At 43.7% G+C, this 519,547-nt stretch overlaps 2 protein-coding genes across 13 annotated transcripts; both read right to left on the reverse strand.

Moving 5' to 3' along the window:
• Positions 1 to 15,636: 15,636 nt before the first annotated feature.
• On the reverse strand, positions 15,637 to 99,166 carry TGFBR1 (transforming growth factor beta receptor 1). Of its 4 annotated transcripts, none has more exons than XM_043540349.1 (9): positions 98,706 to 99,166; positions 74,354 to 74,605; positions 71,662 to 71,904; positions 56,753 to 56,983; positions 48,561 to 48,728; positions 35,340 to 35,496; positions 26,277 to 26,401; positions 24,042 to 24,172; positions 15,637 to 20,290 (listed from the first exon to the last, which is right to left on the reverse strand). In XM_043540349.1, exons 1-9 carry the CDS (start codon positions 98,710 to 98,712, stop codon positions 20,165 to 20,167), a joined length of 1,440 nt encoding a protein of 479 aa, XP_043396284.1. In that variant the 5' UTR covers positions 98,713 to 99,166; the 3' UTR covers positions 15,637 to 20,164. The 4 variants fall into 4 exon arrangements, with proteins under 4 accessions (XP_043396284.1, XP_037745781.1, XP_043396285.1 ...); XM_037889853.2 differs by lacking the exon at positions 98,706 to 99,166 and adding an exon at positions 86,696 to 86,960; XM_043540350.1 differs by lacking the exon at positions 98,706 to 99,166 and adding an exon at positions 86,208 to 86,679.
• Positions 99,167 to 134,379: 35,213 nt separating this feature from the next.
• COL15A1 (collagen type XV alpha 1 chain) lies at positions 134,380 to 409,379 on the reverse strand. Of its 9 annotated transcripts, none has more exons than XM_043540351.1 (43): positions 409,295 to 409,379; positions 408,673 to 408,755; positions 304,928 to 305,475; positions 296,448 to 296,522; positions 295,189 to 295,278; positions 286,327 to 286,453; positions 284,301 to 284,416; positions 270,555 to 270,701; positions 269,947 to 269,973; positions 266,581 to 266,643; positions 257,686 to 257,763; positions 249,500 to 249,562; positions 245,260 to 245,379; positions 226,591 to 226,653; positions 223,604 to 223,639; positions 222,957 to 223,091; positions 219,571 to 219,639; positions 212,652 to 212,696; positions 209,044 to 209,088; positions 205,840 to 205,902; positions 203,923 to 203,958; positions 203,747 to 203,830; positions 197,205 to 197,270; positions 194,822 to 194,857; positions 193,484 to 193,546; positions 191,594 to 191,671; positions 191,446 to 191,481; positions 176,736 to 176,789; positions 176,595 to 176,654; positions 172,696 to 172,764; positions 172,242 to 172,283; positions 167,644 to 167,686; positions 163,129 to 163,218; positions 155,019 to 155,068; positions 152,728 to 152,847; positions 149,546 to 149,690; positions 144,381 to 144,445; positions 141,710 to 141,838; positions 141,477 to 141,536; positions 139,925 to 139,984; positions 138,713 to 138,898; positions 136,485 to 136,600; positions 134,380 to 136,098 (listed from the first exon to the last, which is right to left on the reverse strand). In XM_043540351.1, the coding sequence occupies exons 1-43, from the start codon at positions 409,309 to 409,311 to the stop codon at positions 135,882 to 135,884; spliced, it is 3,915 nt and encodes a 1,304-aa protein (XP_043396286.1). In that variant the 5' UTR covers positions 409,312 to 409,379; the 3' UTR covers positions 134,380 to 135,881. The 9 variants fall into 9 exon arrangements, with proteins under 9 accessions (XP_043396286.1, XP_037745787.1, XP_043396287.1 ...); XM_037889859.2 differs by lacking the exon at positions 409,295 to 409,379 and adding an exon at positions 408,862 to 409,239; XM_043540352.1 differs by lacking the exon at positions 409,295 to 409,379 and adding an exon at positions 408,862 to 409,218 and having other exon boundaries at positions 144,381 to 144,442.
• Between the last annotated feature and the right edge of the window lie 110,168 nt (positions 409,380 to 519,547).

Consider the following 519,547-nt stretch of genomic DNA (forward strand, 5'->3'; position numbering starts at 1 on the left):
ATCAGCTAAACAGGTTGAGCTCTTTCAATCGCTCTCTAGAAGGCATTTTTCTCCAACCCTCCGAACATTTGGTGGCTCTTTGCTGCCCCAGCTCCAATTTCTCAACATCTTTTTCAAATGAGGACACCAAAACTGGAGGCAGTATTCCAATGGCAGTCTCACTGATGCTGTGTCACCTCCCTATCCTCCTCACGGCTCTGCTCATACGTCTAATGATGGCTTCAGCCCTGTTCCCCACAGCATCACACTGGAAGCTCACGTTGAACGGCTTCTCCACTATGGCCCCTGAATCCTTTTCAGAGTCACTGCTTTCCTGGTCCCCATTCTGTAGGTGTGGCCGGCCTGCCTGCCTGCCTTATTGCTAGGTATAGGACCCTGCATTTGGCTCTGGTCAAACTTGGTTTCTTTGAATGGGGCCAGCTTGCCAAATGAGCCAGATCGCTCTGTATCACTGCCCTCTCCTCATCAGTAATTACCACTCTGCCAGTATTTTGTCACCCACCACTGATTGTATGTTTTCTCCCAATTCATGGATAAAAATATTTTTAAAAATTAGTCCTTGAGAGCTTCTTCAGACCCTTAGTACCTAGGACCTGCTCCCCACAGCACAGTGAGACAAGGCCGTCCAGCCCTGCTGGTACATAGGGGATAAGAACAGAACAAACACACCTTTAGGAGCGCTGTTGTCCGTAGGCTCTGAACAACATGTGGGGGTCAGCAGCTTAGAAATGCACTAGAGAGCTGTAGTGTAGACAGGTCCCAACTGTGTCTCGGTTTCCCACCCTGTAAAATGGGGAGAACAAACAAAACCTTGATTAGCTCTATTTGATAGTGGGGAAACCGAGGCACCCAGCGTTGAAGAGACTCGCTCATGGTCCCAAAGCCAGGAATAGAAAACGGCAGGTCTTCTGATAGCCAGTCCTGGGACCTCGCCCCTGTTATCCTGGCCTCGCTCCTCTAACTTTAATCACAGCCTCCATGTCTTTTCCTCCATGTCCCTTAACCCCACGTCACTGCAGAAGAAAGATTTTCTGTTAGCCAGCTGGCTCTAATGCAGTGGTTCTCAAACTTTAGCACTGGTGACCACTTTCACAGAGCAAGCCGCTGAGTGTGACCCCTCCTTATAAATTAAAAACACTTTTTTATATATTTAACACCATTATAAATGCTGGAGGCAAAGCGGGGTTGGGGGTGGAGGCTGACAGCTCGCGACCCCCTGAGGGGGCTCGACCCCCAGTTTGAGAACCCCTGCTCTAGTGCATGTGGATGTCCTTCCAAAAGACATGCTCTGGCCCAGTCCCATGTTATGGTTGGCTGAAGGAACCACTTGGTAACATTCTAGGGCCCGAGTTATACAGGAGGTGTGACTAGATACACATAATGGTCCTTTCTGACCTTAACATCTATCAATCTTTACATTTTCTGCTCTAGGAAGATAACTCTGGACCTATTTTCTCTCATTCACTTTCAGTTGGAATAATTTAAATCCAGGCCAAAGGATTTCCTCTTCCATTGTGTCTTCAGCACATTTCAGAGCAAACAGTTACTGTTAGCTCACAGGTTTCCAGTTTCAACCTGTCCCAGGGTGAGATGGCCAGGACAGGGGTTGGAGCTCAACTGCACCTAGCCAGGTTATGCAGCTCCCTAGGGTGAAGGGAATAAGTGTGGGGGTCAGGTGACAAGCAGCAGCATGTGACTAGGACCCAGGCCTGCTGAGAGACAGAAGGGCAGCCTGTGCTCAGCCAGGAGAGAGACCCCAAAGGGAGCAGGTGTGGGAGGGGCTTGGAGAGTCCTTGAAAGGTCAGGGACAAGCCAGGAAGGGCTAGGCTGAGCACTTAGGACAAGGCCCTAGGAGGGAAAGACAGGGCAGTTTAGGTGATGGGGCAGGTAGTCCAGTTGGTTTAGGCTCCCAGGGCCAGACACCCACAGGTGAAGGTGATTGTCGGGGCTTATGTCCTTCTTCTCCAGGGTAGATCTGAGAGTGGAGAAGACCGATGCCGGAAGGGGGAAGTGAGTTAACCCCAAGGTCACCCACTGAGTTTATATCACAAATGTATACTTGGAAGGATCCAAGAGAAGAAACATGGATTTTCCAGTCTCTTCTTTCTAGGAGTCCCCAGGGCCAAGGTAAGACCCCTGCTGCCCCTTCCCATTCTGCTCACCTCCAAGATGTGCTGGAGTTTGTCTGTGCTGGGGGATGCTGTCAGCAGGATCTAGAGCTCGTCATCCATGTTCTATGGGCAGCCCTTGCTCTGAGCCTGCCAGCGGAAGGAGACCATGGGTCAGGTTATGGAACCTGGGGCTACACCTGCCAGGATGACAGCTGGCTCTGCAGTCCTTGCCCAAAGCAGCTCTCTGCAGAGGCCCTGGTGCACACCAGGTTAGGGAACAGCCAAACTGCTAGGGATGGAAGCTGGGCTTCTGGGCGGAATCCAGGACCCAAATCCCAGCCTGCGGAAAGAAAGGACTGCCCACGGAAGGACAACGTAATGTCCCATGGAGGGAAGAGCCTCTCCCCACCATTTCTTAACCTCATGGGCTGTTCTGATGCTCTGCCAACCACACCTCTCAGTAGCTCCAGCTGTCCAAAGGAGCAGGGACCAGAGGCCATCCTGCTGCTGGGACAGAGGTGGAGGTTGATGTTCAACCTGCATATGGGAGTTGTCCTTTCTCATGCCCATGGTGAATATACCACGCAAGGGAAGCTCTCAGGACATGTGATTCCTGCTCTAGAGCCAGGGGCAGCTTCAGCTTGCTGGAAGGAGACTGTGTCTGAGACCTTGCAGTTGTGGGATGAGACAAACTCTGAGATAGGCATGGAAGTTTGGGGAAACGGGGGAGAGGGCAGTGTTGGGCAAGGAGGGCAGGGATTTGGGAAGCAAGATCTGAGGATCAAACACTGTCGAATTGTCAGTTAGGATTATCTCCACTTCAGAGAGGGGGAAAGTGAGGCACCACGTGGAAGTGGGACCAGGCCAAATGGGCCGAGTGTCTGAATAATCGCTAAAGCAAAAATATAAAAGCCATTAAGGGTCAGAAGAACATTCATCAGGGAATTGGAGCATTCAAGGCTGGCCAGAAAATGTGTCGTCTACGGCATAAACCAGTATGCGCTCTGCCACCTCACTGGTTTTGGAGACAAGGGTACGTCTGTTGGAGAGAGGGGTTAGAGGATCTTTCTCTGAGACACACAACTGTCAATAGTTGGGAACACAAACGCCATCTGTAATTTTGCTCACTGGCCCCGCCGCAAACTCCACCCTCCAACCATTGTGAGCCAGGACCAGGAACACCATTCCACTGTCATAGTTACATGGACCTGCGCACCTGCAGACATTGCAGCTGGCACATGCGCTGGTGCTGGCGCTGTGATGTGAGCTGGACCACCCACCCTGCTGGCCCACATATCCAGCATTCTCTCCCTGAGCAATGGGTCCCGCTCCCTGCTCTTCCTCTGTTCCTCCAGGAACCCCGGAGTAGTTTCTCTTCATGGACCATGTCCCTCTCCTCCTTGGCTCTTTTGAAAGCAAGGTGCTCCTTGTTCCTCCTTGCCCCTAAAAGGATTGGCAACAGCGTGATTTGTGGGTAAGATCTGACTTCTCTATTGACCTGGGTCTGGGGCTTGCTCCTTTGGGATTGGAAGAACCTTTTTCTTTTACTTCGGGACAAGGAGGAAAGTGAGAACTGAATTTTGCAAAGAGAAGTCACAGGGTAACCCTACAAGGCCCAAACCGCAATGGTATTGAGCCAAAAGGTGTGGCATGACAAAAATGATTGTATATGGACACTTCCAATGGATTTGTTGTTATTGCTAATGGTGATTTTTGTAGCTATTTTGTTGCTATTATCAAAAACTGTAAAAATGTACAATGTGCTGTGGTAAATTGCCAGCATTACTTTGATGGGTCTTGCTCTTTCTCTTCTTGGGGAGGGTTCAGGACACCGTCTCTCACCCCTGAACTGGGGTATTAATTGCCCCACTAGTGTCCGAGAGGAGGGGAGTGGAGAGGGAGGGACCCAGGCCCTCCCTCTACTCCAGGTCCCAGCCCAGGGGCCCTAGGGATAGCGGTAAACTGCTTGAACTAGCGGTTCCTTCTGTTCCCTGCAAAAGCATCACACAGACAGAGAGAACCCTTTTTTTCTCCCCCACTCCAGCTTTGAAAGTATCTGGTCTCCTCATTGGTCATTTTGATCAGGTGCCAGCGAGGTTATCCTCTTCTTAACTCTTTACAGGTGAAAGGGTTTTTCCTCTGGTCAGGAGGGATTTAAAGGTGTTTACCCTTCCCTTTATATTTATGACATGGCTGTTGTCCTCTCTCATGCCCACAGTCAATACACCATGAAAGGGAAGCTCTCAGGACATGTGATTCCAGTTCCAGACCCAGGGCAGCTTCAGTCTGCTGGAAGGAGACTGTGTATGAGACCTTGCAGTTGGGGGGTGAGACAGGCACAACATGGGCATGGAAGTTTGGGGAATAGGTCAGAGGCTGGGATGTGGCGAGGAGGGCAGGGACTTGGAAAGCAAGAGCAGAGGATCAAACACTTTCTGAATGTGGGTCAGGATTCTCCCCAATTCATAGAGGGGGAAAGTGAGGCACCACATGGGAGAAGGACCTGGCCGATTTGGCTGAGCGTCAGAATAATTGCTACGGCGAAAATATACAAGCTATTAAGTGTCAGAAGAACATTCGTCAGGGAATTTGAGAGTTCAGGGCTGACCAGAAAAGGTGCAGTATGTGGCATAAACCAGTACACGCTCTGCCACCTCACTGGTCTTGGAGACAGGGGTACATCTCTTCAACATGGGTTAGAGGATCTTTCTCTCAGACACAGAACTGTCAATAGTTTGGAACAGAAACTTCATCTGCTCTTTTGCTCACTGGCCCTGCCACAAACTCCACCCTCCAACCATTGTGAGCCAGGACCAGGAACACCATTCCACTCTCATGTCTACATGGACCTGCGCACCTGCAGACATTGCAGCTGGCACATGCGCTGGTGCTGTGACATGAGCTGGATGAACCACCCTGCTGGCCCACATATCCAGCATATTCTCTCTGAACAATTGGTCCTGCCCCCATTCTCTTCATCCAGGAACCCCTGGAGCAGTCTCTCTTTATGGACCGTGTCCCTTTTCTCCTTGGCTCTTTTGAAAGCAAGTTGCTCCTTGTTCCTCCTTGCCCCATCTCCAAAAGCTCCTGCATTGTCGTCCTCCTTCTGGCCCACTGCTGGCCACTTGTAGCACCTGCAGTCCCAGGCAGCAGGCTTGGCCCAGCAGGTGTGGAAGTGTCTTCCAATGGAATGAAAGAGAGGCTACATTCATTGTCTTACCGTGGGAGGAGGGAGAAAATCTCCCACTTTGCTTCTTTGTCTAGTCTGACAGAGCCATGATTTGCAACATTGTGGAATGCCTCTATATCTTTCAGAAATTCTTGTGTACAGTCCATCTCACTTCTGCCCTTGGAAGAGTCACACATGCACACCCTATGCAGGTGTGTTAGTAACACTGATTTTACTTTAAAACAGTAGAAAAGAAATTAAGAGGCTGGATCTGGCTGGTGCAGGGAAGGCTGAAGTCATGTTTTCGGGACGTTTACCAATACTGACTCTGACTTTGTTTCATGTTCCATGAAAATCTTCCAAATATCACCATCCAGGAACGGAAGGAAATCAGCACCAAAATTAATAAACTTTGATTAGAATGCAGCCTTCTGCAGGCAGCAGAGTGGATTCTTACCAACTTTCCTCCCAAATGCAGCAACAGAAAAGCCATGACCACACAGGGCAAAAGAATGCCTGCTGCACAAAGCATCATCTAAAGTCACCTTCCAAGGAGTTAAGGAGAAGCCAGGATAAAAAAGGATTCAAAATTTCACATTGTCACTGCTGGATGGGATCAGAATTTGCTCCTCAAAGTATGCATCTATAGCATTAGATCACGTCCCCAGATAACAATAAGCTCCCCTTGCAAAAATAGGCCTTCAGGCCTGCTAGCCATCAACAGTAGGTTCATGTGGTCATGAGTTAATTCAGTTTAAACTAAATGTCAGGATAAACAGAAACAGACCTGCACCAAGGATCCTTGAGTTCAAAAGAGCTAACTTTTAAAAATTAAGGGAATTAGTTAGGGAAGTGGACTGGACTGAGGAACTCATGGATCTGAATGTGGAGGAGTCTTGGAATTACTTTAAGTCAAAATTGCAGAAGCTATCTGAAGTCTGCATCCCAAGCAAGGGGAATACATTTGTAGGGAAGGATTGAAGACCAAGCTGGATGAGCAAGCATCTCAAACAGGTGATAAAGAGAAAGAAGGCGGCCTAGAAAGAATGGAAGATGGGAGGGATCTGCATGGAAAGCTACCTTTTGGAGGTCAGAAAGTGCAGGGGAAAAGGGAAAACTGCCTAAAGCCAAGAAGAGTTGGTCCTTGCAAAGAGAATTAAAACCAATAGTAAAAGGTTCTATAGCCATGTAAAGAAGAAGAAAATGAAAGAAGTTGGTCAGCACTGAGGATGGGGTGGAGACTAAATATTATCTAGGTATGGCCCAACACCTAAACAAATACTTTGCCTCAGTTTTTAATAAAAAGAAAAGGAGTACTTGTGGCACCTTAGAGACTAACAAATTTATTTGAGCATAAGCTTTCGTGTGCTACGGCTCACTTCATCGGATGCATCCAATGAAGTAAGCTGTAGCTCGCGAAAGCTTATGCTCAAATAAATGTTAGTCTCTAAGGTGCCACAAGTACTCCTTTTCTTTTTGCGGATACAGACCAACATGGCTGCTGCTCTGAAACCTGTCAGTTTTTAATGCAGCTAATGAAGATTTTAGAGTGGTTAATGGCCGTGAGGATATGGCGGTATAAATTACCACATCCAAGGTGGAAGTCAAACTCAAACAGCTTATTGGGACTAAGACCTGATCTGGCCCTCCCGTATGTTCATGTAAAACATTACTGCTGTGTGTAGCCTAGAGATGATGCTTGCTGATATTTATATAGAAATGTAAGTAGGCTCAAAAATCTATTTCCTAAAAACAGGCTTGACAATAGCCAAGCAAGGCTGGGGAAAATGTCAATAAAGTGAAGGGAGACAATTCAGAAGCAAATTGGAGATAATCTGGGATTATGCCCTAATTTATGTTGTAAACATGTGTTGTTCCTAACTGGTTTTTACAAGGTTTGAGATATGGAACTGCAGGCCAGCACTAGAATAAAGCTTTCTACTAAAAAGTTCAAATCCTTTTGCCTATTTCACCTGAAGGGTAGACAAGGGTTGACCCTGGCATTCCCTCTCATTCATTGCTCAGACAGCCAATGAGCTGGGGGAGGCAGAGGGAGGATAAAAATGCTCATGACTACGAAAAGGAACATGGTATCTCCATTTAGTCTTCTTGGCTGGTGGCAGCAGGGATGATGGCGTCTGCCGCTCTATATTTGTGGACTCCAGTATGGAGTTTATGGGCAGAACCACACAAAAAAGGTCTGCTGACCCAGTCTATGGGAGAACTCTTGCAGCTCCTTTACCTGTCTGTCCAAAGAGGAAGCAACCCTCTTTAGCAGGTCCTAATATGCCCTGTAGTCATCCTACAGAGAAGACACCCCAGACATCACCGCCTCATCTGGTGATGTTGAGGAGGCTTACACAGGTGGCTGAGACGTAGCTTCTTGAACCTTCTCCACAGGAGGCTCTGGCAAGCGAGTTTGGTCTTGCGTGATACCAATGTTGGTGCCAGGAACAATGTCCCAAGTCTCTTGCCGAAGGATCTGGAGGGAGCAGGATCTAGAAGGAGGAGGAAATCTCCATGGGTTCTAGTAAGACCATGGGTAGGGCATGGAACCCCAACCTCTACCAGTCCCTCTACCAGAGATTTGAGGTCTCTGGACCAGTGTGGACCTCTGTTGTGTACCAGAAATGCAGCCCTCTCAATGAAGGTGAACAATGCCTTCAGTCCAAAGAGTGAGGGGCATCAGAGCCTACTTCTGGCTCCGAAGGAGAGCCTGTGTCTCCTGACCAGGGAGGTGCCAAAACACTTTGTGCCGAGATCTGGCAGTGTGCCTCTGGAGATGTAGGCACAGGGGAGAGCATGTTGGGTTTTCCTCTTGATGGTACTGGGCAAGGAGATGCTGGATGGACTGGAGTAGACCCAGGTAACCAGGGATGAACAACCCTCAGAAGCTTCTTATCCACTGGTACCGGGTGAGTCGACTCCTGCTCCGCCAGAGAATCTGGTGCCAAAAGTCACAGTAGATCTTGCACTGCAGCGTACGCCTCTGGTATTGTCGGTACCAAGAGGGTCTGCTGCTGCTACTGCGTCAAAAGGGTCGGTATTCTGGAGCGTACTCCAGAGCAGTCAGTCAGTCTCAACAGAATCAGCTATCAGCACTGGGGAGTGCCTCCTCTCCAAGGACACACTACCTTGTTTCCCAGCATGCTTGCTGGTCAATGGTGCCAGGGACCTCTATCTTTTGTAATGAGTCCTTCAAAGCACCTGGCTGATGTTTTTTTTATTGGCACTGGAGAAAGAGGGCAGTGCCAAGACTCGACAATGTCTGGACAAGCATTCCTTATAGATGTAGACGTGCTCGGTACCCACTTCAAGCAGGCAAGCTCCAAGGCAGGTACAGGGCAGCCTCCATGAGATGGTGATGAAGTCTCATCTCTGTCTTTTCTGATTTAGGGCTTCAAATCCCAGCAGATCTAGCACCTGTCCCAGATGTGACCCTTGCTGAGGCACTTTAAACACTGAGAATGAGCGTCACTCACCAGCATGGATGTCCTGCAGCCACTGCAAGGCTTAAAGCTTGGAGACTGAGGCATACCTCAGTAGAGGGTGTCAGTACCCAGAACAAGTGGGAACCAACAGATCCACTAAACTACACTATAAAACTACAAAACCGAATGCAAACTATATAAAGATGAACAATTTCTTTGAAATGGGAGAAAAACACTTGTAAAAGCAAGCCAGCATGCTCTGACTACTGATCATGGGTAAGAAGGAACCAAGGGGGTTGGGGGCAGCTCCACCCTTTATATCATTGTGCAGCAGCACAAGGCAGCAGAGGGCACATGCGCTGCCTGATGGATATCACTAAGGAAAAAATCTCCAACATTGGTGCCGTGGACACACACACACCTGAAGTGGAATGGACACGTACAGTCACTAGAACAACACTCTGCTCAGCCCCCTCAAGACCTCGGCAGGAGCATGCCCAGCACGGACCAAATCTGAAGAGAATTAAGTTAAGTGTTAGCAAATCTCTGATCATGTGCAAACTTCAAAATAGGGGATGCTAGAGCTTTAATGTAAAGGGCACCAGATTTTTTCCCTCGCTTCGTTCTCAGCAATTTCAGCTGAAATTAAAATATAAAAATAAAGCCTGAGGCAGACACATCCAGCATAGAAAACTTCAACCCAAATAGTTGGAGTTTACCAAAGTTATTAAGTCTTATAATGGGAAGTGTTGGGCTGTAATACTGTAATATTACGCCATACAACAACCAATGGTGTAACCCATCTAGAATACTATGTTACCCTCAGTCAAAAAGGATACTTCAGAATGGGAGGGAAGGGGTTCAGAGAAGAGTGATGAGAATGATCAAGTGCCTGGAAAAACTCATGAAGGAAGACTGAGGTCATATACCTTAGAAAGGAGACAAATAGGGACATGATAGAAGTATATAAAAGTCAAGAGAAAGCTGATTGGGAACATCTTTCTTCTATTAAAAGACAGGGACATTCAATTAAAAGGTGGGAAACTCAAAGGGAATACTTTTTCACATAATGTGTGATTAAGCTGTGGAACACATTGCCACAGGAAGCTGAGGTCAAGAAGAAAACATTTACTCAAAACCTGCTCCACTTCAGGTATGCATGCAACTCTCAAACCTCTGGATTGGAGCAGTTTTTGTCAGCCATGTCTGTACGGTCTATGTACCAAAGCTATATAGGGCGGTGTGGGAAAACCGCCTTCAGTTCCGTGTCTATCCAAACTTCCCACAGAGAACAGCCTGACGCAGAAGGGAAGAGTGGGTAGTGCAGCACCCATGGGGGGAGCCACATCTCGAAAAAACAGAGTTAGTGCACTGGGTTAGTAATCTTTTCTTATTATTCCAGTAGTGCATGCTCCACTTCAGGTGACTCCTAAGCAGTATCCCCACATGGAGAAGGCAGCTTCAGAATTGAGTTCAGAACTCAAGACACAACTGCGTTACCTAGTGCTACTTTGGATCTAGTGGCATGGATCAAGGTATAGTGCTTAGAAAATGCATGTATTGAAAACTATGTAGCACCCTTACATTTCTCAGAACTGGAATGTTTTTGAGTAACGCCATGGACATTGCTCGTGACCTGGTAGTATGTGCTATCATCCGGGGGGGGGGGGGGGGAGGGAGGGAAGGAAGGAAGGTTTGAGGACCAGCTTCATTGTAACAAGCAACAATACAACCTTGAGAGCCACCTCACCAGGCTCTGGGTGGAGACCCTGGACCTTTTGGATCTGTCTGTGATGGAAACAAACAGTCTAGATTACTTCCGAAATTGCCTGGTTCTATCTAGATAGAAGGCCAAGCTGCTATATGACCCAGGAGCTGTAGCCAGTTCCTTACTGAGGTCTGAGGACTCCCTAGAATGGTACTGACCAGATTTAATAAGATCTGGAACAGGGAGGTCGGCCCTGGTTGTCAATGAATCCAAGGATGCCCCTACAAACTATTTTCTATAGAGGGGTTAATGTGATTTTCCTGCATTGAGCTGAAGATCCAATTGCAGGAAAAGGGAAAAGTCCATCCAAGTAGATGACAGTACTGCTTTGTACCATGGACTCTTGATCAGCCAGTCATTGAGATACAGGAAAACTATACAACTGAACTGAATGAGATCTCTGGGAAGTTTGTGATTCTGATTGCTTGATAGTTTGCCATCTGGAATTGCAGGGTTGTGGGTAAGCAAGACTTCTGTCCAAACAAGTCCGAGCATTTCTGGTCATGGTCATATGGGGTAGACTTGGATAGCGTTTACCCAGTTTGTTCCTGGCATCCACCTCTAGAGAATTAGGTGAGAGGCGGGAGAAAAAGAATTCAGAGTCATTGGAGGGAACATAGTATTTTTTTTTAATCTGCCTGTTTGGAAGTTAGCAGAACCATAGCAGGTATTGGCCAAACAGTCCTGGGGAGGAGAAAACAGGGGGGTGTCATTTAAAGGTAATGCAACTCTGGATGGTGTTGCTGATTGTAAAATGTCATGCAACTTGTGTTGGAAATCCTTGAGCTTTTCCAGAGGTATTTGAAGAGTATCTGTCACCCATTCTGAGGTCCTGAAATTGCTGGAAATCAGCCATCCAAGACGGTTGACAAGGAATTGAGGGCGGTTTGCTTGTGCAGCCCTATAAAGCCTCAGTGTGCAGCATGAGGCTGTAGAGCAGGGGTGGGCAAACTTTTTGGCCCGAGGACCAGATCGGGATTGCGAAACTGTATGGAGGGCCGGGTAGGGAAGGCTGTGCCTCCCCAAACAGCCTGGCGCCTGGCCCCTGCCCCCTCCCACTTCCGACCCCCTGACTGCCTCATGGCGGGCCATGAACGCTCACAAAATTAACAATTCAGAGATATTCAAATAAACTATTTAATAAAGGTACATTTAGTGGAAATAAACATAAAACCTTACTTATTATAAATATATCATAACACCGTATTACAGTAATTAAACCAAACTTAACCCCTTTCCACGCCCTCTTTGATTAATGTGAACAATGCAGCTGGTCACCCTTTTTTACAATGGCATCGAAGTCCGGTGTCATTCTTATTGTGATAATCCGCAATACTGAGCTGAGATGCTGATCAGTTAACTGGGATCTGTAGCGAGATTTGTTGTAATTCTGCAGGGAAAATGTTTGTTCACACACACAGGTGGAGCCAAACAAAACAAGGATTTTCTGTGCAACCTTGCGGATATTTGGGAACTTTGTTTCACTCAAGGAGGCATAAAACTCATCCAGTTTTTCTGAATTGTACTTCTCCTTCAAGGTCAAATTGCAATGGAGCTCAATGAGCTCCAGTTGTAATTCTTGTGGGGCTTTCTTGTAGTCAAATGACAGTGGGCATGACACCAGCTCCAATGTCTTCTCTATCTTCTCAAAGAGAGAAATCGACGAGACAATTCTCCGTGCAAGTCACTCAAAATTTTGCTGTACTTTTATCTCTGCTGTGGTGACACTCCAACACTGAAATACTTGGAAAAGTGAGAGAACACTTTGTCCTTAATTTGTTTTGAAAACAAGACTAACTTGGCTTTGAAAGCTGTCACACTAGAATACAATTTGTGTACAAACACATTCTTTCCTTGCAGGTTTACATTAAGTTCATTTAAACATGCCAAGACATCCACACCAAAAGCAAAGGTCGCACACCTAGTTTGAATTCTTTAATTCAGGGAAATCATTTTCTTTCCCCTGCATCTCCAGAAAAGTGCGAATTTCATCTCTGAGCTCCCACACTTGCTGCAATACCTTTCCTAGGCTGAGCCAACGGACATTTGTATGATAAAGTAAGTCCTGGTGTTCAGAGTCAGTCTCTTCAAGAAGGGAAATGAATTGCCAATGATTAAGTCCCCTTGCTCTTATGTAGTTCACTATTTTCACTACTGTGCGAACAACATGATCAATGTCCAGGACATTTTTGCAGAGAGCCTCCTGATGTATAATACAATGCAGAAAAATCACCTCTTTATTGGGTTGTCTTCTTTTACTTTGTCCTGAATTCTTTTAAAAAGTCCTACTTTTTCCCTGTTAAATTTGGTGATCCATCTGTGGTTATGTTTGCCAGTTTACTCCAGGGGAGCTTCAGATGTTCAAGGCACCCAAACACCCTCTTGTATAAATCCGATCCCTTAGTTGTGCCTTTCATTGATTCCATTGATAAAAATTCCTCTGTGATTTCAAATGTCAATTCCTCTGACAAAAATCAGTAACTGAGCTGTGCCCTTAATGTCAGTACTGTCATCGAGAGCTAATGAAAACAACGTAAAGCCCTGTGCTTTCTTATTCAACTCAGAAGCCAACTCAGAAGTTCATCAATCACTTCTACACGGCGAGTAACAGTTCTTTGTGACAGACTAATGTTCTCAAATTTGTTTTGGTATTCTGAGCACAGCATGCCAGAAACATCAGTCATGCATTCTTTCAAAAACTCCCCTTCAGCAAAAGGCTTATTTTGTTTAGCAATTTTAAACGCCAGAACGTAACTTGCCTTTGTAGTGGCTTCCTGAATTGCAGACTGTCACACACAAATATTTTGCTGAGTTTTTAAGTTTGTGGCGAGTTGCTCAGCTTTTCTTGCCCTTTCCTTGGTTGTGAAATTGCTGCCATAATTAGGATGTTTCGCTGAAAAATGGTGAGTCAAGTTGTACTCCTTGAACACCGCAATCCTCTCATGACAAATCAGGCACACAGCCTTCGAGTTCACGTTTGTGAAAAAATAGTTTGTATTCCATTCTTTGTTGAAAACCTGACACTCATTGTCCACTTTTTTTTTTTTTTTTTTGCAGCACTCATTTTTGAAAGAGAAAAGAAAATCCTAACTGTTGCCCTTATTTCAAACTGCTGTTTTACAAGATGTCATGCACTGTGAAAAAACTGGGCCCTCTCTCTAGCCTGGATTTGTCAGATGTCCGTGTGCCCCTGGCAATTTTGAGCCACGGCACTCTATCCCAGAATCCATGTGGACAAAAAGAGGCAGGTGTAAACTCACCTGTAACTTTATGCTCCAGCCTCCCCCCAAAAAAGTTCTCACTGTTGTACTTTGAGTTCTGTTTGCATGGTTGTGTTCATTAAAAGTTCGTATATAATAAGGGATTTTACCGCGGTGTGGCGAGAGGACTCATGAGGAGTGGCGCGTGGGGGGCTTCACGAGGTGGTACCAGGGACTCCTACAGGCCCTGCTCGCAGTGTGACACCAAGGTAGCTGTGCCACATGCAGAGGAACCCAGACGGGAGCAGCTGCGGCCCTGGGGGGTTTCCCTCCACTCAAGGCTCTCGAGGGTGGGGCTATAAGAAACAAGGAGGGGATTTGGCACACTGCTGCGTAGGGGTGGTGAGGTCATACCTGAGGAATGTGGCATTTTGCGTGCAGAATCTTCCCTGAAGATGGTGCTGAAAATGACTGCTCATCACCGAGGAGCGCCGGGCGGAGTGCGGCAAGCCCCCTGGTCCCGCTCCATCAGAGCGCCGGGCGAAGAGCAGAAAACCCACGGTCCTGCTCCCCCGGCCGGAGCACCGGGCAAAGAGCAGCAAGCCCTCAGCCCTGCTCCCCCGGCTGGAGCGCGGCAAGCCCCGGATAAAAGCGGCCTGCGGGCTGTAGTTTGCCCACCCCTGATGTACAGGGTGCATGTGTGAGCTGAATGGACACTGCTAATGAAAAAAATCTGTGATCAAAGGCTCAAGAGGTACATGCACAGCTGAAGTTGAGTAGCGTCCCTATCAGTACTCCAAGAAACTAACACTATTCAGGAAAGGGACTGGATATTTATATTGATCAAGAATATTAATTGTTAGAATTATGAAAGTTTAGAAGCAATATTAAACCTTGTGCTTCGGGCATAAGCAAATTTCTAAAGATCAGGATGAGACCTCTGCAGGAAGGAGATTATCCTACATCAACCGACTCCAGGCTATGCCTTCCTCTGAAGTATCTGGTTCATGCCATTGTCAGGATTCTAAACTAGATGATTTGGGTGTGATCCTGTATGACAATCACCATGTTTCCATCCTGACAAGAGAGGTCACTTGAGTTTGGGTGGTAGTTTGAATTTGAGAAAGTGAGAGAAATTTCACAGCTGAGAGGCAGGAATATAAGAGAAGTTCTTAGTTATAAAATCAGGGTGAGAAAAAAATTACAGAGTAGAATGGATTAATATGCTGTGGAGGTGGAGGCCTAGAGGCATACTTAGTTGGCTATCCAGCCTCCTAGTGTTTTGGCATGTATTATGAATAAAATTCTCCCTCCCCCAAGCTTTTCTCCTGTGGTTCCATCTCTCCAATGTGGAATATTTGTTTATAAAATGGGTTTTGTAAAGCAACAATCCATTAGAACATCCTCAATTAAGTATTACAGTTTGGGAACTAGTGTATGTAATACTTATTTGCTTCCCAGGGAAGAAAGTTTAATCCCTATTTGTAGGGCCTGCAGTAAGCCAAGCAGTCCATTTCACTTTTGAGTGTGGTAGACCTTCTACTAGTGAGCGAACAGCCTGGCCAATTTCTTCACTATTTCTTGGACACAGTGGAGAGTGGCAGCCTCCCACTCAGCCACTCATCTGCAGCAGACAGAGAAGCAGGGGGCATACTCTTAACTTTTATCAGTGATATAAGGTACTTACGGTCAGTTATGCTGGTGGAGGTTCAGGAACCCCCTCATTTCGCTTATGCCACAGTGGTTGACACAAACATTTGCAAGCCACCTCTGCCACTATTATACCAGCAGAGACTTGCCCTACAGAAGGGGAATTCTCCACCAATTACCTCCCCATTTTACACCACTTACCAGGCATAAAGTGGCCATAGTAGATCAGAGCATCCTGCTCTCTGTAACTATTGTCTTTTGGAGAAAAAGTGGAAACGTTATGTATATATAAGACGGCTCACTTATCTACTTTGAAAAAAGTAATTTATTTCATTGCTTTAATCTTTCTACCGTAGTGTTAGCACTTAACATAAGCATCACTCTTCTACTTTCCTATTTACAATCCATTGTACTGTATACTCTACCAATACAATACATCATTTTCAGAAATGTAAGGGGAAATGCACAATTTTGTAAGGTTTTAAAAAAAAAATGACAAACTCATCTGTACAGGATTCTCAAGTTTACCACCCAAAATGCAGAATTTATACAAAGCATTATTCTACACAGCTCTGGAAGGGCAGATGCTACATTGACAAAGCAGCAACAAACTTACAGAAATATAATAAAATACAGAAAATAAAGAGTGCGTATTTTGGGCATGAGAAACAATATAGTTAGTACCACTGAAGTTGTAAATTTAGCAATACCCATATTTTCTAGAAACATGTAATTGAAAACTTGGAGAATGTTGTGAAAAATATTAAACATTATATACACAATGAGGTAAATGTACCTTGGTCTTTTAAGAGGTAATTTAAGTTTAAAGCAACCGACATTGAAACTTCTCTTTTACAGGTATGATAATTTCAACCCCCTCGTTATCATTTCAATGGCACAATATAAACAAGGAGCTAACAAAAAGAGAAGATTTCATGGCACTGAAACTCACAATTATTTTGTAAAAAAAATAAAATAAAAAAATAGCCTCTTACTTCACTTGATAGCTTAAAGTCCTCACAGAGTCAATCCCAATGTCATTATCCCTATATACAAAGTCCACATTAGGATTACAAGTGAAAGTAGTTTAATTTGGGGGAGAAAAAGAGTGCGAGTGCTGAACAGACAGCTTCTAAAACGTCCCAGAATTCCAGCTTTCAAGGTTGGAGGGTCCCTGCAGAATTCCAGTATCCCAAAAGGGACTTTCGAGTCTTTTCAGTACCAGTCCGTTTCCAACGATCTTCCTTATGTTTGTCCACAGCGGTCTGGTCACGTCTGTAATCTGAAGTGAGGCTTTAGTGCTACTAAAATGTCAATTTAATAAAATGCATGAACCTTGAAGAAATGTATGTATAGTGTATGTATATTTACAACAAACATTTGCATCAGTATTTCTTATATCAAATTATTTTGGTATACCCTCAAGATGATATAAAATTAGTATTTAGAATGCGAAAATATTTTGGTCCCCCTGGATGTCTCAGAGCAAAACTGGTGATTTACAAGATTAGTTTAAAAAACATTAATGTGTGCCTGTGTGCACATATATGATTTTTACACAGGTAACATAAAAAGCTGCATGTAATATCCAGACACACCCATTCAATAAAGGTGTTCAGATTATATAATGGAAAAACACAAGAACAAAGCTTAAACTATTTGTGATGTCATCTGAACCCAAGGTACACACAGGCTTCTTCACAATTTCTCTGTTGTGCATTTTATGATATTCACATACGTTTGTCCTCAAAATAATCTTCATTAAAATTGGACAATATATCAATCCACCTTTTTGCAAATTTCTACTACAAAGTGTTGAAAAATTCAGAGGACAAATTTAGAAAAAATTGCAGCTTTCAAAAGAAAGCTATGGCTAGTAGGTGGGGAAGACAACATTATCTATATATCTCAGCGTGCAGCTGACTGGAGCAATTTGCCTGCTGCAATCCTGTGTATCTGGCTCTAGTTCTTTTAGCTTGATAGTACTGTATTTTTTATAACACAGAAGTGTGTAATATTTTCTAAAATCATAGCTGTGAAATATATCCATTTCACTGCTATTGTAAAGGTCAGATAAAATATGATTTCACAAAAAATAAACCCTAAAATCACCTATCAAATCCCAAAATACAGATTACAGAATACAAAGTTATGGAGACACCTGGTGGGTACTCCATAGTTAACTATGCATCTAAAATGTGACAAATACCTTTCTCTCTAAAATAGGGAGCCAAATAGTGTGAAATATCACCCAGGGTTAGAAAATTCAGAGGGTGTAAGAACTATGCAAGTTTTTACTTCGTTTCGCCTCAAATTTTTTAATGGGAAGTCTTTGAAATTTGGTTCTGGCTCTAATTTTTCCCATGGTTGTCCTACTTTGTATTGTTGACCAATCACATATCTGCAAAAAACCTGCTAAAGAGGTGGATGCTGAATAAATCAGATGCAATGGATAGTTTGTTTTTTAAATACTGTATTTAGGGTTATTTTTAGCTGTTCAGGTTATAACTGGAAGTTGATGTGCCGTGCACCTAAACTTGATTGATGGAGTCTGAGTGCACACAGACATGACTGATTACGCATACAAACCTCACTGATTATGGCCAAGTTTACACAAATTTGATTGATGGGGCTGAGGACATGCCAGCCTGATTGGTTGGATGGAGCAGGCATATGCAAGCTTCAAATTTGTGTGTGCTCAGATCCAATCAATCGTTCTCCACCAGGAGCTTCACTTTTCTGCCAGATGTTATCCTATAGCAGAATAGGGGGTTTGCGCTCAGTAGCTGATAAAATATTCAGTCAGCAGTTGCACTTCTATCCCTACACTGGAGGTCTACAATCCTCATTTCATTTAAGTTTTACCCCCCCATTAAGCATTACGATATTAAGAAACAAAAAACTAAAACAGTTAGGGTTGCTATACATTGCACAATTCAGAGCAGACATCTCAGAAAGCAAGGCAATTAAACCTGTTACTACAACGAGCATATATTACAGAGCAAGCAACACAACTTTACAGGAAATTCTAACATCCCTTCTCCAAACTACCTTTTCGCCTCATAGCTACTTGTACTGGTGAAAAATTACCTAAGCAGATATATGAAGGTTTAAAGGGGAACAGAGTTAGAATTGCAGTGTGTTGTGTATGATTAAGGTGTGTGAATGTGACTGAGAGATGACTTAGGGGGTGGGGGCGGGGGGGTTTGTGCATATAGCAATCCTTTGTGTGTGCGCACGCGCACGCACATGCATTGGCAAAGTCAACAATAGGCAAACGCCTGCTACCCAAGCAGATATTTGTAACTGTTAAAAACTTAGTTTCAGGACAAAGATTATTCTCCTGATTTCTCCCCCACTCCCCATGTGTTTAACAATTTTAAGAGACACAGGTAGTGATACAATCTGTATCTTAAAAGTTGGTTAAAATCCTGTGAAAAGATATACCTGTTGGAGATTTGACGGTTGAGTAAATCTGTGCATATTTTTTCAGGGTTCTAATGACAACACAAACGATCTTTGCTCTTGTAGCTATAACAAGGGCACCAGACCCTTCTGGTGTGTGTATCCAAAGTCTTGCAGCTCACCACTTTGTGTATGTCACATCCACACAGTATATGCATGTATAATTTGAGAGCAGCTTTTAACTTCCTAATAAAACAAGCCCAAATATAACAGTTAATCATCTCTAATTATAGATAAAGTTAATTCTTGTCTTTGCAAATAATACTGTTCGAGAAGAAAAAGGAAAGACTTTGAGGAACTGAAAAGTAAATCTCTCAAGTAAATGACGTCAAAGAGTAAAACTTCTTTCCTTTTATCTTAAAAACTTTTAGTCCTCGCTAGTTTTCTTAGACAAGAGTATGACAGACATTTTAAGAGTGCCACTTCATTAAAAAAATTCTTCTTAGATATAATAATTAGAACTTATTACATGTGATGCCCAGTTCTAGAACATAACACTGAATTAACTAACTTGCACACCATTTAAATTCTTACAGTGGTTTAAGAATCAGATCTTGGCAAAAAAAGGTATTCCAAGAATGATGCAGCTACATGCCAAATAGAGAGTTAATTAAGCAAAGGAATAATTCCATTTTTGAACTCAGTTTTGAAACCACAAGTACCATAAACTTTGTATGTTCCTATTGATTTGCATTAGAAAGACCCAGAAGTGGCACTTACTGGTATAGTACAATCTATGTTGAAGGCAATGCAATGTTCTGAATAAGTGAAAGCACAGTAACAGTATACAAAATATAGTTGCATAAATTATGTTCCCCACAAGTGAATGAGGTCATTTTTGTAAAACAAGGTAGGTGTCCAACAGATACAAACTTAAGAGCTAGAAAGTTATACTGCAATAATACATTCAAAACCTGAATCAAAGAAAAAATTTGCAGTGGTTCAGGATACTCAGTTGTACCAACCACAAATCAAATCACTTAAGAACCCTCAATGCACTGTATACAATGTAGTGAATAAGCTCCAAAACCTTAAAATGATCTTCATGTCTTCAGCACAGTTAATGAAAAGTTAAGACCGGTAATCAACTTTTAAAATAGAGTTACAGGTTAATAAAAATAAAGCTAGACTATACAATGTTTCGTAAGTGTCCTGGGAAAGAGGTGTTTATAGTGCACAAAAAAGACCCAAACACAACTGTTTACCATGTTCACAGAAATCCCGGGGCTAACAACGAATGTTCCTATAAAGTATCAAAAGGCAGCAATATCCTTCTGTTCCCTCAGTGAGGTAGAGCTATTAACCTTCTGAACATGCCACCCAGGTTCAGACATGGATCTTTAAAGCGCTCGTCAGTAGTAAATCCAGGATTACATTTTTATGCCCTCTTGTTGGCTGAGCTGTGATAATGTTTTCTTAATGCGTAAAGCTGTTAGCCTAGCTGCTCCATTGGCATACCAACATTCACGCATAATTTTGGCCATTACTCGTAACGCCTGTAAAAAACAAACAAACAGAAAAGAAAAAAAAGGTCTATACATTTCTCTATCCCTGAATAATCATCCTTATTGTGCCTTCGACTCTTAGAATTCACATTTCTGAAATTTGTGTCATTGGGGCCACTGTGATATGCAAAAAAAATCTGGTGTGGTGGGAAATCCAGATTCTCATTTTGTTTAAGAAAAAGAAAAAGGTCCCTAAAAAAGGACTGAGGCGAACTGTAATACACTCATTTCAGTGCCCCTATCAGGCTCATACGCAGAATAATAAAATATTTATGAAAAATTAGCTTGCCTGGAAACTGTTCTCTCAAGTTCTGTATTAGCTATGTACTTCTGGTGTTTTGTGCCTCCAGTTGGAAAAAACCTCGTAAGTTACCTAGAACTGTCATGTGAGACTGTATTGTGCTGCATGCTATTGGAAGATTAATTAATACCTTCTTTCAGTTATCAGTTTAGGAGGTCTCCATAACTCAACTCAAGGGGGAAAGTTATTCATGCTCTTTGCTTAACAATGTTCAAGAACTACTGCAGACATTTTATCCTTTCAAAGAAATGTCACCCATTTTTTAAGATCAAAACTGAATAAAATTAACCTTACAAGGGGATGGTAGTTTAAGTTCTATAAAAACAGTAATGTTATAAAGTCAAATACAAATTTGAACCTTAGCCAAGACCTATGACAAAAGAAAATGAGTCTGTAAAGGGTTGAAACTGCAGTACTAAATAAATAAAAAAGCTGGTCCTTGGAGGGAAAGTTAGCAACAATCCTTATTCCCAAGTCGTACAAAAACTCCTGAATCATTGTTCCCGGTGTGTGATTTAAGTCAGAATGCCATGGCACCAAGGTGATGGATGGCCAGAAATACCAAACATAGAAAGATCCCATTCAAGTAAGAAATGATTACTTACCTGTACAGTCACTATGGTTCTTTGAGATGCGTTGCACATACATTCTACTTTATGTGTGCATGAACCCAGTGCACTCAAGCCAGCGACTTTTGGTCAGCAGTATCCGTTGGGGGGAAGCACATGCACCCTGAGTGTCCTCATGCCTCCAACCACAGCCTCCAAGTAATAGCCACAAGCAGTGAGAAAGAACTGAGGGGGTGTCAGGACACTTCTGCCCTTTGTGTCCTCAGTTGAAGGCATGAGGACACTCGGAGCACATGTGCTGTCCCAATGGGTACTGCTGACCAAAAACGTCTCCCACTTGAGTGCACATACCTGAAGTGGAATGCATATACACAACTCCTCTTCAAGAATCCTAGATATTCTAGCTATACAACCAAGATACTCTAGAGGGCATACGGAAGTGGAGAATATGTAGAAATGAAAGGCTTGAAGGGACCTCAAGAAGTCACCAAGTCCAGCTCCCTGTGCTGCAGCAGAACCAAGTAACCCTAGTCCATCCCCGACAGGTGTTTATCCAACCTGTCTTAAAAGCCTCCAAATGTGGGAATTCCACAGCCTGCATTGGAAACTCATTCCAGAGCTTAGCTACCGTTATAGTTGGAAATTTTTTCATAACATCTAACCTAAATCTCCCTTGCCACAGGTCTATTTTCTATGCCAATCTACAAAGGAGGCAAATGTGCTAATGCTCAGTGTCTGTATTACTAGACAGAAAATATCGTAAAGGCATTATATAACTCCATGGTACACCCACACCTTGAGCGCCATCTCAAAACAGATATATTAGAATTGCGAAAGGCAACAAAAATGATCAGGGGTATGGAACAGCTTCCATATGAGGAAAGATTAAGGGAGACTGGGACCGTTCACCTTAGAAAAAAAGAGGAGTAAGGGGAGATACAATAGAGATGTATAAAATCCTGAATGGTGTAGAGGAAGTGAATAACGAAGTTTTATTTATCCTTTCACGTAACACAACTAGGGATCGCGCAACAAAATAAGCAGCAGGTTTAAAACCAACACAAGGAAGTACTTCACACAATGCAGTCAACCTGTGAACTTGTTGCAAGTGGAAGGCCAAAGCAATAATGGATTCAAAAAAGAATTAAATTAAATTCATGGAGGATAGGTCCATCAATAGCCCAGATGGTCAAGAACACAACCCCATACCCTGGGTGTCCCTAAACCTCCGACTGCCAGAAGCTGGGACTGGACGACAGGGGATTGATTACTCAGTAATTGCCTTGTTCTGTTCTTTCTTTGAAGCTAGCATTGACCGTTGTTGGAAGACAGAATACTGGGGCAAGATGGAGCACTAGTCTGACCCAGTATGGTCATTCTTATGTTCTTACTAATAATTTAATAGTTTTGAATTGTAGGAGATAGAGTACTCAAGCTAGAGCTTTAAAATATAGTCTGAAAAATAATCTTTTATACAAGTGATACACTTAGATTACACAGATTTAAGTAGCAGACTTAAGAAAAACATGGTATTGCTTCTAAGCTTTTTACCCCTCCGTGCCAATCTCAGTTTACTCCAATCAGTATAATATTTTGTATAATTTAATTTGTAGTACACCAAATTTAAAATTTGGGGCCACTTTAAATAATTGTTTTAATATCAGACTTCTGCATCAGCACTAACTAAATGTTCAACAGTTGAGTAGGAGACAAGGATGCTTTAAGCTTCCAGGAAGGCATGACATTTTAAATTAATGTCACTCAACACCTTCTGAGATGAACAGGGTTAGCTAAATACCCTCAGACTTTGGGCTTGTCTACACAGGCACACTCAGGAAAATTAAGATGAATTAACTAAATGTGTAAAATTAAAGCACATTGAACTGGAGTAGATAATCTCATTCAGATGTAAACTGTCCTTCATTCACTTTATCCTACCTAAGACCTGGTCTACACTTAAAATTTAGGTCGACATAGCTATGGCACTATTGGGTGTGAAAAACCCTAGCGCAGTACTTCTGCTGACCTAACCCCCAGTGTCATTGCACCTAGGTCGACAGAAGAATGCTTCTATCAACTTAGCTCCTGTCGCTTGAGGAGGCTGTGTTCTACAGCAACAGAGAAACCCCTTTCATTGTGACAGGCTGGATCTGCGCTAGGCCTTAGCTATACCACTATAATCCCCATAGTGTAGACATGGCCTTAGTGTACAGAAGGCTCTAGTGCCTCCCTGCATTTTTGCCACCATGTCACTGGTGTGAATCTGTTTACATTGTGTAACAAAACAGACCCACAGAATGGAAATGCATTATTTCCATTGTATTATATTCAGGTTTTATACCTTGCAGACTGCAAATCAAGTACAATAAGTACAGATTTTTTTCATTCCTTGGTTAATATTCTGGTCACTTGCCAGACATTTATATGATCCTGCAACAGTAGATAAAAACTGTCCTCTGGAACATCTGTTATTCAGTTTGTTGTATTTCATTACTTCTAATTAAAAATATACTTGTTGATCTGCAGTGAGGTTTCCTGGATAATTTTGTGTTTTGTCATTTATAGTCATACATTAATTTCATGGACAAGTAACTTTAGCCACTGTTCATGGGAAGGGCTCTGAGAATTCTTTTGTCAAACTAGCCAGTCTTGGTAAGAGAGTTTTAAATTTTTGCGCATAACCACATCCATTGACCAGCATCATGTAGTAAATTCATAATTATCACAAAGCCACTAAAGTTCTCTCAGAGGCACATACTCATCTCCCCTCAGCAAAAATCAAAGACAAAAAACTGATTTAAATACTTAAAATATAAAAGCTGCAGTTTTCTTGAATTTATTTTAGTTTTTTTGCACATTTAGTAATACTCACCTCACAACTTTGCCATCTGTTTGGAATATTAGGTCTCAGCTTCTGCTCACAAACAACTTTCCTCATTTCTTCAACTGAAGGATCTGAAGGGACTAGGTCATAGTATGGTAACTGGTAGTCTTCATGTATTCCTGTAGTTTTGTTGAAAGTATTTAGCATTTCTTTTTAACACCAGAATTACAGATTTTTTGTTAACTCATTCTCAAGGGGTTGGGGGGTTTTTTGGGGGGGGTTGGGGGGCTGATATTACTAAATACTTATTTTATACAGTTCTTTAAATAAGCAGATTTAAAATCTCTTTACAAAGGAAATAAATATCATCCAATTTTACCAATGAAGTGATTGACCAAGCTCACACAACTTTCAATTTAGTGCTTTGTAACTTTTTAGTAAAATGTTTACAGGCTTGTGGAAATTGTGTCTTCCTGACTTTGAACAGAAATTGGTTGTTTCATCAGCAATGAAACAAATTAAAGATATTCATAAAAGCTTTTAAAAAAACAGCTTAATTTATATCCTATCTTTTCATTCTGTATATTACCACATCTATTTACAAATAAGTGAAACATAAAGCACAAACAACTAATACAGGTTGCAATTTACATGGGACAACATGAACAAAATGCAAATTCCATTGCAAGTACCTTTGCCCATTTTCTTCGTTTCTATTTTAAAGTTTAAAAGTGATTCTTTAAAGAGTATGACTGATGCTGTTCTAGGCTTAAATTGAAAATGTGAATCCCAATACAAGAGCAACTATAACCACCCTCCAATACTGGGAGAGTTTTCCATATTGCACTTTAAATACTTAGGAATAAGCCTTAGTACTGTGTGAGAAAGAGCAGATGTACACTTCCCATTACTGATAGACTCCTAAACTTTAAGACCAGAAGGGACCATCAAAATCATCTAGTCAGACCCTCCTGCACACTGCAGGCCACAGAACCTCACCCACTCCTGCAATGGGCTCATAACCTCTAGCTGAGTTACTGAAGTACTCAAAATTTGATTGGAAGATTTCAAGTTAGAGAATCCACTAGTTCACACTAGCAAGTGACATGTGCCCCATGCTGTAGAGGAAATCAGATTCCCCCTTGCCCCCAGGTCTTGGTCAGTCTGACTTGGAGAAAAATGACAGTTGGACCCTGAGCACATGGACAAGACCCACCAGCCAGCCAGACACCTGGAAGAGTATTCTCTGTAGTAACTCAGAGCTCTCCCCATTTAGGGTCCCATCTGCAGCTGTTGGAGATATCTGGGAACAGCAGATTGCTTAAACTGGCATATGGCCAATCTCATCATACCATCCCCATCATAAACTTATCAAGCTCAGTCTTGAAACAAGTTAGATTTTTTGCACCCCCTACTCCCCATGGGAAACTGTTCTAGAACTCCATTCCTCTGATGGTTAGAAACCCTAGTCTAATTTCAAGCCTAAATTTGTTGATGGCAACTTTATATCCATTTGCTCTTGTGCCAATATTGGCCCGCAACTGAAATAAGCCCTCTCCCTCTCTGGTGTTTATCCCTCTAACGTTTGTATCTAAAGCAATCCTATCTCCCCTCAGCCTTCATTTTATTAGCCAAGCTTAAGTCAAGTCTCCTCTCATATGGCAGGTTTCTCCATTCATCTAATCTTCCTAGTAGCCTCTCTCTGCACCTGTTATAATTTGAATTCATCTTCCTTAAAGATGGGAGACCAGAGCTGCACACAGTGTTCCAGAGGAGATCTCATCAGTGCCTTTTACAACTATAAAAACACTTCTGTCTCTTCCCAAGATGATCTGTGACAGAAAAATTGAGTTTTAAACTAGATATCTGAACACTGACTGCACTGGTAAGGATATGTGCAGGTAGTCCCGCACTTTCAAGGGCGCCAACTTTGCCCTTTTTCTATATGACTTTTGGGACAAATTCTGCTCTGGTATAAGAAGGGGTGACTCTCAATTTCAAGAGGAGTTTCACTTACTTACTCCAGGGCAGGGTTTGGCCATACATTTACAGATCAGCCCTAGTTAAGAAACTTGAGAAGTTCTCACTATTTGACACTAGTTGACTGAAGCAAAAGATAAAATGGTTTTAAAAGCTAAGTATAAACCATGGAAAGTATGCTAAGTTATGTAGTATAACAAAATATGATTGTGGAAAATAGGTATGTAAAGCTGTTCGGATTCTGCAAAACAATCAGTACAAAAACTTATAATTTAATATGCTCAATTTAGGATTGTCACGTACCACCAATTGAACATCGTCGTGCTATTTCCCAGAACACTAATCCCATCGCATAGATGTCAGCTCGCTTGAATGACTCAAAATGTTTCATATTTATGGAATCATCTAGGACCTCAGGAGCCATGTATCTATGAAAAATAAAAGAACCAAAATATCTTTTTCACATAAAATGCATACAGCACTAAGCTTTCAGTATTTCTTCAACTCCAACACATTGAACGAATCGGCTTAACATAAATCAATAAATTAAGAAAATTCTGACGTACTACATTAAGAGTAGAATTTCCAAAGTCACTGCATGTTGGCCTAATTCTGATTACATTAAAGTCAGTGGTAAAACGCTTATTGAATTAGTCAACAGAAGCAATTAGGCCAATTCAGAGTGCTTTTCAATATCCCACCCTTTGTTGCACACCAATCTGCATGGCCTTGGTACAATGAAAAGCAGTTCAGTTACTTCCAGGTGTTTAACTTGTGACCCTTGAGGCTTGTGTCTGTGGTCTTCAACTGTTAAGATTAATTATTTGATTACAAATATGTTCAATATCTTTATTCCAGCAGGTGAAAAGAGGCAAGAAGCAAAGCAGGCTCTGAGCTACTGCCATTATAGGAAGGGGAAAGGATAGCAAGACAGAAAGCTGGAGCCACAGAATCTTCACAAGGGGAGGGCGAGCAAGCAACACAGTGGCTGTAATTTCCAGGAGACACACAGAGACACGAGTAGTGGCAGCAGCAGATGATCTGGGGGAGAAGATAATTAGCTTTGAGGAAGGAGGCAGGTTGAAGGACAAAAGGGAGGAATTTTGCATTTGGGGCATTCCTAAAGAGCATGGGGAAGAAGGGAGAAACATGGGAGTTAGAATGTGTTGCTAGACATGCTGGAGGCAAGAGATGCTAAAACCCTGTGGGCTGTATTGGAGGGAGGTATGGCTGGGGACTGCTAGAGAATGGAAAAAAGTTACTAGCCATACAGTAACTCGTTCTTCGAGATGTTGTGGCCAGCGTGGATCAACTGTAGGTTCACATGTGCCTCAGATGCAAGATCTGATTTTTTTGCATACTGGTGTTCATTGGGGCCACATGAGGGTATACAGAGCAGAATGCAAGGGAAGATCAGGGCCAATCTGAAGCCCATAGTAGCAGAGGACTCTAAAAAGAAGGGATGGAGGTCGGATCATAGGAGCCACACTGATAGGTCAGAGAACCACACTTATAGGTACAGTATATGCCAGTGTCGATCCTCCTCAAGGTGACTTGCAAGTAGCAGTCCCTCAGGATGGCGGGAATGAGGAATATCAGTGCTAATAGTACTGCTATTAGCTAACAGCACTGCTTTCCAATACTTGCCATCTATTCTGGCAGCTAAATCCAACACAATGCTTGACAAAGGGTAATGGGGTACTCCATGTCACCTCCTTAGAGATCTCAAATGGACGTTTTTTAAAGAGGAAGAGGATAATTGCTTGAGTTCTGGTGAAGTGCCTTGATGTGCAGTGGGAGAGGTACACTAGCCAAATAGTAACACCAAGATACACTGAGTTATCCATTTCAATATCCTCTGTGGGGACATTGGCTTAACCTTTAGAACACCCAGCTACGGCTATAAATAGCCAGGACAAGAGCCTGGACGATTTGGCCCTGTCAACATGAAGCAAAGTCCTAAGTGCATTTACTGTACTTTTTCTCCCTGTGCCAAGTGCATCTTTGGAAAGACGACAAGCAGGTTGACTGACTGGTTTAGATAAACAGACCATGTTAGGAATGAACTTTGGACATTATCTCAGCACCACCTTTTCTCTGTGGAACACAGTATGTAGGGTTTGGCCACAAGTGCCTGAAGCTCATTCACTCTCCTGGCTGAAGTAATAGCCATCAACAAGATGGTCTTCAGAGTGAGGTGGTGCAGGAAGCAGCCTGACAGATTCTAAAGGAAACACCAGGAGTCTCAAAAGGTACTAGATCAGTGGTTCTCAAGCTTTTGTACTGGTGACCCCTTTCACATAGCATGCGACCCACCCCTTATAAATTAAAAACCCTTTTTTATATATTTAACACCATTATAAATGCTGGAGGCAAAGCAGGGTTTGGGGTGGAGGCTGACAGCTCACGACCCCCCCACGTAATAACCTCGTGACCCCCGAGGGGTCCCAACCCCCAGTTTGAGAACCCCTGTCCTAGATCAAGGTCCCAGACAAAAGTAGGTTCTTCTGACCAGCGGGTAAGTATATACCATGGAATGAGAAAGGAGAGCACAATGGTACAGGTATCTGACAATGTGAAATTGTACAAGGTACACTGTAACAGAGGTGAATGAGAGGAATGTCTGTTTTAAGTGCAGTAAGTAGTAGAGGATCTGAGGTGACCAGGTCCAGACAATACTAGGCTGCCCATAAAATACAGAATCGCTTCAACTTGGACGAGTAAGTTCTTCTTGAGAATGTTTTCCTTCTCTGAATCAGGATTTTGGGGATTCAACCAACCAACAGTTGGACCATTAGGTCCATCAACTTCGGGCTAGATGAACTATCTGTGAGAACAGATCTAGGAATTCTGGGAGTTGTACCTACATGTAGCAGGTCAAAGTCAAAACTGCCTCAGTCAGCACAAAGCTGCAAAAACGAGTATAGCCATGTCTCCTGATTTTGGAAGTCACCCTAGGGATAAGGGAAACTTGTGGAAAGGCATGCACGCGGCCTTCAGACCACTGCAGAATGAAGGAGCCCAGTAACAACCCTGGGATTACGTAGAAACAAGAGAGTTCTGGCACTTGGACGTTACATCAGTGGCAAACCGGTCTATCACTGTGGTTCCCCAATGTATGATCATCAACTCTATAAGAAACTTCCACAGCAAAACACATTGAAGTGGTGGTTGACTGCTCAGAGAGCCCACCACACTGCTGCTGATACTCAGGAGGTGAAGGGCCATTGGTGTTATACTGCATTGGTGGCATCATGTCCAGAGTTTAAGGACTCTGCAAACAGGAAAAATGAGCATGTGCCTCCCTGCCTGTTTATGTAGTGCATCAAAGGTGTTGTCCATCAGGAGCTGAACTGTGAAGTTTTGAAGCATAGCATGGAAGGTAATGGAGCCTAGCCTGATGACTCTGAGCACTAACACACTGATATCCTACCAGGTCCAAATCCCTTGCATCTGTTACTCCTGAGCACATTCTGCACCAAAAAAAATAAAAATTCTGCATACAATAGTTTAAAATTCTGCAAATTTTATTTGTCAAATAAATGCAGAGGCTCCAGCTCAGCATTGGGGAGCACAGGCCACTGGCTGCACAGAGGTGGGAGATCACTGTATAGCTCCCCCCAGGAAACTGACTCTCAGCAGTAAGGCTGCACCCAACCCTGACACAGCACAAGGACGGGGCTTGCTCCAGAAACACCTGAGGGCCCTGCCCCTCTGTTCCCAGTGCACCAGGTGTGGGCAGGCAGGGCTCAGCAAGGCAAGATCCAAGTGTGCTAAGTGTGTGTGTAGGGGGATCCAGGTGTGGGTTGAGAGGGTTCTGTATGGGGCAATCTGGGTGCAGGTGGCTCAGTGGGGGGAATCCGTGTGTGTGGGGGGATCTGGATACACAGGGGCTTGTTGGGGGGTTCTGGGTGCAACAGTAATGGGACTCTGCAGAGGGGTCCAGGTGAAAGTGGTTCGGGCTCAGAGGGGGAGGTCTGGGTGTGGGCGAGATAGAGCTCGGCAGGGGGATATGGGCATGGAGGGCTCAGTGGGGGGAGGAGGGGGGTCCAGATGCAGCTGGTTGGCACTTGGTGGGATGGGGATCCGGGGGCAGGAGGCTCAGCAGGATAGTCCAGGTGCAGGGATAGTGGGGCTCATCGGGGCGGGGGGGGGGGGTAGGAGGGGAGAGGCTCGCTGGGAGGGTCTGGGTATGAGGGGGTCTGGATACACAAGGGTTGGGAGGATGTGGGAGCAGCTTCCTGTACAGGGATCCCTCCCCCTGCAGCTTAGGAGCGATGGGTGCAGGAAGCGGGGAAGGGAGTTTGCAGAGCTTCCTTCAGCTGAGGGAGAAATCTGGGGTGGGTCGGACCTGGCCCCAGATGTCGTGCAAAGGAAGAGGAAGCCCCATCCTCCCAGCCCAGCCAGGACTAGCAGCTGATCCTGGGACAGGATAGGAGCCACCAACCAGGTCTTCCCCAGTCCCGCCTCCTGCCCCACAGTGATTTACCTCTCTGCCAGCTGCTCTGGACCCCCAAAACATACTGCTGGGGAGAGTCGCATAACCGCTCTTGTGGCTTACCTTTGCTTCCCTGTCAGAAAGTCATTTTTCTGTAGGGAAACAGAAATCTGCAGCAGACAAATTCTGCGCATGCGCAGTGGTGCAGAATTCCCCCAGAAGTAAGAATTTGTAGGTGGCCCAAGTGGGCTCCCCAAAACTGTACCTGAAGCATCCATGATTAAACTCCCTGTTGAGAAAAGGGTAGAGAACGGTACTCTTTCCCCACATTTTCGGGCTCCTTTCACCCACTCAGATTTGCTACATGAGGTGGAATCACCACTACCGTATTCATCTAGTGTTTTGCTGAAGGACAGACCAACCTAAGTCAGAACTGGTGTGGTCAGTAATGAAGCCTAGCAGCTGCAAGTGCATCTGCATGGTCATCACTGGAGCTGTATTTGGTGCACCACTGCTTGCATTGACAGGAATCTGTTTTTGGATTGGTGAGAGCATACCTCCCCAGATTTGATCAGGACTCTATAAGCTCTATTGTCTATGAGGGAATAAGACTTTTTCCCTAGTTCACCAGGAGGCCCCATTAAGAAAATAGGGAGACTGTGTAACTTTAGGTATTCTGCATCCTTTTACTGGGATCTGCCTTTCCTCAGCCAATCATCCAGGTGAGGGCAGATTTGAATGCCTTTTCTGAGCTGTGCTGCTACCACTGCTATACATTTTGTGAAGACTCTTGGTGCCACAGCAAATTTCAACAGCAGCATCTTGTATTATAATGGTTGGGCTACACTGTGAATACTAAGTTCTTCCTGAGAGCTGGGTGGATGGCTATGCAGAAGTACACATCCTGCAAGTCGAGAACCAAGAACGGTTCTTGATCCTGGAAACTTTAAATGAAAAGGAGGCAAGCGTTACCATTCTTAATCTGCGACAACGTAGTCGCTGAGTCTCCTCAGGTCTAGGCTAGAAGGGAGGAAGACACTCCCCAAGTCAATTCTTATTGAGGATAAAAAGAAGAATTGGGAGTAGAAGAGTCTTCCTTTATTCCCACAGTACCTCTTCTATGGTCCCTAGAAGGAGCAATGAAGTCACTTCTGTTTGTAAGTCTCTTGTGAGAAGGGCCCCTAAAGAGCAGCTGGCAGGGAAGGGGGCAGTGAATGGAACTGTATAGGGTAGTGTTGAACAGTGATGTCCAATACCCATTTGTTCATCGTCATAGCTGCCCAAGCCTGGTGTAATGGGACAAGGCAGTTCCTGAAGAGAAGCACAGCCCATAGGTCAACTCCATTGTGGCTCTTAACACAACCAAATTTGCTGAGCCAGAGAGCTCAATTAGTCAAGGAGGCAGATGACTAGCATCCACTCACCTAGTTTTCTTCTGATGCTGGTATTCTGGCAGTCTACCCAGGAGTAAGGAGACGTCCTTTGCTTTTACTGGGGTTTGCATTCGTAAGGTTCTCTGTAAGGAACTGGTACGTCTTCAGGGACTGTAATGTGGCTGTTGAGTCCTTGAGCGAATGGAGAACTTAATCTGTTCTCTGGCTGAAGGGTTTCATTCCCTCAAACAGCAGGTCCTCTATTGTCCTGTATTTTGCATGGCATACCTGGAGCCACGAGGCTCATCAAATAATGATGGCCGTGGGCATCGACCCTGTAGCCATATCAGAAGGGTCCATGGCCACCTGTAGCGACAGTCTCATGATCATCTGCCCCGCACCACTGGTGATTCCATCTAGCAGTACTTTTTGCCCAGGGCCAGGATTAAATAGAGCAGAGTCCTGCACCAGTGTAAATTTCTCTCTGAAGTAGTTTTCTAATTTAGAGAGTAAAATTAAAATAGGTCCCTAATCCTGAATGCCTCTGAAAGTACACATTCAAAGGAATGTTATAAACCACAATAAAATAGCCTTGGTTCAAGAGGGAATGGATGAATAAAACAGTAATAACTATTTCTGAAAGAAGAACAGCAACAATAAGGTATGTGCTGGAAGTTGGGTACTTTCAGTCTGGAGACTTGTGTAACACCAATGGGATACCTGGAATGTATGCCATGTCAGTCTTTTAGTAAAATATAGAATTAACTTTGTGTGGGTCTATGGTTCTCAGGAGTAGGAATTAATCTTGAACTGGATAGGGTTGATAACATGCTACTAAAGTTTTAGGCCTGATAAGGAACAAAGACTTTGTCTACACTAGACAGCTTTTTAGCTAGAATTCAGCATTAGAATAGCCCCAGCATCATTAACAATGAGGGCAACTGCAAAGAATGGAGTACGGTTTAATTGTCCTGTCTACAGTTCTGTTTGCATCATTGTAACCATGTTGGTCCCAAGATACGAAACAGACAAGGAAGGTGAGATAATATTTTATTGGACCAAATTCTGCTGGTGAAAGTGAAAAGCTTTTGAGTTACACTATGTTCTTCTACAGATCTGGGAAAGGTAATCAAGAGTGTCACAGATAAATACACAATGGAACAGAGCATTGCAGCAAAGGTGAATTATGGCTAAAAAGGAGTTTAACTGCACAGATGCAGCCAAAGAGAAATGGAATAAGGTCACTATTAAGCGCACACTTTTTAAATAAAGTAAACCCACTGTTTCCCAATCTGGGAGGTGGGTTCCTAAAGCGGGAGAGAGAGCATGCTGGCCTATACATTTCAAACCTACTCCCTAATCAGAGGCTAGAGACCATTGCCTTTCCCAAGCTCATGGTATTGGGTATAAACTTTTCATATTTCCCTCACAAGGTATCTGTCCAACACCATGTTACAGGCTAGATATCCTACTCTGCACCATTCACATCCTATATTTGGTCAGACAACTATATTACATACTTCATGCTGAAGTCAGGCACCAACTTTCTATTTCCATCCTGCATATACTACCCTATACACCCTTACTGATTCATCTAAAATAACCCATGTATATGACAAACTGAAAGAGTGGATGGAGGTTGTATCATTATACAATAGAATGCTATGTAATTGTAATTCACACAGGATGCCCACTGTTAGCTGGGAATACAATCATACAAGTGTAGGACTGTAAGGGACCTCAATATGTCATCTACTCCAGTGTCCTGCACTCAAAGCAGGACTACATAATCACTAGAAAATTCCTGACAGTTGTTTGCCTAACCTTGTCTTAGAAACCTCCAATGACGGGAGATTCCACAGCTTCCCTAGGCAATTTGTTAGAGCACTTAACTACCCTGACAATTAAGGAAGTTTTTCCTAATGTCCAACCTAAACCTCCCTTGCTGCAATTTAAGCCCATTGCTTCTTATCCTACCCTCAAAGGTTAACAATAACCATTTTTCACCCACCTCCTTGTAATAACCTTTTATGTACTTGAAAACTATCACGTCCCTCTTCAGTCTTTTCTCCAAACTAGACAAACCCAATTTTTTCAACCTTCCCTCATACGTCATGTTTTCAAGATCTTTAACCATTTTTGTTGCTCTCATCTGGACTTTCTCCAATTTGTCCACATCTTTCCTGAAATGTGGTGCCCAGAACTGGACACAATACTCCAACTGAGGCTTTATCAGTGTGGAGTAGAGTGGAAGACTTAGTTCTCATGTCTTGCTTACCACACTCCTGCTAATACAGGGGTAAGCAAACTTTTTAGCCTGAGGGACACATCGGGGTTGAAAACTGCACGGAGGGCCAGGTAGGGAAGACTGACTCCCCAAACAGCGTGGCCTCCGCCTCTTATCCACCCCCTCCCACTTCTCACCCCCCCGACTGCCCCCCTCAGAATCCCCAACCCATCCAACCCGCCCCCTTGTCCCCTGACCGCCCTCTCCCGGGACCCCTCACCCAGTGCAGGACCCCACCCCCTATCCAACCCCCCCCATCCAATCCCCCCTGCTTCCTGTCCCCTATCCACACCCCGGCCCCCCGGGACTCCCATGCCTATCCAACTCCCCCTGCTCCCTGTCCCGAGCGACGCCCCAGAACCTCTGCCCCATCCAACCGCCCCCTGCCCCCTGACTGGTCCCCAAGACTCCCTGCACCTTATCCAACCCCCCTGCTCCCTGCCCCCTTACCGAGCGGCGGGCCAGAGCGCTGTTGGCGCGGTGAGGTGAGGATCTTGGGGGGGGAGGGAGAAGCAGGGGAGGGGCTGGGGGCTAGCTTACCCGGCCGGGAGCTCAAGTGCTGGGCAGGACGGTGCCACGGGCCGGATGTTGCCCACGGGCCGTAGTTTGCCCACCTCTGTGCTAATACATCCCAGAATTATGTTTGCTCTTTTTGGGGGGGGGGGGAGAGAGGGGGGATGCAATAGCGTTACACTGTTGACTCATATTTAGCTTGTGATCCACTAGAACTCCGAGATCCCTTTCTGCAGTACTCCTTCCTAGGCAGTCATTTTCCCATTTTTTGTGTGCGCAATTGATTGTTCCTTCCTAAGTAGAGTACTCTGCCTTTGTCGTTATTGAATTTCATCCTATTTACTTCAGACCATTTCTCGTTTGTCCAGATTTTGAATTTTAATCCTATCCTTCAAAGCACTTGCAACGCCTCCCAGCATAGTATCATCCACAAACCTTATAACTGTATTCTCTATACCATTATCTAAATCATTTATGAAGATATTGAAGAGGTGCTGATCTCCCAATACCCAGTACTATTTGCAAATTTTTGCAGTGCTAGACACTCTGAGACCCAGATTCAGCAAGGCTCTTGTGCATGGAGTAGTTCCATTGACTCCGACAGGAAAGGATGGGAGTGGGGGAAACCCTGCCTGCTGCAGACAATTTTGTAGGCTATTCTTCATACTGCCATTCAGACCCATGACTATCAATCTCTTACACAGAAAGGAGAGGAAGAAGCATTCTGAAGAAAAATAATTTGATAATGATTTTACCTTTTTGTTCCCACTCTGTGGTTTGGGGCAATATCAATTGTGTCTGTAGCTGAATCGTGTCTCACTGCCAATCCTAAATCCGCAATACAACACGTTCCATTCTTTTTTACCAATATATTTTTTGATTTCAAGTCTCTGTGAGCAATGGCTGGTTTTCCTGCAGAGGAAAAAAAATAATTAAAAAAAAGGTAGAAGAGGCAAAAGCCCCCAAACAAATCCCTACTACTAACTAAAGAACGTTTCAGAAATCCTCTACTACATATTCTCACCTGGGTGAGGAGTTCAAGATTCTGAGGTTATGAATCAAAGAATCACATTTGTATCTATAATGTGAAGGTTTGATGTGGAGTTTTAAATGTAGGTTCTTGAAGGAAACAGAAAGATGTGCTCTATTGGTAGAACAGCCACGATCTGCATATGTGAAATTTGTAGATTAGTTAATATGATCACTATATTCTAGGAATTTAGCAGTGATTTGTCTACAGCTGAAGGGAAAAAAATGTACTAGCTAGAGTCACACTCATCTTTGTACAGTTGTGACTACAAAACAATAGTTGACTAAACAGAACAATACATTATATTGAACATCACTTGATGATATTTTGGAAAGACTATTCATATGAATTGAGCAACTAATGTATAACAAAAATGGTGTAATAAGCTAATGTCTTTGATGTAGCAAAATTTTTTGTATACAATTGTGCCTTCTAGGTACTACCACAATATTATATGAGAACAACAGAAATGTTGAGACAGGACTTTCATTCTAAACCCGTGTTTAACTACTTATAACTTTGAGCAAAGATTATATGTTGGAATGACATTACTTATAACTTAGTTTCAAAGCAGAAGTGTGTGTTTACCATGAACCCCACAAACAATTTCAATGTTCATCAAAGCATAATTAATAGATATCTTTTTAAAATGAAAGGAGCTATTGAAGGGATGAACTGTTGTCTACCAATGCCTGTAAGGGCTTGTCTACATGAACATTTAGTTTGTGGTAATCTACCCCAGTCTAGTCTGCCACACACTAAACTGTCTGTATGAACCTTGCTGATGAACAGTTCGTGTGCTTTAATCTACACTGCTCTGAAATGGAAACAGATGAAACCACACTAATGAACTGTTTGTCCATGTGAACCCTGTTGACATGCACTGCTAGTGCATGGCAGAAGCAGACGCCAGCTTGCAGTGAACTAAATTTCAAGCAGACAAGCCCCAACATGCAGTTAAAAGAAATCGATCTGGTTAGATTTATGTCTGCATGATCCTAAGGTACTATACTTGCTCAGTGCTGCAGAGGAAAGCAAAAAGTACCAAGGCTCCCTGCAAGCATGTCCCAGAGGAAGATTGCTTCTAAACCTTCAAATTTTTCCATCAGTTTAAATACCACAGTTAAGGTTATAAACCCATACATGTCCCAAGATAGCGACGACATCCAAATCATTCATTTCTGTGAATGCTGATCACTTATTTTAAAACACTTTACACATTCAAAAAGCATTACAAACATTAAATCAATCAATCTTTACTATATACCCCTTGAGGTTGATACAGTAAGTAATCACATTTTACAAATATGAAAACTGAGGCTGAGGTATAACTTGCTCAAGGCCACCCAGCAATTCAGTGGCACAGCCAAGACCAGACACTGATCACATTCTGGAATACAACATTTTGTTGAAATTCTAGGAAAGCCTTCTACACAAGTAATTTTCATGGGGGAGAGAGAGATTAGGCTGGATTGGCTTTTTTTGGTAAGACAATGATTTGCAACTTCTGTATCTTCAAATCATGATAAACACCAGGACAAATATGTACCTAAAACAATTCCCTTTGGATAGTGCCTATGTTCTTCAGTAGCTTTGCCAAGCTCACAGCAGGACCAATATGCTGCAGGACTATCTTCCCTTATATGAAGCCTCATTATATAAGCCATCGGAGACCATATATTTATAATGGAAGTGTTAATTAGGAGTGAAAAGAAATTGAGACCAGTCTGAAATATAATTTCAGGATTTTGTGTTTTCCTTACAATACAAGACAAACCATGATCTGTGTTCAATAAAATAGGTGAAGAATGTTCTAGCATTTATGAAAAATCCAACTCCTTACCAAATACTGAAAAATCAGCTCCTTTTGCTGCAAAGAATATTCTTTCTCCAGATAAAAAGAAAAAAATGTTTCCAGAATAACTTTATTTTTTCTTGTCTTGTTTTTCTGACAAGTAGGTACTGCAGCTAATCTCTCTCAAAATAAAGAACATTTTTAAGTAAGCTCTTATGTTTTGAGACTTGAGTCACAGGCCTGTAGCATTTTGGTGTGTGTATATTTAAAAAAAATTTGTTATCACAGAATTCCACTCAGATCTATTACATACGGTAGTGACATTTTTGAACACGTTATTGGTTTTAATATATTCCACTCACTGAAGGTTAGCATGCACCCAGTGCACTTGAGCTGGAGACTTTTGGTCAGCAGTGCCCATCGGGGAGGTGCATGAACCCCGAGTGTCCTCATGCCTCTAGTTGAAAGAATACAGGGTAGGGTCACCTCAATAATTCTCCCCATCCAGTTCCTTTGCACTGGAATCTTGGTGGTACTAGACTGAAGTAGTAGCAATGCAGTGTGTGCCATAGAATGTGGGTACACAACACATCTTGAACCACAACTACTTTACAGGTAAGTAACCATTTCTTTGGGTGTTTGTACATATATTCCACTGTAAATGCCTCCCACGAGCAGTATACCTTTGCTGGCGGAAAATCGGAATCTACTTGAACTGTCTTACCAAAGTTTGCATCAGCTCTGGATGCTTCAAGGATGGCATAATGTTGAGCAAACGTGTACCAAAGACTGAGCGGTTGCCTTACAAAAGTCTTTGACTTGATCATTGCTAAGAAAAGCCACAGAAGTAGCTTGAGCCCTAGCAGACTGTACAGTAATCGTTGCTGGTGGTGGCACTGTTGCTAGGTCATAACAAATCCTGATGAAGGCAGTGATCCAGCTGGAAAGTCTTTAGGATGTTACTGCCTGGCTTCTCATTCTCTCTGCATAAGCTACAAAGAGTCTTAGTGAGGATCTCTATCAGTTTTGTCCTGTCTATATAAAAAGAAAATGATCTACAAATGTCCAGTGAGTGTAGCTGTCATCCCTGAAAGTATGTGGTTTTGGAAGAACATTGGTAAATGTATGATCCTGGTTTAGGTGGAATTCAAGACCACTTTTGATAAGAATTTGGGGGTGAGGACTTAATGAGACCTTATTCTTGTACAAACTGTAAATGGGCATGTAACATGAAAATTTCCCACAATATTTGTGAGATCTTACTAAGTAAGTTTATGTACATTGTGGGCCATAGATTACATGTAATTCCATGGGGGAGGGTGATTACAGCTCCTGCAGGAGTAAAGAACAGCAGAGGGTGAGATTAGGCAAATTCATTCACTTTGTAACACCTCCAGAGAAGTACCATCACCTGGACAGGCTCACATATGCTGGCTCAAACTGGATTCTCCAGAGACCAGACAAGGAAAGAACTCTTGGATAAATAGGTTTCAGAGTAGCAGCCGTGTTAGTCTGTATCCGCAAAAAGAAAAGGAGTACTTGTGGCACCTTAGAGAGACTAACAAATTTATTTGAGCATAAGCTTTCATGAGCTACAGCTCACTTCATCGGATGCATGCAGTGGAAAATACAGTGGGGAGATTTTATATACACAGAGAACATGAAACAATGGGTGTTACCATACAGACTGTAACAAGAGTGATTAGGTAAGGTGAACAGGAGAGCGCGGGAGGGGGGACGGGGACCTTTTGTAGTGATAATCAAGGTTGGCCATTTCCAGCAGTTGACAAGAATGTGTGAGGAACGGTAGGGGGAGGGGGGAAATAAACATGGGGAAATAGTTTCACTTTGTGTAATGACTCATCCACTCCCAGTCTTTATTCAAGCCTAAGTTAATTGTATCCAATTTGCAAATGAATTCTAATTCAACAGTTTCTCGCTGGAGTCTGGATTTGAAGTTTTTTTGTTGTAATATCGCAACTTTCATGTCTGTAATCGCGTGACCAGAGAGATTGAAGTGTTCTCCGACTGGTTTATGAATGTTATAATTCTTGACATCTGATTTGTGTCCATTTATTCTTTTACGTAGAGACTGTCCAGTCTGACCAATGTACATGGCAGAGGGGCACTGCTGGCACATGATGGCATATATCCCATTGGTGGATGTGCAGGTGAACGAGCCTCTGATAGTGTGGCTGATGTTATTAGGCCCTGTGATGGTGTCCCCTGAATAGATATGTGGACACAGTTGGCAACGGGCTTTGTTGCAAGGATAGGTTCCTGGGTTAGTGGTTTTGTTGTGTGGTTGCTGGCGAGTATTTGCTTCAGGTTGGGGGGCTGTTTGTAAGCAAGGACTGGCCTGTCTCCCAAGATCTGTGAGAGTGATGGGTCGTCCTTCAGGATAGGTTGTAGATCCTTGATGATGCGTTGGAGAGGTTTTAGTTGGGGGCTGAAGGTGATGGCTAGCGGCGTTCTGTTATTTTCTTTGTTGGGCCTGTCCTGTAGTAGGTGACTTCTGGGTACTCTTCTGGCTCTGTCCATCTGTTTCTTCACTTCAGCAGGTGGGTATTGTAGTTGTAAGAACACTTGATAGAGATCTTGTAGGTGTTTTTCTCTGTCCGAGGGGTTGGAGCAAATGCGGTTGGATCGTAGAGCTTGGCTGTAGACAATGGATCATGTGGTGTGGTCTGTTTGAAAGCTGGAGGCATGTAGGTAGGCATAGCAGTCAGTAGGTTTCCGGTATAGGGTGGTGTTTATGTGACCATTGCTTATTAGCGCCGTAGTGTCCACGAAGTGGATCTCTTGTGTGGAGTGGTCCAGGCTCAGGTTGATGGTGGGATGAAAATTGTCGAAATCATGGTGGAATTCCTCAAGGGCTTCTTTTCCATGGGTCCAGATGATGTTAATGTCATCAATGTAGCGCAAGTAGAGTAGGGGCATTAGGGGACGAGAGCTGAGGAAGCGTTGTTCTCAGTCAGCCATAAAAATGTTGGCATACTGTGGGGCCATGCGGGTACCAATAGCAGTGCCACTGATTTGAAGGTATACATTGTCCCCAAATGTGAAATAGTTATGGGTGAGGACAAAGTCACAAAGTTCAGCCACCAGGTTTGCCGTGACATTATCGGGGATACTGTTCCTGATGGCTTGTAGTCCATCTTTGTGTGGAATGTTGGATGCAGAAGGCTTCTACATCCATAGTGGCTAGGATGGTGTTTTCAGGAAGATCACCGATGGATTGTAGTTTCCTCAGGAAGTCAGTGGTGTCTTGAAGATAGCCGGAAGTCTACATAGCCAGACAATCCTGCTGTCAGGGTGCCAATACCTGAGATGATGGGGCGTCCAGGATTTCCAGGTTTATGGATCTTGGGTAGCAGATAGAATGCCCCTGGTCGGGGTTCTAGGGGTGTGTCTGTGCAGATTTGATCTTGTGCTTTTTCAGGGAGTTTCTTGAGCAAATGCTGTAGTTTCTTTTAGTAACCCTCAGTGGGATCAGAGGGTAATGGCTTGTAGAAAGTGGTGTTAGAGAGCTGCCTAGTAGCCTCTTGTTCATATTCCGACCTATTCATGATGACGACAGCACCTCCTTTGTCAGCCTTTTTGATTATGATGTCAGAGTTGTTTCTGAGGCTGTGGATGGCATTGTGTTCAGCACGGCTGAGGTTATGGGGCAAGTGATGCTGCTTTTCCACAATTTCAGCCCATGTACATTGGCAGAAGCACTCTATGTAGAAGTCCAGTCTGTTGTTTTGACCTTCAGGAGGAGTCCACCCAGAATCCTTCTTTTTGCAGTCTTGGTAGGAAGGTCTCTGTGGGTTAGTATATTGTTCAGAGGTATGTTGGAAATATTCCTTGAGTCAGAGGTGCCGAAAATAGGATTCTAGGTCACACAGAACTGTATCATGTTTGTTGGGGTAGAGGGGCAGAAGGAGAGGCCCCGAGATAGGACAGATAGTAATGTGATATATGCCATCACGTGCCAGCAATGCCCCTCTGCCATGTACATTGGCCAAACCGGACAGTCTGTACGTAAAAGAACACTACAAAAGGTCCCCGTCCCCCCTCCCGCGCTCTCCTGTTCACCTTACCTAATCACTCTTGTTACAGTCTGTATGGTAACACCCATTGTTTCATGTTCTCTGTGTATATAAAATCTCCGCACTGTATTTTCCACTACATTCATCCGATGAAGTGAGCTGTAGCTCACGAAAGCTTATGCTCAAATAAATTAGTCAGTCTCTTAGGTGCCAAAGTACTCCTTTTGGATAAATAGCTTGAGTTTAAACTGACTCAGGGTCTTCCTTCTGATCCAACAAATGGACAAAGTTCTGTCTCAGGAGGAGGGGAAGGAATCCTTGCGAAAAAATTGGAAGGACTGACACTGACCCAAGCCCTCGATGGAGTTGCAGGGGGTGAGGGCGCAGGGATGATCACTAATAAGCTATTTTATCATGTGTATACGGTTGTTGGGTTTTTGTGGGGGTTTTTTGGGGTGGGGGGAGAAAGTTTCTCTGCAAAGCTTTTATGTGGAACAAATGTGTGCTTAGAAAGTGCTGGGTGGTAATTACAGCTGTTCATAGCTTTTGAAGAGAAAACAGAGCGCAGATGCTAGCACACAGTCTGGCTTATGGGGATATCACAGTGTATGCAGGAAACTGAGCAGCTGAGAAAAAGCCCTGGGTCAAGAGGGAGAGTGGCCTGGGTCTCTATTCAAGAGGTGACAGCTGATTAGCTGGGAGCCTAGAGTGGGTGCTGTTGGTGGACCACGGAGGGGAAATACAGGTACACTTGCCCTGAACAGTGACGGGGGGAGAGGAGGTCCTGCTATTGAAGCTTTCAGCTCTCCCACTCTCTCTCCCACTGTTATTACAACTGGGAAAGCTGTCTTATGTGATAAGTAGAAGAGAGAGCACAAGGCTAAGGGCTCAAAGGGTGGTCCCATAAATCCTGCTAATACTAAATTAATGTCCCAGGAAAGAAGAGATTCCTGTTAGTGAGTAAACCCTTATGAGGCCTTTTAAAAATGTTCTTACCATGGGATGGGAGACCATTGAACATGCCTGGAGGGGAGGGTGAATGCAAGAGATGGCTGTCAGGTGAGATTAAAACATAACAAAAACCCTCCAGCCTTATTTTAACACATCTTGGACCTGCACTTTGACTGGAGACTGATGGGTACAAGTAGAACATTTTTTCCACTTAGCCATTAAAGTGGTTCTACTTTTGACTCTTGCTGCTAGTGAGGACATGTGAACACACTCTCCAGTGCAGTTAGCCACTCATCATCCACATTGAGTTGGAGACTGAAGATCAGGTTGCATAATTTAGTCATGATTCAGAGATTGTCCTAGAGCAACAATAAAGTAATTGGAAGTTGTAGTGACAGGGTTAGAAGATCAAAGAATGAGTAATGCCTTGGCCATCCCAGGGCTATTAATCATTCCAGTCAGTTTTGTTTCAACTTTCTGATCACACTAATAATCATACAGTATCTCTAGATCACAGGGAAACAGGAATACATGTGTTACTGGTCCTGGGTTCTGGCTGGCCCTGGAGCAGAAGTGACATTTTGTTTTCTTGGTTGCAAACAGATCTATGTTGGGGACCCCCTATTTGTTGAATATCTGCACTACTTTGTTTTTCAGGACCATTTAGGATTTTCAACTAAGTATCTGCTGAGGTGATCCACCAACATGTTCCGCGCGTCAAGCGACATGAAGCTTTGATAGTGATATTGTTCCAAATGCAGAAGTTCCAAACTTGTACCACCTCTGGGCACAAGGTTTGATCTTGCTCCCTCTTCTTTGTCAAAGGTAACAGTCATCTGTGATCACCTGGACAGTAAGGCTTTTGAGAGATGGAAGAAATACTTTGCAGGCACAAAATACAGCTCTCAGCTCCAAGATGTATACAAGAGCTGATCCTTAGCTGGCCTATAGACCCGGAGTTTGTACCTATCCAGGTCTGCTCTCCAATCCAGCATGGAGGCATGTGAGGGAAATGGAAAGGAGAACAGTACTCCCCTGTATATCCACTACCTTGATGATCAAACTGTAAGCAGCATGTCCAAAAGATGCTTCACTGATACAAACTTCAGCCAGCTTTGCATCCACTACAAGTGACATCTGGCATAAGTGGAGGATGCCATGTTTCCTAGCAATCCCAGCTAAGACCTTACTTTTGTTCCTGGGAAAGCCTGTAGATCGATCCATAGGGTTAGGATGGACTGAAACATTTCCTGAGGGCAAGTAGGCTGTTGCAGTCAGAGTTGTGAATGGCTCCAATGAACTCAATTCTTTGTACAGGGGATTGTATCATTTTTCCTGTTTATTTTAGGCCCAGCTGTGCAAATGGCAACTGTTTGATGGATGCTGTCCATTATTTGTTGGATAGACCAAATGCAAATTAACCAACTGTCCAGACATGGGAATATGTGAGTATGGAGTCGTTTGAAGTGAGCTGCAACCACTGTCCTATACTTTGTAAAAATTCTTGGGCTGATGAGAGGCTAAATGGAAACACTTTATATTGCTAACGGTAGTCCCCTACTAGAAATCTTAAATAGCTATCCACCCAAGCCACAAAGTATGTGAAAGTAGGCATTCTGCAGACTTATATCAGTGTGCCAGTTATTTGGATCTCGGGATGTGATAGAGACAAGGGACATCAGCTTTCTGAATTTTAGCTTGTGAGCACCTCTGTCCCTTCTACTCTTCTGCCTGTGGTACATAACAGTCTAGTCTCATGTACGGCATAATATTTTGGTCTAATTTTGGTTGTTGTGTTTAGCATGAAGGTGCTGGGTGGCCTGTGATATTCAGGAAGAGGTTAGACTAGATGATCTGGTGGTCCCTTCTGGCCTTAAATTCTATGATTACGATCCTGGATGGTGTTCAATTTTCTTGGTTGCAGGGTAGTCCTCAGATCCCTCCCCCCACCACTAGTCCCCTTTTGGGTATGAAAAAAATATTGTGAGTAGAAACCCCTTCCCATGTGCTGTAAAGCAATCTCCTCTACTGCTCTGAGAGCTAGAATACGCTGTACCTCTTAAAGCAGTACCAACTCATGAGAATGGTCCTTGAATAAGAAAGGGGAAGGTGGGTAAGGCAGGGCAAGGACTGATATTGGATTGTGTATCCCAGTACCACAGACTGTCTGGAACCATCAATCAATGGTTATGGAGTTCCAGACACTGAGGTACAACAGGTTCCCCAAAGAAGGGGACAGTCACATTCCGGGGTGCAATCCAGACCAGTGAAGAGTTGCCACCTCTTGGATTTACAAGTGCCTCACAATCCCTGGCCCCTGCGGTTCTCCACCTGGGATTGCCACAGCCAGCAACACGCATGGACTCTAAATACTGGGCAGCCCTGGTCCAATGCTTTGGATCCTGAAACCTGCCTGCAACACCACAGATTTCTCTTGGCTTCCACCAGCCTTGGTTAACAACTGGTATGGTGACTCCACACACTCCTCAGCCCAGTTTTCCCACAAACTGAAAAGTCCAGCCCCGCCCTGGAACAATCAGAGGGCTATTAAAGTTCATTGCTCTTTTAAAGGAGTCAATATTCAACAGTTTGTTACTTGAACTGGAGCTACCAAACAGTTCAGTTTAAACACAGCATTGGATTGGTTTAGATTAAAAACAAAACAAAAGGTAGGATTTTAAGTCCATTCAAGTAGACGGTAACATAGAAATGGTTACCAACAAATAAAAGTGAAAACATGGATCTACATCTAAAACTTTACCTAGCAAGTCTTGGTTCAAGACTTCATTTAAGATGGCCTTTTTCACCCCCAGTCTTCCAGCAGGATGGTGACTGATCTGCTCCTCGATCAGGATCTCTCCCAGAGGCCCAAAGGTGCTGGGGCCTTTATCTTCTTAGGTCAAAGAGATAAAGGGGCAGAAAACCTTAAGTTCATAGTTCAGTGAACCTGTGAAGTGGATTCTTCTGAAGGTTAACCCTCAAAGTAAAGTTTATCCATGAGGAAGGCAACACGGAGTCTGGTGATGAACAAGGCTCCATGCTCTCTTTCTTCCCACACTTGTGTTTACTCAATTGCAAATTGTTCCGTTTCCTGCCATCTCCTCCCACAGCTGTCTTGAGAACCCTATTTACTACTATATGTAATTGATGTAAACACAGTCCTTTGTTTAGGAGAGATCTGTTTAACAACTTTTGCCAAGGGCTGTCTGCTTCTGAACATGTGCTACCACCACAAGGGGGGGACGGGGGGAGGTGGATTCATAACTGCATATACATTTTGCTACATACATTTCCTTATGATATTGACTAGCAAGTTATTAGTTTTCAGAATGATAACTCAAGGCATATTTTGTACAAATATTATTGCAATACTGTGTAGGGTATGAATTCAGAAGTGATTTCAAATCACAGACAGATAGGGAAGATCAAAATGACTAGGGCTCTGCTCTTGATAAAGCAGTCAAATTGGCTGCCTTGATGTTGGTGGAGTCTAATGGGTAAAGCTTATTGATACAGAAGCCTATGACTTTCTTAGTAGAGACTTATCCTGCTTTCAAGGAATCAGCCTGTCTAGGCTGGAAGCTAGGCTGTCAATTATATTGTTGAGGCCTATGCTGCCTCCTTTAGGGGCTGGGGCATACACTCTTAGCCCTGGTCTACACTTGGGGGGGAGAAGGGGGGAAATTGATCTAAGTTACGCAACTTCAGCTAAATGAATAACGTAGTTGAAGTCAACGTACTTAGATCGACTTACTGTGATGTCTTCACTGCAGTGAATTGACTGCTGCCGCTCCCCCGTCGACTCGGCCTGCGCCTCTCGCAGAGCTGGAGTATAGAAGTCGACGGGAGAGCACTCGGGGATCCATTTATTGCGTCTAGACTAGATGCGATAAATTGATCCCCGCTGGATCGATCGCTGCCCACCAATCCAGCAGGTAGTGAAGACATACCCTTAGTAACCCTAATGTTGCTCTCAATTCTTTAAGGAGTGTAAAGCCTCATCAATCTTCTTGCTGAAGAAGCTGCACCCATCAGATGGTGGGCCCCACAGTGGTTTGGACTTCCCTCTGTATGTGTTTCGTGTGGAGACAAAGACCTCTGCACGGTGAAAACTGCCATGGATCTGAAGGTTATAGCTGCTCCATTGAGAGCTGACTGCAGTGATGTCCTGGCTACTAGCAGGCCTTCTGTAACAATAGATTTAAACTCCTCCTCCATACCCTGTTCAGTAAAGCCCAGTTAATAAAGTCATATTTCAATAATAGAGTCCATTAGTTAGTGATTCTCATTTGGAGGCTAGATGCAGAATAAATCTTCCTTCCAAAGGAATCAGTCCTCTTTGGCTCCTAGTCTTTTTGTAATTTGTAATGTCCCTGCTTCAACCTCTTGTTTTCTGCTCCCACCATCACAGTACCTGAAGCAGGGTGACTAAAGGAACTGCTCAACCCTTGAGATGGCATCTGGTAGCAACAGTCCACTTTCTTTGAAGTCTGTACTGGAGAAGCTTGGCATGGTCCAGCAATCCTTCACTGATGGGTAAAACTACTCACTCAGGTCCAGTTGTGTGTAATATAAATCAATAGTCTAAGGTTTCCTTGGGCAACTTCTGCAGGAAAAATATTCTTCTGGTAAGGCTGATGTGGTGCCAGTAGGTGTACCTGGAGCCCTTATATTTGAAGGTTTCAGAGCTATGATTGGCTTTGCCAGTACTGAGGCCGCTGTCTGAGTGGCCTGCATAGGAAAGTCTGATGCCAACATGCAGAGCAAGTCTTTGACTCTCATAATTGCTGGAGGAGTTGACGGTACCCAGTGGTTTCTGTGCTGGGGTCATTTTTACCTGAAGAGTAGATAATACAGTAGGTACTTGCTTCATCAGTACCTATGCCAATAAGCCAATATAGATAGTACTGACAAGCAATGCTGTGGTGGTCTTCAAGTTAGCTTGGTACCAAACAGCTTCTGAGATACTATTTCAGCTGAGGTACAATGGTGGAGTCCCCAATAGGTGCGTGAGGAATCCTTTCTAGGTCTTGAACTACCCTTGAGCTCTGAAGAGCTGGATGTCTTGGGGCCCTTAATGACTGGCCCAAGGACAAAAGACCAGTGCCTCTTCTCCCTCTATCAGAGGTTGAGGGCTTCAGTGAAGGAGCAGCCGAGTAGAAATAGCTGCCAGAAAACTTCTAGAGGCAATGTACTTCACTTATCTGCCCAAGAAAGTCTTGGATTGGAGGTCAAGCATATATTCCTCCCCATGAGTAACCCCTGAGACAGGAGTCTCTCGATTTTGAAGTCTTCTTACAGAAAGACATGAAAACTGCACATTTGTCCATAATATGGTCATCACCTAGGCAGATGAGGCATCTAGTATGCTCATCATTAACAGGCAGAACTCCTTACAAGTCAGACAGTTCTTAAAGCCCAAGGACTTACGCATGACTATTTGGTAACAAGTATCATTCCAGGAACAAAAGTAAAAAAAAAAAAATATCTGAAAGGAGAACAAAGGAAACACTATAAAAGCCAAGGCTAACTACATATTAACCTCACTATTTACACAAGAAAGGCTGCTGATATGCTCACTGTCTTTTGCTTTGAGGCATCACTGGGACTTGCAACCATGTGTTGTGAGAACAAACAGAGGGAAGTAGACAGCTGTCCGAACAGGTACTACTGACCAAAAGCCTCTAGCTCGGGTGCACAGTGTGTACATACACTTACAGTGGAATATATAGACATATAAGCAATCTAAGAAGAACGGGATACTACACAAGGGTCTTTCAGATTTTTTTTTTAAACCCACTCAAAAAGCGTTCTATTAAGCTAATCAATTTTTGTTGCTAACAGAGAATACATGATCTGCAGATTAATTTACCACAATTGTAAGAAATTGTCCACCTTTGCAGATGGATATACCTGCACAGCTGGTGTAAGAGGATATACACATTCAGCTTAATCCCATTGCCAAATATAACTACACGTTTGTATAGAACAATTCAAACGATACCATATCAAGCAGGAGACAAACTCAAATACGGACAAGGTCTTAAATTGCTAGATCTTTCCCATAATTCTCTTGATAATTTGCACTATGGAAATAGGCCTTCAAATGCCCCATTTCCTTTTAGGATCATAAGGTCATATACGAGACCAAACACAAAGTTACCTTGTGTGCCGACAATCTCCATGTGAAGATGTGCAAGTCCACTGGCAGTGGACAAAGCTAGCTTTATCATTCCTTCCACAGTAACGGTATACCTGTTTAGGTAATCAAAGAGTGATCCATGCTCATGATAATCTGACACCAACCAGAGCTGAGTCCATGTACCATTGTCTGCAAAATAAGATATTAGATGTAAATAAAGTTGCCCAGCAAACCAAATGGTTTTTTTTAAATGTACCAACTATAAAGTTGGAGTTACATTTTATAATGAGCTCCATGCAATCAGGTCATTGTGTTTTCTATTTTTATTCCAAAAGTGCCTGAAGGCCTCCTACAAGTGTTGGAGCCCACTGTGCTAGACACTGAACAAACAGCACAGAAGACAGTCTCTAACCCAAACAGTTTACAATCTAAAAGACAAGACAAATATAGGCAAACAAAAAAGAAACTTGCCAGAAGTACAGTACAATTTTTTCCTCTGTTTTTCCCCTTTGTACAACACCCCTTCCCTACCTTGCCAACCTCCCCTGCGCCCAGCTGCTAGTCAAACTTCTTCAGCCCTTGCTCAACCCAGCTGTCCTCCTTCCAGCCGTAAGCAACTGTCAGCCTCATTTTGGGAGACAAATCTCCAAATTATCAAAAACAAGCAAAGATCTGCTTTCTTGGCTGCTTCCTCTGCCTGCAACGAGGGCACGCGTGTACTAGTCTGATTCTCATCTCGGGGAGGCAGGTGGTTCACATGGCCCAAGTCTGCCATTATATACCAATTAGTCTTCTCCTCCCCCCACCCACTCCAGACAGTAACACCAGTGCAAATAACGAGATTCTGGATTCTACTGACCACTCAGTCCATTCTCAAGTTGAGATTTCCATAAGAGGAAAAAAACCCAGAAAAATAAACAGTAAAATATGAGTGGAAGGGAGCTGGCGGGGGGGGGGGGGGGGGGGGGGGGGGAATATAGGCCATTCCATTCTTACAATTAATGTTCCACATTCCTGGGACTTCTCTCCCCTATTCTAGAAGAGGGAAGGGTTTCAAAACAATGAAGGGACAACATGTATTAGTATCAAAGAATTAAGAAATGACATTCCCTTTTCTGAGAAAGCAGAAGCACACAGAAGTTAAAACACAGAACTTGGAATCAAGCAACCTGCTTGTTTTCTTATCACTGCCACTGGCTTGCTGCATGACTGTGGGCTAGACAGTTCTACACGATGGAGCTAATGCACACTCACTTTTCTCAGACTTAAAGATCACATGCACTAGAAACGTGCAAATTTGCCTCAGATTTAAATCAGTGGACACCAAATACCAGGAACCTCAAAAATTAAAAAATAAAAACCGCAGAAGATACTGGGTGGGAATGGAGGGAAGGGAATTCAAAATGTGAAACTTGAAAAATTCCAGTGAAAGACTGAAGATTCCTCTTTTGAACCAGAAAGCAGAGATGTGTCAGTTGCAAGACTTTGTTTTTAAACCAGACAAAGCAATCCTGCCATTGAGTAGGCTTCCCTAATGTATTTAAAACAAAACAAAAAAGCTCTTTGACTAGTGGGAGTTGTTCAGACAACTTTTATCCTTATTGTAAAACAAACCCCTTTCTCTCCTTAAAAAAACCTACCATTCCTCAACATATTCCTATTATGGCAACCATACTCCACACTACCTTTTGAGTATACATTTTTCATGCTAAGGACTCTGTACATGACACAGGAAGGAAAGGCAAGAAAAGGAAGGTCTTTATTCTTTCAGACATGCTAATGAACAGGACCTTGAAAGGATTAAGTTTCCAAAGAACAAAACTGAAATCTCAAGGAAAGGTGGTAAAGTCTACAAGATTCTTAGAATCCTCTGTGAATATTAAGGGAGGCTAGAGGCTTTTGGCTTTCTGTGAGATTTTAAAAGTAGAAAATCTTCAAATAGAGAAAAAAAAGGAGAGAGCTGTATCTGCCTTAAACCACCAATTTCTGCTAGCAGAAAATAGTGAAGTCAGATCTTGCTGTATTCATGCCAGTACCAATGCCAACAAAGCTCTTGGTCTATGGCACCAGGGACAGTTAAAGGTCCAGTCTTAACTGAAAGGTCATATAAATGTTTGGTAGAAAAGAGATTAGAAATAATCAGACACCCTGACCCTTCAAAAGATGGCCAGAAAAGCTTCCACCAGTTCTCTAGCTTTAGTTCTCCACTAAAAACAGAAGACCATACTCTTGGTATGTCTATTATCTCTAAACCACAGGGGGAAAAACTGCTGTAGACAAAAACTTTTGTCCGGTCTTTTACACATCATAAAGAAACAACTACTTCCTGTTGCAGGTTACCTTTAAAAATCTTCAAGCTCTCTTGTCTATGTTAATTCCCTCTTCCTTAGTCTGCTCTTGAGTTGTCTTGATCAGGCACGCAAGTAAACCTCAACACTATATGAAGTGCTGCTGCTTTTTTCTTCACCGGATAAGTATCATATGTGGTTTCTTTGTCTGGTTCAGCAAAGTGAATAGTAATGACTGGTACTGAACCAGTTTCAAGGTAAACATTAGGAATGTGTTGTGTGTACATAGGTCTACTTGACGCTGATTCAAGGGATGTTGGCATGGTTGATGGTGCCCCGAGGGGGGTGTAGAAATTCAAAACTAAGTAATGAACTAATGAGTTAATTTAGGGTCGAAAATGCTTCCCTTTGCTTAATTTAATTCCATTGTTTCCCTAATTAAACTCCGTACACTGCATTAAACACTCCTCTCTCCTTCATGATAAGAAGACAATGTATCTCCCATTTCAATTCTTTTAATCTTTCCTCATAAACTGATCCCTTATATTTGTGTTGGTCTTTACCCAATGCCCCACATTTTAACGTCTTTCTAGTTTGGAGATGCCCAGAAGTGTCTAAGAACAATTTCATCAACGGTGTAAAACTCATGCTGCACTTCAATAGTGTCTTCCATCCAAGGATCTCAGAACATTGCACAAAAATTAGATGAATTTTAGTCTCGATTCCCCTACAAGATAGTATCTTCCTCATTTTACACAAATGGAGAAACTGTGGGACAATCCTGCAGAATTAGAGGGTTCAATGAGAAATAAGGGTGCTCAACATCTTACAATACTGGGCACTTGGTGACTTGCTGAAAGTCACCAACTTTGCAGAAACGGAACAGAACCCAGGTCTCCCAACTCCCAGTTCTAGGTTTGAGTCAGAGGTGCTCACCCTTTGCACAGAGACGAATCACCACTTTCTTGGTCCCTAGCCTTTGCATAGCTGTCCACCCCTACCTCCCACCCCCACACGCACCAACCTAATAAATAATCTCACTTGGGGTTCTTGTTCACCACACTTTTAAAAATCATTAATGTACAACCCAAGATGTTTCAGCACACCACAAGGAAATGCATACCTTAAAAACCCAATCTCCTCAATCTAGCATCAAAAAATGGTAAAATGAAAGGTGCGGAGTAGAAAACTACAATCAGAAAGTTATAAGACTTCACCAGATCCATTTATAGGATTGTCTAATTTGTTGCCTGAAAGTTTTAACATATTTTCACCTCCATACCAAAAAAGGTTGTCGTAAATGAAGCTGAGCATCAATTAACCATTCTTACAGCTGTCAGAGTTCCCATTGTTTACCACGTACATAATTCAGTCCTTTAACCAGTTTTAACCATTGAGACAGTGCTTATATCCAAACCAACACGAATTGGTGCACATGATAGGAAGTAACATATCTGAGCTTCAATAAGGTACAATACCATCTATGACATTTTGAGCTTATATTTTTTTTGTCAGACTGGACACCTCTAAAAGAAATCTTGACTTTTTGTATAGATGTTTTGGTGGAACACCCAGTCTCCATAAGCTTCTTCTGAAATTCTTTCATACCTGAATATGAAATGATTATTTACCCTGTGCAGTAACTGTAGTTCTTACAGGTATGTCCCCTTACAGATTTTCATTCTAGGTGCGCTTGCTTCCCCTGTGCCTTTGATCAGAGATTTCACACAGAACCATCCCTTTGGCCCGTGCATGCGTCTTACTTAGTCTTGTGTGCCACACAGTTACATAGCGCACGCGGCAAGCAGCCCTCAGTTCCTTCTCTATTGCGAAGCTTCATAGCAGAGAACTCTGAAGTGGATTGGAACAAGGTTGGGTAGTGGAGCACCACAGAGGGACACATCTTGCAGAACCACAGTTACTGCACAGGGTGAGTAAATAGAGATTACTTACTATAACTGGAGGTTCTTAGAGATGTGTGGTCCCTATGTAGGTACGCATGGGTACAATGCACCTGTGTCTGGAAATTCTTCCAAGCAGTGTCTGTTGACCTACACATGCACAGGTGTAAGGGATAGTACATGCTCATGCGCCTCTCCAATTCCTCCTCTTACCGCAATGCAATATGGTCCAAAGCAGAGGGGAAGAAGAGTTGGTAGTGGTATACAGATAGGGACCATCCCATCTCAAAGAACCTCCAATAACCTCTATTTCTTTGAGTGTATTCCACATAGGTGACTTGCAAGCAGTGTTCAGTCTGGAGGAGGGTGCGAGAAATAGCTCAGTGGTTTGAGCATTGGCCTGCTAAACCCAGGGCTGTGAGTTCAATCCTTGAGGGGGCCATTTAGGGATCTGGGGCAAAAATTGGGGATTGGTCCTGCTTTGAGCAGGGGGTTGGACTAGATGACCTCCTGAGGTCCCTTCCAACCCTGATATTCTATGATTCTATGGTCCTGTGCTACCATACTCTTTTTATACTAACTAAAATGATATAGAACTACGGCCACAGAAATGGAACAAGCAGCAGTATTGAGAGGGCTGCAGAGATATTCTGGTGAGCGGCTGGCCTTTTGTAATAACTGGCTAGAACTGCTCTGTGTTCTAGTTATAAGACACTCAATAAAGAAGTTCAGCTCCGTATAATCTGTTTGGTTGTACTTTGCAATCAGTGCCTGGTAGTTGGCAATTCTAAATTGTAAAGTAGATGCCAAATATGATTTTCTATTCAACAGGTCGAGGTGCTTCTGATCTTTACCATAGAGCGTAGATTTAGTATGGTGCTGCCTTCCACATTTGTTATCCACCTTGATCACCAAGAAGTTAGGAGAGGGATGAGAAAATAAAAATTTGCGGTTCCAGGACATCAGCCAGGGATGGTGGAGGTGGCATAACAGCTTCATCTAGGCAGGAAGAAGACATGTTGACTGGTGGAGAGACCTTTTCATCAGCCCGAGCTTCCTGTTCCTCAAAAGGTCTCTTCCTGAGGTTCTGGTCTCCTAGATAGGGAGAGTGATGGAGGTTGCCTATGTCTGAGATGGGTAGTGCTTGAGGCGCTAGTGAATTGGTGATAGGTCACCCAAGGGTCTGAGTATGGCCAAGTGGCATGGGTGAAGACATCCATGAGTGCTCAGACCAGCAAGATTGTGGACATCTCTCACAAGTCATTTCAATTTCCTCAGAGATCTCTGGAAAAGAGCTTCTACAGAGATGGAGAGGAGAGTCTTGGACAGATATTTGAGAGACCGAGTCAAGATCTTCAGAGTGGATTCTGATGAAGTGGTGGAGCACCGGAAGAACCTTGAGCTAAAACTGTCAGTACTGGACAGGCATCCAGGGATCTGTAGGTCATTGGTGCCAAAAGAACACTGAAGCTGAGCAATGGTGATTCGAGCTTGGACGCAGATAGGTCTTGGGGAAAAATGAAACTCCTGTGATACTGAAAGTGTGGTTAGTATCATGTTCATGGCTTGAGCCAAAGTAATGGTAGCTGAGGGAGCTGATGGTACCGTGAGTCTCCGATGCTCTGAGTGGAGTCCAGATGGAGCCCATGCGGTCTTCTTCAGTACTGAGTGAGTAGCAATAGAGCTGTTTGTGATGCCTCGGTCGGTACTGGTGGCCTATCAGAGGATGACATTTTGAAGTCTTTAGGCTTAACAGTGCCCTGGGTACCTGAGGAACCATCAGCCTCGTGGGTACCAAGTCAGAGTCCAATGAGTGTTGAAGTAGCTGGAGTCATCAGCAACTCTGACTTCTTTGAGGCAGATTCCTACCTGGAGAACTTGGGACATGGCCTACGGAAGTCTTATGAGAGGAGTCTTGGGTTTTCCTCTTAAATGTCCTCGAGGAGTGCAGCTTAGAGACAGTAGAGGTAGCTGACTTATTTGAAGACCAGTATTTGGGGGGGTACCCTGGCTGGGGTCAGAGGCTGGGTGCAGCAAGCTCTTCATCGTGCGGAACCAAAGTTTGATCTCTGTTTTTTCTGGCTCTAGATTTTCATGCCAGACCAAAAGCACTTTTTGGAAACTTGAAGATCCCTGAAGCGAGAGATACACCAGGAGTGATCACCACATACCAGGATTGCCTCCCGATCCGATAGGCAGAACTGGGCATGCCCTTCCAGTAACAAAGCTCTGAGAAGGGGAGAAATTATTTTAAACTACAGCTAGAACTACTACTTCTTAGTAGTTTATTTTAGAGCTATGGGGGCACAGCTGAGGTAGAACTCAACATGGACAACTGCTAAGACTCGGTCTCAAGTGGAGGCAATTTAGAAGGAACTGAAGGCAGTTAGTAAGCACAGCACTATACAACAGTGCGGAGCATGAGTTTCATGCATGCTATATGAAATCTCCGATCAGAGGCACAAGCTTATTTCGAAAAAAGTAAGGGTGATTAATGGTTAGATTTATTGACCTTGGACCTATTTTTTACATCACAGAAAATATTTGCAAGGTTATATTTTTTTATATATATTTCATCATTAGCAGTACATCACCACAAGAAGGTAGAATGATAAGAAGGTTAATCTATGTAATTAGTCATCAAGGAGGTTCAGACCACCTTGGTCTGAAGCACACTAATATTCTCCTTCTACAATTCCTGCACCCCTCATCCCCCACCACAGGACTTGCATGTGTTCTCGTAGTTAAAACTATTTTAAATTCTCTATTTCTTTTATCCATTAGATGGAAGCTCTCGAAATACTTCTGAATGGTTTGTACTCTTATTATGAGAGGTCCCTCACTTGCAATGGTCTCTTTACCCTTCCAAATTTTATGTGAATAACTTTCAGATACGTTTCACAAACTGAATGCAGGTTCTGAAAAACATATTGATGAACTCTAAGCAAACTTCGTACACTTCAGTTTTCCTTAGAGAAACTAATTTGATAGGACATGTTAGGGACATTTTAGTATTTGATATATTTAGCATCGGGCTTTGGACTACTTTTATGACAACTACCCATGGAAAATGCTACATTGATATTGCCTATCAACACAGGAAAAAAAAAAAAAAAAAAATCTATTCCTAAGAAAAAGATAGGAACTGTTTGACTTGGGTGTTTTTGCAAGTCTGAGAAGTTAAATGTTAAAATCTTCTAGTAATGCTTTAATAAAAATCTAGTAATGCTTTAATAAAATCTAAATCAGATCTGGATCAGGTCTATTCTCAAAATAGACGGCTACCCATCCCTTGAAAGCCAAAATTTCCTTGTCAATTTTTAGGGTGTGACTTTTACTTAAGTTACAGGAGCTGACAGTTTAATTACAGATACAGTCATATGACACTAAACAAAGGAAAGGGACAGCAGAGCTCAATTGGGAGTAGCATACGTCTCCAAATGCAACTGTGGTAGTAAAATTGAATTAAAAAAAGGAGTAAATCTTATTTGGGGGAGTAATTGCTTAACTTGTCACAAGATAAGGAGGAGCGGAGGCTAAACAACTTGCTGGGAGTGCAGTGAATTGTTGACGCAATCCTGGCTGTTGTACAGACGAGTTTTGAATGTAGCAGAAAGTCAGAGCACAGAAATATGCATATTGACCATATGACAAGTAGATTTACAGAAATGGTTCAGTAACTACGCAAAAACTGAGTTGACTAGACAAGACCATTCAATTTAAATATAATGCTTAATGTCTGTGTGCAAGTTATACATAATGTGCTGCCTAGTTTTGCGATCTCAGTTGATTTTTTGTTTTTTTGAGGTAAATTACATGACCAGTCATTAAAAAGTTAAATAAAACAGATTTAATAAAACTCACATGTAATCCTCGATTACACTTGCAGCAACCTTTCCACAGGCATCAAAGAACATGAAATGTCCAGAAAGTGGCATTTGTGTTTTCAATTCCTATGAAGAGTTTGAAATAGGAGTACATACACAATCAATAAAAAGTGAAAAGTTATCAAAAGCTTACTAACCTTTATTGTCTGCCGCTATAAATCCAAGAATATTTTCATGACGTAGCATAACAGTTTGATAAATTTCTGCCTCACGAAACCATGAGCGTTCTTCTCTTGAAGAGAATATCTTCACTGCAACTTCTTCTCCTCTCCATTTCCCTCGCCAGACTTCTCCAAAGCGACCCTTCCCAATGCTTTCTTGAAGAATGATAGTCCTTGCAATTGTTCTTTGAACAAGTAAAGGCAGACCTAAAAAGTAAAAATTTTTAAATTGCGATTAAGCTCATTCAACCATTAATTGAAAAGATTTGTTGCTTATAAAGCAACAGATATATAGTGCTTGCCTTGATTAGTTAAGAGCTAGAGATAAATAACAGTCCTCCTTACCTTACTTCATCCATAATCTAAATTAGGAGTTCGATCCTTTTAAGACCAGACTTCCTAAACATTTTTTTTGTTTAGCAACCTTGAAAATACCAGCAATTACAAGTACCAAATGATTAAATCAAATTCTAGATATGGATTTGTAACAAATAAAATGTGAAATTAGTTTCCTTTGAGTTTAAAGTTTTGAACTACTCATGCATTAATTGCATTCTACATTACATGTAGCCACCCAGGAAGTCACTAGGGCATTCTGCAGTGGTTTTAAAAAAAAAAAAAAAAATATGCAGGGATGTATGAAGAAAAAAAATCAAAAACATACCATTGCATTATTTAAGAGTGATTTTATGAAAAACAAAAAACACCATCTATCAAGCTCTATTTCTAGTCACTCTACCACAAAACAAACAGTAGAAAAAGAAGTCCTGAGAAGAAAAAGAAGTTAGAGACACTGAGAAACTGATTTACAAGCAAAGATAATACAGTGGTTAGAGTGCTAGCCCACTCCAGCACAACTTTCCTGTGTGCCCTTGGACAAGTCACTTAATCTTAGGTTTCACTATATGTAAAATGGGGATAATAGTTCGACACCTCTGAGACAAGGAAGTAATTACTGGTATCCTTGCCAACTTAATTGGTTAGCCCATTTTCAAGCCCTACTAGGTCGTTTTGGTTAGCGGGGGAAATTAATAATTGGTCAGTTGTTTTTTTAAACACACAACCCTGTTTATTTACAAAGAATGCAGGAGGTCTTATATCCCTGAATACAACAGCTAGAGACACTTGCTTCGCTCACAGTTCCAAATCTATTTCCAGCCAGCACTTCACCCAAAAGCTCTCTCCATTTTATTTTTGTTTCTGTCAGGATCATGCTACCAGAGTTTCTCCGGCTGCAAAGCCACGTCTACACAAATGAAGCTGTACTGATGCACCTGTGCCGCTGTAAGATTGCTTGTGTAGCCGCTCTATGCCAACAGGAGAGAGCTCTCCCATTGAAATAAAACCACCTCAAATGAGCAATGGTAGCTATGTCAGCAGAAGCTCTCCAACCAATACAGTGCCATGCACACTACCATTTATGCCAATAAAATTTATGTCACTCAGGTGGTAGCGTAGACATGGCCTAAGGCTTCTTTGGGCACATCTACACTGGCAGAGTTACAGCACCGCTCAGAGCACATAGGGGAAACCGCTGTTGTGTTCACACTGTCAGCTGCCTGCGCAGTAGCATGTTCACACTTGCAGCACTTGTAGTGCTATTCAGAATGGTGCACTCTGGGCAGCTATCCCACAGAGCACCTCTTTCTCTTCTGCTGTTAAGAGCTGTGGAAAGGAGGAGGGAATCACGGGGCATCCTGGGTCATGTCCCAATGCCCTGTGATGCATTGCTTCACATCCCAGCAATCCCTGTGCTTCCATCTGCATTTGGAGCCATCTTTCAACTGTTTCTGTATTGCTTGCCCTGCCTCTTTGGGCTGTAGGAATGGATCCCGAACTGTTGACCAGTCTGCTGCTCGCTCTGACCAACACTTCACGTCACGAGTGGCAGTGGAGTTATTCCTTAAACTACAAAGGCAAGAGGAGTGAGACTTTGATCTCGCCACGTGTAGTAGCTACAACACGATATTGCTTGCAGCATTCATGGAGGTGCTAACCACAGTGGAATGCCACTTTTGGGCTCGGGAAACAAGCACTGAGTGGTGGGATCACATCATCATGCACATCTGGGATGATTAGTAGTGGCTGCAGAACTCCAGAGGAAAGCCACATGGGAAAGTCATGGGACTGCGCGATGAGCTCGCCCCAGCCCTACCGTACAAGAACATGAGAACGAGAGCTTCCCTACCATTGGAGAAGCGGTTGGCGATTGCACTGTGGAGGCTGGCTACTCCAGACTGCTACTGATCGGTTGCTAACCAGTTCGGAGTGGGAAAGTAGACTGTTGGACTCATGTTGATAGAAGTCTGCAGGGCCATTAATTGCATCCTGCGCTGAAAGACTGTGACTCTTGGCAATGTGCATGACATTATGGATGGTTTTGCACAAATGGGCTTCCCTAACTGTGGAGGGGTGATAGATGGCACGCATATTCCAATTTTGGCACCAGACCACCTAGCCACCGAGTATATTAATTGCAAGGGGTATTTCTCAGTGCTTCTCCAGGCACTTGTGGATCACCACGGCCACTTCACGGACATTAACACAGGCTGGTTTGGAAAGGCACACCTTTCGGAACATTGGCCTATTCAGGAAGCTGCAAGCTGGGACTATCTTCCCGTAACAGAAGAGCATTGTAGGGGGAAGTCGAAATGTCCATTGTGATCCTGGGAGACCCTGGCTACCCCTTAATGGCATGGCTTATGAAGCCATACACGGGTCACCTTGACAGCAGCAAGGAGCAGTTCAACAGGCTGAGCAAGTGCAGAATGACTGTTGAGTGTGCTTTTGGCTATTTAAAGGCCAGCTGGTGCTGCCTCTATGGCCAGGTCCAGTGTCCCAATGACAATATTTCTATGCTTATAGCCGAGTGCTGTATGCTCCATAATTGTGAAGGGAAGGGTGAAAGCTTCACTCAGGGCTGGACTGCAGAAGCTTAGCGCCGGGAGGTGGAGTTTGAACAGCTAGAGACCAGGGCTATTAGAAGGGCACAGTGTGGGGCCATAAGGATCAGGGATGCCTTGAGGCAGGAATTTGAAGCTGAAAGCCACTAATATTTGTTAGTGCACTCAGGAGTGCAGTGCTTGTAATGCTAGGTGGAGACTGGTGCACATGATGCAATACGTGGGTTTAACATAATTGTATGTTGCTTTGCAGGACTCATTTTGCTTTCCATTAATAGAACAAAGATTGCTTTCAAACCAACACAATTCTTTTATTAAAAGACAACAGGAGGACAGTCAGTCAAAACAAAAAAAATCAGCAGAGGGGGACGAGGGAAGGGAAGGTCCCAGGAGGAGGAGGGGTCCCAGGACAGCTAAAGATTTGTGTATGTCCAGGGATCATATCCAACCTTCTCCTTTGGAGTACAATGCAGAGGGTACTGTACTTCAGCAGGGCCAAACTGCAGAGGGATGGGTGTTGAGCGCAGTGGGTAGTGCGAGTCTTCAGTGATGGATTGTGATGGGGGAGGAGTGGAATGCCGCAGCTATAGACTGGAGCCAGGAGGTTGATAAGAGCGCGCTGGGAAAGAATTTTGCAACATTGGCTGCAGGGGAGGGCAGATGCAGAGCTGCTCGGTTTGAAGAGCTAGTATTGTCAGGAGCATGTCTGCTTGGCACTCTATAAAGTTTAAGAGTCGCTCCGTGGCTTCATTGTGGCATGTCACGTTCTCCTTTTGGTCCCTCTTCTCGCTGTCCAGCCACTCCTTCAATTCCTATTTCTCAGTGGTAAAGTACATCATATCATCACACAGAAAGTCCTCCTCAGATCTTCTTGGCCGCTTTCTCATTCTGCGCAGCCATTCAGCCACTGATAAAGAGGGAGGCTGGGCTCGCAAGGTCATCTCTGTGAAGTTTAAATGCAACATTTTACAGAAACAGTATTGTCTGCAACACGGAGAACATGGATTCAGTGATTTAAAACTCTCACACCTGTCACTAACTGGCTGGCCCCAGGCAAGCACACATGAACCAGAAGCCCTCCAAAATTGTGAGTAGCAGCAGGGGCACAATAAATCACTCTTCCCAGACCCTGCTGTACACTGGGCATGTGGCTCTTGGGGAAAGCCAGCACTGTAAGGGGGCGGGGGGGGGGGGGCGATAATCATTCCTGTCCCCACACTTTCCACAGTGTGTGGATCACAGGATGTGATCATTATGGAAGATATCTTGTTGCTGAGGGTGAGCAGGGAATCAAGGGAGGGTGTTCTCCACAACTGCAGTTTCTGCTCTGGTCCCTACGTGGCTCATCTGTGTGCAGCAATGGTCCCCCTCTTCCCTGTGACAGCACAGTGGCATGGGAAAGTTACCGTTAATGGGGCAAGAAACAAAGCAGCTCTACCGAAGAACCTGCGGCAGCAGATTGCCCAGTATCTCCATGAGAGTTTCCTAGAGATCTCGGAGGCAGATTCCCGTGGAGTGAGGGAGTCAATCAACAACCTGTTCTGCTGCTCAGAGTAGGCATGCGGTGGGAGATGAGCCTGCTTTCTGCAACCCTCCTTCCCCCCACCAACTCGCTTCAGCAATTCCCAACGTCAAATCCACTTGCCAGGAACCTCCTCCCCTGTTTGCGCTTCACGAACATCCAACAGCTGTGACTGGCTGGCCTCCTCCGGGATAAAACAGCTCCTGGCTGCACGCATCTCAGACCTCTGAATCATCCTCTGCCTTTGGGTCCCCCTTCCCCTCCTCGTCCAAGATTTCCTCCTCCTGGCTCGGTCCACTTTCAACTGGCACATGAGCTACCGAAGTATCCACAGTGGTCTTTGCAGTGGAGGTGGGGTCGCCGCCGAGTACGGCGTCCAGCTCTTTGTAGAATCAGCAGCTCGTGGGCACAGCACTGGAACAGTGGTTTGCCTCCCATGCCTCGTGACAGGCATGCCGCAGCTCCTTCACTTTGACCCTGCACTGCAGTGTGTCCCAGTCATGGCCCCTCTCTATCATGAAATCTGTCCATAGGTATCATAATTCCTACAGCTGGAGCGCAGCTGGGAGTGAATAGCCTCCTCTCCCCAAATGCTGATGAGGTCCAGCGGCTCAAAAGCTCAAAGTGGGGGATCGCCTGACGCGTGTAGCAGGCATGGCCACTTGGAAAGATGCGCTGAGACCACTGCACTACGTCACTGAGCAAACAGGAAGGGGACTTTCAAAATTCCAAAGGAATTTACGGGGTGGGGATGACAGTTGGTGACCTGAGGGCAGTAGAGTTTAAACCGATGACCAGAGAGGCAAGAACAGGCATTGTGGGACACCTCCCAGAGGCCAACTGCAGCGCTGTAATTGACCATGGTGTCTACACTGGCACTGAAGCGCAGTAGCCCCGGTGCAGAAAGTTGTACACCTCTTGTTGGGGTCGGTTTTTTTGTTTTGTTTTTTAACAATGCTACAAGTGCGCAGTTTCTGCGCACTATGTGGCTTGGCAGTGTGTACACCTTGGGAGTTACAGTGCAGAAAGCTGCTTTACTGCGCAGAAACTTGCCAATTTATACAGGGCCTTTGTTTCTTTTATGTGTTTCTTGTGGGTTCTCTCACACACAGCTGCAATCAAATCAATCCTCAGCAAAACCCCTCTGCCCACATAGCTCAGTTTCTGATTGGTCTTGCATGCCCTGTGTTTTGGATAGTGGCTTCTATTGTTTCAGCTATCTATTCCACAAAAGGAGCTTGATTGTCTTCTTACCTTTCTCCTGACTGATAGCTATTATGCCCAACAGCATCAATTAGGGTTAATTCTTCCCTCCCCATCCCTGCATCACACCCACCCCGTGAGTTCCATCCAGCATCTCAATGGAGTCCAAAATGGTGACATCCTGAATGACCCATTTCAGAAACAAATTTTTTTTACACAACTGATACAAGATTAACTATACACATAGCATTTGTCAGGACTTTTCATATCACCTGCCCAAATTGGTTTTACTCTCAGATCTCGAGTTTCTCTCCCTGCCCGATCTGACAAATGTGTTGTTTCTGAGAAATCAGTTAGCTGGGATGGAGACTGGCCATTCCATTTCAAACTTCAGTTTCTACAGCTACAGTCTCAGGTCTGGACACATCTACACTGAAAATCCCTAATCTTGATACCTTCTCAGATAGTCCTTATGAACAACACTGATTAAATCCTGGGACCTGACTCTATCCTACACACCACTTTGTTTGAGTCAGTCAGTACTGTAATAGGGTACCGCCAAGGTTTATTCAACTTTGGTCTCCTATGCTTTCTTCTAGGATCATGGAATGAACCCCTCTTAAAAGTTTCTCCATATGACCTTATTCATAGAATCTTTTTATTGTATCAATGGCTATCCTCCCATTTTTCCCCCCTAACAGAGGTGTTAGCTTTTTCAGTTTTGGTTTGTAAGGTTTCTGTGTAGTCCAGATTTCTTTGTTCCTCTTCAGCAATTCCATACAAGAGGTTTGTGGAGATCTTATGTTTTGGTATGAGCCAGGGGAGTGCTGGGGTCCACTTTGTAGTCATTGACTGGTGTTCTATAAGCCATCACAAGAAATGAGATATGCTGGCCCAAATCCCTTTGATGATGTTCTACAAAGTTAGCCAGCTGAACTCCCAAAGTTCAACTGAACCTTTCCAACACTCCAGCAGATTGTGGGTGTGCCAGAGTGGTACTGTGGATCCCTAAGGAGTGTTACAGCAGATTTGAGAAGCACTCTGAATTCTTCACCATATTTGGGTTCTCAGGTGAGTTGCTCACAGACCAAAAGAGAAACTTTGAATCCATTCACTAGAACTTCTGCTTCTTTTCACAGTCTCTTGGCTCTTTATTGGGTAAGCTTTATTTTGTGAAGTAGTCTATGGCCACCAACAAATATTGATTGCCTGAGACATAGTTGGGCCTCTACCAGTCTACCAACAGCAGTGCATTCCACTGGTGCAGAGAGGCTCTCTCGGTCTTAGGAGGATCCTTCTTTAGAACGCATGAATCTCATCTCCCCACACACAATTTTCTGCATCCTGCCTGCATTTTACCAAATAAAAGCATTCTTAGTTTGGCTACGGTCTTTGCAACCCCAAAAGGTCCAGCAGTTTTAGATGTTGGCAGTGCTGGTATTTTGGTCCCAGGATAGAACTGACCGAAGGGGAGTGAGTTAGTATCTTTTATTGGACCAACTTCTGTTACTGAAAGACACCAGATTTCAAGCTTACCCAGAGCTTTTCTTCAGCAGTTTTAGAGTCATGACAACCTCAGAACTTCCTTCTTCAATGTATTTGGTACAACTAGCTAATACCTGTATCCATCACCCACTGGCTTCTCCCTCCCCCCAAACACCATCTCATCTTTAAGCTCAAAGCTGTCACACTGGACCTGAAAGCTTTCACTGTGGCATTCTGAGGGGATACTATAGTCCACAGTGGCTGCATGTGCCAAATGATTTTCCAATCACATACTATTCCAATATCGGAATTCTCTCTTCGGGAAGCCTTTAATTCGTCTCCTCCTGAGCATACACATCCCTTGAAAAGCCAATTCCTTGCCATACTGCTTGGGGCACCATTTGTAATCAACCAAACAAGACATCAGCATTACCATGCTAGAGTCCAGACCTGTGTGTGACTGAAATCATAGCACTATAGTTTTGCCAAAGAGCCCCTTCATGATTCCTGAATCTGAAAAGCAATTGCAGGGATGTCTGGTCTGTCTGTACCTCTGTGATTGTCTGGAGACTTGGCCTGTTCTGCATAGCCTCAATTTTCTTTGTCAGTGGAAATTCCCCCACTTTACTGATTGTGCGCCCAACGAACTTTTTGAAACAATTTACATCTCTTTGGATTCAGTTTTAGATACAAAGCTGTAGGCTAAATCACAGGTCCTTGGTAAATATATCTGTTTTTGTCAAAAGATTTTAGCTTGCACCAGCATATCATCTAGATATAACAAAACAGGATGAGAGAGGAATGCCATCTAATACCCTCTCAAATGTGGTAGGAGTATTGCTTATGGTGAAACCCACAACTTTATACTGCCACAGGCCTTGTCCTGCTGTGAAAGCAGTTTTTCCCTCCGTCTTTTGGATCCATCTGCACTTGCCAATACATACTTTTAAGATCCAGTGTGGAAAAACAAATTGAACATGCTACAGCATCCAGGGTATCGTTTGTTCATGAGTGGATGGATAAGAATCCTTTAAAGTGACTTCATTTAATTTTCTATTGCCTACTTAATCTGGTGCTATCTTTTTTTTTCTTAACTAGAACTATGAGTGAGGCCCAAGGACTGGGTGAAGGCTCAATTATGCCTTCCTGATATATTTCTTAAGTGGCCTGTAATGCCTCTTCCCTCTTTGCCCCTGATAAAATGATGTGGTTCCATCCACTATCAATCTGGTGCTGGACCAGTGCATTACAGCCTCATTGTTGGACTGGGAGAACAAGTCCTGATTCTTAAGATTTTCTGTTTAAGACTGTTCTGTTGTTCCTCATTTAAACGTGCAGCACTGTGCAAGAACTAATCCAAAAGTAATTCTGAGAGCTCAGTTTTATTCCTTTCCCCTTTATAGTTTTCTTCTATGCCAGCAGTTACTACAGCCACTCGTTCATGTTTTGTAACCATAGCTCCTTCTTCACTATTTGCAGCTTGTCAGAAACCATTCAGCAAGTAGTAGAGGGTCCAGACTTCACAACCACAAGTACTTCAGCTGCTAAGATTTCCTTGAGAATCTGGGTCTCAAAAACAGGTCTTCATTCTATCTTTCCTTTGTTAGAAAGCTACTACACCAGGTAGCTGGTCATAGTTTCTGTCCCTGGAAGCAGGACAATTTGATCACTGCAAACCAATTGGCTACAAATTATTTGCTTCACCTGGATCACATCTGTAAAGGGAATTTTCATAGATTGGATTTTCAAGACTTTTCCTGGCATTTACTAGTCATTAAAATGCATACAGATTATTAGCTCATCCATTATCTTAACTACAGAGGCTTCAAATTTTTAAACCCAATCCCTTTCCCTGTCCTTTCCCCACCCAACATCTTTGGACCCCTGCACATTCCCCAGTCACTGCCTTGGCAGAGACCAATTTGGTGGTGGTTTTGATCTCTTATTTCCTAGGCTTTTGAGTGAGTATGGCCTAATAACTTATTAGGCTAGACCACTATCCCAGTGCATTTCACTGATTCTATTACATACTGATAGCCAAACTCCCATTATTGTTGTTAAACTGCCTAGAACTAAAGATGATCTGTGAGGCTGATCCTTGTACCTCAAAGCTTTGCCCCTTCCTCTTGATATTCCCCCCCATCTTCCAAACTAGGTGAGAAGCTTTCACTGGTGACTATCTGCCCATATTCTATTTACAACAATCTTTTTATGGCCAAAGTATTTCACAGTAACTCCCCTCGCTCATCCCCCCACTCTTACCTAAATGGTCTCCTTTAATTATTGTCAATTTCCCTTGTTTTTCAAACCAAATTTATCACTTTTTTGTAATTGTTCAAAAATGAAATGAACCAAAACTTAGAATCTCCTTTTCAGTCATACGGAGTATAGAGCAGTACTTATAGGCTCCTAGCAATTAGCTTCCATCTTCCTCACTAGTGGCTGCTTCTGCTACACTGACGCAAGGAACAAGATTTGAGTTCCATGGAAAATTCCACAGCTGTGGAATGATTCTGGCCTCCTTTCACTTATCTTTATCTGCAAGTCCAATTCCAGCTGAACATCTATAAGCTGATCCACTGTCCATTTATCCTGGAAGTCCTCATTGCATCTGGATATGACAGGAACACAAGTTTGTGGGTCCTCTGCCAGTTCAGGAGGTGTCACTTTTCCCTCTTCTTTTAGCTCTTTGCTGTGAACTGGCCATTTCCGATTGATGGCTGGCTCCAAACTGCATATCAAGGGTTAGTACTAGATCTGGATAACTCAGCCTCTTTTCTGGAAGAAGTTCTGCAGCACCATCGGAGCTGGCTGCTAGAAACCTCCTTTTTGGTTAGTTCTCCCAGGCACTGGTTTGAGCTATGATGTTGAACTGAGGCAAAAAGCCTCCCAGGGAGTTTTCCCATCAAAGATTGTTTCAATTCAAATAATGGGGATTTTGCACTATTTTACATTGTCTTCTCCTCTCCTGAGACGCGCCCCCCCCCCCGCATCTGTGGCTTACAAATAAGGTAGAAAATGAAGATATCCAGTCTTATTTACCAAAGTCCTCTGGCTGGCCCAATTCCACATCCATGTAGTTGCCTTCCACTGTGATCTATGACACTTATTTCATAGCTCCTTAAGTCTTGGCTGCAGCTCATCTGGTAGTAAGTTCCAAGTTGGCCAAACCTTTCCTGGCCTCCCCCATTTCATGGAAAATCTTTTGGTAATCTCAATCCAATTTTCCATTCCAGACAAGGAGAATTAAAGATGGCTTGGACTTCCCAATCTGACCAGACCCAGTAGCTGTTCCTCCAGAGATTTCATCTCTGCCTGCAAGTTTGTTCTCAGCTCTTTCTGAGAAACTTCCACATAGTACTTTAAACACCTTTGGCAAAGTGTCCAGCCTTTTGTTGTTGTTAAGTTTCCAGTTCGTGTTTAACTTCCTTTTGGCCATCTGATTTCTGCTACCACTGCCATTATTTGTTCCATTTTGGTTCTGCGAGCTGATATCCCTGTTATTTCTGTCCTGGGAAACTGGATTCCAACCTTGCATCAGTGTGACCCCTTTTCAACTGAACGCTTAGCCAGTTTTTGGAATCTTGTACGTTTTCCGTTAGGAGGAGAAATTGATGGAACCAGGTATTTCTTTGTAAAAAAACAAGACTGCATTATCCTGTTTCCCCTAAATACAACAAGAATCAAAGAGAAGGAGACCGCTTCTTTGCTCACAGTTCCAAGCCTCTTCTCTGCCAGCACTTTACCCCCAAAAAGTGCTCTGCTTTGTCAGGGTCTCACTACCAGGGCTTCTCTGCTTCCCCTCCTCCCCCGTACTTCTGTGGTGTTTCTCTGGCACACACAGAGCTGCAATCAAATGAATTCTCAGCAAAACCCCACCACCTAAATAGCTTGATTTCTGACCATTCCTGCATGGCCTCTGTTTTGAGCACTGGCTCCTACTATAAAGAGCTTGATTGTTTCTTACGTTTATCCTGAATGGGGGTGATTATGCCCACCAGCTTCAATGAGGTTTAAACCAACATAACTGTATATTTGAGATTATAAGGCACTCAAATACTGGATAATTGTGGCCATAAATACAGTCAACTGGTCAGATTAAACTAAATGGGCTCAAAGGCATAATAATAAGGGGACAGGATAGTGGCATAAAAAATTATGACCAGTAAAAAGAAAGAAATCTGGGTGGCTCCTGTTACCATTCTCAAACCACAAGAGCACTACAACAAGTTTAAACATTTAAAGGAGCAGAATTCATTACTACAAGATATTACCACTATATGCCAATGGCCTAGTAAAAGTCAAGAGAGGATTACAAAAGTATATGGACAATGAGAACATCCAGTCACGTAAGTTAGGGGATTCTACATATCCTATAAGGGTATCGTCTCATACTTAGGGCATAAACCAATCAGAGTTGGGGGTTATTAGGAAGCTTTCCCTGTTAGGAGACTTGTTTTCCCCTTCCTCACCCATCTGTTATTGGCCATTGCTTATTCAGGATAGTAGACTAGATGCTCTAGTAGTCTGACTCAGCATGGCAATTCTGTGTTCTTATGGATGAAATCAGAGGAGCCATATGCAAAGCTGGGAGCCACTGAGCAGCTCTCTCATGTATATTCTTGTTCCCAGAAGCAAATGGAAGTCTCTCTCCTGGCACCAGTCCCTGGTCTTTCAAGAGTTAAGTATGGCACCAGAAATCCAAGTGAATATTTTCAACATGGAAAAAAGACCCAAAAAGGTAACCGAGGCAGAAGAAAAATTGGGAGGGCTGTTCCAGATCAGTAGACAGTCACTCTATAGGAAGACCAATTAACAGTCAAAATAAAATTGGCCTTCATGGAGTGACTCTCTGCCAATCCAGAGAGAGCTGTGGGGAAGTAGCAAGCAAGAGGAGAACAGAGGGAGGATAGTCCAGTCAAAGAAACTGGAATTATAGAACCGCCAACATATTAAAACATTTTGATACCATGGACCAAGAGACTGGAAAAAAAAAATCTTTATGGTTCTCTCCACAAGTTTTTGATCTTCTGAACAAACAATACCCAACAATTTGGGTATTGTTGTTAAAACAAACAACAATACCCAAACTAATGTAGGGTTTGGGGGTGGTTTTTTTTTTTTTTTTTTTTTTGACAGCCATCTTGACTGAACTAAAGTTTCTAGCCTTGGACATTTATGGGTAAGGTCAAAATGAATGTGTTTTAATATCTTATTTTACACACACAGTCTATTTTCAATTATACCATGACTTGTATTTTAAACTATTTCTTATGAGAATTAAGCATAATTAAAAGATTTAAGTGACCTAGTCCAAGCAATTTTTGTAAAGTTAAAATCTAGATGAGCTAGTAGAATTTGATAGAGATATGCACTATAAACACGATGTGCTGTTTGCCCGTAATTGTAGCCTTGTTCTATGATGTTATCATAAAAATGTCTAGGTTTGATGCTGCAATTAAAAAGTGCTCCCGAAGTCCGTGCTACACTAGGCTGCCCCTGCAGCTCAACCAGTAGTTACACAGGTGAGCATATACAAAAAGATGCTCCTTCATATATGGAGTGGACATAGAAGCAATCTGTAATTTACAGAAACATCTATTTTTGCTCCACTCATCAATTCACCCTCAAACAATACACAGGCACACTTGCAAATCTTAATACATTATTAAACATGGCACCTTCAAAGAGCATGGATATATCAAATCAACTTCTAATCAATTAAAATAATTTTACAGTTAAAGTTGTAGTTCTAGCTTTCAATTAATTTCCATTCTCTGTTGTTTATCCCTGCTAAGATGAAAAAGGATTCTTTACTGCGACTGTCCTTTTTCATTTAGCAGACACCCCTCCAGATACACACACACACTTTAAAAGGAATTCAACACATTGTAAGTATCATTTACATAGGATCACATCTTGGTCTCAATATCTATTTTTTTGAATAAGCACAGTTTTGGAGATAGCATTCATTCATTAACCGCTGCTGGAGTGCCAACAGTGGAATACAGGACTTTGTATAGGAACATAGTGGCTCTTCCCAGCCTCATTTGAAAACAAAAAAGAAATCAGTTATATATGCCATGAAGCATACAACACCCTGTAAACTTTCAAACCATTTAACTTGACAATCAGTACAGTTTTAAATAATTTCAGAACTGCACATTTTAGAAGTTATTTCCACGTGAAGAGCTAACCCTATTTCCTCTTTATCTAGATAAGAAGCCTCAACCCTTACATGAGCATAGCACCTCTGAGGATTAAAGAGTAATTCAGTCTCCATGCTCACCGTCAAACATTGGCCTCCCCTGCTGGAGCTGCCAAAAGGGTGCTGATATGTTTATTTGAACTATATTGAAATAGATCAGACTCTCATTTCATACAGATACTGGATACTAATAATTTTTTTCTACTGACCTGGCTGAACTTTGAACTAGCGATTTTTTTAAAAAAAAAAAAATCTCAGTAGTGGATTAGCACAGAATTTTTATTTTGAAATGTTATCTTGAGAAACACTTCTACACAAGAGTGGTATGTTTGTGTTAAAAGTTCACTGTATTTCTGGTCGATTTATAGAAGGGATTAGTGAAGTTGTTCCTACCAACAAAACAGTTAAAAATATTTAATGCGACAGAAGGCTGAGGTGAGTTCCAAATATCATCAGGTACCTTACTCTTCTAGAAGCACATATGGAAAAAGCAATCCATATCACAAAGACATCACCCCAACAGGATTGCCTATGCGGTTAGTAGAGAGGATAAGACTAAATGAGCATATAGACCACTACTCTCATCCCCTAGTCAGGGGATCTTAGTAGGGATAAACCCATTTTAGCAGGGATTAAACCTTCCTTCAAGTCAGAGCTAAGACATTGATAAGAGTGCTTAGGCAGAAATTCTGCACTATTGCCTTCCATGTCAAACCTATCCTATACATAAAGAGACATTCCCAGGGCTGTCAACACACCACCTTTCACAAGTAGTAAATACTCGAAAATATATTAAGTGGTACTGGAGAGTGTGCTCCTCAGAACATGCTCTCACAGCAACAACTGATCAAACAATCTTTTTAAAATTTAGTTGTGTTACTATTTACACCATCAGAATTCAGAAGTGAAATCTAAGAAAGATGTTCTCTGCCTTGATGTTATTTGATAACGTTTCTGAATGCCGAGTCAAATGAAACACTGATCAGGAGATTCAGACATAATAGTATCACTAACTCATAGTACTATCTAGCTTCTTCCCCTAGCAAAAAGTTAAAAAATATTAACCCTTAAACAAATGAAATGCTAAAACTAATTATGGTAGATTTATTCCAAATTACTCCTATGCAAACCTGTAAAAAAGTGCTCTCTTACTCATTTCTCATGTAGAAATACATAGATCACATTTGAAAGTTTTCAATTGGAGATTTTACTAGAGTTTAAGGATTTAGGTCATATCTACGCTACAGCTGTTAAGCGGCATAGCTACAGGTGGCATCACTATAACGCCATAGTAGAGACACTTCCTATATTAACTGAAGGGGTCCCCCCCCCCCTTTGATATAGTTAACTCACCTCTCCAAGAGGAAGAGCCCAAATCATTTTTCCATCCATCTAGCAGCAGCTGCACTGGGAGTTAGGTCAACTTAACTACAGTGCTCAAGGTGCAAATTTTTTCACAGATGAGAGACATAGCTAGGTTGATCTAGGTTAAGTTTAGACCAGGCCTCAGTCACATGAAGCAAGACTTTCATCAACAGATTTACAAGTATTAGAAATAAATTACCTGACCCAGAGCCAGAAGTAGTCATATCATAAATTAAATCTTTTAAAGTAGTTCCTTCTGATATAAAAGGGCGATCCAATGAGGGATCTTCTTCACTTGGTACACGATGATGAATGACAGTACGATTATGGCAGATATACAGAATCAACATTAATGAAATGCAAACAAAACAGACTGGTCCAGCAATGATAGCTGCCAGTTCCACAGGTCCCAGATTAGAAGATGATTCTCCAGAAGTAGGGCCTAAAAAATGGAGGTAAAAAGAAAGAAAAGTAATGTTACTATTTTGTAATAGCAAATATGTTTTTAACAAAGGGTTCATTTTTTAGTATTTGTAGCAGTATATTGCATCAGATAATGGTCTTTGAAGAATTCTTTTAATGCATTTTATTTCTGTAAACACAGTCTTAACTCAGCTCTTTGAGAGTCATTGGTATATATTATGGAGACTGAAGCTACATACATTAAAGTACAGGGAAGTGAGAAAGATTTATACACATTTGATGCAAGCCATAAAGCATTATGGACGCAAGAGACTTCTTAGCTACTATTCTGTACTTAGTGGTTTATTTCTTGATATAAACCTTCAGGGCATCCATCAGACTTCCTAAATATTATTTTGGTCTGCCCTCAGAATCATAGTTCTGGAACGGACTTCAAGAGGTCATCTAGTCCAGCCACTTGCACTCACGGCAGGACTAAGTAGTATCCAGACCAGTGCTTCTCAAGCTCTCTGATGTGGGGGACCGGCAATTTTTTTTCCCCCCAATGTGCATGCAGACCAGCAGCCGATGGGCCGCGGACCGGCACCGGTCCGCGGACCACCACTTTGAGTAGCACTGATCTAGATCATCCCGGACAGCTCTTAAAAAATCTCCAGTGACGGAGATTCCACAACCTTCCTATGTAAATTATTCTATTCCAGTGTTTAACTAAACCACCCTTTTTGCAATTTAAGCCCATTGCTTCTTGTCCTGTCCTCAGAGGTTAAGGAGAACAATTTTTTTTCCTTCTCCTCCTTTTTAACAATCTTTTATGTACTTGAAAACTTATGTTCCCTCTCAGTCTTTTCCTCTCCAGATTAAAATAACCCAATTTTTTTTCCCCCCAATCTTCCCACATTGGTCATATTTTCTAGACCTTTGATCATTTTTATTGCTTTTCTCTGGTCTTTCTCCAATTTGGCCACATCTTTATTGAAATGGGGCACCCAGAACTGGACATAATACTCCAGTTGAGGCCTAATCAGCACGGAGTAGAGCAGAAGAATCACTTCTCATGTCTTGCTTACAACACTCCTGCTACTACATCCCAGAATGATGTTTGCTTTTTTTGGAACAGCACCACACAGTTGACTCATTTAGTTTGTGATCCGCTATGACCCTCAGATCCTTTCTGCAGTACTCTTTCTTAGGCAGTCATTTCCCATTTTGTGTGTGTGCGCAACTGTTTACTCATTCCTAAGTGGAATACTTTGCATTTGCCCCTATTGAATTTCATCCTATTTATTCAGACAATTTCTCCAGATCATTTTGAATTTTAATCTTATCCTCCAAAGCACTTGCAACCTCTCCCAGCTTGGAATCATCCGCAAACTTTGTAAGTGTACTCTAATTGATGAAGACCCAGAACTGATCCCTGCAGGACCCCACTTGCTATGCCCTTCCAGCTAAATTCTGAAGCACTGATGATTACTCTGGGAATGATTTTCAAACTAGTTAAGCATCCACCTTATAGTAACTCCATCTAGATCAGGGGTCTCAAACACATGGCCTGCGGGGCTATTTCCTGTGGCCCGCCAAGCTCCCCCTCCCCACCTACCTCCGGGCCAGGAGTGGGCAAACTACAGCCCGTGGGGAAGTTGGAATGGGGGCGGGGGCAGGAAGGGGAGGGTTTCAGTAATGCAGCCCTCGGGCCAATGTACTAGTCCTCATGTGGCCCTCGTGGTCATTTGAGTTTGAGACCCCTGATCTAGATTGTATTTCCCTAGTTTATGAGGTCATGCTAGAGCCTTACTAAAGTCAAGATATCTCACATCTACCACTTCCCTCCCCCATCCACAAGGCTTGTTACCCCTGTCAAAGAAAGCTATCAGGTTTGACACCATTTGTTCTTGACAAATCCATGCTGTTACTTATTACCTTCTCTTCAAGGTGTTTGCAAACTGATTGCTCCATTATCTTCCAGGTATTGAAGTTAAGCTGACTGGTCTGTAATTCCCCAGTTGTCCTTATTTCCCTTTTTATAGATAGGCACTAAATTTGCTCCTTTTCAGTCTTCTGGAATCTCTCCCATCTTCCATGACTTTTCAAAGATAAATCGCTAGTGGCTCAGATATCTCAGTCAGCTCCTTGAGTATTCTAGGGTGTATTTCATCAGGTCGTAGTGACTTCAAGGCATCTGACATGTCTAAGTAATTTTTAAGTTGTTCTTTCCCTATTTCAGCCTCTGATCCTACCTCATTTTCATTGGCATTTACTATGTTAGACTTTCAATCACTACTAACCTTTTTGGTGATAACTGAAACAAAGAAGTCATTTAGCACTTCTGCCATTTCCACGTTTTCTGTTCTGGTTTTCCCTCCTTCATGTTTACTTGTACTCAGTTTAGTTTCCTTAACCTTTATAATGAGCTTCATTGATTTTACTTTAAAAATTACTTTAAAATTACTTTAAAAAACAAAAATCTTTACCTGGTGTTGGAATTTGAAGTTCTATTTTATTGCAGTAGTCTGTGACACAGCAGTAAGGCGCAGTAACAACTCCATCCTTTGACGAGAGGGCACAAACAAATGGCCTGTCTCGTGGAATCAGATCAACTTCTGCTATGCACATGCTATTGTGTATGAGTCTGTCTGGAGTCCGTGTTACTGAGGCAAAGCAGAGCCCATCCGTCACACATGTAAAGTTGTCTTTTGTACAGAGATGGCAAAAACACTGTAATGCTGTATTAAAAGGAAAGAGGTTGCAGTAGTCATATTAAGCAATGTTAGAACTATGAAACTGTCAAAAAGTAAGTGGCAGAAACATTTTCCCTGATGCCACTTTTCGAAGCTATGTACTGCATCATAACATAAAATGCAAATATGATGCCTCTTAATAGGCTAACACAATAAGGGAGTGGGAAAGAGGATTATAACAGGAAGCTTGCTTCAACTTTGACTATGTATAGATGAACAATACATACACACACACCCACCAACCACAGATACATTCAGGTCATGGGTGTTGCAAGTCTACTAAAAAATAGAAAGGTGAATTATTTTGAAATTCACTGTAATGTGTACAACAACGTAACACCTGAAGTATTAAGGACCCAATCCTGCTCCTTCTGAAGTCAACATTCAGTTTGTTTCGATGGAAACAAAAGCACATCGTTAGCGTGGAAGATCCACCACACAGTGTTAGCCACATGTCATGCATTAAAGGCACACTGTATTTCCCAACAGTTTATGCGCTCCCCACCCAAGGGGTGAAGTTCTTTAAAGGCCTTATCCAACTCCCATTTAACTCAATGGGATCACTCCTTTTGACTTTAATGGGAGTTAGACTGGGTCCTCGTTGTCAGGCTACAGAAGGAAACTTCCACATCTAGAGTACAGGCACTACAATGGCACAGCTACAGCTATGCTACTGTAGTACCAGTAGTGTAGACAAAAGGCCTTTTCCCACTATGTAATGGTAGATAGTTTGACTGAAGCATGTGTACACACCTGGGGGTTAGGTTGGCATAACTTGGACACTCAGGGCTGTGAAATTTTCAAGAGCCTTCAGAAGGAAGCCTACTATGTTTATGCATGGAAGGGCTACAGAGGAAAAAAGTGCTATTGACCAAAAGACAATCAACTAAAGAAGCTAATTCAATATCAACATCCCACCCCCATCTATTTGTTGAGAGTGTGTGAGAGAGCACAAGTGAGCATGCACACACGCTACAGGTTCAAGTTTGTTCCTCGGATAACATTTCTCTTTTGGTCCTCCCAAGATCTTGCCAAGGAACTCCACCAAATAGAGGTACATGAGGAATTACTATTTCAAAAGTAAAGAAAAGTTTAAGTTCGATGCCATCTGTATAAAGACACAATGAAGGACAAAAGCAAAGGATCTTTGCTTGCAAGCACACCTTTAATGAAACATGCAGTTGTCTTAATTACACCAGTTAGTACAAGTGAAAGCTTAAAACATTCATAGACAAAATCCAAAGGGTAGAAGACACACCAAGTAGTAATGAAGTGCAGGGATAACCAGAGGTGATAAAACAACTAGAAAAAACTTCAGCACTGTGCCTTGAAGTCTCACTTGTCTTCAAATGGTACACTCACAGTACCATTTGTGTAAAATATGAAAAAGAATTAAAGTGTAAATATGAAGTGTAAAATATGAAAAAGAATTAAAATAAGTGCATTAAAAATTACGGGACTGGAGGGATTGTTCATTCAAGAAGATTAGAATAACTAAAGGACCCAATCCTACCCTCTGCCCATGGATCTCATCCCGCCTCCATGGAGGGATGTTGGATGCTTCCATGGCAGTGTTCCCATCTTTCCCTGAACAACAAAGAACTTTTGGTGGTAGGGGAAGATCAAGGGAGAAGTAGATGGAGCAGTGTTCCCTTCTCTCCCTGCCTGCCTCCCCACCAAGCCCTAGAGATTTTAAAGGAATGGTAATACAGAGTGGGCATTACCTTTTCCACCAAACTTCTTCCAACGTAGGGAATCCCACTTTAAAAGGACATGGACAAGGGAGGCCCTATGGTAGGAAAGAGGTGAATTGGAGGATGCCCTGAAATCCATGGGGGTTAGCCCTGCAGCTCAATCTAATGGAAGGCTTACAGTATGGTAAGAATTCTGTTCAGATTGCCTTAGAATTTTCCTCTCCCTTTATCTCTGCTTGTACATTTCACCATAGGATGAGGAGATCTGGCTCTAAATATATACAACTTGGAAAACAAGAAACCGAGAACAAGGTCTAAAAATATAAAAAGGGTGTAAATGCTAAGGAGTTTAAATGATTTGATTTGTTTAGGATAGACCAAGGAGACGCAAGGAACTGTTACTAACCTTTCCATAACTGCGGTTCTTTGAGATGTGTTGCATGCCTCTATTCCTCTGTAGGTATATGTGTGCTTCAGTGCACAGTTGGAGAGTTTTCTCCCCATATAGTGGTATCTATCGGGGCAGCACAAGCACCCTCCACTGCCTCATGCATGCATGCATACATACAATAAAGGGTAGAGCCACTCCTGACCCACCTCAGTTCCTTCCAGAAAGATGCTGATAGAAAGGGGGAAGAAAAGCGAATCATAGAATGGACACGTGAAACACACTTCGAAGAGCAACAGTTACAAAAAGGTTAGTAACAGTTTCTTCTTTTGTGAACGATTGCACATTCTCATTCTACTGTAGGTGACTCACAAGTAATCCAAACTGGAGGTGGGCTTGGAATCTATTAGAACAGGGACTGGAGGAACACTCGTCCAAAACTGGCAAAATCTCTAGACCACAGAGATTGCATACAACGAGGCAAAACATACGACTAATGATCAGGATGCCATTCTGCAAATGTCTAATATGGGAAAGTAATCCAGAAAGGCCACAGAATCTTCTTAGGACCTAGTCAAATGACCCAATGCTCTATCCAGACGCATCATGTTAGCCAACTGATAACATAACCAAATACAACTGGATAGTCAAGATGAGATCCTCTGAGTGAATAATGGACAGCCTTTCATTGTGTGTGCAAAAATGATGAACAGCTGTGTCAAAGACCAAAAGGCTTAATTCCAGTCTAGATTAAAAGAAAGCTTAAAAACATTTAATATGAAACCTCTCCTCACCTTCACTGAGCTTCTTCACAAAGCCTCATTAGTTAATATGAAAACTGGAAGCCTCCTTAGTTAGAAGCCTTGGGTGGAGATGAAGGTAAACTTAGTGTAGAAAACTGTATACAGAGAATCTGACACCAAGCACCCTCAAGTCCCCACTCTTCTGACCGACATGACGGCCACCAAAAACGCCACCTTCACAGAAAAGTGCAATATGGAGCATATCACCAGATGCTCAAAGGGGAATCATCAGCTTGGCTAAGACTAGATTCAAGCTCCATGAGTAGAGACCTATCAAATTCACAGCCATGAAAAACGCATCCCAGACCGTGAAATCTAGTCTCCCCCTATGAAATCTGGTCTTATTGTGTGCTTTTACCCTATACCATACAGGTTTAACAGGGGAGACCAGCATTTCTCAAATTGGGGATCCTGACTCAATTAGGGAATTGCAGGAGGTCACAAGGTTATTTGCGGGGGAGGAGGGGGCATAGTATTTCCACCCTTACTTCTGCGCTGCCTTCAGAGCTGGGCGGCTGGAGAGTAGCTGCTGTTGGCTGGGCACCCAGCTTTGAAGGCAGTGCCCTGCCAGCAGCAGCGCAGAAGGGAGAGTGGTATGGTATAGTATTGCCACCCTTACTTCTGCGCTGCTGCCTTCAGAGCTGGGCAGTTGGAGAGTGGCAGCTGCTGACTGAGGAATAATGGAAGGTAGAGTGATCATTCAGAATTTCAGTTTCTTTAGGAATTTCTTTAACTCACTCAGATCTAAAATAGCCTGAGACCCCCCCTCCCCTTTGTTTTCAGGATCCAGAAGCATCAGTAGTAAAAACCCTTTCCCCTGAGCAACAGAGGGACCTCTTCTATAGCCCCTACAAGAAGTGACTGTATCTCTCGTAACTTGGCATTGTGAAAGATGTCCCTGAAGAGGAACAGAGAAAGAGGCAGGGGGAAATAGAAGGTTGTAACCCACTTCAACGATCTTTAGAACTCCATGCATCCAGTGATATGGGCCCAAGTACAAAGGAAACAGGATAGTGTTTTGGGGGGTGGGGGTGGGGTGGGAAAAGGGGGCAGATAAAAATAATCAAGGAAGGAAAAGATGGTACCTTTCTTAATTTTAACAATTGTACGGTATTATTAAACTGGTACTCTGTCCTTGACTAAACCATCAAAATGCGTGCTTGGAGGATGCAGCCTGCCTCAGTGTACTGGCAGCTGCAGGAGTGAAAGGTGATGGTGGATGTGTTTTGTAACGTGTACTCTTCCCTCCTTGACAGGTCCTGGATTCGAGGTGCAAACTCCAGAAGTGGCTGGATCTGATGTGGATGGAAGGACTTTGCCACCAGAATATAAATTCCCAGGGACTTCAGCATTGCTCTGCATCCTTGAGATATTGCAGATCCTCATCACTCTTTCTGGAAAAGAGAGTGACTGCCTCAAAGGTGAGGTCCTGGATTGTCTGTTGAACCTTTGGGTGAAGACCAGAGGACTGCAACCATGAAGACTGTCGCAGAATAAAAGAAGAGGCCATGCAGCGAGCTGCAAAGTTATAGAATATCAGCGTTGGAAAGGACCTCAGGAGGTCATCTAGTCAAACCCCCTGCTCAAAGGCAGGACCAATCCCCAATTTTTGCCCCAAATCCCTAAATGGCCCCCCTCAAGGATTGAACTCACAACCCTGGGTTTAGCAGGCCAGTGCTCAAACCACTGAGCTATCCCTCCCCCCCTAAAAACTGAGAGGAGAGAAGGCTGAGAAGTCAGTTGCATCTAGATCAGCCTGCAGAGCTGTTCTGGAAATTAACTTGCCCTCCTCCACCATTGCCTGAAATTCTTGTTTTGTCTCATCTAGAAGCTTGTCAAACTTCAAAATTGCATATCACAGGCTAAAACTGGGCAGAGCTTGTTGGTTTGCAATATGAAGCTATTACCCTCCTGTGGAATAAAGCTTCCTTCCAAAGAGTCTAGTTTCTTAGCCTCCTTTTGTTTGTTGGAGTCAATGCAGCTCCCTTTCATTAGCGGCAGATACTACCAGAAAGCACAGAGGGGGATTGTTGGGAGAAAAAGAAGTTTGAACTGCTAAGAGGGGATATAATACCTTCTTTCTGCTCTTTTTGCAGTAGGTGGCAGAGATGATAGAGAGTCTGCCATAAAACCTTAGTAGACTCTAGAATAACCTTGACAGAGCTCTCCTTGATGGAGGCACTAATATTAAAGTGTCCACAAGCCTGTTGGACTTTTCCTGGACTTGCTCTGGACAAGTGTCCAGAGCCAAAGTCATGTGTCACAACAACTTCTGTTGGGCTTTGGGGGTTATTTGGTGGTGGGGAAATAGGCTTTGCCATGACTGCCTCCTCAGAGACGAGGAGGAGGATGCCAACGGCTCTTGGGGATGATCCTATTGCAACACTTTGCAGGATAGTTTGAGAGAAGGGTCCTATCGCTGTGGGTGCCAAGCCCACTACTGAGGGTGAACTGCTTATGGCACTGACATTCTTAACAACCAGCAGAGAAAGTAGGTTGGGAAGGATGTGGGGTGCTCTTGATTGAGAGGGGAACCCCGATAGCTTCCAAAAAGGCCACTGATATGACCCTGGTCCAAATGTGAGCAGACCAAGGGTCTTTGTGGTATGCTCCATGCTGGAACTGAGGCTGAAATCAGGTGGGCAGGCACTGCACACAGGCTGCTGGATGTATCCAGGCTGACACACATGAACACTTCAGAATCCAAAGAATCCACTCCTTCAGACCCTGGATGTGCTATCCTCATCAATACCAGAGAAGCAGGCTCAGATTCTGGAAAAGGGGATACCAGTGAGATCTGTCACTTTCCCCTAGACAGCACCATTTTAATCAGTACGTTAATTGTCAAATCCAGTAGTCCCCCATGGTGCAGAGGTGAAGCTGTGAGTGTTGGTACCTTCAGTGCTGGTGCCAAGCAAGAAATGTGAATTGCAGGGAAAGGCAGTACCAAGAGATATAACCACTCTCTCATAGCCACAAACCCCTCAGGAGCAGAAAACATTGGGAAGTCATTCCGATTTTGTGGGACCAGGACCTTAGGCAACAACAGTGAAGCAACTCCCAAAGTGCCTGGTCTCAACAGGCCTGAACTGGGCTCTGCAGTCAGTGGACTTCCCCATTTTGAGGCTTGTTCTGGGGAGTGCCTCCTTTCTGAGCACAGCTCCAAGTCCTTGGTAGAGCATCCGATCTTCAGGTGACTGCTATTGAGTCGTTAGATGACATGCAGTACCTCTTTGACATGAATGAAATCCATCCGTCCATCCTGAGACAGCCATGGCTGGAAGAGCACTACTGACTGATACAAAGCTGCTCCATACCCAGGCTGAAGGGGGTGGCTCTGATGGAGGAAGGAGCATGATTCCAATAGCCCGTACTTCAGTCTAAGTGCCCTGTTCTTTTTGGATTGGGACTTTAACCTTTTACAGCTAACTGCACCTGTCCGTATTGTGAGGCTCTCCCAAGCATGTAAAGCAGCTGAGGTGCGTGTCACTAACTGGCATTGGCTTGCCACAAGCGTCTGAAGCCTAGAGAATGAGGCATAACTCCAGCACCAACACCAGTATCTGGAGGCAATGTCAAAAACCATTATTTGAAAAAAACAAAACAAAAAAACAACGCTCAGCTAAGCTAAAAACTAACTACTCTACACCAATGGGTACAAACTATAATAACTATAATGAGATAGAGAAGAGACTTGCACAGGCAATAGAAAGGAACCAAGTGGGAGGGTGGGGGTGTTGGAGGCAGCTCCACCCTTTATGCCTGTGTACAGTACGTAAGGCAAGTGATACCCGGTAATGTACCGCTAAGGGAAAAATACTGCTGTCACCCGAAATTGGGCCAGCTAGTAAGCTTAGGGAGGACTAATGACCCACCAGAGTTTGGCAGAAAGCAGCACATTTATTATTCTGATAGCTAAGCTTAAAAGAAGGGGGGAGGAGGGTTCCACACTCTCACTCGCATATTCACACTCCCAGGACAGGCACGACATTGGAGATGTCAGGATCCTTCAAGGTAAGTGTTCCACAGAACAGCAATGGATGGTGTGATGTAAGTAAGTCTTCCCAAGGCATGACGGAATGCAACGCAGCGGACCACTGGCCAGGCAGTCCGAGTGAAGGGCCTTCAAGGGAGGTACAAGCTTATGAGTGCACTCTTGAGGACATGGCCACTTCCCCTTTTAAGGAACTGCTCCTCATGGCCTGCGATTAGAGATGACTTGGTCACATTTGGTTGGTCACACTCCACCTCAGGCAGTGTCCACGCATTGGGTGTGTGATCACTGCCTAATTAGAGTCCCAGACACCTTTTTCTACCTTGGAGCTCCTCTGAAGCAGCCCATTCACCCCACAAGCATTCCAGGAGGGAGGGGAAAAGCCACTTCACAAGTATTCAAAGAGGGAGAGGAGACAAAAGGGGAGGGGGAGAGTGTAACAGACCTTTTGAGCACAGAGATTATACATAGCACAGTCATACAGACACTGCTGCTCCTACTACACTGAGTATGCGAGTGTGACCCCCCCCGCCCCGCTTCTTTTGAGCTTAGCTATTAGAATAATAAATGTGTGGCTTTCTGCCAAACTTTGGTGGGTCATCAGTCCTCCCTAAGCTTACTAGCTGGCCCAATTTCGGGTAACATTAATGGTGGAGAATGCTGGTAGCTTAGTGGAGGATTTGACTCAAGAGTAGGGGTCTCCTGGTGCCCCCGGTAGTCTCTTGGGTGGGTCTGGCTCGAGCCTGCATGAAAAGGTGGTAGGCTAGCAACCCACTGCAGGGAGAAAAGGACGCCACTGTTGTGTAGGGCAAGGGAAAGAATTAGGTGCAAATCCCCTGGTGCCCCCAATAGCTTTTTGAGCAGGTCCGGCTCGAGCCTGTGTAAAAGGTGGTAGGCTAGCAACCCACTGCAGGGAGAAAAGGACGCCGTTACTAAGTATGCCACTGTGAGGCAAGGGAATGAAAAAGGCAAAGCAGCCCGAGCAAGAATAAACCCCCCTCGGGGAGCAGCACCACCGTCCGGGTGCTGGTAGAATGGCTCCAAAAGAAAGGGGCAGAACCCTTGATGCCAGGGGCGGTTCCACCTTGGGAGTACAATTCCTGAACTAGAGCTCATGTTGGATAAATATGTACTTATAAACAGTCCCAATAAGGCGGGACTGGATCATGCAGCTGCCTGGCTGCTGTGGCAAGCAGGCTGGTGACAGCAGGCAGCAAAGAGTCAGCTCACCACTGAAACAGATTCACTCAAGGACCGATGTAATGAGTTGGAGAAAGAAAGGGATGTGCGGAAGGCACAGGCTTTGACTGCTAGCACCCAGGCTTCTTCCCTCTCTGTGGCCGCAGTACAGGCAGCCACAGCAGAGGAGGAGCGGGAGCGGGCAGAAAAAGAGAATGCTGCTCTGAGCCAGGCCACTAGTCTGGATTTTTAGTTCTGCCAGGAATTGAGAACATGAGGGAGAAAAGGAAAGACGGCCACGATGTCTAAAGGAAAGAAGAATGTAGCAAAATTACACTAAGAAAAATTCTTAATTGGAGAAGGAATAAAAGATTATCGAGGGCAATAATTTTTAAGAGGTAAAAGTAGAATAGGGAAGGGAATTAATAAGTTTTATAAATAAAATATGCAAGATGAAAACATGAGGTATGTGCAAATGATGACAGCCAATATGAGCTGCAACAGTGTTTAAGTGGTGAACTCTTTGGGGGAAGTATTGGTCTTTTTTTTTTTTTTTTTTTTTAAATAAAATAGAGCTCCCACAGAAATCAGGGTATTTATAACTTATGAAAAATGACTTACTGAAGGTCATAAAGTGTCTAATTGACAGCCCTAGGTATATCATACACAGAACAACTTTCATAATGTGACCCATTTTATACTCCTTTCTCAGCCAAAACTTCCACAGAAAGAGCATTTCGCCTATAGAATCAGTACAGAATAGAACTAGTTTATTGAGCCACTTATTGTAAATTTTAACAAGTTATAAGAAGTCACTCAGAGGGTTCCAACTAAAGAGGAATAAACATGGTTCTCTTTGCAGTGCCAATGCCCAGAAATGGGTCATCTGACTTCAAAATTAACTACTCACGAGAAAGCATTCACACCAGAGAAAAAACAAGACCTCAGATCACATTTTAACTTGATATCTTACATGTAAAATTATTCTGTTTTCATCTGTATTTTTGTAAACCAGAAGAAAGTTAAACTTTAAAAACAGACACCCTTAGTTCTGTTAAGTTTCTTTGATTGCCTTTATGAAAGAAAGCAATAGCAAGGTGTCTTTAAAAACATTTAAAATTAATTTAAAAATTCAACACACTCATACTCTTCCATCTGCTTCCCCACACTAACACAGGTTTCCCCCCACCATACCCAATAAGCTCTCTAATGGGAGAGATCAGTTTTAGTAACATGAATTTGTATGTTCTGCTATCACATCTTTAAAAAAAAACAATCACCACTTATCTTTACCAGTTTTATTTCAAACAAGAAAATGATAATTCACTTAACCGCTATGTGTGGTTCCTAGATTAGGTCAGCACTGAAAAGAAAAGAGTTGGAAAACAACTTCTTTTACAGGAATATTTCTATTAATGTATGTCAAGACCAAGATGATCTCAACTAAGGCTATGTCTACACTGCACTTTTGTCGTTAATACTTTTGTCCCCAAGAGATGTGAAAAATACCCCCCTGAATGACCAAACTTTTGACAAAAAGCACTGGTGTGGACAGCACTTCAACAGTGGGAGACACTCTCCCGCCGCCGCCCCTCATTCAGGGTGATTTTATTTTGTCGTCAGGAGAGTTCTCTCCAGGTGACAGTGACTACTGCAGCCACACCATTGCAAGGTGCATAATGTAGATATAGTCTAAATGCTGGCCCAAAGTTTGAAAACCAGATTAGTACAAAATAGACACAGGGTTCAATTCTTAAGTTTAGTACTTGTATGGGACTAGAGTGTCATTATGGGGGACCTCCATAAACATTACATCATAGGCAGATTAACTCTGAAAATTGTACCTTCTCTGCAAATGATCAGAAAGCATACATACAAATGTTTTCTATCATCACTATCTTTTCTTGGTCATTCAGCACACATTAATGAAGCCGGTGACTTAGAAAGATCCCATTTTTTATACTACCACTTAATGGCTCAGCTAAAACAGAAGTGCTTAAGTGACTATCAACCTGTATGCCCAGGGAAAGGTTCAGAGCTCAAAGTTGGCTCTCTTTCAGTAAATATTTTCTAGCAGATATATGAATTATTTTCTACATAATACAAACTTGAAACAGGCACAGTTATGAAGATTAAGTTGCTCAAAAGCTGCTGTGTCTGTCCAAGAAAGCCAGAAGCAACAAGGTATTTAACTTCATGCTTTCTTCGTTGCTTCCATGTCACAAAACCTTCATTTTCCTCAAAATAACTTGTCCTCATTGTGCAAGACAACTTTAGGCAGAATGCAAATTACACTGACTATTATTGCTCAAGGTTAAGTTTAAGATGTTACCCATCGTCTGCAGAGAAACCATAAACAATTGGGTAAAACCCAGACTGTAAGGCAGGTCTCAAAGTTACATACCACCGAACACTGATTGCAAAAGAAAAAAAAAGTCTTGAAGCTTTCCAAGTTTCAATTTAAGAAAAAAGTGTTACAAAAGTTACAAAAATGCAAATAATATACTAGAAGTACTGCTTTTTTGCCTAAAAAGTAACTCAGTAAAATAATTAAAAAAATATGCATGTGGATTACACACCCCCACACACACCCCTTTGTGTTCATTATTGTAATTTGCTGGGTTACAGAAAGCAGGTATATGAAGATTATGTAACTAAATATGCAGGTCTATGGATGTTTGTTTTAACATGTAGACTCCTCATTTATTTTTTTTTATTTTTATTTTTTGAGGATACAGACTAACACGGCTACCACTGAAACCTATTATCAATGAGATATTTACTAAATCCGACCACCAAACATATCACTTTTGCTATTTGGAGAATTCAAGGTACAATTTTGCTATTGTCTTTAGTTCCCCAAAATCATAAAACAGTTTCTGCAATATCCTTCACAACACATATGTTGTTCTGACATCAGATCTACAGCAGGAGTCTGCTGGGGGAGAGAGAGAGTGCCCAAAGAGCCAGGTAAACATTTTAGTATGCTGTACTTATTTATAAAATGTGTATTTTGTACCCTGTGGGTACAAAATTAAGGTGCTTAAGTACAAAGCACAGATTTGCAACTTAAACAGCATTAACCTAACCAATCACCCAAGCCAGATCTGATCACATATCTGGTATGCATGAGCACATAATACCAGCGTATTGCAAGCCGATGTCTAACTGAGCTAGAACAAGCCTTACTTCAGGAGACTCAAGAAAAAAAGAAGTGTTTTTACCTTACCTAGCTGGACCATTCAACATGTAGTTCCACATTTGTAAATCACACTGAAATAGTTACATTGTGACAATAAGCCTGCAGCATAATGGATTTTCCGCGTTTCGGTTACAAAGGCGGGACACTTCTGACTAGAGGCGGAAGTTCTCAAGAAAAAGACATGTTATCCAACTAGCCCCAGTCTCTAGATCAGGGTCAAAGGGTCTGCTCCAGCACCCAAACCCCACAGCACTAGTAGGGAACGAGGGCGAATGTTGCCCGCGCCAGGGAAGTTGCCAGCGCGGTCACAGCCGAGCCGGTTCCTACCTGCGGAAAAAGAAAGCCGGGTCCGGCACCCCCGGGCTCGCCAGACCCCATCGGCCGGGAGTGCGGACGCTGGGGGCAGCCAGCTCCTCTGCGCGGCGGCGGGCCAGGGTGACGTGAAGCGCAGAGCGAGCTCGCGGCGCTGCCCCGGGGCGCAGCCAGCGCGTTACGAGGCTGCGGGTGCAGCAGCCGGAAGGGGGCGGCCGCCGGCGCGCGCTGGGTGCCCTCTTCACCCTGCTCCCGGACAGCGGAGGGAGGAGCCGCTGCGCTCCCCTCTCCGCGCCCCGCCCCCCGCGATCGGCCCGGCCCGGCCCGGCAGTTCCTCATCAGCATCACGGGCTCCTCGCGTCTGCTCTGCGCGGACGCGGAGCCGCCGGGCTCGGCCAACAAAGGCAGGCGGGCTGCGGGCTCCGCCCGACCGGCCCCTGCGCCATGTTGTTGAAAGGAGCCGGCGGGGACCCGCGGAGCCGCCGCCCAGCCCCGTTACTCACCCGCCGCCCCCGGGAGCAGCAGCGCCGCGGCCGCCAGCGAGAGGAAGGCCCAGGGCCGCGGCGGGGCCGTTAGCTCCATGGCGCCGCCCGCTCGCGCCGAGGTTCAGCCCCAGGTCGTCTCCGCCGCCGCTTCTCAGACTCGCTCGCCCTTGCGGCCACTATATAATGTAACTGACACACAGGCGCCTCCTGATTGGCCGCCCCGCCTCCCAGCCCCGCCTCCCATGCAGCTGCAGACATTCCGAACAACAACAAGAGTCTGGAGAATACAACCGGCTCGGCGCGAGGCCAAGTGGGAGGGGCGGGGGGGCGCGAGGCAGGGTGAGTGACAGAAGGGAGCGTCTCCCTCCCGCGGGCCAGGCGCGCGGACAAGGGTCCAGCCCGCCTGTCCCGCCGCTGTGGGCCCGGCCGTAGGGCACGCGCGGGGGCTGGGGCGCCTCGTTCTCGGGCGGAGTGTGGACGCGATAGACCCGCGGACCGAGGCAGGGGGCGAAGGCGGGGAGCTCGCTCCGCTTTCAGCGTGAGGCAAAGGAGCCAGAGCCGGGGCTGGTACTGGGCAGTCGAGCGGGGCCGCCGGAGCTAAGTAAGGAGGCGACAGAGATGGAGCAGGGCGGGAGGCTGCCCGGGGAACACGCTGAACAGTGCGGGGCGGGAGATTGTGCACACCCAGCAGATAAAGCTCTCAGCCGTGCTCAAGCACTCTCTAGATAGGACAGCACCCAGGGACGTTTGGTTTCCCCTAACGCGGGAAGAACTGGCATCATAGCAAATCCGATCTACAGAAAGCAAGGAAACTCCTGAATAAGTCCTTGCAGCCATACATATCTCAAAAAGAAAAGGAGTACTTGTGGCACCTTGGAGACTAACCAATTTATTGGAGCATAAGCTTTCGTGAGCTACAGCTCACTTCATCGGATGCTGTAGCTCACTAAAGCTTATGCTCAAATAAATTGGTTAGTCTCTAAGGTGCCACAAGTACTCCTTTTCTTTTTGCAAATACAGAGTAACACGGCTGTTACTCTGAAACCATACATATCTCAGTGAGCATTCTTTTGTAAATCTTAAAGTAGGGGAGCACCAGATAAGGTTACAATTAGGACACACCAAATGCACTTCCACCATTCAACAACAAACAGTGACCAGCTCTCAGGCACTTTTAAATTTATCTTGAAAATACTGCAACATCAAAGAGCTTATCTCCACTACAACCTAAAACTGAGTATTGCCACTGCCTAGGCTATGTCTACACTACAGCCTATGTCAGCATAATGTGTGTGAATAAACCACCCCCTTGAGGAACCTAAGTCACACCGACATAAGTGCTCGTGTGCACAGGGCCATGTTAGCAGAAGAGCCCCTCTTGCAGACATAGCTTCTTTGGTGATTTTTTTATGTTGACGGGAGAGCTCTCTCCTGCTGGCACAGAGCATCACCACCAGATGCAGTACAGCTGCGACACTGCAGTGCTGTATGTATAGACATGGCCTAAAGTTTCGTTCATGCACACACAAAACCCCATAATTTGAGTCAGTGTTCCCTCTAATTTTTCCATGTGCGGAATGAATTTTACTATGTACACCAATACGGAGGTGATGTGTGACACATCACCTTCATATTGGTGCACATAACAAATTTCATGTGGTGGGATGGGGCTGAGGGGGTCGGAGTGTGGGAGCTGGGGCCGAGGGTTAGGGTGCAGGGGAGTAAGGGCTCCGATTGGAGGTGCAGGCTCTGGGGTGGGGCTGGAGATGAAGGGTTTGTGGTGCAGTGGGGCTCCCCAGGGCTACAGTGGGGAGAGAGGACTTCCCCCAGCTCTCTCTCCCTGCAGCAGCACCTGGGCCGCGGCAGGTCCAGGGCCTGCAGAGAGGCATCTCTCCCCACTGCAGCCCTGAGTGCCTGCACAATGCTTAATAGGCATCTGTGTGGCCACAAAGCTTAGAGGGAACTTAGATTTGAGTGTAGTGCTGCTTTTAACTCAAGTTGGCTGACCATCTGTGGTATACGCTGACTCTCCAGTGAGGGCAACATGTCAGCTGCTAATACAGTATGGGTGCAGGCTCTAGCACCACTCCGATGCTGCTAGTCCTCCATTTCCTTCTCCAAACTCCACCCCTGCCTCCAGTTCACCCAGAAAGGACAGACAAGTTCTCCCACAAATCACTGGGGAAGAATTCATACATCCACCTAATTTACTGCAACATAAAGAACTGTGGTATATGCTCCATATACAAGTGAACAGTGCCACCAGCAAGGACACAGCAGCTCAAGTATTATTTCAGTATCGCTGTTTTTGCTCATGCTAGACCAGGGGTTCTCAAACTTCATTGTACCATGACCCGCTTCTGACAACAAGAGTTACTACACGACCCCGGGGGCAGAGGGGAACCAAAGCTTGAGCCTGCCCAACTCCCACAGCCCCAGGCGGGAGGGCCAAAGCCAAAGCCTGAGCCTACCACCCCAGGCAGGGGGACTAAAACCAAAGCCCAAGGCCTTCAGCCCCAGGTAGGAACCTGTAACCTGAGCCCTGCCACCCAGGGCTAAAGCTCTTGGGCTTTGGCCCCAGGCGGTGGGGCTTAGGCTTGAGCTTTGGCTCTGGGTGGTGGGCTCGGGCTTCGGCCCCAGCCCCAGCAAGTCTAATGCCAGCCCTGGTGGACCCCATTAAAAAGGGGTCGTGACCCACTTTGGGGTCCCAACCCACAGTTTGAGAACCACTGCACTAGACTAACTCCAGGTAACTCTGCAGCAGATATACCCTAAATGAACTAGATCACTGGTTTTCAAACTTTTTTCCTGGGGACCCAGTTGAAGAAAATTGTTGATGCTTGCGACCCAACAGAGCTGGGGATGAGGGGTTTGGGGTATGGGAGGGGCTCAGGGCTGGGGCAGAGGGTGGGGGTGAGGGCTGCAGTGTGGGACCAGAAATGAAGGGTTCAGGGTGTGGGAGAGGGCTCTGGGCTGGGGCAGGGGTTGGGATGCAGGAGGGGGTCAGGGCTCTGGACTGGGGGTGCAGGCTCTGTGGTGGGGCCAGGGATGAGGGATTTGGTGCAGGAAGGGGTTCCGGGTTTGGTGGGGGGGACTCATGGCTGGGGCTTGGGATTGGGGCACGGGGTTGGGGTGCAAACTTACCTCCAGCAGCTCCCGCTCAGCAGCGCAGCTGGGGTGCAGAGGCAGGCTTCGTGCCTGTCCTGGCACCGTGGACCACACTGCACCCTGGAAGCAGCCAGCAGCAGGTCCGGCTCCTAGGTGGAGGCGCGCAAGTGGCTCCACGCAATTCTCGCCCGCAGGCACCACCTGCCCCCCCAGTTCTCGGCCAATGGGAGTGCAGAGCCGGTGCTCAGGGCAGGGGCAGCATGTGGAGCCCCATGTCCCCCTTGCCTAGAAGCCAGACCTGCTGCTGGCCGTTTCTGGGGCGCAGCACAGTGTTGGAACAGGTGGGCACTAGCCTGCCTTAGCTGGGCACCACTGCCAACAGGACTTTTAACATCCGGTCGGTGATGCTGAGCAGAGCGACCCAGTGCCTGACATGCCACAACTCAGTACTGGGTCGTGACCCTAACTCTGAGAAACGCTGAACTAGATGACTCATTCAAATCGTTGTTTTGGCATTCTACATTTTCTTACAACCTCTCTGGTAGTAGGAAGCATACAAACATTCTGCACAAAATAATGACTACATTAACAATTTAAGACTATGCAATATTTATTCATTCCTTCTTTCCCCTTCCCCGTCTTTCATAGCAACCATCACCATAGGATATAAACATCTACATTGAATTTTTTTTTTTGCTGAGCAAAATTCTTTGTACTCTTAATATCATTAAAGAGAAAAGTTAGCCAACATCTTTACGATCTGACATAAGTTATAATAAGCCCATTACATTCAAACATGAACTGTACATAATGATCAAATTTGATACTACAAAATACATTCAGTTGTCCAAATATTAGACATATATAAGGAATTGTTTGATCCTCTATTAAAGTAAAATGAAAGACTAATATTAGTAAGAAATGGCAGGGCACAGTTAAGATAGCTTGAATCTTGTGGCTTCTCTTTAATTGCACTTAGCAGCCAGAACTGTAACAAAGTTTTATTATGGAAATTAAGTTAGTAATTTTTACTAACCTTAAGTTGGGGAGACAGTGTTTCCTAATGGATAGAGCACAGGAGAGGGATTCAGGAGACCTGAGTTCTATTCCTGGCTCCATCACTCCCTGCTGGATGACCTTAGCCAAGTCACTTTACCCCTCTGTGCCTGGAGATAATGGTACTGACCTCCATAAAGCATTTTGAGATCTACTGATGAAAAGTGCTACCTAACATCTAGGTATTATTAATACTTTCAAAGCTCTTTGCATTACTCTTCATGCTTCTCCTTTCACCGTCCCGAGATGGTTCTTCTGGAGATAAGAGGTCCACTAAGATTGAAATGGGGGTGCGAGGGGGAATGCAAACTAGAACTTGTTAGAACGGCATCCCTAACTCTGATTCCCCCCGCAGGTGGTCCCAGTTCTATCATGATGTGCTTCCCTGTTTGTGATAACCTCATGACTCTAATTTTTGGTTGATAGCCAAAAAATGAATAAATAAAGTGGAGCAGTAAGATACATCTCACCAACTATGAACATTCCTAAAAAATAAATGCTGCCTGCGGGTGAAGCAATAGTTTTGCCAATCACCACCATTCCCTCCAGAACAGAGGTTCTCAAGCTGGGGGTCGGGACCCCTCAGGGGTTCACAAGGTTATTACATGGGGCGTCGTGAGCTGTCATCCTCCACCCCAAACTCCACTTTGCCTCCAGCATTTATAATGGTGTTAAATTATAATCATATATATGTTTTTAATTTATAAGGGGGGGTTCACACTCAGAGGCTTGCTGTGTGAAAGGGGTCACCAGTACAAAAGTTTGAGAACCACTGTGCCAGAACATTGACCACATGCTCGTCCCTTTCAGGTAATCACTGCCAACAGGAAAGTTTCTCATGCTCTGAAGCCCTTGGTCACCATTAGGGCTAAGGATGTAGAAGGAAAAGATTGACAGTAATGAGGTCTCGACCCTTAATGTGTTTTGCAAAATGGACACTGCAACATTACAGCTTGTTCTTACTGCAAGGTTTAGAATCCATTCAGGATTTTGTCAGGACAACACCCTAGCCTCCCCCACTCTATGGCTACTGCAGCACTCACACCCTTTATTTCTCCATTATCTTCCATCCACCACTATTCCAGCACTCAACAGGTTTTCCCCTTCTACATTACTGTGGCATAAATTTTCTCATTTCTGTTCCTCTTATCCAACTTAGCCATCAATCCAGTGCTCCAATTCCTTCACATCACCACTGGTGTAAGTAGTGGCTTTGCTCATCTACACCAAGGGTTGCAGCAATGCAGCTACACCAATAGCTGTAACTGGGGCAAATCCCCAATCTAAACAAGGCATAAGAATGGTTGGTTGATGGTGCAAGGGCCCTGAGCCTAGTGGGCTCTTCCCATACTACTTGGGACCCACACCAAGGGAGAGGAGTACTATCAGCCAGTTCTCCAATTTCCAGTTAATTGCTATGCCTGGCTACACACACAGGCTCCTCACAATGAATTAACTTGCTCCCCCCATACAACCCAAACAAATTATGTCCATCCTAAACACACCCCTTAAGATTCTGGGCTTCCATTTTTTCCTCAGCTGCCCTGCTCCCTCATTCCCCTTTTGGTAACTGAGGAGAGAAGCTGGGAGTCTCATCTCCCTCAGGTGTAGGTGGGGAGCAGGAAGGAGTCTTCACCATAGCTCTGGGAGAGGGGCAGCATTAAAACCAGAGAGGAGGAGCTTAATGTCTAGCTGGGTAACCCTTCACAGCCCGCACATGACTGACTCTTCTGTGGGTAGGCAGGGCAGGGGAGTCATGCTTGTAAGGGAGAAAAAAAGCTCCTGGCCATGTACAACAGTTCTGGTTATTAGCCTTTCCTCAGAAGGCAGGGATGTGAGGAAAGACTGCCAACCACAGTAGTTCTTTATAGATTAAGAAGTCTTTTTCACAGACCTATAGGATGGCCTGTAAACCTTTAGTCTATGGATAAAACTCATACAGCTAGCAGTCCTGATATTAGAGGTGTTCTTTAAATCACTTGTCTCATTTAGGACTGGTATAATCAACCACCTTATTTTGAAACTTAAAGAATGATGCAAATCTACTTGAATTTTGTTTTTGCCAAAACATGGCATTGAAATACAATACATTTATGCAATTTCTAAAGTTAAATCAAATGAAAACTTTAAGAATGCATAAACTTCTCACCTTCAGAAGGTTACATAGCACTTCTTCACCTGGAGTAATAAATATTGTGCTGTAGCATCTTCATGGAAAAGTTCTCTCTAAGCCACTTCCTCTAAATTTAATCTTTCAGTCTTTCATCCTCTCTTTAGCTTATGCTTGATTCTGAATAATGTGGTGTGATACTGTGCGTTAAGGATGCTATATAGGAATCAATAGTATAGAACTGTAATCACTTCAAGAGCATACTAATCAGGGGTGCTGGAACAATTTGTATAGTGGGGTGCTGAGAGTCATTGAACTAAACGGTAAACTCTATATATGATGGAAACCACTTCAAGCTAGGGGGTGCGGTAGCACCCCTAGTTCCAGCACCTATTATCCTAATTCTAAACAAGTTTAGTATAAATAAACTAATGCTAGTTACAGGATGATGTGATTGGTTTCATCATCTGCTAGTGCAATTAAAACCTGAGGAGAGAGAGAAAACTTACAAGTTTTTTTGGAAGCAAGATCAGTGGCTTGCATTTGGTCCAAATAGGAATCAGAAATGTAAGTCTCAACCTAAAAAAATAATTGAACATACAACATGACTAGTAAAGCAAAATGTCAAAAACAAGATATGCTACACAAGAAAATTGGTCAGCTATTTATGCCAATATTTTGCTATCGGGCTCTGGAAATTATTCTAATAGAAAGAGGAAAGTCCTTTTCCAAGATTCAATGCCAATTGTTTCAGAGACACCATGTAATCAGAGACTCCAGTACTATCTTGTGGTAAATTTCTACTGGCTTCTAGAAGCTTCCCTATTTTTCTCATTCACATGTTAACAGGGAAGATTCATGGTAATTTTGAATTCATTACCATTGAATTTTACTTACCACTAATTTGGTTTCTCCCCAGTCCCTATTATCAATTTTTGACATTGGGTACCTCTTACCAGCAGATAGAGAAGAAAGAATTTGTGACTTCAGTTCCATATAAAAGATTCAATTCTGGTTGAAGAAATTAGCTCAGGAAAAGAGTATAGTGAGGAAGTTCACATGACTTTAAATTACAACCAACTGTGGAAAGAATCAATGTGACAATGTAGGGGGGAAAAAAGATAAGAAAGACCGTTCAGGCTGCCTGGTACTGATGGACTCAGATCAAAGATATTATTTAAAAAATCCTTTTCTGGGTTGCTTTCTTTAAAATACAAACACTCACCATTTTTCTCTCTTGGCTTTAAGAATGTCGGACTAAGGAAACCCAAGATAGCAGGAAATTTAACTAACTCTGGACACTGAAAACTACAAAATAATACCTATGTATAGTAGAGATCAGGGCGTGTGTTGACTCAGAGAACTCTGAAAAGTCAACTTGACTGCAAGATGCAGAATTCGCCTTCCAAAGATAAGGTCTGCACATTTAGCATCAGAGCAAGAGGGCATTAGTATCATGAAACCAAGCACTCTAAATTAAGAAAATCTCAAGTAAAATTTCCCCTGCAACTTTAATTGGCTTTGTTGTACATCCTATTTTATATGATGCATTGATAATTGATTAATGCATAGAAATTGTATTTAACAAGAAATACAGGAAGAGAAAATTTTATTAAAGTTAATGTTTAAAATCAAATTTACACAAGTTAAGAGGGGAGGTACTGTACATCTGGGGTCGGGTTTGGGTTATGGGGGATTGCAAGTATCGATTACAAGGTTCATGAGGTACATACATATCACATAACCAGCATAGATCCCGATTAGGGTGTGGGAGTTTTTAAAGCGTCAGTGTATAAGTGGGCTTGGGTACGCCACCCATGGAATGTATTAAGAGTCCAATTCAGTATTGGTGTAGAGAATAAGTACATGGGTGGGGTATGTTATTGGTTCATCAAGGAAGGAAATGGGTTATTTCCCTGGTCGGCATTCTCAGTTGCTCAACCTGGTACTGTTGGTGTCCTATGATGTGTTCCGTATAAAAGTCTCTGGACCACCTGATGGCGTTGGACACCATGAGCTGTCTCATGAGCCAGGCGTAGTGTTGACCAACTCCACACGCTCTCAGTACCGGCTTGTTGTGGGGGCCCCATGCACCCAGGGTGTGGATCTGCACCTTGTAGCCCTGGGCTCTCAGGGTATCGGCCAGCGGGGTGTACTTCAGCGCCTTCCGTGCTCGGGCCTCGTGAAAGGCCTGTGACCTGTTTTCAAATGGCACTGACACATCTACCATGAGGACCTTCTTCTTTTCTGCGTCGGTCATGATGATGTCGGGTCACAGTCAGCTGTCCCCTACATGTCCAATGTGGCCAAGTTAACAGGAGAAACCAAGTTTCTGAATATATAGTGTTTTGGGTGCTTGATTTTGCCAAATTAATTTTACATTAATGCTCTTTTTTTTTTTGCATTAACTCCATTGCTTTATAAAAGAAAAATCCATAATTATTTGACTTTGCAAAGTTTATGAGCACTACCTGATTTGTCACATTAGTGCCTAAAACTATAGTCAGATCTGAATCATCCAAAGTCTGCTTAATCAAAGCTCTCAGTTACTGGATGGTCAAATATGTCCCAAGGTTGGACTGAAACTCAAGTCCTTCAGAGAACATTGGTCTGAATTTTCTCAGGTCCTTAGTTTAGAACTACTAACTGGGCTGCTCAGATAAGTGTCTCCATCATTTCCCCCAGCAAACTATCAGTTCTTTCATATAGAATGAGCCAGACCTTTCGAGGTTTTCCCTCCTTGCACAGTCCTTTGGCATCTACAGCTAGCAATCTCCTTACTCCAAGCTAATGGATTTGTGAAGCTATTAAGATGCTATAAGTTCCTTAGTCTGCTGCTAAGCAGCTTGCTGTATTTACAACCCACAATGACCCTTGCTCTATAGCTATTAAGCCATTCAAGCTTACAGGCTTCTGTTTCAGCTTTGAGCTTGTAAATTCCTATAACCAAACTACTGTAGAGATTGATACCTGCATGTGCATATACACTGTATCCAAGTGTAATGCTTTATACCACTGAAAGCAGGAATTACAAGTTTTAAAATCAGTATTGGTTGTCATTCTCCTGGTAGTAGCAAGGTGGAAAGCTTTAGCATAGTCAGGGCCCAAGTGTTTTGCTTCCACCATTGTTACTGCCAGCAGTAAATTACAGTTCCAGTTTATTCCAGTGTAGGTACAACATCTACCCGGAGTGGACTCCAAATCATAGGAGTAATCAAAACGGCCAGTTAGCATGTGGAGAAGTAGTGGAGACAGACTAATATGCTGAGCTCAAGGAGGGTTGGAAGTGCTTGGGGTCTGATTCTAGATATCCATTTGTAGGGTTTATGTGGCTACCGTAACCCTGAGATTGCACTAATAGCTCAATTCTGACCATGGCGAAGGGGAACCTTCTTAGAATAAGTGGCTTCTATCCAAGAGGGGACACTTTCTGTCCTATGGAATATAGTTTATAAGCAGTCTGGATTACCATCCAGTCAAAAGCAATCTCAGTACCAGGTTACCAGACTGCCTGGCTCAATACCAGGTCAATGCTGGAAATGCAGTTTTCAAGGCCAGACAGGTAGCTTTCCCACACTCTTCTAATAGCTTCAGATTAGACCTGACTATGATTTTAGAATTTCTGAAGATCCAACAGCAGAGAGTACATCCTACAAGAATTTAAAACATCCTTTTGGGTTCAGTCCTTTCAGCAGCACAGTTCATACGTTCCCCAGTAAGAATAACCAGGCCCACAATCAGAGAACAGAACACCTTTCTTGCATTTGGCAAGCTTATTGAATTTTAAGTTCTCCTTCCATGGCAGCAGGTTTCAATCAATCAAGTGCAGAACACAGGGAGATCTCTGGCTGAAAGGGGGCAGAGCCAGAGTGGCGCATAGGAAAGAGCATGCACAGCCCCTATTACATTAAACCCCTAAATTCTGGACTGGACGTTATCCAGGAGCCTGTATCTGTATCTCCAGCAAGCCATAGTCAGGTTTGGGACTAATATTGCAAGGTCCTGAAGTCTGATTGATGCATCTCAGCTTTTTAGAGCTAGAGCAGAACCAGCAATCAACCCTGATCAACATCAGAGGTTTGTTGTTTTTTTACATTGCGGTGTTTTTTGTTTTGTTTCTGTTTTTTTAAAAGCTTCCTTCAGCCTGTTTTCTAAAGGACTTTAACAACAACATTTTGTACAGCTATATATATATATGGAGGGAAGAAGGATGCATTCACCTACCATCAGCACTGCCTCCTAATGACAGCTAACTAATCCTATAACTTGGAAATTGGCAAAAATATCTAATTCACCACAGCTGTCCTAGCCCTGCTACCCTGCAATCTCTGCACTCAAGACATGCAGCTGTGCTTATTCTTCTACCCACAGAGCGAACATTAACTCTCTCCCAGCCAACCCTAGGACAGGCCCAGATCCTCAAACATATTTAAACTCCCACTGAACTCAATAGGATGTAGGTGCCTAAATACCTTTGAGAATCTGGGCCAAAATCCTTTTCTGAAATTTTTACGTATGTCAACAACTTTTGTTACTACTGTCCATAGGGTTTTGTTAACTTGTCTGCAAACGCTAGCTAGGTTTGGTAGTATTGCTCTTCAGTGGTTCTGTGCTTTCAGAGGTCACAGACTGTTTTTGGGCAATTGCTCATGATGGATTTCTTGTGTGGGGTTCTGGAAAGGTCTGTTGTGTCACCCTTTCCATTTTGTGTGTACATGATACCTCTGTAGGAGAGGGCAAGTTGATCTGAGTTTAGGTGTTGTTGATACTCAGCATGGTTTCTCATTTTCATCCAACCCAAATAGTGAGGTACCTGTGTTTACCCAATACCTAGTCAAGAATGAAATTTAGATAAGTTCAAGCTGATTAAAGTGCTTTTTGGAGAAAATGGGGTGAAGTTAATTGGTAAGGGGAAGGATATTAAAATTGTAATAGGGGTAGTTTGTTCTGCACCAATTTTTAGGGTACCCTACCTTTTCCTCAAGTACATACATTGAGGGGATACACTCAGATCCTTTTCTTCTCCAGTAGCAAAGAGTACCTTTATCCCTAAATTTCATGACAGTAAACCATGCTGTTATTTTTAGATTGGATTGCTGCAATATGTTCTACCTGGTGCATTTCTTGAAGACCCTTCAGAAGCTACAGCTGGCTCAGAGTGAGGCTGCCTACCTGTTACATGTTATTTATCAATGAGAACATATTGCTACAGTATTTCAGCAACACTAGTTTTCTATTTGTTTGGTTCTGGGTGTAATTCAAAATACTGCTTTAGTCTATAAAGCCCTATAGGACTTCAGTCCCAGCTGTTTAACAAATCTATTTTCTGTGATTTACTACAGTAATTAAAAGGTTCTACGGTGCTGAAGTTAACAAGGAGGTAGGCAAATGGAGGAGATTAAACTTGCAGAGGCAAGTTAGTGATAGAATATTTGTGAGGTGGTGTCTCAAATCTAGAATTTGCTTCCAATAGATGGATCCCAAATTTATTAGTTGTTGTGGTGGAGAGCAAGGGTCTCTGTTAGGGACTGTCTTTTCATTCTTCTGTAAAAAGGTATATTCATACATGTTTATTATATAATTTTACCATAAGCATTTGGAATATTTTTTTTAAATCATAGCCCTAGAAAATAAATGAAGAAAGGCTTTTCAAAATGAGTGACAGCTACTATAATACACACATACAAGACATCTAACTTGCATTCTTACTATAAGGACTAGAGTATTTTGAGGCTAGAGTGAAATTGTTCCTACCTGGCATTTCTCCAGTATGGCTGGAACAAAGGGCTGAGTCCTAATTTCCTTAGTGTACAAACATCCTTCAGCAGGCATTGCTTAGTATTGAGTCACTTTGCACACAACATATCCAGGTTGTAACAGCTCAGACCAAGATCAAAATGGAGCAGGATTTGTCTGAGCCAGAATGCTTTGGATGTTGAAAGCATCCTAGCCTACATTTCTGTCTGGTACCAAAAACCAGTGATTACTTTAAAATATGATCTTTTGTGAACAACCAGGGATTCATCCAATGATATTCATCATCAGGAATTCTACCTTGGGGCCGGACTTCATTACAATAAACCAAATCATTCCCAAAGTTCTCAAATCCCTATCCAGGCCTTCCCTACTTAAAGCCCTCTCCCAAAAACCCTCAGAGTCCCCTTCTATAGTCTTATATCCCTACTTGACTCTAGTCATCTCTCTCCCTGAGCAATAACTTCTCTAGGTGATCCTGCTGCTCTTTATAGGGCAATCATCTCCTCAGTATCCAGCTGGTTCTACTAATTAAACCATGCACCCTACGCCAGGTGTGGCAGGCAGGGCTCATTGGACAGTATTGGTTGGCTCCAAGCCTCTAGCCTTGAAAGGGGGCATGCTACGCCATTACACCCACAGATCGGATAAAATCTCATGCATGTATCTGAAAAAGATCCTTTCCCCATAGAATACCCTTTGACACAGAGAATGGTGTTTGAGGGTGGGAGCTAAGAAATAAGGGGCTCTGCTCTCACCCTGTTTTACTGAGTGCATTTACTATTTCTGTACAATTCACAACTTTGATTACTAACCAGGGCTTCAAATCCTTACTCTAGGAGGCAGGCAACTATCATTGCTTCCTTTTTACAAATAATGAAGTGACTAAAAGGTTGCAAAAGGTCATTTCAAGCACAGCTGGGATTAGAATACAGGAATCTAATATGATAGACTCAACTCTCACCCCCACTGCTTTTCAGGCTAGATATGCCAAACCTGTGTGTTTGGTTATATTCTCTATAGCTAGTGTTGACCCCACAAGACCAGCTCCCAGAGCCATGAACAAACCCCCAAGAATCTGGATACTCAACACCCCCCTGCTGTCTCACAAATAGTTTTGTAATTCCGTCAGGAAGCATATGGTATGTGACCTTTAGTGGCTTGTCCACTTAGATTCAAGGGCCAGAAAGGAGCCATCTAGAGCATATCTTTTAGAAAAACAACCACTATTATTAATTTTAAAATTGCCAGTAACAGAGAATGCACCACAACACTTGGTAAATTGTTCTACTGGTTAATTTCCCTCACTGTTAAAAATGTATGTTTTATTTCCAGTCTGAATTTGTCTAGCTTCAACTTCCAGGCACTGGATCACGTTACACCTTTCTCTGATAGATTCAAGAGTCCATTATCAAATATTTGTTCTCCATGTAGGTACTTGTAAACTGTAATCAAGTTGCCCCTTAATCTTTTTTTTTAAAATAAATAGATTGAGCAACTTCAGTCTATCACTAGAAGGCATGCTTTCTAATCCTTTAATTATTCTCAAGGTCTTCTCTGAACTCTCTCCAATTTATGATTATCCTTCTTGAACTGTAGACACCACAACTGGACACAGTATTCCAGCAGCAGTTGCACCAGTGCCAAATAGAGGTAAAATAATCTCTCTATTCCTACACAAAGATTAACAGCCTACTTCCCCGGCAAGTTGTTTATTCAGCTCAAGTAGACAAGATCAGTGCTGTACCTCTGAAGCTTCTGGGTTCAAACTCTGCTGACTGCCCAAGTAGAGGGAAAAACTGTGTGGTCATGTAAATGAGTGGCACTAAGGTTTCAGACGGGCTCTGCAAGAATCTAGTGTCTGACAACATAGAGCTCAGTGTAGGATTGAGGGCTTAGATTATTAAAACTGAAAGATTTTAAAATCCCATGTTCTTGTGCCTATTTATGATTTTTGTTTCCTTCTTTCATTTCTCAGAGCTTGGGCAATGAAAATCTTTGAAGGCAGCTTCACTTTTGTTTGTAGTTAGATTTACTTTCAGGTTCCCAATTCTGCACCATATAGGTTGCAACTACATTTTGGGCAAATTTGACTTGACAATTATACTTTTAACTTTTCTCAGCAGCTCTAGCTCCTTGGATGTAAAAAAAAAAAGGAAATGCATTTGACACAAGCAGCAAATAACACCAAAAATAGTCTCAATATTTTCTCTCATGGTGCTGAAAATATTTTGTCAAACCATTTTCAAATCAGTTCAGCAGGACCCATTGCGGACAACTGTTGTCGGAAACTTGTCCTTTTGCTTGTTTAGATGAAACCTTAGTTTTACTCTGTGTATCACAACAAATAACCCCTCACCCTCCTTGGTATTAATACCCTTTAGCTATTTGTGTATTTTTATCATATCCTCCATTCGTTTAATCATCTCCTGGGAAGTTATACTTGTGTAACTTCCCACCATAAATCAGTCCCTTCACCCCCATCGTAATTTTTGTTGGTGAACTTCCTCCAGTTTGTCAATATTTTTCTGGTAAGATGGGTTGAGATCCTCAAAGGCATTTAGCCTCCAGCTACCACTGAAATCAATTGGAGTTTGCCACCTACATATCTTTGAGTATCTTGGCCATGGTGGCTAAAGTTGAATGTAATATTCCAGGTGCAGTTGCATCATGACTTTATTGCTCAGTGACTTGATAGCTTTTGATACACAGATCAAAATCAATGGCCTTATTGAAAGCCATATCACTCCATGGCTTATGGCTACTGAGTGCAGGTGGGCACTGGGTGAAGGTGGTGCTTGGAAGATTACAGATCCTGAAGTCATTTGTACTGGTCTACTGTAATAATTCTTTATCATGGCAAATCATGAAACATTGGAACTCAAAACATGGGTGTCACCTTTTATATATATATTTTTTTTTTAGTATTTTTATTTTTGAATGTTAACTACTGTTTATGTCAAACTTCTCATCAATCACAAACTTCAGGAAATGTTGACATTTATACTTTGGTTGTGATTTCCTCTCCCAATAAAGTCTGAAAGGATGTTGAAGTCTCCTGCTGCTGCTGATGCCATAAGTATTTCCTGTTCCACACTGAAGAAGTGCAACAACTGACCAGTGAAGTTAGAGACACTGTCAACATAAACCTGGCTCCAGTCTTAAATGTTGCTAAAACAAGATCTTTACATAACCTAAAACCAATAGAAATATGTCCATGAAACTTTGGAACCAAGTCCAATATCAGTGGAAACGAGTATCAAGAGTTCTTCCTGCAACAGTGCTGAAAATGTTTTCATCACATCCATACTAGTGAATAAACGGTTTTCAGCATTAATTCAGTGGGAGCCATTGCTGAAAATGGGTCACTTAAGTCATGTAGAGAGGGTTTAGAAGTAATAGGATGAAATCAAGAAATGGAAAATTTTAACTGACTATAAAAAAAAAATAGAATTAGTCTCCCAAAGGAAGTGGTGGAAATGCCATCATCTGGGACTTTTAAAACCAGATCTGACAAAAGATTTAAAAATGTAGGGGAAACTCCTTCACAGGCAAGGCGATAAAGTGCAAGTGTATGATCGAATATATCTTTTCCATTTGTATAGTTTTCATTTGATTGAGGAACTCTAGTAGTTTTGGCATGAGTTTTGTCATGGATTAGAAGTGATTATGAGACCAAAAACAAAGAGTAGGAATAAATGGTCAATTTTCATTATGGCAAAAGGTTAACGATTGGGTGTCCTCAGGTTCCATTCTAGGGGCACCTTTGTTTAACATTATAGAGTGACAGTAGCCATTCCATATCTAAAGTTGAAGCTAGCTCATTAAAAGTACAACTTTCAATACTCCTCTTACTTCCCCTAAATAAGAAATTGATCTTCCTGAGATGTTGACTACTGCATCTCATCCCAGCGTAGTTTTTTTCTGGGAACTTTGGTAAAGATCAGACAAAGAGTTTTAAATTTATGGTATTTTGCAAATGTAGCTGTAATGTATTTTTTTCAAAATTATTCTAATATGTTTTATTTTTTAATTCCTCAGCTCTCCAAAATGGCTAGAAATAGAAACACCCAAATTGTTTTGTTTGCCTTGCTGAGGAGAAATGCCTTTTAACATTTTGGAGCAGGTTACTGTGAAATGGGAGTAGATAAGATCTAAAAAGTTTGTGGATGTATAAAGAGCAATGTATATAGTTAAAATATTTATAAGTTACAAATACAAAAACTACATTAAAAACATTATGTTTGCAAAGTCAAGCATTCAGGAATTAGGAAATGCCAGAATTAAGGTTGCCTGTGCAGGAAAATTAAAAAGAGATGCTGAGTTAAAGAAGATCAAAGCATTGCCATTCACATACAAGGACGAGATTACGTGACAGTTGAAGTCTGGCACCATAAAACATGTTACAGAGACTACTCAAGATTTTTGACAAAGTCAGCAGATAAGGATAAGCCTATCTGTGCTGAGCAGATGTACAGGAAAGCCTACAAGATTTTCTGAGCCACTATCATCCAACAGAGGCTCATTGTAGACCAGGACGTTTTGTGGATGACAAGATTGATCCAGATTTTCATTGAGCTTGTAAAAAATCATAAGGGTCTTGAGGATCATGCTGCCTGGTATGGCTCATGACTGCGAGTGCCTACCTCAGAGCAGACTGCCAAAAACAGGACAGACGCCTCAAACTAGTGGTATGTTCTATCGCAGCTCCTGGCTTCTAATTTTCCATGGGGGTACTCAACCCCCGCGCAGTACCGGGCCTCATCCCCAATCCACCCCTTCCCTCAAGCCCCAATCCCCGCCCCACCTCTTCCCACCCCACCCCCATCCTCACCCCACTCTGCTCCTTCCCCCAACGCCCTCTCCCCTGAGCGTGCCCCGTCCCCACTCCACCCTCTCCCTCCCAGCACCTCCTGCACTGTTGAAGTTGGAGCCTCCTGAGAGTGGGGGAGGAGTTGATTGGTGGGGGCTGCAGGTGGGCAGGAGGGGAGCTTGGCTATCGGTGGGTGCTAAGCACCTGCTAATTTTTTTCTCCCATGGGTGCTCCAGCCCTGGAGCATCCATGGAATCAGTGCCTACATGTTTTATAATTAGATTTCACAAACCCAGTAATAAATGTGAACTCCTGGATCACTATAACCAGTCTTATCATGGAGTCACAGACAGTCCCCTTAAGGCTTAGGCTGTCCAGTCTATCTTGCCACTTGTCCAAATTGGACTTAGGCCTTGTCTACACTGGCAAGTTTCTGCGCAGTAAAGCAGCTTTCTGCGTTGTATCTCCTGAGGTGTACACACTGCCAAGCCACTTCGTGTGCAGAAACTGCACAGTTGCAGCACTGTAAAAAAAAAACAAAACACTCCAACGAGAGGCGTACAGCTTTTTGTAGCAGACACCCGGGTTGATTACAGCACTGTGATTGGCCTCCAGGAGGTGTCCCACAATGCCTGTTCTTGCCTCTCTGGTCATCGGTTTGAACTCTACTGCCCTGCCCTCAGGTGACCAACCATGAGCCCCACCCTTTAAATTCCCTCAGAATTTTGAAAGACCCCTTCCTGTTTGCTTGGTGCCGCATGCAGTGGTCTCAGCGCATCTTTCCAGGTGACCATGCTCCATGCACCAGGCGATCCCCCGCTTGGAGCAATGCCGAGCTGCTGGACCTCATCAGCATTTGGGGAGGGGAGGCTGTCCAGTCCCAGCTGTGCTCCAGCCATACGAATTATGATACCCATGGACAGATTTCACAATGCATGATAGAAAAGGGCCATGACTGGAACACACTGCATTGCAGGGTCAAAGTGAAGGAGCTGTGGAACACCTCCCACAAGACATGGGAGGCAAACCACTGCTCCGGTGCTGTGCCCATGAGCTGCCGGTTCTACAAAGAGCTGGATGCGATACTTGGCAGCGACCCCACCTCCACTGTGAAGGCGACTGTGGATACTTCGTTGGCTTGCATGCCAGTCGAGAGTGGACCAAGCCAGGAGTAGGAAATCTTGGCGAGGATGTGGAGGGGGAGGGGGACCCAGAGGCAGAGGATGACTCGGAGGTCCGAGATGCATGCAGCCAGGAGCTCTTCTGTACCCCGAAGGAGACTAGCAAGTCACAGCTGTCGGAGACCAAACAGGAGAGGAAGCCCCTCATAAGTGGGTTTGATTTTGGGAATCGCTGAAGCGAGTTGTTGGGGACAGGAGGGTTGCAGAAAGCAGGCTTGTGTCTGTATGATGTGCATACCACTACATGCCTAGTCTGAGCAGCAGAACAGGGTGTAGACTGACTCCCTCACTTCACAGGTATCTGTCTCAGATCTCCACGAAACTCTCATGGAGATACTGGGCAATCCGCTGCCACAGGTTCTTTGGCAGAGCTGCTCTGTTTCTTGCCCCATTAAGGGTAACTTTCCCATGCCACTCTGTTGTCATGGTGAGGGGGAAGGGGACCATTGCTGTACACAGGCAAGTTGCATAAGGCCAGAGCGGAAGCTACAGTCTTGGAGAAGAACCTCGCTTGATTCCCTGCTCACCCACAGCGATGAGATATTTTTCATAATGAACACAGCCTGTGGAAAATGTGGGGACAGGAATGGTAATACAATGATTACTCACCATTTGGGGGGTCTTGTGGCTCATGTGTGCTTGCCTGGGGTCAGCCAGTTCTTGATTGGGTATGTGAATAGGGGCTGTGTTTTAAAATCACTGAATCAGTGGTCTGAGTTGCAAACAATATTGATTCTGTAAAATGTTGCATTTTGGCTTCACATATATGACCTTGGGAGCCCAGCCTCCCTCTTTGTTATCGCCAGCTGAATGGCTGCACAGTATTAGAAAGTGGACACGAAGAACTAAAGAGGACTTTCTGCATGATGTCATGATGCACTCCGCGGCCAAAACCAAGAATTGAAGCAGTGGCAGGACAGCGAGAAGAGAGACCCAACGAAGAACGTGGCACACCTGAATAAAGCCACAGAGCAGGTCTTAAACATTATGGAGCACCAAGTGGACACGCTCCAGGCGCTACTAGCATTCCAAACCGAGCAGCTCTGGGCCCGCGCTCCCCTGCAGCCGCTGTTGCAAAACTCTTTCCCATGAACCCCCCAGACACCGCCAACACACTCTTATAAACCTCCTGGCTCCAGTCTGTACCCGTGGCATTCCACTCCTCCCCCATCACAGTCCAGCACTTTTGACTCCCAATACTCACTGCACTCAACACCCATCCCTCTGCAGTCTGATCCTGCTGAAATACTGTACCCTCTGCACTGTACTCCAAAGGAGAAGGTTGGTTATGATACCTGGACATACACAAATCTTTAACCGTCCCAGGACCCACCTCCTCCTGGGACCCACCCTTCCGCCGTCCCCCATCCCCCTCAGTGCTGATGTGTTTTTTTGTTTGTCTCTCTCCTCCAGTTGTTTTTTAATAAAAGAATTGTTTTGGTTTGAAAGCAACCTTTATTCCATTAATTGAAAGCAAACAGAGCCCTGCAAAGCAACAGGCAATTTTCTTAAACCTTCATAGTGCATTGTCTGCACCAATCACAATCACCTCCTAGCATTACAAGCACTGCACTCCCGAGCATAGCAATAAATATTAGTGGCTTTCAGCTTCAAATTGCTGCCTCAAGGCATCCCTGATCCTTATGGTCCTGCGCTGCACCCCTGTAATAGCCCTGGTCTCTGGCTGTTCAAATGCAGCCTCCCGGTGCTGAGCCTCAGTGGTCCAGCCTTGAGTGAAGCCTTCACCCTTCCCTTCACAAATTTTATGGAGCGTACAGCATTTGGGTATAAGCATAGGAATATTGTCATCCACCAGGTCCAGCCTCCCATACAGGCAGCATCAGCGTGCCTTTAAATGGCCAAAAGCACACTCCACAGTCATTCTGCACTTGCTCCGCCTGTTTTTAAACCGCTCCTTGCTACTGTCAAGGTGCCCTGTGTATGGCTTCAAAAGCCATGTCATTAAGGGGTAGGCAGGGTCTCCCAGGATCACAATGGACATTTTGACTTCCCCTGCAGTGATCTTCTGGTCCGGGAAGAAAGTCCCGGCTTGCAGCTTCCTGAACAGGCCAGTGTTCCGAAAGATGCGTGCGTCATGCACCTTTCCGGACCAGCCTGCATTAATGTCTGTGAAATGCCCACGGTGATCCACAGGCGCCTGGAGAACCATTGAGAAATACCCCTTCTGATTAATGTACTCAGTGGCTAGGTGGTCTGATGTCAGAATTGGATTATGTATGCCATCTATTGCCCCTCCACAGTTAGGGACGCCCATTTGTGCAAAGCCATCCACAATGTCATGCACGTTGCCCAGAGTCATGGTCTTTCGGAGCAGGATGCAATTAATGGCCCTGCACATTTCTGTCAACACAAGTCCAACGGTCGACTTTCCCACTCCAAACTGGTTAGCAACCGATCGGTAGCAGTCTGGAGTAGCCAGCTTCCACAGTGCAATCACCACACGCTTCTCCAGGTGCAGGGTTGGGGCGAGCTCATCACACAGTCCCATGAATGTGACTTTCCTCCTCCAAAAGTTCTACAGACACTGCTCATCATCCCCGTGCATCACGATGTGATGCCACCACTCAGTGCTTGTTTTCCAAGCCCAAAAGCAGCTTTCCACTGTGGTCAGCACCTCCGTGAATGCCACAAGCAATCTCGTATCATAGCTACTACACGTGGCAAGATCAATATCGAACTGCTCCTGCCTTTGTAGTTTAAGGAATAACTCCACTGCCACTCGTGACGTGTTAGTGAGAGTGAGCAGCATATTGGTCAACAGTGCAGGATCCATTCCTGCAGAATGAAGAGGCAGAGCAGAATGCGCAGTACACAAACCATTGAAAGATGGCGCCAAATGTGGACAGAAGCACAGGGATTGCTGGGATGCAAAACAATGCATCACAGGGTCATTGGGACAGGACCCAGGCTGCCCCAACCCTCTCCACTTTCCCACAACTCTTAGCTGCAGAAGAGGAAGAGATGCTCTGTGGGATAGCTGCCCAGAGTGCATTGCTCTGAATACCGCTGCAAGTGCCGCAAGTGTGAACATGCTATTGCACAGGCAGCTGACAATATGAACACAACAGCAATTTCCCTTCAGCGTTCTCTGAGCGGCGCTGGAACTGCCATTGCTGTAACTCTGCCAGTTTAGACATACCCTTAGTGATACACCAAAAATCACAAAATAGTCAAATTGCTTCTAGTCCCAAGAGACCAGTCACTTACCCCAGATCAATTTGTATCTTAAATCTTACACCAAAGACACTGGCTATAGTCAGTTCTGTAATAAACTAACTAAAGGTTTATTAACTAGGAAAAAGAAATAATAGGGAGTTATTTACAGGTGTGACAAAGCTCCAACCTTGTCTCAGTGGGTCCCGAACTTCCAGGCAGATTACACTAGCCTCAGAGGCTCACTGTTACTCTCCACGTAGCCCTGCTCTCTCTAGAGGCAAGAGTCACAGCCTACTGAGCCATTTTCATCATAAGCCAGCAAGGGAGGTGGGAAGAAGCAACCCTCCCTCACACAGTCTCTGTTGTCTCACAGTCTCTGTGATTAATCGGGGAGAGGGGGGTGAGGGAGTCCGGGCCCGCCCTCTACTCCAGGCTCCAGCCCACAGACCCTAATAGTAGCAGCTATTGGTAGCTGACTTTTTGAAACAGGATGAGTACAATTTCCTGGGCCACTTCCCCACAGCAGCCCCCCACCTCCCCATCCAACATCTAGTTCACCCTTACCTCAGGGCCTCTTTCCTTGTAACTGTTAGAGTTTGTACTGCCCAATTTCTCCAAACGTGTCTCCAGCAGCATGGCTTCCCCCTACAGCTCCTGACAAATACCTCTAACTGACTAACTGGGAGGCTTTTAACTAGTTCCAGCCAGCCCTTGATTGGCTTCAGGTGTCCCAATCAACCTAGCTGTCTCCACTGCTTTCTAGAAGGATCTTAATTGGACCCAGGTGTCTTGATTAACCTGGAGCAACTGCCATTTGGTTACCATGGTAACAGGGATTTGTTTAGCCTGGGGCTAACATACCTGTTTCTCACTACTTTCCTATAGCCATCTGGCCTTGCCCCGTCTCACAGTTTAAAGCAAGCAAGCATAAAAACACAAATGAGTTACCATCTATGGTTCCTAAAGATGACAGAGATATAGTAATCTGTCATTTCAAAATGTCTTTCAGGATGGATTCAGGGGTAACCCTTGGGGATCTCTGCCCTGGTTTAAAGAAAAGGAGTACTTGTGGCACCTTAGAGACTAACCAATTTATTTGAGCATAAGCTTTCGTGAGCTACAGCTCACTTCATCCGATGAAAGCATTTCATGCTTTGTGTGTATATAATAAGATCTTCTACACTTTCCACAGTATGCATCCAATGAAGTGAGCTGTAGCTCACGAAAGCTTATGCTCAAATAAATTGGTTAGTCTCTAAGGTGCCATAAGTACTCCTTTTCTTTTTGCGAATACAGACTAACATGGCTGTTACTCTGAAACCTGACATTTTCTTGTGGCCCCCTTTTAATCTTTTACATTTAGCCTTTCAGTTCAGGAGATGAGCTCCCTTGCACATAGCATTGCCAAGGTGTGATAGGGCCATTCCCTAATCCTTTGTATCTTGATGTTCCTTAATGGCCCATTTAATCTCAATAGCCCTTCTTAATGGGGGATGGGACAATTCCAGAGTCTGAGTTTACAAATTCAGACCAAACATTTTCAAAGTTATAAAGCAAAACTTACATATTTCCTTATAGCTTGGAATACAGACATTACAAGTGAGATAAATGCATGCAGCAGCTTACAAGCATTTCATAGAGTCTGAACAATAAGTACATTCTTATAAGACTAATACCTATTATGAATAAAACTGAAATACTGGTGAGCTGGTTTGGTTCCGTGTATAGGTTTGTCAGTTATTAGCTAACGCCTATGGCCTTGGACAGAGTTGGCACTTGGTTTACCAGCATCACCCACTCTGTATAGGCAGACGTTTTCATAATCATCTGGGCACAATTATGGTAGAGACAAATGGAAATTTACACATCACAGCGTTTTTCCAAGACTCATGCCTTACAGCTACAATCAACGTTACTATAGAGAAGCCTGTTTTTAGAAATCCTGAATATTTTTGTGTTACAGAGGTGACAGACTGAAATATCATCTGAAACATGATTTCTCTCAGTTCACCTTTCATACACCACACTGCAAGAATGTTAGTGAGATGGTGTACACTGACACACTGTCAATAATAGAATTCCTTATCAATCAGAGGTATGAACAGATACAGAAACAACTCAGAGTGAAGAGGAGTGAATTCATTCTCAACCACAAGCTGATCTACCACCACATAGATCACCAACAGTAAGTACACCAGCTCCTGATGTGCAGTCATGGAGGATTCTGTACAGTACCACACTGATCATCAAGAGCTCATTGGATGACAGTCCTGGAATGAGTTGCCCCTGGCCACCTTCAATTAATTTAACTGTTGATGCTGCAAAGTCTGTTGTTCCAGTTGAACTTTACAATTTGATGGCCTCGATTACTGGAGCATCAACACTGCTGGCTATGTTGATCTTCCAAATGATGTGAATCTTAAATTCATATCACTTTGCCAAGACATTGTTTACTTTGCATCCAGGGGTCAAAAACAGATACGTAAATCCCCTTGTCTTGGATTGACAATTAGTCATTTAGCAGGATCAGCTCAAGTGGTCTCCATACTAAACAAACTGGGACACTGTGCATCTTGTAATACAGTAATTAGCCATGACGCAGACCTTGCTTAGCTACATCTTATTAAAGGTTCTGATGAGGTTCCACTGGGCTTTGCAAAGAGGCCTCCAACAGCTCTAGTATGGGAAAACATTGCTTTTGGAGAAGAAACCCTATAAAGGCAAGGCACCACCCACCATACAAATGGAACAATGCCACAGAGACACATCACTGAATCAATCCCAACATTAGGCAGAATGCCACTGCCAAGAGCAGTGTGTTCTCTTAAAGCACCTCCTGGTTTTGTGCTAGACCATTACTGTCAGAACAAGAGGCAAGATCCTACGGAATCTGAGTCATGATGCACATGTCCTATTAGAGGCTTACAAGTGCTGAACAAAACTGGAATTAGCGCTGAGAACAGAACTGGCATACATTTTTATCAAGGCTCTCTAAGGTGACTCATGTACATTTCCTAGCTGGAGCGGTTTTCATACATCTCTGCAATGTGATTGTACTCTGGAGAAGTCAGCTATCCATTATTTTCTAATCACTGGGGCACCACAAGAGAGATGTCTACTATCTACACTATTCCAAAACAAAGTATTGATACAAATGATCATCTTGAAATTAAGCATGTCATCTTGGTGGTCATAAAATATGAAGTCTTTGTGCTGAGGAAGAGCAAAGAGAACACAACATTTGCCTTCTGGAGTTCTTACATCACCATGGCACAAATCTTGCCCCTTTTTGTGAGAGTAACCCATGAGACAAGGAATTGCACCTTTCAGCTATCCACTTCATGGCGCCCTGGTTCTTCTCTTACAATCAGGAGAACTATGCCAAGTATCTTCCTTCATGTTGGCTGGAAGTGATGAAACTGCCCATCAGACCTTACACCCCCGAATGTTACACAGAACTTAGTGCTCAAGGACAGTGGGCAGTCCAATGTCAAAATGAATGTGGATTCTCTTCAATTGTATGTGACAAGGCAATTAAACAAACCTGCAATAAAAGATTCAAAAACAAAAGGTGGCTTGATTGGATTGACACAAAATCAGTCACCGATTTATCACTGGATCTTGTCACAACCTGAGAGAGCTGCTCTAACAAGACAGTATGAAGTGTGGCAGGCATGACTCCAAGAAAACACAAGAATCTTGACAGAACTAGAATTCAGAATGATGAGACAGCCATAATGAGCATTTTATGCACTACTGAATGCATGATCAGTCCTTTTGATATGCCTCAAGATGGACAAGTGTGTTTAAATTCAAGTGTTGTTTCCACCAGTGAGATTACAAATGACTTGCTTGCTGCTCAAGAGAAAGGTGAAAATGGCACTAATAGACTAACCAATTTATTTGAGCATGAGCTTTCGTGAGCTAAATTGGTTAGTCTCTAAGGTGCCACAAGTACTCCTTTTCTTTTTGCGAATACAGACTAACACGGCTGTTACTCTGAAACTAATAGACTTCTTGAACGAGGGACTGCTTTCTGCTACTCAGGACATTTTTTCTCCTATCAAAAGCCAGAAACTGAAAACATTCAGTGATCAAGTCAAACCCAAAAGAAAAGCAAAAGTAGCTGGCAAAGATGTGATTCTTTATAACAAGAACAAACTCTTGGCAAGACTTCTTGTATTAGGTCAAAGTAGGTAAATTGATCTCAGGGAAAACTTGTTCTACCGTCTGAGAGCAGTTTCCTACCCTCTTGCTAGTGCTGACAGAGAATGGTGCAATAATCTTTGATGGAATGGCTGTCATCCAAGCACTCCATGATGTTCCTGCAACATTTGTTGAGTTTGCAGACGCCAGTTTAGTGTACATGATTAGGCGTGCAAGATAGTACAAATGTACTCATTTGGATTTTGTCACAGATCAGTATCCTGATGTGAGCATCAAAAAATGTGGAATAGTCATGCCGAGCAGCTGGTGGCTGCCAAACTGTACAAATTTATGGAAAGGACTAGAAAATCTGCAGTCAGTGGAACAAGTTTCTTTCTGATGGTAACAATCAGGAAGCAATTCAAAAATGTGTGTGCACTGTGTGGAGGGATGCAGATTTGCAAGCTGTGGGCAAGGATATCACTCTCTACATAGCCCATGGGTTCAGTACAGTCACAGCTGTTGATTAATTAAGTTGTGACCATGAAGAATGTGACACACATAGATTTCTTCATGTGAAACATGATGTCAAGGACTAACAGAATGTGATCATTAGGAGCCCAGTTGCAGATGTTGCAGTCATAGGCATCAGTCTTAAGTCACAACTGCCAGCCAACTTGCATTTCTTCACTTGTGTTGGGAATCAAAGCCACTTCATGAAGTGGAGAAAGTCACTTCAAATGTAGGCCCAAAGGTCTTATTGGCTCCATACATTCACAAGATGTGATTCTACAAGTGTCTGCTATAGGAAGGGAAAGAAAAAGGCATTTGCTATGGCCTCTGAGAGCAAATAGATCCTTGATGCTTTCACAGACTTTGGGAAAGACTTCATAATTCAAGACTCAACATTCCTTGTGCCTGAGAAATTTGTGTGTCATCTGTATGGCCAGGCTTCATCACAGGATGTCAATGATGCCCAATAGAAGGTGTTCTGCCTAGCATAATCTTGACTGCCTGAACAGAGCATTACACCAACATGTGATGCTCTGCACCAACACAGCAAGTGGGCAAATTACCAGGCTGCTATAATGAGGCCCTTTCTTGCTGACAGGATGAATGCTTCTTTCCCTGTGGGCCAGGGATGGCATTTAGAAAACAAGGAGCTTGCCATCACCTGGATGCAAGAAGTCCAGCATAAGATAGTACGTTGCAGGGAGTGCATTGCAAGCATGTGAAATGTCAAACAGGGAGGTGTCCCTGTCTTACTGCTGGGCTTTCCTGCACAGGCTTTTTTAACTGTCAGAAGTGCGAGAACACTGTCAAAAAAAGCTGCTGAACCTGCCATTCACGATGATGACACATCGGATGAGAAAGCTGTTGTAATTGTCAGACTGGGAAATAAAAATGTATTTTACCTTGGGAATAAGCGCTACAGGGCCAACAGCAATTCCTGTAATTCAAAACCAACACTGGATTTGAATAAGAAAATAAAATCCATACCAAACCAGATAAGCTGTCACTTATAAATAGTTGAGAAAAATGTCATATACTGGGGGATTCCTGTCAAAAGGTTTGTGATGTGTGTGTGTGTTGGTGCTGAGGAATAGATGCTTGTTGTCAAGGAAAATAGTAATATTTTACGTATTTTCATAGAAAAATGCTTCAGATGTATTACATTTATCATTTCACATAGCTAGGCTGGCGTACAAACACTTCTCGAGGGTAAATGGTGACATAGTCCAGCCCACAGTGAAAGATGAGTGTTGCTAAGAAAAACTAAAACATAAGAAAAACATAGATTTTTCTATGGCACTGAGAGCTTCACAAGCATTGGTTAATTTATTTCCACAACACCTCTGCTTCCACAACATTTTTCAGATGGGGGAACTGAAGCACAGAGAAATTAAGATCAAAAGTGTCCACTAATTTAGGGAGCCCACGTTGAGCCAACTAGGACCTGTTTTTTCAAAATACAAAGCAGTATAAAATACTTTATAAGCCCACACCCCCATGGACTAACAGAAATGCAGAGCTAGACGAGCTCAGGAGAAATCATCTAGTGCAGAATTTTTCAGCCTATGGATTGGGACCAAAAATTGGGTTGCCAGAATGTTTCAAAGGGTCGCATGGCAGCTCCTGTCCTATGAGGCTGGCTGGGCTCGCCTCCTTGCTCTAGGCCCTGCAACCTCTGGGGTCCCAGCGCCACTCAGGTTTGGCCCAGCCAGCATGATGACGGGAGTGTGGGTAGGCCTAATCTGAGTGAGTAGCATTGCAACCCAATGAGCCAGGTCACAACTCCACTCACATAAATTTGGTCCAGTCAGCAGCCAAACCTGAGTGGCGCTGCAACCCCAGAGGTTGTAACACTCAGAGCAGAGAACCAAGCCAAGCCCAGCCAGCCCCCCAGCACAGGGGCTGCAGGAGCCACCACTGTGGGGTGCATACCTGGCAAGACACTCCACCCCAACCCAGAGGACAGGATCTGACTGAAACCAACCCAGAGGTCCTCCACCCCCGGACTATTTATTGGGTCACAACAGGCCATAAACATTTATAAATGGGTGCTAAGCCCAAAAAAGTTTGAGAACCACTGCTCTAGTCCGGCTCCGTGTGCTGAAGCAGGACCTAGATTATTCCTGTCAGATACTTGTCTAATCTGATTTTTAAAATCTCCATTGATAGCAAGTCCACAATCTCCCTTAGTAACCTGTTCCAGTATTTAAAGAATTTTTTTTTCTAATATCTAACATAAATCTCCATTTCAGAAGAGTAAGGCCATTATTTCTTGTCTTACCTTCAGTGGACATGAAGAACAATTAAAACTTTTATCAGGTGGGGGAAGCTGGTTTTTTTAAACCTTTCCTCGTAGGTCATTGTGATGGGGTGCATACCTCTGAGGGGCCTGTTAGGGTACCTGGCTGCATCTGGAGGGAGAGCCAGGCTTCAGTGAACAAGAGGCTCATCTCAGCCAGAATAGGCTGGATTATGAATCTAGGAAGTTTGCAGTAGAAAGTGGCTGTAGCGAGAGAATCTACAGTCACTCTCTGGGAGCAGAGCGGAGGGAGAATAAGTCCCGGGGTTCTAGCCCCAGAGAAGCTGTGCGGAAAGGAAGCCTGAGAGGACTAAGTAGGAAGTAGCTCAGGGAAACAGCAGCAAGGGGTAGGACTGTGTAGACCTTGGTTGCTGGTTATAGGGTTCCTGGGCTGGAACCTGGTGTAGCTGGCCAGCCTGGGCTCTCATACTCGCCATGAGGTAGTGACACGGGAGTGTTGGAGATGCTAACCAGACAGCTGGTCTGGAGAGAATTTGTTATCCTGGAAGGGAAGGGATCATACAGACCCTGAGTCCTGGAGAACAAGGGGCCATAGTGTCAGGAAGGGGCTTCCAGACCTGAGTGGGGCTAATCCCCAGACATGGCCACAAGGAGGTGCCCCATAGCGGTCAGTGAACCTCTTGACCATTGTATTTTCTAAATTTATCATTTTTGATGTTCTCCTCTGGAGTCTCTCTGATTTGTCTCCATCTTTCTTAAAGTGTGGTGCCTAAGACTGGGAACAATACTACAGGTGAGACCTCACCAGTGTTGAGTAGAGTAGATCAGTTACCTCCTGTGTCTTTTACACAACCCTCCTGTTAATATAGCCAGAATATTTCCCTCTTTTGCATCTGTAGCACATTGTTGACTCATAATCACTTTGTGATCCACTATATCCCTTCAGTTGCAGTTGTGTGTACTCAGTACTTCTGTAAGTCAGACCCCCACAGTCTCCCAGAAAATGAGGCACCCAGAAAATGAGGAACACATAATTAGTGACCACCTGTGAAAATTCTGATTTTAAGTGATCTGCCCAGTATCACATAGGAAATCTGTGGTGGAGGCAGGGATAGCATCCATTTCACCAAGGTAGCATTCAGCTGCCTTAACCATTAGGTCACGTTTTCTCTTCCTGCAATCCCATTTCAGCCACTATATACCTGCCAGCTTCTACAATGAATGAGGCAGAGATCATACAGACAAATGCCTTCTTTACTACACATGCTGATTCATCCCCAGAGCTGGTGCATCTTACACACTACATAAGGCAGAGGTATTATGGTGTGGTATGTGATTTTGTAATTAAAGACTGCATCATAATGCATGTGCACAGGCAATCTTTATGCTGGCATTTCCTAACTTTCTGAGTGCTTGACTTTGCAACCTAAATGTTCTTTTAATGTAACTTTTTAGTGTGTAATTTCCTAGGTTTTTAAAAAAGCAAACTAAAAAAACAACAACAAATTTCATCATGTGGCATTACATCAGTGGGGTTGTGAGCTTCAGAGCACATACCTCTGCCACATGAGCTAGTGGAGTAAGTGCTAGCAGTAGTAGGTTGTCATCCTTGATGTGGCCCACGCTAGAGAGGAATGAAACACAGTAGTTGCCAGTGGGTTTCACAAGCCATTGCTGACAGCAAAGGAATGGTGTAACTCAGGTATCTTGGGTTCCATTCCAAGCTTTGCAGGGGTTTGTGCTTTGGAGGGCACAGATTCTTCTGCTCTTTTCCCCTGAAGCATGAGTCCTTCTACCCTGTTCCCGCTAACCTGTCCCGATTCCTGCCTGGCCATCAAGAGCCCAGATTTGTTAAGCTTCCTAACATGTTGCAAGGCCCATCTGTCCCCACAGGCATTTGGGGAAGAGATGGGGTGGTTGGGGTTATGGTGAATTTGTGCTAGGATGAATAGTATATGGTTATCATTGTTATATTGGTGTGGGAATATACATTTTAAATGCTGTTAGGATGTCTAAAGTCAGGGATGGGCTCTTATAATGACTCAGTAATAGTTACTACTTGATGAGCCAACCCTTTCTTAGATCTAAGTAAAGACTAGTCTGTACTTTTCGGTGGTTTAGAACTAGCTATTCTAAAGCCCTGTGCCCTCCTCCCAAAACTGAGGAGTTGCCACTATGTGTGGCACTTTGTATATATAATTCAAAGAACAAGAACCCCCCACAATCTTTTCTGGGACCTGCCCTTCTACTTTGGGGCATCCCCTTTAAAAGGGAGTCCCCTCAGTAGCTGCAACCAGGAGAGGCCCTGATAGTGTGACTCTCCGAAGTGGAAGGGTTATTGGGGTCCCACAGCTCATGGGTCATAGGGCATCTGTACAGCTGGTCCTGAATTCTGTGGGAGCACATGAGAACTGCTTAGAACCCAGGAGATCCACAAGGCTTGGGACACAACGGCGGTTTATTTCAGTGTAATGACTGGAGAGAACTCAGCAAGGGAATTTTGTGTCATTTTCCCTCCTCCCACCCACTTTAGTTCCCTCCTATAGGATTTCCTGGGGAGGGGAATGATCTAATCCTTAATTTTTTTCCTTTGGGATGTACAGAATTTCATTGGCTGTCAGAAGACATGTCTGCCTTTAGCTGATTTTCTAATGCTACTTCGATTATATCGTCAGCAGCAGAGTTAAAGGAAAGTTCAATCATTTTCATCCCTAAGTGGGAAACATTTATGATACATTCATGAACTCAGATTTGAGTCTGTTTATAGGCTAAGGTTTTTACAAAAAAAGTAGGTGTTAATTTCAAATGTCTGAGGGCTGTGATGGACCTGCTAAGCAAGGAACTACAACTCCCATCAACCCCCCTTCCCACAGCACTTCCTTTCCCCCTGGCCAGGTAGGGGTAGGGGGTCCTGAATGAGGAAGTCGCTGGCGTGTTTGGAAGCAGTGGTGAGCCAGGAGCTGCAGAGAAGTTGGAGATAGAAATTCCCAGGAATGGTGTGCAGAATCGCATGTGGAACAGGCTGTGACTGCTGGACAACTCCTGAGGAAGCTCGTAGAAGGAAGGTAATTTGGATGGGGAGTGGTCAGCTCTTGTGACCTGCACTGGATGTGCCATGTTTGTCTTTCTTCCACAGGACAGAAGCTACTTTGTCTGTACAAAGTGAAAGCTGGTCTCCATATTGGAAGAGAAGGTTCAAGATCTGGAGCAACAGGTATCAACCCTGCGTTGCATAAGAGAAACTGAAGATTTCCTGGACAGACATCAGGATATGCTTCTACGGACACAACGTTCTGAAGATTCAGAGCAGGCTGCACTGCGGGGGCAGGAGGACGGTGAAGAAATTTGGCAGCATGTGACCTCCAGAAGAAGAAAGGGGAGGGTCCATGTACCAGCAACACAGATACAGGTAAGTAACCATCTTCATGTTCTCTCCACAGGTACTAATGCAGAGAGTGGACTAGATGATACATCTGAGGGAAGGGAACAGAAGGAGACTCCGCTGATTGGAAGGCATGAGATGCACTGTCCTAGGGTTGGGGGTTCCACGACCACCGCTCCCAAGAGAAGGAGGCGGGTGGTGGTGGTCGGGGACTCTCTCCTCAGGGGGACTGAGTCATCTATCTGCTGCCCCGACCGGGAAAACCGAGAAGTCTGCTGCTTGCCAGGAGCTAGGATTCACGATGTGACGGAAAGACTGCCAAGACTCATCAAGCCCTCGGATTGCTACCCCTTCCTGCTTCTTCATGTGGGCACCAATGATACTGCCAAGAATGACCTTGAGCGGATCACTGCGGACTACGTGGCTCTGGGAAGAAGGAGAAAGGAGTTTGAGGCGCAAGTGCTCTTCTCGTCCAACCTCCCCGTGGAAGGAAAAGGCCTGGGTAGAGACCGTCGAATCGTGGAAGTCAACCAATGGCTACGCAGGTGGTGTCGGAGAGAAGGCTTTAGATTCTTTGACCATGGGATGGTGTTCCAAGAAGGAGGAGTGCTAGGCAGAGACGGGCTCCACCTAATGAAGAGACGGAAGAGCATCTTTGCAAGCAGGCTGGCTAACCTAGTGAGGAGGGCTTTAAACTAAGTTCACCGGGGGAAGGAGACCAAAGCCCTGAGGTAAGTGGGGAAGTGGGATACTGGGAGGAAGCACAAGCAGGAGCGCGCAAGAGGGGAGGGCTCCTGCCTCATACTGAGAAAAAGGGACGATCAGCGAGTTATCTCAAGTGCCTATACACAAATGCAAGAAGCCCGGGAAACAAGCAGGGAGAACTGGAAGACTTGGCACAGTCAAGGAATTATGATGTGATTGGAATAACAGAGTCTTGGTGGGATAACTCACATGACTGGAGTACTGTCACGGATGGATATAAACTGTTCAGGAAGGACAGGCAGGGCAGAAAAGGTGGGGGAGTTGCATTGTATGTAAGGGAGCAGTATGACTGCTCAGAGCTCAAGTATGAAACTGCAGAAAAACCTGAGAGTCTCTGGATTAAGTTTAGAAGTGTGAGCAACAAGGGTGATGTCGTGGTGGGAGTCTGCTATAGACCACTGGACCAGGGGGATGAGGTGGACGAGGCTTTCTTCCGGCAACTCATGGAAGTTACTAGATTGCAGGCCCTGGTTCTCATGGGAGACTTCAATCACCCTGATATCTGCTGGGAGAGCAATGCAGCGGTGCACAGACAATCCAGGAAGTTTTTGGAAAGTGTAGGGGGCAATTTCCTGGTGCAAGTGCTGGAGGAACCAACTAGGGGCAGAGTTCTTCTTGACCTGCTGCTCACAAACCGGGAAGAATTAGTAGGGGAAGCAAAAGTGGATGGGAACCTGGGAGGCAGTGACAATGAGGTGGTCGAGTTCAGGATCCTGACACAGGGAAGAAAGGAGAGCACCAGAATACGGACCCTGGACTTCAGAAAAGCAGACTTTGACTCCCTCAGGGAACTGATGGGCAGGATCCCCTAGGAGAATAACATGAGGGGGAAAGGAGTCCAGGAGAGCTAGCTGTATTTTAAAGAATCCTTATTGAGGTTACAGGGACAAACCATCCCGATGTATAGAAAGAATAGTAAATATGGCAGGCGACTAGCTTAGTTTAACAGTGATCTTAAACACAAAAAAGAAGCTTACAAGAAGTGGAAGATTGGACAGATGACCAGGGGGGAGTATAAAAATATTGCTCAGGCATGCAGGAGTGAAATCAGGAAGGCCAAATCACACCTGGAGTTGCAGCTAGCAAGAGATGTTAAGAGTAACAAGAAGAAAGTCAAGGAAAGTGTAGGCCCCTTACTGAATGAGGGAGGCAACCTAGTGACAGAGGATGTGGAAAAAGCTAATGTACTCAATGCTTTTTTTGCCTCTGTCTTCACGAACAAGATCAGCTCCCAGACTACTGCACTGGGCAGCACAGCATGGGGAGGAGGTGACCAGCCCTCTGTGGAGAAAGAAGTGCTTTGGGACTATTTAGAAAAGCTGGACGTGCACAAGTCCATGGGGCCGGATGCGCTGCATCTGAGAGTGCTAAAGGAATTGGCGGATGTGATTGCAGAGCCATTAGCCATTATCTTTGAAAACTCATGGCGATCAGGGGAGGTCCCGGACGGCTGGAAAAAGGCTAATGCAGTGCCCATCTTTAAAAAAGGGAAGAAGGAGGATCCTGGGAACTACAGGCCAGTCAGCCTCACCTCAGTCCCTGGAAAAATCGTGGAGCAGGTCCTCAAGGAATCAATTCTGAAGCACTGAAGAGGAGAAGAAAGTGATCAGGAACAGTCAGTATGGATTCACCAAGGGCAAGTCATGCCTGACTAATCTAATTGCCTTCTATGACGAGATAGCTGGCTCTGTGGATGAGGGGAAAGCGGTGGATGTGTTGTTCCTTGACTTTAGCAAAGCTTTTGACACGGTCTCCCACAGTATTCTTGCCAGCAAGTTAAAGAAGTATGGGCTGGATGAATGGACTCTAAGGTGGATAGAAAGTTGGCTAGATTGTCAGGCTCAATGGGTAGTGATCAATGGCTCCATGTCTAGTTGGCAGCCGGTATCAAGTGGAGTGCCCCAAGGGTCGGTCCTGGGGCCGGTTTTGTTCAATATCTTCATAAATGATCTGGAGGATGGTGTGGATTGCACCCTCAGCAAGTTTGCAGATGATACTAAACTGGGAGGAGAGGTAGATACGCTGGAGGGTAGGGATAGGATACAGAGGGCCCTAGACAAATTAGAGAACTGGGCCAAAAGAAATCTGATGAGGTTCAACAAGGACAAGTGCAGAGTCCTGCACTTAGGACAGAAGAATCCAATGCACCGCTACAGACTAGGGACCGAATGGCTCGGCAGCAGTTCTGCAGAAAAGGACCTAGGGGTTACAGTGGACGAGAAGCTGGATATGAGTCAACAGTGTGCCCTTGTTGCCAAGAAGGCCGATGGCATTTTGGGATGTATAAGTAGGGGCATTGCCAGCAGATCGAGGGATGTGATCGTTCCCCTCTATTCGACATTGGTGAGGCCTCATCTGGAGTACTGTGTCCAGTTTTGGGCCCCACACTACAAGAAGGATGTGGAAAAATTGGAAAGAGTCCGGCGCAGGGCAACAAAAATGATTAGAGGACTGGAACACATGACTTCTGAGAAGAGGCTGAGGGAACTGGGATTGTTTAGTCTATGGAAGAGAAGAATGAGGGGGGAATTTGATAGCTGCTTTCAACTACCTGAAAGGGGGTTCCAAAGAGGATGGATCTAGACTGTTCTCAGTGGTAGCAGATGACAGAACAAGGAGTAATGGTCTCAAGTTGCAGTGGGGGAGGTTTAGGTTGGATATTAGGAAAAACTTTTTCACTAGGAGGGTGGTGAAACACTGGAATGCGTTACCTGGGGAGGTGGTGGAATCTCCTTCCTTAAAAGTTTTTAAGGTCAGGCTTGACAAAGCCCAGTCTGGGATGATTTAGTTGGGGATTGGTCCTGCTTTGAGCAGGGGGTTGGACTAGCTGACCTCCTGAGGTCCCTTCCAACCCTGATATTCTATGATTCTATGACATCACAGCTGGGTGCAGCTCTGTTTGGGACCTCCTGGGCAGGGAGCCAGGGCAGAGAGGCCAATGACAGGCACAAACTGAGCCTGGCTGGAAGCCTGAAAGCTTGACTAGAGACTGGACTGGAGTGGGCACCCCAGGCAGTAGGCCTGAAGAGCCCTGACTCTCAATCGGACTGTTCCAGTGGCCCAAACATTTACCACTGTTACTCACCTTTAACTGTTCAAGCCTCTGTACCTAGGGTATTTTCAATCTTTCCTGCCAGCTCTAGTAAAGTGTCCTTTCCCTTAGCCGTGTGTCTGAGTGGTTACTGGAAACCACCAGGGCTAGTGCCTACAAGGCCTAGCTGCTGAAGCACCTACAGTGCCAGCCTCCAAGTTGCACTACAGCTGGCGGGTGACTAAGGGTTTGGTATATTCTGGCCCTGAGCAACCCTAATAGTTACAGGAGTCATCTATGTTGGGTCCTAAAATACAATTAAGGGCATTGCACTGAGAACTAAAGCAATGATGCACATTCGCATTAACTATGTCTAAATGCTACAATAACTCTACTGAAGTCAGAGTCACGCAGCCAGAAGAAAATATATCCTTGTCACCCAGCCTCTCTGCACTTCTGGCATAAGAAAAAGCATATTGGGTTGCTGGATTGTTTGTTGAAAATCTTTGCAAAAATGTATAAATTTGTAAACCAGGCATCGGTATTGCTAAAAATTAAACTTGTAAAATTTGTATTTGGCTGAAGTGTTGATAGGCTCATGAAGCAGGATGAAAGCCACTTCCTCAGCAAAGTGCATGCCATCCTGAGCAGGGTGACCATGCCGCTTCTTTAGTGCAGTTGTGTACTTCCTCTTCCAGGCACTGTTTGGGCTAGACTTCGTTTGATCAACCAGTGGATTGCTGACACTTCTGTGGGTTTTGTTGATGAGCCTGTGAGAAATCACCTTAAACCTAATTAATTTTTTTCCTCTGGAAGTGTCTATCTCAGCCAAACAAAGAGTGAGAATATGTGCACTTTTAATGCTGTGTTTCTAATCACAGTTATGTAAGGACAATGAGTATTTCCAAGGCCAATGCTGAATACTGCCAAGGCAGAGAAGACTAAGTGGAAAGAGATCATACCTCTTTATGTAAAGCATCAGAATGAGCAGTGGATGCCCTCCACAGTTTAAATTCCAAATAATGGGAGCTTGAATGAATGATTTTCAGTATTTCTAAAACTTTTAAAACTTTCATCCAGCTGTACTTTTAATTGGATATCCAGGTATAAGCCAAAGGATGTACCCTAAATCAGGCAATGGAGTTTAAGGATGGCCCTGACTTCTCCAGATCCCTTGTCCCCTTTGGGCCGATATCCTATGCCCCAGGAGCAGTCTCTGAGCTACTCCAAGTTCAGGGGTTGCAGCTGTGGGTGGCACTTATATTTGGTATGCAAGTTCAGTGGCCAGGGCCAACTGGGTAAGGGTCATTCACAGTATAGCTTTAAGTGTGTGATCATCTCCCTTGCTCTCTCAGGTACAGCAACCCCACAAATTAAGGTGTAATTGCAGTTCGGGTAGGCATGCCCATGCTAGCTTTACTAGTGTTACCCAGGCCTGCTAGATTAATGAAGATCTGGGGGCATGGGCTTGTGTAAGCCCATCTAGGGACCCTGGGAACCATGTTCAAGTTATTACCTCTGCTGAAGTCCATTCCACCACATCTTTTCTAGTACTGTTACCTGCACTTGTTAGATTAAACCTAGTGTGGGTCATGGCGGCAGATTTATATAATTTTTGGTGGTGCCCAGAATGGGTCCAAGTCCTACCCCTGCCCCCCCAACACACACACACACACACCTGCCTTGTAAACTGATATATATTTTTAAAAATAATGTATAAATGGACTGGAAACAGTAAACGTTTAGCCATTTCCCTATATTGCACAATATCACTATCGTAGGAAAAATGTATTTAACTAAGAATATCAACTTTATTAATACTCTTCTGAATACGGAAATAACCAAGCACTCTTGGATCAATAACCCACAAAAGCAAAAAGCTAGGTCTAATTCACTATTGTACTCCAACTACATAAATCTTGTTAGCCAAGATTGATGAAAACTCCCTTTCTTATCTTTTAGATTGCCGCATCTTTCTTTTGTATAACTTTAGTTTGCAAGCTGGGTGTCGAACTCAGGCCGTCACTTGATGAATTACCCTTTTGTTCTTTTTCTCTGGGTAACTTTATTAAGAATTTATCCATTGTTGATTATTATTAAACAAAATTAATGGGGTTGGGCCGAGGGGTTTGGAGTGTGGGAGGAGGCTATGGATAGGGCAGAGGGTTGGGGTGCAGGGGTGAGGGCTCTGGGGTGGGGCTAGGGATGAGGGGTTTGGGGTGTGGGAGGGACTTGGGCAGAGGCTTGGGGTACAGGGGTGAGGGCTGCAGGGTGGGGTCAGGGATGAGGGGTTCACGGTGCAGGAGGGGGCTCAGGGCTGGAGCAGAGGGTTGGGGTGCAGTGGGGTGAGGACTCTGGCTGGGCGGTGCGGGCTCTGGGGTGGGGGTAGGGGTGGAGATGAGGGGTAAGACATTCCTTTCTTCTCCCAGGTTGGAGGGCAGGCAGAACTGGATTATTGCCATGGCTGTTCAGAGCATTATGACTGGGGATGTACACTGATTTAACTGGATTTGTTGTAACTATTATATAAATATTTCAGCTTAGGAACCAAGATGAAAGGAGTCTAAAAGGGTAAATTTTCATTAATGTGCACAGGGAGGTTAATGCGAAACGCTATTATTGGGGACATGGCCAGCCTGAAAGCCATATATTGTAAACAAGTATTTCTGTACCTGTTTATGACTTGCTCATAGTCTGCACATCTCTTATCTTGGACAATGAAAATCAGTTAAGGTTCTTCCAAGTTCTCAATGCTGTAACATTTGGGTTGCGAACACTTGATGGAAATTTGTCCTTGCTGTAAAAACAGTGTTTTCAATGGAACTTAAAAAAATAACAGGGGAAATATTTTTCTGTGGGTCTTAAGAGTTTGTTTTTATAAAACGAATTTTTTAGATAAAGCGGAGTTGTCCCTTTGCTAAGGGCTTGTGCACACCGGGCTTTCACACTGAGATAAACTGTGCCGGCAAAGTCATGGTTAAATGGGCATGGATTGTCTACACTAGTGGCTTGCACAAATGCAGCTATGTTGGTGTAAAATAACCCAGGACAGACAAGTCAGACAGTCTAGCACCCACAGCAATGCACCCCTAAGAACCACTTATAAAGAACAAAGGAAAGAAATTCCAACTCCTAAACAAAGAATGGGGCCAGGGATGCGGGGTTCATGATCTAGGAGGGGGTTCAGGGCTGGGGCAGAGGGGTTAGGGTGCAGGGGGGTAAAGGCTCTGGCTGGGGGTGCGGGCTCTGGGGTGGGGCTGGGGATGAGGGATTTGGGGTGCCAGAGGGGGCTCAGGGCTAGGGCAGAGGGTTGGGGTGTGGGGGTAAGGGCTGTGGGGTGGGGCCAGGGATGAGGGGTTCACGGTGCAGGAGGGGGCTCAGGGCTGGGGTAGAGGGTTGGGGTGCAGGGGGGGGTGAGGGCTCTGGCTGGGGGTGTGGGCTCTGGGGTGGGGCTGGGCCGGGGATGAGGAGTTGAAACTTTGGGGTGCAGCAGGCAGGCTCCCTGGGGCTGGGGCCAGAGAGGAGGACTCCCCCCAGCCCTCGCCCCGCCGGCAGCAGCGAGCTCCAGGGGAGGGCCCCCCTCCTCCCCTTCCCCACCGGCATGACACTCCCCACCCTTAGGCTGCTGCTCAGGAGATCCAGACAGGATAAGCCCCCTCGGAGTCACCTGCCGGGGGTGGGGGGGCTGCCAGGCTGCTGGGCCTCCTCCCTCAGCAGGCGCAGCAGTCAGCCTGCTGCCAGTGGCACTTCCTTAGCTGGAAGCAGCCAGCGGGGGAGCGCAGCGCAGAGCTGCAGGGGGCAGCCGCCAACGGCCCAGGGCGCAGGTGAGGCAGGAACGCTCGGGGGAGGCACACGGGGGTGGCAGGAAGCCCTGGGGGAGACACGCAGGGGCAGGAGGCGGGGTCGGGGGAGAGACCCAGCCCCGAACATTGGTGGAACAGGGCCCCCGGGGTCCTGAATTTGCTGGAGCATGGGCACCACGGGCTCATATAACTCGTCGCCCCTGAGTGTGGGTAGGCATAACTGTGCTACTATCACACCGTAATGTATGGTGTAGATGTACTCTCAATGGTTGGCCCAAATAGATTAATCCTGCAGCTCAGGAAGTACAGGAGAACCTCAGAGGTACGAACACCAGAATTACAAACTGACCAGTCAACCACACACCTCATTTGGAACCGGAAGTACGCAATCAGGCAGCTGCGGAGACAAAAACAAAACGAAAATCTCACAGATACAGTACTGTGTTAAACGTAAACTACTAAAAATATAAAGGGTAAGTTTAAAAACAAGATTTGACAAGGTAAGGAAATAGTTTCTGTGCTTGTTTCATTTAAATTAAGGAGGTTAAAAGCAGCATTTTTCTTCTGCTTAGTAAAGTTTCAAAGCTGTATTATGTCAATGTTTAATTGTAAACTTTTGAAAGAAACACCAAACTGTTTTGTTCAGAGTTACGAACAACCTCCATTCCCTGGGTGTTTGTAACTCTGAGTTACAATATAACTGTAATTATTTCAGCCCACGTGGTAGGGTCTTGTGCTTTTGCTGCTAGAGCTCCAGGAGTCTTTCCCTGTAGGTGGGTTCGTTGCATGCATACCACCTATAGTTATGGTAAAATTTGGATGCTATCATGTAATAAAAGGCTGGATTTTAATGCATACATACAAGGTGGCAGTATTAAGCTTGTATGTGCAATCTTAACGCTGGCATTTTGTGACTTTTGAGTGCTTAATCCTGCAAAATGTGATGGTCGCATCATATACAGATTTTTGGTAGAAAATTTACTAATTTGTTTTTTAAAAAAAAGAGAAATTCCATGATTTTGAATTATTTGGCTTGGCTTTGCTGGGCAGCCCCTTCCTGTGCACTTCAGTGGGTCTGAGAGAGTGAGCTGTGACCCATGCCCATGATGTAAAGGGCACTGTGAATGAGGTCTAAAAGAGGGTGTGTGAGTGTGTGTGTGTATGGGGGGGGGCCTCCTCCCTCACCTGCAAAACAAACATCAGTTCATATCCTGGGTCAAAATTAATGAAATATTAAAATCAATGAAATCCTTCCAAACCTAGTGGCAGCTGTGAACTGCCACTGCTAGAAGTTTGCAATATTGGTGTAGCCGTATTGGTCCCAGGAGATTAAAGACAAGGTGGGCGAGGTAATATCTTTTATTGGACCAACTTCTGTTGGTAAAAGAGACAAGCTTTCGAGCTTCACACAGAGTTCTCCTCCAGTGTAGCTCAAAAGCTCGTCTCTCTCACCAACAGAAGTTGGTCCATTAAAATACACTACCTCGCCCGCCTGCTAGTCATGTTTAGGAGGGAGTTTTAGTTGCCACCTGTAGTAACAAAGGTTCAGATCAGTATTATAGGTGCTTAACTCACACTGAAGTCAATGGGAGTTAAGCATCTAAATACGTTTTGAGGATCTGGGCCAAAGTTTCTTATTGGTTGGGTAACTGGGAAAGGGAGGAACCTTGGAGGAGACAGGGCTGACCTAATGAAACAATTCCCTAGGTGCCTACTCCAAAGCCCATTGAAGTGAATGGGAGTTTGTCTTTTGCCTTCAGTGGGCTTTAGCTGATGCCCTAGGTGAGTGACAATGTTTTGCACATGTGTATGGTTTGCAATAGCATTTGCTTTTCCATGTTTTAAACATATCTTAAGTGATGTTTAAATTTTTTTTTGATCTTTACTGTTTGGTACACTCACGTGACCCCCTCGCTGCCCTTGGCATATCGGCCGTTTGGCTGTGTTAAGTGTGACATCCTAAAAAGGAAGGTTCCTGACAAACCAGGACAGCTGCACACCCTGGCAGTTTTTTCAGGCAGAATCAAATGGACATTAGAAGACTTCTGTTGAACTTTGTCTTGCCCTTGCAAGCTGGTCTAACTTTTCTGTAGGAACTACTTTGAAGTCTCCTGCTGTATATGCAGCTATCAGAAGTATGGAAGAAGGACTGGAACCTAAAAGTATTTGGGCTCTTAGCTGGGCTGGGACCAATGGCAGGCACAAATCAGGTTTGTTGAGCCATAGCAAAATCAACTTGTCACAGTATGAAAACAAAAGCAGGAAGCGAAAAAGCCATGTTGAGGGTCTTGATTAAAAAAAAAAATCCCTCATGCTTAGAAAGTAGTTTCTAGTTCAGAAATCACTGAGTGCTCATGGCCCAGGAAGGTTCTGAAGGCGCTGAGCTAGGGATAGCTTACAGGAAGTTTTGTAAACTGTATTAGAAATGAACAGCTCAATTCTGTATGGAAGTGGAAAGAGGAATGTTAGGAGAGCCACTGTTGGGACAAGACCACTCACATCTCTGTATGGTGCATCCAGGAAAAGTAGTGGTACAGTGGTGCATTACTAGTGATCAACAGTACAACAAGAGACCACATAGTATTTTGCAGCATCCTGAAGGAAAGAACCCTTGAAAAGAAGGAAATGCCTCTTGGTTCCACTCTAATGGGGAGTCTCCCCACTTGATGAATCTGTGACTCTTGAGTTTGAGTCATAGGATCCTTACCATCTAGGGCTTAGATTCTTAGGTCAGGGGATCTACCACTGATTGGAGGGTCTCAGAGCCCTGTGGCTTTCCGGGAAATGTGCTTGTAGTACAGTAAGCCGGGAAGAGCCCTCCTTCAATCTAGAGGGGCAAGGCTTTGAGTAAGTGAGAGGGCTCCTCAATCAGAAAACAACTTCTGTCTGTGATCTTGAGGCCAAAGAAAATACTTCTGTGGATAATGCAGTAAAGGATTTAACCAATCACTCTGATTTTCATATTTCCTTATGTGATACCCTTATTATCTGCTGTCATAATAATTCACCTTAAGGGTATCTCCCCCGAAGATGATTACCTTCTCTGTTAAAAAAATATAAGTTCCAATGTGACTTAACAATGTACGCCTAAAGTGATTAAATAGATTAATTACTATGTGCAGTAATTTAGATATTGATAGCTTTGAAAGTGGGAGTTCAGGCCATGAAATGTCTATCTGTTTCCAGGCATCTTCTTTTTTCCCCTTTAACTGTGGCTTAGATAATCTTTCTTCTCCTTTCTTTATTTTATTGTCCCGCACGATTCTTTTCTTTGGACAGTTAAGTCTGTAATAAACCATGTTAAAATGTCAAATAAACCCTTAAAAATAGTCACCACCACCTTAACTTTTGTGCTATTTGAAGGTAGGTGACACAAATGGACTAAAGAGCTGCAAATCATTGCCACACAAGGACCCTGCTCTCGCATTCAACAGATGATTAAAAATATACCTTTGTGACTCCACAAGGTACTGTTGGTGCAGTCACTCAATCCAGATGAAGGTTACATTTCTGATGTCATTGACCCTGCTTCTGACACATTTGACTTTTGTGAGCCACCCCATTTTGTCACCTCCCTTTATAAAGAGACACATATGAGCATTTTTTTCTAAAATGAATGTGCTCAATTCTCCATTTATAAGGACAAACCAAACCAATGTATCATCTTAAATTTGATTTTATAACAGTTGCAGTGGATTAAATTTGTTTAAAGTAACACCTTTAATTAAACCAGTGCAACTTGTGGCAATCATGTCTCAGTTACCCAATAGCTTATTTTTACTTCTCTGATGCTTTTCTTTGAACTTCTTCCAAGTTGTCAGGGTCTCTTTTTAAAGTGCATTTGCACCCAAAATACAAGGCAGTTCATAAGAACATAAGAACGGCCCTATTGGGTCAGACCAAAGGTCCATCAAGCCCAGTATCCTGTCCTCTGACAGTGGCCAATTCCGCTGTGACCGCTCTGGAGAGCATTTTCAATTCCACTGCACATCAGCCACCGTACACAGGAAACAGCTGGTCCCGTTAAAGCCCCGGGAACTTTTGAATGTTCATTTCCTGTTTGATCAGCGTGGAGAGCTCTCCACTACAGTTGATCATGGAGACTCAAGGCTGCAAATACGCTCCAGCATGGAGTACACAGGAGGTGGTCGATCTTATTGTTGTGTGGGGAGAAGCGTCCGTGCAGGCAGAACTCCGATCCAGCAGCAGAAATGCTGACATTTATGCCAAGATAGCATGGGGTATGGGGGAAAAGGGCTACACCAGGGACATGCAGCAGTGCCATGTGAAAATAAAGGCGCTTCAGCAAGCATACCGGAAGACAAGGAAGGCAAACTGTCATTCTGGTTCTGCCCCACAAACATGCTGCTTTTATGATAACGAGGAGCTGCATGTGATTCTCGGTGATGACCCCGCCACTACCGCAAAACGCTCCATGGATACTTCCTAGGAGGGCCAGGCGACCTCGAGCAACAACAAGGAAGTCATTGTTGATGAGGAAGAGGAGGAGGAGTAGTAGGAGAATGGGAAGCAGGCAAGCAGAGGATCCATTCTCCCCGACAGCCAAGGACTGTTTTTAACCCGGGAGCCCATCCCTTCACTGGCCCAGTTGGCAGCGGAGCGTGATGCTGGGGAAGGCACCTTCAGTGAGTCCACAGTTCCAATCAAACTGTAGGGGTGACATGCTATTACCTTTTATGTTTAATCTGAACAAAAAAGTAGGTGTAGTGGGTATCAGTGGCCACCCAGCTACGCAGAGGGTGCTCTCTGAAAAAGACTGTTTTTATTTGCATGAGGGTGGCCTGGGAATCCTCCATGGGGATCTCTAGGAAGCTTTCATGGAGGTATTCTGCAATCCTTTGCAGAAGGTTTCTGGGAAGGGCTGCCTTATTTCATCCACCATGGTAGGACACTTTCCTGCACCACTCCAGTATTAACTCTGCTGGCATCATTGCAGCACACAGCATTGCAGCATAAGGACCAGGTCTGTACCCAGACCACTTGCAGAATCTGCTCCCTTGCTGCCTCTGTTACCCTCAGGAGAGTGATGTTGCATAGGGTCACCTAGAGGGAAATGGGGGAAGTTTTCAATGCTAGCCTTTAAACTGCAAATAATTCAACAAGTAATCCATCTGTAATCCAATCCAACAAGTAATCCCCATCTGGTGACATCTGGGTCAAACAACCATGCTTTCCCAAACATGCCGTGGTTGTGGTCGGAAGTGATCACCATGTATTGCAAGGAGCACTGGAAAAAATGGGGGTGTGGGGGTGGCGGCTTCCTGTTTGTCTCCCTTCCTCCACGACCCAGTGCTGCTTTTGTAAAAACCAAACTATTTGGGGGGCTTTACACTGGTGCCTGTCCTCAAGCACCATCCAGGTTGCTAGGGGAAAGGGAGCTTTTCTCAAGTTCCAACCTGTGATCCTAAGGATGTCTTCACAAAAGCAGCAGGACAAGACCTCTGGCCCATGCCTCGTGGCCTTACTCACCAGGGCTGGAGCAGCAAACCGACTCTTGTAGTAGCCACAGGTTGTGATTACATTGTGGCTTGCAGTGAAGTGTATTGAGGGGTGTTTTTTATAAAAAAATAAAATAAAAAATAACCCTGCACCAGAAACAATGTATGCACTGTTAATGTTACCCTTGTGCTTTGCATTCCTTGCAGCTGAAACCTGGTCTGTCGGTGCATCCTCCACACCAGGACATTGACATCCCCAAATTAGAAAGTGGAAAAAGATGACTTGGGAGGACATGTTCAGTGAGTTAATGTGCGCCTCTGAGAGTGACAAGATGGAGCTCAGAGCATGGAGGATCACACTGTCCAAGAACCTGGACATGGACAGGAGATCATGCAGGGAACAAGAGCGTGTCATGCAGGAAGAGATGCTGTGGATTATGAAGGAGCAATCAGACATGTTGAGACATCTGGCTGAGGTTCAAGAAAGGGAGCTGGATTCTAGAGTTCCTCTGCAGCCTTTGCTGAACCTGCTGCCATCATCACCCAGTTCTACATCCTCCTCCCCGACATGTCCTATGAGGTGGGAGAAAGCGGGAAGCTCGACATCCCTTGCACTCAACACCAGGGGAGGGTACTAGGACCAGAAGGCGCCCATTCCCATACCTCTGATTGTTATTGCAGTACATCTGTAAGCAAGCTTTCTTTGTTTCTCCCCCCAGAGTGTTATTAGCCCTTTTGCCCCAGGTTATCTTACTTTTCTTTACTGTCTCTGTGTGTTTGTGTGCATAACAAAACTTAATGGATGGAGGAGAAAAGGCTCTTTATTCATTAAACACATGGTGGTTGGTGGAGGTGGCGCTTACAGGGGAGAAAATGCACTGGAGGGAACAGTTTGGTAAGGAACAACACTGTGTCACATTACTCTGACTCATTGCTGAAACTAGTTTTCAAAGCCCCACAAAGACACAGAGCCCCTCGATGTGCTTTTCTTATTACCCTGGTGTATGGCTTCTCAAAACTGGCTGCCAGGTGATCTGCCTTAACACCCCCCCCCCCCCAGAGGAAACTTTTCTCCCTTTGTTTCCCAGATATTATGGAGCACACAGCAGGCAGTAATAACAATGGGGATATTGCTTTCACTGAGGTCTAACCTAGTAAGCAAACAGCACCAGCGACCTTTTAAACATCCATAGGCACATTCCACCACCATTCTGTACTTGCTCAGCCTATGGTTGAACTGGTCCTCACTGCTGACCAAGCTGCCTGTGTGCGGCTTCATGAGCCATGAGAGCAAGGGTAAGGCTGGGTCTCCCAGGATCAGGATTAGCATTTCAACATCACCAATGATTATTTTGCAATCTGGAAAGAAAGTCCCTCTTTGACCCTTTCTGAACGGACCGGAGTTCCTAAAGATGTGTGTGTCATGCATCTTTCCCAACCATCCCATGTTGATGTCAGTGAAACGGCCCCTGTGATCCACCAGTGCTTGCGATACCATTGAGAAGTACCCCTTTTGGTTATGTACTCTTTGGCAAGGTGGTCTGGTGCCAAGATAGGGATTTGCGTTCTATCGCTCCACTGCAGTTAGGGAACCCCATTGCGGCAAAACCATCCACTATGTCCTGAATGTTGCCCAGAGTCACTACCCTTCTTAGCAGAAGTCTGTTAATGGCCTTGCAAACTTGGATCACAACAGATCCCACGGTAGATTTACCCACTCCAAATTGATGCCCCACTGACCGGTAGCAGTCTGACATTGCAAGTGTCCACAGAGCGATCGCCACTCACTTCTCCACTGTCAGAGCAGCTCTCATTTCAGTACTGCTGTGCTTCAGGGCTGGGGAAAGCTCTGCACACAGTTCCTGGAACGTGGCCTTATGCATCTGAAAGTTCTACAGCCACTGCTCGTCCTCCCAGAGCTGCATAATGATGTGGTCCCACCACTCAGTGCTTGTTTCCCAGGCCCAAAAATGGCACTCAACAGTGTCAAGGTGATGCATGACTATCACCAGCAACTGCAAATTGCTCTGCTCTATGTCTTCCAGCAGGGCTGCTTGCGTGGCATCACATGGTTCTGCACGGCAGCTCCTGGCTGCGTAAATACTGCAGGATAAGGTGTGAGGTGTTTGTAATGCTCACAACAACAGTGTATAGCTGAGCGGGGTCCATGCTTATTGTGCTATGGCACCTATGCGGGTAACCCAGGCTTATGAAAAAAGGCGTGAAAAAGGCTTGGTTTGTTTGCCGTTGATTTCAGGGAGGGAGGGAGGTAAGTGCATCATGGGAGACTAATGCCATGTTTCCATAACCACACGCGCCAATGTTTTGGTCCTATAAGGCACTGCAAGCCTAACCCAAAATTCCACTCAGCGAGGTGCACTATGGGATAGCTACCCACAGTGCAGTGCTCCATGCTTCGATGCAAGCCCTGCTAGTGAGGATGCACTCCGCCGACACAATGAGCGGAGTGTGGACGTGCAAGATTGACATTTGGAGGCTCAATGTCGACTTACATAAAGTCGACTTAACTTTGTAGTGTAGACATGGCCTATGTCAGCAGGAGAAGCCAACATAAGTGGTAGTACAGAGAGAAGCCAACATAAGTGGAAGTACAGATGTAGCCTCAGTAAAGTTTTTCTAATTATTAAAGTAGAGTAATACCTGGAGAGAATACAATATGTCCTTATATAAGGATCTCTTATTAAGGTGAGAAACCGCTAATAGAGTGAAATCACTAGCATTGCTCTAGCATCCTGTCGGTGCCACTCACAATCTCACTTTTCAGCAGGAGAGGGACTGCTAGCTGAATACATTGCTAAGGCCCCAGTACTGCAAACAGTCCCTGCAGGCAGATCCTTGCACCCATGTGAAGTCTCACGGACCTCAGTGGGACCCAGCCTGGATTGCCTGGCAGGATCAGGGCACTTGAGGTTCAGCACCTTGCAGGAGCCTCAGCCCCAAGTTTGGGGTTGAAGGTGCCCAGCACTTCACAGGCATGCTCAGCCTTCTGCAGGCATGAAGCCTGTATGAGCATAGTGAATTGTTGTTCAAAACAGAGTTAAGTGTGATAAAAAAGCAGCGTTGCCTCATTAGTACATTATAGCAATGAAATTGACATTTACAGCGAGAAAGCAAACAGGTGACTCAGATAACCCAGGAAAGATGCTTTTGTATTACTTAAAATGGAAAAATAAAACTGGATTTCATATTTTTACATCATATAAAAACCAATGCATTTATAATAATAAAAGCCATATGGATGGAAATCTTCACTGGAATGAAAGTAGCTACTGGAGTATTAAATTACTGATTTGATGGCAAATGAGTCACAAAATCTTCTAAAAAGAATAGCCATTTCCTACCTAGCCTCTAGCTTATACTTACAAAATGATAATGTGGAAGTTCATCTTTTACAGTTATAGTCTGTTAGATGATGGCAATAAGTAGACACCTTAAATTAAAATATACTGTAGGGAAATACAGATAAAACCTACAAATGTTACGGTAATACTGTTTGTGTGAGACATTAATATTTACTGATCATTTCTATAAGTACAGATTAGTTCATATTAACAAGCACAATAGCAGTGAAAAAGCGACAGTCTCACCATGGGGGGGACCAAGGCAGTCACTTTACATATAACTTAATGGGATAACATTGTCTAAAACCTATTTGAAAGAAAACATGACAGGTGTCTGTCACTCAGCAGTGCCTGTTACACTAAGAAACAGCTTCCTCTACGATGCAGTGGAATGAATAAAGTTCAGATGGTTCTTGTGTCTGCATTTGCTGTGCTCAGCTGTGGCGGTAAAACCAATTCGCACTGTCAGGACGTTTTCTGGTAACATTGCTTCGGGCTTCCTGACAATAGTAGCACCAAAGTATGGGTCAGAGTTTGCCTTCACTGTGAGTGAAATTCAGTCCTCCCACAAAGCCCGATGCCAGATTTTACAAAATGGGAGCCTGAAGTCAGGCTGTCAGGCTCATAGCTAGCTTCCACTGAAATGGGGCAGCCAGTTCCGCCAAAACTCCCAGCACTACAGAATTTAGGAGCATAACTTTAGGGTCTCATTTTTTAAAAATAATCCTGATCTGAGTATTCAGGTGGAAAGAGGGACTAAGGGGAGATGAAATTCACCCCCTACAATCTACAGCCAGGGTGGAGGGCTGCTATGGGCTGGAGTAGCAGTAGCAGCCCTTTTGTGTTGGTTGATTGTGGTACCAGAGCCACCAGATCTGAACAAACATGGATTTGTGGGCCTTCCCTTGGTCTTGCTCTCAGATCACACTTGGCCCGTCCCCAAAGTCATCTTCAGCCCCAGCCCCAGCCCCACATAGGCCAACATGGAGACCAGATCCACAGCACACCAGGGATTAACAGGCATGTCTGCATGGTTGCTCAGCCGGCTGACTCCCCATGCAGCCCCTATATGGGGTTTAAGTGGTACCAAAGGCCGTCTGCCAGCCCTCTAAACCAGGCCTGAATTCCACCCTGCTGGAATATTCTGTCTTGAGGTATGCTCTCTTTGGTTTTATTTGTAAATGTGCAATAAAAAAATAGAATATTTACACCATTAAAAATTAAATTTCAGTGTCAATGTTTTATGAAATAAAATTCAAATGTTTTCTACGTGCAACAGATGAATTATTTTCTTCGGATATCGGCTATGAAACTGTTTTCAATGCACAGAACAATAAACTTATTGCTGCAACTGTAAGGCTTTTGCTCCAGCAGTTTCCCAGAGGTCAGTGGTGATGCTTGTCCCATGACTGCCATGTCAGCTGTCCGCCAAGCTTCACAGTAGTTGCGAACTAGCCGGATCCCGTTTGCAGTTGACCCGTGCCATATGATTTTTTGTGGCCTAAACAGTAATGTTTAAAGTTATTTTCCTGAAACAATCCTTTATCTGTACATTAAATCTTATGCCTAAATCTATAACAGCCTGTGTCTCTGCACCCCTGCTGTAAATTCACTTGAAGCAATCAGAGTGTAGAAAGCAAAGCGAGGCCAAAGATATGGATGGGAAGAGAGGAAATTGGGACACCAGAGGTATTCCATTCCCTCTTTTTCTCTCAAGAGGAGAGTGGGAATGGGAGAAGAGGAGAATAGAGGAGAAGGAATGGAAAGGATGAGAGGAGAAGGGGGCAGTTAACCTTTGTCACATTTCTAGCAGCCCAGGGAATTTTGATGCTTACCAGCTAATAAAACTACATTTCATGTAATACAGAAAATACAGTGTGAACTCACCAAGATGGGTCTGTCATGACATTTCTTCCATCAAAGGAGTATATTGGAATCTGGATGTTGAACTGTCCCCCGCTGCCAGTAAACACAGACTCCCAGTTGTTGAAGAGTATTTCTCCCTGTTGAAATTTTAAACACCATCTTTTACCAAGGTTTTTATCATATTATGAAATGCTAGAGGTAGTCTATAAATCCAAAATCTCTTCTACTTCTCAAAATACACATGATTAAGGCTAAGTTTTTCATGGTTACGAACAGGTCATGGGCAGTAAACAAAAATTCACTGAGCCTGTGACTTGTCCGTGACTTTACTACAAATAACCAGGGGCAGGGCTAGGTAGAGGGAAGGAATGGAGTCCCAGAGGGGGGACTGACAGGCTGAGCCCAGACTTCAGTGGCTGCCGCAGGGGGCACAGTCGCAGGGGGCACACAGCCCCTGCTCCAGAGCTCTCCCAGCTGCGGGACAGGGATGTGCAGCCCCCACAGGCTAGGGCACACGGCCCCGTCTGCAGCCCCACCAAGCCCCGGAGGACACAGCTATGGGGTGCATGGTCCCAGCTGCAGCTCCTGACCCTGGCTGTGGTCCCCCAGAGGAAGCAGGGGGCTGGGGCTGCATGGTCCTGGTTCCAGCCAGCACCAGTTGCAGGGATTTGGCACAGTGTCCCTCCTCCTCGTCCTGAAGCCCTAGATGTCATGGAGGTCTGGTAAAGTCACAGAATCCGTGACTGCCGTGACTAAATCATAGCCTTACTCACGATTCCATCAGCATGATCCTTCATGCCAATCTCTACACTTTATTCCTAGGAGACCTCATTTCAAACTACCACCCTTATACTGCTAGCTCTCAGCTCTACCTCTCTGTCCCAGGCCTCTCTCTTTCCTTTCACAATTGTCTCTGCCTGACTCACATTCCAACACTTTTCCTTTATCATCGACACCTCTCCCGTCCTCCTTAGCTCACAATCTCAGAGTAACTTTCGACTCTTCTCTCTCCTTCACCAAATGTAAAGCTTCTTGTTTGAAAGGCCTTGTACACGTTAGTTCCTGCATACCTCCCCTCTCTGCTCTACTCTTTTTGCTACCCTCCTGCCCTGATCTCATGCTGAGTGCACCTGTGTCTGTGTCTGCAGGACAATCATTTTTCTTATAGCTGCAATGACTAAACTAGACAAGTGGAGTTAAAGAGCTGCAACTGTAGCAGGCAAAGTCAGAGGGGGGGATTCATTTCCCTCATCCCTGTGATGGTCCAAAAGGTTATTTGAAAATTCTCACATTCCTAATAAAATCTGACTTCCTCCTGAAGAGAAAGCTGAAAACAATTTTTAATGGTTAATGCAGATTCTGGTAAAACCAAGATTGTGCTAGGGCCATTACAACTGGTTAACTGTAATACAAGCTGATGGTATTTTTGAACTGCCTTTGAGTATTCATTTCTCATCCCAATCACAACAGGATCCATTTGTATTTTGGAGACGTCTCCTCCCAGAGTTCTGAATCGCATGGGGTTTCGGAATGGGACCCTCCAACCTTCCGAGAGCTGGGAGGTCAGGTATCACTCTTGCAAGTCAATTGGGCTGTTAGCTAGTGCTGGGAGCCAGACAGTATTTCAGAGCTGTGCTTTGGTGTGCATGTGTATGTGTAAGATGCCACAAGATGACTCAGATTCTAGAAAAAGGGAGATTCTGCTCAGTTACCATGGTGTAAATCCAATTTAACTATTGCTAAAGAGGTGAATATGGCCCACTATCATTAAAGATGGGACATGTGGTCACCTTAGTCTATTAAGCTCTGCAGGCAGACTAGAAAGCATAGGCTAGCATATGGCCTTGAGAAACAGACTCGCCTTGGGGGTAAGAATTCTAAGGCTGTTTCCAAAACAGGATTATTGAAAGAGAAACATCTAACAAGTTACATACTATACCATTGCCTTGGTATCAGTTCACTGTAAGCCAAACATTCTCATTGCTTTGTTTCTACCGTTAGCCTTATAGTGTTGAACAAGAAACTCTGAAGATGCAGCTGCTTATAGCCTAAGTGTGAGACATTGCATAGCTACGCTTATCATAAGGATACAGATGGGAAAAACGAGGCTTTTTCTTTATAAGACACTTTGACCAAACAGCTCAGAGCCAAGAAGCAAGCAAGAAAAAGTCTGTTACCTCAGTTGGCTTCCAAGATTTTTGGATTGCTGGAGACCACCTTTATACAGCAAATAAAGCATTTATTTTTACCTTAAGATTAACTATTGGTAGATTGTATCTGTCTGATTTTCTCACAACTGTAGACAGATCTTGCAAATGGGATGACAGGAAAGCTCTGTATGTTGACATTAAACCAGCTGCTCGGGCTTGTTGAAAGCATTGATAATCAGCTCGCATGGCACCAGAAAATGGCAAGTTCAAAGCCACCAAATGCAGCTGGAAAATAAGGAAAAACCCACACTGATTTCAGGTTTAAGTTATAGCATCTATTAAGTAATTAATCCGCCTCCTCCCTGATAAGGAAAATGTGCCCTTGAGAAAAGCAGAAAGACAAATAGCTGAGCATAATAGTTAGTACATTACAAAGAAGACTATTTAGATTAACATTTTGCGATGAAGGTATATTTGCTACCATTACATCACACTTCTTAAAGAAGTCATGTTCAGCTTGATGAGCCACAGGCCAGCGCAGACTAGCAATATGTGATCTTCAAAAATAGTTAGACAACCATAAAATCATTTCAAAACCTAAAAACTTCATTTTTAAACAACAGTTAAGATTTGCTAAACACAGTTACTGTCACATTGTTTATAAAACCCAAACACTTACAAGGAAATAAATACAGTTAAGGACAAAGCCAAGCAATGGACACAAAAATTCACTGTAATCAACCACAAAGAAAAGCATTTTTTAATCACAGTATAAGAACCTGAACTCTGATCACATGTTATTCTTTCAGATGCAGTAATTCTGTTATCTTGACTTTATCTAAATATTTAAACAATTTTTATAGAGGAAAGTTTAGATTCTGAAACACCCATTTAACAACTAACATCCACCAATAGTCCTCATGGCAAAAATAGGAATGGCTATGACTAAAATATGTTAAACATATTAATGTTAATAAAAATCAACATTAATGAACTTTAAACATAGCCTGTGCCCTAGATTTTGTTACAGTATAGAAGTGAGTCCATATTCATAGCTCAGAAATCAGGAATGTATTTGCTAGAGGACACGAAGAAAGGTTAGAATAACAAAAATAATTTTTAAAGAAGATATTTAAAATTTTTCATAGCTTCTAAACTAACTAAAAGACGTAATTGAAAATTCTCAGAGTAATTGCTATAAATTCAGAGCGGGTACATTTAAAAATTCAAACAAAGGTTTAATCCCGGCTTTAAGCCCAAATCTCAGGTATGCAGCTGTAATAGTGCCTCTAATGTAATTCTTCTACTTACTGTTGGTTTTCCATGATTAATAGTTGAAACTGGTCTTAGTGCTGGAAGAGACTGAAATCCCTAGTAGTTCAACATACAGAAATAAATCAGAGTTAAAATACAATGCTCAAATCATGGGAAAAAAAACAACTTTCTTACTCCAGCTTCTTGTTGGGAATACTGCAGAATTCTTTTGTAGTGAAATAAGAATTAACCCACATAGAATATGAAGTTATATAACTCTGAGTATAACATCCCCAAACTTTAAATCCAGACACGCGAAGGTCCTGATTTAGAAAGTCACTCAAGCATGTACTTACATGCTGTCTTGAATAGGGATGCTTTCCTGAATGTGGGTCTACAATACTAACACTGATCTGCCTAAGACTGCATCAATGCCAGAAGGCACTTGAATGTACGCACAGCAACAGACAGTGCTGAGTATGAAGATAATATGGTTGGGATGGATTAAAAATGAAAAACAGAGTGAGAGAAGACAGAAAATCCAGCACACTAGAGGAGGTAGACCTCACTAGGCCTCAGCAGCCCTCCCATCCCCCAAACACATGGTTGTGGGAAGCAGAGAGGTAGGTCTAGCCAGCCCCAGGAACAGCAGGTCTTCCCCAGGAGCCGTGGGAGTAGCAGTGGTGGGGCAGAGAGAGCTCCAGCTGAGGACCACTTTTACCGAAAAATTTAACATGACCTGGAAAGTCTGCAGACTGTCTTTTACAATCTGAGCTTGGGACATTTTTCCCCATTTGCTGATTGGCTATTGGCTTCGACTTCCTCCCACCGCTCTTCCTCACAGTCCTTCTCCATTCTCCTTTCCTTCCTCTCCTGGCATGCTCTCTCATTCCATGCTTAGCTTATAATTACACAATCAGCTAACATGAAAGATAAGAGGTGAGTCTATCACCAGCCTAATCACTCTCCTTGCACATTGTATCTCCCTCCTCCTCCCCTTTATTTTTGTCTATTTTACATTGTGGATTCTTTGGGCCAAGGATCACATCTTCCCGAATGTTTGTAAGATGCCCAGCACAATGGAGTGCTGTATAAATAAATAAGGCAGGTTTTAGAATAGGCCTAGGCAAATACCTTGGCCCACATTCACCAGTGACGATGTAACTGGTGGTATAAGTTACATGTGGGGTGTAAATACAAGATTTCCATACCCTTACTCTCAGTAGCCAAGCCACTGATGATGATATGGTCCCAAGGTTCAGGACCTTAGTCTACTTATGTACTCTGTTTCTTTGGAAGAAACCCTGGACTCAATAGGACTTATTTCAGTACTATAAAACAGAGCACTGACTTTTTGTACACTGCTTTGAAGAGGTTGTTTTATCTCTGCAGTGTGGAGAGCCTCATGAAATAACAGAAATATGCTGGCCAATGGCTAGTAAGAACAAATTAGGGAGCTGAACGTAGTGATGTGACAAATGCACAGAGCTGACAGGCCACCCACAGTAGAGAAAAATCCTGTTGAGAGGGAGCCTATCTGCAAAACATTTTCCCCATTTATAATATTTCGATGCAATTTTTCACAAGCCACGAACAGTTTTGCACTTACATAGCCTGAAATTGCCGGAGGTGGAAGGCTGTCAGCTGGGATGGGAATTAATTCCCCAAGCTGGAAGAACACAAAATGAAGAGACAAACAAAAACATATACATGAATGAATTATATTTTTTTAAACTGTGCCAAAGGATAATCTTAGTACCCACACTCTCCCCTTAAAGAATATTTACAACAAAACAATTGAAGGAGAAGAGCTGAAAAGCAGGCTACATGATGCAGCAATACCTGCAATCTTCTCCATCCTCCTCGAACACGGATAAACACCTCGCTACTTTCACTCAGGTAGATTAATGTACCTTCTGCCACTAAATGAACCTTTTGCAACATGCTGTCAATATTTCTGAATGTTGTAACCTGTCAAATAACAATGAAACAGAATCAGAAATTGCAGATAAAATTAAGTCTTTCTTTGAACTGGAAATTAGCAGAAGTAGTCATAGAAATGAAAATAGACTTTCTGGACAGTAAATATTTATAAAGCCTGTATTAGCTCATTTCACCCAATTTTGTTTATGTGGCATCCACTTCTTTTGGCCCTTATCATGAAAGGTGGATCTGGATTGGTAGTTGCCTGTTACATTCATTGACTTCATCAACGATGAAGGAGTTTGGGCTTGGGTGTGAAAATAGGAACTCTGACCCCTTAGCAGGAACATAGTACTTCTTATCTGCTCTCTTGCAGGGAGGGGATTATGGTAGCAGGAGTCTGCCAAATTTGCAGTTCAAACAGAGCCTTGTTTATAGGCAGGGCTATTCTACCAGGGGCGGCAGTATGAAGGATGTCAATCAATCTGTGTTGAGTCTCCTGAACCTCCTCCAGTGGGATCTGGGGAGAACCTGCAATTCTTCTCATGAGATCCAGAAATTGTTTTAAATCGTCTGTGTATGGAGGAGGAGGGACAGGAGGCATCACTGCCTCATCAGGTGAGGAGAAGAGCTATTAGTCTAAAGCAAAGCTTCCTCAACAGCCCTTCTCTCTGGATACTCAAAAGATTCCTCCTGGGGAGGCGACTGACATGGAAAAGCTGAATGAGTAGGAGGGTGTTGCCCCTGACACTTCCTGTGAGTTTAGCTAGAAGCTCTGGAGAATTGTTCCCTATATGCAGCCCATACAACCCAGAATGACCAGTGGGGAGGTCCATATGGGGAGGGATGGGGCACCCATGAATACTCATACCAGGGGGAGCCTGGGGCATCCCGTGTACATCTGTGCCTTGAGGATTCCATTATAAAGGGTGTTGAGAGAGGCAGCTTTGGGCAGGTAATTGAGTGAACCTTGAACCGAAATCTGGGAGTCAGAGGAGCTGCCCTCATTGTCGTCCAGATGGGGGAAGCTGGTGGAATTGAGACTGGGAGTCTGTCCATTCAAGAGGGTACCGGAGCATGTGTCTGTGCCAGGGAATGGTGTGGTACCAGCAAGGTACCAAGCGTCTTTCAGCACCCATCAGTAGAGGTGTCTCTAGTGTGTCTGAAATGACCAAGCCCTTAGAGAATCTGAACTTCTGCAGTACCAGAGGAAGCTGTGCAGTTACCTAATGGGCTTCAAAGCTGGAGGCAGGTGGCACTAAGAATGACCTCAATTTCAAGGGTACTGTCTGGTGCTGTGCAGTTTGGGGAACTACTGGCACTGCAGGAGTTATCAACACTGAAGTTGGTACTGGTCTAGTTGATGCAGAATGCTTAGAGTCTCCAGAGGTGCAATCCTGCTTGGATGGTATGAGTCTGGCTTAGATACTGAACACTGAGGGGTACTGTGAGTAGATACCTGCTACTTTCATAGAACCTATGGTACTGGGAGATCAAGGTACCTCAATATTACACTTTTTAGGATGCGAGGTCTCCAAAGTGGCAGGTCTCAGAGGTGGGCTTCCTAGCACTGACTTCTCTGAGGGATCCAGAGCTCCTCTTTTGAGAAGTCTTACAGCTGTCCCCCACAGACTTCTCCTGAGTGGGCTGCAGAGATTGGTGGGACACTCCTTGTAGATCTAGTGTTGAACCTGAGCAAATCCTAGGAATGTCCTTTAAACAGTGGAGGTAGCTAGAGTGGCTGTCACTAACGGGGACAGACTTCTGGCAAGTTAGGCAGTGCTTAAAACTTGGACATCCACACATAACCCAAGGATGAAAAATAACTTCTTTTGAAGAAAGGAGTAATGTCTCAGGGAGGTGAGGTGGGAAAGATGAAAGGTCTCTCCAAAAGAAATCCGCACAAAACTAACCAAAATAAAACAAAGGATGCTAGATACCTAACTAATTACTAAACTAGAGGAAAATCTTGCTCTCAAGGCAGACTAGCAAAGAATTAAGCACCGCAAGATGCTCCATCTCAGGCTGAGGCCATTGAGAAGGAACGGTGGGTGGTTTGTCTATTGCTGTCCTATATACCCTCGGTTCAGGGCATGAGGACAGCTGGGACGTGACTGAGCATTATCAGAAGTCTCTGATCAGAGGCACAGGGGACACATGCACACCTAAAGTGGAGCACCTACAGGGACAATACTTGAAGCTTTTGTCTTAGAAGCAAAGTCTGTTGAAAATATTGACCGGAATTACTGGGTTTTATTCTACTTGGGTACCTAGTTTCCTTGGAAGAAAGACTGGACTCAGTATTGTTTATTCTAATCACATAACATGTTGTCATTTTGCATACTCCTTCAGAGGTACAGATTTGTATCTCCAACATGCAGCACCTCCACTTATTTAGAATCCTATTCATCCTTTTGAATTATTTGCATAAGATGCTACTAATAAGCCACCAAACTGAGCTTTTTCTGAAAACTTATTATATAGAGAAGGGAAGTGATGCAGTAGTGGCCTTTTAATGGAGTGTTTCCATTGACATTCTGGGAATTGACTCATGCTCTGAAAATGGCAAACTTAAGTTTTCTTCTCTTACCAGGTTCCTGGTTCCTGGTAACCCTGGCTCCCCGGGAGGACCTGGTGGCCCTGGAACTGCAGCTGCTAAAATAAAACAAAAATATACTTCATGTCTCTTTTTTGAGAGAAAGAGCTTGAGAAGGTGAGAGGAAATACTTGATAATGTTGTGTAGGATAAAGGTTTTATTGGCATGAGTTTGTGACAACTATAGTACTCACATGCACCGACGTCCTGAGTGAGTGTGTTCTCACAAGCTACAGAAAATCTATTTGCAATGATTTCGGGACTATTTTTCTTGCATCCTTTCATCTGGGTGGATAGTCATCTAAGTCATCCTTTCTCTGATTGTGTGTTCCTGCAAGCTCTTCTGCACGTGTTTAACTTTAAGCATGCAACTAATATTTAAATCAGTGAGACTACTTCCATGCTTGAAGCTAAGCAGGTTTGTGTTTGCAGACTCAAGGACTCAGTTATCCTCTGTACAATCTGCAAGGGACCATAAAATCCCCTAAAAATAACCTAAAATAACTTTTCTTTACAAAAAAGGTTCACAACTTCAAGGTCACCTATCTCATTACTTTTAATGTTTAGAAGAAACTGGTACCACCTATGGGAGAGCTGGGAATCTCTTTTACAATGATATGAACCTTCATTTCTAATATTGTTGGGTTGTGAGAAGTCTTAAACTTGTCACTACTCCAGAACTGAGATTTGTTACCCTGAGCCTTGGGCCAGTGTATTTTGGAGTGACAATTCCACATGTAGGAGAGAAAGGAGGAAATATTTCTCTGGCAGGTTAATCATATATTAGTGGTTGTTTGAAGTTGCTCAGAGGTTTGGAAGGCTACAAATAATCCCTGCGGGCTGTGTGTCAGTGGTTCCCAGTGGGAGCTCAAGGCAGCTCCATCCACTGAAGCTGAGATGAAGGTGTCTGAACTGGAGAATCCATGATCTAGGATGGTCACAAACCACAGTATTAAAAAGATCCTATAGTCAGAGGTAGGAGCCTCCTTGGAAAGGATAAAACAAGTGAGAGAGGAAGGACAAAGAAAGGTTGAGGGGGACCAAGGGAGAGCATGATAGGGGTGATGTGGGGAGGATAAGTGGTGTAGTGGGGAGCACAATTATGCGGAGGGATGGAATGAGGTGGGAAGGAGTAACTTTTATAGTCAAGGGACAGTTTTCCAGATTAATCTGAGTGTCTGGAAGCCTGGCACTCCCAGGCACTCTGGTGACAATTTCACTTATGTTCTCAGCACTTCCCAGAATGCATACAAAGACCAGCAGCAGCTCCCAGATACCCTGCCCCAGCTTATTTGGAAATCTGTAGCTTGCATTTTTTTTCCAAATGCTGGCAACTCTGCAAACGTATGTAACGTGCACAATGTCGGCACATGGTGTTTACAAGCTGAAGGAGAAACGTCATGCAATAATTTTCTCTGACGATTGTCTCTTTGAGAAGATCTGGTGAGGGTAGGTGGCTGCACTTAATACAATGTCCCACTCCTGTTTGTTCATCCACAGCCCCCAGGAAGGTTTACTGAGTGTCTCTGCTATTACACTGGAGGAAGAACAAAAGAAAAGGCACAGAGGAAAGGGCCCAATCCTGCTTCTGCTGACTTCAGTGGGACAGGGATCAGGCCCACAGTGAAGGAAGAGGGGTATAAGTTAATCAAGAAAAAAAAGTTAAAAATTACAAATATGTATTAAAGTCATTAATGTCTTGTTTCTACTATATTCTTGTATCCATCCAGTCTGAACTAGTTTGTGCTAAATGTAACATCATAAAAACATTTTTAAAAGGTAGTTTAAAAAAACCACCTAAGATTCAGAAAGCCATATCACCAGCGCATTAACATGCTCCAGGGCTTGTTTTATTAGTGTATGGTGGCATGTGATGATGGCGTATTAATGGAAGAACAAAGCATCCCCTGTTGCAGTTTAGTGCCATTAACATTTCCAAAATACGTTTTTCATTAAATCTCATGAAACCTTGGAACCATCTTTACAAACTACAGAGTCATCATTCTGGTGCACTTGTGGGTATCTTTTTAGACCAGCTGTTATGTGCCTGTGGCAGGGGACGGAGGCTTGATTCAAAGCCAGCATTCAGTAGTTCAGACTTTTCTGTCTCCCACACTACAGTATGTGGGGAATTTGACACAGCTAACCAGGAGCCTAACTGAAAGGAGACAAACTCATGGCTGGGCTCCATTCAGATTTACTAAATGGACATACATCAGTTTGCTTAATAAAGCAAAGAAGAGGATGCGTAGGAGGGAGACTGAGGTCAGTGGCAGGACAGTCTAGGGACGGAACACACCGAACAATTGTCTGGAACGTTTTGTTTAGTTTGACTGGGTCTTAAGCAATTTTGAGAAGTGCATGATGTGGAGGACATGGTAGCTGCCTGTAATATTTTATGAATATTGTTTATCTCGGGGTGTTTGATATAGTATTTGCTATCTTACTAAGGGTTAATTCAGACAGGAAAGCAGACAAACACTTCTGATAGCCACCCATCTACAGACAGCTGTATTGCAATTCAGAGAGCCAACTGCTTGGAAGTCTATCCCTGATTCCCTGCTGGGCTGCATAAATTGGCGTGACCAGGTTCAGTAAAAGGTCTGCCTCTGAAGAAGGGGTGAGAGACGAGAGGAAAAGGGGTGAATCCCAGCCCCCAGATGCTGGGTTGTCTGGATAAGTTAGGCCTACATAAGCTTTGGGTAAGAAAGATATGTTTGGAGGCTGGTTGTTGTGTTACTAACCCTTTGCTCTTGTTATGCTGTGTTCCATCTGTTGAGACTAAACAATGCTTGGTGGTTTAAAAGGCTGGTTTGGCTCATATTCACACACTAGTTACAGCTCTGAAAGAGAAGAATGGCATGACTCAAGCCCAGTCAGGCCTGCTGAGGAGTCCTAGTCAGTGAACACAGTACAGGACCCAGTCTGGCAGGATACCACCCCAGAATAGATATAAGCGAGCAGACTGTCCTCTGTACATTCAAAGACACTTTAGAGGGGTCAAAAGTTCAACCAGCCCCGAACCATCACACTTGGTTACAGCAATGCATTCTCAACATTCAGGCAATAAAACCCCTAAGGAAGTACTTCCGCAAGTTTGGAGTTACAGAGCTGCAGTCTTAAGTGGTTTACAAAACTCCTCCCTCATGTGTGAATATATGGGCCACATTTTGTCCCTGTGCTAATCTAGTACACTCAAATTCAACAAAGGTGTGAACACTGAAAATGTTTGGGTTTTGCCTATGTTAAAAAATTCTTACAACTGATTTGCTCAGAAGCTGTAGTGCCTCCATGCTTATGAGCTGGAACTTTAAATTTGGCAGAAGGCATCATCCTGGTATCAGAGATGTACCTTTTCTGGCTCTGTGAAAATTTGCCATATTACAAAGCCTATGAAAGTTTCCAGTAGATGTTTGACAAAAAATTCTCCAAATATTCCATTTCCACTGAGCATGCCCTGCCAGTACCGAACTAGCTGACTATGCTCCTGCCCTGGACTGAGCAGAATTTCCCTGAAGTTCCCCCAGAAAACGTATGTAAGCCTGGCTGCTGGGAGCTGCTATGGAACCAGGCAGTGGAATGGAGAGCAGAGTGACCCTCTCTGCTGTGCTCTCCATGTCACCCTCCCCCTGCTGGAGCTCAGGCAGAGTGGAGGAGAAGGAAGCAGCCTGTCTCAAATGCAGAAGAATGTAAGAGCTTCCATGCTGGGTCAGACCATGACCCAACATCCTGTCTCTGACAGTGGCCTGTACCAGAGCTTCAGGGGGAGTGCACAGAACGGAGCAATTATGGAGTAATCCACTCATGTCTTCCACTCCCATTTTTTGGTAACCAGAGGTTTAGGGTGGCCCTGAGCATGGGGCTGTATCCCTGACCATCTTGGATAATAGCCATTGATGGACCTACCCTGCATGAACCTAACCAGTTCTTTTTTTAACCCAGTTATACCTTGGCCATCACAACATCCCATGGCAAGGAGTTCCACATTAGTTGTGCATTGCGTGAAAAAGTACTTCCCCTTGTTTGTATTAAATCTGCTGGCTATGAATTTCAGTTGGTGACCCCTAGTTTTTGTACGTGTGAAAAGATAAATAACACTTTGCTATTGACGTTTCCATACCATGCATGATTTTATAGACTTCCATCATACCGCCCTTTCGTTGTCTCTTTCCTAAACTGAACAGCCCTCATTTTTTAGTCCCTCCTCAGACTGAAGTTGTTCCATCCCCATGATTACCCTTTGCCTTTCTCTGAACCTTTTCCAGTTCCAGCATATCCTTTTTGAGATGCGGTGACCAGAACTGTACACAATATTCAAGGTATGGGCATACCATGGATTTATATAGTGACATTATGATTTTTTTGTCTTATTTTTTATCCCTTTCCTTATAGTTCCTAAAATGCAGATAGTCTTTTTGACCGCTGCTATGCACAGAGAACGATCCAGGGTGACTCCAAGATCTCTTTCTTGGGTGGTAACAGCTGCTTTAGAACCCATCATTGTATAGGTACAGTTGGGATTATTTTTTCCCAGTGCGCATTACTTTGCACTTTAAATGTTGACATTCCTCTGCCATTTTGCTGCCCAGTCACCCAGGTTTGAGAGATCCCTCTGTACCACCCTGTACAGCTCCTTAGTGACCCCACCATTCACCTCTCTCCATTGTGACAACTGACCATTTATTTCCACCCTTTGTTTCTTATCTCTCAACCAGTTAATGATCCACGAGAGGACCTTCCCTCTTATCTCATGGCTACTTAATTTTCTTAAGAGCCTGTGGTGCAGGACCTTGTCAAAGGCTTTCTGAAAATCCAAGTACACAATACCAAGGGGATCATCCTTATCTACATGCTTGTTGACTCCTGCAGATAATTTTAACAGATTAGGGAGGCAGGGCTTTTCTTTACAAAAACTGTGTTGACTCTTCCCCAACAAGTTGTGTTTATCTGTGTCTGATAATTCTGTTGAACAGCAGATGGGGTTACAGGGACAGGGTAGGCAGATGGGTGGGATGGGGACAGGGTAGGCTGTGGGAGACTGTGGCTAGCTAAGATGGGATGCAGGCACGCACATGCACGTGCGCGCACACACACACACACACACACACACACACACACACACACACACAGAGGAAAAAGCAGGTTCAGAGCTCCCTCACCTGAGCCATATATCGCTGGGGGTCCTGGGGGTCCAGGAGGGCCTGGTGGGCCGGGAGGTCCAACTATTCCATACCCTGGAGATCCAGGTAGGCCAGGTAACCCAGGGGGGCCTCTTGGCCCAACAATCGAATCCCCCTTTGGCCCCTGTCAAGGCAGGAGACTATTGTTTAAACACAAAAATGATACACATGCAGCAGCCTGAGTGAGCAATGACTTAAGAACCCTGATCTCAATAGCGAGATCCTGAAGTTAGCCTCCCAAACTCATATTTGGGTGTAATTTAGTCGGTAGTTCTGATTTTCAGAAATGCCGAGCACTCAGAAGTTCTCACTGAAGACAACAGAAAATGGAAATCTTACTATTTAGGTGCCTAAACTATGGATTTAGAGCCTAATTTTTTGCAACGCTTTCTGAAAATCTTGACCCAGGTGTTTGGATCTGCTCCAAGTGTCTGATTTCCCCCCTAATGCTGTACACTATTCACCATGCACCTGAACCTCCTCTGCACAACTAAGGTCACTCCATGTTTGATATACTTAAAATGGTGTCAAGATGGTCTCATGATGCCTGTGAGAAGGTTTTAGCCCCAAGGATACATGACTCATCCTGAGTGCCTCCCGCATTGCAACAATATCCCAGCCTTCTACCCCATTCCTCACCTTGCCCTCTCCCTTTTTTAAAAAAAAACAGACCCTATCTACCTAGCCTCCCAATTTATGACTGCCAGAATAGGGAACCCTGCAATTTGGCAGGGAGCTTCATGATCCCCATGTATCTTCAGCCCCTCCGATCACACCCTTCAGGCCAGCCTGCATATCTGGAACAGGTCGGGGCCATGTGTCTAAAATGACTGGTCATTGTCTGCTGCAGTTGATGTGTCACCCAGTCTCTGCTGTTCTTCAGGCAAAGCATTTCTCTGCCAGACAACAGACTGGTGCAGAGGGGGCAGTTCCCAGTAGAGTCAAGTGGGATAATTCAGGACTCACTGCAGGCAAGGGTCCTATCCTTGCACTACTTCCCAGTTGCCACAGACCTTCCTTCTTTTCTGGCACAGTCATCACAAATGGAACCTAGCAAACCTCATACATTAGCCAATTAACAGGTGCCATCCACCTGGGGATTAGCTGATTTCCCAGGGATTAGCAAAACTGCTTCTAAAGCTGATTTTTATGGTGATTAACACTGGATAAAAAACTAGACAGATTACAAAGCAGCTGAATTTTATAGGAACTGTTCAGACTGATACACATGGGATTTTTCATTAATGTTTTTGGAGCACTGGATGTTAGTTATGTTAGCAAATGTTAGTTAACTAGATGGTCAACATTTTTCAATATGGACACTATATAATTTCTGTACTGATTATTTTGACCTTTATGAGGATATAGCCAGTAACATCATAGGTATCTTAATTTGTGTTATTGGTATTATGAATCTACTTACTGATGTAGCTAATTCAGGCAACAGAGCAAAATGTTAAATCTGTTTTTCTTGGCAACTTAATTACCACACATGATATTAAAATGTGTATATTTAACATTGTGAATTAATCCTATGTGCAAGTCATACTAATTTCATTTGTCTTTATTTTTAAACTTCTAAAATACACATAGCTATACACATTTAGGCATATGTACAGAAATATAAAATCACACATGGTATAGTGTGATTTTACAACCTAGAACGACAGCTTCCAAACAAAACACTCCCCCAGCCATCTTTCAACGAACAAACAAGTAGATCTTGCAGTGTGTAACGAAGGCTCTCTCTGACCAGCTCCAAAGCTGAAGGACTTCTGCTGGAAATGCTGCCACTGGCAGATTACTACATATTTTTATTTTCTTACCCTTTATTGGTCACTGTGCCCAAAAGAGTCATTGTAAATTCATACAGTGTAATGAAAGGTTTCAGAGTAACAGCCGTGTTAGTCTGTATTTGCAAAAAGAAAAGGAGTACTTGTGGCACCTTAGAGACTAACCAATTTATTTGAGCATAAGCTTTCATGAGCTACAGCTCACTTCATCGGATGCATACTGTGGAAAATACAGAAGATGTTTTTATACACACAGACCATGAAAACATGGGTGTTTATCACTACAAAAGGTTTTCTCTCCCCCCACCCCACTCTCCTACTGGTAATAGCTTATCTAAAGTGATCACTCTCCTTACAATGTGTATGATAAACAAGGTGGGCCATTTCCAGCACAAATTCAGGTTTTCTCCCCTCCCTCCCCCCCAACCTCTCTGGTCACTCAATTTCTGATCTCAAAGTGACTATCCTTCAACAAAAAAACTTTGAAAACAGACTCTGAGAGACTGCTGAATTGGAATTAATTTGCAAATTGGATACAATTAACTTAGGCTTGAATAGAGACTGGGAATGGTTGATTCATTATAAAAAGTAACCTATTTCCCCTTGTTTATTCTCCCCCCGTTCCTCAGACGTTCTTGTTAAACCCTGGATTTGTGCTGGAAATGGCCCACCTTGATTATCATACACATTGTAAGGAGAGTGATCACTTTAGATAAGCTATTACCAACAGGAGAGTGGGTTTGGGGGGAGAGTATGTCTTACATACAGTGCTCCTCTTAATACACCCAGAATATTAACCTTTTCTGTAACTGCATCATATTGTTGACTCATATTCAGCCTGTGATCCACTATAACCCTAAGACCCTTTTCAGCAGTACTACCACCGAGCCAATTATTCCTCATTTTGTAGTTGTGCACTGGATGTTTCCTTCCTAAGTGGAGTACTTTGCACTGTCTTTTTTTAAAATGTCATCTTGTTGAAGTCAGATCAATTCTCCAATTTATCAGGGTCATTTTGAATTCTAATCCTTTCCACCAAAGTGCTTGCAACCCCTTCCAGCTTGGTGTTATCCACAAATTTTATAAACAGACTCTCCACTCCATTATCCAAGTTATTAATGAAAATATTGAATAGTACTGGACTCAGGACGGACTCCTGTGGGATCCCATTAGATAGGCCCTCCCAGGTTGACAGTGGACCATTGATAATTACTCCGAGTACATTCTTTCAACTAGTCGTGCACCCATCTTATAGTAATTTCATGTAGACCACATTTCCCTCGTTTGTTTTTTGTGTTTATTTAGTTCTTACTGGAATGAGAAAATGCCCAAGTACATTTCTATTGCAAGAGAGACCACACCACTTACAACTAGTCCTGGTCTTCCAGGAGGTCCAGCGGGTCCAGGAGGCCCTGACATAAAAAATCCTCCACTTGGTTCACCTTTTTCCCCTTTGAAGCCAGTTTCTCCATTGTCTCCTTTCTCACCCTTAGAAGAGAAAGCATTTAAAAAAATTAAGTTGAAACAGGATTGGAACCGGACATTGATCCCGTAAATTTACACTAAAAATCTCAATACAGGATACAGTGATCTTAAAATCTGCTTTTTGACATCACTCCCTTCCCCAATGACATATAAAAGAAACAAATAATTTATTTCCCTATGCTGCCTGCAAGGGCAGGACTTCTCCCACAGAGAGAGGAGAAAATTAGGTAGGGAAAATTGTGTTTATTGTAGTTCTCCTTCTGCTATCCTCCAAAACAAGATTCCATACTGCAATTATACCTTCATCCACCAGAAAGCTGGAGGCAAAAGTCACAGGAGGTGCAAAAAGCCGGGCTACACCCCCTTTCCTTTGGTCCCTGAAAAAGCAGACTACAGATGTCACAAAAACAGGGCTGATATTTAAAGATGTGTAGGAAAGCAAGGATTACTGTAGACGGGTAGAGAGAAAGTGAAGGAGGTAGGATGGGAGAAGAGATGACACACAAAATATTGGCACGTGATTTTCTCTTGTACTTCTCTTCTCCCATCCTACAGAGAAGATCATCAGTGAGTCCGAGAGAAGGAATGAGAAGAGGAGCCTTGAAATACAGAGTTGTTGTTCTCCCTGGCCTGCTGCATAAGAACCACATCAACAGAAGTTCCAGTCTCTCATTATTTTCTTTCTGTAGTTCTGTAAGATGCTTGTTTTCTCTCTACCCTCCTCTTGGTCTTCCTTATTTCTTCCTTCTGAGAAACAAGATTGTAAATAGAAGCAGCAGAAGACTGAGCAAGAATTACTCAATCCCAGGACAGGTGGCAAAACAGACTCAAGAAGAGGGGTGAGGAGCCTGGTTCTGTATAGCTTTTGTGATTGACAGATTTTCCCTCTTGCTTCCTGGTAAATGGAGTTGTAAAGCTTGCTGTATGGAATCTCGTTCTGTAGATGGGGGGACAAATGCCAAAACAGCACTTTATAGATGAAAGCATCTGTTTAAGGTGGAGATATTATTCTGTTAAATCAAATAAACCACATCCTATCCAAGGGGAAAATTTCTCTCTTTGAGTTGATGCAGGCTACACATTACACCAAAGAAAATATAAATGGTTGAGCAGGAAGAAAATCTGATAAACAATCTTTCAAGGGGTTTGGTTATACCATTACATTACATTTTGATTTAATGTCTTCTGGAGATATCACTATGCAATATTCTGTTTACATTACACTAGAAATCTTATTTTGATATAAGACAGGATATAATAGCTCTAATTCAGTTAGAGCAAAATAAAAGCATTTAAAATTAATATTCCATTCATATTCAATTCCAACACTTAAAGTAATCCATAGTGGGAGGACAGACGACTTCTGAAACAAGGCTGTCTGGGTCAGATGGTTTTCCTTAATTAGCCATTTTGGAGAACAAATAAAGGGAGACAGAACTATTGGCTCCCAACAGATCCTTTATTTTATTAAGTCTGTAAAATGATTTGTACTGGCTCCATCCCCTTTCCTGCAGTCACTGAAAAAGAAGACTTCAAATTTCACAAAAGTAGAGCAGATATTTGAAGGTGTGTAGAAGAGCAAGGGTTACTGCCTATGGGAGGAGAGAAAGGGAAGGAGGTAGGATGGAAGAAGAGACAACACAGAATTATCAGCACTGACTTTTCCTAGTACTTCTCCTATCCCACAGAGAAAACCATCAGCTAGTCTGGGAGAAGGAATAACGGGAAGTCTGTACAAAAACTGATTGTTCATGTATTAAATGTAGCTAAATTTGCTCCAACAGTCTTTTTGAAAGCAAAAGTTCTCTCACTCCATTGTTGGTATGAAAGAGTTTGAGAAATATAGAGGAGATTTAAAGTAGATAATGACAAAGTATGATTCATTTTAATACAATTTGTGAAAAGAAAATACTTAGTAGTAAAACCTAGATAATATTTTGTATGTTAGTAACGTCCTTTGTTTACATTTAGTATATTATATAGTATATGATAACTTGTTTATTCACCTATTAATTTGAATAATTGCATAATACATCAATTTGTAATTTCTGGTATAAATCAATTATTGTGGGTATTCCACCTTATATGTTAATATTTGTCTTATATTTAATGCATGTTAAAATATAGGGTTAAAAGTTCCATTCAGCCTTAAGATACAAATGGGAAGTAATTACCTTCATGCTATTAACAAAGTGGTTGAAATATGGTGAAGGCAGAGGAGGACCTGAAAAATCAAATACATTATTTTAGTGCAAAAATCATCTGTACTTTCCATTTAGATGGGCTAAATTATCCATAATTTCCATTTTAGAAGGCCATTATCTGTATTATTCTAGAAGTTTAAAATATAACTCTTCTACATAATCATCTTGACCTTTTTAATGCGGCAAACATTTGTTTCCTCTCTGTTTTACTGTAGCAAAAGCCAACATATGGTCTGTATGCCAGCATCTTTGATGGGCTGGTGTCAGTGGGATTGTGTTTATGCTCTGGTGATGGTTAGATAACCTGAGGCTACAGAGTCAGTATTTTGTTTTTCATGCTCTCGCTCTGCTGTTTTTGTGTAGGTTTGAGAAATAACTTTTTTTTTTTACAGTGCTCAACAGCAACATGATGGACTTGTCTCAAAGAGATACTTAGAATTCCCTGATGTATTGTAATCAGTTTAAATTAGGGCTAACAGTTTAGAAGATTAATTGAATTCAAACAAATTGCAGGGAAGTGTATTCAATCAAATCCTAATGGAAAATATGGCACCATCTAGTTATTCATTCATACATTAAAATATACCGCACTTCAAAAACGCAGTAAAAGTACCTCTCCGGATCTCTTTTGAGAAAAGGCTTAACAACTACTCGTGTGAGGGAAGCTGGCACCTTGTTTTCCAATGAGGAAGCACTAATGTTCTCTGCTAAACATACACCGAATACAAAATCAATACTCTGCTTGATTTTAACACCCAGGGGACCGACACAAAGTCCACTGAAGTAAATTGAAAGGCTCCCATAGACTTCTGTGGGCTTTGGATCAGGCACGATGAGAGCTATTGGGTTCCACAGCGCATTTGGAATTTCAGTGAGACAAAGTCAAATTCATTCATGTATCAGAGGGGTAGCTGTGTTAGTTTGTATCCACAAAAACAATGAGGAGTCCAGTGGCACCTTAAAGACTAACAGATTTATTTGGGCATAAACTTTCGTGGGTAAAAGACCCACTGTGATATTGCACCCCATAATGCTTTATGGAAATATGCTTATGAATGTATAATGATGTAACTAGAATATGTTTTATGCTACATATGCCATGTAACATATCTCTGCAAAGATTATGATCTATTGAATATATTCATCCTATTTGTATGCATGTGTCATTTTTGTATTCAAAGTTATGAATATTGGCTGTGTACTTGTTTGAGTTTAAGTAGCCTTCATAAAGCATTTGGTCAGCTTCTTGAGAAAGGAATGTGCAAATTAAGTGCCCAGTCAAGAAAGACTTAACTGACAATGGATCTTGGAAGACTCCAATCCACATGAGAAGTCTACCTGAGGATGTTCAAGGTAGCATGTAAACAATAGCTGCCACTTGTAAGGAACTGAGTCGTGCATGGACATGTGACTTGCCCATGTGACTCCAAAACTCCACCTTGTAGCTGGGATTCTACTCGGGGAGGGGTGTCCACCCATAAGAGGAAATCTATTTAAACCCCTGGAAACCCCTCCATTTTGTCTTCAGCTGGCTCAAGAGATATCCTTTGGGGGTAGAGAGGCTATCTGAAAGACACTGGAACAGAGAACAGTAACCACGGGGGTGTGAGTGATTGCTGGACCCAGACTAGAAGGAGGCTAGTCTGTAAAAGAGGCTTATTGGAACATCTCTGAGGGTGAGATTTTATCTGTATTCAGCTTCTTACTGCATTAGGCATAGGCTTGGGTGTTTTATTTTATTTTACTTGGTAATTCACTTTGTTCTGTCTGTTATTACTTGGAACCACTTAAATCCTACTTCTTGTATTTAATAAAATCACTTTTTACTTATTAATTAACCCAGAGTATGTACTAATACCTGGGGGAGGAGGGGGAGCAAACAGCTGTGCATATCTCTCTAACAGTGTTATAGAGGGCGAACAATTTATGAGTTTATCCCGTATAAGCTTTATACAGGGTAAAACTGATTTATTTGGGGTTTGGACCCCATTGGGAGCTGGGCATCTGAGTGTTGGAGACAGGAACACTTCTTAAGCTGTTTTCAGTTAAGCCTGCAGTTGTTGGGGGATGTAATTCAGACCTGGGTCTGGGTTTGCAGCAGACTAGTGGGTTTGGCTCAAACCAGGCAGGGCACGGAAGTCCCAAGCTACCAGGGGAAAAAGACTCAGGGGTAGTCTCAGCACATCAGTTGACAGTTCCCAAGGGGTATTCTGTGATCCAACCCGTCACACCCACTTCTTCAGATGCATGGAGTGAAAACAGAAGTGAAAAACAGAAGTGAAAAAAGAAGTGGGTTTTTTACCCACGAAAGCTTATGGAGAAATAAATCTGTCAGTCTTGTTGTTTTTTGTAAATTCATTCATATCATATAGATGTAGCTTTTGTCCCCTCCAAACATGTATCTGCAAGTATGAAGGCAGCCAGACTGGAATTCACAAACAAAATCTATTGGATTAAGTTAGACAGAAATTTTTTCACAACATTTCTGAGCAAACAAAGCCATGATTCACCGTGCGCTTGTCATGACTGGAGCTCTGAAGATGCTACAGTGGAAGAGCTACAATTGTCTGTGCCATTGCTACAGCTTTGAAAATTCTCTGTGCTGCAACTGAGCTAACTCACAGCACGAGTTCCACCATCATCACTCTTAGCTCTGGTCTACACTATGAGTTTAGGTCAAATTTACCAGCGTTAGGTCGATTTAACCCTGAACCCATCCACACGACCAAGCCGGTTTTGTCGACTTAAAGGGCTCTTAAAATTGATTTCTGTACTCCGCCCCGGTGAGGGGTTTAGTGCTAAAATCAACTACGAATTTGGGGTAGTGTGGATGCAATTTGACGGTATTGGCCTCTGGGAGCTACCCCAGAGTGCTCCATTGTGACAGCTCTGGACAGCACTTTCAATTCAGATGCACTGGCAAGGTAGACATGAAAAGCCCTGGGAACGTTTGAATTTCATTTCCTGTTTGGCCAGCGTGGCGAGCTGATCAGCACAGGTGACCATGGAGTCCCAGAATCGCAAAAGAGCTTCAGCATGGACCGAACAGGAGGTACTGGATCTGATCGCTGTATCGGGAGAAGAATCCATGCAGGCAGAACTCCGTTCCAAAAGACGAAATGCCAATATATTTGCCAAAATCTCCAAGGGCACGATGGACAGAGGCTACAACAGGGACACACAGCAGTGCCGCGTGAAAGTTAAGGAGCTGAGGCAAGCCTACCAAAAAACAAAGGATGCAAATGGTTGCTCCGGGTCAGAGCCCCAGACCTGCCGCTTCTATGATGAGCTGCATGCAATTCTAGGGAGGGCCCCTACCACTACCCCACCACTGTCTGTGGACACCTGCAACGGGAGAGTCACCACTGTCTGTGGACACCTGCAACGGGGATGAGGAAGAGGAGGAGGAGGAGGTTGAAGATAGTGCACAGCAGGCAAGCGGAAATCCCTTCTCCCTAGCAGCCAGGAACATTCATCACCCTGGAGCCAATACCCTCCCAAGGAGGGCTCCTGGACCATGAAGCCGGAGAAGGCACCTCTGGTGAATGTACCTTTGTAAATATAATACAGGGTTTAAAAGCAAGTGTGTTTAATGATTAATTTGCCCTGAAGACTTAGGATTCATTTGCGGCCAGTATAGCTACTGGAAAAGTCTCTTAATGTGTCTGGGGATGGAGCGGAAATCCTCCAGGGACATCTCCATGATGGTCTCCTGAGGTACTCTAAAAGCCTTTGCCACGCGGTAGGGGGAGGCTCGTTCATGCTGAGCTGTTCGCGTTTGGCTGAGAGGGATCTTCCCTGACACTAGCCACGCGGTGGTCGTGAAGCACATGTGCTATTAAAATGTGAATCGCTTGATTCAGTGTGAAATAGTCTTCCTTTTGTTCTCTAAAATGTAACTTTTTAAACACTACTCTCCCTTTTTTTCTCCCGCAGCTGCAAATGTTTCTACGCTCCCCATATCATCTCTGTGCCAGAGGCTAGCGCAGATTAGAAGGCAAAAAAACCCCACATTCACGATGACATGTTCTCAGAGCTCATGCAGTCCTCCTGCACTGAAAGAGCTCAGCAGAATGCGTGGAAGCAAACAATGGCAGAGTCCAGGAAAGCGTTAAATGAATGCGATGAGAAGAGGGAGGAGCATGCTGAGAGGATGCAAGAAGGATGCAAGAACTGACACGCTCCAGTTTGGTCCCCCAACTGGATGCAGTGCTGAGCCTAATGGGGGAGCAAACTGACATGCTCAGGTGTCTGGTGTAGCTGCAGGAAAGGCAGCAGGAGCACAGACCGCCACTGCAGCCCCTGTATAACCGCCTGCCCTCCTTCCCAAGTTCCATATCCTCCTCACCCAGATGCCCAAGAATGCGAGGGGGGGGGGAAGCTACGGGCACCCAGCCACTCCACCCCAATGGATTGCCCTAGCAACAAAAGGCTGGCATTCAATAAGTTTTGAACTGTAGTGTGGCCTTGTCCTTCCCTCCTCCCCTCATCCACCACTCCACCCAGTGCTTCCCTCCTCACCCATCCCACCTGGGCTACCTTGCGAGTTTTCCTCCTATTTGTGGGATGAATTAATAAAGAATGCATAATTTTGAAACAAAGACTTTATTGCCTCTGAAAGCAGTGATCGAAGGGGGGAGGTTGGCTTACCAGGAAGTAGAGTCAACCAAGGGGGCAGGTTTTCATCAAGGAGAAACAAACAGAACTGTCACACCGTAGCCTGGCCAGTCATGAAACTGGTTTTCAAAGCTTCTCTAATGCGCAGGGCGCCCAGCTGTGCTCTTCTAATCCCCCTGGTGTCTGGCTGTGTATAATCGGCCTCCACATGATTTGCCTCAACATTCCACCCAGCCATAAACATCTCCCCCTTACTTTCACAGATATTGTGGAGCACACAGCAAGCAGCAATAACAATGGGAATATTGGTTTCGCTGAGGTCTAACCTAGTCTGTAAACTGTACCAGCGAGCTTTTAAATGTCCAAATGCACATTCTACCACCATTCCGCACTTGCTCAGCCTATAGTTGAACTGCTCCAGGGTGCCTGTGTACGGCTTCATGAGCCATGGCATTAAGGGGTAGGCTGGGTTCCCAAGGATAACTATAGGCATTTCAACATCCCCAATGGTAATTTTCTCGTCTGGGAAGTAAGTTCCTTCCTGCAGCTGTTCAAACAGACCAGAGTTCCTGAAGATGCGAGCGTCATGCACCTTTCTCGGCCATCGCACGTTGATGTCGGTGAAACATCCGTTGTGATCCACCAGTGGTTGCAGCACCATTGAAAAGTACCCCTTGCGGTTTATCTACTGGCTGTCAAGGTGGTCCGGTCCCAAGATAGGGATATGCATTCCGTCTGTCGCCCCACCACAGTTAGGGAACCCCATTGCAGCAAAACCAGTCACTATGACTTGCACATTTTCCAGAGTCACTACCTTTGATAGCAGCAGCTCAGTGATTGTGTTGGCTGCTTGGATCACAGCAGCCCCCACAGTAGATTTACCCATTCCAAATTGATTACCGACTGACTGGTAGCTGTCTGGCGTTGCAAGCTTCCCGAGGGCTATCGCCACTCGCTTCTCAACTGTGAGGGCTGCTCTTATCTTGGTATTCTTATGCTTCAGGGCAGGGGAAAGCAAGTCACAAAGTTCCATGAAAGTGCCGTTACACATGCAAAAGTTTCGCAGCCACTGGGAATCATCCCAGACCTGCAACACTATGCGGTCCCACCAGTCTGTGCTTGTTTCCCGGGCCCAGAATTGGCGTTCCATGGCATGAACCTGCCCCATTACCACAAACTGCCAGGGCCCATGCTTTGAGAGAAGTCTGTGTCCATGTCCTCCTCACTATCGTGATTGCGCTGTTGTCGCCTCCTCGCCTGCTTGTGCAGGTTCTGCACATACTGCTGATAATGCACACAATGCTCACAACAGCAGTGGTGAGCTGAGTGGGCTCCATGCTTGCTGTGGTATGGCGTCTGCAGGAAAGCAGAGTTGCATCGGAAGCGGTGTATGGCTACAGATGCCACGAGAATAGATATTTATACAGAACGACGAGAGGAACTGCGATGTGGATTCATGGCGCCAGGAGAGCAGAGTTGCAGCAGAAGTGGTGGCTGACGACGGTTAGCAGACCTACTGCACCGTCTGCTGACAGCAGTATGGTGTCTGCACGGAAAAAAGGCGCAAAACGATTGTCTGCCATTGCTTTCACGGAGGGAGGGGCGATTAATGACATGTACCCAAAACCACCCGCGACAATGTTTTTACCCCATCAGGCATTGGGAGCTCAACCCAGAATTCCAATGGGCAGCGGAGACTGCGGGAACTGTGGGATAGCTACCTACAGTGCAGCGCTCCGAAAGTCGATGCTAGCCACGATACTGTGGACGCACTCTGCTGACTTAATGTGCTTAGTGGGGACACACACAATTGACTGTATAAAATCGCTTCCTAAAAATTGAATTCTATAAATTCGACCTAATTTCGTAGTGGAGACATACCCTTAAACTCTACCTCATGCACTTCATCTGTCACACCAATATGACCTCTAAGGATGACTTATAGGGAGAGGATACTTAGGCTGATATAATGATCAAGAACAAAAAGTGATGGTAATGTTCTACTAGGGCAACAACAGAATGGGCCACCAACTGTGTGGCGCTTTCCTTTAGCAAAATCTGAAACCCAACAGGGTCAATCAGATTCTCTACGCAGACTAAGTAAATAGACCTCTGTTCTTTAGAGAAAAAAGATGAACTCTGTCTTCAGACTAGAGGAAGTGATATCCTGACCATAATGAAGTAAACCCCCCTTTATCTCCATTGAGAGTCCAAAACCACATCACAAGTGTGTGGAATATGATATCATCATGATTGTCAGTCATCGGCACTTGCAAAACAATAATGAATTTAATAAAATGTGGGTGTGAGAAGCAGTGTGAGCATGGTAGCTCATAAAACAGGATTTTTTCTTAGTTTTCCTTTGAAGTACCCAGTTCCTGCATTTTAAACCTAGCTGGTGTTTGGGGAGCCCCTCCAAAAATACTTTTTAGAAGCATCTGATACAGATCAGCAGAAAGATTAGTGCGAAGGGCAAAAAGTCAAAAGAGAAGTTTAGTATGAAGAGCTGCACTCTGGAAGATAACTGTAAACTTATTTTAAGTCACAAAACTAAAGCTCTGGATTGAAGGCCTGAAATATTGTAAGTACCACACATGAAAATATGTATTAATTGTTATAGTGCTCCTTTTATGTTTCACTATTTCTAATGTCCATCAATACAACTTTGCCATTTTTTGATTTTTTTTCTAACTAGCTAGTAATTAAAACTTGCACAAACAGGAAGAATTTATGAAATACAACAGCAACCTTGGCTGAAAAGGTTCACCTATGAGCCCCAGACGAAGACCACATTGTTTGTACAGTATGTGGCACATAGAACAAAATGACACTCCCTGCCCCAAGAGGCTTACAACAGTCTAACTCACCTAATGTATATGTATTAGCTATGTATATCAAATTCTCCCATAAAAACTAAATCCTCAGTGGGCAACTCCTGTTAGGATGTTTCCAGGCCCCATTAACTGCTATCAGTGTCAATAGTTTCGATAATCAAGACAAATAAACGTTTGTACTGAACACAGATGTCAATTATTATGTGGCACTAGACTTCATCAGAATTGGCTGACAATGCCAGGCGACTAAAAGGACTTGGTGTCCTTCAGAACAGTGTAACACATTGTGACAAGCCAGATAGTTCCAAACATTTATTTGAAGAAAAAAAATCACAAATCAGATGATGTTTCCCATAATATTATAGGGTTTATTGATTTATACCCAAATTCAGCAAGGAATCTAAGTACATGCCTAACTTCAAACAGCTGTGCGACTATGCCAGTGATTAAAGTTAGCAATGTACTTAAGTACTCTGCGGAATCAGGGCCTTAATAAACTGTGATTAATTTAAACACCTGGTTTGGTACAGGAAATAAATACGACTTAAAATGTATTAGACATTTTGTATTTCTTAAAATAAACCCACTTGAAAAGCACATATAGTGCTCTACAATCATATTCATAATACCTGGTAGTCCAGGTGAGCCTCTCTCTCCTTTTTCACCTTTTAAGCCTGGTGGGCCATGCAGTCCCCAGGAGCCTGGCTCGCCTTTTATACCTGCCATAAAAATATTGCCAAAAAATGAAATGCATTCTTAGCAAATGAGAGTTATTGCAAAGTATAATTTTCAAATATGGTGCAACAGATACTGTGTTAGTGATGGACAAACCACAAAAGTTCTGGGAAAGGATTCTAAACACAAGGCTGTTTATTCAAACTTAGAGGCTCTTTCCCCTTGTTACGAGCTTCTCCAGCTTTCCCCATAAATGTTTAATAGCAACTGATGCCTTCTCCCTTCCCATGACATTTCAAAAGGACTGCCATTTCCTCTTTGCCTCAAGAACCTGAAATAACTCCTCTGCAAGGCTGTCTCTGTCTTCAGATCTCTCCCCCGCTTGAGTGACCCGGGCCTGCCTGAAGTAAACCCGAGCCAGAGAGCGCCCAAGCTGAGATACCTTCTTGATGTAGTCTTGATGTAGGATTGGTCCTGCTTTGAGCAGGCAGTTGGACTAGATGACCTCCTGAGGTCCCTTCCAACCCTGATATTCTAGGATTCCATCCTAAGAGTACTGTAGAGAAAGCACTATCAAAGGGTAGAGGTGTATTTCCAGCAGGCTTAATCACTCTGGAACTTGAATTTCTTATCACAGAGCAATAAATTATGACTTCTTTTGAGGCCAACAAAACTATTTATAATTTATTGCCCATGATAAGTGAGTGTGACTAATGGAAAACAACAACAACAATATTCTTTCAGAGAATATAAAGATTTAGCAAGATTTCCTTACCAGGTGGGGCAGGGGAGTGTGTGGGGGAGGGGGAAGACGTGCACCCAAATCAATTTTGAATTTACATCCTCTTTTCCATGTATTTGCTCCCCACCTCCAGTTTCAAGGGCAGTTCTGCTCTGTCAGGTGACTAGGTAAACATGGCACTCTTCTTACTCAATGGATCTGATACCTGTGGGTGACATTCACTCCCACATAATTGGACTTTTCAAGCTTGATTCCCCACTACAGTGCCCCTAGTACAGTCATTTACACCTGAGCAAAGTGGGTGTCAAATAACTCCATTTTCATGTGGTTGCATTTTACAGCTACTTTGCCAGGTGTAAATGGCTAAACAGGTGCAAAGTGCAGAGTTCCTATGCTGAGTGACAGGCAGGAGGTATGGCAGTGAAGTTCACTCGTGAAATCCAGGGATAAGGCATGGGGATACACGGCAGTCCTCTCTATGGCCACTCTTCACAGTTCCAGTTTATGAGCTGGAGTGGCCGTTGAAACCCTACACTCCAGTTGTGTAGTGTATCAGTGCCACTGGATTCATATTAACACAGATCCCATGGCCTCTTTTATAATTTACACACATTGCATCTGTATCTAAGGCTGGTGCAGAAACCACCTCTGTGTTGCTTGGGCCCTGCCTGCATGGCTGCACCAATGCCCTCTTCCCATGCACACCCAGAGTAGTGTTTAATGGGGATTGAGGAATCGTTGCAGGGGCTGGTGAGGAAAATGTATCCCAATGCCTTCCCTTTATGGGAATATTCATCCCCTTGAGACGGTCTGCGGGGAGAGTGGCTCTCAGCCTTTGGGGGTTTATATTATGATTTGGACCAATTTTAATGTCTATTGGACACAATTAATGGACTATTGGCCACAATTGGGCACAATTAATGGCTATTTTTAGTTACACATATGGTGTGCAAGATTTAAAGATCAGATTAGCAATACAAAATGCCATGGGGGACAAGAGTTGAGGCTCTTTTTGGGAGCCGAGATGGAAGGGATGGGAACTGACTCAGTGGAATGTTTAACAGTTCTCCAAGTACAAGGCCCTGCTCTGCTGCCAAGAGGGAGTAGGGCCAGCAATGTGGCTGGAAGGGGCGTAGGCCCAGAGACTAAAGACTGTTGCATGGTTTCCTGTTCATTGCTGGACTCTACAGGTTTGGCATTCCTTCCTCCTCCATTATCCCTGAAATCCCTCTCCACTAAGGGGGAGCAATTAAAGGAATCCACTACCTGTGATGCTTGCAGAGCTTCCTGGCCTAATGTCGCCCTCCCAAGGGCATTTCTGCCGGAGGGTGAGATATGTCCCATTCCCTCCCTGTCAATTTGTCTCCCTTCACCATTGTTTCTCTCCCTGAGGATGTCTACATTGTATAGACACAGCCAAGCTAGCTTTGATTTAGTTAGCTCAAATAATAATAGCCGTGAAGCTGTGGCAGCAACATGTTAGCTGCTCAAGTACATACCTAGGGTCCCACATGAGATTGTATGACCTGGCCCATGCTGCTGTGGATTCACGGCTATTGTTATTCAAGCTAGCTAGATCAAAGTTAGCTAAGGTATGGCTACACCTGCTGCAGTCACACTTCTGTTTGCAGTGTAGACGTACCCTCTGTCACTTTTCTCTCTCTCTGCGCCTTGGAAAATTATCTTCTCTTCAATAGCTCTCACCTCATCCTCCTACAGAGTGAAGGGAAGGGGATAATTTCTTCTGTCTCCTCAGAAAGGTTCAAACACTCTTTCCCTTGCAAGTGAAAGAGGTTTTGGTGGTTTGATCTCTCCTTTTCAAAAATCTCTTCAGGAGTAATTTGCAATGATTCCTGCTCTAAGGAGGGGTTGATCCTGTCTATGATATTTACTTTGGCCCAGATCCACAAAGGGACTTAGGTGTTGCCACACCTAACTTTTAGGTGCTTAGAAAAGTCACAGGAAAAACACTGCAATCCACAAAGCTTGAGGCCATGTCTACACATACATTGCTGCAGCTGCTCCGATACAGCTGTGCTGCTGCAGCGCATCTGGTGAAGACTGTCTATGCCGACAGGAGAGAGAGCAGCATAAGCTATGTCAGCTGGAGAAGTTCTCCCACGGACACAGTGCTGGGCACACTACCACTTATGGCGGTGTAACTTATGGCGTTTAGGGAGGTGGAATATTCACACCCCTGAGCGACATAAGTTTTGCCGACATAGGCAGTAGTGTAGAAATAGCCCGAGCTAGGTGTCTGTGTTCCCAATATACTGAATGGGGAGAGACAGACACTTCAAACAGCGATCCACAAATCCAGCAGGCTAGGTGGGGAGCTGCTTCAGCTAGCCAGTGGGAGATGCTGACCAGAGGGATATGTGCTGAGTCCCTCCCTCTCATGGAGATAGATACACCTTGGTTCAAATGCCCCCTCTGCCTGTGAGTTCTCTAACCACAAGGCTATGAACTATTCTGATATGGGGTTCCTTCAATCTCTCCTATTGAAGTTGTTCCACTTTAATTAAATAATTAAATATTAATTGGCCCAGAGATAGCATTAGAATAACTAGAGCCCAGTGGTGAGGGCACATACCTGAGAGGTGGCAGGTCTCTGTTCAAATCCCTTCTCACCCTCAGGAAGAGGGTGGGACTTGAACTGGGGGTCTCCCACATCCTGGATAAGTACTCTGACCCCTGGGCCAAGGGTTATAAGAAAGGTCCTTTCCCCCTCTCCTCCCACACCCAGCTGTGGGGGAGGAGAAGGAGGAACTCACTTGAGGGGCCTGATCCGGCAGACATGATCAGAGGTTGCCCACATGTGACTTAGGAGACCCAACACCTCTCTTCGTCCAGTATGTGGATCGCTCCCAGGCTTAGGTGGGAGATAGGTGCCTAGAGTGAGACAGCAGTGGGTATGCCCAGAGGCAAAAAACTTAGATGTCGAGTGAGTTCAGGCACCTTCGGGATCTGGTGGCAGCTGAGTGGGAGTTCTATGGCTCAGAGTGGTGCCTAAAATCCGGACTTAGGTACCTAAGTACCTTCATGGATTGCACCGTTGACGACCAAGCAATGGGACTGGAGCTCTGATCATAGGTAGGAGCTTCCCACTCTGACTGGCTGACCCAAGGGAATGTTCTGTGCCGTTCAGAATACACACACAGTCACCTGTGAGAGCAGTGGGACCAGCATTCATCACGCAGGAGTTGGGGCTCTTCTGGACTGGCTGAATTGGGAATCAACCGATCCAGTTTTCTTCCCATAGGAGTAATTTCAGGCTACCCTTCGAGTTTGCTGTTGAGATGTGTTCCCAGAGCACAGGAGCACTGATTGTGTGACTGCATATTCCATACAGTTCTATAGCCGACTATGACAGAGAACACATAACAATGGGACCGCAGCCTCACCCCACATTGCCACATCTGTGTGTCTTATACCTGGCCAAGAGATACCAGCTCTGAGAGAAAGGATAGTTCAGTCCCACGGCTCATTCACTCCTTGGCCTCTATGCTGAACACTGCCAACACAGTGCTAATTTGTACCAACAGTTTTGGTGGGTTTTGGGATGTGGACAGTAGTTTAATAAGAACATGATTGAAACCACCAAATCATTTCTTATAGTGTAGGTCGCCTAATAGCCAAGAGATGTAGTGACCAAAAGTCTCAGCCAACTAGGGTCATATTTGATCCAATACAAGTCTACAAGAAGTAAAAAAACCCAATAGTTTACCATGAATGTTAGCATCTTGGTTTCCAGGAAGAGCAGTGCCAACCTACACATAAAGAAATATATTCAGATTATTATCTATACAAATTAACTTATATTTATACAGCACTTAGCATAAAAGGGCCCTGATTTTGGCTAGAGCTTTTGTGTGTTACCACAGTACATATAATTAATAGCTTAAGCTGTATTAGTCAACTTGCCAATGTCCAAATATTAGCCAGTTAAGACTTACTCAGTATTGTGCGTTCTTCAGCATGCAGCATGCTTTCACAGGGATGTAAAACATGCATTTTTGCAACATCAACCAAATTCTGCTTTCAATTATGCTAGTATAAATCCAGGGTAACTCAATTCAAGTCCCTAGAATTACTCTGGATTTACATCAGTGCAATTGAGAGCAGAATTTGATTTTTAAGATAACAGATTGTGGCTGCAGTGCTTTTCATCAACTATTAACACAAATCAATGGATGTTTATCTGCAGCTTCCACGTGCATAACAAGCACTCAAGAGAAAGGAAAGTGTGATCCAAGCATGAGACGGGGAGCCAGGAATTCCCTAATTTTATTCCTGGCTCTGACCCTAATTCCTGCTGTGGTCTTGAGTGTGTCACAAACTTATTGCCTGACTGTAAAACAGGGACAAAATAACCTACCTCCTAAAGATATTGAGAGGATTAATTAATGTTGGTACAATGCTGTCAATGGATAAAACATTACATAATGCTAATTATAACTATTAATATGAATTGCACCCTATTCACATATTAAACATTCCACCGTGCAGCTGCTGCATGAAAAGATCCAGTCCTGCAACACTCACTGTTAGGAGTGAACTTCAGTGGGTCTGTTTGCATGAGGAATGCTTGCAGGATTCAGTCCATAGATCCTTATGAATACTCACTTATACAGATGTGTAGAGCGGAGTATTTGTATGTACAAACTGGGACAGTTTTATGTCATTCACAAATGCAGGGCAAAGCTATCCTGAATATTAAGATGCACGGAGAGGCACTTAGAACCACACATTTCTTTTATCTGGGCAGTCATTAGTGCAATTAAAATATTTTCAGAGCTCTTGTTACCGTTCACTGATTTTTAACCTCTGTGTGAATGAACTATTCTTGCTCTCTAAGTGGGTTTATGTCATTTTAATGGTTGCACAGAAAATAATTGCAAGGCATTGGTGAGAAAGTTGGCAAATCCATAGAGCAATTCCTAGCAGATCTAGTGACAATAATTTCTTATAATAAAGTTATTCATAAAATGGAGAATTTATAGATGGATTGAAAGGAGATAAGAATAAAATTCCTAAAACAAGTAGTTAAAGCCTCATAGAAACATAAAAACATCTTGTGGTCATTATTCTGTGTCTGAGTTCATAAGTAAAGTTAATATGGAAAGATTTATAAAACCAGTAAATATATTTTTCTTTAAAGGCGGGAGAGAGATTATTTTCTTATTTTATTCTTATTGATACTGATTCTCATTGTATTTATACCAGTATAGATCCGCAGTCTCTCCTCCAAAATCAACATAAGTAAACTGGGGTAAGTGAAATGAGAACTGGACCCACTGTATAGTGTTGAGTTATAATATGATGTACAGTAGCAGATGAATGATGCAGCTCTCCTGCACATCAGGCTGATGGGGGAAGCATAATGGCTCTCTAACAATATGTCTATTCTGCAGTTAAACACCTGTATCAACGGACTCGGGCCTATGTCAGCTGACTCGGGCTTGTAGGGCTTGGACTATGGGTCTGTTTAATTGCAGTGTAGATGTTTGGGCTCAGGCTGGAGCCCAGGCTCTGGAACTCCAGGATGGGGGAGGGTCCCAGAGCCCCAGTGTGAATGTCTACACCTCAATTAAATAGCCCAAGCCCTGTGAGCAGAGTCAGCTGATACAAGTCAGCCACTTGTGTTTAACTGCAGTGTAGAAATACCTTGAGGCACAATCCTTTCCCAAGTCCCACATTGCTCACCTACTCTGCCCAGTGACTATATGCCACAATATGGCCCTTAGGAAAACTCTAGTGTGACTCAGGCCTGTTCACAGTTTATTGCGAGAAGTAATTTCTGTGATTTACTAAATTAAAAGCCCTCTGAGGTCCTCTAAACCTTAGTGCCACATCAGCTCCCCAGACATCCTGCGTGAAATCCCAGCCTCATTGAAGTCGATGGAAGTTTTGCAATTGACTTCAGTGGGTCCAGGATGTCACTCCTTGAGTTTTATGAGGCAATAAACAGTCGGTATGTGTGACCCAGGGAACCCCTCAGTGCCGGCTGGCAGAGGGCACACCATAGTGTAACTCACATAAGGCCTGATACACTAATAGCCCCAACTCACTGTTGTCAATCTGATTCTGAAAGGTGTCTGTAGCGGAGTGGTCACCCCGCTCCCGATTGGAAGGGCTTAAAAACAGCCCTAGGAAAGGGCTGCCCTGGGGAGCAAACCATGAGCAGACTTGAGGCAGCCAATCAGGGCCCGGCTGGGCTGGTATAAGAAAGACTAAGGGAGGAGCTGGGTCAGTCTCACTCCAGCCTTGGAATGGGAAGGACCTACCTGCCTCGGAGCAAAGGGTACCTGGGGCAGAACAGTGCTGGGAAAGGGCAAGAGGAGCTGGGGAGCTTCAGCCTGGCAACTCACCAGGCTGAAGCCTTGTTAAAGGCTTAAGTAGGTACTGGGGCTGCAGAGGGGAAGCCCGGGGATAGGCAGAGGCAGCTGGTCCAACCCCCGTGCCAGTGATGAGTGGCGATGACAGACTGAAGTCTGCCTCAGAGAAAGGGGGCTAGATGACAACTGGCAATAGCCACTGAGGCAAGGTGGGCATAGAGGGTTGGGGGGGGGTCCCCCGGGAGGGGAGACCCAGAGCGTGGGACTGCTGTGGGGCAGAACTCCAAGATAAGAGGACACTGGGGTCCGGGAGGGACACGGGGCCTGAGGCAGGAGAGACACCGGCCAGAAGGGGGCGCTCCGAGGCTGGAACTGAGCTAATTCCTGGACGATCAGCAGAAGGCGCTGCGGCGGTGAGTGCTCGACCTGCTACTATGTCACCTAAAGGTATCATATGCAAACTGGTAACACGCTGGTCATTAATATTACTTCATGGTGTAAGTACGGGCGGAGTGTAAAGAATTATAGATGTGTGATAGAAATATCGTCTTCAAATGTGTTTGGCAAGCAGTGAATAAGCCTAGCCTGTTCTAGACAAAGGAATGTTGTTTCACCTACTTGACTGTTTCTCCAATGTAAACTGAGCAAGGTGAGGACAGAAACAATGGTACTGTATTTACATATAAGGTAAATAGAGCCACCAAACTAGCAAGACGGGGAGATGACCACACAATGGAAAAAATCACAATGGGGGATGGAGGCTGTACCCCAAAGACGACTTCCTGGCCCTTGAAAGAGAGGCAATGGACTTTGGGAAATAAAAGCAGAAATAGAAAGTCATTTTGGCATCCATCATCTGAGGGCAGAGCTCTTGAAAATCGAGAAAGATGGATCCTACAACCAAGTGGACTGAAGTCTCTGGGAACAGATTATACGCGAGAAACCTGCTTAGACAAAGAGTGTAACCTGAAGTTAGTTTTAGTCACTAGGAAGTGTGGTTTGTTTTGTACGTAATCTTTCATGTCTCTCTCTCTCTTACCTGAAATCACTCAAACCTGTGTTCTTTGTTAATAAACTTACTCTTGTTTTATTACAAAACTATCTCAGTGCTGTGTATGAAAGTGAAGTGTGAGTCTTCAGCTAACCTAACCAGCAGATGGGTCTCTGTCGCTTTGCATACAGCAAACTTAACTTCTGGGACTGTCCAGTGAGAGGGACTGGACACTGCAAGGAGACGTCTCTTGGGAACTGGTCTTCACTATTACCTGCAAGGCAAGGCTTAGACTGGCAGAGTCCTGAAAATTTTGCTGGCAAAGCAGACAAGCTGGCGTGTCCAGGAGCTGGCACACAGCTCGGCAACAGCAAAGCTCACTCTTGCTGAGACAGAACAAGTAACACTCTGGCTCACAGTTCTGGGTGACTTGAGCAAGAAGTCACAGCATGTGAATGGAACAATTGGAATGTAAGCCTAAGTAGGGCAAAAGAAGATTTTGTTTGTTTGATGTATGCTCTGCATGTCCTGGCATTCAAAGGGACTAGACAATTTTATTCTGATTGGGGACTGAGAGGTATTGTACAAGAAATAAAAGTACCCCCCGCCCCCTTTAAAAAAACAACACATCTTTCCAAGGACAATTCTTTTTTTTTTTTTTTTTAGTTCCCTTTGGCTCTAATCTTTGTTCAAAAAACAAAAGAACAATGTTACAAAGCTTTAAGCCAAAAGTTTAGAATGTTGTTTATACCTCTCACACATTCTACAAGGCATTCATTGTTAAGCATATAAAATACTCTGTTATCTTAAAAGCTTGGTCCTACTTCATGGTGTACATTGGACATATGACATTACCAAGGCAGATGGCAAAGCAGAAGTATAGACTGAAGAGAGCTAAAACGTGCACAGAGTTATGTTTGTGTCACTTGTTCTCATGGCCATGCACTTACATATATCAATGTAATTTGGTAAAAGCAGGGTCTGTATATAACTTACTGGCATTTTGCAGTGAGGTCTGGGAGAAATTGGGAAAACTGTCTATTCAAAATGTGGAGGAAAATGAATTCAGTAAATGATGATGATGATGATAATACAGCAACTAAATATTCAGATTTAATAGAAGATGACAGGCAAAGGACCTGTCCTCAACACAAAAATCTACTCATCTGAATGGATTTCCTGGGTCATATGTTAAGAACACTCTTGGGTGGTGTAGTTCTGCCAGCAGGTGCTGGCCCATGTGGATGGGGCAAACCCCTTAAATAGAGTGCTTTCAACATCTGTATTTAGGAGATTCTGCCCTATATACACAAGCTGGAAATCTGCCTGCAAACCTGTGTGATCTGAAACAATTTAAAGGTTTCACCTTACATCTGATTTCAAGAGCTGTGCATTACTGCAATGGCAGCAGGGTCCCACAGACCAACAAATAATCCCTCTAGGTACTTACTCCTTTGATGTGAATTATAGCCCCTGGAGGTCCAGGAGGCCCCGGGGGCCCGGGCAAGCCAGGGGGACCCTGGGAAGGCAAAACAAGGGGGAAAAGACATTAGTTAGAACCTTTCAGACTGCAGTGCCAGCTGACAGAAAAAGGGCATGAGCTAATTTGAACATGGAGCCTTGTGCTAACTGGCCGGAAGGGAGGTTGAGCATTTTCTTGCATGTACAAATTTTTATGTGTAAAAAGAAAATGTGGATTCTAAGATTTGACCCACAATATTTCATAGACAGGAGAATTGCCCGAGGCTTTTGCTTTCAGAACAAACAAAACACAGAATTATATAAAAAGAGCTCTATTTGTTCTCCAGAAAACTCTCTTTTTGGATTATCCAAACTGCTGAGACATATACAATTACACTGTTCAAATGCCATTCAGACAATTGGACATTTAAATGCAGAACATCTGTAACATAAATCCTAGCCCTAAGGAGAGAGATTCTGAACCATTCAGTCATGTAGCCTTTTATGTTATTTAAAGTGAATTTTGTAATGTGGTATTACGCTACCATGGGTTTGGCTCTGGCAGCTACAGTTTTACACTTAGAGTGAAAGTTACCTTTGCTACTTGCTTTAGAGTTAGAGTTTTTAGGAACACAAAGACCAAGGGTAGTGACCACACAGACATTTATCAGTACAAAGTTTAGTTTATAAGTAAGTTATGATTACCCAAGAATATAGAAATTCTATACAGACCTATGCACAAGTTACAAATATAGTTATACTTACATTTTTAACAATAATGTTAGGGTTTGATGGGTCTCTCATGCTTGATCATTAGTAGAGGGATAGTTCCTGCGGGAGTCTCCCATAGGGAGTCAATTTTCCCATTTTGGGCATCCCCTTTTTATAATGCGATTCTGTTTATACCTACATTCTGTGTGTGTTCATAAAAGTGTCAACCCTCTTTTCTTTTATTGGTCTGTGTTCCCTGGAAACTTAAGAGACCCCAATTTTCTATAGGCTGTGTAAGTTCCCTTTGTTTTTATTAGCATTGACGCACAATCTGGGTCTAATGGTTTAAGACACGTGTCAGAGACAGATGCGCCTTTACAGTATTTTTATGATCTAATATTAATCTTTTGGGTAATTTTGCACAACATTACCACTTGGTACCACTTTTTCCATAATTTTAGGGCATTGGGTTATTTTTTGGTCATTGGCTTGAGTTATTACTTGTTTCCAAGGTCTAAAATAGATAAGCTAAAGTCTTGCAGGCCTCAACCTACAGGTTTTAGTTTGTCTTACTTATGTCTAATACTTGGTTCCTTTAAATACTGATCTATTTTAGACTTTTATAATCCTACAAATTCATTCTAATTAACATAAAATGAATATATGTAATATCATATATTAATCAATCATAACATTACACAGTAAATGAATAATAAACTAAAATCATTGACTACAATCAGCACACTACACACTCAGGAACTGCACAGTGGGAACAATGGGTTACTGCACTGACATCAATGGATTTATTCTGGACTTACACCACCATAACTGAATGTGGAATCTAGCCCAACCTATAACATTGAATGCTATATCCATGTGGAGGCCCTGTGTCCACACACTGGGTCTGGTCCCTTACGGATAGCTGTCTGCTGCTATAGCTGACTTCTCTTTCCATTCAAATGAACAACACTTTGATTATGTTGGCTAACACATGAGAAATCAAATTATTTAGAACAGTTGCACCTGGTAATGACATCCTCTCATCTGACAGAAATGGAACAAATTCATAGAATTTAAAGCCAGAAGGGACTATTAGGTCATGTAGTCTGATGTCCTATATATCACTGGCTATAGAATTTCACCCAGTAACCCCTGTATTGAGCCCATTAACTTATGTTTAGCTAAAGGATGTTTTCCAGAAAGGCATCCAGTCTCGACAAAGATTTCAAGAGATGGAGAATCCACCACTTCCCTTTGGTAGTTAATCAATCACTCTCACTGTAAGAGATTTGTGCCTAATTTCTAATTTGAATTTGTCTGGCTTCAGCTTCCAGCAACTGGTTCTTTTTTGCCTTTCTTTGCTTGATGAAAAAGCTCTTTGGTATCTGGTATTTTCTTCCCAGGACGGTACACTAATCAAGTCACTTCTTTGTCTTCTTTTTGACAAGCTAAGACATTAACATCATCTATACTCATATCTACTGTGAAGGATTCACATTTGTGCTTTCAACTTGGTGTGGAATATTTTTTAAACAAGCCACTCCAAAAGGGCACTTCATAAATTCAATACAACTCATTTACAGTACAGTCAATTGAAATATAAAAGATTCCACCAGCAGTGTATGAACCAGGATACTATTTCTGATGTGAACGTAATCATATAAGGTTTTTTATACAATATTGGTACTGATTTCTCTAGTAAAGCAACAGTGTAGCTGGTGGTGTACACAAAGCTCAGAGTGGGCAGGGTGGAATACCTGCACCTTGTCTTCCCTAATAGCATAGTACTGAAGCAGCTGCACTGTTGTTGGTCCTAAAGTAATACATGTACCAATATCAATTTTTCTAGCAAAGACACATCCTAAGATGGTACAAGAACTCTGATATGAATTACTATGCCAGATGTTCTATGGAAATGGAAAATGCTATTCTGGAACTTTTACTTAAGCTGAGTAGCACTTGCTGATGGACTACTTGCAAGAGTGCTACCCAGTGTCAATCAGGGTTGCAGAATCAGGACTTTTGTTTACCAAGCTCAAAAGCATTTTTGAATTCAACAACCTGTGACAAAGCTCTGTCCTTGCCTCAGTGGGTCCCGCGTTTCCTGGCGGATTTTGCTAGCCTCAAAGGCTCACTGTGACCCTCCACGTAACCCTTCTCTCTCTAGAGACAAGGGTCACAGTCTACTGAGCCATTTTCATCATAAGCCAGCGAGGGAGGTGAGGAGAAGTTATCCTTCCTTGCACAGTCTGTGTTGTCTCCCAGTCTCAGTGATTAATCAGGGGGCAAAGGGGGCGGGGGGGAGCCCGGGCCCACCCTCTACTCCGGGCTCCAGCCCAGGGACCCTAATAGTATCAGCTATGGTAGCTGACTTTTTAGAAACATGACATGTACAATTCCCTGGGCTACTTCCCCCACAGCAGCCCTCACTTCCTCAAGCTCCACTTCACCCTTACCTCAGGGCCTCCTTCCTTGTGCCTGATATGGTGTGTACTACTCAGCCTCTCCAACAGCGTAACTTCCTCCCACAGCTCCTGACATGCACCCCCACCTGACTGACTGGGAGGCTTTTAACTAGTTTCAGCCAGCCCCTGATTGGCTTCAGGTGTCCCAATCAACCTAGCATTCTCCCTGCCTTCTGGAAAGTTCTTAATTGGCCCCAGGTGTCTTAATCGACCTGGAGCAGCTGCCATTTCACTTATCCTGGTACCGGGGATTTGTTTAGCCTGGAGCTAATATATCTATCTGGCCTTGCCCCGTCACAAACCATAGAATATTTAGCATGCAAGTCCTATAGGGCCCAATCCTGCACACATTTATCTGTGTAGTGTCCCCCCGACAACTTGTGGCAGCAAGCACTACCAGGTAGGAAGTGTTTGAAAGATGAAGCCCAAGATGGGCCTAACTGAGCCACACTTACTTACTATGAGTAGCACTTACGTGAGTATCTCACTGAAGTCAATAGAACTATTCACACAAGTACGTACTACTCAACTGGAGTTAGGATTACAGAAATTAGGGCTGAATTATTGTTTATCAGGAGAAACAGAATGATCATGTTAGCATTTCTAGGTATTGCAAGCTGGTTTTATTCCTAGAATAGATTCATATATATTAGCCTCAACACGGGATTATATTCTTGTTTACAAGAAATTTCAGTACCACTGCAGAACTTACATATAATGTTACACCCCGTTCACCTTTTACACCTTTCAGTCCATTCAATCCTGGGCGGCCCTGAAATGAAGAGAAATGTTTTAGTGTCTGTACAGAAGTAAACTGCTATTTTTATTACATCTGAAAGACCCTAACACGTACAGGTCGTCCAGGAATACCAAGTTCTCCCTTAGGTCCAGAAGGTCCTACTGGTCCCTGGAGAGAAAATAGAAAGAGCGTGATTAGCTGAGAAAAGGAGCAAAATTTAAAACTTTCTATATGGAACATGATAGTGACTCATGTTTTGGTTATTTTGAACGCACATCAATGTGTTTTTAAAAAAGGTTCCCTGTCTGCAGACTAATTCCCTTCAACAACTATTCTGAGAGTACAGATAGACAGTCCTGCATATAAAAACGGAACCCCAAGATTGTGATCTTTGGAGGAAAAGATTCTTTGCTCTTACTGTCAAAGTCTAAATTTCACCCAGATTTTGTGTGTCCAAAGTGTCCAAAGCTGAGCTGCCAAGTATAAAGGGGAACTTATAAGCATCTGTCTATAGAACAGGAACTGTCTCTCTCTGCATGCCTGAATGAATGTGTGATTGGTGTGATTTCTATGCCAACTTTCTGCTAGTTTTGCATTTTTTAAATTATTTTTGAGTGGGGACTTTTTAGGATGATTGAGAAAATGTCTAGACTGACCTCAAATGTGTCCAAAAAACCCATAGACCTCTTGACTGGATATATTTTTCAATCTGTGGACTTTCCAAGTGCAAAACTCCTGGAATGAGGAGAATCTTTATTTACATAAAGGTGACCTAATTGGACCCCGGTGACCATGGCTGCTGATGATTGCTGAACACTGGCCAGGTGATGTCATAATGCCTGACAAAGAAACCCATGCTTCCTCCACACTCCCAGCTGTAGAAGTTGCATATTGCTGGACTCTTAAGTGTCAACTTCCACAAGTAAAAACCTCTAGCCAGCAACAAGTCCATCCACATAAAACAGCAGAACTGAGAAGACCACAGGCTAACCTTTTTCAACCAGGCTGAATGAAACCGCAAGAGTAACCACCACCGTTCTATATATGTAGTAACTTTTGGATTTTCTTTTCTTTTCCAATTTGTATTAGCAGAGGGACACCTCTGCCTTAGCATTCTTGCAACGTTTTTAACTCCAGCAGGTGGCTGGTAGTGAGTGTGTGTTTGAGCGCAAAAGAGTGTGTGTGGATAGAACCCACAGAATCTGAGAATGGTGCTGAGATGGGTCCCCGTCCCCGGTGTGCCACCTGGAACTGAGGTACAGCTGAGACCTCTGTCTCACCAATCTGGGTTCCCTCTTGCACTGTGACATTGTGACAAGCTGCAAAGCCCTCCAAGCTTGCACTCACACCAACATCCACAGGCTGGGGCCACACCCAGCTGTGCTCATAAATGCTCTGGCCAGCCACTTATGAACCCACAATAAAGAAGCTACAACCAAAGTACTCCCAGGTCCCCATCCTAGACCCCAGAACTATACTGTGCTGCCCTGGTCAAAACCCAACCAGTATGAATTTATTATCCAGTCTGCCACTTCTACAAAGGAAAGTGGAGAGCATCAACTCTTGTTCATGAGCTGAGATTTATCCCGTTTGCACTTCAAACAACATTCAATGTTTTAGGTACAATACAAAATAGATTTATTAACCGCAGAAAGATAGCTCTTAAATGACAGCAAACAGATCTAAGTAGGTTACCATAAGAAATAAAACAAAACCATAATCTAAGCTTAATGTACTAGTTAGTATTTGAATCAAGCAGTGTCTCACCCAGTTAGATAGTACAAGCAGGTTAGCTTTTACATACACAGGCAGACTTCTTTCTTTCCTGCCTGGGACCAACACTTCCCACCCAGTTCAGTCTTTTTCCTCCGGTACTTTCAGGTGTTGTTGTTGTAGGGAAAGTAAGGTCCAGTCATGATGTCATTTCCCCCCTTTATATCTTCTTCCCACTTGCTGGAAAGCTCTTTTGCTGTTCCCTGGGTCAAAAAGTTCCCATTGTGTAGTTCTATCTCTGAAAGGTTTCTATTGTACACAGTTCCTGGGGTAATCCTTATGGTTATGTGTATTTCCTTGTAGCAGATAGAGCACTCACTGCTGCAGAGCCTCCTGCTGGTCAGTCTGGGAATTAGCTCTTTCCAGCATCAGAGCGCCTCCTGCTGGCCAGTGTCTCACTTGCCTCAGGCCCCCCGTGTCCCTCCCGGACTCCGGTGCCCTTTACCTTGGGGGCAGTGCCCCCACATGCTGGGTCTCCCTTCCCAAGGGAATCCCCTCCCCCTATGCCCACCTTGCCTCAGTGGCTACTGCCAGTCATCATCTAGCCCCCTTTCTCTGGGGCAGACTGCAGTGTGTAATGGCCATTCATCACTGACGAGGGGGTTGGACCAGCTGCCTCTGCCTATCCCTGGGCTGCACCTCTTCAGTCCCAGTACCTCCTTAGGCCTTTACCAAGGCCTCAGCCTGGGGAGCTGCCAGGCTGGAGCTCCCCAGCTCCTTTAGCCCTCCCCCAGCGCTGCTCTGTTTCAGGTACCCTTTTCTCCCAGGCAGCTAGGTCCATCTCCTTCCAAAGCTAGAGAGAGACTGCCTGCCTTCTGGCCCGGCAGCTCTTTTATAGGCCCAGCCTGGCCCTGATTGGCTGCCTCCCAGCCTTTTCTTATTGGCTCTGAGCCCCAGCTCTCTCCAAGGGCTGGCTTTTAACCCTTTCAGGGCTGGAGCCCTGCTACATTCCTCAATAAGCCATTAACATTGTTTGGCCTTTTTATCGTTGTACCTGAAAGGCTGCTTATGGGTGTTCTCAACCTCACAACATGGTTCAGTAGCACATACGTAGCCAGACTCCATAACTTCACATACAATGATAGCACATACAATCCAGCAAGATATTAATGTCTAGCAGATCAAGACTTTCAGAATGATACCTCACAAGGCATACTTTGTACAAAATATATCATTATTATATGACAGTGGTGAATATGGGGTGCCACAGGTATCTCTAGAGTAGTTCCTCCAATACCCAACAGCCCTACATTAACAATGGTGCTGTCTAAAGATCACACAGGCCTATATATCATGCATTAGGGGTTGTTGCCAAAAATAAAAAATACAATCACCCATTCATCCAGACCACCTTAGTAGTTTTAGACAAATTTTCTAAATTCCTGTTGCCGAGGCCCTCTTCCTTAGCTAATTTAAATGATAATTAGAAATTTGTCCCTGAAAATATCAATTTGTTGTGGGCACGAGCCAGGATTACTCAATATTGACAGGTTTCAGAGTAGCAGCCGTGTTAGTCCGTATCCGCAAAAAGAAAAGGAGTACTTGTGGCACCTTAGAGACAAACAAATTTATTTGAGCGTAAGCTTTCGTGAGTTACAGCTCACCTCATCGGATGCATGAAGCTCACGAAAGCTTATTCTCTAATACATTTGTTAGTCTCTAAGGTGCCACAAGTACTCCTTTTCTTTCTGTCAATATTGACAGTTGCTCCTGGGTCCTGATTTTAAATCATACCAAGAGGTATGTAATAATATAAAGATCCCACATTTTCAGTATTTACAAGTAAAACATTTTATTGTGGAATCTGGATATGTGGCAGCTCTTTCTAGACCTTAGCCACATTGGAAGAGGAACAAGCTAGAACAAAAGGTTTAATTTCTAAGATACATACAAATTTGACTGAGAAAGATGTTAGGAAAACAATCCAGATGAAAAGATGGGAGACAGACTTGGACAAAGAAATTGATCTGGCTAAGAGTGTCTCCATATAGGAAAAGGGATATACATCCTCAATTTGTGTGGCCCATAAGGAATTTTTTTTATAAACTACTGTATAGATGACAACTGACTCCAGTTAAGCGCCATCATATTTTTTGTTATGAGAGAGGTATTCCTATGGAGGGGTTGTAGGGAAAGGGGAAAGATACTTGCACATGTGGTGATTGCACTCAGGAATTAGATGGTTTTGGGAGGAAATTATTAAAGAGATTCATGGTATGACAAAATGCTGGCTTGTTTCCCAGAGATCCCTGACCGGCTTGCTTAATGCTCCAGTAAAGGATCTGCATTTTAAAGAGAACAACAAATTAATTTCTTTTTATTGTTAGCTGCTAGACTTTGTATTGGAAAAATGTGACTCTTCCTCTTATGGAATTGTGGTACAGTCCTTGCAATGGAAAAGCTTTCATATCCAGTACGTACACAAGAGATGCACCAAAAAGAGGATAGATACTTATAAATTTGGTCACCCTTTTTAGCAAACTCAGAGGAGGGCTCCCCAGCCAGTAAGCCAGAATCTTTAGCCAGGTACTGTGAAAAATAACCTGATCCTGAATAAGAAATATATGACATACCATGTTAATGTTTTATTGTAACTTTGCCTTAATACAAGTTTCAAAAGGAGTTATATGTTTAATCTTGAGAAAACTTGTTATTTTCACCTTCATTTAAAATACAAACGACAAATTTAACAAGTTGTGTCATCTTGAATGTTTCTTATAACCTTATATTGGGGGATAAGGAGACAAGCTATTTCCTAACCACCAGTAATTTGGGCAGGCTGCCTTAATTGGCATCAGAGCTGTAGTCCCAAAATTAGCTTCAGTCAGCGAGTGATTTGACACCCCCCATCCTGTATCACATATTTTGTTGGAACATAAATATATAAAATGGCACTGAAATTGACAATGTTCTGTTACTCTGGGGACTGATAGCTAAAAAGACTACTGTCTTCTTAAGTTACATAGAGCGTGTAAGGAATTGTTAGTTTATTTGAGGTGGTTTAACCAATCTCATAATTTGATGATTCTAGAAACCCACTTTATTCTAATTTGATTTGTTTATTTGTATTTTATTTTATGGTTTTGTTTAGTTGTTCAGGCAATAAAACATGTAAAATTAGAAACCTGTGTGGTTTGGATGTTTTTTCCTCAGACATCAGGGTTCAGAACCACCTAGTGGTGGTTTGTAGAACTGCTCTATACTCCTCCGTATCTGGTGCTCAGGTAGGAACATTGTTGCGTTTTGAGGGAAAGTTGACTTCTGTATATTGATCCCTTCTTTCAGTGAGCAATGTAGACTCCAGAATCATTGGGAGTCTGGGGTGATGCATAGTCACTGGTCAACCTGAAGGTTGACCTTTTCCACTCAATAATGTCTATACTGCTTGCACAGAACAGACAGATTCAGACTTGAAGGCTTTCAGCAGCTTTTCTGCATACTGTATGATTTAAGAGTGTCTCCCTTTATTGAACCCCAATGTAAAAATTGACCAAGTCAAACCCAAGAATATTATTTTTCTTTGAGGCAGTAACTCTCAATATTGTCTGGGCAAAACAGTCAGTGCTGTGTACTGTATGTACTGTTAGAATTTTCTATTACAAAAATTCAATGGGTTTTTGATATCATTTCATCCTGATGTCAGTTTTGTAGGATCCAAAAATGCTCCTACAAAATGCTTGATTAGATGGTTGTTTACATTGCAGGAGTGCCCAAAGACTCCAACAGGGATCAGCCCCCACTGCGTTAGGCACTGTACAAACACAATCTGCATCAATGTTCTTGTTTTGCGCCCGACACAGAGGTAGCAAAGGCAGATTTCTTAGAATACATTTTTTTGCCCTGATCCTGCAAACACTTTCCCACATAAGTCATATTACTCACACAAGTGGTCTTATTGATGTCACTAGGGCCAGACCGGGAACTATATTCTGTTTTACTTGCTCAGGGCTAGAGTGTAGCTGGCCCTTAAGTGGCTGCAGTGGGGTAGGAAGGAGTGAGCAGATTCCCCTCATGCAGGTTGTGTAGCCAACCAGAACTGCAGCCCTGGTAGTGGAGAGAGAACAGGAGCTGCTTCTGAGATGCATCCCCCAGAGCAACTTGTCTGAAAGGGGGCTTAGAGCAGGCAGAGCCATGACGGTCTCTCCTATGCCATGCATGCTCCTTCCAGGGCAATGAGTGATTTGGGAAGTATTTGCCTCACTGAGGCAGGCTGCCTCCAGTACTCCCCCTGGGGTGGCATGGCCCCATACCATTCCTTACTGTGTGCTGTGATGAAATGCCACAACGTAGCCCTACAGTTATTTTGCACATTTAAAGCTGTAATGGATAAAGAGTCTGATTCACAGCAACCAGTACTGGTCTCTGATGAAACTGATGGTAAATAATATGACTGACACATCATTCCATTCTATTGCTCATGATTCATAGATTCCAAGGCCAGAAGGGACCATTGGGATCATCTAGTCTGACCTCAGGTAGAACACAGGCCATGGAACTTCCCTGAAAAAGTCCCTGGAAAAATCATGGAGCAGGTCCTCAAGGAATCAAGTCTGAAGCACTTAGAGGAGAAGAAAGTGATCAGGAACAGTCAGCATGGATTCACCAAGGGCAAGTCATGCCTGACTAATCTAATTGCCTTCTATGACAAGATAACTGGCTCTGTGGAGGAGGGGAAAGCAGTGGACGTGTTGTTCCTTGACTTTAGCAAAGCTTTTGACATGGTCTCCCACAGTATTCCTGCCAGCAAGTTAAAGAAGTATGGGCTGGATGAATGGACTCTAAGGTGGATAGAAAGTTGGCTAGATTGTCGGGCTCAACGTGTAGTGATCAATGGATCCATGTCTAGTTGGCAGCCGGTATCAAGGGAGTGCCCCAAGAGTCGGTCCTCGGGCCGGTTTTGTTCATTATCTTCATAAATGATCTGGAGGATGGTGTGGATTGCACCCTCAGCAAGTTTGCAGATGACACTAAACTGGGAGGAGAAGTAGATATGCTGGAGGGTAGGGATAGGATACAGAGGGACCTAGACAAATTAGAGGACTGGGCCAAAAGAAATCTGATGAGGTTCAACAAGGACAAGTGCAGAGTCCTGCACTTAGGACGGAAGAACCCCATGCACTGCTACAGACTAGGGACCGAATGGCTCGGCAGCAGTTCTGCAGAAAAGGACCTACGGGACGAGAAGCTGGATATGAGACAACAGCGTGCCCTTGTTGCCAAGAAGGCCAATGGCATTTTGGGATGTATACGTAGGGGCATTGCCAGTAGGTCGACGGACGTGATCGTTCCCCTCTATTCGACATTGGTGAGGCCTCATCTGGAGTACTGTGTCCAGTTTTGGGCCCCACACTACAAGAAGGATGTGGAAAAATTGGAAAGAGTCCAGCGGAGGGCAACAAAAATGATTAGGGGACTGGAACACATGACTTATGAGGAGAGGCTGAAGAAACTGGGATTGTTCAGTCTGCGGAAGAGAAGAATGAGGGGGGATTTGATAGAGGCTTTCAACTACCTGAAAGGGGGTTCCAAAGAGGATGGATATAGACTGTTCTCAGTGGTAGCTGATGACAGAACAAGGAGTAATGGTCTCAAGTTGCAGTGGGGGAGGTTTAGGTTGGATATTAGGAAAAACTTTTTCACTAGGAGGGTGGTGAAACACTGGAATGCGTTGCCTAGGGAGGTGGTGGAATCTCCTTCCTTAGATATTTTTAAGGTCAGGCTTGACAAAGCCCTGTCTGGGATGATTTAGTTGGGTATTGGTCCTGCTTTGAGCAGGGGGTTGGACTAGATGACCTCCTGAGGTCCCTTCCAACCCTGATATTCTATGATTAAGTCCCCACAGAATATTTTTTAGAAAAAACATCCAATCTTGATTTAAAAGTTGCCAGTGATGGAGAATCCACCACGATCCTTGGTAAAATGGTTCCAATGGTTCAGTCAGGAGCATGGGGTTTAGGGATGAAGGAGGAAGAGAAGCTGAATAACACAAAAAGAAAGAAGAGTTAAAAGAAATTAGACTGAAGATATGAAAACAGAGTAATTGTAACAAATGAGATAAATGAATAATGGAGTGAAAATGGGAGAGCTAGAAAGGGAAGAAATAAGGAAAGCAGGGGACAAAAGCAGTGTTGAGAGGTGACCTGCAAAGTAGTGTTTTTAAGGATGGTAAAGCTGCAGAAATGTTCTGAATGCCTCTAGAGAGAATGAGGTCAGAGAGACACCCAGCACATTATTCTATTGCGCTCCTTAGATCTGCTTCCAAGGCCAGAAATCCTTATTCAAGTCTTCCTCACATCCTGTATCATCTACTGCAATTACTGTTTCCTTGGGCTTCACAAGCCCCTGCTCTCACAGGACAGAAGGCAGCAGCTTCTACCTCCATGACACTAAGTCCAAATTACACCTCTAAGTTCAAATTGTCGATGAGGAACTGCAACGTGCCTTAGCTCAGAATGTGCCTGATAATTAAGAGCCCTTTTGAAAGTGCTTCTCAGTGTTGTGTTGTCTCTGACAGGCTGTCCAATGAAGTCTTGCGACTGCTGCAGCTTCCTACGAGGAGGTGCAGATCAGTTCATTTGGAAAGTGTCCCCTCATTGCCCTGCTGTGTTTGCTATTCAGCCAAGCCCTGCTGCTACTGCTTTAGAGCACAGATCCACTAATAAAGCTGGGGCACTGGAGTAGCTGCCTCAGCTGGAAGAGTTGTGTTCCATTCATAGCTGTGACTGGTGCATATAGCACTGGGATGAAGGCACATTCATTTTACTTTGTATTTTCCCACATTTCTGAGTGGGACAGTGCCCACACAATAGGGCCTCTCTCCTAAGCCCATCAGACCCCAAAGGCTTCCCTAGTTACTATGCAAAGGGCTCTCTGGGGCAAATCAGGCTCTTGGCTCAGTCCAGTAGCAGTGGCAATGGGAGCACTGTCCTATGCCTCTGCCATACAGCAGGGGAATGGGAAGGCATCCCTTTTGGCTGAGGATGCAGACGGCCTTATCAGCACCCCAGAAAACTGGAGATGAGCCTAAGGTGCAGGGTCCGCCGGCTACCCTCAAAGATGCTGGAGGTAAGCAGGGCATATAAGGCCAGTTCTCTGTCCTCATTCCCACTCACCCTAGAAGGCTATTCCGATCCTGGGCGTTCATATAGTGACTTTTTTACCCAGAGACCCCAAAGCACTTCACAAAAGTATCTATAATGTTCTCCATTGTACATGTGGAAAAAGCAAGGAACAGAGAGGTGAAGTGACAGCTCGCAGTCACACAGTGAGTTGGTAGCACAGCTGGGAGTAGAACCTGGGTCTTGTCATTCCTAGTCTGACCTTCTATCCGTGCTGCCTCTCGATGTCAAGTGGTGTAGGCAGCCTGGAGGCCTATTTAGGAGCCAGCAGGGTGCCATGAAAGCTTAGCTTTATAGCTGTATTTGGATGATATTCGCCCTCGGGGGTCCACATATCATCTGATTAATAAGATCTGAAATACTGATATTGTCTGAATAACAGTCTGTTCACCAATCCCTACTCCAAACTAAGAGACTGATCTCCAAATTGATGGACTGTCAACTACCTTCTCCTCTCATTCCAAACTGGCAACCATTTGTCCTTTGCTGTTTTCTAACAGCAATAATGCATATTCATGGAGAGGCCTAACCCATCTATCTGATGATTAATGTGTCAAACTATAGTTTGTGACTCACATATAGTAATTCACTGTGTAAGCAGCCAACTTAAAAAAGAAAAGAATTCACCACAGGATAATTCCTAAGCAAAAATATGATTAACGTTGGAATATTTTCAAGTTGTGTCATCCATCTAGTACCATCACGTATACTTCTCTCCTGCCCAAACATAAGTAAATTAAAAGAGAACTTTTACAATTAGTAATATAGGGGAGTGTTACTGAACAATAACAGCAACTTCAAGAATCTGAAAAGCCCATCAATACTGGCATCCAAATCTGCTATTTAATAATAAAATTGCGACATGTTACAGGGGATTTCAGACTCTTCTTTCACTTCCTGTTTGTAGTCAGATTGTGCCTGAGTGATGTCAGCGGAAGTCTAGGGTAGGAACAGACAGCAGCTGACAGGCAGGTTCTCAGGGATGTGAAAGAACCACAAGATTGCCACCTCAAATGTTCAAAAATCATGGGTCAGGCCCCCCAAAATCATGAGGTTTAAAAATAAATAAATGATGGGCTCCTTTTCTGTCCCTTCTGGTTTTAGAGCCTTTAAAGAACACGTGGATCAAGCTGCATCCATGAGGGCTAGAGATATAAACCATCAAAAATAGGTGAGATTCTCACATAATACCAAGTCTCCAGGTGCTGGGGTTTTAAGTAAAACATCAAATAGTGTGAGACTCTCAATAAGATCATTAGAGTTGGTAACTCCCTCATTATTTCCTGCTTCACGATTCCAGCTCTGGCCCCTCCATGATGAGTATCAGTAACTTGGAGAGGGAGCGGAAGGCAAGTTACCACCACTTGCAGCAGCAAGGGGGTGAAAGAAGCAAGTGAAACAGCCTGTAAGCATGGGGCTTACAGGAAGAGAGGCATTCTGCCATCAATGGCAGGGTAGGGAGGGAAAATTGGACCCTCTGATAGGGAGAGGGTAGGGTTAGCGCTTTGATGTGCTTCTTTCAGGGAGCCAGTTCTCCCTAATCCTCCGTACCACCTTGGGAGGGCCAAGCTATCATTACCAAGGGAGAGCCAACTCCCTGGGGGCATCACCAGTGCAAGGAAGCAGATCAAAGGTGCTAACTTGACCCTCACTCTAGCAGAGGGTTGGTTTTAGTGCATATTTTCTGCTTTTGTTGTCAGCCATGCTGGCCTCGTAAGAATGCCGTCACTCTTGACCTGCTGCTGGAATTTGTACTGGCATCTCAGCCCCCAAGCAGCTGCTACTACTTACTTAGTGCCCTATATCCAAAACTGTTGCTATTCCTCACCCTCCCTGCTGTCCTTCTGGAGCCTTGAAAAGCAGGGAAGCAGTAGGTGGGACAATTCTCTTACATCTGTAACAGGCTTCTTGGGAGCCTGCCCCTCAGCTGATCACACCCCAGGCATCACAAATGATCAACCTTGAAGGCCCACAAAGGTGCCATCTACTTTGAGGACCTCAAGTCATTCTGCTGCAGTTGAGATCAGGTGAGGCTCTTGAGATAAAAGCCCTTTGACTTCAGTTCAGTTGTCAGGTTGGCTGTGCAACTGCACCAGAGTTTAAGGGGCATCTGGAGCCTCTTCTGACGTTCCCTGCACAGCGTACCTACATTGCCAGATCCTGCACAGCCTCCTGCATTGGTGGATGGAGCCTTGACTTCACACTCCCCTCACGATGCTATGGCCAGCAGAGCTGAGCAGGCAGAGACGAAGAAACAGAGGCAGATTCATGACTCTCTGAAGCTCCTACTCCATAGCTGTGCTGCCCCTTCCTCAGGATAGATTGCAAGGTGACAATCTGATCCCTACTGGGGAGGGAAATGGGATTTTTGAGGGATGGGTCATTGACTCTGAAATTTACTTCCCCAGTTGATTTGCCAAAGCCTGATTTTTTTTTTTACTTTCTTGTCATGCTGCATCACTTACTGCTTCAAAGAAGAGTACCAAACTCATAAGAGGGAGGGGGAATGACCATTCTGGGAGGGGGAATTTGGGAGGGTTCATTTTTGAACATAAAAATTGGTCCTATTATCTAATTTTTTAAAATACAAATTTCACGTGGGCCCAGAACCCTGGATAGTCACAAACAAACAACTACATACGTACACAAAATAAACTCCTTGCGTTTCTGGAGTTCCCTCAGAGTGAATTGTGGAAGAAGAGATAATTTGTCACATCTACTGAGGTGAATTAGAAGAGGGTCAGGCTTATCTCTAGACTCCCTTGTTTTTAGTGAGAAGACATAATTATGTCATCCTATCATTTTTAAAGGTCTTATTTTTTAATTCATTTCCTTTTTACTATAGCGTAATTTGTAGGAGATACTTCTGCTATCACCACAAAGAGTCCTTCGGTGATGAAATGCTCAGGCTTCAATCTCACAAACTGCTTGCCTTGCCTTCAGACATTATTACAATCGATATATTTTGCATTAGGATGTTATAAAGCAACGGAGTGGGAATGAGGGAGGAACTGGATGATTCTAGGCATAGAAAGACTGGACCAAATCCTGAGACAGCATAAATGTGTCAAATTCGAATGAAGTGTAGCCATTTAGGCAACTGTCAGTAAGGGCTTGTCTACACTTAACACACTACAGTGGCACAGCTGCAGAGTCAGGTTGCCCCGCTGGCTGAAGAAATCCGTCTCCCTGAAAGGCAGTAGCTAGGTGGATGGAAGAATTCCTCTGTTGACCTAAAACTGTCTACATGGAGAGTCTTAGGTCAGTTTATGTCACTCAGGATGTGGATTTTAGCTGGGTCAACCTAATATTCTAGTGTCAGGCAGGCCTAAGGCATTCTCGTGGTACAACATGCGTACCCTGAGATACTTGAGCACCCTGTGGTGGTGTAAAAGGATCCTGAGTGCTCTTCAGTGGGGGTGGAGAGGCTAGGTCAGAAAAGGGACATGTCCTGTCAGAAAGGCCATGTGTCTAAGTCAAAAGGCAAGATCAGCTCATCCCGCAGCGATTTAAGGGGGCAGGAAGGGAACTTAAGGCAATGATGTAAGTTAGAGTAGCCCTCCCAAGATACATTTGCACCAAAGCAACCAACAGAAGTGTCATGCAACACATCCAACCAGCCCCTCAAAAAAGACTTCAGTAAAACAACAGGTACTGACAAGGTACCCAGAACACCATAATTACTGTGTGTCAAAAATCCCCTTTGCTGAAATTTGCCATCTGGCACAGGGCATCCTTGGCCATACTATATCAAAAGCTGAAGCCAGGAGATAGCCAACCGCTAAAAGGAAGTGGTTTAAACCACTGCATAATATTTCATAGTCTATCAACCCAGCAGGTCACCAGGGAACATGGTAAAAAAAGAAAGCTGATGCAAACAGACACAGCACAAGAAACATCAACTTCGGCACATAACAAATGGCATCAGCAGGAGGGCAAACAAATCATAGGTTCCCAAAAGGATGCGAACCTAACACACAAGCATGCACCAGAGGCAACCAAAGCATTGCCAGTCAATCTGTGCCACCATCATAGGTATGGCATAGCATGATATTTCAGAAATTTCTCTACTGCATTCCTGCCTGCCATCTTTGCAGATGCTCCCAACTTTTCATTAATGTCATTAGTGCTATAGATCCTGTAGCCTTTGTCAATCTGCTAAAAGCAAACTGCCTGCTCTGTCAATTTTTCTAGCCAGCTAGAGTTAAACCACAAATTCACCTGGTGTAATTTGCCTTTGAATCACAGCAGGATCTCACTTTGTCACTCCAGGACACTCACTTTAAATGCTGGAACAAATTTTCCAATGTAGATGCTTGCAGCTGTGCACTTAGAATTGTATGCATATAATTTATGATCACAGATGTGATGTGTATGTATAAAGTGAGTATTTGTGCATGAACTTAGTCAGCTTGGCACCCAACTAGCAAGTAACCATGTAAATACCTGATGCAGATACACCCATTGGGCATTTACATTCATAGTTTAGACATGTGTGCAATCACATGTGCCTAAATTTGAAAATCTGACCTGCTGTATTTTAAACTTACTGTACATCACTTTTACACACAATTTTCAGGATTGCATTTTCCACACTGAGACTATTATAGCTGTAAAAGGAACAGATAAAATGCTCATTAAAACTGTGGGAATTGAAATAAGCAGGGGTCATGTTGTATCATAATTTGGGGACGGAATTAAGAGCTGATATCTTCCTAAAATTCAGACATGCCAGATTCATATGCAAGGTAAAGCCATTGAAATCAGGTTTCAGAGTAGCAGCCGTGTTAGTCTGTATCCGCAAAAAGAACAGGAGGACTTGTTGACCTTGGAGACGAACAAATGGATTGGAGCATAAGCTTTCGTGAGCTACAGCTCATTTCATCGAATGCATGCCTTAAAAAAAAAAAAAATCTGTACGAGTTTTTTCATGAAGTTGATAAATTTCCACTCCATACAGCTAAATTCAGTGCCTTACGTAATGACAGGTTTCAGAGTAGCAGCCGTGTTAGTCTGTATCCGCAAAAAGAAAAGGAGGACTTGTGGCACCTTAGAGATGAACAAATGGATTGGAGCATAAGCTTTCGTGAGCTACAGCTCACTTCATCGGATGCATGCAGTGGAAAGCTTATGCTCCAATAAATGCGTTCGTGTCTAAGGTGCCACAAGTCCTCCTTTTCCACTGAAATCAGCGGAGTTACACAAAGGATGAATTTGGCCCCAAAATGCATGTGGTCAAGAAGGCCACTCCCCTCTTCTAGCCCAGGGAGTTTTTTTAAATCTGACAAAAAACTGGTGCGTTCCAAGGTAAAGGGATTAAAATAATCAAATCTGGAACTCACTGCGACTGATTGTACCAGATTCATCCCCGCTGTGACTTCATTGAATTTGGCCAACTAGTCTTTATCGTTCAACTATTTTCGAGTTATTAAGTTTCAAGCTTTGGGAGCAGCATTCCTTGTAGAGTCAAAACATTTCAAACCTAGGGAGCCTAAAGTAAAGCATCTAAAGCTATATTTAGGTACTTTAATAAATGGCTTCATTTTCATGTCCAGTCTGCAGCTTCCACTGAAGGCAAGGGAGCTGAACATAATTCAGCACCTGTGAAAATCAGGTCAGACTTATATAGATGCCTGAATATGGGTTTAGGTTTCTAGCTTTGGGAACAAGTTTTGAAAAATTTGGCCTCTGTTTTTTAATAATCAAATGATACATATGTGCTATCACTTGTTAAATTCTAAACCAAAACAGGAACAATTTGCAGTACTGTATACCAAAGACAAATACTTCGAAGACATTGCTGTCTGTGGGTCTGAAAATTATGCTTCATCTTTGCTGAATGGTATTGAAAAACTAAAGCTAATTGACTAAGTTGAGGTAATCTCTGTAAAATCAAAAAGTATGAATACATTAAAAAATAGCAAATATCTTACCATAGGCCCTGGTGGTCCCACTGCCCCATGCTCACCCTGTGAGAGAGACATTCATATTAGTGATGAAGAGAAACTCTAATGTCTTGTTGGCCTGGTTAGTAATGGAGTGCAAGTGTCCCAAAAGAACTTGGTAACAGTATTAGCCTACCTTCTGCCCTTGTCGTCCTGTAAGTTCTCTTAGAGATCCATCTGCAGATATGATAACTCCTGGTTCTCCCTTTTCACCCTACAGTTCACATAATCATTTTGTGATGTTTATACAACAGTTCTAAACAAAGCTTTACTTGCACAGACCAGACAGCTTCAAAAGGTCAGTGCAGCAACATTTTTGTTGGTTCAAAGTAGTGACAGGCTGGTGGGAGAGGTGGCAACTACAAAAATGTGACTAGGGTGGATTTTAATTGGGGGGGGGAGATGAGGGTTGTTTCTTTTTTAACCATGGTACAATAAAACAAAAACATCCTGCTCCTAAAAACCCTGAAAGAGAACCAAAATAATACAACAAGCCTTCCCTCAGCTAGTGCCCCTAACTGAAAGTATAACATGAAACCTCAATAGCTCCCTGGCTGTCATCAAAGCAGAGGTCTTTTCTTCTAAACATTTGGAGCATGATGCTGTCCTATTTCCTCTAGCCAATAAACTTTAGTCACCAAGAGCTGGGCTGTGAACCCCTTAGTTTCACTAGTAAGCTGGTACTGCAAGGAGGGCTCCAATTCAATTCAATGGGACCAATCACATGAATAACTGCTCCGCAGTGGGTAGAAGTGGTTCCCAGTGTGGCCCTAGTAGCTGCCATCACCCACCCTACGCAGCCAAGGCATCCTGAACAACCTGGTCCCACAACCTCAAAGTGAAGAAATTTGGCCTCTGGCTTGACACCAACCACTGCCCCGCTCACCACAGTGACTCTGCTGAATAGTCAGCTCAGTGCACTGCCATTCTATTGCATCTTCCCCGAAGCTTTAGAAATGTTTGAGTCATTCATACTTGGGCTCACAAGAAGGCTTGCCTTGATGCATCACTGACCCCATCTCCTGTTCAGTACTATGGACTCAGAGCCGTGAGGAAAGTACCACAGGGACCTCTAAAGGGAGTATTTCCCCAAATATTTATTCAATGGCCCACACTCCCAGGGGTCTTTCAGTTCTGCAGCCTGAGATCAGTAGCCTTAAAAACAGCTGCCATTCTTGGCTCAGGATCATTGGAAGATCAATGACGCTGTGGTCAAACACATGCCAGAAGATCAGCATGCCATCTTTCATTCACTGGCATGTAATTTCACAGTTAAGAGTGCTAGTTTTGCTCCGCTCTGGGAACCTATTTCAGACTTTAATTAAACAGTATCTACACCATCACATTAACTGACAAGAAATCAACAAAACAGTTCTATGAGCTACTTAAGAAAGCAAAGGATCAGAAGAGTGGTCTTTTGCTTTCCTTTTTCTCTTCTCTTCTCTTCTCCAAGGCTGCAGTAGCCCAGTTGTTCCTGACCACCTGCTTCCTGCCCCCATTCCTCTCCCAACAATGCCACAATCCCAAACCTCACAGAACTAGAGTCCTCAAATCCTGCTCATTCTGTGTAGTGGGGTTCTGCTACAGGCAGGGTCCTGTGCGCCCATGGAGGAGGGAGCAAGATTTGTCCTTCTATAATTTACATAGCCTTTTTGCTGTGATTCCTTTTTCCTTCCTACGCCATTGGCATGGATGATCAGTTTACAGAAAAAGGTCACCTCATACCCAAAATGTTTAATGTTTACGCAGAGTCATTCTGACAATTGTGCAAAATGAAATGTAGCGTTTCAGCATCAGAGTCTGTATATTAGTCCCCAAGAGAATTTCAAGGTATTTTGTTTAATAATGCTGATTTCCACTGACATCTCTTTTGAAACTCTAGTACCAACTCATTAATATCCCTGTGGAGAGCAAAATGAAAACCATAAAAGCAACAGAGTAATGCCACCAGACGTAAATGGTTTAACCCATTTCTGAGCATATTCATCTCTCTAGTGCACATGGGATGCTACTCATTCCTTCTTACCTGTTGTCCTTTTGGTCCTTGTAATCCAGTCAGTCCAATGTTACCTTTTGGTCCCCTTGGGCCCTAAAAGGGTAAAAATAAAAGTCTTTTATAACTGGTTTGGATAAGAGCTTTTCAGATATCAGTTGAGAATAAGGAAGCACATTTTGATCAATTTAATTTCTTATAGTTGGAGATCTGAAACTTTGAATCACTCCAGTTTTAATTGTCCCAGGAATCTCCTTTCCCTAGTCTAAGGCCACTGCTATCTGCATCACTTAATTACAGAAACTATTCCCTACAGTTGTTCTGTGGAGAAAGGTTGGCTTGCATTTTGTGTTGCAGATTTCCCTTAAAAGTGCACTGAAAACCCTTTTTACCGTGCAAAAGCTGAATTCCAGTTTCTGTGTTTCTTCTGCATCAGTAAAGAACAAAACTGACAGCTAAAGCAGGATGAGAGTGACATTTAAGTCTTCACAATTATTCTAGTAACAATTAGGGATCTTATACAGCTTGTTACATTAATTTTTAAAAGCTTGTCCATTCATTTTATCCATTTCCATGCAGCCCACAAAACCCAGACCTACCTTTTGCCTAGATTATTCTTCCTATGGACTATGGAGCCTGGGATCCTGTACCCAAACCTACACTTTGAAACCATCAGTCGCTTTTGAAACTTTTGAAAAATTCTTATATTTGAATCCATAAACTAAATAAAATTGGTAGGGAGTTACAATTTGATCACAATAGACAGCCAGCATGACACTAAGGTGCTGGGACTTTGGTATGATATCATTTTGGAGAAGTCCTGTAACATTTAATGAGAAATATTTTTGCAGAGTTCTTTGTATCATCCTATAGAATTTAAACAGGGTATTGTGTCCCTCTTATAGAATGTTATAGGATGGGCCAAAAAAAACTATAGAAAGGATATAATTCTCCATTAAATGCTATAGCTTTGAAGGTAATTTCTTCAATACCCTATTGATTTCATCCCTACTAAATTCTATAGGGCTTTTCTATAGGGACTAAACACTTATCAGACCTAGTTACAGATTTAAAATATGGCGCTAAACTGAATTAAGTCAAATGTTAGGTATAAATATGATACAATTTATGTACCAAAATGGATGATGCATCTTTTGACTTCCATTGAACAAGTGTTTATTTCTACAGTATTTGTAACATTCTGTCTAGTTTTACTCATTTCTGTCTAGTTTTATTCTCCAATTTGACATTTATGAGCTTTGAGAATTTGTCAGGCTTTGTATCAATTTTGTATGATTCCAAATGCTGAAACATTAATGAGCTCATTTCCATATTTAAAACTGACTTAAAACCTTAGAACATAATGCTTACAGGAAATCCTGGTAAACCGGGCCTGCCGTCTGGCCCCTGTAAAACACAAAAAACCCACAAGTACATATTATAGACTTGTAAAGTGGATTGTGCAGTTTCTATGTCTCTACTAGTTTGTGAACATTAACTATTTTTAATGGTATTCACATGCAAAATACTTCATTAAGGTGGTGTTAAATTTGCAGACATGCAGCACTGTCCTATGCTCTCTCCAGAGCATTAGAGATTAATTCTCAAATGTTGGAAAACCCAGGAAATGCAGAGAGTTTAGGTGACATTTCCCTCACAGTACAGCCACATAATATCTTAACTCTGCCCTCTCTGATCTCTGTCCTAAGGACATCATGGTACTTTACTCCTTCTTCAGCCTCTGCTAGCCTGCAGCAAATAGCTCATGGATCTGTGGTGTTGCACAGAGCACAGCAAGGGCCCGTTGCACTGTGAATAGGAGACCTGATTGGGATTTGTGCTGGGCACAGAGGAAATGACAGATTTGTTGAGGGAAGTAAGGTACTGTTATCATCCCAGTTCCTCTTGCCATCCCCAGGGGGTCAAATTTAAGGCTGAATGGCTGTGCTGTGTGTGAAGAGTCATCTGTATTGTCTTCTTAGTCACGGTGAGCTTGGCAGTCTACTACTCCTCCTGTTGGCTCTCCTTCCTTTTTAGGGAAAGGTCTAAAGCCTGGCTGTCCACTACAGGTAGCCATGGAGATTCTTGGGTGGGAAGCCCAAGGTTCTCCTTCTCTCTGCAACCCTGTCAGTGATGCAGTATGGCCCACCAGATTCCCAGCATGCCTCCTCCAGACCTGTAATTGAAATATAACATGATATGCATTATATACACTACCTAGAATGCATTTTTGCTGCACAATATGGAAGATGCAAGTTACACAGTGGTTAGAATCTGCTATTGTGAGAAATGCTAGACGGCACAAAGAGCTACTGCCAAAATTATAGGGGCCACTGGATGGGGTGAGCAGAAAAAGGCTAAGAGACCACAAATGACAGGTTGCAGAGAAAGGGCTAACAAAGTCCGAAACAGAACTTTCCAGAATGTCAGAAAGGATTCAGCCTTAATCTGCTTCACGGGTGGACAGAAGTTTGCCCCTTGCTCCAATTAAAAAAAAATCAACTGTGTTCAAAACAAGAATTAAACATTTACTTTGGTAACAGGAGCTACCAACACATGCAATGAAAATAATAAAAGATACAGTTTGTTCATGTCAGAGAAATTGTTCTAACAAGATACTCTGAGCATCTGGCATTTCTTGCCCCATTTGGGGAGACTTAGCCTCCAAGCCTCTTATACACACTGCCCATGAGGTTTGTAAAGGTGAGCTACTCAAATCCATAAGACAAGTGGGCCAAATTCTACCTTCATATGCATCCATACAGCTCCCACTGAAGTCAACAGAAAATGAATGTGCTGTCTTGACTTCTCCTCTAGACCAGTTTTTTTTAATCAAAAAGCAAAAAACCAAAAAATAACAACAACAAAAACACCAAGCAAAAAACAAACAAAACAAAAACAAAAAACCCACCCCAGCACAGCCTTCTTCCTCAAATGTGTCTTTTGGGACAACTAGTAAGGGGTTCTTAAATGATTCCCAGCCATTATTCACATGAAGCTTAGTTATCAAAGGGGGCGGGACCTGCAGGGAATAGCAATGAGCAAATCCAAAAACGTAACCTTAAATCAAGTCTGCTTTGCTTTGTATAAAAGCAGTGGTGCAAAGAAGCCTGAGCATACTGGTGAATCTAGCCGTTGGAGCTTGGAATCAGTTCAGAGAAGCATCCAGAATTTCAGATGTTTAACTGAACTCTCCTAAACTCCTGGCTGAAAAAAACAAGCCCAAAATCTTGTATCAATAGTTGTCTCATAAGATTTCCATCTCTTTCAGTCACAGCTAGAAATGCCATGAGAACAGCCTCATTTGCAGTAGTTCAGGATTTCTGGTTCCAGCCTCAGGCAGAAATGAACAAAATCTTATCAGAACACTTCAGGACCCTAAAAACAAACTAACAAGCAAACAAAATATCTGGTCCTAGAAATGGATGCAAACTTAGTAGGCTTTTATTTTTTTCTGCACCAATTCTCCTCTTCCAGTTAGGCAGACATCTGTCGTTCAGGGTCAGAGTTTGGCCCATCTCTAATTCTTTTCTTTATAATACATTTTACACAAATGTAGGGAAGTTAATTTACCAACACAGGATCCAGTTCTGTTCTCAGAACATGTCCCTCTACATGTCCCACAGAAGTCAGTAAGGAGTGTGTGTGTGTGCGTATGTCTGAAGAACAGGGAGGTGGGCTTTGCATAGTACTTAAAGAGAAGCACTGAAGTATGAAACAAATCCTTGCATTTAATAAGGCAGAATATACTCACTGAAGGCCCAAGCAGTCCTTTAATTCCCGTAAAATTAGAAATTCCATCCGTATCATTGAGAAGTAGCTAAAAAATAAGGACAAAGAACAGAGTATCTCAAATATTTAATTGGTTCTCTGGGGTAGACACATTTCTAGAAATGCACAGACAGCTTACAACATCCTGTAATAACTGTGGAGATAGAGAATGTAGACCAGGCTATTGGGAACATTCTTTGCTTTTTCCTTTGGTGTCATTCATTTGGAATACCACTACTTCGCATTTTTATTACACCTTACGTGTAACGATCTCAGAGTGCTTTGCAAACATTACAGAGCTGAGTATCTACGTCCCTGTGAGGTAGGAATCCCTACGTTACAGATGAGGAAACAGACACAGAGGGGTTGTGACTTGAGATCATATTTTCTCTATAGGTTGAAGATTAAAATAAGTGCTTTAGACCCCATGCTTCAATGCTGAGTGGGTGTTGGAGTCTGAGGCTATGGCTACACTCGCAGATGTAGAGCGCTGGGAGTTAAACCAGCCCTCGGAGACAGCAGCAGGGAAAGTGCTGCCATGTGTTCACACTGTGAGCTGCAAGCGCAGTGGCGTGGCCACATTGGCAGCTCTTGCAATGCCACAGAGAGAAGTGCATTGTGGTGGCTATCCCAGTGTGCAAGTGGCTGCAGCGTGCTTTTCAAATGTGTGTGTGTGGGGGGTGGAGTGTGACAGGGAGTGTGTTGTGTGTATGTGGGGGGAGACAGTGTGTTTTGGGGGTTAGAGTGTGTCACCATGCTGTCTTGTAAGTTCAGACAGCAGCAGGGGGAAGGGGGAAACCCTTGACATAAGCCCCCACCCCCTGCCTCTCTCTCACACACACACACGCACAAACGCCTGCCTCTGCAACAGGCGCATTCCATACTAATGTTTTGCTTTGTGTCCCGGAGCAGATAAGCATGCCAGCTGTCAGAAACGGAGCTTTGAAAGGGGATATCCACATGCCTGCAGCTGAGTACAATGACCAGAACGGCCACTTGATTTAAAGGGATTATGGGATGTTTCCGGAGGCCAATCACAGTGCAGTAATGCAACACGTCATCCACACTGACGCCTGAGCATTTCAGCCAGGGCGCAGCAAGCTCTATGCTTCTCGTGGAGGTGGATTACCAGGGGTGCTCCAGCCGCGGAGTTCAGGTGCTCTATGTGCCTTGCCAGTGTGGACACCTCAGGAGTTAGGGCGCCCAGGGCTGATTTAATGTGCTTTAACTTGCAAGTGCAGCCAAGCCCTCACTGTGCACATCTCATTGCAGGATTCAGGCTCTAATGACATTTTGTTCCTATTTCATTTTGGTTTCGGACAGCTTCTTTACAGATTTAAATTATTTCCCCCATAGTGTATAATGCAGTCATACATTACAGTACAGCAGGATGGTCACAGCTTGATTTTGTAAACTATCCATATATGCCTTTTACATAGAAGAAACCCTCTAACTCATCCTTATTCAGTTTTTCCTGATTGCTTCATTTCTTTCACTTTCTTCCTGATAGTCCCATTTGCTTTAAAAAACATATCCCTCCTTTGATCTCAAATATGTCTTCACACAGACTTTAACTTGTCCAATTTGTCTTCTGATCTGTATATCATTCTTTCATCTAAGCAAGCAACTCTATCCACTCCAGACTCAGATTGCGTATGTTGTAAAACACATCCTGTGTAATACCAGCACTTGAACTCCAAACCACCATCCCTTGCTATACCGGCTACAGACACAATGTTTTGAAAATTGCTGTTTGCAAGAGGGTGGGTCAGAAAAGGAAAAGCAGAAGAAAAATCTCCTTCAACCATCACATCAGGGGACATTTATAGCCACTGAGCACTAATACATACAATGAATTGAGCACAGTCCAGATTCACTTCCCTCCAGGTGTGGTGCAGCCTCCTAAAGGATGTTGTTCTTTGCTGGATGCTGCTACCTGCCTCCTTTTTCTTCATATGCCACAATATGTGCAAAGATGGGTGCCAAATATTAGGAGCTGAAATTCGTATGTAGGCACCTGGAAACCTATCTGAGGTTCATGTGTCAGCTCTCTGCCCCTGAGGAGAGCAGCATCAGACCCCTGTGCAGCTTGCTGCGGCCTGGCTCCCAGTGTAGCAGAATCACACTGGTTCCACTGTATTCCAGGCTCTGTGTCCCTCCAGACAGGGGGCAAGATGTGTGCTAATTACTTCAATTATAGTAATAAAAGCATTCTGCTGTTGCAATTGTTCTGCCATATCTTCAGTTGGTGGCAGAATTCCAGGAGCCCTGAGGTTACACAATCCTTTTGAATTACTCAGTATTTAACCATTCACTTTGGGGCTGATCTAGAGACTATTGAAGTCAATGGAAAAACTCCCATTGATTTCAACCTGCTTTGGACCAGACAATTTGTGTACAGTGTAAATGATCTGTAGCCTCAAGCCTCAATTAGACTATATGTGTGTCAGGCAAGCACACACATTTTAAGCAATTCTATAGCTATATGAAAATACAGAGTACAGAGATGCCTATCACATAGCAGGCTCCTCGTCTGTCCATTCCACTCCAAGTGTAGCCATTTGCCCTGTTTTTTTGGTTTGTTTGTTTTGCAAGCAACTTTCACAGTGATAAATGCAGCAATGAGACCGCTCGTCATTTCACGTCAGCCTTTTGAAACCATACCCTGGGCCGCGAGTGCTGCCTAAAACATGGGACTTTCTTTTTTTACTAATATGTTGAAGTAACAATAATATTCGTTAGCTTTACTGGTTAATGGATTCTTGGATTTTAAGTACATTATGTGTGGAGCTTTCAACTGCTCATCCCATGGGACATTAAAATGCTAGAGGCAGAATTGCTAAAAGAACATAATGCAAAAATCACTTAAATTTCTTTTCTATTTCCTGGATCAGACTCTCTCCATTCCTTCCTCATTAGTTTTTTGGACATTAAATATGATGGATCAATGACTGAAAAAGAAAGTTTGCTGCTCACTTTCCCCCGCATTGGTTTCTACTGAACTTTACGGTGGGGAAAGGGGGAGGGGGGGAGCAGGGGATTTCAGTAAAGCATCAATTACAGTTTTACACTGAAAAGACAAATGGTATAAATGTTCTACCAAAGGACAAGTGAGACTTACTGGCCCTTCAAAATGACCAAAATATAAAAGTTCCCAGAGCAAAATAGCCTAAATGATTTAATCTGATCACATTTTAGCATTTCATATCAGCAAATTACAACAAACTGGGAGAAAAAAACCCTTTTGTATTGGGCTTTGGATTGAAAATGTGTGGTGAATGTCGGACAGAATTCAGAAGAAAGGAATGTCTGAACAACTGAGACTCTCTTTGGGAGATGATGATGAATTTCTGTTGCAGTAACTCACCTGGGCTCCAATCACAACAATTTGAAGCCCTATTGTGCTGGGCACTACACAAACACACATAGGTCCTTCCCTGAATTGATTGCAATCTAAGGCTCCAATGCTGCAACTTATAGACTGCAGTGACTGAGGTGAATGGCGCTCCTGTATTATCAATTTCAAGACCAGAGCCCAATTTCCTTCATCTATTGTCTACCCAGTAATATCTATCTACTACACAAATAATAAAGTTTCAAATATAGAAAAAGAATGCTATTGTGATGTTGCTCTAGCACGATGGTTTAAATTGCCAAACTGACTGACAGAAAGTGGCACGGTGCTGGCATGTCTGCTTGCATTAGGTCTGCTGTGTGTCCAGTGCTACTGATGCTTCTGGATGTTTTCCTGTGAGGCTGAAATAGCAAAATGTACAGGGATGCTATAACTCTCTAGCTAAGAAAACCTCTATAGAGCAAAGTTAATACGTCTTGTATAAATACACCGGCTATTATCAGATCAAGCCCCACCTGGTCTCTCCCCTACAACATCTTATAGAATCAACCTCCTCCAAATTCACTGTGCTTTCAATGCCTCAAAAAAAAAAAAATAATCAGACAACTAATAGTGGATAGGTTGAGAGCTAAATGTGGACAGTTATCACTTACTTTGTCTATTTATAATAATAGTTTGTTGCAAATGCATAGACAGTTGAATACATTTATTTTTAACCCGCTCTTTCACCTCATATGTCATTTGTCTTCCTAGACTACAAGGTCTCTGGGGCAGAAGCTAGGTTTTTGTATATATGTATCTGAACAGCACTTAGCATAATGCGGCCCCAATTGACCATGGGGCCCCTGGACACTACTGTAATATATAGTGAAGGTATTTGATACAGGAATCTTGGACAATAGAGAGGACACACAATACATTTCCTCGGCAGTAGTTAATCACCATATTAATGTGTGGCAATTGTGAAGTGTGTGGAGAAGCTGCTTGGCCTCCAGCATGCTAACATTGCGCTCTGTGTCAGCTTCAGGGATGCTCGGCACTTCACTCACACATAAGTGCCTTCCACCTGACGATCTCATAAGCCTTTACAAACATTAACAAACTGAACCTCAAAATATCCATCTCAAGTGGGCATGGTTATCAAACAAAGGCAAAAGATGTTAAACGTCTTGCCTAAGAAGGTCACCCAGAAGCACTGTGGCAGAGCTAGGAAGAGACCTTAGATCTCCTGAGTTTCAATCCGAGGCCTATACCACCAGATCATCCTTTTACCTGAAGGCTATTAAAAAGCTGCCAAAAATTAAAGCAGAAACTGGATGAAACACACAGCATTAATTCCTTCATTCACCCAGGGTTTTTGAGCCACTGTCAAGATAACATGTTCATTTTCGTCCTGCAAAGAAGCTACCCAAACTCCTTTGGGGCTTTGGTTGCCATCATTAGGGACCCACTTTCTGCCACAATTATTATCACTGTCAGAACCTCGTTGCTTTAGTCAATATAAAATGTAAAGTCTGAGTTAGCTTTCTGACTTTGTTATTGCCTAGCTCCTATCATGCAGATTCCTCACCTCTGATTACAAGCCTTGGCAGACTGCAGCTAACCACCTGACTTCTCTCAAACAAACAGAATCCTTCAGAGGGTAAGATTACATGGCTCTCCTGAGTGAACAAGGTTCCTGTAGCCATTCATAGCTTCTCCAATTCCCAGTGTCATACCAAATTGACTACACAGACTTTTGTAATAAGTTTGCAATTTGGTTCATCTAAACTTCTAGGCTTCTTTTTTCCTACTAGTATTATCTATAACCTAAAAGCCTGAAATACACTAAGCAAACCCCATTGAAAATGTGTGTGGTGTGAAAGGATGTGCAGCTCTCTGAATCACCTTTCACCAGCATGCTCTTTGACACTTGCTGATACTACTTCAGCACAAGAGCTATTTTTTCGGTTTGTACGGTATACACCTGGTAGAGAGCATGGTGGAGTCTAGGCACTACTGCAGTTTGATTCCAGGCATTGCTGGAGTCACAGGGTGTGCCTATACTGCAATTAAGACACCTGCGGCTGGCCCGTCCCAGCTGACTTAGGCTTGCGGGGCTCGGGCTAAGGGTCTGTCTAATTGCGGTGTAGACATTCAGGCTCTGGTGGGAGCCCAGGCTCCAGGTCCCTGTGAGGTGGAAGGTTCCCTGAGCTCAGGCTGCAGCCCACGCCCTAACAGCTACACCAAAATTAAACAGACCCTTAGCCTGATCCTCACGAGTCCAAGTCAGCTGGCATGGGCCAGCCATCGGTGTCTAAATGCAGTGTAGTGTAGACATGCCCACAGAGGCCCCTTTACTTTATACTTCCTCTATTCTGTATTCCCTAATTAATTTTTCTTCATTTTTATGGCTTCTGCAGAGTCACCTGCACATGCTAAGAGAAGCAAACACTGTTCTGTTAGAGTCTTCACTCATTTTACTGCCCTTTTTCATCTTTTTGTCGTGGCAAGGTCATGGGTGACCAGACGTAGTAATGGGAGCCAGAGTCCACAGTCACAAGACAGAAGTGGAGTCAGCTGGGTCAGGATAGTGGGAAGTCAAAAGAAGGAGCCAAACTGGAGATCAGAACCACGAGTTGGGAACCAGAGTCAGGCCGGGCCAGGATACCAGAGGCTCAGAGGCAGGAACTAAACTGGAGGTCAGGAGCCACAAGTAAGATGCCAGGAGGCAGGCTGCAGGAGGCACACAGTCCAAAGCAGGGTGAAATCCAGTTGTTCAGACAGCTTCCTGTTCCAGCTGCTGGCTTAAGTAGGGCCAGTGGGCCAATCAGCTGCTCTGGCACTCTGCCAATCAGACATTGGGGCAGAGCCTAACAGTGGAGCTAGGTTTCCTGCGTCCCAGGTAATCCATTGTCAGCAGGCTATGAGGTGGAGGGTTGGAGTGTGGCTGTTCCCATAATCCTACAGGCTGGGTTTGAGACACATGGGTCATGACTTAAACCTATGATTGGACAAATGTGTGTATGTGGAGGGGGATTAGGTGTAGACATTCATTGCAGATTTTTCTCTTTCAGGGCTGTATCTATGACCGGAACATCAACACCAATACCAGTTGTTCTTCACTGCCATGTAACTCCAGATACATTTTAAGGACAGTAAAGTTCTTAACACTTTACAAAGACACTTACCTGTGGTACTGCTATGATTGGCCCTGGTGGTCCTGGTGGCCCTGGTGGTCCAACAATACTGGCACCATCCCGTCCTGGTTCACCCTATTTCAATAGTAGTTTAGATGGAAAGGCCATTTATTAAACACCAAATCCCCAGTAAAAATTCAATTAGAAAGAAATTGATCCCACCTTACCTTGGATCCTGTGTCACCCTTGTCCCCTTTTGGACCCTGCATGCAATTTAATAAAGGAGTGTTAACAATTTACAAGGGAAAGTTGTGATAATACTTTCCCTCCCACCACGAGAGAATAATGTTCATGAAGGGCTTGATCCAAAGTGCAATGAAGTGGATGGAAAGACTCTGGTTTGCAATGGGTTTGGATCAGGCCCTAAGTGTATATTGGTTCTGAATGTTTTTAGTAATTTCTACTGCCTTTGATAGTATAAAAGTATGATAGAGGGCTGAGAGAACAGAGAGGAAGGAAACAGAGAGAACTAGTATTTTTCACATATAGCACTGTATTTTTTTCCTAAGAGAATCCAAGCATTAGATTTATTGAAGGGTTCACAGGTGGGTCTCATGCTGATCTATTATGCATTTTTATGACCCTAAAAATTATATTTTAACAGAAAGCTGATGTATTAAAAAGAGTAAACCAAAAACCTTACTTTTTGTTAGAGTTTATAATGCTTTTTCCATTGGTAATAAAAACATAACGCTTTGCAGTTATATGGTACTTGATTTCTATACCTCAGAGTTATTTACAAAGGTGGGTAGCACTTTATAGACAAGGGAGCCAAACCTACAGTTGGTGAAAATCAGCGTGGATTTACACCTACTGGAGTTCCAGCCCAGATAATGTGAGAGACAAAGAGGTTTAAGTGACATGCCCCAGATTAAAGAGTAAACTAGGGTCAGAATCAGATTTCCTGTTTCCCAGCCCTGTCCTCAATCAACAAGATTACATATGCCCCTGACACAAATATGTAAATATTTCACTGAATAATAAATTCTATTGAACTAGGGTGACATTGCTAACTTAAACTAACATAAGCCAGGAAATTTAGAGTTAATTTACTCAGTTGTTCCTACATTTAACACAGAATAACCCCAGTTAATGACACTTTGTACCATGAGCACTGCAACTCTCAACAGTGAACACAAAGTGTCACTCATGACCATGTAGAGAAAAGAAACAAGCACTGCTGTAATGGCTTAAAGTAATCCAGAGTAGGGATGTGCATGAGGTGCAGGGTTTGGGGCAGGTCAGCTCCTCCTTCAACCTCTATAACTTCCCTTCCAATGGCCTACTATCCATCTGGCAATTTCTGCCTCTCTCTAGCTCTCTTGTGCTGGAAAGTTTCCCAAGGATCCGTAAGTCCTCTCCCTGCTGCTAGGCCTGAGCTGGCTGATTGATTTATAATTTGGCTGGTTTAAATTTTTCTTAAAAACAGAAAGCAACCAATCCACATTTTTTAACAACTATGAGCAAATGGTTTCTAACATTTCACTTTCACCTGTTGGGTTACTGAGTTAAACACATATGAACGTTTAAAACCTGCAAGCTTCTATTTTTCTCCTCTTCTAATTTAAAAAATGACACTTTATTTCAGAATGTATGCAAACCAAAAAAGCATTCGTAGGCCGACATCTTTTCTGCCAAGTTTCAATACAGAGTGAATTAATTGCCAGTTTACAATAGAAATGCTTAACAATATTGGTGCTTGCAGATTTCTCTAGAAGCAGGAACTTACCAATACATTTAAAAATGTGTTATACCAAAGAGTCTCCAATTTTTTCATAGTGTGGATCATGTCCTACTATACAGATTGCTTTGTGGACACCACCCTTCCCATTGGTGATACAATTGCCAACTGTTGCAATTACAATTAATTGTTTACATGGTAACGCAACAGCAGGAAAGCATCATGTATATTTTCAAGCTTCTGGTGCAGCTGGATACATGGATGAGAGCCAGCACAATGTGACCAGCCATCTCTCCATGGACCACTAGCATGTGCTCTGGGAGTTACTGGTAGTCCCTGGACTAGTTTGGGAACAACTGTGCTATGTGATCCCACAAAGAAAGAGTATGGTGGTACAACTCACTACATCTCCAGGACGTCCAGCAACACCGGGAAATCCAGGTTTTCCATCTGCACCTTGCTCACCCTATCAAAACAGAAATACATATTCTATTATTAATTTTAAATTCAATGCAGCATCTATGATATTCTATCAGCTTTGTAGAAAGCTGCTCAATTATTCCATTGGAAAAGTTTTAAACATCACACAGTAACCAGTCATTTAAAAAAAAAAATCAATCAGCTAATAAAGCAATTAAGAAAGCAGCAGACATAAATAGAGCTGTACTTTCTGCATTTGTTTCTTCATGTTTGGCCACATTGTTTCAGGGGAGACAAGAATCACCACACATAGCAGACAATATGTGAGATTCCCTCAGTGAAGGAGGTGGCACTGTAGTTTTAAAATGTAGTTTTGCTTTTTTGAAGGAATTTTTACACATTTACAGTATTATGCTCAACAAAACCTCTTAAAAGAAAAACAAAGTTGTAAAGATTCTAAATCTGCCAGATGACCCTGGTTGTGGCTGGGTTCTGGATTCTCTATGCAATAGAAGGACTGAAAGATGATAGTTTATAAAATTTGAAATCTCCATTTTTCTTGGTACAGCACCAATAACCTTAATAGTACTGAAGTTTCTGCTTCATTAAGAACAGTTTCTACCCCTTTATCACCTCACCTTTCCTCTGCCACCAGCAGAGTATATTACTGAAGAACAAATGGGCACTTCATTAACGGTGGGTAAAGTTTTCAAAAGAACTCAAGTGACTTGGGAGCCCACGTTCCATTTTCAAAATGGTGCTTGGGAGGCTAAATCTCATTGAAGGTCAATGGGGCTTAGGTGCCGACACTGTACCAACCAACCCACCCACCTGCCCCATGGCAGCAAGTCTCAGAGCCTAGATCAAGGGGATTGAGTGACGGAGCTAAAAATAGCAGTGTAGACTTTCCTGCTGGGGCTGGAGCTCGAGCTCTGAGCCCCTCCCACCACTCACTGGGTCTCAGAGCTCAACTCCAGCTTGAGCATGAACATCTACACCGCTATTTTTAGCCCCGTAAGGAGAGCCTAGTCAGCTGACTTGGACTCTGAGACTCGCTGCTCTGGGGTTTTGTTTTTGTTTGTTTCTTTGCAGTGCAGATGTACCCTTAGGTACTTCTGAAAATGTTACCCATTTTCTCTTAAGTAGCCACATGAGGTAAACTTCTCTAAAACTGTACAAACTGGTTCAATAACGTTTTAGCAATTCTACAAATGAGAAAAGAGTCTGTAGCCTATTTCCTATCTGTTAGTGAAATTCACTTCATCTCTGGAAAGCCCAAGCAGGTTTTGTATGCGCGAAGTGTGTGAAACACCGGGGGGCAGGGTTGGACGAAAAACCTGCAGAACCTTCCCTATCATTTGTGTGTAACTGCATTTCTGTAATCACAGATCTCAGGGAATCTCCACAGGCTAGCTCCCTTCTCTACCTACTGCACCAGCCTATATGGGGTGAACAGGACTTCCTCCACAGCTTGCGGATGTCTGTAGGCTGTTACCCAGCGTACATGAGGGGTGCTATACAGCTGCACGGTGGTGCTTTATCAATGACTCACCAACCGTAAGGTTGAGACAGAACAGAGGGTCTTGGGGACCTCCTCAACAGGGTGAGTTTCACCCATGTGCAGATGAAATGGGTTAGGACTAAGAGGACTAATAGTTAGGACTAAGAGCTGCTAATTCACTTCTTGTTGGAACAAATGTTCAATAATTTCACCAACTGTTTTTCTTACTCAAGTTTAACTGTGAAAGAAAGACATGATTTTAGTTAACATAATTCACACTGTAAATAGTACAGTATGGCCATGTCTCATTTTTTAACATTATCCATATCTTAACATTTTTTAGGCTATGTTTACACTACAGACCTTATTGCTGCTATAAGGTCTCCCACGTAGCCACTCTATGCCAGTAGGAGAGAGCTCTCCTGCCGGCATAATTAAACCACCCCCAATGAGCGGTGGTAGCTATGTCGGTGGGATAGCCTCTCCTGCCAACATAGTGCTCTCCACACCAGCACTTTTGTCAGTGAAACTTATGTTGGTCAGGGGTGTGTTTTTTCACATCTGTGACCGACAAAAGTTTTGCCAACAAAAGTATTAGTGTAGACAAAGCCAAACATTGTATCACTCCTGAAACCAGCATTTGTTCGGTGTCCTCTAGTTTTTTATTTCTGCTCGTCTTACTGGACACTTGAAAATTCAGTCACTGTAAACAAATGAAAATAAAATAAAAATACCAACCCCCCCCCCCCCACACACACACACAAACACATACTTCTTTCATTCCTAATGGGCAAAATTTTAAGGTTCCAGAACTGTACGTTATTCAGCTCTAAGAGGACAAGTTATCTGCCAAGGTAGTTTTATTATTTATGGACTGAACCGATTGATTCCGATAGCTTATTTTTTAAGTAGCTTTGCAGTCACCTCATTCACAATAGTTATGCCCTTTAGAAATATGCTTTAAAACACTATTTATCACAACCGCATAACATCATTCAGTAATAATTACTGGAGGAAGGGCCATAAAGCAGAACACTTTGTTCAACAATTGTTCACACAAGGAAATGAGTTAGATCCTTGAAGAAATCAAAAGAGCTCAAGACAACTTGCCTACACATCAGTACATTGTCTTTAATTAGCATGCTGGCAAATGTCTTAGTGAAATGTGTTTTTAAGAAATGTATTCTCTGATTGCACAGAAATGACACCTCCATACAGATTGCTGCGAATTCAAAATATGTACAGCAGATGGAATTTATAATAAGCAGCAGCCACTACATTATGTTGTTTTATTAAAATTAAAACAAGCAGGTGTGTTATGATAAAACTGTGATAAAAGTTAAGCAAACAGAGGTTCATATTAGTCATTGCTTTAATCCAGTTTTCCACCACTGTAACTCTGTTGATTACACTGGAGTCATACTGGTGTACTGTACAACTGGAGTAACTCAATAGTGAATCAGACCCAGAATATTTTAAACATCACATATCAGTCAACAGATCACACAGTTTACAGACAACAATAATTCAACTCAGGTACTTCAAAACATCCCTGGGAAATGTGTGTACGTGTATAATTAGAATTCTTTCAATATAATCAACATTTACCATCATTTTAGTACATCAAGAGAATAACTAAGCAGAAAAAACAATGCATTTGTAAATCAAGTTAAATGAGTTCCCCACCTTTAAACCTGCTATACCTGGTGGACCAGTATCCCCTTTTTCTCCCTGAAATGCAGATACATAGGTCATGTTAAATATCAAAATGCAGTACAACTACAGTGATTAAAAAAAACCCCTTGCTTGTTTAGAATTAAATAAAGTGCTCTCTTCAGCTCTGCATTGCTACAGCTTTATGGTGGTGTAACTCCTCTTTCCTTACAGAGAGGATGGAAACACGTTGATTTCAACAAAGTTACACCAGTTTAAAATAGAAATAATCATAGAATATCAGGGTTGGAAGGGACCTCAGGAGGTCATCTAGTCCAAGCCCCTGCTCAAAGCAGGACCAATCCCCAATTTTTGCCCCAGATCCCTAAATGGCCCCCTCAAGGATTAAACTCACAACCCTACATTTAGCAGGCCAATGCTCAACCCACTGAGCTATCCCTCCCCCATTGCATTGATGAATCAAGCCCAAGACATAATGAGTTTGTTTGCTGAAAAGTCTTCCAAAAATATTCTTTTAGGAATGCTTTTACTCATGATAATTAGACTTCACTGGCTTCTGGTGGAAAAAGAAGTTTTTCATAATAATCAACGATCTCATTATCCATAAACACAGATTTTAGATATGTATTTATCAGCTGGAAACAGAACACTAAGGTCACTGTGGTAGATGACCGCACCTGTGCTATGAATTAAAGTCACATCATTGATCTGGGATGGATAGCTCTATCTAAAAATATGATGAGTTATGTTGTACTAAACTTATCACTTAGTTGGACATTAAACTCCATGTGATTTCTAGTTGGATTTCTAGAGCCTTTTGTCACTCAGAGTAGGTGAAAACTGAATTTTGCTTCTGGCTTCACATGGTAGTGAAAATCAGTTTCATCTGTGAAAAGTGGGTGCAAAACCCTACAACTGGCTCAGAATGGTGACATTGTACATCCACTTTATACCCACTTTGCACTGGAGTAAATTACTTCATGAGGTACAAGGCAATGGAAAAATCAGGCCCTTTCATTGTCTGGGCAGGAATCACTCAAGAGCTGCCAACGAAAGGCTTGTTATAAATGGGGGGTAATAGTCAATGTGTTAAAATCCATAAAGTGATTCACAGGATTCTATGCACATCCCATTAGTATCTGAGGCCCAGATCCTCAAAGATATTTAGGTGTCTAGCTCCATGGAAATTAGGCCTCTAAATACCTTTGAGGATCTGGGCCTGAGTGCCTCACAAATAAATGAATTTATCCTAACAACACCCTTGTGAGGCAACCATTATCCCCATTTTACAGATAGGGAGGTGAGGCATAGAGAGATTAAGTAACTTGCCCAAGGCCACGTAGGAAATCTGTGCCAGAGCTGGAAATATCTTGTAAATCCCATGCCAGTTCTTTCACCACAGACCATCCTACCTTGTTTCTGTCACTGTGGTTACAAGGGGTGGGTCTTTTGGAAGACAAAAAGGCAGGTTTTTCTATAAAGCACAGAGTCACTTCCTGGAACTTAGACGCCCACACATTTTGGGAGCTATAACATGTAACCTTGAGCTAACAAAGGACAAAGAGGGATTGCACTGAGCCAAAACACAATGGGATAAAACAATGAATTTCTCCTGCCATACTATAACCAATCCTTCCAACCAAAAACACCTATTATTGCCCATCTAGTGATATTTTTTAGTGATATTATTCTAGCATGTTTGCATTATGATTCCTCTCTCTTAACCAACAAGTGTAGCTTTAAGACATCCTGAACTGGATTTGTGGTGACTGCTAGTCAGGATAAGCAAGGCTGGATGCTCTGACTGAAGAGTTCAGAGGAAATTCTACAAGGGGAACCTCATGTTGTTTCCTAAGTCCTATTCAGACTGATCTTACAGGGTATGAGCATGATCTCTCCCTGAGTATCCCAATTTGCAGAGGTGGTGAGCCCCTGCAGCTTTCTTTGACTTCCATAGGAATTGTGTGTGTGTGCAGCATCTCTGTAATCAGGCTACTTACGCAGGTGCCTAAATATAGACTTAGGTGCCTACCCATAGGCTCTCAAGTTAGAATGTTTTGGCCTTGGTGTTTATTTATTGTGATATTGTACAATATGTACCATATAACTAGGACCCTTGGCTTTCAGTTTTTACTGAAAACTTCCAAAAAATTCCTGGGTTTTGAAAAAATCAGTATTTGGATTTTTCAGCTGCTCAAATTCCCCAGACCCAGCTCCCACCCTCACTGACTCTTTGCTGGCCTCCTCAGCATGCCTGTGCAGAGGAGAACAACTGCCAGTTGGTGGCTATCTCAGCTGCACAGTGGGGGGAGCAAGAATGGCAGGGAGACTGTGGAGACCACCAACTGCTGTAGTGACAGGCCACAAGGAGAGGAAAGCTGTACCCCTGAGCACTGGCCCCTCCTGATCCCAGCCCGTCAGCGTGGCCCCAGGGCATACAGTCTCATCCCCTTCCCTCCACCCTAACTTGCAGGGCACCCCTTTCCACCCATCTCCCTCCCACCCATTGCGAGTGTATCAGGCAACCCGTTCCCCAATAGGCACCTGCTTCCCCAAGATGGCCGCTGTGAGCAGCTGGGCTTAGAAACATGTTACTACTCAGAGAGGAACCCCAGGGCACAGAGCTGGGTCCACTTCACCAGCTGGACAGAGCCCCCTCCTGTCCCTGGGCTAGGAAGAGACCACACCAATCCCCCCATGGGACCAGGGAGTGAGCTGAGAAGTGCTGAGACTCTTTGAAAGAGCTGCTGGGAGTCTACGTGAGCCGGGACTTTTGGAATTCACACTGAAGACCTTATATCAAGTGTAACTGCTCAAGTCAACAGTAAACTGTTTTGTAAAAACGAAGGTTTTTTGCAATGGGGATATAATGGTTTCATAAACAATAAACTCATGTTCCTCTAAGGGCAAGTATACATGTGCAGCGCCGCAGCTGTACCAGAACAGCTGGTGTGGTGAAGACGCTCTGTGCCGATAGGAGACAGCTCTCCCATCGGTATAGCTCTGTGCACACTAGCGCTTACGTTGGGGTAACTAATGTCGCTCAGGGGAGTGGAATATTCACACTCCTGAGTGACATAAATTTTGCCAATATAAGTGGTAGTGTAGACATAGCCTAATTGTTGCTTTCTTTCTGCCCTCCCAACCCCAATACTAAACCTGATATTTACCTGGAAAACCATGATGTTAATTTTTTGCATTGATTTTCACCCATTTTTAAATTCTTGAAATAAAAACTGATAAATTCCTGGAAAATTAATAAATAAATACAATTTGGAAATGAAAGGCCTTACATATAGCATTTAACTACATGTTTAGCAAAGCACGCAGGGCAAAATACTGCTCTCACTACTCTGGTGTAAATGTGGAATAACGCCATTAAAGCAAACCCCAAAATTACATCCTTGCTATTGAAAGAAAAATTTGGCCCATGGTATTTACGACATGTCAATGTTGGTCAGAAAGCACTTTTGTTGTTTGTTTTTTAAAAAGAGAAAGCTTTGGTGCAAAAGAACAAAAGCAAAAGTGACCTGAATTACTCTAGATATGGCAAACCAAAGTCGAAAATGGAAAATACAAAAATACGCTGGCTTTCAAATGTAGTTTGTTATATCAGTTACCTTTGGTCCCATTGGCCCACGCTGTCCAGTCTCCCCAACAGGACCCTACAAAGTATTCTGAGTTTACTGATATATCAATATATAATTTCATATTAATTTTTTCTCAGTAACAAACAAGCTAACAATCACAACCATAGAAAAGTCTTTTAGTAGCAGTTTCAACAGAAAGAATTAAAATGCAAATTTTTTTAACATATTTTGAAGTCTATCTGTTTAATATTTTCTTGAAATAGGCAGAGTATATAGTGATAGTTATATTTAAAGTTGCCCAAGTGTTTCCATTCTAAGGAGTTGCTTATAATTTTTTTCAATCACTTACCTAACTGGCTGAAATTCTGGAGGTATGTTCTCAGCCTGGGAGCAGTATTTTTGAAAAGTTTAAATCAAAATGATGTTGCCATTTTTAAGATTGGGGAGAATAAAAAGAAATATACTTTCCCCATTATAAAACATATCTTTGTGACCCTTTTTTTGAGCAGCCCGGGGCTGGAAGTGGTGTTAGATGGTAAAATGTAAAATTTGGCAGGAAGTGACAGTATTCCTTATCTTGCAGAGGTGACTTTTGGTGTTCTGGTGAAAACTGCTTATGATTTGTCAACATTATAAACATTTAAAAAACCCTACTTTGTGCATATGCACTGAATTTTTGTAATGCAACCACTTAAACTGCCATTGGTTGTTTGTTTTTGCTGTCTTTGAATGCTTAGGGCAGGTCTACTTTTAAAATACCCCAGCAGCAGTGCATCTGCACCCCATTAGTACTTCAGTGAAGACACTACCTACGCCAAGGGGAGGGGTTCTCTTGTCAGTGCAGGTAATCCACCTCCCTGAGAGGCGATAACTAGGTTGAAAGGAGAATTCTCCCATAGACCGAGTGCTGTCTACACCATGGATTAGGTTGGTTTAACTGTGTCACTGAAGGGTGTGCATTTTTCACACCCCTGTTGGATGTAGTTATATGATCTAATTTTCTAGTATAGACCTGGACTAAGATTAGGAAAGTTCCTAGGCAGTTTCTCTTGAGTTAGTGAGGTTGCACTGCCTTCTTCAGTGCGATAAGTATTGGTGCCAAAAGAGTGCAGCCTTCTTCCATTTGAAAGAGGCCTGGTCTACACTAGAAAATTAAGTTGATTTAACTACTTCCAACAGGGGTGTGAAAAATCCACTCCCAGAGCAGCATAGTTAAGCAAACCTAACTCATAGTGTAGAAGGAATAATTCTTCCATCAACCTAGCTACCACCTCGTGGAGAGCTGGATTAGCTATGCTGAGCCCTGGTCTACATTACAGAATTACATCAGTATAACTACATTACTCAGGGGTGTGAATAATCCACCCCCCTGAGTGACATAGTTATACCGACCTAAGTGCTGGTGTGGACAGCTCAGGAGAGCCTTTCCTGATGACATAGCTATCTCCTCTCATGGAGCTGGAGTTATGAAACTGATGGGAGAGCTCTCCCATCGGCATAGAGCATCTTCACCAGAAGCTCTAGAGTGCAAGTGTAGGTGCCGATGCAAGTTTCTAATGTAGACTTGACCTGAGGGAAGAATCCCTCCCGTCAGCGTAGGCAGTGCAGCTGTGATACTGTAGGATTTCAAGTGTAGATAAGCCCATAGAAAGGAGTCCATGAAATAAGGCAGGAGCACTTTTCTCACCGACTGCACATATTATGCATTACAGAGCTTTCCACTGGTGCCTAGCAAATAGATAAACATAGCACAAAGTCTTCGTTGTTTCATTTTCCTTTGTCAAGAATGCACAAAATTAAATACAAAAGAATTCCAAGGTTGCAAAGTGAGACACGCAAAACTCAGGAAATGATCAAGTTAAGGTTGCCAGCACGGCCCTAACTCAGTTCCTGTTCATGTATGCTTTAGAATACAGTCCTGATCCACACTAGATCATCTACTGTCTCAAAAGAAGTTCCTTCTGAATGGAACAGATTAAAATACGGTTATGTTTTCCTTAAACCAGATTTACAGACATATGGTAGGGAGTCAAACCCAAGGAGTTTTTGAGTAACACTTACTTCCAGCTGGTGACTGAGTGACAGTCAAAGCTCACGTTCTTACAAAAGGCTGTGGAACGTACTTGAGGTGGAGTGAAATCTCACAGAGTCACATAGAATTGGGGATAGTATCCTGAGACACTTTGGAGAGAGAGGGTTCTCTGACTTAACATTTATGGATACAGCTGCTTTTGTTAACGTTCTGAATGCAGAGCTGCCCTTGCAGGTATAACCAATGCAGTGCTGTGTTTCTGAGTCTGCAGACAGACTGAAACAATGACTCAGAGGCGTGAACTCCCCTGCCTCTTAATCTCAATGGGGTGTCAGCTCTACAGGCCAATGATGACACTTGGATGTCAACATTAACTGTCCCACTGTTGATCATTTGAGCAGATACAATGGAGAAGGGGTCAGAGTGAAGAAAGTGAAGTTGAATATGATAACAAGGCACTGAACAAATAACAATTAAATATAGGGCTGTCAAGTGATTAAAAACATTGTGATTAATCGCACTGGTAAGCAATAATGGAACACCATTTATTTAAATATTTTCGGATGTTTTCTACATTTTCAAATATAGTGATTTCAATTACAACACAGAAAACAAAGCGTTCAGTGCTCACTTTATATTTATTTTTGATTACAAGTATTTGCACTGTAAAAACATAAAAGAAATTGTATTTTTCAATTCACCTAATACAAGTACTGTAGTGCAATCTGTACTGCAATCTCCTTATCATGAAAGTTGAACTTGCAAATGTAGAATTATGTAAAAAAACTTGCATTCAAAAATAAAACAAGGAAAAATTTTGGAGCCTGCAAGTCCTACTCAGTCCTACTTCTTGTTCAGCCAAACCCTCAGACAAGTTTTACATTGTTTTGTTTTGAGTGCAGTTATGTAACAAAAAAAAAATCTACATTTGTAAGTTGCAATTTCACGACAAAGAGATTGCACTACACGACTTGTATGAGGTGAATTGAAAAATACTATTTCTTTTGTTTATCATTTTTACAGTACAAATATTTGTCATAAAAAATAACATACACTTTCATTTCAATTACAACACAGAATACAATATATATGAAAATGTAGAAAAAACATCCAAAATATTTAATACATTTCAATTGGTATTCTATTGTTTAACAGTATGATTAAAACTGCGATTAATTGCAATTAATTTTTTTGAGATAATTACGTGAGTTAACTGCGATTAATCGACAACCCTAATTAAATATTTAAGTACTACATAAAAGCTATATTCAACCCTTAATATTGGGCGTGGGAGGGAAGAGTAGAGAGCCCTAAAATTATAGCCCAGCCCACGGACTATAATTAAAAACAGAATTCAGCCCTCTTCACTACATATACTTGGCACCACCGCTTTAAACAGAACTACCAATTTCTTAATACAAGGTTGAATTAAAGATTTATATAAACTATACAGCAGATTGTCACTGTTTTATAATTATTGCTATAAATTACACACAAAATGATAATATGAATATTTGTTCAATGTCTCTTTCAGAAATTACAATCCCATCTAAAGAGACTGTGACAGAACAGATGAGGTACAAACAAACCCAATGTACCTCCTAATAGTTTGTTTTAATTAAAATCCTCTTAGAAGCAGACAATCTTTTTTTTAACACAGGCAGAAACCTCTAGGGGTTTTATAGGATGTAAGTAGCTCACGATGGCAAAGCTTTTCTGCAGTATTAGCAAATATCTGAAATCATTTTCATGATTAGAAGGAAGCGGGTGTCTGCTTTATTGACCCAAGGCATGGAAAGCAAATGTGGACAACAGGGAAAGCAAACTTTCAGAGTTTTGTTCAAAATCAATAAAACATGTTATCTGTTGGCTACAGCAGACTAACTAGGAAATAGCACCTGCACCGAAAGCAACTCAGAGTAAAGGTGTCATGTAGGCAATTCAGAAGGGGCACGTTTTGGCTGCTTGCTTATTTCAGCTGTCTGGCTGCGGCTTTTATTTTTGAAATACGATAGTTTTGGCTACTCTTATTGTTTAAAACAGAATATAAAGAGATGATGCACTATCTTAAAATGAAACCTGGGTCAAGTGATGTTTCAGCATCATCAGTGAAGCATCAGATCATTTCAGCCACTGGCTTTTAAAACTGGCCCCTGACACAGGGTTGGCTCCAGCATTCAGCAATCTCTCCAGGCTGGGGGGCCAGGTCCCTTCCCCCAAAGTTATGCTGGCTTCGGACAGAGGGAATGCACAGGAGCAAAGTCTGCAAAGAGGGCAGCTGTGGTGGTGGGAAATGGCAGAAACCTGCCCTCCACCAGGTAGCACAGTGTTAATCGTGGGTGGCACTGCTATAATGAAGGCATGACCAAGGTGGCTGGGAACACATTGATCAGTGCACCCCGACTGAGAGCACTCCAATGGAGTCCCTGATAGATTTTAGAGTTGCTCAGACTGGCAAAAATTCTAGGGAGAGTGATGGAGGAAACAATACCATGCTCCAGCCCTGACTGGCTCAGTAAGGGGCATTTGGTACGTTCCTGCTCTAGGCAGAGTGAATCTGGCTCAAATATGCCAAGAAACCCCAACTGTCTGTGATGTGAACTCTGTGCAGAACTCTACAGCTTACTTCAGAATGGGAAAAAGCCTACATAACCGCTAGGTCCCGTGTTTGTTTTTATTGGTGCAATGCTCATGAAACTGAGCAACTAACACAGCTGTGAAACCAAGCACAGGGAGGGCAGGTATGTGCAGCATTCTCAATCCACTTCAGTCCCCACCTGCAATATCCCCTACTCTTCAAGTCTTCAACTGTTTTTAAGCAGAAACATCCTATTATGCCCAAACATATGATGGCTTTGTGATATAAACAAATGCCCTGATTAATTATTCTATGTGACCTACAACTCAGAATTTATAGCTAGGTCTCTGAAAGTGAAAGGCTAGAACATTAACCCAGTGTGTCATTCCAAGTGGTGTGTTTCACAGGTCTGCCAATCATAGCTGAGGTACCACATATGGTGGTGCACTGAATTGCCCTTTTAAAGACTTACTTTCATTTCACTATGGAAAGCATGTCTGAGTCTGCTCCTGAACATTAGTGAAACAGTGAATTTGTGTCAATTTCATTTAATTGTTCATTTTGAATTCACAGAGTTTACAGAACAGCACAACAGCAAAAAAGTATTAGAAGTCAGGAAAGCAATTTTGGAAAATAAAGGAATCCAGCCTGTGGGGTATGGAAGAGGGAGTAGAAGAGTTTTCACAAACTCCCCGAGTTTGTATCTTGGAGATTATGAACAAGAAGTGGTCACAGTAGGCAGACAGTGACCCTGGATACTGAAGTCTACAATGTCAAAGGCTGCAGAGTAAAAAGGATAAAGGAATATGAGACAGAAGAAGAGGCTTTTAGACAATCAGCACTTGGTCATTCGAGACCTCTGTAAAACAAATTTAAATGGAATAGAGGGGGTAAAAGCTAAATTATAGGAGATACATGGGGAGTTAGAAGAAGAACATAGAAATTGAAATTCCAGACCAGAGCAGTGGTCTGTCTAGTTCAGTATCCTGTTACGGACAGTGGGCCATTCCAGATGTTTCCAAGAAGGTGCAGGAAACACATTAGTGGACAGTTGTGGAATAAACTACCCAGAGGGGAAATCAGTCACAGGTTGGCTTATGCCAGGATACATAAGAGTATCACATTCATTCTAAAAAAGGATTGTATCCTAGCTAATGTAATTAGAGATGTTTTTATTATCTGTATAAATGTCCAATCACTCTGAATCCTGACCATATTTTGACTTCACTCTTGTGGCAGTGAGTTCCACAGGTTGGCTATACATTGTGTAAAATGATTATTTTCTTCTCTGTTTTAAATGTGTTGCCTTTCAACTTCACTGACTGTTCCCTTAACACTGAGTTATGAAACTGGGTATATTTACCTTCTCCTCGTTATTTTGTATACTTCACTGTCATGTATACTCTTATTCATCTCCTCACTAAACTAAGCACTCTCAATCTTTTCAATCTCTCCTCATGCAGAACCTTCTCCCGGCCTCTAATCCTTTTTATTGCCCATCTCTGGACCCCTTTCTTTTGAATACCTCTTTTTTGAGACAGGATGACCAGATCTGATAGGAGTATTCTAAGTGTGGGCACACATAGATTTGAGTAATGGCATTATAATAATCTTCAGTATTATTTCCTCTCTCATTCTCTATACAGCCTAACACTGTTTGTTTGGGGTTTTTTATTTTTTATTTTTATTTTGACAGCTCCTACACTTTGAGCAGACCCTTTCACTGACGTTTACACAATAATTCTTTCTCCTGAAAAGTTTGTTAATTTAAAAATCAAGGTTGCATAACTAGGCAGCTTGAATAGTGGGGCTGGTGGAAAAAAAGGGAGGAAGGAGAAGTGTTTTGGGTTTTTTTAAATGTTTCGGTGAGAAAAAAGTATGTATTAAGGCTAACGGAAAGGAGCAGATAAGGAGATAGTGAAAAAAAACCCCGCACTTTATCCCATAAACTTTTAAAACTGTAACAGATCAGAAAATATATAAACTAATCAACTGTCCCAAAAAATTACATGAAAACTATACAGATTTTCTGGGCAACAACCTTGATAATTTAGTGCAACATAAATCTAGAGCTACTCAATCAAAACCAGTAGAATCACTCCAGATTTCACCTGTGAGAGACAGATCGGGGTCCTCTACTCCACATTTTTCTTAAGACAGAAAGAATAGACTGGCTCTGCATAATTCAGAATAATATAATATGGATGGACTAGTTAAAATCTAAAACCCAAAGTCTTCCAGTCTTCCAGACAGACAGAATATAAAATGGGAGGAGCATATTTCAAATGCTTTTTTTTTTGTTTTGAAAACTAAATAAAAAACCAAGCCAAAAACCTTACATTTGGCCCTCTTGATCCTGGAACTCTGGGTTCACTCAACAAACTGATGCTCCCTGACCCTTCCATGTCCTATCGTGAAAGAGGAAAGAATCATAGAATGTTATATTTTACCCTCACATCCATTTTACATCAGGACTTTCACTTGAATCTTAAAAAGCAAAGGCATTGAAGAAAAAACAAATATACTTTAAATTTTTCTCCAAAACCATTTTTCTGTCAGTTCATTGCTAAGTATTAGAGGTGAGCTATATTCAAATGTGGGAACAGCACAGTGATCCTTTGTGTCAACTGAGAACCTCGCAGAGTGATAGGTTTGTCACTTTATCAACCTTCCGCATTATTTCACACTGAAAAAAACAGGAGAATGGAGTGAAAGCAACTTTCCATTTTCAAGAGTACTTTGTAATACTTTAAATTCTGGTGTAGGATTTGTGTTTTGTCATTTAACTATCTCAAAGCATTATGCTGCTTTGTATAGCTGTGCGTATTGTAATTAATTTTCAAAGCTAAATTGCTTAAACATTTATATCTGTTCTGGCAAAGGAGGCTCTGGAGGCATTTTGCCAAGCAGCCTAATTATGATTCAAGAACTAAAGTTATTTCTTCCTCTCACAATTGAACATTGGGCTCCTGCCTGCAATTACTGTGGATGCAAAAGGCGATTCACATGGCTCACTGAAATGAGCATGAGCTGAGAGAACAGCAATGTCCATACATGGGGAAAGGCTCTCTGAAGCAGAGGGCAGATCTCTATTACGAGGAAATGTGCATTTTCTTTAGATACGTGCCAATTTTACAACAGGGGAGACTGCAACACTTTTTCTCAGTCTGTTTCTACCTCACTTATACTCCACACCATCAGGGCAGAAAAGTAAAGCTGAATGCTGCGGAGCCCTTTTTTCCTTCTTTCCACAAACTGTAAGTCAAAGGGCATCCAATACCAAATGAAATCTCTGTTGAGATGATGAGCTTTGAACTGTTTAGCTGTTTGTTCACTTCCCAAGGTGAATGCACTTGTGCTGCACGTTCCTTCGCCTGGCCTCCATTGCGCTTTAATTGGTCTCCTTGTGGCGATATTTTTCCATCGAAGACCGTGCCTAATGCCTATTTTATATAACACACTGTCATTTTTGACACTCATGTGTTTTTATTAGGTTTACCAGGTACCTTCTGCAATACAGACTGTTCTTTTGGCAAGCACAAGGGCCAGCAAACCCTGTCTCTTTCTTTCCACAGTGCAGCTCAGTTTTGGCACATAATTAATAACAGCTGCTATCAAGTGCTGAAAGCAGTGCTTTGCAGAAGAGACATGCTTAGGGCAATAAACAGATTGCCAACCAAATGCTAGCATTGCCCTAATGAAACTGGCATACCAACTTGAGAACAGGCACAGCATTGTCTTCAGATGGCAGAAGGAGGAATCAAAATGATCATGCAGGATCAGCAAGTCTATTCCTAGATGGGATTTCCAGCTAGACATGGAGAAAGGACAATCATCCTGATCTTCCTGGCTTGTGATTAAACAAATACAGTTCTGCTATTCCAGCTCAGAGCTGGCTGGCCAATTTATGTTGTTGGAACCAGCCCTTCCTACACCTCTGTATGGTGCCAATGCAATGGGGCCCCAATCCTGATTATCGCCTGCAATTCTGGCAACTTCACACCACTCAGACTTAGGGGGAGGAAAAAGGCAAAATTTGGCCCTAATTAGCCAGCTGCAAATTCCCTCTGCACAAGAGACCTCTCAGTTGGGCTAGAGGGGCAAAGCTGGTGTCTATGTCAACTTCCCAGGGGCCATGTGGGGATTGAGACAGAGCACCCTCAAACTTCACCAGCTCTCAAGGGGTCGATGGTCCTAATTCCTAGCTGGAGTTCCTAATTACCTGGCATAAGGCATAGCCCCCTGTAGGGGCTCTGACTTATGTTGGGGTTTGGACCATGGATGGCCATAACTGGATCCTAACTGTCCTCATCCCATCCTGAACCAAGTGGTTCCCTGGTAACAAATACAGTGGTGCTCCTTAAAAACTAATGAATTGCCTGAGATATCTACTGGCCAGATTCTGGTATCTTTATTCTGGTTTAGTAGCGCTTTAGTCCATTAATAGTTCCATTGACTTCAATAGAATTACTTGGGGAGTAAGGTATGAATAAGGGTATCAGAATTTGTCCTTAAATAAGGACATAACCTCCGTATTTAGCATATTCAATGTATTTCCTCGAGTAAGTATAGGGAAGTATAAAGGAACAATGCAAACACTGAGGGAACCACATTTATATATCTCAGATAAAACTGACAAGTTCTAAAGGTCCCCACTCTATCCTGGATAAGATGTTTGCAAATTGTCAGCCAAACATTGTTTATTCCTCGTATAAAGTTAATCTTGGTTACTGGTCTGATGTGTATTATGTCCTATACAGAAAAAAAATTTAGCTAGAGAGCCTTTCTTGAACAGAACAGCCAAATAAACAGGGAGAGAGAGGGTGACCCATACATAGGCATAGATGGAGGTTAAATGCCAACCTTTTAACCTTAGCAAAAATATGGATGTTTAAAACCCTACCACAGCCTGATCCTCTACCCCAAGTCTGCCAGAAAGGGAAGACAGAATTTACCTCAGTGTGTTTCACTCACAGTGCTGAGATTCAGATATTTTTCTGCACTATGAACTGTTTTCAGATAAAGGACTGAACTGAGCCCTAGGTGAGTTCAAATTTTAAAACAGAGGAGGCACTATATGCATAAATAAAAGGTAATGTCTCAATTTTCATTTGTTTGGTTTTGTGAGAAAATGTTCCTATTCAGGATTACACCGCATGAGGTCACTACCAAATTTCTAGATTTTGTGTCTTTTAGGCTTGCATAACTGACCCACCTACACCAAACTTATGGCCTCTAAAATGATAGCATGTGAAAACTGGCATGTTAAAGCAGAACCTGAAGCTCAGGTTTAATGCACAACAGCAGCTGTCATCATATATTTAAGTCTACACTATAAATTATTTACACACTAAAATAAACTACTAAAGTGGTTGTGAAAATTGTGTGATAAGAGCTTTAGCTTATAGCACAACAACAATTCTGATGTTGGTATTAAGATCACTGAATATTTGTATAAAAGTAAGTTAAAGAAAGCAATTACCAATGAACAATAATTACTGCCAAATAGAGGGCTAAGTTCCACTGAGATAAAAAACAGTGAACAACTTATCTGTAGATTGGGAGAAAATAAAGTAAACCTGAAGAGAAACTTTATAGACAGTATTCAGTGTGATCAAATTTGCCTTAAAGATAGTTAGACATGAAAAGCGTTAATGAGTATGCTGTCCTTCCATTGAAACCAATAACTTTGTATATACAATTAACTCTTTTAGTAGAAGAGCACCTCAAATCCAAACCCATAGCCTGGGCCAGGTGGCCCCGGTGGTCCTGGTGGTCCTTGAGGCCCAGGCTTTCCAGGCTGCCCATCAGCACCTCCCTGGCCTTCTGGGCCTGGTGATCCAATATCTCCAGCATCTCCCTAAAGCAAAAGGGCAACAACATATGATTTTACTGAACATTTATAACAAGTAGATATAATTACAGGATTTGTTTGACTGAAAATTATGTTCACTGATTTAATTAGGCTGCAGAATAATAATCTTCTGGACTTCTTCCACCCAAGGATCTCTAAGCACTTTTCAAAAATTATTGAATTAAGATTTGCAACATCCTTGTGATGTAGGTTTTGCCTCATTTTATAAATGGGAAATGGAGACAATGAGAGCTGAAGTCATTTGCCCCAACAAAGCAGGTCAGCAGCCAGAGCTGGGAACAGAACCCAGGTCCCCTGATTCTCAAGCCCTGGGCAAAAAAATATTGAAATATTACAAATATTTTCATTTTGTTAATCTGCTTTATCTTTGCTTTCTTTCAGCTGTTTTCAGGAAACTTTTGATAGGCAGAATACAATGCCAAACTATGGGTGACACACTATACCTGAAGGATGTTGTTATGCTATACTTCAAAATAAACAAAGTTTGATCCCTTTACCTTTGGGCCAACTGCACCAGGAAGACCTTGATCACCCTGTAAAATAAAACCAGTGCCAGTTAATTGAGCAGGATTAAATGATTTAGGCATAGAGAACACAGATATATGTTCTGTTTAATTCAGGTTTCAGTGAATACCTTTGTTGTTGAATTTATTGAGGTCACAATGCTGGTTTATAATAAGCATTAAAGCTGCTGGTTAAAAAAAAACAACCTTCAGTTGAGTAGTTACATCTGCAAATGACTAGCACTTCTAGCGTGGTTTGCAGACAGGAAACAATCTAGTATCTTGATTATTGCAGCAGGTTTTAGAGGTTTGGACCACACAGAATCAAATATCAAGGGTGAAATCCCCACCCCATTGAAGTCAATGGGAACATTCTCACTGAATGCAATGGGAGCAGGATTTGATCCCAATCAAATTGTTAGTATGGCCCAGTCACAGAGTGTTAACACAGCTACAGATGTTTTTATGGTTCCACTGTGGTAATCTAGCAACCTGATTTTCTGATACACACACGATCTGTGACAGATCTCTGTTTGACGAGGGATATAGGAACCTTAATACACAAGCAGAGTTCCTGTATTCGGTGTTCTCTGAATGGCACAGGTCAGACACTGCAAATGTCAGCCTGCCTATGTACTCTACAATGGATTGACATCCATCTGTTCTTCTCCCGTACTCAGCTTTTGCTGAAGCCTCTCTCACACTCCATCTCTTTTCCCTGCCGTTCTCTTCCTATTCAGTTTACAGAACAGGCAGAAACCCAGAGTATGAAAACAGTTAGTGTGAATGGAAAAAATCGCTGAGTTAATAGCAATACATATAATGTCTGGCCAAATACTATAGGCCCTACACAAACAGACAATGGGAATTTTGAACATATGAGCACTCAACCAATAGAGTAAGCACCAATGATAAAACAACAGCAGACAAATAAAGAATGAGTTGTTAGAAAAAGGAATGACAGGAAGCATGTAAAACTACTCTCGACAGATGGGAATGGATTTGGCAGACTTGATGCTGCTGCTGTGCACTGACTGTTCTTTGAGCAACTGTAGCGTGCAGAGAGCTTCATTTATAATTTAATTCTTATCAAATTCATACAGTGAGGAAAATAGGCTCCGAAAGACAAGCCAACTGGCTTTATCCCTCTTTCTGAAGAACGTGCTCTGAATGAAAATGGCATTCTTCCAAGTAACCCCTCTCCCCTCCAGACTTTCACCCGACAATCTGAGATGCAGGTTAATTTAATTTACTGTAACCAGGCATCTTTATTCTTCTCAGGACCCTCCCACAGGAACTGATCTTGCCCTACTGAAGTCAACCGGAACTTTGCCATTGACTACAAAGGACACAAGATCAAGCCAAAGATGCCTGAGCTCTGGAACAAGGAACTTATTTTAACTCTCTCTGGTCCATGTTGGCTTGGTGTGGGGATTACTGGAGTAGCCACACAGAGGGGGCCAGAGCACCCCATGTGTACCACAGTATTGCCAACCCTAAATATTCAAAACTCATGATTCAGCCTCAACAAAATCATGAGACTGGCTTAAATATCCTGAGATTTTTTAAAGAAAATATTGGGGTTCTTTTTCTTTGCCTTCTGTTTTTTGAGCCTTTACGGTGCACTTAGGTCCCATTTTCCAGATTTTCTCTGCAACAATAAGGGACAGAAACTTACTTGATTTTAATGAAAACAGAGATTCTCATGCAATCACTTGACTCCAGGACAGGGGTGGGCAAACTTTTTGGCCTGAGAGCCACACTGGCATTGCGAAACTGTGCGGAGGGCCCAGTAGGGAAGTCTGTGCCTCCCCAAACAGCCTGGCCACCGCCCCCTATCCGCCCCTCCCATTCCCTGCCCCCTGACTGCCCTCCTCAGAATCCCCGACCTATCCAACGCTCCTTGTCCCATGACCACCCCCTCCCGGGACCCCCGCCCCTGACCATCCCCCAGGACCCCACCCCCTATACAACCCCCCCCCCGCCCGCTCCCTGTCCTCTGACTGCCCCGCCCCCTATCCATACCCCCGCCCCCTGACAGCTCCCCTGGGATTCCCACGCCTATCCAATGCCCCCTGTTCCCCGTCCCCTGACTGCCCCCCCCGAACCTCCACCCCATCCAATCGCCCCCTGCTCCCTGTCCCCTGACTGCCCTCCGGGACCTGCTGCCCCTTATCCAACCCCTTCCTGCCCCTTTACCATGCTGCTCAGAGCAGCGGGAGCTTGCAGCCCCACCACCTGGCTGGAGCCAGCCACACTGCCTGCAATGCCCGGCAGGAGTGGCAGGCCAGACCGCTGGCGGCGTGGCGCGCTGAGGCTGCAGGGGAAGGGAGACAGCGGGGAAGGGAGACAGCGGGGAAGGGGCCAGGGGCTAGCCTCCCTGGCCTGGAGCTCAGGGGCCGGGCAGGATGGAACCGCGGGCCAGATGTGGCCCGTGGGCTGTAGTTTGCCCACCTCTGCTCCAGGAGCAGCAGCTTTAAGAAAACACCAAATACTGCAACACTCATGACAAAATTGCAAATGTAGGCAACATTGGCACCGTATAGGTGGTTTAAACCTGCCCTCACATAGGCCAGGGCAGAAGGTGAAGATGAGAATGGACTATAGAATCCACAATTAAGTAGTTCCAGTGATCTAGCGCCCCACAAAAATGCAGTGGAAAATCTGCAGCAGGGAGCTGTGCTGCAGCTATAGGCCACTCTTGGCTGGAGGGGTGGATTTCACCTGCCCCATGTACTTTACTTGCATAAACCCAATTATTACTCTGCCTTTCTGTGGATGAATTACATGGAATTGTTGTACATTATCTATTGAATAAAATAGGACTAGACGCAACAGGACATTATAAGGTTGTTCAAACATCCATTTCAGACGTTTTACCAAGCATTAGGAGCTGGATTCAGTAAACTATTCAGGGCTTCCTGCAGCTCAGAAGTGACAAAGATTTTACGCAGAACTGAGCCCTTAGATTTCAAACTTACTTTTTCTCCTTTCTTTCCAGGAGGGCCAACCATTCCATCAAGTCCAGGATGTCCTTGGGGTCCCTGCAAATGACAGTAGATATAAGTACCTGCCCCAATCACAAAGAAAATACCCTGCCCAAATGAATTTATTTGAACTAATACAACTTAAAAAAATAAACTCTAATATGCCTTAGTCACCTCCTATTCTAGTGATTTGTATTTCTGAGTTTTCATTTATGATGTGTTGGTCTGTATGCAACTGAAGAGTGACACTAATACTTAATGAGAACAAACTTTCATGTAAGGACTGATATTGCTTGCTATTATGGTCCTGATTCTGCTTTTCATGCAATCAGCAAGAGGTTTAAGTGTTTGAGGAGTGCAGGATCCAGTCTTCTGTCTACTTGGAAATGTTGGCATCTCTACTTCACGGGCCAGATCCTGGACTCCAACTCTTACCTCTTTGCACCATAGTGACAGTGCCAACGGGGTGGAGAGCCACCCTAACAGGGCACTTAGGGATTCCCCTGACGTCAGGGAATCGCTGGATGGCACGGAACTGGTAAAAAGCCCATTTACAATTTTTTTTTTTTAATACAGGACATTGGACAGAAAAAAACCCATAAGCAGCATTCCTGAGATGGACCGTGGCTGTGGCCACAGTGGAAGAGGATGGGGCTGAAGCGTGCAACACTCTAGCCATCTCCAGCTGGAGGAGTGACCATTCTAGCCAATATAATTTAGAGCCTCCCTTAGGCCCTTTTCCCTGTTCCCAACCCCCAGTCCTGCAAGGAGCTGTCTGACTGTTCCCACAGACAGGCCCAACACATGTTAAGTGAAACTGGAGGGGGCTCCTGGAGAAAGGAAGAAAGAAGAATGGGGAAGGGAATTTCGGGGCCCTTGTGAATGGGACTGAGACACAGGAAGAACTGTGGGGAGAGGAAAGAAGAAACAAAGAGAACAAAAGAGAACAGGAAAAAAAAGGGGAAACTCAGCCACACTGCCAAATTAAATGTGAAAATGTAATAAGAAAAGCCAAAAAGGAGTTTGAAGAACAGCTAGCCAAAAACTCAAAAGGCAATAACAAAATGTTTTTTAAGTACATCAGAAGCAGGAAGCCTGCTAAACAACCAGTGGGGCCCCTGGACGATCGAGATACAAAAGGAGCACTTAAAGACGATAAAGTCATTGCAGAGAAACTAAATGAATTCTTTACTTCAGTCTTCACGGCTGCAGATGTTAGGGAGATTCCCAAACCTGAGCCATCTTTTGTAGGTGACAAATCTGAGGAATTGTCACAGATTGAAGTGTCACTAGAGGAGGTTTTGGAATTGAGAAACTTAACAGAAACAAGTCCCCAGGACCAGATGGCATTCACCTAAGAGTTCTGAAAGAACTCAAATGTGAAATTGTGGAACTATTAACTATGGTTTGTAACCTGTCCTTTAAATCAGCTACTGTACCCAATGACTGGAAGATAGCTAATGTAATGCCAATATTTAAGAAGGACTCTAGAGGTGATCCAGGCAATTATAGACCGGTAAGTCTAACGTCAGTACCGGGCAAATTAGTTGAAACAATAGTAAAGAATAAAGTTGTCAGACACATAAAAGAACATAAATTGTTGTGCAAAAATCAACATGGTTTCTGTAAAGGGAGATCATGTCTTACTAATCTATTAGAGTTCTTTGAGGGGGTCAACAAACATGAGGACAAGGGGGATCCAGTGGACATAGTGTACTTAGATTTCCAGAAAGCTTTTGACAAGGTCCCTCACCAAAGGCTCTTACCTAAATTAAATTGTCATGGGATAAGAGGGAAGATTCTTTCATGGATTGAGAACTGGTTAAAAGACAGGGAACAAAGGGTAGGAATAAATGGTAAATTTTCAGAATGGAGAGGGGTAACTAGTGGTATTCCCCAAGGGTTAGTCCTAGGACCAATCTTATTCAACTTATTCATAAATGATCTGGAGAAAGGGGTAAACAGTGAGGTGGCAAAGTTTGCAGATGATACTAAACTGCTCAAGATAGTCAAGACCACAGCAGACTGTGAAGAACTTCAAAAAGATCTCACAAAACTAAGTGATTGGGCAACAAAATGGCAAATGAAATGTAATGTGGATAAATGTAAAGTAATGCATGCTGGAAAAAATAACCCCAACTATACATACAATATGATGGGGGCTAATTTAGCTACAACTAATCAGGAGAAAGATCTTGGAGTCATTGTGGATAGTTCTCTGAAGACGTTCACGCAGTGTGCAGCGGCAGTCAAAAAAGTAAACGGGATGTTAGGAATCATTAAAAAAGGGATAGAGAATAAGACGGAGAATATCTTATTGCCCTTATATAAATCCATGGTACGCCCACATCTTGAATATTGCTTACAGATGTGGTCCCCTCATCTCAAAAAAGATATACTGGCATTACAAAAGGTTCAGAGAAAGGCAACTAAAATGATTAGGGGTTTGGAATGGGTCCCATATGAGGAGAGATTAAAGAGACTAGGACTTTTCAGCTTGGAAAAGCGGAGACTAAGGGGGGATATGATAGAGGTATATAAAATCATGAGTGGTGTGGAGAAAGTGAATAAGGAAAAGTTATTTACTTGTTCCCATAATATAAGAACTAGGGGCCACCAAATGAAATAAATGGGTAGCAGGTTTAAAACAAATAAAAAGAAGTTCTTCTTCACACAACACACAGTCAACCTGTGGAACTCCTTCCCTGTGGAGGTTGTGAAGGCTAGGACTATAACAAGGTTTAAAAGAGAACTGGATAAATTCATGGAGGTTTAGTCCATTAATGGCTATTAGCCAGGATGGGTAAGGAATGGTGTCCCTAGTCTCTGTTTGTCAGAGAACAGAGATGGATGGCAGGAGAGAGATCACTTGATCATTACCTGTTAGTTTCACTCCCTCTGGGGCACCTGGCATTGGCCACTGTCGGTAGACAGGATACTGGCCTGGATGGACCTTTGGTCTGACCCAGTACGGCCATTCTTATGTTCTTAAGAGTTTGGTAGCTAAATTCCCCAGAGATTCTGTCTGTAGTGAGCGTGTTCAAGCCCAGGGCTGCAGAAATGAGCAGTAATTTCCCTATAATTCCTCTTTATGGCTGCTGCAGGCCACTGTGGTGCTGGGCAACAGAACTCAGCGCAGGGAGACTGTCTCTCTGGTGCTCGCAATCAGGGTGGCTCTGTCCCCTTCTAGTGGTGGCTGGGCCACATGTAGAGAATGATGAGCCTGCTACAGTCACTGCTGAGGAGCCCCCCAGTTGGGCAGCATTTCAAGCGGCAGCCTGTACAGGGAATTGAGATTGTGATAGAGCACAAAATGTGGCAGGTGGTTTCCAAATGTAACACTGCATCATGGAGGGCGTTGTCAGCAACAAACGAATGAGGCCCTGCACCCCAAATGTTATTACATTTGTCTGGTGCTTTTTAGGATGACCACTACTGGCCTCACATTTACCACCCTTCTCGCCTCACTTTCCATTTTTACCTCCTGGACCCACTATAGTTGATACGGTATACATTTTTAACATTAACAAAATTGGAATGATTTTCATTACGTTTTAGGTCTATTTTATATTATACAGTGAATATTTTGGCTGGGAGGGTTGAATTAGCATTAAAATTGTAATTAATTATTCATGATTATGATTATTACTCATGCAGTGTACAATGATCTAAAGTCTTATCGTCATATGGCTGCAGATGTGCTTTATAGCTTTGGAGTAGCCTCAAGTACGCTATTACTTTACATTTAAATTCTTCTGCATCACTGGTCTTTACAAAATTGCACATGAAAACCATTTTTTCAAGAAATGTAACCACAACAGTGCTGACAAAAGTTGCAATGAGCTATTTCACCTTCATGTATATTTAACAAACAAAACTATGTAATCACATCAACAACAGATGCTATTTAAAGCAGTTAGTAAAAGCGATATTTCCAGTTACAAAAGGCAGTTTTTAATCCAAGCCTTTTCAAGACATGTTTCCAATAAGAGAGCTGTTAAATAACTAAGTCCTTGATTCAGCCAAGTACTTAGGCATAGGCTTAACTTTAAACAGATGAGCAGTCCCACGGGAATCAAGACTACTCACATGTTTATGTTACACAGGTAGGGTTGGTAGGGTTGCCAGGCATCCAGTTTTCAACCAGAAAGCTGGTCGACCCCCCAACCGGGCTGTTAAAAGTCCGGTCGGCAGCGCAGCGGGGGCCTGGGGCTAAGGCAGGCTCCCTGCCTGCCCTACCTCCCTGCGGCACCCAGAAGCAGTAGCCAGATCCCTGCAGCCCCTAGACACATGGGTGGCCAGGGAGGCTCCATGCACAGCCCCTGTCCCGAGGGCTGGCTCCACAGATCCCACTGGCTGGGACTCACAACCAATGGGAGCTGCGGGCACGAGGGCAGTGTGTGGAGCCTCCCTGGCTGCTCATGCATCTAGAGGCTGCAGGGACCTGGCAGCCGCTTCCCAGGAGCTGCGGTAAGCACCGCTAGGATCCTGCACCCTGAACCCCCTCCCCCAGCCCCAGCCGGGAATCGCCTCCTGCACCCAAACTCCCTCCCGGAGCCCACCCCGCCTTCCCCCCGCAACATCCCAACACCCGGCCCCAGCCCCCTCCTGCACCCCAAACCCCTCATCCCCGGCCCCACCCCAGAGCCCGCACCACCAGCTGGAGCCCTCACCCGCCTCCTGCACCCCAACCCCCTGCTCAAGCCCAGTGAAAGTGAGTGAGGATGGGGGGAGAGCCAGCGACAGAGGGAGGGGGGATAAACGAGGGGGGTGTGGGGCCTCGGGGCGGGGGTGTTTGGTTTTCTGCAATTAGAAAGTTGGCAATCCTATAAACACGTGCTTTAGTGCCGTGCTGAATCAGAGCCTAAATCCTGAATTTGCTGAGTGGATGAGGAAGCCACTTATGTTACACATGTAAATTACAGAGGGCCAGGCCTGATTTTCCTCTTACTTACATCAGTGTAACTCTGGAATAGCTACACTGAAACCAGTGGAATGATCTTGGTGTGAAAATCCATTTGCAAGTGGAGAACGAGACCCATGTTCACTTTAACAGCCTGATTTTAGAATCAGGATTTTTAATATTAATTATTTTATCCTAAAAAGGACTGATTCTATCATTGACCCCTAGATTTATACAGCATGTCGAAGAGTCATGAAATCTGCAAAACTTTAGTCAGATCAATTTCTCTAAAAGGCCTTCAAATTCCTTGATTTTGGAAGAAACTAAAGTATATTAAAATAAGGGAGATGAATAGCTTAATCTAAGCTATTCAGCTAAGTATATGCCCACAATTAAGCAGTTTTTACAAATTGTGGAACACACGAACACAGCCATCAGATGACAGTGTAGCATAAATGGAAGGGTTCACAACCTATAGTGCTGGTATAACTGGATCTATATTAGTGACTACACAGAGACCAGTACTGTGAGGAGTTGAGCACCCTGCACTTCAAGGACTTCAGTGGGTGTGGACAGTGCTCATTGCCTCAGATGTTCAGGCATCCTGGGCCATTAATCACAATGGGAGAGTTCCCATTGATTTCAGTGTGATCAAGATGCAGATCCATAGGTCCCAATCCTGACACCCTTACTCATATGAATAGGCTTTACCCTTTTAGTCAGTGGTCACAATGGGACTACTCACAAGGGTAAAGGTTTTACAGGATTGAGACCACAGGCCTTGAAACCTTCAAAGGTTTACGCGTAACTTTACATTGTGACCATCAAAGTCAATGGGACGATTCAGAGTAAAGTTATGCACTTTGAAGGACTGGAGCTATTGCCACATTCTATCTTCACAGCAGCCATAAAGCAGTACTGCGTGTACCATCAATAGTTGGACACTCCTTGCACAGATAGTCGTACTGTCTACTTTTCACATGCAGAAATCCTCTGCAAACTTATTTCATAAGGCAGAGGCACATTTGACTTATTTCTGCTTTGTAATCAATAGATCTCTAAGGCATCATCCAAATGGAAGTGTACATTGTGTATTGTGGCATCTGGTTTTTTTGTATTGTATAGTAAAAGGCAGTTTAAAATTAAAGTTCATGAAATCCGACATTATGCCAAAGGTTAAAAGTTCACTTCTGACGTCTAAATATGTATGTAAAGAATATATATTCCTTCACTTTCTTTTAATCTCCCAGAGTGAATTTGTAACATTTTTCAGTAAGTTTTGGTTATGTTCATTTCCAGGCCATATCTTTGTATCTACTTTTCCTTCTTTAGATGTAAAACAGCAACACTCAAGACACTGAAAATCAATTTTAACACACAAAAGCATTGCAAAGCGCTTTCTAAAGCAAAACTTGCAACAGCAGTACATAAATGCAGCAAATAATGGACTACGGCAACAGATTGTCTTGCAAGATTTTTCAGTGAAATTCCTCAAACTTGCAGTAATACTCATCAGGAAGTCTGACCTGGTTTGGGATGTGATGTTAGACAATATTTTGTTCAGAATATCACAGCTACATGACTTCTGAGCAGCACTGCAACAAGAATTATAATGTTTTGTTTTTTATTGTAGGGCAATATCCTGATTCCCGTCTCTGGCTTCAGAGGTTTCTGACGGATGCAGAACCAATGTGGTTCTGGTGCAGGGGTTGTGAAAAGGAGAGGGAAGGAAACTGGAAGCTAAAGAGCACAACTTTGTGGTGGACTCGAGTGACAACTTCTCACAAATTATGTCAAAGCTATGGTCGAAGCCTGGCTCACAGGAAACAGTTGGGGGAGGGGAGCCTAGTTATGTAGATTCCTCTGATGATACTGCAACAGCTGCCACAGTAGTGAGTTGACTCAGAGAGAGGCCACTTGAAATGGAATTTAACAAGAGGGTCCAGCATGCAAGACATTGCAGAGTGGGTAGTGACTTCTGGTCTCAACAATGTCTTATCTGAAAAAACTTCCACTGATTTCAATGGCTTTGGATGAGGCCCAAAGTATGTACTTAAAACTATCCCTATTCACAAAAGCATGCACTCAAGTGCTTTGCTGAATCTGGCCTTACTGCTGAATCAGTATCTGAGGCTATGTCTACTCTACAAATTACTTCGGTATAACTTATGTCGCTCAGGGGTGTGAATAAGCCACCCTTCCGAGCAACATAAGTTATACCAACGTAAGCTCCAGTGTAGACAGCTCTCCCGCTCAAATAGCTACTGCCTCTTGCGGAGGCAAGAGTTATTAAGCCGACGGGAGAGTTCTATTCTGTCAGCTTAGAGAGTCTTCACAAGAAGTGCTATAGTGGTGCAACTGTGCCGCTGTAAATGATGTAGTGTAGACATAGTCTTAGAATCTCAGGAGGCACTCAGCATCATGCAGGATTGGACTCCCATGATCATGAATTGATATAGACTATGCCTGAATCTGCCCTGTGAGTTTATAAAGAAAACCCCACCATATCTAGTAGGCTTAGATTCTTGCTACAGTGAAGGAATGTGTCAACAACAATGTATCACTTAGTGAGAAAAATGGTTTGGGGATTTGAATGAAGCTCAAAGGTTTTGTACCTCCAGAAATTGCTGAATCATTCTTAAGTGAGGCCAAAACACTTGAAGTACTTTAATTATTTTCCTCTTTCCAAAATTCCTTATTTTCCAAATTATACAATTTTCTTGATAATATTTCATGGACTGTAGCTGCTATCATATTCGATACCATGGCTGAATTTCTTACTGGTCAGAAATGATTTTCTCTCTTTTTGTAGCTGTTCCTCTCCTCTTCTCTCCCTCCCTCTCCTCCTGGTTGACCTTATTATGGAAGACTATCTTAACGAAGTGGGTAATCTTTAAAAAAATCTTTATTTTATTTAAAAAATAAAAAGGAAAACTTTTGTATATAAAAAAAAAAGATTCCTACTGTTTAGATCACAAACTGAGGTTTTTTTAAATTTTAGCAATGCTAAAGAGATCTTAGACTCAAACGGGATCATTATCATTTCAAAATAAATTTATACGTGGAACATCTCACCTTGAGAAAACCACTTGACAGTATTAAAGAAAATATTGACAGGAATCTCTACCATCTCTCTTGGCATATTTTGTTCCGAGAAACAATGCCAAATGAACTTTCATGATGATATCTAACACAAAACTCTTATAGCAAGTGCTTTAATTTCAAGCTCTGGGAAGAATCAATATTTTGAATTCAAGTCAGTGAAGTGGCAGTGACACAACCACATAACTATAAATAACTCCGCTTTGTCTTCTCCATAAAAGCAATTCAAATAAAACTTAAACCAATTTAAAGGACGGTATAGTATGAGAACAAGGAAAAAGTATCTAAGTACTGGATTTAAGTAATAAAATGAAACTTCTTTGCATAGTTACATTCTTAGGCTCCAGTCCTGAGTCTTATGCACAGGCTTAAAATGCTCATAGTGCATATCATTAAGCACGTGCTTACGTCCTTGCAGAGTCAGGGCCTTAGGGCCTGCTACTGTAAACTCTTACTACTTGGTGTAGCACTTATGAATTTCCAAATGGGAACTATTCATGGTAATAGGGCTATGCCCAGTAGTAAGTATTTGAAGAATAGGATCTTTAATGTCCTGTAGCAATGTTGTTAATTCTTACCATTTTTATTGCACGTCTCATGATATTTGGTGTGTTTCTTTAAGCTCCAGCTCCCAGAGTCATGTGCTTAGGTAAGAATCTTAGATTTCTTTAAAAAAGTTTTTTGGCCAGTGTGGTTGCAGAGAAAAGCTTGAGAATGTGACTGAAATAACACATTAAAGTTCAAACACCAGAGTAGATATATTTATATTTTAAATCTCATGACTTTTCAGCCAATTGCATGATTTGGGGGGGGGGGGGGGCGGGGGCTGACTCAATTTTTGAATTGTGGGGGATGGTAGTGATGCTGTAGTATAATCAGCAATCCATTCCATGGCTATCTAATCTGGCCCAAGAGTAAGATAAACTCTGGATGAGATCCTCCCACCCCCCACTCCAGCCCCTTTATTCCAGTTCAAAGAGCCAAAGTGCTGTAAAAGAGGTCCAGAAGGTCTGGACCAGATGGAGTAGGATTTCACCCAGTGCAGACACAGCAGAAACCAGCTGTAAGGCTAGCATACAAGGACCCACTATGAGAAAGCAGCACCCTGGAACCCCCATATTAACCACTGTGATTGGATTATAATATGTTTTGTACAAAGCAAGCCCTGTGAGGCATTATTTTAAAAGTTTTGATCTGCTGAACATTAATATCCTGTTGGAGTGTTATGTACAATCATTATACGTAAGGTTATGAAGTGTTACTGAAATATGTTGTGCAGTTGGGAACACCCACAACCAGCATTTCAAGTACAACAGTGGAGTATCCAGAAAGCTTTAATGGCTCCTCAACACCCATCAAGAAAAGAATCCACTATCCCAGAGACTTTTCAGAGAGAGCACGTAGACTATGGAGACTGCTTGACCAATGGGAACTGCCTGATCCCCACGTCACAGCAAAGATCTTTCCAGCAAGCTTGAAGAAAATATAAAAGAGAGGAAGTGACACCATTACTTCTCCCCTCCCCAATTCAATACCTGGAGGAACGTCGGGAGGACAAAGACTTTGAACTGGGGGAGGGAGGTCTCAGGCTCGAAAAGAGTCCAAGCCTGTGGACCGAGGATCGGTAACCTGCTTGTACCATCCGTCAGGGTGAGGCACTGCTTGATTCAAATCCCGTTGAGTTTGTAGAACTTAGACTGTGAATTTCTTTTATTTCTTAAGTAACCACCTTTGATCTCTATGCTTGATACTTATAATCACTTAAAATCTATCTTTCCGGAGTTAATAAATCTGTTTTATGTTTACCTAAAACAGTATGTTTTGGTTGAAGTGCTTGAGAAATCTCAGCTCAGGTTACAAAGGCTAGAGTGTGTCCTCTCCACATCGAGGGAGAGGCAGACTAGATAATGAACTTACACTGGCCAGGCTTCTGACTAGTGCAAAATGGTACAGTTCTGGGGTGCAAGACTAGGGAGTTGCGGGGGAGGGGAGAATTGGCAGGAGCCTCTCTATTGATTTTTCATGAGTGGCTGGGAGATTATTCATGTGTAACACAGTTAGGTATGCTCCTCCCTGTAGATGGCTGTGTAAGTGCAGTATCTGCCAGAGGATTGTAGCTTGCCAACAGGATCAGTGTGAGAGGCAGCCCAGGTTAGTGGGACAGAAGGCTCAGCGGTCTCACAGTCCAGGTTACACCCCGGAAACAAACTGGGGGCGAAGGGGAGTGTGACGGGGCAGGGCTAAAGGAGGGAGGGACATATTGGGGCATGGCCACAGCATGCAGCACTGGAAGGCTGATGTAATTTAAAGGCCCCCAGGGCTGTTTTAAATTAAACCAGGACCTCTCCAGCCTCTGGAGCAGGTGGGGACTGGGAAGGCACCAAGAGGTTTAAAGTCACCCTAGCCCCAATCCTGTGCTTTCTAAAGACTCCATGAGGCTGAAATCATTGGGACTCCAGGCAGATTTAAGAATCTGCCCATGTAGATCCTCTTGCAGTGTCAGAACCTAGTTCTGCAAATATTACTCAAAGCAAAATGTTGGTAAGCACATAACATAATACTGTTGCTATGGACAACTATGTAAAGCATTTAAAAACCCATTAACAAATGCTACAAACCAACCTGTAGGATAACAGAGGAAAAGGCCAGATATACACATTATTTTGTTTACCAAATACTTAGAATTTGCTTCAAAATGGAAGTCAATTACATCTTGATTGCAACTATTTATTGTGCTAATTAATCAAACATAAGAACATCCATACTGGGTCAGACCAAGAGTCCATCTAGCCCAGTATCCTGTCTTCTGACAGTGGCCAATGCCAGGTGCTTCAGAGGGAATGAATGGAACAGGTAATCGTCAAGTGATCCATCCCCTGTCGCCCAATCCCAGCTTCTGGCAAGCAGAGGTTAGGGACACCAACATTATTCTCAAGGTTCTATTGTGTATGTGAACAAGGCCGTTTCTGAAACATATTGATAAAACAGCTTGGAGGGGAAATACTGCCTTTTGAGCCCACATTTGTAGGACGACCTTATTTGACCCTATTGAAACATCTTATTGCCATGCCAGAACCACTAATTTCCTCATCAGACACCTGTAAATTGTAAAACCAAAGAACATTTCAGTGCAGAAATAAAAGTTACATATAGCACACTATACACCACCTTTAAAATATACATTTTAGCAAACTTTTAAACTCTCTGGGCCTGTCTACACAAGGACACTGAGGAAAATTAATTGAAATAGGGGTTAATTAAAAGTCAATTAGTTAAACTGCTTAAAAGTGGCCTTAATTTGAATTACAGTGTCCTACAGTGAATTAAAATAAACCAAATTAAGTTCATTTTAATTCTGAATTAGAGTATCCACCCAGGAGTTTAATGCAATTTAACTAATCCTCTTTTAATTCACACCTTCAGTTAATTCAGATTAACTCTCCTGAATGTCCCCATGTAGACAAGCTGTGTGCTGTATAACAATAGAATAATTCATGTTTAAGTAAACCTACTGTGCTCTAGTTATCACAGATTTGCATTAGACAAATCAGTACATACACTGTTTATCTTTGGAGCAGAATGAATGCTTTTGGAAAGTTCTGTTACAAAAGTGCTGTAAGGCAGGTGGTTGTGTAAGGATCGGCATACTGTAATATTCATTTGAAAGATAGGTCTATTCCTCATATTATGAGCTGGGTGAAATCTAGTTATGAGTTGAGTTAAAACCCCAATGAGACTGATAACTGAAAGGTAAGTTCACACCTAACATAACTTTAAGCACAAGCCCCACCTAAAACAGAGGGGTGCATGTGGGTAGACAGATCACACAAAAACTGACAACAGACAAGAACAGAGAAAGAGGGAGAGGCAAGAAAGCCAAACAAGAGTCTGTAAGCATTGTGTGACCCTGGACATAGCTAGAGAGTGTGCTTTGGGGTCTGGTGTTGGTTAAAAAGTCTTGGGGGCTGCAAGCTAAGAAACTGCTCCTTTTGTTCTTGGTTACTTCTGCATTTAGAGAGACAGGACTTTGCACATTTCTTGGTAATAAACAAGATTGCATCAAAGAAAAAACAGACTCCATCAATTTCTGTTTCATAGAATATCAGGGTTGGAAGGGACCTGAGGAGGTCGTCTAGTCCAACCCCCTGCTCAAAGCAGGACCAGTCCCCAACTAAATCATCCCAGCCAAGGCTTTGTCAAGCTGGGTCTTAAAAACCTCTAAGGATGGAGATTCCACCACCTCCCTAAGTAACCCATTCCAGTGCTTCATCACCCTCCTAGTGAAATAGTGTTTCCTAACATCCAACCTAAACCTCTCACACTGCAACATGAGACCATTGCTTCTTCTTCTGTCATCTGCCACCACTGAGAACAGCCTAGCTCCATCCTCTTTGGAACCCCCCTTCAGGTAGTTGAAGGCTACTATCAAATCCCCCTCACTCTTCTCTTCTGCAGACTAAATAACCCCAGTTCCCACAGCCTCTCCTTGTAAGTCATGTGCCCCAGCCCCCTAATCATTTTCATTGCCCTCTGCTGCACTCTCTCCAATTTGTCCACATCCCTTCTGTAGTGTGGGGACCAAAACTGGAAGCAATACTCCAGGTGTGGCCTCACCAGTGCCGAATAGAGGGGAATAATCATCACTTCCCTCGATCTGCCGGCAATGCTCCTACTTATACAGCCCAATATGCCATTGGCCTTCTTGGCAACGAGCGCACACTGCTGACTCATATCCAGCTTCTCATTTCCAATTGGAATATCCCCAACGCCCCAAACTTTGACTTGCTGCTCGAGTCAAAAAGGGGTAACACTGGTGTCAGGAGCGGGAACCAGTTTCTAAGAGGAGAGATTGTGACCCGGTATTCCTGCTGAACCAAGATGGAACAAATAATGGAGGCATTTGCAGAATTCAAAACCGGCCAGTGGGATTTAAAACAAGACCTAAAATAGGAGCTGGAGGCTTCACAAAAGAATTTTAAAAAAGACCTGATTTGTTCTTTCTGAATCAAAGCAACATCTGCAGGAGAAAGGGAATTATTAGAAAAACTGTTAAATTTGATTTGTAAAACAAGGGAAATTGGCAATAATGCCAAAATTAAAGGAAATAGTTCAGTTAAATAAAATTGACCACTAAAAGGATTGTTATAAATTTAAGGCAGGGCAAGACAGACTGTTCGAGGTGTCCAGTGAAAGCCTTTTTCCCAGTCTGGGAAATGGGTGATCACCAAATTGAAGGAGCAAAGCTTGATGAAGGCACAAGGATCAGCCCTACAGGTTTTGCTTAGATCTGGGCAGCTACAATAATGGGAGTTTGCCTATTGACTTTCTAATAGGATTGGGCTGAGTATAAGGATAGTTGGCACAGGCTAAAACATAATGGTTATTGGCCTTTTCGAGCATGTCTGGTCTAAGCGAATAGGGGATCCAAAACTGAACCACCTAATTGGTGTTGAATGGAGACAGTGACAGGGCAAGGGCACATGGCCCAAACCTGGGAAACTGCATCTGAAGAATCATAGAACCATAGGGTTAGAAGGGACCACAAGGGTCACCTAGCAGAAGAGTTGTTCTCCTGATCCAACAAAGATACAGGTTGTACTGCATTGGTCCCACAACTGGTGAAAACGACCCATTGAACAGCCATCTTACTGGTTACCAGTAGCAAAAAGCAAAGAGACACCACAGACCATCGGGAAGACATAACTGAGCCTTTGACTAGCCTTTGGGCCTCACCCATAATTCTGGTTAAGAAAAAGGATGGTGACACCAGATTCTGTATAGAAAATTAAATGAAGTCACTTCAAAAGATTCTTATCCATTACCACAAATATATGACACCCTGGGTGCTGTAGCAGATTTAGTATGGTTTTTCACACTAGACCTTAGAAGTGGGTATTGGCAAGCAGAAAAGGGTCCAAGAGACAGGGCGGGAAAAGTGCTGTCACAGCAGGACATGGCTTGTGCAATTTAAAGTGATGGCTTTTGGTTTGTGCAATATACCCAGCCACATTAGAGAGGCTAATGGAAAGGGTATTACACATAGCATTCCCCTCTCGGCCTGTCTGATATATCTAGATGATATCCTGGTGCATGCTAAAACATTTGAGCCAGAACCAAAACATTTACAAATGGTCGGTGATAAACTGAAGGCAGCCAACTTGAAACTGAACCCAAAGAAATCTGAGTTGTTTCAAAAAGGGGTAACATACCTTGGGCTCACAATTAGCAAGGAGGGCATTTCCCCTGACAAAAAGAAAATGGAGGCTGTACAGACCTGGCCTACTCCCTAGACATTTATATATGTGCAGAGTTTTATAGGGCTCAGAAGGTTTATTCGTGGGTTTGCACAGCTTGTAGCATTTTCAGAGTTAAAAAAGGCTCTGGTGACTGCTCCTGTCTTGGCCTAACTTTGTTTCAAAACCTCCTTTTCATATTGGTCACAGATGCTAGCGCTTATGGTCTGGGGACAGTACTGACACAGGAACACAAGGGATTTGAGAGGCTGGCTGCTTATTACAGCAAAAGTCTAAGTTATTTATTGCACCACCCGAAAGGAACTTGTAGCAGTGGTTAAATCTGTAGAACATTTTCGTTGGTATTTGTATGAGAGGAAGTTTGTGGTCAGGACAGACCATGCTTCCCTGCAATGGCTCTTTAGATTCAAGAATCCTAAGGGACAGCTTTCCAGATGCTTGGAGAAACTGCAGTGCTAGGATTTCACAATCACACATAAGTCTGGCGATAAGCATAGTAATGCTGATACTTTGTACAGACAACTCTGTTGGGAGTCTAATTGCAAACCCTGCCCCAAACAGGAGAGCAAAGAATTAGTTGCTCAAGGGAATTGGGGGCGGCTCACTTCCTCTAATTCACACAAGTGCCCATGTTCCTAGTTCATCAACTGGAATGATGAGGATGGGGCTGCAGGAATGGACCCCAGAACAAGTCAAAACTTCCCGAAGAGAGGATCCTGATATCAGGATTGTGTGTGACTGGAAAATCAATTTGCGTATGCAGCCACCGTGGAACACAGTGTTCCCCCGATAACACCACACTAAAGGCTTTTGGGTCACTGTGGGAAAGCTTTGAGTTTAAAGAGGAAATATTGTATAGGAGTGGGGAGAAACCAGCAAGTGATGGATCCAGACACCAGCTGGTTGTACCGGATACATTAAAAAAGAAGTTCTGAGGTTACGTCATGATTTTAAAACTACTGGACATTTTGGGGACTGCAAAAACCTGAGCCAACCTAAAGAAAAATTTCTATTTGGTAAAATTCAGGCAGGATGTGGAAAATTGATAAAGGAAATGTGATGCCTGCATTATAAAGGGGGGTCCCTTTAAAACTGGGACATTCCCTTTTCGGCATTATCTTGTGGGGGGCACCAATGAAGCATGCTGCCATTGATGATCTTGGGACCTTGGCTGAGACAGAGGCTGACAATAAGTATTTGCTGTCGGTTCTGGACTACTTTACAAAATGGCCTGAGGCTAACACACTAAGACATCAAGATGCTGGGACAGTAGGAGAGGTCTTAGTAAATGAATTCTTCACCAGATTTGGGGTTCCAGATGAGTTAAACAAAGATGAAAGGAGAAAATCAGAATCCAAAGTGTTCCAACACATTTGTGAGATTCTAAGGATTGCAGAGCTCCCACCACCACCCCACCCCAATCTGATGGGATGGTGAAAAGGTTCAATAGGACTCTAGGAATTCCTTTGTAGAACAGCGTCAAAGGGACTGAGACCAGCATATCCCATTCCTTTTGATGGCTTATAGGACAGCAGTCAGTGAGACTACAAAGGGTATCCCAGCACTTTTCACATCTGGGCAGGAGACAAGGGGTCCCAGCAAACTTTTTATAGAGAGTCCCTGAAGAGGAACAAAGGGAGTTGAACCATGGACTGTGTAGAAACCCTACAATCCAACACTGAAAATGTTCACACTTTTGCTAAGGGAAATGTGAGGATAGCCTCTGACAACTGTGACAAGGCACCTCCTTCATCCTGCCAGATTTTAGTGCTTACCCCTCTGGTGATGGTGGGCCTGGGGTAATCAGCCCCACTGATGGCAGGGTTTGCCTTCCCCCTTCTGTGCTCCCTTGGTTGTTACTTTAAGGGTAGGCCTGAAGGTTGGCCTAAGGGTTGATCCTCCACCAAACAAGAGGCACTGCAATTTGGTGCACTGAAGATACACGTGCGCCAGAGTCACCCTCACACCACAGAAAGGGCAGGCTTTGGGGATGGGGGTGAACCATTTCTATTTCAATTGTCTTTTATATTATTTAGGTTTGTCCTTAACCAGCTTGAGTTGGCAGCAGCAGCTGCTGTATATGGATACTGGCTATATGAAACAATATGAGAAAGGGTTTACAGGATTGAAATCCTAGGTTTCATAAAATTTCTGGTCAGATCAAGACTCAAACAGACACAGTTCTTTAAACTGTCTTTCCTACCTTCTGCAAACTTGGCAGCCTTTTTTGATTAGGAAACAAAAATACATTAAATGACTTTGGGGACCCCATTTTGTTCATTCTAGCACTTTTCTTTCCCCCTATAGAAAGCAAGGATTTATATTATGTCATTTAAGGCAGATGTATTATTGCCCTTTATTTGGTTGCCTTTTGATACTATTTAAAAGGAGTCACTTAAAACCGTAGTTATTTATTTTAACTCAGAGTGGGATGATCCTCTTATTGTGGCACTTACATTTACAGTAAGTACAATAAATGTTTGCTCCCAAACAGCTTGTTTTTCCTATTTTAGTTTAAACAAGTAGTACAATCAGTTGACGCTATCCTAATCATTCCCCTCATTTATTCACAGGTGGTAGAATGAAGTGTCCAAGTTTCATGTCCTTGGAGCCACCTTCTGAAGGGCTTCAAGGAACAGGTCCTTCAGGACATGAGGAAAGATCTCAAGGAATGAAAGACTTACAATTCATCCTATGACTTAAACAAACAAAATTAATCAGATAAATTGATATTTTAAAAATAATGTATTTAGCTTCAAAGATTTTTGAGAAGATATATGTTCTGAGCTAAGATTCATTAGGGCATTCCAAGCATAATTGTCTTTGCTTGAGAAAAAGAAAGAAAAACAACACTGTAGCTAATCTGGGCACCAATTCTTTGGTGGGGTCAATCTTGCTTCAGCTGAAGTCAACACGAGTGGGATTGGGCCTTTCTAAGGGTTTGTCTTCACTACTGGGGTAAGGTGACCTAAGTTAAACTACTCCAGCTATGTCGACTTACCCCAGTGTCTTCACGGTGCTGAGTCACTGGGAGATGCTCGCCGGTCGACTTCCCTTACTCTTCTCGGAGAGCTGGAGTACCAAGGTTGACCAGAGACCGCTCTGCCATCGATTTAGTGGATCTTCACTAGACCCGCTAAATCGATTCCTGCTGCATCAATTGCGGCAGCATCAATCTCCCCGTAGTGGAGACCAGCCCAAAGTGTCCTTCTACTCTACTCTGAAAAGTGGTTACATTCAGTAATCACTTTCTTGCATGATGTAATCAGAATCATGTCTGCTGACTCCAGGCACTATGTTTTTACTCATGTTAGCCCTGAAAAACCAACGCAACTGGGACAGAGAGAAAGGAGTGGGGGTTTTTTGTTTGTTTTTTTACACAAAGTGCCAGTTACACCTGTGCAAATCCACTGAAAGCACTGGGGTCACAGAGAATAATTTGAAGATAGTGGGATTGCAGTGGGTCAGATTTGGGCCTCAACTTCTGTTGCCAGTGGTGATGTGTGAGAAGGAAAGAACCCACCTTGACTCTCAGATTCCAGACTAAGTTTACAGAGCTAGTAGTTACTGTTTTTCTTGTTAGCTGAGCTTATTTAACATGTACTGACATACAATAAATATACAACCCCATGACACCATTTCTACTATCATCTTTCAAAGTAGGACTGCACTTCAAGTGTTCCTTAGGACTAAAGGGTAAATTTTCATCTCTGGGTGAGCTACAATGAAGGGAGAAAGCCCAAAGAGATGAAAATCCAATGGTAGCTTTAAGTTATAAATTCCCTTTGAATTATGTAACTGCTTCCCAGCTTTATTTTCCTGAAAATGTCAGGGAAAAACAAACAAACAGTCTCATTAAACTTCAGTAAAAGCATCCTTCATTCTTCAGCCTGGTCCACATTCACCTGTATTCTTTGGCTGCTTTGCACGGCTCTGGAATGAAGCAATACAGCTAGCTGTTCCAGAGAATATGGCCATTTGGCTTTTGTGCCTTTTATAAGAATCTGGCAAAAAATTGCAAACTCCATCAAATCCTGGGCTCATCTAGTAGCGCCCATCCTAAAATACCAACAACAGTCAGCATTTTAAGAGTTTGTCTTCACTTTGCTTTAACATGGCTGTGTAGTCGCGGCACCAGCGCTGGGAGAGAGCTCTCCCAGTGCTGTAAAAAAAACCCCACCTCCACGAGGGGGGAGTAGTTCCCAGCGGTGGTGCTGTCTACACTGCCACTTTACAGCGCTGAAACTTGCAGCGCTCGCAGGGTGGGGGTTCACATCCCTGAGCGAGAAAGTTTCAGCGCTGTAAAGTGGCAGTGTAGACAAGGCTTAAGAAACATGCAAGTTCTCTGTGTAGGAAATTATAGCTGAAGTATAGCACTAATGTCTACGCATGAGTGATACTCACTGGAGGGCCTGGCTCACCAGAAGGTCCATCTTTCCCAGGTGATCCAGGGGATCCTGCATTTGAATCAGGTTTTCCTGGTGCTCCGGGTAATCCTGGAGGGCCTGGTGGCCCAGGGAGACCCTTGAGAAATCAGAAATACTGTTAGAAAACATTGTCATTTGTTTTCATCCCTACCCTGGCCAGGTCCATGCAGCATTCTTAAAGAGAACCAGCATTCTTAAATAGAATTCATAAAACTCTATACCACTGAACTTGGGCAAACACTTCCCTTTCTTTTCATTAAGGGTCAATCCTGCTCCCATTGATCCCCCCTCTCTCCCTAGCAGTGTCACAGAAGGTCACTCTTCCCTTGCTCTGGGAGGTATGCCTCCACCATCACCTTTAATCTGCAACAATGGAAGATAGTTAAAAATGAAAATCTACTGTGTTTACTTTGTGTAAGACACTCAGGGATACTCCAGTGATCAACATCGTCTTCATTCCGAAGCAATCAGGATAGATAGAAGCCAAAGGGACTTCTGCTATTAATTTCAGAGGGAGCAGGATTATTACTACTAGTTGTATTACCATAGCACCAAGGAGCCCTAGTCATGGACATGTTAAATCCATTGTGCTAGGCTCTGTACAAACACAACAAACAGGTGATTCCTGCCCCAAAGATGTGGCTCTGATAGCACAATGACATTAAACCGCATAAAATGAATGATCCATGGAAGGAACCAAGTTGTTTTCATATTTAAGAAATATACATTTGAAAATTCCTCTCTCTTAAATAAAAGTTAATCTTTAATGCTTTACCTTGTATTACTGATCCTGTATATTAACGGAAAAAGGTAATGGAGAATTTTGAAAATTACGGGCTTGACCCTGTAAGGTGATGAGCACTTTGGCCTCGATCCAGAAAAACACAATCACATGCTTAACTTTATGCACATGAAGAGTCCCACTGAAGGAACACTTGGCTGAGGATAAGTTTCTCAGCACCTCACAACACTGAGTCCTAGGAGAGCAATTTTGAACTGGACTGAGAGATGGATAGGATGTCAGTGAAGATGCTGCAGGACAGGGGCTATACTATATGACCAAGCTTCCTGGATATGGCATCCTGGACTTCTTGAAGTTTAGAAAAGAGAGATTTAGGAAGATTATAAAACAGAAAATTTCAATACAGATGACAGGCCCATCCCAAAGGTGTAGGGTAGTTTCTCTCTCTGGCTGTCAACAATGATCAATACAATACCTTTGTATTAGGTTTGTTCACCTTTGACCATTTGACTACCAGCTCTTTCTCTTTGTAAGATTCCCCCCACCACACCTTTACTGTGTTTCTGGCTGATTCTCTGGGCATTAAGCCCAGTTAATTGCAACATTATATACAAAGTAATGCTTGGAGATGGGAGTTTTATGGGATTATTGTTGCTGTATTTTGTTATTCAGCATTTCAGCAGGAGCAAGGTAAGGCTGGATTTGGCTGGCTGTTCAGACATGTAGGAAGAAAAAAATAGCTCAGGGTCAAGGAAAACTCCAAACTTTACCTTGGTAGCAAAGTGAAAGTTTGAGTTAAAGCTGATGATTCATCCCTAGGCAGGAGTCCCATTGTGCTATATAAACACACAGCAAAACTGTCTCTGCCCTGAGGAGAAGTTTATAATCTAAACAATTGAGACAAGGTGGAAGGGATACAAAGGGACTGAGAGGTGAAGGGACAGCTGGTCAGAGGAGGAGCCAGGAATACAATGGAAGTCTCCTGATTCTTATTCGAGTGCCTTGTCTGCTAGAGCAGTGCTTTTCAAACTATCTGATGTAGGGGACTGGCAATTTTTTTTTTCCAATGTGCGCGCAGACCGGCCGCCGATGGCTCACGGACCGGCACTGGTCCACGGACCACCACTTTGAGTAGCACTGCGCTAGACCACACTGCATCTTAAGAAATTCACACACACACACACCCCTGCACGTACCAGCACAAGGCTAAAAACCCCTTAATTCACATATAAATCCCTAAAATAGGGCTTAATTGAGACACAGATAGTACACAGGATGAATTCCATCTAATGGCAGTAGTGTCAGAAACATGGGTCCAAAGGAACATTTTAATTATAAATAGGGCATCAGCCTTTGATGAATTCAATACTGGGAAAGTATGATTCATAGATTTTAAGTCATAAGAACGGCCATACTGGGTCAGACCAAAGGTCCATCCAGCCCAGTATCCTGTCTTCCAACAATGGCCAATGACAGGTGCTCCAGAGGGAATGAACAGAACAGGCAATCACCACGTGATCCAAAATCCAGAAGGGACTATTATGATAATCTAGTCTGACCTCCTGCATAGTAATCTCGATATCAAGACCAGTGATGAGCTGCTCACCCCCGCCCCCCAGGACTCCTGCCCCATCCAACCCCCCCGCGTTCCTTGATGCCCCCCAGGACCCTTGCCCCATCTATCCCCCTCCCCTGTCCCCTGATTGCCCCCAGAACCGGGCAGGAGGGTCTCGTGGGCCACCATAGTGGGTGCCCACCCCTAAGAGCCAGAGGCACCTGCCGGGGGGCAAGGTGGGGAGTCCTGGAGGTGCTTACCTGGGGCAGCTCCCAGGAAACATCCGGCAGGTCCCTCTGGTTCCTAGGGGCAGGGGAGCGTAGCTGGGGGGGAGCAGGGAGAGCGACCACTCCCCCACTGATCACATCAAAAGTGGCACCTAAGGCGCCGACTCCCTGGATGCTCCGGGGCTGGAGCACCCATGGGGAAAATTTGGTGGGTGCAGAGCACCCACCGGCAGCTCCCCGCCCCACGCCCGGCCCCAGATCACCTCACCTCCGCTCCGCCTCCTCCCCTGAACGTGGTGCCCCACTCTGCTTCTCCGCCCCCTCCCCCGGCTTCCTGCGAATCAGCTGTTCGGCAGGAAGCCGGGGAGGGCAGAGAAGCAGGCGGTGGCTTCCCGCTCAGGCCAAGGGTGGCGGAGGTGAGCTGGGGCAGGAAGCGGTTCCCCTGCACCCCGCCCCCCCGGATTACCTGCTGCGGCACGGGCGGCCCTCCTCGCGCCCTCCCCCCCAGCTCGCCTCCGGTCCACCTCCACCTCTCTGGGCCTGAGCGGGAAGCCGCCGCCTGCTTCTCAGCCTGCCCCAGCTTCCTGCATGAACAGCTGATTTGCAGGAAGCCTGGGGGGGGTGGGGAGGGCAGAGAAGCACAGCAGGGTGGCACGTTCAGGGGAGGAGGTGGAGCGGAGGTGAGCTGGGGCCGGAGGTGGGGTGGGGAGCTGCCGGTGGGTGCTCTGCGCCCACCAAATTTTCCCCACGGGTGCTCCAGGGCTGGAGCACCCATAGAGTCGGCGCCTAAGGCGCCACTTTTGGCCAGTTAAATTTAGAAGCCCTTTTAGAACCGGTTGTTCCTTGCGGAACAACCGGTTCTAAAAAGGGCTTCTAAATTTAACAACCGGTTCTAGCAAACTGGTGTGAACCAGCTCCAGCTCACCACTGATCAAGACCATAATTTTTGTTTGAGCTACAGCATATCTTTTTAGAAAGATCTCCAGTTTTGATTTAATAAAAGTACAGCACTAATCCTGGCCTTTGCAAAGGTTTGGATACAGGCAGAAGACAGAGAGGACACTCAAGGCTGACAGAAGGAATTAGTGTGAATTAACAGCCCTATATAGTTGTACACCTTATTAACGGAATAGGTGCCCAAAGCTGAAGCAAGCAATGAATAATACCATCCACTCATCTTCACTGGCTTCTAATCATCTCAGAATCAAAAGGGACTTTCTTTAAAACAAACAAACAAAAACCTCTCCATGATTTCTTCTCTCTGTTTCTCCCATCTCATACTCCCAGCTTTTTCTCCCACTCCACCACCAATGACACTCCCGCAATCCGAGCCTCCTCTGTCCCTTCCCCAAATGCTCCACAATCGTGGGAGAGTGCTAGTGACAGCTGAATTTTTAATTGTGCTGCCCCATTTTTCTGCACTTTTTTGCCTCTAACCAAGCTTCCAACTCACTTTTTCTCTTAAAATCTGACTGCAAAGCTTCCTCTACTCTTTGGATCAAATAAACTCTCCTTGCAAAGTTTTTTGTGATGTTTTGTATTAAGGATGCTATCTAAATAAAAACCATGTTTTGCACTGTGTAACCATATGATCATTGATTCATAATTATTCAAATGCTATAATCATTTAAAATACAGATAAAAGATAAAGCTATTTACTGCACAAAATTAGCAAACATTAGTACATACTTACTCTTAAAAGCTCATTGTCTCGGTCAAGGTCACCAGATCCAGATCCTTCAGGTTCTAGTCTACTCTGAAGTCAAGAGAATTCATTTTAAAATGTTGTTTCTAATGAAGAGATGGAAGACTGATATATAAAAATACCATTTGTGCTTCTGTTAATTTCATTATGGCTGGCATCTCAATAGCAGAGGGCTGTCTATGAAATAAAATATATTCTTAAACTCTCATTGATATTTTTTATATCTAAATGCACCACCAGCATTTTAATCAGATGCTTTGGAGGAGTTTCATACCAGTTAACTATATTAGTTATTCAGTTCTGTATTCACCTACAAATACTGTTCTATTCCATTGACAAGGATACCCAGAAGTTGCACCCTTATGTAAGATCATTGGAGAGGAGATGGAATAAATATCTACATTCAGCTTTAAATTTCTAAATATACCTGTCACACTTGGGTATCCCCCAAAATACATCTATAGCGATTAGCTACTAACTTCCTGCAAAGGTCTGTGACTCATAAGGCATAGGATGAGGATTCTGCTGTGGGGATCTGCAGAGGCATTTTTGTAGAGAAACTAAAAACATTAAATTATTTGCATTGCTATTAATTAAAACAATCTATTTGGAAACTGAGTCATGCTATGATTGGTGAAAGGCTGCTTAGTTCCGATTTGTGCATTTTTGGCGGTAAATACAGGAGTCCGAACTCTTTCCTCCAGGCCATTGACATCGAAAGCGCTACTGAAGATTATGCTCAGATTTCCAAGCCCCCATATTTTTAAAGATCAAAATTTTCTGAAAGAATCTTATTTCTTCCCCTAGAGACATTTTCCATGCATGGTCTCATGAAGATGAAGTTTTAGAGTAGTTCAAAAGAAATCTAGTCATCCATTTTTTGAATTATTGGAGAGTGTTTGATGCATAAGAAACCTGAAAAAGCTGAAGCTTTCTTGCTACTTGTACAAACATTAAACATGAATAGGAGTTATTGGCAATTGAAATATCAGTTTCACACATGTAAATAATTTACACTACATTTAACATTATGGGACTATGGCATAATGTCTATTCATTGTACTGAAGTTAGTTACATAGGAGTTTTTTCACTGCTCCTTCACTCTGGAGTTCTACAGCTGTGTCAGGTTTTGACTATGGCTATGTCTACACTACGCTTATGTTGGCATAACCTATGTCACTCAGAGGGGTGGTTTATTTACACCCCGGAGCAACATAAGTTACACAGACATGAGCACCAGTATGTACAGCGCTGTGTCAGTGGGAGAGCTTCTCCCACCATCATAGCTTCTGCCGCTTGCAGACGTGGTTTTATTATGACAACAGGAGAGCTCTCTCCCATCAGCAGAAAGCGTCTTCACCAGTCACACTGCAGCTGTGCTGCTGAGTGCTGTATGTGTAGACAAACTCTTTGTGTCATGGATCTGCAAAGCAGGGGACTACAGATCTTACCAGCTCCCTCCCCACTATACTTCTCCTTCCCCCGGCCAGGTAAAAGTAGCTGGGCATCGTTTGGAATTGGAAGCAGTAGCTGGCCACATGGCTAGTTAGGAGCTGCAAAGAAACTGGATGTAGAGGCCACATGGCAAGTCAGGAATTACAGAGAGACTGAACACAGAGAGAATTGCCCAGAAACCATATGCAGAGCAGTGTGTGGAACAGGCTGGGAGTCAAGGGTGCTAGAACCTTTGTAGAAGTGCGGGGACCAAGGCCAAAGTGCCCCCTTCCTCTGCAGCTGGCTGCTCTGGTGGTGAGCCAGCTGCCCACTCTTCTGGTGCCACAGCAGCCCCTGGTGGGCAAAAGGTGTAACTACAGCACCTCCCTGGCAGAATCTATTATTCTGCTGAGGAAAAAAAATTCTACAGGGGACATGAATTCTTCCCTTGTTTCTTTTGTTAAAAGCGGGGAGGCATGGCCTCTCTGCCAACACAATTGCCGTACTGTGAGTGCCAGACATCACAACTAGGTGCAGATCTATGTGGGTCTTACAGAGGGAGCAGTAGTGGCTGGGCATTGAACCAGTGCAGAGGGACCCCAATAAGAGTAATTAATTGAGCCTGGCCTGGAAACCTGCAGGCTCCTATTTCTCTGAATAGAAACTGGACTGGAGAGGTCACCCAAGCACTAGGCCTGAAGAGCCCTGGTTGTTGCTTGGACTGCCTCGGGGTCCCTAACAATAACAACTATTGCTCACCTTGAACTGTAACCATTTAAGCCTCTGTACCTAGGATATTTGCAACATTCCCTTTTCCTGCCAGCCTTAGTAAACTACCCTTTCACTTAACCATGTGTCTGAGTAGTCACTGGGACCCACCAGGGCTAGCACCTACAAGGCCTGGCTGCTGAAACACCTACAGTGATTGCCTCTAAGTCACGATCCACCCAGCTTGCTACCGGCACCTTAGGAGCTTGGAGTACTTCAGCACTGAGCAGCCTCAATATTTACAAGTGAAACTATGGAAGTGCATATTGAAGTCAGTAGAGAGTTAAGCTTTAATCATTTTTTAAAATAAATTACACATTAATTTTTATATGCTGTGTTGCTGTAGCTGAGTTGTTCCAAGGATATTAGAAAGGCAAGGTGGGTGAGGTTATATCTTTTATTGGACCACTTCTGTTGGTGAGAGAGAAGCTTTCAAGCTTACACAGAACTCCTCTTCAGGTCTGGGAAACATACTGGGAGTAGTATCACACCTAAATACATGGTGGAACAGATTGTTTAGAATAAGTAGTTAACACTTATTTCGAGGAACCATTCAAGGTGAAGTTGCCAGTTAACACTGTTCCACTCATAGGGAGAAAAAGAGGGGGGAAATTGGGGGCTGGGGTTAGTGGGTTATAGATTGTTGTAATAAGCTATAAATCCAGTGTTGCTATTCAGATAATGATTTTTAGTGTCTAGCAAAGTTATGAATTTAAGCTGCTAGGCTTGTCTTTTGAACATAGTATGCAGGTAGGGTGACCAGATAGCAAGTGTGAAAAATCGGAACAGGGAGTAGGCGGTAACAGGCGCTTATATAAGAAAAAGCCCTGAATATTGGGACTATCCCTATAAATCAGGACATCTGGTCATCGTATATACAGGTTTCCTTTGAGGATGAGCATTGAGAGGTCAGATATAGAGTGATCGCTTTGTGAAGCATTAACCCACAAGTGATATGATATTTTTGTCTTATTTTTTTGTTCAAAGTCATGCAAGAGATAATGATTGGTTTCACCCACATAGTTGTTATCGAGGCATTTAGTGCACTAGATGAGGTACACCACCCGTTGTGCTAGGCATATGTAGGACCCATGGGTCTTGAAAGGTGTGTTGTGGGGGGTGTTGATCATCCTAGCAATAGAGATGTCTGCAGGTTTTGCATCTGTTATTCTGGAGCCACTTTGAGTTCATGTGTCCTGGTCTGTGGGAAGCTTGCTTCTGATGATGAGCATGGAGAGGTTGGGTGGCTGTTTGAAGGCCAGAAGAGGGGGGTTGTGGCTGTTCCTTTGGTTTGGACAAAGTGTATGCTGTTGAATGTAAAATCGTTAGGGGTGTGGATGAAATGGAGGAGTTTGGAGACATGTATGAGGTGGATAACTGAGGGTCGTCCATTGTTTTGTAGATATTTGAGGCGGGAAGCAATGCTGTCATTGTCAGGGGTGTTGGTGTATAGGGAGGTGCCATCCATGGTGGCATAGGTGGTGTTCTGAGGGAGGTTGTTAAAGTAGCAGTTTCTGGAGGAAGTTGGTTGTGTCCTGGAGGAAGCGAGCCCTTTGTGTGCTGAGTGGTTTAAGGATGGCATCTAAGAGTCCTGATATTTCTTCAGTAAGAGTGCCGTGGCCAGATATGATGGGTCTCTGCCTGGGTTCCCTTGTTTATGTATCTTGGGAAGCATGTAGAAGGTCCCTGGGGTGGGTTTTGGGGGGGATGAGGTTGTAGAGTTTCTTTTGGAGTTGTTTGGGGAAGGATTTAATGATATCCTTGAATTACTGGGTAAATGGTTGTATGGGGTCTTATTTGAGTCCTTTGCAGTAGGTGGTGTAGTTATCACAGTTGAGAACTACGAAGGCACCCCCTTTCTCTGCTGATTTGATCTGGTGGTTGGATTTCAGTGACTATATAACTGTCCTCTCAGCAGTGGAGAAATTACTATGTTTGTTAAGGATTTCACAGTCCATTTTTTTTCCTGAAGCAATTCACATAATGATCAAGAGTGTGGTCGCAACCGCTGTGGGGTGTCCAGTCAGATTATTCTTTGTTCTCATGACTCTCAGTGGGAACATGGCAATTGTGGGTGGTATCGTCATTGTTGCAAAAGAATTATTTTGGTGGAGTTGGTGGAAGAATTCTTGTGGTTCTCCATATGTTAGGATGGTATCAGGTTCTGCGAGGGGGCAGAAGTTCAGTACCTTAGAGAGTACAGATAATTCACCTTCGGTTATGGGTATTCTTGATAAATTGGTGATGTTGGAATGTTGTATGGTGTCCATTTGGTAGGTCCCGGTGCCATGGTTTCTCCTAAAGGTGGTGTTCTGTGGGTTGGGGAGTGGTTGTTGGTTCCACTTTTTGTTTTTATGAGAGATAATCTGCTTCGATACAGAAATAAAACACTCCAACTGCACAGATCTAGTTGTCACCTACCACCCCACACTGGAACCCATACAAGGTACCATTAAACAATTACAACCCATAGTCATTGGGGACCACATCCTCAAAGAAAGATTTCCTGAATACCCTCTTCTGGCCTTCAAACAACTCTCCAGGCTCAGCAGCAGAAGCAAGCTCCTCATAGACCAGGACACATCAACTCAAAACAGCACCAGACCCTGTCAGAACAGACGCAAAACCTGCAGACATATCTCCACTGCTACAATGACCCACACCTCCACAACACATCTTTCAAGATCCATGGATCCCACACATAACATGTGGTGTACCTCATCCAGTGCACTATATGTCCCAATGACAACTATGTGGGTGAAACCAGACAATCACTATGCTCTTGAATAAGCTCATATACAAAAATGACAAAAGACAAAAATACCATATTACCTGTAGGTGAACACTTCTTACAAAGTGATTACCTCTACATCTGAACTATCAGCCCTCATCCTCAAAGGAAACCTGCACAACATGTTCAAAAGACAAGCCTGGGAGCTTAAATTCATAACTTTGCTAGACACTAAAGATCATGGATTGCACAGACACACTGGAATTATGCCTTATTACAACAATCCATAACCCACTAATCCTGCCCCCCAGTTTTTTTCCCCTTCCTTTCCCCCTAATGACTGAAGAGCAGTTAACTGGCAACTTAATCTTGAATGGTCCCTTGAAATGTGTTAACTACTTATTCTAAACAATCTGTTCCACCATGTATTTATGTAAGGGGACGGTTGCCCCCTTACTAACATTCAGTGGGGGTGTTTTAGTTGCTAGCTCCCAGTATTAAAAAGGGGGAAGGGTCAATGGGGAATCAGGACCCTGAGACTGACAGACCCCAGGAACAATGGGGAGAGGCCAATGCTCCAGGTCAGCCCGAATGACAGGGCGGGCAGGCTAATCAGGGAGTCAGGAGGCCAGGGAGGGCCCGTCCTCTGTGTGAGCTGGATTTGCCTGGGTCAGACAGGGTGGGGCCGAGCTAAGGAGAAAGCAGGGGCCAAGCTGAGCTGGAGAGCAGAGCTGTGCCAGATCCAGAGGGACCAGAAAAGCAGCCCAGAGAGAGCAGCCCCTGTCCTGGGAGCAGAGCTGCAGCCCCAAAGCCAGAGGCACAGCCCAGAGAGAGCAGACTTGCCCTGGGAGCAGAGCTGCAGCAACCAGAGCCAGAGGGGCCAGAAAAGCAGCCCACGAAGCAGGTCAGTGCTGGGAGCAGAGTCACAGAAGCAGCCTGCAGAGCAGCCCTGTCCTGGGAGCAGAGCTGCAGCAACCAGAGCCAGAGGGGCCAAAGAACCAGCCCAGGGAGCTGGAGGCAGAGCAGCAGTAGTGCAGAGACCGAGTGGTGCAGCTGGGGCTGGAGCAGTCCGGAGCTGGGTGCGGTGAGCAGCTGGGGAGAACGAGGGGGCAGCGGGCCCAGCACAGGGAGACGCCTCAGCCAAGGGGCTCTGCAGGCCAGGCTTGGATCGTAACCCCGACAGGGCGGGGGCGACACTGGGAAGAAGGGTCCAACCACTTAGAGCCTGAGAGCGTGTGGCCACCACCAGAGCAAGTGTCCAACCCACAGCATCCCTGCAGCACAGCCAGGGCCTGAGAAGAAGGCCTGGGACTTAAAAGAAGCAGACTGTGAACTGCCCGGACGTTCCAGAGACACTGTTTGTGATGTTCCCTGCCACAGAGCAGGGTGATGTGTTTCCTTTAACCTTTCCCATTTTTCCTTATTCTTTTTAAAATTAATTGTTGATTAAATAACTTGCATTTGCTTTAACTTGTATGTAATGGTCAGTGGGTCAGAGAAGTGCCCCGTGCAGAGAGAGTACCCCGGAGTGGGGACACCCTAGCCCCTGTCCCAGGTGACTATAGCAGGGTTGGGGGTCAAGCTCCCCAGGAATCCTGGGCCCAGCCTTGTTGGGGTTATGAGAACTCTGCCAGACAGCAGAGTGGAAGGGGAGTCCTCAAGGGCAGGGAGGCCACTGGGTAAAGGAAGTGGGAGCGAGGACTCAGATCCTTTCGCTAGCCCACTTCACCGGGGTAGTGCAGAAACCAGGAAAGTTCCCCACAAGAGCGGGACTATTCCCCTGCTTACATTTAGCTGTGACACTGAGTACATTTCCCAGACCTGAAGAAGAGCTCTGTGAGGCCCAAAAGCTTGTCTCTCTCACCAACAAAATTTGTCCAATAAAAGATATTACCTCACCCACCTTGTGTCTCAGATATAAACGTTGATGCTAATATAATGGCAAACTTACTATATAAATACTCAGAAGTCAGGGGTGCAGATTCTGGATCCACTCCAGCCTCTTTGCACTGCACCCCAGCATAAAATGGCCAGAAAGATATTGTAGCAGGCAATATGAGGATCAAGGGTGATCCTCTTGAGATGAAGAGCCTACATAGCACACATAGGGCACCCTGTTTGCTGAGGCCAATCTGGGGGGAAAGGAATGGCCTGGGGCGTCACCATGCCCTAGTGATCCCCAGCAGCATTATCAGTCCCTTGGGGTTGTCATCAGCTGGGGTACATTCACGTAACTCTTGAGCTGCTCTGTCTCATGCCAGAGAAATGAGTTGGTGTGCAGTAGGCCCATGGTCAGGTGAGCACAAAGATGGCTTGGTGTCACTTTTGTGACCACTTCCTGAGTTGCTCTGTGTGCTCCTGACCCACAGCCAGGCTCTGGGCCAGGCAATCCAAAAGTTAAGGTTCTTATAACATATTTTACAAATTATATCGTTAAATACAAATTTTAATACACAATGAGCCCAGTTTTATCTTAACAGACATGATATCTTGTAAACACAGAACTACCATTGACTTCAATGGAAACCACAACTAGCTTTATCTCTGGGTGAAACCAGTTACTGCCAGTGCAATCAAAACCTTGGGCCTCATTCGCTCTTTGGCAGCATGTGCATGACTTTCTGTGAGACCTATAGGAGAGGCATGCGTACAGATGAGAGTGCAATCTGGATCACTCTTTTGCACTTCCTCATTCCTGAGTACTGAAAAAGAGAACTTCACCATCCTAAGAACATATGCTTTTCTATTTAACAGCAAATACAAATGATTGTCAAAACATCCCTGTGTTAGGGCATGGGAGGAAATGAGTAATTCAAATTTTAAAGCTCACGAAAGCTTATGCTCAAATAAATTGGTTCGTCTCTAAGGTGCCACAAATACTCCTTTTCTTTTTTCAAATTTTAAAATGTCTAATACAGGTGTCTTTTGAGAACATCTCATTTATATTTTCTTCTAAGTATTATGGCTCACATCTTTAGAAATGCTTTTGCAAAAGAACAAGCGCACATTTGCCCACTTCCAACTTAGGCATGTAATGGGTATGTGCTGATTGGAATACAGGCCTAAGTCAGTTATGTATTAATGTGTGTTTGCTTTATTGTGTGTACACTTTTTGACCATTTATACACATTGGCTACATGGTTATTTCCCCAGACTGCCCCTCGTTGTTAAGTTTTACCTCACTCTGTGCTAAGGGACAAGACAAGCAGAGCTAAATCTCAGATAGCCTCAGAAACTCACAAATCCTCTGAATGGAGCGGATGGGCCGGGAGGGCCTGGAAGTCCTGGTGGTCCTGGCAGTCCCACACCGGTCTCACCCTAGAAGAAGAACAAATATGAAGCAGTGAATATTTCAGACCACATTTTAGCATGTTTCATGACACTGTGTTAGCTTGGTTTGCCGTAGCTAGCTTCCTTAGACCTAACTGTATTTTTCAAGTTTATAGAAACAAAAACTAACACAAGACTATTGTTTAAATGCTAGAAAGGGATGTGAGATGTATTAATTTGTGAAATAAACTCCCAAGAGAAATGATCATTAGGGTAAAGTAAAACTACTAAGACTGAACAAAGCACTTGGCAGTGTACTCTAGGAAATAACCCTGCATTGGCAGAGAGAGGATGTCATGAAAGGTCTTTTCCATCTCTAGCTTCTCAAACAAATTTACAATTGTATTAGCAGTGCCAATTGTGAGACAGGGGTTTAATTCTTTATCAAAAGTATATTTTAGCATCAATTTCATTCTTTATGCATATCATATGCAAAAAGGGGAGATACCTCCCTTCTCAACATTACTACTCTCCTTCACAGCCTTTCCAAAATTACAGTCTTGTGATTTATCTAATGTACTTTTTCCCACTGCCCACACAGCTAAAGCTCCTGTTCAGGCCCTTAGCATTTCCCCTCCTGACTACTATAACCTGCTCCTCTCTGGCCTTGCTGACACGCACCTCACCCTTCCCTGAGGTCCATTCAAAGTACAGCTCCTAAGATCCTCTTCCTGGCCTGTTATGATCATACCAGAACCTCCATTCCTCCACTGGCTCCCCCTTCTTCACAGCTTCTACTACAAATTGAAAGCCTTTCATAATTTATCTTTCCCTGCTTCTCCACTCTTGCCTTGTATTTCACAGAACTGAGCAGGATTTGGCCCTTGGATTATGAATTCTTTGGGGGGGAGAAGAATGTGTCTTTATCGGTGTTTGAAAAACATCATGTTATAATAACTGAAAATTACACAGTCCAGATTCAAGCAATCAATTTCAATGTTAAGAATACTTGAGGTACAGTTTTTTAGGCCAAATATTAGCTCTCCATTTATGTCAGTTGTAGGAGTCTTACACACCCCTTGTTTGTGACTGCAGGTAATATACACTTGCCTGTCACTGGTGTCTATGTACTATGTGGACTGACACATTGAAAATGCTGAGGTAGATGGAGGAATGTGAAATATTCACTTTGAACCTCATATTCACTCAAACTGTGCTTGGCTTTGAAATTTGTTGCATTCATGAACCCAAACCTACGGTCCCTAAAAGCGCAAGTGCATGGGTTGAGGTTTCCATACGAGTTTGGCCTTGCTATCTACTTGTTACTGCTGATGTGTGTGTATGTGTAAGGGAAGCTGACGGTCTGTCACCCTCTTTCTCCGCTCCTGGGAGGTCCATCTCAACGTCTAATAATAATAAAACCAGAGCCGTCCTTAGGATTTATGCAGTATTATTAAACTGCTGCCCCTATGCCCGACAGCAGCCCGGCCTCACAGCCTGGGGTGGGGTGGGGTCGGGGGAATGGACAAGGCAGAAAAGGATACCGAGCCGCCCAGCCCACCTCACGGCGGCAGAGAGTCACAGTTCCCCGCAGAGACCCCCCATACCCTCTCCCTCACACAGAATGTGCGGCGCAGACATATTCGGCTCTGTGAATATGGCCCCTGCCTAAGGAGACTGCAGCACGTGCTGGGTGTGTGGGAGCCGACCTGCTCTTACCTGCATGATGGGTGAAGCTGCCGCTTGGGAAGGCTAGTTCCCTAGCCCACCTGTTCTCCCTGTGGCCCTGCCCATACTCCACCCCAGCTCTGCTCCTGGCCCCGCCCCCACTCTGCCCAGGCCCCACCCCCTCCCCACTGTCTCCCTCCTCTCTTCTCTCCCCCTCCCTGATCACACCCTTTCAGCCAAATCCCTGAACCCAAATGAAGCAAATGACATTTGAAAAAAACACTCTTCTGCAATTTCTTTCTAAAGAAAATGGAGCGTGTTTTCCACCGCATGCCAGAAGGTACAGACTGGACATGCAGAAGGTACCTAATTAAAAGCACTAAACTTGGGAATAAAAAATGTCAGTCACAGGTTTTTTTGATACACCCTGAAGTTTGTCAGAGATTTATTTGCAAAAACTTTGTAGTAAGGGCAAGTCAGCTGTCCTGCTGAATATAACATTAAATATTAGGGAATACATGATGCAGCTCTTCTCTGTTTTACATTTTCTTAATCAGTATTTCTAAGGTGATTTTATATTTTAAATGTACTCTTAAGCCTTAATAAAAGTAATCATTCCAGATTACTACATATTTAACTCACTGAAACAAAGATATTATTTTAAATTAATCAGTCACAGAGGTTTAGTGTGTTCATAACAATGTTCACTGCTTTTAGAAAAAAAATTATTTTGTGCGATCTCCATAACAATAGACATATTTATGAAATTTCACCAACTTTAAAACATATGTTTCCAAAGATTTTAGGCATAACAAAGGATTTTGTATCTTACTAAAGTAGCTGTAGCTCACGAAAGCTTATGCTCAAATAAATTGGTTAGTCTCTAAGGTGCCACAAGTACTCCTTTTCTTTTTGCGAATACAGACTAACACTGCTACTACTCGGAAACCTCTTGAAACTAGTTCATCAAATAGTCAGAAGTAAAGAAAGGGAAACTTGTTTGTCCAGCTATCTGGCAGGAAAGGGGTGTTGTCCCTTTAAGGGCTGTCTTCAACAGGGAGGTGAAGGGACAAAGGGATGGACAGAAAGGACAGGAAGACTTTGGAAGCAAGTTTTTTGTACTATAGTAATTAAAATGTGTATCCTTCAAACTTTTGAAGGATTTATTTAAAAAACTATATGTCTGAAGATCCAAGCATTTAAGGCTAAAGATGAATACTCAGATTGTGCATCTAAAAATCTATGCAAGTAATTTTATAATCTTCAGCAACACACTAATGAAATATTTTTAAAGCAAATTTTAAACTAAGGTCCTGTAGACTAACATGTTCGGAGTAAATATTACAGTAATGCACGACTGTTTTTGTCAGTAAATTCAGAAACTGACAGTATATACCTGGGGTTGGCAAATGCCTGTTAAATGGCTTCATTACCACTTGAACGGCTCTTTAACAGTTTCAGTGTTGTGCAAATAGGTTGGAAGCTTTTTCCACTTTTAAGTGACTAGATCCCCTACAGAGGAAGACTGACCAGGCTGCAGCAGCTAGCTGTGGGAGCCTGCAGGAAGGGTCCGAACAGGATAGGAAGAGGGAGGTAGGTGGACACTAAGACCCAGGGGTGCCCCAAATTTTCGGGTGCCCTATGCAGCTGCATATGACTGAGGAACGGCCCTGAATAAAAGCTTGCTCTTATCTAGCCTTTTCATCAGTAAATCTCAAAGTGCTTTACAAAGAAGATTAGTATCATTATCCCCCATTTGACAGATGGGAAAATGTAGGCTCAGCGTGGGAAAAGTGACTTTCCAAAGACACCCAGCAGACCAGCGGCCAAGCTGGGAATAGACACCCAGGTCTTCTGAGTCCCAAAATCCAGTGCTCCTGCCTACTAGGCCATACTGCCTTTTGTGAGATAATAAGTGTATGCGTCCACTTCTATGAGTTTTTTGTGGGGGCTATATCATATGTGCCACTGCCCACCCATTCTGACTCTATGGGGCTGCAGGATGTGATCTGCCTTCATATTCTGTAGCAGAAGTAGGAAAAATGCTCCTACTGTCAGCATGTGTTCTTCAAGAAGCAGACACAGCAGTTAGGTGCCCCATAATCTCAGACAGCCAAGCCCTAGCGTTCTGAGCTTTTCTTTAATTATTCTGAATCGTCATCTGGAATTGCATCTCCCTCTGCTCCCATTTCTATTGTGAACTTAGCTATGTTTTTATTAATTAGGAGAATCATATGTCAGGAATCAGAATTTCAACTGCATCACAGTCACAACAAAGCAAAGAGGTTGGCTGTTTTTGACCTGTCACTAAATGCATTTATTCATTTGTTTCTTTGCTTCTATACAGTTTTGTCAAGTGGTTTCTATAGGGATACTCTTCAAATGTTCTTTCCCATATACACCTTTCATTTTTTTTTCCATATTCATATCCATAGTGCCAGTATTTAATTAGTTTGGGGCTATTCTCATTGTTTGCAGCCATGCACTCTTACAGCTCCTGTTTATTTGCTCTGATGCCATATGCTCTTTTTAAACAGAGGTTACAGTATTAGCACGAGCCAATGTTTGTATTTGGTTTTGTGCAGTTTTTACCACTGTACAATCATGAGGGGTGGGCAACTCCCCACCCCCACAAATTCTCAAATTTGGAACATAGTTCTATATAGGAGCCTACTATTTGTAAGCATTTCTGAAGTGCCTCTCACAGCTTTACCTATTCACAGTCCAAAGGTTACAAAACCAATTGATAACCGACCAGCAGGGCAGTCAATTCTCCAACCTGCTCTAGGATGCAACAATTTCTGGCTTCCCGTTCTACAACAATGGCAGCAAAGAGACTTGCCGATAGATCCTGCAGCCTGTACTCACCCTTAAAAGCATACTCAGAAGCTAGGAGATGCTGACCACCTTCCTAGGCTACAGCTAGTCTTAGCAATTTTTGTGTAAACCAGGAAAACAATTTTTTGGCCATTCCTACCCCATAAACATATCGTGGAAAGGAATCAGTCAATCATATCAATTTGGACAGGGCAGGGTTAGTGAGATGGTTTTTTGGTGCAACTTTTAAACTTAAAACTAACTCATTGCATATAACCGGGAGTGGGAACAATCTCCTATCCTTCCAGCCTTTTGCTGCAGGTAGGGTGACTAGCTGCTTACGCTGGAGGCTGTACTTAGCTGCCAACATTAAAAAAAAAAAAAATTAAAATCCAAGGAGCAATTCTCCAGAAAAGGGTCTTAGGGCTTCTGGATGCTTTTCAGTATGTTCCGAGTATTTTTTGCACTTGTAAAACAATGCCTTATGAACATCAGCTAATTAACTAACATCCGCTAACACTTCTGTGAGGTACCACGTGTAAGTATTATCCCTATGCTACGGATGGAAAACAAAGGCAGGAAAGTTAAGTATTTTGACTGAGGCTGTAGAATTAGTCAGGAATAGATGAAGGTGTCCTTTTCTTTCAGATCCGTATTTAGACCACTACCTCTGCAGCTACTAAGATGTTCAGCTCTTATGGACAAAAGCCACAATGGCTACTCAGCAGCAGTCCCAACCAACGCAGTTGCAGTGCTGGATTAGTTTGCCTTTAGTTACGCATTACTCTCACTTGGAGCATACTGTAAACAGCCACAATGTGTGGTGTTTGATCTTAAAACAATCTACTACTGTATTTGTACCATTCTAACTAAAAACAGGTTGACTGGCTTCAGGGTGAGTATCTACATCTGAATATTTGTATTGGGAATCACGGAAAGAACTGAAGATGGAATGTGTGTGATTAAAGCTAGTTTGCTGGAAACTCATGAATCAGCTTTCCAAGCTGAGAAGGATATATAGACTTGAGGTTTTCTAACACAGAATGTAAACGACCATTGTAAACAGGTGAAATTCACCCATCAGCAGAGGGGTTATAGAAGTTCCCCAGTGGAGAACCACAAGAGCTCCTGCAGAGTGGCCATGCAGGGATCTTTGCATGTGGTGCAGCTGGGGCCTGCGCTAGCTCTGCATCAGCAAATATGGATGGCCCATTGTGTCCAGAATTACATGAATTCAATAGCCACAAACCACTGCATAGGAGATGGGTCAGGGTCACAGCCACTGTTCCATCCCAGAAACCAATATGAGGTTGCGGAGTGGCTCCAGAGTTGTTGTGGGACGTTGTGAGGGGAATTCTGTTCACCCCTACCTCCATGTACGCCCTTGCTCAAAGACCATTTTCTCAGGCTTTGTGCAACAGACAGTGGGTGAGGAGGGAGCGATGAATGTCACTCATTGTAACTATGTAATCATTGCCACCTCGTGGGGCCACTGAGGTCACCCATCTTTGTTCTGGTTCAGTGCTTCATAGCATGGTAGGTGCACCGTGACTCAGGGGCATGTGCTGAAGGTGCCTCAGCTGCAAGGCCCTGTGGGCTCTAGCACCTAGTGGGACCCAAAGAGTATTTCACCCAGAGCCTCCAAATACCACACTTCTGCAGGACACCCAGCTACCAGCTCCTCCCCAGCCATACTCCCAACAGTTTGGAGGCTTGCCCTTTCTGCAGCTAGCCTCTGCTCAGCCAGAGCAGGAGAGAAAGAGAAAGAGAGAGAGAGAGAGAGAGAGAGAGCGCGCCGCAGATTTGCCATTCAGCAGATTCATTCCATTGGCTTCTGCTGACCTGTGACTGCTCAGCAGCCAATTCAGCACATGGGAGTATTAAAGTATTTGGCTTTTGCCAACAGAGTTAGATTTAACTTGCAAGTGATAATTTGCCTGTAGGTATTTTGTCAGCTTCCAGCAATAGAAGGTCGAAACAAAAGCCTGAAGCAGAAAAGGTCTCTGCTCCAGCACACCGAGGTGGTCTGGAAGGAGGCGAAGAGGTCTGCATTCACACAGATCCAGTGGCTCCAGCATCCCCGACCTGGAGGGGCTGCAATTCTAGCTCCCAGACTGGAATAATGGCTACAGGGGGCAGAAAGGGGTACCAGGAGCTCTACTCCCTGCTCTGCATTGTCAGGGGTGAATTTCATCTTTCTAAGTGCTCTGGACTCCACCTGAGTTGAGTCTGAATGTATTTCACATCAGGGATTTAGGAAGTTTGACTTGTTTTTGTAACTGTATCATGATTAATGGAATTGGAATCCAGGGACACCATGTTATTGAAGGGCAGGGTTGCCAACTTTCTAATCACACAAAACCGAATACTCTAGCCCCGCCTCTTCCCCAAGGCCAAGCCCCCTGCCCCACGGCCCTGCCCCCCACTCAGTACATTCTCCCTCCCTCGGTGGCTCGCTCTCCCACCCCTTCACTGGGCTGGGGCAGAGGGCTGGGGTGTGGGCTGGGGCTCTGGGCTGGGGCAGAAGGGTTGGGGTTTAGGAGGGGGTGAGGGCTCCATCTGGGGGTGTGTGCTCTGGGCTGGGGCCAGGGATGAGGGGTTTGGGGTGCAGGAAGAGGTTCCAGGCTGAGGCAGAGGGCTTCAGGGTGTGGGAGGGGGCTCTGGGCTGGGGCCAGGGATGAGGGGTTTGCAGTATAGGAGGGGGCTCCAGGTTTGCAGAGGCTTAGGGCTGGGGCAGGGGATCAGGGATCAGGGTTGGGGCACGGGCTTACCTGTGGCGGCTCCTGGTCAGCGGCACAGCAGGGGTGGGGGGCAAAGGCAGGCTTCCTGCCTGTCCTGATTCTGCACTGCATCCTGGAAGTGGCCAGCAGGTCCAGCTCCTAGCCGGAGGCGTGGCAGGCAGCTCTGCAAGCTGCTCTCGCCCGCAGACATTGCCCCCGCAGCTCCCATTGGACGCGGTTCCTGGCCAATGGGAGTGCAGAGCCGATGCTCAGGGTGGGGGCAGTGCGCAGAGCCCCATGGCCCCCCTACCTAGGAGCCGGACCTGCTGGCCGCTTCCGGGGCGCAGCACAGTGCCCGGAAAGGTAGGGACTAGCCTGCCTTAGCTCCACAGCACCGCCAACTGGATTTTTAAATGGCCCCGTCAGCAGTGCTGACCGCAGCCGCCAGGGTCCCTTTTCGACCGGGTGTTCCCGTCAAAAACCGGACAATTGGTCACCCTATTGAAGGACAGTACGAAAACAGGAAAGGTGGGGAGTTAGGCTGGAAGCAATGCAGCCACGTGGACAAAGCAATGCACAGGATTTAATAAAGTTCCACTTGTTCAACTTAACCTGCGTTCAGCTTCACACTTGCTAATGAAACACTGACCAGTTAACATTAATGATTCATTTGTCTAAACTGCTGGCTGAATTTTTCAAGTGGAATGCAGCAATTGATTCACCTGCACTAGCTACCCTCAGCTCAGCAGAGACAGGAGTAGTCACTTCAAAATGTGAACATTGATTTTGTCTACTTTGCAAGGCTAAAATAGGACTGTACTCTAATCTCCTACATAGTTTATCTGGCAGAGTGTAGTCACAGTCACACATACAAGGCCCTTCATTTTTTGTTTAATATTTCTCAGAAATGGATTGGTGTTTATTATGAAAAATTTAAAGTGGGTGAAAATTGGCACAAAATATTAACTTCTGGGTAAATATTGGGGTTAATATTGGAGGATCGGAGGAGAGAGAAAAAGCAACAAAGAGAAAAGTAAGAGTATTGAAAGTAAAAGCAGTTTAATGCCCTGGTTTACTTCATGAATAGTACATTTACAGTACAAACACATACGCGCGCGTGCGTGCGTGTATCTTCTACTACATTAACTTATTTGACAGCCTCATATTTACACTTGGACTAAAGTATGAACATAAACATATCTACCTAATGTAATGCACTGGATTTTCTTAACATAATCAGTATTTTCATGTACTTGAGTATTCCAAAATTCAGGTGAAAATTAGTAACAAAACAGGAATTTTTTTGGTAGAAATCAGTAAAACCTGAAAAGGAAGGGCCTTGCACACATAACACTGCAATTTTTCCAACTGTGTCTTGTTTCTTTTACTAAGAGTTACACATTTATCTTCTCCAACTCTAACATATTCCTGTGAAAGCTTTACTATTTATATAAGCTATATTTATACATCTTCTGGCAAAATCCTTAGGGCTTTATTGTGACTTACCTTTGAATAGAAGCATGGCGGGGGAAAAGGGTGCATAAATTCTTCTTGTGTTTTCTGTATTTTATTTCTTTTCAGAACATATCAAATTAACACAAAAGCAAAAGATGAATGGTAGCTAACCCAATTGGTTCTTAAACACTGATAGGACACGTACCTTTTCTCCTTTAAGGCCGTCCTCTCCCTTCAACCCTGGCAATCCCTGAAGTCCTCTTTCACCCTAAAAAGACATTTTTATTCAATATTTTCTTTCCATTAAAATATCTTTCCTATAAATGATGGATATTTAGAAAACCAAAAAGTGCCCATAGGAAAGTTGCTATAGTCTATTTGGAAGGAAGCTAGAGTGTGAAAAGTTCTCACCTGATTTTTCCCATGTATCTGTGATTGATTAATATATTAGCAGACCTTTTATAAGACAGTAGAGGATTACCTGAACTCTTGGAATAGTTCTCTATTTGTTCTGCATTTCCTCAATGTGATAATAGTAGGGAGATTCCAGGCTGACATTTTGTCTTCACCTGATCTAAATTATCCATTTCCAAAATGGACATTGGAAGGTCACCAGTTTCAATTTCACACCAAGGTAATGGGCAGTAGGGAAGAGGACAGTTGGATATTTTCCTGTGGAAATACTTAAGTAATATACTGCTGTAAGCTGCTATTCGAGGTGCCTCACATCATGCCTCAACATGAGGTGCTGACTGCACTCATCTCCTACTGGAATCATTAGAGCCCCATCCTGCAAGATGCTGAGCACCCTCAATTTCCATTGAGTTCAATGGGTGCTAAGTGTCTCACAGAAACTATGTAGTACCTTGCAGTATTCTAATAGTACCTTGCAGTATTAGGCCTCAAGTTTCCTTTTAACCCTCAGGGTTCTAATAAATGTCAACTCCCAAACCCCAACTAACCCTCCTATCCCACGGTGTATTTCCCCCCAGTACAATATGCAGATTCTGTGTTCTATATAAGGCTTGAGCCTTTGCTCATTGAAGTTTATAACAAAGTTCCCATTGATTTTAAGTGGTGCAGGATAAGGCTATCAAGTGCAATGAATTAGCCAGCTAACCTAAGATTCTGGAACGAAATCCAGAGGAAAATGAAGCTCAGATTTATGTTTATTTGTGACCTTTTTCTCCAAGGAATCTGGACAATGGTGTGTGTTAATCGTATGCACTGTCAGAGTCTAACCATGATAGCACTGTGCTAACTGTAAAGACCCATGAACTAGATGCAGTAAGAATCAAATGTACGCACAGGATTTCATTTTTTTCTTTGTGATTAATACTGATTTCTCAGGTGATTAAATAGTTATGGCAAAATGCTTTTTACGCATTCAGGCCCCAACCCTGAAAACACTTGCACATGGGCTTTCCTGCACTACTGCGAATGGTACATTGATTTCAATGTGATTGATCATAGTAGCATAGTTGAGCGTGTGTGAAAGTATTAGCAGGATAGGGGCCTAACTGCACACAGAAAAAACGGTTTCAGAACATAAGTAAAGCTGCAACAAGATTGCTAAAGGAGGAAATACGACTCTTTATACCACAGAGAACTATAAAAGAAAAACATATCCAAACATGCAGAGTGTTTAAAGTGTTGCTCCCTCAGAAATAAAATTCTTAATTACTTTATATAATTGAAGCATTTTCCACAGAACATTTTGTCATAGCTTTTGTTTAAAAAATGTGTTCTGCTTGCAGTTTAAATGCTAAGAGCAAGAAAGCATAGTGCAAAGCTGAAAAGGTCAGCTTCTTCTGCTGGTACAGCTTTTCTAATGAGAAATCATTTCTCCGAAATATGAATTGACCTTGTGCAATAATAACTAGATTTCTTTGAGCATGGAGTATGAACAGAGATTTGAGGATAGATGAAGCATTTTGCTTGCCTGTTGGGCTGAATAATTAACTCCCTCACCACTGGATTATTTGTATTGACTATTATAAAAATGTGACCCTCCCCTGAGGAGTGTTTACAGAGGGCAGGAACAGAAAGTTTTTAGCATTTGTGTGGGGGATTTCTGGAAGAGGACAGGGGTGCATAAGGTAGATGATATCCCCACCCAGATGGGAGGAAGTAGGGAAAATACAGCACAGAGGGTGGGGAGTGGAAAAATAGAAAAGTCATGTAGGTAGTGTAGCTGGAAGATGCATCATACTAGAGCATTGCAGAGGGCACATGGGTCACAGCAGCTGAGAAGAGAGTTGGGGGACTCTTGACTCTGGGAGAGTGGATAGAATGTGGCAGCTAGGAGAGAAGCCAGAGACCTGGGAGCACGGGAGAAGGTTGACAGAATGATACAGGTGAGAAGCCATTGGGGAACACCTGAGCATGGAAGAAGATCACACCAAACAACAGCAGATGAAAAATGCACTAGGACAATGTAATGTGGGAGTGGGCTGGGTGGGTTTCAGGAGCTGGGAGGCAGGTTTGAGTCAGGGGAGGGAGGAGCAACAGGGCAATTGAAGAGGTGGGAAATGGGCAGAGGAGCAGTGGTGATCAGGAGTATGTGGTAGCTGTGAGCAGGGTGGAGCCAGGGAGTGAGGGCAGGTGGTGTGGGTCAGTTAAGGTGACAGAGTTGAGGACACAGAGGAATGGGGGTGGGGAAGGCAGATGGAAGCTGTGGAGGAGGGATTGTACCAGCTGAGGTTAGGAATAGGAGATGGGGAAGCAGCTGGGAGTTGGGTGAGTGCAGTAGTTTAGGGCGGGTAATCAGATGTTGTTGTCACCTTGCTCTTAACACAGTACATACACTGAAAAGGGTCCAAGTATATCCTCTTCTTGGGGTTTCCTTTGTACTAACTTAAATAGCAGCAAACACAACTTCCTGCCAGAGCTTGGCTTCTCAAAGGGTTGGTCTATGCAGGGCTCCTCTTTTCTTCCTTCTAGTTCCCTCTCCCTTGAGAGAGCTCTTGTATAAACCTGGGTTGAAGCACAAAGTGCCAACCTGGTCTGGCAGCCAGCGTGAATCAGCAGGTGAGCCCTTCATCACTAGCTACACAAGATCCTATAGGCTGACACCCTATTAAGGCCTAGAAGAAAGGGACTGAAGGGAGAAGCAGCTGGGAAACTGAAGGCTGCAATGCATCCCTTTGTTTACATAATGATTACAAACACAGCTTTACAGCCATAAATCATGGTGAAGGAGTTAGTTCAAGCTATTTGCCAACCTTAAACAGTATTCACAAAACAGAAGAAAGATTCCAGGACTTCTGAAATCTATCACTTTAGAAACATGGTAATGTACATGTGAAACAGACCCGTGATCAGTCAAGGCTGGTCACCTGTCTGGTAGGGGTCTGTACCAAATGCCTGTGATGCACTTTGAAACGTTACAGTCTTCTTGCTTTTTATTATAACGTAGTGCAGCAGTTTACCAAAGCTGCCTCCTGAGAACAGGGTTGCAAAACAGCATTGTATAGCTTAAGATCAAACTTAGCTGAGTGTCAGTCTGGCAAAGACATGATAGGTTTCTTTCTCTTCAATGAACTAAAATATGCATGAAAAAGGTACTTACTGGCAAGCCATCTTTACCAGGAATGCCCTAAAAGAAAACACCCATTTTAGAAAGGTACATAGAACATGTATAAAGTAGAAGAAGGGGGATAAAAACAAGTAACTGCATCTTAATGGCCAGCATTTCATGCTGTGACAAAATATCAAAACAGAATTGGGATCTGTATTGTGTTACCACGTACACTATTTTGTATACGTATTTAATTGGGGGCATGTATTTGTGATCAAGGAGAGAGTGAAGTATAACACACTCTGTGTATTCAGAAGCTGCAGCCTACAGGGGATACATAAACCATGCTTCTTGGGAGCTACACAACCTGTCCATCCAACATTTCTCAAAATGCAAGTGCCATCCTTGAGGAGCTTGGCTGATGCCTCAGCAGTTGTGCTGTTTTACACCCTTTGGGCCGGAATCACCATGGTCAGGCACCTTGTAGAACCACTGACACATGTTCAAAGGACTACCATTTTGATGTGGTATGATTAGACACCCACTTTGACTACACAGGGTGCAAGGCAGTAGAGAATCAGCCCTTCACCTGTGTGTGATAAATGAATATTGGTCTCTCTAGATGATTTTTGTGGCTTCAACAGAGATGCAGTACTCACAGGTTCACCGTCTCGCCCAGGTTTTCCTAGGGGCCCAGGGGGTCCTTGAATCCCTGTCTGCATTTCTTCTAGTTCTGACTTTCCTGGTGGTCCTGGTGGCCCTCGTGGCCCTTGCTCTCCTTTTTCGCCTCTCTCACCTTTTTGACCCTAAGAATGTAAAATATACAATAATAGGTTTTATTATTTTCTTTCTATTATTTTAACATATTGCCATTGTATCTACAGGCCTCACACCAGTTTGGGGCCCCATTGTGCTAGGCACTGTACAAACATATATTACAACCAGCTCAGGGTATTAAACCTTGTTCTGACTAATCAAGATGAATTGATCATTCAACTAAAATGGGATGATTGCCTGGGTACAAGTGGTCATGACCTAATTTCACCAGTTACGTGCAGACAGAATATAGTCCCCAACCAGCAACATATACATTTGGTGCTTTAAAAAAGCCAGTTTCCCACACAAAACTGAGTGGGAGGAGAATTTAAACATAAAAATGTTAATAATAATGGGCAGTTATTTAAGAATGCTCTGTTAGGCACCCCAAAAAAATCCAACACCCTTGCCTCACCCCACACACAGTTCAGCGGTCATAAAATAAGGCTTCTTTGGTTAAAAAAAAAATCAACCAGGTAAGTGAAGTGAAGTGAAAGCAGTCATTACCACATATATGGAAAAAAGTAGGAAGCTGATAGTAATGAGTACAAATCAGCAGTTAATAAATACAGACAATTGATAAGGGAGGCTAAAGGCATCAATGACCAGCGGGGTAAAGGACAATATCAAAACAACATCCGAAGCAGTGGGTCTAGCTTCTATTTAAAAAAAAGTCATAGGCATGCTCTATCTCCCTCTTAAAGGTGGAATAAGAGTTTTATTTGTCCTCCCCTAAGCTGGGAGGACATGTACCAAAACAAAACAAACAAAGGCAGAATTCAGTTCCCTAGCTGGGGTTTTCTAGCCCGCAGTCTTCCAAGGTTTTAGCCCCACCATCCAGAAGCAGGAAGCCAATAGCTTCCAATATTTGATTGCCCCCTTTCACGGACAGGAGAACTATTATCTGGCCCCTCTCTGTTCCTGATTGGCTCTAGACTCTGCTTTCATTAGAGGTCAGGTGAGGCTTAAACCAGGACAATTAGTCCCTGTCTTTCTGGCCAATTGGTGGTTAAGGCAATCCAACTGATTCCCAGGTGTCAGGAATCTTTGATGCCCTTTTGATTCCCAAAAGAGAGCCAGAATGGAATTCAAACAAACAAAAACAAACACACAAACCAAATGCTGCAGCTCACACAGAAAAATAAAATGTCCCCCACAAGACAAGATGATCTTTCATATTCCATTTGTATCACCTTCACTCCCCTAATCACACCACACACAAAACAATGAGTTGTATAAAATATAGAATCCTCTCCTAAAGTATATACCCCACAAAGCACGAGAACACCCTCTCACAGAAAATAAAAACTAGTTCTTTACACATATCAGAAACAAACTAAATCCTACCAGTGGTATTCGTTCAAAACCAGATGAATGGTAAAACTGTCAATCATGCAATAGAAAAGGCAGAAGTATTCAATAATTATTTTTGTTCTGTATTTGGAAAAAAGCAGGATGATGTAAGCATATCTTTCTGTTCTCTCAGTAACTAGGGAGGATGTTAAACAACAACTAGTTAAAATTTTAAAAATCTATAAGACCAGATAAGTCATGTCAAAGAGTATTAAAAGAATTGGCCAAGCAACTCTCTGAACCATTAGCATTGACTTTTAACAGATCTTGGAAGACTAAGGATGTACCACAGGACTAGAAAAGAGCTAATGCCATGCCAATATTTTAAAAGGGTAAATGGGAAGACTCAGGAAACTACAGACAGATTAGCCTGACATAAGTCCCGGACAAAATCATGGAAATGCTGATAGGGGATGTAATCAGTAACGGATTAAAAGATGGTAGCAGAATTAATACGAATCAATATGATTTTATGGAAAATAAATCCTTTTGGACAAACTTTACTTTGTTTTTGAATGAGATTACAAGTTTGTTGGTAACTGTAAGTGCATTGATATAAGCTACTTAGATTTCTGTAAGGCTTTTGACTTAGTCCCACATGACCTTCATAAAACCCAATGTAGCCCACATTAAATCAATTAAAAACTGTTTAACTGATAGACTGCAAAACATAATTGTAAATATGGAATTGCCATCCAAGGAAGGCCCTTCTAGTTGGATCCTGCAGGGATCTGTTCTCAGCCCAGTGCTGTTCAATATCTTTCTCACTGCTCTAGAAGAAAATATATCTCACTACTAGTAACAGGTAATTGTTTGCAGGTAACACAAAAAATGGTGGAGTGGTAAATAACAGTGGAGACAGATCAGTTATACAGGCTGACCTGGATGGCTTGGTAAGGTAGGCTTACTGGAACATCATGTGTTCTAAAACAGCCAAATTGAAGGTTATACATCTAGGAACTAAAAACGTAGGTCACTTTTATAGGATGAGGGAGTGTGTCCTGGCAAGGACTTAGGCGGGGATGGTATATAAAAGATGAACATGACCTTCCAGTGTGATCCTGTAGCTAAAAGGGTGAACACAATCCTTGGATCTATAAGCAGGGGAATATCATTAGAAGTAGGGAGATGGCATTACCTTTGTATGCAGCATTAGTGAGACCATTACTGGAATCCTGGGTCCAGTTCTGGTGTTCACACATAAAAAAGGATGTTTAAAAATTGGAAAGAGTAAACAAAGGCTACAAGAATTACCTGCAGTCTGGCAAAGATGCATTACAGTGAGAGGCTTAAGAAGCTTCATCACATTTTTTCAAATCAAGAAAGGATATATATTTTTAAAAGATATTCTAGACATTATGGACTTGCTGCAGAGATTATGTGTGAGGTTCTATGGCTAGTGTTATGCAAGAGGTCAGACACAATTATCCCTTCTGGTCCTAAAGTCTATGAATTAGAAGTTGTATATACCATTTGAGTCATAGGAAGTGAAAGTTTTGGAGGAATTATATTTGTAAGTTCTTAAATAAATTCTAAACCTTATGTAAATCCATGTACCCAGCTTGCATTGCCTATCGTCAAGCTCCTCTTTCACCATTCATTATAATCGGTCACAACAAGCACTAGGACTGACATGAAGAGCATGTAAAAGCATAAAAGGCAATGGTTAAGGCTACATTTATGTCATGGGAGTCATGGAAGTCACAGAATCCATGACCTCCAGAGACCTCTGTGACATTCTCTGCTTCAGCCCCAGGGAGGGCAGGACTCTGGAGCTGGCAGTCAGCGGGGCCCTGGCAGGGTTCCTGCGACAGAGGGCCCCCTACAAGGTTCCAGCAACGGGCGACAGCCTCATGTGGGGGAAGGGGAATGCCTTGGGCAAGCGGCTGGGGGCGTCACAGAGAGGACACGGCGTCTGAGAACTTTTGTTTATTGTCCGTGACCTGTGCGTGACTTTTACTAAAAATAACCATGACAAAATCTTAGCCTTAGCAATGGTAAATGTCCAGTTGAAACACACAACTTCAAGATTAAACTTCCACTCTGCGTGTTTTGCTGGCACCTGAAATCAGCACTGATGTACTGCAATTTCAAATCATGACAGAGCAAAGTAAGAATGAAGCGGAGAACTTAAAGTTGGAGCTACAAAGGTAAGTACAAGGAAAGGAACAATATTAATCTAATGGGTAAGGGTTTGGTAATTAATAAAGCTACTAAGGATATGTGAATATTTGTCAGTATGTTGAAGAGGACTTGCAGGTAACCAGTTACACGGGTTAACTAGAGGATGAAATATCCTTCTGATTCATGGCATTTTAGGCTAAGAGCACCCAATTTGATTTCCAGCTTTACATGATATTTGAAGCAACATAATCGCATACAAATCAAGCAGGCACAAGGCCTTGTGTGAGCACAACAGCTGCCACAGTCCAAGACTGGGTGTAATATGTTCATTCCTCCCCATCATGAGGGATCAGCTCTGCCACACGTAGTCAAGGCCCTGTCTCCTTTGGGGGAGCTAGCATTGGCAGCGGTTTTAGGCTGGAGCGGTCCTTGTGTTCAGGGGATTGTCAGGGCTGTCATTGTTCCTGGCCTTACCTGAGCCACAAAGAGGTGAGAGGAAGGATCCTTGTACTCTATTCCCCCTTATCTTCCTCTGCGGGGTCAGGTGCAATCCAGCCCTGAAAGTTTCTGCCCAAAAAGGGATTCTTTTTGCCAGTTGTTATGACTGATTGATTGTGTGATTATTCCCAATAATTGTGTGATTATTCCCAATGCTTTACAAGGGATTTACAGAGACAAGGTGGGTGAGGTAATATCTTTTATTGGACCAACTTATGTTGGTGAGAGAAAGAAGCTTTGAGTTTACACAGAGCTCTGCTTCAGGGCTGGGAAATTGTTGGGTCAATAAAAGATATTACCTCACCCACCTTGTCTCTATAATATCCTGGGACCAAGAGAACTACAACATAGCATTCAAGGAATTTACAGATATTTCTGGTCCCCAATTTGCCATTAAATTATCTAAAGCATCTCACTATAAACACTATAAGAGAGGCTCAAATTAAATGTATACTCCAAATTAAAAAACATAGTAAGAAGACCAAAAAAGTGCCACAATGGGCTAAACAACAAAGTGAATGGAGTGGGGATAGAGGCAAAAAGGCATCCTTTAAAAATTGGAAGTCAAATCCTACTGAGGAAAATAGAAAGGAGCATAAACATTGGCAAGTCAAGTGTAAAAGTATAATTAGTCAGGTCAAAAAAGAATTTGAAGAGCAACTAGCAAAAGACTCAAAAACTAACAGCAAAAAAATGTGTAAGTACATGGAAAGCAAGAAGCCTGCCAAACAATCACGGACGAACAAAGTGCTAAAGGAGCACTCAAGGACGATAAGGCCGTTGCAGAGAAGTTAAATGAATTCTTTGCATTGGTCTTCACTGAAGAGGATGAAGAAGATTCCTACACCTGACCCATTCTTTTTAGGTGACAAATCTGAAGTGAGCTGTAGCTCACGAAAGCTCATGCTCAAATAAATTGGTTAGTCTCTAAGGTGCCACAAGTACTCCTTTTCTTTTTGCGAATACAGACTAACACGGCTGTTACTCTGAAATCTGAAGAACTGTCCCAGACTGAGGTGTCAATAGAGGAGGTTTCAGAACAAATTGATAAATTAAACAGTAATAAGTTACCAGGATCAGATGGTATTAATCAAAGAGTTCTGAACAAACTCAGATATGAAATTGCAGAGCTCCTAACTGTGCTATGTAACTTATTGTTTAAATCAGCCTCTGTACCAAATGATTGGAAGCACTGTTCCCTCTAAGCTGTGCGCGTGTGTGCACACGCACACAGATTCTAAACCCTGCGCACACGGGGAAACACCGTGCACACATTTGTCTCGCGTCCCGACCCCACATCCGTCAGGACGTCCTTTGACCACTCTAAAAGCGCTCAGGACGGGGTGGCGGCTGAGGGGGGCATGCGAGGGCTCCGGGCCCGTGTTCCACTGGAGGGGCGCGAGGGCTCTGTGCCCATGTCCTGCTTGGGGAGGGGGGCAGTGCGCGAGGGCTCTGTGCCAGTGTCCCTTGGGGGGGGCGTGGGCTGGCGGCATGCAAGGGCTCCATGCCCGTGTCCCACTGGGGCAGGGGGCGGTGACGCGTGAGGGCTCCGTGCCCCTGTCCCGTGGGGGTGGGGGGGTTGCAGAGGACGCAGCTGAGCCCAGATTGCCCCCTGACCTAGGGTGAAAAATATCCTTGTGCCCCTGACCCGGCGAGATCCAACCCTAAGAGCCAGAGGGATCTGCTGGCTCTTATGGTCTCTGCGTGCTGCCGGCGCCTGCAAGCCCTGCTCCGCGGCTCCGGTAGCGCCCATTGGCGCTTTTCCTGGCCAATGGGCACTACGGAGCTTGCACTTGTGGCGAGCACAGCACATGGAGAGCGGAGATCCCCTTCCCCCTGCTGCTGTGACCCTAGGAGCCAGAGACCTCCCAGCAGGGCTGGAGAGTGCGGCCAGGGAAGCGGGCAGGGTGTGATGGTAAGTGACTGGGAGGTGTGTGTGTGGGGGGGGGGGGTGCTGGGCTGTGAGGATGTGGAGGGCACTGGGCAGTGGGGGAGGTTTGTGTGTTTTGGAGTGCTCGGCAGTGGGGGCCTGTTGGAGGGTGCTGGGCAGTGGGAGAGATGTGTGTGTGTCAGGGCGTTGGGCAGTGGGCTCTGTGTGGGGCATTGTTTAGTTGTGGTGGAGGGGCTGTGGGGAAGGGCACTGGGAGGGAGGGAGGGAGGAGAAATCTGTGTGTATTGGGAAACTAGCGAGTGGGGGTGTTCTGTGTGGGATGCTGAGCAGCTGTGGTGGGGCTGTGGCCGGGGGGCGCTGGGCAGGGGTGGTGGTGTGCACAGCACTGTGCATTTGTGTCAAATGTGGGGGGGTTGTGGGCACAGTGGGTTCAGGGGATGCAGGGCAGGGGAGCTGTGTGGCTCTCTTCTCTCCCCGCCCCCGCTCACCCAATATGTCCTGATATTTCACTCTTGCGATCCGGTCACCCTATTTACAGGCGAGTTTTGACATTGTTCGCCCGCCATCTATCAACACAGCCAGATTCTACTAGCTGGCAAGGGGGGGAAGGGAAGGAGGGCAATGAATCATACCCTCCCCGCCAGCATTTCAAACGTGGAACGTTGATCACGTTGGGACGGTCGGGAGGGGGGACCCACACATCTCCTTGTGGTCTGTTCATTTGGCTGTGTACAAACTCAAGTACGTGCGAATAAACCAAAATGCCTGGCAGTAGTTGTTAAGGAACCACAAAGATTTCCCAGAAATGAACAAAGGTAAGTGTTGTTTTCGTGACTGAAATCTTTCAAAGGCATTGGACTTTATACATTTACTCGTGATGTTTTACCATTTTCCAGCATTTTTTTGCCACAGATACATGGACGTGATCGGAGCTATGCACAAACTTCCAGTATCATGATCTGAATGATCTCCCGTTTGCCCTTTTGTCGAGTCATGCTGTTGAAATAGTAGCCATATAATAAAAGTATTAATTTTAAATAAACCAATCTGGTAAAAAATCAGTCCTAAAATGTCACTGTCTAGAGGTCTAAACCATAAAAGAACAGCGACTTCATTTGAATCTGGATGAGACTATAGAGAGTCACACCAAAGTCACATAGTGTAATGCCTGTTAAACTTCATGAAATATTCACATATGATGAGGACAACGGAGTGGTTTGTGTATATTGTCGAGATGCCAGAGATCCGGGAGAATTTTCAACAGGAAGAATGTGGAATGATGTATGGAAGTTGGATTTCTTAAAGCATCATCTGCCAAATAAGCTTCATATAGATGGTGTAACAAGGCTTAGAAACAAAAACCCTTCCTTACGGAGCGGATTGTTTAGCATGATTCTTGAAAGTCCAGTTGAAAAGCAGAAGAGGCAAATTAATCTTGAATGCAAGCGCTGAAACACAGAAGACATCAAGGTACTTATTGACAATGTGTTGTTGGCTATTAAAATGAACAGCTCAGTGCTTTCTGTTCAGGATATTAATGACCATATGGAAAAGTATGTGCGCATACCAGCGAGCTGGAGAAGTAAAAATTATGCTTTTGAATTTCTTGAAATTAGCAACTGCGTTGTCCAAAATGACCTCATGCATGAAATAGCATTGGCAATGTTTCATACTCTAGCTGTTGATGAAAGCACTGATATATCCATTAACAGATACTTGATGCTCTACTTTAAATATAGATCCATAAATTCTGCAGACTATAAAACTTTGTTTGGTGGACTATTACGATTGCAAGAATGTGATGCTGTTTCAATAGTGTTTATAAAAAACACCAACTTGATCTAACGAAAATGATAGATTGAAAATGGTGATGTACACATCTGATGGTGCCTCCGTGATGTTGGGCAAACTCAATGGCATGGCGGCTCAGCTGAAACGTGATAGTCCACACTTAGTCAAGCAACATTGCATTGCACACTGGGAAGACTTGGGGATTTCCGATGCATGGAAAGAGGTCAAGCTGATAAGAGATATCGAAAGCTTAATGAGAACTGCCTTCACGGTGTTCTGTCGGTCATCCAGGAGAAAATGCAAATTTCAGGAAATAGTGGATGCTTCTGAATGCTAGTCAGTGGCTTTCAGGCCACTCAATGAAGTGTGCTGGTTATCTTTGCACTTCGAGCAATTATTTGCAACTATAATTCTCTTATTTTGAGGAAGACAAAGATACTGATCCAGTTTCTAAATACTGACACAAGAAACTGAATACCATGGAATACCGAATAACATTAGAAGTTTTGAACGATGTTTTGTCAGAGCTGGCTTCACTATCCACACTGCTCCAGAAACAGGGCCTTACACCTCTTGAAGCATTTCACCTTGCCCGAGGTAAACTGAACAAGATCAGAAGACAGTACCTTGGAGATTCAGTCTTATGGAGTGACAAAGTTAAGGCTCTCTTAGATATGAGCTCTCAAGAAAATAATGAAATTGATACCAGTTCCATAATAACTTTCATAAACATCTTGTGTGCACATTTGGCAGACAGGTTTCCAGAGGATGAAGTCCAGGAGTGGTCCGCTTTTGATTGTGCAGCAATAGCTAAGTGTGACTTCAATTTTGGAATTCATCAGGTCAAATCCCTATGTTTAAAATATAAAGACTTTCTTGCTGAAGAGATTGTTGTAGTCAGTCAGTACAATGACTTCAAGTTTGCAGTAGCCAAAAGAATCAAAAGCCAATTGGTTTTAAGTTTCCCACATATGGTGACATTTGCTCACCTGAATGAACAGTTTCAGGATCTTGCAAAGTTGATGGATATTGGAGGAACATTCCTAGCATCAAGTGCAGACTGTGAGTGTGGCTTTAGCTTAATGAACACTCTAAAAAACAAACTACATAATCGTTTACAAGTAGATCATTTGGACATGCTGATGTGTATTAAGAGTTACCAGCTGGATGGAGGACGGATAGATCTGGACAGAGTTTATATTGAATGGGCAAATGAAAAAGATCGCAGGGAAAAACAGTAAAGTTAGTTTAGCAGTCTTTGATATTTTGACCAATAAGGAAATTAAAATGCATTTGTAATTACATTTCTTATTCTTGGCTGATAATCATTTATTGATATTTTTTAGGAAAATTTTAAATTTAAAAACACAAACTTTTGTTTTTCTTTTTTTTCTTTTTTTTTTTTTTTACTTATGACGTCTCTATCTGAAAACCCATGTAAATTGACACAAATTGCAAATTAAAACTTTTTAAATGTGTAAGCATTTTACTCGCTTGGGCGCATTTGCCTCATGGCGCACAAATTTGAACTCTGTTTCAAAAATTTGCACAGAAGAAATTTTTTGCACACATGGCCTTTCAAAAATTAGAGGGAACATTGACTGGAAGATAGCCTCAGGAGTCTCTCTTAAAAATTGGCATCACATTAAGCTATCTTGGCAATTATAAACTGGTAAGCCTAACTTCAATACCAGGCAAATTGTTTTAAAACTATAGTAAAGAACAGAATTTGCAGACACATAGATGAACTCAATTTGTTAGGGAAGAGTCAATGCAGCTTTTGTAAAGGAAAATCATAGAATCATAGAATAATAGAATCATAGAATATCAGGGTTGGAAGGGACCCCAGAAGGTCATCTAGTCCAACCCCCTGCTCGAAGCAGGACCAATTCCCAGCTAAATCATCCCATGCCTCACAATGTATTAGAATTGTTTGAGGGGGTCAACAAATAAGTGCACAAAGTCTGATCCAGTGGATATCATTTATTTGGACTTTCAGAAAGCCTTTGACAAGGTTCTTAAGCAAAGTAAGCAGTCATGGGATAAGATGGAAGGTCCTCTCATGGATTAGTAACTAGTTAAAAGATAGGGTAGGAATAAATGGTCAGTTTTCAGAATGAAAAGAGGTAAATAGTGGTGTCCCGCAGGGATCTGCACTGGTGAGGCCATACGCAGAGTATTGTGTCCAGTTTTGGGGCCCCCACTACAGAAAGGATATGGACAAATTGCAGAGAGTCCAGCTGAGGGCAACGAAAACGATTAGGGCTGGGGCACATGACTTATGAGGAGAGACTGAGGGAACTGGGCTTATTTAGTCTGCAGAAGAGAAGAGTGAGCGGGGGATTTGATAGCAGCCTTCAACTACCTGAAAGGGGGGGGGGGGGTCAAAAGAGGATGGAGCAAGGCTGTTCTCAGTGGTGGCAGATGACATAACAAGGAGCAATGGTCTCAAGTTGCAGTGGGGGAGGTCTTAGTTGGATATTAGGAAAAACTATTTCGTGTCAAACCAACCTGATAGCTTTCTTTGACAGGGTAACAAGCCTTGTGGATGGGGTGTACATGTGGTAGATGTGGTATATCTTGACTTTAGTAAGGCTTTTGATACTGTCTTTTCATAAACAAACTAGGGAAATATAACCTAGATGGAGCTACTATAAGGTGGGTGCATAACTGGTTGGAAAATCATTCCAAGAGAGTAGTTATCAGTGGTTCACAGTCATGCTGGAAGGATATAACGAGTGGGGTCCCACAGGGATCGGTTCTGGGTTTGGTTCTGTTCAATATCTTCATCAAGATATTTAGATAATGGCATAGAGAGAGTACACTTATAAAGTTTGTGGACAATACCAAGCTGGGAGGGGTTGCAAGTGCTTTGGAGGATAGGATTAAAATTCAAAATGATCTGGACAAACTGGAGAAATGGTCTGAAGTAAATATGATGAAATTCAATAAGGACAAATTCAAAGTACTCCACTTAGGAAGGAGCAATCAGTTGTCCACATAAAAAATGGGAAATGACTGCCTAGGAAGGAGTACTGCAGAAAGGGATCCGGGGGTCACAGTGGATCACAAGCTAAATATGAGTCAACAGTGTAATGCTGTTGCAAAAAACGTGAACATCATTCTGGGATGTATTAGCAGGAGTATTGTAAGCAAGACACAAGAAGTAATTCTTGCACTCTACTCCACGCTGATTAGGCCTCAACTGGAGTATTGTGTCCAGTTCTGGATGCCACATTTCAGGAAAGATGTGGACAAATTGGAGAAAGTCCAGAGAAGAGCGACAAAAATGATTAAAGGTCTAGAAAACATGACCTATGACGGAAGATTGAAAAAATTGGGTTTGTTTAGTCTGGAGAAGAGAAGACTGAGAGGGGACATGATAACAGTTTTCAAGTACATAAAAGGTTGTTACAAGGAGGAGGGAGAAAAAATGTTCTTGTTAACCTGTGAGGATAGGACAAGAAGCATTGGATTTAAATTGCAGCAAGGACAGTTTAAGTTGGACATTAGGAAAAACTTCCTAACTGTCAAAGTGGTTAAGCACTGGAATAAATTGCCTTGGGAGGTTGTGGAATCTCCATCCTTGGGGATTTTTAAGAGACGGTTGGACAAACACCTGTCAGGGATGGTCTAGATAATACTTAGTTCTGACTTGAGTGCAGGGGACTGGACGAAATGACCTCTCGAGGTCCCTTCCAGTTCTATGATTCTATGAAGCACTGGAATGGGTTACCTAGGGAGGTGGCGGAATCTCCATCCTTAGAGGTTTTTAAGGTCCAGCTTGACAAAGCCCTGGCTGGGATGATTTAGTTGGCGTTGGTCCTGCTTTGAGCAGGGGGTTGACTAGATGACCTCCTGAGGTCTCCTCAAACCCTAATCTTCTATGATTCTATGGTGTGGAGTGGGACCAGTACTGTTCAACATATTCATAAATGATCTCAAAAGAGGGGTAAACAGTGAGGTGGGAAAATTTGCAGACAATACAAAGTTACTCAAGATAGGTAAATCCAAGGGGATCTCACAAAATCCAAGGGGATCTGGGCAACAAAATGGCAGATGAAATTCCATGTTAATAAATACAAATTAATGCACTTTGGAAAACGTAATCCCAACTATACATACAAAATGATGGGGTCTAAATTAGCTGTTACCACTCAAGAAAGATCTTGGAGTGATTGTGGATAGTTCTCTGAAAACATCCGCTCAGTGTGCAGCAGCAGTTTAAAAAACTAACAGAATGTTAGGAACCATTAGGAAAGGGACAGATAATAAGACAGTAAATATATTTCCTCTTTTTAAATCCATGTGTGCCCACACTTTGAATACTATGTTTAGTTCTGGTTGCCACATCACAAAAAAAGATATATTAGAATTGGAAAAGGTACAGAGAAGGGCAACAAAAATGATTAAGGGCATGGAACAGCTCCCACACGAGGAAAGATTAAAAAGACTGACTCTTCAATTTGGAAAAGACACAACTAAGGGGGGATCTGATAGAGGTCTATAAAATCACAAAGGTCATGGAGAAAGTGAATATGGAAGTGTTATTTACTCCTTCACATAACACAAGCACCAGGTGTCATCCAATGAAATTAATAGACAGCAGGTTCAAAACGAACAAAAGAAAGTACTCTGCACACAACACACAGTCAAACTTGTGGAACTCATTGCCAGGGGACATTGTGAAGGCCAAAACTATAACTGGGTTCAAAAAAGATTTAGATAAATTCATGGAGGACAGATCCATTAATGGCTATTAGCCAAAATGGTCAGGGATGCAACCCCAGGCTCTGGGAGTCCCTTGACTCTGATTGCCAGAAGCTGAGAGTGAGGAGCTACATGGGATGGATCTCTCAATAATGGCACTGTTCTGTTCATTCTGTCTGAAGTATGTGGCATTGGCCACTGTTGGAAGACAGGATACTGGGCTAGTTGTACCACTGGTCTGAAGGCTTTTCTTATGTTCTAACACTGTGTGCTTTTTTATCAAAGTACTCAGGGCCATGCCCAGCTGCCATTACTCAGGCAAAACTCCCAATGAATTCTGGGTAAAGACTGTAGGATCAGCCCCTCAAATTTTGAGGGAGGGTGGTATTGTTTATTCAGTTCTAGAGATGAGCCACAGATACAAATTTCAGAACTGAACTGCTCCAAAATTCAAGGAGTTTGGGCTCAACTGCTCTATCCATCTGATAAAGAAGGAGCCCTGGTGCATGTTGTGTAGCATACCAAACAGATTTAAAATTACATAACATGCACCAGGGGCTTTACTTTAAGAATAAAGTAGCCCCCTAGTCTGCAAGGCTGTCTCTACAAGTTAGTTCAAGATGCCTGTTATAAAATGAACAACAAACTCCAGGCTCTCACTTTGAGGATCTATAGTGGTTCTTTTCCTTCTTCATTGCTTCTTTAAACAAAGTAAAAGTAGTCCACATCAAAAGTACAGATTTGCTCTGACTATGGCTCAGTCTGAACTGGAAAGTTTGGATCTAGATCTGAACTGCCCAACAGTTCAAAGAAAAGGAGTACTTGTGGCACCTTAGAGACTAACAAATTTATGTGAGCATAAGCTTAAGCTTAAGCATAAGCTTTCGTGAGCTACAGCTGTAGCTCACGAAAGCTTATGCTTAAGCTTATGCTCACATAAATTTGTTAGTCTCTAAGGTGCCACAAGTACTCCTTTTCTTTTTGCGAATACAGACTAACACGGCTGCTACTCCGAAACCAACAGTTCAAGTGGGTTTGGATATGATGTTGCCATGAGATGCCATACTTGCTTAAGTATACAAATAACTGATCACCATAAACGTTATTAGTAAGCTGGAAAGGATAAAGGCACTAATTCAGGAAAGCATTTAATTATATGCGTAAGTGCTTTCCTGAATCAGAGCCACAATGAGGAGCTACATAGTAAGCCATCTATACTAACCTTTTCTCTGCTCACTCCTTGCAAAACAATAGCACCAGAACCAGCTTCTGCTTTTAGTATTTCCTGGGCTACTGTAGTGGTGTCACTTTCATGTTGATTTCCAGCATTTGTTGAACCTTAAATAAAATAAAATAAGAGAAAACACACTAGAAGACATTTATCAGGGAAGAGAGCAAACATACAGTAAGGCAAAAAGAAAGAAAATAATTGGTATTTGACAAAAATACACAAACAGAAGATGAAACTGGGAAAGAAGAAGAGAAACCCCCAAAACTCAAGGCAAAAATAAAATCTTTCTGTAATAGAGAAGGATGGAGTTAAATAAAAACATTTAGTTATTTCAAAAACTTTGAAAGATGGTCAGGGGAATTTTTTTTTTAAAGTGCAAAAAGAGAGATGATAGCTACAAAAGAGAGGATATACTGTGAGACAGGTGAGATAAGGAGAGTGCATTGGATGATCTTCTTGCTTCAACCCTTTGCCTTCCCACTGCCTAACTTTCAACTGTGCAGATTTAAAAATGAGGGATGTGCCCTGCAAGGTTTGTTTGAGGAGCCGTTGGCTTAAGAGTGAGGTAATTAGTTATGCAGTATCCTCTTTGGCCTTACTCCTATTGCTGACCCCTGCTCTCGTAATGTGTTTGTGTGCTGCAATTTTCTCACTATTGGAGAACTGGGTTCCTCTGTGCTTCGTGCCGTGCTTCGCACTTTGTACCTGGCACTTACTCATTAAATGTTCCATACCTGCACTACATAGGATCAAGTACTCTATACACATTGGGAAAATGGTGCCTCACATTTTAGATTTTGTACCCCTCACAGTTTCTCACTTTTCATCACCATGACCATCCAATGAATGACAGTTAAGTGACCCTGTTGCTAAGACAGTAGGCTGGAGCTCAAGAGGTCTGGGTTCAATTCTTGGCTCTGTCACAGACTTCTTGTTTGACCTTGACCAGGTCACTTCGGGACAGATTTTAAAGGTATTTAGGTGCCTAAAGATGCAGATAGGGACAAAGTTTGATTTTCAAAAGTGCCTAGACAATTAACTCCCACTGAAATCAATGTATGTTTAGGTGTCTAAGCACTTCTGAAAATCCCACTAGGCACTTCTCTGTACCTTTAGGTGCCTAAAGACCTTTGAGAATCTGGTCCTTAATCTCTCTGTGCCTGTTTCTCCACTGTAAACTGGGGATAATACTCCCCTACCTCACAGGGTGTGACAAATATACATTTGCCTGTGTGGTACTCAGACATTACTGTGATGGATAACAGTTCTGTTAAGTATGCAGAATTCATTACCATAAGAGATCACAGAATTAAATACTGGAGCTAAATTTTTAAAAGGGGCTGGATAATTTTAGAGCCAATAACATTTATATTTATACATTCTAAAATGGGGTAATGACACTTCATGATCCCAGGCATCAGCTGATCTAAGCAGAAGTTAGAGAAGTAAAAATCCTTCCTACATATAATACTGCACAGTTGACCAGGTACACAACTGTGAGACACCAGAACTGGTGGGTATGCATGTCTGCTGGCTTGCATTACTGTTCACTGAGATTCATACAGACCAAGAATTTATTTTAATTCTTTGTTTTATCTGTTTTTCCTCTCAAATAAACTACAGTTTATTTAAATGCAGCTATGATTGGGACTCATCTTTGTTGATGGGGGTATGCCTGCTCTTTGTACTTCTAAGAACTATGGATCTTTTTTGCCCAAGGTATGGTTAAATGATCTGTGGGCCCCATATTTAGCAAAAAGGGGCTCAGGAGGGGTTGCAGTCTCTACCTATAACCACTGTTACAATTGACCAGCTTGAAAAATTCAAAGTGCAACTGTTTGGAAAATGTATTTTACCCTGCAGAAGGCTCAACACGTTCAGTACTGAGGAGATGCCCATCATAATAAACAGAGTATATTTCAAGTAGCACCTAAAATGTGCCACATGCTTTCCATACAGAGAAAATATAGGCCCGGCCCTGAAGAGCATAGAAATAAAAAAGGGTAGCATATAGTGCCTTGTTCTTTGATTGTAGGTGGTTCAGTTGTTTCATCTAATATATGATGTCCTGAGAAATCCATTTCTTCTGATTGAGCTGACACCGTTGGAGGTGCTCCTACAGGTTCAGCTGTTCTTTCTTCAGGCTAAAAACAAAATAAATTCCCAAACAATTGCTTAGCAAGGAAGTAAAGCAGCCATATTTGATCATTATTTCTGAGAAAAGTCTCACCATATAAAATGAATCAAAGGTTTGTTCTACTTCAGAGCAGAAACAAACCTGTTATATTTATGAATTGCAACTAGAGTCTTGGTTTTCTTCCAAATAGTACTTTTTTGCGCACTTGTTCCTAATAATGCCTAATTCTTTCGAATGCGTTTTCAGTTACTGCTAAAAGGCAGGTAACAATAAAATTAACATTTACTAACAAGCAGTATTTGCACATGGGTACATTACAATCAAGCTTTTTTCTCTTTAACTGCTGTTCTTTCTTAAATACCTCATTTCTGTTTGGCGGGAACCATCTCACTAATTTATAGCAATATGGTTTTAATATGAATTTCATATAAGATGTATGAAAGTTTCAACTAAGTTCTCCTGAAAGGCTAGGAAACAGATTTGAAATCCAGATCCTCTGTGCTTGGGAAAAGAAATTTGGCACAAGTCTGGAGAGGGCACAGGTGGCACGAAGCCACCATAGTGGCCTCTTGGTCCTGGAACTGGCAAGTGCCAGCCCTATCCACAGAGCTGGCAGTCTGCTCTGCCTTCCGCTGGCTGCCCATGGGGTCAGGTAGATGTAGGAGCTCACCTGCCATACCACATACACAGGGCTTGTCTATACAAACGGTTAATTTGTGGCAAGCTGGGATGTAAATCTACCTTGCCATGCACTAACTGTCTGTGTGGACCCTGCTGAAATGACTAAAATTTCCTTAGTACACTTTAATCTACACACTTTATAATGGGAGTAGACCAAAGGGCATTATAGAACTTTAGCGCATGGCAGCAAGGTCCACGTGGACAGTTTGTGCATGGCATATTAGTGTGAGGTAGAGTTACACCTCAGCTTGCCATGCACTAACTGTTCACAGAGGCTTGAGACAGAGCTGGCTCTGTGCTACCAGAGGGTTGCCTTACTCTGTCCTCCACTGGCCAATTAAGCAAGGTTTAAATGTGATTTGTGTTGCCATAGCAACATGGAGCACATGCAGTGGGCCAAAGAATCTGGCAGCGATGCACACAATGGTAATAAGGAATTTTAACATATTTTGCTACACGTGTAAAAGAATGGAATTATGCCTAGAACATCTTTAGCCTGATATTATCCTTGTGTTTTTATGTGTATACAAGAGGGAAAACCTTTCAAAGAAGTTTGCTGTGTTTCATAATAGAACACTAGAAATAAGGTTTAAGGCCCTTATCCAGGAAAGCATCCCTATTCAAGATAGCATTTAAGCATGTTCTCAGGTCTCATTGAAATCAATGGAAACTAAGCACATGCTTCAAGTTCAGTATGCACTATGATGCTGTCCTCATTTTAAAAAGAAGGACAGTGACAGCACAGAGGGGAGGACTGAATACTAAGCCCTGGGGGCAGGGACTGTTTTTGTTCTATGTTTGTACAGCACCTAGCACATAGGTACTCTAGTCCCCATTGGGCTATCACAATACAAATCACAATTATGATTGGTGGGTGCAGATTCTGCTATTTCCAGATTTGAGTCTTGCTACTGATGGTAAAAAAATAAGACAAAATAAAATTGCTATTGAAGGCATCATGGCTTCACTGCAGTTACTTGTAAAGCTTCAGGAAACATAGGGTATGTCTATACTGCAATTAAAAAACAGTGGCTGGTCTGTGCCAGTTGACTCAGGCTTGTGGGGCTTGGGCTAAGGGGCTGTTTAGGTTTGGGTTGGAGCCTGGGCTCTGGGACCCTGTATGGTGGGAGGGTCCCAGAGCCTGAATGTCTACAGTGCAGTTAAACAGCCCCTTAGCCCAAGTCAGCTGGCATAGCCCAGTCACAGGTGTCTAACTGCAGTGTAGACATACCCATATTTGTTTTAGGAAGTCAATTCTGACTTGCAATTTCTTTCAAAGCTTAAAGAACAAAGGATAACTGAAGTCTTGTTCACTGTGGGCCAGATCCAACTCCCAATGAAGTCGACAGGTGTCTTTCCATTGATTACACTGGATTTCAAACACCTTCGCTCTAACATATTACATAAATTTGTGTTCGCTCCTTATCTCCTCTTTTCCTTTACTTTTGTATACCTTTTTTGTGATATATTCCAACTATTCATTGGAGCCAACAGCTAAAAGTACCCTTAAATATAATCTGTTGATTGGAATTATAATAAACCTAGAGTATTAAGCTTTGCCATGTTTTAACATGCAGTACAGGACTTTGTGTACATAAATCCTTTAATAAGGCTGGATCTTGATGCCTATGCCTCCTGCAAAAGGAGCAGATATTTTTTCCTCTAAATACAGTCTCCAGTGACTTTCCTCTTCTGCTTCTGTATAACCAATACTACACAGAAACAACAGATAGAAAAGGACAATCCCTGGCTTTGTTCAATTATTGGTATCAAATGTTTTACATTAATGTGAAGACAAATTAAGCAGAGGAAAGATTTACATAAAACATTTCCTTTTACTAATGTTAAATAATAGATAACCTTTAATAAAAGGAAAAGAAAGTGATCTTGGTAATTCCATTCCAAAATCTCACTTCCTTCCCAAGAAAGATAATGGGAAAAATACTGAGGGGAAAAAATGGCTACACATGCAAAAGATAATAGAACAGTGAGCAGTAAGCAGCACACTGCATGTTAATAAAAATAAAATCATGCCACATAAATTTGATTACTTGATAGAATTACAGGGATTAGTAGATAAACAGTAAACCAAATATACTCTGATTGGATTTTAGCAAAGCATTTAACAATCACCCATGAAATCTCTCAAAATTAATCCACACAGGAGCACTGTCAAGTAAAAAGAAAACTGGCTGAAGAACTGTATGCAAAAGGTTAATGATAAAGAGCAATATACTGAGCTGGGAGGAGGTGTATGGTGTGGGTCACATGGATCTGTGTGTTAGAATCATATATTCCCTCTGCATACATGCACTCTACCCAAGTACAGGGAAGAGGGATCGCTTTTTCGGGAGGCACACAGATGGAACAGAAGGCAGCCCCTCTGTATGTGTTCTGTGGGGATATGGAGGAAAGGGTAGGAGTGGTTGCAGCAGAGCATGAGCTGCATTCCCTGCAGACCCAATGAATTTCCATGTATAAATCTGGACAGAAGTCCACAGAGGTTGGAGCTGGGTTAACTCCCTCTGTGGCTCCTACTAAGCAGGCAGCCAAAGAGGACAGGCAAAGGCAATAGCAACCTGGCTGCTGCAGCGGGAGAGAAACTACAGGAGCTGTGTGGAAGGGCAGCCATGCTTGGACAGATCCTGTGCCCACGCCTTCTGCCTGGGTCCCTTCAAAGTGGATCTCCAGGATCTCTGTGGTTGGGAGATCTCACTCACAGCAAAGCTCCACAGCCCTACAAAACTCTCCGTCTGGAGGGGTGATTCCCAGGAAACTCCATGAGCGCACAGTTTTCTGTCTCTGGAAACTCACACACGAGTTTCTCTGTGGGAGGAGGTTTTCTGGCCTTTAGAATGTAGAGAAGGAAAAGGCCTGTTAGGTCATCTAGCTCACCTCTCTGCCAGTCCAGAATGGTTTGTTATTGCACATTTAGGACCCAAATCTACAAGGTAATGGGCACCTCAAGTGAGGTGTGCTGAGGACTCTCCTCTCCCAATTAAGTTCAGAAGGCATTGCTCAGCACCTTACAGAAGAGGGTCTAGATGTCAATGTGCCAAGTAATAGGGTTTCCAACACTTCCCTTGGGAGAATGCAACGTAGAAAGAAATACTTCATGACTGTAACAGGGTGTACAGGCCTGGGGCCTTAGGTGCCCATGGAGCATTCAGCCCTCTTCAGTTATCAGACACAGTTATAGACACAGCCTATAAAGGGCTGAGAGAGCTCAGGTGGAGAAGAGAGCTACAGGAAACAAGTGGGGTCCTGTAGCAGGCCCTGAAGTGGGGGGAGGGGTGGAGGGAAGAAAGAAGGTGCCAGGGGAAAGGCTTCTGAGCTCCTGCAGCCTGTGCTGATCAAGGGAATAGCTTTGTTTTGTGTGAATTGAGAGTTTGTGTTTCAATTAATAAACCATGCCCTGAGGCAATGGCCTGAAAGAGACTGAGATGTGGCAATAGGTTTTTCCTGGACTGGTGAGGGAGCTTACAATGATATTCAACCTAAATATTCTGTTTCCTTACTTCATCCCATTATTCTCATTTACACTCCCTGTCAACACTAGCGTTAAGTGCTCCAATCACCCTGACTTCTGCCCATTCATTAGGCTGTATAACTAATTCCCAAGGAAAGTGGTGGATGGTGTATTTGAAATGAGAGTAGACAGGACTCTAGAGAATGTGCTGTCGGGAGAAATCCTGCATTGTCAGGGAGATGGACTAGATGCCCAGCAGGTCTTTTCCAGCTCTAAACTCTAGGATTTATTTAATCCTTGTTCAAAACTATAGTACATTTTCCCCATGAGACAATGGCATTTCTGGAATTTATTTTTTGCCACCTTCAATACTACTTCCTATGGACTAGACTGAAGCTTTACATCCCTGCCCCAGGAAGGAACTGTGACTCAGGGAAGCTGCACCTGGGGAAGAGTAATTTTACTAAGGCATTTTAAAGGATGCAACAGACTCTTCCTTTGCACCAGCCAATTCTCTACCCACTACTGGCACTCTGTCCCACTTCTTGCCCACCTGCATGTGAGCTGGAGGGAGAGAAGAAAGCAATGGCGCAGCATAGCCTGCTCTCCCCCAGTGCACAGAGTGGCAATTCAGGTAAGTGTGTGCACGTGCATGGTACTTATGTCCCCTTGTCACAATCTTGCCCTAAGTCTCTAACTACAATAGCTATGTTGCTATTGTTGTTGTTTTCCTTAAAGAAAACGCCTTTTAGTAGATTATGCATTGTATTCCTGATTAAATAGGACAATCCACTACAGGCTGTCAAGTATTACACATACACATGGCCCAATGTATATTTTATAAGCCCTGAATTGATCATCATCATTTACGTTTCTGTTTATGAGCGTTTTGATTACAAGAAATGAATTGTAAAGTTGGCAAAACACATTTGGAGCATTTGTTTCTACATTTTAAATTCTTATGGCTTTGAATTTAAGAAAAGAGAGTGAATAGTATCAAAACAGGGAAGAGCCAACAAGTTAGGCCCAGCATTAAAGCGTAAATGGAAAGTATCTAGAAAACTAACTGATTATCTAAAATTATATAGTACAAAAATAGAAATGAATCCAATCAAAAAATAATAATCCCTAATATTCCTTCCATTTCCTTCAATCCCATTCTCACATTTGGCAGCATTTAATTATTAGTTTTAGGGACTCCTCTCTCTTCCCCCCATGATTCCCACAGATAAATTCTGCCAATGCTGGTCACTGATTAAGTAAATTATACCAGGGTATCCATAATTAACTCCTTTCAGAGTGGCAGCTCTTCTAGAAATGAGCCATCTCTCTTTCCTGATGATTCCCTATGCTGAAAAACTATGTGCAAGCTGATGAATGGAAATGTACTGAAATATCCCAAACAGTTCAATCTATTGTTACTGCACAGTACAGTAGAATTTAGCAGACTACTAGATTATGCATCCTTGGCACAAATAAGATTCTTCAATCAGCAGCTATATTGTCAGTTATGACCCTGGACTTTTTTCATTCCAGACTAGCCTGGGAATGTACTTTGAACTTCTGATCTTGGAGAGTTTGCTTGGCAATTTATAATAGCATTACATGAATACAAACTTTTTCAGAAGCATCTATCAGTGACTGTATTGATTATTATATTGTTATTAGTCTGTTTATGTCCCTTCTTTAATATTTCTAAAAAAAAAGGCACATTACAAATCCATAGACATTCACACTGGAAAGCATACATATCCAACGAGTCACATTTAGACATTTCACATTTGGCAAAAACCCATAGCTTTTTTTAAAGGCAACATAAAGCTTACAAGTTAGTGATACACTGGTGCTTCCTTTTTGAAATTTAATGACATTATTGTAACACATTTTAAAAAACACTAAGTTATGTATGTTGCCTAAGAAAGAACTTTCACGTGAATTCTTACAGTTTAAGGGAAATGAACATTTATAAGCCCTCCAGGATTATGACTGTTTGGCTCAGAAACCTATGCAACGTAAAACATGGGGTGATTATCTCATACAAAGAGCCTTACTGTAGCTGTAACTAGGACTTCACACAGACTTTCTTTGTTTCAAGCACACTAAAAAAGACAAACCATTACTGAAAAAGTGAATGTAAAATGAATACAGATTGTATAGATGCTTGCTTTTAAGGTTTTAAACAAAATCCTTCTGAAGATTCATTCTCCATGTTTGCTATATTAGCATAATATTTCCATCTGAAGAGAAAGCAGCAGCTTTGCAATTCTAAAAAAATATTTTCTCTTAGCCTCAGTTACCTTTCCAGTGTACAAACCACTTTTAGAACAACAGAAATAAATAACAGAATATCAGTGCATGTGAGTGTTTTATGGAGACAGATTTGTGGAAAAATTGAAAGAGTGGCAAGTAAATTAGAAAAGGAGTACTTGTGGCACCTTAGAGACTAACCAATTTATTTGAGCATAAGCTTTCGTGAGCTACAGCTCACTTCATCGGATGAAGTGAGCTGTAGCTCACGAAAGCTTATGCTCAAGTCCTCCTTTTCTTTTTGCGAATACAGACTAACACGGCTGTTACTCTGAAACAAGTAAATTAGAGATATATTGAAAAGGTTTGCAATGGTTTAGTTGTGCCCATGTGTGTTGCTGTCCCGAAGAGGCCCACAGGAAAGTGAAATAGTTTGCTCCCTCTCCCCCAATTAATACCAACCACAGCTTCATCATTCCTATCATACAGGCCAGTAGTGCTGGAATTGTCACTTCCCTTAGCACTGATTCTTAATTACCAGCTTCTAGTTTATTGCAGGCCAGGCTACAGAGCATTCAAAAAATCACACACTACATTAGAAGATATGACATTCCTGTACTACTCTGACAATGTTAAACCTTGACATGATCTTTCCACAGAGGTTTCCTGTCTAGTGCAGTGGAGGTCTCAGAAGCGTGGTACAAGGGAATAGGTCACGGTTTAGCTGCTTGATAAATTTGTGAACGTGGGCATATACTGGTCCCATGGGTAGTAACTATTTGACTTCTGGTTCCCCTCTTATGATATAAGTTAGAATTACATTGCGAGCACATCTCAAACTGCAACTTTCTACTCAAGGGGAGAATGCAAACTCTTTACCTGTTCCTTAAAAGTATATACAAACTACCTTCCTTTTACTTAGTAAGGACAGTACATCATCTTTGCCTTTTTAACAGGTTATTTTTAGACATGTCACCTGACACATATTGCTACGGGTTACCCAGAAAAAACAACAATAATCTACTGGCAAGAGATGTTTCCATGCCATAGCACTGCAGCATGGAAGTCACTATTCTACCAAAACTCCCCCTGAAGCACAAGTGGTAGCCAAAACCTTCCACTTGGTTTAATGCCAGGCCAAATTACTCCTTTAAAGAAGTAGCACGCATATGATCTGCAAAATGGTGTGTTCTGTGGAAACTTGGAAGTGATAACGGAAAAGTCAAGGTAATACATAGGACAGTCTACAAAAACAGTATAGCTTAGTACTGGAAAAATGTTCTATTTTTCTTACACAAGAAATATCTTTTCTGAACATTCTGGTTCATTCTATACCTAAGCCAGATCCCTGGGTCTCAGGCACTCCTTGTCCTCTTGTGTTGCAGACAAAGAAGGATACCTTTATTCTGTGTTTTCAGGAAGAAATTAAACTGAATCAAAGAAAGAATCACCTTTGCAACTCATGCTTTGTGATACTCTGCATCTCATCAAGCTCCTGATATGGCCAGAGTAACATGGGGGAGTGGGGACCCTCAGGACATTTGACCACCCTTCTTATATTAATTCTTTTTAATGAATTATAGGGTGCCTTAATACGGGCAGGAAATACATTCCTTCTTTCATCAGGTCTCCCAAAGAGTAGAGGGTGGAATAAGGAGCGCTAGGGGTGGAAGGCTATACAGTGTACTGTGAATGAGGTAGGGATACACAGTGAATGATATAAATCCTGCAGATCTATGCCGAATTTTGTCCATGGTCTATATTCAGCTACTACAGTGCAATTCTGGACTAAATCCAGATTTATGCTGGTGTAAATGAGAAAAGATCTGAGCCGTATGTTGACAAGATAGGCAGCATGTAGTAAGTGAACAAGGCAGGAGTCCACTCACTGAACAGTCAAGATAGATTTTAAAAGTACTGAAACAAAACATATTAGGTCAGCTACTTATCACCTGGCATCAAAGTGGGTTATGCAATGTTGTGGAGACACTTAAAAAAAGGGCATGAGGGGAAAATGAGGATAGGATCCTGCAATACTGTCTTGTAAACCTATATGATAAGAAAACTTCAGAGAAAAAAGTCACTAAGTCACACTCTTTCCACATGGGCTGCTCCAGGAGCAGCATAACAATGTGCTAACCTTTGCTTGGGGCAAATTTGTTAGTTCACTATCAAGCCCGAAGGAAGCTGGATTTCCAAGGCCAAATTCTGCCTTTGGTAGGGTACGTCACTCTGATTGGCTTCAGATGGCGCTGCAAATGAGTATCCAATGGCAGCATTTGCACCTCACTACTTAAAGTACTGGTAACGCAGAACGGTAAAGCTGAATAATTGCTGACACTTACTAGGGTTTGAGAAGATGCAATGACTTCTTGTGTCTCAGGAACTCCTTCCTGCTCTTGAATGCTACCAGTGCCACTAGAATCTCCTGATGCCTACACAAAAGCAAATTAGGGTGAGTTTAGAAAATTCCAGAGTCAGAATGTTATGTTCTAGCATGAAATAGCTCTTCAGATTCTTTTGTACTTCACTTTTCACTTGTAGTTATGTGGGGAAAATTAGTTATAGGTATTTCTCAGCAACTTAGCTCCAGTATTATTATGAAGTAACTTATTTCAGTATTTAAAGTGGAGTATGGAGATGAGTATATTAGCAAAATGAATATCACCATTCAAGGACTCAAAGGTGATGGAGATTAAAGATTGGGAAATTCCTTGAAGATTCTGGCTTCCAAGGGGCACAGCACAGAACAAAGAACACCAACAAAGCACTTTCAAGCATTTCAGTGTGTTCCAAAGAAGAGAGACCACCATTTGTTTTTTTAAGGATCCAAGGGTACAGGTCTAGAATATTGGGCTGTAGGGGACCCTGGATCTCTGACACTCACTTTTTGCCACCAATGGAGCTGGATGAAGCAGCATCTCTCTAAACTTGAAAGGCCAGGCCCCATAGGAAGTCCAGTCGGAGCTCCCAAGGCCTACAGCTACCTGACTGGCTCACACCTGCTACTTAAGCTAGGAAGTGAGCTGGGAGGACAGTCCAAGCAACTCTGCAAACTTTCTGCTGCTTCTGCCACGTTTCACTCTACTCTTGCCTGCCTCCTGCAATCTGTATCTAACCCTGTTCCTGAGTCCTGCTTTGCTGCAGACCTGTTCCTCATTCCTAGCTCCCACTTTTCTCCTATTCCATGCCTGATCCCTGCCTCTCTCTGATTTCTGCCCTTTCACTTTGCTCATGACCATTGGCTACCAACCCTAGCTGACCTCCAGCTCTGACTTCTGACTCCAACTCTGGTTTAACCCTTGGGTCTGTCATTTGGTATCTGGCCTTGGCTTCGATTCTCAGCTTCGATTTCTGGTCCTGACTCTGGCTGGACCCCCTAGCTCTCGTATTTGGCAGTTGATTCCAGCTCTGACTTCTGCTTCTGCTCCCTGACCTGGACACCTACTCTGCCCACTAGACCTGACATCTGCTCTCTGACCACTAAGAAAGACTGCCTAGATCCCAGCTCCTGACAGTTTTGTTAAAAAAGTGCTATTGTAATTCAAATCCTTGGCACAGAACCACTGAAAACAGATGGAGAGGTGTGCGTGTGAGTACTCACATATGGGTCATCATCTTCACATTGGTCTTCAGTAGCCCTTGGGTCAGGTTTGATCATTAGTTGTTGAATCGACCCCTACAATAAATAACAAAAGCAGTTCAAGGAAGTGTTCTCTTCAAATGACCTTTATGAAAGCATTGTGGGGAAAAGGACAGACTGGACCCTGTTTATTTTGGAAAATTATCTAAAGCATGAAGTTTGGCTAGGAACACACATGGCCTTAAATATTAACAACCTCCACCACAGAAGCTGGGAAGTTGTTGGAGATCCTCATCAGCTGTAAGGAGCTTGATGGTCCAAAACGTAACCCGAAGGGTCATTAATTAAGCGGGATAGCAATCTCTAAAAAAAAAATGCCCTCTGCTGAGATTATTATTGCTAATAGATGGTGAAAATTTAAAAAAAATTAAGGAATTGTTATTGGTGGTGCAGTTTCCATTGGTATGTATAGAGCGCTTCCAGAGAATTAATTCCCAGTACATTGGCTAGATTACTTAAACCATATTTCAATATCCCATTCAGTTTATAAAATTTGTTATGTAATTTATGAGTTTGTTACTAGGATAATAGTGGATCTGTGTGAGTTGCATTATACGCCTTGTGAAATGTTGAGGAAAAATGGCCGAACTGCCACAGATTTATTCAGATTTCTCTTCAATAACTCATCCTGGCATTTAATCGGTCACTTTAAATCATTCGAATAATACATTTTACGTATATTTTAATATTGTAAATTATAAACAAATCAAATAGCTTGTCTAATTTTACCAACAAAACGTAATCTGGTTTTAAAGCAGTAGCAACCCAGAGATAGCACAGCAATGTGAGTTACTAACAACAGTGGGAAATGGGAAAAGTGTATTTCTTTAGCACATGCAATACTCAAAAACAGCTGAACCATATTTTCCTCAAAAACTTTCCAAACAAATGTCCCTTTGGACTGAAAGCAAGCATGGAAAACTTCCGCTCAAAAGAAATATGCTTGCCAAAATTTATGAGCTGCTGAAAGATGGGTTAAGAAAGAGAACATGCAGTAACGTACATGCTCTAATAGAAAAATCCATTCAAAAGGTATACTTAAGTACTTAATTTGAATATATGAAGACATGAAAAATGTGTGCACAAAGCAAAGGAAACGGTGCAGAAGTCTAACAACTATGTTAAACGCTTCATGGAAACGTGCACAATATTCCTCTGCACTCTAGTTTTGGGTTCAGAAAGAGTATGCAACTGGGCAACTTCTGAGACAGTATTTAAAAAATATATTATGCTCCCTACAAGTACACGCAGTGGTGTGCTATATATTCAAAATACTTAACCTTAACAGTTTACATTACGTTAAAACTACCTTTAAAGAAAATTAGATCGCATTTTCAAACCTGGAGGTTTCAAATTAAGCACCCACACCTCTAAAAATCAGGCCACTCATTTGGGTTCCTAAAGCTAGGCAGCTAAGTTTGGATATGGGGCCCTATTGTACACTTAGAAGCCTGAAGAACTGTTATTTCAGCCCATTTCTACCCTTTGGAAGACAGCAAAGCAAGCACTGGGTTTTGGGTGTCTCCCCTAGAGGGAGGAGTGCAGTCTCTCACAGTGGAGAAGCCTATCTCCCTGCTGCCTCCAGGCTTGCAGCAGTTTGTCTCTCCTCCCCCGCAACCCCTAGGAGAGAGATTTTAACAGGTTTCAGGTAGCCCTTAAGTGGACTCAGGTGTCCCTAATTGACCTGAAGTAACCTCTTCCCAACTTGTAGGGAAAAGGGCCTTTACCATTCTAGGGCTAACATACCTGTTTTCCCAGACCCTCTTGCGGCCGTCTGGCCTGACTTTGTCACAGTACAGAAACATCTGAAAGTTAGCCACCACAACGTACAAATACTCCAGCAGTTATCTGGACAAATGAAGGTGAGGGGGCACAACTGAGACCCAATCCTGTGCCGCACTAAGGGAAAGGAGCTCCAGACGGGTTATAAGAGCAAAAAGGACAATAATAGTACCTCTAGGAGAGCTCTCAGGGTCTGTGGCTACAATGCAGGGCTGGACTGTGTATTTGGGAAAGATGCCACCACTGAGCCATTGCATTGTGTGGATGACCAGGACACCAAGCAGTGACCAGGACACCAAGCATGAGGACTTAACCCTCACTTCTTATCGCCTTGCGGGACAGAAGTAGACCCAGTCCTGGAGACCCCAGAAGTTGACCAAATCACAGTCACAGCATCCACAGGAGGAGAACCAAATTGCAGGGGGAAAGGGAGACACATCTAGTAAGTATTGTAAGATACTTTTATAAAAAAGTTTATGGGAAAGGGGTTTTAAGCAACCTAGTTCCAGGTACCATAAGGGTGCCGCCATATTTGTCTACAGTCACTCTGCCGCCTGAGCTTTTGTTCCCCCACCCTTTGCTCAAAATGGCAGCCGCAATGAAGGATGTACAAGTTCTCCTGCCTTTTGCTCCCCACTCCCCACCTTTGCTAATACACAACCACCAGTATCTTGCGGTCTCCTTTCCTACAAACCTTGGGTCTGCCTAGGGGGGCCAGAGGGTCTCTTGATTCATCTCTCCACTCTTCGTATACTTTGTGAAGAGCAAGGATCTGAGTTGCTAATTGGTAGCCTTACAAGATGCCAGTAAGGGCACAGCAGGTTCTAGGGCTCTCCATGCAGTAATATAAGGCTCTACTTATGAGTCACTCAGGGGAAGCTAGAGAGAGGAAGTTATTTTTGCTGACTCACTCTAATATCCAATCAGCCGAGTCCTGTTACAGTAGCTCCAAGTGCCTCTCGGAGAACAGAGAGCTAGGAGCAGGAACAGAGGGGTCTTGCTGAGAAAAAAACTTCACAAAGATCTGCGATCAGTAGAAACCGTAGGCTGAGCATTATGTATTGCTGCTGTTGTTATATAACAATACATGCAGACTCCAGGGTAGGAGTCTACACACGTCTATACTATGCTGCCTCTGACCTTCCAGCCCACTGTTCCCTCTGTGCTACTGCTCCCATGGTGAGATAGGAGAATACTTAAGGGAAAGCTTTCCAAAGTACTGTTTCTGTTGGCTGCCATTGTGAGCAGTGGGAACACTAGATAAATGGAGGTAATAAGTAATAGTGTTGAGAGAGATGGGAGCAGCAGGAGAGAGTGGTTTGACATGTGTGTTGGTGGGCAGGGAGAGAGAAGATGGAGTCGTTGAAAACTCCCTGCATGCATGTTGATGTTGACAGTGGGCGCTGGAGGGTGGGTGGGGGTAGTGTACTATGCTCTTTTTGGGAATAGCAACAAGGGACAGTGCTGTGTGTATACACAATGCATATGCCAGGATAGGTCAAGCACTCTCCACTAGGCTTTTCAGCTTCTCCCACAGCATGCCTTGCAACAGTAGGGCTAACACAGTGGAGCATCAAAAATACATGCATATGCCCAGGGTACCTCACTACTGAGCAGAAGTTTTGGCTGAATCAGTGATCCAGCAATCTTTTGAGGATGCTTCTAGCATCTGAGGGGTGGGGGGGGGCAGTATTTGTTTGTTAAAGTCCCTAGCCCTTATGGTTTCAAAGGAAACCTTACCAAGGTGAAACAAGTGCAACCAGCGCAGCAATTTGCAGAGGCCTGAAACAATAGCTCAGAGATGCGTGACCTCTCCCATTCCTCTCACTGCCTGATGATGGGCAGTTCAGCTATCCAGTGATTATTTACTCTTTCATTGTGAATCATGTGAGAAAAGAGAGGGAGGATCACACACCTGCACACTTTATCAAGAGCAGCCTCTCATTCTGGTGCCATGACTGGAAGTTGTTTGGCAGATACCACCATTTCCCTCCCCGCATCTGACCTCTGGAACCAAAAGGCCAGGGGAGCAAAGTTGAGCCCTCCCAAAGTGAAGTCAATTCTGCAGAGCCTAGCCACTACCTCCAGCCAAGTCGCCCAGCCTGGGGAGTGGTGGCAGGTCTGCCTCAGTGGAGAGTGTGGGGCCAGGCAGTTTCCTCCTTGGCGCTAAAGGTTGCAGCTCCCACATCTGCTGCAGCCCTTCTGCAGACTCAGGCAGACATCACCGCATCAGTTACACTCAGCTCATGTTTTCAAGCTTTTCTTTGCAATCATGAGGGCCAGAAACAATTGTTCCCATGAGAGCTGAGATTTTGATCTCATCACACATCTCTGGAGCCCTAGACATATGTCTGTTGTGCCCATCATGGATCTGAATCCCTCTGAGGGGTAAACAAGCCTGAGGAGGCCCACAGAGCATAAGGGATCATATTTTGAACATTTGCATCATCTGCCGTGAGTGGTGTCTGATTTCAGCATCTCAAGAGGATGGAAGCTGGCTTGTGCCCAAAGTGAGGGAGAGAACCACCACCTTCTTTTTTCCAGCTTCAGCAAGGTGTGCAACTCAAATGGAACTGCAACATTCAGCGCGAAAAAGAAGTTGAGGACGAAAGGCGTTTTATGGCCCATGCTAACCTGTACTTCCATAGTCAAGTTCACAAATGCAATACCAAAGTAATCAGGATATCTGCTGAAATTCACATAAGACTAAGTTTGTTTCATGTTGTTTTACCATAATTACATGACAAAACAGTGTGCAACTGCGTATTTTTATGGAAAAGATGCCCCCACATGTAACCCATTATAAATTTCTATTGAGCATAGATACAAACTACTGTACTGTGGAAATCACCAACTCAATCTTTGCCTAACCTTTCAAACTCGGGTGCCTAAAGCTAGGGACCTTAAGCAAAGTAGCCTGATTTTGCTGGACTCCCATAGTTCAAACCGACTTAATGGGACTGGTTGCATGAGCCAGGACAGTGAAATTTGGCACTCAGATTTATATAGATATATATTTTTAAAGGTGCATTAGATCTATAGAGATCTCTAGTACAAATTAATGCATTAATGAGATCCCTCCAAAGTCTGATTCAATGCCCATTTGAAGTCAATGCAAAGACTCCCATTGACTTCGATGAGTACTGGATTAAGTCCATGGCGATGATAAGTGGATAAATTACCCTAGATACTAGCACTGGATGATCAGAAGAACAGCTATTATTATTAATAAACTATTATTTGGTCACTAGCTAGTGAAAAAGAATAAATAACGAGAGATAAATGTAGCGCTAGAAGTGCAGGGGCAATGCTTGCTAACCTTAACTAGAGTCGCATGCATGTTTTGAGGGAAGACTATGCTGCCCCTTAAATTGTAATTTTTGTTGTCTGAAGTTGAAATGTTCTGATTCAAAGTACAAGTGCATCTTCCTATTGCTTACCAGATGGAGCTCAAGATCTGCTACTACCAATGGGTTTAGGAAGGTATTTCCTGTTTTTCTGAAGCAAAAACTTCAATGAAAATTGGCACTGTTGCTTAATTAGTTTATTGGGAAAGATATTACTCTCCCAAATTATTATGCACCACTTGAAGTAACTGGAGACGTAAAAAGAAGACAAAACAAAAAACCTGATGTTTTCATTTTGACTGGGTGCCGAGTCAGGCTTTTACATTTTGACAGATTTCAGTTTGGAAGTTGACAGGCTGAGAATTCCAAGCTAGTCCCAGCAGGAAGCTGTTTTTAATCAGGCTGATGAGGCATGGAAACCTCGTGCTAATGTTTAGGTCTATTCCATGTCACTGAACCACAACATAAGGTTCTAGCAGTATATAAACTGTAGACACAGCTTACATCTTGCATTGAAACTATCTCCTGGTGGGCTGGTGGTCATGTAACTTACATGATCAGTCTGTTGCTAATGGTTAGCGGGGAATAAGTGTGTTCAGCAAATCACAGTTAAAAATGCTGTTACAGCATTAAAATGATATACTTAGAAAAAGTGAAACAAACCAATGCTCTAAACCAAACCTAATTACAAAGGGCACAGGAAGCCTCATGGTATATTTACATTGAGCCTTAAGAGATAAGCCTGGAGTTCGATGTTGAATTGTTGGCAAACATCAGATCATGGTCTAGAAAAAGTTGCACTCTTTTATATATTTGCTCCTTACAAACCCCAACTAGCCACCTTTCCTTACCTCTTCCAAAAACTTTCCACTCCCCTAACTTAGGGACCCAATTCCTAGGAGATTCTCCCTTTGGAAATTCAAGCTCATTAGATCCAAAACTCCAAGAAAAACTGCAGTCTTCCTTTGCTTCCAGTCCTGTCACCTGGACTTGCAGAATCCGTGTTGCAAACCCTCTGTGAACCAAATCCTGCAATGGTCATAGACATCTAGAGCTGACCAAAATGATCATGAATACATTAATGTTGTCTCCCGCCACATTTCTAGTCTATTCACACTGTGACTCTCGCATGAAATATACCAAAAGATCTACAGAGTCTCATTCAGTATTCAATCTCTCTCCCTTTATATTGAGTATTGTGTACACACACACACAAACACACACTCATGTGACTCTACACACACACACACACACACACACACACACAGAGTGTAAACAATGTTACATCTGAACATGATAGAATTTGTTTTCCTTTTTTAAAAAATACTAGGAAGTCACATACAAAACCAAAAAGTTATTAAGGTTGTAAAGTCAAAGACTCAGCAATCAAGAGATGTCCAAATTAAGGTTGCCTGGGCAACCCTAATTTTGCCCACTGTGCAAGTGCATTTTGATACAATTTTAACTGATATGATCATATACTAAGTTTTCTACAGGACCCCTGCCTCGATCCAGGCACGTATTGGGTGAGCAACAGCAAATAAGGCGGCTCAATATTTCTTTCTATTTTCATCATTCAGTTTGTGGCTCTGTGCATGGGTGCTGGAACAATTTTTATAGTGGGGGTGCTGAGAGCCATTTAACCAAAACTGTTAGCCCTGTATATAATAGAAACCACTTCAAGAAACCTACTTCCAGCACCTATGGCCCTGTGCCTTAATTACTGCACACCATCCAACCATTGTACCAAATAAGGAATTAATAATTTCCTCAATAGCTTTTCTATAGTTCTTATCATTGTAGCATCTGATCCTCACAAACATTAACAAATTTACCTTCACAGCTCCCTTGTGAAGTGGGAATGTACTACTATTGCTAGTTTACAGAGGGTGAACTGAGCGCATAGACCAAAATTTGCCAACTAATTAGAGTCCACTAATTTTGGTTTTCTCGGTGACTGGGCACCTGACTGAAGACACCTAGGGGCTGATTTTTCAAAGTACTTAGCATTTTTACTTCACTGTCTACAATCACAGTATTGTACAAACATTAATTAATCCTAACAACCCCCTCATTTGAGGAGGAATACATTTTCTTACCCACATTTTACAGATGGGCACACTAAGAAAGAAGGCTGATGTGATTGAACAGCAGAGCCAAAATAAGAATTCCTGGCATCCTGATTCTCAATCTCATGCTTATTCCTTCAGACCACACTGTCTTTGTCAGAGGTACCAACCATCCACAGCTTCTACTGACTTCGTCTGTAGTTGAGTGCACGGCACTGCTGCAAATCAGACCACTGGTGTCTCCATTCGGGCTCTCAAAATGAGGAACACAACTAATGGCCACTTGTGGCAATTTGGGCTTTAGGTACTTGCTCAGTATCCCATAGGAACGCTGTAGCAGAGCCAGAGATAGAAATGAATTCCCCTGTGTGACATTTACCTGCCTTAACCACAAGACCATTTTTTATCTGCCCACATTCCAACTTCTACAGCAAGAGGGCCTGCGGACAACAGTCTCATTCCCTACACAACTCTGATTCACTCCCTGAGCACCATCCACCCTCAGCCCGTTATGATGTAGAAGTCCTATGTAAATGTTAGCATGTAATCACATAATTAAAGACCATTTCGTAATGCAAACACACTAGTGGAGAGAATTAAGATTGCATTGACTTAATTCTAGCATTTCCTATATTTTTAGTGCATGACTTTGCAAACTTAGCTACAAAACACACATGCCTCTTTGACCACCTCATCTGCCATATCCATATCATCCAGGCCTAGTGAGTAATGAAGTCATTTCCAGTTCGTGCCAATAAAATTGTCACTCCAAACCATATCATCATAGCTTTTTCATGTATCTATATGTGTAAATACATGTGTGGTGATATCCATTAAATAAAAGGTAAGCAGCATTTTCTTTCAGAATCAACTCAGTGGAATAACCTTGAAATCAAAATATTACCTTATTTAATAGAAAAAAAGTATGTCTCCTGTGGTGTATGTAGATGTCATTCTGGTTTTTGTGCTTGCTATGGGGCAATGCTGCGAGGGCAATTCAAGACAGAGGAGCTTATAGAATGAAAGGCACACTCTGCTTTCTCTCGTGGAGATGTTGTACTTTCTTTGTTAATTACCCCAAAATAACAGCAGTCTAGACTAAAGTATATGTTTTGCTCCATGTGTATGGAAAATACAGGATATTTCAGATGTGACTTATCTTCATGCTTAGCCATTGCACTCAGAACTTCTTTGAAAGGAAACATCTATCAAAAACATTTAGAATCCATCATACTGTACTTACTGTGAATTTTTTCAATCCTGTTGCTCCTGCATTTCCAACAAATATACCAGAGTTGGATTCAAATTGCAAGGCCTGAGATGACCTCTGAAACTGAACTCTGTTATATTCTTCACAGTCCATGAACAGAACAATGTCATTTCCCTGAACAGTCACTGTAAACCGATTCCATTTATTAGTCATCACTGGAACTTTAAATGAAGCGGCCTCTCGGGAGATGTAGGAACCAGGCTCTGTGTAGTACATGATTATTCTCTGGGTGCCATCATCAACTGGTGATAGTCTCATTCCCAAGTATATAGTTTTCTGAAAGGCATCCGTTATTGCAAATAGTACACCTCCATCATCGCTGTTTGGTTTTACTGTAACTATGATAGCAAAATCACTATAGAAGGTCTGTGGTATTAAAGCGCTTGTCAAACGGCCGATGTTAGCATCTGGTCCAAAACTGTAAGCTGGAAACCCTCCGTAGCCAGTGATAAAGGAGACAGAAAGAGGGAGTGGAACTCCTATCAGCTCTGTCAGATCAAGATGACCCTTTGATCCTCGTTCTGTAGTATGAGACAAAAATATGTTATTTACTCCAGAGTCTATGTTTCATTTAACATTATAAGGCTTAATGAAGTTACAATACGACTAATGTGCTAATATTTGAAACGCCTGTTCAGCAAGGTTCTTGAGCACATGCCTAACTTTAAGCACATAAGAAATCTCATTGACGGTACTACTCACATGTTTAAAGTTAGGCACACGTTTAAGTGAGCTGGGGAACCAGTTCTTCTGCAGGAAGCTCCTACAAAAATGTTCTCCTTTAGCCTTTCATAAACCACGAGTTACATGTACTTGCAGAGAGGAGATAAGAGAATGGATAATTTATTCCTTTGTTTTCTCAAATAAACAAAGATATTCTAACATAGCCATGATGAAGGGAGGAAGCAACAACTTGGCACAAACAATGCAGTGGAGTTTTACAAATTCAGGATAAGGCTACAAGCTGAGCTGGGAGAATTTTTTTGTATGAAACTTTTTTGTAGTGAAAAATGAGAGTTGGCAACATCAAAATGTTTTGTGAATTCATGTCAGTTTTACCAGATTGTTTTGGATAAAAAGCAACCTGGGAAAAAAACAAACAAACCCTGGGATCTTTTATTTTGACATTTTTTAAATGAAACATTTCAGTGTTTATGGTTCAAAATTATATTTTGTTTCAAAGCTTCCTTTTTTTAAAAAGCCCCCTCCTGCACCGCAAATCCCTCATGCCTGGCCCCACACCAGAGCTCGCACCCCCAGATGGAGCCCTCATTCCCTCCCTCACCCTAACCCCATGTCCCAGATGGAGTCCCCTCCCACACTCTGAACCCCTGGGCCACACACTCCAGCCCTGGAGCCCCCTCCTGGATCCCAAACCTCTCATCCCCAGCCCCACCCCAGAGCCCACACCCCCAGCTGGAGCTCTCACCCACTCTAACACCCCAAAGCCCTGCCCCAGCCCAGTGAAAATGAGCGAGTGAGCGAGGGTAGGGGATGGAGTGAGCTGGGGATGGGGCCTTGGACAAGGGGTGGGGCCTAGGGGTGGGGCAGGGGTGTTCCATGTTCTTCAGTCAGAAAGTTGGCAACACTAAAACTTTGCTCAAACACATATTACAAAGATTTCAGTTTTCATTTTACACCACTTTTGTCAGTTCAAGGAATGCTTTCTTCCATGGTTTCTTTGTATAGAAAAACATTCTTCAGTCGTTAAATCTCAGTTTGAAATCAGGGAATTTCCATTCCGTAACATACCCAGAAGTAATGGTGCCTGAAAATATGCCCTGGGAGAAAACTCCTCTTTGGTAGTCAGTTTTACATCTGAGTAAGTATGACCAGCATTGAGCATCTAATCCCATTTTTATTCACATTTTCCAGATTCCTTGTAAGGTATATTCTACCAATACTTCCAAGAACAGAGATTTCCAAATGCCTATCACCTTCTGAGAAATAAAACACTAAAAAATATTATAGCATTTTTAATAACCAGGAATGTCTGGCTAATTCCACATGTGGCTTAATTAGAATCTAAGTCTTGATTATCCTGTTTTATGTATTTGTACATAGCAATAAGATCATACACTCCTCCTCCTTCACCTCCAAAGCCTCCTCTATCCTGAAAAATTTAAGATATCATTGTAGCTAAAACTCTCCATACCTTTGATCAATGCTTATCAGAACCCCCTCCAGAAGTTTTAAACTTCATAGAGGTAGGAGAGACAAAAGTCTTGTGCATGGGTGTTTCTTAACATCCATGCACAATATTAAAATATTTTCTCTTGTCTTGAATGTAACACTCCAATTAATAAATCCTCAGATACTGTTGTCTTTCTAAAACTGTACATGAAAGATGTGTCCCTATCTCTGTTACGACTAACTTGATTCCTTAAATTACTTTAATGATCAAGTATATACTGGCATACTCTATATTCCTGTTGTTTGTGAAACAATATATATTATTTTACAATTTTTAGACCCCAAAATGAACCTTCATTCTACGTAAAAGGATAAATGGACACAAATCAGATATTAGGAATGGCAATATACAAAAACCTGTAGGAGAACACTTCAACCTCCCTGGACACACAATAGCAGATTTAAAGGTAGCCATCCTGCAGCAAAAAAACTTCAGGACCAGACTTCAAAGAGAAACTGCTGAGCTTCAGTTCATTTGCAAATTTGACACCATCAGCTCAGGATTAACAAAGACTGTGAATGGCTAACCAACTACAAAAGCAGTTTCTCCTCCCTTGGTGTTCAAACTTCAGCTGCTAGAAGAAGGCCTCATCCTCCCTGATTGAACTAACCTCATTATCCCTAGCCTGATTCTTGCTTGCATATTTATACCTGCCTCTGGAAATTTCCACTGCATGCATCTGACGAAGTGGGTATTCACCCATGAAAGCTTATGCTCTAATACGTCTGTTAGTCTATAAGGTGCCACAGGACTCTTTGCCGTTTTTACAGATCCAGACTAACACGGCTACCCCTCTGATACTTGACTTCATTTTATATTTGCTAATGTGACAGCCAGGATAATATGTGTCTCAGCCAAAGTGGCTGAGTGCACTCTACCTACATAGCTGCATGCTGCTAGCAAAGGGGAATCTGTAATAACCCAGGAGCTGCAGCAGGTGGTAACAGAGGTAGAGTTCATTTAAACTGATAGTATAGACCAAGTCTATGTTTGTATAACTACGTCACTTGGGGATGTGGAAAATCCACCCCCCGGAGTAACGTAATTATACCAGCCTAACCCCTCCCGTAGACAGTGCTATGTCGACAGGAGGGCTTCTCCCATTGACATAAGTACTGTTGATCAGGGAGGTGGAGTACCTACGCCGACGGGAACAGCTTTCCCATTGGCATAGGTAGCATCTTCACTGAGCACTACAGCGGTACAGCTTCACTGGTGCTGCTGCAGCACTGTAAGTGCAGAGAAGTCCTTAGGGTCATAGAACAGGAAAGGGATCCAGTTTCTTGTCAGACTGAAGGGGGAAAGCAGGGATTCCTGTGTGTTTCTTTCTTTTTTCCTTCTTTACGGTGTAATAATAGTACCTTAAAATGAAAAGGCAGTGTGAAATGGTTAATCGGGCTTCTGTAGTTTAGATTAGTATTTGAACAGGATCATTTAGAAGCAAAAAGGAATGATACGCTAAGTTGAAGTAGTAGATCTTACTTTCACTGAACGTTTTGTATACTCAGAGGAATGAGCTGCATTTCTAAGACCATCTCCTTAACCTGTTTCTGAAGATGATCTACCTCTATTGTCACTTAAAGTATTAATAGTATTTTCAATAATTCCCCATAGACATTCACTTCTGACTAAGTCACTTCATGATTCCGACTACATGTGGGCGTGGAGGACATAACAAACCAGCTGTGATGCTAGCAGACCAGGTGCCAGCTCATGCCAGAGCCCTAGGCCAATTCTCTTGTATTAGTATAGATCAAAGTGATTGTTAAATGTATAAGTGTATTTGGTGTTTAAACTTCATGAAAACTAATGGGATGCTACTTGCATTTTCACTTATCTGTATCCCGTTATAATGTAGTATCAAACATTTACATTGTAAATACTCTGTTATTAAATAACCCATCAAAGGAGGAAGAAGCTTTGTGGAATGAAAATGAAGAACTTCAACAGAAAAGTGCTAATTTGAAAGCAAATAGTCATTGTGTGTCATGATCAGAAGTCTAAGACTCAAAATGCATTCCTCACTCTGACATCAAATGCAAAGCCCACCTGGGTAGTGACCCTATCAGCTTGGTTTTGGTGAGAAGAAGCTATAAGTATGGATTCAAGGAAAGATCCTGTATCTCTGGACTGCTTGGACCCTTACAGGGAAGCTTACCAGATGCAGAATGGAGATCCCCAGAGACAATTTGGGTACCTTGAAAAGATTTGGGAAACCAGCAGCTTATTACATCATTGCCACCATTTGGAATTACAAACTGTGACTCACCTGTGCATATATTTTACTTGCTTTAACCTCTCAATAATTCTCATTTCCTTTTATTAGCTAATAAACCTTTAGTTAGTTTACAAGAGAATTGGCTGCCAGAGTTGTCTTCGGTGCAAAATCCAGAGTACCAATTGATTTGGTGTAAGTGACTGGTCTTTTGGGACTGGAAGCAATCTAAATTTGATGTGATTTTTTATGTAAGTGATCCTTTTATCACAAAGTTCAGTTTGCCTGGGTGGCAAGATAGACTGGAGAGTCTAAGGGGACTGTCTGTGACTCAATTGTAAGAGTGATATAGTGATCCAGGAGTTCACATTTGTTACTGGCTTAGTGAAATCTAATTACAGAACACACCATCAGTTTGGGGTGTCTGCCCTGTTTTCTGACAGTCTGCCTTGAGGTGGGCACTCACAGTTGTGAGCCACTCCAGACAGCGTGACACCAGCCAACACACAGAATAGGCCATCACCTCAGCCAGTCAAAGGCCAGGACCAACCCCACCAAATTCCAAAACTTACTCAAGCGGCAACAACAGTTTACCAAGAGAGAGAGAAGCAAAAAACGGCTACTCACCTTTTTGTAACTGTTGTTCTTCGAGATGTGTTGCTCATTATCTATTCCAGTTAGGTGTGTGCGCGCCCCGCATGCACTGATGTCAGAAACATTTTCCCTAGCAGCTTCCCGTCGGGCTGGCTGTGGAGCCCCCTGGAGTGGCGCCAATATGGTGCTCTATATATGACCCTGCCAGCCCGACCCCCCTTCAGTTCCTTCTTGCCGGCTACTCCAACAGAGGGGAAGGTGGGGGGGGGAATGGAATAGATATGAGCAACACATCTCGAAGAACAACAGTTACAAAAAGGTGAGTAACCGTTTTTTCTTCTTCAAGCGCTTGCTCATATCAATTCCAGTTAGGTGACTCCCAAGCCTTACCTCGGAGGTGGGGTCAAAGTCAAGGAATTGCAGACTAGAGAATTGCCCTGCCGAAGGCCGCGTCGTCATGTGATTGGTGGACGATGGCGTAATGCGACGTGAAGATATGCACCGAAGCCCATGTGGCAGCCCTGCAGATTTCCTGGAGGGGTACGTGTGCCAGGAAGGCTGCTGACAAGGAATGAGCCGTGACAACAGGCGGAGAGACCTTTGCTAAGTCATAACAAGTACGAATACACGCCGTGATCTAGGAGGATATCCGCTGGGAAGAGACCGGCAAACCTTTCATCCGCTCCGCTAGAGCGACCAACAACTGGTTTGTTTTGCGGAACGGCTTTGTTCGGTCTATGTAGAAGGTGAGCGCCCTTCTAACGTCCAGAGAATGCAGCTGCTGCTCACAGAGGGTGGCATGCAGCTTCGGATAGAAAACCGGCAGGAAAATATCCTGGCTGACATGGAAGCGGGACACGACTTTTGGTAGGAAGGCTGGTGAGGCCTAAGCTGCACCTTGCCCTTATGAAAGATGGTATACGGGGGCTCACATCTGAGGGCTAGTAGTTCAGAAACATGTCGTGCTGAAGTGATGGCCACTAGGAAGGCAACCTTCCAGGAGAGGTAGAGGAGCGAGCATGAAGCTAGTGGCTCAAAGGGAGGACCCATGAGACGAGACAGGACTAAATTGAAATCCCAGGCAGGGACAGGGAGCTTCATTGGGGGATGGATCTTTTCTAGTTCTTTTAGGAAACGTCCCACTATAGGGTGTGCAAACACTGAGTGCCCGGACACGCCCTGGTGAAATGCCGAAATAGCCATGAGGTGAACCTTAAGAGAACCGAATGCCAGGAACTGATCTTTCAGGTGCACCAAATAGTCCAGGATGCACGGGATTGAAGCCTGGAGTGGGAGTACCTGCCTTTGGGCCCACCAGATAGAAAACCTTTTCCACTCTGCTTTGTAAGTGGTTCTGGTAGAAGGCTTGCAGCTTTCCAGGAGCACCTGCCTTACCGGGTCCAAACAGGCAAGCTCTGCTTGGTTCAACCATGGATCCTCCAGGCCAGAGGTCCCCAACACGGTGCCCACGGGTGCCATGGTGCCCACTAGGGCATTTTTGTGCGCCCACAGGAAACCCCGCCGCTGAAATGCCTCCGAGAAGCGTTGCCGCCAAGAAGCTTTGCTGTTTCTCGGCAGCATTTCAGCAGCGACACTTCTTGCCATTGCCACTTTTCGGCGGTGGCATTTCGGCAGCAGGGTGCCTGGCGCCCGCCACAGTCTTCTGGGAATAGCAATATACTATTCCCACAAGAAAGGTTGGGGACCACTGCTCCAGGCCATGAGGTGAAGTGACTGGAGGTCCGGGTGGAGGAGGCGACTGTGATTCTGTGAGATGAGGTCGGAAATGAGAGGTAGATGAATCGGTGACTGGATCGATAGTTCCATGAGGGTGGGGTACCAGCACTGGAGAGGCCAAGCTGGGGCCACCAGGATGACGTCCGCCTTGTCCCTGCAAACCTTGAGAAGCACCTTGTGGATGAGAGGAAATGGTGGAAAGGCATATAGTAGTTGACCGGACCATGAGTTCAGGAAGGCGTTCGCAATCGAGCCCAGGCTGTGAGCCCGGAAAGAGCAAAAGGTTGGGCACTTCCTATTGGCCCATGTGGCAAACAGGTCAATTCGGGGAAACCCCCAGCTGTAGAAGATGGCATGGATGATATTCGGCCGAATTGACCATTCCTGTATGAAGAACCGCCTGCTCAAGCTGTCCGGCAGTACGTTCTGAACGCCCGGCAGGTATGAGGCTTGGAGAAGGATGGAGTGGGCTAAACAAAATTCCCATAGGAGGAGAGCTTCCTGGCAGAGGAGACGACCAGGCTCCACCTTGCTTGTTTATGTAAAACATGGCTGTGGTATTGTCAGTCAGTACCGCTACACAGTAGCCCTGCAAGCGGGACAGGAACGCCTGGCACGCGAGGCAGATTGCCCTGAGCTCTTTGATGTTGAAATGCAGAGCCAGTTCCTCTACTTGCCATAGGCCCTGACTTGTCGTGCTCCCCAGTCGAGCGCCAACGCATCCGTTACCAATGTCAGAGTGGGCTGGTGGGGGTGGAACAGTACCCTGGTCCTTACCATGCAGGGGTCCAGCCACCATTGTAGGGAATTGAGAGTATGTCCCAGAATGGTCAGCTCCATGTCCAGAGTGTCGCGACCCAGGCGATACACAGACGCAAGCCACGCCTGCAGGGGCCTGAGCCGCAACCTGGCATGCTGCACCACGTAGGTGCAGGATGCCATGTGACCCAGCAGCTTGAGGCACTGTCTCACCATGGTGGTGGGAAAGTTACAGGCCAGTGATTACATGCGCAAGGGCTAGATGATGGGCCTCTGGGAGGAAAGCTTTCACCTGGTTTGCATCCAGGACTGCCTCAATGAACTCTATTGTTCGTGCTGGGGTGAGAACAGACTTGTTGACTTTCAGAATAATGCCTAAGTGGTTGAACGTGTCCCTGACCAATTGTACCTGTGATTCTACCTGCTGGTGAGACCAGCCTCATATAAGCCAGTCGTCTAGGTATGGGTAAACATGCACATGATGGCGGTGAAGAAAGGCTGCCATGACTGCCATGCTTTTGGTGAAGACACGGGGAGCCATGCACAGGCCGAACGGGAGAGCCATGAACTGATAATGTGCCTTGTCTATTATGAAACAGAGAAAACATCTGCAAGACGGGTTGATTGAAACGTGAAAATAAGCGTCCTTCATATCGAGGGCAGCATACCAGTCTCCTGAATCCAGGGAGGGGATGATCGTGCTCAAGGAGACCGTGCGGAACTTTGAGTTGACGATGTGCTTGTTGAGTTCCCTTTGGTCCAGAATGGGCCTTAGACCCCCCTTTGCCTTGGGAATGAGAAAGTAGCGAGAGTAGAAACCCTTGCCTCTGAGCTCCTGAGGTACCTCTTCCACTGCTCCTAGAGCGAGGAGGGACTGGACCGCCTGGACCAGGAGTTGCTCGTGAGAGGGGTCCCTGAAGAGGGATGGGCAATGGGGGTGGGAGGGCGGAAAGGAGCAGAAGTGAATAGAATAGCCCCACCTCTACCATGCGGAGGACCCACTGGTCTGATGTAATAAGGGACCATGCATAGTAGAAGCAGGATAGACGGTTCAGGAAGGGAGGATAACTGGCCAGGATATGGACTGGTAATCTGTCCTCACACGCATCTTCAAAATGGGCGCTTAGGGCCCGGAGGGGGCTTGGACTGTCCCTGGCCCTGATCAGAGGGAGGACGCGATGGTCTGCACCTGGTGTATCTACTCCTCCTGCAGGAGAAGTCCTGCCTGGGCCTAGCAGGGAAAGACTGCTGCTGGGTTGGCTGGTGCTTAAACGGCTTTCTTTCAGTTGCTGGGGTATGCATGCCTAGAGACTTAATCGGATTCCTTGAATCTTTCAGGCCATGCAGCCTAGAGTTGGTCTGTTCAGCGAAGAGCCCCTGACTGTCAAACAGAAGGTCTTGCATAGTTTGCTGAACTTCCGGCAGGAGACCCGAGGACTGAACCCAGGCATTACACCGCATGGTGATACCAGATGCCAGTGTACACGCCGCTGCGTCCGTGGCATCCAGGGAGCCTTGAAGAGCAGTCTGGGCCACTAGTCTGCCCTCCTCAGCAATGGCTCCCAGCTCCCGCCGAGAATCAGATTGGAGGAGCTCTTTGAACTTTTGAATAGCAGACCAGAAATTATAGCGGTATCTGCTAAGGATCACGAGCTGATTAGCGATCCATAGGGAGAGGCCACCGGCAGAATAAACCTCTCCCCCAAAGAGGTCCAGACGTTTCACATCTCTTGATTTAGGGGCTGACCCTGTCTTTCTTTTTCGTTTACCACATCCACCACCAGGGAACATGGGTGGGGATGGGTAAAAAGGTATTCGTACCCCTTAGTAGGGACAAAGTACTTTCTTTTGGCCCCTTTGACCGAGGGGGGAATGGAGGCCAGAGTTTGCCAGATTGTTTTGGCATTTGACTGAATGGTCTTCATAATGGGCAGCGCCACCCTAGAGAGTCCTTCTAGTGTCAGAATGTCCACCATGGGGTCTTCTTCTTCTACGACCTCCTCCACCTGGAGATTCATGTTTAAGGTCACTTGCCGTAGGAGTTTCTGTAGGGCCCAGTAGTCCACGGGTGGGGGGCCGGATGCAGATGTACCCGCCTCTGCCTCATCAGGAGAAGACAAGGAGGCGGCGACCGGCAGAATTGGGCTCGAGACAGCCCCTTGGTCCACTGGTTCCAGTTCCTCCTGGGCACTGGGGGTTGCCTCCACTGGGGGGGGGGCGCTGGATCCAGGGTTTGTGCGGGGTCCGGAGGAGGACGACTAATGGTTGCCTCAGGAATACGGGACCCAGAACGAGATGGCAGAGGGACACCTGGAATGGCACCCTGGGCTTGGTGGTACACCCAGGGAGTCCAGAACTGCCACTGGGGTGGCCAGTGGGGCACTGAAGCGTACTGTCTGAGACTGCCTGGACCTGATCGGGGTGCCTCCAATGCTCCTGATGCCCTACCCGACCTGGGGGAGGGTGACTGAGAGTAGGATGGCCAAGGAGGGGCAGTACGCTGTGCTGGGAGGGGCGGTTCCGCGTCCCCCAATGGGCAGAATGTGTACCGTGGAGAGTGGCGAGATCCAGACAGTGATCCGCGGTGCCGTTGTGGAGAGCGGTACCAGGAGATCGACCGGCACCGAGATGTTGGACTTTGCCTCGGTGGAGAGCGGCCACGGGAGTGCAACCATGACCAGTGCTGTGCCGGGGAATGGTGCCGCGGTGGAAAGCAGCGCTGCGGTGGAGAGCAGTGCCGTGCCAGGGAGCAGTGCCACAATGGAGAGCGGTGTCGCTAACGGTGTTGCGGAGAGGTGCGGTGCTGTCACAGGGAGAGGTGCCGCTGCGCGGACCAGTGTCGGTTCGAGCGGTGCCGCAGGGTCTCAGACTTTGACCTAGACCTTGAGCGGGACCACGACCTGTCAGCTGATGACCACCTCGAGCAGGAGCGGCTCCGAGGATCGGGGCTGCGAGAGCAGTGCCGCGAGTCGGACTGGCGCGGAGCATGGGTGCAGTGCCGGGACTCAGAGCAGTGCCAGGACTCAGAGCAGTATGGAGATGCTGGTCTGGGGGCAGACAGCCCAAAGATTGCTGGTTTGCCTCTTGACGGTGCCAGGGCTCGATATGGTGTAGGCCTCAAGACCGGAGAGTTGGGCACCATCATCTCAATGAGCCCTCTGGTGGCCTCAAAGGTGTCGGGTGTGCGAAGCAGCGTGACCTCCTCCACCTGCAGCTGCAGGGAGTCCGGCGGTATGGGGCTTCTCATGGAGGCGGACGTTCATGGAGGACGAGGTGTACTGGAAGGTCCCTGCTCCACACCATGGAGGCCACCTCAGGCCTTTGTGGGGGCTTCTCTGTGACCTGCTTTTTACAGATGGCCGGGGAGTGAAAACGGTGCCAGGGAATGCGCTTTTGGGCCCCAGGAGACCGCCGGGCCCTAGAGGGGTGTGCCGAGTCCTTTTTCGGCACTGCAAACAGCACCGCTGGAGGAGCACGCCGCACCGAGGCGCTCTGGGCAGAGTGTTGTGGTGGACAGAAAGCAGACTCCATGAGGAGTTGTTTGAGTCTAATGTCACTCTCCTTTCTAGTGCGAGGTTTAAACGCTTTGCAAATCCTGCCACTTATCTGCCTGATGGGCCTCTCCCAGACACCGACGAAGACAGGAGTCGTGGGGGTCGCCCATGGGCATAGGCTTGCCACAGGAGCTGCAAGGTTTGAAGCCCTGGGACGGCATGCCTCGTAGCCCCATAGGGCACTCGTTGAAGGGGGAAACCCTTCAAGCATTAACGACTATACTTAACACTAAATATAACAGATAACTAAAACTTAACTAACAATAGAGATAAGTAGAGTAGCCACAGAGTAGTGGAGCACTTGCGAACAAGACACCACTGTTCCAACAACCATCACTGGCAGTAAGAAGGAACTGAAGGGGGGTCGGGCCAGCAGGGTCATATATAGAGCACCATATCGGCACCACTCCAGGGGGCTCCACAGCCGGCCCGACGGGTAGCTGCTAGGGAAAAAAAATTTCCAACATCCGTGCACGTGGCATGCATGCACACCTAACTGGAGGTGATATGAGCAAGCAATCGAAGAAGAACTGTTGTGATGAGTCGGCAAGACCACTTTCAAGGAACCAACCACACAATGGTTCTCAGAAAGCCCCCTTTTATTTCATCATGCACACAGGTCTCCCCAGTTCTTGGAGGACTTCCATCAGATGAAAACAGAAGGATCGAAAGCATAGTACTGGTGGTGGAAAAGAAGGGCTGAGGCAGACAGACAACTACCAAAATGCTCTACAAGAGCATGCCAAGGTTGTATTACAGGCAAAGGGTTCCTCCTTCTCCCCCTCCATAGTGGCTCTAAAAGCATGCCTAAAGCATACCATGGTGGTGAAAAGCTTCATCATCCCAAATTGCCTCCAGTCCACAACAGAACCTGAGCACTAATCACTATAAGGAGCCAGCATCCTTTTCCAGTATTTATCCTCTAAGGTGAATATTTTTGAGAAAGACTTTTTCGGCTGCTCAGTCACTCATATCCTAAATCAAGGTTTCTTCACATGTAATTTTTAATGGTTCTGCAGTACATTTTATGGCTTTAGATGGCATGACAGGGAGGTAACACATACCCATTCTCTCTCTCCAACGCTGGCTCAGCCTCATCTTGAATACTGTGTTCAGTTCTGGGTACCTCATTACCAGATAAATATTAACATATTGGATGGTGTTCAGAGAAAAACAAAAAATAGATAGGAAGCAACTGACTTACAAAGAAAGACATTAAGAATGGGGGGGGGGGAATTCTTTACCCTCACAAAAGAGGGTGTCACAAAAAGTTTAAATTCTGCAGATAACAGAAATAAATATACATAAATCACATACTCAAATCCTTACCATTCAGCTCCAAGACATAACCGTACAACTTGAGCCAAAGAAGAGCTCTTTTAGTGGGTAGCAGTTGCAAATCACTTATCTGTTGGGCTAGTCACTGAAGGACATCGTATTCAATCACAGTAATTGATTATCTGGTTTTGTTAACTGCTAATTAAAATATGTGGTGGGGAGAACTCAGAACATGACACGAGGGTTGCCCATTAGCTGTTTTACAAATTTGAAATAAATTAGGGCTGCCAAGCAATTAAAAACATTAATCGCATGATTAATCGCACTGTTAAACAACAACAGAATACCATTTATTTAAATATTTTTGTATGTTTTCTACATTTTCAAATATATTGATTTCAATTACAACACAGAATACAAACTTTACAGTGCTCAGTTTATATTTACTTGTAATTACAAGTATTTGCACTGTAAAAAAGAAACAAAAGAAATAGTTTTCAGAGTAACAGCCGTGTTAGTCTGTATTCGCAAAAAGAAAAGGAGGACTTGTGGCACCTTAGAGACTAACCAATTTATTTGAGCATACGCTTTTGTGAGCTTATCGAAAGCTTATGCTCAAATAAAAAGAAATAGTATTTTTCAATTCCTACAGGGACCAATTTAATACACTACACCCAGCGGGTCTCGCAGCCACGCTGCCCAGCAGGAGCTTGCAGCCCTGCTGCCCAGAGTGCTGATGGCACGGCGAGCTGAGGCTGCGGGAGAGGGGCCGGGCAGGACGGTCCCGTGGGCCGTAGTTTGCCCACCTCTGCTCTACACTTCGTCCCTCTCAGATTTTGGAAGGCACTTCACATTCTTAAACTTGGGTTGAGTGCTGTAGCTATCTTTAGAAATCTCACTTTGGTATCATCTTTGTGTTTTGTCAGATCTGCCGTGAAAGTGTTCTTAAAACGAACAACATGTGCTGGGTCATCATCCAAGACTGCTATAACATGAAATGTATGGCAGGCTGTGGGTAAAACATAATTCTCCCCCATGGAGTTCAGTCACAAATTTAATTAATGCATTAATTTTTTAATGAGCATCATCAGCATGGAAACATATCCTCTGGAATGGTGGCCAAAGCATGAAGGAACACACGAATGTTCAGCATATCTAACACCTAAATACCTTGCAACACCGGCTACAAAACTGCCATGCAAATGCCTGTTCTTACTTTCAGGTGACATTATAAATAAGAAGCAGGCAGCAGTATCTCCCGTAAATGTAAACAAACTTGTTTCTCTTAGCGATTGGCTGAACAAGAAGTAGAACTGAGTGGACTTGTAGGCTCTAAAGTTTTACATTGTTTTGTTTTTGAGTGAAGTTATGTAACAAAAAAAATCTACATTTGTAAGTTGCACTTACATGATAAGATCGCACTACAGTACTTCTCTGAGGTGAAATGAAAAATACTATTTCTTTTGTTTGCTATTTTTACAGTGCAAATATTTGTAATCAAAAATAATAATACAAAGTGGGCACTGTACACTTTGTATTCTGTGTCGTAATTGAAATCAATATGTTTGAAAATGTAGAAAAAATCCAAAAATACTTAAGAAATTTCAATTGGTATTCTATTGTTTAACAGCGCGATTAATCGCGATTCATTTTTTTAAGTGTGAATAATTTTTTTGAGTTAATCACATGAGTTAACTGCAATTAATCTACAGTCCTAAAAGAAATACCCACAGGAAGCCAGTGCATTACTGTACCATTAGGGCCAACTCTATACTACAGGCACTGTAGCAGCAAAGCTCAAAGCTATGCCAGCATCGCCCATAGTATAGACGCAGACTACAGCAACGGAAGGGGTTTTTCCTGTTGCTGCAGGAGCTCAACCTCCCTGAGTGACAGTAGCGATGCTAACAGAAGCAATCTTCTGTAGTCCTAGTTGCGTCTACACAGGGCATTAGGTCGGCATAGCTATGGCACTCGGGTGTGAAAAATCCACAGCCCTGAGCGCTGTAGCTATGTCGACCCAACTTTTAAACCCCTAAGACTAATGACATGAAATTAAGAAATGGATAAAATAAACTGAATCTCAGGAAAATCTTCTTGACAGGACATTTATTAGCCTATAGAATCTTCTCTCAAAAGAGATGATTAAATCCCCACATCTTCAGAATTCAAAATTAAAACTGCACAAAACAATAGTAAATGCACTGTAGGGAATAATCCATGGAAGACGATGCATTTGATAACCAAACAGCCTTTTCAATCTCAAGGTTCTATGATTGTCTGAATCTTCCACCAGCGCCTTTTATTGTACTTATTTATATATATATATATTATACAGTGCCCATTGCTGTAGCAACAGCATGTTAAATTAACATAACCATACCACCTACATATGATAGGGTTTATCCAACCTAATAGCTGTGCAAAAGCTACAGAGCTGTGCCTCACTGCTGCAGACAAGATTAAATTAAAAGCCTTAGTTAAAAGCTTCAGTTAAAAGCCTGGTGGAATAAATGCATCTTGCACTGTACACTGAAGCAGGACTAGCAAATTGGTTCTGGTGAACAGCCAGAGGAAATTTCACAGGAAGAGGCCTCGGCTGAAATGATGCTAGTAACTTTCACCTATCTATTCATATATTTACATTTTCAAAAGGACTTCTTGTCCTTCCTTGTCTGATTAATCACAATGCTATTTTTGTAATACATTTATTATGGATACTGCAGTCACCTTCTTTGTGCTCTATTCTGCCCTAGCATTCCCGATTGTGCTAGGTGCTGTACAAACACATGGAAAGACTCTCCATGTGCCCTGAAGAGCTTACAAAATAATTTAATCAAAACTAATGAGCATTCTCTCTTTTTCAACTTTAGCTTCAACATATATTCTCTTACAGACCCTGGAGCACTCTATGAACTTAGTCTTCACCTGCTTTTCCAATTTTATAAAGACTTGGGGTTTTGCTAGTATTATTTTTACTCTCTCTAATAAACCAGAATGGTTGATTTAACCTCTTCTTGCTTTCTTGAAAACTGGATAATTCTGGTCTGGGTACCAAGCAGAACGAACTTGAATATTTCTAGATAAAAAACTTTATAAGGTGAAGCTAACCTTAGAAGTAAACAATCAGTAATTTAAGAATAAGAGTCCATACATAAACACTACTGTTAGTGGGAGGGGAAACAAAGGCCAGGAAATTTGGTATTAAGGTTAACCTTACGGGAAACCCAAAAAATTAGAGAATATGGAAATTCACATGGACGGTAGGAAGCCTAACTACTTGTTAAGGTCCCAGGGAAGTGAGGATCTGCCTCAAGAGGTAGCAGAAGAGGGGTCATGTGGCCAGCAACAAGTATACGAGGAATTTGGAGTGGGACAAGGAAGAGTCCTTCCATCAATCAGACTAATCTAATCAATTTAAACTTGGTCACCCACTCTCAATAAAGGACCTGCCAAAAAGAATTAGAAATGTTTTCTAGCCATGGTGACAACCCCTTTTTAAAAAAAAGTCTTAATTTGCAAACAGCATGTCAGATGAATTCATTGACAGATCTCTCTAGGAATTAGCTTACATTTTGAGGTCTGCCATGGGCGGCGTGTGACCCCCACCCTCTTTGGGAAGGCTAGCCTACCGACCCTGCCCCTTCCTCCTGAGGCCCTGCCCCCCACCAGAGCCCCAAGCTCCCCTCCTCCCCCACAGCTGGAGGAGCCCCCGCCCACCCGCACCAGTCACCCCAAACCACCAGGCAGCCCAAGCGCCGGCCTGAGGGTCGGGCCGGCCCAAGCCGCCCATTGCCACCGCAGCCCCTGGTCACTAGCGGGCCCGAGCTCCAAGATCCAGGCCACTGGCTGGAGCTGAGCCCCCTTGTGCTTCAGGGGAGAGGGGGAACAAGGACGGGGCCTTGGGGCAGAGCATGGGTGGGGCCACGGCTTGGGTTAGCTTAGCCTCCCCTGGCCTATGATACCTGCCACAGATGAGGTCTGCTTTTGCAAGGAAAAAGGCTACAATTTAGATATCCAGCCCATTTGACACCATCATTTAAGCCCACTGGAGCTGTGCCATTCTGACACCCCTATTTAAAACCAAAGCTTTTAAAATCAGAGTTTAATCAACTCATCTTTGGCCCTGCATACTGAAATGTCTCACCTCCTTACATCTGAAGGCCACATTAGCAGCTAAGAATGACAAAGAGCTCTGTGTAGGAGTTCAAGATTGTGTGTGTCATGGCCGATATGTGCACACTCCAGAATACAGTGATTAACACACACTTTTACTTTTAAGTCAAAGGCTCCCACACAAATACCCAGAACAATGTGTACCAGATTTACTACAACACTTTAAGATCAAAGTTTTATCACAATAAGAATTATTGAGAAAGTATGACCTTCTCCCAGGGAACTCGTTATATAAAGCAGTGTCAGAGAGAGGCATCAAATGGAAAGTCTGCAATTCTAAAAGAGGTGAAAGTAAAGTAAGATAAGCTTTTAGAGCTATACATTTCAAGGGCTTTCCAATCAGTGTTGTGGTGAATATAATAATGGAACTTGGCATCTTGGTACTGCAAAGGGAGAGGAGAATAAAAAATGTAATTTAAAAAGTTTTCATAGAGAAGTTTAAGTATCTGGTGTTGAGAAAAAAGAAAGCAAGAGGGTAAATCAGTGTATGAGCGAGGGGAGTGTAACAGTGAAGCAGCACATAGGCCCATATCCTGCCCCTGTCTTTGTAGATCTAGAGGCCCCATGACACAGCAGAATGACTTCCTGGGATAACCAGGAGCCCACACAGCCCAATTCTGCAGGGACTCCTGGCATGGCAGCGTACAAACAACTCTTTGGTACCATAGTTGGAGGTTCCATCACGACATGATTATCCTCTAGTCCCCCGTCCCCACTGTCCCCCAACCTCAGTTGATGAGGATGTACAAAGGCTTCGCAAGCTACTCCAGCTCTTAGGAGGAATAGTGATAGTGGAGCACCAGGTGACTGAGAACCCACCTTGCTCACATGGAATTTCCCAATGCCTTGCCTATTCAGACAAGATGCTGGAGGCAGAATCTGAGGCATAACTAAATGGAATTAAACACAATTTAAAACGAATGGGATTGCAAGCCTGATATGGTCTCAATTCATTGCAATGTACAAATGTGCATTTAAGTTGGAGTGAACCACCAGTTACTGTTGATCTGTGGATAAAGGGAGTGTGGGATGGAAAGACTGTCAGAGGTTCTATGGTTAATAAGATGACTGAATAAAAATAGTGAAAGTAAAAAATTATAGTGAGATGGTGGTAGCACCTCCTCAAGTTAAGGTTGAGACTAGCTTAATACTTAACAGCTGATTGTTGTTAATTGCTCTCAAACCCATAGTAAGAATTATTTTGTCCCCGTTTTAAAATTCACTTTGCATTATCCTCTAACAAACTGTAGCATGTTTGAGCAGTTGATGTCTTTTCAGGTTTTCCACTATCAACTGGTATAATCTAATAGTTATTAGGGAAATCCATCCAGTCAGACAAGCTTTTGTTCGTTATTTCTCTGATGGGCTGTGGAAATCACACATGTGTCTACACTACATGCTGTAAGGTTGCCTGTGTAGCCGCTTTATGCCAGTGGGAGAGAGCTCTCCTGCCGGCATAATTAAACCGCCCCCAATGGGTGGTGGTAGCATGTCTCCCGCCGTCATAACACTGTCCACACGGACGCTTTTATCAGTGAAATTTATGTTGTCAGGAAGGCATTTTTTCACACCACTAACAAACAAAAGTTTTGATGACAGAAGTGCTAGTGTAGACAAAGACTTAGTCTGACCATCAACAAAGAAGTCACATCCACAAGAACATTTTCACAAAATCTTATAATTTGTAACTAATCATTTTATGCTGCAGACCCCATTTCTCATGCTTCACCGTGCTGTGTTTAGAGCTGTGTAGTCATTAACATATTAATTACCCATATCTGATGTGTCTGGGAGAGAAGCCTGACAGGAACTAATACTGTAGCATTAATGCCTAATTAGTAAGTCATTCAAGATATTAGAACAAAATTGATACTTTTAGTCATTGTATGTAAGCATCTGACAATGGCACACATCGCTGTATTTGCAATAGGAATGTGACAACTACCTGATTGCGATCTGATTTATACACTCCACAAATCCAGCCCCCAAAATTTCATGGGGGACACTAAGCTAGAACAACGGGGGGTTGGATACTTGCGGGAATTATTTGTAGGATGGGAACCAGACCAAGAGGGTAACAGACCAACCTTGTAACAGGGAGTTTGGAACAGGGGAAGACCAAGCTGGTTACAGAATCACTTAGTGACCCTGAAAAAAAATGGAGGAGCAGAGAATCACATGCACATACCTAAGGCATTGACTGGCTAATCATCTTCTAGTGCAGCCAGTCATTCAGCATACAGTGCAAGGCCTCAATTTTGTGCCAGTGTATGTCTGAGTGAAAAAAACATAAGCTTTTGTCCTTAGACAATGTTACTGACCCAGTCATAGTGTAGTTTTTAGAGTGGTGACATTTCTCATGACAACATAATACCTAGATATTCCACAACAGCTATAAGAAGTCAGGCATCCTGATATTTATAAAGCAATCCTCAAAAGAGCTAACGCGCAAGGGGGGCATTTTCAGGATTTCTTTTGAATTCCAAACATGTAGGCCAAGGGCTTCAAAATGGGATCCTGAGATTAGCTTCCTAAATCCATACTTATGCACCTGATTAACTGACCTCATTTTCCTCATTTTCAGCACCCAGCAGTTCCTGTTGATTGGTTATATTCGTATATATTGGTTATATTGGTAATATATATATTATATAACCTCCTCCTTGAGTATTCCTCGTATTGTTTTTTTGCACTCACACACCACCCACTGTTTAGAGGTTCCACCATTGTGTCTGAAATCAGTAGGCAACGGAGCTTCTGCCTTGGCAGCCACATTTGCTACCTCATTTAACCAGGCTCATTTAATCTTGCCCCACTTTTAAAAAAAAAACAAAAACAAACCCTTAAAATTGTTTTTGCAGAGGTGTTTTGAAATCAGCGCTACTGTTGTTTTGTTCACCCCTCTGGTCTCTAATTTTGTTGAGGTCGAGGTGTTCTTTTATAAATGAAGGAGAAATTGTTTTTACTATTTTTGTTCAGTACCCCAAGAGTTTTTTCAGAGGGGAGTGTGCTTTATCAATAAAAGTATTAGTTTGATTGTTCAGCACTATTCACTGTTTGGCCCGGTTAGGCCCTAATTTTCAAAATCTTGTCCTTGTGCCTCATTGAGAATTACAAAGTGTTCGGCCCAGAAGAGGCCACAGGGGCGAGGGAAAATATTCTCCAGAGACTAGTAAAATCGATATTATCCTGAAGGAAATATTTTGGAATGCAAGCTCCCTGTGAATCCCTGAGCCAGGTCACCAAGTTTACTTCCAGAGTATAATGATGTTGAAAACTCATTATCGGTATTGATTTTACAGCAGAAACATTGATCTGGAGTCACATAACCTAGTCTTTTCTTGGTCTCAATAACTACTGAATCAGCAAGTGTCTCAGAGGCAGAATGGTGATTCTCTTTTGTGAGGGTTTTCTCATTTTGCAAACAGGACTACCATCAAATGCTTTTCTGAACATGTTCTGTAAATGGCAGGTTGCCAAGGACAGTGTTGACCTAGTGCTCCAGAACAATGCTATTAACATAATGAAAGTTTTCAGTGACTAGTGTGTCAGTTCGGGGTGTCCTGATCATGCTCTGCACTAACACCACTTTGTTAAAACAACATCTGTGGCCCTCTTGATTGCCATCATCCAGAAAGTGGTCAGCCATTTTCAACATTCCTTTTGCACTATTGTCAAACTCTACAGCTCACAAGTGGAATTAGGCCTCACTGGAAGATCATGAGCAGGTGGAATTGGGTTTTCCAGTTGCTACATTTATGTGATGAAAAAAATATATGGGTTCTTAGAGTATTCTTCTCTGCTTGCAGTGTTGTTGTAGCCATGTTGATCCCAGGATAAGAGAGACAAGATGGGTAAGGTAATTGGACCAAACTTCTGTTGGTGAAAGAGACAAGCTTTGGAGCTACACAGAGCTCTTCTTCACATCTGGGAAAGATCCTACGAGTGTCAGAGTTAAGTACAAGGTGGAACAGATTATTCAGCAAAAGTAGTTAATACAACTACAGCCCATACTTTATGGGGACCACATCCTGAAAAGAAAAAAGAATCTTTCCTGAACCCTCCCAAACTTGCCACACTCATCCGCAGAAGAAAGCTCCCCACAGAGCAGGACACATCCAATTTTAAGCAGCACCAGATGCAAAACCTGTAAACATATCTCCACTGCTACAATGATCAACATGCCCCACAACATACCTTTCAAGATCCATAGGTCCTATTCATGCCTATCACAACATGTGGTGTACCTCATCTAGTGCACTAAATGCCCCAACAACAATTATGTAGGTGAGACCAGATAGACAATTACTATGATCTCAAACGAGCTCACACAGAAAAATAAGACAAAAAACACCGTATCACACCATATTACTTCTCACAAACGGATCACTCCATATCTGACCTCTCAATTCTCAGTTTCAAAGGAAATCTGAACAATACCTTCAAAAGATAAGCTTGGGAGCTTAAATTCATAACTTTGCTAGATACTAAAAATCATGGACTTAATCAAGACACTGGTTTTATGGCTTATTACAACAATATGTAACCCACACACCATCCCCTTTTTTTGTCTTACAACTGAAAGACTGTTAACAGGACACTTCCCCTAGAATGGTCCCTTAGCATATGTGTTAGCTACCTATGCTTAACAATTTGTTTCAGCTGACACACTCTGAGTACTTTTCCCAGAGCTGACAGAGCTCTGTGTAGCTCAAAAGCTTCTCTCTCTCTCACCAACAGAAATTGGTCCAATAAAAGGTTTTACCTCACCCAGCTTGTCTCTCCAGTATTCTTCTCTCTGGATTTGAATACCAATCTGCTAACACACTGCATGTGGCAAAGTCTGGCATTCAGATGCTCAGATATTACAGTGATGAGTAGTGTAGAAATGCCTACACATGACAGAAATTCTTGAGGCCTTTGAAGAGCTATCTTGTAAGGTAAGTTGTATAGATTTCAGCATCACTGTCATGTCTCCAACAATTCATCTATGCTCAGGAAATCCCACACCAAGACACTGGAACCAAAAAAACCCCCAAAAACCTGAACTGTTCAGCTACACTGAGTATGAACAAGTTATATTGTGACTTGTGTCCTCTATTACAAGTACAACACCGCTCTCAGCTCAGAGTCAAATAGCACTAATGCTACCCTCACTGACTGCTCAGAGCAGCCCCACAAGAGATTGGCCCTACATGAGTCACAATCTCTCCCCCATATTCTCCTGGGACAATGCAGCTCTAGAGCACCCCTGAGGCGAGGCTGTGGCACAATCTAGCCTTTAACGTGCTATAGCTCTCTTGAATGCTTTATAGCAAAAACATTTAACAGCTGCAATTTTTTTTTTAGACGCTCTAATACCTCCATTGTTTGCAGCAGGGTTTTAAAATTTGCTGTGGAGAATACCCTCAGACTGGCATAGCGCCTTTGCTTTGTCCCCTGAAATTTGGTTCAGGTTTAGCTGAGTTATGAACTGTTAAATATTGCCATATATCCCTTCTCTTGCTTGAGTTCCTCAAGAAATAACTGAAGACAAATATTCTAAAGAGCTGGGCTCATGCCATCACCACAGCAGCAGCAAATACTGCACTGGGAATGCCTGGGAGCAACTGTGGTGAAGGGAACAACAGGGCCCGATTCCTACCTATGCATACCTCCTAGTCCCAGCAGACAGCCCCAGCTTCCCATTCCGTCCTGGAAGGTCACAAACATGGGGCAGAAGCCCACCACTTCCTGAGGGTGGGGAAAGGGAAATATGGGTCCGGCTGTGTTCCCCCTTTTCACCACATGGACGTGACACCTGAGGCCTGTTTTCCCCCCTCTGGATTAACAGTCTTCTTTTGTTGCTACCTAATATAGTTGGTTCCATAGCTCAAGTGGTAAGCTGCAGTGCTAAAGTTTAGAGTTCAAACCCAGCCCATGATTCAGGATGTGGGTAGAATTAGAGCTGAATACAGGTTCATAGATTCTAAGGCCAGAAGGCACCATTATAATCATCTAGTCTGACCTAGAACTTCCCCAAAAATAATTCCAAGAGCACATCTTTTAGAAAAGCATTGAATCGTCATGATTTAAAAGTTGTCAGTGATGGAGAATCCACCATGACTCTTGGTAAATTGTTCCAGTGGTTAATTACTCTCTCCGTTAAACATTTATGCCTTATTTCCAGTCTGAATCTACCAGAATTTGCTTTTGTTCACACATGATATAGTCTTTAATGACATGATCACATACTATTCCCCCCCCCCCCCCCCGCCCAGGGACGCATATCTCGGTCAACACACAGGAAAGATGCGTATGGATGGGCAACTGTAAATCTGACATTCCCCAACTTTCAAGTGCGTGACTGTACAACCTAAATAATGCAGAGGGTTATTTTGTACATGGAGGCAAGTGAGGCATTTTGTAAGGAATCAGTCAAGATTATACAACTTTCAGTGACTCCATACAAAATGCCTCAATTGTGTCTTTATTCCGTTATTGTCGTAGCTGGTGTCTGATATATGTAATAGACAATACATGTTATCCAAGCCCACAGAAAAATGGATTCATAACATTCTGTAGCTGCAAACCTATGTAGCTGCAAACCTATGTAGCTATTCGGAGTTTAACAGACTTTGGGCCTGATCCTCCAGCCACGGAAGCCAATGGCAAAATTCCAATAGAATTCAGTGGGCGCTAGACCAGGCACTATATAAGCATGGACCAAATAGGGTTGCCAACTTTCTAATCGCACAAAACTGAACACCCTTGCTCCGCCCCCTCCCCAAGGCACTGCCCCGTCCCACCCCTTCTCCGAGGCCCTGTCCCCACTCGCTCCATACCCTCTCCGTCTGTTGCTCGCTCTCTCCCATCCTTACTCACTTTCACTGGGCTGGGGCAGGGAGTTGGGGTGTGGGAGGGGGTCAGGGTTCTGGCTGGGGGTGCAGGCTCTGGTGTGGGGCTGGGGATGAAGAGTTTGGGGTGCAAGAGGGAGCTCAGGGCTGTGGCAGGAGGTTGGGATGCGGGGGGTGAGGGGTCCGGCTGGGGGTGCAGGAGGGGGCAGGGGATTGGGGTGTGGGGGAGTGCAAGCTCCGGGAGGGAGTTTGGGTGCAGGAGGGGACTCCGGGATGGGGCAGGAGGTTAGGGTGCGGGGTCCTGGTGGCACTTACCATGGCTCCCAGGAAGCGGCCGCCAGGTCCCTGAGGCCCCTAGATACATGGGTCGCCAGGGAGGCTCGGCACGCTGCCCTCGTACCTGCAGGCACCACACCCGCAGCTCCCATTGGTCGCAGTTCCTGGCCAATGGGAGCTGCAGAGCCGGCACTCACGGAGGGGGCAGCACACGAAGCCTCCCTGGCCGCCCGTGTGCCATGGGGCTGCAGGGACCTGAGAGCCACTTCTGGGAGCTGCGGGGAGTCAGGGCAAGCAGGAAGCCTGCCTTAGCCCGGGCCCCCACTGCGCTGCTGACCGGAGCTGCCAGGGTCCCTTTTCAACCAGGTGTTCCAGTCGAAAACCGGATGCCTGTCAACCCTAGCACTAAGCTTCAGTGTGACTCAAAACTGATTGTCTGCTCCTGAAAGAAAATGCATGTTCATAGAGTCCTAGAAATGTGGGGCTGGAAGTGACCTTGAGAGGTAATCTAGTCCAGTGCTTCTCAAGCTATCTGATGTGGGGGACCAGTAATTTTTTTTCCAATGTGCGCACAGACTGGCAGCCGATGGCTCGTGGACTGGCACCGGTTCACAGACCACCACTTTGAGTAGCACTGATCTAGTCCATCCCCACATGCTGAGGCAGGATTAAGTATATACCAACAGCAGCAACTGCCATGTTATCCAGCAACTCACATTTTTTTTAATATTAAGTCTTTGTTACAATTTTTAACAACAAATAGCTTATAAACCAAAACTTAGCTATATATAATCACTATGGTCACAAATGCACCCACAACTCAAATACCATAATGGTGAGTGCTACATAAATACCTAGAAAGACCAACAGATAAACACATAATTAATTTACACCATAAGAGTCAAAAACCTACTGTACCAAACAGGAAGGAAAACAGCCCTATTAATTTTAAATTATATAAAGTCCAATTTTATTATACAAACTCATTAGCTTTAGTGATGTATAATCTTGTACAAGCCCTGTAAAAAAATGATTTAGGGGAATTTGAATGGCCTTAAACAAAACATTGGATGGAGTTTCTATTGAAACTGGCCCTAAATCAGTTGCTATCACATTCTTGTGTATGATTTGTCATATACAATAATTACAGTGTTTCCTTTCTTTAAATTTACAGAGACCACAATACACTAAAGCAGAGGCTAATCCCTTTGACTCTATAGAAGGGGTTTTTCTTAATCTTCTGAACATGTGATCTAGATTGCCTGCATAGTTTCAAAATAATGAAAGTACAAGCTGTCAGGCAAAGAACAAAAGAAAGTTTTCATTCCAGATTGTTACTTTAAATGAGTTTCATTTAGCCCATAAATTAATACAGATGTTTTAAGAAAAATAATGAAAACAGTAAGTGAGATTTTGATTTTAGATATAAGTTTTGATATGAAGCTCTGTGAAAATTGTATGGGTTTACTCTGTAAGATGTTTGCATTGAAAATGAAATTTGTGGAATTACAGTAGTTTCATTAAAAGCTGATTTCTGTACAGAATTTTGACGGAGTGACTTACTTTCTGGAATTTATTCCAAGAATACTATAGTCATTGTAGGGAAATTTATCATGAAATTAGCTATAAGAGGTCTGACCAAAAAAACCGAAAAACAAAAATCTTCTTTTACATTCTGCTGGTTCAACATGGTAGATGGGCAATTTCTCCCCTCTGGGATAAGGAGGAGTAAAGAAGCATCAGAGACCCCCCCAGCTCCAAAGCAAAAACAACTCCAGGCACTTATATATGCTAACTGGCGTTTAAAAATAGGGTCAAGTATGTTATCACACACTATTTCTATATACACAAACAAAAAAGAAGCCAGTACTCTAGACAAGCTGTGATGAACACGGACTATTCGGAGGAGCAGGAAATTACGGGACTGATTTTCCAGTGTCACTCCCTGAACCCCCTCCTTTATGCCAACAGTTTTGAAACAACCAAAAAAATCGTTGACTTTAAAAGAAACAAACCTTCTAATTTTACCCAGTGCCATTTTAAACCAAAAAAAACCAAACGAACAAAAAACACAACTTAAACGGGTAACTTGCAGTTTAAACTGAGGAGAAGAAGGGAGAAATGGACAATATGACCTATACCTCTTTTCTAAGGATGCGCAAATCCTGAATCTTTGACTGCCTGTTAGCACAAAAGATGCTGCTATTCGGGCACTGAATCTTCTACATCCCTTGCCTAGTCTTTGGGGTGGGTGGTCAGAGGGAGTTAGAGTGAAGATCCCCTTCCAGAGAAAGATTCCAGGATCACATACCAATTCCTCAGGCTTCTTGCCACAGCTAAGTCAGAACAAAAAGGCTTGCAAGGGCTTCCCTCAGGGCAGTGGTTCCCAAACTGGGGTTTGTGAACCCCTGAGGGTTCGCAAAATGTTACAGGGGTTTCTTGGGAAAAAATTCCCTAATGGCGGACAGAGCCGTCCCAAGGGACCCCAGGCAGCATGGGGCCGGCAGCATGGGGCCAGCAGCCTGGAGCCCCTGGACTTCCAAGAGCTAAGCTGATCAAAGCAAGCATACCTATCACACTGAGGAGATTTAAACTTCAGGACTCCTTATAAGAAATGGAAATGGAGGTGGATATTTTTTGCTGTTTTTAAAATTAAATAGGCTGCTAGTGTTGTTTTTAAATTATTATGAAGAACAAGTTTAAGCTTTGTTAGTTTGCCTGGACTGCTCAAGACTTGAATGCTTGTGTACAAGTTTAAGAAGCTTTGAGTTGGCTTCTTAAATACCTTCATGCTGTTTTACATCTGATATGCCTTGATGAAACATAGGAGCCTTGTCTTATAACTGGCTTATTCAAAGTGATACAAGCTACAAAAGTGAGATCTTGGAAGAGTGTTGCCGTTTTCATAATGTAATAAAAATACTGTAATGATAAATAATAATAATAAATAGTGTGTAATAAGCATGTCATAAAAACAAATTTTATATTTCCAAGATCACCGCTTTTATAATTTATACTCAGAAAAAGGAGACAATCCCTGGAAATATTCATTTTTAGGACGAGGTTCACAAGACTTGACATTTTAGTGAAAGGGGTTCACAGGTTGTTAAAGTTTGGGAACCACTGCTTCAGGGTATGACCATGCTGCAATCTGAGGTATGATTGCACCTCAGGTTGGCATACCCATGCTAGCTTTAATCTAGCTAGTGCAGCTAAAAACAGCGTGAAGGGCCAGCCAACAGGCTAGCAACACATGAGAATAGGATGCCAGTGCTAACCCCCAGAACCTATACATGGTAGGGGTAGAGGATTATGGCGTGCTGGCCTTCTCTGTCAAGACTGGAGAGAAGAGGGGCGATGCCCCTCACACTGGGGAGGGGATAAAGAAGAGAAAATGTAGGTTTGGGGTGCTGGAGAGCAGCTCTATCCAAATAATATTTGGGGCCCAATGTTGGTTCTGGTATGCATCCCTAATTTTTCCTTTTTCTATGTTGTTCAGCTGTCTGGCAGGAGATTACATTTTTAAGGGGAAAAAAAAGTACTGAAAATTAGCCAAACCAAATAAAAAAATAATAATAGCAGGGCTCATTGTACTTCACTTCTATGGCCTGGAAAACAGAGCTGAAGTCTGAGGATACGTGACAGTGGAGGAACTATTCTTTAACCTAGACTCCTAGGGTGAAATCCTGGCCCCAGTGACGCCAATGGGAGTTCTGCCATTGACTTCAGTGGAGCCAGGATTTCACCCATATATAGTCAGCTGTAAATTAACCTTTTTGCATGTCAGGCTGTTAATCCCACAGTTGCAGAACCGAAACTAACGCTGCTTAAATTTACCTCTAATACTTAGTACCTGGGATAGAGGAGATAATACAAGACAAAGTGGTCCAACTCCATTCCAATTAGGTACCCAAACATTTAAGGTTCAGTGATTCTCATGTTCACACCTTCCTCCAACCTGATTCAATGGGCCAGATTCAAAGGGGAGTTTAAAATCATAAAATGTACCTGCTTATCCTCAGCATGTAAATTCCACCAGTTTAGACTCAGATTTAGACCCAGATTCTCTTTAGACTCACATCCTTTTGCAGATGTCTGACTTGCACCCTTTACAACAGCACTGCTGAATTTGACCTTCCGAGTCTAAAGAGTCTAAACATGTACAATACCTGTATTGAGCAACTGGACGAAAGGGATGTAGCAGAAAATGTAACTGGAAAGTACAAGATACTGTAAAGTAAAACAGACCACCTCCTCTGCCAGTGGGATTACTTGCATCAGGAGGAGAAGGAGAATTTGGCCAATGGATTCAAGACTGGTGGCCAAATTCTCCTTCTGACACACCTGTGTAACCCTCTTGATTTCAGAGGAGTGGTTCTGGTGTCAATTCTGAGAGGATAATTTGGCCTCAAGTCCCTGACTAATTATCTAACTGTATTCACGTATGTTGCTGATATTTCACAGAGATAGCTGCTATTATTTCCATTTCTACTAGTGGTAAATGGTGTATAAATTTTGACAATGCCTGCCGGCCCCATGCTCAGTGTGTTATATTCATGTCTGCACTGTGCTATTTGCGGTGATAGTTAGCTTAGACTCAGTCAGAGAAGTCCATTAAGCCCAGAATTCAAGGACACAGCACAAATAAATAAAAAGCAAAATAAGTCTATTTACTTTCTGTGCATGTTGGTTTCTAACGTCTCTGTTTTCACTTTCTTTCCTTTTGAAAGCCGCTCTCCAGTGTGTGTCTGTCTGATATTATATAACAGGATGAATATAACAATTAACTTAAGATCCCCAGGAGACAGTCCCAAATGTGCCTTATTAATTACCAGCATAAAATTTTAATTTGCAACAAAGGAATTTCACATTGCAATGCTGCTAATCCTTACATTTTCAAACTCGTCTATGGAGTTTTAGCTGCACTAGTCTCTATAAGGCGAAAACATGCCCCTTTATTGTTTTGCTCATATCTATATTTGTGTGATAGTCATACAACCTTGTACTGTATGGGAGAGTCATTAACAGATTTCTGATTTCTCCCTATTTTTGGTGGGAAATCATCAGGGAATTGGTGTCTTATCTATTCAAGAAAAAAACTAATACCTCAATTATGACAGCATTTTTTGGTCAGTGCTTCTGCCAGTTACTTGCTAAAGTCAAATACATTTAGACAGCATGAAGAGTTTTGATACTTTTACATGCAGAGTTGTAGGTGTACAGTCTAGTCCCAGCAGATACAGTCTTCTAACATTTTTCTTGCTGTTAAGTACCGACTACTTACAGTGAAAGTCAATATCATGAACTAAAATCTTGACTTTCATTTGCAGCAGTGTGACACTAAAGATAGATACTGCTTTGTTACTGCCAACATCCACTTCCAGCATGCACAAGGAAAGATACTACAATCACATGGCAATTATTTCCAACTGTCTCTGCGTGGTATCATTTCAATTTTAAGATGATTACAGAAGCCCCTGTGATATGCTCTGGCAGTTACTCTCTAAGGATATATAAACACACACTCATATTTTTCTGCCATATGAAGTGTTAAAAAACACAACACTGAAATTTGCTTTGTCGTAGTAGTTTATTATTTTATAGCTAGTATTACCTGTTTTCTTTTGTTTCCCCTGACTTATTTTCTTTCCTGTCTTTAACTCCAGTTCTGAGAGAGCTTTTTCCTTGGAAAAATTAGTTACTGCTTCTCCACCTGGCAAAGTAGATTCAGAAGAAACTCCAGTGGCACCTGAAGATACAGTAGAAGTGATGCTCCCTGCAGGAGCCCTTGTGCTAACTGTAGTCCGACTCCGTGAAACTCCATTTGTTACGTAGCCCTTAGGCACACTTACGTTTAAAGTGATAGTGTTGACAGTTGTGGCTACAGGAGAAGTAGTTGTTTGTGTGGTGCCCCACAGCCGTTGCCACCACCATTGCCCTTCTATAAACCCAGACTGCATTAGGAAAATAATCCAGGCTAGTTTGCTGAACATCTTTCAGTGCTGCAGACAACAAATCAAGCCTCAAACTTCCCTCTCCAATTGCTTGATTGCTGGCTCCAATTTTTACAGCTAGTAAAAGTGAAGAAGAAATGACGTCATCCTAAAAACTGTTGAAAGTTGTTTTACATTGCTGCCAGACTTCATAAGCCACCTTCAAACGTGTTTTGTGATCTTAGGTGTCTAACTTACAGCCTAAATATTTCTTACTAACCATTTGTGTCCTTATGTAATGTAGTTCTGAAGCCAGTTAGTTACCAGACTTCTTTTCTAATGGAAAAGAAGTGCATACGAGCAAGCTTTAGGAGAAGTTTCTCATCTACACCAATCAAAGTACTAGACACCCCCCTTCCCTAAAAAAAAAAAACAAAACCAAACACATACAACAAAAAACCTTGTCTCATAAGCAGCTACAACAAATGAAGAATCTTTTGTTACATAGATCTCCCTGGTGATAGGTTCAGTGCTGTGTTAAAAATTAATCCTTGTGCAATGACTAATACTGTGGTTCTAATTAAACAAACCCAGAGTGGCTTGTGATGTGAACAGAACACAAACTTGTGTATAGTTTTATTCCATTTTTCTGTACTGGGAGTCATATATTTTTAAAATATTGCAAGGAGTTTGCAGCGGCGGGGGGGGAGGGGGAACCACACCATGTTTTTTATGGAGCTCTCATACCAAAGGTCAACGTTTCTGCATATTCATCTTTCTTGTAACATTTTATAGATTAGAGAAAAGCAAGGGAAACCTATGCAGTAACTCCCCAGTTTGACTGCAGCCCTCAACCAGATCCTTGTTTTCCGAAACAATAAGCCTTTAATAAACTCCTGCAAGCCCCAGGATTATGAGCTCCTGAAGAGCGCAACACTTGGACTGAGCAGTGGCAGAAGAGCTGCTGCAATAGGATGAACAAATGTACAAAGGGTGTTCTGGGAAGATCAAAGGGAGGAAGGTCATGGGATGAAGCAGGGGCTTTCTAGATTGCCATGGATCTAAGCAAGCTGGGGTAGAGGGATGACTTCCCCACATGAGCTTCATTAGCATCTGCAGAATCTAAGCATAAAGAAGTAGAAACTCAATTTTCTAATTTGCATGAACATCTAAATAAGAAAGTGACCCAGCTGTAATCATCTCATGGGAGAGAGTTTACCTCTTCCCAGTGCTACTCGTATTTCCTTAGAGCATACATCAAATCCCACCAAGCTCCAAACAGATTTGTCTACAACCCTCAAGTCCTCCACAGTCCAGACCTTCTGTTTATGTCTCCATTGCTCCTGAACGGGTTCCCATTCTGAATTTGTCTACAAATATCCTGTTACGCTCCACAGAATATTTGAGCTAAAATTAATTCTGGAGCCAAAAGCCTGCTCCACTCTCTCTGCACCCCTTAAGCCCACATTAAAATCTGAAATGAGGCTAAAGACTGCAAAGATCCTTGTGCAGTAGAGATTAATTTCAACAATGGGAAAGAATCACAAAAAGCATCACTTCCACACTGAACAAGGAACTTTGTTAGTATAAGGAAAACAGTATTATCCCAAAAGCAACTCTGTTTCTTTTACTACTTCACTATGGTGGAGCTGCCACCTAGAACCTCCCCAGCACCAAGATACCTGGCTTCCTGCTACAGTTTGAAAGAAACAGTACAGACAACATTTCCTGTTGTAACTGACAGAAGCAGAGCTTTCTGGGACATCACGGCACTACTTCAGATGGGCAGTTACACATTAAAAGTATGTTTAGGTATGTGCTCTGGAGAAACAATGTGTGGAATTGCAGAACAGCCTAACTGAAGCACAGTTAATCAAGCTGCAGCATACTGAGACCAGAATTATTAGCTGTTTTCCACATATACATTTAAACGTATTCAACTATGTAGAAGTGGTGTTGGGAAAACACTGCAAGAAAGCATGTAATAACTGCCATGCTGGTAAAACAGAAATGTGAAAGCTGAGCAAATGTCAGAACTCTACTGATGCTAGGGCAGAATTCTGTCTTTGCTAGACATACACGTCTACTGCAGAAGAGCAATGCAAGAGACTTCAGGCCAAATTCTGTCCATAGATGCTCCCATCCAGCTCCCATCAGGCTCATTAGAATCTGCAGAATCTCATTAGAATCTTGGGTACGTATACCCAAGAACTGTACATGGAACTTAGGCATAGTGTATACACATTTTTTAAAAAAACACATCTCTAACCAAAACATTTTTTTTAAACTAAAATATTTATATCAGTATACCCCCTAATGTAGATGCAGTTATACCAGTATAAAGCTTCCCACTGGTCCAGTGTATTCTCCCAAATTTATGTGAATAAGCTACACCAGTGCTTAAACTGTATACCAGTATAATTGTGTCCACATTAGGGGGTTACTTCTCTTTAAGTATACTGGTTTCATATCCATATAGCTAAAGCAGTATAAACACAGTTTGTAAACAAGCCCTAAGCATTTGTTTCCTTCATTATGCCTCCTAATGCTATTCTTGCACTTCAGTTTGGAAAAAGAACATGAGTACTTGTGGCACCTTAGAGACTAACAAATTTATTAGAGCATAAGCTTTCGTGAGCTATAGCTCACTTCATCGGATGCATAGAATGGAACATATAGTAAGATATAGATATAGATATATATACACACACATACAGATAAGTTGGAAGTTACCATACAAACTGTGAGAGGCTAATTAGTTAAGATGAGCTATTATCAGCAGGAGAAAAAAAACTTTTGTAGTGATAATCAAGATGGTCCATTTAGACAGTTGACAAGAAGGTGTGAGGATACTTAGCTTAAGGAAATAGATTCAATATGTGTAATGACCCAGCCACTCCCAGTCTCTATTCAAACCCAAGTTAATGGTATCTAGTTTGCATATTAATTCAAGCTCAGCAGTTTCTCCTTGGAGTCTGTTTTTGAAGCTTTTCTGTTGCAAAATTGCCACCCTTAGATCTTTTACTGAGTGACCAGAGGTTGAAGTGTTCTCCTACCGGTTTTTGAATGTTATGATTCCTGATGTCTGATTTGTGTCCATTTATTCTTTTGCGTAGAGACTGTCCAGTTTGGCCAATGTACATGGCAGAGGAGCATAGCTGGCACATGATGGCATATATCACATCAGTAAATGTGCAGGTGAACGAGCCCCTGATGGCGTGGCTAATATGATTAAGTCCTATGATGGTGTCACTTGAATAAATATGTGGACAGAGTTGGCATCGGGCTTTGTTGCAAGGATAGGTTCCTGGGTTAGTGTTTTTGTTATGTGGTTGCTCGTGAGTATTTGCTTCAGGTTGGGGGGGCTGTCTGTAAGCGAAGACTGGTCTGTCTCCCAAGATCTGTGAGAGAGAGGGATCATTTTTCAGAATAGGTTGTAAATCTTTGATGATGCGCTGGAGAGGTTTTAGTTGGGGGCTGAAGGTGATGGCTAGTGGCGTTCTGTTATTTTCTTTGTTGGGCCTGTCCTGTAGTAGGTGACTTCTGGATAATCTTCTGGCTCTGTCAATCTGTTTTTTCACTTCAGCAGGTGGGTATTGTAGTTTTAAGAATGCTTGATAGAGATAATAGCTCATCTTAACTAATTAGCCTCTCACAGTTTGTATGGTAACTTCCAGCTTATCTGTATATATATATATATCTTACTATGTGTTCCATTCTATGCATCTGATGAAGTGAGCTGCAGCTCACGAAAGCTTATGCTCTAATAAATTTGTTTGTCTCTAAGGTGCCACAAGTACTCCTGTTCTTTTTGCAGATCCAGACTAACATGGCTGCTACTCTGAAACTTCAGTTTGGGGCTCTCTCTTCTAATTTCCTTTACTAGCTATATCCTACCTCAAAAGAAAATGGTTATGTACTTTAAAATAGAATTAAATTTTAAGTTTTGTATAGCAACTCCCCATTGCATACAATAAAATCTACAAAATAAAGTTTCTTCTTTTCCCCATTTTCTTCTTTTCCATCTGGTAAATAAACCTCCCTCCCCATCCCTGCTTCTAAATGGAACTCAGAGGATCAGGGCTCTCTTCCCCACCTTGCTTGAGCTTTATAATCACCTACCATGCCATAAGAGGCTTTGGAAGACAGTTACTACTTATTGTGCTGAAAAAACAGCAGGGAGAATCACATCACTGGTCACAGAAAAATTGTGGTTTATTGTTTTAAAGGTCAGGGTTTCACCCCTCCCCTTCGGTGACAGGAATGAGTTTATTACATGCATGCATAGGGCCAAATTCTGCCTTTAAATATTCAGATGCAACGCTCACTGATTTCTTGGGAGATGCATGTGTTTATCTAAAAGAACAGTTGTTGGCCAAAACAATCCCGAGATGATTTTCTACCAGATTGTAATAGTTTAAAGTAGAGATCTGTCCAAACTGCAAAGTACTGATCTGGAACTGAAATATAAGTGTGTTCCAGTTCTGGGTTCCACTTTGGGTCCATTTAGATTTTGGTCCTACACTACATAAGACTGTCTTTATAAACTGGAAACAACGTGACATCTAACATTTGAACCATACCACTGTTGAACAGATGGGCAAAATAAATACATAATGGGTACAAAAACGACAGTAAATATGTTGACAAACTTCCCTTCATGTGCTCTCTTCCTGTCTAATTCCAGTCTTTGGTTGCAATCTACCTTCTGAGACCCATCTGGAAACAACATGTTGTAAGGCATGTACCTACACATCAATTTACAACTTGTTTCTGGACTCAGACTACTTTGGGTTTGGGGTGGGTAGGCTTCACTTGTTTTCATATTTTTAGTTCCTAAAGTAGGTTCTCTCAGACCTGCTCTCCTCCAGACTAATGAATCCCTTCACTGTTTTATGGCTCTATAGCACATATCTAGAGTCATGGATAGCACCAATAAAACTCTTTGGATATGTGCACATATTCTCACTTGTAAATGTGCAACAGTGAATTTCATCACCTCTGAGAGGCGTTTGAAGTGTTCACTTGTGAGCCCTCACCTAAAAACTAGTACTTAGGGCTGTGAGTTGGTTAAATATCTGATTAAAACCACAGTGAACACCCGATTAAAAATAATATAACCACTGCGCGTGTAATGTCATTGCAGCTGCATGTGTTTTGACGGGAGTGCTCTTTCTTAAAAGACGTAACCTGAGTAAAAAGCATGGGACTTTCCGGATTGGGCGAATTGTTTCAATGGGAAATTTCCTCTAAAAATGTCACCGCTGGGATGCAGGAATGGGAGAGTGATTTCCAAAAAAAGCTGGAGTTTCATCCAAGATCTTTAGCAGATCTTGAGTGTACTGTACACAGGGGGTTTGAACTGCTTTGGAAGCGGCTGTGAATAGAAATTTAAGTTATTATTAAGATGTCTCTACTTATGTGAAGCAAATTAGTGATGCCTTAAACATCAAGCTTTTTTTAGACCACTGTTTATTGGGATTGCACCAGTAACCCAAGAGAAAGGTAGGTGGTCTGGGATGGAGTTGACTGTGTGGAAAAATACAGCCTGAGCCTAACTCTGCCTCAACAACTTCCAGTGACTTCAGTGGGCTTTGGATCAGGTGACCAGTACCTTAACCACACCAGTGTTAATCTTGCTAATACATCCATTCCTAATAATATTGGTGGGCCAAAGGTAGCCCTGGTGTAAGTGGATGCAACTCCATTACCAGGGCTGCATTTGTTTCCCTGTTTTTAACTGCATATAGCTCAATGGTGAATACACACAGCTTTTCTGGAAACTTTTGAGTGGACTCTGGATAGCAGTTTAAAATTAAACTAGGAACAGCAGAACCAATAATATTCAGACATCTGGATTAAAGCATTTGCACTTTCCCACTGTTTAGTATGTGCACAGAAAGAAAATCGGATAAAATCCTGAGTTCAAGCAACCATTTTCCAACTATTATAAAGCACTCCATTGGAGCTGCTTGTAGTGGGGCAGTTACACCATCCCCCCCCCCTCCCCCCGTGAAAGGCTAGGCTGATTAGAGAAGCAGCCACAGCTGGGGCCACACCCCAATCAGGCCACAGCTGGCCCTATAAAAGGGCTGTGAGCCAGGAGCTGAGTCAGTCTTTTGCTAGCTGTAGAGAGAGAGAAGGACTTAGCTGCCTGGGAGAAAATGGTACCTGGAGTGGAGCAGGGCTGGGGAGCTCCAGCCTGGCAGCTCCCCAGGCTGAGACCTAAGTAAAGGCCTGTGCAGGTACTGGGGCAGGGAGGTGCAGCTCAGAGATAGGCAGAGGCAGCTGGTCCAACCTCCTTGCCAATGATGAGTGGCCATGACAAACTGCAGTCTGCCCCAGTGAGTGGGGGCTAGATGATGACTAGCAGTAACCACTGAGGCAAGGTGGGGAGACCCAGAGCAAGGGGATACTGCTGGGGCAGAATCCTGAGGTAAAGGGCACTGGGGTCTGGGAGGGACACAGGTTCCAGTGGCAGGTGAGACAGTGGCCAGGAGGAGGCGCTCTGTATGCTGGAGAGCTAATTCCCAAGACTACCAGCAAGAGGTGCGCACTGGTGAGTCTTTGCCTCGCTACACTGCTCTTCTAAGGGGGGAAAAGATTGTATAAATCGATAGACTTCAGAAACCTGCCCCCCACAGGCAGAGACAGCTGGGCTACTGACAAGGAGACTGTGCAGCAGCTTCCTCCTGCCAATTGTTTCATCTCTTGAAAATGAGCAAAATATGCCTCCAGCATGCTGAGAGAATGACTTTAAAGACCAAATTCTTTTAGCCTGACTCCATGAAACACAATTGCAAAGGCCCAAATTTGGGACATGAGAGAAGAAATATTGCTGGAATTTCTTTCGGGTAAAGGGGAGTAAGATTTGCTCCATGTGATGTGAAGCTAATCACTGCCATGACAGCAGAACAAATGCACTGCTGTTCTCTGTTGGGCTACTACAAGAGGCTAGGTCTGGAGGATGATACATAATGCAACTTGAGCTTTGAAAGCTTTACAACTATTTAAGCACAAATGTTATATAGGGCTGACTGGTTTAGTCAACTCCCCACCTCCTTTTATTTTTTTAAACCAAATGGTTTTTGATGACATGATTATTTGTTTACTCATTTGCTCAATATGAAGATTCTGTTCCAATTTAACTCAATGAGAGGAGAGGGAGGTCCCTGCTGTACATTAAACTGTCCATATAGCATATATTAATAGTCCTGTAACCAAACAAACAGATAATTGTTAAACAGCAACACAGGAAACCAAACATTCTGCACCAAATCTGACAAGAGTATGTCTACACTGGAGCAGGAGACATACCCATGCCAGCTCTAATTGAGCTAGCACACTAAAAAATAGAAGGGCAGCCACGGTGGTGCAAGCAGCAGGAAGAGCTACCCGCCCCAAGTACAATCCCATCCGAGACCATAGGTCTGTACTCTGGCAACTAGCCCTTCTTGCTGCCCATGCTGCTGGGGCTACATTTCTATTTTTAATGTGTTAGTTTAAGCAGAGCTAGCACAAATGTCTGCTTGCGGTGGAAATTCCACCTGTCAGTGAGAGTAGAGACATACCCATCGTCACAGTTCTCAAGCTGAGGAAAGGGCCTGGAGTCCTTGCAGCAGAGAGAAAGGAAAGCTTGGATGAAGTTATGATGTATTAGATCTTCCTTGCATGAAATTATTTTCACACTGCTTTGTATTCATAACTCAGCTTTATTTATTTGTTTTCTCACTCTCTCTTCTCCCCCCGCACCATCTAATGTTCACAATGACAGCCCATGCTTGTATTTCCATTGCCAAATATGCTTCCGAGTAGCTCACTCTTTTGTCTGTCCATGAATGCCTTGCTAATATAGAACACGCCCATAGTTTTCAGCCTGTGCTCTAGTGGAAGGGCTGAAGAGCAGCCTTTCAATGGCTCTTTAGATGCCCACTGAGACAGGCCTAGTTAGATGACAGGAACCACATCCGACAAAGACATTAAAAATAACAAGCTAATGGCTTCAAAAACAGTTGACGTCAGGCTCTTCCTCGCCTTACATCATTACCAAGCAACATTCTTTCCTCCTTTGCCCATTCCCAGCTCACGTAACCAAGACAAATAAGACCCAGTGCTCCCTTTATAAGGGAGCAGGTAAACCATATACTACAATGCATGTGATGCAAATCTTACGCAATCTCCATTATTTCAAAACACAGTAATTCTGTATTCCATGGGATATCATAACTGCTGTACCCCATCACTTCACAAATAAAACTCAGCTGTTACCTTTGATGTGCAGTCAGAAATTTCTTCTTCTTCAACAAAGATGTTTACCTTAGCACAGTGCAAAGGTTTCCCACAGCTCTCTGTAGCTGCAGCCAAAGAGCACAGCCAGGGCCCTCCTTCACTCCCCAAAATGTAAGTAAATCATCTAAAGAGAATCACAAGGGAAATAGCCTGCTTTGAAGTCCACATAGTACTGAATTGGCTAGGTCAGTGGCTCTCAACCTTTCCAGACTACTGTGTCCCTTTCAGGAGTCTTACATATCCCAAGTTTCACCTCACTAAAAACTACTTGCTTACAAAAATACAAAGAAGTGTCACAGCACACTAGTACTGAAAAATCACTCACTTTCTCATTTTTACCATCTAATTATAAAATAAATCAATTGAAATATAAATATTGTTTTTGCATGTCAGTCTATAATATATAGATCAGTATATAAACAATGAAATTTTAGTTTGTACTGATTTCGCTAGTGCTTTTTATGTAGCCTGTTGTAAAACTCAGCAAAACTAGATGAGTTGCTGTACCCCCTGGAAGATCTCTATGTATCCCGGGGGGTACACATACCCCTGGTTGGGAACCACTGAGCTAGGTGAATAAAGTAGAAAGTGATTTCCCTGCTGCTGCAATTTCCAGCAAAAACAGCATCTGCTCCATGTACCCAGTTTGAAACTGCAACCAAGATATTGTTTGAAATAAGAGAAAGAAGCAAGAACCTGTAGTCTTTTCCCCAAAGCCAAAGGAAGATCTAATACACAAGGGACTTCATTTCAGAAGTGCTGCACACCCACAAAATGATACTGCAGGTGTTTGCCTCTTCTGAAAATCAGGTCTAACTTTTTTATAACTGTTTTCTAATTTTTCTTTTTTTTTTTTTTTTTTGCTAATGCCTTTTTCATCATTATTAGCCTACCCTCTGCTGGACAGAAATATATTTCATTTACACAGCAGAATACAGTTACTACCTTCTATAACATATATGATGCACAAAACCATGTTCTCTTTCACTTAGTGTGTTTATGTGCATCATTGGAGGGCTCCATTATTTCCTTACATACATTCAGGCTAGAAAACAGAAAATAAAAATCATTTAACAGATATCTTCATGGAACAGCTTAATTTTCCAGTCCCCTGCCCCCCCCCCCCCCCCCCGCCCAGCCAGTGGAATCATGACTTGTCCTTTTATCAGGTTGATTCCTTTGCCAGCTGTTTACATAGAAGGGCTTCCATATATTTTGTGCACACTGTAGTTAGGATGCTCATTTCAATGTATTAAGCAAGTCGTCTTTTATGGGGCTTCCACTGTATCACTACTGAACTACAAAAATTTATACTTATATATAAAATGTATTACCCACAGAAATCAGGAAATTCAAATATAGCACAGATGCTGAACTAATTTCCTATTAATGTCCTTCCTCCTTTGGGTCTAGAAATAGTGCACTTTTGTAGGTGCTACAGTAGTACACATTTAGAAAGAGATGTGCCTAAGGCTTTACACAAAAAGCATCTTTGCATAAGGTGAAAGATCCAATGGAAAGCTTTGTAGTTCCAAAGACCTGCAAGAAGAGTGGGGTGCAGAGAGGAGAGGAAGGACAGACTCACAGGAATTCTTATCCCAAGTAAAAAACAAACAGCCATTAGAGCATAAGTTACTCTGGAATTAAACATTAAAAAAGTCTTCAAATATATCTGCAATGGTGCAATAGTTGCTGCTTGCACTCCCAAAATAAGTGACTTCGAAACAGTCCCTTACTACAGAAGTCATACCATTATTCTAGGCACCCAAAGCGTAATAGCATCTCAGTACCTTAATCATAGAAATTAAATACATCAACCATTTATAGTTCATTTTGTCAGCATATAGTATTAGCATCAAAGTCTTTTGCTTGCCAGATAGTCAGTTATCTCACTTCCTAGGATGTACTTAATAATTTGGAGAAGTATGCAGTCAGACCGTTTCATGCGGCATAGCATATACTATGTCATTTCATTATGCCAGCAGAACAGTTTGGTCACAGAAGAAAGGAAGAGGCAGTTTTTATTTCCTCTTCTTTGTGAAGAGGTTACAGACAACTGAACGCTTTGGACAATGGAGACCTCTCAGTGTGATGGCACTTTCCATATGCTCTTAAATGACGGTGACCATATTTTCAAAGTAAATCATTAGGACACTTTTGTGATGCATTTTTTAGGGTCACAGAACGATAAGACGAAGGCAGAAGTACCCTTTTTTCTTTTAATGTGTGATGGTGTCACTGTTGCCAGTTTCTTACTCAACAACAACATGTGCATATTCTCAAAATGGAGGATTTTTTCCAGTAATTTATGTTCTGAATGAGTTTATCATGAAACACTGAACAATCATAATTAAAATTCACGTTGAGCAGATGAACAGCTGTTTCTACATTCATTCAGCTTTTCTCTTCACTGTTCATCACACCAAACATTCATTCCACTGGACTTTTTGTTTCTGGTAAACACAGAACAAATTATCTTTAGTATAGCAAGTCATCTTGAACAGATATAAAATTACAAAATAACATTTTGATTAAATGTTTGGAAAACTGGGACATTTCAGGTGTCCTGAAAGAAGTTCCTCAGACACTGGGACATAGTATGGTATAACTGGGAGCTAAGGTCACTATCCTCCTACTGTTTGCATCTTAGCCACACAGCTGATTCCTTTGTTCATTACATTTTAAAAGATTAGGAACAGTAGAGATCTAAGAACTGACAGGGATTTCAATGACCCTCTCTAGGGTGGCCAGGTGCCTGGTTTTCAACCCAAAGGTCTGGTGGAAAGGGGCCCTGACAGTGTCTAGTCAGATCAAATGACTAGACACCCAAAGTCCAGTTACAGTGAGGTGGGGAGGGAAGGGCAAAGAAGCAGGGGAGGTGCCAGGTCATTGCCCACTCCCGCCCCTACTCAGCCGGGGCCACCTCTTACCTTCATCAGGCAGCTGCAGCTCCCAGCCCTGGCTCTGCAAGCAAGCCCCTCCTGATCCAGGCAGCAGGGGTTGCAGGGGGGAAGGGAGGGGGAAAGCAGAGGAGAGGGGAGAAGAGGAGTGGATGGGGCAGGGTCTCGGGGGAAGAGATGGGCGGGGCAGGACCTTGGGGGGGAGAGCAGGGCAGAGGAGGTTAACAACCCTACTTCTCTCCCAGGGGAGATTTTTGTATGCCTGAGCACTCTGTGTTTGGCCTATGTTTGCTATTGATTCTCTGCCCATTGGTACGACATACTCTGTGAACTGCTGCCAGTGCCCTAACAAGAGGCCTGCTCAAATATTTTCTGCCTGTCACATCATGAGTTTATCATTTTAATTACTTTGGCTCTGATTCTTGTCTTTCTAACTGACCTTAGCTTTCAAGCTGATGGTGTCTGCAACCCCTTGGCTTTATCAATTGGCCTTCTGTTTCCTACAAGGACTGGGGGGTTGGGGAAGATCCTTTATTTTTCTCAATTTGCCTGTACTTGGCCAGCCAGTGCAGCTGGACAGTCTGCAGCTGTGCATCCCATGCTGTGTCTGTCCACAGCATGAGCATTATCCAGCTGTGCACCCAGCACAGACAGCAGAAGAAAAGCAGGGTAATTAGGTTAGTAAATCCTCCAAGGACAAAAACTAAAACATACCATTGCAAGTTTAAAGAATGCTTGCTGTGCAAATATCTTGTATCAGAGGGACACATCACATATAAAGAGAAGTTAATTGTATTTAGGTCAATCCCACTTTGAATTAGCATGCAGTTTATACCACAATATATTTTCTATCAACCAGAATTTCTTTCTGAAACTATATAGAAGAATGGCTTTTACTTATGCTCTATGTCTATATAGTAACCAAACTCTGTGCAAATATTCACCCTATATTTTCTTAAGGTGCAATTCCACACACCCCTTCCTTCCCTCTATGTGGACAAAGCCTGAACCCCAGTGAGACCATTTTGGCACTGTTATACAGGCATTGCTAAGAATTCCATGTAAACAACTGCACACACAGTCATTTGCAGTGCATGACAAGTTCTCTTGATCCTACGAAAACTAGGAACGATGCTAGGTGTTCTTGAATACCAGCTACTAGGACTTCATCTGTTAGCAGACTATTTATATATAGCAATCTCTCTCATAACAGGCACCACAGAGAGTGAAGAGACCATAGGGAGTGCACCTCAACTCTCTCTGCCCCATGCACCAGTGTTTCACAGTTTGAGTTTTAAATATTGCGTATTAAATGTTTGCAGCAATTTGCAAACAACAAACTCACAGAATTAAAAAGCACTTTAAAAATGTATCTAATATGAGGAAATTTCAATCTGCACAGGGACATTCCATCAGCTTGAGTTATTAGTTGTTAATCATCTTTTCAGCTCTAACACTCAGAATAGTTTTCGGGGGATGGAAATTAGCACAGGTGAGTTAGTTTGTCCAGTGCTATTGCCCACTTTTTGGCTAGGATTTTTGTTTAAATGAGAAAACAGATTATTAGATGTTCCAGACCTGCCCTGCTGAGGTGCATTGTTTATCATTGGCAACTGAAAGATTGTGTGTAAGCTCCTTGTCAAAATATTGGCAGCACATCACTACTGCCAATTCCCTAGCCTAATGGCTTAAATGTGCTTAGGTCCATGCTGTTACTGCCATGCTATTTCAATACTGAAAAAACACACATTTCACTGATAAACCCATACAGATCTTTAAGGAACCAGCATTGATCCATTAGCTATGCTTGCCTGTAATAAACGTGTTGCTTTCACTGTTTAAATTTTCAATAGATACTGACTGGCAGGACAACAAATTTATGAAAAAAATCACTACAAATACTCTATTAAAATATGGGACTGTTAGATCTTCCACCAAGGCCTGATCCTGGATGCCTCTGAAGCCAATGAAGAGAGTGCAGAATCCAACCTCACATTAAAACCTTATTTCCATTTAACCTTGCTGCTAAAAATCCCTCAGAAATATGTCTCTGAGCAACTAAAGGAATACATACAAATAGACTCCATAGAATATGCAGCACCTGTCTCAGTTTTCTGCTACAGTTCCACACAGGTTTAAGACCCAATCACTACTGCTGTACTGTATAGCATCAGTATACACCAATATATACTGGGCCAAATCTCTCCTGGAATTCTCTCTCAATTTGTTTTGCTACTTTACCAGTGTCTGTAGTTTTTATATTGTGCCCGTTCACCACTGTGGTATCTAGCCATTCAAAGATTCTGGAAAAATCTTTGACATCTGAGGCCTGATTCTAAAAGGTGCTGAGCGCCATTAATGTTGGGGGTTGAGGATACCCAGCACCTCTTCGTAGGCACTCAGAGAGAGATCCATAAAGATGCATAGATGCCTAAATCCCAGACTTAAGTGCTAATTCTTGGCCTTATGCACCTAAATTCCAGATTTGGCTTCACTGTGATCCCACAAAACTCCCATGAACCCTGTAGCCCCCTAAACTGACTCGGTGCCTACATTTCAGCCTCTGAGCATGTGCACCCCTGGCTCCTTCTAGGCACCTGGACATCCTGCCAAAGCCCCACAGTAATTCACAAAGCTGGGGAAGATAGACATTCAACTGCCTAGGGGGACCAGACCTGACAGGTGTGCTCAGAGGTTGTCTATCAGATCGTACCCCATTCAAAATCCAGAAACAACCGCAGCCACCCTCATAACTTTGAGTCCTGTGCGTAGATGCTTGACTGGGATGTGGGAGACCCAGATTCAATTCCCAACTCTCTGCCAGAGGCAGGGAAAAGGGTTTGAACTGGGGTCTCCTACCTCTCAGGAGAGTGCTGTGACCACTGAGCTATGGAATATTCTGATGGGGGAGACGCTCCCTCAGTCTCCCCTGTTGGAGCTGCTTCCCTGTAGATAACTACTAAAATAGCCACTGGGCTGGAGAGAGAGAGTGAACGAGTGGGAATGATTCCATAGCCCAGTTATTAGGGAACCTACCTGGGAGGTGGGAGACCCTAGGTCCCATCCCCCTGCTCCAGTCCCTCTTTCATTGTTTAGCCACAGTGAAACTAGGCTTACCAACTCTGATGAAGCTATTCCAGGAGATATTTTTTTCCCCAACATGATGTAATATTTTCTTAAAATATCCTATTAAAATCTCCTGGATTGCTTTCAATAGTCACTGGGAGATTGATGCCAATTCTGGGAGACGCCAGGCCAATCCTGGAGGGTTGGCAACCCTGAGTGGAACAGCTTCCACCAGAGAGACTGGAGGAGCCTCCAGCCCCTATCGGGATATCCCATAGCTCAGTGGTTACAGCACGCTCCTGAGATGTCAGAGATGCCTATTCAAATCCCCTCTCCCCCACGGTGGAGAGGGAGGAATTGAACCTGGTCTCCCACTTAACTTGGTGGGTTGCAGTATTGTTCCTGTGATTTTCTAACCATCTAAAAGTTAGGCTATGCAACGCTGGGTATCACAGCCCCTATGTCCCTTTTGTAAGAACCCACACTTAGCATCTTGCATGATCATGACCACAGTCTTGGACATCTCCTCTTAGGTTTTTTTCCCCCATCCAAAAGAAAGCAATTTGTTCAGTAATTAGACAAACCTCTGACATTCTTGGCAACTGGCCTGAGAGGGATTGAATTGACTGTAATAGGTAGGATTAATTTTCATGGGCATCCTGCTTTTAAATAGTCTAATTTCCATTTTTACTCAAATATTGCTTACTAGAGTAGCAACAGTGCTTTGTGAGATTTACCTAACTTACATATATACAGTATTGTTTTACAGATAACAAATTACCTTTAAGAAGCATGAAGGAAAACAAGTGCAGTGCTTTTTGGCCCTAGACCAAGTCTGGCAAGCATAACATGATCTTCTAAAACATTTTTCCCTTTGATGATTCTTTGAGATGACTGATGAATTTAAGTACCTGGATTTATGGTTAAGTTCCCAAGTTACTTTTAGATTTTTGTTAATAGCTGAGAAATTTTCCTGACACTTGAGCTTTATGCCTTCTCCTTGTTACAGGACATTGAGAGTAAAGCTCCATCAACCATTCGTACATTTTTCTGAGTTACTGGTTATTCTCATTGCATCTTAACCTTACCTTTAAAAGCATGATATTGTTTATAATACTTTCTATGCAACAGGCTAGTTTTCTCCCACATGCAAAGAGAAATCCACGAAGCACAGTTTGTAGAGACCTGTAGAAAATCATTGCTGCATTTGTCACAATAGTTACAGCAATTGTAAAATAACTAGTTTCAATTATTTTAAGATCCCTTGGCCTGATTTTCTGAAGGTTTTGCTTTTCTCCCGAGTCTTGTAAAATTCAAGTTTGCCTGTACTGATCTTATATTTATATAGTTCCTTTCAGATATATGGATCCCAAAGTGCTTTAAAAAGTTTACCAACAGAACAAACTGTGGCTCAAGTGTGCATTCTACCACAGCCAGGGGTAGGAGACAGCGTGAACCCTGCAAACTGGAACTCCTGGCAGCATATGCATAAGCCACACATACTCTCACCTCCAGGAGTGGAGGGGAAGTATGGCTCCAGTACTACATCTCCTGGATGCAGCTCAAGTTCCCTGACACATAGCCAGCTCCACTATCTAGCATGGAAGGGCTGGCACAGACTGGCCTAATGGTACTTGCCACCACTTCCCACTCCCTCTGGGGAAGTTAACTTTAGCACCAGCACTAAACAGGAACAGTCCTTATACTCCAAAGAACATGAAGATTGCTATTGTAGCCAGCCGCTGTTCAGATTCACAAAGACGGGAGGCAGGCTTCTGGAATCTTCTTCCTCACCTACCCTCCCAGAAAGGGCTGGGCAAAACTGAGCCGTTTATATATTATTGTATTGGAAGGTGTGAATGGCTTCCACCAAGAGGATCTCTAATGTATCAACAGTTGCAGATCTGGTTAAAGCTGCTGGGTGCACTAAGACCCTTCTTTTGGGCTCAGTGGAACAAGCAATTAAGCTTCTTATGCCATGAGATAGATGGAAACAATAGAAGCTGCTGCCCAAGGCAATGAGCTGGATGGCAAGGCCTGATCCAAAGTTATACCATGTGAACCAAGGGGTTGCCTGATTGCAAATGTAGGGGGAAAGGAATTGTTTGGCAAACTGTGTGTGAGAGAGCCAAAAAACAAAAACAAAACACACAGCAAAAAGCCAGCATGCAGCAAGAGAAGCAACCATGAGCATGACTGACAGGAAGCAAAGGAACAGAGCTTACTGAGGTACTGAACGTTCTGGAAAGACAAGCTTGGGGAGATTTCAGAGCAAAGAAACGGCCTGCTACTGTTTGTTTCTACTGTGCTCAGGAAACCAGGACTCTGTGTGTACATAGTTTCTAAATAAAATAGGACTGCATCAAAGAACACACCTGACTCGCATAATCAATTTCTCTTCCCAACAGAAACAAACCTGCAAAGCCCAGAATTGTAGCCAACCCAAAGGGGCGATAATATATAAGAATTGCTGTGCCGGCATTAAAGCAGAGCAGCTGTTTAATAGCATGCACCAGCACATTTTAACAACTTGGGAATGTAGGTCTGCGGAATGTAATTACACCAAGTGAAATATAGCAAGGATACACAGGGGTTAGCATCACCATTCTAGAAAAGAGTGCCATGGGATCTTTAATTAGCACAAGTGGTCAAGACCTTGGTTTCACATCTCAGCCAAAAGGCAGCATCACTCTTTTCCCAAGTCAGGCTGGAACATTGGTTCAGAGGAAAGAATGCCACTTATTGGATCACCAGCATCAGAGCTGCTGTGTGTGATTACTGTTTTTAATACAGCATATATTTGAATTTAGAGGACTTCTGTGATAAAAATGTGAATTATTACCTACTCTTTTCTGTTGCATGCCACCCTTGGAAATCAGATGCTACAGCTCAGTGGGATTTTCTTGGAAGAATACTTGAAAAACTAAATATATCTTCCATCTCCCCTAGAAATTGTATTTTTGTTACATTTCCCTTTTTTTTTTTTGTGGGTGTGAACTCTAAAAGTAATAAAGTCTCACAAGATGTTAGCAGGTTCATTATAAACTTCCTCATTGCTAGAATACGTATTCCTAAACTGCTGAAGCCAGTTTTATTTTAGAATGTTGGAGAAGAACTCAGACAGCCTCCCAGATTTAATGGTTGTATACGCAAGCAGAGAAACCCTGCCCAAATGTGGAAAAACTGAGGCCTACTTACAAACGTTGAAAACAACTTGGCACACTGACCTATATACACATTCTCATCCCATATAAAGGGACTGAGAGAAAGCCAGGATACAGAGCAGCCGCCCAGCTACTCTCAAATTACCACTGCTGCCTTCGATCTGTGCTAGCAGTTTATGTGCACCATGGGATTTTGTCCTGTAGAACTTTATAGTTCATGGACTCACTGCTCTTATGACCAGCCTCTGTATAATTGTGCCGAGGTAGACACCAGGCCCGCAAATCCAGTGCAAGGCAAGGAGGCAGCGTGGGTCTGCGTGGCTCCCTCATGGTCTGACACATTGTCCAGGCAATGGAAGCACAGCAGGTTTGTGTGCTCACACAAGGGGGTCAGATTTGCCCCTCAATCTCCACTAACTGGACACTATTTGTTCAGCAGTGTGTTTCTGATAACCTCAAAACTTTACGTAAATCTTATCTGAACTCATGAGCCTTTTTACTCTCGCAATCTGAATGGTAAATCCTGCTTAATTTCTGGGTGGGTCAGGTGAGCAGCATAAGAATAGTGTAGCAAAAGGTTTCCTTTTATTCGGTTTGACTTTGGGCAATGAGCCTGTTGGTGGATCCTTGACTATAACATGGCAATCTGAGACCTGCCTCATACAGAGAGAGTAATTTCATGATTCCAATTTCTAACAGGGATAACTTAACAAACAGTAAATGTTTGGAGCAATAGGCCGTAGCATGAGATTTGAGAATTCTTAACAGCTTCTTCATAAACTGAATACAAGGAAATTAACAGTATCTACCCCTCCTGTTACTAAATGACTCGTACCATTGTGACATTCTTGTAAAAATCGGTGTGGCCTCCTCCTATAGTGGAGAATCGACAGAGCAGGAATAGACTTATTTTCCATTGTCTCACATTCTTTTAGCTCAAGCGATAGCGGTCAGATGCTAAAGGTCCTGGGTTCAAATCCTGATGACCCACGAGGAGAGTCAGAGTTAAGGCCAGAAGGAACTGTCAGGAATCTGGCTCTGCTGCAGGCCCTATCTCCAGGCAGCCTAATGAGCACAGCTGGCCTATAGTAGGCTGCCTGATTGGCTACAGCCCCTGACTAGTATGAAGAGTCAGCAGACAGACCCTTAAACCCAGCAACAGTTCAGGGGCTGCTTGTAGCATTCAGCCAGGGCTGTGATAGCTCTTGTGCCTACCTGTTCCCAGCCTTGCTTTCCTCTGCCTAACCTGGTTTTAAACCTTGGCTCTGATTCCTGACTTCCGACTCTGGCCCTGGGCTCCTACTCTTGGCTACCAACTCCTGCTCCAACTACTAGGCATGACCACCCACATCCCAGACTCTGATGCCACCAGATCATCTAATCTGACCACCTCCATACCACAGACCACTGAACGCAACCCAGCCACCCCGACACCAAGCCAGAATAAGTCATTGTGCTGTCACTCCAAAGCACCATTGTCTTAGTTAATGCCTTCCAGTTTATGTAACACTTTGTATTGATTTTTATTGTGCTGTGGAGTCTTCCTTTTTTATTTCTCACCTATTTTATAGGTATCTTTAATATCTGGTAGGTTTCAGATTCCAAAAAGGCTGGAACAAAAAGTGAGGTAGAGGAAACAACAATAAAGACTATGGAATCCATTTCATATTGATTACTATTTCTTGTGCATTTGGTTGGCAATGTTTCTATTATCTAAATAAAAAGTTTTATGGCTTCAGAGCCCTGTTGAATTTTTGTAAATGGATTCTGTTCATTTTTCTCTTCCCTCTCACGATTTATATTCTTCATATTCTGGGTGCTGGTTGGTGCAAATCATACAAGCTTTCATTACATTCAAATTCTTTTATTCTCTGGGGACTAGATGGGGATATTAATGCACTAGCCTTTCACCTTTGGTTTAAAAAAATGGGTAAAAATCTTGGCTCAAGTCACAAGTGAAAGAACTTCTTGTTTTCAACCTACTCCTTCGTATAGATGGTTGTTCTCCACACCACACTGTTACACAGAGTTCCAAGACTGTACTGAGTGTTCAAGGACAGGCATGATGTGCATTAGTGGAGTTTGTAGAGAAGCTTGTATGTAGTTTTCCATCCACTCTCTGTTTCTGACCCTTGTCAATGCTATTCAGGAGGGGACTGACAGCACTATCACTAAAGTTCTCACACAGCTTTTTTAGACATGTTTTTCTCCTCACATGAAAGAGCAGAGTGGACCTTATTCATAAATATTCAGTTGTCTTTTCCTTTTCTAATTTCTGATTCTCTGAGCCCATGAATCAGCTCTGCTTATTATACCTCTGCATAAGATTCTTGCCAGATTGTATAACAATCATGAAATAAAAAGTTTCAGATACTGGGACTTAATCTGGAAAGCAAAGAGCAGTCTTAAACACTTTTGGCAAAAAAGATTGACGTGCTTCTGCTAGATTTTTCTATGAGTGCTTTCATACAATATGAAGCAGGCTTCTCATTATATAACATTTGCTTCTATTTATGGTATAGGACGTTTTTTCTAACTAGTGACTAGCATAACCTGCCCTGGAACAATCTTTCTGATCGTAACTTGAAACTCTATCCTTTAGGTTTCAGAGTAACAGCCGTGTTAGTCTGTATTCGCAAAAAGAAAAGGAGTACTTGTGGCACCTTAGAGACTAACCAATTTATTTGAGCATAAGCTTTCGTGAGCTACAGCTCACTTCATCGGATGCATACTGTGGAAAGTGTAGAAGATCTTATTATATACACACAAAGCATGAAAAAATACCTCCTCCCACCCCACTCTCCTGCTGGTAATAGCTTATCCAAAGTGACCACTCTCCTTACATTGTGTATGTTAATCAAGGTGGGCCATTTCCAGCACAAATCCAGGGTTTAACAAGAACGTCTGAGGGGGGGGGTAGGAAAAAACAAGGGGAAATAGGCTACTTTGCATAATGACTAAGCCACTCCCAGAGACTGGGAGTGGCTTAGTCATTATGCAAGGTAGCCTATTTCCCCTTGTTTTTTCCTACCCCCCCTCCCCCCTCAGACGTTCTTGTTAAACCCTGGATTTGTGCTGGAAATGGCCCACCTTGATTAACATACACAATGTAAGGAGAGTGGTCACTTTGGATAAGCTATTACCAGCAGGAGAGTGAGTTTGTGGGGGGGGGGGTGAGAAAACCTGGATTTGTGCTGGAAATGGCCCAACTTGATTATCATACACATTGTAAGGAGAGTGATCACTTTAGATAAGCTATTACCAGCAGGAGTGTGGGGTGGGAGGAGGTATTTTTTCATGCTTTGTGTGTATATAATAAGATCTTCTACACTTTCCACAGTATGCATCCGATGAAGTGAGCTGTAGCTCACGAAAGCTTATGCTCAAATAAATTGGTTAGTCTCTAAGGTGCCACAAGTACTCCTTTTCTATCCTTTAGGCTTCAAATAATGCTGCCCCTTATTAGAGAGGTAAGAAAATCACTATAAAACAAAAACTATACATCTTATTATGTAGGTACTTCAAAAATCACTCTACATTGGCTATTAAAACTGGTACCTAGGACAGAGGTAAGAAGTGCTGCTTATTGTGCATGTCACCTCAGGACTGATTCCTTTGTAACTGTTCTTTCACCTTAAGAGGAAATCCCTCCCAAACAAAGAAATATAAAAGGGACATTATTCAGATCACAATTGGTAAAGCTTCTGTTATGTTTTAACATCACTTCAAATACTGTTATTTTGAGTTTAGTTCAATTTAGTCCTAAATTAGGCTGGCAGTGAAAAGAGGGAAGTCCCCCTGAGTCTATTATTTCCAGAGGCAGGAACCATCCAGCATCCTCCCTCACCACCTTGCTCTGTTTGCGAGGGAGAGGCCCACCAGCCACTTTCTGCCATGATCTTACCTCCATGGGAGGGGAAGACCGCTGGTGGCCTCATTCCAAAAAACCTCTATGCATACCTAACGTGCTTCCAGCTGAGGCAGTCATAGCCCCTGAGGAGGATCTCTTTTGGTTTCCCAGGTGTAACTATAAGCCACCACAGATGAGGTTCAAACTGGCAGACATGTAGTATGGAACTAATTAAGATAAGTACATGAAGTAGGTTCTATATACTCTGTCAAACACATACACTTGTTAGCAGAACTCTTAGCAATTATCTTCATTAACTCAAACTTGATGAACTCTTCAAAAGAAATATTATATATATATATATATATATATATATATATATATATATATATAAACAATAGAAAGGGAATTTAAGTAACACCCACACTCTTTGTTTACCATAAAACTAAGGAGCAGTAACTGGATATCATGTATGAGATATCTGGCTTAGCTAATGCTTCCACAGCAGTGGCTCTTAGGCAGAGAGTCACTAGAGATTTGTAAAGTAGGGCCACACACTAATCTCCACCCACGTTTTTTCCCACCAGATGTCTGCCCATGCTAATGGCTGGAAAAGAAGAGTAGCAGCATGCATTAGCACTGAAGCATTTGATCCAGACTGACTCACAACACAAGCCAAGGATGCAGAGTGTCAGTGCTGGAGCATAGTGCTGCTCTTCTACTATGGGCAGTCTGATCCTAAAGAAGGAACAGAATCCAGCCCCAGATAAAAGAAATGGGAAAAGAAGAATCAAAACAAAGTAAAGAGCCAAAGCCAGAAAGAGAGGAACAAGGAAATAATGTCAAAGTATAAAGACAGAAGACTGATAGGTGGATCCACACATTAGAAGAGGAGGAAACTCAAATCTCTATCTTTCTTTGGTACCCCTTATACTTCCATAACAGATTATCTGAGCTACAAACCTTTAGAGGTGAAATACAAACTATTTCCTTATACAAAATTGCCACATCACTGTTCTTAATATGATAGGTCTTGTTAATTTGCTAGATGGAGATCCACTTGAATCAAGGTTGGTCAAGAAGCGTTTACTGACTAAAAACTATGTCACCAACACTGCCCTGCTTGTGGAGAAGTCAGAGAATTTTAGTCCCACCCTCCAAAGTACAAAATACCACCTGCACTATGGGGTTGAAAGTCTGCACTTTACTCCTCTTCACCCCCTTGGTGCAAAGATAGAACACACAGAGACTGCAGTTATCCTTGGTCCCTGTGCAAAAAACACAATGGGGGAAGGGAAGGCTGCAGCCAGTCATGCACTACATATCTTGTTTACAATGTTCTCCTGGATTTAGAAATTCTGGGCCAGACTCACCACTATGTTCTGACTGTTTTGTGCACTCCAGTGACAAAAGCACCCGTAAACACAATTTAAGCTCCATTGGGTAGCTCCACTGAAGCCAACTACGCTACAAGAAGTTATACCAGCTGAGGCTCTTCCCCTCATCCCCCAAATCCTTTTTAAAATGAAAGATTAGATTTTGGAGCACGTTTCCGGCACAAGGCAGTAAATGCGGAAAATTTCATGGCTGTGGAATTGGAGAATAGACATGACAGTTACTAGCAAGTTTTGTCATTTATTTTTTCCTCATCGAATCCCACGCATGCTTTTCCCTAGACACACTAATGAATTGTTGGTTGTCTTTGCTAAACTTTCTTGTATGTAGCTTAAACGTTGCATTGTAAAATAAGTTCTTGTTTATGCTGACTCATTTGAATTTCCAATATACAGTACTGAGGCTCACATGGCAGTTTATAAAATACTTGATTGCTGCTACCTTTTGGTTTCAATGAATTAGTTGTTTGACCTGCATAAAAGCTGATCTAACAACTACCTATTAGTAAGCTTATATTACTTTTTCTTTGTACTTGCACAGGAAAATGTAGGTTATCAAGTGTGCCCCTTCATGTATAAACATGCACACTGAAAAACATAGCTGCATTTATTTCAATGCTTCCATATTCAAATGTGTTTATTTGAACATCATCTTGCATACGCACATAAGAACATTACTGAAACAAACACTTATGGTCACATTCATCACTGAAATAAATCCAACCATTTCAAGACTGTCACACCATGAATGAATCCTACCTGTAGTGCACTGGCTCAAGTGTGCAATAAGTTTTTTTTATTATTATTATTTATTAAAAAGGCCACACATTACTGATGTGATTGCAGCTTGGGTAGGCGTGCGCGCGCACACACACACGCACGCACACACTCGCTAGTTGTAATCTACTAGCGCACTAAAATAGCAGAGAAGGCGCAGCAGCAGAGGCTTCAGTATAGCCTACTGACACACGTATGTACCCAGGGTCCTGAGTGGGTTTATACAGCCCACACTGAAGTCTGTGCCAGCTAGTTTAAAGCTAGCACAGGTATATCTACCCAACCTGCAATCACGCCTCAGACGGCCGTGTAGACACACCTAATGTACCTTTACACTGCCAGAGCTGTGTGAAGGAGGCTTAGTGCAGTCAGGCCTCCTATTGCAAAAATGTAAAACTAAAGGTGTGAGCAAGTTCAATTTTTTTCTCAGATAAGTTGAAAGCAAAGGAAACTCCATGTAAAAGAACCATGCTAATGCAACTTACAGTTCAACAATTAAATGCACAAAACTCATTAAATTTAAAACAGTTGAAGCAATCTGAACACCTTATTTTATACAGCGTCTATATTAAGGCCTCAGAGTTAATATTGTGAAAAGTCATCTGGGCACTATTGTAGGACTTCATGGTTTTCATTATGCTTCACACCAAGAGTAATCAACACCTTATGGCTTCAGTGTGGACAGAACTAATATCTTCCCATTCTGAAATCATCTCTCCCCCCTCCCCCCACACACACAGAGCACTTGAGCTCAGGTAGAATTGCAACTGGTTTTTAACAGAATAAGTGCTCTGACACACACATGAGAAATTCTAATTCCAGTCAACAGAAGAAGAAGAATACCACCACCTAAGCACTTATTGAAACTAGCTGAAGTGACTCACCCAATGTTATCCAGCTAACCAGTAGCAGAACTGGGAGTAAAACCCAGGTCACCACCATCCTAGTCCACTGCTCTAGCCACTAGAGCACACAAGCCACTTACTGTACTTGGGTATATATGGTAACACAGAATGTTACGGGTCTTCAGTGTGGGTGGGTTACTGTTACTATGGAACCTACAGTTTTGCATTTTTTAACTTTTGTAAATTTACACAGTGATTCTCAAACTAGCTTCAATAATGCAGCAGTTTTGTGTAGAAGTTAACACTATTGTAGAGTTCCATTCAGAAAGAGGAAATGACTTGCCTGCCTGAACTGTTTCATAATGCCTGTCTAGTTAGGCAGAGCTGAACTAATGTGGTGCTCGTAACCTCTAGATCTTCAGAGATTTTCTTCTTCTTCAATCCCCCGCCCTCTCATTTTTAATAGATTCACAGCTACAGCTTCTATTGCCACCTTTGGCAGTTTGTTCCAAAGAAACAAAAATAATGATCCTGGAGGTCCAGTGCAGATAAAATATTTAATCAGGATGTACATCATGTTGGATAGAATGCAAAGCAAATATTATATAATATATGCCAAGGCAACTGTTATAAATTAATCACCATGACTTTCGTCACTGACTCACCAGTTCCATAAAGAAAATAGTATACAACATATTTTCCAACATGCTAACAATCATTTTAACTAACACATTGCTGCATTTAATTATTAAGCTAATTAAGTGTTTCATCTAGTCATTGTATTGCCATTTCTGAGTACCCAGGAAAAGCTCTTCATTAGTTAGCTACAACATGGCCTAATGCTGCTCTTAATAATCCTAGATTATTAATATGGAATAATTTAATTGCCTACATTGGCATAAATCTGGAATAAATCCAATGTGATTATGAATAGAACATGACACTTTGTACAGGAAAAGAACAGGTTTTTTTCCCCGGAGTGCTTGGACGTTAAGTGCAGTATTTTATTTGGTGATGTGGCATTCTTTTATTTCAGTCAAATAGCACTTGATCACACTGTCGAAAGGCAGATTAAAAGTAAATACTACTATACTCAGTTTCTAATCAGAATGCTGGATTTATGGATTGAACGACTTTCTTCATTAAATTTTAAATACACTTTAGACCTTACTTGAAGTACATGGCAGCTTTACAGGGGTCTAGATGTTTCTAAATGTTTAAAGCAACATTGTATTCAGTTGCTCATCTTAAGAGGGTAGCTGACAAATCTTGCTTTGTTACTCAAGTGGTCTTTTGGCAGGAATTTCAAAGGCTATTTTCCTACTTTTATCATCTTCTTCATGACAAAAAACCATTCAAGTTATTGTGCCTTTAGCTAATATTCTTTGGACTTAACCATTTAACAATCAAACTAAAAAGCTATGCAATACAAACAGTAAATAATATGTTCATTCTGCTCTCATCGTACTGTTACACACAGCCTTACTCTCTTTCTGCTTCAACCCTCCCCCCCATATTCATGCTGTAAAAGAAGGATTGATGACATCTTATGTGAAACTCAGATCTGTATTATTAACCCCGCATAACAGGACATGAGTTAAAGTCCGAGCAGACATTTTGACGTGCTGTGGCTATGAAGCAGAAGTCTTTGGGTCATGGGAATTATGAGCACTGTGCAAGTTACACTGGCTAAGCCTCCCCATCTATGATTGCAGCTGTAGAACCCAACCTCCTCAAAATTCAGTTATCAGCCACTTGTTTTCCCCTCACCCTTTTGCGCTCTTTTCCTCTGCCGCATGATCTCTGAAGTCCCACAGCAGCTTCCTGTATGAGGCACACAAAAGTATGCTACCTGCAGTGCTTAATTTTGCCAGGGTTTGCCAGGGCTAAGCCCGGCACGTCTACGCTTGGCAGTTCATAGCCCCAGTACCTTGGGACTTGCTGCATCAGTTATGAAAGTAAGAAATATTGCTTGAGCTCCGGCACCTCCTTCATTCAAAACTAAGCACTGGCTATCTGCTGCACAATGTTGCAACTGCAGGAAGGACTCCTCAAAATCCTAGAGGCACTTTTGAAAATATCCTCTCTACTGTTGCAGTCCTTTTCTGTCAGGGCCAGGCAGGCAACGCCAGATCAACCCATCACTAGGCCCTAGGCAAACATACACTTCTGGGCCCCTCTACTGACCAGCTAAACTAGATGTTCCCACAGTGCCGTGGTATTTATATTAACTCTGTCCTGGACAACATAGCTATGCTACTGATCGATTCACTCCAGCACATCCACATGTTGCTTAGTTCCAGGCAGTGGAACCCAGACGTTGGCTGACCTGGATAGGAGAGGGTTAACTTAACCCTCTCCTATCCAGGTCAGTCTGACTGGCTCCTGCTTCACAGACACTGCCCTATTAACTCCCTCCTGCCTACCCCCATAGGTTCCCCAACACCTCTCTCTTGGCTGGCTTCCCCATGCAAGCATTCATCACAGCTCCCCATCTAGTAATAGGATGATGGCAGAAAAGCTCCAGCTGGTCTAGCTAAGGTATTAGTGCAGGAGCTAGCCCCATAGCAGTGGTGAGGGGAAGCAGCACTGGCCACCCCACTGCCCACTCAGGTTTGGCCCTGCTGCTACTCAGTCATGACAGTGGGGCGGCAGGGCCAAATTAGCATGAACAGCATTGTGACTTGATACACTCAGGTTGCTTTCCACCCCACCGCCAACAAATTAGGCCCTACGTTGCCTGTACCTTAATCCCACCTGGAGGGCAGGGCATTGTTTGGAGGCATATGTTGTGCATCAAACTGCTGCAAGACTTGAGACTAGAGATGGGGGATCAGGTTCTCCCTTTCTCCTCCTGACTCCATGTTGTCATTCTTCCTTGTTAGCCCCAATAAGAAAATGCTGCAGTAATCTCCCACGCCCTTGTCCTCTCCTGTCCTAGTTCTCTAACAGTACAGAACATCTGTGAGCAAGGAGAGATAAAGGGTTCAAGGCTCTAACAGTTCCCCCTCATCACTGATCATTCTTTCATTATCTTGTTGCTCACTTTAGCGGGGCTGGGGCAGGAGGGAGTAAGGGAGATACTGACCACTGTTTGTTGGTGAAGCTCATGGACCAGATTCTCAGCAGCTGTAAACAGGCATAGCTTCATTGAAATCAATGGAGCAAAACTGATTTACAAGTTTTTTCAGCACCTGAGAAGTACATTTCCATTTCATACCTGGAGTAGGTTCCCCTGCTTCATAATATGGGATTTGTATTGTTTAAAATAAAAACTTACTTTAGGGGCGGGGGGAAACAGTGTTATGCGATTTGAGGTAGATTGAATTAAGGTAATATTGAAAGCCTGACTTCTGCAGGAGGAGGATGGAAGAGGATTTGTCTTTTAAAAAAAAAAATACAAACAATGATAACTGGATCTGGTCAGATTAACTACTTTAATGTGAACTGCATGGTCAAATCACCAAATTGCTTGGAAAATGTACCTCTAATGAAAGGTTAGGAATAGGAAAAAGATTATGACCAGAGTCAGGCAAGTGGAAAACTCCAAGTTTGCCTGAATCCATCCTATTGGAATCTGCTGAACCAAAACTAAACAGGGCTAGTGCCCCAGATATTTGAGCCTCATTACTATTTCACATTGCGTTTATGCTAGGATAGTTTCATTACACCAGTGAGAGATAAGAGTCAGGCCCAGGTTACAAGGCCTTGTTGGAATGTGAAGCAGCTGGCCAGGGAGAGCCCAGCATTCAGGGGCTTCATCCCCCAGAAGGGCTAGTTTTAGGAAAGTTAGAGGTGCCCAACAAGCTTATTTATGGATAGGAAGGGCCATCGTGCCTTCAACCTTGCCTCCTAATTGGCTAAGGATATGGCTACACTGCAATCAGAGATGTGACTGCAGCACGTGTAGACTTAAGTCAAAGCTAGTCTGGGTATCTAGTTTGAACAGCAGCAGCACTGAAGACACGACAGCATACGTAGCAGCACAGGTTAGCTGTTCAAATACGTGCCCAGGGATAGAAGGGGCAGGGGGGCTGTATAGCCCGGACTGCCAGTTTCACAGCTATTGTTTTTTGAGCTACCTGAACTAGGTTTGATCTAGCTATGTCTACACATCCTTCAGTCACACCTCTGGATTGCAGTACAGACATACCCGGAGACTAGGCAGAGCTAACAGAGCATCGATCAATAACGCTCAAACAGCAATCGAGCCTTAAATTAAATCTGAGGCTGTTGTGCAATTTGGGGCTGAGGGAGGGGCACGCCTGTCATTCATTGGTTTCTCAGGTCTCAAAAGCCAGCCCTGACCCTCTAGAGTTGTCAGAAAAAGGAGCAAATCTTCCACTGGAATAAATGGTCATAGCCCCACAGACTTCAATAGAACCATGGCAATTTACACCAGCTAAGGTGCCCCACAGTCTGGACCTGGATCCTACAACTGTGGAAACTTGTGGTCAAGAGCAGAGTGCAAACTCCACTTCTTGGGATTCATCCATCCTACTCATGTTTACAGAACATATTTATCATTTAAATTATAACATTGTGTATTTATTGTAACTGAATATACAATTATAAAGCTGCTTCTCCCTTGAGTTTACCCAGTGATTTACGTTTTTAGTGCTTCACTCATCAGAAAAAAACTTGGCCTCTTTTCCAGAATGTCAGTTTTCTGTAAAGATTAGCCTCTTCCTGAGCGAGGTCAATTTCCAGTGATCCGTTCGGCAGTCTGCACATCTTGGTGTGGAATGATGGTGAACTGTAGCCTGAAACAGTTTGGGGGTCCTGTCTGGGTTTGTTATGTTATTTTAAAGTAAAGAAAATAATCATCAAGTGCTTTTTATTTACAAAATGCAACAGCAATTTGATTTTAGATTTTAATAGGCTAGTTGTTCAGCTCAGGCTTAACTGGACACCTCTTTCTGCAACTGAAATTTTGTGGTCCAATTATTATGTAGACACAAGTTAGGCCACTTAGCCATCTAAATATCTTACTGTGTGCTCAGATCAGGTGTTTGGACATCTAAGCGACCTTATACTGAGCCTGCAAATAAAGACAAGCACAAAAATTGAGGCAAGTGTCTGAAAATCTGCCCCTGTAGATTTAGTGCTCAATCCAGACGAAAGCATAGATGCTGAAACTACAGGTGCTGCTGCACCCCCCCTGGCTTGACGTGGTTTCCATCACATACAGGGTTTACAGTTTGGTTCAAAGGCTCTCAGGCCCTTCATTTTACAAATTGTTCCAGCACCATTGGACGAAAGTGTCCAGTCTAAAGGTGAACATTAGAAGCCTACACCTTTCCTCTAAGCCAAGATCTGAACTATTTAGCAGAAAAGTTAGTCTGTCACCGAATTCATGTCCCTGTCAAGAAACGTGCCTAACTAGGTTTTGTAATTTAGAATTATTCTTAGTGGTTATTAAATTGAATGTCTCAATAATAAATTAACAGCCCCAATAGTAGCTAATAAAGAACAAAAAGCCTGTTTAAGGTGTTGTAATATTTGAATGACAATGTATTACATTCTGACAGATAGGATGGCTGATTTCATACTTTACCTCCTCTTGCATTTCTGCCTTGCCCTGATGTGCCTGTACTGCCCTTTATAAACTTGAGCCCCCAAATCAGCTCCTTTAAGGCTACTTTGCACCATTCTGCCCTTAACTCAGTGGATCCAGTCTCCAGAGGATTCGTCCTGTGTAGGAGGATCCCTGGCTTCCAAACAGCAGCTGCATTAGGTCCTACTCCACCTCTCCCAATACCTGCAGGCACAGATGTCATCACTGGAGAAAAGAGAACATGGCTAGAGACTCCCTTATACCATTTGTGATCCCTGACTTCAGGAACAGCCTCTTGGGGCTATTGCATCTGATGCAGTTTAGAGCAGCCTGTAAAGGCTGTTAGATGTTGCTTGGACAACAAGATCTGTGAGGCCCCATGAGGAGAGGGGACCACAACAATGACAAAGCTACTTTTTTAACCCCTCTCCTGCACTCAAGACAGGTTTTAAGTAGGGCTGTCAATTAATCGCAGTTAACTCGTGCAATTAACTCAAAAAAATTAACTGCAATTAAAAAAATTAATTGTGATTAATCACACTGTTAAACAATAAAATACCAATTGAAATTTATTAAATATTTGTGGATGTTTTTCTACATTTTCAAATATATTGATTTCTATTACAACACAGAATAGAAAGTGTACTTTGTATTATTTGATTACAAATATTTGCACTGTAAAAATGATAAACAGAAGAAATAATATTTTTCAATTCACCTCATATAAGTACTGTAGTGCAATCTCTTTATTGTGAAAGTGTAACTTAGAAATGTAGATTTTTTTTTGTTATATAACTGCATTCAAAAACAAAACAATGTAAAATTTCAGAGCCTACAAGTCCACTCAGTCCTACTTCTTGTTCAGCCAATTGCTAAGACAAACAAGTTTGTTTACATTTACAAGAGATAATGCTGCCCTCCTCTTATTTACAATGTCACCTGAAAGTGAGAACAGGCATTCAACGTGGCACTTTTGTAGCCGGCGTTGCAAGGTATTTACATGCCAGATATGCTAAACATTCATATGCACCTTCATGCTTCGGCCACCATTCCAGAGGACATGCTTCCATGCTGATGGTGCTCATTAAAAAAATAATGCCTTAATTAAATTTTGACTGAACTCCTTGGGGGAGAATTGTATGTCTCCTGTTCTGTTTTACCTGCATTCTGCTATATATTTTGTGTTATAGCAGTCTCGGATGATGACCCAGCACATGTTCATTTTAAGAACAGGTTTAACAGCAGGTTTGACAAAACACAAAGAAGGTACCAAAATCTGAGAGGGACGAGGTGTGGAGAATGCTTTCAGATGTCTTAAAAGAGCAACACTCCGATGCAGAAACTACAGAACCTGAACCACCAAAAAAAAAGAAAATCAACCTTCTGCTGGTGGCATCTGACTCAGATGATGAAAATGAACATGCGTCGGTCCGCTCTGCTTTGGATTATTATCGAGCAGAACCCGTCATCAGCATGGACGCATGTCCTCTGGAATGGAGGTTGAAGCATGAAGGGATGTATGAATCTTTAGTACATCTGATACATAAATATCTTGCAATGCCGGCTACAACAGTGCCATGCGAATGCCTGTTCTCACTTTCAGGTGACATTGTAAATGAGACGTGGGCAGCATTAGCTCCTACAAATTGTAACCAAACTTATTTGTCTGAGCGATTGGCTGAAGTAGGACTGAGTGGACTTGTAAGTTCTAAAATTTTACATTATTTTATTTTTGAATGCAGTTATTTTTTGTACATAATTCTATATTTATAAGTTCAACTTTCATTATAAAGAGATTGAACTATAGTACTTGTATTAGGTGAATTGAAATATACTATTTCTTTTGTTTTTTACAGTGCAAATATGTAATAAAAAATATAAAAAGTGAGCACTGTACACATTGTATTCTGTGTTGTAACTGAAATCAATATATTTGAAAATGTAGAAAACATCCAAAACTATTTAAATAAATGGTATTCTATTATTGTTTAACAGTGCGATTAAACACAATTTTTTTTAATGGCTTGATAGGCCTAGTTTTAAGGGTATAATCTAGGCCTTAGTTTTTACAGAAGAAAATAAATTGAAAGTGTCTGAGTCAAAAGTTTATGCAGAAAGGACAGGTATATTTCCAGGAGCCAGTAAAGGGTAAAACTGGCTTAAGTATGCACAACACACTGTCAACCTGTGGAACTCATTGCCAAGGGATGTTGTGAAAGCCAAAACTATAACTGGGTTCAAAGAAAAAAAATTAGATAAGTTCATGGAGGATAGGTCCATCAATGGCTATTAGCCAAAATTGTCACCCCATGCCCTGGGCATCCCAGAACCTCTAACTGCGAGCAGTTGGGACTGGAAGACAGGGGGTGGATCACTCGATAATTGCCCTGTTCTGTTCATTCCCTCTGAAGCATCTGGCACTGGCCACTGTTGGAAGATACTGGGCTAAATGGAACATAAAAATGCTCATAGTCGGTCAGACCAAAGTTCTTATGAAGTCCCATGTGAGAGAGAGAGATGGTCAGAAAAAATGATCTGTGACTACATTCCCAATGGTAGAGAAAAGTGTTAATAGGGAAAATACATAATCTTTTCCTATCCTTTTACTAGAAAATACTTTTCAAAGTGGAAAGATACATTGGCTGTACCTCCACACAACTGTTTTATTTTTATGTGAAATATAAAATTAAAGGAGACAGAGCCTAAAACCAATAAGCAGTGTACGCATTAATTGGTTACTGGTAAATTCCTCAGGTTGTTAAACATTATCCTGAACAGATGCACCATTAATCTACAAATACATATTCTGTTGTCAGTTAGTGCTAAAAAGATATTTTATTTTCAAACTGAAATTTTTCAAAGTGTCTCTTTAGAATGGCAAAACTTTTCTTTCTGAGGCTACGTGAGCAGAGATGAAAAAGCATGCCAAATTAATTCCAAAATTATGCAACCATTGTATAATGTCCAGGGGGATTCTAACAGTATGTGGTAACTGGTTTTTCCTGGACAAATGCTGCTCAGTTTAGTTTTGACGCCGTTAAAGAACTGTTTGCAGAAAGCTAGACCTTTCACTGTTTGTTCCTACTTTGCTTATGATAGGAACCACAGCTGTTTCAGACAGTACCTTGGGTGCACCGATCACTCATCATCACATGGCTGAAACAAACAGTTGTATTTGTATTAAGGACGCTAATTGAGATAGAATAGTAGTAGTATAGGTCTAATTCTCCTCCTCCTCTAATTCTCCTCCTCCAAGCAAACAGAGTGTAAAGTGGATGTAAAACCCTACCAAATCAGAATGAAAGTGTCCTACATCCCCTTTGCATGGATATAAATGACTACACAAGGTTCAAAGCAGTAGCATTGGGCCCTCAGAAGAGGAAGCCCTGGCCTATGTCTGGGCAAAAGAAAAATAGTGCATTTCCCTTCGGGGATGTAAGTTTATTTTACTGACTGATCACGGATTAGACTCCATGATATTTGCTTACCACCTATAGCTGATCCCTAATGAAATAACACTGAGCCACGTTAGAACAGAAAGAACACTTTGTATGGACCAAGGACTAAGTTATGTCACAAGTGAGTCGAACTGCATGAGAACGTTCTAGTTCTTTTAGTGTATTCAAAATGTGTTTGCTCCATGATGATTCTTTAATATTAGAAACTTACATGCACTTAATTCTTATGAATAACCCTTGAAAACACTAACAGAATTATTAGGAAAAAGAAAAGGAGTACTTGTGGCACCTTAGAGACTAACCAATTTATTTGAGCATGAGCTTTCGTGAGCTGTAGCTCACGAAAGCTCATGCTCAAATAAATTGGTTAGTCTCTAAGGTGCCACAAATACTCCTTTTCTTTTTGCGAATACAGACTAACACGGCTGTTACTCTGAAACCAGAATTATTAGGGAGGTCAATTATTTCTGTTAACAGAAGTGCATACTTCATGACAGGTAAAATGTGTGCCAATATGCATTATCTTAGAGATTAGATAGCTGGTATGGCGCTTATTCATATGGTGTTATACAAATGTGCCTGTTTGGATAACTATCCTTGATGATGGTTAGAAGTTCCTGCAGTAACAATCCCCTGTGCTGCTCTATTCTAATTACATGGCAACATCCCTACTACACTATTAAGAGGCCAGAAATGCGCTGCCAGAATTTTAACAAAGGAACTCCCTCAAACATTTTTTCAGTCACACTCATTGATACATATGACCTTCCTGGGTCAAATACTCTTCCCACCCCAAAAAGATCTATCAATTTCATACTCAGTCTACTCCCCCATTTAAAAACAAAATAATTCGGCATTCTTCCTCTTCTCCCAGATGCATCAGTCCTTCCAATTTTGCTGCTATCTGGTGTAACCAAACCAGTCAAACTGAATCCTCACAAGCCAATCGGATTCCCCCTTTCATAATACACATTTAAATAATGCAACAATGTATAATGCCCTTGATTTCTCAATCCCATATTATAAACCATTTGAAACATACCAGGTTTAGTCCAAATACCAACCATGCAGCAATCCAAATACTTGTCCCCGACTGACCTTTACAAGTAAGCAGTCTAAGCTGATGGTTTAGTTATCATACCAGTGAAGGCATAGCTAGTTAAATCATCTTAGCAGCTGAAACATTTTAGCCTTCCAATTTGGACTGTAGCATTGCAAATGTAATCAACTATTCCTTTGTGACAAGAGAGAAGATGAAACATATTTGTGGGAGGGAGGGAAAGAGTGAAGATGGTATCTTTAATTATCATGCTTCTAAGGTTTATTTTTAAGATACTTTACAAGATTGCATAAGTTGTTCAATTCTGCCAGAAAAAGTGGGTGCTACATTTACTGAGTTTCTCTTTGCAGACCATTCATTCGATATCAGAAACGCCCGTATGACGTGCTTTAATTCATACAGAGGTGGAATTTATACATCTCCAAGATAAGACCACTATTGTTCTCAATTTGATGTTAGGGTTCTGTATAGTTTCAAGCATTTTGAGTAAACCATCTTTATTATATAGAATTTTTTCAGCTGTGCAAACATACTTTTGTTAGTCCTCATTTTCACAATCATATTTTATGTTACCCAAGAGTCAACTGGTACTAAAATCAATGGGAGTTTTGTCATTGACTTCAGTGGAGGTAGGATTGGATCCTACTTGCAGACGTTATTTAACCAGTTGATATTCTTTTAATCTTTCATTTCATCTTTATCATTATGATGTGGAAAACAGTAAAGCCTAAATCAGTCGAGAGAAACTACACACGACAGGTTTCAGAGTAGCAGCCGTGTTAGTCTGTATCCGCAAAAAGAAAAGGAGTACTTGTGGCACCTTAGAGACTAAATTTTATTTGAGCATACGCTTTCGTGCTCAAATAAATTTGTTAGTCTCTAAGGTGCCACAAGTACTCCTTTTCTTTTTACACATATATGGTACACACCCATCCATCATTTACCTGTTGATGCTGTTTAAATATAAGAGCCACTCTAAGAGAATTAAATTTCTTCCATTCTAAAGCAGAAGTAAAACTGTAACAACGTGTACTTTAATTTTTGGAACTTTGAGGGCAGGAAAATGGAAATGGAAATACGTTTAAGTGTTTGTCATGATTTTCTATCTAATTTCCATAAAAATCTCTAGTTGGAAAAGGGAGCAAATTCATTTCACTGAGTATGCCCAACATGACCCTTCTCCACTTTAGCTTTCATGCCTTTATACTTCTATCATACATATTTATAACAGTACAGCAGAAAAGTTTGCCCAGTAGTGTGAATATTTCCATTTTAGACTCTGTCTCAGAGCAGAAAATGAAAAAGTTACCACTTGGCCTTCTGTATCAAATTCATTTTTTGACAAGATATGTGCAGCAGCCTTCAAAATAGGAGTCTGGCAGAGACAACAAAAAATGGCAGGGTCTGGAGAAAGAGAGTTATTAAAGAATTCAAAGAGTTTCCAAGCACCCACTGCCTATTTTCTTCACATAGACAGCTCTAATTACTCCTGTTCACTTTGCAGGTTTTCCTATATTCCATAGGAATGTGTTTCACTCCATACATTGATCAATGGCGTCACTGTTTGAAATGAAGCCGTTTGGATTCTGAGCTTGTGAAAAGATGTTTGTCTAGGTGCAAGCCTAAGAATTTCAATAACTGCAGTGTTTCTACAATGTTTTGTCTGTGCCTCTTCATTTATCTCCAGCATGACAGGGGTAATAAGAGGGCATGTGCAAATAAGAGGGCAAAACAGCTTTTTAGATTTATTATCTAATAACTATGCTATATTTATGTGATGTGGATTTTATCAACTATGTTACAATATGTTCTATTCTAAATGCTATACTTCAGTATACCTTCAAGACATTCTATCACAGAAGAATAATTGTTTTAGGGTACCAATGACAATATCAGAGTGTGTTTTTATTCATACAGCAGTAACTTAAAACTAGATATTGCTCTCTCTCACCGAAAACACTAATAATTTTATTTTAAAAGCACCTTCCCCTCATTACTCCACCAAAAGCACTCAGGGCACTATACAGCAATAAATAGTGGTCCTGAATAGTGGTCATAGCACCTTCAACCCAAGCATCTCAGTATTAATGAAGTAGTGTGAAACAAAAACCTTCGTCAGTGAGCTAGTGTGATAAATATAATCAAAATAATATAGTTTGGATAGCCAAATCTTTCTCTGCCTGTAGGAAAATGAGAAAAGAAGCATCTCTATTAAATGGTACACTATACACCACTCATGGCAGCATGCTGTTTGCTTGAAGACCATGCTCAATTGACATCTCCCCACATCTTTTGATGGGCTTTGAAAATAGTCCTGCACAATAGTATCAGTGTAAAGTCAACAAAAGTTTTACTGAAAGGTAATGTCAGATGCCTGCAAAGTAAGCCTGCTGACTAAAAGGTTATTTGTGTGAACAGAAAGACAAAACATCTTTGTATGAAGAGTTACTAGGACAGATGTTACTTACACACAGCTAGTTTGTCTATTTCTGCAGAATAGAAATAATCAGAATACCCTGTAGTCTGCTTCCTACAGACTATTTATCCAGAGTCTTCATGCAGATGGAGACTTAACCAAAATCAACAGACAAGACAAGTTTTGCAAGTGTGCTATTATCAGTGATCATATAGTTTAGGAAGTGTAATTATAGTATGAACAATTAGTATCAGTGATTCCATTGCAATTCAATATTAGGGTATGAACAAGGATGTTCTTACCTTTTCAGTCATAAAATATACTAATTATAAGCAATGTTAATAACAGAATACAGAATGATGCAGAGGAATTAATGATGGATACTAAAAGCACTTTTGTTAACTTTTCTCTCTTGCAGATACAACTGTTCTGGAAGGACTAAAAGTAAAATTTAGTGTTATTCTATGTTATTGGTAACCTTTCAGAGTCAGTGACTCATTTGCTATGTATAGTACATTTTTTCCCTGGATCAGTATAAAAAAAAACATACCATAAATCACCATCTGAGCAATGATTTACAGAAACAGTCTCAAGCTGCAAAATTTAGAAAGTTCTACCACCTCTCAAAGGATAAGAGAGTTTTGTAACAAACTTAATATACAGTTAAAAATTCCTGAGACCTCTACAAGTTTAGTTATTGGAAACAGGGTTGAATGAGGTGGGGAAAGTGTAAGGGGAGGAGCTGAAGACAAGGATTCTAGAAAGGCAATGGCCTTACAAAATATGCTGTTAAATTTGCAATTTGCAATTCCCAAATTTAAAAGCCCAGTATAATGGTGCTGTGAACAATTACGTATACCAGATACTCAAGAATCAGAAGTACTTTCATAGTATATGAGTTAAGCGTACCAATCATTTTACAAAGTAAAGATTGGGCCTGGCAAACAGTCTGCAAGACCCATCACCAATGGCCTCAATCCCTGAGGGAAGCCATACAATATGTGAAACTTCTAAGAAAGTTTATCGGTAATTGTTATTGTTCTGAAATGAGACTGTACAAAATCCCTGCACTCTGGCTGAGACAATTACGAACCCACAACTGCACACATATGTCTTAATTATTCAATTCCCAGTACTCTGATGGCCAGAAGGCCATCATTAGACAGTTGGCACAGAGAATTGCAAGTCATTGTGTGGTTCACTTACTGTAAAGAGATTATGCAAATCCTTGTGCTTTGATTAACTGGTTCCCAGCTACATCAATTTCCAACTTCCTCCCCAATCCGTCACTCCACATAAGACCAGATATTAATACAATTTAATTGAAAAGAAGTTACCCTTAGTGGATCAGAGGCTAAACCTTCCCAAAAAGACAAGAGCGAGCAAGGGATCCAGAGATATTAAAGGTTTCAGAGTAGCAGCCGTGTTAGTCTGTAGTCGCAAAAAGAAAAGGAGTACTTGTGGCACCTTAGAGACTAACCAATTTATTTGAGCATAAGCTTTCTTGAGCTACAGCTCACTTCATCGGATGCATTACTTGTGGCACCTTAGAGACTAACCAATTTATTTGAGCATAAGCTTTCTTGAGCTACAGCTCACTTCATCGGATGCATTACTTGTGGCACCTTAGAGACTAACCAATTTATTTGAGCATAAGCTTTCTTGAGCTACAGCTCACTTCATCGGATGCATCCGATGAAGTGAGCTGTAGCTCAAGAAAGCTTATGCTCAAATAAATTGGTTAGTCTCTAAGGTGCCACAAGTACTCCTTTTCTTTTTAGAGATATTAAAGGAGACCGTAGATAGGGGTGGCAGTGGGAAGAGGGTCAGAAGTTGAGGTAAACAAGTTTCCTGTGGAAATATGAATAAGGAATTTAAAGTGCAGTCGCCAATCAAAATAAAAGGATTTATAATAGCTAAAGTGTAGGAGAAAGAGGTTATTAAATGTGTTGTTGCAAGAAGAGCAAGTGATGGAGCTTGCTGTTAACTCAATAATAATTATATCCTGAGCTCAGAAACGTCAGGTTTTGGACCTTGGAGGTTGTTTAGCCCAGGTCAAGGTTATTACCTAAAAACAGGAAACACCCTCAAGTTATCGATAACTAATTATATATATATAAATTAATCTCTCTCTCTAGATATACCTAAATTCTTATTATATTTCTCTTCATCCACTATTTGTATGTCACTTGTATTAATAGATTGTGCCCTCTTCCAGGAACTATTTACTTGAATGTGCTTGTCCAGTACCAAACACAATGGGGCCCCAAATTTTGATTGGGATATTCGGTCACTACTATAATAAATAAAATAACAATAAATATTGTCTATTTGGAGTGAAGGGTACATAGAACTTTCCCTGTTATTCAAGTTTAATGATCAAAACAAAATGTAAACTCGCTGATGTGCAAACAATTTCCACACTATTACCCCAGTCAAGCAAATTGCCACAATCACCACCTAAATGTCTCTTGATCATCATGTAAGGGGAGTCAACCACAACAAGTGCACTTAAAGGGCAACTTGAATAAAACCTTTTGCTCTTCACTGTAGGTAACGAATAGAAATAATTAAGCCTGACCCCATTCTATTCCCAAATCAAATGTGAGTTATAATCCCCTTTAATATTTACATTCCCAGCCTTTTTCTACAGAATATGTTTTTATTTGGTGAAAAAACATTGTCCACTCTATCAGGACTTCTGAAGATACAAATGTGACCTGAATCCACTGCACAGTATTACTGCATAAACCATGGAAAATTAATTCCTGTGGCACAGAGCCTCTGCAAAACCCATTTTCACTTCAACAGGACTGCAGGGGAGTGTAATCCATTATATTCCAATATCTTTCTTTGAAGTAGACAGATTTCTCACAGATCTAACCATCTTCAAAATTTGTTTTGTGCACCAAATGATTCACATACAAGTAATATTATTTCAGCTACCATATCAACAGACTTTATGCAGTCCTTGCAAATCTTCTGAAGGAGCATATAGAAACAGTCTTCACTCCAATAAGGTCTCCAGCCATCTTTCAAGCAATTTCTTGACATTCCCAGTAGTAGGTCCCTTAAACGTTCCCAATAAAAGCCAAAAAGGGCTGATCCATTAGTAAGCTACAGTTTACACCTCCCTGCACCAGCCTGACCCTGTGCGCCCTCGTAAGACTCATTCTCAGAGAGCAAGAAATGAGACTACAAAAATCACCCTACCCCAGGATTTCTGTCTGGCAGGGATGGAAGCAGTTGTAAGAATGCACTGAATCAGCACATCCCTCGCCAGCTGACCAGGTCCCCTTCTCAGCCATCGCTGCCCATTGTGGGGGCTGTACTGGGTCTCTATAGGCTCTCTCTGATGAAGAATGGGGTTTTTTGGCTACCTTGTACTGCTCTATCCCTTGCAGGCTTGTCACTGCTGGGCACTGCACTAGGGACCACTCCAACAGAAAGTGGCATAGAGTTTGCACTCAGTCCAGCCCAAGTTCTTGATTCTCCATTTTTATTATAATATTTATAACTTTGTCAAGGCAGAGAGCGTATCACCATATGTGAGAGCCCAAGTTCTACAAATGCACAACTCCAATTTAGACGGCTAGCTCTATGGCCGTATCTCTTCTGTAATCTCTCCCACTGGAATCTTGGGCTGGTGTCAGACCTTTAGTGAGGCAAGCCTGTGCCTTTCAAGACAAAGTCTCAGATGCAAAGCTAAAGAAAAGATATTTAATCACAGCAGACTTTTCTGGGCCTTGGCATTACTTCAGAGGCTAACATGTCACAGGGATATATCCAGCAGTAATTATAGACCCATCTCAGTTGGAAAGGATGGGGAAAGAAGGCAAACAAAAATCCTAAGCAAACAGCAACTTTCTCCTAGATCATCCCCACAAACCCCTAATCATTCTTTATCACTTACATAGGAATTGCCATGCCAGACCCAACCAGCGATCCATCAATCCAGTATCTTGTCTCCAAAAGTGGCTAGAACCTGATGTTTCCAAGGAAGGTGCAAGAATTGCTGGAGTAGGCATTTATGGAATAACCTGCCCATAGGGGAACCTAACATCTTCCTAACTGTCCCTCAGGCCCGGTTTACACTTGCTGCGGCCTGCAGGGTACGTGTAGCTACACGCCGCAGTGACAGGCTCCAGGAAGGGGGAAGCTGTAAGGAACCATTCTGGCAGCAGGGAATTGCTGGAGCCTTTCCTTGCTGTGGGAGGTTTTCACTCTGGCAGGGAAAGGCTCCGGCCGTGGGATACTATACTACTCAAAATAGCATCATAGACATAGGAGGCACTGCTTGGGAATGTGGAGAGCTATGTAGGGTACGTACCCTAAGATTCTGGCATGTTCTTGCTTGCCTAAGCAGCATTTCACTGTCTAAACTGCTATTTATACCGGTGCCAGGGGGGCATACAGTGCCTGTACTCCACTGTAAGTGTAGCTATACCTTGAGTTACGGCTGGCTTGTGGGGTGTGTGTACCTCCCAAACATTGTCGCTAGATTTTAGTTTAAGTTGTTCCCACCTAACAAACTGGCTATATTCTCAGCAGCCATATAATCATCCAATCCTTTTTTGACCTACTCTATCCAAACCTTTACCTCAATTTATTCATTCATGTTAGTATTCAATATACATGCATTTCAAATGAAATGGTGAGGTTTTAATATGGATGTAGTTTAGAAACTAAGCAGCCATTAATGTACAGTATGCATTTCCAGCCAGCTATAGTTAGAGACTACTATTTACCGTAACCAAAAATAATTATAAGCTGTTGGACATATGGGGATATGCATATATATATAAATTTATATTGGCCATATTACATCAGGTTGTCATTGAAAACGATCAAAAGAAAAACGTATCTGCATTGACATGGCATTCAGTAGGTGGAGGAAGTAGTCTCTTTTGAAATGATCCAAACTTTAAAACCAAATGTTGCACAGAAGCATTACGGCTTGTACACAAATGTTTAAACAGCTGGTCTATGCGTTTAAGCTCAAATGTAAAGAAGCAGGCTGGAGCTGACTATTGTATAAACCAGTGGTTCCCAGACTTGTTCCGCCGCTTGTGCAGGGAAAGCCCCTGGCGGGCTGGGCCGGTTTGTTTACCTGCCGCATCCGCGGATTCAGCCGATCGCGGCTCCCAGTGTCTGCGGTTCGCTGCTCCAGGCCAATGGGAGCTGCTAGGCCGAGGGACATACTGGCTGCTCCTTCCAGCAGCTCCCATTGGCCTGGAGCAGCAAATTGCGGCCACTGGGAGCCGTGATCGGCCGAACCTGCAGAGGCGGCAGGTAAACAAACTGGCCCGGCCCGCCAGGGGCTTTCCCCGCACAAGCGGTGGAACAAGTTGGGAACGCACTGGTATAAACGATAAAAATTTGGACGTCATAACAAGTGATTTTTAAACTTAGAATTTAGTACGTGAAAATTATAGTAGATCTGGTCAGTCCTTTGGCACAGAACCAACACATTCTGTTGTCACACAGAAGACACTGACCTCTGAACAACTTCAGGATTTGCACACTCAGAGCTGCTGGGCTCTATCAGGGGCACAGCCATGAAAATATAAAACCCCCTGTCCAGGAAGGAAAGCAGCAATAAGCACAAGCCATTCCATTCCTTGAATTTTCTCTACTGACCATATCAAAGTGACAACCTTAAAGTAGCCAAAATTATAGCAAGAATCAAGGAGAATCTATGCTAATGAGAAAGCAAAATGGTATTCTCATGATAGACAACAGTTCATGTTCTGAAGCCCATTCATCACCCCAATATCATTACCAGCCTATTTTGTTGAAAATACCCGTGGGAGCCAGATTCCTATTTTCTATACACCATAATTTATTTTGCCATTTTAGTTTTTGTACGAATAGCTTAAATAGGGTCTGGAGAATAACATATACTTGCTGCCATGGAGCTCTGTTTGCGCCATACAGGCGTATAACCCTTTTGTGGCCACCTAGCATCCTGTCCCCACCTAGCACAGCTGTATTGCATCAGTTCCACTGACCTCACACCCTCCTGCTAGAGATTTAGTGCTAAGAGCCAGCTCCTAAGAACATGGTCTTTAACTTTGTATTCAAGTATTTGCACACACAATTCAGTTGCATTATCATTTTGTGTGCAACTGATAGAATAGGTACACTCAATGGCAAAGTAAGCCAGGATTTCAATCCCTTTTGAAAAAAATGATACCAAATAACTTATTTTCTTTTCAGTGCATAGCCTTATCATTAGGCGATGCAATCTCCTTGACTGCAGTAAAAGTGACCAGGGGATGCTCATAAATCTACGTCACCAGGCCAGCTAGGCACAATACTACCTCCAAATAAAAGATCAAGCCACAGTTCACCATAGAATATTAGAATCTGAGCACCTTTTATTTATTTAGGTATTTATCCCCACAACAGGGTTGGGAAGTATTATGATTCTCCATCGGTAAAATGGGGATAGAGGCACAGATGACTGAACCCCACCTCTTGCGAACACTGAATGCAAATGCTTAACTTTAAATATACAAGAAATGTCATTGAATTCAATGGGGCTACTTACTTGCATAAAGTTAAGCACTTGCATTAAGTGTTTACAAGTTGGGGGCCTTAATGATTTGGCCAAAGGGCACAGGGAGTCTGTGGCCGGGCCTGGACTTAACCCCAAACTCCTGAGCCCCAGTCTACTGCCTAAACATGACTATTCTTACCCAAAAGATTGTAGCCACAGTATGTCCATTCAAATAGAACAAGACCAAATCCATTACTTTATAAACATCAGATGTTTCAAAGTCAGTCATCATGGAATTTTCTTAACATAAGCGCTCTACAGTAGGACCTATTAACCAAAAGATTTCTAGGTGGAGAAAACGAAAAAATACCTCTGTGTATTAGATGTCAGAAAATCCAGTTTATATAAAAAAAATCTGAACTGTATCATATCTTAGTACACTGATACAGTAAGTGACTGTTCATGGCATTGTTGTTTTTTTTAAATTCAGTTTTCAACATAGTTGCGGAGTCTAAGTATAGGTGGCAAGCACTAGGTGATATATATATACACACACATATATATACACACACACACACACTAAATTATCCATACAATTTTTGCACACTTTTAAAAAATGTAAATATGCCTAATAAAGCCCTACACACGAGGGGACTGTATCAGAGTAAATTGAATAACACAAATAAGATTAACACAAGACCTCTCTGTTAATGTTTAGATTAGGCAACATATTTTAAATTGGCCATGTAAAGCTACATCAAACTGTGTGTATTGCTAATTTTTTATCAGTTTGAACTATAAGTGAGCACCTGTGCTATCCATATTTAGAGGATGTGAACTTGTAGTCAACTGAAGAGCAAGTATATTCTTGCATCCAACAAAGTGGGTATTCACCCACGAAAGCTTATGCTCCAATACGTCTGTTAGTCTATAAGGTGCCACAGGACTCTTTGCCGCTTTTACAGATCCAGACTAATACGGCTACCCTTCTGATACTTGAAGTATATTCTTGTCATCTCTAGCACTGTGCCTGGCTAGCCTGACCCCCACGCCTGCACTTAATTTTAAGCAGATGAATAGTCCTGCTAAGCTCAGTGGGACTGCTCACCTGCTGGAAACTAAGCATGGACATCAGTGCTAGCAGGATCAGAGCCTTGAACAATATTTCCTCAAGTTTAGTCTGAAAAATACAAATAATTTCAATGCTAATGTGCTATTTATTTTCCATGACAGGCTTCAACGTGTAGGAGGAACAATACAGAAATATAACAAGAGTTAGCAGATGTGGCATACTCTGTGCCAGGCCACATGTAGGACAGAAAGTCAAGCCAGACCATAAGGCTCATGGAAACACCCTCCCCATTTGTTATGTAGCAACTCAGTTTGGTTTGATCAAAGTGGCAGAAAGAAAAATAGCAGCAGCAATCACGAAACCTGAAGTACTTCCCACTAACAAGCTATCTTTGAATTGGACAAAGACGATATTCTTTCACCACGCCCCTAGACAACGCAAAAAAATAAAATAAATACAATCATGCTTTCATGAGTTGTTCATACTGTATGTACTATATTGAAGAATAAATCATCAATATTGTTGACTCTGCATAGAAGATTTATCCAATTTTCCATGGTGACATCTGTTTTTACAACAAATATGTTTAATCAACTACTTCAGTCTTCGTATTACTTAATATTTATATTATTGCAGCACCCAGAGGCTCCAGTTAAGACAGGGGCCTTCTTTATCATGGATGCTATACATGGGCAGAGACTGAGTATAAGCTCTCCCATGAGCTTACAGTGTTATTTCAGTGAATATGAAATATGACGAGATAACTGGTTCCGTGGATGAAGGGAAAGCGGTGTATGTGTTGTTCCTTGACTTTAGCAAAGCTTTTGACACTGTCTCCCACACTATTCTTGCCAGCAAGTTAAAGAAGTATGGGCTGGATGAATGGACTATAAGGTGGATAGAAAGCTGGCTAGATTGTTGGGCTCAACGGGTAGTAATCAATGGCTCCATGTCTAGTTGGCAGCCGGTATCAAGTGGAGTGCCCCAAGGGTCGGTCCTGGGGCCGGTTTTGTTCAATATCTTCATAAATGATCTGGAGGATGGTGTGGATTGCACCCTCAGCAAGTCTGCAGATGACACTAAACTGGGAGGAGAGGTGGATACGCTGGAGGGTAGGGATAGGATACAGAGGGACCTAGACAAATTGGAGGATTGGGCCAAAAGAAATCTGATGAGGTTCAACAAGGACAAGGGCAGAGTGAAGAATCCAATGCACCGCTACAGACTAGGGACCGAATGGCTAGGCAGCCGTTCTGCAGAAAAGGACCTAGGGGTTACAGTGGACAAGAAGCTGGATATGAGTCAACAGTGTGCCCTTGTTGCCAAGAAGGCCAATGGCATTTTGGAATGTATAAGTAGGGGCATTGCCAGCAGATTGAGGGACGTGATCGTTCCCCTCTATTCGACACTGGTGAGGCCTCATCTGGAGTACTGTGTCCAGTTTTGGGCCCAACACTACAAGAAGGATGTGGAAAAATTGGAAAGAGTCCAGCGAAGGGCAACAAAAATTATTAGGGGACTGGAACACATGAGTTATGAGGAGAGGCTGAGGGAACTGGGGATGTTTAGTCTACAGAAGAGAAGAATGAGGGGGGGTTTGATAGCTGCTTTCAACTACCTGAAAGGGGGTTCCAAAAAGGATGGCTCTAGACTGTTCTCAGTGGTAGCAGATGACAGAACAAGGAGTAATGGTCTCAAGTTGCAGTGGGGGAGATTTAGGTTGGATATTAGGAAAAACTTTTTCACTAGGAGGGTGGTGAAACACTGGAATGTGTTATCTAGGGAGGTGGTAGAATCTCCTTCCTTAGAAGTTTTTAAGGTCAGGCTTGACAAAGCCCTGGCTGGGATGATTTAATTGGGGATCAGCCCTGCTTTGAGCAGGGGGCTGGACTAGATGATCTCCTGAGGTCCCTTCCAACCCTGATATTCTATGATTCTATGAATACAAATATTAATTGAATGAAACAAAAAACAATAATCCACCTGCTAAAGAGGGCTTGACTCAAGCTCACTGGAGTCAATAGAAAGACTTATCTTGACTTCAGTGGACACTGGATCAAACATCCGTTCCAGATGGCCTGTTCTCACTCAGCAATCTCCCTCTGGTATGGCCTGTTGCCCTGCCCTGGTGTATCAGCTAGAAGCTTAGAATGTACTCAGAATCCTCAAAATGAGACTTCTCCATTCTCAGAGGACACTCCTCTCTCACGGAATAGAGTGGAGAGACAATGTGCTCTGAGATTGTGCAATACCAGTTATTAATACAGTTATTTTAATTAAATAGCTTTGTTCTAGTCCAAATGACAGAATTATTGTAAAATAACCCAGTACTATCGAAGTCAGTTCTAACAAACTTTAGGAATCACCTTGGTAATGGCTTAGGGTTTATGCAACCTGTCCAGAGAAGCAGAAGTTACTTGATTACATTGTTAATGAGAGTCACTGACTTCTTTATGTTTAAGTACTGTTGATTCCAGATTATTTTGGCAAGTGGTTGGTACAGAAGTACATGAAGAGTAAAAGAAAGAGCAGAACAGAGGGAGGAAAATGAGTTAAAATAGGTTTTAAAACCTATAGTAGTTACTTATCATTAAGTCCGTAACAACAACAACAGGCAATTGAAGTAAAGATCCCTGAAATAACTCTGGCTTCAAATTTCTAACATCCAACCAGAAGGCTTTCAATTTGGGACAATCCCAGAAGGCATGAAGACAGTTCTCCATAACATGGCATTTCCATACAACAGGCATTCAAAAGTTGTCACAACAACGTCTCTAAAATCTTTCTGCAGCGCTATCCTGTCAGGATTTTGGGGGGAAAATATCCAAACTGGCAGGTCAGCACTTGTGTGGAGCATTCACTGTAGGTCAATGGTTTGTCATTGCAATCCATATTTAAGAGTGACAAAGCCCTAGCAGACGAAGACAAATATTATTTGGCATAGCAGGTGGAAGGAAGAAAATCAAGGAGATTCAAAAGAGCTCATCCATCTGTGAAAGCAAAGCACTATGTTCAACAGAAGCAATTCAATGTAGCAGGCTGGCTCACGGGTGACAAAGTTAGGAAGGAAGATATATGGCATACTACAATATGCACCAATGTGGCAGGTGTGCAGGGTTATAGTTCCTGACAACTTCAAAACTCAGGGTATTCCTAGAAACAGGCAGATTTTGTAGGACTTTCTTCCAGTTACCCCCAGATTTCTGTCCTACATATTTTGGGCTATAAAACACGATGCACACAGGGCTGTATACATAATAATTAAACAAGTTTCTCTGGTGTTCTCCACACTGGCCCCTTGTCTGTAAAGGAAAGTCTTTCTAATATCGGCTTTATTTGAATTTAAACTTTCTTGTGGGGTCTCTGGAAAATTAGGTTGAAACACAAACAACCCTCTTTGGAGGTTTGGGTTTATTTCAAGGGTTCTGGTTTAACCAAAATGCTACACAGTTTGCAATGGTCTCTAGCTGTGTTCCTCACATGCATCTTTACATGCAGTAAACCAGTAGCTTTTCAAAGTTTGGGTTGCCACCCAGTACTAGGTCACGGAATGCAAGGCACTGGGTCACCTTGCTCAGCACCCAGGGACCTAGCCAGTAAAAATTAGTAGTCCCTACCTGTTCTGACACCGCGCTGCCCCGGAAGCGGCCAGCAGCAGGTTCAGCTCGTAAGCAGGGGGGCGACGGGGCTCTGCGTCCTGCCCCCACCCCAAACACTGGCTCCACACTCCCATTGGCTGGTTCCCAGCCAATGGGAGCTGGGGGGGCTTGCCTGCGAGCAAGAGCTGCATGGAGCTCTTTGCGTGCCTCTGCCTAGGAGCCGGACCTGCTGGCCGCTTCGGGGCGGGCCGCAGGGCAGTCTGCGGTGCCAGGACAGCCAGGAAGCCTGCCTCTGCACCCCAGCTGCACCCCTGGCCAGGAGCTGCCACAGGTAAGTCCATGCCCCAGTCCCCTGCCCCATCCCTGAGCGCGCCCCCACCGGGACCCGCGTCCTGCACCTGGGTCGCCGGAAAAAAAAAGTTTGAAAACCACTGCAGTAAACACCCCAAACCCTTCACAAAATCATAAACATACCAAGGAAGTGAGGTAGTTCTATTTCTCTCAAGCTCCCTGATTGCTTTTAAGACTAACCCTTCTTTACTTAGGGTGCTGAGCCTGAATAGACTCAGATGCACCTAATTAGCTCCCAGACTGGCTCCTTTTAGCCAGTTCTTGTACTTGAACTGGGAACTGACTTTCAAAACACAATCTGGCTTAGTCAGACATCCTCTTAGGGGCACCCTGGAGGCGGGGAAGCAGCAGGGTTGTAAAGTCCTCTTAAACAGGCACCAAAAGACCAAGCCTCATGTCTCTCTGACATCTCCTAGTGGGAGTGTAGCCACCAGTTTAAGCTAAACAAGGGCAAAGCAGAGCTCCTAATTCTCCCCCACCCCAAGGGAGCTTTTGCTGACAAAACAGGGGAGGTGTACACACTACAAAGCTACTTTTGGCGGCAAAATTCTGCTGTTTTGCCGACAAAATAAAACCACCTCGATGAGAGGCAGAGAGCTTTTTGTGGCAAAGGTAAAGCGACAAAGCATCAGTGACATAACTGGCCTCCCCCCGTATCCCACAATGCCCGCCATGACCACTCTGCTCACTGTTTTGAACTCGGCTTCCCTGCAGGCAAGCGCCCCTCCCCTTTCACAGCTCCTGGAAGCTTTGACATTTCTCAGCACCAAGAGCTCACAGAGCTGCTGAGGATGCTGCTCCCGGTAGCGGAGGCGGCTGTGGGAGAACTCAGAGGGAATCACAGAACCATAGGGAGGCAGGCAGAGTGGACTGCTGCTGCGAGGGGGATGGGGGAAGAGACTGCTGTGCAGAGCCGGGGGCTGATGTTGGGAGGAATGTCCCCCTCCCCCAGAATTGGTTGTTCAGGCTGCTGTCTGACACACAGCATGCCGACACACTCTCCCCCAACACACACACACTTCCCCCAACACACGCTCTGTCTCTCTTATATATACGCTCACAGGGATTTCCCTAAACCCCCCTATAGGGGTGTTTACCCCCCCGAATTTCCCCAACCCCTCCCCCCGCCCAGTTTTGTGAACTAGTTACATGCAGTGTTGCCAATTTAGTGATTGCTCAGAAATTTGAATTGAACTTGAAACATTAATACACACTTTAAAAGCATATAAAGTATATCATTAAATATGTGTACCTGAAAAAGTATAATGGATTTGAAAAGTACGAACAGAGACTGGCTTCCTTATACAGCTGTTGTTTTTATGACCATGTCAGTGCATTCATTTCGGTGATGTTGGCCAACCTAATAATTTCAAATTATGATTTGTAAGCAAAGTCTAAATGAGCTCTCCCTGACAGTTAGTGATGAGCTGGGGCTGGGGGGAAAGGCTTCAGGACCAGATTGTATTTGCATTCACACCTAATCTACCTAGGTATCCCGCAAATAGAGCTGTGTCGCCCAAGTGATAGATTTTGGCTGGGGTTGGGTTACAAATCACTTGAATCCAGGGATAAAGAAATGCTGTTATTCTTATTGTATGAGTAAAGGGCAGTAGAACTGTACTTAGCCTCTGCTGATTGAAGGCATCAAGAGAGAGAGGGTGGGGACAGGTCTGCCTGAGTCACAAGTACTATTTGACCTGCCCCACTCCACCGTTTAAAGACAGAGCTGATTAAGCTCCATAGATAGTCTTTTGTTGTGTTAAATGACCACTACAGCTGAAATCACTGAGAATCAGGTCTAAGTCCATAGACCTGCTGTGGGACAGTATTTCTGTAGAAGAGATGGCCCAGTCTGCTCAAGCAGTGAGGTTCCCCACTGAGAGCTCAACTGAAATCACTGAGAGCTGGGTGGAACCTCAAGAGACCAACTTGCAGAGGTCACAGTGGCAGGTGGCAGCAGAAGGTGATGGCACAGGGCCATTGGCAACAGAGTGATGGAGTGAACGGTGGCACAATGAACAACGGTGGCCAGAGCGAACAGTGAGCAGCTGGAGGAACGAGCAAGGTGCCTTCTTGTCCCCCACCTGGGAGGTGAACTCATGTGAAAGCACCTCTGAACTCTGAGTCTCCACTGACCAAGGACAACACCGGTGAGTGTTTATGAGGCTGTTAAGAATGCTGGAGACACAACACAGTTCATGCGAACAAACATGTCTGTGGCATCAGAGTTTCTATTTAGGCAAGAGATACCACACACTACAAACTGGAGGCCAATGTTAAGGGCATTGTCACTTGTTTATCCTGAAGTTGAACACTGATTCCGAACAAGACCAGCAAATGCTCACTATTTTTCTGCAAGAAACTCAACTTACTGACTACATGCATGTGGTGCAACAGTGAAAGACGCAACAGTTGAAAAAGTGAAGAACTCTCTTACCACATTCAAAAAGTTTGCATACATGGCTGATGAATGCACCAATGCAAATGGTCATCAAGTATTAAGTCATTGTGTACATTATCTTGATGTCAGTGGTAGGCCAGTACATGCATTTCTAGATGTTCAAGTTATAGAAGACAGATTGGCTGCATCTGTGACAACCCACATCTTAAAAGAGTTAAATGCTGGTCAATTGGACCCCAAACAGATGGCTGCTTGTGCATTTGATGGAGGTGCAAACTTCTCTGGAAGACATGGTGGAGCACAAGCTTTGCTCAGAGAAAAGTGTAACCCTAATCTCTCCTATACACACTGCAGAGGCCATCTATTCCAACTAGCACTAGTACGAGCTGCAGACTCTTCAAAAGACATTTAAAAAGCTACAAATTTAATGTCTTCATTATATTCTTTTTTCAGCAAGAGTCCAAAAAGACTGAACATCTTGGAAAATATAGAAGATACACTAGGACTGAAGTTCAAATTAGTCCAACCTGGGAAAACCCTCTGGCTTTCTCAGAGCGATCCTTGGCTGTTGTCTTAAAATTACTCAAGACATTATTACTGGCTTTGGAAAGTATCTACCAAGATGGGCCGGATCTAAGTAGTGAGGCTGGTGGATTACTTTTGCTACTACGTTCAGAGAAGACTATTGCCATTCTCTCTCTTGTAAGTCTACTGTTGAAACCACTTGGGTCATTAAACAATGCCATCCAGGCATCTGCTTCAACAGTAGTAGATTTTTGTCCAGCAATAGAAGCTACATTTGGACCAATCAGAAAGCTATCCATTGAAAAAGTACTAGAAGAAGCAAAGATTTCAGTCCAGAAGTTGACTAATGAAGGCATTTATACTGAATCCTTAAGTGAAGAGGACAAGAAGTGTTTGTTAAGACAACTGAAAAAGTACACAGACTTGATTCTTAAAAATCTACAACAGCGACTTCTAGATTCTACTCAACCTCTACGCAGTTTTTACAGATCCCTGTCTTATAAAATACCGACAGTTGAGTGGAGTGAGGCACTACCAGCAATGGGGCTGCCATGTGCTCAGGACACAACAGAGAATTTGAACACAGAGTGGAATATCATACGACGAATGAATGAAGATTTGACTTCAACTTCTTTTTTATCATCACTAGTGGCTCGACCCGATCTTTGTGCTGTGTTTCCTGGGATGAAAGAAGTAGAAATTCACCTCTTGCTACTCTCAGTCACAACAGTTACAGTTGAGTGTTCTTTTTCATAAATGAATAGAATTTTGTGTTTTGAAAGAAGTCGCCTTCTTCCTGATCATGTGAATGAACTAATGAGCATATCAATTGAAGGAATGGAAGTACCGGACACATGAGAAGCCACCAAAGATGAATGCATTGCATTCAAGAAGTTCATTAACAGAGTTGTGCAAAATTATAACAAGAAACCAAGAAGGATGTAGATGTAGTGCTTCATAGAAGGCTTGAGTAGCCAACTTTAATTTGTGTGATGATTTTAAAATCTAATAAAATGATCATGAAACATTTTTCAGTTTTTACTATGGTGCCATACAGCCCACCTTCACCCTCATGCTCTCCCCTCTCATTGGCCTGGACCCGCCCCCCCTGTAAATTTGAACACCCCCCCTCCAATTTCAATTCCTGGGGAAAACACTGCGCCCACACACAATCTTTCACGTACTCCCCCCAAACACAAACTGTTTCTGTCTCTCCCACATACACACACTCCCTATCACACACGCTCCTGTCCTCTCCCACCACCCCTTACACTTCAGTGGAAAAGCGGCTGGCAATCTAGTAGGAAATATGGGACTGAAAAACCTGCATCATGTGACGCTGTACCCGCCAATGAGGCATTGCAAACCCTTCCCAAAGCACCCTGAAGCCAGTTGCACAGTGGGATAGCTACCCACAGTTCACTAATCTCAGTGTCGATGCAGGAGCTGCTAGCGTGGATGTGCCCTGCCCACACAAGGAGCATAGTGTGGACATGCAACAGTGCTTTAAGTAAAGTGTCATAACTTTTGTCAACAAAATTCTGTAGTGTAGACGAGGCCTAAATCTTGCTGATTCTTTCTGCATCACATCTCTATGATATGATGTTTCCTACCATCCACACAGCTAAACTCTCCCCTCATCATCTCACATCTTGATTACTGCAACATCCTTCTCTCCGGCCTTGACGAATGAACTCTGGCCCTGCGCACTTCATTCAGAATGCTGCAAAGATCATTTTACAAGCCCATCACTTGACCATGTCACCCCGCTCTTGGAATCCCTCCACTAGCTCCTGCTTCTCTATCACTTTCAAGGCCCCTGACAGTCAATCCCAAAGCTCTCCTTTGCTGTAATGCCTATAAAAAGCTTGACAATGGTTAGGCTGCTGGTGCTCAGCCCACTGCCTGTCATGCTGAGCAATGCTGTCTTACTGTTTCCTTGTACTTGCCCATTGGTCTGTCTCATCCATCTGTCATCTCATCTCAGACTGCAAGCACGTTGGAGGCAAGGACCATCTTTTTGCTCTGCATTTGTACAGCACCTAGCACAGTGGGGTCCTGGGCTACCAATGGAATGCCTAGGCACTACGGTAATACAAATAATAAGGGGTATATTTTATCTTTAAGTCACAATGCTGCACTAAGGGTGGTACACCGCCACACCAGCCCAGCAGGAGCTCCCAGAGTATTGTGCTTGAAGCAGACCCACAACTTCCTGGAGTTACATGGAGCGAGGGGGAGCACTGACCTTGTGCCACACTTTGCCATGGTGCTGTCACGTGACTGGGCCGTGGCTGGCCATTCCTAGTGGTTACAGCAGGAGTCAGGCCTAATGATCAGAGCAGATGTCTGGCTTAGTGGTTAGAATCTGAGTCAGTAGTCAGGAATCAGAGCCCAAGGCCAGAGCTGGAGTCAGACCCCAGGTGCCAAAGCCAAGGGTCCGAGCCAAAGTCAGAGATCAGGAGTCCGCGCCGTGGGTCGGATCCATGTTACCTTGATGAACAAGGCGGGAGCAGGACCAGCACAAGTAGGCGCTGTCACAGCCATGGATAAACGCTTTGAGCAGCCACTGAAGCAGTAGTAGTGCTAGTGCTTAGCAGCCGTTCTGCTGACTCTTCCCACCGGTTAGGCGGTGTAGCCAACCAGGCAGCCTACCTGAGGCCAGCTGCGCTTATCAGGTTGCTTGGAGACTGGCTGTGATGCAGGCCCTGTGTCTTGACAGGTGCAATGTGTCCTTCCCACTACACAGAGCTAGCTCTGTAGATAGGTGAGGAGGGGGACTGGACCATGGCCCCAGCCCACCTCAGAAGACAGTGGTGACAGTGGCACTAGCCACAGAGCCCTTCACTCAGAGGAGCACAAGGTCAAGATTGTATTTAGTCCTTGCTCCATTTGCACACTGACGTAAGGCTGGGTACAGTCTAGCCCTGAACATACAACCTTCCTCTGTGCATGAAGCAATTGTTGATGCAGACAGAAGCATAACATAGGTGACTCAAGTTTTTGGTATGGGGCTAGACAGTGATGAGCTTCCAGAAGCTGAAGAACCGGTTCCTTCAGTCACTCCGGGTCTTCAGCGGCACTGAAGGACCCACCGCCAAAGTGCTGCCTGGTGAGTAAAAATTCACAGGGGAGCCTCCCCAGCCGAGAGCTCAGGTGGGACAGACAGGACGGTCCCATGGGCCGGATGTGGCCCGCGAGCCGGAGTTTGCCCACCCCTTTAACAACCGGTTCTAAACTGGCTTCAAAATTTAACAACCAGTTCGCACGAACCGGTGTGAACTGGCTCCAGCTCACCACTGGGGCTAGATCGGGTAACCTTCTGCACCAAGTTCCTACAATGATAAAAATGAACCTGTTTCAACAGAAGTCCTGTATTCTATCTGGGGACTTGTGCTACCATAGAAATTAAAGGCCCAATCCTGGAAAATCTTACTCATGCAAGTTGTCTTTACTCAAGCAAATAGCTCCACTGATGTCAATAAGATTACTGCCCCGAGTAACGGCTTGTGGGATGAGGCCCTAAGAATCACACAAGCCTGTTAGTTCATTGGGCTCACTCCACTGGTGGAACAATTTAACACAGCTTTCCTAAAATAGAAATGCAGGTGATGATGTCACAGAGCAGTTCACTAGCCATCCCCATGTCCCAGCTGCCGAGACTAGGTTGTTTAAACTGTTTTCAGCTGTTAACATTTGCAGTTACTTAGAAACACAAAAGAATTCCATGCATCCAAAAGCACAGCTTTCAGTCTGTCCCAGAGCTCAGCCTGGAATTGTCAGAAGAGCTTTCTGGCTATTGTCATGCCTAGGAGAACACTGAACATCACACAAGAATGCTTCTGACTCTCTATATTCAGCATCAGTACAGGCAGTTTTTAAACAGAGGTACCTTTTACCCATTGTACCCAGAGGTACATTTTGGCTGACTGAGTAACTATGGTCTTATGCTTGGGCCTGCACTATCAGAAACCAATGTGTGGATGGTCAGATCTAATAGTTTGTGCAGTGGCAGTTAGGCCAGGAACCAGAGGTCAAAGCCAGAATCAGGAGTCAAAAGCAAGGTCAGAAGGCGGCAAGCATAGGGCTGGGAGCTGGTCTGGTGCAAGGGCCGGGCACAGAGCAGGACTGGGAACAAGGCTGGAGCAGACTAAAGCCTGTATAGTCTGTCATCGCTATTAGGGCAGGGAGAGTTCTAAGCCATGAAGTGACACTGTGCAGTCTAAGCTGCAGTTCTTCCTGTGGAGTTTATATACCGGCCCTGAGAGTCACCAGACCAGCTCCTGGCTTGTGGATTGGCTGGAGCCTACCACAGGAATGAGTCATCACCACATGTGGCTTAATCAGGCTCTAGTTCAGGGATGACTCATCACCTCACACGTTCAGGCTCAATAGCAGGGTATAAGAAAGTTGTTGAAGAAGACAGTACATATCTTCAAAAAGAAAAGGAGGACTTGTGGCACCTTAGAGACTAACAAATTTATTTGAGCATAAGCTTTCGTGAGCTACAGCTCACTTCATCGGATGCATTCAGTGGAAAATACAGTGGGGAGATTTATATACACAAAGAACATGAACCAATGGGTGTTACCATACACACTGTAACGAGAGTGATCAGGTAAGGTGAGCTATTACCAGCAGGAGAGGGGTGGGGGTGGGGGTGGGGGGAGGGGAACCCTTTTGTAGTGATAATCAAGGTGGGCCATTTCCAGCAGTTGACAAGAACGTCTGAGGAACAGTGCGGGGGTGGGGGGGGAATAAACATGGGGAAATAGTTTTACTTTGTGTAATGACCCATCCACTCCCAGTCTTTATTCAAGCCTAAGTTAATTTATCCAGTTTGCAAATTAATTCCAATTCAGCAGTCTCTCGTTGGAGTCTGTTTTTGAAGTTTTTTTGTTGAAGAATTGCCACATTTAGGTCTATAATCGAGTGACCAAAGAGATTGAAGTGTTCTCCGACTGGTTTTTGAATGTTATAATTCTTGACGTCTGATTTGTGTCCATTTATTCTTTTACATAGAGACTGTCCAGTTTGGCCAACATACATGGCAGAGGGGCATTGCTGGCACACGATGGCATATATCACATTGGTAGATGTGCAAATGAACGAGCCTCTGATAGTGTGGCTGATGTGATTAGGCCCTATGATGGTGTCCCCTGAATAGATATGTGGACACAGTTGGCAACGGGCTTTGTTGCAACGATAGGTTCCTGGGTTAGTGGTTCTGTTGTGTGGTTGCTGGTGAGTATTTGCTTCAGGTTGGGGGGCTGTCTCTAAGCAAAGACTGGCCTGTCTCCCAGGATCTGTGAGAGTGATGGGTCATCCTTCAGGATAGGTTATAGATCCTTGATGATGCGTTGGAGAGGTTTTAGTTGGGGGCTAAAGGTGATGGCTAGTGGCGTTCTGTTATTTTCTTTGTTGGGCCTGTCCTGTAGTAGGTAACTTCTGGGTACTCTTCTGGCTCTGTCAATCTGTTTCTTCACTTCAGGAGATGGGTACTGTAGTTGTAAGAACGCTTAATAGAGATCTTGTAGGTGTTTGTCTCTGTCTGAGGGGTTGGAGCAAATGCAGTTGTATCGTAGAGCTTGGATGTAGACAATGGATCGTGTGGTGTGGTCTGGATGAAAGCTGGAGGCATGTAGATAGGCATAGCGGTCAGTAGGTTTCCGGTATAGGGTGGTGTTTATGTGACCATTGCTTATTAGCGCCTTAGTGTCCAGGAAGTGGATCTCTCGTGTGGACTGGTCCATGCGGAGGTTGATGGTGGGATGGAAATTGTTGAAATCATGGTGGAATTCCTCAAGGGCTTCTTTTCCATGGGTCCAGATGATGAAGATGTCATCAATGTAGCGCAAGTAGAGTAGGGACATTAGGGGACGAGAGCTGAGGAAGCGTTGTTCTAAGTCAGCCATAAAAATGTTGGCATACTGTGGGGCCATGCAGGTACCCATAGCAGTGCCGCTGATTTGAAGGTATACATTGTCCCCAGATGTGAAATAGTTATGGGTGAGGAGAAAGTCACAAAGTTCAGCCACCAGGTTTGCCGTGACATTATCGGGGATACTGTTCCTGACGGCTTGTAGTCCATCTTTGTATGGAATGTTGGTGTAGAGGGCTTCTACATCCATAGGGGCTAGGATGGTGTTTTCAGGAAGATCACCGATGGATTATAGTTTCCTCAGGAAGTCAGTGGTGTCTCGAAGATAGCTGGGAGTGCTGGTAGCGTAGGGCCTGAGGAGGGAGTCTACATAGCCAGACAATCCTGCTGTCAGGGTGCCAATGCCTGAGATGATGGGGCGTCCAGGATTTCCAGGTTTATGGATCTTGGGTAGCAGATAGAATACCCCTGGTCGGGCAAGTGTGCAGCAATTGCAGTGTGCCAGCAATGCCCCTCTGCCATGTACATTGGCCAAACTGGACAGTCTCTACGTAAAAGAATAAATGGACACAAATCAGACGTCAAGAATTAACATTCAAAAACCAGTCAGAGAACACTTCAATCTCTTTGGTCACTCGATTACAGACCTAAAAGTGGCAATTCTTCAACAAAAAAACTTCAAAAACAGACTCCAACGAGAGACTGCTGAATTGGAATTAATTTGCGAACTGGATACAATTAACTTAGGATTGAATAAAGACTGGGAGTGTATGGGTAATTACACAAAGTAAAACTATTTCCCCATGTTTATTCCCCCCTCCGCCCCCCCACTGTTCCTCAGACATTCTTATCAACTGCTGGAAATGGCCCACCTTGATTATCACTACAAAAGGTTTCCCCTCCACTCTCCTGCTGGTAATAGCTCACCTTACCTGATCACTCTCATTACAGTGTGTATGGTAACACCCTTTGTTTCATGTTCTCTGTGTATATAAATCTCCCTACTGTATTTTCCACTGAATGCATCCGATGAAGTGAGCTGTAGCTCACGAAAGCTTATGCTCCAATAAATTTGTTAGTCTCCAAGGTGCTACAAGTCCTCCTTTTCTTTTTGCGGATACAGACTAACACGGCTGCTACTCTGAAACAGTACATATCTTGTGGTCTATGATCGTTAGGTTTGGAGTAGTTAGACGGTAGTGTTGATTTGACCTCTCATCCTTTGACAAACTGAGTTCCAGGTGGATGTGTGTGTGTGTGTGTCTGTCTTTGAGATGACACTTTACAAACTGCCATCTGGTCTACTCTGTGTGGGCATACAATATCACATGACATTTTGGGGAAGAGCAGGAACTGGCTTTACTGTACAGTAGTTGGTCATTATTCTGCATGTTACAAATTCTGGGCTTTTTTTGGACCACCACCTCCTGTTGCTTTCTCCTTCAGAAGTAGCTGCCATATTATAGCTAGGGCCACAGCTCCTGGAGTCCTGTGATTATGGCAGAATCTCTGATAGCTTCTAGCCCCCCAAGAAAAGTTTGACAACCTGACCTGACTTATGCAACAACCTCATCCTGAGTCTGCTGACAGCCTGAAATAATACCTCTGAGAAGTGTGAACTGCCTCACTTATCGCAATGATTGTTAATGCCAAGAACTACTGTTCTGGCACCCCACCAACATCAGCCCAGCAGAGGGCTGTGTGTGTGGCAAGAAGAGAAGAATACAGTAGGCCTGGCCTGCCTACCTAGGCAGACACACATCCTTGCTGCTGCCCAGCCTACCCCTTCCACTCCAACCCCCAAATTCCCCACCCACAACCACCTGCTAGGGCCTGCCTCTTGCAATCCCAGCCTAGCCCCAAAGTCTTCCCACCAGGTCTTTCCCACTACACACTTCCAAAGCCCAGATTTCTCCCATCCATTTCCTCCTAATGCAGTCTGTCATCTGCTACCTGGCCCTGGATGCAGGGCACTCCTACACCAGTAATATAAAATCTATTAAGTATGCGATGGCACTGAAACCTACAATTACCCAGTCGAATCCAAAAATGGTATTCTTGACCCATCCCTACTATTAATTCCTTTTTCCATTATTCTTGAACTGTTTTAACTGGCTTTTTTTCCCCCCAAACACTGCATCGTAAGCAATTATAATTTGGAATAATCACAAGGCAACTTCCCTTATACTTCCTTTTCTTGATTTTGAAAACCTCAGTTGTACCTAGCAACATTTATCAAATCTGAGAAGAAGAAGTAACCAAGGGGCTTGGATTAGGGCATCAGAACTTTGTGAGGCTTTTGTTTTTAAATGTCAGGGACTCACCAACATCTCACCCCACAATTTCCTGCACAGGAGATTAATAATCTTGGGGTTCATTAAACAACAAAGCAGTGAGTGAGAAATGAATAAAACATTTATTAAAAACAAACTAGAGAGCATCTGCGGTGAACTGTTGGACACAGCTACAGTGTGTTCTCAACCCCTGCTTCCAGGGCACATCTCAAAAATCCTACATTCATTATATTGTCGCTTATGAGGAAACCTCTTTCAATTATAGTCTTGCACAAACATCTCTCTACAAGACAGGCCAGGTACTTAGTTTGTCATTATTAGAGGAAAAAAGAAAAAAAATAGTCCAGCCATGTGGTGTTTATAGTTTGCTAAGACTGTTCTCAATTTTATGGGGATACTTTCCGTTTGTGGAACAAGACCTCCATTGAATCTGGGTTCAGTCATTTGAAATTATCAGAATTACATCACCAGAAATGAGTCACACCAGAACAGCTAGACAAACCATGGTTCTGGAATAGTTTTTGCAGCAAACTACAGTTGCAGCTCTTCAGAAAACTATCACAACACAGCCACCGCATACAAGGATGTTTGAAGCATTGCTTGGAGTTGTTGACAAATTCGACTGGGTTCTTTCCTCCTGAGTTTCATTAACATACACATAGCTGGCAATGAAAAAGAAACTGAGTTCTAAGTGTGTTCTGTTCTCCTTACATTAGTTGGTGTGCCAAGAGTAAGATGGTCGTAAAATGTGGTGGGCCTAGGCTATTCACAGGTGACCCCATGGCACCACTGGCCCCTCTGCAGAATTTACCCATCAGAGCCACTAATGCAGCAGAAGGAGGTATTTGGTTTGGCAAAAGAGCAAAGAAAAAAAAAATCAGGAAATGTTCTACTTCTGGAACATAAGTATCTTGCAATTCACTGTAAACTATGCCAAAATAGGACTGTAAATTAGTGCTACTCTGAGCACCATTACCTACCACTCTGTGATCCTATCAAGAGTGAATTGAATGGAGAGGAGAAGCCAAATGCAGAAAACCCTGGAACTATGTTGCCAATGCTTTGGGAGTGGGAGGCTGGGGAATGGGTGGCAGCAGCTGATACACCAGTATATGGCCTGGGATCTACAGGGGTTTATCTTCATTTTCTGCGGCATTCCATCCTAAATGTAGATGTGATATCCAATCCCTTGCCAGTTCTGCAATGTCTGAGTCTGCAGTTCTAGGGGAAGGATGTGTTAAAACTGAATCAAGAGGGCAATGGGTTTTGACAAGTACATTCTCCCATTCTGTGTGTATGTATGTGAAAAGGCAGCATAGGGGTATGGCATAAAATGAGCAGGATCACGTGCTTACAGACCTGTCCAGAAAAAGAGAACTCTAAGGCTAAATTTCAGAGTAACAGCTGTGTTAGGCTCTATTCGCAAAAAGAAAAGGAGTACTTGTGGCACCTTAGAGACTAACCAATTTATTTGAGCATAAGCTTTCATGAGCTACAGCTCACTTCATCGGATGCATACTGTGGAAAATACAGAAGATGTTTTTATACACACAGACAAGAATTATAACATTCATAAACCAGTCGGAGAACACTTCAATCTCTCTGGTCACTCGATTTCTGATCTCAAAGTGACTATCCTTCAACAAAAAAACTTCAAAAACAGACTCCAACGAGAGACTGCTGAATTGGAATTAATTTGCAAATTGGATGCAATTAACTTAGGCTTGAATAGAGACTGGGAATGGTTGATTCATTATAAAAAGTAACCTATTTCCCCGTGTTTATTCCTCCCCCCCCACTGTTCCTCAGACGTTCTTGTTAAACCCTGGATTTGTGCTGGAAATGGCCCACCTTGATTATCATACACATTGTAAGGAGAGTGATCACTTTAGATAAGCTGTTACCAGCAGGAGAGTGGGGTGGGGGGAGAGAAAACCTTTTGTAGTGATAAACACCCATTTTTTCATGGTCTGTGTGTATAAAAACATCTTCTGTATTTTCCACAGTATGCATCCGATGAAGTGAGCTGTAGCTCACGAAAGCTTATGCTCATATAAATTGGTTAGTCTCTAAGGTGCCACAAGTACTCCTTTTCTTTTTTCTAAGGATAAAGCTGCTGGTAAGAAGGTGATTACATGGCTGAATCTGATTAAGTACTTCCTATCCAGCCAACAGGCAGTGGAGCGTTAACCGTACAAGGCCCCAGGGTATTTTCCTGCAACTCCAATGTGTGTCAGCCTGCCAGCTATGCAGAATGAACAGACAGGAGCAATATCATGCCAATATTCCATCCTCTGCACTGATTGCCTAACTGATCCCAGGGACAATTCACAGCCCTTATCTTCAAAGGCCAGAATGAACCATCTGAGGTATCTCATGTACATTGCACTTTTCAAACTCAGAGAGCCTGCTGACTGAATGGAAGGCACTTCATTAGCTCCGGAGACCAGGCTGAGCCCAAGTTTTGCAGTTATCAGATTGTAATTCAAAATTCATCTAATGACAGACATTCCCTTAACAGCCATGCATATGTACCCTCTTTCTTCTCCCTTTTCAATCCTTCCCCCCCATGTCCTTCCAAAACAATTACCATGGAGACAGGGCAAACTGCCTCTTTTGCACATCCCCCCGCAGGTAGCTCTGCCAGAATGGGAACCAAATAATACTGGATTTTGTGTCAGAGTCAAACTTTGATACCCATGCTGTGTGAGCCCTTCAAAAAGTACGCAGAACGAATCCATTCATCCTTAATCAGAACTCTGTTTTTCCTCCAATTTGTTTTAAGTAATCTCTCTGACTTTTCCACATTCCAGCATAGGAAGTTACCAGGGATGCAACAATTCCACTATAAGACCCTTAAAAGGATATTCTTACTGTTCCCTACCTGGGTTTGGATGATCTGGGTCCCCAGTAGAGCAGCAGTATGGTTCTTATCAACTCTGCATGAGGATTAAGGAGATCACCTCCTGACAGGGGAATCTGAAGGAAAGTCTGTGGGTTTTAACTCATGGAATTTCCTGCTCCCAGATATTCGGTGTGATTTTATGCATACAGCATAATAGATGGCCCTCTGTAATTAATTTCTCTGAGGATCAGTACTGTTTGTTGATTCTCTCTCTTAAGAAATCAGTGACTTTTCCAGATCAACAAACACAGCCAATGGACAAGGATCACTAAGGCACTTGCAAGGAATTAATAATTTTTAAAATAAAATTTGCTTAAGTATTTTAAAACATTTAACCTGATTTCACTTTAAGGGATTCTGTCAATTGCTTTAATAGGCCAAAGATTGCTTTTTGAGTCACAAATATGCACTTGCTCAGTGCTTGTCCATTACTGAGTCGGTTTTCCCTACTCTCACATTAAAGCATTGAGTGATTTGTAAGAATCCTCTCGGAAATGATTAGAGTTCAGCATTACTGAATATATCTTAGAATCATAGAATATCAGGGTTGGAAGGGACCTCAGGAGGTCATCTAGTCCAACCTCCTGCTCAAAGCAGGACCAATCCCCCATAGTTGCCCCAGATCCCTAAATGACCCCCTCAAGGATTGAACTCACAACCCTAGGTTTAGCAGGCCAATGCTCAAACCACTGAGCTATCCCTCCCCCCAAAAAGCCTACAGGCTCTGGAGCACTTGGCAGGAACTTGTGTCCCCTGCTCAGTCCTCCACAGTATATTTGATGAGCCTGGAGAGCTGGAGAAAACTAGTACAAGCATTTGGCAATACTAATGCTGCAAACAGTGGGTGGAGAAAACAAATCCTTTAACTGTGAATTTGCTGAAGTTCCATTGAATGTGAGTCAGAGTTTAAGTGTTATTTATCTTACAAAATAACCCAAAATAAAGAGTCTTACTTTTTCTATGTTATAGTTATGTAGCTAGATATAAAAAGTAAAGCCTTACTATGTAAATTGAATCAAAACATGAATATTTTGCTTCCAGAATGTTTATGGCAGGAAGAGGTATGCTGCTTTGAATTTAAAAAAAAAAAATCTTGAATAGTCATCCTGGCCCAGATCCATAAAGGTATTTAGGCACCTAAACCCCATTGAAATCATACTGTTGAGGATCTGGACTCCAAACATACAGACTACAGAGATTAGAACACTCTTTTTTAAAGCTGTGTGTGCCAATGTCTTAATTAAACGAGTTTTTAAATCTCATGGAGATGTATACACTAATATGTGAAAAGACGCAACTTAAACCGTACGTTAGCATGCTCGTACATCAATGGGCATCAGTGTCTATTGGAGGAGTCATTGACGGTGTTACAATATATTTACAAATGTGTTACAATACACATTTTAGTAAACACTGAACCAGGGACCAAAACACAAACTTGGTATTAAACAGCCTGGATTAGAGTAATGCACAGCCAGGGACTTTTGTTGTTCTAATGCAGCCGGAAAAAGCTCACAAGATAAAGGTCTTCCTGTGAACTCTGCCAAGAACACTGGAAAAGTTGTATTAAGATGTTTTATGCTGCAAGCAAACGAATAAATAAATAAAGTGCAAATGACTCACATCCTAGTCAAAGGATTTTGGACCTGCTGACTAATTTTTATCCAAGCTGATTATATTTTAGGTAGAATTGACCATACCACAGAATTATAACAAGATGGGAAAAGTGCCTCTCTCTCTTTCCAAGGATTCTAGCCTCACTAAAATTCCATTTCAATGGTTTCAGTGGTGGAGTCTATGTGGGCTTCTCTGGCTGCCATCGTATTTAGCATGATCCTCACTCAGAAGCCCACTCATTACTGCTCCTTGGCGCTCACAAGGTGAAGAATGCTTCCTTGCTTTACGGGGCGGGGTAGGGCTGGGAGGGCAGCAGAGTTGAACAGCTGCCCAGAGGTGAGGAGGAGAGAGCCTGCCTGAAGATGCCCAGCCTGGGCCCCTCCTTCTCTGGCTCTCTGGCTCCCATTGGCCAGCTGGGAGCAAACAAGGATTGATTCCCGCCCCCTGCCTTTCACTCTCCCATTAATTTAAACCTTTCCCCACACTTTAGGGACCTCCTATTCTCTTTAGCTCCCCTGCCCCCTCCTCATTGTAGTTGTAGTGTAGGAGCTGTTTTTTTTCAGGGCACTGTGGGTCTGACTAATTGTCTATTTGGGCGTCTGGAAGGAATTTTTTCCCCTAGACCAACTGGCAGAGACCTGGTGGGTTTTCTCACCTTCCTCACAGCATCGTGGAGGTACAGTGAAGTTGAAAGGGGCACGGCTTGGAAGTATAATACTAGAAATATACAGGAACTTTAGTTCATTGCGTTGCAACTTGCAGCAAGAATCCAGTGCAGATAAAGGCTAAAAAGGCCCAGCTCCCAGATGTAAATGAGACCCAAGATTTCACTGATGAACCCTGTTCCTGTAAGAAGGGGAGACCTGAAAACCTTGCAGACCAAGGTACTCCCTTGGCACCCTCTACCCCCTCGTGGGGTGGGAGGCGAAGAGGATTCAGAAGTGAGCTGAGTTCTAGGGGTAGCCTGAGGAAGGTCTACCCTGAGGTATTGGTTATATGGTGGGAGCCCATGTCGCCCCACATATCTGAATGGCTGTTATGTGAGAGGTGGATTGGGCCTATAGCGCCAGTCCTCAGTGTTACATTAGCAAAGGTGCAACCTGCTATTTAAATCCATCCTGGTGTGTCTGTCTGCCTTCATCTGTGTGTCCTGATGAAGCCACAGCTACTCTCTTGCCAATAGACTGCAGACCTCAGAACTACTCAATTAAATATGCTCAGAGAGTACAACACAGGTGAAGGATCTCTGAGATTACCTGTGCCAAACCCAATGCATTTTTGGCAACCCCCTTTTCCGGCCAGTCACTTATACTGTCCCACTTGTTCAAGCTTACCGATTAGGATGGCTACAATATATTTCTTCTTATGGTGTTAATTCAGGTACTCTTTGTCACACTATCCAGAGTGGCTCACAACCATGAGTACCAGCCTCAGGGCAAACTGTCAAAAGCAGGGCAGACACCCCAAACTGATGGTATGTTCTATAATTAGATTTCACCAACCCTGTACGACATGTGAACTCCCCAAGTACTGCAGCAGTAGTCTTATAATGGAATCACAGACAGACCCCTTAGACACTCCAGTCTATCTGGTCACCCAGGCAAGCTGGGCTATGTGATAAATGGTCACTTATACCAAAAATCACAAAAATATTCCAGGTTACACCCAGTCCCAAGAGACCAGTCACTCACCCAAGTCGATTTGCATCCTAGATCTCACACCAAAGACAACAACACTGGTAGCCAGTTCTACAGTGAACTAACTAAAGGTTTATTAGCTAACAAAAAAAGAATGAGTGTTATTGAGAGGTTAAAGCAGGTAAAATTATATGTACGGGTGAGTCACAGTCTACAATTCCAAATGGTAGCAGAGATGTAGTGTTCTGTCAGTTTCCCAAAAGTCTCTCAGGGCTACCCAGAAAAACTCTGGGGATCTCTGTCTTCTCATTCAGTTATTCTGCTCTGTTAAATCCACACTGTCCAGAGATGAAGAATTTTTCTTTGCATCCATACTTCTAGCTTCTTTTTCTCACAGAAAACAAGTTGACAGTGTCACTACTCACACAGGCTATTTCTTTGAGGATGGAGAAAGGAATGCGTTTAGAGTCTTTCATCTCCAATCATTACCCTCTTGCTTTGAAATGTGCAAGAATTAGCACTTCCCTGTTAAAATTCTAACTTCTTTCTTATTTGATGGGTTATTTAGTAACAGGGTATATACAATGTAAATCATAGAACTCGAAGGGACCTTGAGAGGTCATCTAGTCCAGTCCCCTGCACTGATTAAATGTTTGCAATTACATTATAACAGGATACAGATAAGTGAAAACAATGCATGCAGCATCCCATTAGTTTGCATGGAGTTTAAACACCAAATACACTCTTATACATTTAGCTATCTCTTTGATCTATACTAATCCACAAGGGAATTGGCCTGGCTTTCTCATATGTGCAATGTAACTGTAGCTGTGTCAGTCCCAGGATATTAGAGAGACAAAGTGGGTGAGGTAATATTTTTTTATTGGACCAACTTCTGCTGGTGAGAAAGAGAAGCTTTCCAGCCACACAGAGCTCTTCCAGCTACGCATTTGTAAGTGTTCAGTGAGGCCTGGGGCTTTGGCATGAGCTGGTACCTGGTCTACCAGTGTCACTCTCTTATTTTGCATTAAGCTCAGGCATAACGCATATATACAAAGTCTTTGTTTTTGTGCCTCATGCCAGACCATATTATTGACAACATGGATTCAATCCTTTCAAATGGTGGGTCACTGCATGAAGCAAATCCAAAGTTTCTGTTTTGGCCTCATTTGTGATTTACAGACGATTCCTGATCCCATGCTCCCTTGTGCCTTCTTTGCACACCAGGCCTGTGGCAGTGCCTTTCTCATGCATGAATTCTGGCTCCTCAAGAGATCCTCTGGTTTTGCCAGAAGAGCACGGCAATACAGTGGGCCAAATTCATACCTCTTGCAAATCCTTTGCCTGTACTTCCCTTTCCTCCATAACAGGCACGTTTCTACCAATTTATCCATGGTAGGAGCAGTGAGGAGTTGTCATTTGGTATGTGGTGTAAAAGTGTCAGTGCTGGCATACAGGAGGTATTTCTTGCGGAGGATCTCCACCTCACAAGGGAACCCTCGCTTTAGCGTAAAGCCCTGACAGACTCATGAGTGCATGAGCAGATGCACATGTAGTTAAACACTCAAAGGATGTTGCACCACTCAGGCTGCTTAAATGACATTTCCTGTGTTGCAGTGCCTGCAGCTCTGCCAGTCCATTGCGATGAAGATTTCAATCTATTCTAGCACAGCAACTCACTGAAGCAGCATTAGTGGCATACATATAAAGATATCACTTACAAAATCATGAAATTTAGCTTGGAACATTAAAATGACTTTCCATCCGAAGCGTATCCATTCTGGTAACTGTGGAGACGAGTGGAAATGAACACAGCCACTATACTAATTATAGACACTTGCACCCCTACTTGTTTCCCCTCAAGAGGCCTTGGGAACCTTTAGCTGCTCAGCTGAGCAAGTTACCAAATAGCCAGTTATTGTCCTGAAGAGCTATTGGACAAAATGCAGCACCAGGTACACTAATCTATTTAGAACAACAAATGATAGGACAAGTCTGAGGTAGCAAATTTGTTCCACAGGTGTTACCAGATCCTTCAACTATTTATACAGATTACCCTCATCAATTTTCTCTAAGTAAACTGGCTCTGTTTTGATAACGAAGGCATTTTAACAGCTATGAAATCAGGACAGACTGTATATTAAGAACTTGCACAGCTGCTAACACCCTGAAGACACATTTTAAAGATATGAAGTGACTTGTTTAATTTAGACTGCAGTGCAATTTGACAATGTCCAAATGTTCACTTTGGAGCTGTAACAAGATTAGAGGCATCTGCATTATCTGCGAAACATTGTGCTCTGTACAGTCAAGCTTTACTGTAGTCATTGTTTCCTTTCTTGGAAGAGAATTGAAAGGAACAGACCATTCCTGTCAACATTGCCATCACCGTAGTGGTGGATAATGAGCCTGTTTCACACATATAATTACTATTTACGTGCATTCTTTTCTACACCCACTGCATTGGCACATTGTGAGTAGAAATACAAATCTGCCTACATATCTGAATTCCAGGAAGGTGGCCAACAGTCAATGTGAGTCAATAATTTGGAACGGTTTCATTAGAACCAAGGGGCCACTAAGCACAAAGTTTGTGTCAACAACCTAATGACAGCCATTCTGTACACACAGATTCAAGGAAAAAAGACAAATATTTACTTTCTGTGAACTGTTGCTGAGCATATTATTTACAGCAGACCCGGCACTGGGTAGCTTTGCTAATAATAGAACCCAGATGTTGATGGGAAAGCTTTAAAGCTCTTTAAAAGTAAGAGGACTCAGACCTAAAATATTTAGATACAGTATATGGTTCCACGTTTGCAAGTCACATAGATACTTTAAACAAGCCCACCTTCTTTTGGAACAAAGTATGAAAACGTTCAACAGCATTGCTCTGGCTGTCAAGAACTGCAACCCACACTAATAAGCGTTGAGATATTTTGACATCTAGAAGAATGAATGGGACTTTTTGAGAGCAAGATGATCATCAAAGAGGCTCCCACCGTTCCAAGTTTCACCCCGCCTCAGCTTCAGCACTCACACTCTACAATTCCAAATCTGATGCCACAATCGGGAATACATCACAGTCCTGGAGAATGACTGGCACCCTCAACTCCTATTGACTTTAAGAGCAGTGGAAGGTGCTCAGCACCTTGCACAATGAGGCCTTTAGTAACCAATGCCATGCACTGACATCAAACAGAAGGTAGGGGACCTAATTATTAAATGGCCAAACATGAGGAAGTATCACAACTAGAGAAAGAAATTCTAACAATGTGCACCTAAATAGTTCAAATGACAATCACTAATGTAAGTAAATCAGCTCCATCACTTCCCCTTAATAGGCTCTGACACCTCTCTGTACAAACAGAATAAGGTACTATTTGATGCAATTTTCATCTATTGTAATTAAAAAGGTTTCCACAATTAGACAGGCTCCATAACATTCAGTGGCCAGATTCTGCCTGCCCCTTTTGAGGGTATGCAGTGGGAGGGTGCAGTGGAAAGGGCTAAGGATCTTCCCACCCCTTATGAGCCCACTCTGGGGAGTGCAGGGATTTCTCCCACTCTGCTCCCTCTTGGGTGCATATCACCTGTCGGGGGCAAAGAGGGGGAAGGGCCATGGTTGACCCACCCATGTACCAACAAGCAGAGTGATACAGAAGGGGGTGCCTCTGAGCACCAGGGTTTTGTCTGTGTGGCACAATCTAGCCCCAAATAAATCATTCACTGGAGGTGAGGTTTTTTTCCATGAATTGGTGAACAATTTAATCTATTTAACTAGCTGCCAAATATCCCAAGTTTAATCAGACACTCAGCTGCCTTGCATACACTCTGTGTTATGATCCAGGGAAACGATCTACACTACCCGTCAAAAAACACTTTTGACTGACCCTTAGCTCCTGGAACAATGAAAACAGCTCTGGAGGTATTATAACCACATGCTCTTGTTGCTAAATTAAAATAAGGCAATGTGTCACGTGGAAAACTGTGCAATTGTGAAATGCAATGTATATAACAGCGACTAATTCTGTATTTTGGCTGGACAACAAAACAGAGCAGTTGGATTTGCTGTTGTGTTAAAAACAGTTGCTTGATCATTAGGGACTTGATTATGCCATTTAAGCAGAGTCCACAATAAGGGGATACAGGCCACCATGTCAGGAAGAACATTGCAGGCTTTCTGGCTTAGCAGGGCAGAATACTTCCTGGAATTCCTGGGCACACATGGGCTGCATACTCACTGCTATACCCCTTTGTGGGGTATAGCATACTCCCCCCTCTGGCGTGGCCTCATCTTCTCTCCACCCACTTTGAGGTGACATAAGCCTAAAGGGGCACAGGGATGGAGCATGGGGGTGGGTGGGGAAGGTAGTCATTCCTGCAGTACCCAAAGAACAGAGACACAAATCCACAGAGGCATTTTGTGGATTTATTCTTAGCATTGCAGTGCCTAAATTTTAGGTGCCTTGCCACCCCGTGGAATCTATGAAGCCTGCGTTAGATGCCTAGGCTCTCGGTATAATGTATGGAGAGAGATAGGTGCCCAAGAATGGAGCTAAAAAAGCCAGGATGCTAAGCAAGGAGCCACCTAAGATAGCCAATAGAAGGGTGTGTCCTAAGCCCCACCCCTCACTGGGATTTAGGCACCGAGGTCCAGGCTAGAGAGAAGATCCTAACTCTGTTTGGAACCCAGAGCCTGGAATCCACAGCTGGGAACCCCATTCCTGGAGCCAGGCACCTGTGTTGTTTCTTGCAACAGTGCCAGTGCACACTTGACTCCACACCAAATGGCCAGGGGGTGGTCACTTCCCTTATTATTTTTCACCCAGTGCTTAGGGAACTCCCCTGCAATTGCAGAGATTCTGGTTCAGTTCCACTCTCTATCTGATGAGCAGGGATTTGAACTTGAGTTTCCCACCTCTCAGGTAAGGTGCTACTAGGAATCAGGGTCTGGAGCAGAGCTAGTCTCCAGGCAACCTCATCAGTACAGCTGGCCTGCAGCAGGCTGTCTGATGAGCCACAGCACCTGAGTGGCTGCAGGGGCCAGCAGCAGCAGTTCTGCTGGCTGCTTGGTGCTCATACCCACCACTGGGACTGCTCCTGTGTTACCTTGGTCCTGCTGCTCCTGCTTTGCCCCCAGCTTTGCCTCTATCCTGCACCTACCTTAAACTCCACCTTGCCTGATACACTGCTCGACCCAGGTCCTGACCTCCAGCTCTGCTTCTTCTGACTACAGATGCTAATCTGGCTCTTGTATCCAGTTCCTGCCCTCCAGTCTAACCCTTGGCTCCAGCTTTTGACGACTGATTCCAGCTCTGACCCTAGTCCTTAGTTCCCGACGACTGCTCTGACCACCAGGCTAGACTTCCCTTGTCCCGGTCACCTGACCAGTACCCTAAGGTAACTGGACTATAGAGTCACTCACACTCTCTCTTTGGCCCAATGCAAATTTAATTATCTATACACAGTGGAACAACTTCAGCTGCAGAGACAGAGAGCCCACATCAGACTATCTATAGTTCAGTGGTTAGGCCACTCACCTGAGAGGCGAGAGACCCCTGTTCAAATCCCTTCTCCTTATCGGGGGGTGAGTACACAGGGCTAAAGGCTATATGGGAGGCTGCTGCTGTCCCCCAATGATTTTGTTTGGAGTTAGGCACGCTCAAAGCCTGATTTTGTGTGGAGTTAGGCATGCTGGGGAGATAGCTGGGAGAACGCCGATTTGTACCTGGTTCGAGGACCACACTGCGGCTTCAGTGGGAGTTAGGCAGCAGGACTCCTGTCTAAGGCAGCACTGTGCATGCCTGGAGGCAGAAACAAGCATCTAGACTAGGGGACTTCTACAGCAAAAAATATCGGCACTGAGTGATTCTAGGCACCTACAGGGTTAGAAAGCAGCCAAGTGGAGGTTTTGAGGCTCAGTGACACCTAAATTTTTAACTTAGGCACCTAATGTGGGAGGTTGGGATCTTAAGTCTTTTTGTGGATCTGGACCAGAGGCTGCAACTTTACTTGGCCCTTCCATGGATCATGCAAATGGGGAAGGCAACTTACACTTTCCCCTGTGTATCTGCATAAGGTCCAGGCACAGGCTGGCTGGACAGACAAGTAGCAGGACTGACCAATTACTAGTATCATGGAAGGATGACATATTTATCCTCCCAATTATTGATGCCACCAAACGATGTTTCATATCTTGCTTACAATATGTGGAGACTTTCATAATCTACTAAGTCTTCCCTGATTAACAAGAATACTTATATGGGGCTTATTCTGTCACCCTTACTCAGCTGGAGTAGCATTCGCCCCACCATCACTGGTAGCCCCACTGCACTGGGCTCTACATTACTCATTTGAAAGTTCAGTGCCCTCCAGTAGATGGGCAGGCAATGCCAATATTTCCAAGCTTTACCTTCTTTCATCTCCTTGGGCAGAATCACTTTATACAGAGTAATTTGTAGCAAAGAAAAGATACATATTTACAGCTACAGGGTGACAAATCACCACTAAGAAATAAGATATAATACAGCAGCTTGTAAAATAAAGTACTTGAGACAGGGCCAAATTGTAGCTGTAAGCCACGGCTGCCTGGTGGGGGGAGAGAGAGGAGAAGCCAAGTAGCAGTAGGAAGCAATACCCAGATAATCAAAGGCTAGGAGAAACCTGGAAATTAATAATGATGAAAGACTTGTAGGCATAGTCTGCTTAGAGTTTATTAGTGTTTAGGAAATGGAAATATTAAAGAGAACAAAAAAGTCAGGCCAATATATTTCTTGGGTTGACTGACCACAGGTATGGTGTCAGCAGTAGCAGCTAGTTAGAAAGCTTAAAAATTGACAGAACTCTAATCTCCCTTCAGAAACAAGCAGTAAAATCACACATGGGAAGATGTGCATTTATCCGGATAATTACTGAATTACCTGCAAAAATACTCTACACATTAATGGGAGAGTAGTTTCCAGTTTGCTGAACTACTGGTCTATATCAGCCTACCGTTTTGCACAAAAATATATGTGCAAAAAAATGAGATAACTAGTCAAAGATCTATGGGCTCAAACCTCCAAGATACTGAGCACTCTGAACTCACATTCAAGTCAGTTGTAGGTGAAGACAATCAGCATCTTACAGGACTGAATGTAATTTATATCATTGACTGCTCTGTCTCTGGTGGCAGATCTGTGTGCTAGATCGATCTCTTGCAAGAGCTTCATGCTTATTCGAAGTATTACCAATGTATGACCCATATAGTTATGGCCACATGTGGGTTTCTACTTGTGTTTTTATGTACTATAGGTCTTCATTTGACTGTCCAGTCCAAGATAAACATTTTCGTCATTGTATTGCTGTATTTAGCTTTACATGAGAAATAAATCTTCATACGATGCTGCAAGTTTGATCCAAATAGTATATGCATCATACTCTGTACGGTCAGAAAATGAAATACATGTAATGTTTGCCCCTCTTTCTCATAGCTTGTTCCTAACGGTAGCATTCATAAATTACATGTAGTCCAGCAATGTAACATACTTGGCCAATATGTAAAAATCTTGCAGTTAGCATTTGCTGACATGTGGCATACCTCCCAGTGAAATGAAAGGAATAACTAGCTGGAGTTTTGGCTGTGACATTGCCACACATTGGGCAGCATGCCGCAGTTGAAAAGGAAAAAAAAGAAAAAAAAAAAAGGGGGGGGGGGGTTTGAAGAATACTCAAATCTCTATCTCCAGTCTGTATTTTTCTATGCAGTACCTTTTTAATGCTCCCATAACTATAGAATCTAGGTGCTGCCTACATAATTAAGATCCACAATTAATTCCATTTGAAGAAGGAGCTAAACTCTTTTTAAGGTATACTATCGTCCGTGCTGCAAACCTAACATTTCAATCTCTATTTGCTTTTTCTTCAATAGTATGTAAACTTCTAAATCAATACAGTATCTTTTAAAATATGCTGGAAAGTTATATCATCTGTACAAACTGCAAGGTATTGACTGGTATTGACCATGTTACAAAGCATGCATTATATTTATAGGGGGGCGGGATTTTCATTCACAAAAGTAAACCGGTTAGATTTTCATTTCAGCATGCTAGTCAAAAATAACTGAAGAGATCTGAAAGGCACAATGTGCTCAGGCATTCTGGAGCACAAATTCATAACATCCAGAAGCAGCATCACATAATGCCTTAGAGATCACACCACACTTAGCACTTGCTCCTGTTAACACCAGAATGACAGCTCTATACCCATCTAACTGCTTCCTACTACCCTTCTGCATCTCTGTAAATCCAAGTGTAGTTTATATACACCATATAACACATGAAGTTATTTTTTCTCTTATTGCACTCTCAAATAATGTCGAGAGAACACATCATATGCTCTCTTACTTTTGGGGACCAACTGATGTATTTTAGCCCCCCACCCTTCCAGAATGAATGGCAATTATAGCTCTTAACTAGCAGCAACCTCTCCAAGTGAAGCTGAGAACAGCAGTCAGCAAATACATTAGAAATTTGAAATGCACAACTACTTTCCATATTAGGAATGTGGCTTTCAAAAGAAACCCTTCACCTCAGTTTAAATAAGTGATCTGGGGAGTTTCTTACCTTCTATGACCTGAGCCGCTAAAACAACAGGGAGAAATGAACCCCAGGGCAGTAGTAGCAAATTCCAGGGCCACCAGCAATGCCTGGAGCACATTTGCCAAGAAGAGGGAGAAAAAAAAAAGAAAAAAGATAAGACTAAAAGTTAAAAGGCAGAAATACAAGAAAAAAGTAAAAAGTTAGCACTCTTACCTTGAGAGCATTTTTTTTTTAAAGTTTGTTGAAAGACCTTAAGTGGGAAAAATGTTCGGAGAACATGAATTTTTACTTCTGAAAAGAAAAAGTTACTAAAAATTGGAGTCTGTTGTCTCCTCCAACGTTCAGACACGAGTGAAACAAAGGCAGCTCTCAGGCTCTCTCAGTGACTCATTGCAATGAGTGCTCCAACACTGAAATCTGACTCCTTCTAGATTTTCCTTTCAGACCACTGCCTTAAACTCCTTAACCTTATTCCCTACCTTATTAACGGAGACCCTCTTTTGCTGCACCTCCTTCCATTGCTATCATTATCCACTCTTGCCTCTAACTACAGCATACATACACTAACACATATCAGTAAAGTTTCTCCACACCCTCTCCCTTCCACCACTCACCACCTCCACTCCCTTACCCAATAAAATATTACCTCCAACATCCTTCCATCCAGTATAGCCAAAACTAGACATCTTTGTATGGTATTCAACACTTCTCCAACCAGATAAGATTAGCCAACCTATAAATAAGCAAGTTTTAAAGCAATTAACAAAACAGGAAGCCCCCCCCCCCCCATCAACTGCAATATATGTCCAAGTTAACAGGACTATAAGTGGTATGGTCATCACAGAGAAATTTCTAATCACATTCTTATCTCTGGCATGTCCTGTATTTATAATATTCCTGTTTATAAAGATTTACACCCACAGTATAAAGTTCAGAGTCTGTGTCTATATCCATGTCTATAATACATGTGTATGTATTTATAATAGTGACTCCATAGCTAAGGGTTTTTAAGTTTCCATTATAAGTGTGAATTTGCCCCACCCGTCTAACTTTCTGAAAAATGCTTTTTCCACACAGTTTCTTATGTGTAGGTCCCTCCCCAAAGAAAAATTATTTGAAAAAAGTTGGAAGTTAATCAGAGTTATAAAACTTGTTCCGAGTTATAAAACTTTGAAAAAAGGACTCGCTTGTCCTGGTTTGAAAAGGGTAGGAGGGAGAAGGGCCCTGACCCGCCCCGGGGATGAGTATTCTGAGTCTGAAAAGTGTCATGTGGAGGTTAGGCTGGAAGGAGCTGATGGGGGCTTGGGAAGACCTGAGCTGGGATGTGAACATAATTTTACACCAAAAGAAGTAATTTTTTTCCACTTAAATGAAAGTTAGGGACAATCCCAGTCAAACGTTCTTTAGACAGAGTTAAGTGCTGTGCATTCTAAACCTTAAAAACAACTATACATCAACAGGCATTAATAATTAGTTTTTGGATAACCGATGTGCTGGAAAAAAACAGAAATTCACAGATACGCTTCCAATCACCACCACCACCACCACCTTAAATCTGCCCCAGACTCCATTTACAGGCTAGCAGGTTTACCTTGCCCATTTCGCCTACCCTGCATTTTTAATATAGCCAAAGACCATCACTATCCCCCATCCACTTTCCACGCACTGGCAAGAGAAACATCCACCAGCTTATAGGCCAGAGACTTAATTTTCTTTTCAGTCTATGTTCCCACTACAAACCACACACTCACTCTCACTTTGTTTTCACCCTTCACATGTGGTCTAGAGACCACATCCCCCTTGATCCATGATACAACATTGGGCTAGAGAGAGCACATCCCCCCTCTTCGTTCACCCTCCTATGGGATTGTCTACACTACTTTTCCCACCCTCTAGATTTCCCACTGTTGCTGCCACCAGTAGTGTGACAGTAGTACTTCTCCCTGCTATCCACAGGTTAATATTGCTTTTAAAAAGAGCCAGATACTGTACAGGAGCCTGGGTCAGTCACTCAGTTCTGCAATATATTTTTTGGCAGTAGCTAATAGGAATTATTGATAGTGTTGTTATATCTTTTTAAAATCCTTCTTTACTAATGCATATTAGGAAATAAAAAAAAGTTTGTGTAACCTTTTTTTTTTACCCGGAGGAAAGACTACCTAAAAATATACACCATAATGGGGAGATTTTTCGTCTAGTATAAATGGATCATGCAGCTTGCCATATTGAGTGCATCAAGTTTGGTATCTCTGCATTATGTTTCTTGCATATGATGAGTATAACTAAGTGAAAAGTATTAAAGATATGGAGAGATGTATAGTCTATGTACACATTCTAGACTGTTCATAACTATTTACTAAATATTGTCATTTATTATAAAAGTATATGTTGCTTTAAATAGTTTCTCTTTTTTTCTAGCATTATTAGTATAATGAGAGTTTTTGCCTTTTTTAATCAAGTGTATATACTGGTTAGGTAATTTCTTTTTAAAAAATGCTATAACAAACAATTTTCTCCAATACTCTATCATTTTCTCTGTTGGGAATGGTCCTCTGGGTTTTTCTTTTATGAAATATTTTTTACAGGGAAATGAATTAAATAGTGTTGATAGCCTGAAAGAGAACATTTTGTTTGATTTTTTTTTTTTTTAGTGACTCTCCATATCTGTAAAATGTTTGGCATACGGGGAGGGGAAGCAATCCTCAATGGTATACGTTCAGAAGGGCAAAACGTAAATACACAGATTATGTGATAAACCATGTCTGGGGAATCTCCATTCCAGCAGAGTAAAACAAGCACAAGCGATTGAGTTCTCTTTACTTTTTAAGTTCCCTAAACTTCCTGCTTCTGTTAAATCAGACAGACAATTTCAAATCAAGTGGGGAAGAGGTTAAAAAAAATTAATTATATGGCATTAGTAGCCAATTTTGTAAGTTAATATCCAATATGCCAGGAGGTTATTTTACAGAAAATCTATACAATAGGGAATATACAGATCTACTTCTTACATAGCAGCAGCATAGTTCACATCAATGAACTATATGAAATACTGCTGAGAATGTCTTTAATTTCTGTTGGACGTTTAAAGGTGGACGTCTAACCAATGCTGATTGTTTTTAGAGTTGCCAGGTAGAGGAAAGTGAATCTAAAATTGTTTTCAGTGAAGCATTCTCCCGACCTCTGTGAATTCCACTGGCCTTCACTGGTGACAATGGAGAAATTTGTAAATATGAATAGCTTATTATCTCCTTCCTGTAGGACCTTGGGATTTCTTGCAGCTTCGGGTTCTTTAGTGGTCTCCATGACTATGGAATATAAATAGCTGTTCTGAGTCTCTCAATCTCCCCTGAGGGCAATAATCCAATTCTGTGTGTCCACTCACTTTTAGTGTGGCCATTTTTCACTTCCATTTTAAACCCAGCAGGAATTCATTGTTTGGAGGAGGATACAGATTTCTTTCCTTCCATTCTTTCTCAAAGTCCAATCTAGATTAGATTTTTCCTCCTGTCATGGTTCTCAAGGTCTCGCAGTTTGTCAGGCAACACTTATTTACTCTGCTGATTATCTGTCTCTTTTGACCAATCTTCCAGGGTAGTGATCTGTTTTCATCTCTGAGCCAGCACCCTTAATACTGCTATTGCAGTGCTTATTTCTCCCAATGTATTATCCATTTTAGCTTCCAGTTTGGGAAACTTTGAGTCCAAAATAGTTGTACAGTGTCTGGTAATTTCTGCTCCGACTGTCCTGGATATCTGTAAGGTAAACAACTCATCATCAGTGTTCTCTGACTCTTGTGATGCAGTTACCATTTTTGAGTCCCTAATCCTGCAACTGGCTCTGCACAGAAACACACCTGTTACCTGCACTGAGCCGTTAACTTCAGTGGAATTCCACGCAAGTGTCAGGGTCTGCTTACATGAACTTTAATGCAGGATTGGGGCTCTGTGATGTTTTCTTTGTGTGTGTGCATGGTGTTACCAGCTTTTGCACAAACTTCTGGCAATGGCCTATTCCTGCCACTGCCAAAGTGCAAATAATTCACACTAATAGAAAAAAAAAAAAAAAAAGATCGGGAGGGCGAATGTGAACTACAGCTACAAACTACTAACCCCGTCAGGTATCTCGTCACCTTGGAAAACCAGACTGACCAGACTGAATTACCGTAGACTGACAGGATGTAATGAAACCACGTAATCATGCAATTAAAGACTATCATATGGGAGCTGAATTAAGGGTACACATGCAACTTTACTCTGGCATTTCCTAATTTTTGAGGGCTTGACTTTGCAACCTTTTCATCATTTTTTGGGATGTAATTTCCTAAATGGTTTAAAAAGCAAGCTGGAAAAACAAATTTCATCATCTGGAATCACAATAATCCCCAACTTGGGTCATCAGCAGGGTTAGGATGTTTAGATCCACAGCACAGTCTTCCGCCACCCGAGCTAATGGAGTAACTGGTAACAACAACAGTTTGTCAAAGAATATGTAAACCAGCCACTGGGGAGGGAGGAAGGAGACAGACACTTTACCAGTAGGTTTCACCGCTATTTGCTAGACAGCAAAGACCTTTTGAGTCTCAGGACTCCTGGGTTCAATTCCAGGTTCTGTAGGGAAGTGTTCTCCAATGGTTACAGACCCTTCAGTCCTTATCCCCTCCTCCTCAGCTCCTGCCCCAGTCTCTCTGCCCCTGACTCCTGTCCCCTCCTCTATTCCTGTTCCTTCCCCCTAACTTCTGCCCATGTGCCCCTCAACTGAAAACAGAGTTTTATAACGGGAAGTTTCAAGGAAGCTTAACGATAGATGTTGCTACCTGTAATACCTATAATCACTTGACTTTTTTTCAGTATTACCTAGTAATTGTATGTTCATTATGAAGTCTGACAGACACTCAAACTTCTCTGTACAGTGAAATGCAGAGTTAGATTCATAACAGGAAAAGCAAATGGAATTTAGTGATGGATAGAGGCAATTTTATATATATAAAGAATGGTCAATGCATTCATCTACCATATAAACAGCCTTTAAGATTGGAGAACATTTTATGAAGAAGAAATGTTATATACAGTTAAGCAAGGGTGGCGCATGGCTCGGGCATTTGGAGAGGCTGGCATGAGCATCAGAAGCTCCCCCGGTGCCTGCCCTGGACCGTGGCTTCACCCCAAGGCCCACCCCTGCTTAGACTCCCCCACCCGAGGCCCTGCCCATGCTCCTCCCACACGCCAACCCAAGCCCCGCTCCCACTCAGCTCCCCCCCCCCCCCGCCACTGGCCGCTCATCCTTGCTCCTCTTCTCTGCTGTGAGGGTGAAGGAGAGGAGCGACTCAGCAGGTGGTGGAGTCCCTGGGGAAGGGGGCGGAGCGGGGATGGGAAGGGGCAGAGCGAGGGCAGGGCCACGGGGAAGAGTGGGAGTGGGACTTTGGGGCACAGCCCAGGTGGGGCAATAGCCCAGGTGTCTGCACTCTCAAAGGTAGTGGGTTGGCAGCTGTTTGGGGAGGCTTAGCCAGGGCCGGCTCCAGGCACCAGCTTTCCAAGCAGGTGCTTGGGGCAACAATTAGAATGGGGCGGCAGTCCGTGTCCCACAGCGGCAATTTGGCGGCCGCCCCTGGGCTTAGCCTCCCCTGGCCTTTAAAACTCACCACCTATGCTGTTAAGGCACAATATGGTTTTAAGATCAGGATCTGCCCGGAGGAGATGATAAAAGTTTCTCACAAGTACTGTGCCTTTAAATTAAAAAAAAAAAAAAAGCAAATACCATATTGTTCAAGAGACTAGTTGGCTGATCTCTCTCGATGTAGAAATAGGGGAAGAAGAGCAATATGGACTGCCCTGGTTTTCTAAGATATCATGTGCTTTGATCTACAGTCTACAGGAAAAGTGTTTGATTACTTAAGTGTCTAGCAGAGTGTGGCAGGACTCCCCTTGGCTTCTGCCTCTGCTAGGTTCACAAAGTCACTCGGAGACCCTGGGTTTAGTAACCATTGGTGCGCTTTTTTCTCAGGCTCGTTCCCACCACTATTTCACCATACAAGTAACCCTTCACCGTTTGCAGGCAGGAGGGAGGGGAGAGCTACCTCCCTGCTTCCATTCCCTGCCTTTTCCCTTTCCTCCTGCTCTCCCCTGGCTGGCTTCCATCCCCTGAGGCTTTTATGTAGCCCCAGGCTAATTAGGTAGCAGCTGTCTCCACCTCCCCAGTTAGGGCCAAGTTACCTCCAACCCGCTCTAATTTGTTCCCCTAATGAGGAGCGGGCACAGCAGAGGGCTGAATTTGCAACCCTTTGCCCAGTACCCTGTCACAGGCGTTATTAGATTTTGGGATACACTAAATACTGCTTTATTAAAAACTGCATATCATAGTGTAACTCAAGTTTAATTGTTATGGATCCAATTCTGCTCTGAAGTACACTGGTGTGGTCAATGCTCAGTAACTCCAATAAGTCAAATTCATCCCTGGTGTAAACTGTATTGACTTCAGTGAAGTTAAACCAGGGATTAATTTGGCTCATTCACTTTAATGGAATTTACCTTAGTGTAACCAAGAGCAAAACTGGACCAATTATCATTGATGCCATATAACTCATCTAGCCTTAGATCCTGCCCCCCCCCCCATCCAGCCCAAGGAACTGGATGAGTTAGGCTGGGATCTGAAGCACTGTGTAAGGGCAAGGAGAGAGAAATCCTCTCCCTGCCCAGGCTGCGCGCTGCTACTACTCCAGCCTAAAGGCTACAGAAGTATCAGTGGCCCTTGCACCACACATGCCTTCTGGTCCTATTTCTGTCCCCACTCCCAAAGATCTACAGCGCCCAGCTGTGCTGGGAGTCCCCATGGAAGTTTTCTTTATGGTACACCGGGGGTGCAGACTTCTGCCCTGCAAATAGAATCACAATCATGCCATTGTGTCAGGGCAGGATTCAGGTCTGGACGCATATTTGTTACATAGTTACTGAAATCATTCTGATTAACTTTTTTTTTTAAAATGATGCCATGCTGCTCCATGGCCCCCTTCCACCATAGTGGTAGAATGTTAGCTGAAAAGTCTTTGGCTGACCGCTGTACTCCTCTCACTATTTAATTTCAGACAATTTTGCTGATATTTAACAGTCATAGGATGTGTTTTCAATATGTTTTCCCCATTTTTAACTCTGGATCCTCTGAAAATACAACCTTGCCCATGCTCTGAATGTTTTTTTTTTCCTATTTGTTTTTAAACAAAAGTGGCATTCAGAAAAATGTAATCAAACACCCATAAAAAGAAGGCAGCCTAATTATAAATGCTGCCTTGTTTTTATGATATACATAGCTCTGTGGAAAAAAAACGGTATGTGGTCATGTAATTGAAGACTGTATCATAATGCATACACAAATTCTTAATGCCTTGATTCTGGCATTTCCTAACTTTTGAGTATTTGACTTTGCCAGTGTAATAATGTTCTTTTAAAATAGTTTGTGTGCGTGCACGTGTAAGTAATTCTGTAGGTTTTCAAACAAAGCAAACTGAAAAACAAGAAATTTCATCACATAGCATCAGATTGTCACTGTAATGTGGTCAGCATCCACCTCTCACAAGCGCTCCTTCTGGCTGGGTGTGTTTGCATACTTTCAGTAAGTAGTCCCAGCCCTGGTATAGGCCCATATCTCCAGGGCTTCCTCCCTGGGGACACTATCTTTCTGCAGCCCTCCCTGGGCTCAGTACCTACAGCCAGCCAGCAGCTCCCCCAATGCTCCCCTGGTCCCTGCCAGAAAACTGTCTTAGGCTCAGTCCTAGCAGCCAGAAGCCTCTCGCTCTCCCAGTCCCAGCCAGCAGACTGTCTTTGATCCTGCTGCTCTTTCAACCAGGCACACGGTCCTTTCTTTGCCAGCTCCAGCTCCTGGCCCTGACTGGCCAATCCAGCAGCCCCTCTGATTGATTGCTTCCTCGCAACCACTCTAGGCCACTTGCAGGACCTCTCCACTGCTCCTTTCCTGGGATGGATATGGTGGAACCTTGAGGCCTCCAGCAAGGGAGCTTTTGGGCCTACTCCAACCCATCACAGTCACGCATGTGGGCCATCAACAGGGTTGGAACACAGATTCAGCACACAGACCTCTGCCGCTTGAGCTAACAGAGTTAGTGAAAGCAGTGGTTGGGTATCATTCTCTTTGTGGACCAGCACGTAGAAGGGGATGGGTCACACACATTACCAGCAGAGGAATAGCAAGACTCAAGAATCTTGGTTTCTATTTGGATAAGGCTTTGGATTCTTTGACCATGGGATGGTGTTCCAAGAAAGAGGAGTGCCAGGCAGAGACAGGCTCCACCTAATGCAGAGAGGGAAGAGCATCTTCGCAAGCAGGCTAGCTAACCTAGTGAGGAGGGCTTTAAACTAGGTTCACCGGGGGAAGGAGACCAAAGCCTGAGGTAAGTGGGGAAGTGGGATACTGGGAGGAAGCACAAGCAGGAGAGTGCAAGAAGGGAGGGCTCCTGCCTCATACTGAGAAAAAGGGATGATCAGCGAGTTATCTTAAGGGCCTATACACAAATGGAAGAAGCCTGGGAAACAAGCAGGGAGAACTGGAAGTCCTGGCACAGTCAAGGAATTATGATGTGATTGGAATAACAGAGACTTGGTGGGATAACTCACATGACTGGAGTACTGGCACGGATGGATATAAACTGTTCAGGAAGGACAGGCAGGGCAGAAAAGGTGGGGGAGTTGCATTGTATGTAAGAGAGCAGTATGATTGCTCAGAGCTCCGGTATGAACCTGCAGAAAAACCTGAGAGTCTCTGGATTAAGTTTAGAAGTGTGAGCAACAAGGGTGATGTCATGGTGGGAGTCTGCTATAGACCACCAGACCAGGGGGATGAGGTGGACGAGGCTTTCTTCAGGCAACTCATGGAAGTTACTGGATTGCAGGCCCTGGTTCTCATGGGAGACTTGAATCACCCTGATATCTGCTGGGAGAGCAATGCAGCAGTGCACAGACAATCCAGGAAGTTTTTGGAAAGTGTAGGAGACAATTTCCTGGTGCAAGTGCTGGAGGAACCAACTAGGGGCAGAGCTCTTCTTGACCTGCTGCTCACAAACCGGGAAGAATTAGTAGGGGAAGCAAAAGTGGATGGGAACCTGGGAGGCAGGGACCATGAGATGGTCAAGTTCAGGAACCTGACACAAGGAAGAAAGGAGGAGAGCAGCAGAACACAGACCCTGGACTTCAGAAAAGCAGACTTTGACTTCCTCAGGGAACAGATGGACAGGATCCCCTGGGAGAATAACATGAGGGGGAAAGGAGTCCAGGAGAGCTGGCTGTATTTTAAAGAATCATTACTGAGGTTACAGGGACAAACCATCCCAATGTGTAGAAAGAATAGTAAATATGGCAGGTGACCAGCTTAGTTTAACAGTGAAATCCTTGCTGATCTTAAACACAAAAAAGAAGCTTACAAGAAGTGGAAGATTGGACAGATGACCAGGGGGGAGTATAAAAATATTGCTCAGGCATGCAGGAGTGAAATCAGGAAGGCCAAATCACACCTGGAGTTGCAGCTAGCAAGAGATGTTAAGAGCAACAAGAAGGGTTTCTTCAGGTATGTTAGCAACAAGAAGAAAGTCAAGGAAAGTGTGGGCCCCTTACTGAATGAGGGAGGCAGTGACAGAGGATGTAGAAAAAGCTAATGTGCTCAATGCTTTTTTTGCCTCTGTCTTCACGAACGAGGTCAGCTCCCAGACTACTGCACTGGGCAGCACAGCATGGGGAGGAGGTGACCAGCCCTCTGTGGAGAAAGAAGTGCTTTGGGACCATTTAGAAAAGCTGGATGAGCACAAGTCCATGGGGCCAGATGCGCTGAATCCGAGAGTGCTAAAGGAGTTGGTGGATGTGATTGCAGAGCCATTGGCCATTATCTTTGAAAACTCATGGCAATCGGGGGAAGTCCCGGACGACTGGAAAAAGGCTAATGTAGTGCCCATCTTTAAAAAAGGGAAGAAGGAGGAACCAGGGAACTACAGGCCAGTCAGTCTCACCTCACTTTGGAAAATCATGGAGCAGGTCCTCAAGGAATCAATTCTGAAGCACTTAGAGGAGAGGAAAGTGATCAGGAACAGTCAGCATGGATTCACCAAGGGCAAGTCATGCCTGATTAATCTAATTGCCTTCTAGGACGAGATAACTGGCTCTGTGGATGAGGGAAAAGCAGTGGATGTGTTATTCCTTGACTTTAGCAAAGCTTTTGACACGGGCTCCCACAGTATTCTTGCCAGCAAGTTAAAGAAGTATGGGCTGGATGAATGGACTATAAGGTGGATAGATCGTCGGGCTCAACAGGTATTGATCAATGGCTTCATGTCTAGTTGGCAGCCAGTCAAGCGGAGTGCCCTAAGGATCGCTCCTGGGGCCAGTTTTGTTCAATATCTTCATTAATGATCTGGAGGATGGCGTGGATTGCACCCTCAGCAAGTTTGCCGATGACACTAAACTGGGGGGAGAGGTAGATATGCTGGAGGGTAGGGATAGGATACAGAGGGACCTAGACAAATGAGAGGATTGGGCCATCTGAAATCTGATGAGGTTCAATAAGGACAAGTGCAGAGTCCTGCACTTAGGACGGAACAATCCCATGTACCGCTACAGACTAGGGACTGAATGGCTAGGCAGCCGTTCTGCAGAAAAGGACCTTGGGGTTACAGTGGACGAGAAGCTGGATATGAGTCAATAGTGTGCCCTTGTTGCCAAGAAGGCCAATGGCATTTTGGGCTGTATAAGTAGGGGCATTGCCAGCAGATCGAGGGACGTGATCGTTCCCCTCTATTCGACATTGGTGAGGCCTCATCTGGAGTACTGTGTCCAGTTTTGGGCCCCACACTACAAGAAGGATGTGAAAAAAATTGGAAAGCATCCAGCAGAGGGGAACAAAAATGATTAGGGGACTGGAACACATGACTTATGAAGAGAGGCTGAGGGAACTGGGATTGTTTAGTTTGCGGAAGAGAAGAATGAGGGGGGATTTCATAGCAGCCTTCAACTACCTGAAACGGGGCTCCAAAGAGGATGGATCTCAACTGTTCTCAGTGGTAGCAGATGACAGAACGTGGAGTAATGGTCTCAGCTTGCAGTGGGGGAGGTTTAGGTTGGATGTTAGGAAAAAACTTTTTCACTAGGAGGGTGGTGAAGCACTCAAATGCGTTACCTAGGGAGGTGATGGAATCTCCTTCCTTTGAAGTTTTTAAGGTCAGGCTTGACAAAGCCCTGGCAGGGATGATTTAGTTGGGGATTGGTCCTGCTTTGAGCAGGGGGTTGGACTAGATGACCTCCTGAGGTCCCTTCCAACCCTAATACTCTATGATTCTATTCTAGCCTCTCATGGGGAGTGTGCTCTGTGGACTGAAGCTCAACTCCCTGTTCCCTGCAAGCTTGACCCCCTCTGTTCCATACTCTAGTCTCCAACGTGTCCCTGTCTCAATCCAGCCTCTTCCTTCTCCTCCAAGATCCTTGCTCCAGTCCCATTCTTCTTTCCTACTATAATGGTTCTCAGGCTACCCAGAACGGTGAATCATCTTGTTACCCCCCTGCCTCCAGCAAGAGGGAGACCTGCTTGTGCATAACTGAGTGTCAGCTCCCTGACATCTCCAGCCTGTTAGCCACCCATTCTCCTCTGGGCTATGCCAGCCCTGATTTTGCCATGCAGGTTAACAATAAATGGGTGCACCCCAGTTCCTGAGCCCCTTTGAAGCACTTCTCTACAGTGTTCAGCCTCTTATCCACTGACCACTCACAGCAATACTGGGTCTGCTGTCCTAAGGGAACAGCTTGTTTGATTCAACTCAGAACCAGGTCCTGATATAGCACCACTGTGCTGAGATAATGTATACTGAAAACAATCATAAGGTTATTATCAAAGATCAAGATTTAAGAGATAGTGAGGTAGGATAAGAAGATAATAATGGAAATAGAAGAGTTATATATAAAACAAAATCCATACACACTTTCGAGAGATTAAACTTAATGCTCCAGACAGTAGTCTGTTAAAGTTCTTATCTGGCAGCGTTTTCAGCCAACCTGGCTGAGATCCTGTCCTCATTAATGTAATCACACTGCACGATTACCTCCTAGGTGTAGGATAAAGAGGTGCCTTCTTTGTCTCCGACATATACCCCACCCCAAAGTTCATTGGCCTTGCACAGAGCAAGGCTAACCCCTATGGCTTGTTTTTTTCCCCCGTGTGCTCCTTTCCTGTTGACTCCATATGTGAATGGGGCTTCCGTAGCGTTGGCTTATAATGTTTAATGTACATTTGACAGAGAGATACACATCTTACCTCCTGTCTGGAAGAAACCTGTTTTTCTCTTTGGATTGGCGACAGACTTTAAAACATATTGTCAATACATATACACAACTTCTTAAACATCACAATTATGAGGATCAGTATGATACAAGCTTTTATTAGAGACCTCACAAGTCCCCCTTTGGTGAACTAGAATGTATGTGCCACGATCAGGATATTCTTGTAACCCACCTTATCAGTTGGCATGAGGGTTTGTAGGTCGACACCTGTCCTGTCCCAGTCTCCACTCCCCAGGACTCTCATTCCCATCCCAGTCTTCTTCTCCACTCAGTCCACAGTCTCTCCTCCTCCCCACAGCCAGTCCCTGTCCCAGCTCAACCTCCCGAGTCCTCATCCAATTTGTCTCTTTCCTCCCCCTTCCATTGGCTCCCAGTCGTAGTCTCCCTCAGCACCATTTCCGTCACTGGCTTCCACTTCCAATCTCCTCACCCAACCAGTCCCAACCATTCAAACACCTATTCAACTCCTAGTCCCAGCCTCCACTTCCCCACCCCCCATCTCCCAGTCTCTTTGCCAAACCAGTCCCAGTCCCTCTCTCCCACCCTCCTGTCCCAGTATCACCAGACTCCTTGTCCCAATCTACTCCTGTACCTCCCCCATCTAGATTCAGTCCCCACTGCATTCAAATTAGACTGCCTCCTCCTCCATGCTGCCCAGGTGTCACAAGGGTCAGTGACAGCACAGGAGAGACAGGCTCCATGGGTTAAGTTCTGATGTCCAGCCCCACCAGAGCAGCCATTCCAGGGAAAGTTTGGTTTCACCCCTGTAGCCCTGGGCTGAAGCATGCTCATTCTCTCTGTGGGGATGACACCTGCATATCTGGTCAGCACTAGAGGCTCTGAGAGGCAGGAGCACACTTCGACTCCTCAGAGATTTTAGATTTTATCCTCAGAGATAACATTGAAGAAGTACCTACTGAGCATGTGCAAACTTGGATTTTTCAAAGCTTTATAACTTGGCCACATGTGGACAGATTTCCCCAGGGACAAAGACCTGACACAAAAGCTATCCCCCATCCCCCCGCCAAATTTCAAGGGCCTCCTTGGACGCATGTGGCCATTAGAGCAGTTCAAAGAAAAGGTATCAAGAATTTTTTTAAAAAGGACAAAAGATATTTTCCCATCCTTGTTCTCAGAAATAGCATTACCATTTCGGCTGAAATTTTCCAGAAAAATTCAGCTTCAGGCAGACTCCTGGCATAGAAAATTTCAGCTTGCACAGTTAGTTTGGCAAAGTTATAAGCAACTGAAAATGCATACATTTTAATATGGACAGTGTAGCTCTATTAAAAATAGGAAAATAATTGTTAACAAGGCACATTAAAATAGACTTAGAATATAAATCTTTGCTGTATTAAGAACATTTATTACATTGAAAGGCTCTATTCAGACTAAACGTCACACATTCCTGCTGCATGAATAAACCCACAGAGGGTAATAGGCAGTAATTTCACTGCCTATGTACATATTCAGCTGAGGTGAAGAACCAGTTTCTTCCTCATAAGGTGCTTGCCACAGAGTCTAGAAAACAAGACAACTTCGTCAGAATGCCTCTTTCCACTATCATCTGACTCATATGGTTTCAAATTCTATTTAAAACATTTATATAATGTAGCGTAAGGAATGACCCAATTGGCAGTCTCTACAAACTGCCTCAAGATGACTGTGCCTCTTTAAGGCACAATCCTGCAAACAGCGGAAAGTAGTCCCTATTTTCTTGAGCAGTCCTTTTGACTTAAAGGAAGTTAGGGTTAGCAGGATTAACACCTTAATTTATGGATCTCTTAAAGTGGAGAATCATAGCACTGACAAGACAACATTGTGATGTCAAACCTTCAGTAACATCATTAAGCTAATGAGAATGATGTGAAATGTTTATTTTCCCAGGATGACTTAATGTTGACAGACTCTATATTCATACTTTATTAAAAATATATCATATGTGCCAATGCTTCAACAAAGATCATGGGTGAAACCTGGCCCCATTGAACTCCCACAGACTCCAGTGGGGACAGGATTTAACCCTATACAACTCTTTCACAAATTTTGTTTATGCCATCACTAATACCAGTCTAATGCCTGCCACAGCCATGCCACCTGATTGCTAGGCAGTAGTACCAAACAGTGTTCTTGTTTTCCTCCAGACCTAGTATTTATAAACTCTTTCACTCATGAACATATTATTTAGCAGTTGTATTATGGTAGTGCCCAAAGAGTCCCAATCAGAAACAGAGCTCCATTGGATTGGGCACAATAAAACCCAAAAGAAGATACAGCCCCCACCCCAAAGATCTTGTAATCAAATGAAAGGATGACCTACAAGTGGGTATAACAAACAAAAGTGGGAGGGAAAAAGGAGGATAAGGATTCCAGCAATAAGAACAGGCTGTTACATAGGCTAGCTATGTGTACAAATTGATAATTTCAACACTTTTAGCTTATATGAATGGTGAAATAAATAACCACAAACCTCAGTAGGCCTCCACTTAACCATTATCAGTTAGCAGTCTCTTCAGGAATAACAGTAGAAGTGGATCATGAGGAGGGATTTGAAGGAAGAGAGGGGGTCGTCATGAGTTGGGCATAACCAAAGCACTTCACTGAAGATACTTGTAAGAAGCCATTTATGGAATCAGGTAGCTGAAACAATAGGCACCTCCACCCAAAACAAAGACCTGTGCAAGGCATAGGGCAGGGGTGTTTCTCTGGGTATTCCTTTGGTAGACATGTGGGGATGTGAGAGAGAAACACCACAGACAGAAAGACAAATCAGAAAGCCCAGGTCACAGCCACAGAAGCATGGCCCCCAGAAAAAGCTGAGAGAGAGAGCTTTTAGGCTGAGTGCTGGCTGGAAAAGGGCTTTGAGCTACAAGCAAAGACATGCTGCTCTCTCTCTCTCTCTTTTTATTTGATTCCTGCTATATTGAGGGAAACAGAACTTTGTACATTCTTTGTAAATAAACAGGATTGCACCAAAGAAATGCTTGATTCCATCATCAGTTTCTCCTCTTAACGGAAACAACGCCCAAGACACTGAATTTTTGCCTAAGTGCTCAAGTCAAAAGGGGTCACAGTAACTTCTGAATAATATGAGCGCAGTATGGCTCCCTCCTCTAGTGAACAGTAACTGTTTTCAGTCATGATTGTGGCTTACATTCACAGACTGCAAGGAGCCGCTCAAGCACCTTATAAAATCTTACATATTGTAACAGCTCTCAGCCAGATTTGCTGCAGGGAATAGTTTTTCTTTTGGTTTGGGCATGAAGGACATGATGGAGTATGTGGGCTGCAGTATGCAGCTCTGAGACAACCAAAGAGAGAAGCACCATTCATACCAGAAGCTGGTGGCTAGAAAGACTGATGCTGTTGGAGCTCCCGTGAAGCAACAAAAGACTTATTGTCAAATATTTGACTGTGAACTAAGCATCAATCTAGACTCTGAATTAAAACAGCGGTTTTATACCAGCATAGTTGTTTCACTGAATATTTAAATATATTGCATCAGAAAAATTCTAGGATTTTTTCCCAAACCTTTTTAACATTATAAAAAGGACTTGGTGCACCTATTTTAGACACAATAATTGTGGGACCCTGTACAACTGGATTTATGTCATCTAAATGCTTTACTTCATATTATTTATTTGATGTTGAGATGAGAAATATACATAACCAAAGAAAAAAATTCTGACTTGTTATAATACTAGGAGGGCACTTGCAGTGACTTCTTAAATTTTTAAGAACATTTCTAATATGGAAAATCAGGATGAAAATTCAAATACGTCAAACTGAAAACCATTCTGCATTCAGGTGACTTTAACTAAAAAGAGTGTTACGTATTATCAGGAGATGCCCACATATTCAAGCTGAGAGAAATGGTAGTCACACTGCCAGCAGCACTTGAACTTCAAAAACATACTGCACCAGATCTTCAGTTGGGGTCAACTGACATTATTGCATTGACTGCAACAGAGCTATGCCACTTTATGCCAGCTGGCGATCTGATCCTGGGAGTGAGAGCACAAGCTGCTGGTGTTGGCAGCATAGCCACAAGTATACTTGTGATAAGTTTGCTTTAGAAATGCTACAAAACCTACACTTCTCAGAGAAGCCGTCTTGCATAGGGCAGTATCATGAATCACTCTGAAATAATTGTTACCCGGCAACATTACTCATTCAGTCTAAAACTCAGTGACTGTATTTCATGACTAGTCCAAAATAAAATGGTCCAGTTGTCTTAATGTTGGGGGACATTTTGTTATAATCAAGAAAAACTAGCATCATCTGAGAGTGGAATGAGTCATTTGTTACTTACTATCACTGCCTGGCTCCTGGCAAGCATCTCATGCTGCATGCCCCTTGCTAGTCACAGAATCATAGAATCATAGAATATCAGGGTTGGAAGGGACCTCAGGAGGTCATCTAGTCCAACCCCCTGCTCAAAGCAGGACCAATCCCCAATCAAATCATCCCAGCCAGGGCTTTGTCAAGCCTGACCTTAAAAACTTCCAAGGAAGGAGATTCTGCCACCTCCCTAGTCCTGTAATAGTTAATTGAAATTCAACTCAAAATGGCCACCTGGGCTTTTAAACTGCTCACACCACATTACAGTTTGCTGCACACTTTAACTGAAGGTGCAACTGGGTTTTTAGGCCCTGACCTGGCCTGGGTGTTTTTGGTCAAGACCACTATGCTCCTCTCCTGCCTCACCTTCAGCCAGAGTTGCCAACCCTCTGGGATTGTCCTGGAGTCTCCAGGAATTGAAGATTAATCTTTAATTAAAGATTGTCATGTGATGAAACCTCCAGGAATACATCCAACCAAAACTGGCAACTCTAGCTTCAACCAGCACTCTCCCTTAGAAGAAGCAGGAAAGCCTTCTTATCTCACCTGATGATTTAGTTAGGGATTGGTCCTGATTTGAGCAGGGGGTTGGACTAGATGACCTCCTGAGGTCCCTTCCAACCCTGATATTCTATGATTCTATGGTCTCACCTGATTGACTATTGCCTCCTCCCAGCCTTTCTAGCCACCGGAGGACCAAGTTTTGGTGGTTCTTCCAGTACCAGAACCTGAGTGACCTCTCTAGGAAGTGCTTGAAGAAGGTCTAAATTTACTGCCCTTCTTTACCAGGTGATACTTTCCCTTTGGGTCGGTGTGTCAAGGCAGTGATGCCTCCAACAGAGGCCAGAGAAGGGCCAGTACACAGTCACACTTACATACCTTCAAACTTTGTCTTTGAAAAACTCCTAACAGTGAATAAATCCAACTGCCTTTCCTCCAGATTACTATACTGAAGAAAAGATGCAAATAAATTGCATTTTTACAATGTCTACAACCCTAAATCTTTAGTGACCTAAACAGTCTGTTAACACAAGTTCATCTTCTTTTTGTTTTGTTTTACAATTTGAAAAGAAAAGTCATGATTTCCTGACTGTTTTGTATCCTGTAAGCAAAGATGTATGTTTCATTACTCAACTTGTCCTTAGGTTTGTCCTTAGGTTTGTTCCTAATAGAATTCAAGCCAGATTCCCACACCTCAAAGAAGGAGGCTACAAGGAAGCAAAACTCCACAAAGTTCCCTTCATAGAGTTTACTCATGAAGTATCTCTTTAGAGGGGTAGCATTTGCTTTCTCACAGTAGCTGTCACACAGGTGTTACCTGAAACACTGTAGACAGCTGTGATCCACAGGGCCCTGGGCTGGAACCCAGAGTAGAGGGCAGGCCTGGGTTCCCCCCCTCCCCCCAACCCCCAACTCCCTATTGGATACAGGAGGCGTTGAACTGGACTGTGGGTCCCACCAGAGGGGAAGGTCCCTGGCCTGTCCCCCGACCCACTAGGTGGATCATCAGAGACTGCGGGGATTGTTGTTCTTCATTTTCCCCATGCTGGCCAGTGACGAGGTTAGGTGAGTGAATGGCAGGTTTGAGCCACTAGCAAAAGGTGGCCAAACTGAGGGCTGCTGTGAATCTCTGAGGCAAGCAAATCTGCCAGTAAGTGCAGGACCCACCAAGGCAGAGGAGGAACTTTGTCACAATATCCAATCTGTTTAGTATATTAAGTTTACGGTTTTTGTTTATTTGCTAGGTAATCTGCTTTGATCTGTTTGCTATTACTTATAATCACTTTAAAAAATCTCTCTTTTGTAGTTAATAAACTTGTTTTTGCTTTATCTAAGCCAGCGTGTGGTATCATAACTCATGGGCAAAAGCTGTTGCATATTCCTCTCCACATTGAGAGGAATTTTATGAGCTTATGCTGTACAGTTCCCTGTGCAGCACAAGACGGTATAATTTTGGGTTTATACTCCAGAGGGGCTTCGTGTCTGAGGAGCTGGTAGTTGCCCTAGCTGTAGCCTTCCCATGCAGGGGCTGTTCAGAGAGCCTGCATGTAACTGCAGCTGGGTATGTCCCTACCAGTACGTATGCTGGTGAAAGTACAGGAGGAAGCCTGGAGGGCTTGGCAGCTTGTCACAGCAGTAGAGTGTAAAAGGGAGCCTTGGCTGGTGGGTCAGGGGGCTCAGTGCTACCTCAGTTCCAGGTGGCACCCCAGGGGGAACCCATCACAACCTGCTCCCTTCCTATTTTACAAAACAAGTTTTTGTTTCTCCCCCCCGCAAACCTCCCTTCATCCATTTTCTGGCCAGGAACCATGGAATGTCTATTCAGGAAGGATTCAGCATAGGACCAAAATAAAACTATCACCCACAGGTACTGTGACCTGTTATTTAATAAACAAACTTAATGCTTTTTTAATAATGCCCTAACACACAAACAATGCTGGCAGCAGTAAAGAGAGCTTTAATCTGCATGTGCTGCCCAGGCCTGCTAGAGGCTAGAACCCACCTAGCTACAGAGCAGAAATAAACATTTTACCAACAGGCATGACAGTGGCCAGGTGGAAAGAATAGAGGCTTAGTGAACAAAAGCATAACTGATTTTTTTTATTCTAAAACCTAAAAACGCAGTTAGTGTGCATCTTATAAATAAAAGAGAACAAGCGCTGAGCATCTGCAGGGTTCAGATTTTTAGGTCAGACTGAGTTTTTCATGCAAAAGAAAAGAAAAACCTTGAGCAAAATTGTGTGACTTAACAGTAAACCCCAATATTTTTCTAACATACTGCACAATGCATTTTTAAAAAATTGTAGCAGATGGAAAAAATATCACTTTTAATAAACTGGCATGAGTGGCTTAACCTTGCTATGGCATTCACAAAGGCACTCCAGGCATTTTCATTCCAACACTACGCTCTCAGAGACACCAATGCCAGCCTCATTTCCACTATCGGCACTACATTTTGGCTTTTAAAGCTACAGACACATTGGGGGAAGGAGGAACGTGGGGCTGCCTTGGAGTCATTCTGTTTGTGGAGGACAAAGGTAGGGAAAAATTGTTCCTACCATCAGCAGCAGTTAGATTCCATATTAACAGGTGTTTTAATGCCACTTTTTCATTTATTTTAAAACCGTCTTGGGCTTCGATTTTGTTTGAATGGTTTTGGTGCTAGTTTTATTGATACATTTTTAACAAATAGCATACAGTCTATCCGCCTGCACTAGACCACATCAGTCCACAGTTTGTGGTGTAAAAGAAGAGAAGAGGGAAGGAGAGGAAACATTAGAAACGCTAAGGGTGAATTCCTAGCTCCACTGAAGTCAATGGGAGTTTTGCCCTTGACTTCAGTGAAGCCAAAGTTTCACCATTTATTTACAAACTAAATCAAGTAAATTTGTCATTGAATTAAGTGGAACCAGGATTTGGTCCAACATGACCAGCTTTGCATCTGTGGATGGCAACCATAGCATAATCAGATGGTCCGAAGGTCACATTCTGTGAATTGGAGAAAATAGATTAGTAATAAACCTGATGAGGCAGAGCAGGTTCACGTAGTGTTACCCATGAGAGAGGGAGGTATACACTTTTTGTTAAATCACAGTTGCTGCGCTGTGACTGCTGCGTCAAATACAGTCATTTTGCCGTTACTTTGTCTTAGCCTCTCCAACCCTAGACTCCCACTTGTTTGTAAGAGCCATCTGTTGTCTCTCATCATACGCTAAGATGGGAATATCTTTGGAGCAGAGACTCTTAATTATGTGTACATACAGTGCCTTGCACAACAGTGCTTTCAACACGGATCAGGCCCTCTAGGTGCATCATCATCACCACTGCCCTCAAATGGTGCAACCAGAGGATCCTCTTCAACTTCTTGTTCCTAGAATGGTAGAATTGTACAGTTCAAAAATCTCCTATTCACAGGCTAAGGAAACATATTTATTGCCATCCAAAATAATTCAGAGCTTTGTATGGAAAACTATGGATACATCAGCTCTGAGCATTACAAATGCAAGCATTAATAAATAATATTTAAACCTTTCTCTGATTATCCCCAGATACCAGGAAACTGTCTTTCTGAAAAAAATGCCCATTCTCTTTGCCATTTGAGATACAGCAAGACTTAATTCATCAAGCAGGGAAGAGGTACCAATTAAGGTTTAATTTAGATCCTGACACCACAAACCGTACTGCTGGATGCGGTGCTTGGTATCCAAAAGTAACATAGGCATTGCCATGACGTATCAGAGCTGTGGTCCATCTAGTCCAGTATTCTGTCACAGACAGTGGCCAGGACCAGCTGCTTTGGAGAAAGGTGCTAAAGACCCTCCAGTAGGCAGTCTTGGGATAACCGGTCCCCACAGAAAGTTTCTTCCTAACCCCCATTAGTTAGAGTTGACTTAACCCTGAAGCATGAGCCTTTCTAAAATCCTTCTTTTTTTTTTTTTTTTAATATTTACTATTATAACTCTGGATGCTCTTTTAATGTAGTTTTTGTGTGTGTAATATAAACAATTAGAACACTATTAACGTTGCAAAGTGAAGCACTCAAAAGTTAGGAAATGCCAAACTAACGTTACCTGTGCACCCTTAATTCGGGCCCCTTTGTGTAATATTTTTAACTACAACAATGTTCAATGTGTGTTATTTACTGCACACTACTCAAACCCTTCTTTGTAGACTGAATCAGCAATTTCCTCATGGGCTTTTTTATGGTGCTCATCACTTTAATATCTATTTCCACAACACCCATGTGAACTGAGGGTGGTATTATACCCATTTTACAGGTGGGGAACCGAGGCAGAGAGAAATTAGTTTAAAAAAATCTCCATTAATTTTGGAGATGCCTAGGACCTGATTTGTCAGAGTTCTTAGCAGTATATAGCACTTCATAAGTTCAAAGCTCAGTTCCTGCTGACATCAGTTGTAGCTTTGAGTGCTCAGCACTTCTGCAAATCAGACCCCATGTACCACATCTTCACCGGCTCCAAGTCTTAATAATGGGAAGTGTTAGGCAGTGCTACATGCCCTACATATAATAAATGTCTAATCTCTTTTTGAATCCTGCTAAACCTTGGCTACTATGCTACACTGTGGCAATGAGTTCCACAGGATAATTGTGTGTTGTATGGGGAAAAGAATATTTCAGGACCTGGTCAGGAATTTTCTGTTGGAATGATTTTCCAACAGAAAATTCAATTTCTGCCAAACTGAAATTTTCCATGGGAAATTTTTTATTTTGCTAGAAAAATAAGTCTAGCACACACACACACACACACACACACACACAAAAATCAAAATTTCCCATGGAAAATTTCAATTTGGCAGAAACTGAATCTTCTATCTGGAAAAGCTCTCTACCAATAAGGGTGATAGAAATTAAAATCCAATATTTTGTCTAAAACTCTGGCCACTCCAAGCCTTCATCTGAGAGCTCCTATGCGGATTCTTTGCTCAGAATAATTTTTCAAGAAATTCTAATTTAAGTCATTTTCTTAATCAACAAACCTAAATTTGCTTTACAAGTTTGCCATCCTCAAGAGTGAGACTTGCATATGCAGGAGACAGATTTCTCCAGAGCTTTTTTGGTGACTGACCTACATATCTGCACTCACTTGTAGAAGAGACCAGAATGACCACAAACCACAACTTACAGAGCCAACTGCCTAAAAGCCACTTCTTTGGCTTAGCCTTCCCTCAATAACACAAACCCAAAAAATAAAAAAAGGGAGCGGGAACCACAAAGTACAGTCCCTGCAGACAGGAAGAAAGAGAAATATATCTTTGTGTACACTATGATTTTTACTGCACTCAGATACCGTACCATAGTGACGGGCATATTAGGAATCTTGTGGAAGACAAAGGTTGAAGTAGAAACTTCTTTAAGTTTTCAGTCAGTCACAGTTTGAAGAATCCTTTTTTTAAATTTTTTTATTTTGAATAAGGACATCAGTTTTTGAATCAATCGTCTTAAATGAATTTATATAAAAGTGACCAAAGACATCTCTTTCAGAAGAGGATGAGTCTGCAGAGACCACTCTGGTAAACTTGTCTGGGGAGCACTGCAGCAACATACGAAGTCCAAAGTTGACAAAAAAGGTGACATCTAAGTGTACACCTGTAGTGTTGCACTTTTTTTCTGTGGCGAAGCCTTCGTATTTGTACACAGAAAATGGGACTGTGTGCGCACTGATTTGTGGTTACTAATAAGAAGGCAGTAAGAAGATGGAGGGTTCTTTGAGTCTTTGGATCTATGAAAGTATAAGCCCGGAAGAAACAGAAGAGCTTGGATTAACCGAAAGTGCCTTTAGTGCAAAGGCTACTTTTTCCCTTTTTGCTTTCCTGCAACACTGTAACCCAATACAGATGTTTCTTTATTTTTATTTTCCACTCTTGCCAGCTGTGTTTTGATGAACTTCCTTTTGACAGTAACATTTTTCTCAGACATTTATTATCCATTTGCTGGTCTGTAGCTAATTTGCTCGTTCCTTTCATGAGACAGTGAAATCCCAGACTCGATGAAGAAGTGGGCTGTGTGTCAGGCAAATGCTCAAATGTGGATCTACCCCATATGTAAACGTGTATAATATTCAGCATTGACTGCAGTAAGTTCAAGTAAAATGAATAATTATATAGCAAATAAAAATATAGAACATACTGTACACGAGCAAAGCAAATTGCTGTTTCAGTGGGCTAATTGTAACATCTTTGTATTTCATTGTCTGTAATATGCTGCCAAGATTTTAACAAGGGACTTCCGCCCCAAATGTTTTCCCTTAGCCTGGAATTAAACCCCATGTTCCAAGTGTGTATGTGGCTGCAGAGGGGAGGGGCGAGCCATGAAACTCTGTTCATTTATTTTCCCATTTCAAGAAAAATGTTTTCTCCTAATCATAGCTAAGGAAGGGGCAGCACCACTGGTCAAACAAACCGACTTCCACTAAATGCAGTTTGCTGGAAATGATTATACTTATTCTGGCCTGATACCGTTAACCCATACTCCTAGGAGTAATCCTTCGTTATGTGAATATTCCCATTGGTTTCAACAGGACTACTTTGCATGAGTAGCTTCAGAACTTCCTACGCAACAAGGGCAACTTTCCAATTTGCTGCTGCTGAGTAGGAAGCTTCCTCTGGTAAGTGGACAGACCAATGCCTTCAACTTCTGTAGAATTTAAGCTTTAATAAAAATTAAAAAAAAAAATCCAAACCTCCCCTTCCACTTGGTGCAAAATTTTAAGAGGTTCCAAGGAGCTCCCTCAAGCATCTCATGAATCTATCTCAACCTCCTCAATTCCCTCTTGAAAGCCCAAATTAACAAGGAAATCTTAAAACCAAGATGTCAGAACTAGAAGATCCTAGCCCAGCTATGCCAGCCATTCCTTAAAGAGCTTGAACAAGATACACTCCTAAATGTCACCACTTCAAGGTCTTAACATTAATATCAACGTCCATGGTTTAAAAAAAAAAAACAAAGAAAAAAAACCCCCACCTTCAAAACAGGTATAAATGTGAAGACACTAGATCACACTTAAAATAGGTAGTATACTTACTGGGAGAAAAAGATTAAAAACTTAAGGCTAGAGTACTCCAGCCCCCTGCACAGAATTTTCTCTAGAAGGACAACTTGATGCAGCAAATTAGAGAAAACAAAGATAGACTCTTCTCAGGTATAAAAACCAATGCTCACATCCTGGAAATAGAAACTGGGAAATACAAGGCATGCTATAAACCAAATAACTCCAATCTCTGCTATTATTCTCACATTGTATGAGAAAATTTCTCTCATCACTGCCCAAGCTTCAAGGTACAAGAAATTTACTCCTCATGATAGAGTAAAAAGATTTGCTACTAAAAAGAAAAACCTGTATCGAATCATTTTCCACCAAATCAGACAAACAATGGAAGATGGAGGTACATAATAAAACTGTACAACCAGTGCAAAATCTGTTCCTAGATGGAGATACTTGATTTATTAACTTTGACAACACTTGTATAATGTATACTTTGTTTTGCCAGTAAAGTTACTATAACAGTCAGAACAATCTGTCTGAAAAGGCCCCAGACCAGCCTTAAGAATGTCTTTACTGTACATGAATTTTGGATACAGCAAAGTAGCCATGTGCTGCCTTTAGTAAGTTTCACAATAGATCACATGATAGTCACCACTAGGGGGCACTAGTTAGTCCATCAGTTAAACTGTAAAATGATTTGAAGATGTAAGGTGCTATATTAACTCTAAAGCATTGTTGTTAATTTAAAATACTTTTTTTTTTTCAATCAATCCTTGCTGGCTGAATCTTTTGCTCCTTGATCTGGATTTTTTTTTCTTTTTTTTGCAGAAGTAGAACTCCAGAGAAGAGCAATCAACATGATTAGAGTTATATATGTATGGAATGAGAACAGAGAAACGTACAAGAGTTGTATTGATGCTGGCCATTTACCTCAAATAGCAGAAGACTATAAAATATTAAGATATGTAAAATAACGAACGCCATAGTGAAGGCCAAACCAGCAGTCCTATAGTACAAAAACAAAAGGGGTACTCAATGGAATGAAAAGGCAACAGATTAAAAACAGAGACAAGACAATAATTTTGTAATGCGCAGAACTCAGTGCCTCAGGGTATGAATGAAGTAAATAGCTCAGTAAGTTTCAAAAAAGGGGCAGACATGATTATATAAATTATGAATCTTCCCACAGTAACCACATGTATTGTTAACTAAGCCATGCAAAAAAGTCTCCAGCCAGACCACTTCAGTAGCAAAGAAATGGGCACTGCCTTCCATCCCCATTGTCCTCACTGAAGTGCTAATGCCAATGTCTAGGAGGAGAACCTCTTCAATGTTAACTGAATAGAGGGATCCTGTCAACTAATTTAAGGCCCCAAATTTTACATTCCCTCCCCCCACAGAAAAACAAATGAAATTGTTAAGCATTAAGAGCCAAATTCTGTTCACAATTACGCGGATACAAAACTTAACTATTGATTTCAATAAGTTACTCTGGATTTACATAGTTAGAACTGAGAATTTCTGAGCAGAATCCAAGACATTTCTGTACATTTGATTTTTAAACAGTAAAAACAAGGTTTTTCTGACTCTCTTAAGAGACTTTTACATCGTTTTTCAGAATGTGCATGTCATCAATCCTTAGGGTGGTGTTATGAAGACATTTGTGTGGCTTTTACAACAAAGACTACTGAGTAGACTTTTCCAAAGGTAATTAAATGACTCCTTAATTCACATCATTTTGCTTCCTTTGTGTAAGCGGGGTAATGGTCTCGCTATTGTGGGGAACTTTCCTGGCTTCTGCACTACCCCAGTGAAATAGGCTAGTGGAAGGATCTGAGTCCTCGCTCCCACGCCCTTTACCCAGAGGCCTTCCTGCCCTCGAGGACTTTCCTTCCCCTCTCCTGTCTGGCAGAGTCCTTGTAACCCCAACAAAGCTGGGCCCAGGATTCCTGGGGGGGCTTGACCCCCCAACCTTGCTGTGGTCACCTAGGACAGGAGCTAGGGTGTTCCCACTCTGGGGTGCTCTCTCTGCACTGGACACTTCCCTGACCCACTGATTATTACATACAATTTAAAGCAAACACAATTTATTTAATCAGCAATTAATTTAAGAAGGAATAAGGAAATATGGGAAAAGTTAAAGGAAAACATATTACCCCACTCTGTGGCAGGGAACATCACAAACAGTGTCTCTGGAATGTCAGGGCAGTTCAGTCTGTTCCTTATAGGTCCCAGGCCTCTTTCTCAGGCCCTGGCTGTGTTGCAGGGATGCTGTGGGTTGGACACTTGCTCTGGTGGTGGCCACACACCTCCCACCTTTGAGTGGTGGGACCCTTCTTTCCAGCATCAGCCCCCAGTCGGGTTAAGATCCCCCTCCTAGTCTGGCCTGCAAGGACACTTGGCTGGGGGTGTCTTTCTGTGCTGGGCCCTTTGCCCAGGGTTCCCCCTTGGCTGGCCCCAGTTGCTCACCGCACCTGGCTCCAGACTGCTCCAGCTCCACTGTTCTAGCCCCAGCTCCACTCTGCCTCAGCACTGATGCTGCTGCTCTGCCTCCAGCCCTCTGGGCTGCTTCTCTGGCCCCTCTGGCTCTGTGGCTTCAGCCCTGCTCCAAGCGCAGGGTCTACTCTCTCCTTAGCTCGTCCCCACTCTGTCTGACCGACCCAGGGTGATTCCAGCTCACACCTGAACCTTTCTGACCCCCTGACTGTCATTAACCTGTCTATCCTGTCAATCAGGCTGACTTGGAGCATTGGCCTCTCCCCATTGCCCCTGGGGACTGTCAGTCTCAGGGTCCTGGTTTCCCATCGACCCTTCCCCTTCCTTTTGGTACTGGGACCTAGCCAACCAAAAACCCTCACCGAGTTTTAGTAAGGGGCCAACAGTCCCCTTACATTTGTAGACTGTACTGAGTTATGAGTGTGGAGTGTTCCCAGCTGGTAAATGGCATTTTCGGGGGCTTAGGAGATGAACACCACTTAGTCTCTCTGGTGGGACATTGTTGTGCCAGTTGAGGTCATGAAATATTCTTCTCAGTCATTCAGCAGAACATAATGGCCTGTGGAAAGGCAAGTAGCACTTGCCTAAAATAAAGCTCAAACTAAAAGCGGGAAGTCAAAATAAAACCAGAAATTTGCACAGGATTTCTGAGAAGGAGGGGTCAAGTTCCACAATGCCATTTCCCCCATCCCATCATGCTTATTCTGTCCGATAAATTTTTATGCCCTCTTAAAAATTCCCTCAGTTCCACATGCCATTTTTCAGGCTCTGGCAGAAGCACAGACCTTGCACAACTTAGTGCAATTCTCATGTCTGTTGCTAATACAGGATGCACAGTTCTCCGGTAGCTGCATAATTTCAACGTCTACTACAACTGGTGGTACAATGAGAGACATGCCCAAGGATGAGGGATGGATGATGGACCCGGTGAACAAAAATATCAGGTAGTTGCAGGCATTCAAGGAGCAATTCCACATGGTGGATAGGTGCTTCTGAGCTCAAGAAATGCACACCGAATAGTGGTCACATCATCATGCAGATTTGGGATGACGAGCAGTGGATGCAAAAGACCACATTCCTGGATCACTCAGCTGAGCTCACCCTGGACTTCCAGTGCACGAACACCAGAATAAGAGCTTAATTGACAGTAGAAATCACGCTCTGGAAGCTTGCAATGCCAGATTTCTATCCATCAGTGAGGAATCAGTTCAGAATTAGAAAATCCATAGTGGAGGCGGTTATCATCCAAGTGTGCGGGCCATTAAACTTCTCCTTCTGCACAGAACTGTGACTCTCAGCAATGTGCAGGGAAATAGTGGATAGTTCTGAAGCATTGGGCTGCACAAACTGCAGTGGGGTGATAGATGGCATGAATATCCCTCTCCTGGCAACACTCCACCTTGCCAGCAAGTACATAAGCCAAAATGGGTATTTTTCCATGGTTATGTAAGTGCTAGTAGATCACTGGGGCTGCGTCTCTCAAACTAATGCATGACAGTCATCTTTAAGAATACAGGACTTTTTCAAAAGCTGCGAACAGGGATATTCTTCCCTGACTGGCACATTTACAGTGGTGATGTTGAAATGCCAACAGTGATTCTGGGGGACCCAGCCTACCCCTGCCTCATTAAACTGTACACTTGCCACTTCAACAGAACCAGAGAAAGATTCAAATACCAGTTGAGCAGGTGCAGGATGACTCTCAATGCATTTAGTAGACTCAAAGCTCCCTGGTGGTGCTTAATGGTGAGGCTGGATCTCAGCAAGGCAAAAACATTCCTATCGTTACTGCTTCATGTTGTATGCCCCAGATTTGTTGTTGCCCTCTCTCACCTTCTGAAGTTCCTTGGCTTTCCCCGGCATTGATTCTCATCCATGTCCTGTCCCAGGTTTAGCATCCCCTGTGCAATCTACACAGCATCTTATATTCCTTCAGCTGCCCCTTAGCTGAGCTTGCACAGCCTCTTTCCCTCTGTCTTGCTCCAGACAGGAGCACAAGGTCTAGGTTTAGCTCTCTGTAAGTGCTGAGCTGGCATGATTGGATGCTCACCAAGGTAGGCAACCATGACAAGACACTTCCAAAACATCCTGGGGGGTTGGGTGTTTTGGGGGGCAGGCTTCCAGTATCTAGATACCCGGACAGTGTTCAAAAAATTATGACCAGCATGCCCACGGTCATGGGAACGAGGACATTGCTGGACAGCCCCTGGAGGACTGTTAGGGTTGACACAGGCAACACAGTGCCAACACTTGCACTAAGTCAATGGAAGTAGGTCACTTTGACCCTACATCATCTGGGGAGGTGATATTATTGTGCCAGTGTAATGAGGTGCCTATATTGGGAGACAACAAATTTAGGTGGGAACACGTGCAAAATTAAGTCAACACAAGTTGACTTAGGTCAACATAACTTTGTAGTGTAGATCAGGCCATAGTCAAGCCTACACTGCAATGCAGAGGCAGCTAAAGATAGTAACTTCAAACTTGCAAATTGACAGCTAGCCTCAATTATTATGTACATTTCTTCAGGAAAGTATCTTCAGGAAATTCACACTGGGTCCAAATTTGTTAAGGTTAGGCCCTCAATTGGTTGGCAGTCTGGAAAAAGCCAGCATCCTAAGGGCTAGTAGTTATGCTGTGTTGTAAAAATACATCTCTCCAGCACTCCAAAAACCTGGAAATATATGGTCACATTTATTATTTTACTAGGGGAACACTGATAGATATTTCATAAAGGATGAATAAATGAATAGATGTTTTAATAAACTATTAATGGTTACAGTCACAGGTCAATAGGTTGCTCATGTGTTTATAATGCATCACTCAAATCTACAACATGCTTATAACCTCTATTAATTATGTATTAACCCGTCATAGGCTATTTACAAATGCACTTTTAGGAAAAAAAGTGTGAGTGAATATACATTATAAAAGCTCATCAGGTCAAAGTAAGGGAAATCTGGCATTTCCTTGCCTTCAAAATTTCTTGTTACCTCTTAGGCTTTGCCTGTCCTCGCACAGACCTTGTCATAAACCTACAGCTAAGGGTAGCAGAAAATCCCTCCTTTAGCTGTAAAGGGTTAAGAAGCTCAGATAACCTGGTTGGCACCTGACCAAAAGGACCAATAAGGGGAGAAGATACTTTCAAATCTGTGGCGGGGGGGGGGGGGGAGGTTTTTGCTTTGTCTCTTTGTGTGTGTTCTCTCTGAGACAAAGAGAGAGACCAAGCAAGTAATCTAGCTCCTACTGAATGATACATCTAAACTTACAGAAATGGTAAGTAATAGCAAGGAAATGCATTGGAGTATCTTTTGTTTTAGCCTGTGAATTTTCCCTGTGCTAAGAGGGAGGTTTATCCCTGTTTTTTATAACTAAATTTAAAGTTTTGCCTAGAGGGGAATCCTCTGTATTTTGAATCTTATTACCCTGTAAAATTACCTTCCATCCTGATTTTACAGAGGTGTTTTTTCTTCTTCTTTTTTCTTTATAATAAAGTTCTGTTTAAGAATCTGATTGGTTTTTAGTATCCTAAAAACCAAGGGTCTGGTCTGTTCTCACCTGGTTTACCTATTTGGTTGGTAGATTATTCTCAAGCCTCCCCAGGAAATGGGGTAAAGGGGCTTGGGGGGATATTTTAGGGAAACAGGAACTCCAAGTGATCCTTTTCCTGAATCTTTGTCTACCTCACTTGGTGGTGGCAGCAGTACCCATCCAAGGACAAGGAAGGATTTGTACCTTGGGGAAGTTTTTAACCTAAGTTGGTAGAAATAAGCTTAGGGGGTCTTTCATGCAGGTTCCCCACATCTGTACCCTAGAGTTCAGAGTGGGGAGGGAACCTTGCCAGACCTGCTACTCAGTTCTTCCTGTTACCCTGACAGAAGTGTAATTTCAGTTATTCCACTTTGCTCCTTGATCATGAAGACCCCCTGGGAAGCCAGAATGGGGGTAGGAGCTCAAGCGGGACAGCTGTATCCTTGGACTGAAAGGTTAATTAGACACACAGTTATCATTTTCAGCATTCTCGTGGAGAATTTCCCACTGTTGAATATAAACAGAAGAAATCCAAATGTACCCAGACACACACATTCTGTAGTGGTATCATTTAGGTTAGGGATCTCTCTAAAGTGGGAAATAATAATGATCAAAAATCACATCCAATATATTTTTGATCTTTCTAGATCACATGAAAACTTTCAAGAAACAATACTACACTACCCACACCAAGTTCAGTCAGTTCTTCCTTCAAAAGTAAGCATTTCCTTCTATGGTTCTGAAAAATTCAAACCTGATGTGACCTTGAAATGAAAGTAACTCCTTTGGCTACTCTGTGTGTAACGTCCTCCTGATCCAAAACTAAGGCTATGTCTATCCTTGGAGCTAGGGGTATGATTCCTAGCTCACAGACATTCTCATGCTAGCTCTCACTATGCTAAAAATAATAATATAGCAAAGACAACATGGGCTACCGTGAGTGATGGCATCAGCTAGCCAGCCTGAGGATGTACCCATGTGGTCTGGGCAGGTAGCCCATTCACCACGGCCCAGGCTGCCATGGCTATATTATTATTCTTAGCACACTAGTTCGAGGAGAACTAGTGCAAGCATGTCTGCTGGAGATGAGAATCACATCCTCCTGGTGTAGAAGTGTACACAGCTCCTAGTGAAGACATAGTCTATGGTAAAGGTTATCATTAGCGCATGACTATACCTGTAAAGCTTTTCTTTTGACTCCTCCAGGGAACTTCGCAGAGCAATACATTTTAAAGAAATAAACAAGTATTTCAAAGTATGTCAAATTTTGTATCTCAGACTGATTCAGAAAGAGAGAACTTTTTCAGTTCTATTTCCTTCTTCCACTCCCTCTTGAAGTCTAAAAGCTCTTAAATTAGACTTCCCAGATCAATTTTCCAAGATCACAATATCCTTCTTGGAAACACTGACTTGGGGGCTTTGACCTACAGTATCACTCTGAATCTGACATTTTGGGATTTGAGCTGAATAAAAATTACCTTCTAAATGAGGAAACCATGAACATATGAACCAAATTCAGTTTCCAACATTTTAAGAGCCCCAAAGGATACTGAAGGCAGTTCACTCCCTGTCACAAGAGATTCATTTTGTAGGAGCTGACTAAAAGCAGTATCATTAGTATTCTACCATTGGGAGAGAGGGGAAATCCCAATTCCCTTCTCACCCCTCTTTCAATTTGTGGAAAATGACACAGTTAAATTTTTCCAAGAGACCAGCTTGCTGTGCATCCTTCTTTTGATAAATAGATGGCTTACAAATAGAATAAAAATGATGTCCTGAAATATTATTAGAATTTATTAAAGTATCTGATACTGACTCATGAAATCGTAGTTGCAGTATTAATTTACAAGATAACAACAAACAACTATGTGTTATGATACCAAGAGTTGCTTGCTACTATGTTAGAAAATAAAATTTCTGGTCTTTTAAAGGCTAGGAGGACAACTGAGAGGGAAGTAGAATTCTGTGAAGGCTTCTTAGAATCCTAACAATGTGTAAAAATGTGCAGAAGGAACGGATCTGCCTAAACCTCAAGATTTAGGCCCAAGATTCAGGTTTTGAGGTGGATTTCTCAAGCCCGCAGGGCCGTCTTAAGACTTAACTATGCCATAGCCATGACTGCCACAAACAGTGAAAGTAGTACTGAACACATGGGCTGCAGGAGGAGCCCCCCTGTGCTCCTCCCCACTCCGCCATGGCCAGAGGCCCCCCCATAAAAGCCCCAAGCCCCCATGTGACTTGATTAAAATATGACCATGTAGAGCATTGATGCTACCACTGTTATATAACCTTATATAATGTTACATAATATAAATCTTGTACAAAGTGTGTCAAGTAAGGTGTCTATGGAAAAGTTATGATGTGCTGAAGAGGACAATCCTATTTGTATGCATGTATCATTTTTGTAGCTAAAGTTATGAATATTAACTATGTACTTGTATTTCAAATGTTTGCTCCTGTGGTAACACCCACAGGGTATTTAGCCAGCACATTGTGAATGGAGTATTCAAGTTGATGGCTCATCAACAAACACAATGGACCCTGGAAGAAGCCTATCCACACCTAATGAACTTTCATGTGAACTTTCTAACTAACGTCTGGGTAATGGCCTCTGCTATGACTTAGCCAAGCATGCATGGGCACGTGACTTGCTCATGTGACTCCAAACCCCATTTTGTTACCTGTAATTTTCCACAAACTAGAACGAGTTTCCCTTCGCTTGGCAGAAGCTATAAAAGGCCCTGGAAACATCTCCGTCTTGCCTCTTTCTGCTCAAACTTCTGGACTATGGACTTATACTAATGGGAGCATTCTAACCAAGGGACTGAGGAGCTTCCAATGATTTGGAAGCAGCCAGAGACTTAACAAGCCAGCAGTTCATTCCATCACTGCTACAAGCCTGATCCAAGAACTTTGCAATTATTGTATGTATTTGATTCCTTTAACCAATTTTAACTCGCTTCTCTTTCTTTTTATAAATAAACTTTTAGATAGTAGATACTAAAGAATTGGCAACAGCGTGATTATTGGGTAAGATCTGAGTTACATAATGACCTGGGTATGTAGCTGGTCCTTTGGAAATAAGAAGAACCCTTTGGTTGATGAAACTGGTTTTAAATAACCACTCATTAAGTCAGTATTTTTGGTGGCAATATAAGGGCTGGAATACCTAAGGAGACCACTTTCCTGACCTCATGTTAGCCAATGTGGCAAGACAGACGTTTACTTTTGTTGCTGGTTTGGTATATCTTATGAAAGAATAACCACCAGTTTTGGGGTGTGTCTTCCCTATTTCTCAGCCGTTTGTCCTGAATTTGGTATTCTCAGCTGTGAACCATGGAGGCATGGTGACACCCCCCCACACACGCACGGCTGGAGCCCTAAGTCTCCCCTCCTCCCCCGGCACGGCAGGAAGACTCCCAAGCCAGCTGGCGCCCCAAATCCCCCCTGCCCTCCCATAGCTGGAGGAGCCCCAGGCCACCAGAGCCTGCCCAGCCACGCCGCACCTCCCATCCTGAGATCCCAAGCCATCCCACAGGAAAAGTTTGTCTCTTGCCAAAGAACCTGAGCTTCTGATATGCCCCCCTATGCAGGTTCCAAGGCAGCTCAGGAGGCGGTATGTATTACTCAGCTTCCTGGGTTCATCAGTAATCTCCCTAGAGTCCAGGGAGCACATACCACCTCTTCAGCCCCCCCTCCAAACCTGCATGGGGCAAAATAATAAGCAAAAACTTCCCCCGCCAAACCCACAACCGGCGGTCACAGCGACGCCAGGGGAGGCTCAGCCTTCCCTGGCCTCTTATATCTCCTCTTCAAACATAGGTGGCAGGTGTAAGGACCATATTTTTGAAATCACTATTGCTGCCTGTCATTGCTACCGTGAAAGCCTTTGTCAACATTCTCCCCACCCCTTGTAGTACAGTGGTCATCAGGAGCTTAATTGGATTACCCAGAGAATTAGGGGATGGAGCTATGCTCTGCCCCTCCCTACCTCCTGTTTCGCTGTGGGGACTTATTCCCCACCCACTCAGTTTGTTGTGATGCAGCTGAATAAAGCAGCAAGTTTCCCAGCCTGCAGTCCTGTGACTGAAGTGTTATTTTTCCTGCACTCAGTAGTCCCTTTATAGCCCACCACCTATAATCAATAGATTCACCCACCCTCAGATAAATGCATTTTGCCCTTCCACCTCACCGCCCTTATTTGTTGATGTTTTCCCTTCTTCATGTCTGTATCTCAGTACCTCGCTCCTACCCTCTCCCTGTGGGAAGTTTGGCCTACATCTCCTGTCTTTTCTTTTGTGGCTTTGCTCCAGTTTCCTGGGCCAACTCACAGTGCAGAGCTGAGTGTTGCCCCCACTGGGTTGCCAGCAGACTTCTTTGCTGCAACTCAGGTGGAAGAGAGAATCCTGAAGGTAAGACAGTGATTTGCTTTAATCATACACACAGGGAGCTAACACAATGGCATAGCTCAGGAGGGGTCAACAAACAGGACTTCATCTGCAGTCCTCTAAGCATCCACATTGCATGCACTAGAACTGAATTCAGCTGACTGCACTTCCTGCAGTGATGAATTTACTCCAAAAACAAGAAGTAAGAGGTGGGGGGGATGGAGCATGACACCATCCCATAATACCCTGGGTAACCCTCTCATTAATACATCAGTCCACTAAACTGGAGGTCAGCATATAAACAGCAATAGCCCCTTACCTGTGTACCTGGGTTTGCTTCCACACAGTATTAAGGATCTGATCCAGGCAGGCCATAAAGACAGTATTGTTTGAGTTTTGGAGGCAGCTTCATTTAGAGCAGCTGAAAACTATATTGCTTTCCTGACTTTATAAGACTTTAATTAGAGGCGACGAGGGATCAGCTCAGAGGCATTTCATTTTCCTGTTGCAGGCTAAAATAGTGCCACTGACTGGCACCTGTGCTGTGGTGTTCTCTCTTTCCCTGCCCCTCTCCTGGCTGGTAGGACAAGGAGAACCCCTCTGCAGTGCCACCCAAGAGAGAAAAAATGGAAGCAGTACTCATCAGTCTGACTAGTACTGACACACGGGCAACCAAGCAATAGTCACATGAGACAATATGTCCCAGTATTACCAACCCCGAGCATTCAAAAATCATGAAATTGGGCCTAAAATCATGAGGGTTTTTTTTTAAAAAAAAGGGGGAAGTGAGGAAGGACTCTTAATTGGAAGTTGCAAAGAGCCTTGGCAGGACACTGGTAGCATAGGCACCAACTCCATGGGTGCTCCAGGGCTAGAGCACCCACAGGAAAAAAAAATGGTGGGTGCTTAGCACCCACCAGCAGTCCCCCCATCAGCTTCTCCCCCTCCCCGCAATGCCTCCGACCAGCAGCCCCACTGATCAGAACCTCCCCCTTCTTCCCCCCTTCATGCCCACTTCGATCAGCTGTTCCGCAGCATGAAGGAGGTGCTGAGGGGGAGGCGCAAGGGCAGAGCGTGCTCAAGGGAGAGGGCGGAACAGGGTGGGAGGAGGCAGAGTGGGGGTGGGGCCGGGGCCAGAGGGGAGCACCCCCCCTCCCGGCACTGGTAAAAGAACACATGAGGAGGCAGCAGTTCTGGTTTATAGTTCTGCTTCCTGTTTGGGACTTGGGTGTAGATGCCCAGCAAGCAGAGGATAGACTGAGTCCTTTAACAAGCGGAGAGAATCACCAGTCTTTTCGCTAAAGAGGTTGGACTCAAAGGGAAGGTCTTGGATAATATTTTGTATCTCCCCACAGAAGCCCAGGGACTGCAACCATGAATTCCTCCTCATAGTAATACCAGTGGCCAAGCTTCTGGTTGCTGTATCAACTGCAGCCTGAAGAGCCATTTTCCCCACCAGTTTGCCCTCCTCTAGAAGGGAGAAGAATGGGGCTCTGTCCTCAGAGGAAAGTTTAGGCTGGCGGCCTTTCAGGCGAGAGTAGTTATTAAAAAGTCATACTTAACTAGCAGAGCCTAGTAATTGGCAATGCGGAATTGCAAGCCCACAGGGGAGAAAAGTTCTAGTCTGTTGGAGCCTTTGTCTGATGTGGTGGTCCTTAGGTATTGAGAAACTTATTACATTCTTTACCACTAGGGAGTAGGATGGGAGAACAGGAATTCAGGTCCCTTTACTGGAATGAAATAGCACTTCTTAGCCCCCTTAGGTGTGGGGGTGCAGGACCAATCTCACTGGTTCCAGTAACTGGGAAAGCTACCTTACTTGGGCCCCAAAGTTGCAGAATGTGTAACAGTTGGTGGTGTGGGTCTTGAACTTCCTCAGAAGATCTCTGGAGATCACTACCTACTCTTCATAATCAGTTCCAGTATTGCCTATGGTAATCTGGTGGGGATGAGGAAGAAGGAAAGACTGCCTCATCCAGGGAAGAGGAGGAGATTCTCGTCGTACCTGCAGTTCCAATTCAACATCCTGCTCCTCCTCATACACCAGTGGAACCAGCTGTTGGCACAAGCAAGAAGAGTGGAAAGATTCCTGGGTGGGTTGTGCATGTGCGATATAGGGGTCTCATGGTCCCCAATAGGGCCAAGAAGAGGGACCAACTGTTTGAGAGGGACCCCATGGCAGGGGAAACCATCAGTTCCTAGGGAGGTCATGTTCATAAAGGTAGTGACCATAAGTCCTGGGTCACCAGTCCAAGGTTTGGCTCTCTCTATGGGGATGATGGAGGCAACAGTTCATCGGATTTTTCCAAATCCTAAAATTGCTCCTGTTGGAATGGCGGAGCTGTTGGTACCAGGGCAATCCAGCCTGAGGGTTGTAAGTGGGATGGTTCTTGGGACACCAAAGCAGTCCCTCTGGCTGGGCCAGAGAAGAGGAGAGACTGCGGGTAGGGGAGGAAGTTATCCTCCAGTACCATGTAGGTCTCTGTGTGCCCTGGTGTGCTGGGATGGCACCAGCGCATCCCTGGTTGTGATAAGTTCTTTGGCAGATGCATTGGTACTGCGGAATTCAGAGCTACACTTGTGGATGGAAGCGGCAGATCCTTCTTTCTATGCACTTTAACCTCTACCCTGGGAGTTTTTGTGAATCCAGTTCCTTAGGGTCTGTGTGTAAGGGCTTGCTCTATCTCGATGGGCTCAGGGAAGGAACACATCTCTTATGGATAGTCCTGGATGGGGATCTGACCTTGGACCCATGAGTGTGTCCCCTCCTCTCATGGGAAGCCCTGGAGGAAGAGACTTTGGGCTTAGAAACTGAATGCGTGCTGAGGAGCGGAGCCCTCAAAGGGGCTGTGACCAGATGCCTGGGATGGGCCACCCTAAGAATGCCTCACTCAGGGCAGACTGCACGAAATAGGGCAGACAATCCCCAAAGCTGACAGTTTATTCTATAATTAGATTCACCAAGCCAGTAGCAAAAGAGCTTCTGTAGCACCACACTGGTTAACAAGCAGCCAAATCCTTTTGGCATTCCAGCCCTTGGGTTTTCAGTAATGGCTCACTATATTGGACTTGATTGTCTGGATGGGAGCCATTTCCCCATATGTGAGGTTCTTTCTAATCCAAAAGGATCGGACACATATCCCCATGTCAATATGAATCTCAGATCTTACCCAAATAGCACACTGTCAGCCACTCCTTAGTAACTAACTAAAGATTTAATAATAAAAAGAAGAGAGTTATAAATAGATTATATACATACAATTGATTGCAAAATCCTTATATCAGGTTTGTATAAAGCTTATACAGGGTAAACTCATAAATTGTTTGCCCTCTATACCACTGATAGAGAGATAAGTACAGCTGTTTGCCCCCCGAGGTATTAATACATACTCTGGGTTAATTAATAAGTAAGAAGTGATTTTCTTAAATACAAAAAGAAGGATTTAAGTGGTTCAAAGTAATAACAGACAGAACAAAGTGAATTACCAAGCCAAATAAAATAAAACACGCAAGCCTATGCCTCATACAGTAAGAAAACTAAATACAGATAAAATCTCACCCTCAGAGATGTTCCAATAAGCTTCTATCACAGACTGGATGCCTTCCTAGCCTGGGCTCAACCCTTTCCCCTTATATAGTCCTTGTTCCAGCTCAGGTAGTAGCTAGAGGATTTCTCATGACTGCAGCCTCCTTTGTTCTGTTCCACCCCATTATATATTTTTTGCACAAGGCGAGAATCCTTCATCCCTCTCTGGGTTCCCACCCCTCCTTCTAAATGGAAAAGCACTAGGTTAAAGATGGATTTCAGTTCAGGTGACATGATCATTACCCACTTGCCAGCACACAGGTATACAGGAAGACATACAAGTAAACAGAGCCATCTACTGTCAATTGTCCTGGTTAATGAGAGCCATCAAAATTTCAGACCACCATTAATGGCCCACACTTTGCATAATTACAATAGGCCCTCAGAGTTATATTTCATATGTGGAAGTATAACATTGTATAAGTATAACGTTGTATAAGGGGACATGCTAGATACATTGTATATGAGAGGGCATGCCAAAACATGTTACGAAGTATCTGAGGGAGCACACGTAGGGACAGTTAGCTTTTGAATGGAGAAGCAATTAAGATAGAGCCAGCACGTCTAAGAAACAGGCATCAGAATGGAAGGTGTGAAGGGCAATTAGTTAAGTTAACTGGAAGCTGTTAAAGGAGATTGTTAAGGGTGGCAGGTAATTGAAGATATGTGATTGGTCTCAGGGATCTCGAAGGGTGGTGACTAAAATCTTTTTCTTCTTTTGTCTGTAACTTCTCTGTAACTTGTTCTCCAAAAAACTGTATAAATTAAGAGACACAAGCCCCACTCAGGGGGCTCACTTCTAAATGTATTAGCAGAGCAGCTTTGCTAATAAAACAGAGTGGTCTGATAAATTGTGAGTCTGAGTCAAACTTTGACAATTTGGAGGTTCCACCGAGATGGCAAGCGGCTTCACTGCGGCTGTGTGATCCCTGACTGCCTTGCAGGACGATCGTGGCAGCCGGCGCCTGGACGCTTAGTCCAAGTGATCCTCCACAAGACAGAAAGGTACACAGCAGCAGCGCAGTCTACGCCATTGAACTTGTTGGTTCCCACTCTGTTCGGGTAGGGGTCTTTGGATCCAGCTTCTGGAATCAGAAGTCTCAGGTAATTATTATTTTTGTGCTTTAACCGGTTTGAGGACTGTCTTGTCTTTGTGTCTATCCGTCTTCCCCGTGGTGTGTGTGTGAATCTGGGAGCCATCTCTGTCCGGAGACTGGCTGACCAAGGGGTCCCCGTCCCCACGGTCTGAATAAGTGGAATCTGCACAGCTGCAGCCGCACCACGCCTTGGGTATAACCCCTGGTGTGAAAGCAAGGGCAGTTGAGCAGTAGCCTGCGGGCTCCTTTCTGTGTGTTGCACCGGGTACCGCTCTGCTGAGCCCGAATTTCCTTCTTGTGTGAGTGCTGTGTGAAGTCCTCCTGAATGGGTAATCAGAAGTCTAAGGTAGAACAGTTCCCTAAGGGAACTCCAGCTTATTTTATGTATTTTAGGAGGGGTCCGGACTCTTGTAGGTTTCTTGAAAAATGGTCCAAATTAGCTCTAGAGAACCCCAAATTACAGTGGCCACTGTTAGGTTCTTGGGACAAGGATTGAGTGGACGCTTTAAAAAGCAAATTCGTCCTCCCAAAAACCAAACTGGAGAGAGGAGAAGCAGACTGCTTCATGCAGTGGTGGGAAGAGGCAAATCGTAGATGGACTGAGTCAAAACTCACCTCTCTTAAAAATTCTATCAAAAAACTAACAGTTCAATTGGATGCAGTCTCTCCCACCACTAGTCCGAGCGCTCCCCTTTGCCCAGTCCTGTGCAATGATCCGGATCAAACCCGACCCCCACCATACTCCTGCGCAAATAAGAAATCAGAAAAAGAAAAATCTTCAGTGACTACAGATAATGAAAGTGAAGAAGATACCCTCATTGGCCTCGCAGCTCTGCAAAATATTATGAAGAAGAAATCCAAAGCAGACTGCAAAGATTCTCTTGACATCTCTTCTTGGAAAAGAGAACCTGATGGGAGGTTAATGAGAGACTCTGATCAAACTGTTGTAGCACCCTTACAAGTCCTTAAAATGGGAAAAAGTGAGTCCATATGGGATTATAAGCCCTGGACTCGTACGGAACTTTTATCTATAGTTAAAAGTTTTCCCAAACCACAGGAAAACTCTGTCAAATTTGCTGAGGAGTTTCTGTTAATCTGTGAAACCTATGAACCCTCTGAGACAGATCTCCTCCAACTGTGTAAATTGTTAGCTCCTGTCAGTTATTATGAAAAATGGTTGGCTGCCGCAGACTGGCCAGCTGAGGCACGCCACTCAACCATAAAAAGTACCGGCCCAGATTCGGCATACAGAGACCGGTGTATGGCTCTTTGGAAGCGCCTGCATCAAGCCATTCCCAAAGTGTGGTCTCCTAAAACAAACTGGACAGCAATACGTTGCTGTAAGCAAGGGCAAGGAGAAAGCCCAGGCGACTATAGGTCCCGGCTAACTGATATTTTCCTACAACATTCAGGAATACAAGAGCCTGATGTAAATGGGCAGGGGGCCTTGGCACATGCATTTGTTGATGGTCTTCTCCCTGCGACAGGCAGCATGTTAAAACGAATAAGTGTGGGATGGGAGACTGAAACCATGGACAAATTGCTGGCAGTAGCAGAGCATTGCCACCGCACTTTAAAAGGAAAGGAGGAACAGTCCTCCCAAAAGTTAATGGCTCTGCAGATACAGCATTATTCAGGACTAAGCAGACCACACCGGGGACAGGGACGGGGTTGCGGAAGGGTGTGGGGGGCTGGATTAACTGGGGTTTGTAACTACTGTAAACAGCCTGGACACTGGAAAAAAGAGTGTCCAAGACGACCTAATAATTGTATGGGAAATCAAGTGAACCCCCCGCTGGTTCCTCCAGCTGATCCCCAACCCTATTTTTCACCCCAACAATGACGGGATGCTGGGGAACCTCACAAAGTTTTAGCTCCCTTATTACCTCTGTCCCCTACTGGAGAATGTGTCCTGACTGTAAATGATCTCTCTCTCCCTTTCCTTGTTGATACTGGAGCTTCTCTTTCTACAATCCGCACCACTGACTTGCCTGAGGTTCCCCGATCTGGAAAATCTGTGTCTGCTGTTGGCATTACAGGGATCCCTACCTCTTTTCCCCTCTCAAAACCTTTGTCTGTTCAGGTCGGTCCCCTCTCTGAAGAGCATGCATTCCTCCTCTCTGATTCCACCCCTGCAAACCTTCTGGGACGGGACTTGCTATGCAAACTTGGTTGTTCTATTTACTGCTCCCCAGATGGTGTCTATCTGCAAATCCCTCAGTCTTCCTTATGTGATTCTGTAGCCTCCCTGCTGTCTGAAACTTCCCTCTCCACTCTGGTCCCTTGCTGTCCCTTAACTCCGTCCCTAGAGCACCTAATCTCTCAGGTTCCTTCCTCCCTATGGCCATCTCACCCATCTGAAGTGGGCCGATTAAATACTGACCCAGTTCGGATTACTGTAGACAATTCCAAACCTCTGCCTCGCCTGTCTCAGTATCCTTTGAATCCTGAGGCAGAGGCTGGGATTGCTCCAGTTATATCTGCATTAAAAGAACAAGGAATTATTGTCCCTTGTTCCAGCCCCTGTAACACCCCTATCCTCCCAGTTCAGAAGGCTGATGGCAAATCGTGGCGATTTGTTCAAGACCTTCAAGCTATTAACCGTATTGTCATACCTTCTTTTCCAGTGGTTCCTAACCCTGCTACAATACTAGCGTCTATTCCTCCAAATGCAACCCACTTTACTGTTGTAGATTTGTGCTCCGCTTTCTTCTCTGTCCCAGTTCACTCTGAATCCCAGTATCTCTTTGCCTTCTCCTACAAGGGTCAGCAATATACATGGACTACCCTTCCCCAGGGGTATACAGAGAGTCCATCCTATTTTTCTCAAGCCCTAGCCAGGGATCTCGCTGATCTGGTTTTCCCATCAGGATCCACACTGATCCAATATGTGGACGACTTACTCCTGTGCTCCTCCTCTCTGTCTGCCTCAGAAACTGATTCACTAACACTTCTCACAGCTTTAGCAAACAAGGGTCATAAGGCTTCTCGCACAAAATTGCAGCTCTGCCAAACCTCTGTCACATACCTAGGCTTCCTTCTCTCCCAGGGCTCCCGTACACTCTATCCAGCCCGGGTACAAGCCATCCTTAGCTTTCCCCAGCCTTGCTCTCCACGCCAGGTCAGAAAATTCTTAGGCATGACAGGGTTCTGTAGGCAATGGATTCCCCAATATGCTTCTCTGGCTAAACCACTCCAAGAACTCACTTGATCCTCTGTATCTAACCCCATGCCATGGCCACTTGAAGCAAATGCTGCTTTCATCTCCCTTAAGCAGAATTTAGCCTCTGCCCCTGCCTTAGGGTTACCTAACTATGACAAGCCTTTTACCCTTTTCTGTCACGAACAATCTGCTTGTGCCCTCGGGGTTCTTACTCAGGAGCACGGTGACAGAAATCGCCCGGCGGCTTATTTTTCTGCAACCTTGGACCCTGTAGCCCAGGGTTTATCCCCTTGCCTACGCGCTGTAGCTGCTGCAGCGCGCCTGGTCGAGATGTCTGAGTCCCTTGTCCTCCGCTCTCCTCTCACGGTTCCCCATTCTGTGGAAACTCTCCTTCTGCAACGCAACACTGCTCACCTCTCCTCTGCTCGCCTCACTAGGTATGAACTTTTGCTGCTTTCAGCCTCACATATCACTATTAAGTGCTGCTCCCGGTTAAACCCTGCTACCCTCCTTCCTTTACCTAGTGATGGTGAACCCCATGACTGCCTTGCAACTGTCTCCGCTATCACTGTCCCGCGCCCCGACCTTTCAGATGTACCTCTCCCTAACTCTGACCTGGTATTATTCACTGATGGGTCCTGTTATAGAAATGACCAAGGCCACCTTCTTGCAGGGTACGCTGTGGTCTCTCTCTCTGAGACCATAGAAGCTGCGCCCTTACCCTCTGTGACCTCTGCCCAGGTGGCTGAACTGATTGCTCTAACCCATGCCTGCTTTCTAGCCGAGGGGCTATTTGCCACTATTTTTACTGATTCTCGGTATGCCTTTGGGGTTGTGCATGACTTTGGCACCCTCTGGCAGGCTCGAGGTTTTCTTACCTCTACTGGTACCCCTATCAAGAATGGCCCCTACATTGCCGCCCTCCTGTATGCAGTTTTACTACCGTCTGCCTTGGCAATTGTTAAGTGTACTGGCCAGTCAGCGGCAGACACCAAGGTGGCAAAAGGCAATGCACTTGCTGATGCTGCTGCAAAACATGCCGCCACTATAAAACCTTCACCAGAAGCGTTTCTTGGTCCCCTCTCTGTCTCTGTAACGCCACCATCCCTGTCTCATCTCGCTCAGCTCCAGGATTCTGCCCCAGAAACAGAGAAAGACTCCTGGAGTGCTTTGGGTTGCTCTTTGCATTCTGATTCCCTTTGGCGATCGCCCACCAGTACCTTTGTAGCCCCCCCTCACTCTACCCGTCTCTAGCCGCCCTGCTACATGGTGTTTCACGTGTCGGCAAGGAGGGGATGGTCTCTGCTATGAGTAAGGCGGGGTGGTGGGCTCCCCATTTCATCTCCTTTGCAACCCACCACTGTGCCGCTTGTGTTACTTGTCAAAGCCACAATGTAGGCAAATCTGTAAAAGTAACACAAGGGGTTCCAGGGTTTGCCTCAAGCACCTTTCCTACACTGGCAACTTGATTTTGTACAAATGCCAAAGTGTCAGAAATATGAATTCATTTTAGTTATAATATGTCTGTTTTCGGGTTGGATTGAAGCCTTTCCCTGTCGCAAAGCTGATTCATTGTCCATTGCAAAATGTCTGTTAAACCACATTATCCCTACCAAGGGAATTCCTGCCACTTTGTCTAGTGACCGGGGAACACATTTTACTGGAAAAATTGTTCAACATCTAAACCAGGTATTAGATGTCACCCACCTGTTGCACTGCCCTTACCCTCCACAGAGTGCAGGGGCAGTTGAAAGGCGAAATGGTGTGCTTAAAAATAAGCTGGCAAAAATCTGTAGTTCCACAGGGTTAAACTGGCCAGCTGCTTTACCACTGGCCCTTATGGAAATTCGGTCATCCCCATCCCAGAGACACAAATTGAGTCCATTTGAAATCATCATGGGACGCCCTATGCGAACAATGGCTACTATTACCCCAGCCCCAGACCTAAACCTAACTCACAGCACGCTCCTCCAGTACTGCAAAGGGTTAATGCAAGCTGTGAGCTCCTTCCATTCGCAGGTGCGAGCAGCTTGGCCGACGGAACCCACCTCTGCTGCCTGTCACTCTCTTGAGCCTGGTGATTGGGTCTACCTGTGGCACCACCTTCGGAAGCACGCCTTGGAACCCCGGTGGAAGGGTCCATACCAGGTACTGCTCACCACCCAGACAGCAGTGAAATTATCCGGCATCGCTGCATGGAGCCACGCCTCACAGTGTAAGCCAGCGCCACCTCAAGGGGACCAAGCACCTCTGCAAGACCACGCAGAACCAGCTTCAACCCCAGAAGACAAAGAGGAACAGCCTGCAATACCTTACAATCTGCGCTCTTGTAAGGGTTGCCAGAAGCAGAGGGTAAGCAGACAGCAGGACCCAACAAACAAGAAGCAGTAGTGAGCCTAGTGCCTGCAGCCTGGTGGACGTAAAACCGTGACTGCGGTTCCCTCGAAAGGGGTTGTCGGAACCAGAAAGGGTCCTGCTTCCAACATGTGTCTTTTGAGAAGCTTAATCCTCAGCTACTGTGTCCTGAGGGTCTGGGGAATCCAGAGTGACAGTGACAATTCTTTCATCCAACAACAGGTGCAGATAGCCCAGATCCTGAATATTTCTAATTGCTGGGTCTGCAGCCACATCCCAGCTCACTCACAAGCTAGTATCCCCACCATGGCAATCCCTTTGAATTTCTCAGAGCTTGCTGGAGAACCCTATCCACTTAAAAGGACATGGAAGGAAAATGACACTTGGGGGCTGGGAAAAACATATGTTCCTAAACTTATAAGTGTGGTGAAAGGAAAGGGCCACTGGTGCTGGGTGTGTAATGGGACAGGGCTGAATCTAGGGAGGAGCAGCTGTCTCCAATACATCGTGTCCCATGGTGTATGGGACTATTCAAACAAGGTTGGAGAATGGCTAACCGGGTATGGAAAGATAAACTTCCTCTCAACCTGGGATCAAACCAAAGATTCAATCTCTTGCTCCCCCTACAGCATCCCTGAGAAAAACAGCACCATCTACAAATGTTATGTGAATGCTACCTCTTCTCCCAGTGAAAATCATCCTGTGCCCTTTGGGGGATACTATTCCTCCTTCGTAAATTCCTACATGTCAAAGGGTTGCAGTCAACCCTTCCCAGCTTTAATGGGACATCATTGGGTTTGTGGGGAAAATGCTTACACTGTGTTACCAGCAAATTGGTCAGGTATCTGTTATTTTGCTCAGCTTTTCCCACAATTCCGGGTGCTTCAATCCCTTCCACGAAATCGCCTCCGTAATTTCAGGCGAAAAAGGAGGGACTGCCAGATGCTAAATGGTATGTGGATATCATAAGCCCCCTAACTTGGGAAGAAGCTGTTGGCATTTCTTTAGTCCCAGTAGGGGGGGTAATCCACCATGCAAAAAGGCTTTTAAGGTTACAAGTGGTGGTTGAGATCATGGCCAATGAAACAGGAGAGAGCTTAAAAGCTCTAGCCAAAGAAGCAGGAGCGGTCCGACAAGTGGCCCTCCAAAACCGTCGGGCATTAGATATAATACTGGCAGCCAAAGGAGGGACCTGTGCTCTAATTGGAACAGAATGCTGTGTATACATACCTGATAATACTAATGAGGTAATAAATCGTGCTAGCCATCTGGAGCAAATTGCATACCTTCCCCACGAAAAACCAAGTTCCTTGTGGAAATGGATAAGTAACTTATTCAATTTCTCTAGTCTGGGAAACTGGTTGTTTCAAGGAATCCTGACTATCCTATTTGGAATTCTAATAATCTTTGTGTGTTTTCAATTGATTTCTTGCTGTATCCAAAACTGCACAAGACACACCAATCATCAGGTTACCCCTAACCAGAGTGCTAATCTAATGTTGTTAAATGTCACCAGTGAAAGTAATGAAAAAGAACGATTGATGTATGGAATCCAGTAAGTCATTGGTCATGGGCGTAGTCTTGGCCAAAAGGGGGGATTGTGGAAGTATAACATTGTATAAGTATAACGTTATATAAGGGGACATGCTGGATACATTGTATATGAGAGGGCATGCCAAAACATGTTACAAAGTATCTGAGGGAGCACACGTAGGGACAGTTAGCTTTTGAATGGAGAAGCAATTAAGATAGAGCCAGCACGTCTAAGAAACAGGCATCAGAATGGAAGGTGTGAAGGGCAATTAGTTAAGTTAACTGGAAGCTGTTAAAGGAGATTGTTAAGGGTGGCAGGTAATTGAAGATACGTGACTGGTCTCAGGGATCTCGAAGGGTGGTGACTAAAATCTTTTTCTTCTTTTGTCTGTAACTTCTCTGTAACTTGTTCTCCAAAAAACTGTATAAATTAAGAGACACAAGCCCCACTCGGGGGGCTCACTTCTAAATGTATTAGCAGAGCAGCTTTGCTAATAAAACAGAGTGGTCTGATAAATTGTGAGTCTGAGTCAAACTTTGACACATATTTCTAGTTTCAGATACAAGAATGATACATACATACATACAAATTGGATGACCACACTCAGTAGATTATAAGCTTTGTAATGATACCTTACAAGGAAGACCTTCTGCATGAAGCATATTCCAGTTACATTATATTCACATTCATTAGCATATTTCATAAAATCATATAGAGTGCAACGTCACACCACCCATATGGAATACCCATAGGGACGGGCACTCAAAGCAGCTGAGATTCTCACTCAATCACATGACTCCAGGATTCGAGACTTTAAGAAAAGCATCAAATTTATGAGACTCGCAATGAAATCAGAAGAGTTGGCAACATGATGCCCACTAATTGACATGGAAGTAGTAAAAGAGAGGAAAGGGTAAAAATAAAATCCCCAGCCAGCGTTAGTCATTGTATGGACTGGACATGATTTACTGCATTTCTCTCATTTTGGAGGGACAGTCCTGATAAAACCCTGGTTTCACAAGGGCCTCTCTCTTCTGCCAGGGTAAAACCTCTCCTTATTCGTACTGATTCATGGATCACTTGGAAATGGCTCCATTTATATACAAATGAAATGTGACTAGAATATTTGACAAATCCTTTGCCCCAAAGTCTACTTCCTCCTTAGTTTGCTTCAGACCATATAAGATATACGTACTGTTTCTTTAGAATTGTGGTAGGAAGTTCACTGGATAGAGTAGGGTGGGTTCTGAATAGAAGCTTTGCAGTGAAGCAGAGAGAGATGGAGACTAGATTTAGGGAATGTTACTCATTCTAATCATTGTGATTCAATGCGAAAAGTGAATGTAATGACAAAAATAAAGAAAGAACATAAATGGTGATAAGTAACTTGAATAAAATTTTTTTTTAATTTAAATTTTAACAATCCAAGGAACCTTTTTTTAAAAAATAAAGGGTTACTTACATATGCCAGCATTCTGATCAGTGCCTGAAACTGAATTGGAAGCACAAAAATAGTTGAGGATATAAAATACAACTGATGATTCCTTTTGGAAGATTTAGATCATTATTTTGGCCATGTTGTCCAATGGATGCACTAGAAATATTCTGACAATTAAAAAAAGTCAGCTATAAACGCCAGTAAACATATTCCATAGGTCATACCTAAGGCTACATTTTAGTCACAGGTATTTTTAGTAAAAGTCATGGACAGGTCACGGGGCCATAAACAAAAATTCACGGACCCGTGACCAGTCCATGACTTTTACTAAAAACACCCGCTGTGACTAAAACTTGGGCGGTGATGCTGCGGGTGCTTTGGGGGGGCACGGCAGGGCTGGCAGGTGCTTCCTACCCAGTTCCACATCCCTGCAGCTCCTAGGCCGTGGAGGCAGGGGCTCCTCCGCTGCTCCTGGCACAAGTGCTGGATGCTGAAGCTCCCATTGGCTGGGAACCGCAGCCAATGGGAACTGAGGGGGCAGGCCCTGAAGGCGCAGAGAACCCCACTGGCCCCTCTGCCGCCTAGGAGCTGCAGGGGAGCCATGCCAGTGGGAGCCGGGGAGCCTGCCCCCCAGGTAAACGCCACCCCCCACCCCCCAGCCTCCTGCCCCTAGCCCCCTTCCACACACCCAAACTGCTCGGGCAGCCCCTGAGCCAGCACCAGCTGCTGCAGAAGTCATGGAAAGTCATGGAATCCGTGACTGACTCGCAGCCTTAGTCATACCAAAGCCTATATAAATGCAGACTGTATGAAAATTTGATTCCGTTTACTAGGTTTTGATTTCCCAACAAAAAACTTAGAAGGATATTCCTCATTTGGAATGACACCGAAAATAAACAATCAAATGTTGACATTCAGATGCGAACTTGAAGTGTCTTGTAAACTCAACTAATTTTGGTCAGTCCAGGAGGATTCAGACAGTGTACTGCTGTGAAGACCCAAAAAGCAACCCACCATATGCTGCTGAAGGCTGACATATTTGTTTACAGATTAAATTACAATTTTCTGTGGAAAATGGCATGCTGTTGGTTAAAATGGAAAATTTGCTAAAAAATTATGTTTCGCCTATCAGCAGCAACAGTGTTACAACTGTACTGAGCAAATAACTGTCACAGAAACGTGAGAGGATTCACATGATTGGATACGAATTGCTTCAGGAAAACATGTCAGCAGCACCCAGGGCTGCTCAAGAAGGGGAGGAAGATCACATTTTTGCATACAGGGGCTCCATTCTTCTCAGGCATTGCTATGGTATGAGATAATAAAATATGCACAAAAATATGATATTAATACAATGATGTAAATCAACTATTTAAAAGCCTTTATTTAATTTTGAAGAATGTAGTTAGATATCTAGGCATGAATGCTGTTCTTATTCTGCAAAGCTAATTCCATGAAACAGCTAATGGCTCAGTCCCTGGCAGGAATTTTAATCAATATTTTTAACAAACAACAACAAGCAAAAAGACCAATATATGGGTAGTAAAGTACCACTTTTGTCAGTACTACAAGAATCTTCCATGAACTTTTCATTTAGTGGTAACATAGGGATCCACCCTAAATATCAAAGCTTAACTTTTCTAGCACTGAAGGCCCTGATCCAGCAAAGCACTAAATCTCTGTTTAAGCACACTAGTAGTCCCATTGACTGCTCATGTGCTTAAAAGTTAAATACACACTTAAGTGCTTTGCTGGATCAGGGCCTAAATCCCCATTTAAAAAAAAAAAAGCATTCTTTTACATTTACGATGGTGAAAGTACTCCCCAGTGTAAGTGCAACCATTTGCACAGATTACTCATCTCAGGAACATTTAATCCCAGCAAGGGAGGTGCACGGAGGACTGGGATTTATGCACAGCCCCTGTACCTAGTAGTAGGCCATTCAAGACAAGGAAAACTGTAAAGAGTGGAGTGCACAGAAGGGAATGGGAGCAGAATGCACAAGTTGTATCTCCCTTTTGCATTCTCTCTTCTACGTACCTACTGGAAAAAACGAGGCCTGAATTTGGTCCCTAAAGTATCATGAAATATAACAAGAATATAATCCTAGATTTAAAAAAAAAATTGTTAAATGGGAGTAGGGGTTGAATATATATATATATCAGCAATGTAAGGAGAGAAAAATCTTACAAAAATAAAGTTTCCAAAAAGCATTATAAACCCAGGAAATTCAAAGTTAAATTTAAGAACCTTTAAACATTTGAAAGTGTAAAATAAGATCACCCAAACAACCTTAACTCTTCCCTCAGTTTCCAGTCTTTCCTGCTTTGTATTTTTCTTGTCTAGGACCTCATCATTCAGACTCTTATTCATACAATTGAGGGTTTCAGGATCAGGCCCTTTTTTTGGACTTCTAGGATTTTTCCTACGAGATTGAAGAAGTTTACAGAGTGTGCTGTGAACATTTTGGGAAAGCCACTGCTAGAGCTGGCTGGAAACTGGAACTCCCGTTCCATGAGAAGTTCTGAAATTAGAAAAAAAAAAAAGTTCTGAAACAGAACAAAAACTGAAGTTTCAGAATTTGTCATAGTACAGGAGTTCCAAAATTTTCCTTCAGAAAAAGGTCAAAAATGACATTGTTTCAATCTTCTTGAACAGAAGCTCCCAAAGCTCCTGGGCTGCCCCAGAGCCAGGGACAGGCAGCCCATCCAGGCAGAAGACACTGTACTTGTACAGCTTGCATAGACTCATATATAGGATGCTGAGACATGGCGAGCTGTCTTTAGAAGTTACAAAAGGGCCTGAGGAAAGAACAGTCAATGAACACTTTTGAACAAGTTAGACCTCTTCTCTCTATTTGTATGTTACGAGCCGAAGCTGATGCCTCATGAGGAGGGTGTATCAGCCCTTCCCTTTTTCGCTTTTCCAGTGCTACCAAACTAGGGTAGTCTGATTTCAGGCAGAAAAAAAACCACAGGAAGCAAACCCCCAGAAAATATTGTCCATAACTGAAAGATAGGCTCATTATGTCGGTGCAGAGCAGGCTGGCTCCTCTGGAAGAGTGGGGGAAGGAAGCCTGTCTGTCAGGCTCCTCTTACTAAAGCATGCTGGGAAGTACAATTTTTTTTGGCAGATATTGTATGGCTGTACAATGTCCAGAGTTTATGTGACCAACGTACAATTAAATGTAAACTAAAGTAGAGCCTGTGATCACAGACATGAAACTCTGTTATGGTTAAGGCTGTTTCAGTAGTAACCAAATTAATTACAACCCAGGTTTGAATTGATTTAAGAGTGCTCTCACAGAGATTTAAAGTGGTTTAACTAAATCTGTTTTTAAAAATATCTTCCGTAAAACCAGTGCAAGTTGGTATGGAGAGAAGGCCTTATTTTTCTGTCCCTTTATATATGCATCCACACATCCTATAGTCCTCAAGCATCCTAGAGCACACTAGGAGAGGCACAATGCTTTCCAGGATAAGCGGTCTCGCTCCAGTCTATAAAATTAAAATTCCTAAATAATTCCTTCTTGGAAAATGCCATGTAATTCTAAGCGGTCATATTAAAACTTGGGTGTAAAGTAGAACGCTCTAAAAGTTTACCAGTGTGAGAATATGTGGGCCCAATAAGCACGCAGCACTAGACAAAATATTAAACTGTGGGTCTGTAACAGGGGGCTTGGAGGACCAGACTGCCTAGTGAGTGGAGTGCTTGATTTCAGGCCCCCTACTTGTTTGAAGTGCCTTTGTCTTTAAAGCTAGGTGGGGGATGGGTAGGCAGGCGGACCCGAACCCTTCCGCTCCCCCAGGTCCCAGCCCAGGGCCCTGTGTAAGTCATCCCCTGAGTAGGGGACCTGGCAGCGGGGAGTCTACATCCATTGCCTTGGGCTACTTGCTATCACTGTCCCTTCGGTTTGGGGCATGGCCCCTATAGTCCAAGTTGCGGTGGTGGCTTCTCTCCAGTAGTGCCCCCTCGTGGACCCTGGGTGGCTGTGATGGGATGCCACCTTCTGGGATGCCACCTGATGTGCTGGGGTTTAACTGAGCCTCCCGTGCTCAATCAGCCTGGGTTCCCCCTCCCTGTGTTGCTGAATTAGGCTCTCCGGCCTCTTGCAGCACACACAAACAGGCAGGGCCATACCCAACTGCAGAGAGAGACAGAGATCCACCCTGGAAAGATTCAGCCTTAGGGGCTTGCCCCAACACTCTAGTGCCCACTCCCTTTAAGTGGTACAAACCCAAAGGTTTTATGAAATTTACCCCCTCCCTCAATGTGAAGGGAGATGCACACAACTTCTTACCCTCCCCCATCCCCCCAGTTAGAAATTACATGAACTGGGTTATATTATAAACAAGAAATAAGTAACAACTACATAAAATGAATTCTAAGTGAATATAAGAGATAACAGACAGAACAAAGCAGATTACTGACCAAATAAAGGAAAATACGCAAGCAAAGCTCAATAGATTTAAGAAACAGGTTACAAAACGTAACTTCTCACCCTAAATGTGACTTAAGGCAGGTTGCAAAGTTTCTGTGGTTCAGAGTTCCAGTTATATTCCTTTTCAGACTGGATGCCTGTCTCAATCTTGACTCCCCCCTTGCCTTCCCTTCAGGTAGCTTTTGCATCTTTCTTCTTGGGCAGACAAGCCATGTAGAGGAGGAGTCTCATTTGCCTTCCACCCTACCCTTAAATAGGATTTACATAAGGCGGGAATTCTTTGTTTTCCAAACTTGACCCCCCCCCCCCTTCCAGTGGAAAGTTTCAAGAAGTCCCAGGTAATGTTTAGTATCAGGTGACAAGACCACCTGACCAAGTAGTATCACAGTTAGGTCCCCGGACGCCTCCCAGGAGGGGAGAGAGATTAGTATCTTCATGGTTCTGTTGTTCCTTCCTGATGGATCATCAAATTTGATGGTCTGTCGTCTGATGGTGTCTTCCCAATACACACCCAGTTGTAATTGTTACAGTGTCCATATTTCTAACTTTAGATACAGAAATGGTACAGGCATGCAAATTGGATAATCACGTTCAGTAAATCATAACCTTTCCAATGATACCTTACAAGACCCATCTTGCATAAAGTATATCTCAGTTATGTCGTATTCATATCATAAGCATATTTTCATAAAGAATATGGAGTGAAACGTTACAATGGCAGGTTCCTCTGAAATAGGCAGCCATATCTTTGGCAGGGTCGGAACCCCACAAGATCTCAGTGCTTCGGCCACATGCTCCAAGGTCTCTTCCTCAGTCTGCTCTGGTGGTTGCCTTGGCTGGTGCCAAGGCTAGTGGTCCTTCCCATCAGGTAGGGAGGCAGCTAGCTCCCGCCTCTTCGCCAGCCAGCCCTGAACTGAGCCAGGTTCTCTCCAGTCCAGGCCTAGCACTGGCTGCAAGTATAATGGGGAGGGGCTACCTGGGCCCAAAGGCTCTCTTTGACCTCTTCTATGCTGGTGGGCAGTTTCTCTGCTTCATCACAGAGTCTTTTGATTACATATACAAACATCTTTAGTCTGTCACTCCCTAAATTATAAGAAACAAAATATTCTCACGCACTATTGAAGGCATCCCAATTTGCAAATAAATTGCTTATTTCGGTCAAAAATTAGAGGAGATTGCAAACAAGGCTTAGAATGGAAGTCTAGATTCAAGCTTAATTAGGGATTTGCTACCAATGTTTCCACAACACTAGGTTCAATTTTATTGTAATGTAACATGCATGTAGATTTTGGTATAAATTAGGGAGAACTTTGTTTGAACTTTATATCCCACATAGTCAACTTTTTGCTATTAAATTAATGTATAGTTAGTTTTACTTGTGCATGACAAAATTAGAGATGAGAAAGTTTTTGACCCATTCATCCATCTCCCTATCCACTCTCTACAATACATTTCAAAAACCACAAAAAGAGAACTTGAAAATGTCCCAAGGTTGAGGTTTTTACCAGTAACCTTAGCTATTATACTGTGGAGCAGTCAACGAATTGGCTTTTTTCATTACTGCATTAGTGAAATTCTATGGTTACACAACTCCACTGATTTTAGAGGAACGACTTTGGTTTTATAATTGGTAATTCAGTGATGAACTAGGCCTAATATTTCTGTTGAGTTAATATAATAAGAACCCTTGAAGGGACAAAATAATGGTTCTCAATTTGTTTGCCTGCCAACTGATGTATTCAATTTTTTTGATGAAATTCAGGGAACGTTCATTTTAGTCCTCTGGTAGAAGATTAATAGGACTGTCAGAGTTCCCTTCCCACTCTGAACTCTAGGGTACAAATGTGGGGACCTGCATGAAAGATCCCCTAAGCTTATTTCTACCAACTTAGGTTAAAAACTTCCCCAAGGTACAAATCCTTCCTTGTCCTTGGATGGGTACTGCTGCCACCACCAAGTGAATTAGACAAAGATTCAGGAGAAGGACCACTTGGAGTTCCTGTTTCCCTAAAATATCCCCCCAAATCCCTTCACCCCCTTTCCTGGGGAGGCTTGAGAATAATATACCAAAACAAATAGGTTAACAAGGTGAGCACAGACCAGACCCTTGGTTTTTAGGATACTAAAAACCAATCAGGTTCTTAAAAACAGAACTTTATTATAAAAACAAAATAAAAGAAGCACCTCTGTAAAATCAGGATGGAAGATAATTTTACAGGGTAATCAGATTCAAAACACAGAGGATTCCACTCTAGGCAAAACTTTAAAGTTACAAAAACAGGGATAAACCTCCCTCTCAGCACAGGGAAAATTCACAAGCTAAAACAAAAGATACTCTAACGCATTTCCTTGCTATTACTTACCATTTCTGTAAGTTTAGATGTATCATTCAGTAGGAGCTAGATTACTTGCTTGGTCTCTCTCTTTGTCTCCTGAGAGAACACCAAAACCCAAAACAAAAACCTTCCCCCACAGATTTGAAAGTATCTTCTCCCCTTATTGGTCCTTTTGGTCAAGTACCAACCAGGTTATCTGAGCTTCTAAACCCTTTACAGGTAAAGGAGGGATTTTCTGCTACCCTTAGCTGTAGGTTTATGACAAGGACAAAGCTCTTATACCATTGAGTCCCCTCTCAGTCTCTAGAATGCATTTTTGAGTGTCTTGTCAAGGTTTAACAGACCAAACAGATATTTTCAGCACTAACCTTGGACTATTCCACGTTATTAATTAATGGGCTTGGTTCATCACTGTATTCTTCAAATTCTTTGTTGGTATGTTCACAGTCAGCACAAAGGGGCCAGAGTCTGTAAGTACCCAGCAGAGAATTCCCTTGGTGAAAGGGAGCTCTCCCCATGTAGAGTTGCCTCCTGTGCCTGCTCCTCACCACACTTGTGGGTGGAGGGCTGACAGAGACAGGATATATTATGGATGTGGAAGGGACAAGTGGTGTAATTGGCACAGCTCCTAGGCTGCTCTAATTCATGTCAGGGCTGGAGCTGAGCTAGCACAGACCAAACCTTGGAATCAGAGAGCCAGTTACAGGTAATCCCTTAGGCCCCTCTTCTTGCCCTGCACTGAGTACAGCTTGGCTGGAAGAGAAATCTGGCTCAAGAGCTCTACATTTTCTTGGCTGCTAATTAATTAGTGGATAAAATTGTCTGGTTTGCATTTCAAAAGTAGGGGGTTGGAATCCTGATAAGCTTATAATTTTATTTAAATGATTGGAGAACCTGAATAAACATTAGACAATGTGCTGTTGGGAACTAACTTGCATTGGCAAAGAGATGGACTAGGGAATTTGGTTTGTTTTCTATACATAAACAGCCCTGTGCTTTCAGTCTGCCTCTCTATTTTTGACTAAGGAAAACAACAAAAAAGATTTAAGCAAAGTCTGCAGGAGACAGAAATTAGGTGGCAGAGCCAGCTCTAGCATTTTGGGCAGAAACATTTTTCTTCCTCCTCTCTCCCCCAAAATGGAACCAATTCCAGTCCACCGCCGTCATACCACTACGATCCACATGGTCAGCCTAAGGATTTGGAGGATGGGGGCGAGGGCAGTAACTGTGTGCAATTAACTGCCTGATTTATTTTGTTTTAAATGGGTAGGAAGGCTCTTTAGATTCCACTCCTTCCTCAGCCTCTTGCTGCAGAAGTGGAGCCAAGCTGCTGGTGACTGCTCTGCGTTTTCAATGCTATTGCCCAGGAGAAGGGAGCTAGAAATGCAGAGCTAGATCCTCTCCTTGGATTGACTCCCTATGTAGCACTCAGGCAGCACAAGAGCGCCAGATATGGCCATATGAGGCCAGTTGGAAATTCTCTCCGTTGGCACAGAACTGACAAGGCCAGCTTCTGTGGCACCTGCTCCTGGCCCTAGCATGAGGCAGGAGAGGGGGCAGCCAGAAATAGCTGAGACTTGCCAGAGCAGAGTGTGACAGATGGTCTCTTGGAGCCCACAGGTTAGAATAGCCTAGCTGGGGGTACAGTTGTGCAGGGCAGAGAATTAGGGACCCATAACAGACTCCCTGACAACTCACCCTCTCTTCTCTACTAAGCAACTCTGGGTGCAAGTGAGCCTCCTTTGTTTTAAATGAAAGCTGAGATTCTAGTCCCCTCAAATCCAGGGGCCTGTGGTCAGTGGCTTCACAAGGCCCAGAGTGACTTTGGATTTATCCATCTCGAATAAAAAATCCCATTACATTTTTCCATGAATGCAGCTTCGAATAGTTAGTTTTTGCCATCTTCCCAAGCAAGATTCATGTTTGTGCCTACAGTCTATTTAGGCAGAAAAGGCTCAGATTAAAATTCCAGGGATTAATGGAAGTTGGTCAACCCTCTCCTGACCAGCCACAGGGGCAGCAAGGACCCAGATGCCACGCAGAGGGAAACCCTCCTCCATAGACATTTAACTACCCAGGATGTGTTGAGTCACCATTAATCCCAAAAACTTCTAGAGCATGGAGGGATGGGGAGTCCAGATGCAAACAGAATCCAGGAGTGCCACAAAACTCCCTACTGATAGATTTAAAAAAAAAAAAATTAGGAGCCAAGGACTTGCATAGCTTATTCAGGGAAAGAGAAGACTTGTGGTCTGCTGATGTTTGTCTTTAACAGAGGTTCTGCTGACCTGTGTACAGGACCTACCAGTAATAGATGGTGTAACATTAAATTGCATTTAATCATTCCTCTCAAACAGATTTTAGAATGGTAATGGTCATCTACACCTAGTCCTCAGGGGCCTCCATATGAGAAACCCTGTGAAGTTTAATGCTGTCGCCTCACCTTTGTAACGTACAAGAGATTCCTAGAAGAGTTCATGGGATGCTGTGGGCTGCAGTGTAACCAATACACTGAAGAAACCCAAATTACATCTCATTCTCTGCTGGTGCCATGAAAGCAGCCATGCAGATGTCCCAGTGCCTGCAAGCCATAAGCAGAGAGCTGAAAAACAGTTGGCTGAAACTTAACCTAGGGAAGATAGAGCTGATGCTGATAGGAGTTGGAAAGCCCTTTGGAGCGCTAGCTGGGGCCCAGACCATATCCTCAACTGAAGGTACCTGCACTCCAGTTGTCAAGAGTGTGAAGCCGGGGGTAATATTAGAAGTAATTCTAAGGGAAAGAAGAGTTCAGGAGTGTTGGCAGTTGTTTGTTAAAGAGGCATTATTACAGGCACAAGATCAAATGATCCCAATACATAGAAAAGATAGGAAGTATGACAAGAGACCACCCTGGCAAATGATCCCAATACATAGAAAAGATAGGAAGTATGACAGGATTAACAGAGATCTTCAACAACCTGAAACTCAAAACCCAAATGAAAACTGGACACTAGGTCCAATTACAAAGGATGAATATAAAACCACAATACAAGCATGGAGGGACAAAATTAGAGAGGCCAAGGCACAAAACAAGATTAAATTATGTAGGGACATAAAGGGTAACAAAAAAAGATTTTACAAATACATTAGAAGCAAGAAGAAAACTAAGAACAGGGTAGGATCTGTTACTCAATGAGGAAGAAAGGAGAAAACGCAGCAATGTTCAAAGTGTTAAAATGCCTTTTGTGTTTGTTTTCACCAAAAAGGTTAGCCGCGATCAGACAACTAACACAGTGAACATCAGTGCAAATAGGGCAGGATCTGAGACTAAAATGGGGAAAGAACAAGTTAAGAATTATTTAGACAAGTCAGAGGTCTTCAAGTCAGCAGGGCCTGATGAAATATACCCTAGAATGCTTAAGAAACTGGCTGAGGAGATCTCTGTGAGTATGTCTACACTGCAGTTAAAAACCCTCGGCTGGTTCCAGCCAGCTGACTCAGGCTGGAGTCCAGGCTCTGGGACCCTGTGAGGTGGGAGAGTCCCAAAGCTTGGGCTGGAGCCCAAGCCCAGAAGTCTACACATCAATAAAACAGCCCCGCTGCCAAAGCCCCGCAAGCCAGAGACAGCGGCCATGGGCCAGCCGCAGGTTTTTAACGGCAGCGTACCCATCTCTGAGCCATTAGCCATGATCTTTGAGAACTTGTGGAGGACAGGACAGATCCCAGAGGGCTGGAAAAGGGCCAATATAGCACCTATCAAAAGGGGAATAAGCAGGGAATTACAGACCAATCAGATTAACTTCAATACGCAGAAAAACAATGGAGCAAATTAATCAATTTTTAAAGTATCTAGGTAACAGTCAACATGGATTTGTCAAGGGCAAATCACGTCAAACCAACCTGATACTCTTCTGGACAGGGTAACAAGCCTTGTGGGTGAAGGGATGCAGCAGATGTGATATACTTGACTTTAGTGGGCTTTTGATACTGTCTCACATGACCTTCTCATAAGCAAACTAGGGAAATATAGCTTAGATGAATCTATTATAAGGTAGTGCACAACTGGTTGGAAAATCATACTCAGAGAGTTATCAATGGTTCACAGCCACACTGGAAGGGTATATTGAGTGGAGTACTGCAGTGATCTGTCCTGGGTCTAGTTCTGTTCAAGATCTTCATAAATTATTTGGATAATGGCATAAAGAGAACTTATAAAATTTGCAAGCAATACCAAGCTGGGAGGGGTTACAAGCTCTTTGGAGGACAGTATTAGAATTCAAAATGATCTTGACAAACTGGAGAAGTGATCTGAAATAAATAAGATGAAATTGAGAAAGGACAAATGTAAAGTATTACTTTTAGAAAGGAATGATCAATTGCAAAAACACAAAGTGGAAAATGACTACCTAAGGAGGAGTATTACAGGAAAGGCTCTGGGGGTTATAGGGGATCACAAACTAAATGAGTCAACAATGTAATACTGTTCCATTTTTTTCTTTGCAACATCATTCTAGGCAGTATTAGCAGGAGTGTTGTTCTAACTGGACCTTTCAAAAAAATGCTGTGAAAAAACAAGAGTAAGAGAGAGACACCTCCCCAAGAATAGCCAACAGCCAGGTGAGAGCCCTAACCCGCAAGGATGTTTTAGTTTTGATGAATCATCATTTTTTGACAAAACAAATTTAGTCAAAGAATTCCCAACCAACTCTACTTACTGCTAATAATAGTTTGTCTGGAGAAGATGAAGAATATTGTGTGGGAGATGTTGCCACTGTGTGCAGAGAATGGATGTGGACACTCCAAAAAAAGTCAAAATTTGCCTTTCCAGAAGAACAGTCTCATTCTGAAGGGTGTAACATTAGCTCTTAGCGGATGCTGAATGCCTTAGGGCACTGCTAATGGGCCTCAGAGACCTTTATCTGTAGATCACCAATCTGAATCCAGCCCATCTCCATAGGAGTTACAAGTTATTCTCATCTAATGGATTCTTGGTGGTCTCTTCTGAGAGGAGCTTAGTGACTCTCAGTTCCAGCTCCAACATCACCACTCTTCGCACTAACTGGCAGGCTCTCGAAAGAGGGCAAGAACTCCATGAGCCATGGAGAATGAGCTGCTCCTGTTGGGGCAATGTGTGTGGGAAGCTTGCCCTGCTTCTGCCATGTAAATAAACAGAGGGCTTCTTTCACCAGGGCTCCCAAGCACTAAGCCACACAATGTTTTTAGCTGCAGTTCAGGGTTATATGCAAACTAGTTGCAAATATGCAAATTAACCTGTTAGACAATTTGTATAAGAATGCCACACACGGAGCTCCAAAAAAACACTTGGCAGCTATTCCTAGGCTGGTGTGGTTACATCCCTTTCCACTGTGCAGTGCTATCTATTGGCTAAACCAAGCGAGCAAATTGCAGACAACCAGAGTTTTGTCCCTACACATAGTTGCAAATAGAAAATTTCAGGCTCATGAGTAAGATTCATTCAATCAAGAAATGAAATTAATTCAGTGACAAAACCACAGTCATTTCAGACAGCAGCAAAAATAATTTATATAGACTAGTCCATCCAACCAAGAAAACAGAATCAACACCATATGTCCTAGGTGACCACTCACAAAGTTGGAAAAGTGAATTCCAAATATTCTATCACGTCTCAGTTGCTTTACAGTCTTGCAGGACCTGAATTTCCAATGTAAACAAAAAACAGAACAAAACTGTTTTTGTGTGTTTTTCTTTATATTCTAAAGAAACGAGGGGCACAAACTGAATTTTTTTCCTTACAGTTTCCTTTAACGTGCTAGTAATGAGGGAAATTGCAGTCAAGACTGATACCAGGTCAAAAACTTGAAGTCCTGGCAAACATACCCATGGTTGGGAACCACTGTTCTAAGATAAGGTGATGACGAAACTGACCCAAAAAATCTACTCCTAGTCAGCCAATCAAACTCTCCAATACCTGGATAAGATTTGGTTTAAGAATGAAATAAAGCTCCCAGTCTATCCAACTCAGTGACTACTGAGAATGGATATTGGATTTTGTCTTGAAGAAAGCAATAGTTGACCCCATGTTCTCTTGTGCATAAAGAAGAGGCCAACACTTAAAAAATAATAACAATAATAATAAATTTAAAACAAGACATTAAGACAGTTGAGCTTTTTCCTTCTTCTGTACTGTATTACCCCGGAGAAAAAATTATTTTCCCATGATTAAGAAAATAAAGTTACGACAGATGTTTGCAATCACGAAAAGCAAAATAAAGACAGGCATTTGGACAAACTCTTTTCTTAATGAAGCACAGTCACAGAAATTGGGCATAGAAAAGTTCTCAACACAGCCAAACAACAAAAAGGACTAAGGGGAAGGTAAGCAGCAGCAGGCAAATGTTACTACAATATATCCTGCCTGCAGAATTGCAAAAGAATTTCCAAAAGCAACAAAAACGTTAGTAAGCAACATCATGTGGAATGGCTGGCTTCTTTCCGGAAAGAAAGGAAAACAAAAAAATTCCAAAACAAATTTATGTTTCAAAAATAAACCAAAGAAAGCAAAGGCACAGATCAGCTTTGTAGGTCTCAAAGTACAATTTAGCGGTCTAGGTAGAATTGAAGCTGCTGTAACTGTCCAGCTTTCATCTCTATTGATGGGGCTTTTGTCTTTAATACATAAACCCACAGTGGAACAATATTTAATAATACTGTCATTTTACTGCTTTTTGACCTGAGCAGCTAGCCAAAAGTAGGGGCCTGCAACTTTTTTCCATTAGAAGGAAAACCTGATGATGAGTCATGTATTTCTTTGGTGCAATCCTGTTTATTTACAAGGAATGTACAAAGTCCTGTTTCCCTGAACACAAGAGGAATCAACCATCAGGAGACAATTTCTTTGCTCACAGGTTCAAGCTTCCTTCAACCAGCCCTTTATTCCAAAGCTCTTTATCCCTAGGCTTTTCTCAGGGTCACATTTGTTTCGGCTGCTTCCTTGGCTTTCTGCTCCTTCTCTGTGGGTATCTCTACACTAGAAATACAGCGGTGTAGCCGTAGTACAGCAACAGGAGGGGTTCTTCCATTGCTGTAGTAAACCCACCTCCCCAGGAGACAGAGCTGTCTACACCAGGGCTTAGGTCAGTGCATTTCTCACACCCCTGAGTGACATGTACTTAGGTTAACCTACGTTTTTGGTGTAGACCAGGCCTCAGTCTGTTTTTGTCTCTCTCTCTCTCTCTCACCTACTAATACAATATCTAGTAAAACCCCTCCACCTCCTTGTGCCTTTGTTTTGGATGGTGATAGGTACATGTGTTAGAGTGGAGGGTCCTATTGTTTCAGCTACCTGGTTCCATAAAGGAGCTTAATGGCGTCTTAAAACTATCTACAAGGAAGGGTGGTAGTTATGCCCAGCCCATATCAATAGTAACTGGCACTTATTTAGCACCTTACATCGGAGGATCGCTAAGCACTTGGAAAACACTGAGGGCCCTTTACGTTTGCATAGATATGTGAAAAATCCACCTCCCGAGATGTAGCTATACCAACCTAACCCACCCCCATTTAAAGGATGTGAGTAAACAAAAAGATAGAAAAGTAATGGGACATCCATCCAGATATCAAATAATCATGTTACAAATAATGTTGAAGTAAAGGAACAACATTGATTGAGCTAGGAGGGAAAAAAAAGAGAAAAAAAAAACCTAGAGAAGGGAAGAAAAAGTAAAATTGCAAGTAGGAGGGGAAAAATGTCCTTCCTGTGAAATGACTGTAGCTGGCACGTACAAGATAAGGAGTCCTGGCTTCTCTCATTTTTGTGAGCACTTTTAAATCCATTCAGCAGTTTCAAAATCCAGTTAGATATGTGGAGGAGTTTTAAAATTGGAGAGAGGTCAAACTATTCAAACTATTGTAACAGCTGCAAAGCTGCAGGGTTCACAAGTTTGCAAACAATAATACATTTAGGATGTTTGATTTCGTTTTGAAATGCAGCATCTGAATGTAATGTAAAGTACATCGAAGAATCCATTAAACTGATGGGTTATAATGAGGATGTGCCATTAGATGGGATACAGTCCATTCTGCAATGTACTGAGCTTCCAATATACTTTGAACTAGAAAGGATCATAGATATTTCAGGATAGAGTTTGCACCCTAGACCCACGTGCAGATCATACTCCTCCCACACAGGAGGAGGGAGACAGCTATTTCCTCATTTTCCCAGCACCCTTCAGGTTGAGAGTTGCCAGTGACAGAAAATTAGTTGGCTCCTGCCTGGTAGGACCAGAGCTAGGAGAAACACGTTGCCCCCACCACAATTTTGGTGGAGATTACCTGGGAAAAATAATACAGCCCCCAGCTCTTTCCTTTTTCTGTAGGATACCCTGCAGTGGGGCACTGTCATCCAAGAGAGGGGGTCTCAGGGATACCTGTTGTTAGGGGGAAGTAACAGGGATTAGTCTGGCCCCTTAGCAGTAACTTTCGCTTATGTGTCTTGCGCACCGTTGGCTGAATATAAATTAATAAAAAGAATTTAAAGGGACATTGTCAAGGCTCGCATATCCAAAAATCAAACTTACTTTAACATTAAGGGCTAGATCCACCCCGGGGGCTTACAAAGCTTATTGGGTAGGCACGCTGCTACCCAGTGGAATTCACAGCCTGGAGTTAGGCATCTGAGGCTCCCTATACAATCAATACACAGGGAGAGCTGAGCACCTGAGGACAGGATTCACAAAAGCCAACACCCTAGGTAGGGAGCCACCTATGCTAGCCAATTGTGAATACCAAGAAAAGGGAAGTGGCCTAAGCTCTGCCCTTCAAAGGGAGCTAAGCATCCAACTCTGGGCTAGAGGGAGGCGCTTAGCTTCCTTTGGGATTCACAACCATGAATCCTCTCCTGGAGTTAAAGAGCTCACCTAGCCTGACTCTCTCAGTGACAGCTGAAGAAGAGCTGGCCCCTGTATGCAAATAGCCCCCTAGTTAGAGCACTCAGGAGATGGAACAATGCTGGTTCACAGTCCTCCCTCTGCGTGAAGTGGAACAGGAATTTGAAGCCAGGTCTCCCACCATTTACCAGAGGTACCCTAACCACTGGGCTCCACAGTATTCTGGTGTGGACTCACTCCTGCTGATGATGTTTCACTTTTATTCACTGGGCCAGAGAGTGACTCTCTAGCCAAGTGCTTAGCCCACTCATCTGCAAGACCCAGGGTCCAGTCCCCACTCAAATTAACATCCAAGTATTTGATGTAAAGTGGGACAGCTTCAACAGGGGATGACTTGTAGCCCGGTTGGTTAGAGCACTCGGCTAGATGCTAAGAGACCTGCTTTCAAATCCCTATTCCACATCAGGCCAAGTCAGGATTTAAAGGTGGGTTTCCCACCTTCCCAGTGAGTGCCCTAGCCGCTGGGCTATTAAATGTGTGACAGTGCAGCTGGTGCAATGTTTTGTGCAACAGGAATGCTCCGAGAACACCTACTGGACTAGGCCCTGCAGGGGAGATTCGCTAGGGGATTTCTATGTTGGAACTCCTGCTAGGGCTTAGGTGCTGGGCAGCTCTGCAGCTGCCCACTGGCAGAAATTTAGGTGACATGGCAACTTTACTGGCAGAAACTTAGGCCCCTACAAGGTTAGGCTGCAGCTGAGCAGGTGTTTTGAGTCTCTAATTTTTGGTCTTAGGTGTCCAAACTGGCAATTAGGCACCTAAACCTCTTTGGGGTTCTTGACCTAAACCCTTACTTCTACCTTATTCTAAAGGAGCTCAGATGGGTCTTCAGAAAGTAATACTTGGAATGAATACTTGGCCCTAGAGACTGGTTTGAACTGCAAACTTCTGAACTGGGTGTCAAAACCACAGCATTCCTTTGGACTCAGTTCTATTTTGTACTTATAAAGAGCCTTTCAGCTAAAGATCTCAACAGTGGGTAGCTGAAAAAGTATTAGCTTCAGATCAAGTGCACAAAGTGGGGCAAGGCCTATCCTCTTTTTCAGATGTGGAAACCGATGCACACAATGGAGGAGTTATTTGTCAAATATTACACTGCAGTGAATAGCAGAATCCAGAATAGAATCCATAAGAGATCTCACCAAATTAGAAGTCCTCTAACATACTCTGTCATGGGCAGGCATATTGTAAAAGGTCCAGAAATCTCCTGGGCACCCCCTGGTAGCCAGGGGTGCCTGTGTAGCACCCTTCCTCAGTTTCCCCTCTTCCAGGCTCTTCGCCAAACTCCCCACACAAAAGGTTTTCACCACTTCAACAACAGCAGCCCTTTTTAGGACCTGGTTTATTAACCCAAAGTTTAAAGTAAACAAAAAATAGACATCCACCCCGGCTTTATTCTGGGCGTAGCTCCTCCTACCTGAGTGCTGCCTCTTCCTGCTCTCTGAGCAGCCGGAGATGATGCAAGGCCAACCCTGCCTTCTTTACCTTCTCCCCCAAAGGAAAACAAAACAAAACTTCCCAATGGGCCTTTCTACCCAGCCAGAACTCCCAACTTGAGTCTCCCTTCCATGCAAAGCGTTGTAAAAGACTCCCCCTTGTACAATTTCTCTCTGTGATCTCCTCCTGGCTGGCTACAGAGCTCTTTACATAAACATACATACACACACAGAGGCCTGGTCTAGTCGTATGACCATCTGTCACATGATTCTCTTGATACATTCTCTTCATCTGGGGAGGCAAATCAGCTCTGGCACAGGTGAGCGGAGACCCATCTCCCTTTAAAAGGGCTAGCCATGCTGTGGCACACATATTATGCTGTACTTAATACTGTGTGTTTGCTCTATTGAAGTAAGCAAGCAGCATATTAAAATGGACAAAGATCCTCCTCTCAGAAGAAGATAGTAACAATGCAAATTTTGTAAATTAAAGCTGGTAGCTGACTTTATCTTATCTGTATGAATGATGCAAACACCACTAGTAGAAAATCAATACATCTTAAGCTAACCTATCAATTGTGCATATCTTATTTTATGTATTCTCTTTAGAAAAACCACCTGTGCAGAGTTATTTTCTTTAGTATATAGCAGCATCTGACCTGCATGATGAGATGCAGCTTTCCTAGGTAAAAATTTAAGCAGTAGTTAAGCCAAAGCTGATGACTACTCTGCTTGTAAGAAACATGAGTAAATATCAGTCATTTATTGGACTGAGGACTGTAACTATATCTCCCAAACAAATATTCAATGATTTAATTGAGGGTGGAATATCCTGGTTAATTTTACGTTTGTTTCAGAGATGTCCCTGTGCATTATATTTATTACATGGATCTACTAACAAGAATTTAATGTTAGAACAATAATTGGCAACAGGTTAACAGTGAAAACCGTATTTCAGAGAAGCAAATGCTGTTCTGGTTCCCATGGGCACCAACCCAATATTTCAGAGTTTTATGTTCCTGAGAGAGAGGAGGAAGGCAGAACAAATGTGAAAACACCCACACAAAACTCTCAAAGTAATAACATCATCTCTCCTAATACTCTGGCCCTGCTGTCCAGCTGGTTTTCTGTCAAGTCTCCAAGTGCCTTTAGTCAGACATGATAACTGTTATAATTATCTAAAGCTTAGAGCAATGAGTAGTAACCTAAACAAATTAGCTGTATTCTCTTTGTTGTTGGAAGGAGCACTGAGCATGTGTGTGTCTGATTTGTGTTAACACAGATACCATGCAAATTAGGTAGGTGCTTATATAAATGGACAGTTGGTTGCATAGCTGGCTATTTACATGTGCAAATTCCTGATTTGCACAGGCAATCAAGGTATTTATCTGCACCAGTCAGAGAGAGAATTGTGTAGGCATTATTTTTAAAATCTGGCCTGTGGTCTTCAGGGATGTGGTACATAGTTTTTCTTAGATATGTAGTTCCCTGCAGTCTGGTTTTGGTGTGTAATCTGTATAATCACAAAAGTTTAGCAAATACTGCAAAAAGTACTCAGGAAATATTCACACACATTTAAATTATTTCACTTCAGCCACGCTCATGCCCTTTTTGTATTGGCTTCCCTTGAATGTTCCTGTGATCATGTTTACTGGCAAAAATGTTCACACTAATTGAACTTCAAAGTTGCAGGCCCAAATATTGCTGAAAACAGAATTTTAAATTGGAACACAAGAAGTGCTTACACTCTTGTCCTAAAAGGGAACTGATGTAATACTATGTGACTTCTGTAGTACTAATTTAGATGGGCCCAAAAAGAGTTAAAGATGTTAACATGACCCTGAAACTGTACAACATTAAACAGTTTTAAACAAGGGTTTCTTGTTCGCTATACATAGAACCCAGACCGCTTACTAGGGTTGCCAACTTTCTACTCTCAAAAAACTGAACACCCTTGTCCTGCCCCCTACCCCGCTCCTCCTCCAAGGCCCCGCCCATGCCCACCCCTTCTCCGAGGGCCCTCCCCCGACTCACTTCATGCCCCCCTCCCTCACTCGCTCATTTTCACCAGGCTGGCTCAGGAGGCTAGGGTGTGGGAGGGGATGAGGGTGAGGGCTCCAGCTGGGGGTGCGGGTTCTGGGGTGGGGCCAGAAATGCGGGGTTCAGGGTGCAGGAGGAGGCTCTGGGCTGGAGCAGGGGGTTGGGGTGGGCTGGGGCTCTGGTTGGGGGTGAAGACTCTGAGGTCAAGTTGGGGATGAGGGGTTTGAGGTGCAGGAAGGTGCTCCGGGCTGGGATCGAGGAGTTCACAGGGAGGGAGGGGGATCAGGGGTGGGGCAAGGGGTTGGGGTGTGTGGGGGGCTCAGAGGTGCAGACTCCGGACGGCGCTTACTTCAAGCAGCTCCCTATGCAGAGGCGCAACCAGGCGGCTCTGCGTGTTGCTCCATCCTCAGGCGCCGACCCTGCAGCTCCCATTGGCCACATTTCCCAGCCATGGGAGCTGCGGGGCAGTGCTTGGGGTGGGGGCAGTGTGTATAGCCCCCTGGCTGCCCCTACACGTAGGAGCTGGAAGGGGGGCATGGCAGCTGCTTCCTGGGAGCTGCGCGGAGCAGAGGCTAGCAGGGAGCCTGCCAGCCCCACTACGCGGTGCCACCAACAGGACAGTCAATAGTCCAGTGAGCAGTGCTAACCGGAGCGGCCAGAATCCTTTTTGGACCGGGTGTTTCAGTCACCTGGTCACCTTACTGCCATGGCCAACATCATTAAACATTCTTTTAACCTTTTATTAAAGATACAGAAAAAGAAGTTAAAGCATTTAGAATGTAAAGTATTAAATAAGGCTTTTATCTTAACAACATCCCTTATTCCTTTCCCTTGAGATGGAAAGAATTCTTAGGACACTGCCCACCCACTCCTGCTCCCATTTGACAGTCTTAGATGGTACAAAAATTGTAATAATTGTCCTGTTGGGGGGAAAGAGAAAAGATTAGCTGAGGTGGGCTGGAGCTGTTGTTATTAAAGTCTAATCTCTAAAAGATAAGACAAAAACACACAAAAAAAGGGGAAAGAAAAGAACAGCAAATAGAAAATGCAGCTTCTGTCTATAGTGTTGACTTACACTAGCACTCTCACTGCTAGAAAACATCGTCATAGCACGTGGTCCCATCAGCCACTCCAAGACCTGGAAAACTCCTACCAGCATCAGGCTGTTTAGGGCTTTACATTTAGCTGCCTCTTTTGGTCACAGGCTCACAGTCTTGGCCGGCTGAGCCAAACTTTTATTAGACAGAAGGAAAAAGGAGTCAGATAGGAAAGAGAAAAAATAAGGTGGGGAAGGAAAAGGACAGAAAAGGGCTGGGGGAGGGGAATGTGACAGACTCTCACATCCCAGGTGGTGGTTGGGATTTAGCCAGAGCTGGTGGAGGTGGTGCTATCTGAGTCTCTCTCTCTGGCCTGGTCTGGTCATCTCTCAGGATCAGGATGTTATGCTGGGTCCCAAGAGATGGTGGGGGTGGAAGTCATATTGGTGAAGTTTGTTCCTTCCTGATCTCCTGCTTTTCAGTCAGCCAGCATTCCTGACCACATCCACGAATTTCCCTCCAAATCTCTTTGTGAAGACCCCAAAATGGGAGTGATGAGTGGAACAGCCCAGCCCCTCATTATTTTGTCCACCAATTAGACCTAATTTCTGACACACCAATTTTGGTTCATTGATTTCCAGTCCCACATTTTTCTTGTGTACCAGGCATGATCTCAACACAGTCCTTGAATTATATCAATAAACCTTTTTGTTTAGACGAATTCAGTTTGTCTGTCTCCCTTTTGCCCCTTTTCCCAGCAGCATTTGTTGTTATAGGTTACTTTGACATTTTATAAACTTTTATCCACTTTTCCACAGTTAGGTTCACAAGAAGGGTAGGCCTCCCAGGCCCCAATTATCACTATGCTTCTCTGGTAAGGACGAAAGGGGTGTAAGTGAGACAGTTTAAGAAGGGAGACACTCACAATTTGCATTCTCCTGTGGAGACATATGGTCCATCTTTAGTGGTTGTTGTCTTAAATTAAAGTCATCAAGACTTAAACTATTTCTTGGTTCTTTGTGTATGGAAAGCATTCCATTGAGCTCTCACTCCTCCCTTTGACTTCAGTGGTTGACGAGCATGTTCAGAGGTTCGCAGGAGGCACTCAGTACTTCACCAGATCAGGCTTTAAGGCTCTTTTCTCTGACCCAAAACACTGAGATGGGTCAGAGAAAAGAGTTTGCTACAGGGATATGACAGCCACATGCTAATTTAGGCCCAAGTCCTTCAAACACTTACGTGCTTTACTTTGAGACAAAATGTTTGCTTAATCACTTCCTGGGGACTTAAACATGCGACTAAAATTAAACACTGGTTTTTCTTCTCTGAGGCGCTAATTCAGAAAATCATTTAAACAACAACATGTGATTTATCTGACAACTAACCACTCAGCTCAAAGAACAAATATCAAATGCAATTGACTGACTGAGTTCAAACGAAATCACAACATAAATAAATAATAATTAGCAGAATACTTCTGAAGAAATCTCCAGCAACTAGTGCTTATTCCATGGGCAGAAAAAGGAGGCTAAAATTTGTTGATTAAGTCATTCGTTGAAAATCATTTGTGCAGCCCTAGTAAGAAAAAAGTGGAACGAGTGATGTTTTAGATATGAATTGTTCTCCTCGGCCCTCAATATCTCAGTTTACAAACCTCTTTGTGATGTTAGCAAATTGATTCCCAACCCTGCAGGCAGATAGTACCAAATATCACCTCTGGCCTCCCTGCAGAGTCTCTGCAGTGCCATGTTTTTCTCATTTTAAGCAAACTGTTTACAGTTATATCAACAAAAGAATGAACAAAGGGTAGTCTTTTACAGTTTCTGTAAGTACCTAATTAAAGCAATCTCATTTAAGAAGATTTACAGCCTGCTCTTGCCTCTTTTGAAATCAATGCCAAAACTCTCGCTGACTTCAGTAGGTGCAGTATTGGGCCATAAAATGCAATGCTGCAAGTAGATTAATTTATTGCCAATGCTTTAAGAATATAATTGCTGCTAAAACTGATCTTAAATCTATCAGAATCTACTTTCTGTTTCCCTGATATCCTTCTTTCTTATCTTCTTCCCTCTAACCCTTTTTACCTTTCAGTTCTGCTCCTCTTCCCTTAACTCTTCTCTCTTCTAACCTCCCCCCTGGCTAATCCCATTTCTATTTCTCATCCCACACTCTCATGACAGGCAGCATAGCCTACTGGGAAGGCACGAGACCATAAACCAAGAACTCCTGAATCCTTTCTTCTTTTGTTTGATCTTTTTATTGAGATTTGGATTTTCAAAACACATTAAGTTCTATCCCAGCCATATCTAAAACCAAAAGAACTGCATTTCAAAAAGTAGTTAAAGTTGCTAAGTGCCAGTAGTATAAAACCTAGGTATGTTTTGTGATATTGTTGGGCCAGAGGAGGGGCACATAGAAACATCAGCTACTTAACAGGAATAAAAGGAGCTATTTTTGTCTTTTAATTTCATAAATGGGTTCAAACAAATTCTGTTTGCCAATGAGACTCAACTCAGAATCAGATGAGAACTTTTTTTCCTTATAAGAAGAATGAAAATATGTCTTTAATGATTGCAATTTTAACTGTAGAGGGACTGGTGCCTCTCCATAATATGACACTGGTTTTTGTACAACTTTTGGAGGTATGCAGTAGCAGAGCTCCTTGCCTGCAGAGACGTTAAATGGTACATGGGAAAGGCCGTGCCTCTGTTGTACAGCTTGAAAGATAAGCAGGGAGACTGAGACAAGGGCTGCTTGTGGATACCTTAGCTCAGATAATGTGTATCTTTAGTTTCCTTTTCATTATGCTACTATATTAGCTGTCCTCCACTACTGTACATAACGCACTGACTAATTGTGTGTGATCAGATATCCCTTTACTGGCTGCACCACCTGGATTGTAAGAGCCTGCTGCTTCCTTTCTTTGCGTAAGGGTGATCCTTAAGATCAAGTGGTAAGACTTTGTGACTTTTGGTTGTTGAAGATCCTCCCAAGTTCTAGCTGCATTAATATCCTCACGCAGGTTCATTACAAAATAGTGGTGCTTATGGGGTCTTAAACTCCTGTGGACTTCAGTCACTTGGTCAAGCTTCCTCTCGCAGGTTAAATTAGTAACCCACTGGCTGACTGTTTGCAATAATGTCATACTGTGTAGTGTGTGTTCCACACAGAAAATAGGACTCTCCCATTTATTTCCAGCTAATTCTTTTAACTCAAGCGTAGAAGAAAATATTTTCTATGATGAAGGTTTCAGGTTCCATACCAGAAGGTTATCCATACCAGAATGTTCTCCTAACATATATTTTGTATTAAATCTCCTATTTAAAAAAAAAAAAAAAAGTAAAGAGAAAATAGAAATTCCATATTCTGGAATTGCTTCTCGACATGCTTTTTCGTACATACCTTAGGCTTTGCCTACACTGGCAAGTTTCTGGGCAGTAAAGCAGCTTTCTGGGTTGTAACTCCTGAGGTGTACACACTGCCAAGCCACTTAGAGAGCAGAAACTGCACAGTTGCAGCGCTGTAAAAAAAACCACCCCGACAAGAGGCTGTACACCGCGGTGCCAGTGTAGACACCCTGGTCGATCACAGTGCTGTTACTGGCCTCCAGGAGGTGTCCCACAATACCTGTTGTTGCCTCTCTGGTCATCGGTTTGAACTCTACTGCCCTGCCCTCAGGTGACCAACCGTCATCCCCATCCACCCCGTAAATTCCTTTGGAATTTTGAAAGTCCCCTTCCTGTTTGTTCGGTGATGCGTGCAGTAGTCTCAGCGCATCTTTCCAGGTGGCCATGCCTGCTCCAAGCACCAGGCGATCCCCCGCTTGGAGCAATGCCGAGCTGCTGGACCTCATTAGCATTTGGGGAGAGGAGGCTGTCCACTCCCAGCTGCGCTCCAGCTGTAGGAATTATGATACCTATGGACATATTTCATGAAGCATGACAGAAAGAGGCCATGACCAGCACACTCTGTAGTACAGGGTCAAAGTGAATGAGCTGCGGAACACCTACCACAAAGCGTGGGAGGCAAACCGCCACTCTGGTGCTGCACCCATGAGCTGCCAGTTCTACAAAGAGCTGGACGCGATACTCGGTGGCAAACCCACCTCCACTGTGAAGACCACTGTGGATACTTTGGTGGCTCATGTGCCAATCTAGAATGGATCAAGCCAGGAGAAGGATGTGACGTTACACTCCATATGATTTTATGAAAATCTGCTAATAAGTGTGAATATAATGTAACTGGAATATGCTTTATACAAAAGGCCTTTTGTAAGGTATCATTACAAAGCTTATAATCTACTTACTGTGGTCATCCTATTTGTATAAATGTATCATTTTTGTATCTGAAACTGGAAATATGAAATATAACTCTGAGGTCCTATTGAAATTATGCAAAGTGTGGGCCATTAATGGCGGTTTGTAATCTTGATGGCTCCCATCAACTAGGACAATTGGTTGTAATGGCTCTGTTTACTTGCAAGCCTTCCTGTGAGTCAGGCCAGGAAGAATGAAGGCTTGGGGGGGTCTCACAGGACATGTGACAATGTCACCTGGTACTGGAATCCATCTTAAACCTGGTGCTTTTCCATTTAGAAGGAGGGGTGGAGACCCAGAGAGATAAAAGATTCCCACCTTGTGCCAAAGCTATAAAAGGGGGTGGAACAGAACAAAGGAGGCTGCAGTCATGAGAAATCCCCTAGCTACCGCCTGAGCTGGAACAAGGACTGTACCAGGGAAAGGATTGGGCCCAGACTAGAAAGAAGCCTAGTCTGTGAAAGAAGCTTATTGGAACATCTCTGAGGGTGAGGTTTCATCTGTAATCAGTTTCTTACTGTATTAGGCTTAGACTTGCATGTTTTTGTCTTATTTTGCTTAGTAATTTTCTTTGTTCTGTCTGTTATTACTTGGAACCACTGAAATCCTACTTTTTATACTTAATAAAATTGCTTTTTGCTTATTAATTGACCCAGAGCACGTAATTAGTATCTGGGGGAGCAAACAGCTGTGCATATCTCTCTATCAGTGTTATAGAGGGTGGACAATTTATGAGTTTACCCTGTATAACCTTTATAAAGAGTAAAATGGATTTTTCTGGGGTTTGGATACTATTGGGAACTAGGTATCTGGGTGCTAGAGACAGGAGCACTTCTTAAGCTGTTTTTAGTTAAGTCTGCAGCTTTTGGGGGACATGGTCCAGACCTGGGTCTGTGTTTGCAGCAGGCTAGAGTGTCTGGCTCAACAAGACAAGGTCCTGAAGTCCCAAGTTGGCAGGGAAAATGGAGTCAGAGGTAGTCTCAGCACATCAGGTGGCAGTTCCAAGGGGGTTTCTGTGACCCAACCCATCACAGAGGAAATATTGAATGAGGATGTGGAGCAGGTGGGGGACACAGGGGCAGAAGATGACTCAGAGGTCAGAGATGCCTGCAGCCAGGAGCTCTTTTCTACCCCGGAAGAGGTTGGCTAGTCACAGCTGTCAGATATTGGCAAAGCGCAAACAGGAGAGGAGGCCCCTGGTAAGTGGATTTGATTTTAGGAATTGCTGAGGCAAGTTGTTGTGGCAGGAGGGTTGCAGAAAGTAGGCTTGTGTCTGTATGATGCGTGTACCACATGCCTAGTCTGAGCAGTGGACAGGCTGTTGATTGACTCCCTCACTTCACAGGAATCTGCCTCCGAGATCTCCAGGAAACTCTTGTGGAGATATTGGGCAATTGCTGCACACAGGTGAGCCGCATAAGGGCCAGGGTGGAAGCACCAGTCTTGGAGAAGACCCTCCCTTGATTCCCTGCTCACCCTCAGCAGCGAGATATCTTCCATAATGAACACAGCCTGTGGAAAATGTGGGGACAGGAATGATTATCAGGTCCCCCCTACAGTGCTGGCTCTCTCCAGTAAGGTCCAGGAACACTGATTTACCCTGCCCTTGCAGCTACTCACCATTTTGAGGGTCTTGTGGCTCATCTGTGCTTGCCTGGGGTCAGCCAGTGAGTGGCAGGTATGTGAATAGTGGCTGTTTTAAATCCCTGAATCAGTGTTCTGTGTGTTGCAAACAATACTGCTTCTGTAAAATGTTTTGTTTTGGCTTCACAGAGATGACCTTGGGAGCCCAGCCTCCCTCATTGTTATCGCCGGCTGAATGGCTGCGCAGAATTAGAAAGCAGCCACAGAGAACTAAGGATGACTTTCTGAGTGACGTTATGATGTACTCCACCGCCGAAAAACAGGAATTGAAGGAATGGCAGGACAGCGAGAAGAGGGACCAAAAGGAGCACATGGCACACCAGAATGAAGCCACAGAGTGGCTCTTAAATGTTATGAAGCATCAAGCGGACAGGCTCCAGGCGATACTAGCACTGCAAACTGAGCAGCTCCACGCCTGCCCTCCTCTGCAGCCGCTGTTGCAAAACTCTTTCCCATGCGCCCCCCAGACACTGCCAACACCTTATCAACCTCCTGGTTCCAGTCTGTACCCACTGCATTCCACTCCTCCCTCCTCACAGTCCAGCACTGCGGACTCCCACTATCCACTGCACTCAACACCCATCCCTCTGCAGTTTGGCCCTGCTGAAGTACAGCACCCACTGCATCGTACTCCAAAGGAGAAGGTTGGATATGCTCCCTGGACATACACAAATCTTTAACCGAGCCCGGGACCCCTCCTCCTTCTGGGACCTTCCCTTCCCCCATCCCTGTCAGTGCTGATGTGTTTTTTTGTTTTACTCTCTCCTCTGGTTGCTGTTTTTTAATAAAAGAATTGTGTTGCTTTGAAAGCAATCTTTATTCTATTAATTGAAAGCAAACAGAGCCCTGCAAAGCAACAGACAATTATCTTAAACCTTCGTATTGCATCGCCTGCACCAATCATAGTCGCCACCTAGCATTACAAGCACTGCACTCCTGAGCATAGCAAAAAATATTAGTGGCCTTCAGCTTCAAATTGCTGCCTCAAGGGATCCCTGATCCTTATCGCCCTGTGCTGTGCCCCTCTAATAGCCCTGGTCTCTGGCTGTTCAAATTCAGCCTCCAGGCGCTGAGCCTCAGCAGTCCAGCCCTGAGTGAAGCTTTCACCCTTCCTTTCACAAATATTGTGAAGCGTACAGCACGCGGCTATAAGCAAAGGAATATTGTCATCGGCCAGGCCATCCTCCCATATAGGCAGCACCAGCAGGCCTTTAAATGGCCAAAAGCACACTTAACAGTCATTCTGCACTTGTTCAGCCTCCTGGCTGCTGTCAAGGTGCCCCATGTATGGCTTCATAAGCTACAGCATTAATGGGTAGGCGGGGTCTCCCAGGATCAACTTCCCCTACAGCAGGGGTGGGCAAACTTTTTGGCCTAGGGGCCACATCTCAGAATAGAAATTGTATGGCAGGCCATGACTGCTCACAAAATTGGGGTTGGTGTGCGGGAGGGGGTGAGGGCTCTGGCTGGGGCTGCGGGCTCCAGGGTGGAGCCAGAAATGAGGAGTTCAGGGTGTGGGAGGGGGCTCCAGGCTGGGGTGGGGAAGTGGGGTGCGGGGGGGGGTGAGGTCTCTGGTTGGGTTGGGGCTGGGGATTCGGGGTTTGGGATGCAGGAGGGTGCTCCAGGCTGGGATCAAGGGGTTTGTAAGCCTGGAGGGGGATCAGGGCTTGGGCAGGAGGTTTGGGACAAGGGGAGCAGCTCAGGGGTGCAGGCTCCAGGCGGCGCTTACCTCAAGTGGTTCCCAGAAGCAGTGGCATGTCCCTTCTCCGTTGGAGCTCCAGAGAGGGGCATTGGAGCATGTAGGAGTTGGAGGGGGGCCATGCCACGGCTTCTGGGAACCGCATGGAGCGGCCCCCTGAACCTGCTCCCCAGCTGCAGCGGGGCAAGCCCCAGACCCTGCTCCCCAGCGGGAGCTTGAGGGCTGGCTTAAAACGGCTGGCAGGCCAGATCTGGCCCACGGGCCATAGTTTGCCCACCCTTGCTCTACAGTGATCTTCTAGTCTGGGAAGAAAGTCCCTGCTTTCAGCTTCCTGAACAGGCCAGTGTTCCAAAAGACGCATGCATCATGCACCTTTCCAGACCAGCCTGTGTTAATGTCTGTGAAATGCCCACGGTGATCCAAAAGTGCCTGGAGAAACACTGAGAAATACCCCTTGCGATTAATGTACTCGGTGACTAGGTGGTCTGGTGCCAGAATTGGAATATGAGTGTCATCTATCACCCCTCCGCAATTAGGGAAGCCCATTTGTGCAAAGCCATCCACAATGTTATGCATGTTGCCCAGAGTCACGGTCTTTCAGAGCAGGATGTGATTAATGGTCCTGCACATTTCTGTCAACACGAGTCCAACGGTCGACTTTCCCACTCCGAACTGGTTAGCGACCGATCGGTAGCAGTCTGGAGTAGCCAGCTTCCACAGTGCAATTGCCACGTGCTTCTCCAACGGCAGGGCAGCTCTCATTCTCGTGTCCTTGCGCCGCAGAACAGGGATGAGCTCATCACACAGTCCCATGAATGTGGCTTTCCTCATGCGAAAGTTCTGCAGCCACTCCTCGTCATCCCAGACATGCATGACGATGTGATCCCACCACTCAGTGCTTGTTTCCCGAGCCCAAAAGTGGCTTTCCACTGTGATCAGCACCTCCATGAATGCCACAAGCAATCTCGTGTCGTAGCTACTACACGCTGTGAGATCAATGTCGCACTCCTCTTGCCTTTGTAGTTTAAGGAATAACTCCACTGCCACTCCTGACGTGTTGGTCAGAGCGAGCAGCAGACTGGTCAGCAGTCCGGGATCCATCCCTGCAGCCCAAAGATGCAGAGCCCGCAGTACACAAACCGTTGAAAGATGGCACTAAATGCGGATGGAAGCACAGAGATTGCTGGGATGCGAAGCAATGCATCATGGGGCATTGGGACAAGATCCAGGATGCCCTGCAACCCCCCTCTGCCTTCCCACAATGCTTAGCGGCAGAAGAGAAAGAGGTGCTCTGTGGGATAGCTGCTCAGAGTGCACCACTCTGAATACCACTGCAAGTGCCGCGAGTGTGAACACGCTATTGCGCAGGCAGCTGACAGTGTGAACACACAACAGTGGTTTCCCTTCAGTGCTCTCTGAAACTGCCAGCGCTATAACTTTGCCAGTGTAGACATACCCCTTTGTGAAGTGTGCAGTGTCTCAGGTCATATCTCCTGTGGAAATTTGTCTCTTTCAGTAGGGACCTGAAGAGATACACACATCCACTCCATAGCTAATTTTATGCTGAGTGGCACTGGTGACTGCATGGGTCACAGAGCAATTTGAGACTGCGTGTGAACATACCCTTCAATTAATATAACTGTCAGAATAAATTAATCATAAGCCCCCACCCCCCAAGACCAAAGAGGCTGTGATTTCGACAAGGGGTTTTGCTGAGTGTTGTTTGGGTAAGGCTGTGGGTGGTGAGGGAATGCAGAACACACACAACTCAGAAAGACTCAGAGGCAGAAAGAAAGCCAAGCAGCAGCCTGAGCCTGTGAGCAGTGTGACCCTGAGAAGCCTGCCTAGAAGAAGGATCTGGGTCTGGTGCTAGTGAAAGAGGCTTGGGGCTGTACACAAAGAAGCTCTCCCCTTTGTTTTTTGGTTCCTCCTGCATTTGGAGAAGCAGGTCTTTGTATATTGCTTGTAAATAAACAAGAGTGCATAAAAGAAACTACTAGTCATCATCATCCATTTCCACTCCCGACTGGAACATCCCCAAGACCCCAAACTTTGATGAGCTGCTCAGGTCAAAAAGGGGCAACACTAACTTAGCCTCACATGCATTCACTGCACAACCTCACTTCACCCCAAACACTGATAGAAAGTGATATCACAATACCGCTGATTCCACAAGACTATAATTCACACCTTTTCATTCTTTAGTCAATGACTAACCCACTCACCCCAAGTGCCTCCCAACCAGGTCACTGAAGGCTTTGTGCATTATTTACATCATCTGAAAGAAATGTTTATGATTCTTTGTTCTTACATACTTGTTTTGTCATCAGAACTTTGCGGAGATGGATAAACATTAACTCAATTTTACAGTTGGGCTAAATACAGAGATTTTAACAGCTTGTAAGAGGCACCGTGGCTTAGTGGGGGAAAGTATGGAGTCTAGCACTGCATAAATTAGTGTTCTGTTCATGACTCTGCCGCAAGCTACTTTAGCAAATCACATAAACTTTCTGTAACTGATCCTCAGCTTCTATAAACTGAGGCAGCTCCCTTTGCTCATTTACACTAGCACATGTGCTCATTTACACTAACTGAAGATTATCTGTGCCCATTATTTCATGTAGGAAATTGGGAGGGGGGGTCAGATTAACACCTGAGAGTGGAAATGTGTGAGATCAGGGACTTATAGCTCAGGGATGTGTGAGCTCAGGGAAAGAGAACTCAGAATTTGTGCACATTGCTTTCAGAGCAGTCCTCTGTGCTGGTCAGAAGAAGGCTTCATTTACCAAACCTTAGAGCTTCCTTTGACTTTTCTATAGTAGGTCATTTCAGTAATGATGATGAAAATATTCTTCCTTCATGTTTTTACTCTTTTTATAAAATAATGGTACTTTCTTAAATATTGCCCTGTACTTGCCCTTGAAAGGTGCCTCTTACATAAGCCAATATCAAAATCTGTTTACAATTTCATGGTTCAATGTGATTTTGTCGGATAGATCAAGGGACAGAAACAAACATTAAACTGCAAACATTTTAACAAGGAGCCATCTTAAAGTCTTGTCATCTCAAATTTATTTACAAGGTTCAGAACGCTATCCAATTGCCATTGAGACCTAACCCTAAAGAGTGAAAGCATGAGGGTTTTTTGAAGCTAGTGGGGAAATCAAAATCACTTTATAATAGGACCAAGGTTTCAACCTTCATTATGAAAAGACTATCACCTTTTTGTAGTAAACCACATATATATGCAAAGTTAGAACTTTCAGTGTCATCCAAAACCCATTGAAGTCAATGGGAGTGTTTGAGTTGACTTCTATGGGCTTTGGATCGGGCCCTAGGACCCAAGTTCTAGGTCTGAACACACAGCCCAGTTGATCTGGATGAAAACTGGAAAACCAGAATGGGGGAATGGAGGATACATGGAGCCCTTGACATCTGGTTAGCAGATCCAGCACCGTCAGCCATCTCTGTAATTGTCTATCGATGGGAGGAGCTGGGTGACACACAGAATCCCTGGCATGAGGAACTCAGGGAGTCCCTGAAATAGAGGGGGGATGGGAGAGTGGCACACAGAGAACTTTTGTGTGGGAATGGTGAGATGCAAGAAACTCCTGGTGTGTACTATGAACTCGGTCTACAGAAGCAATAAAGTGTGTGCCCTCTAGTTATATATTATTCTAGAGCCCATAAGTTTGCTAGGTGCCTCACAGACATAGACTAAGGCAGATCCCTGACAGAGGTTAAAGAAAGGTTACAACATATAAGCAAAATGACTGAGGTGAAGTTTGGCATGCCTTGTTCCAACCATGATTATTTTACTTCTCCATATCTGCTTTATCTGTTCCCTCTTCCTATCTGCCTCTGAGCCAGCCCTCCCCTCTATCTAAAACAGCATTGTTATTGTCAGCTACAGAGAGACCCTTATGCTCTTAATGAACCACAGTTAGCCAATAGAGGGCACTATATTCACACAGATATAGGGCCAAACCATGCCATTTAGGCAGTGGCCCAAGGAGGGGGAAGGGTTGAGATGCACTGTCCTACAGGAGTGTGTCTCAGAGGCACAATCTCTCCGAAGTACCCAGTACCTAGAGTAATTGCACAGGCTTCCCCACTCTCTAGGCTTGCTTACTCCACCATGGGCTGGTGAGAAGAGGGGGGAATGCCAGTGCCATGGCCCTACCTGCTTCTCCCTGCTGTTCGCCCATGAGAGAGCATGGCCTGAACACGACATATTGGCAAATTGATGGTAGAGACTCTAAAATGATGGACACGTTTCTGTAAAACCTATTCTTCATTTCCATAGATGTGGTCCCATTTTTCATGTGTTCCTGTTTTAAAGGACGGCTCAAAGTAAGATCCTCAGGAGGGAGGTCGTGGCATGAGCCAATGAACTATAGTTCGGCGTTTGTCTGTGAGAGCAACTGACTTGAAAACCACTTTAATGACATCCACGAGTCCCCTGACTTGAATAATCACCAGCAATTCAGTCTCCTGGAGAATGCCCAGAGAGTGAGGGTCAAAATCAAGCACCTGATTCCAAAAGTGTCTGAGAGATGAACATTTTAAAATGGGGCTGATATAGATTGAGGATCTATGCCAGGATTCATTGTTGCATATACATGTAGATGCAGATACCAATTATTTTCGAGGCATATGTAATCGCTATATTGTATTCAGATACTTCAGAGGATTGCCTATTTCAGCTACATATCTTTTTTCCAACAATTATATTCATAAGTTATGTGTACATGCAGTAAATAAGCTGCCTATTTATTAAAGCATATGACATAGTGTCTGTAAGAGACTTCCATTGGTAAAAGCTTTCCTTGTCTTCCGTGGGACAAGATCAGGCCCCAAGTAAAGAGTTTTTTCTAGGTTTGTATCTTAACAGAACAAGAAGCAATGGTCTCAAGTTGCAGTGGGGGAGGTCTAGGTTGGATATAAGGAAAAACTATTTCACTACGCGAGTGATGAAGCACTGGAATGGGTTACCTAGGGAGGTAGTAGAACCTCCATCCTTAGAGGTTTTTAAGGCCAGGCTTGACAAAGCCCTGGCTGGGATGATTTAGTTGGGGTTGGTCCTGCTTTGAGCAGGGGGTTGGACTAGATGACCTCCTGAGGTCTCTTTCAACCCTAATCTTATGTGATTACGCATACATGTGATATACTAAAGATCTTAATTTGTACGTATTTGAACAAACAACAAACAAGGAAGATTCTTCCAAGGCAATCCAGAGTCCAAAGAATGTTGAAAACCAAGATAAAAGTCAGCTAATATTTTTAATCCTTTGTCTAGTTTGTGGTTATCGGGTCATAAGATGAGGGACATTGAGGGCCAACAGTTGCCAACTTAGGTGCCTAAAATGAGGCATCTAAATAAGAGGTTTGATTTTCAGATATATAACTCCATTTGGAAGCTCTGGGTGCTCAGCATTACTGAAAATCAGGCACTTCATTAGATGGCTATCTACAGATTTACTTTAGCCCCCCCAAGTTGACATTTTGGAGTATTGTGTAAAATCTGCTGCTGCACAAGCTGAAGGAAGTGATAACCAAGTAGCCGGCAAGTTCTTCTTTTTTCCCTGGCTTTGTGGCCTCAGAAAAAGAGATCAGAATGTTTCAGGGTTGCTGACTTCTGGTCAGTCAACCGCCAAAATAAACCCTCTTCCTTAACCAGTGTTTTCCCCAGGAATTGAAATTAGGAAGGGTGTTCAAATTTACAGGGGTGGGATCAGGGCCGATGAGGGGTGAGACTGTGAGGGTGAAGGTGGGCTGTATGGCACCACAGTAAAAACTGAAAAATGTTTCATGACCATTTTATTAGATTTTAAAATCAACACACAAATCAAAGTTGGCTACTCAAGCCTTCAATGAAGCACTAGTCATCTACATCCTTCTTGGTTTCTTGTTATAATTTTGCACAACTCTGTTAATGAACTTCTTGAATGCAATGCATTCATCTTTGGTAGCTTCTCATGTGTCCGGTACTTCCATTCCTTCAACTGATATGCTCATTAGTTCATTCACATGATCAGGAAGAAGGCGACTTCTTTCAAAACACAAAATTCTATTCAATTATTAAAAAGAACGCTCAACTGTAGCTGTTGTGACTGAGAGTAGCAAGAGGTGAATTTCTACTTCTTTCATCCCAGGAAACATAGCATAAAGATCGGGTCGAGCCACTAGTGATGATAAAAAAGAAGTTGAAGTCAAATCTTCATTCATTCGTCGTATGATATTCCACTCTGTGTTCAAATTCTCTGTTGTGTCCTGAGCACATGGCAGCCCCATTGCTGGTAGTGCCTCACTCCACTCAACTGTCGGTATTTTATAAGACAGGGATCTGTAAAAGCTGCGTAGAGGTTGAGTAGAATCTAGAAGTTGCTGTTGTAGTTTTTTAAGAATCAAGTTTGTGTACTTCTTCAGTTGTCTTAACAAACACTTCTTGTCCTCTTCACTTAAGGATTCAGTATAAATGCCTTCATTAGTCAACTTCTGGACTGAAGTCTTTGCTTCTTCCAGTACTTTTTGAATGGATAGCTCTCTGATTGGTCCAAATGTAGCTTCCATTGCTGGACAAAGATCTACTACTGTTGTAGCAGATGCCTGGATGGCATTGTTTAATGACCCAAGAGGTTTCAACAGTAGACTTACAAGAGAGAGAATGGCAATAGTCTTCTCTGAACGTAGTAGCAAAAGTAATCCACCAGCCTCACTACTTAGATCCGGCCCATCTTGGTAAATACTTTCCAAAGCCAGTAATAGTGTCTGGAGTAATTTTAAGACAACAGCCAAGGATTGCTCATGAGAAAGCCAGAGAGTTTTCCCAGGTTGGACTAATTTGAACTTCAGTCCTAGTGTATCTTCTATATTTTCCAAGATGTTCAGTCTTTTTGGACTCTTGCTGAAAAAAGAATATAATGAAGACATTAAATTTGTAGCTTTTTAAATGTCTTTTGAAGAGTCTGCAGCTCGTACTAGTGCTAGTTGGAATAGATGGCCTCTGCAGTGTGTATAGGAGAGACTAGGGTTACACTTTTCTCTGAGCAAAGCTTGTGCTCCACCATGTCTTCCAGAGAAGTTTGCACCTCCATCAAATGCACAAGCAGCCATCTGTTTGGGGTCCAATTGACAAGCATTTAACTCTTTTAAGATGTGGTTTGTCACAGATGCAGCCAATCTGTCTTCTATAACTTGAACATCTAGAAATGCATGTACTGGCCTACCACTGACATCAAGATAACGTACATAATGACTTAATACTTGATGACCATTTGCATTGGTGCATTCATCAGCCATGTATGCAAACTTTTTGAATGTGGTAAGAGAGTTCTTCACTTTTTCAACTGTTGCGTCTTTCACTGTTGCACCACATGCATGTAGCCAGTCAGTTGAGTTTCTTGCAGAAAGATAGTGAGCATTTGCTGGTCTTGTTCGGAACCAGTGTCCAGCTTCAGGATGAACAAGTGACAATGCCCTTAACATTGGCCTCCAGTTTGTAGTGTGTGGTATCTCTTGCCTAAATAGAAACTCTGATGCCACAGACATGTTTGTTCGCATGAACTGTGTTGTGTAACAGCCTCATTAACACTCACCGGTGTTGTCCTTGGTCAGTGGAGACTCAGAGTTCAGAGGTGCTTTCACATGAGTTCACCTCCCAGGAGGGGGACAAGAAGGCACCTTGCTCGTTCCTCCAGCTGCTCACTGTTCGCTCTGGCCACCGTTGTTCATTGTGCGACCGTTCACTCCATCACTCTGTTGCCAGTGGCCCTGTGCCATCACCTTCTGCTGCCACCTGCCACTGTGACCTCTGCAAGTTGGTCTCTTGAGGTTCCACCCAGCTCTCAGTGATTTCAGCTGAGCTCTCAGTGGGGAACCTCACTGCTTGAGCAGACTGGGCCATCTCTTCCACAGAAACACTGTCCCACAGCAGTCTAAGCACTTAGACCTGATTCTCAGTGATTTCAGCTGCAGTGATCACTTAACACAACAAAAGACTATCTATTGAGCCTAATCAGCTCTGTCTTTAAACGGTGGAGAGGGGCAGGTCAATAGTACTTGTGACTCAGGCAGACCTGTCCCCACCCTCTCTCGATGCCTTCAATCAGCAGAGGCTAAGTACAGTTATACTGCCCTTTACTCATACAATAAGAATAACAACATTTCTTTACCCCCCGCATTCAAGTGATTTGTAACCCAACCCCAGCCAAAATCTATCACTTGGGCAACACAGCTCTATTTGTGGGATACCTAGGTAGATTAGGTGTGAATGTAAATACGATCTGGTCCTGAAGCCTTTCCCCCCAGCCCCAGCTCATCACTAACTGTCAGGGAGAGCTCATTTAGACTTTGCTTGAAAATCATAATTTGAAATTATTAGGTTGGCCAACGTCACCGAAATGAATGCACTGACATTGTCATAAACAGCTGTATAAGGAAGCCAGTCTATGTTCGTACTTTTCAAATCTATTATACTTTTTCAGATACACATATTTAATGATACACTTTATATGCTTTTAAAGTGTGTATTAATGTTTCAAGTTCAATTCAAATTTCCAAGCAATCACTAAATTGGCAACACTGCATGTAACTAGTTCACAAAACTGGGGGGGGGGGTAAACACCCCCATAGGGGGGGTTTAGGGAAATCCCTGTTTTAACCCACCAGAAGCGGGTCCTGCCCATCCACACTCCCTTTGTCAATCCACATCCCCTTTATTTTGGAACCACTGCGCTTTCTGGAAGGCACAGTGGAGTTTGGATTGAGGAATGGCAGCAAATGTTGGCTGTCCTCTGTGCAATGCAGCTATGGGAGCCCTAATAATCAACCCAATTATGTAGCCCTTATTCATGCTGAGTAGTTCTTATGCAAATAGTGCCACTGGAATGAATTGGACTACTCATGTGAGAAAGTGCTAGCCAAGGTAAGTGTTGCAGAATCTGGCCCAATGCTATTAATACTTATGTAGCACTACATGTTTTCAAAGAAATTATATACATTTAAACTATACCTCACAAAGCCCCTGCAAGGCTGGTGCAGCCTGCATTCTTCCCATATACATTAGAGAGCGTGGGGAGGGGTTCTACCTTCCTGAAATGTAACCACTCCTCCACCTGCCTCAGGAGCCAGGGGTCCTGCACTGCTCAAAATGCAGGATTGTGCCATAAATCCATGATCCAATCCTACAGTTCTTTAATAAGAATAATTTGTGGTTGCTATATACTACAGATTGTATTAGTTTGCTGCAAAATTCAGACTGTTACTCTGACAGATTACAGCATACATCTCCAACTGGCTTTCAAGGCCTCAAACAGGGAAACAAAAATAACTTCTTCTGATAGTTTTTTAAGATTAACTCAGGGGATTAATAGCTTGGAAGCTATCTGGGAGGTATTGAATGTCCACTCTTTCTAAATATAGTATAACAAAAAGATCATATATTGTGCCATGGGAAATATCCTTTTTTGTTTGTTTGAGAAGATGTTGCAAATATTTTGAGTCATGAGGGACTCACCATAAAATTAGCAATGCAAAAATCAAAAAGGCCGATTTTGTTTGACAATTTACATCCTTAAGAATAAAAAGCACGGTGTGAGGGCTAAGCTCCACTACTGAGATCAGCAGGAAACTGTTTTATCTGTAATAGAAAAATAAATCAACAAAGCAGGAGAAGATATCAGATTTTCAATGTCCTGTGAAATCAAGAAGACTTCAGGCCAGCCCTGTAGAATTAAAAAGATGCAGTCGTTTGCAACCTCTGATCCTTTTATCAAATATTTCAAATGTCCAACATGCAGGCTTTATGCAACAACAATATGTTGTTTATTAACAACAATGGTGAGATGTTACTAGTCCCATTACACAAGTTTTAGGAGTCCTTTCTGCAATATGCTTCTACACGTCTGAGTGATGTTGACTTGCTTTTCAGGCCTGATCTACACAACGACTTAAGTTGATGTAACTTATGATGGTCAGGGGCAGGGGTGCTGGAACAGTTTTTATAATGGGGTGCTGAGAGCCATTGAACCAAACTGTAAACCCTGTACATAATGGAAACCACTTCAAGCCAGGGGGTGTAACAGCACCCCTAGTTCCAGCACCTATGTTCAGGGGTGTGAAAATGATACCACCCTGAGTGACATAAGTTATGTCAACTTAAAGTAGTGTCCACACCGCTCTATGTCGGTGGGAGACGCTCTCCCATCAGCATAGAGCATCTTCACCAGGGCAGCTGCACCGATGTAGCGCAGTAGTGGAGACTTGCCCTCAGGCTCTGCTTTCCTAACCATACATTTGTTTATTTCAAATTTACAAGCTGAGCTGCTCTACACTGTAATTTTCGTATTTGCTTAGAAACTTACTGTAAATGCAAAAACTTAATATGATTTGAAACTGAAATTTCATGAGCTTTAAAATCTATGTATACTAGTTATTGTGTAAGTGTATTATTAGGAAGATTTTCTTTTCTAGCTATGAGTCTGTGTTTCCCACAGAACAATGCAGTCCTTTTCACATCCAGATGACTCATATCAGGATGCTCCTGTGTGTTGGAAGCCTGAGGGGCACAGCTGGAATGGAACTGGAATTGGAATGTGAAGCAGTTCTGGAGCTTACACATTGATTTGGATACATACCTAACCATTAAAAATGAAATTGAATAGGATCTAGGATACTCTAGTGGGGAGAAGTGCTGAGAAAAACAATTGGTGTAATCTACCAGGGGTGGAGAAATGATCACAGAACCAGATTTTAACATGTCACTTGCCCCTGATGGATTGCTAATTCAGTGGTTGTTAAGAATGGCTCCAAATGGCACTTTCCTCCAACCTCAGGCTAACCACTATTTGTCAGGGCTTATTTATTTTGAAACACTGGGGGAGGATTACATTTTTTCCTTCAATTTTTATTGAATGTAGTGCTTACAAAAGGTACTGAATTGATAGCCCTTTAAAATGAAGCCCTCCATTTATCTGTAGAACAGGAACAAAACGGGCAGCATCAGTGCATACTTCCCCACATAGCTGTAGGAATGTTCTTGAAACAGAGAGACCACTTCTACAGATGGCTGAGCATTTCAGTTTCCATGCATTTCTAGACTCTCTTGTGAGACAGTTAACAAGGCTGTCAGGCAAATGGGAAGGTGGATTGGTGATGTGACCATCAGGCCACTACAAGCTGGGCTTAGACCACAAACTTTCTCTGCAGTAAGGCCACTTCTCATGGGTTTCTCTCCCAGGACCCATAAATACGTTCAGCACTTGCCCTTATCATACTCCCTGAATCCTTTGTCCAGTAATCTGGATGCCCAAGTTTACAGTGGTACAAACTGCTTGGTGCATTTTTAATGTTAAGCAGGAAACCACTTGAAGTGAAGCTCATGCTTCAATTCAAACGTGCTTTTGTTTTGCCCGCTACTGAGAGTGAACAGATCTGCCCATTGTGGTTGGACTTTAGTAACATGCTTTCAAGAGGTGAACTCCTGTCACATTAACTGCTGCCAAAGAGAATTATGCAGGGAGAGGCAGCGAGAGTTCAGTCGTGTGTCTGGCTCCACTGGTTTCAGTTCCTTGTTGCTTTTTGACACGGTCACCTTTTGGGCTACAATTTTCCAGGGTTGGTGTCTGGCTCAAAGTGATATTTTTTAAGGCATGAGCAAAATGGTGAGATCTGAATGGTGTCTGGATGGAGTCTGCAATGCTCATCTAGATTTGTATTTACAGTGTGGAAAATAAGAAAATGCCACACTGAATGGGATTGCCTTTTGCAGCCCCCTCCAGTTCCAGCTAACATCACGTTCGTGAATCAGCAGGGCTACAGCGATGCAGGCACTGAGGGCAGGGGAACTATCTCCTCCACATGCCCAGTGCTCCCCTGCTTGTGCCCAGCCACTAGGGAGCAGCCGGGGAGGAGGCAGCAAGTGGCTAACAGAAAACAGAAGCTTCCCTTGAGCTTCTGCCTACCCTGCCTGTTCACTTGAGAGCCCCTGGGGAGGGAAATCACAGATTGCATTCCACTTTCCATTTAAACTCATCCATCTCAATGAGACTTGTGAAGGAGAAAAAGCTATTCTACTAATTCATTAATGGGAACTCTATTCATATGATCAGCTAGCACATGTCAAGGTAAAGCCTTAGCTCACTTGCTCTGAACAAGGATGGCATATGATACTATAAAGTTGCACTGCTGTAGGGCTCTCTCAGCAGCAGCAGGAGACGGCCTAGCTGATGAAGTGGCAGGGAGGACCAGTACTACAGAAGCCCCCTAAGGACAGTTTAAGGACAGGTGGGTCAAATCAAGTATCCGCCCCACCCCAATGTCTTGCTGCAAAGAGGGACAAGAATGGCTCCCATCATGGCTCCCATTCCCTCTATTACCTGGCAGGCAGAGGAACAAATAGACATCCACCTCCATCCTGGGAAAGAGAGGTAGACACGGGAGGCTCCCCCCTCCAGCACGGCAAATTAATCTGCTGTTGGGCGCATGAGTCCATTGACCTGCTCAAATCCTCCTCAAGTTCAGAATTCCACACTGAAAGAGAATTTGTAAATTGCAAACATCTTGCTAATTCTGAGGTTATTTGTCCAAAACTTCAGAATCCAGGACTTTCAATTCATGCTGATTTGCTACATCAAATAAGACACCATTGACTGAGGTTAAAGCTGTAATTCATCATGGCTATAGTAGTGGCAGATCTATCCAACTCCTTGTCATAAATGGTTCAGTTCTCTTTGAATATATATCTAAGGTCTCCAAAAAGAAGGCATGATGCCAATGCAAGAAGGTTTTTTCAAATCCACGCTGAAAACAAAACCAGAAGGATAGAACGTAGAAAAAGAAATGTTGCATGCTGCAACAGGAGAATGTAGAGAAAGCCAAAGAAGTAAAGAAATTATTAACAATTAAAAAGCAGCCATGTGGGACAGCAGAGAAGGGATGGAAATAATAGCAACAGTTAGCACTTTATAGACACTGATTATCCAATCTGCTGATTACCTTTAAGAGTAGGTAAGTCTGCTGTAGATGGGGAAACTGCAGCAAAGAAAGCTTAAGCGGTTTGATAGAGCAAGGCTAAGCATTCAGAATTTCCTTACATGGCCTGGGATAATATCAGTGCTAAAACTTTGGTGTCATTCCACAAATTCTCTGTACACCATAAATGATTCCTTCTGGTTTCGGGTATAAAGAGAGAGATCATCTTACCAAAGTATTTATTTCCTTGCTCTTAAAGGGCAAAAAGCCACATTGTAACATAAAATACTTATTTCTGCTCAAGTGGCTTGGCGGGGTTAAGTTGACAGACCTCAAATGCCTTCCCTAGGGCGTCAATCTTTGTTATAATAAGGACTGGTAGCATCCTAAGCATAACATCAGCTGGCTCAAAATTGAGCAAACAAATTCTTCCCCAAATTAACTTTCCATCCTTTCTGTCATTTAACATCCACGATCATCCTCAGGGAACCCAAGATAACTGGCTGGTAAATATCAACATTAAGTTTTGGAGGTGATATATTAGCAAAGAGACATAGCAGGAATGACACCCAGTTCACAAACACATAGCTCCAAATTTTTAAATTTAGCTTCATCAAGTTAGGTACTTCAGTCCATCTTGTGTCACCTAAATATGCAAGTATCTTATTTATCTTTTAGGACCAGATTTTAAAATACATCTAGACACCCAACACCCATTGAAATCAATGTGTTTTAAGCAATTAGATGCTTTTGAAAAGACCACTAGCACCAATATACCTTTAAAAATCTGGCCCTTATAGACTTTAAATAAATAAATGCAAATCATAAAAATAAAAACTAAAATACAGAAAAACATCTTTGTTATCTTGAAGAACCTTCATTAGCTTCCTGAGAGACACAGACTCATATTGTATTCTCTCTCATCTTTTCCTTCTTCCACCTCTTCCTGTGTTGTCAACTCTTCCGGTTTATTTTTGTCTATTTAGATTGTCAACTCTTTGGGGGTAAGAAATACATCTTTATCAGTGCTGGAAATTGCCATACTATAAAAATAATTAGCAATAATATTGACAGCAGTAGAGTTACTGCAGATTTAAAGCTACTCCAAATTTAAACCGATGTAAATGAGACCAGAATGTGGCTATGGTTATGTATCCGAAGCTTACTCCAATCTTCGCAGATCCCATCTTTCCCACTAGGTCCATGTGAGTTTTGCCCTTTCTTTCCTCTTACCCAACCAAGAGAGTCACATGACTTGGCTCCCTTTCCATCCATGAAACATCCCTTTCATATCAGCTACATGACAATACTCCTGTTCTCAGTCATCCAGCTATACTCTCCAACCCTCCCCTATCAGACAAGTTCTGCACCATCACCATCTCGCCTTTCCCATCCTGGCCAATATTTTAAAATCCAGCTCTAAAATAGATTTCAAAAGTGGCAGATAATGAATGATGCTATAGAGAAAAAATGGACTTGCTTTAGAGATGTCTGCCAAGAAATGGCCACAACTTCACTTGTACCAAGAGGATCAAGGAAAGAAGAGTGGATAGAGTCGTAAATATAGAAATTGATTGAGGAAAGAAAAGCCTTAAAAAAGAGGCAAGCAGAAGTGGCATGACAAAAACAATGCACGCTGCAGCAGGAGTATATAGAGAAAGATAAAGAAGTAAAGAAATGATTTGGAAAGATGAGAGAGAATGGTTTGATAAAGAAACAAGAGAAGCCAAAGAAGCAACAGTGAAAGGTGACTAAGGAACAATTTCAGGTGTGTAAGCAACTGTCATCATGGTTCCAGAGTCAAAGTGGTATTGTAAAAGCGAAAAATGGAAGACTGTTAACAATGGAAGCAGAGCAAAACGAATGATGATGAGAACATTTTAATGCAGTACTCAACCAACCAGAGCCACACAATTGTCAGCATGGCTCCAGAGTCACAGTGGTATCATAAAAGAAAAAAATGGAAGACTGTTAACAATACAAGCAATGCAAAAGGAACAATAGCGAGAACATTTTTAATGAGGTACTCAGCCAGTCAGATCCCACAATTCCAACTGATGGATGCAAAGAAGGTGAAGAATTAAACTTCTAGACATTCTGGAAGCAGAAATAGGGAAAGCAATTAAGCAGCTACAAAATGGTAAAGTGCCTGGTGAACACAAGATCACTGCTGAACTGTTTAAAGCTGATGAGGAAGTGAGAGGTCATGAAATACATAAACTTGGTAATATAGTTTGGGAGAAAGAACTCTGCCCAGAGGTTTGGAAAAAAGGTGTGATCTGTAAATTACCAAAGAAAGGTAACCAACTGCTGTGTGATAACTGATGAGGAATAACATTACTTTCTGTACCCAAAAAGTGTTCTGCATGATGCTATAGAATAGACTAGAATCAAACTAGTTGTCACTGTTCAGGGCAACTGCATCTATATTTCCCTCAGCAAGGACACCTAGATCTCAGGCTTCTGAAAATTTGCAAATGCTAGAAGCTCACAACAGGAAACATAATGCTTGCGGAAAATATTTGGTCTCCACTGGTGAGAGAAAGTAACTAAAGTAACTAATGCTGATGTGTTGTAAAGGACTGGCCAATAGATTGTAGAGACAATGATTTGAGAAAGAAGACTGAAGTTGTTTGGTCGTGTCATACTGATGTGAAAAAAATGGTATTCGTAGACAAACTTTTCACTGGATACTGCTCAGTGGAAGACTGAAAAGAGGAGGACAGCAGATGACATAAGAAAACTGAGAAAGATATTGCTATCATGGAGCAAGAAATGTGGCACTTAACAGATGGAGGTGGAAACACTGGGTTGTCTCATGTGTCACAAGGCATGACAGCATCTAATCTAATCCTGGTCCACATGACCTCTACACAATCCTTGCACTTCCAGGCCAGCAGGACTCTACCTTCAAAGGGGAAAACAATCACAGGTTATGATCTCCTGTCCCAGTTTTTAGGTCAAATTTATGCTACTCCTGGGCTCCCAAAGTTACAGTTTTATAGTCCTTGTGCAGGGTGGGATTTGGACTGATAAAACTGGCTCCCACCCAACAAGGACTGTAGAGGTGCTATGTGTATGCAATTATTTCTGAAAGATAAATAGCTTGTATCTGTAAGAAGATAGACAGTGAAGGAGGGTTAACTTTGCTGAAATGAATTAAACTTAACCATTAAAAGGTTCTTTAACAACATTATTTTAGAAAAATGACTACATTTGACCCATTAGCAACCGGTGAATTGGATAATAAAAGCATTTTCCCCTCAAACCATGACATAAAAGCTCAGGATCAGAGATCTTAATTTATGTCACCTGGAGAAATAATATCAATGGAAATACCTCAGAGAATGAACAGAGTATGATTTTGGCCCAGTGGCTTTGCTTCCTTGGATTTCAGATTTAAATTATTTTTACATTGCTATATCAGTGGAATTTAACTCTGATAAGACTCAAAACATGTCCAGAACACAAATGTTCCCTGTTTCAAGGAACCTGGAGAGAAAGGAAATTTTACCCATATTTTATACACATCTGGTGCGGATGCCCAGCAGCACAAAGATTTTGGATCAAAATTTCCAACCAGATGGGGAAATATAACATGGTGTATTTCACCTAAAGACACCCTAGTGAATTTACTAGAATTGCCATTTATTGATTCAGGATTTAGAGAACACAAATCTTTAATACCCTAATGCGGAGATGGGCAAACTATGGCCTGCGGGCCACATCCAGCCCGCGGGACTGTCCTGCCTGGGCCCTGAGCTCCCAGCCAGGGAGGCTCTTCCCTGGCCCCTCCCCCGCAGCACCGCCGCCACGCTGCCAGCGCTCTGGCCCGCCACTCCTGCCAGGCAGTGGGGCTGGCTCCGGCGGGGCTGCAAGCTCCTGCTGCTCTGAGCAGCATGGTAAGGGGGTGGGGAGCGGGGAGGTTGGATAAGGGGCATGGGGTCCCGGGGGGCAGTCCGGGGATAGGGAGCAGAGGGCGGTTGGATGGGCATGGGAGTCCTGGGGGGGCTGTCAGGGGGTGGGGGTGTGGACAGGGGTCGGGGCAGTCAGGGGACAGGGAGCAGGGGGGATTGGATGGGGGTGGGGTCCCGGGGGGCGGTTAGGGGACAAGGAGCAGGGGGGTTGGATGGGTTGGGAGTTCTGAGGGAGGTAGTCAGGGGGCGGGAAGTGGGAGGAGGCGGATAGGGGGCGGGGGCCAGGCTCTTTGGGGAGGCACAGCCTTCCCTACCCAGCCCTCCATACAGTTTCGCCACCCTGATGTGGCCCTCGGGCCAAAAAGTTTGCCCACCCCTGCCTTAACGTATAGCTGCTAGGATCTCCTCTATATCCACATGGTATAACAAAATCTAGAAAAAATGTTCAATGGAAAAGTGAACACAACAAATATATACTCAGCTAGGTAGATAGAAAACCATCAAGTAGTGAGAAAACTGGCTGACTGTTAGGGCAAAGCACAATTTAAATATATATATATATCTATATATCTATTTATTTAATCTTCATAGTAGAAAAGGCTCTCATATTTTGAGGTTGTTATTATTATAGCAGGGCACATGAAACATAATCCCTAAAAAATAAAGAAAGGCCACCTCTCACTCTCAGTTAAAAAGACAAGGACTCCGAGTGGAATCCTGCCTCATAGAAGCCAATGACAAAACTCTCACTGACATCAGTGGGGCCAGGATTTCACAACCTATGTTTATATTGACCAAACTCACAGCAATTTACCAAGAAGTTACCCGGGGACTCTAGTTTGTTGGACTAGATGGCAAAACTATGTAATAAAAACTGATTAAGACCCAGTTGTTGTAATATGGAAGGCATGACCAATTTGCTTCTTTCAATCAAATATTATAAAACATTTCTTGGATTAAAATTTAAAAAAAAAAACTTTGTGGGGGATAACATGTCTACAGGCATTTTGTCAAACAATTTGCTATCCCAAAATATACATTTCCCAAGGTCACCAGTGTAAATTGTAGAGAAATACATTCTGCAGCACAGCAAACAGGTTACACCTGGAGGCAGCTTCACAACAGCAAACCACGTAACCTGTCTTTGTAACAGTGTTTGGGCTGAGAATTAGCCTTTTTTCCCCCAGCTAGTTCACTCATTGGCACTTGGGGATGCATGCTTGCCACCTAGTGGCTACTACCGGAAACGGAAGCAATTTACAGATGGCAGTGAAGAGCTTGCTGTGATTTAATGCTGACGTCTATCATTTTGTCGTTATATTTGGGAATTAATTAGTTGCTTCCACACCTGGGGAAAGTACTATTTGTTTGATGTACTTTATGACTGGATTGTGACTGGACTTTGTGCAGGAACATGGAGGGAAAGGGAAAGATGCAGGAACACTCTCCCACACCCATGTGCAAAGGCCAGTCACAGTCACAGCTCCTGGGCACAGAGAAGTGCAAGTACTGCATAGGGGATGCATACTGCTCTAGAGGGAGTGAAGAAGATCCAGGACCATGGCCCTTCCCCCTCCATGCAATGGGGAACAGGCTACACCCAAAGCTTGCAACTTATCAATCTTTATAACCATGGTGTGATGGGAATACGGGTAATATTTAAGGAATAATATAACTATATTTAAGTCTATGCCCTTTTGGTCTTAATGTTAAATGGAGTCACCACAGTGTGATTTACTTAGTGATGGCTATTCCTCTTGGGTACTGGCAGATTTTCAATGACACAGTAATAAGTTTGCTGTCTATCCTCGCCGGGGAAAACTAAGTCAGTGCTGAGTGTGTCTGTGACCCAGAATCTGCTGGTACAGCAGGGAGAGGCTGTGAGCCAGAATTCCACTGGGAGCAAGGAAAATGAGTCACAGTGGAAAGGTGATGTGTGTCAGACCTCCCCTGGAACAAGGGAGATGTTGGGTAGTAAAGAGTGCTGCCAAATTCATGATACCCAGCAGATGGTGGGAAAAGCCTCAGTGTGTGAAGCAACCACTGGGGGGGAATGTAGATATTGTGACAGACTTAGGGATACCCAGACCTGTGAATCACCTTGTTATCCCCCCCACACACTTACAGTGTGAGGGAATCTTGTTTATAGTAACTGGGTGTGAATTCTCTAACACCACCAGGCTTCCAGCCACTCAAACACTCTCCTCTGGGCTACACCAGCCCTGTCTTCGCCTTCCAGGATAGCAATAGGTGTACCACACTTTCTGAGTCCCCTTGAGGCACTCTCCTGTGATATCCAGCCCCTGGCACTAGCTACTCACAGAAATCCCAGATTCTTTGCCCCCAGCGAAGCAGCCTACCCCAGTTTACCAGTTTTACCTCAAACCACTACTCCTGTGTAGCACACAGCACTTGAGTGATATGGGAATTCCTGAATTAACCCTCTAGAAAGCTGCCTCTGGCTCTCTACAAGCTCTCACACAGCCCTGTCATGAGAGGTAAGGAATAAGGTCCTGCCTCCCCCAGCTGCTTGGGGGATACTCTCAGAGCAATCCGTGTAGGGCTTTGTGCCTCTCTACAAACTGATCACTTCCTGTGGTGTTTCAAGAAGCTGCACACCCCTTGGCAGGTCTGTTTAGAGCAACATTAACTCTCACAGGGATTTCTGCTCTAAATGCTCCGGCCCTGAGGGAAGGATTCTGGGGAAAACAGGCCTTTCCCTTGCTCCAATCCAGTCTCTGTTGTTCTGATGCTGCAGAGCCGATATAGAAGGCCTGAGGGTTCCTGGAGAGCATGCTGCAACGCCAGCAATCCCATGCTGCCGTGGCTCTAGGAACACATTATCTTTCTCCCATGGCACCTTCCAGTGGAGGGAAGAACATGACATGTGAGTTGGAGTTTCTCCCTGGCTTACAGATAACCCATCCTTGCAGTAACACAAGTGTGGACTCAGGGGAATGCTGTGCTGCGGTGTATGTGCCTTGCAAGATACTCACACGTAAAGAGAAGCAACACTGCTATTAGCACTGGAGTCTGGGTAATAAGGAAGAGGAGTTGGAAATTCTCACTGAGGAGGGAAAATGCGGGAACCTGGTGGGACGATGTATATGACTGGACTGTTAGTGTCACTGTTACAATCCATTTAGGTACGGGAGAGAGAGTAAAATTGGTGGGCAGGGTGGCATTTACATTAGACCAGCAGTTCTCAAACTGTGGGTCAGGACCCAAAAGTGGGTTGCAACCCCATTTTAATGGGGTCGCCAGGGCTGGCTTAGACTTTTGGCCTCCCCACCTGGGGCAGTGGGGCTCGGACTTCAGCTTTGGCACTCCCACCCTCACCCAGGGTGGTGGGGCTTGGGCAGGCTCAGGTTTCGGTCCCCCTCCTGGGGTCGTGTAATAATTTTTGTTATCAGAAGAGGGTTGGAGTGCAATGAAGTTTGAGAACCCCTGCATTAGACACATCATTACCTGTTTAAAGTTCTTGGTTATTGAGAACCCCAGGACCTCGAACGGACGGGGATCAATCTGCTAACTAACACAGCCCAGCAGGGGAACCAATGCGGGGCTGGTACAGTTCACTGAATCCAACCCGGGGAGCATGGGATGTTTCTCCTTTAGCACCTGTCTGTGACTTTTGGGAAGACAAGTAGGTTAGCACGGGGGACTTCCTATTGAGAGACAGACGAGGGAGTCTCATGTAGCCAGCAGTAAATCATCCTTGGAGATTTTGAAAAATTATAGATATTTTTCTAACACAAAGTTTTGTACCCAACTAGGGGTGACTCTATTGTGGGCCTTCTTGTGGTGGATAAAGATGAACTGATCACTGGACTGCATGTTTGTGGTTTCTCTGGGGCCAGTGATCATGACTTGACTGTAATCAGTAAGGACCAGTAAGGAGGTTTTGGAACAAATTAATAAATTAAACAGCAATAAGTCACCAGAACCAGATGGTATTCACCCAAGAGTTCTGAAGAAACTCAAATGTGAAATTGCAGTCCTACTAACTAACTGTGCTATGTAACCTCTCCTTTAAATCAGCTTCTGTACTAATAACTGGATGATAGCTAATATGACACCAATTTTTTAAAAAGTCTCCAGAGATGCTCCCCGCAATTACAGGTCAGTAAGCCTAACTACAGTACCAGGTAAATTGGGTGAAATTATAGTAAAGAGCAGAATTATTAGACACACAGATAAACACAATTTGTAGGGGAAGAGTGAACATGGTTTTTGTAAAGGGAAATCATGCCTCACAAATCCACTAGAATTCTTTGACGGTGTCAACAAGCATGTGGACAAAGGGCATCCAGTGAATATAGTGTACTTAGATTTTCAGAAAGCCTTTGACAAGGTCCCTTCCCAAAGGCTCTGAAGCAAAATGGGATAAGATGGAAGGTCCTCTCTGGGATACGTAACTGGTTCAAAGGCAAGAAAGAAAGGGTCTGACAAAATGGTCAGTTTTCAGAATGGAGAGAGGTAAATAGTGGTGTCCCCAGGGGTCTGTACTGGGACCAGTACTGTTCAACATATTCATAAGTGATCTGGAAAAGGGGGTAAAACAGTGACATGGCAAAATTTGCAGATGATACAAATCTACTCAATATAGTTAAATCCCAAAGAGAGTGCAAAGTGTGACAAAGGGATCTCACCAAACTGGGTGACTGGGCAACAAAATGGCAGATGAAATTCAATGTTGATAAATGCAAAGTAATGCACATTGAAAAACATAATCCCAAGTCTACATATAAAATGATGGGATCTAAATTAGCTGTTACCACTCAAGAACGAGATCTTGGAGTCACTCTGGATAGTTCTCTGAAAACATCCACTCAATGTGCAGTGGCAGTAGAAAAAGCTAACAAAATGTTGGGAAATTATTAGGAAAGGGATAGATAATAAGACAGAAATATAATATTGCCTCTCTATTAAATCCATGGTATGCCCACATCTTGAATACTGGTGCTGGTCTCCCCATCTCAAAAAGATATATTGGAATTAGAAAAGGTACAGAAAAGGGCAACCAAAATGATTAGGGGTATGGAACAGCTTCCATATGAGGAGAGATTAATAAAACTGGGAGTTTTCAACTTGGAAAAGAGATGACTAAGGGGGGCACGCTAGAGGGCTATAAAATCATGACAGGTGTGGAGAGAGTAAATAAGGAAGTGTTATTTACTCCTTCTCATAACACAAGAATTAGGGGTCACCAAATGAAATTAATAGGCAGCAGGTTTAAAATGAACAAAAGGAAGTATTTCTTCACACAATGCACAGTCAACCTGGGGAAACTCTTCGCGTGGATGTTGTGAAGGCCAAGACTAAAACATGATGGAACAAAGAACAAGATAAATTCATGGTGAATAGGTCCATCAATAGCTATTAGCCAAGATGGGCAGGGATACAAAACTATGTTCTGAAGTGTCCCTAGCCTCTGCTTCCCAGAAGCTGGGAATGGGCAACAGGGGATGGATCGTTTGATGATTACCTGTTCTGTTCATTACCTCTGGGGCACCTGGCATTGGCCACTGTGGAGGATAAGACTCTGGGGTGGATGGACCAATGGTCTGACCCAGTATGGCTGTTCTCATGACCAATAGAGGGCAGTCCAAACCAGCAATATTTATATTTGGTGCACTGAAAGGGCTAACTTTCCAATGCTGAACAAAATGATTAGTGAAAGTGTTTTGGAGAAAAACACTAAACAGAACAATGTGAATGAAAATTAGGAGTATTGTTTAAAGAGCTTGTTAAATGGGGGCAAAAGCCACATTGCATATTTAGCTGAGCTTGCAATGGCCTTCCACTCAACTCCCTGGCATTTCTCCATCTGTAAATGTGATAACAATTTTAAACTCTAGATCCAATCAATTACAAAATTTCAAGGAACATTCTAGGCCTCAATGGTGTGATCACTGGGTTGATGGCAGTACACAAGAGATTCCCATAGGGCTCCCTTCCTCCCTCTCTCTCCCCAAGAGCCACCCTCATCCTCTCTCCACTTTCTGCTCCCTCATCCTCTGCAAATTTTCAAAGATGGATTGCTGGTGATGGTCTTTGCTCATGGGGTTGTTGGCTAGTGGTCAGGGTTTTGGCCCTTCAACATGGGGGGAGGGGTATGGGAGAGGAGCCCAGGGCCTCCCACTGGGCTCTGATCCAGGCCACTCGGAGGGCATCACAAGGGTCTGATGCCCAGGAGTGCCATAAGGCTGCCCTCCCTGGCCACTGCATACCACACTGCTGTTGTCCAAAGTTTACTCTGAAGGTGTCAACTCACTGCTTGGCACCTCTTCATGGCCAGGCGGGGCATGGCAGCTCTCTCCCTCTTGGGGTGGTAGCTGCCTCCTCTCGTGACTTAGCCCTCCAGCCAGGTCAGTTCCAAGCCTCTCCCCTTCTGGGGTAGTCCATAAACAAAAGCCAGGGAATCAACACCACACAACAAAAACACCAACCCAGGAACCAAACCCTGCAACAAACCCCAGTGCCAACTCTGTCCACATATCTATTTAAGGGACACCATCGTAGGACCTAGCCACACCATCAGGGGTTCATTCACCTGCACATCTACCAATGTGATATATGCCATCATGTGCCAGCAATGCCCCTCTCCCATGTACATTGGCCAAACTGGACAGTCTCTACGCAAAAGAATAAATGGAAACAAATTTGACATCAGGAATTATAACATTTAAAAACCAGTAGGAGAACACTTCAATCTACCTGGTCACTCAATAACAGACTTAAAAGTGGCAATTCTTCAACAAAAATACTTCAAAAACAGACTCCAAGGTGAAACTGTTGAACTGGAATTAATTTGAAAACTGGACATCATCAAATTAGGCCTGAATAAAGATTGGGAGTGGTTGGGTCATTACAAAACCTAAACCTAATTTCCCCCTACTGTTACTCACACCTTCTTGTCAACTGTTTGAAATGGAGTGAAGTTTTGTTTCATGGTCTCTGTGTGTATATAATGTCTTCTGCAGTTTCCACGATATGCTATGCATCCGATGAAGTGAGCTGTAGCTCACGAAAGCTCATGCTCAAATAAACTGGTTAGTCTCTAAGGTGCCACAAGTACTCCTTTTCTTTTTACGAATACAGACTAACACGGCTGTTACTCTGAAACCTGTTTGAAATGGGCCACTCTCATTATCACTACAAACGTTATTTTTCCTCCCTTGGTATCCTGCTGTTAATTGAATTATCTTGCTAGACTGACCTCACACTTGATAAGGCAACTCCCATCTTTTCATGTATTTATACCTGCTCCTGTATTTTCCACTCCATGCATCTGGTAAAGTGCATTCTAGCCCATGAAAGCTTATGCCCAAATAAACTTGTTAGTCTCTAAGGTGCCACAAGGACTCCTCACTATTTTTGCTGATATAGACTAACATGGCTACCACTCTGAAACCTGTCACCAAAAAACTGGTGAGCAGGCATGAGAGGAAAAATGCCTCCCTCTCTGGATATAAAAGAAGCAGGTCCCCCCTTCCCTCAGGGAGAGACCTTCAGGCAGTTGCTGAGGGAGAGCTCCTGCTTTCCCTCAGGACCTGCAAGGTAGAGGTCCTTCCTCTTGCCTGGTCTGCCTCGTCCAGTCTGTGCATCCCCTGCAGGTGTGGTGCAGCTGGGCTGGCTGAGGCCAGAGCATCTCCTTAACCCCTTGTTCCCCAGTGTGGGGTTTGTATTCCCCATCACATGTTCAATCAGAGGGGGGGAAAGCTTGAAGATACAGCTTTCCATACTGTTAATGGCTAACAGGCCTAGCAGGCCTGAGGGTCTGTTTTTGCAAGGGGAGCTTATTGTTATCTTGGGTACGCCAATCTAATGCTACAGATACATATTTTCAGTATTGAATTATCATCTCATCCAGCAGTGACAATGTGAATTTTGAATCCTTTTTTATCCTGGCTTCTCCTTAACTCCTTGGAAGGTGACTTTAGATGATGCTTTGTGCAGCAGGCATTCTTTTGCCCTGTATGGTCCTGGCTTTTCTGTTGCTGGATTTGGGAGAAGCATTGTTGAGAATCCACTCTGCTGCCTGCAGAAGGCTGCATGCTAATCCAAACATTTGTTACTTTGGGTCCTGATTTCCTTCCATTCCTGGAAGGCGACGTTTGGAAGTTTTTCATGGAGCATGAAACAAAGTCAAAGTTAGTATAGGTAAATGTCCCCAAAACATGACTTCAGCCTATCCTGCATCAGCCAGATCTAGCCTCTAAATTTCTTTTGTGCTGTTTTAAAGTAAAATCAGTGTTACTAACACACCTGCATAGGGTGTGCGTGTCTGAATCTTCCAAGGACAGAAGTGAGATGGACTGTACACGCGAATTTCTGATAGAGTGATATAGAAGCAATGTTTCAAATCATGGCCTTGTGGACAGACAGAAAGCAAAGGGGGGGATTCTTTCTCTCCCCCTCCCCCCTCCCCATGGTAATAAAATGACTATAGCCTCTGTTTCATCCCATCGGAAGACACTTCCACACCTGCTGGGCCAAGCTTGCTGCCTGGGACTGCGGGTGCTACAAGTGGCCAGCAGTGGGCCAGAAGGAGGAGGACCATGCAGGAGCTTTTGGAGATAGGGGCAAGGAGGAACAAGGAGCACCTTGCTTTCAAAAGAGCCAAGGAGGAAAGGGACACGGTCCATGAAGAGAAACTGCTCCAGGGATTCCTGGAGGAAGAGCAGGGAGCAGGACCCAGGGGTGGCAGGTTTGTAGAAATTTTGGTGGTGCCCAGAACCTGCCCCCCCAAAACTCCACCCCCCCCACCTGCCTAAGGCTCTGGGAGGGAGTTTGGGTGGGGGGAGGAGATCTGGGGTGCAGGCCCTGGGCTGGGGATTAGGGTGCAGGAGAGGTGCAGGTCTGGGAGGGAGTTTGAGTTGGGGAGGGGGTCTGAGGTGCAGGCTCTGGGATGGATTTTGGGTGCTGGGTGCAGACTCCGGGCTGGGGCAGGGGGTGGGGGTGCAGGAGGGAATGAGGAGTGCAGGCTCTGGGACGGAGTTTGGGTGTAGGCTCTGGGCTGGGGCAAGGGGTGGGGGTGCAGGAGGCGGTGAGGTGTGTAGGCTCTGGGAGGGAGTTTGGAGGCGGAGGGGGTGCAGAAGAAGGGGGTGCAGGCTCAGGGAGAGCGTTTGGGGGCATGAGGGTGTGTGTGGGAAGGGGGAAGGGGTGCAGGGTCTGGGATGGAGTTTGGGAATAGGAGGGGGTGCAGGGGTGAGGGCTGTGGGGCCAAGGATGAGAGGTTTGGGGGTGGGAGGGGGCTCAGGGTTGGGGCAGAGGATTAGGGTGTGGGGGGATGTGGGTTCTCGCTGGGGCTGGGGTTGAGGGGTTTGGGGCATTGGAGAGGCTCAGGGCTAGGGCGGAAGGGCAGGGTAAAGGCAGCCTGCCCTGCCATTAGTGAATGGGGGACACTAGGACCCTGCGGCAGCAGTTGATGCGGGGAGCTGGCAGAGCAGAGTCAGTATGAGCTGCGGGCTCCAGGGCAGGGGGAGGTGAGCGGGGGCAGCAAGTCGGGGCCGGGGGACATTCGGGGGAGGTGCGGGGTGGGGGACGGCAGGCAGGGCCGGGGGAGAGACCTGGCCCCTGAATATTGCTGGAGCTCGGGCACCACGAGTGTATATAACTCGCCGCCCCTGGCAGGACCCATTGCTCAGGGAGAGAATGCTGGATATGGGAGCCAGCAGGGTGGTTCATCCAGCTCACGTCACAGCGCCAGCACCAGCGCATGTGCCAGCTGCAATGTCTGCAGGTGCGCAGGTCCACGTAACTATGACAGTGGAATGGTGTTCCTGGTCCTGGCTCACAATGGTTGGAGGGTGGAGTTTGCGGCGGGGCCAGTGAGCAAAATTACAGATGGGGTTACTGTTCCCAACGATTGACAGTTTTGTGTCTCAGAGCAGGATCCTCTAACCCCTCTCTCCAAGAGACGTACCCCTGTCTCCAAAGCCAGTGAGGTGGCAGAGCGCATACTGGTTTATGCCACTTAATGGCTTTTATATTTTTGTGCTGGGGTAGCAGTGGCAGGGCTCCAGACTGGATTTAAAGGGCCGGGGCAATAGCGGCAGCTGGAGCCCCAGGGCTCAGGCGGGAATGTAAAAGGCTCGGGGCTCCGGCAGCCGCTACCACAGCAGAGCCCCAGGCTCTTTAAAGCTCTGCCAGAGCCCAGAGCCCTGGGGTAGCAGTGGCAGCCGGGAGCCCGCAGGGCTCCTCAGTGATTCAAAGGGCCTGGGGCTCCACTGCAGTAGCGGCAGTTGGAGCCATGGGCCCTTTAAATCGCCCCCAAGTCCCGGGGTTCCCAGCAGCCTCTGCAGCTGGTAGTTCGGGGGTGATTTAAAGGGATGACGAGGGGGAACATTGGGAGCAGATCGTGCAATGAACTCCTGCCAGTGTGTGTAGTTTGCACTCCCTGCACCCCTGTGGGGGGAGGAGGAGGAGCTGCTCTGGCTGGGGCAGGGATGGGGAGGGACCAAAAAGGCTGGTTAGTGAGAGGCTGCCTTGACCCCAAACTCATGCCTGCTCCCCGCTTGGTTCCAGGATCGCCAGGCTCCTGAGGATGTTCAGGAAGAAGGCTCTGCAGGTGGCCCCAGAGCCTGAGGAAAGCAGCTGCCATCTTCCCAAGGAGCAGAGCAGCCCCTCTGTCCCTGCTGCCAATCATAAATGAATCTACTCATCATTATGTGTCCCCCTGGCAGCCAGGCATAGCATCACAGCCCTCTCACTGGGCTAGCGTCCCCCATCCATGGTCACTCCAGCACCATGGCAGGTTCTCTGCCTGGTAACTCAGCCCTCCAGCCAGGTCACCACCTTTAGTCCACCCTTCTGGGGCCCAGCTTGTCTCACACTAAAAGTCCAAAGAGGTCTTTCCACAGAAAGAAGTCCTTCTGCCATCACTGGGGCTCTCGCTCATCCTGCAGCCCCCCTCCTGGGCTTGGTAACCCTCTCTGGGTGTGTGTACACCCCCTTCTTTGGAGCCAGTAGGGAAACCCAGTCCCAACCTGACGTTGGTAACAGCCCAGGTCCTTGGTCTGCTCCTTTCTCTTTGCTGCAGTTTTCCCTGGGCACTTCCTACCTCTCTTCTCAAGTTCCCCTCTAGGCTTTCCTTGCTGCTCTGAACTTCCTACCTCGTTCTCATTCCTGTTGATACCCCAGCTGGGCTGGATCACCACAGAAGTCTGGCTCTTTAGGAGGAGGTACATGGTGCCTCTCACTTCGGGCTCATTCTGTAATCAGCGTGGCTAAGCCCCAGGCTGTGCAGCCCAGGGGACAGCACCCTGTTACAGGCCTTCTCTGTCCACTCCTACTGTTACTGGGCTGGGGTCCTTGCTCCCCATTTCAGACCTGGTTTCCAGAGGGGCTGAGTACACACTGCCTGGAACTGGAGTTTGTTTGTTCTGGTGACTCTGACATTCAGCCCCTTCATCATTCAGAGGCTGACAGGTGTGGTGAGGGGGCTGGAGAAACCCCACCACTGAGCAGAAGGAGGTCAAAGAGTTGGGATTCTGGGAGCTGATGGGTTCATTTGCCCTGCTGCGGGAAGTGGAACTGGAGACTGGAGATGCCATGTCAACAAGACAACCTGATGCTCTCTTCATGCCCGAGGGGCTGGAACCCCCTTCTGGAAACGCTCTCAGAAGTCCAGGTTCGAGGACATTCCCTTCCTAGGAAAAAAACCAGGGTGGTACGATGATGGAGACGTCTCTGTCCCAGAGCTGGGAGCCAGGGATGGGGGAAGCTCCCAGCCAGGCTACACACCGGGGATCCCATTTCTCCCTGAGGAGACTCACATGCCCCAAGGAGTAAATGGCTCTTACCTCCAGGAGGGAGCAGGGTCTTCAATCTCAGCCTCTTTGAGAGCCAGCATGGCTTGCTTCGATGGGACGAGGTGACCTATCCCCACTGCTCCCTGAGGTGGCTCAGCTGCAGGATGTGCCCATCTGGGAGGCTGTGCCAGATCCCAGGGCCAGGAAGACAGCTGGGAAGGAGGCTCCTATTCATTTCACACCCAGAGACCCCATAGAAGGGCCAAAGGGAGAATAAACAGCAGAGGGGAAGCTAGCCCTGTGCCCCTGTTCCCCCCCGCTCCTCAAAAGTGGAGCTTTCCAAGCTTCAGTGGGGCTAGGGGCTGTGGCCCTGACACAACAGCCCTTCTGCACCATATGGGGCAGGGAGAGCTCTGCCTGAGGGCACGGGGAATGGGATGGGGGTAGACCAAGGAAAGGGCGGAGGGGAATGGATGTGAAGGAAAGAGCTCCTGCCCTAGATGAAGGAATTTGGGGGGCAGAGGGAAGGACCCTGCTCCACAGAGAGGGGAGAGAGTTTCTGTGAGTGCTAGGGGGCTCCATTCCCCCTTCCACCAGCTCCCCATGTACCGTGAGCCAGAGCAGTACCTGCAGCAGGGAGCAGGAGTTGCTGGTGTCTTCAGAGGCACAGCCCCAGCAGTGCCTCAGGCACCTGGCACAAGTGACGGATGATGCGGAGCTGGCGCATCACATTGGCCGTGACGTCCTCCTGCTGCAAGGGAAGGAGAACCTGTGAGAGACTTAGATGCCCCCAAGGAATCAGGAGGAATTAAGGGCACCTGGAACCAGCAGCATTTCCACCCAGCACCTGCCCACCTCTGAGGAATGGATTCACCCTCCTGACCCCCAGAATGGAGTCTTGTTGTCCTTTCTAGTGACCTCCAGTGCCAACCCCCCTCCTTGTAGGGTGAGCTCCTGCCACCTCCCCCTCAGTGCCCCTGACAGCTGTTCCACCTCCAATCCACAGCTCAAGTTCTCAGAACCCTCTCCTCCACCCCCACCCCAGTTGGGCAGGGAGGGGGCTCTAGCAGGGGGAGCAGGAGGGATTCTGGCAGCAGTGAAGTGGGATGTGGGGCAGTTAAGACCTCTTCCCAAGTCATCCCAGCCACTAATGCTGAAGCTGCAGGATGGCAGCCCTGGTGAATGGGACAGATCAGTAGCCCCTGCTCACTGAATCCTCCCGATCTCTCTAGAGGGGGTCCAGAACTTCCAGCAGCAGGACAAGCTTCCCCCGCCCATGTGCCTCAGCCCTCCTTGGTCAGTCGCCATCACCCCTCAGTCCTTGGCCTCCCAGGCTGCCAGTGATGGGAGCAACTCTGGGTGGTGGCTTGGGTGACATGGACACTAGGCCACCGGGGACTGGGTGCAACCCTGTGGGACAGGAGAGGCCCACAGAGGGCATTTAGGAGACTCTGCTGCCCTTCCCAAGAGCAATAGCACCGTGTCCTAATAACATAAGTCCATGAGGAGGTAATGCTTGTCATTAATTAGCCTTGCTAAAGAGCTGGATTGGTCCTGCTCCGGGGACAAGCTGGCTCCCTCCTGCTCATGGAGGGGAATTCAAATCCCTGCCCAGTAGCACCTGCTCTGACTCTCATTCCCCACCAGGCGCCTTGCTGCCAGGCCAGCCAATGGCCATTGGATGGGAATGAGGCCTGAGCCCCACCTCAATCTCCTGAGTCTAATGCAGCTGCTTACCTTGTCCCCCATCAGCTGCTGGGCTTCCCCCAGGAAGGAGTAGGTGAGGAGCAGCCCTGCCTGGCAGACACACAGTAGGGGGTTGTGGATGGCCAGCACTGCCGTCCGGAGGAAGGATCTTCTTTGCCCCTCTGAGAAAAACTTTCTGAAGACCTCAAACCAACAGGACGTGAGGCATTAGCAGATTGTCCAGAACCAGGCTCCAAATTGTGGGGCTAGAACGGTATCTCCGTCTAGTGGCCCCAGGAGGCAGCCACTTGCAGGGGACCCAGCCACCCCCACTCCCTGAGCTGTCTCATACCCTGGCAGAGTGTCCTTACCTCCCCCACCATGGAGCCTGCTGTCCCGGTACCAGTCCCAGCACCACAAGTCTTCAGCCTCATGGATGGTCAGCCTTGGGAAAGAGACACATGCGCGCGCGCGCACACACACACACTTGTCATTCTAGTGGCAGTGCTTGTGTCCTTCCAATCCCATTGGTGGCTGCTCAGTGGGCAGAGTCCTCGCTGCGTGCCTGGCCCAACAGAATTGCAGGGGGTGGTGCAGAACACAGAAAGAGACTCATCCTCTCGCTGGGGTCAGTCTGAGAGAAATTGGCTGGGGTCCCAGTCTCACTCTTCTATCAGGTGCCATTTCCCAGCTGGGTTCCTTACCCCTCTGGTGCAGCAGCAGCTGGTAGAGCCAGTAAATCCCCTCCCTGACCTGCCTGCTGATGTCATTGGCTGGATCACTGATGAACACAACCAGTTGTTCCACATGGTGGCCCATCCTGGGGAATTCTGCTGAGCTCTAATGGAAGGGAGAGGGGACTCCATCAGCATTTTCCTGTCAGCTCCCAGTCCCCCCTGGGCCAGGACTCTCCTTCCCCATAGCTCCTCAGCAGGAGATGCTAGAGGATAGGAGCTAGAGCTAGACCCTTAATTTTGTCTGCCCGCAAGGGAGCCTGGAGCACAGGGATGTGGGCAGAGCCCTCCTGGATTTGCTTCCCCAGCTGCTCCAGGATGACAGGAAGGCATGAACCTGGAGCATAGTCCCCTTCAAAGCCCAGAGTCACCACTTAACCAGGACAAGAAGAACTTGAGTCAAGCCTAGCTCATTCCCTGCTCTGACTCTGTCTCCCCAAGAGGAACACTCCTAACCCACAGCCCCTGCAGCAGCAGATCCTACAGCCCATTGGAGCCAGCCCACCCAGGCCTGGAGTCAGGAAGCTGGGGTCAGAGGCCACTTATGTCAAACTCAGGGAGGGTGGTGGTGGATCTGAGCAGGGCCATGCTGCTCCTAATGGCTCTCTCTTGCAGCACCCTGGACACAATCCAGTAGTTAATGTGCTGTGGGGAAAGGAGGCAGGTCAGAATCAATAGGCAGGTGCACTTGCTGTGCAAATGAGCCCCTCCCCATCCCCAGGGGGCTGAGACATTGTGTGGGGGGTGGAATATCTGATTCACTGATCGCAGAGCTTTAGAAGGGGATTGTTGCCCCCAGGACGATGCTTGTACCCTGCAGGTCACAGCTTGTTATTGTCTCTCTAGATTGGGACAGTGCTCAGTGTCGGGGCTGGTCCCATCCTCCCTGAACTCCTGATTCCTGAACAGCTCACCAGGAAGGAGACAGACCCCTCACCGCTCCTTGGCTCTCTAGTCCTTGGTTGGGTGAAGGGACTGAGTGTGAGCACAATCCCCCCAGGAATCTCAGGGCCCATCGGAGAGAAGGGCTGATTCTCTGGGGTCCTCCTGTTTCTCTTGGAAGGAGCCTGTGAGTCTTTTCTGAGGACCATTTTCTGGATCTCATAGGAGGGGTTCTGATTCTCACTCCCCATGCTGGCCAGGGGCCCTGTGGTTAGTGCTCAACAGAACCAGGCAGAGCTCTGGCTTCAAGTCCCAGCTCCTTCCTCTGTCCTTCAAGGAGGAAGGACCTGAAACTGCATTGCACTGACTGCCCTGACCAAGGACGGCCCACTGGGGGCCCAGAGAGGCAGAACGACTGGAAAATGGATCTAAGAGTTAAGATAAAATTGCCCCCACCTCTCTTATGGGGCTCACCTCCAAGATGTAGTGGAGCCTGGCTGTGTCTGGGGACTCTGCCGGCAGGTTCCCCAGCATGGCATCCAGGAGGTCTGGCAAGATCCTATGCAGATCCTGCAAAGCAAGGGAGAGCCATGGGTCAGAGTTAGGGAAACTGGGGCTACACCTGCCACAAGATGGGAAGAGGGGTCTCTGGGAAGCACCAGTGAGACCCCCAAACTCATATCCTGGCCTCTCTCATTCACATCCCACTGCAGGCAATTAGCAAAGATTCATGGCAGGATGACAGCTGGCTCTTCAATCCATGATTTTAGCATGATCTATCTGGACTTGGGTGGTATCCTTCTCCGTGCCCAGGGTGAAGACTGTATGGAGGGCAGCTCGCAGGAGGTGGGTCTCTGGCTCTGGTTCCAGGGCAGGTTTCATGGTGCTGACAACAGAGAGGAGCGGTTATTAGACTGTGCAGTGCAGGTGCAGGGGTGGGACTGGCACCAACACGGAGGTGAAACTACAAGGAAATAGGCAGAGGCTGGCGGGAATGGAAACTGAGTCACCGAGCCAGGGAATGGTAAGGCCAAGGTTTCCCAGACAGACAGTGGCAGGGCAGGAATAGCGCCTGTTCCCTGGACCCTGTTGCCCCTCCTGTATCTGATCCTGGGAGTGAACCTCTCCCCAAAGCCATTGCAATGTTACGGGAGTGAAAAGTACAGTGCAGCAGGAGAGAGGGAACCTTCCCATCACCTCTGCTGGAGGAGCCACCCTTGAGAGGTGATCTGGGAGTGGGAGGGGCAGTGACTCCCAGCCCTGGGCCTGAGCAGCACCGGGGTTAGGGGAACCGGGCAAGAGGGTCTCGGTACCTGAGGTTGCCCACAGCAATCAGGGAGTTAGCGAGGACAGCGCTGGGTGGAGAGTTGTCAGGCAGCTCCTCAATGAGCTCCTGTGAGACCCAAAGGAGCGTGTGAGATTAGGGCCTCACTGACACTTCCCAGTGAGGAGATTACACAGCCAGCTCCCCACACAGCCAGCAGGATCCCCCCACCTGCCTCCCGCTCCTCCCATTCCTGCCCACTAGTGACCAATCTCAGAATTTCTCCTGTCTCTTCTCCCCAGTCTTCAGCCCCAGCAATCCCTGTCCTCAGCTGCCCCTCCAGCACCAGCCACCCCACATTCCTTGGCCCAGGGAGACTGCTGCCCCTCCCATGTCTCTGTCCTCCCTCCAGCTGCCGGCCGCCATGTCTCGCTCACCACAATCCTTTCCACCACAGCCGCCTTGCAGCACTGCGGCTCCAATGTGTCCTGCCCTCTCTGCTGTGCAGCAAGACACTCAGGGTGGATGGCGTGCAGGAACATGAGCTGCTGGGCCTCATCCTGCACCCACCAATAGTGGGGTTAGGGGAGAGAGAGCCAGTTAGCCAGGGACTTCCCTGCCCCACCCACACCAGCTGCAGGACTCAGGCCTGAATGGGGGATAGTGGGGACCCGCCCATTGTCCGAATCACCCACAACTCCTACACAAGCATGGTCAGGAACTGGGACAGTGCCTGTGGGGGGAGGAGACCCCAGCTGGTGTGTGACAAACACCCCCATCTTGGGGTCCCAGATCATGGAGGAGAAAGGTCCCCATTAGGGGTGGTGGATCATGAGGGACAAGACCCTCTGCAGCAGATTGGGATGCTGGGAAGGGAAAGGACAATCTCGGTTCCAGGACAGCTGAGGAACATTTGTACCTTTTCTAAGTCCTGGAGTTGTTCTCGGATGTTTTCAAGAGCAGCCTCCTCTGTGGCCACATCCACCCATTCCTCCTCCTCCTCGGAGTCCCTGGGGGTCCCTGCACCAGGGAGAGAAGGGGACAGGGTGACTCCTGCTGACACTTGGGGGAAGGACAGGGGCATGGTGGGACAATGTGCCCCCTTCCCACCTGTAGCCAGACAGACAGCCCCCCCCCCCCCCCCAGACCAGCATTGCTGGAAACACACGGGAGCCAAAACACCAGGGCACTCCAGCACAGCCTTTGAAGCTGTGAGAAGCACAGGTGTGCTGCTACAATGTGCCTCTGGGAACGTATACAACGATTAGGCTCACAGCAGGCAGAGGCCCTGTGACAGACATGGCTCTTAGCCCTTACTAAAACAGCATGATGCACACACACCAACATCCTAGGTGGGAAAATATTTACCCTGATAAAAGAAGTGTCCAGTAGTCGAAACTTATTGTTTCTCCCTTGCAAGTGTGAACTACTCTTGCGAGAGCTGGCGTCACCCCGACAGACCAGCCCCAATTTAGCATAGAAAGGAGAAAGAGAATAAAGGAGTACAGAGGTATAAGTAGGGGACCTACAGCACCATGATTTTTGAGTGCTTTTCACTATCTATCTGCTGGTCAGATAAGTGACAGCCTCCCAAGGCTTCTGCAGCTAAGAGGGTCCCTAAGCCTTGTCCCTTATTCGTCTTTCCGCGGAATTGAGTGACCGATCCTGGCTTGGCACCGCTGGAATCGAGAGATGCAAGGAGGGTAAGAAGCACCCACACCTGATCTCCTATCTTTAGTGTACACATATTTTGAAATAGAGCTCTATACTTTGTTTTCTTTCTTTGGGATTGTGGCTTCAGTTTTGTAACTTGTTTGTGTGTGTAACATCTCTACATTTAAATAAGTAGGCACTAGCAATTTTTGTAACCACATGATTAGAATCTAGTTTAATAAATTTTGGTAACCATTGTGCATAAGCCTGACTTGTTTCTCTGGTTTACTGTAAAGCAGCCAACACAATTAAAGAACCTCAGCCGTTTTGGCTATAAAGCCTGGCCATTAGGTGAGAGTACTAAGAGCCTAGCGTTGAGTTGTGCCGCCTCCACGGGGCAAACTCTCGGGGCGCCTGTCAGTC

This window comes from Chelonia mydas, chromosome 2 (assembly GCF_015237465.2).
Source record: "Chelonia mydas isolate rCheMyd1 chromosome 2, rCheMyd1.pri.v2, whole genome shotgun sequence".
NCBI classification, from domain to species: Eukaryota; Metazoa; Chordata; order Testudines; family Cheloniidae; genus Chelonia; species Chelonia mydas.

Excerpts from the sequence above, each read along its gene's own strand:
- TGFBR1 (XM_037889853.2), bottom strand. The coding sequence starts at position 86,774 with ATGGAGCTAACGGCCCCGCCGCGGCCCTGGGCCTTCCTCTCGCTGGCG. Across the intron at positions 26,402-35,339 it reads CACAGAGTGGGAACAAAAAG|ATACATGGCTCCTGAGGTCC; the intron begins GTAAAATCATTA and ends TATTTTTCATAG. Across the intron at positions 20,291-24,041 it reads ACAGATGGCAAAGTTGTGAG|GCGTTACGAGTAATGGCCAA; the intron begins GTGAGTATTACT and ends TGTTTTTTACAG.
- COL15A1 (XM_037889856.2), bottom strand. The coding sequence starts at position 334,566 with ATGTTCAGCAAACTAGCCTGGATTATTTTCCTAATGCAGTCTGGGTTT. Across the intron at positions 193,547-194,821 it reads CCGGTTTACCAGGATTTCCT|GGCCCAAGGGGACCAAAAGG; the intron begins GTAAGCATTATG and ends TTACCCTTTTAG. Across the intron at positions 141,537-141,709 it reads GAGGATGGAGAAGATTGCAG|CTTGGGGAATTAATTCCCAT; the intron begins GTATTGCTGCAT and ends GTGTTCTTCCAG.